At 41.8% G+C, this 544660-nt stretch overlaps 3 protein-coding genes across 8 annotated transcripts; 1 reads left to right on the top strand and 2 right to left on the bottom strand.

Moving 5' to 3' along the window:
* The first annotated feature begins 19844 nt into the window (after positions 1-19844).
* tgfbr1b (transforming growth factor, beta receptor 1 b) lies at positions 19845-87559 on the top strand. 3 transcript variants are annotated; one of them, XM_072571194.1, is made up of 9 exons: positions 19845-20007; positions 50397-50642; positions 53833-54075; positions 56591-56821; positions 69148-69315; positions 69684-69840; positions 70963-71087; positions 71801-71931; positions 83566-87559. In XM_072571194.1, the coding sequence occupies exons 1-9, from the start codon at positions 19932-19934 to the stop codon at positions 83689-83691; spliced, it is 1503 nt and encodes a 500-aa protein (XP_072427295.1). In that variant the 5' UTR covers positions 19845-19931; the 3' UTR covers positions 83692-87559. The 3 variants fall into 3 exon arrangements, with proteins under 3 accessions (XP_072427295.1, XP_072427296.1, XP_072427294.1); XM_072571195.1 differs by lacking the exon at positions 19845-20007 and adding an exon at positions 20779-20795; XM_072571193.1 differs by lacking the exon at positions 19845-20007 and adding an exon at positions 38799-38819.
* A 19276-nt stretch (positions 87560-106835) lies between these two features.
* On the bottom strand, positions 106836-369442 carry LOC140477383 (collagen alpha-1(XV) chain-like). Of its 4 annotated transcripts, XM_072571192.1 has the most exons (43): positions 369261-369442; positions 369055-369134; positions 289047-289594; positions 271077-271151; positions 270877-270975; positions 261927-262113; positions 252670-252773; positions 243564-243590; positions 231213-231374; positions 230808-230834; positions 225341-225403; positions 214515-214586; positions 212658-212720; positions 210980-211129; positions 203480-203542; positions 199049-199093; positions 197369-197497; positions 185647-185724; positions 183838-183873; positions 178563-178625; positions 171482-171517; positions 169522-169596; positions 169358-169423; positions 159803-159838; positions 157769-157822; positions 147070-147144; positions 146909-146944; positions 142406-142459; positions 142268-142327; positions 140283-140360; positions 140089-140130; positions 136565-136607; positions 130735-130824; positions 125699-125727; positions 123737-123865; positions 121715-121859; positions 121453-121517; positions 118017-118145; positions 117874-117933; positions 117736-117777; positions 116285-116482; positions 110712-110824; positions 106836-108694 (listed from the first exon to the last, which is right to left on the bottom strand). In XM_072571192.1, the coding sequence occupies exons 1-43, from the start codon at positions 369269-369271 to the stop codon at positions 108475-108477; spliced, it is 3957 nt and encodes a 1318-aa protein (XP_072427293.1). In that variant the 5' UTR covers positions 369272-369442; the 3' UTR covers positions 106836-108474. The 4 variants fall into 4 exon arrangements, with proteins under 4 accessions (XP_072427293.1, XP_072427289.1, XP_072427291.1 ...); XM_072571188.1 differs by lacking the exons at positions 369055-369134; positions 369261-369442 and adding an exon at positions 291604-292066; XM_072571190.1 differs by lacking the exons at positions 140089-140130; positions 369055-369134; positions 369261-369442 and adding an exon at positions 291604-292068.
* Positions 364664-366097, bottom strand: LOC140476778 (dnaJ homolog subfamily C member 17-like). The gene is made up of 2 exons (XM_072569580.1): positions 365721-366097; positions 364664-365072 (listed from the first exon to the last, which is right to left on the bottom strand). The coding sequence occupies exons 1-2, from the start codon at positions 366095-366097 to the stop codon at positions 364664-364666; spliced, it is 786 nt and encodes a 261-aa protein (XP_072425681.1).
* Positions 369443-544660: the final 175218 nt, after the last annotated feature.

Here is a 544660-nt window from a genome sequence, read left to right as displayed (position 1 = left end):
TGGTAAGTAAACATATGTCCCATATTACTTCAAAATAAACAACTATATTATATGTATTGAGGAATGCAAATGTTTAATTTGTTAAAAATACCAAAACAGATTGATCGATCCATTTAAAATGCAGCACCAGCTATTGTTTTTCTTTTAAAGGGGCAGAATCAAGCAGTTGCAGTGAGAAGCGAAATTTTATTCTTGATGAAAGTATTCTTGGTGAAAGCAACAGTGCAGTGGAACATGTCACTAGTTCAAGTGCATGACTCAGGAGGATCAGGGGCTAGAGAGTTGGGAATTTGAAAGTGCAGACATAAATACATTGAGGGTGGTGTTTTCTGGGAAGGAACAGAATTAAGGTAGTGATGGAATATGGATGGGAGTTGTAGGTGAAGATTGATACAATGGGGTTAGCATGTCTCTGTGAGATGGCAAGGAAAAGGGGATTGCTTTGATTTTGTATTGGAGATTTTAAATGGTGGTGTGGCTATAGTAAGAGTGCAATGAATCCAGAGGGGAGAGTGCATTAAAAATAGAGGTTAAAATCACAATGGATGAGAAGCCATTTGTGTTACACAGACTGAGAGAAAAGCACTGAAGCTATCAGAGTTAAGTTCTTATGGTAGCTGGGAGTGTAGCAGAGAACAATAATTTTGAATTTAAGGTGAAGGATGCACAATATGGTGAACTCATCAAATGAAGAAGAAGTTTCAGAGAAATGTCCTGTCAGGCAAAGCTGTGACCAAGTATTTTTTCAGAACATTGGAGGCCATTTTGCTTAGCTCATTCTAGTTCTCAGAAAGGATGATTAATTTAGTCTCAATCCCCTGCATTTTAAGACTTTTCTTAAATGAATATACAAGCACCACTTCTTTATGATTTTGCAGGGAAACTCATCAAAATGAAAATGCTGTGGCAGGCACAATTTGCTTCCCATTGGAGTACTCAGCTTTATGTCTGTCATTTTCAACCTGAGAGAAAGGTTAGGTGCTATTAAATGTTTCATTTGTATGGAAGTCTATTACTGACTCATATGTTGTGATGTTTACAAGTCTTTGGTTTGTGATAGAACTCATCCAGGTCCAGTGTTTTGTACATTGTTAGTTAACCACGGTTCAATAGTTTCCAGCCTGTCTATGTATCATTGACTTTGATGAAGGGAATGTGGAGGCATGCGGTTAAATTCATAGTTAGCACTAAGATAGGTAGGAAAGTATTTTGTGAAGGAGGCCTAAGGACTTTACAGATGGATGTAGGTAGGTTGAGTTATTGGGTAAAAATATTGCAGATGGAATATGATGTGGAAAAACATGAAATTCTTCATTTTGGTAGAAGGAATAAAAAAAATGTTAAATAGAGAATGACTGCAGAATTCCAAAGTGGTAGAGGGTTTTAGTTTACTGGGGCACAAGGCTCAAAAATGTACATGTAACCAAAAAATGTAACAGCATGCTATTGTTTATTACAAAAATAATTGTACATAAAAGTAAAGATGTAATGCTTTAGTTACTGCAGGGCATCAATAAGACCACATCTCAAACTGTCTGGGGTTTTGGTCTCATTTAAATGTATTGGAGGTGATTCAGAGGAGGTTGAATAGATCCATGCCTACGGTAGGTCTCAACCCGTTTTCTTGGCCATTCATGGTGGGTCCTGGCCTGGTCTCTTGGCAACTCATGGCAGTGTCTCAGCCCCGGCATGTTCCCAAGGCACCGGGGGAGATCAGAGAGATGGCAGTTTCAGCAGCAGTGATGGAATCTGAGGTGCCGGCATCGAGAATAGTCAGCAGAGCAAGATAAGCAGAGGACTCAACAAAACCTGTTGAACTTCTAACATATTCTTTTATTTTCCTAGTTTAAACTATGAAAGTCTTTAATGATAACTATTATCTTATTTCTTTATTTTTCTACTACTCTATGGAGTGCTGCTTAATTTTTAAACTCTCGTTTCTCTTACCACTTTGTACCTATGTTTTTTTGTACCTAGGCACCTTGGTACCTAAGATGGTGCTACGTGTGGTAACATTATGCACTTTTCACCATACTCCTGTACTAATGTACTTGAGTACACGTGACTATAAAAATCTAAATCTAAATCTGCTACCTGGAAGTACAAGTTGTCCTATGATGATAAGTTGGACAGAACATGAACAAATGAGTTGAAATCAAGAGAGGATGTGAAGGTCAGTGCCCATGATATCAATGCAGTATTTTGAGGGTGGCATCAGTGAGTTAATGGGAATCCGAGGGAAACATCTCCACTGGTTGGAATTATACTTAGTACAAAGTAAGGTGTTTGTGGTTGCTGGAGGTCAATTATTTCAGCTATTGGACATAACCAGTGAGGAGAGATAGTAGAGACACTACACCACAAGAAGCCCACATTCCTTAGGGTAATGCCCTACGCCCTACCATCTTCAGCTGCTTTATCAATGGTCTTCCCTCCATCGTAAAATCAGAAGTATAGATATTCGCTGATGACTATACAATTTTCAGCACCATTGATTGCCATGTCCAAGTACAACAAGGCCTGGAAATACTCAGGTTTGATCTGACCGGCAAGTAACCAGCCAATGACCATCTCCAATAAGAAAGAACACAATGATTGCTCATAACCATGCAATGGCATTAGCACTGCTGAATACGTCAATCACCTGTGATGAATTTTATTTTCTTTGGGAATTCAGCAATGTCTGGTAAATATCAGTAAGTGCTGTATCATGTTGAAATAAATAATGAGCTAGATCCAGACTTAACAAGTCTATAAGATGGGTTAAGTGCTGAATATCCCACTTTCAACATTCTGGGCTTACCATTGACCAGAAACTGAACCAGACCAGCCATATAAATAAATGCAGAAAGTGTAGAGACTCAGCAGGTATGGCAGCATCTTTGGAGAGAGAAATGGAGTTTTGAACAGTGAGTGTTCCATCCCCTGCATCCTGAGTCCCTGTCTATCATTTACAAGGCTCAAGCCAGGAATACTCCCACTTACTGGATCAGCACAGCTCCAACAGCACTCAAGTAGTTCAATACCTTCCAAGGTTAAGCAGCTTGTTTGATTGGCACCGTATCTAACATATTCAACACTCACTCTGACGCACAGTGGCAGCAGTAATAAAACAGGAAATGCTGGAGTAACTCAGCAGTTCAGCAACATCTGTGGAGGGAGAAACTGAGTTTCTTTGTAACCCTGTGACAGCAGTATGTACAATCCAGAAGATGCACTGCAACAACTTAACGAGGTTCCTTTGACAGCACCTTCCAACTTGCGACCTAGAAGACCATGTTCACAGATACAATGGAGTATCATCTCCTGCAAAATACCTCTTCAAGCCATTCACCACCCTGATGTGGAACTACATTAATGTTCTTTCACATTCACTGGGAACCCCCTTCCTAACAGTGCAATGGGTTGACCTACACCACATCAATTGCAATCGATTAACAGGGCAGCTCAACAACACTTCCACGGCATTTAGGAAAAAACAATAAATGCTGGCCCAGCCAACAATGCCCACATCCCAGGAATGAATAATACATGCTAAAACATTCTCTATGCCCTGAATGGTTTCCTTTCCCACATTCTGACGTGAGCAATACATTTGTGGTCTTGATCTCTGTGTTTCCTTCCATGTAAGCAACACAACCCTCAATCTGACTCACACCCTCTACCACCCCTGCTGAATGACTGCGGTGTTCACCATCTATAAAATGCATATTTGTTCAACTCACTGCAACACCTAAGACAACAGCTTCCAAACTGTGACCTTCTTGAATGGAATAGCAGATGCATGGGAACATCACCACCTTCTAAGCCAGACATAATCCTAACTTGGAAATACAACACCATTCCTTCATTGTTGCTGTGTCAAAATCCTGGAATTTTCTTCCTAACAGCACATTGGCTGTATCTACAGCACAGGGTCTGCAACAATTCAACAATATAGCTCACCAGCAGTTTCGCAAGAGCACAAAGAATGGATATCAAATGATGACCTCGAAGGCCCATAGCCAGTGAATGAATAAGGAACACTGTAACACAGTGGCTGTAAAGTGTTTGAAATGGCTAGTAGTTGTGAAATGTACTATATAAATACCTGTTTTACAGAATATAAAAACCTTTATTAAATCTCTTCCTACATCTATCCTGCAGCAATAGAAATAATTACAAAACCTTATGTGCCTCCTCATAACCATAGTTTATGAATCACACATCTTGATACATCTACACAATATGCTATCAATGGCTTTAATCTCATTTCTAAAATGGCACACACAGATTGCTAACAACTGTTAACTATGGCCTAATCAATGTCTTTCAGACAGTCATCCCGACTTCTTCACATTGAGTTGGCCTCCACGCTAACCATTTAGTATATACTCTATTTGCTCCCGACACTGCACTGTGATATTTCTCCACACTGAACTGTGTCTGCCACCTATTGGCACACAGCACTAACCTATCAATGTCAATTGCAATTTCCTATTCTTTTTCTGTATTGTTCCTTAATTTGATTATCTACAAACTCTTGTCACGCCACAGACTTGTTTGGAGGTGCTGGGGATCTCAGCTGCTGGATGGAAAGCCATTAAGAAACCGCCATGTTACATGTTCTGAGGAAGGCCAGATGCATCTTGTTCCAATCAAACTTTAACAGGCTAGTGGCAGGTCTTCCCTCTGGGATCAAGGACCCCAGAATCAGAGATCCCAGCCACTGGCCAATGACAAATGAGGCAGTGACTGATGCCACTATGATGCCACAAGAGGCCTCTAAACTGATGATTCAGAGACAGGGATGTAATAGTGACAAGTGGGTTTACAGGGTGGGCTGTGTGGAGGAGGGGGTGGTTTTGGGGTGGCTAGATGATGGTGGCGTGGGGTTCAGCAGCAACAGCAGAGTGATCCCCTTCTGAAGCCAGGCCCCTTATTCAGGCAAGGATCACCTTCAAATGAAGGACTACAAGTCGCATGAGCTCTGATGCAAGCATGATTGATGAGGTGATGCTGACCTCAAAGGCAGAAGAGGTGGGTACTGCTGGTTTTCATACCTTCATAGCCAACAGCTGAGCATATTACAAGTCGCTACCATGTTAGTGATGTCACTGTGACAACAGATAACCAGGTCTTGGAGCAATCTTTATACAGCAAGACAACCAAATGTACTTGTAACCAGAGTGTGAATGCAGCTGGACAACATTACACAAAGATTGAGAAAGAATACTTGGCTACTTTTTTTTGCTTCTGGGTATTTCAACCAGTACCTGATTAGGGAACGAAATTGAAAGTAAAGTCAGACCACAAACCACTTCAATCTGCTCCAAGATGCTGTACAATGATGTTACTTCATTTGGAAGTGAAGTACAGGCAAGGAAGCAGATAGAAAACATTGACATGCTATCGAGAGCTGCTTTCCCTTTGAAGGAAGGTGATGCTACACGTACAGAATGTGATATCTTCCAGAGCCAACAAGAAGCAACAACATGATGTGCACTGCAAGTGATCAATTCAGCGGAGACATTGAATCTAACAATATCTTTGTCAGGTAAAAGAAACTACACAGACTTCAACTCTCCAAGTATTACACGAAGTTGTAATAGTTGGTCCTTTTTATGGATTACTTTAATTTTCATGTTATTAATTTTAGTTAAACCTGGCCTCAATTCCTTTAGTTCAACAAGTTGCATAGTTTCCACATCCTGGAGATCAGAGCTGAAAGGGCTCCTGAAGAAGGGCTCATGCCCGAAACGTCAATTCTCCTGCTCCTTGCATGCTGCCCTTCCTGCTGCGCTTTTCCAGCAACACATTTTCAACTCTGATCTCCAGCATCTGCAGTCCTCACTTTCTCCTAGTTTCCACAGATCTTAACTTTTTTCCTAAATTCATGATGACAAACCAGATCTTAGGCAGATGCTATAGGGTATCTTGCTGAACGGGAATTTAAAGCTCACTAGAAATTTGATACATTTTTAGAGAACCAACAAAAGGGGCTATTTGTGGACCCATACAAACAAGAAGTGTTGGAAACATACATCAGATCTAGCAGCATTTGTACTCAGAGAAAGAGAGGTCAAGACAAGCGCAAATCATGGACTTGAAGCATTAACTCTTGTTTCTCTTCCAACAGATTCTACCTGCGATATTTATATTTCAGGTTTTCAGTGTCTGCAGTACTTTGCTTTTCCAATATGTGCTCCACACTTGTAGTGTACATCATTTTGACTGAAAATAAGAAAGTATTTATCACTCAACAAAAAATATAATTTTTCTATGAACAAAATCTACTTGTATGATAGAAATAATACACTACTCCAGGTGTATTTGTTGCTGCAAACCTTGCCATAGAGTCATACAGCATGGAAACAGACACATCAGTCCAATCAGTCCATGCCAAACATAATCCCAAACTAAACTAGTCCCACCCACCTGCTCTTGGCCCATATCCCACCAAACCTATTCATGTACTTATCCAAATGTCTTTTAATTAAGCCCTCATCCACCACTTCCTCAGGAAGTTCATTCCACATGTAAACCACCCTCTGTGTAAAAGATTTGTCCCTCATGTCTTTCCTAAATCTCTCGCCTTTCATCTTAAAAATGTGCCCCCTAGTCTTGAGGTCCCCTATCCTAGGGAAAGGACTGCTACAATTAACCCTATATATGCCCCTTATGATTTAATAAACTTCTATAAAGTCGCCTCTCAACCTCCTGCACTCCAGTGGAAAACGTCCCAATTTTCAAACTTGCAAGTAAAACAAGAAATTTTGCACCAACAAAATAAATACTGTGCTGTACTTTGTGCAGCTTCACTCAGCAGATCGATATGGTCTGAAGGAGAATGGGCATATGACCTTCTCATTGTACACATGAGGCAGAGTGTACATGTGACCTTCTGATTGTACACATGAGGCAGAGTGGACATGTGACCTTCTTATTGTACACATGAGGGAGAGTGGACATGTGACCTTCTCATTGTACACCTGAACGATAGCACACTTCCTTGAAAAACTGATGGATAGAAAAATCCTCTGCCTCCAGGGATGTTGAGAATCATCACTGATTCCATACTCTCAGTCACAAAGTGGGTATAAGTGCGGATAATTTGTTCAGAGAAAATTTGGCAGGCATTGATGTCACAGTTCAGGCTCTGTTACCTGTGAAAGATGAGCAATGAGAGATAACCCATTAGAGTTTCTTTCATTCTCCGGATGTCTGAAGATAATGGTGTAGAATATATTATCATTTTGGAACTTAGATTTTAAGGTAGAGGTAAATTCTGTGAATCTGACTTTTTTTAAAGAGAGGTCAGTAAATCATTTTTGAATAATTAGTTCAATGATAATTTCCAAGAAAGCATGTTAATTTGGCTGAATGGCTAGATAGCCTACTTGGGGAGTTCAACCCAGGGCCAGAATCAAATTTTATTTGAGAGGAGCAACTTTATACCAAAAGAGTCATTTACTTTATGGTAGTTCAGACTTTCAGAGCTAGAAAGAAATATTAAACTCTTTTTGAAGTTTATGCAGACAATTCAGTGAGAAAAAAGTACCCGGTTTCTATGTCTCTTAGGGAGAGATGGTAATGGAGAGAATCACAGCAGGTGAATGAGTAGAAAATTGCAAAAGGAAATTCATGCAAGAGACTTGGGTAGGAAATTAAAGACTTAAGATCGATGTTATATTTCTTGAGATTTAGTGTCTTTAAAGGATATGGCAAAGAATAAGGTTGAGTTTTTCATTTTGCTGTTTATGTTAAGGTTTTTCTAAATTTCTCATATAAATGTATGTGTGTGTGGGGGGGGGGTTGTGTGTGTGTGTGTGTAGTGTGTGTGTGGAATGTATGTGTGTGGTTGTGTGTGTGTGTGTGTGTGTGTGTGTGGGGGGGGGGGGGTATATGTGTGTGTGTGGGGTGTGTGTGTATGTGGTGTGTGTGTATATATATAAGCTTTAATGTTTCTTTGTTTTGAAGAATGCACTTATGTTATTTTGTACAAAGAACCCAATCAGCCTCTTGTGAGTGTGTGAATCCCAGCACAATAACTAAACTGCAGTAAAATAAAACATATGATCTGACTGGTCCAATATTACCGAAATAACTCCACAGAATCTGGTATCCGGTCACCAAGTCACCTTTTACTTAAACATGCACTCAAAGCCTGTCCCTCGAATGAGGAGAAACCCTGAGACTACGGGTTTTTTTTCTTTTTTTTTCTTTTCTTATTTTTTGTTTTTTTCTTTTAATGCAGGTGTGAGACACAGTGAAAGACACAAGATGTACAAATCTTTATTCAATTTCCGCCAGCAGGAAGAAAGGAAACACCCGAGTGGTCAGTGACAAGCAGTGCCCTTCTCATCAAAGGCCAAACTGTGTGATCAAACAGCGAAGAGGAGGACAGGGATTAAATCGAAATAGAGTTGGAGGGGGAAATAATGCACTCCACTCCTTGTGGTGCCCACTTCTCCCTGAACAGCTGGAGGGTGTCACTGGACACCGTGTGCTCCTTTTCCAGAGACACCCGGGCTCTAGTGTAACCGCGGAAGAGGGGCAGGCAGTCGGCCTTAGTGACCCCCTCCACGGCCCACTGCCCACTGCCCACTGCCCGGACTTAATCATGGCCAAGTTGGCCAGGCCCAGGGGAGCAGACCCACAAGGAGGTCTTCAGACTTGCCCTCCCCACCGGGTGCAGACTACTGTTTTTTTTTCAAAACAGTGAAGGGGAGGAGATGCCCATTCTTTTTTTTAACCCCCACACTACCGCCTAACTGCGGAAGTCCTTATTTTTTCCCCAGCACCCATGGTATGTGTGTGCAGGTGTGAAACACAGTGAAAGACACAAAGTGCACAAATCTTTATTCAATTGCCACCACCAGGAAAAATAGGAAAACACCCAAGTGGCCAGTGACAAGCAGTGCCCTTCACATCAAAGGGCAATGCTGTGTGATCAAAACAGTGAAGAGGAGGGTAGGGATTAAATCAAAATAGAGTTGGAGGGGGAAATAATGCACTCCACTCCCTGCGGCACCCACCTGTCCCTGAACAACTCCAGGGTGTCGGTGGACACCGTGTGCTCCTTCTCCAAGGATACCCGGGGTCTAACGTAACCCCGGAAGAGGGGCAGGCAGTCGGCCTTAGTGACCCCCTCCACTGCCCACTGCCCACTGCCCACTGCCCACTGCCCACACCTAATCATGGCCAAGTTGGCCAGGCCCAGGGGAGCAGACCCACAAGGAGGTCTTCAGACATGCCCTCCCCACCGGGTGCAGACTACTGTTTATATCTGTCAGCAAGGTTCCCTGATTGGCCCGGGTTAACAGCCCCAATCAGGGAACTCACACTCAATGAGATCCACCTGGCTAATGTCATTCCAATCACTGCAATTATCATCAGCTGTGTAAATACTGTGTAAAGAACTTTGAAATCTGTGTTGAAATGAAATCCAAATAAATTACATCAACTGAACAACCCTCATTTACACATCAGGTATCCTTAGAATGTGACTCTTGGTTCCATGCATCTACCGATTTTAATGAAAAGGCTTTGTCACTCGCTGTCACACCTCAGATATTGACAATGTTCACAAATTGGGGTGCGATCTGCCTATGATGAGTCTCTGAGTAGAACTGTCTGACAGCCAGATGTTTGTGAGTTCTGCAGAGAGCCTGAATGAAGATAACAGAAGAAGGCAGTTGGATAGGCACAATGAAATAGCTCGGAGAAAGTGAGGACTGCAGATGCTGGAGATCAGAGTCAAGATTAGAGTGGTGCTGGAAAAGCGCAGCAGGTCAGGCAGCATCTGAGGAGCAGGAAAGTCGATGTTTCGGGCAAAACCCTTCATCAGAAATGAAAATGATGAAGGGCTTTTGCTGCTCCTCGGATGCTGCCTGACCTGCTGTGCTTTTCCAGCACCACACAAATCTGGTGCTATGACAGGTCAGCTAGTGGTCACTGTCAGGGAGAATGGAGGAGTTGAACATCAACTTAGTACAGGGATTTGTGCATTTTGTGCAGCCCATCTCCTTTCCAATGTGAAAGTAGTTGTGAATTATATCAGTACGTTTGTAACCTTGCCATGATGCAGCATCTGACAGCCAATCTCAGTGCTTTCATTGCACAAACAGAAGCCAGTTAGGGTCTGGGTGCAGCTATAAAAGATCAGACTGAAATCATGCAAGTCATGAACCTCAGACTACTATCGACATAGATGCAAGTAACTACTGTTCAAAGGGACTTGCAGGGTGTCACAGCAAACCAGCAATACATCCTTCAAAAGATGACTAGGATTTGTAATGCCTCCTTCGTGCAGCACAACCTGCTGTTTTCTCTCAGGAGGGAAGCATTTTTTCTGCTACCACTTCCACTCTGCTGTTATCAGATATCCAGTCAGCTTGGACTACTGAGGTGATGCAGTCCATAGTTAGGCCTTCTAGGGCCAAGGTTATTTGAGGTGGTCTTCCTATGAGGATATCTGCTGTCTACTTCACTTAATGCCAGTATTTTCTCCCCACCTCATGTTGCAGCCACTGGGGTAAAATTGCATTGGAGCAATGGCACCGGGAAGACAGACATCATTAAAGTTGATTCTGAATGCCATATGGCAAGATTTAAATGATGAGTATGATTTAGAATGTCTAAGTTCTGATGACTTATTTTTGCTTTGCAAGTGGTTACTAGATATAATTGCTGTATAACTGGTGGTCAGGATGGTGTCCTCACGATGGCTGTACGGTATGCAGCAGACCACCGTGAAACGTGACCCTCCAGGCACAAGTTAGCTTTCCTGAACTTGGCACAAAGGTGGGTGGCACTACAACCCTAGCCTGAATGGCTGGTCAACCACGATGAAACAAGGGTGACTGGCTGGTAAACTCAGCAGAGATGAAGAACCCTGCCAATTGTGCAGTAATTATTGCCAATGACTTCCTATCAGCTGACATGGTCAGAGGTTCAGGAGCCATTTTAAAGTGGCATCTGGACATGCCTCCAGATATAGCAGGAACCGAAGAGAATGAACCTGAACTCCAGGCCTTAGCTGGCTCTTATCTCAGAGTGGATAAAGGATGCCCTCATGTTTCAGTGATGCCTCCCTGTGATTCCCTTGCAGCTCCTTAAGGATGGCTCTTCTCACTGGGATGGTAGACCTCTAGTCTGACTGAGATAGCCTGTATAGAGACAACAAGGGCAGCAATTGGGTCCACAGGTATAACTGCATGCAATGCCAGGGTTCGTACTGTGGCATTCATCATTGTGGCAGCTAAGTCTCAGTGATGGTGGAGGGAGCAGATAGATAATGTCGGTGGTGGGCAAGTTGTCGGAGGGAATCCTGAGGGACAGGATGTACATGTATTTGGAAAGGCAAGGACTGATTAGGGATAGTCAACATGGCTTTGTGCGTGGGAAATCATGTCTCACAAACTTGATTGAGTTTTTTCTGTGGAAGTAACAAAGAGGATTGATGAGGGCAGAATGGTAGATGTGATCTATATGGATTTCAGTAAGGCATTCGACAAGGTTCCCCATGGGAGACTAGTTAGCAAGGTTAGATCTCACAGAATACAGGGAGAACTAGCCAATTGGATACAGAACTGGCTCAAAGGTAGAAGACAGAGGGTGGTGATGGAGGGTTGTTTTTCAGACTGGAGGCCTGTGACCACTGGAGTGCCACAAGGATCAGTGCTGGGTCCTCTACTTTTTGTCATTTACATAAATGATTTGGATGCGAGCTTAAGAGGTACAGTTAGTAAGTTTGCAGATTACACCAAAATTGGAAGTGTAGTGGACAGCAAAGAAACAGATTACAACAGGATCTTGACCAGATGGGCCAATAGGCTGAGAAGTGTCAGATGGAGTTTAATTCAGATAAATGCGAGGTGCTGCATTTTAGGAAAGCAAATCTTAGCAGGACTTATACACTTAATGGTAAGGTCCTAGGGAGTGTTGCTGAACAGAGAGACCTTGGAGTGCAGGTTCATAGCTCCTTGAAAGTGGAGTCGCAGGTAGATAGGATAGTGAAGAAGGTGTTTGGTATGCTTTCCTTTATTGGTCAGAGTATTGAGTACAGGAGTTGGGAGGTCATGTTGCGGCTGTACAGGACATTAGTTAGGCCACTGTTGGAATATTGCATGCAATTCTGATCTCCTTCCTATCGTAAAGATGTTGTGAAACTTGAAAGGGTTCAGGTAAGATTTACAAGGATGTTGCCAGTGTTGGAGGATTTGAGCTATAGGGAGAGATTGAACAGGTTAGGGCTGTTTTCCCTGGAGCGTCAGAGGCTGAGAGGTGACCTTATAGCGATTTACAAAATTGTGAGAGGCATGAATAGGGTAAATAGGCAAAGTCTAACCCTTTGTCAGTTAGACTCAAAACAACAGCTCTTTTCTCTCCTTACAAATGCTGCCAGACCTGCTGAGATTTTCTAGTATTTTTCTCTTTTGGTTTCAAAAAGGGAAGAAATTAGTAATAAGGCAAAACTATTGGCTCTTTACTCAAATGCATATAGTTTTTGCAACAAAATATAAGAATTATTGGCACAAATATGGGTTAATAAGAATGATTTCATAGACATTACAGAGAGAAGGTAACAAGGAGATCAAAGCTAGGAACGAAATATTTGGGGACATGTGACATTTCAGTCAGACAGGTAGGATGGAAAGTGTGGTGGAATAGCATTATTGCTTTGGGATGGAATAAGTACAATAACAGGAAATAATCTCAGATCAGCAGAAGGTAAGAAGGTAAGAGATAGAATGTTAAGGAAGACACTGGTAGCATTTGTCTATGGGCCCCCGAACAGTAAGAATATACTGGGACAGAGAATAAATCAGGAATTAATAAGGGCATGTATAAAAGGCAGTATGTTAATCATGGGGAACGTACATCTTCATGTAGATTGGGATAATCAGATTGATAGAGAAAACCATGAGGAAGAAACATTCAGGACAATTTCCTAGAACAATATATTGTAGATTCAACCAGGGATCAGGCTGTTTTGGGTCCAGTTATGTGTATTCAGCCAGGTTTAATTAATTATGTCAGAGCAAAAGATCCCTTATGAAATAGACATCATCACATTTAGCATTCAGTTTTAAGAATTTTGGAATTTAGCTCAGAACAACCGACCTAAGACTAAGTGAGGGTAATAACAAAGGAATTAGGGCAAAGCTGGCTGTAGTGGACTGCGAAAGGGCTTTAGCAAAAATGGTTGAGGACCTGTGACACATGTTTAAGAAAATAGTTCATGGCTCACAGCATAGATATGTTTCAATGAGGAAGAAGGATTCTAAGAAGGGGATAAGTCAATCATGGTTGACCAGGGAGGTTGAAAGGTACAGTTTGACAAAGATTAGCAGCAAGGCAGAAGATTGGGAATGTTTTAAAAACCAGCCAAAAATAAAGAGGGAGAAAATACATTTTGAGGTTAAACTTTCAAGTAATATCAAAATATAATATCAAAATAAGACAGCAATAGCATTTTAAAATATATAAAAAGGAAGAGAGAAGCAAAAGTTAACATCGGGCCCTGCCAGAATGAGGGTGGGAAATAATAATAAAGGGAGAAAATGAGGACAGCTGGAGGTCAGAATCGAGAGTGTGTGGTGCTGGAAAGCACAGTGGGTCAGGCAGTATCTGAGTAGCAGGAGAATCGACGTTTCAGACATAAACCCTTCATCAGGTGTAATGACGGGCCTCATGAAGGGCTTATGCCTGAAATTTCAATTCTCCTGCTCCTCAGATGCTGCCTGACCTGCTGTGTTTTTCCAGCACCACACACTCTCGACTGGGAAATAATGATGGGGAACCAGGAAGTAGCAAAGGAGTTGAATACGTATTATGCATTTGTCTTCACAGCAGGGAATACACTAAAAGCCTTCCAAAGCTATTGAACTTTCAAGTGGCAAAGGGAGAAGAGGAAATAAATACAATAACAACCACTTGAGAAAAAAACTGTCCGGGAAACTAATACGGCTAAAGACTGATAAGTCCCCGGACCTGATGGGAGGCATCTTAGGATATTAAAGAAAGTAGCTACTAAAGTAATAGATGTACTGACAGTAATCTTCCAGAAATTCTTTGATTCTGGAAAATTCCCAGAGGATTGGAAAATTGTCTAGGTAATTCCTTTACTTTGAAAGGGAAAGAGATAAAAAGAAGATAAGTATAGGCCAATTAGCTTAATATTGTTATTAAGAAGATCCTTGAAAGTGGAATCGCAGTGATAGATAGTGAAGAAGGCATTTGGTATGCTTTCCTTTATTGGTCAGAGTATTGAGTACAGGAGTTGGGAGGACATGTTGTGGTTGTACAGGACATTGGTTAGGGTACTATTGGAATATCGCATGCAATTCTGGTCTTCTTCCTATTGGAAAGATTTCGTGAAACTTGAAAGGGCTCAGAAAAGATTTACAAGGATGTTGCCAGGGTTGGAGGGTTTGAGCTATAAGGAGAGGCTGAACAGGCTGGGGCTGTTTTCTCTGGAGCGTCAGAGGCTGAGGGGAACCACATCGAGGTTTACAAAATTTGAGGAGCATGGATAGGATAAATAGACAAAGTCTTTTCCCTGGGGTGGGGGAGTCCAGACCTAGAGGGCATAGGTTAAGAGTGAGAGAGAAAAGATATAAGAGACCTATGGGGCAACTTTTTCACACAGAGGGCAGTACGTGTATGGAATGAGCTTCCAGAGGAAGTGGTGGAGGCTGATACAATTGCAACCTTTAAAAGGCATTTGGATGAGTATATGAATAGGAAGGGTTCGGAAGGATATAGCCGGGTGCTGGCAAGTGGGACTAGATTGGGTTGGGATATCTGGTTGGCATGGATGTGTTGGACTGAAGGGTATGTTTCTATGCTATACATCTCTATGACTATGGCTCAACGTTCAAGTTTATTACTATATGAAGTGTGAAATAGAAGAGCATATAGAGATAAATAATATAATCAAGCAGAGTCAATATAGCTTCATGACGCCTGCCTGTCAAATTCACTCGAATTTGTTGAGATAATGAATCAGTGAATTAATAAAAGTGGATATTCAGAAGGTACCACACACTAGGCTATTAAAAAAGATAAGAACCTATGGTGTTGAAGATAGTACATTAGCAAGGTTAGAGGATTGGCTTGCTAATAGAAAACAGAGAGCTGGGACAAGGAGGCATTAACTACTGGTGTGTATAGGGAACAATGCTGGGCCCACTGTTATTTACAATATATATTAATGAAGCAAGTATTATGAAGAATGTACTGTAGTCAAATTTGCAGAATATACAAAAATACGTGGGAAGGCAAGTGATGACGATGAAGCAGAGTCTAGAGAGGGACACAGATGAAACGAGTGGGCAAAACCTTGGCAGATGGAATATAATGTGGGGAAAGGTGAGGGCATGCACTTTGGCACTTTGCTATAAATCCTCACTGCAGAGAGTTGTTGAGGCTGGGTCATAATGCATATTCGCGACTGAGATAATCAGGAAAGGAATCAAGGATTGGGGGTAAAGATAGGGAAGTGGAGTTGAGGATTAACGTGATCTCATCAAATGGTGGAGTAGACATGATGAGCTGAATTACCTGTTTTGCTCCTACATCTCATTGTCTTATGGAGGGCATTAAATCCTCAGAGAGTGCAAAATCATATCTTTCTTCTGTACCCTCCATGGTTCCTCTCTGATTCATAATGCCTCTCCCCACTGTTGTGTGAGATTATGCAATGTGAAACAGACGACTATAACCCTGTGAGGCACATACTGGAGAGCACTGCCAGAGTGGTTGAAGCTTGGAACATCATTTTTATCATTCTGATTGCTTGCCTTACTGTAGCTCTTGTGGATTTATGGAAAGCACTGTACTATTCCTTGGCTGGGGTGAAGGGTTTCTAACTACTGTTATCTGCCATGATTTGGAGATGCCGGTGGTGGACTGAGGTGGACAAAGTCAGAAATCACACTACACCAGGTTATAGTCCAATAGGTTTATTTGGAAGAATTAGCTTTTGGAGTGCTTCCAAATAAATCAGTTGGACTATAACCTGGTGCTGTGTGCTTTTAAACGTTATCTACCATTGAAGGGATAGGCCGGGTCACCCATGTTTCAGGCACTTGGGAGTAACAAAGGATGTATGAATGATGAGAACTCCCCAGAAACTGAGCACAACACATGGAAGATGTGTTTCTGATGATTGCACACATTCCCCTTTTCTGTTGAGAAAGCATGCAGGCTGGTCCCAGGGAAAATGGATTACCATTCAGTCAGCAACCCCCAGAATATGAGGGAAGCCCAGGATGGCCCTGAAACCAGTGGATCTGGCCTGGCTCTCTGGATCTGTTCTGAACTGCACAAACTCTTAGGCCTTTTTAAAAATGGCTTTCATCACCTTTTTAATGCAGTAGTGTGCTGCTGCCTGTGATATACCACATGTGTCCCCTGTGGAGCCTGGAATGTGCGAGCTTTGGAAAGGTTTAATGCTGCAAAGACTTTTAAAGCCACAGGCATTGGATTCTTTCCCAGTTCAGGGACCACAGTCTTAATTGTACAGTATGTTAATTATATTGATAAAACATGCAGTGGAATGGCATTGTTTAATTGATTATTAAGTGCACTTATATTGTCTAATTAAGTCTAATTGATTGCATTTAAAAAAATATAAACATAGACTGCCATTATCAATCTCTGGACATACTGTGATGTTATCTCTCACTGTCTGAAAGCAAAAGGGGATGCTGTTGGGGGTCTCTCTAGGTGGGAGTCCTTCCCTTTATCATCAGGGATGTAGGTTGGAGGTACTGTGTGCAATAGTCATGTCCTAGATGCCTCTAGATTGATGGAGTTCACAGATTCCCAGGTTGCCTGTGATTTCTGCGATCTTGAAGAGTCCTGTGCCCTGTTTACGCAGAGTCTGAAAGGCTACGTACTGTCCTTTCACCATTCCCTCAGGCTGCACCTCAACCGAGCTTGTATCAGCCCCACATTCCCAATCCTTTGTCACACAGGTGAGTGGGGAAGTCAGAGGAACTCCCTGTGGGTCTGTTCCTGGGAATGGCCAATGTGGCAATGAATGGGATGATGCAGCGGCTATGGAAGAGATTGTTAGATTTAAATGTCTACCTCTCTTAGTAATTGCATCTGCACCCTGGTGTTCCTGCAGAAAGAACAGGAGGTATCCACTGCAAAGTTGCATCCCCAGTTGGTGATTGGGCTTTCACCTGGTAATTTAACTGGATCAGATCCATTCATCCCTCATTGAAGTTGGTTCTCTTCCAATTATTTCTGTTCTCGATTGTTCCTTATTTTTTCTGCACAGCCAATCTAAACCTTGTGATCATTGCTTCCTAAATGTCCCCTAAAGACATAGATTCAACATGAAAGGTTAAGGTGGAGGTGACAGTTACTTTTCACTGAGGTGTTATGGGCCTGAAATGCACTATCTGTAAGTGCAGTTGAGCCAGAACCTCTCCAATTATCTAAAAAAGGTGACTGGATGTGCACCTCAAGTGTTATAACCTGTAGACCAAACATTGGAAAGTGGGATTAGTTTGTGCATGTTGGGCCAAGTGGCCTTTTCTATAATTCTCATTGGACTGGAAACATAGTGATACTGTCATGAAGGCTTCATTTTTAATTTTTGAGAAATTTACATTTAAATGTTTGAGAAAAAAATAATTTAGTTCAAGTTATATGGATATACTTCTTTCAGGGTCATTGATTTCAGCCAATTGCTTAGGCTCACTTATTGCAAACATTCTGCTTAAATTCTATGGCTATTTAATTTTGCATAGATGTTGCTTAGATATTGTTTAGTTTTCCTTTGAAGAAACAAAACAAACCTGAGGAAAGGATGCCCAGCTCATCGCTCTCCTGTTTCTGAAATATGTTTATTGTGCAGCAAGTGTGAAACTGACTGTTGGTTAGAAGAGAAACTGGAAAACTTTACAACACTAATATAGTTAAATACATAGAAGGCATACAGTTGGCTATATCGAGAACTAAATAAAACAATTAATATATATAATGATTCAGAGAGAAAGATGATGTCCTGGTCCCATTTCAATCTTAACAATGTTAAACTTTAAAACATAACACAAGGACTTCTTGGCTATTTCCATCATTTACATTACTACAATTTCAAATTTTATTTAGTTAATGATACACATAATAGATACTCTAAAATTGATTCTATCGTAGAACTGAAAGTGAACTTTTGCTAATTTCTAACACATTTCTAAGCTGTTGTAGTTTATTCATTATGAAATTCGAAAGAATAACAATGTTTCTTGGGTGACAGGTGGACTGTTCTTTGGAGAGGCATTGTCTTTGAGAGTACACCAGTTAGTGATGACTCGAAAAGTGTGGCGCTGGAACAGCACAGCACGTCGGACAGCATCCGAAGAGTCGGCGAGTCGACGCTTCGGGCATAAGCCCTTTATCAGGAACACTTGAAACGTCGACTCTCCTGCTCCTCCAATGCTACCTGACCTGCTGTGCTTTACTCTCCAACTTTGATTCTCTAGCATCTGCAGTCCTCACTTTCTCCCAGTTAATGATGACTGACTGTTAAGTACCAAGCTTTGATTAAATTTTAAATCAGACAAGTTGACTCTAAATGAACAACAAAGCAGCGAATGGTATGCCAGAAACAAAAACAGAAGTTGCTGGAAAAGCTTAGCGTGTTCGTTAATATCTGTGCAGAGATATCAGAAGAATGAACAAAACGTTAAACTCTTGATTTCTCTGCAATAGATGCTGCCAGACCTGCTAAGCTTTTCCAGCAACTTATGTTTCTCTCATTTATTTACAGCATCTGCAGTTCTTTCGGTTTTTATTTAGTGAATGTGCTATATTTGACTATATATTAATATTGAAACGTTTTCCAGTTTCTCTTCAAAATGGTAGTCGGATTTCACACTGGCCACACAACAAATATATTTCCTCAGTGGCTTTTTTTTAAGCAGCACTCTATCATTGTTGCACCTTGCTATAATGTACTTGCAAATTTGTTCCTCTACATCTCTCCATCCAGTTGATGGCTTGGTACCAGGCAATTATACATTTTTTTTTCTTCCTTAGCTCCAGACATATAGATGGGACATGTATCTCCCGCAGTACAATATTTATCTTAATCGATACTGTTACCCTTCCCCTTCCCTTCCTCAACACCTTGTTTTCAGGATGCTCTGATTCCAACACCCGCAGTGTTTTGTTTAGGTTCCAGTCCTAAGAGTGGAGTGTGGTGGGTAGAAAGTTAGAAAACATCAAGTAACGGCCTTTAAAGCAAGTAAAGAAGGAGCAAAGGTAGGGAAGAGAAAGACAAAAGGAAAATTGGTGCAAGACACAAGGAGGTGAGAACAGAGAAACCAAAGATGGATATTCCATTGGCTCCTTGAGGATGACTTTGCAAACAAAAGGAGGCGGGGACTGAGGGTTGGGCCAATTAAAAGGCGCCTAACATAGAGGCCAGACCAGTTGTGATCGATCCTCCTATCACAGGCTACGTCTCATTCTGTGACGAAATGTGCAGACAGAGGCCAATGAATGAGGTTCGGAGCCGAGCCGGCACCTATCAGTGAGTCTCATCACGAGATGGGCACTAGTAACCAATCAAAAGGAACCGTTCCTACAGCCACCCAATGAAATATGGTGCGCCCCGAAGTGTGGGGGATTTATCTCCCAATAGGAGATCGTCCAGGCCCGACAGCCGGTTGGAGGGCGCGCTGGTGGGAACACGCTGTGATTGGATTAGACCTGACGAATGAGGGCGCGCGTCGCTCGGGTGCCGGCCAGGAGCCACTCACTGGGCTCGTCTCATGATGGCGGAGAATGAGGGGGTGGTGTCGCTGAAGCAGCCAATGGGGAGGCCCGTGTTATGGGGTAGTCGCGGCGGCGGCGGCGGCTCGGTTTACTCGGACTGGAAAGTAGCGGCTCTGGTGAGGGGGGGAGGACGGGGCGGCTTTGCGGCCATGGTTGGAGCCGGAGCCTCTCAGAGCGCGGCGCTTGGTTGCCTGCTGCTCATGATCGGTGCCTCCGGAGTGCTGGGTGAGTGATGGTCCGGGGCGGGGGGGGGAAGCTGGTTCGGCTGCTTTCCCAACATGGCGAGGGGCAGCGGGGGTATTGTTCACCAGGGGCCCGGGGATTGATGGGCTGGTGGGGGGGTGAACCTGGGGACTGGGGGCGGCCTAGTGGGAAGGACAGTGATGGATCCTGTCTCTTCACCCACCCCCTCCCCCCCACCCCACCCCCACCGCGGGGTGGCCCAGGGCCTTATCTCGCTGACCCTGAGGTGGGAGGGGAGCAGCGGCCGAGCTCGGTCTGGGGCCGGCCCCGGCCCCGGCCCCGGGTGGCGGGAGGGGGGGTGGGAGGGTCTCCCGCCCGGATGTGGTTGCTATGGTGGGTGTCCAGGGGCCCGCAGAGCTGACCACTCGCTCCAACAAAGGGAGGCTGAGAATCCAGACACTTCCCCCGGAGCAAAGAGGGACCCCCCCCCCCCCCCCCATCCCCTGCCCCATTCCTCCCCCTCCCCCATTCCACCCCTCCCCCATTCCTCCCCCTCCCCACTTCTTTCCCATCCCCTTCCCCCAACAACTCCTGGAGTTCTGGAGCGGGTGGGGAATTGCATTTCTTTTCCATCCTCATTCACTTGCCGTCCCCGGGTTTGAGTTTTTTTTTAAAAGAAAAGCCGCTTTAAAAATAACCAAAGGCTGCGAAGGCTGGGGATGTGCAGCGGTGAAGATAAGTTGGTTACGTCTGGCTTTGGACTTAAAAATCCTTTCCAGTAGTTGCACATGTTCCTGTAGTTTTGCGTAAACAACTTGACAAGAAGCCTTGTAAGTTGTACGTCGGCATCTTTGGAAGTGTGGAGCTAGTCTTGAGATTGTGTACATTTGATTTTAATTCAGCTTTAAGAGGTATTTTTAAAGGTGATAGTTTTTTTAATGGTCCATCTCGAGTGTTTAGGAGGCCAGTTTTTCATGAATTGGATCCGCTTCTGAAGTGTTGCTCACTGCACCGCTATTTTTTTTCTCCTGCCGCAAAATATTTCAACGTCTTGTAGTGATATTGTTTTGAACTTAGCGAAGTCCTGTTGTGCTTTGTGAATGGGTACAGTACCTGCGAAAATTGTAAAGTAGTTTTGGAATATTTAAACGTGATAAATCACAGTGCAAGTGTTTACAACGTTCATGTTTTTGTATTACCCTTCTACAAATTAGAGACTTCTAGAGATGTGTACAACACGGAAACAGATCCTTCAGTCCAACTCGTCCATGCCGACCAGATATCTTAACCTAATCTAGTCTCATTTGCCAGCCCATATCCCTCTAAGTCCTTCCTATTCATATACCCATCCAGATGTCTTTTAAATGTTGTAATTATACCACCACTTCCTCTGGCAGCTCATTCCCCACACACGCACACACCGCCCTCTGTGTAAAAAGGTTGCCCCTTAGATCCCTTTTAAATTTTTCCTTCTCACCTTAAACCTATACTGTCTAGTTCTGGACGTTCCCCACCCTAGGGAAAATACCTTGTCTATTTACTCTATCTATGCTCCTCATAATTTTATAAACTTCTGTAGGGTCACCCCTCTACCTCTGATGCTCCTGGGAAGCAGCCCCAGCTTGTTGAGCCTCTCTCTGCAGCTCAAACCCTCCAACCCTGGCAAAATCCTTGTAAATCTTTCTGAACCCTTTCAAGTTCCAGTAGCTTTATATTTGGGAGCCAGCTGTCAATGTTTACAATTGTTAGATGTAGTTTTGTGTGCTAGAGGGAGGATCTGTACCTCCAAGGTATGAACTAGATCCACAAGTGTGTTGTCAGTCTACAGAAGTCAGAACCAGAAATGTGGACGCTAAATCCCTCCGATCTGAATTTTCTAAAACCGGTCTAAAAATTTAGAGGGCAATTAAATATCATTAACTGTTATTTGACTGGGAGTGTTTGTGTTCCATCCGAGAACTGACATTCCTGCAAGTAAAATTTACTGGCATAAAAGCTCCTGATAATGCTTAGGAATATCTTTTTACTGTATCTTTATGTTCACTTGTATCTCTGTAGTGATTTTTGAGGAGGAGGGAGGAGGATTTTTAAATATAAAAAAGAAGTGACTAAAGGAGAAACCCCTCTCCTCCAGATTTTTTTTTGTTCCTGTAAAAACTACACAATAATCACACTTTGCTTCATTGGTTACAGCATTTTCCCCCATCAATTCTGAAACAGAGATGTAGACATGTTTGAGATATAAAGCAGAAGGATCACAAAATTGACTTGATGGAAATGAGTATAGGCTTATTAATATTTCAGGGTGTTTCCTTCACAATTTCACTTGTTTTAAACCAATAATCTGTGTCCTTTGGATTTCATTGAGTTTTTGAATTCATTGTCAAATTGAATTGAAACATTAGAGCAGTGCAAATAAATCCATTGCCATTTTTAAAGCAGTCTCCAGATTGTGTATTTTTCTAGAAAGTATGAATTGTTATGACACTTGTATGCTGAAGCATGCTGCATCTGAAGCAGAGGATGCTGCCGCAGGTATGTAATAAGAGAATTATGGAGAAACCCAGTAGGTATCGCAGCATCTGCGGCAAAACAGTTAATGCATTGAATCCAGTGTGACTGTTGAAAGCATTTCTGAGGAAGGGTCATACTGCACTCGAAATGTTAACTTCACAGATGCTACCAAACCTGGTGAGTTTCTTCAGCATTGCGTTTGTTTCGGATTTCGTGTATCCACTGTATTTTGTTTTTAATTTAGAATCAAAGATGACTTTATGTTGAAACCACAGTTGCATAATGCAATCTATATGTAGTGTCTACATAACATCAATGTTTTGCAGTCTAACATCATGCATCATGCTAGATGGAAGTGTGGATATGATGTCAAAATGAAGATGTTGTGTCTGGCCCTAGGTACAATCTGTCCAAGCTCAGTTTGAACATTGTGTAAGGAAAGAGAGATTATTTGGAGGTATGGAAAAATTGTGAACTTTGAAGGAAACTAGCTCGAATTGTAGGAGAAATATGATGTAGTTAGCTCTTACATTTTAAGTGGCAAAGAGATCTCAAAAAGTAGAAATTGTGAGACCTCCAAACTAAAAGTAGTCCACAGCTTAGGAAATGGACATAAACAAGTTGTGAGCAGACAGGGTGTGGTGAAATGTCAGACGGGTCACGTTTCTGGATTTTCTGCTTGATTAGATAAGTACTGTTTTCATCATATCCTCATATAGTACTTTTGACTTCAACATACACACATGTGGATCAATCTCTTTGCACTAACAGCTGTGAGATAATTCGTTTTGTTCATCTTCTGTAACTTAGTAGCAATGGAGAGTGAGAGTTGGTAACTAAGTGTCTTAAATGTTAAAATGGCTTTGCCTAAGAACAGGGATAGAACTCTGATTAGATGTTGTAACAAGTAACACAGATCTACTACTGTTAGCTGGCTCCATACAGTTTGGGTTCAGATAAATCCATCAACCTTTTGGGAGCTGGGAAGGTTGCTGTATCCATGCTGCGGGGAGTTGGTTTTTAGAAGCCTCGGGCAGTAATGAGCTTAGTGGAGTTGAAAAGAAGCTGTCTGCTGGAGAACTGTTTGCGCAAGTAAGCAGCCGTGGCCTGCTGATGAAACTAGCATTTGATGGAAAGGAAGGTATTTGGATTCTACTGGGAGGTGAGCTGTTGTCAAGGCAGTGGTAATTGAAAGTTGCTTCTGAGGAAAATCAGTGGCTCGATCTGAGAAAGAGAAGAACAGAAATCTCTTGAGGGGATAGAGTTTTAAAGATTGTGAATCTCAGTAGTTGTACTTGGTGGATGGATTGTTGAGTAATTTTTTAGGATCTGTTCTGCTTGCATCTGCCATTTAATGTACAAAGTGTGATGTGTTTGACTACAATTTGTTAACTTCATTAGATGTGGAATTAGAGTATTAGATCAATATTGTACATTGTATCCTTTGACTTTTCAATTAAATTTAGTTCAGCTTATTTGAAATTGTGGAAACTTGTGGCTTTAATCCCCAATAAATAACTGGAGATTCAAATTTTTTTTTAAACTTGGAAATTTTTGGAAATGGATCATAAGCAAAGGTGTAAACAGAGTTTAAAGTTGTCTGCAAACCAAAGTCAAATTTTAAAGTTTTCATATGCTTTATACGTTTAAAGTTAAAGATAATATGACTTTCTACCCAGGAATCATCTTGGGCATCATAACCTCTAGGATTGTTTGCAAACAGTCCGTTTGGATTGGCAACAAACTGATCCAGTTGGTTCTGAGAATATAAATGCTGAACATTTTCAAAGATACTTGGCCTACTGAAAGTGTTTCTGCTGTTCTCCTGGAAATTGCTGACCAGAACAGACTTCTCAGTAATGCAACTGGTTTGGGAATCTTGTGTTAGGCATTCTAACTGAACTGGCTTTAAGTGTTTCGTGTCTTGTCACTGGGCAAGTTGCTTGGGACAAGTCATTTTTTGAATGCCTCTCTTGTCACTGGATTTGGGGGAATCTTGCAAAGTGGTTGTTGATTATATTTCTCTAGTGCTTTGAGGTGCCTCCTGCAGGGTTGTCCAAGTCTATAGAGCGTTCAAGCTTCTCTGAATTATGGTTATCTGGTGAATGCTGACCTTAGTCTTGGGTTTGAGATCCTTGTGCTGAAATGCTATTTTATTCTGTCAAACAAAGACTGAGTAAGCGCAATGGAAGTAGTAATGAATTTCATTGTGCCTGATTTCATGGTGGCTCCTAAAATGTGGAAAATGATCTGTATTTTCCAGGATATTAATTGACAGGAAAGGGTGCCATCATATGGGAACTGAAATATTGGATGAGGACCTTGTTTTTGAGTATTTAGTGAAAGGCCAGTTCTTATCATAGAAATTGAGCTCCTGGCTATTGTTGAGTCTGAGTGATTTCACACATGAACCAGAATGAACAACTTCCTATGTATTTTGTAGATTATCTCTATGTCAGTGGGGAATTTGTTGGAGCTGAGGTGCAGTACTAAAGTGAGGAAAATGGAGAGAAGGTTGATACAATTAAAGTCTTGACATCTGTCTTCACTGATAGGACTCATCTGGGAATATTAACAAACATGCTTTTGTTATCATGAAGATGAGTGTGGGCTTAAAAAGTCAATCTACCTCACAGACTCCGTCCCTCTTCCCATGTAGTTATGAGGCAGAACCATATCCCTGCAATCTTTGTGATATACTTGATTCTGAGATAAGCTTCTATCTACACAACTATAACAGTCTATTTCAACTGCCTCAACATAGACCACCTCGACTGCCTCAGCTAGTCTGTTACAGATGCCTCCATTAGGTCTAGATTTGACTACTCCAACACAGCATCCTGTCTTCCACTCCCCATGCGCATAAAGGTCATATAAATTACGACTGCCTTGTGCTAACTCGTGTTAAGTCTTATGAGCCCATCACTCCCTGCTGACTAACTACATTGGCTTATGCTTGTGTCATGCCTTGGTTTTAAATTATAACTTTTCATCCCTCAAAGACACCTGCACTCATTCAATTCTGGACTCTTCCGCATCCCAGATAATGTTCTATGTTACCACTCAGGCTGTCCACCTCCAAAACCATAAGCTGAGGAATTTGGTTTCCTTTCTATCTCTTATTCTTTGTTGTTAAGCATTTAATTCTCTTACTGGCCGTTTGATCATAGAGTTATAGAGATGAATACCCTTCGGTCCAACCCGTCCATGCCGACCAGATATCCCAACCCAATCTAGTCCCACCTGCCAGCACCTGGCCCATATCCCTCCAAACCCTTCCTATTCATATACCCATCCAAATGCCTCTTAAATGGTGCAATTGTACCAGCCTCCACTGCATCCTCTGGCAGCTCATTCCATACATCTTGCCTGCTATCTCATTATTTGTATTGGTGTCTACTTTTGTTTAACATTCTTGCAACATTACAAGATCTGGTGTTATACAACTTGAAAGACAGTATAGACATAAATTATTTTAAGTCTCAAATGGTGATCTTGTGGATTTATCTGGATTGCATAAAAATCTCTCTGTTAGTAATATTATTGATAAGATAGTGGAAGTGGGACACTTTTAGCAGTTCTGCATTAAGGGAATTAGTTTCCCTTGTCTAAATTTTAGTTTTAAAGAAAATGGAACAATATTTTAAGCCAGCAGCATCTGCCAGGCTTTGCATTTAAAAAAAAAAATTATTGTGCCAGTGATATCACAGTTTTAGGGCTTGGATCTATGGTGTAGAAATGCAGACAAAACTTGGCCTAATGTCAATATAACTTTGGTTTCAGTGGAAAGTATTTATTCAAATGTTAGTTTGTATTGGCTGGATCCAGTGCTATCATAATTTGTGACTGTACTAGTATTAATTTCTGTATTGGAATTAATATTTAATATGATCCAATAGTTGAAGTTCATTTGCTGAGCAGGGATTGTGAAGTTACTTCACATACAAGATATTGCTATACATAGCAATGCTGAGCTGTAAAGGATTGCAAGCCTTATTAAATGCCATTAAACTGATTTAATGTGATGTTTGCTTGCAGTTGTTATTTAGTCCTTTGCATTCATGAAATCTCAGCCAAGTGTCTGATTAAGTTTTAATTTACTTTTTAAGAGCTCTAGATGACAAGCTTGATGGAGAGGTACAAAAATTGAAGATTTTCCAGTAGCACGTACTCCTGTAGACTTGTAAAAAAAAAAACGTTTTCTTTTAGGGCTAGGTAAGGCTCTGTTTCACTCCATTCTTCACCCTGAAATTGTCATAAATGATGTCATGCTGTGCAGTGCATATTGTCATGGAAGATGTATGTGTGACTGAGAAGCTCTTTGCACACTTGTAGGAAGATGATAGCATCCCATAGGATTTATTTGTAGGAAGAGGCAACCAAAGCTAGTTGGATATTCAAAGGTTTGTTGCAAGCGTGACATGAAGACCCCAAATTTCCATTCCCAATGCTGATGATAGAGGAAAGTGGTGTTCTGATGAAGGGCTTTTGCCTGAAACGTCGATTCTCCTGCTCCTCGGATGCTGCCTGACCTGCTATGCTTTTTCAGCACCACACACTTGACTGATCTCCAGTATCTGCGGTCCTCACTTTTGCCCATTCCCCTATTATTCTACACTTACCACTGACTAATGTACCTAATTTACACATCCCTGAACACTATGGGCAATTTAGCATGGCCAATTCACTTAACCTGCACATCTTTGGATTGTGGGAGGAAACTGGATCACCCAGAAGAAACCCCATACAGACATGGGTTGATTCGAACCTGGGTGTCTGGTGCTGTGAGGCAGTAGTGCTAACCTCTGAACTACTGTTCCTGCTGCAATTAAATTGAAGGATTATGAAATGAATTAAACAACATTTTTAAATTGTAGTTTTCCACCTGTGGAGTTCAGAATGGGGATTTTACAGTTTTGATCAGAATACTTCAGTGAAATGCGGTCTAATGATTAAAGCAGCTTCAGAGAATGAACCTGCTATTATGTTGTGGCTTTCAGACTCTGAGACAATCTAAACCTTTCATAACAATCATGGCATTTCAAAATTAATTGTTTATGTGGCAAAAGTTAGTTAATTTGTGCATAACAGGGTCTCTCTGACATTATAATTTAAACAAATGTTGAATATTTCTGGTGGTAATAGATACAGGTTTAAAACTGCTTTGGATTTTGTGTGAACTTCTGCTTGTCTTCAAGATAAAGTCTATTGCTTTTATTTGCATTTCCCTGAATCTGGAGATACGACTACTCGAATTAATGCCTTGTCCTCCAACGCGTTCTTAGAAAAGTGTAAGTCAGACTTTATATCCTTTAAAACACGACGTGAAACGTAAAGTCTCTTCTTCTCTCTTAACAGTAACATGATATCTAGGCAGTTTAAAAGTGTTACACTTCTATCAGAAAGTTGGCTGAAGGTGTTCTTATCTCTGTTCAAACAGAAGTTCGCCTGTACTATTAAATGTGATCAGCTGTAGCAATGAAATCAGTCTGCTACTGCCAAGGGATATGGTTGAGATTACAGATGTGAGGAACTGCAGCTGGAATCTCCTGAGATTTTCTTTCAAGCTCTGGTTGTGATTTGTTGCCTCAGCTTAGAGCTAAATTTAAGGTATTCAGCATGCAGCTCAGATTTTATGTGTGGCTGACTTGTGTGGTAAATTTCACATTACAGGCAACCTTGGGAGAGGCAGGTTGATATGGTGTTTTGATAAGTTTGAAATCCAAAGGTCCTGTCACGTGCATTTTAATGAATTTCTGATGAACCCCTGTGAATGAGACTCTGCTTAGCATTTTTCAGCTTCAAGAATCATATGTAAATAGAACAACGGATGAATCATGCAGAACTGACGTATGTGCTGACTCATGTGAAAGCTTTTCAAAGTCTTGTTTGCATCTTCTCAGCAGCTAAACATTGTATCCTGCACTGTGTTCTGTTACCCTGATGCACTTTTACGATCCTATTGTAAAACACGAAAGGCAACACTTTTCAATGCACCTTGGTAAATGTGGTGATTATAAATCAAATCAAATATTCACATCTTAGTTAGTTAACAGCTGTTTTGGCTAGAAAAGTACTTTATTCCAGACAGCATTCTACTTGCGCAAAATCAGCTGTGAAATACTTCCTTCTGGGAATTAAATTGAACTTGCAGCAACTGGTGAAAAAGGAACTATTCCCTTGCTAGCTTAATTGATGTTTCAAATTGGATTTTGGTTGCCAATATTTCATAGATGCTTAAGAAGCATAGATGCTTAAATATCTATCATTGCAATGGCATGAGAATCGCCAGTGCAAGTGATCATGACCATAAATTGCTATGGTTCTGAGGAAGAGTCATTGGACTCAAAATGCTAATTCCATTTTTCTCTGTGCAGATATGCTTGACCTGATGAATTTATCCAACACTGTTTTTGTTTCAATAAGTTGCCATACTACTGTGGAAATTTTATCTCTCCCATGAGAAGGGAGACAATGGAAAGTAAGATTGAGATGGGGATGATATAACATTTGGTATAATTTAATAACTTTTATGTGGGAGTTGGCTAATAGTTCAAAACATTTGCTTTTGTTTATTCATGGATGTGGATGGTGTTGGCTAATGCTTGCAGCTGTTTCTTAATGTCACATACTGAATTAAATTGGCTAAAAGCTGGTATCTGTGATGCCAGGGACCTCATGGACGCCAAGATGGATTATCTACTCCCTTCTGGCTGAAGATGTTTGTAAATACTTGAGCTTTGTTATTTTACACATGTGCTGGACTGCCCCATCATTGACAATGGGATATTTGTGGATCCTCTACCTCTAATAACTTGTTTAGTTGTCCACCAACTCGCATGACTTCATGTTGTAGTATTAGAAATCATGGATCTGATCCTGTGGTTGTGGGATCACTTGGCTTTGTCTAATGCATGCTGTTTATGCTGCTGGCACACAAGTAGTCGTATGTTGGTATCATCACTAGATCCTCTGGCTTGATTGTCATGATAAGTGGGAGGATGTGTCAGGTCATAATGTTACAGATTGTTGCGAATATCGTTCTGCCAGTGGGCTAATGGATGCCCGAGTTTTGTGTTACTAGTGCGGTTCAATCTGTCCTGTTCAGCATGGTGATACCCCACAAGTGATGGAGAGATCTTAAATATGGGGATGAGTTTGTCACTTGTAATGTAAAACATATCAACTATTACCAGACAATACCTTTTCCCTTTGCTGGGTGTTAGTTCAATGAAATCCACCTGTAAATGTTCAAAAGGGTCTTTGGGGTTGGGATTGTGCTGCCTGACTCATCTGTATTCCCCTTCCCACATTGTTAGTGGCACAGGTAACACATAATTCACAATATTTCTGAGAGTAATTAGTAAAATAAAGTCATACATTTCCCCCCCCCCCAACACACTTTTGACACATGGTCCTTACCGTGTGTCAGTTTAGCATAGAATGGGAATAACTATCGTGGTAGACACAGTTTACCATTGGGGCCACATCACACCCCTTCCCTCATGCTGCACCCTGCCCTTGTCCACTCGCACTTCTCCTCAGACCTGGCCTGTGACTGTAACTCCTGTGCGTCTGCAAATTTTGTCATATACATGTCAAACTGATCACTTGGTGGCTGCTGATTTATTGGGAAGCATAAGCTTTTGGAGCACTGCTCCTTCATCAGGTGGTTGTAGACATCTAGACTTGAGTAGTTCTATCCCATTTCTACTGATCTCTCATCTTCCAAAGACTGTAAATTCCAACTTGACCAAAAATGATATCCTGCTGTAAACTGTGACCCTTTACACATTGCTTCTGGACTTGCTGACCTGCATTAGCTCTTTGACTCCCAGCTATTTAAAATTGTATTGTTAAAATGCTATTATTCCATAAGGCTTTCTCCAAATCCATTCGACCACACCTCCAAATATTCTTTTCCAGACGCACCTTTGTATATCATCCTGTCTTTGTCCCACTGTAGATGGTGTTAGCCTTTCATTTGTTTAGATTCTGAAATCTTTGGTTCACTTTCTAGATCTATTTTATTTTCTTTGGACCAAAATTTTGGTCATTCATTTTAGGAAAGCTCTTTAGTAGTGTTGTTGATGGAATAGCATTGCATTTCCAACACTGAAGCAGGCCTTTGTATTCTTACAGCAAGAACAACTGGCATCATCCAACTCTCCTGCCTTTCTTTGGTCGCCTTGGAAATTTTTATCTTTCAATAGTGATCCAGTGCATTCTGCATCTTAGCTGTTCATAAAACTAGTTTTATTTATTTCATTTTGTTTGCCAATGTATTTCTTAGGGGTGTGCTGCACTGTCAGAGATGTGATCTTTCAATTAAATGTTAACTTGATGCCTCCTCTTCCCCTTTGGGGGCATGTAACAGTTCCCAGCCATTGTTAAGGTGGTTGGTTTGCTCATTTGACTGCATGGCCAGTTTGTAATGCAGAGTGATGCCTATAGCACGGGTTCAATTCCTGCAATATTTGTGGTTATCATGAAGGACTCTTCTTCTCAGCCTCTCCCCTTGTGAGACGCTTGCTGATCCTCAGGTTAAACCACTACTTGGTTGTTGTCTCTCTCATTCTCTTGCATTATGGCAACTTTACCTTTTAACCTTTTATCTTTGACTTTGCATCAATATTTATCCCTTATGGTTACCTGGTTATTCTCTCATAGCTGCATGTGGAACCTGACTGTGTGCAAATGAAACCATGTTTTCCACATCAGTGGGATGGTTATCACTGCTCAGTACTTAAGATTATGGAAGAGTGTAGTAATTGTGGAAACTAGAAGCAGTAGTCTGCCATCAGGCCTGCTCTGCTCTGAAATATGATAATGGCCTATCCTGTATCTTTAATACCATTTTCCTGCTTTCTTCCCATACTCCTTGCTGCCTTTAAAATCTAAATACAAATCTTTCTCCTTATTGGGTGACACAACTTGATTTGGAGGTTTACTGTAGTTTACCAATGCAATCAAATGGTATGGACTTAGTAGCTCTTGTAAAAGCAAACTTAATCTTCTGTTTTTCTTTGCATCTAATTTCAGTTTAACTGTTGTAAATCAGACTAAAGTGTGGGAATTATCAGTTCTCCCTCAGTTATTTGTAAGGTTTTACTCAAGATTAGAGTGGTGCTGGAAAAGCAGAACAGATCAGGCAGCATCCAAGGAGCAGGAAAATCAACATTTCGGGCAAAAGCCCTTCATCAGGAATGAGGCTGTGAGGTTGGGAGGTGGAGAGATAAATGGGAGGGGGTGGGGTGGGGCTGGGGAGAAGGTAGTTGAGAGTACAGTAGGTGGCTAGAGGTGGGGGTAAAGATGATCGATTGAGAGGAGGGTGGAGTGGATAGGGGGAAGGAAGATTGACAGGTGGGACAGATCATGAGGATAGTGCTGAGCTGGCAGGTTGGAATTGGGGTAAAGTGGGGGGGTGGAGGGGAAATGAGGAAACTGGTGAAGTCCACATTGATGCCATGGAGTTGAAGGGTCCTGAGGCAGAAGATGAGGCCTCCTTTCTCCAGACGTCAAATGGTGAGGGAGCGGTGGTGGAGGAGACTCAGGACCTGCATGTCCTCGGCAGACTCGTGGGGGAAGGAGTTGAAATGTTCGGTCACGGGGGGGTGGGGTTGATTGGTATGGGTGTCTGAGATGTTCTCTGAAACACTTTGCAAGAAGGTGTCCGGTCATCTCAATGCAGAGGAAACTGAATCAGGAGCAACGCATACAATAAGTGACGTGTGGAAATGCAGGTGAAGCTTTGGATGTGGTTTTGCTGTCTACTCTTTCTCAAAATTTCATTTTTATTATCTTTTTTTAGCACTGCTGTTTCCGATCTGAATATCTATTAGTCACCTTTGTTAGGGTTGTTATGATCTTTACAAAATTCTTGATTAGTTGCCAAACATTTTCAATTTTTGCTCTTGGGTAAAATGCCTGATGTTTATTAAGATCTAGTTTCTGATGCCCTTTTATCGGTCTTGGATACTACCACTAAGGTAATCAAGGATTATGGGGCAAAAGTAGAAAAGAGGCATTAATTATCAAACCAATCACAATCTCATTGAATAGTGAAGCAGATTTGATTAACTTATTTCTATGTTTTAAATGGCAAGTCTGTTTTGAAGCTTGCAGTGTGTCCTTTCTAGCTGTTTGCTGTCCTGCGTGGGATGAAGCACTTGTTTCTCTGCTTCTGAGATGCACTTCACATAGAACTTAGGCACAGGAGTTGGCCACTTCTTCACTTTGAGCCTTCTGCATTATTCAATAAGATCATGGCCAGTCTTCTTGTGTTGGCTTCACTTTCCTGTCTTCATTTTCTCATAACCCTTGACCATCAAAATTCTATCCAGCTAGCCCACTGAACATCTTTCTAAACTAATATTCGCGTATTTTCCATCTTTCTTTGTATACTAGCATTTAAGGGAGGTTTGGCAAATGAGGATGCATTCTGTCACAACTCTAGACTTTACCAAACAACATGGATTTCTTTGGGAGATGGTTAGTAGATTTTTAATTGTCCACTTTACAATACTTAATGGAAAAAATCCACTTTTATTAAAGCTGCACAGTTTTGTTTACCTACATTTCATATGATGGAACAAGCATTTTGGTCTGTTGCTTGACTGCTGCAGCCAAGCATTCTGAAGACAGCTCTAGTTTTACATGTTGGGAGCTGTGTTCAGTATGTTGAGGTCCTTTTTGAAAATGTGCTGCAATGTACTTTTGAATGAGTCTCCCTGACTTTTGAACAGGTCAGAGTGGGTTATACTGAAGTATTTCAGAATGCTAGTAAGCATGTGGAATAAACTGTCAAGGAAAACAGTGAATATAGAATTTTCTTCACTGTGTTGAGGAGTAACTACCCTGGAGGGATGAAGTATCTCAAATTTGAAGCATAGGTTAAGCAATCCATTTCACACTGCTGCTATGTCTTGTCTATGCAAATGGTATTTTCCACCGACAGGATGCTGCTGTCAGTCTAAAAAGATATGCTGCCTACTACATAACTGAGTAACGTTGTATTTGAATTTCATTGCTGGTCCAATGCCAAGTATGTAGGCCATACATCTATGGCTGATTGTATCAAGCAGTATATTCCTTTGGTTATTTGTAATAGACTGAGCACTGTCTGTATTTGACTAACCTGCACTTGCAAAATGTAGAGCAGAATGTTTGCTGTAAAATGTAATTCTGTTGTTAGGGAACACTTGCTGAACAATTGTGACTGTACTATTACTTTAACAGCTAATTTAAGATAACCAGTTAAGCTCGTAATGTTGTTGTCCCATTCCTCCTTCAGTCAAAGCAAGATCCTCGGAGACACAGTTGTTTTGCCTTCCTTTATTCCAGTGTCCGGAGAGAGAATGATTGCCCGTGTCGAGGCCAGGATGAGGAGGGATATCTGGTGTAACGTGGGTTTTCACTGGACCATTAGGTTTTGTGGTATAGTGATGGCTGCGTGGATGAGCTCACCCTGGGACACAGGGCAGTGGTTTGATAGCCTGTGGTGTCATATTGTGGGGCCATATTGTAGACAGGTCTCTGAACCATTTCATGCTTAACAGACACAGGTGGGTCACACTTATTCAAACTCCAGAAGTGAGTGACCAGTAATTTCATCTGGGACCTACTTTTTTCTGACCGATCTAGGTATGAGTATGGATGGATTTACCTATTCCGTCAAGGAGACACTGCATTGAACTGGGCGGAGATGTTACTCGCCTTAAAGGAGGTATCACCACCAGAGGTGGCATAAGTGGAACAGAACCTGTTGTAAAAGTCTGAACTGTCAGCATCTTTCTTAGGTCTACAGTTTAGAATCTTGGTAAGATCAATGGGTTTTTGAAGGGTGCAGTGCAGAGCATTTCAGGTTGCATCGGTTTGGTCACTTTTCTCTCGGGACGGCAGCAGCAAAGGCCTCCCAAGTTGCATGGTTGTTCAAGGACTCTTGCCAGTTTGCAACAGAGACTAAAAAGATCCAGTGTGTGGCTTGGTAGATTTAGGTAGTACTCATGAGATGTTCAATAAAATCTTCGGGTGTGATCTTTTTGTCTGGGGTGCCATTCATAATCATCCACATTTTCCTGTGGTTTCCATGGGTTGTAGTCAGGGACTGTGGGCTTTTGAGCAACGGTGTTGTGGTGCGGTTGTTCAGGTTCTGGCCGGCAGAACCTGCTATCGGGGTGATTAGTCATAGCATTAGTACTCGTTGAGGAGTGCGCCTCAGAATCAGATTTGGATGCATTACTCAGGGAATCAAGATCTGGACACCCAGTCAAATACATGTTTTGTCAGGGTTTCTGGGAACCACTCTGGCTTCCATGGAGGGTGTTAGGAATAAGCTTGGGAGGACTGGGTGCGGGGGAGGGGGGAGTGGAGTTCTGTGGCAGAGCTTTGGAGGGTCTGGGACTGATTGTCGGTTGGGAGTGAAGATTTGCCATTGGTGCAGTAGGACGAGTTACAGGGCAAATAAGTATCATCAGAATCTTGCCCCACTATCAAGTAAGGCCTGGAGTCCAGACGTGTCCAATGTTGCTTGCGTGACACTTTCTCCCTTTTGTCTTTAGCAGATTTAGATTTAAGATCGTACGTTCCGCATAATGCCTTCAAAACCTCCCAATGACTAGTTTTCCCTTTGTCATCAGTAGCAGGAATATTTTTACATTTAGCGGTGTGTTCCCAAGAAATTTGGCGCGATCTTTCATTTATTCGGGTCGCCACTGTTCTCCAATGAGTAAATACATCTTTCCATTTTTTGTGAAGTATTAGAATTCCACACCTCAGCCTGCACTTCTGAATATTTTATCTGGATCCCAAGGTCCCCACCAAAGGCCATTGTTTGTTTCCCAACAAATTGTTCTGTCTACGATAATTTAACTCATCATTTGGATTATCATGACAGGTTTTTTCAAACGGGGATGAAAGACCCAATTTACCGAGTGTCTGTCCTGTTTGTTTAATCTGAAACGCTAAGTACTTTTAGACAATGATACCCACAACTTGAATCTCACTTAAACACAGCAAACCTGAATCCTACTTAAACAAAGGAAACTTGAACCTCAAACACTGAGAGCTTGGAGCTCAGTTAAACACAGCTTGAATCTCAGCACAGTGCAGAGGACCCAAATCTCAACCAAACCCACCTCTAGGGGACATGAACCCCAGTACCGCGCAGAGGACTAGAAACCCAGTAAACCCCACCCCCACACCCCAAGGGACCCGAACCACAGTACCATGCAGAGGATTGAACCTCAATCACACCATCCGTCCATCCCAGGGGACCCAAACCCCAGTACCACGCAAAGGACATGAACCTCAATCATACACATTCCCCCACCCCCAGTGCAGCGCAGGGGACTTGAACCTCAGTCACACCCCAGGGGATTCGGGATTCAAACCCCAGTACCGCGCAGAGGATTCTAACCTCAATCGCACCTCCACTCCCCAATGCTGTGCAGAGGACCTGAGCCTCAGCTTGCCAGTGCACTTGCAAAATTGTATCTCTCGACGGAACTAATTACCGTTTGAGGAATCAGTAGGATAGACAGTGATTGAAAGATGGGTCAGTCTCCAGCACAGGAATATAGAGAGGGACCAGTGTTAAAAATCTTACCTTGTGGGCCCATCCGTTTCTATACCAATACTCCAGGTGGCTGTTGACACTGTCCAATCGTAGCTATCCTTTTGAATCCTGCCGACTATGTCAATATTGCCATCCTGTTTTCCTTTCAGTTGAAGCTAAACACTCGGAGGCACAGTTATTTTACCTTTTATTCCAGGCTCGAGAGAGAGAGAGAAAACGATTGCCCATGTGCATAGAGACATGAGTTCATGGTCTTCTCTCTAACAGCTTCTCAATAAATTATATAGTCATTTTATAGGGAGGACCATCCAGATATGGCAACATGCATATTAATTGGGTGACTGTTACAATCAATGAGTATTGATAGCAGACGCCAAGGCTTTTACTGTTAGACAATGGGTGTTTTTAACTTTGTTAATGGAACTCATACAGTGGATACCTTTCCTCTTGTTCGCTGACCTTGCATATTGAATGCTTTCAATATTATTAAATGGCTCTAGATAATGACTGCTTTTCCCCCTTGTTAACCCAATACCCTTTCCTCCAGCACACCATTGTTCTTAGCTGATCTGCGTCCTGCTCAGCTGAATCTCTTGTTTCACAAAACTCAGAACTTAACTCTTTCCCTGCCTACTTATACCCAATGCACATTCTCAATGTGTCTCATACTTGCTAGAAGTGACATATGAGCTCTGCAAACAAAAGGGACAAGTTAAGCCTGGCATCTTTTTGAATTAGCAGAAAACTTGGAAGCATATCATTCTCTTTTCCTTTCTTCATGGAATCTGGCAACTTGCCAATCAGTCAGGACCATTTTCTCCTGTAAAATTGTTGTGATCATTTGAAATTTGGCATTCTTAATTAGTTTCATTCATCTCTCTCCTTTCTCTAACTTATCTGACTCACTCCTTTATCTAAACATGGCAGTAAATTTTGCAAAAGCAAGACCATTGAGATTTTATTTAATGAGGTTAAGGAAATATTCCAAATATAAAAATGTGTTGAGAAAGCTACCTAAACTACTTCAACACTGATTGATAAATTGAGCGACATAGTTAATTGTATTGTCATTACCCTCTCTTGTCACCCAGCAACTTTTGGGCACCTCCCTGTATATAGGGAAGATAGTGCAAGTTTGCCAAAATCTTACTATCTCCACTTCCATTTCCAGTAGTGACCTTGCAAATGGTCAAGTTGACTTATTCATTCTAAGTTCAGGATTAGTGGTGCTGGAAGAGCACAGCAGTTCAGGCAGCATCCGAGCTCCTCGGATGCTGCCTGAACTACTGTGCTCTTCCAGCACCACTAATCAGAATCTGGTTTCCAGCATCTGCAGTCATTGTTTTTACCTTATTCTTTCTAAGAGCAATCAGCCTTTTCAATAAATCCTGTCTATCCAATCTACCTTATCCAATACTGCTCTTACCTCAATGTTCACTAATAATTTGTCCACATCTGCTTCCTTAATAAACATTCATAAAATATTCTAGCCATGCCCTCTAGCTCTAAGCTGAATTCATCCTCAATTCCTGATATGATGCATTCTGCACCTTAAGTTTAATACAGTCCTACAGTTTATGTGCCTCTACATCGTTAAGCTCCAATAGAATGATTAAAGCAAAGTAGAGTGAATGCAACAGAACCCAAAACAAGTATCTCACACAAATTGAAATATGTTTAGAATAAATTGGTTTTATATTTTATGTTGAAAGCTGACTCTCTGTTTTGTGTTCCAAGTGTGGTGTGTCTGACATTTTGGTAGCTTTGAGGTACAATTTTATTTTTGAGTCATAGAGATGGACAGCATGGAAACAGGCCGTTCGGTCCAACTCGTCCATGCCGACCAGATATCCCAACCCAACCTAGTCCCACCTACCAGCAACCAGCCCATAACCCTTCAAATACTTCCTATTCATATACCTATCCAATTGCCTCTTAAATGCTGCAATTGTACCAGCCTCCACCACTTTCTCTGGCAGCTCATTCCATACACGTACCACCCTCTGTGTGAAAAAAGTTGTCCCTCAGGTCCTTTTTGTATCTTTTCCCCTCTCTCCCTAAACCTGTGCCCTCTAGTTCTGGATCCACCCACTCCAGCGGAAAGACTTTCTCTATTTACCCTATCCATGCCCCTCATGATTTTATAAAGTCACCCCTCAGCTTCTGACCCTCCAGGGAAAACAGCCCTAGCCTATTCAGCCTCTCCCTTTAGCTCAAATCCTCCATCCCTGGCAAAATCCTTTCAAGTTTCACAACATCCATCTGGGAGTAAGGAGACCAGAATTGCACTCAATATTCCAACAGTGGCCTAACCAATGTTCTGTACAGCCGCAGCATGACCTCCCAACTCCTGTACTCAGTACTCTGACCAATAAAAGGAAACCTACCAAATGCCACCTTCACTATCCGATGTACCTCCCACTCTACTTTCAAGGAGCAATGCACCTGCACTCCAAGGTCTTTGTTCAGCAACACTCCCTAGGACCTTACCATTAAGTGTATAAGTCCTGCTAAGATTTGATATCTTTGTGTTTGTTTCCTAGGTCAGGTTACCTAACCAACTGGGGGTGGAATTGAGATGAGATTCATTTGACCAATAAAAACTGACAAACATACCTGCAAACCCAGTTAATGAAGTTCCTAAAGTTGAATTCCAGCGTCAGGGCATAGAACTGTTGGATGCAATTTGACATGTTTGATCAGACCCACCTGATCCATGTAAGACTTGTCAAGAATTCTCAACTGTGTCAGTGGAACACTTCAGGTGTTGAATTTTAAATATACTTTGCACAGTTGAATGTTTTGTTTGTTTACAGCTTATTATTAAACATTTGGCCCAGAACTTTTTGGGCCAGTCATCTCGCAGCATGACTAACTTACTAATTTTTTCCCCTGCCCTTCAAATGGTCCACCACATGCATGCAGCATGAGCTGAGAACAGTGAGACCAGCAAGATGTTTTGGAGTTGGCTGAATTTTGGGATCAGCATTAAATTGCAATGCAAAATATTTTAAGGGTAGAGAAATGAAATTAGCAGCAGCAGAGAAGGTGGCAAATTAGGTACAAGGGGATAAATAGTACAAGGTTTAGATTTATGTAGGGAAACAAAAAGTAATTATTTCCACTCCAATAACAAGCTGTTTAAACTTGCTGTTTTCCCAACAATTTTTTTAAAATCCCAAATTCCACTTAATCTTCAAAATAATCCAGGGTTATATTTTGAACAGTGATTATCAGATTCTAGTTTTTAAATAAAAATATATTTTTGTTACTTGCTAATGCCCTCTGCAAAATGCTGCTGATATTAAATTCTGCTTTTATCAACAAATTTCAAAACCAGTTGTTAAAAACATCTGCGTTAATGAACTGTAATTGCCCTATTGTTTTGTTGCAGGCGTATCATTGGATGAATGGTTAGATCATTTGGATAATTGGTTGTTGCATCTTTTGATTATATAACCAAACCCTCTTGAGTTGGGTTAGTATTAATTCAGTTTTAGCCTTTCTCCCCTCAAAGGTGCCAATCTGTGTAAAGGTATATCTCCGTTTGGGCAACAATCCTCATGTCTTGGCTAGTTAATCGCTCTAAATGTGTTAGTCTGTTGCTGCGCATGAGCTGGTCCGTTTGAGAACGGTATCGCACTGTACCTGTATCCATTTTGGTCCGGCATTCATAAGTGTGCTTTCAAATGTAACACTGAGTAAAGTGAGAAACCGGAGTGATTAATGTGAACTTCAGCCTTTCTCAGACACCACATTCTTAACTATGATTTAACATAGTTTGTCCATTACTTGATGTTACTGTTAAGCTTCTGTGACTCCAGATTGGCATGCAGAGTCTCATTTTCATCTTCCTGACCTTGCTGTGCTCTACTTCCACAGTCTACTGCAACTGCAGTACAGTATAAGTTTGTGCATGCATTTTCTGTTGCACTGGTACTGATTTGCCTACTCAACCAAGAGTAGCTATTGTGCTCTATTCTTTGTGAAATGTATTTAGTGTTGACTCTTTTCTTTCTATTGAAAATCCTTTTTCCTGATTGTTTATAACCCCACCAAATCTCTTATGGTGATTAGGAAAAAGATTAACGTGTATTTGGTCCATCAGCTTGCAAAACTCCCAAGAGTGCTTCCTGCTATACACAGAGTGTAATGGAAACGATTCCTGCTGAATAAATACAGTCAAGCTTCTGGGGTGTATTAGTGAGTGACTGTACGAGCCAAATTGTAAATGTTAGTCAGAAACATTTTTGGGGAGACGATGGCAGGTGAAAGTTGTAGCGACTTTTTCTGAAGTTTATTAGGATGATGGCTGTAGAAGTCATGAGAGAGACAGCTTAGGCTTGGTTTTGGATAAATGCTAAACTTTGATGCAAAAGTATGAATTGATTTTGAAGTGGACTGAGAGATTCCCCAGTTGAAAATAACTGTAGTATTGGTGTTTAATTTGATTGCAATGTTTTTTTTAATCTTGGATTGGTCAATTCTTCATTGTCTCTGAGCTTTATACTCTAAACTACTCTGTTTCTGTATTGACCCTTTGTGTTGAATTTATTGAAAGGATTGCTAGTTACAATGTCTGCTTCGTCAGAAAAAAGTGATTTGGGCATGCATGCATTTCCTTTTGAAAAAGGTTTGGCACTAATTAAATTATTTCTATGTTCTCTCACCTTAATTTCTAATAATTAATTCCATTATTTTGCAAGTTTGTGATGCAAGACATGATGAGAATGGAATTAAGATTAGTTATTTTAGGAAGTCAACAACGTCTGCTTAAAGTAACAGTACATAAACAGTTCACAGATTTTATCCTTTGTACAGGTCTTTTGCTTCGGATTTGTTGGTTTGAGCTATTTTAAACTTGGCAGGGATTTCAATATACATGATGCTAAAGCAACTTGTATTTAGTCCTAGAAAGACCCAAATCGGTGTCATGCTACTGATTCTCTCTGTTGTGGCTACTTGTATGAAACAGTAATTTAGCATGTATATTTTTAATTTATCCTATGCACCAAAACCACTTACAGACTTAGGAATTCTAAATTCTTCTGAAAATCCTTTTACAGTTAAATGCTGAACAAATTTTAAGACCTGTTTATTTAGCTTCTAGAAACCATATATCTAGTCTTATTTTAATCTATTTGATGGTTGCTTTATCCCCTATGAGTAATTTAGCTCTGGAAATTTTAATTTTATCTTTGTTCACATTTAAAGAACAGAGTCTGAAAAGATTAATAAACAGTTTTTATTGATCCCTGTAGTGTTGTTCTGAGTACTCACTTGCATTTCGTTTTCTCACAACATTCATTTGTTCTTCCTTTGGTGTTAACTTGGTTGCTATCAGGTTATACATTTGTTCGCTGGTCGATTTGTTCCTAGATGTTTTGTCACCATGCTAGGTAACAATCAGTGAGACTCCGGTGAAGCATTGGTGTTCTGCCCCTCTTGCTATTTATCTGTGTCTTGGTTGTTGTGGTGGCCGATATCATTTCCAGTTCTGTTTCCGAGAAGTTGATAAATGGGGTCCAAATCTGTGTTTCTTAGTGGAGTTCTGATTTGAATGCCAGGCCTCTAGGAATTCCTGTCCATATCTTTATGTAGCCTGTCCCAGGATGAATGTATTGTCCTAGTTGAACTGATGTCCCTCTTCGTTTGCAAGAATGGATACTAGTGATAGTAGGTCAAATCTTTTGCTCTGGTTGCTATCCCCAAATAATTGCTAGGGTTTCCTGATTCTTGCCAAATATAGATACCTTGGAGGGTTGACACAATGGAAGAGATTAGAGGTAATGATGGACAAGATCATGGAGGGAATTTAAAACCAGGATGATAATTTTAAACTCATTAGTTAGGTGTCAAGCCAAGTCAGTCATTGAGCACTGAGGTAAAAAGGGAACAGGACATGAGTTGAGGTATTGCAATAAAATTGTGTATGTATTTAGGTTTACAAAAGGTAAGATGTGGGAGACTAACCAGAACTGCATAGGCATTTTTAGTTCTGGCAATAATGACATGAAGTAAAAACAATGACTGCAGATGCTGGAAACCAGATTCTGGATTAGTGGTGCTGGAAGAGCACAGCAGTTCAGGCAGCATCCAAGTAGCTTCGAAATCGACGTTTCGGGCAAAAGCCCTTCATCAGGAATAAAGGCAGAGAGCATGAAGGGTGGAGAGATAAGCTAGAGGAGGGTGGGGGTGGAGAAAGTAGCATAGAGTACAATGGGTGAGTGGGATGAAGGTGATAGGTCGGGGGTGGGGGGGGAGGGTGGAGTGGATAGATGGAAAAGAAGATAAGCAGGTAGAACAAGTCATGGGGACAGTGCTGAGCTGGAAGTTTGGAACTAGGGTTAGGTGGGGGAAGGGGAAATGAGGAAACTGCTGAAGTCCACATTGATGCCCTGGGGTTGAAGTGTTCCGAGGCGGAAGATGAGGCGTACTTCCTCCAGGCGTCTGGTGGTGAGGGAGCGGCGGTGAAGGAGGCCCAGGACCTCCATGTCCCCAGCAGAGTGGGAGGGGGAGTTGAAATGTTGGGCCACAGGGCGGTGTGGTTGATTGGTGCAGGTGTCCCAGAGATGTTCCCTAAAGCGCTCTGCTAGGAGACGTCCAGTCTCCCCAATGTAGAGGAGACCGCATCGGGAGCAATGGATACAATAAATGATATTAGTGGACGTGCAAGTAAAACCTTGATGGATGTGGAAGGCTCCTTTAGGGCCTTGGATGGAGGTGAAGGAGGAGATGTGGGCGCAGGTTTTGCAATTCCTGCGGTGTCAGGGGAAAGTGCCAGGATGGGAGGGTGGGTTGTAGGGGGGCATGGACCTGACCAAGTCTTTGTGGAAGGCGGAAAGGGGTGGGGAGGAAAATATATCCGTGGTGGTGGGGTCTGTTTGGAGATGGCGGAAATGTCGGCGGATGATTTGGTTTATGCAAAAGTTGGTAGGGTGGAAGGTGAGCACCAGGGGTGTTCTGTCCTTGTTACGGTTGGAGGGGTGGGATGTGGACGAGATGCGTTGGAGGGCATCTTTAACCACGTGGGAAGGGAAATTGCGGTCTCTAAAGAAGAAAGCCATTTGGTGTGTTCAGTAGTGGGAATGGTCCTCCTGGGAGCAGATCCGGCGGAGGTGGAGGAATTGGGAATACGGGATGGCATTTTTGCAAGAGGTAGGGTGGGAAGAGGTGTAATCCAGGTAGCTGTGGGAGTCGGTGGGTTTGTGAAAAATGTCAGTGTCAAGTCAGTCGCCATTAATGGAGATGGAGAGGTCCAGGAAGGGGAGGGAGGTGTCAGAGATGGTCCAGGTAAATTTAAGGTCAGGGTGGAATGTGTTGGTGAAGTTGATGAATTGCTCAACCTCCTCGTGGGAGCATGAGGTGTTGCCAACGCAGTCATCAATGTAGCACACTTCTTCCGCCGCCTCCGCCTCCGAGCTTACTTTCACAATCAGGACTCCCGCCCACCTTCCGAGGACCCCGTCACCCAACTCCAGCACACTGCACCCACCTGGACACCCCGCACTGGCCTATTACCTGCCCTCGACCTCTTCATTTCAAACTGCCGCCGGGACATTATCCGCCTCAACCTGTCTACCCCCCTCCCCCACTCCAACCTCTCACCCTCACAACGTGCAGCCCTCCAATCACTCTGCTCTAATCCCGACCTCACTATCAAGCCAGCAGATAAAAGGGGCGCAGTGGTAGTCTGGCGCACTGACCTCTACACTGCTGAAGCCAAACGCCAACTCGAGGACACCTCTTTCTACTGCCCCCTTGACCTTGACCATGACCACACCCCCATCATCTCCCAGACCATACAGAATCTAATCACCTCAGGAGATCTCCCACCCACAGCTTCCAACCTTATAGTCCTGGAACCCTGCACTGCCCGGTTCTACCTCCTTCCCAAGATCCACAAGCCTGACCACCCTGGCCGACCCATTCCCTCAGATTGCTCCTGCCCCACTGAACTCATTTCTACCTACCTCGACACTGTCCTATCCCCCCTAGTCCAGGAACTCCCCGCATACGTTCGAGACACCACCCACGCCCTCCACCTCCTCCAAGACTTCTGTTTCCCCGGCCCCCAATGCCTCATCTTCACTATAGATATCCAATCCCTCTACACCTCCATCCGCCATGACCCGGGCCTCCAAGCCCTCCGTTTTTCCCTCTCCAGACGTCCCCAACAGTACCCTTCCACCAACACACTCATTCGTTTGGCTGAACTGGTCCTCACCCTTAACAATTTCTCCTTCAAATCCTCCCACTTCCTCTAGACCAAAGGGGTAGCCATGGGCACCCGTATGGGCCCCAGCTATGCCCGTCTCCTTGTTGGCTACGTAGAACAGTCGATCTTCCGTAATTACACCGGCACCATTCCCCACCTCTTCCTCTGCTACATTGATGACTGCATTGGCGCCACTTCGTGTTCCCGCGCGGAGGTTGAGCAATTCATCAACTTCACCAACACATTCCACCCTGACCTTAAATTTACCTGGACCATCTCTGACACCTCCCTCCCCTTCTTGGACCTCTCCATCTCCATTAATGACGACCGACTTGACACTGACATTTTTCACAAACCTACCGACTCCCACAGCTACCTGGATTACACCTCTTCCCACCCTACCTCTTGCAAAAATGCCATCCCGTATTCCCAGTTCCTCCGGCTCTGCCGTATCTGCTCCCAGGAGGACCATTTCCACTACAGAACACACCAGATGGCTTTCTTCTTTAGAGACCGTAATTTCCCTTCCCGCGGGGTTAAAGATGCCCTCCAATGCATCTTGTCCACATCCCGCACCTCCGCCCTCAGACCCCACCCCTCCCACCGTAACAAGGACAGAACACCTCTGGTGCTCACCTTCCACCCTACCAATCTTTGCATAAACCAAATCATCCGCCGACATTTCCGCCACCTCCAAACAGACCCCACCACCACGGATATATTTCCCTCCCCACCCCTTTCCGCCTTCCACAAAGATGATTCCCTCCATGACTACTTGGTCAGGTCCATGCCCCCCTACAACCCACCCTCCCATCCTGGCACTTTCCCCTGACACCGCAGGAATTGCAAAACCTGCGCCCACATCTCCGCCTTCACCTCCATCCAAGGCCCTAAAGGAGCCTCCCACATCCATCAAAGTTTTACTTGCACATCCACTAATATTATTTATTGTATCCATTGCTCCCGATGCGGTCTCCTCTACATTGGGGAGACTGGACGTCTCCTAGCAGAGCGCTTTAGGGAACATCTTCGGGACACCCGCACCAATCAACCACACCTCTCTGTGGCCCAACATTTCAACTCCCCCTCCCACTCTCTGCCGGGGACATGGAGGTCCTGGGCCTCCTTCACCGCCGCTCCCTCACCAGCAGACACCTGGAGGAAATATGCCTCATCTTCCGCCTCGGAACACTTCAACCCCAGGGCATCAATGTGGGCTTCAGCAGTTTCCTCATTTCCCCTTCCCCCACCTCACCCTAGTTCCAAACTTCCAGCTCAGCACTGTCCCCATGACTTGTTCTACCTGCTTATCTTCTTTTCCACCTATCCACTCCACCCTCCACACCCCCCCGACTTATCACCTTCATCCCCTCCCCTACTCACTAATTGTACTCTATGCTACTTTCTCCACCCCCACCCTCCTCTAGCTTATCTCTCCACCCTTCAGGCTCTCTGCCTTTATTCCTGATGAAGGGCTTTTGCCCGAATCGTCGATTTCGAAGCTACTTGGATGCTGCCTGAACTGCTGTGCTCTTCCAGCACCACTAATCCAGAATAATGACATGAAGGAAGACTTTCAGCAATAGATGATTTGAAATCGATGAAATCAAATGGCATTACATAGATGGAAATTGTTTGTCCTAATGATGGTGCAGTTATGGCATAGTTAATCTCATTGCCATCTGTGACACCAAAGTTGTGAATAGACTGGTTTTGAGAATGTGTATCGGGTATAAGCAGGCACGGTAAGAGTTAAGTTCTGAGTTTTGTGAAACAAGAGGTTCAGCTGAGCATGACTCAGATCAGATTAGAACTTACAGTTAACAATGGGGTACTGGAGGCAAGGGTAATAGATCAGCAAGGTGGAAAAACATTCATTGTGTAGAGCCATTTAACAATATTGGAAGAATTCAGTATGTAAGGTCAGTTTAACAAGGTGAAAGATATTCATTATGTGAAGCCAGTTATTCATTGTGTAACAGCAGATGGCTTAATCTTCACTGATACTTGTTGATTGTAATGGTTAACCAATTAATATGTCTGTTGCTTTATCTGGATGTTCCTCCCTGTAAAACACCTTCTTAACAACCCTATCAATTGAGTGGCAACTTTGGGGGATCTGTGTACGTGAACCCAAAGATCCTGCTCTTCCTCCACACTGAAAAGAATCTTGTCTTTAACCCTGTATTCAGCATTCGGGTTCACCCTTCCCAAATGAATCACTTCATATTTATCCAGTTTGAACTCCATCTGCCACTCCTCAGCCCAGCCTTCCATCCTGTTAATGTCTTGTTGCAGCTTGCAACAACCTTCGACACTATCTACAACACACTGACTTTTGTGCCATCAGCTAACTTACTAACCCACCTTTCTTCATCTAAGTCATTTATAAAAACGACAAAGAGCAGAAGCTCAAGAACAGATCCCTGTGGGACACCACTGGTCACCAACCTCTAGGCGGAATACTTTTCATCCACTACCACTCGCTGTCGTCTTTCGGCCAGCGAATTCTGTATCCACATCAAATTTCCCTATATTCTATGCCCCCTTACTTTCTGAACGAGCCTACCACGACAAACCTTAGCAAATGCCTTACTGAAATCCATATATACCACATCCACTTCTTGACCTTCTTCAACGTGTCTTGCCACATCCTCAAAGAACTCAAGGCTTGTGAGGCATGACCTGCCCCCCTCGAGGCATGCTGACTATCTTTAATCAAACTGTTTTTCCAAATAGTCAAAAATCCTATCTCTTCAGAATCCTCTCCAGTACCTTGCTTACCACAGACGTGAGACTGATGGGTCTGTAATTCCCAGGGATTTCCTTATTTCCTTTCATGAACAGAGGAACAACATTCTCCTCTCTCCAATCATCCAGTGCTACCCCTGTGGAGAGTGAGGATACAAAGATCATCGCCAGAGGGATAGCAATCTCATTCCTCGCTTCCCGTAGGTAATCTTGGTCCGGACCTGGGAACATGTGTATTTTGATACGCTCCAGAATTTCCAGCATATCCAATTTCTTAATGTCACATGGGTGATGGTTCTCTCTCCCTCCATAAAGATGAAGGACGTAAAACTGTACTGTGTCTCTGAGCGTTTTGCTTCGACGGAGGGAGGGGGGAATGGGACGACAATTGAACCTCTTACTGATGCTGGGAAGAGAAATTTTAGAGTAGGGGCTGAAAGCAATGGTATCGATCTGCCCAATATTTAACGAAATTTCTTCTCCAGTACTAGACATTGCATAGTCTGATAACTCCTTCAATGTTGTTAATTTAAGAGAAGTGGATGAAGATTGTAGAAATCGAAAATTCTGGCCAATATGTCACTCTTTTACATTGTCCTAAAGTTGGCCTTTGAAACTTGCATTCTTGTGCATACCTGTTTCAACTATTGATTTTAGTACAGATTATGCCATATTTAGATAAAGATTTTACTGCAGTCCAGAGTTGATGCTTCTCTGATCATGAATCCAATTAGTGAGGGAAGTTGGTGGTCACGAAACCTGACTTTTACATAAACTGCCAATAAACTAGAGGTAGTAAGTTGTGCATTCCTGTTGATGAAAGGGATAAGTCTGTAATTCTACATCCTCCTCGTTATGGGTAATCTTTTAGAGAATTATCCCACTGTTCCATTTGACAGGACAGACCCACCAGAGATAGCAGTATGGTAGAATACAATCAGAGGGAGTTGCCCAGGAGATCCACGGCAATAACATTGGCTGACACACGGTTCTTCATCCTTAGGTACAGCATGTTACTGAGTTGATGGTCAATCATGATTGTGGAGGAGATTTGAAAAGCCAAATGGCCTAATTCTGTTCCTGTTTTTGTGTTTTAATGCTAAATCTGATTACTTCAGGTCAAACATGAGAAAACAAACTTTCTGCTGATTATCATCAATTTGCCTTCCTCTAAAGTGATGAATCATTCGTTTGGAAGAGAACACAATGGGGGCCTCTATGTCTAAGAGTGCCTCAATATCACTCCTGACCAAACTGGCTGAGTCCTGAATGACCTGTTTGCTGGGCTGAGCAAAGCAGTGAGGGGAAAAATCTATTTGAATATGTTCTTACCAATTTGACTTACTGAAGATGAATCTGTCCCTGGCGATTATTGATAGGAATGACCACCGCACTAGCCCATGATCCCATTTTCACATTGTGATGCCTCCATTGTGTTGTGTGGTACTATCACCATGATGAATGGATGGATTCATATAAAAGAGTTAGCAATGCAACTGTAGGGCCTGATGAACATCAGCAACAAAATCATATTCGAACACAATCTGTAATTTCATGGCCTAGCTTATCCATCACTGTACCATTAAATGGCTCTTCAAAGTGAAACCAGGTACACCTAAAAATGAGGTGTTAACTTGATGAAGCTACAGCACAGGACTACTTGTTTCCAAAGAGCACTTCCAAATAGATGGAACTGAACACTTTAGCATTAAATGGATCCCATAAAGTTCTGTAGTTCCTCAACATCCAGTTGTGATGGTAACCAGCAAAAATGAATTATTAACTGGAGAAGGAAACTCCACAAAGATCATGAATGATTGAGGAAGCCAGAATATCAATACAAAACACAAGGCTGAAGCATTTTCAGTCAGAGTTGCTGAGTGGATGATCCATTCCAGCTATTGAAGCTGCCAGTCTCCAGACAAACTAAAGTCAGTGGAAATCAGTGGGGGTGGATAGAGGAGAACCTGTTCTAGTTGGAGGTATACCTAGCACAAAGATGGATGGGGATGGTAGCTGGAGACCAGTCGTCTCAGTCCCAAAATATCACTGCAGCAATTCAGTGACCTGGGCCCAACCATCTTAAGGTGCTTCATAAATTAACTTCTCTCCATCATAAGGATATTCACTGATGAGTCAGCATTTTCAATAGCACTTCGCAATATTCACTATCATTCATATCCCTCACTCCATAATCATTTGCAGTGAGATCTGGACAACATTATTTTCCTGACAAAAATACTGTGTCAAAGAATCTAAAACTCTTACATAATTTTAATGTGGCAAATTGAAAGAAATTGGTAGGTGAGAATTAGAGTGAAAGAACAAGTGTAAATCTAAATACTCCTAAATTATCTAACAAAGCTGAATGAAGGAACTTGAGACAGAAGATAAAATCTGGATCACGTATGATATGTATTTTAGCTAAAACATTTGTGATAATAGAACCAACATTTTGGAGATAACATTTTAAACGCCTTGGTCATTAGAATTTGCTAATAAGTTAATTGTGAATTTTTTTTCAAAACTCAATCTGACTGATGGTAGTTTGTTCCCAAAGGAACAATTGTTGGAAACCGATCTGCATGATTTATATTTTATCTTACGAATGTTAGATGTATGGTGCGGTGTTTTATAGGTTTATGCAATGCTACCAAAGTTGATGTAAATTTTTATCAGATTTTAAATGCTTGAAGGGTAGAATATTTTATGTTTGGGGGTGAATTTCAGTTGTTAACTAATTTAATTCAGTCAAATGAATGCAATTGTTTGAGCGATAGGTATTGTCAGTTTGCTAGAGGAATTGTGTAGCACTGAGACTTAGACAATCTATGCACGAGACTAGTTTAATTATTATGGATTTTGGTCATCATAAACTTATTTGACCAATACTTATTGGCTTTATTTTGGAGTTTCATGTTTAGAATTTGAGGCAAAATTGCTAACGATTAGCATTTATTCTAGTTCTATTTTACTGTCCCAAATCCTACACAAAATACTTTATTGAGATACTTGACATTGCAGACTGATTTAAGATAACGAAAACCAGTGCTCATCTCTCTTGATGACAGCTGGTGTCCAGGCACTACATATGCTAGGAAATAATTTTAATAGTGCCCTTGTGTATGGAAAACTTGGGGGGGATTCTTACTCTAAATCAGTAATCTGTAACATCCAATATTCTGTCAACCAGAATTGAATAATTTATTGGATAGGCTGTCATATTGAACAGTCCCAGTAGTACACTCTGGTAGTATCACTGTTTAATGGTTTGGAACAGTTGCTGCTGACAGTGAGCTTTTTATTTGTAATGTAACTTGTGCTCAATTTTAACTAATCACTTGTTTCTGGACTTGTTTTTTTTTCTCACAGGATTGAAGTGTTTCTGCTCCCACTGTGTTGCAAATAACTACACCTGCGAGACAGATGGACTCTGTTTGAACACTGTCACTCGCAAACGCAATCAAATAGTGCGCAGCAAAATGTGTATCTCCAGTGTTGACCTTATACCTCCTGATAGACCATTTCTTTGTGCTCCATCTACAAATGATGCTGTATTGAGTAATTGTTGCAGTAAGGATTTTTGCAACAATTATGATCTTCCTGTGCCAACCAGGGGTAAGTTTCTGAATGATATTTACATGGATTTCAGTGAATCTGTAATAGTAGGCTAGACTAAATTTAAGAAAAAGGTGTGGAGTTAAAATGATCTAGAGTTTGTTCTTGCATGAGATATGTAAGGTCATAATGAACGGTAATTGATTTGAAACACTTAACTTTGTATCTGACTTAATAGATGTGAACAGAGTCTTCAGTTTTCTGTTTATGCTTCAGTTTTCTTGTATCTGCAGTAGTTTGCTTATGCACTGAAACTATCCACGCAGTCAAATGAGTGCATACTGCAGTTCATCTCCACTCGGCCTCATCTTGCCTTTACTCACCTAACTGTATCTAGCTTCCTCTTAAATGCATGTATACTTTTGACTTCACCCAATTCATGTGTAGAAAGTTTAACTGTTGCTCATTGAGTGCAGAGCTTTCTTCTGAATTCCCAAATTGAATTTTTGGTCTTGATTTGGGGGTGCAGTGTTGGACTGGGGAATGCAAAGTTAAAAATCACACAACACCAGGTTCAAGTCCAACAGATTTATTTGGAAGCACTAGCTTTCAGAGTGCTGCTCTTCATCAGGTGATTGTGGATAATAAGATTGTAAGACACAGAATTTAGAGCAAAAGTTTACAGTGTGATGCAACCAAAATTATATGTTGAAAAAGACCTGGATAGTTTGTTAACTCTCATCTTTTAGAATAAAATGAGAGACTTAACAAACAATCCAGGTCTTTTTCAATATATAATTTCAGTTGCATCACACTGTAAACTTTTGCTGTAAATTCTGTGTCTTACAATTCTTATTATCCACAATCCTAGTGCTTCCAAATAAACCTGTTGGACTTAAACCTAGTATTGTGTGATTTTTAACTATGAATTTTTGGTGATGGCCTTATACTGATGGCCTCTGGTTTTGCACTTCCCCACAAATGGAAACCTTCTCTGTGTTTGAATTTCTTTTCCTTATTTTAAATGCTACTTGCGTCATTGTTCAGTGCTTTTTCCTGAGAAACCCAGCTTGATTTTATCTTGTTCCCCATTCACAGTTGTGATATTATTATTATTATTGTGAATCTTTGTACCTTCTTCAGTATGTCTTATCCTTGTAGAATATGTCTACTGGAATTATACATAATATGCCAGGTGTGATCTGACTAATGTTAAATGCAACTGCTTTTCAATTCCATTCCTGTAGAAATAACTTTTTTTTTGTTGTTTATGCCCTTGTTACTCCCTAGTATCCTCTTTTGACCTCACTTAAGTTCTTACTTGCTAAGGCCCAAGTGATATAGAACCTCGTTATTTTCTTGCTAAAGGCATTTTTGAAATTTATTTGTGAATTTATTTGCCCATTCTAAGTTTTTGTTAATACTGTAACCTTTTCAGTGTCTGGTGCAATCCTCCTCAGTATTGACTGTTCCTCCAAATTGGGAATTTAGAAGATGTGTTTTTGATTTGTGTCCAAATCATGAATATGGTTTGTGAGCAACAGTGTCCCAGCAGTCATCTTGTAGGCTCTGCAGGGCTCATACCAAGATTCAGTTGACATGACTTTTCTGTGTATTAGAGAAAATTAATATTTTCTGGTTATTTTTACTACTTAAATCTTCTGTCTTGCTAGCTTGTGTAAATAAATGGGGAGCACCTGGGGTGAACTCATAAACCAAGTTTGAAAGTTGTTGTTAACTAGCGTCTGATCTAACCTTGCCCATTGAATCATCATCTGTATGTTTGATGTATTTGGCTAAACATTTATAATACACGTGTAGATTTGTTAAACATTTTGGTATATTTTAACCTATCTATTAATATGACTCTGTTATCATTTGATGCAATGACTGTATGTACTGATTGGAACCTTTTTTGGGCAATTGCCATGTAGCTTGGTTTAGGAACACTGAAGCCCAAAAACATCTTGAAGTAATCGTGGCAAAAAAAAATTTCAAATTCTTTTAGTCTTGCTAGGTAATAATTCTCGCTTGATTGTTAACCAGATAGGGACAGAAGATTGCTGTTGCCTTAAATCCTATTCTTTGAGCTACCATAAATGTCTAGTAATTCTTGCTTCTTTGGTTTAGAAACTTACACAGCAACACTTGCTTTCTTGTTTTTAATTGCAGGGGAAAAATATTTATTAAGTTAGCTATTCTTTTGCAACCTTGAGGTATGAACGTCATGCTCGGATGTGTGGAAAATACAACTGCTCAGATGTAACTTGTGAAACATAAAGCTCACCCAGGACATAGTAAAAATTGATCCATTACACTAAACGATTCAGTAGTCATCCATTCAATGATCATAAGTTAATCAGATTTACTTTGTACTCTACCTCTGACGGTTGTAGTTGGGAGCCTACTTTAAAACTGAAATGTGATTAGATTAGATTACCGACAGTGTGGAAGCAGGCCCTTTGGCCCAACCAGTCCACACCGACCCTCCAAAGAGTAACCCACACAGACCGATTTTCATTCTAACCAATGCACCTAACACTATGGGCAATTTAGCATGGCCAATTCACCTGACCTGCATATCTTTGGACTGTGGGAGGAAATCAGAGCACCCGGAGGAAACCCCATGCAGACATTGGGAAAATGTGCAAATTCCACACACAGTCACCCAAGGTCAGAATCTAACCTGGGACCTTGGTGCTGTGATATTAAAACAATTTTGCAATGTTGCAGTTGGCCCCCAGTGTTGAAAATTTGAAGCAGTGCAAAATATTTACAGTGGCAATAATGTAGGATCAATGGGTGGCACGGTGGCACATTGGTTAGCACTGCTGCTTCACAATGCCAGAGATGTGGGTTCAATTCCCCCCTCGGGCAACTGTCTGTGTGGAGTTTGCACCTTCTCCCCGTGTCTGTGTGGGTTTCCTCCGGGTGCTCCGGTTTCCTCCCGCAGTCCAAAAATGTGCAGGTTAGGTGAATTGGCCACGCTAAATTGCCTGTAGTATTAGGTGAAGGGGAAATGTAGGGGCAATGGGGTCTGGGTGGGTTGCCCTTCGGAGGGTCGGTGTGGACTTGTTGGGCTGAAGGGCCTGTTTCCACACTTTAAGTACTCTAATGGTTTCATGTTATCTGTTTAGCAAAAATAATGTATTTTGGTATAATTGATGAAACAAATTATGTCTATGCAGTGCAAAATCTAGCATCGTTCTGGTTTCTTATCTTTTTAATTCTGCTTGTGCATTATTCCTAGAGACTCCAAAAGAGCCTCCTTGGTTAAATTTGGGGCCTGTGGAATTGGCAGCAGTCATCGCTGGACCAGTTTGTGTGGTTTGCATTTTACTAATGGTGGCCTTCTACTATTTTCATAATCGTGCAGTCATTCACCATCGTGTTCCTCATGAAGAAGATCCAACTTTAGATCATCCTTTCATTTCAGAGGGTACCACTCTCAAAGATTTGATTTATGACATGACCACCTCAGGATCTGGTTCAGGTAAAACTACAGTTTTATAGAACATAGAACAATACAGCGCAGTACAGGCCCTTCGGCCCTCGATGTTGCGCCGATCAAAGCCCACCTAACCTACACTAACCCACTATCCTCCATATACCTATCCAATGCCCGCTTAAATACCCATAAAGAGGGAGAGTCCACTACTGCTACTGGCAGGGCATTCCATGATCTTACGACTCGCTGAGTGAAGAACCTACCCCTAACATCAGTCCTATATCTACCCCCCCTTAATTTAAAGCTAAGACCCCTTGTAATAGCTGACTCCATACGTGGAAAAAGGTTCTCACTGTCAACCCTATCTAACCCCCTAATCATCTTGTACACCTCTATCAAATCACCCCTAAACCTTCTTTTCTCCAAAGAAAACAACCCCAAGTGCCTCAGCCTTTCCTCATAGGATCTTCCTACCATACCAGGCAACATCCTGGTAAACTTCCTCTGCACCCGTTCCAGTGCCTCCACATCCTTCCTATAGTATGGCGACCAAAACTGCACACAATATTCCAGATGCGGCCGCACCAGAGTCTTATACAACTGCAGCATGACCTCAGGACTCCGGAACTCAATTCCTCTACCAATAAAAGCCAATACGCCATATGCCTTCTTCACTGCACTATTTACCTGGGTGGCAACTTTCAGAGATCTGTGTACATGGACACCAAGATCCCTCTGCTCTTCCACACTACCAAGTAGTCTACCATTAGCCCAGTAATCCATCTTTTTATTACTCTTACCAAAGTGAATCACTTCACACTTAGCTACATTGAACTCCATTTGCCACCTTTCTGCCCAGCTCTGCAGCTTCTCTATATCCCGCTGTAACCTGCCATATCCTTCCTCACTGTCTACAACTCCTCCGACTTTCGTATCATCCGCAAACTTGCTCACCCAACCTTCTAACCCATCCTCCAGGTCATTTATAAAAATGACAAACAGCAATGGTCCCAAAACAGATCCTTGCGGAACACCGCTAGTGACGGCACTCTAAGATGAACCTTTGCCATCAACTACTACCCTCTGTCTTCTTCCAGAGAGCCAATTCCTAATCCAAACCTCCAACTCACCTTCAATGCCATATCTCTGTATTTTCTGCAGTAGCCTACCATGGGGGACCTTATCAAACGCCTTACTAAAATCCATATATACCACATCTACCGCTTTCCCCTCATCTACCTCCTTCGTCACCTTATGTTGTGAATAAAGTAGAGTGGAGGTGAAAACTGCAAAAGCTGGAAATCTGAACTTTGTGGAAATGTTCAAGTCATTAAGTATTGTGGGCATAATTGTTCTTCAGATACAGTACAAGTGTAAAATGGTCCCCTTTTAGAGACAATGCTGTTACCTGTACAAAGTGTATTATCTATTCCCCAGCTCAGTTTGTTTTATATTTTTATTTCGTTCTTTTCAATGAATGGCTTTGTTCACATCTGATTCTAGAGTTTGTCTGCCTGTTGTGGTATTGGAAGATTTGGTGATGGATGGCGGAACCTACTGGAAATATTTGGGGCCAAATACTTATTGGAATCGAGGAAATTAAAGTGAAATCCATAGCCAGAAATGACAGTGGGAGAGAATAGACAAACATAATTAATTGAAAAATCATTGTGGGAATGGGTGCAAAAAAAAATTTTAGTTAATTGTTTTATTAAAATACTTTATTTTTATAACAAAGGCTTTGCACAATTCTGATCATTTCAGCATACAAATAATTATAATACTTGTAAAATGATCAGAATCAGAGACCTTGAGGGATTTGCTGTCAATAAGGGCATCAAAGTCATGATTGAGAAATGCTTGAGTAAGATGTTTGTTCCTTTCCTTTTGCCGCGATAACTTTGAAAATTAAGGTTGAGTAGTTGGGAATTTGCAAGTGTAGTGATTAGTACCAACTTAAGAGGTTTTATTTCTCGTGGTGAATGCAGAAGAAAGGGTTTAGAGATTTTTGCAGCCAAGAATAAATTGATCAGTTAACTTTGTTAATGAGCAGGATTAAAGGAGCAGGTAGGTCAAGGAGAAAGTGAGGTTGGGGAATGGCCACAATTATAAGAGCACACTTATGGTACTTACCACTATAGTATAAAAGGAACTGGCATTTGTTATTTGAAGTGAATTCCCCCAGGAATTTTAGCCAATTTTCTGGAAAGTCACTATGTCAAAAGCTAGTACAGAAAATTAATCAGTAATACTGCAAGTATTGCATTTGAAGTATCTTAATTTAAATATACCCCATTCTTTTGTTGTTGTGTATTGTATTTTGAACTACATTTATTACATGCTAAATTAATTCCAAAACTGTTCCAAGGATCATGGATTCTATTAGTAATATAGATTCCATTGCATCAAGGGTCATTGAACGAAGAAATAGGGACAAATGTGTTCAATGTGCTAAATATTCACTCATGAGCTAACTCTCAAAAGCAGATTAATTGATGCACTTTTATATTAGTCTGTTTTGTTAACTGATTACTAATTGATTAAATTCTCAATATTGCAGGGTTGCCATTGCTTGTGCAAAGGACAATTGCAAGAACAATTGTACTGCAAGAAAGTATAGGTAAAGGCCGATTTGGAGAAGTCTGGCGAGGAAAGTGGCGAGGTGAAGAAGTTGCAGTAAAAATTTTCTCTTCTCGTGAAGAAAGGTCATGGTTTCGTGAAGCTGAAATTTACCAGACTGTGATGTTGCGCCATGAAAATATTCTTGGATTTATTGCAGCAGATAACAAAGGTGACAAACTACATTCATTTGCTGTGCTAATACTGGATTACTAAATTATTATAGATCCAGGATTTTTCTACATCTGGTGATTTGTTCCTCGGTGTAAGATCAGGTCATTACTTTGAGAGCATATGTATTTTAACTTGGTATTCCTACAATTTGAGGTGAAGAAAATCTTAGTCAACTCTTGGATATTGCTGTGTAATTGACGAAAGAGAGAACATTAGTGTTTTCAATCAGAGGATAGTTAAGCAACACTGGATATTATTGTGCGAGCCATTGCAGTATATGTAATAGGAAAGTTCTAAATGTTTTGCAGACAACAGATCAATAATTTGAGGCAGAAGAGGCCAATGGTCCATCCTGTTACCTCTTCAAAGTACTCCCATAGTGAGTTGCTAATCGTACTGAATTCCTTTACAGAAACCTGTTCAATTTATTGAAATCCATTAAATTTTTTGGACAGACTTTTTTATATGGGCTAGAAGTATCCCTAGCAAAGTTAATCCTTTTGAGGAAGTGACCAAATGTGTTGATGATGATAGGGCAGTTAATATTCTTTAATGGATTTATATATGATAGTTTATATGGATTTCAGCAAAGCCTTTGACAAGATCCCACATAAGAAATTGATAAAGAAGGTAAAAAGCTCATGGGATCTAGGGTAACTTGATAAGTTGGTTGCAGAATTGGACAGGAGACACAGGGTAGTTGAAGAAGGCTGTTTGTATGACTGGAGCTCGATGTGCAGTGGTGTACCAATGGGTCAGCGCCGGGTACATTGTTATGTTTATAAATGATGTAGATGGAGGAATAAGTAAGTTTGTGGGTGACTCAGATTGGTTGGATGGTTGACAGTGAGGTGGAGGCGTTTTGGGTTACAGGAAGATTTAAATGGATTAGTCAGATGGAATTTAACTCAAATGTGAGGTGATGCACTTGGGATGAAGTAACTAGATGAGATCACTGAATGAACAATAAGATAGTTAGAAGCTCAGAGGAATGGAGAGATCTTGGGGACTGAAGGTGGCAGGCCGGGTTAATAGAGTTGTTAAGAAGGCTTATGGGATGCTTGCCTTTAATAGTTATAAGTGTGGGAAGGTTATGTTGAAGCTGTGCAGAACTTTAGTTAGGCTACAACTAAAATGCAGTGGGTGATACTGTAGGAAGGATGTGAATGCCCTGGAGGGGGTGCAGAGAAGATTTATCAGGCTGTTAACTGAATTGGAGCAGTTTAGCTATGTTTCATTTTGGGACAGAGAAGGTTGGTCGAGGGGGGCCTGACGGAGGTAAATGAGATTGAGGTTATGGGCAGGGTGAATAGAAACCAGCTGTTCCATTAGTCGAAGGATCAAGAAAAGGGGGCAAAATTTTAAAGCAAGAGGTTTTGAGGAGATTTGAATAAAAATATTTTCAACCAGAGGGTGATAGGGGTCTGAAGTGCACTGTCTGGGAGGATAGTTGAGGTGGGTAACCTCTCAACTTTTAAATTGTACTTGAAGTGTCATAACTATGTCATGGCTATGGGCCTAATGTGAGAAATTAGCACGAGGATAGTCCTGTATTTCTGTTGGTGCAGACTGATGGGTTGGAAGTTCTCTACTGTATGATTCTACTTGTTACTCATCCTTAATTTTGCTTGAGAAGGATATAATAAGCAGTTGCTTTAGGCCACAGTAATCCACCTTATGTAGGTGCAATAAAGTGCTGCTGGGGCAGAGTTCCAGGATTTTTATCCACTGACCTATTAGTGCAGTAGTTAGGGCAGCATGGTGGCTCAGTGGTTAGCACTGCTGCTTCTCAGTGTCAGGGACCCGTGTTCGATTCCCACTTTGGGTGACTGTGTGTGGCGTTTGCACATTCTCCATGTGTCTGAGTGGGTTTCCTCCGGGTTCTCAGTTTCCTCCTGCAGTCCAAAAATGTGCAGGTCAGGTGAATTAGCCATGCTGAATTGCCCCTTACGGTTAGGTGCATTAGTCAGGGCTAAGTTTCGGGTAGGGATTGGGTCTGGGTGGGTTACTCTTCGGAGGGTCAGTGTGGACTTGTTGGATCGATGGGCCTGTTTACACACTTTAGGTAATCTAATCTAATCTAGCATCCAAGCGATGATGGTGTGTGGCTGTGAGGAGAAGCTGCCCACTATGGGCTGGTGGCTGGCGGAGTTAAGGATTGTGTAAGGTAAGATAAGATTAGATTAGATTAGATACAGTGTGGAAACAGGCCCTTCGACCCAGCAAGTCTACACCGACCTGCCGAAGCGCAACCCACCCAGAATAGTTCCCCTTCATTTACCCCTTCACTTAGCACTACGGGCAATTTAGCTTGGCCAATTCACCTAACCTGCACATTTTTGGACTGTGGGAGGAAACCGGAGCACCCGGAGGAAACCCACATAGACACTGGGAGAACGTGCAAACTCCATACAGTCAGTCGCCTGAGGCGGGAATTGAACCCGGGTCACTGCTGTGAGGCAGCAGTGCTAACTGCTGTGGCACCATACTGCCCACTAGATTAAAAGAAAAAACAAAGTGGCTAGAAATAATAATAAATCCTGAGGATTGGGAAGTTTTTAGATGCAGTAAACGAGGACTGTGAAACTCATCAGGAAAGGAAGAATAGAATATGCAAAAAACATAAAATAGACTGCTTAAGCGTCTACAGGTGTGTAAAAAGGAAACACTACAAGTAGAGTCATGTAATTCTCTAGGCTTCAAGGCTATGTTCTGAAGACCAGGGATCACATCCCACAATGAAAATAGTGAAATCTGAATTTTGTGGACATCTTGAACAAAAAGCTAGTCTAATACTAACCATGTAACCATTGTTGATTTTGTTGTTTAAAAAAAAACTGATTCACTAATGTCCTTTTTTTAGGAAAGGAAATACAAAAGATTTTAAGTGTTCTTTTAAGAAGGAAATCTGTCATTCTTATTTAGTCTGGTCTACATGTAACTCTAGACCCATAGCAACATGGTTGGCTCTTAACTGTACTCCAGGCAATTAGAATGGGCAATAAGTGGAAGATGATTGTAGTTATTGGGGATCAATCACTTCAGCCACGCCACAGCACAGCACTCTAGGAGAGTTTTTCAGGGTAGTGCCTTAGGTGTAACCATCTTAAGCTGCTTCATCAATGATGTTCCCTCTTATCAGAAAAGGAGCTGAGGCATTCATGCCGTGCAAGTGCTAGGCAATAACTGGCTCCAACAAGAGAGATTCTAACCATCTCCCATTGATCTTCAATGATGTTGCCATCACTGAATCCCATTGACCAGAAATCAGACCAGTCCAGAAGCCATATGAATACATTGGCGACAAAAGCAGATTAGAGACTGGGAATTTTGCAGCAAGTAATTCACTACCACCTCCTCAACCTGTCCAGGATCTAAAAGCCATAATAATATGAGGGAATAATCTCCACTTGCCAGGATGAGTGCATTTTCAACAGCGCTCAAAGCACAACAGCATCCTGACCAAAGCCGGTGTTTGATTAGCATTCCATCTAATACTGTCAATGTTCACTCCCTCCAACATACATGTACATGCACTAGTGCCTGCACATGCAGTGACACTAGTACGTTCACCTACAAAGTGCATTGCAAGAGCTTTGTAAGATACTATCTTGCAGAAAGCACGATCTATGTCAATTAGAATATCAAGGCAGCAGGTGGATGGAAACACTGCCACCTGCACATTCCTTCCAAGCTATATGTCATTTTAACTTAAAAATATTCTTTCCTTCACTGCTGATTTGAAATCCTGGAACTCCATTCCTTATAGCACTGTAGGCTTGCTTATGCCACATAGATGACCATGAATTTAAAAAAAAACTTGTGGGCAATGAGGGATGGGCAATAAATGGGAGGCTAGCCAGCTATGTACATATCCCATGTATTAAATTTTTAGAAATTGAGCGATATTGTCAAAACTGCCCTAATGAGTTCCTGCTTTGCATCCTGTATATGGTACTCATTGCTGTCATTATGCAAAATTGCCCACAATGCTTCAAGAGGGATCTAACTTGTGCATTATTATGATTTGGCATTGTCAAAATATTTAGGCAATATTAAGCAGGTGTGTAGAGCTGGTCTTCACATTAGAATGATTGTACAATTTGGAACTCACTTTGAGATTAAATATGCCATGGTTGTGGTCTGGCTGGTTTACACTCTGGGAGAGGAGTAAAGGTGATAGCCAGGGAATGGAGTTTGAACTGGGGAATGAAATCAATGGCTTAATCCTTTTGAAAGTAAGCATATAGGTGCAACAGGTGGTGAAGAAGGTAGATGGTCTCTTTACCCTCACAACGAGAAGAACAAGATATCTAACTGTAATTGTCCAGGGTCTTGATGACCCCAGAGATTTTGTGTGCGGTTTTGTTGGTTGTATGTGAAGAAGAATATTGTAGCTAAGGAGGGGGTGCAATGACAGTTCGCCAGACTGATTCCTGGGATGCCAAGACTGATGTATGAAGAGAAACTGAATTGGTTAGGACTATATTCTCTGGAATTTAGAACAATGAAGATCTCCTTAAAAATGTTCACTGGGCATAGGGAGAAAGTGGAAACGGGTTTGATAACCAGCCACGAATCATGGATGGCAGAGCATTTTTTGTTGCACAGTATTTTATTGGAGGACGTTTCTGCTATTGCAGCATTAAATATCTAAGTAATCTGATGAGTCTCGAGGAAGTGGTGAATTGAGCAAGGTATTGTTAGCACACAAGTGGAAACTAATGCTGAGATCAGATGGTGTCACAGCCAAAGTGACACTGTAAATGCTCTAAAAAGAAACTCCTATGAAGCAGGCAAAGGATGAGCAACTTGACCAAGCTGGTTTTCACAGGAGCGTGAAAAGGGAATTCCCATATCTGGCCCGATGATACTGGAAAAAGCTGCCAGTTTCCATGAACGACTTTACACCGATGAGTCTGACCACAGCGTGTCGTTGGGCTGGTTACAGCGCTTCAAACATTGTTGTGGTATTAGGCAACTCTTGGAGAACAGAAGGCAGTCTGTGGATGACGGGAACCATGGCAGGCTACAGACTGAAACTGCAATCCATCATTTGTGAAGGCAAGTATGAACCTGTACGGTGCTGATGGAATTGGATTGTTTTGGTGTGCACTGCATCCACCACGGAAAGCAGGTCAGAGAGTCATAGAATTGTACAGCATGGAAACAGACCCTTCGGTCCAACTTGTCCATGACACTGGATATTCCACCTGCCAGTACTTGGCCCATATCTCTCTAATCCCTTCCTATTCATATACCCATCCAGATGCCTTTTAAGTGATGTAATTATACAAGCTTCCAGCACTTCCTGTGACAGCTCATTCCATACATGTACCACCATCTGTGTGAAAATGTTGCTCCTTTGGTTTCTTTTATATTTTGCCCCCCTCACCCTAAACCTATGCCCTCTAGTTCTGGACTCCCCCACCTCATGGAAGAGACTTTGTCTATTTGTCCTATCCATGCTCTTCAAGATTTTATAAACCTCTATAAGGTCACCCTTCAGCCTCCGACACTCGAGGGAATACAGCCCTATGCTCTACAACCTCTCCCTGTTGCTCAGATCCTCCAACCCTGGCAACATCCTTGTAAATCTTTTCTGAACCCTTTCAAATTTCACAACACCCTTCCAATTGGAAGGAGACCATGCAATATTCCAACAGTGGTCTAACCAATGTCCTGTACAGCTGCAACATGATCTCCCAACTCCTGTACTCAATACTCTGACCAATAAAGGAAAGCATACCAAATGCCTCCTTCACTATCCTATCTACCTGTAACTCCACTTTCAAGGAGCAATGAACCTGCACTCCAAGGTGTTCAGCAACACTCCCCAGGACCTTACCATTAAGTGTGTAAGTCCTGCTCTGATTTGCTTTCCCAAAATACAGCACCTCGCATTTATCTAAATTAAACTCCATGTGCCACTTCTCAGCCCACTGGCCCATCTGTCCACTACACGTCCAATTTTGGTGTTATCTGCAAACTTGCTAACGAAACCTCGTATGCTCACATCCAAATCATTCATATAAATGACAAAAAGTAGTGGACCCAGCAACGATCCTTGTGGCACTCCACTGGTCACAGGCCTCCAGTCTGAAAGACAACCCTCCATCACCACCCTCTGTCTTCTACCTTTGAGTCAGTTCTATATTCAAACGGCTAGTTCTCCCTATATTCCATGAGATTTAACCTTGCTAACCAGTCTCCCATGGGGAACCTTGTCAAATGCCTTACTGAAGTCCAAATAGATCATATCTACCGCTCTGCCCTCGTAAATCCTCTTTGTTACTCCTTCAAAAAACTCAATCAAGTTTGCGAGACATGATTTTCCACACATAAAGCCCTGTTGACTACCCCTAATCTGTCATAGAGTCATAGAGATGTACAGCATGGAAACAGACCCTTCGATCCAACCTGTCCATGCCGAGCAGATATCCCAACCCAATCTAGACCCACCTGCCAGCACCTGGCCCATATCCCTCCAAATCCTTCCTATTCAGATACCCATCCAAATGCCTCTTAAATATTGCAATTGTACCAGCCTCCATCACATTCTCTGGCAGCTCATTCCATACACTTACCACCCTCTGCGTGAAAACGTTGTCCCTTCGATCTCTTTTATATCTTTCCCCTCTCACCCTAAACCTATGCCCTCTAGTTCTGGACTCCCTGACCTCAGGGAAAAGGCTTTGCCTATTTACCCTATCCATGCCCCTCATAATTTTGTAAACTTCTATAAGGTCACCCCTCAGCCTCTGAGGCTCCAGGGAAAACAGCCCCAGCCTGTTCAGCCTCTCCCTATAGTTCAAATCCTCCAAACCTGGCAACACCCTTGTAAATCTTTTCTGAACCCTTGCAAGTTTCACAACATCTTTCCAATGGGAAGGAGACCAGAATTGCACGCAATATTCCAACAGTGGCCTAACCAATGTCCTGTACAGCCGCAACATGACTTCCCAACTCCTGTCCTCAATACTCTGACCAATAAAGGAAAGCATACCAAACGCCGCCTTCACTATCCTATCTACTTGCGACTCCACTTTCAAGAAGCTGTGAACCTGCACTCCAAGGTCTTTGTTCAGCAACGCTCCTGAGGACCTTCCCATTAAGTGTATAAGTCCTGCTAAGATTTGCTTTCCCAAAATGCAGCACCTCGCATTTATCTGAATTGAACTCCATCTGCCACTTCTCAGCCCATCTGGTCCAGATCCTGTTGTAATCTGAGGTAACTCTCTTCGCTGTCCACTACACCTCCAATTTTGGTGTCATCTGCAAACTTATTAACTGTACCTCTTATGCTCACATCCAAATCATTCATATAAATGACAAAAAGTAGTGGACCCAGCAACGATCCTTGTGGCATTCCATGGTCACAGGCCTCCAGTCTGAAAAACAACCCTCCACCACCACCCCCTGTCTTCTACTTTTGAGCCAGTTCTGTATCCAAATGGCTAGTTCTCCCTGTATTCCATGAGATGTAACCTTGCTAATCGGTCTCCCATAGGGAACCTTGTCGAATACCTTCCTGAAGTCCATATAGATCACATCTACTGCTCTGCCCTCATCAATCTTCTTTGTTATTTCCTCAAAAAAAACTCAATCAAGTTTGTGAGACATGATTTCCCATGCACAAAGCCATGTTGACTATCCCTAATTAGTCCTTGCCTTTCCAAATACATGTACATCCTGTCCCTCGGGATTCCCTCCGACAACTTGCCCACCACCGACGTCAGGTTCACTGGTCTGTAGTTCCCTGACTTGTCCTTAGCACCCTTTTTGAACAGTGGCATCACATTAGCCAACCTCCCGTCTTCTGGCACCTCACCTGTGACAATCCATGATACAAATATCTCAGCAAGGGGCCCAGCAATCACTTCCCTAGCTTCCCACAGAGTTCTAGGGGACATCTGATCAGGTCCTGAGGATTTATCCACTTTTATGCGTTTCAAGACATCCAGCACTTCCTCCTCTGTAATCTGGACATTGTTTTCAAGATGTCACCATCTATTTTCCTACATTGTATACCTTCCATGTCCTTTACCACAGTAAACACTGATACAAAATACTCATTTAATATTTCCCCCATCTCCTGTGGCTCCACACAAAGGCTGCCTTGCTGATCTTTGAGAGGCCCTATTCCCTCTCTAGTTACCCTTTTGTCCTTTTTAATGTATTTGTAAAACCCATTTGAATTCTCCTTAACTCTATTTGCCAAAGCTATCTCATGTCCCTTTTTGCTCTCCTGATTAATTCGATCTCTTCTAAGGATTAATTCAATCTATCTTGTCTATACCTGACATATGTTTCCTTCTTTTTCTTAACCAAACCCCCAATTTCTTTATAGTCATCCAGCATTCCCTATATCTACCCCTTTTTCCTTACATCCTAGCAGGAATATTCTGTCTCTGGTTATCTCATTTTTGAAGGCTTCCAATTTTCCACCCATCTCTATACCTGCAAACATCTGCCCCTGATCAGCTTTTGAAAGTTTAGATTAGATTAGATTCCCTACAGTGTGGAAACAGGCCCTTCAGCCCAACAAGTCCACACTGACCCTCCGAAGAGCAACCACCCAGATCCATTCCCCTACATTTTACCCCTGACTAATACACCTAACACTACGGGCAATTTAGCATGGCCAATTCACCTAACCTGCACATCTTTGGACTGTGGGAGGAAACCGGAGCACCCGGAGGAAACCCATAGAGTCATGGGCAGATTGTGCAAACTCCACACAGACTCTGTTGCCCAAGGCAGGAATTGAGTTCTTGCCTGATGTCATCAAAATTAGTCTTCCTCCAGTTTAGAACTTCAACTTTTAGATCTAGTCTATCCTTTTCCATCACTATTTTAAAACTAATAGAATTCTGGTTGCTGGCCCCAAAGTGCTCCCCCACTGACACCTCAGTCACCTGCCTTATTTCCCAAGAGTAAGTCAATTTTGCACCTTCTCTAGGTACATCCATATATTGAATCAGAAAAAATTCTTGTACACACATAGCAAATTCCTCTCCATCTAAACTCTTAACACTATGACAGTCCCAGTCTATATTTGGAAAGTTAAAATCCCCTACCGTAACCACTCTATCATTCTCATAGATAACTAAGATCTCCTTACAAATTTGTTTCTCAACTTTCCTGTGACTATTAGTGGGTCTATAATACAATCCCAATAAGGTGATGAACCTTTTCCTATTTCTCAGTTCAATCCAAATAACTTCTCGATGCTACCAGCACTCATAAATTACCGCTTGTCTATTTTGGGTGATATGCTAATCCACGTTGCTTCAAGAACACTGAGAAGAACACTTTTTTTTTCCCATGAAGTACAAAGCACAAAATAAGGCATGGATGACATTCACTTTTCTCATCCTGGTTTCATGAAGATTTTGTGACTGCTGTCAGATCACATTTGGCAAGTGCTGGACTCTACCAACGCACCCTTCTGCTTGTTGACAACGTGGGGGCATACACCATGAAATGCAGCCAATTAGAATCAGCAGGCGGAGCTATCAAGAGTTTGCTTTTACCACCCAACACCAGTTCAAGGTTACAGCTGCTTGATCAGTGAATCATCACAATTATGTAAAAATATTATCACCGTAACATGTTGCATGCCGTCCTGGGTGAAGACAATGCAGAGAAAGGACTGCAGGAAAGTATGAAGGCATTCACAGTCCAGCACGGTCTGTTTATGATTGCTGAATCTTGGGACTGCATCAAGCCATCGACAATCACAGAGTGTTGGTAAAATGGCTTCCGTGTTAGGAGCTGTGCCAGTGAAGAGAACGCACGTCCAGAACTAAGGCTAACCACTGACATCACCAAAATTTGCAGATGTCTGGGTTTAGGAGACTTTGTAGAGACTGAGATCGATGCTCAGGTGAACTGTGATAACTACATTGGAACAGAGTCACTCAGTGGTGATCATATAGTCAGGGCAGTCACAGAAGAACAGCAGGAATTTACGGATGGCGTGGATAGTAAGGAAAATCCGATGCCGACACCACCTCCAGTCCCCGTTAACGAAGCTATTGACAGATCGATACATTTCATGGAATGGTACGAAGCACAAAATGAAGTTGGTGCTGTTAAGTTGGTGTGTTTTTGCCAAATCTTATTGTTCGCAAAATAAGAGACAGCAATAGCAGCTGGATATTTTCTTCAGAAATAATAACCGACTTCCACCTCAAATAATTTTATTTACTCTACAGGTCGAGAAAAAGTTATCTGATCTGTAAAATGTCATGAATTTTTAAGTGATATATCCAGTGTTTGTACAAATTTTGGCAATTGAATGAAATAAAAACTCTGTAAACATGCTTTTTAATGCAGTTATGGGCAGTGCGGCTTCCTTTGTTTTAGGTCAAATAAATTAATCGAATAATCAGTTATCCAAATGAGAACCTGCCTGCCCGTGGACTTCGGATAATTGAGGTTTCTTTGTTGTCACTTTAAACCAGCAGCTCTTTATTGGCATACAGACAAAATTGCGGAATCTGATCCCAAAAGAAACTGAGAATGTCCTTGAATCTCTCAGAATACGATTTATTCATTGCTGTAAATCTGTAGTGTGATTGTAAAGATTTTGTCTGAGTGCGTTATGGCTAGACCAAATTATCACATGCAGCTTTAATCTTGAATCTGACCAGCTGATCAAAATTAGGTATATTTTCCCCAATAGTCCAAAACCTGTTCATAATTTTTTTCATGAAACTTGAGAGATTTAAATATAGATGCACCTTTATGTTTAATTCTGATTTAAGATGTTGCATTCAAATTAAATCCAAGCAAAATAAATAAGAAAATAAAGTCTTGGTAACGAGAAGTGAGGGAAATCACTGGAGAGCAAACATAACCAGCAAAAAGTCAAATAAAACCAACTGTGTCATGATAAGAAACTGGTGAGGGTTAGTACAAAAGGAATGATCTTTGAAGGATTAAACAGAATTGAAACTGAGAATGAAATAACATCAATTGCTGTTTCAAATTACACTAATAGGGATGCCAATTGTTACCGAGTTTAAAAGTACAGACAGTACACTGCAATTGGACTTGCACTTAATTGGATGAAGGGAGCAATGACTATTCAGCTTTGAAAGAAATTGGAGCTCACTTTGTGTGGTTTTTTAAAGTAGCTAACAGTTGAATGAAAACCTGTTCATGTATATTCAGTGCTATCATGATCAATCTTGCAACACAGAAACCAATAAAACGAGTAGAATTGAGCTGCATCAACAAATTATAGCATTAGCCAAAGGCAAGTATTCCCGAAGCTCTATAGTGCCCTGGTTAAGTCAAGCTACGTGAGTATGGGTGGGTTGCGCTTCGGCGGGTCGGTGTGGACTTGTTGGGCCGAAGGGCCTGTTTCCCCAATGTAATGTAATCTAAATCTAATCTACTATGATCAGCTTTAGTCACCAAAGGAAATAACTAAGTTTTGGAAATAAAGAAAAGGACCATGAGACCCAGTGTGCAAAGGGTGTGTGTATGAGGAAAGACTTGGATGTACTCTTGTGCAATAAAAGAAAGCAAATACTGGATTAGTGGTGCTGGAAGAGCACAGCAGTTCAGGCAGCATCCAACGAGCAGCGAAATCGACGTTTCGGGCAAAAGCCCTTCATCAGAAGAAAGCAACTGAGGGGTCGTGGTTAGACAACTTATAAATAAATATATAACAGCAACTAAAATGGAAATGGACAACTTTAGTGAAAGGTTTTAAATTCAAACTGGACATGAATGCAAGGACATGATTAGAAATTGTTTAAAAAAAACCAGGTAAGAATTGTTAACAAGGAGTACCTCATGCAAATAATGCCTAATGGCTCCATAGAACAGACAAAACCTTACACTTGCTCAAAATAGTTAGATGAGGTGATGAGAGAAATTAAATTTCTTTTTTGGAAGGATAATCTAAACTAATTTTTTACCTCTTAGTTTTATGAATTGGTTTAGTCTTATGCAAAATTGCAGTCTTGGCTATCTATTCAAAAGTTGCCATAATCGTAGCAGGATCACGCTCTTGTTAGAAAGAGACAATGGTGTTGGTATGTCCAGAGGGCAGTACACATCAGGCAAGGACAGATATTGAGAAAGAGAGTCCTTCATGATGACTTCGGCCTGTGTAATAATTTTAATCCGTGCTACTGAAGTTACTCTGCATTGCAAACCAGCCATCCAGCCAAATAAGCTAACAGATCCTCTTTGTATCTGTTAGTTGTACTAAAATTAAGTTCTGCCAAATCACAATTACATGCAGTTACTTTGGTGATGCTTTCTTTCGATAATTTATTTTTTCCCCCCCTCTCCTGTCTTCAGACAATGGGACATGGACACAGTTATGGCTGGTATCAGATTATCATGAACATGGCTCCCTGTTTGACTACTTGAACAGGTACACCATTACTGTGGAAGGAATGATCAAACTGGCACTTTCCACAGCCAGTGGACTTGCACATTTGCATATGGAGATTGTTGGTACACAAGGTAAGACTGAAATTTGCATTTGTTACCTTTTTGTGAGACAAATTAGTGTCATGATTTCTAAGAACAGATTGTTTCTCGTTTAAAAGTGCCAGTAAATAAACTGAGCAGATGTCTTTTTTTAAAAAAAGACCTCAGTAGTTAGTTTGTGTGTATAAAGTACAATCAGAATTTCAGGCATTGATTTGAAGAGAAGTAAATCCATGATGTATGGAAGTTGCTTTTGTAAATATGCATGACTGATTGCATCAGGAGTTCTCTGGTGTTAAAGTAAATACCATCTATGCAGAAAAACATAATTTTGAGTAGAAGCTTGCAGGTTTTTTAAAAAATTGATTGCGTTCCAACCTGAATACCATTCCTTTCTACAGGAAAACCTGCCATTGCTCACAGAGATCTGAAGTCAAAAAACATTCTAGTAAAGAAGAATGGAACATGCTGCATTGCAGATTTGGGATTGGCAGTCAGACATGATTCAGCGACAGATACAATTGATATTGCTCCAAATCATAGAGTGGGCACGAAAAGGTAATAAATACATAGATGTGGCTATGTTTTAATTTGTGAATTAACCATTAAGTATTAGAACTTACCGGGTCTAAAATCTTATTTTGGGGATGTTTTACAATTGTGTTTCCATGAAGGATACTGTTTGTTTTTTTTTACTCCTGATATTCAAAGTCAGTTAACTGTAGATGTTTTTTAAAAATATGGGTGTTTTTCCTGTGGGATTGTTTGATAGTTGGCTGACAAAGTATATGGGCTCTGTTTGGTGCAGTATTTTGTTTCCCCTCTCCTTGTGTTCCACCGTTGGTAGTTGTCTTTAGCCTTTTTAGGACTTCACTTATTGTATTCCTCAAGTTTTAAAACCTACTTTTTTGACCAAGCTTATATTATCACTTCCCAAGATTTTCTGTTTTGAATCTGGTTTTGTTTGATTGAAAGACGTTTGTAAAGCTTCACTGAATGCTTTGACAGACCTCTTCATCCTACTCTGAATGTACTCAATCCATATTTCATCAGTTTCTTATAAAAATATCTGGTCTGTTTTGAGTTATTTCTAATTTGCTAATCTGGGTTAGGTCCCCTTCAATCTCTTAAATTCACTGTTTCCTAGTCCTACTTCCTTTATCTTCAAACTTTATTATATTTGTTTGAACTAATTAGGTTATGGTCTCTGTTTCCTTAGTACTTAACTTTTAGGACGCAACTCATTCTGTTATCCAGAATCAAATTGAACACTCCTAAAAACAGAATCAAACATACATTGTGCAAAAATACATCTCCCTGATTGTTTTAGCTCTGTTAGTTGAAAATAGTGGTAAGATTATTACTGCTAAAATTATCTTCTCATCAGAGCTCATTTGTAAGACTTTAATGCTGTTCTTTCCCTTGTAATTAGTGCTGATATGTCACAAGTTTAAATCTTGTTCTTCATGCTTAAATATTTCTTAATGAAACAGTTTCTTTCTTACCTTGTTAACATCATTGGGTGTATCACATCTTGATGTCTACAATCATTAAATTTTGAAGTGCATCTTCCAAAATAACCACGTGAAATCCCAGCAACTATATCAGAATTGAGAGAAAGTGAATTGCTTGTGTTTTTAAATAACTGATCTACATTTAAGTCCTTTTTTTAATAAACAGGTATATGGCTCCAGAAGTCCTTGATGATTCTATAAACATGAAACATTTTGAGTCTTTTAAAAGGGCAGATATCTATGCTATGGGCTTGGTATTCTGGGAAATTGCACGGAGATGTTCAGTGGGTGGTAAGTAAAACACATCATGCATTTTCTTGAACATGCTGCTACAATTTACATTGTGATATGCTCCTTGGAGAGTATAGGGAGCTGTACTCTGCACCTCAACATGTTCATTTGCTGATACTGGGTAACTAAAATGAGACATTCGTATTCCAAAAATGATAATTTCTCACCTTTAACAGAAAGTAGAATCTAATGGAAAAACGCTGTTTTCGGGGGAAGGTTCTTTTAAACTGGAAAATAGCTACTGTAACTCTTCTATTCAAAAAGGGATGGAGGCAGAAAGCTGGAAGCTACAGGCCAATTAGCTTAATATCTGTCAAAAAAATAGAAGCCAGTTTTAAACCTGTTTTCATTAGAATCTAATGGAAAAACGCTGTTTTCGGGGGAAGGTTCTTTTAAACTGGAAAATAGCTACTGTAACTCTTCTATTCAAAGAAGTCCAACAAATTAATTAAATAAGATTTACTTTGACAAAACCATGTTACTCTTCTATTCAAAAAGGGATGGAGGCAGAAAGCTGGAAGCTACAGGCCAATTAACTTAATATCTGTCAAAAAAATAGAAGCCAGTTTTAAACCTGTTTTAACAGGACAGAGTAACATGGTTTTGTCAAAGTAAATCTTATTTAATTAATTTGTTGGACTTCTTTGAAGAAGTAACTTGTTCACTGTTCACATTCCATATCACCAATAAATTGTATTTGACTGGTGCTTTAGGTATTCATGAAGACTACCAGCTGCCTTACTATGACCTAGTACCATCAGACCCTTCAATTGAGGAAATGAGGAAGGTTGTGTGTGAGCAGAAACTAAGGCCAAACATTCCGAACCGATGGCAAAGTTGTGAGGTAATACTCGTGAACCTCCATTTATATTTAAACTGTTAAGCATATACTTACTTGAATCAAGCATCCCAATTATTTCAAGATCTAATCGTTTTTTTCCTTTGTGAACACTTTATAAGAGAGGGAATGTAAGGGTGAAAGACATTTTGAAAAGTATGCTGTTTTGCTTTACTCATGAAAGATCTTATGAACAGCATTAATTTTCTCCTGTCACTGGATTTAATATTTTAGGTTAAATGTTGGTTTTCTTCCCTGTGAATCTAGTTTCACTAAATTAGTTGTGATCCTGTCTGAATAAAAGCAATTTACTGCGGATGCTGGAATCTGAAACCTGAAACCAAAAGAGAAAATGCTGGAAAATTTCAGCAGGTCTGGCAGCATCTGTAAGTGCTGACATTTTGAGTCTAACTGACCCTTTATCAAAGCTTTGTCAAGGCCCCAAACACTCATTTCAGATTAAGTAGCGTTTCACTTGTACCTCTTTCAGTTTAGTCTATTGGATTCATTGCTCCCAATGTGGTCTCCTCTATATCGGAGAAACAAAACGCCGATTGGGAGATCGCGTTGCTGAGCACCTTCGGTCTGTACGCAATCAGGTTCCGGACCTTCCCGTGGCTTGCCACTTCAACACACAATCCTGCTCCCATACCCACATGTCTGTCCTTGGCCTACTGCAATGTTCCAGTGAAGCTCAATGCAAACTGGAGCAACAGCATCTCATCTTCCGACTAGGCACGTTACAGCCGGCCGGTCTCAACACTGAATTCAACAACTTCAGATGATTATCCCATCTCAATCCCTCTGTTTTCATTCTGCTCCGTAATTTTTTTCAGTTATTTTATCTATTTTTAAAAATATGTTTTTCACTGTTCTGTACCTCTTATTTCTTGATTGTCTCTCTTTCTCTCGCTCCCCACTCTCTCATCACCTTTTTCTTCTTCTCTTCCCCCTTTGCTACACTTCTCACCTGTTTTCCATTTTGCCTCTGCTTCACCCATCCCTCACATATTTTGTCACACAGCACTGGCTTCAGCCTTGGTCATTCACAGCTCCTAATCTCCCTATGCACTGTCATTGTCACCTCTTTATTGCTACCTTTGTTTCTGGAGCCATGACTCGTCTTCTCAGCCTAGTATAAATACCTCCCTATTTCTCCCTTTTGTTTTAAGCTTTGACAAAGGGTCAGTTAGACTTGAAACGTCAGCTCTTTTCTCTCCTTACAGATGCTGCCAGACCTGCTGAGATTTTCCAGCATTTTCTCTTTTGGTTGTGATCCTATTTGTTTGGTTTGATATCTAAAGGTTTTAAATTCCAGTGCTATACAGGTACACAATCCTTTATCCGAAATCTGAAATGCTCAGAGGTATGAAGATTTTCGTGAAGTTTTTTCTCCATAACAAGGTTATTTGGCGTGCAAGCAGTTTAACCACTCTTAAACTCCACACCCAATTGACCCATGTCATTCAGATGTGACGTGGCGGTGTGGCTCAGCACTGGCAGGTGTTAATTCTGTCTCCAGGCTCTTCATACTCGCAGGTCTGCCTGCTGATTGGTAAGATTTTTAAATTTCACCGTTAACTGTCACTTAATCCAAAATCTGAAAAATGACAAATTCAGAAAACCAGCTGTCCCCAAGGGATTAAGGATTGTGTACCTGTAATTCAAAAATTCTTAAAATTCTGCTACCTAAATTTTAAGGAAGCTGTAAAGAAATCTGGTGAAACTTCATTCACTGGTTTCACAGTTGGAATCCCTCATTCTAAAATCCAAGTGTGTGTTGTCTCATGTTCTTTTCTGCCTTTTACCTAAATTGTATCGCATTTTTGCCTGCTTCCAGCTTGTACGATTCAACCTTAGGTTTGAGCTTCTGTTTCTCAAGACAGCAGTGGCTGTCTGTCAGTTTAGTCAAATCTATTTTTGTTCTTTTTAGTTTTGTTCTTCCCCAATTTATATTCTCATTCGGTCCAACTAAAAGACTTGGAGAACCTGTAAAGTGCAATTTAATGAATGCCATGTAAACATAAAATGCTGGAGGTTCCCTGGAGATCGAGAGGGGAATGGAACTAACTTGGGTCAGTCATTTTATGGGTATAATCTCTGATCTTACAATGGCAGAGGGGAATGGGGATCTTCTTTCAATTTAGTGAATTTTAATCAAAACAAACAATATTAATACAATCCTCCCTTTCTGTCATGTCCTTGAGCATGGCTTTACTTTTCTTGAATCTACCAGTTTTCAGTGGGAGCTACACTTTTTGTTGAATGGATGGAGTGCTAGTTGGGTGAATGAAGAAGGGAAATTGTTGAGGGAATCGTGGAATTTTAAAGTTCGGAGGAGTGTTTTCCTATGGCCAGCAAAGAATGTGAAACCCTGAAGAAGGGTTACACGCGAAACGTTGACTTCACCTGGATGCTGTATTTATTATTCCAGCCTCCTGCCTGGTCTACTTTGGATTCCAGTATCTGCAGTTTTTTTTTGTCTCAAACCCTGGCCACTGGCTAATATTGTGCTTAAAGTGGTTAGACAAATTGTTGTTACGCCAGGCAGATGTAATTTTGTTCCAGCTGTTTTGGCATATCTTAATGTGAGAAATTTCTCTCAAATTCACTGGGGTACCCAGCAAGCTCATCTACCCATCTTGAAGATGTGACCTAAACGTAAGGCAACTACATTGGATGTAGTTATTTAGCATCAAAAGGAGGTTCTCACTGTATGGAAATTGCATTTGGCATCACGCGGACTTCAACTATCTTAGCTGAATTCCGGTAATGCCATCTTTTCTCATTACTTGTGTTTTTCTAATTACTGATATTGTCAAATATTCTGCAATAGCAGTTTTACAGTATTTAATTGGATGCTGGGTTTCACTGAAAGTAAATCTGGAATCTCAGATCACAAGCAGCATAAATTGTTTTCTAAGCAAGTCTCCTTCCTGGCCATAGAGGTATTGTGAGTAATAGAATGCTTTCGCCGCCTCCTGATTTAGTCACATTTCAGAAGCAACATTGCTTGCGAGCCCTAAGCCCATAGGATTTTTGTCTTTTGTACAGAAAAAAAAACTATGTTGAAATGGTCATCGAATCATTAATACCAAAGGAAATTTCTTACGTTAGTGATCAATGCAGATTTCCTGTATCAATATGATGGCTTGAGTTAAATACAATGTGGCCTCAATTACTTTGCCGTTTCCTTTCCATACGTATGTAGCAGCATGAGATGTCTCTTGGCCCTCAGACATTGTGGTAGGTGATGATAGACAAAGTTCTTGGCACTTGAACAGATGTGAACTTCAAAGTTATTCATTCTTCAAAGCAAGCTTTTACAATTCACTAAATGCAGACAACGCAACTTTCTAGACATTTATATTATAACCTTTATACGAAGGAGCAAATAAAATCTAAAGGTTATGCTAAGTAGTAAAGCTTTTTTTAAAATAGTGCGTTATTAATACCTTTTTAATCATGTTTCAGTGTTTTCTTTCCAACTGAACTGTTTTTTAGGTTATTGAAAGTTCATGTTGCTTTTATTTATGCTCATCATTGGTGCTTGGAAGACAGCACTGAGGGAACATGTAATGATATCCAGATTTATGAAAGCTGTTGAGAGGATCTAGCCTTTTGTTTGACTGTTGACTCTTGCTTGAGATTCAAATTTTGTTCTTAACAGCTGGTGTCAGCTATTTAAACATGTAAGCATGTAATGTTAAGTTGTCTGTACTTGCAGAATTATTCAGTGTTCCTTTTAAATTGAATTATCCCATTTTAAGTTTGTTTTTAAATTTATACTGACTTCACGCTGAAGATTTGTCTCAGCCAGATGTCTGGAATCATTACTTTCATCTGGCAATCCTCAATATATTGGCTGGTGTTCTTTCTCTTTTTTTTAGCTAAAAAACTGAAAAATACAGTAACTAAATTTCATTTCATAATATCATGCTTACCTAAGACTATTACGTTGCAAGGCTCCATCTGTGAATCCTTTCAAGACACTTCAACTTGGTTTCCGTCAAGGACCGTTTTGTGTAATTTGATCACCACCAGTCACAGCCAGTTCCATGACCATAATTCAGATAGCTCTTTATTGACTTAGTGGTGAGAATATATCTTTCTTGAAATGTTCGCGTTGCATCACATCTGCATTCCATTAGGTTACAGACCAGCAGGTTTATTTGGAAGAGCTTCCAGAGCACTGCTTCATCAGGTAACTCGTGGGGCAGGATCATAAGATACAATTTATAGCAAAAGATCATAGTGTCATGCAACTGATTCGATATATTGAACACCCCTAGATTGCTGTTAAGTCTTTCATCTTTTAGAATGGGTTGCAGGTTTCAGTTCATTAATATGTTAATCCCAAAACTTCTTTCCAGTCACATTCCTGAGATAGATTAGATTAGATTGGATTAGATTACTTAGTGTGGAAACAGGCCCTTCGGCCCAACAAGTCCACACCAACCTGCCGAAGCGCAATCCACCCAGACCCATTCCCCTATATTTACCCCTTCACCTAACACTATATGGGTAATTTAGCATGGCCAATTCACCTAACCTGCACATTTTTGGACTGTGGGAGGAAACCGGAGCACCCGGAGGAAACCCACACAGACACTGGGAGAATGTGCAAACTCCACACAGTCGTCTGAGGCGGGAATTGAACCCGGGTCTCTGGCGCTGTGAGGCAGCAGTGCTAGCCGCAGTGCCGCCAAATAAACTTGAAGGTTTTTGTAAAAAAAGTGACATCTCAGCTAATGCATTAAAGGCATAACATTGTCTGTATTCCAATCTTGAGTCAGACTGGTTCTGTTTCCAAAATAGGAATTTATAAAATATCACATGGATGGACTGCCTGCAGGTTGTATACTTTTTGAACAAAATAGAATGTATTTGCAAATACAATTCTGCAAATGCAAATTCACCCTACAGATTTGTGCGTGTGCATATGGGGGAAGTGTGTGTGCACGCATGCGTGGTACATTGAGGCATGGTCCATTGGCGAGACCAAACAGATGCTACAACAACAGTTCAATGGACACCGTGCAACAAATGCCAGACAAGGATGTTCCCTCCCAGTCGGGGAACACTTCAGCAGTCGGGGACATTCGGGCTCAGGTCGTCGAGTGACCATCCTCCAAGGCGGACTTTGGGATATGCAACAAAGCATTGTGGTCAAGCAGAGGCTGATAGCTAAGTTTGGTACCCATGAGGATGGCCTCAACTGGGACCTTGGGTTCATGTCACGCTACAGGTGACTCCACTTTACTATGCATTCGCACACATGCACACAAGGATACTTTCACACAAGCATACATGTGTACACACTCTTACATGCTAACACTTGCACAGACCCTCTCATACTGTCACTGAGACGCGCATACACCCCACACACTCTCATCCACATGTACACCCCCTCACAGGCTAATACTCCGTCACACTCATGCACACTATCTACCAGACATGCACACGCCCACACACACTCCCATGTACATGCAGTCTCTCTTTCTCCCTCACATGCTTGTGTGTGCACAAGTCTATAGGGTGAATTTGCATTGCAGAATTGTATTTGCAGATGCATTCTATTTTGTTCAAAAAGTGCACAGTCTACAGGCAGTCCATCCATACAGCACTTAATGAATTCCTACTTTGGAAATCAAATCAGTCTGACTCAAGGTTGGCATATACAGACAGACTCTAACATTATGCCTTTAATGCATTGTCTGAGCTGTGATGTCACTTTTTTAATATAAAACTTTGTTATCTCAGGAATGTGACTAGAAAGAAGTTCTGGGGTTTGCATATTAATGAATCAATACCTACAATCCATTCTAAAAGATGGAAGTCTTAACAGTAATCTAGATTTGTTCAATATATCTATCAGTTGCATGACACTATGATCTTTTTGCTGTAAATTCTGTGTCTTATGATCCTGCCCTACTAGTTACCTGATGAAGCAGCAGTGCTCTGAAAGCTTGTAATTCCAAATAAACCTGTTGGTCTATAACCTGGTATTGTGTAATTTTTACCTTTGTCTACTCCAGTCCAACACCGGCAACTCCACATCATCTATGTTCCTATCATTTGTTTCCTCCTCTAATTGGCTTGTTCGTTTCAAAAGGTATTGGGTGAGGTATATGTTAGTTATGAGCTCCATCTTCACTTCTCTTTCCCCATCATTCAGCGACTTAAATGTTTGTTTTCACAGTCAGACTTAAGATCAAGAATTCCATTAATTAAGGCAGTTTTCCTCCTAATCTTAGCCAGAGCACTTGGCAAACTTTCCACAACAGTTTCCTTTCTTGGCTGGCATAAAATGGGACAATTTCTTGGCCAATTTATGCCTCGTTTTCCCAGAATTAGTAGCAGAACAAGCCTAAACTTTTCTGGCTAATTATATTTTGAAAAAGTATTGAATGTTAAGTTGTTTGCTAACACTCTACATTTGATCCTACATTCAATTTAGGAAGCACCTGCTTCTAATGCAATGAAAAGACCAATGTTTAAAAGCCCTATTGAAAGTGTCACAGAGACACTGGGGTAGCACACTGAAAATCAAGCCCCACTATTCCCAGAGCCATCACAAAAGTTTAAGATTTCTAAGTAGTGCATAGACATTGCCATTTTATCTGATTTTCAGACCCAGGTTGAAAGAAAGTATACACAGATTTCTGTAACACAGATTTATGTAACAAAATTGCTAATATAAGTAATTAGACTCTAACTACAGATAGTCACAGAGATGTACAACACGGAATCAGACCCTTGGTCCAACTCTTCCATGCCGACCAGATATCCTAACCAGTCTAGTCTCATTTGCCAGCACTTGCCCACATTCGTCTAAAACCTTCCTACTCACTTACCCAAACAGATGCCTTTTAAATACTGTAATTGTACCAGCCTCCTCCACCTCATCGAGCAGCTCATTCCATACACGTGCCACCCTCTGTGTGAAAAAGTTGCCCCTTAGCTCCCTTTGAAATCTTTCCCCTCTCACCCTAAACTATGCCCTCTAGTTCTGGACTCCCCCACACCAGGGAAACGACCGTGTCAATTTATCCTATCCATGCCCCTCATGATTTTATAAACCTTTATAAGGTCACCCCTCAGCCTCTTACATTCCAGAGAAACCAGTTCCAGCCTATTTAGCCTCTCCCCTATAGCTCAAATCCTCCAACCCTGAAAACATCCTTGTAAATCTTTTTCTAAACCCTTTCAAGTTTCACAACATCCTCCTGATAGGAGGGAGACCAGAATTGTAAGTAGTATTCCAAACGTGGCCTGACCAATGTCCTGTACAGCCACAACAGAACCAACCAACTCCTGCACTCAATGCCCTGACCAATAAAGGAAAGCATACCAAACGCCACCTTGACTATCTTGTCTATCTATGACTCTACTTTCAAGGAGCTACAAATCTGCACTCCAAGGTCTCTTTGTTCAGCAACACTCCCTAGGACCTTACCATTAAGTGTGTAAGTTCTATTCTGATTGACTTTTCCAAAATGCAGCATCTCACATTTGTCTAAATTAATCTCCATCTGCCACTTCTCAGCCCATTGGCCCATCTGATCAAGATCCCGTTATAATCTGAGGTAACCTTCATCGCTGTCTACTACTACAATTTTGGTGTCATCTGCAGACTTACTAACTATATCTCCTGTGTTCCCATCCAAATCATTGATAAAAATGATGAAAAGTAGTGGACCCAGCACTCATCCTGTGGCACACCACTGGTCATAGGCCTCTAGTCTGAAAAGCATCCCTCCACCACCACCCTCTGAGTCAGTTCTGTATCCAAATGGCTAGTTCTCCCTGTATTCCAGGAGATCTGACCTTGATAACCGGTCACCCATGAGGAAACTTGTCGAACGCATTACTGAAGTCAATATAGATCGCGTACGCTGTTTTGCCCTCATCAGTCGTCTTTGTTACTACTTCAAAAAATTCAATCAAGTTCGTGAGACATGATTTCCCACGCACAAAGCCATGCTGACTATCCCTAAACAGTCATTGCCTTTTCAAATACATGTAAATCCTGTCCCTCTGGATTCCCTCCAATAACTTCTCCACCGCCAATGTCAGGCTCACTGGTGTCTCGTTTGTTGTCTATTCATCAACCTTTCTTAAATAGTGACACCACGTTAGCCAGCCTCCAGCTTCTGGCACCTCACCTGTGACTATCATTGATACAAATATCTCAGCAAGGGGCCCAGCAATCACTTCCCTAGCTTCCCACACAGTACTAGTGTACCCCTGGTCAGTGCTGGGGATTTATCCACTTCTATGCATTCAAGACATCTAGCATCACCACCTCTTAATTTGGACATTTTTAAAGATGTCATCGTCTTTTTCCCCACATTCTGTATCTTCCATGTCCTTCTCCACAGTAAGCACTGATGCAAAATACTCGTTTAGTAACTCCCCCCCCCCCCCCCCCCCCCCCCCCCATCTCCTGTGACTCCACATATAGTCTGCCTTGCTGATCTTTGAGGGGCCCTATTCTCTCCCTCGTTACCCTTTTGTCCTTAATGTATTTGTAAAAACCCTTTGGATTATCCTTAACTCGATTTGCCAAAGCTATCTCAAGTCCCCTTTTTGCCCTCCTGATTTCCCTCTTATGTGTGTACTCCTACTGTCTTTCTGCTCTTCAAAGGATTCACTTGATCTCTCCTGTGTATACCTGTCATATACTTCCTTCTTTTTCTTCACCAACTCAATATCTGTCATCATCCAGCATTTCCTACACTACCAGCCTTTCCTTTCACCCTGATAGGAATATTCTGGCTTTGGACTCTCATCTTTGAAGGCTTCCCATTTTCCAGCCATTCCTTTTACCTGCAAACAACTGCCCCCAATCAGCTTTTGAAAGTTCTTGCCTAGTACCATCTAGATTAGCCTTCCTGAAATTAAGAACTTCAACTTTTAGATCTGGTCTGTTCTTTTCCATTACTAATTTAAAACTAGTAGAATTATGGTCCCTGGCACCAAAGTGTTCCCCCACTCTGTCAGCAGCCCTGTCTTATTTCTCAAGAGTAGGTCAAGTTTTGCATTTTGTCTATTCGGAACATCCACATACTGAATTGGAAAATTTTCTTGTGCACACTTAAACAAATTCCTCTCCATCTAAACCCTTAACACTATGGCAGTTCGTCTGTGTCTGGAATGTTAAAATCCCCTACCATAACCACCCCATTATTCTTACAGGTAACTGTGATCACCTTACAAATCTTTTCTCAATTTCCCGCTGACAATCTGGGGTCTATAATACAATCCCAATAAGGTGATCATCCCTTTCTTATTTCTCAGTTCCACCCAAATAACTTCCCTGGATGTATTCCCAGGAATATCCTATCCATGTACAGCATTAATGCTATCCCTTTTCAAAAAATGCCACATCCCCTATATTTTACTATAAATTCTGTGTCTTACAATCTTATACTCCACAACCACTTGATTAAGGAGCAGTGCTGTGAAAGCTGGTGCTTTCAATTAAACCTGTTGGACTGTTACCTGGTGTTTTGTGATTTTAACTTTGTATACCCCAGTCCAACACTGGCATCTCTAAATCATGACAAACTGTCAGTATCTATGATCCCCATACAAAGCACACCTTACTGACACATTCAGGTGCATGTAAAGAAAGATAAGTCAGACCTTGATAGGGATAAGAAAACAAAAGGAACAGGTAAAATTGGAAAAGCTGTTCAGTTGTCCTTTTTCACAAGATCTGTTAATTTGGTTCTTGATGATCAGAAGGTTTCTTCTCATCTTTCATTTTATGGATGCTTCCACTGATGTTTTCAGCAAAACATCACTGCTTGCAGCAATTACTGAAGGAAAGATAAACTGGTTATCTGCACATTTAAAGTGGGGTTTAACTGCTGACCACAGGGAGACATCTCCTGAACTGGTGGAGGTATGATCATTTCTTGTTCCCAGCCCTAATCTGTTCAGTTACCTGAGAACCAATCGCATGGCTCTTGGCAGACAAAAGGCTTTTGTCGTTAACAACTAGTCACCAGTTCATAGACTAATCAAACTCTGTTACCCACCAAAGCTCCATCTGAAATAGAGAACTCAGCTCCAACTCATCAGCAACCTAATCTTGAATTGCTGCTTGTTCAATCAGGTATTTAAGTCTTGCTTGCCAGAAGTGTCAGGTAACTTGTTTTCAAAACATATCGCACCCACGTAAATGTTGGTTTTGCATCAGGCCTTTCTCATTTCAGTCCACAATTTTAAACCCTCCAACATTGTTTCCTCCGCCCCACCACCACCACCACCAAAACAACAAAATTAAAAAGATATGGTATTTACAAACTAGCAATTAAAGGAGTGAGGAGCAGAAAACATTAAAGGTGATCCAGAGAAAAGGATATGTCTGGAAGAGTGATTGAGGTAGTTGGCACTGCACTTTGGGATCACCAGAATGAAGGAAGGTGCCTGGATCAAAGTGATCCTTGGTCCATCTGGAATACTTTCAGCATGGCGGTAGAAGAATGGTGGAGGAAAACTCCTTCCTTGAGGATGACACAAGAGTAGAATTTAGTTAGGCCTAGGGTCTTGAGACTTTAGGAGGCTGCTTGACCGAGATTGTTAAACTTGAGAACTCCTCTGTTTGAGGAAAAACCTGCCTATCTTAAAAGAAGCCTGAACTCAACTACCTAGGTAGTTATCAGGACATCGTGTGAAGGCTGTAACTAATTAGATGGAGCATGTAAGAGTGTGCTTAATCAAAATAATATTTGAGGTTCTGATCTTAAAAATTGCTATAAATTACCAGTAGTATTGCCAAAAATTGATTGTGGCTAGTTATGTCAGTGTCTTAGATCTGAAATAGACATGTTTGTCTTCACAATATTGTCAGTTTGATATGTTTGATTTTTAAATCTAATTACCCATTTTCCTGTCATTAATTTATGTTGAAGTTTGAAGAAATGTTAGTCTCTGTTTTCACATTGAGGTTAAACTGCAGTTTAACCCTACATCACAAAATTGCACCTCTCCTAATTCATATGACTGTATGTAGCTGCTTCATTTTGAAAATTGCTGTTGATTTTCTTATGTCTTTGATCGGATCACAGCACTAAGGAAAAGTGCGTGACTGTCTTTACTGTGTAGTCAGAATAATTTTAGAGCAAGATTGTGCTGAGCTCACTTCATTTGAATATGTTTTTAATCATTCAGGAGATGTGAATGTTGCCCTTGCAAATTGCATATGGAAGGTTAATATGCAGTCAAAGAATGAGAAATTATAAGTTGTGTTAACAGTTTGGTAACAACCCATGATCTATTCAATTACTGGGGAGAATAAAGAAAGGTGAATAAACTGAGTGGGAGCAACATAGAACTTTTGGAAATGATGGCTTGAAAGCTTTGATGTCTAGTGAAGGTTCAGAAGAGGTTACAGGTTTAAATTGGAATGTGCTTAACTTTATTTTTTTGTCCACATTTTCTTTAACTTGGTCATCCCTAGTCTGCACCTATTCTTTAATATAAGTGAAATAGGAGTTATTCAGTTTGATTATGAGTAGTTAGGTTGATGGTAGTAGTTGAAACTTAGATTTTGAAACTAGATGCAGCATGCAGTTTTTTGCAAACTGAAGTGTAAGTGTATATTCTAATCTTTCGATCTCTTTGTAGGCTCTACGTGTAATGGCCAAAATCATGCGTGAATGTTGGTATGCCAATGGAGCAGCCAGATTAACTGCCCTGCGGATCAAGAAAACATTATCTCAGCTCAGCCAACAGGAAGGCATAAAAATGTAGAGATGCATGCAGTCCGGAGAAACAGTGGACAGGACAATAACTGTACTTGGATTGCAGTTTTCTGGAAGGGATTTTTGTTCTACCTCATTGAGGAAGCAGAAGTTGGATCACACTGCCTGTATCACCATAAAAACTGCACCAAATTTTATACACCGCATAGGAAATTTCCACCCTGCCTAGCTCTCTCTCTTGGACATGCAGAGCTCAGGCCGTGAGTTCCAATCTGCATTGAACACCTTCCCAGGACATCAATGTGATATTATGTAGCTTAGTTTTTTTTTTAATTAACCTTTAACTTGATAAACAGAGAAGTTTTATTATTGGTCTTAATTGTAGAAAAGCTGGAACACTTAAGCCTTTACCAACACTGCCCCAGTGTATTGGAAAAACTAATAATGGGGCTGGTCCCACAAATGAATGAAATTTCAGTGCAAGATACAGTATTACACAATTGGAAGGTACTGTTCATCCAAGGTCTGTGCAGTAGTTTTACTGTTGAGGAATTCACCATCAAATTATAATTTTGCTGCCTTACCCTTTTTATGTTTTCACTTTGTGTGCTGAAGTCCTAGCTTTGAGTCAGGAATACTTTATAATTGGTTTGAAGAATTGCTCATTCTACCATGGCTCCAATCATAGACATGGCTACAGAATAACTTAGAAGCAACGTTGAGATACAATTGCATTACTGTTACTTTTATTTTGTTTGAATGTGGGGAAGAGGGAATTGTGACTATTTCGAAAGCCAGTGCACAGATCTCACCTGTAAGTGCCAGAGCGTTTATAAAATCGTAGCCTGCATCATGGATGGTTTCGCCTAAAAGATAATTGGGTGAGTGCCATAAATTAACAACTTAGTTAATAGGTACAATTTTAGGTTTCAGTATTATTAGATAACGTTTGCAGTTTTCATATGCATAAATGATGATTTGAGTGCTTGCCAGGCACAAACCATTCTCCTTCAGGAGCATGTGGAAAAGAATTGAGAGAAGAATGGTTGCAGTATTCCAGTGTGTGCCTCCATCGTCTATTATCTTGTAACAGGAATAAGCATTTGATAGAAATTGCATAGAATGTGCTTGCAGTTTTGTAATTTTGGTGTCTCAGCCTAAGCTCTGCATGGGGGAGAGCACTTAGCCATCCACTTGTGCATATTCTCTCCCAATTTGATTTTTGCTAAGGAACGGAAAACTATTTTTGAGTTAAAAACCAAGTATTTTGTCCATTAGTATCTAATTTAGCAAGTTCCTTTTAACAAAATCTAGATTGATGCAATCAAAACTAGTATAACATGAGCTAATAGTAGCCGGAAGGTACCTTTATTGTAAGTAGCATACAGGGAGCAATCTTAATAAATATTTGCCCGTTTGTCTCCTTAAATCTGTTTGCAGTGAGCATTAATAACCCTTTAAACAATTAATCAAGTGTGTTACAGTTTTTATGTATTTTATTAGATCATTTTATGATGAAAGCATTTTACATTGTTTTCAGTTGATATGCGCAATTAAAATTAGACTTGTTTTTATAAATTTAGAACAGAAACAATAGTGACTAAAATAAGTTTTTGTATTAGGAATAGACTGGATCTTTATTTAGCTTTTGAAAAGATGTATTTTAGAAGACAACCATACCTGAGAGCATTAATGCAAAATTGTAATTGAATGAAATCAATTTGTCAATTTAAATTACACTATTCAGATATTATTTCTTGCCATTTGCCTACTGCTGTTTTGTCCTGCAAAAGTTTCCATTTTTTAAAAAATGTCTGAAATGTTGCTGTTTTAGGGAAGAGTTGGTGGCAAGGGGAAGCATATTCAGGGAAAATTTGTGCCTGTTCGAAGTGGCTGTTAAAGTTTTTTTGTTTTCTCCTGCAGCTCTATTTATTTTAAACAAGAGTTTCCATAGTTTTCTAGTTTTCTATTACATCTCAATAGCCTATGCTCAAGGTGCTGTACTGCAATACAGATTGGCGGTCTGTTACCATTTGCAAAAACCACAGTCTGGGCTCTTGTGCCTCTTCATTTGCACCAAAATGCCATAATGAGCCTTATGATCTTGCACTGTTAATCTGTGTGCAACTATTCAGTTCTATGAAGCATGTGTGTACATCTGCTGCTCGGTTCTCCTGGAGTACAGTTTTCCAAGCCCCTGTTCCTGAACTTTATTTGGTTTATAGAGGAGAATTTTGATTAGTTTCATACTAAAGACTGAAAGCAGCAATATGGTTTTCTAATCTATATTATAGAAAATGCTATGTTGAAATTAACGGGTTTACTTTGTCAGTGTTTGAAATTGGGTATAAAGTTTTGGCATCCCATCCCAAGATAAATGTGAGAATTGTGTGAGAGATGAATAGACTTTAGCAAAACTCAAGTTTGTCACAATTCAGCAGTCTGATGTTGTTTCCATGAATTTGACTGAGATGTAGTAACGTAAAACAATTTACATTGTTGCATCAAAAATTGGAACTAATCTTCAATGAGTTTAGTCTCGCTTTTAGTTTCAACTTAGTTTACATACAATTATATATTTAAAATGCACAGAGCGCAATGTAGAAAGTTTTTAATTCTCTTAATAATACTAAACAATAGTGTGACGTTTTATTGCACAGTAACAAACCTGGTAGAAAGATGTGTGGGCAAATTACCATATAGAAAATGTTGGATTTAGTTTCTAACCCAAATAAATCCAAGTTATTTCAAGGTACTTAATCTGAAAGTGTGTAGTTTCCTGGCTGGAAAACAGTGTTATAAATGCAAGTGGTGAAGGCACTTGAATGAAGTGGCAAACTGCTGCTAAACCCATAGATAAAATGTGTAGTTTTTGTTTTTAAGAATTCTCATCAGTCATTCCTGTCGTAAGTAATCACTGAGCATATTACCATAGGTCTCGTATATAGTACAGAAAAAACATCTCTAATATATTAAGAGTTTTGTGTGGTAGGCTTTTGAACTCATTCAAAAGAGCACCTCCCTGTAAAACAATTATAATTACTCTGTGATCTGTAGCATGCTAAATGTGCATATTGGAAGTGCTAGCTTATTACTATACAGATTTTGCCCAGGACACCTCTAGGAAAATGCAAATTATACTGCTGCATATGTTATGATGATTGTTAACTTTTGAAGTGCTGTTGGGTGAGTTTTTGTTTTGAGTGCCATGACCTGCCTTTTTCAGGACAGTCCCATTTTCTATTACACTTTGCCATGTCTTTCTGTGAATCTGGGTTTAGATTTATTCTACAATCAAAGCATACAGTTGAACATTTTATGTAATTTTGTGTTGAATTAAAGATACCTCTGGAATGACCAAGTTATATTTACCTCACTGTGTGTGTGTGTGTCTGTGTGTGTGTGTGTGAGAGAGAAAATACTGAGTTTCAGTAACTCAGCAAGTTTGCAAACTCATTGATTTATATGAAATGTGGATGCTGTATTAATTTTGAAAAGCAAGAATCCTGCATCTGTCCATGGTACTGAAGTGTCTTGTGTATGTATTGCGCCTGGCTTATTGTATACCAGATATATTCCTTTTTATTGTTTGTACAAAATTGCTGATCCAGGAAGTATCTACGCTGCTCTAGCAATGCTTTTCCTTCAGGAGCACATGTATGGAAAAAGGGGAGATATGGAGTGAGTACATAAAGATTTGTGAATTCAACGAGCTTTTTCCTCCTTTCTTCCCAAAATACCATGATCATAAATTATGTATCCCCTCCCCTAAGTCTTAAGATCATGTATAGTCTTTGTACAAAATGAGCAGTGAAGATGGTGATGCTATACTGAATTAAATGGCTTATTGAAAGTATTGGCATTGTACAATGCATCTGACAAAATCAGATGAAAATAAAGTATTCATCTTCACTTAATGAGTCTATAGTAAATGTGTCTCTTCTCTCCTTTTACCTTCAAAGAAAAATGTGCTAAGGTGATAGTTTGGTACTTTTGATCTATTTTGATGGGCACCAATATGCCAATCCTGGTGAGAAAATCTCTAAATACTAATTTAAAAGCATGAAGTATAAAATGTGATTTAACTAGTTTTCAGATCTGGTTTCCCTCCCATATTGCAATTTAAATGTATATAGAACTTTTAACATAAATATTGGTACTTAATAAATTTGAAGGAGTTTTACATTAAGTACAGCTGTGCAATTAGGGTGTTTGACCATGGAGAGTACATATTCTACCACAACTACTTTTCTGAATCTGTTTTTATCAGTTTTGTGGTGATCAGTACATTTTTCCCTCTTCCTTTGTGCTTCATAGACTTGCACAGCCTCTCCTTTGGACTAATTTCTTCCTGTATTCCCATTATGATGAAATTACAGATTAACTCATTTTTCTATGACTTCATGGCCATAGAATTCGGTGTCTGCATATATTTTCTCTTTCTACCACTTGGAACCCTAGATAAAACCGTCTTTTTCAATTTGAATCTTGATGTCTAACATTGTTGCTTTTGGCTTTTGCCTTCGATTGTGCTTTTCTTTTGTAAATTGTTATAAGTGAACTTCTGATAATGAATTTTTCAGTTATTTCTCTTCAGTGCTGTTTCATCTACTGCGTTCCAAGCATATCATTTATGGAGACAGCTTGAATAACCTTGCCTTGCACTGCATTGCATTTGAATGGTTGACAGGTGCTTCAACTAAGTGTTTATTTATTTTAGGACAGCTATTAATTCTCAAATCGGGAAGCACCCCTTCACACGGCGGATGGTAGAAATTTGGAGCTCTTTTTCTGCAAATTGCTAAATGCTGAGCCTATTTAAATCTTCAACATAAGGATACAGGCTTTTAGTAAAACAGGCCCTTTGGTCCAACTAGGCACCAACCATGTTTCTGAATCAAACTAGTCCCTTTTGCCTGCATTTGGCCCATGTCCCTCCAAACCTTTTAAATGTAGTAACTGTACATATATCCACGACTTCCTCTGGCAGTTCATTCCACATATTAGCTACCCTGTTGGTAAAAGTTGCTCCTCGTTTTTTTTTAAACCTTTCACCTCTTACCTTTAAAAATATGCCCCTACTTTTGACCCCCCTCAAAGATCCTGGGGAAAAGACATTTGTTATTCACCTTCGCTAAGCCCCTCATGATTTTATAAACCACCTAAGGTCACCCCTCAACCACCTCTGCACCTGTGAAGAAAGTGCCAGCTTACCATTGTAATTCAAACCTTCCATTCCTGGCCACATCCTGGTAATTTCTTTTCTGAACCCCCTCCAGTGTAATAACAGTACTCCAGAAGATGCAGCATCAACATCCTGTACAATGTCAACATGACATTACAACTCCTATACTCAAAAGTCTGAACAGTGAAGGTAATCAAAACTGACTTAAAGTAAAATGACAAACCCAATTGCCATCCTACCAGTCTATTCTGTTTTCAGTGAAGTGATGGAAGGGGTTGTCAACAGTGCTATCAAACAGCATTAGCAATAACCTGCTTACTTGCGCCCATTTTGGGTTTCACCAGAGCCAATCAACTGACCTCATTGCAGCTACAAAACATGGCAAATTAAGGTCTGTGCAGAGATAATACATTGCATTGAGAGATTAAAAGAGAGGTGGGTGACTCAGATCAAAGTACAAATCAGTCATAATCTGATTAAATGGGCTCAAGTGCTTTTTCCCATTTATGGGAAACTACCCAGAGGACCCTTTTTTTGAATAGATCCTGTACACCTAGCTTCTATGTGTATTTTATCCCACTTCAACCCTTCTCCAATAACAGGACTTTCTATGACTTAATTTGTCTGAGTATAATTACATGTTGGTTTAGGTCTATCTTCAGTCTTCCTGCAACATTCTCTTGAGCAGTGTAGTGGGTGGTCTGTCCTTAACACTTTTACATCCGTAACTGTTTTCATTCTTCTTCTGGAAATGTATCTCTGAAGTTATACAATAATAGAAACAAAGAAGAACTTACTGCACTCAAAAAGGCCATTCAGCCAATTTTATCTGTGACACCTGATAAAGAATTCCACTTGTCCTCTGTCTAGCCGAGGAGCCTTGGACCCATATCAAGTGTTAAGTGTGTTGAGAGTTTCTAATTCTGCCACCTTTTCAGCTGGTAAGTTCTGGACCCCATCATTGTCAGAGGCTCAAATCAGTTGCTTTGTGTCAAAACTGGGAGATCTGTCTCACAGACTAATTGAGCAACAGCCTGATGTCGTCATTTTCACCGAAGTGTGGACCTTGCAGCTAATGTCACAAAGCTGTCTGTCACCATCCCTGGGTTAAGTCCTGTCCACCAGAACAGGCCATCCAGAATTGGCAGCACAATGGGTGTAGTTAGGGGTGTGGCCCTGAGAGTCCTCAGTATTAATCCTGGATCCCATGAATTCTCAGGGCATAAAGTTAAAACATGGACATGGCAAGGTCCATTTGAGTTGTCACCTACCACCCTCCGCTGGCACACAGTGCTGCTTCATGTTGAATGTAGTTTGCAAAAAAGGAACAATGTTGACTTCTGAGATTTGAATCCTGCTTGCCACTTCTCTCCCATACCAGTCAATGTTTTATAAAGATTTAGAATTTGAGACGATAAAATCTTTACATTTCATCGGTTATTACTGCTGCTTTTAAATTCTAACAAGGGCACAAATGAGTGGGGAGACAGTGAGATGAAAGTGAGGCCTAAATGAGTAGAGACTGAGGAGATAGAACAATGCTCTTGAGTGCTTTGGGTGGTGGAGTGTTAACAGGTGAGGTGGGAGGAATAGTGTATAAGAGGCTGGGGTAAGGAGCTGATTACAATATGTGTGTGACTTCTGAAACATAGTAGCAAGAAAGGAACATTTGGTATGTTATGTGTTTATTTTAGCATCTAAATGTCATGTTAGTTTAAAGATTTTTTTAAAGAAATAGGTGTTTATTGTGTGAAAGCGTCAGTGAGCTAAAGTGGGGTCACATTGGAAAGTAGTTTGCAAAGAACTGCTTTAGCTTTGCATGTATGTCACCCAACAAGGTCATACTTATGTGTTGGTTCATGTAATGCAGGAAGAAGTTTAGACTAACTGCATTGAATGCTGGAAAGCTGAGGTCATACTGATTTTATACAAATGTTTGTCCACTGCTTGCCGTTAATAGACAGCAAACGGGAATCTGATTTTTCTACCACATTAAGTCTAATATTTTCATCCATTTGAAGTGGCTTTGAAGTATCTCCATTTCTTTATAAATTATAAGAATTGTTGTAATTGCATCTCCAAAATATTCAGATTTTCTACCACCTATTTTCAGACCTTGTTGTCTTTGATCACAAGCTAATCTGAGCAGTCTTCAGCCAATTGATTCACTACACTTGACATGGAGAAAGAAACTGCCGCACACATTGAATGGCAACATTAGAGATCACTGACAATATCCTGGCTGCCATACTTAAGCATACTCCTAAGATAAGATGTTTCACTGTAATTCAATACTGGCATCCCCCAAATATTATGGGAGAAGAGTTCAAGTATGTTCTGCCCACAAATAGCACAAAACCAATTTGGCTGATATTATCCCATCCATCTACTTTGAATTGCTAATCATGAAGTTATCATTGTAAGTCCTATGGAGTTGCATTTAAGCAGCAATATCCTGCTTACCTAGAGATAAAGGCTTTGGTATTTCAGGAGTTTACAGTTCTCCTCAAGTGCTTTATGCCCTGCATTTTTTGTTAGGTTCCACATTTATTCCTCTGAGATTCTGAAGTCTCCTCAGAGCCATCCATAGCTTATGGGCATCACTAGCATTTATTCTCCATTTGCAGTACCACACCTCCTTGAATGGGTGTTAGCAGTTTTGAACAGTAAAGTTGAATAGTTTGCTAGTTCACTTCAGTGGGCAATTAACTAGTAACTACATTTGTGTAAGACTTGAGTGACGTTTTGTGAAGGCTGGGTAGGGATGGTAGATTACATTTCTCAAGGAGCATGAGTGAATCACTTGAGTTCTAATGACAATCCAATAGTCATGGACACACATATTGATTCTAATTTAGATCTAGCTTGAGATTCAACCGAAACGGTGGAATTTGAACTTTCAGGGCTAGTAGATTACTCCATATTCTAATCAACTTGCTCAGGGGTGTTATGGCACACCTCTGGAGCAGATGAGACTTGAGCCTAGACCTCCTGGCTCAGAGGTAGAGACACTACCACTGCACCACAAGATATGACTTGCAGAAGCATAAGCACTGCATGACAGCTTTCAATATTTTGAATGCATCCAATTATTTTGCTTCAATAGTTGACTCAAGAAGTGTCTTATTTCAAATAGTGAATCTGCAAATTGGACAATATCACTTGATGTATTATATCAGTGAAGGTAAGCGCTCTGGTCTTGTCACCTTTCCGAGAGTGCATCTGCAATTGTTGTAGTGTTATCTAGATATTACCTTGGTGACATGATTTAAGTTGTACAGTGCCTAGCATCGATTGCTGCAGCACAATTTGTTCTATCTTGCCAACCTCATGACCCTTTAAGTCTTTTGTTTCCTATTTAACAAAGCTGCAGTGTTCGGGATTCTCCAGTCCTCTGGCACCATCCCTGCATCCAGTGAGGATTGAATAATGTGGGTAACTATAAGGCCGGGGATTTCCCCCAGCTCTTTTTAAAAAAAAAAAGGGCGGCATGGTGGCACAGCGGTTAGCACTGCTGCCTCACAGCGCCAGAGACCTGGGTTCAATTCCCGTCTCAGGCAACTGACTGTGTGGAGTTTGCACATTCTCCCCGTGTCTGCGTGGGTTTCCTCCGGGTGCTCCGGTTTCCTCCCACAGTCCAAAGATGTGCAGGTCAGGTGAATGGTCCATGCTAAATTGCCCATAGTGTTAGGTAAGGGGTAGATGTAGGGGTATGGGTGGGTTGCGCTTCGGCGGGTCGGTGTGGACTTGTTGGGCTGAAGGGCCTGTTTCCACACTGTAAGTAATCTAATCTAATCTAATCTAATGGTAAAAAGCCAATCTTTTAATTATGCCAGTATGATACCTACACCTTGCACTTTTATTTCCAATAATAACCTTTTGAGGCACTTTATCAAATGCCTTCTGGAAATCGAAGTACAATAGATCCACTAGTTTCCCATTGTGCACTGCACATGATGCTTCAAAAGACTCCAGTAAAGGGTTTTAGCATGATTTTCCTTTCACTGAACTGTGGTGACTCTACAATAACGTTTTTAGTAATAGATTCTGAGATCTTCTTTGTTAGGTAACTGGCCTGAAGTTTCCTGCTTTTTGTCTGTCTCGCTTTTAGAATAAAGGAGTTACTTTCATTATTTTTCAACCTCACGGAATCGCCCCCGAATCTAGGGAAGTTTGGGAAGTTAAAGCTAATGCGTGAACTAGCTGTCTATGCATGTTTTGTATGACTCTAGGATGTTACTGTATACCACTCTCACAAGTGGCTTCATACTGTTATCATTTCTCACTTCTACTCAAATCATTTTTGAACTGACAAACATTAACATTCTGGTTTCTGAACTTATGTCATCTATTGTTTTAAAACAATTCTTTCATTTACACTGCCACCCCTTCATGTTGTTCGACAGTCTTTCCATGTACCCTTCAATATTCAGGTGCTAGTCCAAGTCATTCCATGGCAATGTCTCTTGTGATGGCTGTCAGATCATTCTTATTCTATTTGTACTATCCATTCATCTGTTTCAAATAATACAGATACATCAGATATAGAGCCTTTAGTTTTGATTTTTTATTATCTTGGTAACTGTGAGCCTTGACTACCTCTTAGATTTGTACACTCTATTGTTTCCTGTCACAGTCTATCATTTTTCATAGTTTATTTACCCTGAAATGCCCACTTTTGTCTAAACAAGCTAAAGAACTGTAAATCTGACTCCACTTCAATCACAATTCCTGATCACTGACCAAATCAAAACACTATCCTATGGAGTGGGACCACTAATCCAAAATCCGACTAACCAACCCCCTCCCTTATGTGTTGCAGTGTGTGTACAGCTCGGCATAGAACTTGCTTACAGTGAGTCAAACCTCCTTTAGCCACAAACACTGGAGACCTGTTTGCCCTTGATCACGCTGGCATCCAGGAAGACCCAGTTGCAGCCTTTATACAAACCCTGTGCTACCAATCCTATTGTGTTTCAATCAACTAAATTACTTTATTCAATTGTCTATTTTGCTCATTTTTATTATATTTCATTATCCTTATCACCAGTTCCTATAGTTTTTAAAATGTAGCATAGAATAGACGTGAACAATTACAGATTACTCATAGCTAGCTTCTTCACCTGTAATGGCTAGAACCAATTTCTCCAACATGAAAAAAAATGCTAAAAAAAGCAGAAGAGCACCTCCTTTTCCCCGAACTCTACAGTGCACCTCACTCCCAATGCTCCATTCAAAGCCACCCAGTACCAAAGTCTCTGAGGTGCATCTATTGGCATGTTATGAGTTAGCTCAGCTTGATACAGGAAAAAGGAAGCTTCAGTTGTTTCCATAATTAACCAATTCAGCTGCTCTCAGGTGGACGGTTGTATATCCCTGCTTAAGCCCAGATAAAATTTTGAATTCAAGCAGTCAATTACAGTTATGTAATGTGAAATGCAAACAAAATCCCTTTAGCAAGGGATTGTTTTCCCTTAATCACCATTGCTTAGCATGCTGCTCCAACTTTCTCTAAATCCTGTCTTGCTTGAAATTGTTTGCATATACTGTGCCTACTCAAATACACAGCAATGTCATTAATCATCAGAAATCAGCTTCAGCTCTCTGGTAGTGCCCTTGGTTTCTGATTTTGTTCTCCTTGATTCCTTTCCTCTGACACTGAAGTACACAACAATCTGAGAGACGTTTTCTCTTCTGTCAAACCAACCTACGCTTGTTAAAATTTTCAACAATACCAAGATTTTTCTTTCTATGGTAGCTTTAGTTATTTCACCTTGTTAAAACACAATCTATATGTCAAATTTTTTGCCAATAGACACGGATCCCACATAGAGCTCACTGATGATCAGGTTTGTTTTTCAACTAATTCTGGGCATGTCAGTGCTAAAGGCCAGATTTGTTGCTAATTCTTAAAATATATTGTACTACGTCACCAGTGTAGCTGACTTGATGTACTTGAGTTGCTTGCTAGGTCATTTAAAAGGGCAATTGTGATTTGGAACAGTCACAGAAAGGACAGCATCAGATAAGACACTAAACTTGTTCACATTTTATGATAGTTTGACAGTTATATAGTCCTGTATCAGTAATAACTGCCTTGTATTCAAGTCAATTTCACACCACAAGCTGTCATAGTGGTATTTGAACCTATTTTGGATTTAGAACAGTAATCCAAGGCACTATGGAGTGAAAATAGATGGTTACCTTTTAGGCTAGTAAATTTATAATTTTGCTCTTGATATTACTCTTTTTAGCCATACAAGGAAAATAATTTGCTTTGCTCCAACATTGCTTCAATGCTTTGTAATTTTATACACATTTCTTCCCAAAGGTGCACAGCTGAAATCCAAAAAGAATACTTCAAAAAGAATTTTTTTGACTTGAGCATAGCTTATCTCAATTGTTAACGTCCTGAGAGGCAACGTCCAGATTTAGCTTCTAGCAACATGTAGACGACTTTTTTCAGATGAATCCAAGCTAATGTCGAATTATTTCCAAAAATATTTACAAAACTTTTTTCAAATTTTAGCATAGTCTTGGCTTTATCTGTTGCAATATTAAATAATTATAATTCAGTCTCCTTCTCACCAAGTTCCAATTTAAATAAACGTAATATTGCAACAGACTTTGCTCTTGGGCATATTGTTTAATGGAGCTAATTCAAATTTTGAGTTCAGTTTTAAAAATCTGAACATGTTCATTATTTGGATATTGTCTGTCCTGGTACTTCTCCTTATCACCCTTGTTAAACGTAGAGACTCAGTGCAGTGCAGAGTAAAGCTGGTTTTCCTGGGGGGAGACAAAAAGCTTCAGTTTAAGCTCTGGGTAATCCAAGATGGAGGACGGGAAAAATTTCTGGCTGTGACAGCTGCTCCATTTTTGAGGTATTTTTGGTGCTGGAGGTGATATCCTTGGATTGCAAGAGCAGCAATTACTGTTTCATATGCTTTTGCATTGTTTTGGAACTTTGGGGGAAAAGTCAAAACAATAGCAGTTTTAAAAGGGAGAAGAACAGACAAAGAAAGTACATGGTGAGGTCATTGCAGGAGAGAGAGAACCTGCACAGTTACTGCCTTTGTTTGAATTTGTGTATCGCTGGACGTCGGAGTGCATCTGGGAAAATTATCAGTGAAATGCACAACTGATCTTGGAGGAACTGTTGGGCGAAGTTCACAGCACAGAATCTGATAAGTTAATCGTTGCTTTAAGTGTGGCCTACAGAGAATCTGCAGTAGTGAGTAGAGTAGATTCTTTCTTGATTATGTTTTTGGAGATATGTCTCGATTAAACTTAAAATATAAGCCATAACTATTAATTTAACCTGGGGCAGTGTTTGTAGAGGAATAAGATGGTGTTATTTTCTGGGTCTGTAGGTTGTGAAGGAGCAAAAATGGCCTTTAATAGAGTGATTATGTACTACTTGTCAGATGTGGGAGTTTAAGGAATGTTTAAGGATTACTGCGGATTATATCTGCCATAAATATTGCTGGTTGCAAATCTTATCAGATCAAATGGATCAGCTGGAGAGACAGTTAGAAGTGATGAGGAATTTGCAACAGCAACAGTATGTGATGGATGGCAGTTATAGGAAGGGGAGAAAGTCTCAGATACAATCTCAGAGATGGGTTAACTCCAGGAAAGGTAAGAGAGGTAGGCAGCGAGTGTGGATATACCCATTTCAAACAGGTATGCTGTTCAGGAAAATGTAGGGGGTGATGGATTCTCAGGAGCGTAGCACAAACAGCCAAGTTTCTGGTATGGAGACTGGCTCTAATGCAACGAGGGGTATGTCGGGTTCCAAGAGATCAATTGTGTTAGGGGATTCTCTAGTTTGAGATACAGACAGACGTTTCTGTGGCCAGCAGCGAAAAAGCAGAATGGTGCATTGGTTCCCTGGTGCCAGGATCAAGGATGTCTGAGAGGGTGCAGAATGTTCTCACAGGAGAGAGGGGCCAGCAAGAGCTCATTGTCCACATTGGAACCAACGACATAGGAAGGGAAAAGGTTGAGATTCTGAAGGGAGATTACAGAGACTTAGGCAGGACTTTAAAAAGGAGGTCCTCAAGAGTAGTAATATCTGAATTACTCCGGTGCTACGAGCTAGTGAGGGCAGGTATAGGAGAATAGAGCAGATGAATGCATGGCTGAGGAGCTGGTATATGGGGGAAGGATTCATGTTTTTGGATCATTGGAATCCCTTTTGGGGTAGAAGTAACCTGCACCTAAATTGGAAGGGGACTAATATACTGTCAGGGACATTTGCTACAGCTGCTTGGGAGGATTTAACTAGTAAGGTGGGGGGGGGGGGGGGGGGGGGGGGGTAGGTGGGACCCAGGGAGATACTGAGGAAAGAGATCAATCTAAGACTGGTACAGGTGAGAACAGAATCAAGTCAAACAGTCAGGACAGACAGGGACAAGGTAGGACTAATAAATTAAACTGCATTTATTTCAATGCAAGGGGCCTAACAGGGAAGACAGGTGAACTCAGGGCATGGTTAGGAACGTGGGACTGGGATATCATAGCAACGACAGAAACATGGCTCAGGGATGGGCAGGGCTGGCAGCTTAATTTTCCAGGATACAAGTGCTACAGGAAGGATAGAAAGGGAGGCAAGAGAGGAGGGGGTTGGCATTTTTGTTAAAGGATAGCATTGCAGCTGTGCTGAGGGAGGATATTCCCGGACATACATCCAGGGAAGTTATTTGAGTGGAACTGAGAAATAAAAAAGGGATGATAAACTTATTGGGATTGTATTATAGACCCCCCCCCCTGCCAATAGTCAGAGGGAAATTGAGAAACAAATTTGTAAGGAGATCTCTGCTATCTGTCAGAAAAATAGGGTGGTTATGGTCGGGGATTTTAACTTTCCAAACATAGACTGGGACTGCCAGAGTGTTAAGGGTCTAGGGAGAGGAATTTAAGTGTGTACAAGACAATTTTCTGATTCAGTATGTGGATGTACCTACTCGAAGGTGCAAAACTTGACCTACTCTTGGGAAATAAGGCAGGGCAGGTGACTGAGGTGTCAGTGGGGGAAGCACTTTGGGGTCAGCGACCATAATTCTATTAGATTAAAAATAATGATGGAAAAGGATAGACCAGATCTAAAAGTTGAAGTTCTAAACTGGAGAAAGGCCAATTTTGACGGTATTAGGCAAGAACTTTCGAAAGCTGATTGGGGGCAGATGTTGGCAGGTAAAGGGACGGCTGGAAAATGGGAAGCCTTCAGAAATGAGATAACAAGAATCCAGAGAAAGTATATTCCTGTCAGGGTGAAAGGAAAGGCTGGTAAGTATAGGGAATGCTGGATGACTAAAGAAATTGAGGGTTTGGTTAAGAAAAAGAAGGAAGCATATAAACAGGATAGATTGAGTGAATCCTTAGAATATAAAGGAAGTAGGAGTATACATAAGAGAGAAATCAGGAGGGCAAAAAGAGGACATGAGATAGCTTTGGCAAATAGAATTAAGGAGAATCCAAAGAGCTTTTACAAATACATTAAGGACAAAAGAGTAACTAGGGAGAGAATAGGGCCCCTCAAAGATCAGCAAGGCAGCCTTTGGGTGGAGTTGCAGAAAATGGGGAGATACTAAATGAGTATTTTGCATCAGTATTTACTGTGGAAAAGGATATGAAAGATATAGACTGCAAGGAAATAGATGTTGACATCTTGCAAAATGTCCATATTACAGAGGAGGAAGTGCTGGATGTCTTAACTCATAAAAGTGGATAAATCCCCAGGACCTGATCAGGTGTACCCGAAAACTCTGTGGGAAGGTAGAGAGGTGATTGCTGGGCCTCTTGCTGAGATATTTGTATCATTGGTAGTCACAGGTGAGGTCCCGGAAGACTGAACGTTGGCTAACATTGTGCCACTGTTTAAGAAGGGTGGTAAGGACAAGCCAGGGAACTATAGACCGGTGAGCCTGACGTCGGTGGTGGGCAAGTTGTTGGAGGGAATCCTGAGGGACAGGATGCGCATGTATTTGGAAAGGCAAGGACTGGTTAGGGATAGGCAACATGGTTTTGTGCGTGGAAAATCATGTCTCACAAACTTGATTGAGTTTTTTGAGGAAGTAACAAAGAGGATTGATGAGGGTAGAGCAGTAGATGTGATCAATTTGCACTTCAGTAAGGCGTTCGACATGGTTCCCCATGGGAGACTGATTAGCAAGGTTAGATCTCATGGAATACAGGGAGAACTAGCCATTTGGATACAGAACTGGCTCAAAGGTAGAAGACAGAGGGTGGTGGTGGAGGGTTGTTTTTCAGACTGGAGGCCTGTGACCAGTGGAGTACCACAAGGATCGGTGCTGGGTCCTCCACCTTTTGTCATTTATATGAATGATTTGGATGCGAGCATAAGAGGTATAGTTAGTAAGTTTGCAGATGACACCAAAATTGGCGGTGCAGTGGACAGCGAAGAGGGTTACCTCAGATTACAACAGGATCTGGACCAGATGGGCCAATGGCATGCGAAATGGCAGATGGAGTTTAATTCAGATAAATGAGAGGTGCTGCATTTTAGGAAAGCAAATCTTAGCAGGACTTACACACTTCATGGGAAGATCAGAGGGAGTGTTGCTGAACAAAGAGACCTTGGAGTGCACATTCATAGTTCCTTGAAAGTGGAGTCGCAGGTAGATAGGATAGTGAAGAAGGCGTTTGGTATGCTTTCCTTTATTGGTCAGAGTATTGAGTACAGGAGTCGAGAGGTCATGTTGCGGCTGTACAGAACATTGGTAAGGCCACTGTTGGAATATTGCGTGCAATTCTGGTCTCCTTCCTATCGGAAAGATGTTGTGAAACTTGAAAGGGTTCAGAAAAGATTTACAAGGATGTTGCGAGGGTTCAAAGATTTGAGTTATAGGGAGAGGCTGAACAGGCTGAGGGTGTTTTCCCTGGACCATCGGAGGCTGAGGGGTGACCTTATAGCGGTTTACAAAATTATGAGGGACCTGGATATGGTAAATAGGCAAAATCTTTTCCCTGGGGTGGGGGAGTCCAGAACTAGAGGGCATATGTTTAGGGTGAGAGGGGAAAGATATATGAGACTGAAGGGACAACGTTTTCACGCAGAGGGTGGTAAGTGTATGGAATGAGCTGCCAGAGGAAGTGGTGGAGGCTGGTACAATTGCAACATTTAAGAGGCAGTTGGATGGGTATATGAATAGGAAGGGTTTGGAGGGATATGGGCCGGGTGCTGGCAGGTGGGACTAGATTGGGTTGGGATATCTGGTCGGCATGGACGGGTTGGACCGAAGGGTCTGTTTCCATGCTGTACATCTGACTCTAAACTAAACTACATTTTGAAAACTAGAAAATGGCCTGACAAAACTCTGCTAACCACAGCATTTATTATGTTTCAAAGTGAACAAATATGAAAATTGTGAATGGAGTGGTGGGAGGTTATATGGACCATTTTTCTAAAAGATTTATAGAATGTTGGAAATATTTACAAGATGCTTTACCTTACCTTGAACAAATTGCACTCTCCCTGTGAAAGACTCTTTCTTGGTCAAAGCAAAGCTACACCATTGAGGTGGAGGAGATTGGGCAGGAAACTGATACTCCATCGAGCAGGAGCTAATCAGATAGTTCAATTGAAAATTGCTTCTTGACTGGTCAAATCAGTAGCTGGCTAAGTTGGTCTTGACTGTCCTGTTCCTCATACAAGGCCAAATGGTGTTCTTGGGAAGCTAAATTTCATTGCTATAAATTAATTTAGGTAAGAATAATTACATGAGCAATTATTGGTGTACATACTAAAGACCATACGACATAGGCCATCAAGTCCACTCTGCTGTTTAATCATGGCTGATAGGCATTTGAACTCCATTTATCCAATCTCTGCCTTGAAGACATTTAACATCCCGGCCTCCACTGTGCTCTGTGGCAATGAATTCCACAGGCCCACCACTCTGGCTGAAGAAATGTCTCCATATTTCCGTTCTAAATTGACGTGTCTAATTCTAAGGCTGTGCCCACAGGTCCTAGTCTCTCTGTCTAATGTAAACAACTTCCCAGCATCCACCTTTTCTCAGTCATGCATTAACTTCAGTTTCTATTAGATCTCCCCATAACCTTCTAAACTCTAACAAATACAATCCCATTATCCTCAGCTGTTCATCATATGTTAGGCCTACCATTCCAGGGATCACCTGTGTGAATCTCCACTGGACAGTGTGGAGAATGTCCTTCCTGAGGTGTGGGGCCCAAAATTAGACACCGTATTCTAAATGGGGCCTAACTAGAGCTTTATAAAGTCTCAGAAGCACATTGTTGCTTTTATATTCCAATCCTCTTGAGACAAATGTCAACATTACATTCGCTTTCTTAATCACGGACTCAACCTGCAAGTTAACCTTTTAGAGAATCCTGTTCTAGCACTCCCAGATCCCTTTGTACTTTGGCTTTATGAATTTTCTCACCGTTTAGAAAACAGTCCATACCTGTATTTTTTTTCCTAAGTGCAAATGCCTTTGCTACATTTGAATTTCATCAGCCATTTCTTGGATTACTCTCCTAAACTGTCTAAATCTTTCTGCAGCCTTCCCACCTCCTCAGTACTACCTGCCTGTCCGCCTAACTTTGTATCATTGGCAAACTTCACCAGGATACCCTCAGTCCCTTCATCCAGATCATTAAATATATGCAGCCCTAACACTGAACCCTGCAAGGCACCACTTTTCACTGGCTGCCATTTTGAAAAAGAACCTTTTAACCCAACTCTCTGACTTCAGACAGGCAATCCCCAATCCATGACTCCAGATGTCGGAAACCAGATTCTGGATTAGTGGTGCTGGAAGAGCACAGCAGTTCAGGCAGCATCCGAGGATCCCCAATCCATGCCAGTAGCCCACCTTGAACACCATGGGCCCACACCTTACTCAGCGGCCTCCCGTGAGGCACCTTATCATACTGTTAAGGAAGCACTTGGAAACATTGTGAAATAATATGGTGGACAATTGTCCTTTGACCTTACCAAGAAACAGCAAACAATACGATGCTTTACACATTGCACCTGGGGCTTCTCATTGCAAGTATTTATTATGCAGTTAATTGAAATTCCACAATCTGCCATTAGCTCATTTTCAGCAAGCACGATTTGCTCTACCATAAATAAAAGGCATCCTTAAGATACAGATTCCCAAAAGCCTGCAGTTTTACTGCTAATACCCACTAATGCAATTGCTGCTTCTGCCTCGTCCTTCCACCTGCTGTCAAGCTTATTATTTCCACAGTACAGTTAATAACCGAAGATTATGGGCCTTTCATTGCATGATAGTTTTAAAGGGAGCAATGGGCTGGCAATCATAGCACTCCTTGACACGAATCATCAAGCTGCCAAGTTTATGTCCTGTGTTTCATGTCATGGAGGTTAATACTTACCCAGAGTGCAAGTTGGGCTGGAAAGGCAACTCTTGCTCTATGAGGCAAAGGAGGAGGAACTGCACTGTCAAATGTTTCCTGCTCAACCATTGTCTGCTGCAGTTCAGAATAGCAGCCTGTGAATTGGGTTGGTCTGTGTATAAGATTGGTTACTGTGACCGTTGGCCATGTAGCTAGTCAGTGTGCCCATGAGCTCCAGCAGTACAGATGCTGCTGTCAGGCCTAAGGCACCCATGCTTTCCTAGGCCATGGATATCATTCCGACCGAAGTACTGCTAGGAAGTGAGGTCTGGGATTTGACCCAGCAACAATGATGGCATGGTGATTTTCTCCAAGTAAGGAGAGTGTAGGATTTGGAGAGGAACCTGCACATGGTAGTGTTCCCATGCATTTGCTGTGCTTGTCCTTCTGGCTGATAAAGTTTCGAAGATGTAGACAAAGAAAGTTTGGTGGGTAGTTGCAGTGCTGCTAATGTTTCTGGTGGTGGATGGAGTGAATGCTTCACATGGGGCATTGGGTGCTACTCTGGCAGGCTGCTAGAGTTTCAGAGCTACATACATCTAAGGCATATGGTTAGTGTTTCATGTTATCCTTAGCTTTGTAGACGGTGAACGGAGTTGGTACGGTCAGGAGATGTTGCCACAGAACACCCAGCCTCAAACATGGTATTATAACCATCTTACTGAGATGGCCAATGAACAAATGCTATGTTTAGGGAATCATTGGGCACAAGTATCCAACTATTGAGGAAGGATCACCAGACCCAAAACATTAACTCTGATTTATCGCCTCAGATACTGCCACACCTCCTGAGTCCTTCCAGCAACTTCAGTTTTTGTTCCCAACTACTGGTAAGTGGTTACTGTCCTACCAGTAGTTTAAAAAGAGATAAGAAAGCTGGGGGCTATGAGATGGATGGCTGGAAGTGAGATGACTGGTGATGATCAAATCTGTGGATCATCAAGCCTCATGCAAGGGGAAAGATCGAGAAGGAGAGTCCTTCGTGGTAACCTCCGCTCATGTGAGAATTGAACCTATGCTATTAACCCAATTCTGCATTATAAGCTAGACATCCAACTCCCTCCCCACCCCCGATAGAGTGTACACACTGGTCTGTTGCTAGTGGGTACCACAATGATCATGACTGGGGCCAGAGCTGTTTACTATCCGTGGAATTGATTTAGAAATGGGGACAGGTTAAGTTATGACCAAGAACATTTCAGATCGAATATGAATAAGTTGATGATGTCAACTTTGGTAGGAAAACAAACAAAAAGCCACAGGTTTCTTAAATGATGGGATGTTGGGAAATGTTGATGTCCCGGATGGGTACCTGAGTGTCCCGGTTCATGAGTCACTAGTAGCAGACAGGAACAGCAATCAATTTGGAAGGAAAGATAGTATGTTGCCATTCATCACAAAGGGATTGGAGTACAAAAGGTATCTTACTGCAATTGTAAAAGGCTTTGGTGAGACCACACCTGAAGTATTACCTACAAATTATTTGTCCTTGTTTATTTGCCACAAGGAGTGCAGCAGAAGCTCCCTGGAGTGCTGGGGTTGTCTCATGAAGAAGGATTGAGAAAACTGGGTCTATTTTCAATAGAGCATTGAAGAATTCAAGGTGATTGCGTGAAAACTTATGAAGTTCTTCTGGGGAATGAAAGGGTGGATGTCAATCAAGTATTTCTCCTTGCTGGTGCGGCTAGTGACATTATCTCAGAGTAAGGGGTAGATCATGTAAGGCTGAAACGAGGAGCTAATTCTTCAGTCAGGGTGATAAATCTTTATAATTGTGAAAGCTGATTTGTCAAGCATGTTCTAGACCACAATTGAGAATTTCTTGGAGAATAATGACATCAAGGGATTTGGAGATAATGCAGGAAAATGGCACTGAAGTAATCGATCAGCCATGATCTAACTCAGTGGTAGGGATGGCTGAACAGGCTAAATGGCTTACTCGTGTTCCCAAGTTATTTTTGAAACCTCTGTCATTTCACCTGAACTGGACAGGAATTGGCATACATAGACATGTAGCTTCCAACCCCAGTTGAAACAGTAATTTCAGAGAGGATTCTGCACCTAATGTAACATATCAACACTCATCTGTTGTACAAACAAAAATGAATAGGTTCTTTATTACCAGTTTGAGTAGGATATCCTCTAAAGTGAGAGGGCAATGATTATAAAGTTGTTGTACGCTCATATAGAGCCAGCTAGGACAATGTAGCCCAGTTGAAAAATAGGAGAAAGTGAGGATTCTGTCTGGATTATCACTACCTGGTATGACAACTGTACCATTCAAGATCGGAGAGGGTTACAGAGAGTGGTGAACTTGACCCGGACAGTCACAAAGGCCAACGAGAGAATCCATCTACCAGGCCTGCTGTCAAGGAAAGGCCGCCAGCATTCTCAAAGATCCATCCCACCCTGGCAATACTTTTCTACAATGTCTACCATCGGGGAGAAGGTACAGAAGCCTGAACACATGCACCGGCCGGTTTTGTAACAGTTTCTACCTTACTGTTGTTAGATAACTGAACTCTTAACATTTGCCTGTACCTATGTTTTTGTTTTTGCTGCTGTTTACCTATTATTTACTATCTATGCTACTTAACTCTGTGATCTGCCTGTATTGCTTACAAGACAAAGCTTTTCACTGTGCCTCGGTACACGTGACAGTAAATTTCAATTCAATCAATTAATTAAGCAGTAGCAAGGATGAAAGAATTCAAAATATATCTATTCTACCTTTGCCTGACTCTCCTGGTTTCTTCTTGGGAAACAAATTAAGTGTTGCATTGAAGGTAGTGGGAGCATTGCAAAGGTATCTGAAATAAAAACAAAGTGCTTGATGAACTGAATAGGTCTAGCAGCAGCTGCAGGAAGAGAAACCGAGTTAATCTTTTGAGTCTAATATGCCTCTTCTTTGGAAGGGAGAGAGAGGAAACTTTATAATGAATGATAGAGATGAAACTGCCAGGAAGGAGAAGAGGAAGACCTGAACCAGATGGAAAAATGCAGTAATGAGAGATGTAAATACAGCAAGATTGGAAGAGTAATGATGACTAACAGGAAGAGATGGTGACGCAAATCAAATGGGAGAGGCCAAAAAAAGTTTATTATTCCAGACATTTGAAACCGTTAAGTTGTGAAATATTCCCTTATCCAAAAACAATGATGAAACAAATCTATAACGGTCATCTTTTAAGCAGCATCTCCAGAAACTTTAACTTCCCCCAGCCATCAGCACATTACCTCTGCAATGGTCTCAAAGCATGTAGAGATTTAATTTTTGCTCTTATTATTTCCTGACACAATGGCATCCGCTGTGAATGCATTACTTTCTAGAATGTAATTTTACAGAGACAAAGCTTTATAGATCAAATCATGCCACACAACAAAGAGATTTTCACTTCTGGTACCCCTTTCCTGTTTGAGACCTTCAATTGCAAGAGGGGTTTGCCTGAGGACAGTACCAGCTGCACCTTGTGAAATCAGTCTACCACCAAAATGTATTTTATTGAAACTTGTTTACCTTATAGGGGAGCAAGAATATTCATCCAAACTTCATATTATATTTAAAAAAAAAATATATTCCCCAAAACCCTCTGTCTGTTTGCCTTACAGATACTGTGACACAGGAGATCTAACTTTAGTTTCTCTTTTAACTGTAAAGAAGCCTGAAACCCAAGCTGAAGATCACATCACTCAGGTGAACGGACTGTATCATATACCTTGCACACTCCTGTGTAAAGATGGGAATATCTGAATTTCTGGCCCGTTGAACCCAAATCGCATAACTTAATGAGGTGTAAGGTCAAGATAGGGTCAGTGATGTTCTTTCCTAGAATCAGTATTTTTCATCTGTCTCCACTGAATTTAATCCAAAATAGTTATGCCTGTTTATATATTTCATTTTGCAGTTCCCAAGCTGCTTCCTCACATATCGAAGATTCCAACTTGGCTAATGAGGTGTTTTTTTTAAATTTACTATTCAGACATCAAATACGTCTGGAAATTTCTGAACGACTCTTTCATTTTGGCACCGATACTGTTTGATCAACAGCAGCTGAGCTAGAGACACTTAATGCCAGGGTCAGTAACTTGTTTAATTTGTTACAAAATTCAAGTAAATAGAATCATCTATGCAAAGATCTTATGTTTTGAGATTCTGTAATAATACCGCTTTTGCAACTGGACTCAAACAGAAATCTTCGAGGAGAAAGTGAGGACTGCAGATGCTGGAGATCAGAGCTGAAACTGTATTGCTGAAAAAGCGCAGCAGGTCAGGCAGCATCCAAGGAACAGGAGAATCGATGTTTCGGGCATGAGCCCTTCTACAGGGCTTATTCAGTGCTCTATCATTCCTGAAGAAGGGCTCATGCCCGAAACGTCGATTCTCCGGCTCCTTGGATGCTGCCTGACCTGCTGCGTTTTTCCAGCAACACATTTTCTGCTCAAACAGAAATCTGGCAATTCACTGAAAGCATCAACACTGTTTAGAAAATATCAGTTTGTTATAAACCGATAAAATGTGTTTTCACAGGAAACTCCTCACCAATGTTTCATGTATCAAAATTGTAATTGAAAAATGAGACAGGAAAAGAACGTACAAAAAAATGTATTAAGTTTATTCAGCATGTGAAACATCCTTCATCTCAATACAATCTGGTTTAGACATTTGGTTCATATATTAAAAGTTGTTGATTGATTTCACTGATATGATAGCTGAATTCTATTGAGTGGAATCTGCTGTCTATATGGACGAAATTTAGAGTATAAATTAACAAATTCCGCATTGTAAACTAATTTAAACTTTGACTGCAAATGGACTACATCTGCACTATAAATGGACTAAACCTGTACTATGAACAAAATGTACACTGATAAATGACTACATGTGCACTTTAAAGATTTTTTCCTGTACTTGAAATGGATTAAAGCTTCAGTGTAAATAAACTAAATCTGAACTTTATATGGAAAAAGCCTGCACTGTAAATGGCCTAACTGTAAGGTAAAATGGACTGAATCTTGAGTGTAAATTGATTAAACCTGCAGTGGATGTGATTATGCTGAAAAGCTGCCATTTCTAAAGTTTGAACTTTATAAATATGAATCTGCAATCTACAATTGTTAATTGTACCTTATCAACACTGTTTCATAGAAATAGGGGTGAATGTTTTAATCTACTAAACTGCAGAATAACATTGTATAACAAAAAAATTAAATAAATGGAAGGATTGGTGAGCTAGTGGGAAAGCCCTCCCATCAGCTATTAAATATCTAGAAAGTCAGGGCAGAAAAACTTGCTGGTGACTTGATACCCACAGCTGGTAGCTGAGACTCCACCACCCCCTAGCCTCCAGCTGTTCGCATCTTGGCAAAACTGGCTCTGTTTAGTATTGACAGGTAGAAGCAGTAAATACAAAGTTGTTACTATTGAATAATACTGTTCTCAGAAACATTCAACAAAGATGTTAAAAATGTATGAGTTAAGGAAAAACAGTATTTTAAATGTACATTAAGATACTTTAATACAAAACCATTATGCAGGGTTTAGTCGTAAGAATGTATGGATTTCCATTGTACATTATATTTTTTAAAAAAGTTTGCGCACTGCATTTTTGTACAGAATGGCGACAAGTTTCATAAAGAAAGGTTTTTGTCCTTTGCAGTGTTTGGAAAAATTATAAAACTTTCCTTCATTATTGAGGTTGGATTCAAAGATGAGCATTCCCAGTGAAATGTCATCGCAGTGCATTCTCGGTGAGTGAAAAAGTCCTGATCATCTAACAGACACTGCTGGTGGGCAGGGTTCAGCAGTGGAAGGGAGCTTAACCCACTTTAACCCATTATTCCAACTTAACTTTTCATTTGAACTATGCACAGTTGAATCAATCACACTTATAAATAAGGTTACCTTAACAGCAGTGTCATTTAAATTTATTTGTTACTAGCACCAAAATATCAACAAGCATGATTGTGGAACTGCATGAGAGAAGTTCTTTAGAACAAATACAGTTTTTTTATTTCTAAAAACGAGCCCATGAAGATTTTTGAGGTATGTCATCTTTGGCTTCCATTTCTGCTAACTTTCTGTAACTTGACAATCCTGTCAGAAAACGATATTTACATGGTCCCCGATTTAACATATTTATAGAATCTAACAGTGTGCCACCCTTTACTGGTTTTGTAATGAGATTGTAGACGCGATATAATTCCAAACCTTTCGTGTGCAGTCATAAGCTGTTATTTTCTCCTTCTGTGGTCATGGAAGTAACTGTTCTCAATGCAAAGAACGATAAAGTTATTTGCGCAGTTATAGGAGTGTTGATCCAGGAGTTTGCCTCTTGTAAGTGGCGATGCCTTGCCAGTGAGGGTCATATCGGTTGAACGCCATGCCCCACAGTAGTTTGTTGTTACTCGGCCACCTCGCTCATTGGATCCATGCCATATTATTTTGTGCGGCCTTGAAAATGAAAATAAAATCGCAGCTGAATTTTAATTCATGGGCAGGCAAGTGATGCATAACATAAACTTGCCCATGTCAGGTGAGAGTTTATACTGAGGTCTCATGTAGGCAGTGAAGATCCTAAGAATCATTTCAAAGAAAAATGGAAGTCGTTGGGGAGGGTGTAGTGTGGGCTTGGGGACTGTATTCCTCTGGTGTCTTGCTCAATATTTATCCCTTACCAAAGGTAGATCTCTGGGAAGATACTGTGCACAAATTGATCACTGCATCTCGTACAGAGTATGACCTATACTTTTAAGGAAATTAGCAACCAATTCTGTGAGATGTCAGATACTGAGATTTAGCACAGAATCTTGTTCTAGCATCAGGCAATTGCGTCTACTTGGTGAGAGTCTGTTGAGAGATTTGGGTGCCTGTTTTGATGAAGGCTCACCAGTTAGTCAGTGGTGTAGACGCTGGTGACTGGATCAAAGACCCCTTACTTACAAATACAATTAGGGAAATCCAAAGATAAATGCCATTAAAAAGTAAGATTACTAAAAGAAGAGTAGAATTGATTGGAGACCAAAATTGTAATTTGTCTGTGTAGACAGAAGAAATGTTTGTAAATCTTAATGAATACATTGTGCATGTCTTCACAAAAGAGGGTGGATTGCAGACACTGTATTAACTGGCTAGCCTAGCCTGGAAGGAAAATTATTTTAAAAGTTCAAAGGGAATGTATTAATTGTCACTTAGAAAGGCACAAGTTAACCAAAGATAGGCAGCATGAATTTGTGAAGCAAATGTCATGTCAAATGCATACACTGATTATTCTTTTGTAGAGGTAAGGAGGAGGGTTGGTGAGGGAGATTTTTTGATGTCGAAATGGATTTTGGCAAGAGGTGTATTTTTGGTTAAGGGGTAAATATTGGGCAAGACACCATAGGAATACAGTCCTCAAACCCAATCCTCCTCTCCTCTCTCTCTCTCTCTCTCTCTCTCTCTCTCTCTCTCTCTCTCTCACACACACACACACACACACACACACACACACACACACACACACACACACACACACACTCTTAAATGTAGGTGGGATGATTTAGAAGTTTGTGTGGTTGATGCTAAGGAAGAAATCTCTATACACTAGGAAGGTATGAATTAATTTGTTGAGTGGACAGAAAATGGAATTCAGTACCTAGATGTGTGTGCTAAGAAATTTAGGAAGGACAAGAAAGATAAAGGAATACAGAATAAATTGTATTCTGAGATATGGTGAGGTAGAACGATCTTGACATTTATGTCTGCAAATCCCTGAAGGTGACAGGAATACTTTTCTTTGTTGACAAAGGCACAGAACATAAGACAAGAAAGATTAAGCTCAAACTGCATAAGGCATGAATTGGGCTACAGTTAGGCTAATGTATACAATCCTTAACACTGCATTACGAGAAGGCTGTAATTGTCCTAGAGAGGAAACAGAGGATATTTTATGAGATGCTTGTAAGGAACTGGAAGATTTTAACAATGAGGAAAAATTGGATAGGCTGGAATTATTCTTGTTGGAACAGAGAATGCTGAGGGAAGATTTAATTTAGGTGTGTAAACTCCTTGAGAAACCTAGATAGCATGGATACAAAGTAGCTATTTTCCATAACACACAATCAATAACCCAAAAGCATAAATTTAAAGTAATTGTAAGGTAATTTAAACTAAAAGATTAGGAGGGGGGAATTGAGGAAGACTGATGGTGGTGGAATTGACTGAGGTAGGATGAAGTTGAAATGCAAGACTTGAAGCAAGAGTTGGAAAATGGGATAAGACAAGACAGCTTTTCAGCCAGCACAAGTGTGATTAATCAAATGATCTCCTACAATGTTCTAAATTTGCAATGTTTTCACAGTATCTAATTTTCCGGAATTCATCTTGATGTGGCCTGAGGTAAGAAAAGTGCTATATTATTGCAAATCTCCGCTTTCTTATTTGCAGAGAGAATTTTGCAGTTCTTTGAATATTATGAGCAGAGACTTACCAGGACGAATCTTTCATGACGTTTCTACCATCAAATGAATAAATAGGAACGTCTGTGTTGAAATTAGCCTGATTTTTAAAGACGGACTCCCAACTATCAAAAAGCACTTCTCCCTGTCAGAAGTAAAACACATTTTTAAGCAAAACACCATTCCCTGTAACAAGCAGAGCTAGTGTTCAATCAGAGTTCTTTCCACTGAACTAACAGGCTGAGCTGGCGTTTTATTTACTGTCTGTGGTCTATGACAACTCAATTAGATATTGACTGGAGCAACCAGGATGTCTGGAATTAACACCAAACCTGCAACTAAGATCACTGAGTGACACAAGAACGCAATGACTGAGCAGTACATCACATATAGAAGCAGAGTTAGGCTATCTGAATCTTTGAGAATTGATGCCACTCCTTAAGGTTACAGTACAGGCAAACATTAAGTGACTGAACTGAAACTGTCATAAAACATTACATTTAACAAATCTCTGGAATGTATTTGCATGCTTCTGTAACAGGAGCTAACTTGTTCTGAGATATTTTACTGTGTCTAATGGAAGAAAACTCCTCTGAAGGATAAATTGTGTACTCCTAACCTCCAACTCTACCTCACCTTCATTTTGAGTGCAGTTCTTTGCCAAAGCTGCAGGCTTTACCCTTTTACTTTGTACAATACTGCATTGTCCACTGCAAGTCAACTTGCAATGTCTTTATTTGTCTCAAATTATTCTTCTGCTCTAATTCACTACCAATTAAAAGAGAAACGTATGTCCACTTGAACTGAATTGCTCTCTATTTTCTGAACACTTCTCCTTTGACAGCATCATCTGAACCCACATCCATCTCGGAGGACAAGGGCACCACCTCCTGCACTCACCACCTGAATGGAAATATGTTGCTGTTTCTTCACAATGAGCTCAACTGTCTGTTAATTGGATTGATTGTGGATTACCAGCTCTCCCCCTCATACCTTTCTAAAGAACTTTTCTAAATGCCACTTCCTGCAGTGCCATCTTTGAGTCTGGATGTGGGTTTGGTCAGTCATCATTGACAACTGCTTTCTCTTTGCACATGTCTGTTCTTTGTGCCATTTACAGGTGGCATTTATGTAAATCTCAGACTTTCCTGCTACCCTCTTCTGTGAAAATACACTTCTGCATTTTCTGCTGAATTGATAAACAATAATTTTAAGATCACTAATATGAAAATAAAGTATTGCAGATGCTGAAAATCTGAAGTAAAATCAGAAAATGGTTTTGCTTTTGTATCACTGTTTAATTTGCTGCTTTTCCTCTTCCAGAGGCTTATAGTCGTGATAGAGATGTACAGCATGGAAACAGACCCTTTGGTCCAACCCATCCATGCCAACCGGATATCCCAACCCAATCTAGTCCCACCTGCCAGCACCTGGCCCATATCCCTCCAAACCCTTCCTATTCATATACCCATCCAAATGCCTCTTAAATGTTGCAATTGTACCAGCCTCCACCACTTCCTCTGGAAGCTCATTCCATACAAGCACCACCCTCTGCGTGAAAAAGTTGCCCCTTAGGTCTCTTTCATGTCTGCTCTTCTCTCTGAGAAGGTTTCTGTTTCTCTCTCACCTTGGCCAGCTTTATTGCTCTATTTTGTCTTCTCTTGTTTGGCCCATTTTGGTTTCTGTCCATTCACACCTCATGAGCATACCCTTTTTCGTTACTTTACCCATTGCCAAAAAAACCTTTTATCATTTAATCTCTCCTGCTCTCCAATCCAACACAGGCCTTCCTTTTCATTCTTGCCCCCCCTTCTCTCACTTATTCAAAACCCATTAAAATTCTATCTTTCCTCAGTTCTAATGGAGGGTCATTACCAACTTGAAACGTTAACTCTTGTTTCTCTCTCCATAGATGCCACCTGATCCACTGAACATTTCCAGCATTTTCTGCTTTTCTCACTAATTTTAAGATTATACTCCTTGATGCTGATTAACAGCAAAGGAAGTTGTTTCTCTGCATCCACCCTATTAATTGATTTGTGTTTGAGTGATGATTTTATGACCTATAGGGAAATTCTGACATTTTTCATCTTTTGAGAGCGAGTTCACATAAGACCAAATCTCTCTTCTCATTTCTATTATTATCTAGTAAAGTTTGATTCTCTTAAAAACCTTTTGGATATTCTGGGTGGTTAGTGGATCTCCACAGATCCAGTTGTGTAGAGGTCATTTCAATTTTGAGCAATGATATAAAAAGGGTGTTATTGACTTAGCCACACATTACATGCCTTGCTTAAATTTCCAGTCCACTGCAGTCAAAGAGGAAGAAATCGGGGACGGTACAGTGGAGTAATGTTTCATAGAATTATGATGAGTGACTAATTCATTATTGTCCATTTCCCATCAGCACAGCAAAGTAAATTTTCCCCTATTTGTTTACCTGCTTAGCAATATACTGTAGTACCAAGTGGTTAAGTGTAATTGCAGGACATTGTGGAAGTAACTCAATAAATTTGCTAATTCTGCATTGGTATTAGTAAACAATCATGGGGGCTGATGGGTTTCTTATAAAAATCCAACTGATTCACGTTTCAGGGAAGAGAGCCTGCCACCTCCCATATGGCCTTGTCTATGCATTACTCCAGTTCATTGGACATTGACACTAAGTACAGCTTAGTTAAGAAGTTTCATGTAACAAGAACAAATTTGAAACAAACCTATTTGACGAAAGTGTGATCATAGTGAGACCAATCCTCAATGTTTTGATACTATGCTTGGTACAAACATAATTCAACAACATAGTCTGATGACCATTACAAATTGCTTTTCAAATATTCACACTTCAGCACTTGTTAACATTTTGCAACTAGCACCGAGTCTTGCTAGCAGAGTGCACAATTTGAGCATTTAGCCACATTCTTGTACGTCTCTCAAAATCAATCCATTTATGTTTAGCCTCTTTAACAGATTGCCAACCATACCACTTGTTTATCAATGTGCTGTTTTGCCTTCCGTAGCCCAATTTACCTCATTCCGAAGCCCATCATTTACTAGTTCTCTCACTTTACATTAATTAAAAAATAACAATTATGTAACTAGATTAGTAATCGGCGATTTGGGCTAATGATCTAGAGTTCAAGTGCCACCCCATTTGAACTCAATAAACCTGGAAATAAAAGTGACCAAGTAGTTAGATACTTACTGTACATACTCGAGTAAAAGTCGATCTCAAGCAAACATTGACCCCCTATTGTTGGCCAAAAAATCTGGAATTTTCCATATATCTCATGTAAAAGTCAACCCTAGTTCTTTGCAGATAGCAGATCAACATTGAGAGTCAAGGTATTATCCTGTACATAAGTGCTATGGTGAGGAAATGAATTCTTTTTATTGTACTATTATGTGATTTGATGTCCAATTCGCACCAATTTGGTGTGAAAGTTTAAGATGCACCATGTCAGAGTCAAGTGACAACCAACATCATGGAATATACCTAGTTCAGGTTTTGAAATATCTTCTTCATTTTGTGTAAGAATGCCCTCCAGAAAAAAAAAACAGTATACAGCAGCATTTAAAATGAAAGCTATTGAAGTTGCAGAGAAGACAAATTAACTATGTAGCAGTGAGAGAACTTTGTGTCTCAGAGAAACTTGTGAGAGATTGGAGAAAGACTGCAAACCAACTCGTAAACCTAGCAAGTGGCCACAACTGGAGAAAAAAAGTTGCTGAGTGGGTATTTGAAAATTGTCAAAATGGAAAATGTATGAAGTCATCTGAATCCATGCATGAAATGAATCAAACAAGGATGGAATTTTGGATTTTAGGGCAAGTGCTGGATTGTGCATAAGGTTCATGAGAAGGCATGGCTTAGTACTTCAGCAGAGAACTAAGACTGAAAAAAGCTGTCAGCTGAAGTAGAAGATATGATATTACAGTTTCACCAGTTTGTAATCAGAAACCAGCAGAAGAAAGATGACAAACTATCGTGCATTGGAAACGTGGATGAAATGCCCATTACCCTTGACATGCCAGAGAACCGAACTGTGAACCAAACAGGAGAAAAAAACACTCTTGGTGAAAACCACTGGCCATGAGAAAAGTAGGTTTATTTTAGTTCTTTCTTGTATGGCTGATGTCTCTAAGTTAAAACTGATGGCTGTTTTTCAGAGAAAAATTTTGCCAAAGGAGAAATTTCCAAAAGGAATTGTTGTCCATATGCATCCACAAAGTTGGATGGATAAAGGTGGATGTAGAAAATGGATAAAGGAAGTTTGGAATTTATGGCCTGGTGGACTATGGAAGGAGAAGAGTTTGCTTGTCATGGACCAGTTTAGATCACAACTAGTGAAGAATGTTGTTGCTAACATCCAATCACATAACACTTGACGTAGCTGTAATTCCTGGCGGACTTACAAGTGTTTTGCAACCAATAGATGTTGGTATCAATAAAGCTTTTCAAGGACATGATGAGAATGAAGTGGAATAACTGAATGCGTGATAGAGAAAAAAATATACACAAAGGGAGGCATAATGTGGACTCCATCTTTGTCACTGATCTGTGAATGGATCCTTGATTCATGGGAGGAAATAAGAGTTGACCCTATTTTCAAATCATTCAAGAAATGTGGAATTTCGAACGCTTTGGACGGTACAGAGGACGAAGAGGCAGACAAAGAGGACGAAGAAGAAGAGGCAGATGACGTGCTACCTCTACCTATGGACAGTGAAGCTGAAGAGGATCCAAATGATGACATCATTCATCCTGATTATAAAGCTTTATTTGGTGTTGAAGATATTGAACAGTGTGATTTTGCAGGATTTTAGTGAACTTTTGTATTTGACATGTTTAATTTAAGATGTACCATGTAATTGTGATTTAAAGCTATATTATATTTCTACTTCACTTTTTACATGTATAAATAAAAGTTGACTAATTCAATTTTGTTTCTATAGTCTTTATCTGGGAATTATCATAATTCGTTGTGACCTTTTCTTATATTCATTTAGAGATCAATTGGACTTCTGCTAATGATATGGTATTTTGGACTGTAGCATGAACTCCAGCCCCTCAAAAGTAGTATCCATGCAATAGTTGACCTCATAAATCTAAAAAATTGGACTTTTACACAAGTATATACAGTAAATTATCTTCTTTAGGGAAGGAAATCTATCGGTCTCACCTTACCATGTGATTTGAACATCATGACTGAGCAATTCCAATCAAAATCCATAGACCCTACCAAGCCCCTGAGTCATAATGAGCCTGATTTTAGCTCTGGGCAAATGGTTACGTTTTGAATGAATGGAAATCAAGCCCTATTAACCAATGTAATTCCACAAATCTATATATATAATCTACAATAATAATAGAATGGGAAGATTCACACTGGGAAATTGACTCTAAGTCAGTAACACAGATTTCCTTGAAATGCTAAATTATTCTTGAGATAACCATTCCTAACTATTTGTCTATAAGTTCAAATAAATCCTAAACAAAGTCATTTTCAGAATATTTACACATTAAGGGAGAAAAATAATTATGTTACATTTTGATATAGAGAACAACTATTTATTCAAAGGCAGTAACCACAATATATGCTTTTACCTTCAAGTTGACAATGGGCATATTTAATCTGTCAGCTTTCCTCACGATTGTATATAAATCTTGGAGTTGAGAAGATAGGAAAGCTCGGTAAGTCGCTACTGAGCCCATAGCTCGAGCTTGTTGGAAGCATTGTAAATCAGCCCCACGGATACCCCTCATGTTGCCAGGTAGGGGTGTGTTTAAAGCCACCAAGTGTAACTTAAAGGAAACAAAGAAAGGTCAGGTTAAAATGTGCAATTACAAACCTGTAATCCAAAGATTCCCCTTAAAAATAAACACCAGGCTTTCTACTTCACCTTACTTGCAGTAAATTAAGTTTTTAAGCCACTGCTTCCAGTAAAATGTAAGGGCATAGATATTCCTCAGAGATTTCTCTGTAGCTTTCGTGGGAAGTCAGTGAAACATATACAAAACTAATGTGAACCGTCATCAACATACCCATCCCTAAGGAGATTTTTTTCCTACTCCACCTCAAAGTTCTGGCACACAAGATTCACTCTCACAAGAAAGAAAGTAACCACTGTCTTCCTCCTCCACATAGTGATGCAGCTGAATTAATGTAGTCATTTCCCTGAAGCTGCATTCTGGTAGAAAGGCCCAGGCTCTTCATCCAAAATTACAAGGAACCACAACATTGTAGGCATGATTTTCTATTGACTTTCTAAATCTCCACATGTTTAGTTCTAGAAATAAAAATTAATTGTCTTGGAAGAGTCAGATCTCATTGTAAGCTATGAATGACAGATTAATTTGAGGATGTAAAATTAATTTTCTCTGCCCAAATTATTCAATTAACATATAGATCATATCTATGTGATGTAGGTGGTTATCAAATTTGTCTGTAGATTGACTAGCTTGTTAAGTAAGTATTATAGCATTCACAACAAGCAGACATTAACCGGTCTCTATTTCCTGTGCTCTGCCACTTCGAATCAGACTTTTGTCAATTTTCAGATTCATTACTGATTCCCAGTAGTTAATATTTGCAAAGTCAGAAGTCACGTGACACCAGGGTATAGTCCAACAGGTTTATTTGAAATCACAAGCTTTTGGAGCGATGATCCTTCACTGATGAAGGAGCAATGCTCTGAAAGCTTGTGATTTCAAATAAACCTGTCTGGCTATAATTCTGGATTAGTGGTGCTGGAAGAGCACAGCAGTTCAGGTAGCATCCAAGTAGCTTCGAAATCGACGTTTCGGGCAAAAGGCTTTTGCCCGAAACGTCGATTTCGAAGCTACTTAGATGCTGCCTGGACTGCTGTGCTCTTCCAGCACCACTCATCCAGAATCTGGTTTCCAGCATCTGCAGTCATTGTTTTTACCTCTGTCTGACTATAAACCTGGTGTCGCGTGACTTCTGACTTTGTCCACCCCAGTCCAACACCAGCAGCTCCACATAATGTAAATGTTTACAACTATGAGCTGCAACATTCAGAAATAAATTAACTTACCGCTGGCTTCTGATCATTTATCACTGAGAATGAGTTTGGTGCCTGAAGTACAAAAAGACATAAAATACAAATCATAAACCTGTTTGGAACAGTTCCCATGTTTCACCTTAAATTTAAAGACAAGTTAGAAGTTCTTACTGAGATCGAGTTAGTTGAGCGATATGGTTCATCAGCAGGAGCAGGAATCAGATCACCAAGCTGGCAATAGAAGCAGAAAAAACTTCTAAAAACTATGAACCAACAGTAAACTCAAGAATTAGAGTTCTGAAATAAATATTTACCTGTAGCTTTCTCCAGCCATTGTGAACTCGAATGTAAAGATCCCCCCCGTTGTTAATATAGCCTAAGGAACCTTCAGTTACTGAACGGGTTGATTTGTGCATAAGCTCCATGTTGTTGAACACTTTTACCTATCCAGCATATAAAATAAACAAGGTTAAACACTGTCATTGTGTTAGAAATTTGGAAACATTCTGCAAGATCAACTAAACAAAATAGACGTTAGAGGATGGAAAATAATTTTGTTCAATATATGTGATAACAACAATACATAGGATTGCATGCAAAATGTCTCTTAGGTAGATGCAAAAATTCCAGGCTGAAGAATCAGTGTGTGGTAAGGATAATAATTACTATCATCTGTATCTTGGGGCTGGAGGGTTTGCGATATAAGGAGAGACTGGGTAAGCTGGGATTTCTTTCACTGGAGCATAGGAGGTTAAGTGGTGACATTACAGACTCTTATTAAATTATGAGGGGCACAGATACTGAATAGCAAAGGTCTTTTCCCAGGGTAGGGAAGCTCAAGACTACAGGATATATATTTAAGATGAGAGAAGAAAGATTTAAAAGGGACCTTAGGGGCAATTGTTTCACATAGAGGGTGGATCGTGTGTGGAATGAACTGCCAGAGAAATTGTTAGATGCAAGTACAGTTACAACATTTAAAAGACATTTGGACAGGTACATGAATATGAACACTTTAGATGGTTATGGGCCAAACACAGGCAAATGGGCTAGTTTAGCTTGGGAAACTTGGTCAACATGGATAAATTGTTCAAAGTTTGTGAGAAGATTTGTAGCTCGGGTGCTCGTTGTTGTGGTTCTGTTAGCCGAGCTGGGAATTTGTGATGCAGACGTTTCGTCCCCTGTCTAGGTGACATCCTCAGTGCTTGGGAGCCTCCTGTGAAGGGCTTCTGTGATGTTTCCTCCGGTATTTATAGTGATTTGAATCTGCCGCTTCCGGTTGTCAGTTCCAGCTGTCCGCTGCAGTGGCCGGTATATTGGGTCCAGGTCGATGTGCTTGTTGATTGAATCTGTGGATGAGTGCCATGCCTCTAGGAATTCCCTGTTCCTAGTTCCCTAGGAATTACTGTTATAGGACAAGTCAAACAGAGAACAGCCAGGGAATTCCTAGAGACATGGCACTCATCCACAAATTCTATCAACAAACACATCGACCTGGACCCAATATACTGGCCACTGCAGCGGACAGCTGGAACTGACAACCGGAAGCGGCAGATACAAATCACTATAAATGCCGGAGGAAACATCACAGAAACCCTTCACAGGAGGCTCCCAAGCACTGAGGATGTCACCTAGACAGGGGACGAAATGTCTGCAACACAAATTCCCAGCTCAGCGAACAGAACCACAACATGGATAAATTGTATCCAAGGGTTTGTTTCAGAGCTGTACGGCTGTATAAAATGCTGTCTGTATCATAACTCTCAATTAAGTTCCATTCAACCATCAGTCCTGCTCATTAACTTATACTGGCTCCTGATCTACCAACACATAAATATAAAATTTCCCCCATCAGTGCTCAAAATACCCTTAGACCTTATCTTTCCAAGAAAGAATGGGAGATATATCTACATAAATCTTTAAGGATGGCAGAACAAGTTAAGAATGCTATTCAAAATGTACATGAGATCCTTCGTTACATAGCATAAGTAAACATTACACCAAAAAGGAGGTTATGCAAAACTTCTGTAAAAATCTAGTCAAGCTCCAACTGGAGTATTGTGATGTACACATTGAACAATTTATGGCCCTGGAGAGATTGCAGATCAGATTTCTTGAGAAAGACACCAGGTTTCAGTTCTATGGAGTGATTAGAGAAATCAGGCAGTGATGATAAAAGGAAGTTTTAATTGAGGTGTTCAAAATCATGAAAATCTTTGTACTGTTTCCAAGGCTGAAGAGGTGGTAATTAGAATATACAGATTAAATCCTTAATTGGAAAAAGAACCAGAGATGAGGCAAGGAGATTTCCTTTTTATGCACTGACTTTTGATGGTGTTAGATGCACTGCCAATAATAAGGCTTGAATTTTCATGCCTGAGTCAGCAATGCAGAACTGTGAAAATCTCTGGCTCTACAAACTACTCTTTACCCCTCATCAAGATTGCCTCTGCACCTATCCACAGTGGAACCCTCCTTCTCCAAATACCTCCAACTGCTTTAAACCTTCTTCAAGGTTTTAACCTCAGTCCTCCCCGCCATTTTGGAAATCGGTGGGTGCCGATTGCAGGTGGGGTCCATTTGGAGTTGGGGGGATTTCCAAAACTGGGACTCCAGGCTACTTTGGCTAAGCCAGAGACTATCTCCGTCTCCATAAAAATTCAGGTCTCCCTTTATAAGGAAATTGGATAAACTGATGAAGGTGAAGAGTTAGTAACATCTGAAGCCTTTTGAAAGTCCAAGTAAACCACATTCACTTGTTTCCCTGATTAACTTCATTAGTTACATCCTTGAAAAATTCCAATAGATTTGTCACGTGTGATCTCCCATTTATAAATTCATGCTGACTCTGTGCAATCCCATCACTGTTTTCTAAATGCTTGATGATGGGGCAAAAGTACAGAATGGGACTAAGTGAAGAGATTTTCTCAGGAGCTGCCACAAGCCATATTTTCCTTCTGTATACTCTTATAATAAAAAAGTTAAGAGATAAGAGTAAACACTGCCTAGTTGATCCATTGAACCTGATCCACTATTGAATAAAATATACTTGCTGAACGTCCACCTTATCTTCACTTTCCAACCTATCTCCATATCTCTTAAATCCTCTATTGCCCAAATATCTACAACGTCTTAGTTTTGAATATACTCAATTGTTGAGCATCTATAGTCCTCTGTGGCAGAGATTTTCAAAGACTGACGACTTTCTGATTGAAAATATTTCTTCTCAACTCAGTCTTAAGTAGCTCATCTCTTATCCTGAGGCCATGACCCCCTCATCTCCAACCATGGGGAAACAGCTTCTTAACACCTATTTTGTCAAGCCCTCTGAGAGACAATGAGATCAGTTCATTGTTATAAATTCCAGAGTATAGGCCCATTCCAAATAATTTTCTCAATAGGGTAGCCTTCTTGCCTCTTAGCCAAATAATCTTGCGAAAAGTGAGACAACCACAGTAATGGACTGAGCATCACAAAATCTACAGATGCACTTAGAAAAGACCACATGAAAAAACAGCAGTTTGACTCCAATTGTATTAGCACAAGCTTTCCCATGTTGTGTCACTCACTTGTAACCGTGTTCAGTCACACACTTAAGGAAAACAGGGCTGTGCAGTTCAATATTTTCATTCCAACAGAAAACAAAAGAACACAAACTCTTATGGACATAGATGTCACACTCTCTTTTGCATGTTATCAGTCTTTGCAAGGATTAGTTCAGCATTTTCTGTTGTTTCTCCTCTCACTTACAACACTGCCACTGTCCCCTTGTCCTGGTGGCCCTGGAGGTCCTGGAGGTCCAGGCAGTGCGACAGCTGCAAAGTAAGTAGAACCTATTTATAAAGTGAACACTTCTGCTTGGAAATGAGTAGTGTTGCAGTAAGAAGTTCAACATTAACTTGGAAACTGCTCAGCGTTAACACTGAGTTATGCACTGGTTGTAAAGTAGCCTTCATACTTTGAGAATTTTTGAGCTCCAACGACGACAACAAATACCTCCATGTGGGCTCACCTGATCCGAAGACTCCTGGAATTCCTGGAGGTCCTGGGGGCCCCGGACGACCTCGAGGACCAGTAATCCCATAACCTGGAGATCCTGGGGGCCCAGGTAGGCCGGGTGGCCCCATTGGTCCTATGACAGATTCACCCTTAGGACCCTGTGGGAAGGAAGAAAGTGAAACACGACTAACAAAACCAAAATCTTTCCAGTTTACTGTTTTCATATCTTCACGCTCATTCCCTTAGATAGTGGTGTGAAGCAGTGGATGAATTCCAAGGCAGTAGCAGGGTTTTATGGACCTCTATGCCACAGTTCATATCATAGTTACAGTGGAGATAGCATATTTAAATTGTGAGGCATGATAAACTCTATTGGCAATGGCTGTAATGTTACAAGACAATAGGTATACAGCTGGTTGATGCAGTTTGACATAGAGAAAAATGAAGCACTGCATTTTAGAAGCAGAAATGGTCAAGAAAAGATCTTTTAAACAGTAAGAGTTGAGATAAATCAGGGGGATACTTGGCATGTGTAGAATCACAGGTAATTCAAAGCAATGATGCAAACAGACAAAACCCTAAAAAAGGCAAAAGCAAACCTTTTCTTTTCATGTTGAGACCAAAACACAAAAGGAAATAATGTCGGTAATAAAAAGATGGACAAAAGCCGAAGAATTTAACAGGTTGAGCAGCATCTAGTTAAAGAAAAACATGAAGTGGCCAATGATTCAGCATAAGATATATCCTTAAGACAGTGAAGGAAAGACTTAAGTTCTGAAATTTCAATTGGTTGTTGTTCCAAAGATGCTGCTTGACGGGCTGTATGTTTTCATCTTTTTGTGTATCAACAGATTGGATTTATTTTAGATATAAGGTTGAACTTGCTCGAGACTGTTGCAAGACTGCAGTTAGACAACTGTGTGCAGTTGTAGGAAAGAGTAAAGCCATAGAGGAAGTACAGATCTGATGCACTCCAATGTTAATAGGATGACAGTATTACATGACAGTTATGAAGGGACCCTTGAAACGTTAGGCCTTGGCACAAAAAAAATCAAAGAGGCAACTTGATTGAAACAATCAAGATACGGAAAGATAATGAAAAAGTCAAAAAGTGAGGAACTTTTCAATCTGCATGATGGTTCATAGAAGACACAAAAAGAAGAAAAATCAATAAGAGTTAAAGAGGAAGTTGGAAAAAACATCTCTGCACAAATGATGGCTCAAAATGTTGTTGATGCAAAATCCACAAAGTCTTTCTAAAAGGTGCTCATGTGGAAATATTGCTACCATCAAATTGATAGGTCAAATACCTGCTTCTATGTAATAACAAGATAAACGACATATCACAGGCACAGGATATTTAATGCATTAAATATTGTTAAGTTCTGTCATAGCATACATTTCACTGAGCAACAATGAGGGGATTGTTTTATTTTTCCATAGGATAAAGATATTGCCAGTAGGAAAACATTTATTGCCAGTCCCTAATTGGCCTTCGGAAAGTCAGCTGACTTCTTGAATGGTTGCATTCCTTGAGGTGGAGGGACACCTGCAGTACTGTTAGGGAGGGAGTTTGAGGATTTTGACCCAGCAACCCATGCGCCCAAATTACTGAAGTTCCATAGTACATCTTACGGTGGTGTATGTTGCTGGTGAAGGGAATGAATATTGAAGAAAGTGGCTGGAGTAACATTCAAGCTGGCTGTTTTGTCCTGAATTGTGTTAAACTTCTAGAATATTGTAGGAACTGCACCCTCAAGGCAAGTGGGGAGTGTTTTCTCATATTCCTGATTCGTGTCTGTGTTGGAGAGACAGGAGATGAGTACCACAGAGTTCCTAGCTGTTAGTCTACTCTTATAGCTACCATATTTATGAGTGGTCCAGTTCAGCTTTCGGTCAGTGGTAACCCCACAATGTTGATGGTTGGGGATTCAGTGACAATAATACCTCGGGATTATCAAAGGGTAACGGCGAGATTCTCTCTTGTTGGAGATGATTAATTGGCTAAAGATCATTTTCTTTTTGAACTGCTTACCACTGGTCCAGGTCTTCCATGAGGTCCAATGGGTCCTGGTGGACCAGACAGATGCGACAGGAACAACCCACTACCTGATTCTCCTTTCTCCCCTTTCTGACCCGTCGTACCAGTATCTCCTTTCTCACCCTTTAAAAGACAAAAGACAAGAATGTTTTAAGATAGTTATCAAAGCTCAGTGCAGCTGATTATCCAATGGTTAAGAAAGAAAGAACCTATGGTCAAACTTGCAAGTAATGTAAAAGATGTGAAATCATTTTTATATAGGCTAAGTAAGTTAGTCGATGCTCAACATAAAAGCAAGAGACACATTCAAAACAACATCTCTAAGATCGGTAAACTTGTTGTATGATCAGCACAGCTTTTGAACAAATGGATGGTTCTGGGATCTACTGGCTTGAATTTTTGTGGAGATCAAGCAGGCATGGGGTCTCCGTACAACAGACTGGATCTGCCATGACAGTGTGCAATATTACTCCTCAGGCAGGTCCTTATCGCGCAAAGCTCCTTGGAAACCAATCCTTTACTGGTACACTACGTAAAGTGGGTCAGATCTTCTTTTACTGACTTGTCTGCAGCTCTCAGGCTTGCTCACTGTGGTTTTGCCTCCTTCTCTTCCTTACTCCAATAGAATGCATTTCCAGCAGCAGAAATAATTAGCCTTTCATCTTTTCTTCAAAGTAAAGAGTATGAAAAGCATAACCGAAAGCCATGAGTGATCGTGGAATCACAACCCACAGTGTGAGTGATGTTCCTTTTTAGATTCTAGTCCTCTGAATTTCTGCAGGGTTATGGGCCGGGTGCTGGCGGGTGGGACTAGATTGGGTTGGGATATCTGGTCGGCATGGACAGGTTGGACCGAAGGGTCTGTTTCCATGCTGCACATCTCTATGACTCTATAACTTGGCGAACTTGCTGACCTCTGCTGTCCCTCTTAAAATTAACACTGGGGACCTAATGGCATTGTAGGCCCCGGTTTACATATGTTCATGAGCCACCCGCTGCTACAAGAAAGTTGTTAATACTGATGTTACTGTTGACATTCTGATAGCCTGGAATACAGCAGCTTGGGCCTGAACTGCTTTTCCAGAATTTTTTCTGTTTACCCAACCTCTTCCTGCCTATTGGTGCAAATGTTTTTAACATAAATCAAAGTAAATAGTCGTTTGGTAATATTGAACTTGAGCACCGCTGAAAAATTTGCAAGAATACTAATTTGAGGGGAAAACCAATCATGACACTCTGACAGCGAGCGGAATCTGATTGGTGGAAGTGTGCCACGAAGAACACATCAGTTCATGATGACATGCAATTAAATGCCAAGCTTTTTGTAAAGTTTAAACCAGGCACGTTGACTTTGATTAGCCAAAGCAATGCCCTGAGAAATGGATCAGTAAATAGCTGTCACTTACTTTGTTGAGCTGAAATAGGTGACAGCAGAACAGGGACCTGTGTTAACATATGTAGCTTCTAGTGCAGGCAAATATACCAAGCTATGAGTCTGAGTGTCAATCTAAAATTGGTTGTCAGCATAATTCTTCACATATTCAGGATTATTCAACCATCTGTGTTGCATAATGTGTTGAGAGTTTTGCAAGTGTGCGTTGGATGGGCAGTACCTTACTTGTTATGAACAAATTGAGGTATATGCTGCTGTCATTGGGGCTAACAGCTTATACGTCTGCAATTACATGGCACTGAAAATCAAATAACAAAGTACTCATTTGCATAATAGGCACCTTGTCTTTTTGACTTGACAACAACACCTTGTTTGTCATGAATTTGTATTCTTGCAAATGTTCACGATGAGTATAAGATGGAAAGTACTGACAAAACTTATTTTTTGTCAGCGATAGTCTAGTAATTCAAAGCAAAATGAATATTTCATGCAAGATAACATGTCTGTACAGAATACAAATCCAAACAATGTCTCTTTGGATTGGAAAACAAATAGCTGCTTACCTTAAGGCCGATGTATGATGAGTAAGGACCTAAAAAAAAAATTAAATGTAAATTAGAATTTATGCTTTCAAGTTAAAAGGGAAGTCAGTAAAACCTTAATTTGATAGAATTCTACAGGTCTATTAAATTGAAGTCTGACCCAGAATTGTAACATTAATATTAATAAAAGCCTCCTCATAACACATTCTTTTGGACCTATATGCAAGTTATTGGGCATTACAGTGATTGTCACGTCACAGATTGCACTGTCAACTTTCACCTGCTTTAACACATGACTGACCCAGAACCATCTGATAGGTTAACTCTGTAATACTAAAAGTGAAATAGATTCCTTTGACCCTGTTGGGGGGTTTCAATTGTCCAGGTAATGCAAATCAAGGACCGGTGCATTAGGACACAGAGATCAATAATATTGTCTAGCAGCAGGATCCAATTCTTCAACTTGCTTTCATTGATCACCATAAACATACCAGGTTGGATTTGTCCTACGGGAGAAAGTGAGGACTGCAGATGCTGGAGATCAGAGCTGAAAATGTGTTGCTGAAAAAGCGCAGCAGGTCAGGCAGCATCCAAGGAACAGGAGAATCGACATTTCGGGCATGAGCCCTTCTTCAGGAATGAGGAAAGTGTGCCAAGCAGGCTAAGATAAAAGGTAAGGAGGAAGGACTTGGGGAAGGGGCGTTGGAATTTGTCCTATCTTTTGAGTACAGGACACAATGGGCAATGTTCCACGTTGTTTGGTAGATTCTAGTGTTGTAGCCTTATTGGAACAGTGTAGCCGTATTGGTGAGTAGTGTGGTGGGCTCTGGTACACACATCTTCAGCGCTATTGTCGGAATGTTGTCAGGACACATTATGTTTGCAATATTAAGTTCCTCCAGCCATTTCGTCATATCACATGCAGTGAATTGAATTGGTTGAAGATTAGCATCTGTGATTCTGGAGATGTCAGAAGGAGGCCCAAGGTAGTTCACCCACTCAGCACTTCAAGCTGAAGATGGATGCAAATATTTCAGCTTTATCTTTTATACTGACGTACTGGGCTCCCTCGTCAATGAGGATGGGGATATTTGTGGAGCCTCCTCCTTCAGTAAGGTGTTTAACAGTCCATCACCATTTGTTCCTGGATGTGACCTTCAACCTGATCCATTAGTTGTGGGATCAGTTGGCCCCATCTGTTACATGTTGCTTCCACTGTTTGGCAGGCAAACAGTCCTGTGCTGTAGTTTGACCAGCTATAAAAGGTTGACATCTAATTTTTAGGTCTGCCTGGTCCTGCTTCTGGCCTGGCATTTGGGAGATCAAATGTTAAGCAAGAGTGTACAGTTAATGGCAGGACTCTAAACAGCATTGATGTACAGAGGGATCTTGGGGTTCAAGTCCATAGCTCCCTGAAAGTGGCCGCACAAGTAGATAGGGTGGTAAAGAAGGTGTATGGCAGGTTTCCCTTTATTGGTTGGGGATTTGAATACAAGAGTCAGTATGTCATGTTGCAGCTTTATAAGACTTTCATTAGGCCATATTTAGAATATTGCATTCAATTCTGCTCGCTGCATTACTGGAAGAATGAGTAGGCTTTGCAGAGGGTACAGAAGAGAATGATCAGGATGCTGCCTGCATTAGAGGGTATTAGCTATAAGGAAAGGCTAAAAAAAACTCACGTTTTTTTCTGGAGCAGTGGAGGTTGAGGGGAGGCTTGATAGAAGACTATAAAATTATGGGATTGATGGTCAGAATCTTTTTGCCAGAGATGAAATGTATAAAACTAGGGGGCATGTTTTTAAGGTGAGACAGATAAAGTTCAAAGGAGACATGAGGGGCAAGTTTTTTACACAGACAGTGGTAGGAGACTGAAACGCACAGCCAGGGGTGGTGGAGGAAGCAAATGTGACAGGGGCATTTAAGAGACTTCTGGATAAGCACATTAATGAGCAAGGAATATTGGGATATGGACCAAGGGCAGGCAGAAGGGATTAGTTTAATTTTGTGTCATGTTTGGCACAACATCATGGGCTGAAGAGGCAGTTTCTGTGCTGTACAGTTCTATGTTCTATGCACACGGTGATGGTGCTACACAATGCACTGGAGGGTATCCTCAAAGTGAAGAAAGGGCTTTGTCTCCACAGTGGTCACTTCTGCCAATATTGTCCCGGATAGATGTACCTGTGATGGGTAGATTGGAGAGAACAAAGTCAAGTAGATTTTTGCCCCTTGTTGATACCCTCGCCATCTGCTCCTGTTCCAGTCTGGCAGTTTTTAGTTTAGGACTTGACAAACTTGGTCAGTAATGGTGCTACAGAGACTGTCTTGGTGATGGACATTGAAGTTCCCCATCCAGAGTACATTCTGCACCTTAGCCACTCTCATGCTTCCTCCAAGTGATGTTCAACATGGAGGTTTGAGTGGGCAAGGTGGTTGGTGTTTGGCTATTAGTAGATGGTAATTAGCAGAGAATTTCCTTTTTATCTTTAAACTGATTCCATGAGAATTCATGGGGTCTGGGTGCCAATTTTCAGCAGTCCCAGGTCAATTTATTCCTGACTGTATACCACTGTGCCATCATCTACGCTGTGTGTGCCCTGCTGGTGGGACAGCATTTACCAATGAATGGTGATGGTAGTGGATAGGGCATTGTCTCTGAGATATGATCCCATGAGTATGATTATGTCTCTATCAGGCTGTTACTAACCTATTCTGAGGGACAGCTCTCCCAATTTTGGCACAAGCCCCCAGATGTTGGGAGGGAGGACTTTTCAGGATTGACAGGGCTGTGTTTGCTGTGTCAGTTCTGATACCTATTGGTCTGTCCAGTTTCTTTTTCTTTACTGGATGATATAAATGGTTTGGTCAGATGAGCTGAACAGTGACAAATGGAATTTGATCCGGAAACATGTGAAGTGATCCATTGTGGAAAATAAGGCAAGGGAGTACACTATGAATGGTAGACCCCAGGAAGTACAGAGGATCAGAGGGACCTTGGAGTGAATGCCTGCAGATTCTTGAAGGCAGGACAGGTAGATAAGCTCGTCAAGAAGGCATTGGAGATACTTGCTTTTATTAGTCAAGGCACTGAATACAAGAGCAAGGAGGTTGCAATGGAGCTGTATTTAACATTAGTTAGGCCATGGCTGGAGTACTGTGTCAATCATAAGGTCAGAAGTGGGAATGTTTGTAGATGACTGCACAATGTTCAACAAAATTTGTGACTCCTCAGATTCTGAAGCAGTCCATGCTGAAATGCAACAAAATCTGGACAATATCCAGGTTTGGGCTGACAAGTGGCAAGTAATGTGCCACACATTGTCTCTTATTGGATTTGCCGGGCAATCTAACCACTGCCACCTGACATTCAATGGTGCTACAATCACTGAATCCCCCACTATCAACATCCTTGGGGTTATCTTGACATTCCTAAAGGCTAGGAATATGACGGGAAGTAACTCACCTCCTGATTTCCCAAACCCAACTACAAGCCACAAGTCAGGAGTGTGATGGAATATTCCCCTCTTCCCAGTTCTAACAATACTCAAGAAGCTCGACACCATCCAGAACAAAGCAACCCACTTGATTGGCATTACATCCACAAGCACCTACTCCTTTCACCACTGACACTCAGTAGCAGCAGTGTGTACTATCTACAAGATGCACAGCAGAAATTCACCAAAGATTCTTAAACAGCACCTTCTAAGCTCACAATCACTTCCATCTACAAGGACAAAGGCAGCAGATACATGGGAGAGCCACCACTTCCAGGCCACTCACCATTCTGACTTGAAAACATTTTGCCATTCTTTCACTGTCGTTGGGTCAAAATCCTGCAATTCTCTCCGTTAGAGCATTTTGGGTCAAACTACAGCACATGGGCTGCAGTGGTTCAACAAGGCATTTCCCCCACCACCTTCTCAAGGGCAATTAGGAACATATAATAAATGCTGGCTAGCCAGTGACGGCCACATCCTACAAGTGAATAAAAAGGAAGTTATAGTCGTCGCCTGATGGGAAAGCTATGATTGCACTGGAGAGAGTGCAGAGGAGATTCAGAGGAGACCAGGATGTTGCCTGAGCTGCAGCAATTCAGCAATTAAGAGAGACGCGATAGGCTGGAGTCATCTTCTTTAGAGTAGAGAAGGCGAAGGTAGGGTCTGATGAGGTGTACCAAGTTATGAGGGTCATAAACATGGTAGATAGGGAGAAAATATTTCCCTTAGTAGAGATATGGATAATAGGCATCACATTTTAAAGTAAGGAGCAGAATATTTAAAGGGATTTGATCAAAACATTTTCTCCGAGAACATGATGAGTATTTGGAACTCACTTCCCAAAAAGGTGGTAGAAACGGGAATCCTTGTCATTTAAGGACTATTTAAATGAACACTTGAAATGCCATAACATAAGACAACAGGTTAGGTGCTGGAAAATGGAATTAGAATAGATGGAACTTGATGACCAGCATGGACATGTTGGACTGTAGGGTGTTTTTCTGTACTGTATAATCTCTATAACTCTCTCGACGACTCTTTGGACTTTACAGTGGTTGTAATTCAACTGAGTGGCTGAGAATAAAAAAAATAGAACTTGAAAAGCTGTCGTCCCAGAAAAATTTGAAGAAAAGCCCAGAATAAAAAGCTCAAGAAGAATCCTTGAGAAAGAAAATTATTTTAACCTGTATTCCAGCTCTGAAGGACATGAAAGGGAGGTTAAGGGTTGTAGGAAGTGGGAAATAGGAGGGGAATAAGAAACATGAAAACAGCAGAAGCACTAAGGGGCCATGGTTACTAGCCCCAACCCTGCCAGCATGAAGTGAATGATACCTTAACAATCACAGATGGCTTGCCAGTTGTGGAGGATGGGAATTCAGTTGCTGTGATGCAAAGGTAGACATTTTTTTAATTGCATTAAGGTTGCACAATGTTTACCACAGTGTAATTACTCCCACACAGCGGTCATTAAAACCTCTCCCCATTTAAGACAGGTTATCATGCTTTACATAGAAAACAACAAAAATAAAAATGTCAAGATGATAGAAAGGACATTACCTGGCAATCCTGGGGTACCCTGCTCCCCCTTTTCACCTTTACTGCCAATCGGTCCAAATAATCCGAAAGAACCTTTCTCTCCTTTTGGCCCTTTGGGAAATGAATGATTGTTTATGATATGTTTGAGAAAGTATATAGACAATTACCACTAAACTGCTGCAAGGTTGTTTACCCCTACCTTAGTCTAAAAACCACACAGTGCAACATTATTCACATACCATAACTACTGCTGTGTAAGGGCAAGGCCTTTGGGTACACATTTTGGAAGAAAGTTTGCTGAAGGGGATAGCTTTGTGCAAACTGGGGAACTGCATTCCACAAATACAACTGATGTTTCATTTGACTTTAGCATCTATGGAATTTTAATAAATTGAGAGCCAGACAGGAACCAGTCCACCTTGTCTGCTCTTGCGGCAGGTAGCAGATCAGTCATCCCTTTGAGTTATGTAGCTGTGTTCCTGCCGATTCTTGTACCTAAACATGTCACAGCAAGCTGCTGCTCTGTACAAAAGATTAAAAGATGATCGAAGAAACTCCTGCTGCTGCTTAATGACATTCCTGAGGTCTGTAGTTATTATATTACAAGCAGACGGCGCCTCACTGGTATACTTGCTCCAACAAGTTTTACAGAAATAATCTGTTCAGCCTTTGATAGTTTTAATTCCACTATTCAATTGTTTTGGATGTTGCAGCACTGATAACATTGACTTCAACTTTAGAATAAGTCATTAGAAAATGCAATAAAACATTTCGTTGCGCAATGCTGTCTTGAGCATTGTTACTGGAGCTTTACTGCATTTCCCAGGTGCTTTGCAGGAGGATTGGAGCAGGACGGCTGTGAATTGACCCCTCCCCATGGAATGACCCCAGATGTCAGAATTAGCTGCTAATGTGATACCAGGTAGAGCATCTTTTTACCCACCCTGTGCATGTATTTGTTCACCACTCTTCAATGATCAGGTGTGACGATGGACCTGATTACTGAAATTACAGGCAGGATAATCGACTTAAGCCCTTTGTCTCACAAAATAAGACTGGACCACAGTGGTTTGGGAGGTGTGGTGGTGAGTTCAAGGGGCATGAGGAGTGGCTTGTCCATGACAGGGCAGAGAAACCAATGCCCTGTCCACACCAAGACTCCAACTCACATGGTGGCTTGTCTGGATCTGCTAGGAGATGGAGCAGAAGTTGTGGAGAGAGGTATGCCCCTCTCTGCTAAGTTGGAACTGAATTTCTCTCTACTCCTTGATATTTTCATGAGATTTCCCATCAGGACAACCAATATGTTCAGCATCTCCTGCATGCTGCCCTATCAAGATCCTTATCTGAATTCTCTACAACAGAACTTGTCTACAATCTCCCCATCGTCAACCTTCACCCTTGACCTAGCTGTAGTTCATGCATACCCAAATCACACACTACATGAAGATTGCGACTCCCAGGCATTGCTCTTTCTGAACCAGTGGCTGCAAGTTGCACATGACAGATCGAGTGCTGTGCTAAACATGAGGTCTATGGTCACATGAGTTGAAGCTTACTCATCATGTCAACTAGGAGGATGTTTTTTTTATTTTCACTCATAGAATATGAATGTCAGCATTTAATGTCCATCCCTAGTTACCATTGAGAAGGTGGTGGTGAGCTTTCTTCTTGAACCACTACAGTCCATGTGTTGAAGGCAGATCCACAATGACATTGGAAGAATAACAGGGGGACAACTCATAGAAACCTCCAAAATTTGAAGAGGATTGGATAGGGTAAAGCAGTTAGATTATTCCTAATCACCGGGGAGTCGAAGGACCAGGGGTCACAGTTGAAGGACACAGAGCTGACAGTTAGGACTGTAATGAGGAGAAATTTCTTCAGAGAGTGGTGAGGCTATGCAATTCTCTGCCACAGAAAGTGGTTAAGGCCAAACAGTGATTTTTTTTTCAAGATTAGATATAGTTCTTAAGGTTAGAGGAATCAAAAGGCATGGGGAGGCAGTGGGAACAGGGTACCCATTTGAATGATCAGCTATTGTCATGTTGAATGGTGCAGAGGTCTTGAAGGGCCAAAAGACCTACTCCTCCTATTTTCTATGTTTCTATGTTAGGGAAGGAATTCCAGGATTTTGACCTAGTGACAGGGAAGAAATAGCGGTATATTTCCAAGTCAGTAGTGAGTAGCTTGGAGGGGATCATGCAGGTGGTGCTGCTTCCTTGGATCTCTATCCTTGTCCTTCTCAATGGGATTGGTTGTGGGTTTGGAAGGTGCTGTTTAAAGAGCTTGGTGAATTTCTGAATTGCATCTGATAAGTAAAACACACTGCTGCTCCAGAGTATCAGGGTAGAGAGAGTGCATGTTTGTTGATATGGTGCCAATCAAATGGACTGCATTGTTCTTGCAGAGTAGATTCTCAGTTACGTTGGCTACTGCAGAATCAGTTGCAGCTGGCCCTTTATGTGGAGCATCAGCTCCTCCACATGGCTCAGGAGATTGAGATGTCCTTAACCCATACCTGCGACTACCTATTGAATGGTTCCTTGTCTGCAAGGGAGAGGGAAGGATGTCAATGGCTCTATGGCATTGCATTTGCATAATGTGCCTTGCAATGCTGAGTAGCTGATATAGAAATGTAGTAGGCAATGCCTGTGAGGTGGAGTTTCTGGCTCACAGTTGAGAGCCCTTAGAGCTAGAGAATGCTGCTGGATGAGTGATGGAGATGTGTTATATTGAGCAGCAAGAAAGGCTGGTGGCTTGATTGGTGGGATATAGCATAGGAATGTATTGATGGATAAGTGATGGATACCGACCACTCACTGTTCTTGTGGCACTGCTGCCAGGTCATAGAGTCATACAGCAGGAAACAGACCTTCAGGCCAACCAGTCCATGCCGACCATAATCCCAAACTAAACTAGTCCAACCTTCCTGCTCCTGGCTCATGTCCCTCCAAACCTTTCCTCTCCATGTACCTATCAAAATGTCTTTTAAATGTTGTAACTGTACCTGCATCCTCATTCCACATGTGAACCACCCTCTGTGTAAAATATTTGCCTCTCACGTCATTTTAAAATCTCTCTCCTCTCAAATAAAAATGTGCTTTCTAGTTTTGAAATCCCCCATCCTACAGAAAAGACATCTACCATTAACTCTATCTATACCTTTTTTTTTAAAACTTGCCTCTCAACCTCCTATGCTTCAGTTAAAAAATAACTTAAACCTTCCATCCCCATCACATCTGGTAAATCTCTTCTGAATGCTCTCCTGCTTGCTAATATCCTTCATCTAACTGGGTGACCAGAACTGGATACAGTACTCCAGAAGGGGCCTCACCAATGTCCCATACAACCTCACATAATGTCCCAAAACCTCTACTCAAAGAACTGAGCAATGAAGGCAAGCGTGCCAAACACCTTTTCAACCAGCCTGCCTAGATATTAGGTATCAAAGAATTATGTACCTGCATCCTTAGGTCCCTCTGTTCTATAACACTACCCAAGGCCCTACCATTAATTGTATAAGCCCAACATCTGTTGTACCAAACTGCAATACCTCGCATTTATCCAGATTAAATTCCATCTGCCATTTTTCAGCCCATTGACCCATTTGATCAAGATCCCCCTGTAATCTTAGAAAACCTTCCTCTCTATGCCACCAAATTTGGTGCCGTCCAACTATGTCTTCTATACTCTCATCCAAATCACTTATATAAATGACAAGCAAAACCTTGGGTTTGGGAGTAGACTTGCCTTAACATTTGCTTCCACTCTCTCTAATGGTAGTATTTGAGGGTCTCCTGGTACCCCACATGAAATCATTCCATTTTTCCTCCTGCTCGCCTTCATCACTAATGCCTCCAGAGGCTCATCCATCACAATGGAACACCTCTGAGCCTGGTGTTTAGATTTCCATATTTGAAATTGGAATGATAACTTAAACCTCCCATCCCCATCACAGTTCAGTTTCCTTTAGTAAGGGCATACTGCATTTAGAACAGCAGGCTAGCTGCACTATCTGAATTCCAAACAATACCACTGAAGCACCTTAACCCCACCACTAGCCCCCACCCTGTATCCTGAGCACTGAAGCTGCCAGCAGGTGTGTGCACTGCTCAACGTTACAGTTATTCAGGCCTGATTTGCTGATCTGAAAGGACACAGATAAGTCACAAATTGTGACCACTCATCCAAAAAGCGGCTAATCCAATTTCTAGCCCATGTGGCTGCTTTCAAATCAGTAAAGGCTTTGTTTGTACTGAAACTGCCCAGCTCTATATTTTAACAGAAAACATTCCACTCCTATTACCTATTATGTGTAACTTGTTTTGTGCAGCATATTTTTCATATTAATTTTATCAAATTGCTGCCACTAAAGTAAGTAACATTAACTGTAACCATCCTAATTTTTGAAGTGTTACATAGCTTTCACTATCAAATTCAATGAAGAGTAAGAAAAGCCCGAGAGATAGTGTCACTTTAAGAACATTGTACCGTGACTGCCTGCATAGCCATCCCTATCTTTGAGAATGATCACAAGACCCAGTGACATAGCATGTGAGAAAGGGAACGGATGTGCAAGTTTGTTCAAATCTTGCATTCAAAGCACAAGCAGACCATGCATACACCAGCGGAATTAACTATCCCTCTTCCCTCTTTCATTTTCCACATACCAGTGATGTATCAAAACAGTCACAAGTATTGTAGGAGAGAACCCTCTAATCTGAATGATAAAGGCAGCCTGTATCACAGCTGCACCATAGTACTTGTCATCTTGGATGACTGAATCACACATTCATTGCTGGTAAATGTATGAGAGTTACTTCAGTCTGTTTCCCTGCAGATTATGGTCCAGCAGTCTGTTTCTTATCTCTGAGTTTAAGTGAAAATTTCAGCCTGAGAAGCTTCCTTCCAAAGGATAGAATGAGAGGCACATTCTGTGACTGACTTACTTACTGATCTCTCCTTTAGAAATCAGATTATTCCAGCCTGGCAAACATTTTATTGTCACTTTTAAAGAAACAAAGCATTTGTCTCATAAGATTACAAGGACAGTTAATGATGAGTAAAATCAGTCAGCCCAGTTTTCTCGTACCCTATCTCTCCCCTCAAAATCCGTTAATCTAGAATCCCTAGTCACTCACCAAACATTGTGTCTCTGATACTCCATCTCTCACATTAAAACACATCCTGCTAATACTCTCACCACCCTTACTGAAGCTCATGCCTCTAGTTTTCTAATACTCTCAACAAAATGCATTATTCTAGAACCTGCAAGATACAGGGTCTAGCCATGTTTGATACCATTTTCAAAAGCTCCCTATTCAAGGATGCTAATTGATCTCCAAATAACTATCCTTCCTGAGAATGTATTGTATATCTCAACCACCCTATCCCACAGCTGGACCAATGATTATACCAATTTTGATCCCTGTGAAAGATCTGTAATTTTGATGCTTGGAGTCTGAGCTCACTGAGTGCTTCAATTCCATTCATACCAAGGGATAAAGTGGAGAATGAGGCAAATAGAAAACTGAGATGATATAAGAATAAGTCCAATGGAATGAAGTACTGTTGATAACAGGTGTGCTCAACTGTAAAACCATTCTCCAGGCTAGCAAACTGTATACTTTATGGGTGAGGCAACCAGGTGATGAGGATGGGTGATATTCTGGAAGGGACAGTATCATCCGGTGTTTCTCCCTGTTACATGGCAGTCTGGTCAATTGTATGTGCATTTGGATTGAAGAAGAGAAGACCAAGTATGTTCGTGATTGGCTAAATTAAATTCCATACAATTCCCTGGAGTCAATCTGACACTTTTATTGCAAAGGTGAGGACAACAGCTTACCCAGGAAATTATAGTCCACTTGCTGATTCAACTGACCATTTATCTGACAGGAAAAAGGAGGGAAAAAAGAGAAGATACTAATGAAAACAAACTGTATCATGCCACAAGACCAGTTTGAAAACCCCACTGGAAAATCAATGTTCCCATTTTTAATGGATGCTTTATTTAATTCCCTCTCCCTTTCTTTAAAGAATTTAAGCTCTGCATTAACAAAATAACCTTTTTGTATTCAGCACTGATTTAATAATAAGATTTTATAAATGGCATAAAAACAAGGATAGATTCTTTTCATATGCAAGTTTAGGATCATACAGTCGAGTCTTTATAAACACTCAGGGTATTGAGAAATACTTTTCTTAATTGAGAACTTCTGTGCCGTAGGGGAATTCTGCGACTATGTGTGTGTTTACTCAGACTCTGCTGTATGATATTTTTCTATGTACAAGAAAGCTTACAATACACAGTTTGCGCCATGATTCAGCAAGGGTGTGCAGACATTATATCACACAAAACAATGAACCACCATGCCAATGCCATGCACCATGCCAAAATATCTTCTTTTTTTGTTAACTTTCATGCTCTTTTTCAAGGTCCATTGACAAGAGTTTTCACATTTCTGATAAAACAGCCTTTGAAAATTGCTCTTGTTCTGTCTCTCACGCTGAATTGCATCAGCATGAAGATTGCAGTGAATACATTGTGAATACTTTGTGTAGTGAATCTTTTGGTTACAACACCACTGAATTAACAGTGAGCTCAAATGATCCTTTGTTTCTCCCCACTAGGGGAACAATCGATTTACGTGCTGAAGGAAATATAGCAGAGGGAATTGGACTAATTGGATAGCTCTTTAAGAGCTTCCAAGGGTATGCTAGACAGTATTTAATGGAGGTGATGGGGGGGCTTCCATGTCACCTAGGGAGCCAGCAAGTGCCCCATATCACCTCTCTTTGGAAAGGCCTGTTTAATTAAGAGCCTCCCAATTGGGCCTTCATCAGGATTAAGCAGGCCAGGGACAGAAATCCTTCCCTTCCGAGTTGTTGTTACAAGACCCATCTCTGGGATATGGGAGGAGCTGTCAGCAATGTACTCAGGGAGATGACTAAGGTCACAAGTGTGTGAGGGCTGGATGGGGACTGGGGAGATGGGAGCCATGGGAGAGGAGGGCCAACGTTAAGGTACATGGTGGATACAACCCACTGCAATGCCTTTAAATAAGGAATCCCCATCTGGGCAACAGTAAGCAACCCTGACAGCATTTGTTCATTGGACTGTCCACATGGTAACTACTTGTTCCTTCCTGTGAGGTGACTGCCAGATGCGGTCTTTCTATGGTCATTAATTGCTCACTTGAGGGATTCAGTTTGTGGCAGGGTCATCCAAGAGCCTTCCTGCTCTGACCTAATCAAGGCAGAAGCAGAACAATGTTACAGTCCTCAGCCTACACCCTCCTGGGTAAAAACAAGGACTGCAGATGCTGGAAACCAGACTCTAGATTAGAGTTGTGCTGGAAAAGCACAGCAGTTCAGGCAGCATCCGAGGAGCAGGAAAATCGACGTTTCGGGCAAAAGCCCTTCATCAGGAATACAGGCAGAGTGCCTGAAGGGTGGGGAGATAAATGAGAGGAGGGTGGGGGTGGGGAGAAAGTAGCATAGAGTACAATAGGTGAGTGGGGGAGGGGATGGAGGTGATAGGTCAGAGAGGAGGGTGGAGTGGATAGGTAGAAAAGAAGATAAGCAGGTAGGACAGGTCATGGGGACAGTGCTGAGCTGGAAGTTTGGAACTGGGGTGAGGTGGGGGAAGGAGAAATGAGGAAACTGTTGAAGTCCACATTGATGCCCTGGGGTTGAAGTGTTCTGAGATGGAAAATGAGGCATTCTTCCTCCAGGCGTCTGGTGGTGAGGGAGCGGCGGTGAAGGAGGCCCAGGACCTCCATGTCCTCGGCAGAGTGGGAGGGGGAGTTGAAATGTTGGGCCACAGAGAGGTGTGGTTGGTTGGTGCGGGTGTCCCAGAGATGTTCCCTAAAGTGCTCTGCTAGGAGGCATCCAGTCTCCCAATGTAGAGGAGACCGCATCGGTAGCAACGGGTACAGTAAACAATATTGGTGAATGTGCAGGTAAAACTTTGATGGATGTGGACGGCCCCTTTAGGGCATTGGATGGAAGTGAGGGAGGAGGTGTGGGCGCAGGTTTTGCAATTCCTCTGGTGGCAGGGGAAGGTGCCAGGATGGGAGGGTGGGTTGTTTTGGGGCGTGGACCTGACCAGGTAGTCACGGAGGGAACGGTCTTTGCAGAAGGCAGAAAGGGGTGGGAGAGGGAAATATATCCCTGGTGGTGGGGTCTGTTTGGAGGTAGCGGAAATGTTGGCGGATGATTTGGTTTATGCAAAGTTTGGTAGGGTGGAAGGTGAGCACAGGGGGGTTCTGTCCTTGTTACGGTTGGAGGGGTGAGGTCTGAGGGCGGAGGTGCGGGATGTAGACGAGATGCATTGGAGGGCATCTTTAACCATGTGGGTAGGGAAATTGCGGTCTCTAAAGGAGGAGGCCATCTGGTGTGTTCTGTGGTGGAACTGGTCCTCCTGGGAGCAGATATGGCGGAGGCGGAGGAATTGGGAATATGGGATGGCATTTTTGCAGGAGGTAGGGTGGGAAGAGGTGTAATCCAGGTAACTGTGGGAGTCAGTGGGTTTGTAAAAAATGTCGGTGTCAAGTCGGTCGTCGTTAATGGAGATGGCTCCTCAGATGCTGCCTGAACTGCTGTGCTTTTCCAGCACTACTCTAATCTAGAGCCTACACCCTCCTGCCAAATTCAACACCCCTTCCCCTCCTTCTCCAAACTCACCAAGGGCATTAAATTCCAACCAATGAGCTGAGTGGCCTTCTATGCTGAAAAAGTCTAAGAATGACTGCAAAAGATGCAAGGCACTTTCTCGCTCAGCTCACAATGCTGCCAACCCAGTCATTGGACCTACAAAGGTTTATGAACTAAACGGTTGTGTCAGAATCTGTTATGCAAGAACCCGTTCTAGCTGACATGTCAGAAAACCAGAAATGTTAGATGATAGATTTATGCATTTAATATCAATGATAGTGCAACACATGCAGAACCTGCTCGTCTGGACTGTGAAACGCAAGGCACACCAAACAGATTGCAATCCCCTCAGGGTTCATTTTATACGATTGTGCTACTGGCCATACAAGACAAAGATTACCCTTGATTGTTTAATTCTTATGGTGTTACGGTACAAAACATCAAGTCAGTTCACTGTAACTGCTTACTTAAGGCTCGAGGTAATTTTCAATAAGATAAACAAACTTACTTTCAAAGCATTAGAAGTTTAAGCAATACATTCAAGACAAGCACAGGCAGAGGGAAAGATACTTCAAGGCAGTTATATTAAACAGGTCAGAAAGCACAAGATCACAGCTGAGTTATCAACTGTTGAGTTTCCATTTGTCAAATGGGATTTTAAAGTCCAGCATTCAAATGATAGTGTATGATCAGGTCATTCTTTATTTAACTTACAGGCATTTTGCAGTGAGGTCTGGGAGGAACTGGAAAAACTGTCTATTCAAAGTTGGAGGAAAATGAATTGGTAAATAAAGACAAGCATGTGGCAAAACATATATGGATAATAACAAAAAGTTAAAAATTACAAAGTCAAAGGGGAAGTATTTAAAAGAACCGTGTGCAATCTACATTACATACAAGTCACTTACCCCTTTTATATTGAGGATTCGACCAGGTGGTCCTGGAGGTCCGGGAGGTCCGGGAAGTCCTGGTAATCCAGCAGGACCCTGAAAACAGACATAGATGGTTGGTTTCTCAGTGATGCTTTCAGTCTTTATGACCTTCGCTACAAGTGTAACTTCCCCATCCTTTCTTGCTGAAGTGTCTACAAAGTCAATGGGGTCATTGGGTTTCATTCAATTATCAATAAACTGAACTGAAAGTATTGATTATCAGCAGTTATTTCATATTTCATTTTGCCCTTGAGAAGATGGCCGGCCTTCTTGAACTGATGCAGTACGTGCAGTGAATGGTAGGTCAGGAGTTCCAGTATTTTCATCTAGCGACAATGGAAAGACCCAGCAATGTATGTCCCAAGCAGGATACCGTCGAACTTGGAGGGTGTGGTGTTCCTAGTCAGCCTGATGCTCTTAGTCCTTCCAGGTGCCAGAAGTAGTGGGTTGGAAAAGTGCAGTAGAAGAGGCTTTGGTAAGTTGTTTCAACACATTTTAAAGACAACTATGGAGGAAACATTAGAATTGCAAGCAATGTCACAATGGATATTGGGACTAAGAGTATCTATAGACAAAGGACCAAGGTAAGAGAAAACATTATTGGCTTGGCAGCATTTATGGTTGAAAAGTAGATCCTGTCCTAAGCTGAACAAACAAGGACAGTGGATAAAGTGAAAAAAGGAACCAGCTGTTGACCTTCAGCTCTCTCAGGACAGTGCATAAAACTGTCTGATATTGTACAAATGAAACACCCAGTTGGATAATTGGGAATACCAACTCTGTCTGCTCATAGTCGAAGAGTTGCTGGTGGAAATGACATCACAGAAAACCAGTGGTTAAGGGGCTGGTTCTGAACACCTCCTATCACTTTGAGATAAGACAGATCTGAATATCAGAATTCTGCCAACATGGACTACAAATAATTAGCTTTTTCAGCTTTTGATGTCCTAATTGAGTTGTTTTGAATTTATGTTCCTCTTATTGTGCTGAACCAAGTCAACCACTTGGTTCATGGAACTACATGAATCTCCATCCCCAGTGCATCCTAAAACTTTTTGACATTTGTTTCAACCCTGGAAAGAGAGCGGTCTTTTTCCTCATTCGAAAGGCCACTTTTCTAGGCTAACCCTTGATAGAGTGCGCTAAAAAGCCATTTGGCATCCATTCTTCCTGCCTGCCTGTAACAGGAGCTTCAATGAACTGTGAAATGCATCTGGTAAAATGGAAGTGGGCACTAAGCAAGACGCACATGTCAATGGGACGATAAGTACACTGGTCTGATTTCAATCCTCAAACAGCTCCCTTACATTCCCCTGAGTGCAGTAAGCGGAAACATCACAGTTCAGCCTGACCCTGACCTCAGTGGACCCTTGCACATGCTGATCTTACACACACTCACACTCACTACATAGGATGCCCGATTCTTCAGTGAATTTCAAAGCAAACCAATCACAATTCCCAGCCAATTGGAACCTCCCTAGCAAGTTGTTTTTTGGTGTAACACTTGAATCTGATTGGGAGTGCTGCGCTGGATGTGATGTGTCAGAGAAATAGTGAAACGTAGGAAATAGGAGTCAGAGTAGGCCATTCAGCCCTTTGATCTGCTCTGCTATTCTACATGCTTATGGCTGATCATCCAACTCAGTCTCCTGTTCCCACTTTCTCCCCAAACCCTTTGATCCCTTTAGCCCTAAGTCACTGTGGAGTAATGCCTCATCGTGGAGGTCTTTCTTCCCTTAGTGATTACTGAAAACAAATTGTGGGACCGATTTGTTTAAAATATGGTTCCAAAGTCCCTGGAATACTTTCTCCTTCCATTGATAGCAATTGCGGTCCAGGCTGGCCATCCTGGGAGGGTTGACAACCCCATTGGGTGCTGCATACAGAATGCTCAAGGGGTATTTGGAATTGCGATAGAAAATAATTTGTGTAATACTGAGATTTCACCAGAGTGAACTTACCAGAAGTGTTGTTGCAGGTTCACCTTTCTGACCCTTTCTGCCATTTATTCCTGATCGACCCTACGAAGAAACAACATCTGGTTTAGATGATGTAACGATTCATTTTGGTCTCCTGTTCTGCAGAATGAATAAACTTACATGTCTACCAGGAAGGCCAAATTCACCTTTAGGTCCTGGATGTCCCACTGGACCCTAAAAAGAAATTCGTAATTGTGAAACTTCTGAACAATGTTGATCCTCATGTCCATTTGTTTTACATTAAACCACAAAAATAATTTCCTATTATAGAAAACTTGTCTTTTTAAAAAAAGCTATGTATGCCCATACAGCTCCAGAACACCTTTGTAAAGGCTCAAAACTGTTGCCTTCACATACGTGCCTCATTTACAAAATATGCCATGCAATTCCCTATACTTAATGCAAACTCTGGGGATTGTTGTAGTTGTCAAACAAGCAATATCTAAAACTAAAGATGGTGTCTCTGACCCTATAACATTTGTGAATACTGTAGTGAAGTGTGATTGCAGGGAGGTACCTATTATTGTGGAACTGACATTTATTGTTCCAAGCACTTGATTGCTGATGTGTAAAATGGACAGCTACCTATGTTTGGTTCAGATTAGCTGAATCAAGACATCATCTTGGTCTCAGTTTTACCCAATTTAAACCCTTCAGTCAATCAACTTTTAGCCATTTACTTGGAAGATGTTTACCTGGCTCTGGACAAAGCAGAAGATGTCTTAATATGAACCATTCTTTGCAGCAACTTCATTGTTCAGTTAAGAGTCAATCCTATTGGCGTGGGAGTTACATACAGGACAAACAGGAGACAAAGCTTCCCTGTGGGAAATGGGGAATCTGCTGGGTCCACTCTCTTCAGCTTCATGGTCAGTTTTTACACATACCCCAATATGTATTTCTAGACTTTTAAAATGGAATACAAGTTCTTTAATTCTCATGTCTTTGAATTAATAATCCAGTTACAGAAGCGTTGCACAAATAAATTGTTATTTGCTGTACATGTCCAGAGGATAGCAAATGTGGTTCCCTTGTTTAAGAAGGGGAATAGGGATAGCCCTAGTAACTATAGGCCGGTGAGCCTCACTTCTGTTGTGGGCAAAGTCTTAGAGAGAATTGTAAGGGATAGGATTTATGAACATCTGGATAGGAATAATGTGATTAAGGATAGTCAGTATGGTTTTGTGAAGGGCAGGTCGTGCCTCACAAACCTTATTAAATTCTTTGAGAAGGTGACTAAGGAGGTGGACGAGGGTAAAGCTGTAGATGTGGTGTATATGGATTTTAGTAAGGCGTTTGATAAGGTTCCCCATGATAGGCTACTGCAAAAAATACGGAGGTATGGCATTGAGGGTGAGTTGGAGGTTTGGATTAGGAATTGGCTGGCTGGAAGAAGACAGAGGGTAGTAGTTGATGGTAAAGGTTCATCTTGGAGTGCAGTTACTAGTGGTGTTCCACAAGGATCTGTTTTGGGACCATTGCTGTTTGTCATTTTTATAAATGACCTGGAGGAGGGGCTAGAAGGTTGGGTGAGCAAGTTTGCAGATGATACGAAAGTCGGTGGAGTTGTTGACAGTGAGGAAGGATGTGTCAGGTTACAGCGGGAAATAATAAGCTGCAGAGCTGGGCAGAAAGGTGGCAAATGGAGTTCAATGTGGGTTAGTGTGAGGTGATTCACTTTAGTATGAGTAACAAAAAGATGGGGTACTGGGCTAATGGTCGGATACTTGGTAGTGTGGATGAGCAGAGGGATCTTGGTGTCCATGTACACAGATCTCTGAAAGTTGCCACCCAGGTAAACAGTGTGGTGAAGAAGGCATATGGTGTACTGGCTTTTATTGGTAGAGGAATTGAGTTCCGGAGTCCTGAGGTCATGTTGCAGTTGTATAAGACTCTGGTGCGGCCTTATCTGGAGTATTGTGTGCAGTTTTGGTTGCCATACTATAGGAAGTATGTGGAGGCACTGGAACGGGTACAGAGGAGGTTTACCAGAATGTTGCCTGCTATGGTAGGAAGATCGTATGAGGAAAGGCTGAGGCACTTGGGGCTGTTTTCATTGGAGAAAAGAAGGTTTAGGGGTGACTTGATAGAGGTATACAAGATGATTAGGGGTTTAGATAGGGTTGACCATGAGAACCTTTTTCCACATATGGAGTCAGCTATTACGAGGGGGCATAGCTTTAAATTAAGGGGTGGTAGGTATAGGACAGATGTTAGGGGTAGATTCTTTACTCAGCGAGTCGTGAGTTCATGGAATGCCCTGCCAGTAGCAGTGGTGAACTGTCCCTCTTTATGGGCATTTAAACGGGCATTGGATAGGCATATGGAGGATAGTGGGCTAGTGTAGGTTAGGTGGGCTTGGATCAGCGCAACATCGAGGGCCAAAGGTCCTGTACTGCGCTGTATTTTTCTATGTTCGATGTTCTAGCATGGTTGTTATCAGAACTGTTAAGATTAGAGTGATGCTGGAAAAGTACAGCATGTCAGGCAGCATCTGAGGAGCAGGAAAATCGACGTTTTGGGCAAAAGCCCTTCATCAGGAATATTCCAATTGGATTGTTGCAGTAGAGGGACTGATGAAGGGCTTTTGCCTGAAACGTCGATTTTCCTGCTCCTCGGATACTGCCTGACCTGCTGTGCTTTTCCAGTACCACTCTAATCTAGACTCTGGTTTCCAGCATCTGCACTCCTCACTTTTGCCTATCAGAACAGTTAATCCACTTCAGTTCTGAGGGTTATTCAACAAAGCTTGAACAGATTTCTCTCCACATGTTGCAAAACCTGCTGAGCTTTTTCAGCAATTTCTGTTGTTGTTGTTGTTAATAATCCATTTTGTTTAGGAAGAGAGGAAATCTCTGAACTGAACTGTAATCATTCATAATCTCATGTTTGATACTGTACTGTACCAACAGTACACGACCCATGTTGGGGAGCATGTGATGACTCTGTGGACAGGATTGACATGTGACCATTCCAACATGTCTTCACACTGGAAGGTGGCAGAGTAAATCTAACTGAAACCTGCGAAGCATTTACTGAATTGTAAACTTGCCACATTGAAGATCTGACAAAAAGTGTAGATTCACTTTACTAAACATGTAGCATCAGTTGTGTCTTTTAATAATATTGTTCATGGGATTTGGGTGCCACTGCTAGACCACCACTTATTGCCCATCCATAACTGCTCCAAAGAAAGTTTTCATGAGCCATATTCTTGAACAGCTGCAGCCCTTTAGAGTAGGGGCACTCACAATGCTTGAAATAACTGGTGATTTGCTAAGCCATTTCAAACAGTGGTTGAGAATTAACCACAACACTGTGGGTTTTCCAGACCAGCTAACGGATTTCCCTTCCCTGAAAGGTATCAGTGAGCCAGATGAGTTTTCACAGCCAGCGACAGTGGTTGCCATTTGGACTAGCTGTTAATTCAAGGTTTTGTCATTTTATTCAAATTTGTCACAATAGGATTCGAATTTGTGGCCCCAGACCATTAGCTGAGGGTTCTGGATTACTAGTGCAATGATACTACCTCTATGCCACTGCTTCCCAATTACAAGTTGTAACAAAACAAACCAGCTGTGAAATAGCATGCATCTGCCCTGCGATCAAATACAATGCCACTTCAGAATGCAGCAGGAGGTAGATTCTGATTGTAGCTAGAAGAGATAACGGAAAGGAAAGAATTGGAATATAAATGAGACAGAAGGGGGTCATTCAGCCCATTGTTTCAATGCTTACTCTGAAAGAACTATACGTCCAACTGCACACTCTCCACAATCTTGTAAATTATTTTTTTCAATGATATATCTAGCTCTCTCTTGAAACAACTATTGAATAAGATTCCACCATTCTTTCAGGTGGTGCATATCCAATCATAACGAAGGTGATGGCATAAGTGGTATTGTCACTGGACAAACAATCTTTAATTCCATGTAATGTTCTGGGGGCTCAGGTTCAAACTCCACTACAACAATCCAATTGGAATTGAATTCAATAAATATCTCGAATTAAACACAATAAATATCTGGAATGAAAAGTCTAATGATACAAATGATTGTTGTAAAAATCCATCTGGTTCACTAATGTCTTTTAGCATTCATTGGGTCAAATTCCTGATACTTCCTACACAATAGCATTGTAGGTCTACAGCAATTCAAGAAGGCAGTTCACCATCACCTTCTTGAGGACAACTGGCAGTGAGCAATAAATGCTGACTTAGCCAGCAGGGCCAATATCCCATGAACAAAATTAAAATAACAACTCATCATGTTAAAAACATTTTTCCCTCATCTCCAATTTGCTAAGTCATTTTAAAGCAGTATCTCTGGTTACCAGGCTTCCTAACTGGTGGAAATAGTTTTCCCTAAGTCCCTCTATCAAAATGCTTCATAGTTTTGAACACCTCTATTACTTCTCCACTAAACCTATGTTTGAAGGAGAGAAATGCTAGCTTCTTGAATGTCTCCACATAACGTTAGTACCATTCTGGTAATACACTTCTGCATTTAGTCTAACTGTCTTAGTTCATGTCAAGTTCCAACTGAGAGCAGCAACTCCAACGCTCAGCAAAATACATTTGATGTATGCAGCAAAACAATGCCTAAAGCAGAAAACACTTCCTACCTGAGGTCCAGGAGGTCCCAGTGGACCTGGTTCACCCTGTTGGAAAGGAAAGATTCTAGTTATTTATGCAATAACGAGAATTACAAAATATCAAGAAATCTTGGATGCACGATTATTAATTGTACAATTAAAAATGTCTTCCTCCTCTTCCTCATACATACCTTTTGACCTTTTGATCTTACAGCCAGCAGAGATCCATCTGCACCAACAACAGCTCCAGGCTCACCTTTTTCACCCTGCAGATACAGCAAAAAGCAACACTGTGTGCAGCTTATCAACGGAGTGCAAAACTGCTGCCCATGTTTAGTTTGTGGAATCTAAATTCCCATCCCAAGGAGGTTAAAGGGAAACAGCAGGAAAAGGAGATAAAATGAAGAATCTAGTCACAAAAGGCACTTGCAGATCAAAGCAGAAGGAAATAGCAAGAGTAAGAGCAAAATATTGTGAATATTGGAAATTTGAAACGAAACTAGGAAGCACTGGATAAACTCTGCAGATCTGGTGGCTTCTGTGGAGAGAAAAATAGAGCTAATGTTTCGAGTCCGATTGACTCTTCTTCAGAACCTCTGAACTCTATTCTGAAGAAACTCATGCAGGACTCGAAATGTTGACTCTGCTTCTCTCTCCACAGATGCTGCTGAATTTGTCCAGCACTTTCTGGAAATAAAGAGTACCTTACAGTGAAACTACTTGCCTTAAAGAATCGGCATTCTGCCCTTGACTTTGTGCAAATTAAACACCAACACAACTTTATAACTTATCCCATTATTTAGGTACTTATCAAGTTTTCAGAAGATTTCTAGCTCTGGTTGAGGTTCTGGATGTAAGTTTGCTCACTGAACTGGAAGGTTCGGACGTTTCATCACCATACGAGATAACATCATCAGTGAGCGTTTGGTGAAGTACTGGTGTTAGTGACCCGCTTTCTATTTATGCATTTAGGTCTCCTTGGGTTGATGATGTCATTTTCTGTGTTGCTGTCATTTGCTGTTCTTTTTCTCAGAGGATGTTAAATGGGATCCAAGTCAATGTATTTGCTGATAGAGTTCCAGTTGCAATATCATGCTTCTAGGAATTCTCGTGCGTGTCTCTGTTTGGCTTGTCCTGGATAGACGTGTTTTCCCAGTTGAAGTGTCCTTCCTCATCTGTTTATAAGGATAGTAGTGAGAGTGGGTCATATCTTTTTGTGGTTAGTTGATGTTCATGTATCCTAGTGGCTAGTTTACTGCCTGTTTATCCAATGTAGTGTTTGTTACAGTACTTGCAAGGTATTTTGTAAATGACATTAGTCTTGCTTGTTGTCTGTATAGGGTCTTTCAAGTTCATTAGGTGCTGTTTTAATGTGTTGGTGAATTTGTGGGCTACCATGATGCCAAGGAGTCTGAGTAATCTGGCAGTCATTTCCGAGATGTTTTGATGTAGGGGAAAGTGGCTAGGGTTAGACACCAAGATAGAAAAGGATGAAAGAATGGTTTCCTTTGATATAACAGCCCTGTTCACATCCATCAACATCAACCTGGCCAAGGAAACACTGACTACGTTATCAGAAGAACCAAAGACACATACACCAAACACCATCAACTTCATCAGCAAGAATAATATCGTCAAGCTAGTGGACAAATGCCTTACTACCCATTTCACCTTCAACAACAAAACCTACAGACGAACCAATGGAACTAACATCAGGATTCTTAGCAGAGGCAGTAATGCAGAGACTCGAACAAATAGCTCTGCCAACCATCCAACCCAAACTTTGGGTCTGCTACCTAGGTGACACCCTTATCATCGCTAAACGAAAAACATCAGAGGAAACTTTCAAGACTATCAACAATACCCTTACTCGCATAAAATTCTCTAAAGAGGAGGAAAACAATAACAAACTATAGTAGAGCAAATAGCCAATGGGATACTTCAAACCAGCGGAAAACAACACATACGGACCAAATACTGAACTACAGAAGCAATTGTCCCAACACCCACAAACGAAGCTGCATCAGAACATTATTTCAATGAGCCACCACATGTTGCAGCACAGAGGAACTACGAAGAGCAGAGAAAAATCACCTATACAGTGTATTCAAAAAGAATGGGTACTCAGTGAACACAGTCCGCCAATTTCTCAGCAACAAACCCAAACAAGCAGACAAAACACGTCCAAAAACCCTAGCCACTCTCCTCTACATCAAAGACATCCCAGAAATGACTGCCAGACTACTCATAGTTCTTGGCATCATGGTAGCCCACAAACCCACCAATACACTAAAACAGCAGCTAATGAAATTAAAGGACCCTATACAGACAACAAGCAAAACTAATGTCATTTACAAAATACATTGCAAGAACAGTAACAAATACTACATTGAATAGGCAGAAAACTAGCCACCAGGATACAGGAACAACAACTAGCCCCAAAAAGACATGACCCACTGTCACTAGTATCCTTACATACAGATGAGGAAGGTCACTATTTCGACTGAGACAACACATCCATCCAAACAGAGACACACACAAGAATTCCTGGAAGCATTACATTCCAACCAGAACTCTATCAACAAACACATCGGCTTGGATCCCATTTACCACCCTCTGAGAAAAAGAACAGCAAATTACATCACCACAGCAAATGACATCACCAACCCAAGGAAACCTAAACACATAAATAGAAAATGGGTCACTAACATCAGTGCTTCACTGGAGACTCACTGATGATGTTACCTAGTATGTTGAAGAAACGTCTGAAAACGAACCTTCCAGCTCAGTGAGCAAACTTAGATAATGATTTTTAAATGTTACTTGGCATTAGTCTTGTTTTCCCTACAACTATACTTTTGTTCTTAAAATCTACAAACGCATACATTTCAACTTAAACATCACAGAGCTTGCAAGAAAATCAACATATAACAGTCTTCATTTTTGCAGATACATTCCAAATTAGGTATGCAGCCTGAGGACAAGACATTTCAAGTTACAAGTAGTGCAATCGATATAGAGTCTTCTGCACAACATATTTCATTCTGAGATGTCTCATTAAATTTTTGTAACATTGCCATTACTTACAAGCAAGCACCAAGATGAAACCTAGTTTCTGTCAGATCTTTCTTACACACCTGGAGTCTTATTCCCTCCGCACAATGCTCCTTGAGGTGGCTATGTTGCGGAAGAAATTATTGTCCACCTCCCTGTGGAATGTGACTTTGCAAAGAAGATGTGGAGACAGATGCAGTGTACTTTGCTGGAGTCCATTCTGAGCAGTTCTGTAACACCGGGCTCTGTGCTTCACAAGCTTCTTTCCAGGGAGAGACACCAAGACAAACATCAACTGCACCATCAACTCAGTAAGAAACGTTCTTTGAAATGCCTGGAACTTGCTGGCCTTCCAATACAAGTAGTTGTTCTTGACTGAGTGTTGCAGATTCTCATGTTCCAATGTCCAGAGCTAACCCTGAACTGCAAGCTGAAATAGTCAGCAAAGCATGGTGTGGCTGCTGCAGAGGTGCAATGGGGAAAGGTTACCGTTTAAGGCCTTTCAGCTTTACTGCATCATGGGACTGGACACTGTAATACCCCTCAGTATTTCTAAGGATATGTGTTATAAATAAAGAGAATCGAAAATGCAGTGAGGCACCTCAGCGTGTTACTTGATAGTAGCCAGGCTTCAGGTTGAAGCTATTGTTTATAAGCTCATGCAAGAGGTAGATAGGATAGTAAAGAAGGTGTTTGGTTTGCTTTTCTTTATTGGTCAGACTATTGGGTACAGGAGTTGGGAGGTCATGTTGCGGCTGTACAGGACATTGGTTAGGCCACTTTTGGAATATTGCGTGCAATTCTGGCCTCCTTCCTATCAGAAGGACGTTGTGAAACTTAAAAGGGTTCAGAAAAGATTTACAAAGATGTTGCCAGGGTTGGAGGATTTGAGCTATAGGGAGAGGTTGAATAGGTGTTTTGGTGAAATGGTGCTGTTTTCCCTGGAGCAACAGAAGCTGAGGGGTAACCTTATATAGGTTTATTAAATCATGAGGGGCTTGGATAGGATAAATAGACGGAGTCCTTTCCCTGGGGTGAGGGGGTCGAGAACTAGCGGGCATAGTTTTAGGGTGAGAGGCCTAAGGGGCAACGTTTTACGCTTAGGGTGGTACGTGTATGGAATGAGCTGCCAGAGGAAGTAGTGGAAGATGGTACAATTGTAACATTTAAAAGGCATCTGGATGGAATAGGAAGGGTTTGGAGGGATATGGGGCGGGTGTTGGCAGGTGGGACGAGATTGGGTTGGGATATCTGGTCGGCATGGACGGGTTGGACCGAAGGGTCTGTTTCCATGCTGTGCATCTCAATGACTCTATGACTAAGAGATTTTGGTGAGTCCTTGTTTTCTCTCAGCTAGAAGCTCTTCAAATAGTATTTTGCTGAAAGCTCCTCACATCCTAACAATACAAATCAATTTAACCCAGTCGTACTGTACATATCTGTACAAATCCAGTTTGTATACTTAGATTTATGGTGTTTCAGATTCAACCTCAATGGTATCAATGCAACTTTACATATTTAGTTGGATCCATAGTAATGATTCAAATCCACAAATCTACATAAAAACAGTGGATATATTGAGATCCATATGATCTCTCTGAATCACAGGTACAGAGTATATTGCAGATAGATTGCAGGTATATTGCAGATCCATGGTATATATTCCGATCCACAATTCACACTCAGAACTATATAAAAGCAAAATACTACAGATGCTAGTAATCTGAAATATGAACAAAAAAAAGGCCTGGGAAAATGTCACTGGTCACATAGTGGAGAAAAAAGGGCCAATGATTCAGGTCGATAACTTTTCATCACCTTTTAATGGAAGGTCAGATATGCATGAAATGCTCAACATTTCTCTCCAGGTCTGCTTCCAGTGTTTTTCGGTTGCTATATGTATATTGTGGGAAAGAACCACAGACCACATTCAGAATCACAGAGTATATTCATATTTTATATCTAGGCCAATCGTATATATCATGCATGTAGGACCAGTAGTAGGTCATTCCGCCCATCAAGACTCCTCTGCCATTTAATAAGAACAGAGCTGATCTGATTATAACATTCACTGCGACCTGTTATTCTGCCAAGTTCGAATGTGAATTCTCACTATTGCTCATCATTTTGTATTTGCTCTTTGGTAGATTTACACCATCATTCTCTTTCCTTGTAGGCTCTTATTACAGAGTATATGAGGAAATTCTAGATGGTAGGAATTATCTGTCTGAGATCGTTACCTCTTCATCCAATAAGTCCATATGACGTGATACAATAAAACTACAATAAAATAGGAATAGGCCCTTTGGTCTACCAGGCCTATGCCAATTCTTAATCCTTATTTATTTACTGATCTCCATTCTGAAAAGCACCCTAGCACCGCTACCTATTGCCCTTTTGCAATTTCTATTCCTCTGTTCGCCTCCTGTTCATGTGTCTATCAAGATATGCCTTAAAAGTTGCTATCATGCCTGCTTCCACCACCTACACTGGCAGTGCATTCTAGGTCTCTACATCCTCTGTGTGAAAGATTTCCCTGCACTTCACCCCTAAGCATTCCTATTCTCACTTTGAACCTGTGCCCTTCTTGTAGTTGACCTTGCCAGCCTGGGAAAAAGCCTCTGACTATCCACCCTATTTATGCCTCTCATAATTTTGCAGACGTCTATCAGGTCACCATTCAGTCTCCGTCTTTTCAATGAAAACAATCTGAGTTTATTGAACTTCTCCAGGTAACTAAAACCTCTAGACCCTATAACATCTTGGTAAACCTTCTCTGTACCTCTCCAAAACCTCTTCACATCCTTCTGGTAGTATGGCAACCAGAACTGCATGCAATATTCCAAATGTGACCTAACTAAAGTTTTATATAATTGTAACATGACTTGCCAACTTTTATATTCGACCCCTCTGTATGGAAATGGTTCTAAAGGTTCTGCAATTCATTGTATAATTTGCACCTGAATTTGATCTTCCAAAGTACATCACCTCGCATTTGTCCGGATTAAACTCCATCTGCCACTTCTCTGCCTAAATCTGCAATCTATTGATATCTCACTGTATCTTTTAACAACCATTCTTACTATCTACGATTCTGCCAATTTTGGTGTCATCAGCAAACTTACTAATCAGACCACCTACATTTTCCTTCAGATCATTTATATATATTACAAACAACAAAGGTCTCAGCATTAATCCCTGCGGAACACCACTAGTTACTGATCACCATTCCGTAAGGCTCCCGTCCACCACTATTTCTATGACCAAGCTAGTTTGTATCTATCTAGACAGCTCATCCCAGATCCCATGAGGCTCGACCATTTGCATCAGCCTGCCACAAGGTATCTTATTAAATGGCCTTTCATGTAGACAACATCCACTGTTCTTCCATCATCAAACATTCTTGTCACTTCTTCAAAAAAACTCAGTCAAGTTGGTGAGACATGACCTTCCTCACACACCCACACTGCCTATGATTAAACAAAGCTATTTGCTTCCAAATGTAAGTCCTGTCTCTCAACATCTTAGTATCACATCACCATAGTGGGTTTTGCCAAAGGCACGACTTAGCATTTACTCTTTCAGACCCTTACACCCTATACATAGCTAACCATATTCTTTGGATCCCTTGATCAAAAACCAGTTTAACTCAGCTTTGAATAAATTCAATTAGCCAGTCTCCAAAGCTGTCTATGGAACAGAATTTTAAAAATCCTCTAAAAAGATAATAATTTTTTTTCATTTCTGTCTTAAATGGAAATCAGTTTATTCTAAACTATACAGTCTCTCTCCCAGACCGGTTCGACATTCTCTCATAATGGGTACAATCCCTTCAGCATATCTAGTCCCCTTATAATATTATATTCTTTGATAATATCACCTTTGCTTCTTCTAAACTCCAATGAATATAGGCCAAACTTGGTTATCCTGCCCTCATAATACAACCCTTTAATCCAGGCAGTATATTCAAGTCTACAGTACATATTCAGACTCACATGGTATATTCAGATCTACTGTCAATATTCAAACATACATTATCCTACTAACTGAGTATATTCAGATTCATGGTGCATGTTAAATTCCACAGTATGTGCAGGTATTCATATCCACAGTATATGTTCAGATTCATGGTACTTGCAAAGGTGGATAGTCAAATACAAGTATAGATTCAGATACTTGACATTAGGAATTTTTTCTTTGAAAGTTCACCGTATTAAAGTTTTAAGAAATGGATATTATTTGTACATATCCACATGTTGATGCAAGTGATTGAGACTTTAAAGAGCATCACATAGTGTTGGTTATATATGGAGCAGGAACTGACTTGGCTCTTGGTGGAATACACTGTGTTTGCTCTGCAAGACACAAGTCTTGACAATCTGCAACTCTGAGTGAATGTTTAATGAATTTACCAACATTTGGTAACTGTCCAGATACTTTGCAGAATTTTGCTCAGTGGGATAATGGACTGAAGGTGGGACATTGAGATTGCTCAGGGTTAATGATCAGACCATCACAGTTGGTGCAATGCAGATCCTGCTTTCCATTTCTCACTCTCACACCATTCTGATGTTAAGCAATATTCTGAACTAAGGTCAGGGATGCTGATTAATTACCATGTCTTGGATTTGACTGGATCTAAAATTAATCCAGTGGTACTTGAATAGATTTTGCAAATTTAAAGATTAATAGAACTGGCTTTTTAAAATGTTTATTCTTGGAATGTGGGCATCACTAAGAAACCCAGCAGTTATTGGTCACCCCTTGTTTCTCCTGAGACGATAGTAGGGTGCCTTTCTGAACCGTTACAGTCTGTGGGGTGAAGGCATTCCCTCACGAGCTAAGAAAAACAGACATAAACATGTCTTCATATTTAGGAATTACAGTTAAAAGTTTAGCCCGAATACCTAGCAATTTTATACTGCTTCTCACTGTATGCTATTTACATTAGAAAGTAGAATGCTGAATGCTCGTATTAATTGTTCACCCACTGACACCATAAACCCCAGAATTCCAAAGTTTGTACTTTAGAATGAAACAATGCCAAAAATTTAAAGCAACCAAACATAAGCATCTAGTCCCTGAATTATTTGGTAATTACTTACTAATCGTCTGAGGATGCAAGATGAGGTGGAATTTGAGGTGCAAGCTCACCCATTATTTGACTATTGTTTGATTGGACAGGGGGATGGTTACAAAATGCACCCGGGTCACAGGACCAGCTGCCTACGTGGCAGGTCCTATGGTAACACACCGAGAAGACCAATAAATCATACAAAATAATTTCTGTCATTTGAGGCATGGCAGAGGTATCTTGTGCAACCCTAGCTTGCTGCATTGTCAAGGCCTTGAGGTTGGAGTTTGTGAATTTAAAATTTAAATTGGCTGGCTTCGAACCCTGACTGACTGCAGTTCTAAATCCTGGTCGGAATATGGCTTCTCTGGAAAATACAGCAACGCAGGCAATTCAATAATTAAGAGAACAAATAGGAAATTCAGAAGCCTCAGGCGTGACTCCAGATAGACATGTTACTTCCATGGTGCCTGGATCAAGGATGTTATTAAAAGGCTGCAGAGCACTCTGGGAAGGGGTGGAGGGTGATCAGTCAAAGCAATACTAAACACATAAGGAGAAAAGTCCTGAGGGCAGAGTTAGGAAGGAAATTACAAAAGTGGAGCTCAAAGGAAGTGTTCTCAAGATTGCTCCCAATGCTGCCCACATGAAATAGCAATAAAATGTGAATGATTGGGCAACTGGAGAAATGGCACTGAAGGGGAACAGTGGAGTCAGTCTGGAAGAAATGAAACCTGCAAAAGCCTGCATTGAGGGAGTTGGCAGAGCAAGGGGATAGGATTCTGACTGTCAAAAGGGTCAAAAGTAAAGCAAGTGTGAGGAAAGATTTTTGGAAGTTATCGAATGCAGGAATAGTACAGATTACAAAGTAGAGAACAAAGCAATTTTTCAATAATTAAAAATGCACATTTCTACACAAAGAATGCAGTAAATTCAGTAGATGGGCTGAGGGAACAGATACTTGAAATATGATATAGTTATTTTTGAAACATGCTTTTAGCAATGGCAATTCAACATTTCTGGTGACAAGCATTTTCAGATGGAATAGAGGAGCAGGAGAAAAATGGAGAGGGTGTTGTTATATTGTTAAAGGAACACCACAGTTACGAGGAAGGATGATAGGTGAGAACAAAGAAAACAGCAATTATATTAATGGGGCAATTGATTCTTGAATAGTCAGAGAGCAACAGAAGAACAAATATAGAGGCAAATTATGGAGAAATGCAGAAACCCCCAAAGACAACACACCTTCCTTGAATCATGTCTGTGGCTGGACAAATTCCTATTTGTTCACTTAACTATTGAATCCCTATCGCTCCAGGTTGGGAATCCTTAATCTGAAAACCACGGTACCAATTGATTTTTGGATAAAGGATTTTTTCGGTTTTCAGATACACTTATTGTTATAGGTCTATTCAAGTCCTTTGGGTAAAAAACTCTGCTTTTACATCCATTCAGGTCTGTTCAGGTCCAAATGGACTTAAAAATAACTTTTTTTCCCCGAAAGGGCCCAAGCTTAGTAGGGCTACACAGGTCTGTTTGGATCCGCATTTAAAAGGTCTTTTGGTTTTTAGACATTGGATAAAGGCACTGACCTATATGGCTTTCAACAATTTTACAGAAGCAACAGAACAACAGTAGCAGGAGGGTTCATCTACAGTCATATTAACTGGAATAAAATCATGTGAAAGGTACAAAAGGGAGCCTAGAATGTACTCAGGAGAAACATTTTAGCTCATACATAGCTGGTCCAATAACAGAAGGGGCAATTGTGGACACATTTTTAGCACAGAATTCCTACAATGTGGAAGAGGTCCATCGAGTCCACGGTGACCCTCTGAAAAGCACCACACACGCACCCTATCCCTGTAACTCTACATTTCCCATGGCTAATCTAACTAACCTACATTTCCCAGACACTCTGGGCAATTTAGCACCTAACCTGCACATCTTTGGCTGTGGAAGGAAACCAAAGCACCCAGGGGAACCCACACAGACACAGGGAGAATGTGTAAACTCCACACAGACAGCCACCCAAGGCTGGAATCAAACCTGGTTCCCTGGTGCTGTGAGGCAGGAGCACTAACCACTGAGCCACCATACCACATAAAGCTGGCGGAGAGCATTTTGATGGTAGTGATCATAATTCTATTGAATTTATTTTGCATATGAGAAAGATCAAAGGTAAATAAGGACAAATGTTACGAAACTGAGATGTGAGTGATATAACTATATGAATGATGGGCAGGAGTAGCCACTTGACTCATTTACTAAATATGGCTCATTTACATTTGCTACAAACTGCACATATTTATATCAAGGGGCTTCTACTAAGCATATGGAATATATCGAGGCATTGTACCTTTTTGAGTTTAAAACAAAGTGAAGTGGCAAAAGTTCACTGATACATTCTCCATGCGAATGCGTTGACCAATCAGAGTCAACGCATCAATCCGTTTTCTCATCAGGTATAAATTGTTACTCCTTTAGAAATTTGGCATTCTTGTATTTGCCTTGATGAGTACATGATGTAAAGCTTCAAAAACATGTTTCTTTATTATTATTATTATTGCACAATAGTTTCAAAATTAATTGCAATATAAGCAGCCACAGCTATGCATACAAACACATTCAAAGGCTAAGAAAGATTGAGATTATTAAAACACTAAAACACATTCAAAAATGTCATCCTTGATATCATTAAACTCTCAACATCTGTTATGATAAATGACTTTTAAAAAATAAAATTTGATTTGATGTACCTTTATTCCTGGAAAACCAGGCATTCCAAGGTCACCTTTGGGTCCTCTAGGGCCCTGAAGAAAGAGGACAAAACCAAACTGTTAAAAAACATTGATACTTGTTATTAATCGTTAAACTTTATTTTAATGTTCATGCGCTTATCAAATGTGTACAATATAATTTTGTGCCAGTCTTGGCTTATTGGTATCCTTGTCCCTTCTGATTTAGAAATATTCTCAGAGGGTTCAAATTCCTCAGAGACTTAGCACAGAAGGTGCTCTCTCAGATGTGCTGTCTTTCAGCTAAGACTTTAAACTGGAGCCCCATCTGTTTTCTCAGCTGCACTTCAAAGATCCCATGGTATATATGTATCCTCATCCCCCAACCCATATCATAAACAGATTACCTACTCATGAGCACATTTATTTGGGCAAATTGGTTGTTGTGTTGCCTATATTACAGTAATAGCCACATTTGAAAAGTACTTCATTGGTGAGAAAAAAAGTTTGGGTCACTCTGGATTGCAAAACGCTCCAGAATAAAGGGAAAGAGTCAAGTCTGTAAGTATGGAAAGTATGAAGTGTGGGGTTTGAAGCTCTTGCATGGGTTGAACTGGATGTCAAAGATTTCCATCGGCTTCAATTTGATTCAGTGGTCAGCAGGTCAGCGCTCGGGTGAGCCAAGATGTTAGCTTCACTGTTCCATTTACTCTATAGAAGAAGGATTAGAAGGAGGTGATTGAAGGCGTTGTAAACCACGTAGGTTATATGGAGAGCTTTGAAGGAGACAGAGGTAGCTGGGAGTTAGGAAGAATATTGCTACGTGTGCCTAGGAGGAGAGGGGAATGCAGTTCATGGATTATATCCTGGCATTGACTATCTCATTTCACCAGTTCACTAATTTTGCCAATTCTGCAGTCTATCTATTCTTTGCTTCTCCATTGCTGATCATTTGTTCAGCTGCTGAGGGCCCAAATATTAAGTTTTCTCCTTGGATCCTTGCCATCTTTCTACTTCACTATCGATCAGCACCCCTCATTTGCAACTATTTTAATAATGCTGACATCACCAAGATTTTGTCTAACCGTTCCAAACATCATTTATCTTTGGTTCAATGTTCTGTATTCTTCTGTGAAGCAAAACTTGCAACTGTTTCTCAACATTAATGTATGTTGGTTGCTGGTGTCAACATCATGTCTTGTCAATTCTGTAGTGAACAGTTTATTGGGAGTTCAATATAAACCATTAGTGCAAAACCATCGAAATTACCAACAAGATAGGTGAATAGCATTTGATTAAAACTGAACAACAGATCAAATCTCCAGATAATATTGTCACAGCTAGAAATGTAAACTCCAGTAGTGTGTATTTTAGTGCTCTTCTCTCTGAGTCAAAAGCTGATGGATTCAAATCCCTGACCGGAGCCTTGTGTAAGGGAGTACTGCATTAGTGGAGCTGCCTAATGTTGAGGACATGTTAACTGATCCATGCAGATCCATACTGAGAAGCTTGGTAGGATGCACCTCTGACTCCTTTACCTGATGCTGAGAGACTGCCATCAGTTCACCTTTGGGCATCAGCTGGGGTGCAGATGTGGGTGAATGAAGAGTGCAGTCAATTGGCACAAATTGACCTAATTGACCATTTCCTCCTACTCCCTCAGAAACTGTTTCCCTAAAGAGGCTAGAGTGGGAACATTTGGCAGACTGACACTGGCCAATAATTAGATATTGCTGGTGTGCTTGCCTCCCAGCCACATTAGAATAAGAATTCTGCCCCAGTCATGAACATGACTGCTGTTTGTAGGATCTTGCTGTGCACAAATTGGCTACTGTTGATTCATTGCAGATTGGGACAATCGGGGATCATGAAAGGATCTACATACTGCATATTCAAGTCTTTTTTCCATTTCAGTTGTGAACATTTGAAATGTTAACTGGCATTCCAAACACCAGCTTATTGCCAAAGTGGAAGCACTGTAAAGGGAAAATGAACCTGCTTTGTCATTTAGTCAGTGCTAGTGATGGTTATGAAGTAAAATTAAAAGAGTCTTACAGGAAATCCAGCTTGACCAGGCATACCTTCTGATCCCTGAAGCAAAAACAAGAAGAAAGAAATATAACACATAAAACAGCCAAAGGTCAAACAGCAACTCTAAGCATCCCATTCCAAAAACAGAAGGGACTAGGCTTCCATGTCCAAGTAACAGCAGTGGCATGCAATGCACATGCATGCCACCTTTGCTTTGCTTTTCACATGCTATAGTTAGAACCTTTCAAAGACCACTTGGCACCTCTGGCTTCTAACTCATGGGCTGGATTGTTATCCCACTTTTTTGATGACTTTAGCGGGTACCTTACAAACCATTTCGTGATGACCCTCATGGTGGGACAAGAACTCACCTCTAATGTCTGGTAACCTAGGAGGTAGGGGAGTGAGTGGAGTATTGCTCTGCCGCATTTACTATTGACGTTGATGGGTAGTTTGCCAACAACGTACTTGCAGATCAAGCGACCAGAGAAAATCCAAAACGCTTTGTGTTCTACCAGCGGTACCTAATGTGATGATGGCCAAAGTCAGGGTAAGTAGGTGTATGTTTTCGATAAATGGGTTAAGAAGTGTGGGTTAATGCTGACAATGTGTGACACGGCTCAGTTGTTTCTTTTTATCAAGAAACTCAGACGTATTTAAAATAATTAGTACTTCTCAGTGCATTATTCCTTCATGTTGTATTTTCCAAGCGAATGTAGACATTTTTTTAAACATTATAATTTGTATCAAATACACTGGCCACAAACCTCAGCTCTCCTCATTGATACAGGTGCCATTTTATTTCGGAATGGAGGGCACACACGTCCAGTGCAGCTCACACCAAATGTTGTTTCGATGAGAGTGTTAGTGGGAGTGTGAGGAGAGTGTGCAGAGTAAGTAAAGTAGGCAGATGATTAGATTCCCTACAGTGTGGAAACAGGCCTTTTGGCCCAAGAAGTCCACACTGACGCTCCGAAGAGTAACCCACCCAGACCTATTTCCCTTTGACTAATGCACCTAATACTATGGGCAATTTAGCATGGCCAGTTCACGTAACATGCATATCTTTGGATTGTGGGAGGAAACTGGAGCACCCGGACAAAATCCATGCAGACACTGGGAGAATGTGCAAACTCCACACAGACATTGCCCAAGGCTGGAACTGAACCTGGGTGCTTGGCGCTGTAAGGCTGTAGTGCTAACCACTGAGCCACCATGCCACCATACTGGCACTGGTCATTACATAATGCTGATATAATAGCAGTGCTTCCATTTGTCGCCTTACCTTTCCAGTTAATGTCATTTCTTAAACATGCAGGATAAATATGCATCTGTTGGGACAGCTCCAGCATTATATTGAAAGAATAAACATTAACCACTATCAAGTTTGTAGCTGAACAATTTCTGAGGTAAAAACAATGACTACAGATGCTGGAAACCAGATTCTGGATTAGTGGTGCTGGAAGAGCACAGCAGTTCAGGCAGCATCCAAGGAGCAGCGAAATCAATGTTTTGGGCAAAAGTCCTTCATCAGGAATAAAGGCAGAGAGCCTGAAGTGTGCAGGCTCTCTCCCTTTATTCCTGATGAAGGGCTTTTGCCCGAAATGTCAATTTTCGCTGCTCCTTGGATGCTGCCTGAACTGCTGTGCTCTTCCAGCACCATTAATCCAGAAGCTGAACAATTTCTACCATCTCCATTTGTACGTATAAAAACATTGAGGATTTCTCATGTAATTTACACTTGGTGAAATTGACAGGGGGTCGTGCTGAATGTGGTGATGGCATTGGTTTTAATTTCAAGCACTGTGGACTGACCCCCTACTCCCAGACATTGCTGCTGCATTTACCCTTCCTCCTTGGCCTGTAGCCTGACTAGGAGAACAAGCAAAGACAACTTCAAGGACAGACTGCTCACTGAGGCAGGACCAAGATTGGGAGAGGAGTTCGCAGCTAAAGGTGGGGGGGTGCCTGCCATTTGCTTATGCGAGGGAGGGGCAAGTACATGACACTCCCTCTGAACAGAGAACCAGGAGGGCTGTGTATGGGACTTCTGCAGGCTAGCAACCTCGTCAAATTGCAGAGCACCTCCACTGCACTCATGCAGCTTTGCAGACGACAACACCTTTCCACACTCTCAGGCAGAGCCAGTAGATCACACAGCAACAAACTTAAAAGTGGTTCATGACTTCTTTCGAAGCAGTGTTGGGGCTGTCCCTGCAGGTGAACATTGAAGCATGTTCTGTTTTTCTGCGGTGGTATCTGCACACTTCTTCCATGTCAGATGTTCTTTTCCAAGTAGTTTAAGCACCTGCTAAAGGCAGAATGCACATTCCCCTTACATTATTCAGTCTTGCTTCAAATGGTGCTCACCTCACAGAAATCTCAGCCTCCTGCCGAGATGTGTAGTTGCGTGCGATTATTTAAACTGCACAATTGATCAGAATTCAGTTAATGTATGTTGTGGGATTGTTTTTTGGAAGAGTGCGAGCTTTGGTATGTAAAATGATGTTCTCAAGCTTTGCCCTTGCAGACATAATTAAAGACATTAAGCTTCCACCATATTAGAATTGTTAGGTGAGAAAAGGCCAGGGTACTTAAAGAGACACAGCAGAACCCCATACTCTCAGCTCTGTAATAAAATCCTGGCTGAACTTTGACATCAACTTGATTTTCCTCGATTCCCTCAGTGCCATGAATCTATCCTGAAAGTAGCCAACAGCTGAACATTTGCAGCCTCCTGTGGTATAGAATTGAAGGAGTCACATTCGATCATGCTGGTGACCTTACTACACAATGATTAATCAGCTTGTTGACTCATCACAGCAATCAGGCTCTATCAATTAGTCTACAATAGATCCAGGCATGACAAAAGAAAATTCCCGGTGGTGGAAAGGTTTGGAAACAATACAAAGTTAACTCTATTTTGTTATTCCTTAAAATACCCATATATTCTACCTTAAAAGGTTTATCTCTGAAGAACGTATATCCAAGTTAACAAAACCCTAGACAGTGATTACTGAACAGTAAAGTTCTTCCCATTGATAGTTCTGTCTTTCTAAGCCCTCATGTTCTCCAGAATAGTTACTTCACAGTTCCAGCCTGCATTATAGTACTCAGACAATTCTCCCGTGAATGATACATCAGTCATCCATTGTTACTGCCTTTGGGTTGTCAGCCACTAATTTCAATAATAGAATAAAAGAGAAATTGACTCCTGGGTAGCCGGGTGACAGGTCAGGTTTCAGAGTGGACCCAAAGTAGACGGCTGGTAGCAGGTGGGTGGGACTCCATAGCAAGCCAGAGTTATGGGAGCTGTGAACATCTTGTTCTGATGAAACAAATTTGAGGCAGGAAGGCAGCCAGAAGGTGAGGAAAATTCTCTTTAATCTTACATTTTTGCTGGCTGCAGCAAAAGAAGGAAAGTTGGCAGAGAAAGGTCATCATGACTGTATCGTAAAGAACAATCTTTCTTTGTCAGGTGTGATTAGTCAATACTTAATGAAGAATCTATATAGAGAAAAACATTATGCACATATGGAAGATGAATTGGAAAATATGAAATTGATATGTATGTCTTGAGAGTGTAATTCTACGGTAAACATTGCTTGTAATCCTGCTCAGGGCTATTGCAAGCTATTCTTTGTTAAAATCTCCCGGGAATCACTTGACGCAGCTGTTCTCTGTTGTTGAAATCGCAAACAGCCCTGAATGTTACCATGGTGCAGCATCCAAATAGATCAAATGACTCTTTTCAGAGCACCAGCAGAGTCATATGTACCGTGTGTGACTTAGAATACTTCACAAAAGACAACAGATGCTTTAAGGAGCGACCGGACATGAGTTGAAGATTCATGATTCTGCTCCAGAAATTCTTCTTTTTGGTTCAGGATATTGGACCACAACCAGAAACATTCAGCATCCTTCTACATTGCAAAAAAACCACAATGCAGCAACATTATCCTTTGATCCACTCACCATTACAAACCAGGCTTTGTGACAATTTATAAAAAGGTTCAGGGAGACATAAGAAATTTGTGCCTTTACTTTCTAACAAGTGATGACCGCTGCAGTTAGAGAAGCCTCAAACAGAAAGGTGAAGTCCAAGTAGTACACTTGTGGGTAAGTTAACAGATTCTAGAGTTACTGCTCAGAACATCAGCACTGCATGCTGTAGCCATACTCTTTCTTTGCACTCTGTCTGCTATGGGGCATTGTACTGTTGCAATTTTCAAAAGCTCTGAGCTAAGTTGAGAGCAGAGAGAAACACACCTTAGCTCAGAAATTGGATGGAGATAATTTTTCACTTCACACACTTGCGTCCCAAGTTTTCTTCCTCTGTGCTCATTATCCTGTAAGTTTCAACCCCCTGAAGCAGGGTGGAAAAATCATAAACAGCTTGTGCAGATGTGGGTAACCACTGTGCAGAATATATTGAGTGGGAACATGAGAGACACCTTCAATGCACTCATTGGGACACTGTATATTTTTCCAAATTTCATTGCAGCTATTGTGGAACAATGAGAAACAGTAGTACAGCCTAGGCATCTGTTCCTCAATTAGATTATGGCTGATTCATACCTCAACTCTATTATCCCACATTGACTCCATATCCCCAGATGCCTTTACCCAGCAAAACTTCAGTTTTGAACATTTCAATAAATTGACCCAGCGTTTACAGCCTATTTGGTTGGTGGGGTAGGATGATGATACATTTCACATATCCATTGCCCTTTATATTAATATCATTTCTTAATTCATTCCCCAACATAAACTGAAGACAATAACTAGGTGTGGCCCAGGCTATGGGATTCCCTATCCTGGAAGCTTCACTGGTTCATTTGCAAGCACAGAGTACAGAAGTAGGCCATTCAGCCCCTCAAATCTATTCTTCAATTCAACAAGAACATGGCCGATCTGTGTTCTAACTCCACACACTTCCTTAACTTTTTTCCACCAATACTCATGGTTAACAAAAAGCTATTTATCTCAGAGTTAAATTTATTAATTAAAATAGCATTTATTTCTTTATTTTTGGGAAAGAACTCCCACACATCCGTGATCCATTGTGCAAAGAAGTGTTTTCTAATGTCTTTCCTGAGTATTCTCTACACCCTCACGAGGAGAAAAGGTTTCTTTCTATCCACCCTATCAATTCCTTTCAAATTCTAAACATGGCAATGACATTACTTCTTAACTGTTTATATTCTAGGGGGAATACAGGCCTTGTTTATGTAACTTCCTTTTATAGTAGAGCCCTGGTAGCTTTACGATGAATCTCTTAAAAAAAACTTTCCAAGTTCGATATCCTTTCTAAGATGCAATTCTCAGAACCCTAAAGAAACATCGTACAGCAATCCTCTAAATGACCACTAATGGTCAATCAGATTTACTTGTTAGTTTGAGTACAAGAATACTAAAAATTGACTGAAGTTTGAAACATCAAGACAAATTCTATCTTCCCCAGACTGTGATTTAGTTTCTACTGAGAAAAGAGATTTAATGGGATTCTTAACCATTTCCAGAAGGTCACTCTCGAGTCTGATTCTTTGGTCTCACTAGTGTGGCAGATGCTTAGACATATCATTCCACAGGCATATCAGGCACTAGGAAAATTACAGAAAGTAGAAGATTGCCCCTGGATCCTATATTCTGTGGTGGGATTAGTGGAAAAGGTCAAATGGGGGAAGTTATCTAAGCTCTTGTACTGGGAAGAGATCCTCTGTCCTCATCCTCAGCCTTCCTATAATCTGCCGATAGTGTATGGCTATATGAGCGAGGCTCTCCCATAACCTTGAAGTTTGCAGTGCTCTGACTAAGTCAGCAATGTCTGCGGGCAATGTTTGGATGACTACCAGTTTTGGCAATGTAAATTAAACCCCGGCACTGGGGTTATGTAAATTATGCAAATTGTGTTACATAATGTGTTTTCATCACATACAAATTGTGGGCAAGCAAATTATATTCTGCTCGCACCCAGCACAAGGGTTGAAATTTTTTGTTCCTTAACCCTTCCATTGGCTGTTCGTTGTGAAATTCCAATTGATCCCTCACCTAAGGAATCGTGGGACCCTGATTCTGTCACCAACATTCCACAATTTACACTCCTCAAATATATCGGTCTAAGGAAATAGAATCCTATTAGTTATCTCAATATTTATATTCAAAGCAGCCCTTGAATACAATCCATATAAAACTCAGGTCAAACGTTTTTGGGGTTAATGAAATGTACTTTTCTGATTAGGAGCAGAGTCCGGCAGAGACAGTCAACAGAACCAGCAGCAAAGTACAAAGAAGTCACAACTTAAATTCAAATAGTTCAATTAATTCAGTAATTGAACTCACCATGCCGTCATGCTGCATTCATTCTAACACAATCAATACTTATTTTCCTACCTTACCAAAGATGCAAGTCAAATATACGATTATTAATTTGGGTCAATGTGACCAACCTTAATTTACTTGCTTCATTTACTTAAATATTGAATTTAATTGGCTTGGCTTGCTGAAAGAAAACAGAGGATTGTAGTTGATGGAACATGTTCATCTTGGTGTCCAGTTACTAGCAGCGTACCACAAGGGTCAGTTTGGGGTCCACTGCTGTTCGTCATTTTTATAAATGACCTGGATGAGGGCTTAGAAGGGTGGGTTAGTAAATTTGCGGACGACACTAAGGTCGGTGGAGTTGTGGATAGTGATGAAGGATGTAGTAGGTTGCAGAGAGACATAGATAGGATGCAGAGCTGGGCTGAAAGGTGGCAAATGGAGTTTGGACGGAGTAATCGGAATGCAAAGTACTGGGATAATGGTAAGATTTTTGGGAGTTCAGATGAGCAGAGAGATCTCGGTGTTCATGTACACAGATCCCTAAAAGTTGCCACCCAGATTGACAGGGTTGTTAAGAAGGCATACAGTGTCTTGGCCTTTATTAATAGAGGGACTGAGTTCTGGAACCAGGAGGTTATGCTGCAGCTGTACAAAGCTCTAGTATGGCCACACTTGGAGTATTGTGTACAGTTCTGGTCACCGCATTATAAGTAGGATGTGGAAGCTTTGGAAAGGGTGCAGAGGAGATTTACTAGGATGTTGCTTGGTATGGAAGGAATGTCTTATGAGGAAAAGCTGAGGGCCTTGAGGCTGTTCTCGTTAGAGAGAAGAAGGTTGAGAGGTGACTTAATAGAGACATGCAAGATAATCAGAGGGTTAGATAGGGTGGACAGGGACAGCCCTTTTTCCAAGTATGGCAACGGCAAACACAAGGGGATACAATTTTAAAGTGAGGGGAGATAGGTATAAGACAGATGTCAGAGGTAGTTTCTTTACTCAGAGAGTAGATTAGATTAGATTAGATTACTTACAGTGTGGAAACAGGCCCTTCGGCCCAACAAGTCCACACCGCCCCGCCGAAGCGTAACCCACCCAGACCCCTACATCTACATCTACATCTACATTTACCCCTTACCTAACACTACGGGCAATTTAGCATGGCCAATTCACCTGACCTGCACATCTTTGGACTGTGGGAGGAAACCGGAGCACCCGGAGGAAACCCACGCAGACACGGGGAGAACGTGCAAACTCCACACAGTCAGTCGCCTGAGGCGGGAATTGAACCCGGGTCTCAGGCGATGTGAGGCAGCAGTGCTAACTACTGTGCCACTGTACCACGGTGGCACAGTAGTAAGGGTATGGAATGCTTTGCCTGCAACGCTAGTATATTTGCCAAATTTAAGTGCATTTTAGTTGTCATTGGACAGGCATATGGATGTACATGGAACAGTGTAGGTGGGATGGGCTTTAGATTAGTATGACAGGGCGGCGCAACATCGAGGGCCGAAGGGCCTGTACTGCACTGTAATGTTCTATGTTCTATGTTCTATATGTTCCTCTGAGTTTTGTTTTGAAACAAAATTACCAACCAGTTCTAAAGTTTCACTGGTAACAAATGTACTCCGGAAAGGTTAGGGGAAAGAACATGATAAATGGACTCATAGTGGCCTCATGATGGAAGTTTGGAACTGTGTCAACCTTTTGCAATAGACTGAACAATTTGATACCTGAGCTGAATAAGTTTGATGCAACTCATGCGAGTGCTTTTCAGTGGCCAGCCTGCCAAGCTCTTTACTGGGGACCAGAGGGGTAGACCTATTACTGGAGATTTTGACACCAGTGTTTTAATGTGTAGAGTTAACTGGTAGCATGAGCAGTGGGAAGCTTATCAATATTTTGTCCAAGTAGACTTAGACTTAAACTTAGAATCATACAGCACGGAAACAGACCTTTCGGCCCAACATGTCCATGCCGACCAAGATTCCTAAACTGAATTAGTCCCGTTCGCCCTCATTTTGTCCAAATCCCTCCAAACCTTTCCTTTCCATGTACCTGTCCAAATGTCTTTTAAAATGTAATTGTACCCATCTCTACTACTTCCATTGACAGCCCCTTCCCCACACGCACCACCCAGTGTGTCCAAATTAAATCATTCTCCTCTCACCTTAAACCTATCCTTGGCTAACATTCCAAACCAATATTTCTTCTCACTGGATTTAGTTGTGTACATTTATATTTAAATATAATGATAATATAAAATTGCTTGATTTTTTTTGTAACAGCTTGGGTTGAAGACACGAAATGCAGTCACAATTTTTTGAGTCTTTTAGGTAACCAGCATTTCCCCATCAAAAAAAAAGTGTCCAGCTTTAGGAAGTTCGCAATACGGATGTTCCTCTGTTCAGATCAGGGATGCTGAATGTATGGTGAAGAGGAAGCAATGCAGACCAGGTTGCCAACGTGAGTAGAATAGATCCAGATTCCGTGCAGACCCAGCATTACTATGATACTGTGGCAGGAGGGGTCAACCCCAGTTGTCTGATCTCAAATTATCTCCTTTCTGACCCGGAGGATCCAAGCAGAGGGCAAACTGAATATTCTGATGGTGGGCAAAACCGAAAGAACTGTGGATGCTGTAAATCAGAAACAAAAACAGAGCTTTTTCAGCAATTTCTGTTTCTGATAATGGGGCTTGTGTTGGAATCTTCCCGTGATCAAATCTGTAGGGGTTTTTGATGCACCTCGGTGATCTCTCTGGCTGCTCTTTAAGCAGGAAATTTGGACATACCAGGTCACAGGATATCTGCAATCCCACATTGTCAGCTGTCTGGGGAGGTTGCAAAGATGCTGAAAGAAAATTTTGTCTTCATTTGTTTCGTGAAAAGATTTTAAAAATCACAAAGCTGCCCTTCCCAGGAATCAAAATGTTAACTTTTAATGTTTATCTGAGGATATCCTCACAAAGTGTATTAGAGCCAGTATGAACTTTGCTGTTGGATAAATGCTTACACCTGCTGCAGGCATGGGAACTGAGTATAAGAGGATTGCAATCCTCACCAATTCTCAAATAAATGTGGTATCACTACATGAGAAAATGTTAAATTCAGTGGTTAGTGATTATAGGTACTTTTTCAAATAAGGAATTTAGAGTACAAGATTAAAATAATTCTAATTAAAGTTGAAGTTCACAATATGACTCAAATAGATGTAAAATACCAAAACACATGAATAGTTTGAGGAGAAAACACTCACGGGCAATGCAGGAAGTAGTTGGATTCCATTCAAGTTGAGATGTCCTTCAGTGTTGTTCATCAGTAACTAGAATATTGAGTGACATTGGAAAGAGTGACTTGGAAATGGGATCATCCCAAAGCAGAAAACCATCAAAGATTTTCACAGGATTTTGCATTGCTCACCTCATGTAGTAACACGACAGGTCCTGGAGGTCCTGGAGGTCCTGGCCTACCAACACCATCTTCACCACGTTCACCCTGTGACATTAAATAAATAAATTCTACTTTGTGAAATAATGCGATACATAACATTTGAGGAGCAATTCATTTTTAAAGCCCTCAGCACCACATGCAAATGTATTTATGTGGGTTAAAGTTAATCGAGTGTCCTTGGTACTTTTGTTTAAAACTCCATATTTGCCTCATCTACAATTTAGTACTTTACTTCCTTCATTTGGTATGTCCTCATTATTCTCTGGTTAAAAATACCCCTCTACTAGCTGCTCCCATGCATGAAAGCCTTAATACTTCTTTCTGATGTAAGGCTGAGCGGGAGTATGTAGTGTTTGGCTTTTGCCCATTTTGGAACCCATAGTGCAACCAGGAGCCAATGCAAGTTGATCCTTGGAGACCAACAGCATTTATGTGCTGGCACTGGTCACTGTACCACAGGTACTTTATCTGAGTGAAAAGTTCATTTGTATCTGGCTGCTCAGGTAGGTTCTGGGAATGAGCTGTACCTGGCAATGGGGTTGGGTGGAGGAGCCATTCTGACTCCTGTGAAGTCCACCTGGACCCAGCTGGAAGTTCCAGGTCATGACTGAGGCAAGTAAACCCAGTCTGTGAACATCCAAGTGGAAACACACGTCCTTCGGAAAATTAGTTTTTAATAGCTCAAGTAAAATAGCAGCGAGCAGCATCATGGTGTTCAAGGTAAATTGAATATTGAATAAGATTATTAATCTGTACTTAGACAACTGGGTTTTGGATTAGCAGACAATTAGAAAATACTGGAAATACTCAGCTAGTCAAGAGAGTCACCGACTGTAAACATTAAATTTGTTTCTCCCTCAATGGAGACTAACTGATATAGAATCATAGAACCCCTACAGCGTGGAAACAGGCCCTTCGGCCCAACAAGTCCATACCGACCCTCCGAAGAGTAACTCACCCAGACCCATTCCCCTACCCTATATTTACCCGTCTTCTGCACCTAATCTCTTCATCCCTGAACACTATAGGCAATTTAGCGTAGCCAATTCACCCACCCTGTACATCTTGGATATGTTGAGTGTTGTTCTGTAGTGTTTTACATTTGTATCTGCAATTGGGTGCTAAGGCACGGGTGGGACACATACAGCAAACATGTGGCACCAGTGGTCAACTGCTCATTTTCATTCTCTGCCACTGACCTCTCTCCTGTTCTGCTGCTGTCCTCTTACAGCAGGAGAGTGCCATAGGCCAGCTAACCCACGTCAACCTGCTTCTATATATTCAGCATTCTGTTCGGTAGATGATGTGTCCCCCTGATCCAGGCGCCACACTGCCCATGATTTCCTGTCAACTCATGGGACCACCCTTGGCTTTGTTAAACAACAGGGTCAGCCTTGCCTCAGTGGTGTTTCTCTCTCATTCTTCCTCAAAGTGAGATTGGGGGGGGGGGGGTTCAAATCCAAACCTGGCTTCCCCTCCTCCATTGGACTGTTTAAATGTTTAAAAAAAAAGGTCACCACTGTTCACATTTGGCTATGAGGCTCACTGATGTTTCCTGAGCTGTGCAAATACAGCTCCTACCTTGCTCATTTATGATTAATTTCTGTTTGGAGTCTTTCAACAGGAATTAGCTTCCTTTTGTAAAAATATTTGAAGGGTCTAACACTTTAGACAACAAACCACAAAGGAACAAAGCCTATAAAGAATGAACACTCACCATTCCAAGTCTAAATTTTGCTCCTACTTTATGTTCTGAAAGAAGCCAAGCTGAGGCCAATTTCTATTCCATTATGTTAAAATATGATAACTGTTTAAAGGAGTCAGTGTTCTCTGAGGAAGGACCTGTATAGTGATGGGGGCAGTGATTGGGTGCAATTCTTCCTCTTTCTTAATAACCTGACCATAACTGACATAAATGGCAAAGTCTTACCTTAAATCCTTGTTCTCCTTTCTCACCATTTGGTCCCTGTGGAAAATAAATCATGAGTATTGACTCTTATCACAGTCCCATTTGAAAGCTGAAAGAAAGAGAGAGGGGAGTAGAGCAGAGTGAATCTATTTCCTTACTATGTACAAAATACAGACCAACTGGAGAGACTGTGGCCTCAAAAATCCAGGTGGATATAAGTTGGGCTCACAATTCAGATGGTGGTGGTGGTAGAGAATGGGGGTGGTTTTGGGAGAAATGGGTGGTCTGAAAATGATATTCTTAAATAAAACATAGTCAGGGTCTATTGCTTTGAGCTATAAGGGGACAGTGTGGAAGGTTGCTGGGGGAGACAGCCAACTCCTTTCTCAATGATTATTGAGGCAGGTTATGCCTCTGCGATGGTACTTCCATTGACCTGTCCCATGTTGATTAGATGGTTTCCTAGCTATCTCATAAACTCTGGCAGGGTTACTGATGAGGGCAATCCAGGTGATTTTTCAGATGTGGGAGTCCCACATTTCCAGGATCATCAGGGATGACTGGACTTTCACTGAATGGGCTATGTTGCTGAATGACTTAATTCAGCCAGGTCACTGGGAGGTTTACCTGGTGCCTTAGGCCCTTAATTAACCACCAAATAACATGACAACAATATGATTGGAGCCAGTTTTCAGATAAACACGTCCTGTAATCTGACAGGCCTAGTAATAACGTCTGCATAGCTTGACACTACAAAACGGCCTAACGGTGTTACTGAGATAGAAAACCATGTCTTCTTATGGTTGACAACTTAAATATTTATCACTGGTGATGACTGATAAAGGCAGCTTAACAAATAGTCTCACACTTTATATTCTTTGCCTCAAATCTCCTTGACTCTGCTGAAAATTCCCTGGATTCAAAGAGATCAGAACCACAGTCAAAAGTGTGACTGCACTAGTTACTCTGAGACTGAAATAAGTTACATCAGGCCCATTGGCTTTTGCCATTACAACAGTGCTATCCCTGAGCTCAGTGGGTGGCAAGGTGGCACAGTGGTTAGCACTGCTGCCTCACAGTGCCAGAGACCCGGGTTCAATTCCTGCCTCAGGCGACTGGCTGTGTGTAAGTTGCACATTCTTCCCGTGTCTGTGTGGGTTTCCTCCGAGTGCTCCGGTTTCCTCCCACAGTCCAATAAATATGCAGGCTAGGTGAATTGACCATGCTAAATTGCCCATAGTGTTAGGTGTAGGGGAATGGGTCTGGGTGGGTTGCGCTTCGGTGGGTTGGTGTGGACTTGTTGAGCTGAAGGGCCTGTTTCCACACTGTAAGTAATCTAATCTAAACAGTACAGCTGTGTTATGAAGTACTTTAACCAGAAGTCACATTGGGTCAATGCCAATCCAGATGTTGTTAATTGGGAGTCCAGATACAGTTAGCTCCAGTTCTAATTAAGAATTGAATTGAAAGATGAGTAAGATGCTGTTGAGCAGTGAACGTCACACTCACAACAGCATGAACATTATTAACTTTAGCATTCTCATTAGTGCGGCATTACGAGAGTCCATTATAAGTGCGTTACTTCCTTGATACTGAATAACGGTAGCTGTTGAGAAAATATCTGTTAACTCTGGGAAATGTGTTTGCCCTGTGATGGAGCATTTCCTACTTAGGCTAGTTAGCAATTTCTTGTGGGGTAGACTGATGTATTGCCACACGTGACTCTCTGTGAGTTTCTATTGGTTGATGGATTGCTGTTGAGATTGGAGTTTGTTCATGGTTTCTCCCAATTTCCCACTGTTGTTACATCAACTAAATTGTTCAAAAGCCTAGGATTCAAAATTTGGGGAAAGCATCTTAATTTCCAAAGTAACATTGGATGTAAATATAATCACAGGTATGTTGGACACTTTAGATGATGAACAGGAAGAAACATTAAGGATTAGTCTATGTCAGCAGGTCTGAACCTCCAGTAGTTGGGAGGAGGGGTTGGGAAATGGGAGGAGAGAGCTGGTGATAATGGCTATCAAATTAAACTTGAGATCGTTCACATGGGATAAGGAAGTGCCAACATGTGTCCTTGGAAGGTTATTGTTTAATAGTTCAAATTACATAGTCCTAGGTATAACAAGAACCAACAATATCTCTGTAACACTAAACACATTTTGCAATATAAGTTGAAAACCCAGGCTGATTTTTGAACTGTTTGCTTTAAACATCAATGTCATTGAAAAAGTTATTTCCAAATGATTTTTTGTAAGTTCATTCCACTGGTGTGCACCAATCCTTCCTTTTCATTCCCCAATTCGTGCATCTTTTAAAATTGACGTGCCAAATGCCACAGGGTGTACCATGTGATTGGTTATACTTGATGAACTGACAACACTCTTGTGAAAATTATCAGGCAAATGCTTTGCCAGATTTGCATCTCATCCAATTTTTCAATTGGTTTTATATGCACATACAACCACCAAGTAACAGGACAACAATATGGATGGAGCCATTTTTCAAATAAACAAATTATATTGTAACTAGCCTCCAGTAATGTTACTTAGTTAAGCAGATCATTTTCTGGCATTGATATGAATAGATGCATGAAATTTTAATTTGTATTAAATATGTAAGGTGCTGCATGGGTGAGGACTAGTTGTTGGTTTCACACGGCAATCTTTTCCAAATGACCATTGACCCCATGCAAACCAACCTAACCCATCCTCCCTAAAAACTGGCAAGATTCAACAGCTGGCACAGAGTATGATTAGATTATTTACAGTGTGGAAACAGGCCCTTTGGCCCAACAAGTCCACACCGACCCTCCGAAGAGCAACCCACCCAGACCCATTCCCCCACATTTACCCCTTCACCTAACACTACGGGCAATTTAGCAACACGGGGAGAATGTGCAAACTCCCACAGACAGTTGCCTGAGGCGGGAATTGAACCCGGGTCTCTGGCACTGGGAGGCAGCTGTGATAATCACTGCGCCCCCGTGCCCATGGATCCAAAGCAGACTTACTAGCAGGAAGCAGAGTGTGATGATTGAAGGTTGTTTTTGGAACTGGAAGCTTGTGTCCAATGGTGAAAAACAGGGTTGGCATTGGATTCCTTCTTCTTTATAATGTACAGTAATTAAACAGACATGAACATGGGATATCCGATCTGTAAATTCACAGATGACACAAAAACTGGTGAGGCCATGAGGTTATCGGTTTTCGCCTTCTTTATAATGGGAAATTTGGTGACTGCTTTGCGGAACAACTATCTTCTGTCCTTAAAAAGGACCCTGAGCTTTCAGTTGCATGTCACTTCAACAGACCACCGCATTCGCTGGCCAACATTTCTGCCTCAGGCTTGCTGCAGTGCTCCAGCAAAGCTTCAGTGTAAGCATCTCATTTTCCGCTTGAGTACCCTGCAACCTTCAGGACTGAAGACTTGAGTTCAATAATTTTAGAATTTGAAAACCTCCTTCCAGGTCCTTTACCCACCCCCAGGTCATGGCATGATATGGGCTCGTTTCAGCACAGCCAACTCATTTTCACCCAATCATGATCTCCATTATCACCTATCTTGCTTTTCTACTTCACTGGCTTACTATCAGCTATCTCTCTCTCTCTCTCTACTAGCTCCATCTACACCTATCAGCTCATAGCTCACTCCCCTCCACCAGCCTCACCACCATCCCTTGTCTTCAACATTAATACTACTTGTTCTCAAAAGCTATTAGTTCTGAAGGAGAGTCACTGGACTCAAAACATTAACTCTGTTTTCTCTCCCCAACTTCCATTTTCCACTCGATAGTGAGGGTGCAGGGAATTTCAATGTGGTCCATACAATGTATCTCTCCCAAATTTCTTGTGGGTGAGTTTTTCTGCTGTGAGCATGGAAAGGAAATTTTCTTTTTTAATAAAGTCATGTCCTAGTGTTGAGCTCAGCACTTCATAAAACTGTTTTGTTAGGGTCTATGTGAGAGAGAGAGAGATAGACAGTCAAGTAACAACTAAATCAAATCATCCTTAAAGAATAGATGCAATAAATACTGGCCAAGTCAGTGACGCCCACATCCCATGCATGAATTTTAAAAATTTCTCTTTGTAATAGGTTGGAAACAACACTGTTTATTCAACATAAGGATTTGTTTCGTTCTTTAGTCAATATGTCAGATTAGGTTTTGATTATTCCTGCGCAGTTTTAAGAGAATTGTGGGAACCACATCTGAGGTTTTGTTTAACCTCCTAACCTTTAGATTACTCCGAGTGCCCCTCCATGGCATATGGATGATGCCAAAATATCTTCGGGCAAATAGAAACATCACACAGCAAATGTTGCTGAACTGATGTTATGGAAGGGCAGTGCTGAAACAGTTACACAAAGTATTGAAATTCCACGAAGACATGCAAGGATTACTCTCAACTATCCTTATCCTGTTCCCACTTCCTCCCCATAATCTTTTGTTCTAAGAACTACACCTACATCTTTTTCTAATGTCTTCAATGTTTTGGCCTCAATGGTTCCCTGTGGCAAATAACTCCACCAGCTCTCCACTCCCTGGGTGAAGAAAGATCTTCTCATGTCCTTTCTAAAAGGCTTACTCCCTGTCCTTGGGCTGTGATGAGTGCACTGGTCAAGATTTTCATTGTGGCCTCAAACCCAGGCAACTTTTAAAAAAAATTGTTCATGGGCTGTGGGTGTCATTGGCTGGGCCATGGGCTGTGGGTGCTGGAAAAGCACAGTGGTTCAGGTAGCATCTGAGGAGTGTCATTGGCTGGGCCAGCATTTATTGCACTTTCCTAAACGGCCTTGAAGGTGGTGGTGAGTTACCTTTTCAAACTGCTGTGATCTGTGTGGGGTGGGTTCACCCACAGTGCTGTTAGGAAACAAGTTCCAGGTTTTTGACAGAATGACAGTGAAGCAACAATGATAGTTCTAAATTGGCAGGGTGTATGATTTTGAAAGGAACTTGCAAATGTTCTCATGTGCCTTATAAGTTGTAGGAGTCATGGGTTTGGAAGAGATTATTGAAGGAATCTTGTTGTGTTGCTGTAGCACGTCTGATGCGTTGGCTGACACTATGGTGTTGGTGGTGGAGGGAGTGAATGTTTAAGTTCATGGATGGTTTTCCAATCAACCAAACCACTTTGTCCTGGATGGTGTTGGACTTGAGTATTTTTGGAGCTGTACTTATCCAGTTTGGTGGAAAATATTCCATTATATTCATGACTTGAGGCTTTTTAACAGTAACCAGACTTTAGGGAGTCAGAAGATAAGTTACTCACCACAGAATACCCAGCTTCTGATCTACTCTTGGAGGTGTAGAATTTGAAGAGACTCATTCCATTAAATTTCTGTTCTTTGTTAACCTCCAGGATACTGATGGCAAACAGTTTGGCATTGGTAATGCTACTGAATGTCAAGAGGAGATGGTGAGATACTCTCTTGTTGGACATTCATGGCAAAGTGATATCATAGCAATGCCATCTTTATCTGGTCTGGCCTACATGTGATTTCAGACACACAGCAATAAGGTTGACTCTTAAAGGTCCTATTAGGGATGCCAATAATTACTGGCCCAGGCGGTGAGTCCCCCCAATGAGACTGATTCTGTTAGCCTGGAATGATCATAGGATCCCTATAGTGTAGATAGAGTCCATTTAGCCCCTGAGAGTCTGCACTGACTCTCCAAAGAAAATAACAGCTTTGTGGAAGGCGTTTGGAATGATTCTCCCCTCATTTTGGAGCAGCCTGCTTCGGGGAAAGGGAAGAAATTAAAATTGCCCTAACGGGTAATGGCAAATGGTCAGCATTACTGCCTCACAGTGCCACTGTGACTCAGGTTCCATTCCAGTCTTGAGCGACTATCTATGTGGAGTTTGCACTTTCTCCCATGTCTGCGTGGCTTTCCTCCCATGGTCCAAAGATGTGCAGGTTGTGTGGTCTGGATAAAGGCTTTTGCTCGAAATGTCGACTCTCTTGCTCCTCAGATGCTGCCTGACCTCCTCAGATGCAGCACCACACTCTCAACTCTAATCTCCAGCATCTGCAGTTCTCACTTTCACCAGGATATGTGGATGGCCATGTCAACTTATTTGTAGTGTCCAGGAATGCACAGGCTAGGTGGGCTAACTATGGTAAATATTAGATTATGAGGATAGGGTAGGATTTTATTTGGAGTCAGTGCAGACTCTCACGGGTTAAATGGCCTCTGTCTGCACTGTACAGATTCTATGGTCTCACTCTAGGCTAGCAGAATCACTCCCATGGGGGAAAAACAGAGTTCAGTGCCCATCTATACCATCCAAGTGCTTCTGAGGTAACTGCCTACTTTGAGTCAGTGACACTATTTATTGTCACCAGTAAATTCAATGACATATGCACCTCTTACATTAAGCAAGATCATTTTGTTCGAACTGTATGGCGACATGGAAGCTTTGTCATCTTGTTTCCATGGATTGTTCCTCTGTAAGCCTTGACACTCTCACATCTGATTTAGCAACTTGTGGTTTTGAGCGCTAAGTGAGTTATAATTTATGCCTACCCTCCAGTGCACTGAGTTAAACTGAGTTAACCCACTCAGGTAAGGTATTCCATGGTACTATTTTTAAAAATAACACAGAATTCTCCCTATCGTTCTGATCATAAGACTACCCACAATTAATCACAAAAATGCATTATCTATTCATTATACCTTGCTACATGTGGACTTTTGCTGTGTGTAATTTCCCACATTACAACGATACCTCTACTTCAAATGTACTTTGTTTGCTGCAGAGTGCTTTGAGGCAATTTGAGGTCATGACAGGCACTTCATAAATGCAAATCTTTCTTTCAATACTTTTGAATTAATCATCCATGTAAGAAAGATAAGCAAACAAGCAACGCTTGCAGAATTGTTCTCATCTGAACTAACGTCAGCCCGAGCCCAAGGGATCTCTGGAGCAAATCAGGTCACATACCAAGTACTGTACGAAGAGATGGCGCAACTAATAATTGTGCTTTTTCTATGCAGCCACAGTGGTTTTATTGTCTACTCTTGCAATGGACTGCAACAGTGTTGAAACAAATAGGAAAATACAGGCAATAAATCAATAACTAATTAACTACTAACCATAGGTCCTGGTAAGCCAGCTTGCCCAATGGGTCCAGGTTGACCTTGGATACCTGGAGGTCCCTTAAAAACAAATAGGATGCAGTTGTCAGACAACAATAAACATCTCCTGTTTATTATTCTAGAGTAATTTTTAAAGGAAGAGTGAAGATTATTTAATTGACAAAATGGAAGAAGAGCAGGTTGAGCTGGAATGTTCTTGCAGACTGAGTAACAGCCTGTGGGCTGCTCTTTATGTCTGTGTTAGTCACAGGCAGGAGAAAAGTCCTTGGTCGAGTGCTGCTAGAGAGCATTTGTCAAGAAATTGTGGGATCCCTGCCCGTGATTTATATTTGTTCCAGTAAAATGTCACTTTACTATGGGAGCTCAGCTTATTCTGTACATGGAATGGAAACTTAAAATGCAAAGTTTTAACTTCTTTTTTAAAACTGCTGTTCTGAGGATATGGAAATTGGAGGCAAAGTAGGTGTTTGTTGCCTGTTCCTAGTTGCCCTTCAATAGTTGCTGTCAGGCGTCCTTTTTGGAGCATGTGTCGTTTGGCAGGGAGTTCTAGGATTTTGACCAAACACTGACAAAGGAAGGATGATGGATGTGTGATTTGTCAGAGCTGTTGATATTGCCATACAATAGCTACTCTTGCCTTTCTAAGAATCAGACGTGATGTGTTTCCGTGATGCTGTTGAAGAAGTCACAGCAGCTGGTTTCTATGTGTATTGTCGATGGATTTCACAGCAACCAGAATATATATACCAGTGATGAAAATGGTAGCTATGTCGGTGGATAGAATGTGTATCAAGAACATTGTATTATTGCATAGGTCTAAAAAGTACTCTGCCTTAAGACAGCTAAAAGACATCATGACATGTGAATACACTAGTATAAAAGATCTCCAAATCACACTCAGTTAAGCAGTCACTCAGTTGGTCGGTTAGTCACAGAATCATTAGAATCATAGAATACAATGCAGAAAGAGGCCATTCGGCCCATCAGATTTGCACTGACCCTCTGACGAGCATCCCACCCAGACCCAGGCCCCCAACCCTACCCCCATAATCCTGCATGGGGTTTTTACCACAGCTAATCCAGAAACCCTGCACATCTTTGGACTTTAGATTATTCATTTTGGAAAGAGGAATAAAAGAACAAAGTATTATTAAATGAGGAATGACTGCAGAATTCTCAGATGCAGAGGGATCCAGATATTCTGGTGTGGAATTCTTAAAATTTAGTATGCAAGTACATCAAATAATTAAGAAGAAAACCGAAATGATATCTTTATAATGTAAAAGTAAAGATGACATGCTTCAATTATATGGGGTATTTTAAGAGCACATCTGGAGTACAGTGTACAGTTTTGGTCTCCTTAATTAAGGAAGCATTGGAGACAGATCACAGAAGGTTTGTTACATTGATACCTGGAATGAGCAGGTTAGCTGATGAGGAAAGCTTGCTCAGGCTGGGCTTGTCTCCGCTGAATACAAGTTGGAGGAACAATACTTCATTTTCCACTTAGGCATTTGACAGAATTCAGCATTGGATGATAGGTTCAACAACATCAGACCATGGACTCTTGTCATAGAGTCAGAGAGCCTGGAAACAGACTGTTCGGTCCAGCCAGTCCACACCGACCATGTTCCCAAACTAAACAAGTCTCACCTGCCCATGCTTGGCTCATATTCCTTCAAAACTTTCCTACTCTTGAACTAATCCAAATATCTTTTAAACACTGTAACTGAACTTGCATCCATCACTTTCTCTGGCAGTTCTTTCCACACACGAATCACTCTGTGAAAGAAAAATGCCCCTCGTGTCCATTTAAAATTTTTCTCCTCTCACCTTAAAAATATGCCCCTAGTTTTGAACTCCCCCACCCTAGGGAAAAGACCCTTGTCATTCACCTTATCTATACCCCTCATGATTTTATAAACCTCAATAAGGTCACATCTCAAACCTCCTATGCTCCAGTGGAAAAAGTCCCAGACATTCCAATCTATTTTTATGCAAACCCTTCATTCTTGGCAACATTCTGGTAAATCTTTTCTGAACCCACTCTAGCTTAATAACATGCTTCCTATATCAGTGTGACCAGAACTGCACACAGTACTTCATGAGAGGCCTGACCAAAGACATGTACAATCTGGACATTGCGTCCCAACACCTATGCTCAAAGGATTGAGCAATGAAGGCCAGCATTCTGAACACTTTCACCCTCTACTTTGATCACCCCAAGCACCCATGGCTTTTTCACATTGATTCTGGAGATTGATGGAGCAGAAAGAGTCCATCTGGCCTGGTGTGCCCGCACTAGTCCATTTGAGCACCAATAATGAGCATGATTATCTGGTGCTAATCTTCTGCGTTATCCTCATACCTCTGTGTGTTTTTTTTCCACATATCATCCTATAGCAGCATTGCACAAATGGAACCTTAAAATTATGAAACCATGAACCAGATTTTCAGAATAGTTGAGGCAGAAGGAGATAGATGTAGAGACAGACAGATAGAAGCAGAAGTCACTGTCAAGCATGGAGATTATGTTTAGGCTTTGGTATTATACCACAGCTCCTAAACCACAGCCTAAAGTGACTGCGAGGGAGGTTAATGGAATCCCTTGTTAATAATGGACAACAATGGCAATGACAATATCCAAAGATAATGCATTTGTCTTGGCAAATAATTGCTAAAGCTCTTGCCCACAGTCAGATGACATACTTTTGAATCCCTTAATTAAACCTGACTCCACCTCAGTTCCAGGCGGTCAGCCAGTTAGCATTGTATTGAATGTAACAGTAATATAAGTAAGCATAGAGCGCACACTATTTGTTAGTCTGAGATATCATAACAACGTACATAGTAAGTGTTGTTAATAAGTTTCAAGGCATCGGTCTTAACAAGAGCCTGGAGGATGTGGAGTATGTTACATGGGCTAACATATAGGGACGCGGCTTCAAGTGCATCATTTTGTCAGTGGTGTTTTATTCGAAAGATACTTTATCAAAGCACACTTCCTAATGTTGAGCCTCCTGACTGTTTTAACAGTTGCACCCATTAAAGCAAGTGAAAAGTATTCCATCAGACCCCCGACTTATCCTCACAGACAAGGGAAAGGCTTTGACTTTCTATGACTCTATGAGATGAGGTATCAGGTGGGATTCCATCATTAATTTGAAGGACAGGATTTTCTTAACCAAGGCTGCATCAGATAGCATCCTTTATGAAGCCACTTCCGAGTAGGAGAGGTGGAAATCAAAGGAACGTCAGTTTGTCTCACGTTCACACATCTGCTTGACAGCCAGCTCAAGGGAGGATGAGTTAGATGACAGGAACCTGGCAGCTTTATATAAGTGTACATATACTGATGGACAGGCAAACACTCACTGGTCCATCTAGCTTGTCCAACACAACTATGATTCCTTGTATATCAAACATGCCCTTTCCATCACACCTAAAAACTATCTGAACTCCTGGGAGAAAAGTCACAACAATACAAATCAGGTCAAATTGGGAACAAAAATTGGGAAGATTCCTCTCCAATTTTTAAAAATGATACAAACTAGTTCAGTGATCACTCTTGTTCAGAGTAATGTTGTATAGTGCCTGTGTTTATACAAAATAATCTCCATCCCATTATTAAAACGGAATAGTGGCAGCTGAATGAGCATAAATCCATCATAATAACGACTGCCAAGTTTCCTGCATCATTGTTCTGTGCTCTCAAGAGTTATAGATAGTTCACAAGAAAACTCCACAGCTGTTCTCTTGGTCTCAAAAAAGTAGTACGGACTGCCCAGCAACCCCCTTCCCCCAACCCCAAGGCATTTCAGGATTCTAATGGGCACAATTACTCTGCCAGATCTTTACTGCTGTCCATTATTAACAAGGGATACGTTTGCTTTTCTGAACAACACCTCAGGAAGATTCTCCTCTTCAAAGCAGAACCCAGTAACCAGGAATTCAATCCCAGCCCCAGTTGGCTGGGCAGAGGCTCATTCTACACACAAGGCAGTCTCATGACTGTGTGTAACTGAGGGTGTAACTGGGGAAACCTCAGTTGGAGAACTCCACTGCAGGATCAGAAAGGGCCCAGACCCTGACCCCACATTTGCATGACCAGGGGTCGTTCCACTGCAAGTGGGTGAGGCGTTCCAATCCATCCAAATGTTTCAACTTTCTCCCCCTTCATCTCTCAATTTTAGATGGAACTGAGGAACAGAATTTCCAGTCCCCCTTTCCAACATTCTTTAAATTTGTAGGCAGGGGTTTGAAGGCATGTGCAAAGAAGAAGATTTTTGAGAAAGTTTGTGAAAGGGTGGGGTGTGGAGTTGACATGAGAAGGGGCATAGTAGCTGAATAAACGGTTTCGAAGACAGACAGGAAACTGAGGAGAACCTGGTATTAGTTGAACAGAGTAAGTGTGCTGGTTCCAAAGATCTAATGGCTGAGGCAAGACAAGAACAGTGCAGTCAGTTCACAGTTCCAGTCCACACTAAACCACAAGCTGGAGAGGAAGGTGGTGAATGGGAGTATGGGGCTTCGAATGGCTTATAGAGGGGTGAAGTCAGCTACAGCAGCATTGCACAAATGGAACCTTAAAATTATGAAACCATGAACCAGAGTTTCAGAATAGTTGAGGCAGAAGGAGATAGATGTAGAGACAGACAATAACAGAGGTCACTGTCCAGAATGGAGATTATGTTTAGGCTTTTGTATTATACCACAGCTCCTAAATCGCAGCTTAAAGTGACTGTGAGGGAGGTTAATAGAATCAACGGCAAAGACAATATCCAAAGAAAATGCATTTTGTCTTGACAAACAATTGCTAGAGCTCTTGCCCACAGTCAGATGATATACTTTCTTTATAACCAAATGAGATGGAAGCAGTGACTCCAGAGGCCTGCTCTACATAATGGCCAGAGGATGCAGTAACATCGTGACAGTTCCCATAACAACAATGAAAATGTTTATTTAAAAAAGGACAAAGTTCTGAAAACAAGTAGTAGAGTTTGTGGAGAGGAAGTATATGTCATTATATGTCATTATATACATGTAATCCACTTGCACTTCAGACTGTAGAACCTTACATTGCGGTATTTTTTGTGCTTTTGAAAGTCTGCTTTCACTTCACTGATGTTTTGGAAACACAAGATCCCCATCCTCCCACTACCCTCTGCAGATCCAATCTTTGTTGTGGTTCTGTTCCAATCTTTTCTGCTCAGAAAGTCATAATGAGAGAAACATGGAGTTTTAAAAGATCTCTTAAATAGGTCGCACTTACTTTTTCACCTGGAGAACCTGGTTCGCCCTTTACACCCTACAAACAAAGAGACAGTAAGGCAACTTGTTGAACAAATATTTGAAGACTGCAGGCACAAGGAAGCTCCATAGTCTGCAAAGCAGCTTTCTGAGTCATAACTACATTGCCACTGTGTGATGGGAAAGCACAGTTCTATACTTTTTCAAGGGTCTTGTTTAGTCAGTCTGGGCTTGTAATCCTTCACAGAGATTTGATTAATTCAGTCTTCTCTGGGTGATGGCTTCGAGGTAGTCAGTCATTTTCCTCAAGGAAGGGGATCATGTGATCAGAAGGTCTGTTTCTACCCAGCACTTATGGTACTGGATGAGCAACCATGAGATCCTAAGTTTATAATTTTTAGTTCATCAGTGATGAGACAGTTGCTGGATTGTTGTAAAAATCCAATTACGAAAGGGGACCTTCAACTCCTAAAATGCTGGCCCATATTATGTGACTGATTGTAATGGCTAACATGTCTTGCCTGCAGACAAACACCAAAACTAACTTTGTGTCCTGATTGTAGCCGTTTGATAATTTGGCAGCATTCAGGGTTATTTTCTCTGCCGCCAGCCCATAACTGAGCAGATTTATTACATTCAGATCCACAGCTAGGTTCAATGGGATTTAAAGTCATGACCTCTGGGATCCCTTAACGTTATGATTCCAACCTTTGATGTTCTATCAATGCTGATTTTACATGAGTTAGTCATTTTACAGACTAATGACAATGTACTAATGACAAACTCATCATCTTTTGGGTGTTAATAAGGTTTTAGCACTTAACTCTCTTAATCTATATATACATACATCTCAGCACTTTTAAGATTATCTTCGGCCTCACTTTAACAGTGTAAGTTTTGCAAGTTAAAATCAATTAATTATTTCCCCCTTGTTTTCAAGTAATTAGAGGAACCGACTCAATTTATTTATTTTTGTTTTTTCAATGCAATATGGGCACCACTTGGAACAAATGTTATTCCTCATCAACTAGCCTTAAAATGGTGGTAGAGAGCTGCCTTCTTGAACTGTTATTACCCATAAGTACACCCACAGTGCTGTTAGGAAAGGAATTCCTGGACATTAACTCAGCAACAGTAAAGGAATGTTTAGTTTCTGGCTTTTTCTGCTGCTCTTCTCCTTCTAGGTGGTAGAAGTTATAGGTTTGGAAAGTGCGGTCAAAGGATGCTTGTTAAGTTGGGTCAGTGCATCTTATAGATTTTATGTATGCAGCAATGTTTGAGGGAGTGAATGTTTAAGGTGGTGCCAATCAAGCAGCTTGCTTCGTTCTGGATGGTATCCAATTTCTTGAGTGTGGTTCAAGCCATACCCAGAGAGGTAATTGGGGAGTTTTGCATCACACTCCTGACTTGTATATTGTGTAAATAGGTGACAGGCTCTCAGGAGTCGGCAGATGCGTTACATGCTGTAGAACATCCAGCTTCTGACTTGGTCTTGTCGCCACCACATTTATATCCATATGGCACAGTATTTATATGTCTGGTCCATCTTAGTTTCTTGTCAACAGTAACTTTCAGGTACGTTGAAGGATTATGAACTTATGAAATGCTAGTTTGTGGATTTTGGCCACTGCAAACAACTGCAATGTTTCATCTGCATTTGGGGGCAAGCAAAGGTGCAGGCATTTCATTGAAATAAAAGACCCATGGATTTTTTCATTGAATTAAGTGTAGGCAACCAAGGAATTATTTCTTTAAATCCCCTGCTTCTGAGTTTATGATACTAAAATCAGTTTTCTAGATTATAAGTCATGCACATATTTAATATTCTTACTGGGAGCCCTGGCAGTCCTGGTGATCCAGGCTTTCCTGGTATTCCGGGTAGTCCAAAAGCTCCAGAGATTTCCATATCCTGTTGGAATAGAGACAGAAATTGAACAAATTAAAATATGACCAATTAAAAAGAAATAATCAATTTAAAATATGAGCATGCAATTTTAAAACGCCGAGCACAAGTTCTTCAGCATACTTGAGCAATGAGAAACAAAATCTGTTTCAACTTTGTATAGTATACTACAACATTGAGTAGGAAACAGACCACTTCCTGGTGTGCATTAGAATGAGGATGCAAATGTTGAAGCTTTTTCATTTGAAGCAGAAATCCAGCCTTACATCAACATCAGCCATACTGCCTACCCAGGTTAAAGCACCTCAACATACACGCCCCTCAGCATACACTCACCTCACCTCAACAACTTCCACTTCGACAATTTTCACATTAACAAGCTCCACATTAACAATCAGATTTTAGCACAATGTGCGAGAGGTAAATCTCACCAGAATGCAGATATCATTTCCATTCAACGGTTACCTCTGTTTACATACAGCCATCGAGAGCATTCTAAATAATGCATATCTTACCAGCATACTGCTATTGAGACTAAATTGTCTGGAAGCTTTTAATGAAGCAGTTATCTGACACAAAAGAAATTTTTCCTGTGGGCTAAAATCGATAAACGGTGTTTTGATTAGAAACTTTGGAAAGACTTGGGAAATGTCACCACACTGAAAAGAGATTGGGGCTTGAGTGTTGGAAGCATTATTTTACAATCTCTTTTTTCACTGAGATTTCTTTTCTGTTAGATGTCCTTTATGGAGGTCAAGCAGCTTTTCTTCATTCTCTCTCTACATAAAAGCAAAATGTTTGTTGTCTGTTAGTTTGATGGCCAACATTTCTGACACCTTTGGGCCAATCTCAAACCAGACTTGGTGGGACATGTCAAAGGGAGTTGGCATCAAATTTGAACGCATGGAATGGAATACCAAGGCTTTGTCTACACACTGCTGTACTGATACTATTACGTAGCTATGCTTTAACTATCATTAACCATCCATTCTGGCTTAATGGCAATATCAATGGCCTAGTAATCCTGATGAAGGGCTTTTGCCCAAAACGTAAGGTCTCTAGCTTCTTGGATGCTGCCTGATCTGCTGTTCTTTCCCAGCACTATACCTTTCAACTCTTAGTAACCCAGAGGCCCAGAGTACTGTTCATGGGGTCAAAAACCATCACAGTGTTTGAATTCAATTAATAAATTTGAACTATAAATGTGAGACATTCATGAATTATCATAAAAACGCCCTTTGGGGAAGGAAGTATTCTTCCTGTCGAGCCCATCAGTACTGAGCTTCCACAGGTTTCCTCATACCTCTTTGAATTATGACATAATCTCTCAGAATTACCCCTGATTCCTGTCCCTGCAAGGTAGGCATGTAAACTATCAGGCCACCCTGTATCCCAGCCGAGGCCAGGGTAGTGGTGACTGGCAATGCATTATTAGTTTCACAATTTATATGCTGAGTAATCCCCCTTCACAAATCCCCATTCCATCTCAGCATGCTTCCAATCCCCAGAATGTCTTTCTCTACTTCCCTACCACAATGGCGGCTTCAGATAAAATCAACTTGACTTTCGTTCAGCTGACTCGCAAGAATTACTATTGCCTATCAAGCTGACCAACCTGGATGAACGCCTGACCAATGGGTGGCTGGACTCAAAACTGATCTTGGTGCAGCTCTACGAATAACCCAGTTCGACTCCCGGACGTGCAGAACTAACGATGGCTGTAGTAGTACACATTCCCTGATCCTGACCACTCTGAGTGGCTAACTGACCATGTCCAAACCTGGGTTGATAGCAGACAATGCCCCTGACTGAAGACTTTACTGAGGATTAATCTGCTGAGACTTTGAGGTATAGCCATTTGGCAGATGCACGTATTGTATGTTTATTGCAGAGGCTGCTGGTACTTGTTGCAAATGTGAAATTGATGTAGCAAGGAACATGTTAGATCTCATGGAATACAGGGAGAACTTGTCATTTGGATACAGAACTGGCTCAAAGGTAGAAGACAGAGGATGGTGGTGGAGGGTTGTTTTTCAGACTGGAGGCCTGTGACCAGTGAAGTGCCACAAGGATCGGTGCTGGGTCCAATGCTTTTCATCATTTATATAAATGACTTGGATGTGAGCATAAGAGGTATTGTTAGTAAGTTTGCTGATGACACCAAAACTGGTGAAGTGGACAGCAAAGAAGGTTACCTCAGATTACAATGGGATCTTGATCAGATGAGTCAATGGGCTGAGAAGTGGCAGATGGAGTTTAATTTAGATAAATGCGAGGTGCTGCATTTTGGGAAAGCAAATCTTAGTAGGACTTATACACTTAATGGTAAGGTCCTAGGGAGTGTTGCTGAACAAAGAGACCTTGGAGTGCAGGTTCATAGCTCCTCGAAAGTGGAGTCACAGGTGGATAGGATAGTGAAGAAGGCATCTGGTATGCTTTCCTTTATTGGCAGAGTATTGAGTACAGGAGTTGGGAGGTCATGTTGCGACTGTACAGAACATTGGTTAGGCCACTGTTGGAAAGATGTTGTGAAACTTGAAAGGGTTCAGAAAAGATTTACAAGGATGTTGCCAGGGTTGAAGGATTTGAGTTATAGGGAGAGGTTTAATGGGCTAGGGCTGTTTTCCCTGGAGCGTCAGAGGCTGAGGGGTGACCTTATAGAGGTTTATAAAATCATGAGGGGCATGGGTAGGATAAATAGACAAAGTCTTTTCCCTGGGTTGGGGAATTCCAGAACTAGAGGCATAGGTTTAGGGTGCGAGGGGAAAGATATAAAAGGGACTTAAGGTGCAACGTTTTCATGCAGAGGATGGTATGTGTGTGGAATGAGCTGCCAGAGGAAGTGGTGGAGGCTAGGACAATTGCAACATTTAAAAGGCATCTGGATGGGTATGTGAATAGGAAGGGTTTAGGGGGAGATAGGCTGGGTGCTGGCAGGGAGACTGGATTGGGTTGGGGTATCTGGTCGGCATGGACGAGTTGGACCGACGGGTCTGTTTTCATGCTGTACATCTCTATGACTCGATATCCACCCCTTTGACTGATCACTGCTGACAACCATGACAACTTGCCTGACTTTGAGTCTGTGCTAAACAGCAAGACAGAAGTACTGTGAGCCCTTAATTTCTGACTGAGGGGGCAAAGTGCAGAAACGCAACTGCAGCAAGCGGCAAGACAGGGATGATTTGAGTGCCCAAGTAGGTACAAAGTGTGTGGGTGGTAAAAGATTGGAGGAGCCCTGAGCTGCAGGCTGGTCTAATCCATGAGCTGGGTGCCTGTCCTGCATTTCAAGTGTCCTTGTACCAGCATTACCATGAAAGCTACTGGTGTGCTTCAAAGTGCAGCACAGCAGTGTAGATCCTTACAGTAAGTGGATCAAAGAAGCCATGATGGTGCAGTGAGGCTGGTCAAGGTATTTGCCAATGTCAATGCGTGGAGGTTCCCACAGAGTGTACTCTGAGATTTGGTAAGACTGGAGGGGGTAATGGTAAACTGGAGTTGCCAGGTAACCATGCAGACTTTTATGTCAGGAATTGTTGCTCTTTAGTTTTTATCTGACAGGTGAAAGAATGGGAAAGCGCACATTAGGAGGTGAGATTAACTAATGATGAGATGTTAAAGCATGCAAATAAATGGAAACAGGCATCTCGCCACTCAGTGGCAAGATTCCTGTCTTGCTTGGTTGTAAAGTGGGACTTCTCACTTTTGTTATTGAGAATCTCTCTAGTGTTAATCTCAGTTTAGATTGCCAACTTTCTCACCAATTCCCAAATTGTTCAGCAGCTGGGAAGGTTCTTACATAGAGCCTGACACTGATGATAACACTTTCAAAGTATTGATAAACAATGAGGCATTATGAGCAGACATAGATTTTAATCTCCAGAATTTTCAGTGTGACACTGAGGTAGTGGAGATTGGCAGAAATCATGTGCTAACAATTGTAAATATAATTAAAGTCAATCCAAGTAAGGCAAATTCAACTAATTGAGAAATGAAATATTTTGGGTCAAAGTATTTGAGCATAATGATACTATGTGAAATTAAGTGCTTGAATTTCATATTTAAAGCATTAAACCTAAAATATGGTATGAAAGAGGGTATGAACTATTAGTGAAATCTATTGGATATAACAAATGCTGCAAATAAATTATTCATAGAAATATTTTCAAGGTCTGATTTTCAGTTTTAATATCAATTTTATTCAATCCAGGGAGAATACCTCACTTTATAACTTTGTAACAAACAGTTTTCTTTATCTTATTTTGAAAAGCTTGGCTGGAAATGGATTCATCCAGAAGCGGGGGTGGTGGTGCAGGGAAGGGGAAATTATCAGGTGGGTTTGGAACCAAGCAGATAACCACAAATTTCCCAGCCCTTCAGAAATTACATTTTAGTTGGGAAGGCCACAGTTGACCTTTCCGATCTTCTGGCAATCAATTAGGCTGAACGGAACATTGGTTAGGTCACTTTTGGAATACTGCATTCAATTCTGGTCTCCTTGCTATGGGAAAAATGTTGTTAAAGGTTCAGAAAAGACGCACAAGGATATTGCCAGGATCAAGGGTTTGAGCTGTTGGGAGAGGCTGAATAGGCTGGGGCTTTCTTCCCTGGAATGTTGGAAGCTGAGGGGTGACCTTATTAAGATTGTAAAATCATGAGGTGCATAGATACAATGAATAGCCAACATCTTTTCCCCAGGGTAGGGGAGTCCAAAATTGGAGGACATAGGTTTAACGTGAGAGGGGAAAGATTTAAAAGGGACCAAGGGGCAACTTCTTCACGCAGAGTGGTGCGTGTATAGAATGAGCTGCCAGAGGAAGTGGCAGAGGCTGGTGCAATTACAACATTTAAAAGGCATCTGGGTGGGTATTGAGGGATATGGGCCATGTTCTGGCAAATGGGACTAGATTAATTTAGGATATATTGTCGGCATGGACGAGTTGGACTGAAGGGACTGTTTCTGTGCTGTATATTTCTATGACTCTTTAACAACCACCGAAGAACCTCAACTGGCCATGGTCTGATTGTTCTCAGTAGGTGAGAGAATAGATAGCCTTGCCAACTGTTACAGCAGGGGTAGCTTGTCAGCCAAGTTGGGGGAAAGAGGGTGTTTGAGAATCCCAAATCTGGAGGCATAGATGGACAGCAAGGTGTGACTGCTGAAAGTTACCCACTGATCTATCCTCTAAACATCCGATCCTTTTTCCCCACAACACCAACCCTAACCCCTTGAAACTATAAAACATTGCTGCTGCTCTTGGTCTCCAGCTCTGCTGCTTAGCCAGCAGCCTGGGCCTTTGACAAGACTATGCTTCCCACTGTGGCTTCAAATTAGCGAGCAGATTAAGGGGAGGGGGAGCCCCACTGACTTGGGATCAGAAATACTTCAGGTTACTCTGCAAGTACCTGACTTGGATTTGATCTAGCAGATTTCCCACTGGCAGTGTCAAGGGAGTCTTGCTGTTAAGGACACCTCCCCCAAACCTGGAAGAAGAAAGGGAAAATTCTGGTCCCTTAATTCTTTAATTGTTAGTTGATTTTTGACTTTCATTGTTTTGTATCCCAGCCCATCAGGTATCTTATACAAACATAAACTACACTTAGGCGCAGGAGAGGGTAACAATATGTCGGGGAAGAAAATCTGGCAGAATGTTTTGAGCTATTAATCTATAGTCCAAAGACCTCATTCACAAAAAATGGACAACTAATGAATTCACTGTTGAAAAATAAATCAGGCAGAATTCAAATCAGACAGTCACTATGTCCTGATTTGTACTATTGCTCAAGGATAGTTTTGTCCCAACAAAGCACAGCAAATTCCACAGCACTGCTCCAATCCTGTTAGAAGGGAGACTTCATTGACACGCAGTGACAGGGGCCTTTTGCACTTCTTGCTTGTTAATGACAGCCAGGCAGAAAGAGCTCTGTGGATTTCCCAGTGGAGTGTCAAATCTTGTAATATGTGAGATTCTGCATGAGCAAACAGCCGCCAAGTGTCAAACAGGTTTACTTTGGTCTGGCTATGTGAATTTACAACAACAGTTGGTATTCGGAAAATACAGTAATCAGTTAATCTTACTGTCTGTTAATTAACTGCATTAATTAACTTTAACATTTAACATTAGTTAACATGAACTGAACTTAACTATTAGTGGAATGTTGAATCCTGTTTGTTTCTCTGTTCCCAATTGCAAGGCCTGCATTTTCACCACAATGGACAGCCTCTCGGCAGGATACAAATGCTGGAGTAACCCAGAAAATTGCAAGTTCCACCCCGAAAATCGGCATTTCCCGTTTTTGCTGGGGCAGGAAAAGGGTTGGATCAGGATTGTTGCATCTTACAGAGATATCTACCTAATGAAATCTTCTCCACTGAAATGAGATTTTGTGGGCCTGGAAGGTGTAAAACCTGACATTTGCAGAGTCGGCCCAGTAAGAACCAGCCTTTCAGTTTTGCATTTTCTTGGATGCAACCTGGGTCACCTACGATGGAGAGCAGGTGCCATTTGGAATTGTGAAGGTAGGCCTAAGTGTGAATCAGAAGTACACTCATTAATTAATGTCATTAATCTCATTGGAACCGTCAACAGATCTGTTAAAATTAATTGTCAAGAATGTCAAGACGACCTGTCAAAGGGAGCAGAATGAAAGTGAGGACTGCAGATGCTGGAGATCAGAGTCGAAAAGTATTGCGCTGGGAAAGCACAGCCAGTCAGGCAGCATCTGAGGAGCAGGAGAGTCAACACTTCTGTCATAAGCTCTTCATCAGGAATGTGGGGGAGGTTTGGTGGTTGGCTGAGAGATAAATAGAAGGATGGGGTGTAGGAGGATGGTAGCTAGGAAGGCGATAGGTAGATGCACATGGGGGATGATAGTGATAGGTCAGAGAGGAGGGTGGAGCGGTTAGGTGGGAAGGAAGATGGACAGGTCAGAGTGTTCAAGAGGGTGGTGCTGAGTTGGGGTGTTGGATCTGTGACAAGATGGGGGGAGGAGAGATAAAGAAACTGGTGAAGTCGATGTTGATGCCATGTGGTTGGAGGGTCCCAAGGCAGAAGTTGAGGTGTTCTTCCTCCAACCATCATGTGGCTTGGATTGGGCGGTGGAAGAGACCCAGGACTTGCATATCCGTGGCAGAGTGAGAGGGGGAGTTGAAGTGGTTGGCCACAGGGTTGTGGGTTGTTTGGTGCAAGTGTCCCAGAGATGTTCCCTGAAACATTCTGCGAGTTGTTGTCCTGTCTCCCCAATGTAGAGAAGACCACATTGAAAGCAACGGACACAGTAGATCAGGTGTTTTCATGTGCAGGAAAATCTCTGCCGAATGTGGAAGGATCCTTTGGGGCTTTAGACAGAGGTGAGGTTGGTGGTGTGGGCACAAGTTTTACATGTTTTGCTGCAGCAAGGGAAGGTGACGGGAATGGGAGGGTGGGGGGGGGCATGGACCTAACGAGGTAATTGACTCTGCAGAATGCAGATAAGGGTGGGGAAGGGTTAGATTGTAGGTGGTGGAAATGGCGAAGGATAATATGCTGTACTCAGAGATTGGCAGAGTGGGAGGTGACAACTGGGGGGTTATATTCTTGTTGCGATTGTAGGGATGGGGTTCAAGGGCAGAGGTATGGGAAATGGAGGAGATGTACTGGAGGGTATTGTTGATCACATGGGAGGGGAAATTGCCGTCCTTGAATTACGAGGTCAATTGGGATGTCCTGGAGTGGAATTGCTCCTCCTGGGAGCAGATACGGTTTAGGTGGAGGAATTGGGTGTGAGGGATAGTGTTTTTAGAGGGGTGGTGGTATGTAGGTGGTGGGAAGAGGTGTGGTCCAGGTACCTGTGGGAGTCCGTGGGTTTGAAGTTGATGTCCGAGTTGAGTCGGTTGCCAGACATAGATGGAGAGATCTAGGAAGGAGAGGGAAGGTGCCTGAGGTGGTCCAGCTGAACTTAAGGTCAGGGTGGAAGGTATTCGTGAAGTTGATGAACTGTTCAACCTCCTCATTGGAGCACGAGGTGGCGCCAATACAGTCTTCAATGTAGTGGAAGAAAAGGTGGGGGATGGTGCTGATGTAACTGCAAAAGATGGACTGTCGCATGTATCCTGCAAAGAGGCTGTTAAAGGGAGCAGGAGAAAGTGAGGACTGCAGATGCTGGAGATCAGAGCTGAAAATGTGTTGCTGGAAAAGAGCAGCAGGTCAGGCAGCATCCAAGGAACAGGAGAATCAATGTTTCGGGCATCAGCCCTTCTTCAGGAGGGAGCAGTTAAAGGGAGCAGTCAAGCTTACAAGGCATTTGAAACTCCCGCCCTTTAAATTGTTGAAAAAAAAGCTTGAATGTTAAAAATAAGATCACTTGCTATTTCTCTCTTTCTTGATTTGAGTTAAAGAGTTTCCATGAATGGATTAATGCTGCATGACTGATTTCACAAGCATCCATTATTACAATATAATGTCTGACAGCTCAAGGGGTTATAGATTCTTTGGTGTGGGACTATGAATTCCTATATTCATTGTTATAAAGTTTTATATACTTGAATTAAATGTTGATTGGTATGAGGCTTTATTTATTTGAAGCAATGTAAATCTAGTAAGTGGATTTTTATAAATGAGTATTTTATCAATATAGTGAAGTCTAAAAGAGACACTTAAAATGTTATTTTATTTGAAACTTTATTTATCTAAGGGCATGTGCTGGCATTAATTTGGTATAGGGACTATAAAGAGGGTCTGGAGGGGCATATGTTGGCATGGAGGGGCCATGTTATATAGAGTGTGGTTTGAGGGGCATGGGGGTGCATGATGAGTGAGTGGGAGGCATCAGCTGGCATGGGTTGGCGTGGTGTAGTGAAGGTTTTGTCGCTCATTTATGATTTATTCTTTATGTTTAAACTTTACAACAGTTGTAGATTCTTAGGGCAGGGGCTTTCCCCCTCGCTCACCAGTGCCCAAGCAGCCTCCTCAATCTTCCGGGATGCAATCTGCACCTCAGACTGAAAACCTCATAGTGATGCATCCATTTCTAAAGATCAGGCCCACAAAGCTTGGAATTCCTGTGTCTCTGTGCACCTGACCTGGGAGCAAACATCTGGACCTGAGTTTCCAAAACTATAGCATAGCAGTAGAATCATCTTTGAACTTTTTCTCTGGCTTACCATTACATTATGTGGTGCTACATTTTTGTTCTAATTTGACTAGATTATTCATTATAATCCATGCTGTGAACATTCTATGATTTGATGTGCAGCCTTGCGGAATTTGGACACTTGCTCTCGCACACTTTGATTTTTTTCTTCAAATGAAATTCAAATTTCAAGCAAGCTAAACTTCAGAGACTAGACTGATGTACTTAGGCTGTGTAAGAGATGGAGACATTGGAAAAGGGAGCTGGTCTACTGTCTCATTATTCAATATCACTTCCAGAATTTCCGACTGACTGTGACACCAATATGCCTGCTCAAGATGGACTAGTGTTATAATAAGACATAAAAGACAGAGTTATGTGATTTGAACTCTAACAGCAGGCAGCATTGCTGGCTTTAAGGAGATGGACTGAAGGTTATAATTTAAATAACAGAGTGCCTCCGAAATTAATTTGTGTAGAAAATGATTGCATTAGGCAAACAGCCAATTTATTTATTTTTTTAAAAATTGCATCGTTCCAATTTATTTTTATTCTTCAGTCAGTGTGGGGTGTCATGGCTCACCTCAGCAAGGTGTCCCCATCTCCAAGAGCTCAGCTACCTATCCAAATAATGCAACTCGGAAGGCTGACTGCCCCGTTCCTGCATGTGTCACCATTATGATCAAACAGGAACATCAGCTTCAAATGGAAACCTCGTTCCTGCAGTTTTAGTTTGGTAGCGGGGGGAGGTTATAACAGTGAGTGCAGGATGGATGACATTGCACTTTCATGCCAGGAAAGGAAATGCAACAATTCTTGTGGTGCAGTGGGAGTGTCCCTGCCTCTGAGCCAGGAATCTTGGGTTTGAGTCCCACTTGCTCAACAATGTAATCACATTATTTTAAAGTCTGAGCATCAATATCAACCAAATGGCTAGTGGGTACTGTATTGCTGGAGTGAACTGTTATAGTTAGTTGCCGAAAGTGAGGTCCTGAGATGGTCTTTGCTGCAAAGTACGGTATTGAGATAAAGAAAGCCTTGATTCTGTCAGTGGAATAAGGCAGGAATACAACTTTCTCTGAGGATTCTCTTGGTCAGCCTTCAGAATCAGACTCAAATAATTCCCTTTTGCTGAGATCACAGCAGCACACAGTAAGAGCACTGTACAATATGGCCATTACTTTCTCTGACTATGCGGTTCTACGTCCTCTTGACTTTGTTGGTTGTTAGTTGGACATATTGAGTGCTGAGTGTCCTCAGAGACTCCTAGAGCTCATTTGGTTTCATCCTTGGTCATTTAAAGATGAGTTATATGGAAGAACATTATGCCTCTTGTGGGGGATGGATACTGCTGTAAAGTGCTGTGGGCAACTTGCCTACCAACTACCTGCCAGTCCATTGCAATTTTACCAGTGGTAGTGACCGGGGGAGGGGGGATGGAGAGGATTACAAGTGTCTCTGTTGCCTGCGAGCAAATTAAGGTCCTTAAACCACCAATTAATGACCAGATAAGGACCCCTTCCCACTGCTGCTGCGATTTAAGCAGTAATAACAATGACCTACCTGGCAGCTTTGTATGGGGTGGTGGCGGACAGAGGTTGAAGTGTGTCTTATTTGGTCCTTTGGAAACAACTGCTCCCCCTCCACTCCTCCATCACCACATTCTACCAACAAGTCTCCCCTACCTTGGTTTCCCCCTCCCCTTCGCCCATCTATCCTGGCTCTCCTCATAGGGGCCATTCTGTCTAATTGCCTTGATGCGAGTCACTGTCCCCTAGTTAGCTCACACCATAGTTCCTCAGCTTCAGGATCTGGGTAGCTGTTCCATATTGGGGCATAGCTCATCATTCCCAGTAACACTGCTGCGTCTTATGACGGCCCACTGTTCCCAGAGAAAGGACTTCCTGTTCAGAAAGTGTGAAGAGGTCTCTCCTCAGAGAAACTGACCCCCCTCAATCTGTTAAATTCCTGTGGGATAAACCAGTTGAGCAGGGGTTAAAGCTTGCCTCTGACTCTCCTGCTGGAGTTTGGGAGGCAGGGACTCTGTCACCTGGTCAAATCCAGTCCAGCTCTGATTTATTTGCTCTTCCTAAATACAATATTTTACATTTGTCTATGATACATTTCCTCTGCCATTTTTCCTGATGGCACACTTTTTATGAGCTGTTCCCTCTGAATCCACCCACATCCCAACACTGTCTTGTATCATCTGGAAGTCTAACCACCCAACATCAAATTTCTCAATCCACAAATGTTTTGTCCATCACAAACAGCAGTGGAGGCAAGTCCAAACCTAAGAATATTTCTTCTAGTATTTCCACCCATCCAACCAACGTACATGTAATTTATCCAATAACCATTCTTTCCTTTCTAACCTCTGGCTCTTTCCATATGTTTTCTGGAGTTAACTTTGAATTATTAATGCTCTGAATTAAATGAGAAAAAAACTGACATAGAATTGCTTTTTGGATAAATGCATTCAATTTTGATCCCAAGACATTTTTATTGAGTTAGTCACCAGCCCATCGACATGAATTACCTCAAATCCAAAGTTGTAACCGCCATTGCTGGTTGGTCCAGGAGGACCTGGAAGACCAGGTGGACCTTGGGGTCCTGGCTTTCCAGGCTGACCTGGAGCTCCTGGAGGTCCTGGTAATCCATGATCTCCCTGAAAAACAACAGTATCACACATCTTATGGACAGTTGTGCAGTTCACTCATGTCAATTTGCCTCACCTAAAAATTCACTTCTTCAATATAACTAATTCAAGAAGAGGTGCACAGTGCATTTAGGTCTGTGTTTTCTCTCAGTGATTAGATTAGATTAGATTAGATTACTTACAGTGTGGAAACAGGCCCTTCGGCCCAACAAGTCCACACCGCCCCGCCGAAGCGCAACCCACCCATACCCCTACATATACCCCTTACCTAACACTACGGACAATTTAGCATGGCCAATTCACCTGACCTGCACATCTTTGGACTGTGGGAGGAAACCGGAGCACCCGGAGGAAACCCACGCAGACACGGGGAGAATGAGCAAACTCCACACAGTCAGTCGCCTGAGGCGGGAATTGAACCCAGGTCTCTGGCGCTGTGAGGCAGCAGTGCTAACCTATCACCTGATGAAGGAGCCACTCTGCTCATGAGAAAAGAAAACAAAGAGATTTTCAATTTTTTTGCAGTTCACTTCTCCAGGTCACTTTCAAAACGGCATTTTGTCTGATCAACTAATCTTTGAAAAAAGGCCAGTGCCGATACTAAATCCTATTTTCCCCAATGTGTTTGAACCTGATGCAGTCACACTTTCTTCTATCATTTTAGCTCCTATGATCTTGGTACACATCTCCACATATGGTTTTCAGAAGAAAAGTAAAATACAAGAAAATACATTAAAATTAAGATAAGGAAAGGAACTACTTTCACTTATAAAGCACTTCCACAGCCTCGGGGTCATCCCAAAGCATTTTCCAGCCAGTTAAGCAGTTTTTAAATGTCATAGCTGTTCTAGGATAAGAAAACGCAGCAGCCAATTTGCACGTAGCAATATCGCAAAATCAGCAATGAGATAGGAATCAGATAAACTGTTTCAGTGACGTGCGTGGAAAAATAAATATTGGCTAGGATACTTCCTTTGCTCCTTGTCAAAAAGCAGTATCTTTCAGGTTTGGACTTCTGTTTCAGAGGTCAGTGTACTACAACGGAGCCAAGGCTATTACCCCTATATGTGGTCAAGGGGACCACACACAGACAAAGACTATATGATCCACAGTTGGGCCTGTTTGGAGAACATTTTCTGTAAGATTAAGTGGTTAAGGTGAATTTCAGAGAAGTTTCATACAAAGCTATATTATATATTTATCACCTTGTAGTGGTATGGTAGATTTGTTACTGGACTAAAAACAGTCATCATGAATGTGAATTTCATCCTGGCAAATTGTAAATTGAATTCAATAAGTACCACAATTTGTAGTCTGGCAATATTCATGGAAGTGCCTCATCTCAGTTGGTCTCAAATACACATGATTCAATTTCTCCATCAACTATTCCTAAAAATCGGGGATAAAGAAGAAATCCCCGCTGATTTCAGGGCTGCTGCCATCACCACTGTTTTATATGATTGAGCTTTGATAAAAGTTGGCACAACAAGCACCCAACAATTGCTCTCAGTGTAAATATGGATGGGCAATCAATGTGACATTTCAACATTTAAAATTTACCTTTGCTCCCTGAAGACCTGGCAAGCCAATCCGTCCTTGATCACCCTGTCAACAAAGACATGATATTGACTTTTCTTAAGTAAAATACAAAGTTGCTATTGAATGCAAAATCACTGAAAAGGATACAAAATCATTAGCAACAGTTTTGCCCATACGTTAAAATGAGACAGTACAGGCTACCTTCTACAAGACCTCAGTCTAAGTTTACCACATACACAAAGCTGATGAAGCATTCGTTCACTGGCAACACAGATTGAGAAATCACAAACACCCATAACTTCAGACCCTTTTTTTATAAAGCCAACTTCCCAGAAAAGGATCCACAGCTTCCTGTGGAATTCTTCGTTTTGCACGGGAGTGCAACATATTTGCATTTTGTTGGCTCCATTCAGTCATTTTTATCAACCAATAGCATATTTAGAGCTTTGGCCAACTGATGCAAATTTGAGCAATCATTCTTTATTTGCAGAACTTTCTGGAACAAGCAATGTGTTAACAACTTCCATACATATTACCGGGTCTTGCATTGATCATAAGGCTCATTACAATCCACATACACTTAACAGCCTGATGTCTCTCAAAATGGTTCCATCCTTACCCCACACTGGTTTGAGGCCAAGGGTGTTGGGTCCGTGTATTGCCATGGTGGGAATGAAGAAGCCCCAGATGTCATAATTGTGTGCAAGGAGTTGCAACTTCTTCGCTTTCTCAGTCCACAACTGTTTCTTGATTTCCCTAGTTTTCTTTATAGCTCTGCCTTTGCAGTTTGATGAGTTCTGCTCTTTGCCTCCCTGATGTTGTCATTTTTCCAGGCACGGAGAGCTTTCCTCTTCTTGTCGACGTGTCCTTGGATGATGTGGTTATTCTCATCGAGCTAGTCTTGGTGTTTCCTGGTCACATACCTGATGGTTTCTTCACAGCATGAGGTGATGGCTGTCTTCAGTTTCCAGATTTCCTCCACTCCATTAAAATTAACACTGTTGAGAGAACACTTCAAAGAACTTCTAAACCATGATCTAATTGTCGACAAAGACGGCATTGAGGAAATCCCCTAACTTACCATGAAAGATCATCTTGCATTCCCACCATGGGAGAGGTTGAAGCCTTCATGAGATACATGAAGGATAGAAAGATCACAGGTGGAGATGGAATTCCAGAAGAGATTTTTGAACTTGGAAGACCAACACAGAGCAGATCTCCATCAACTGCTCCTGAAAATCTGGGATAATGAAGAAATTCCTGCTGATCTCAGGGCTGCTTCCATCACCACCATCTTCAAGAAAGGAGGTAAAGTGAACAGTGGAAATGACCAGGGAATCTTCCTGCTCTCCATCATTGGGAAGATCATCCCTTGAATCCTGGCTAGGTTTCTGGCCAGACGTGGAACTATGGACATGATTTTCACTGCTCAACAACTTCAAGAGAAGTGCCAGGAATAACACCAACCACTCTACATGGTCTTTGTTTAACTGACCAAGGCTTTTACCTCAGTCAGTTTGGGAAGTGCTGTGGAAGACCTTGTTGTGACAATACTATGGCTGCAAAAGGTGTATTTTGCCCAGTTTCCTTTATGAAGAGAGGTTGAGACAGAGGTGATAAGCAGTCGGTTCTCAGTCAACAAAGTAAACAGCTTGTGAGGTCTTGGTTTTTTTTTAAAGTTGGAACAATGAAGCAGCCTGAATGAGTGGAGTCAAGCTCTCACAGAACCACCATTTTTAGTTTTAGCTTTCAGCAGTTGCTGGGGTCATGAAGCTGAATGTGGATGCTCTTATTCCCCTCTCTGTTACAGCTAAAAGCTGAGGTTCTCTTCCTACTGTTGGAATTGCATGTGAGGCAATCTAGTTTACTGAATTTTGTCTTTGTCATGGGTGTGTTTATGAGATGTTACTATTTTGGAACAGCTGCTGGCTAGTAGTTAAATAGTCCTTTATTCTGTTAAGCTTTCCAGTAGAATTACATTTTTCCAATTCTTCTTTCTTCTGTTTGTATTTTAACTACAGTGTGAAAACAAAGTGTGTTTTGCCTCAAGCCAGGTAGTTTGACCAATTGAATTGGATCTGGACACAACACTTTACATTTACCTTTAAAAATTATGTAAACTTGTGGTCCTGTCAATCGTCTTAATATATTTTGAGAGGGTTTGGTCTGGTCTATAACATTGTCAAAGATTGGCCATTCAGTAAAATCCATCAACATTCTCCATTTCATCTGTATCAAAATGCTGGTGATGGTCCTCACTGACAGTGATACGACAGAATCGATCAAGCATGATGTGTTATTGCCCTCAAACCTTTTCTCCACCTTCAATGAAACCAGTCTTCATCTTGCCAAGACTATGCTTCCCAATGGTGTGGACATTGTCTGCAGGATGGACAGAAAACTTTCTAACTTCAACTGGTTGGAATCCAAGAAGCAAATAACGATAATACCATTCGTGGAATATATGGGGATGACAATGCCATCTCCACCCTCTTGGAAAACAATGTCCAAGTCTCACTTAATGCCTTAGGAGAAGCAGTCTGAAGAATTGTTCTTAGCCTCATCCTCAAGACTCAAATCCTTTACCAAGCCATCCCAGTAAATTCCTAGTCCATTAACTACAACAGAGAAATCCTCCCAAAATGTGGAATATTTCCCTTACCTGGGAAGCTCTCTCTTGTCTAAGGTTGATATCAACCTGGAGATTCAGCATCACATCCAATCTATGCGTGTCACTTTTGGATGCCAAAAGATGCGAGTCTTTGATGATCATGACATCTATGCTGATATCAAAATCCTTGTGTATAAGGAAATCATCTTCCAACTCTTCTATACGGCTCAGAAACTTGCACTATATATAGATGAAGTATCATCAATACTGTTTGAGATGGCTTCTTCAGAGCAGCTGGATGGACAAGTGCACTAACATCAGTGTCCTTGAAGCATCAAATAGCACCAGCATTGAGGCCATGATCAACCGAAACCAATTTCACTCGGCTGACCACGTGCTTAGGCTGCCCGAGTCCCGACTACCAAAGCAAATCTTCTTTGTCCAGCACAAAGAAGGTACTGGAACAAGAGGAGGACTAAGGAAGCATTTCAAAAACTCCCTGAAGACCTCCCTCCAGAAATGCAACATTGACACCAATGTATGTCAAACCCTCGGTCAGAAGAAACTGGCTTGGAAGAAATTTCTGTATGAAGCGTCACAATTTTTCAAGAAAGCCCACTGGCAAGAGGAAGAATGGAAAAGGAACCAGAGAAAGGAACGCCAATGATACCAAGCTTAAGGACCAATTCGACCTCCAGGAAACAGCTGCCAAAGATGTGGTTGGAGATGTGGTTCAAGGATTAGGCTGGTCAGCCATGCAAGGATCCACAGAACTCAAGACCAGCGACAAGGAATCTCCTAGGTAGACAATCGCACTCATTAGTGAGCGAATGCTGTCAACAATTACTTAACAATAATTAAAGTTGCCATAGTCCAACAAGGCTATAGTCCTGCTCTCTCATGAGAGAGAGATGACTGTGGTTTAACCTGAGGGTCACCACACCTCAGGCAAGTGGAGAGATTAAGAAGGAAAGTCCTTCACGGTAATCTCAGCTGGACTGGTACTTATTAAAGCTAATGTGGCTAAAATATTTGCAAAAGCCTGAAAAATCTATATATTCTATGTAGATTAGCTTTTGTTCTTCTGCAGGCTGGCAGATTGCAGGAAACAAACATCTAGTGGGGTCAGACTCCTTTACCAACACACCATTTGGTTTCTTAAGCTTGAACAGATATGAACTGCTGCCTGGGTACAGACAAAAAGACAACCTAATACAAAATCAAGAGAGCAGCCTGTTTTATTTCCATTTTTAAGAATATTTGCTCATCCTGGCACTGGCATTAAACTCTTTTTGATCTTCAGCGATGTTTAAAAACAAACACACCACCAATAAAATGGACAGTGCTGAACCTGTGTTTGCCCTGGCTCGTGAAAAATTGAAAGGCTTTAAAAATTGAATTTACAATGTGGTAAGAGAGAGAGAGAGAGAGTGAACAAACCAGTCTCCAAAACAGATAGGTAGAGAAATAAAAGTGCAAATAAGGAAGAAAATGAATCTATGGTAAAAGGGAAGAGGAACCCTGGGTGGATTTCAGAAAACTTTATCTAGGTTAAAATATATGGATGCAAAGAAAGGAACTTAGCAAAATATTCAATGCAATAACAATGTTACATGTTTAAGTATGATGCTTGCAAGAGTGATTGGGGATGAAATTGGAAGTTTAAATGCATAAATGCAATGAAGCAACTGAAGTTGAAGGGAAAATACATTATAATTTAATGGAACAGATAATTTTAATGGGATTTTAAATATCTTAATAGTTTATTGGAGCCAGTGAATTGGATATACATTACCATGGATCTTCATACTTAATTACTTCTCAAAATTTGCAAGTCTTACCTTTTGCCCCTTTGTCCCTGGTTTACCAAACGTTCCATCCACTCCTGGTGGTCCCCTTGGACCCTATAAATAATCAGCCAACAATTAATGGAGTGTGGGAGAACTTACCTTCCACAGATGCTGTTACATGAAACCAAAAGCCTTTGTGATGTGCCCTGCCACATTGACCAGATGTTCAATGTTATGGAAGCAGATACTGACAATAGAATTTGCTCAGATCTTGCTACTCTCTTTCAAGATTTAATTTTAAAAGAAGCATTTACAGCTCCGTGCCAACACTAGTTTACCTACGCCAGTTTGAAATTTTTAACTTTCAGGAAGATTTTCAAATCTATAGGCAGTATATAAAGAAAGTTCAATCACTGGACTGGTGCCAAGTGTAGAAGAACTTCAATACTGCTTTGAGATAGTCACATCTGAGATTTTGTTTGGATCTCAAACTCACTGCATCCAGCATCAATGGACATTTGCACTGCATCTGGGGATTCATCAGAGCCACAGTTTAATTTTGCTGGCTATCAAGTAGTTAAACAAGACCTTAAACGAAATAGTGTGTGGGGATGGTGGTTTCAGTTGCATGGAAAATTATGGAAAATGCTAAAGGGGAGGACGTCTCAGGAAACATTATTAAAGTTTCCAGAACAAGCAACAGGACAGAGAGTATAGAAAGGGTCAGGAATCTAATTTAAGACACAGCAAATAGGGGATAGCTATGATAAGGGGAGCAGTAAACACAAGACTGAGGGTGTTGTACTTAAACACACGCAATGTATGAAACAAGGTAAATGAAGCTCTGTCACAGATTAAAATTGGCAGGTTTGATGTTATGGGTATCACAGAGATGTGGCTGCGAGGAAATCAGGATTGGGAACTAGCTATCCAAAGGATACAAATTCTATCAAAAGGACAGAGGGGCAAAGGGATTGGGGATTTTCTGTTAATAAGAAATAAAATTAAATTGATAGCGAGAAGTGATATAGGTTAGAAGATGAAGAATCTGAAAGTGAAGAATGGATAGAATTGAGGAACCACAAAGGAAAAAAGATCCTGAAGGAAGTTATGAACAGACTTTTAAATGTAGCAGAATGGGGCAGAAATTAAAATCAAGAGTTCAAAAAGACATGTAAGAAAGGCAATAATTGGGGGTGACCGCAATTTGCAGATGGACTGGGAAAGTCAGGTTGGTAGAGGATCCCAAGAAAAGGAATTCGTGAAAAATCTATGAGATGGTTTATTTTTGAGCAGCTCGTGGTCGAACCCACTGGGCAGCAGTCAATACTGGATTTGGTGATGTGCAATGAGGTAAACTTGATTAGGGAGCTTAAGGTGAAGGAAACCCAGTGGTGATAATGTGGAGAATTCACGCTGCAGTTTGAGATGAAGAAGCTTGAATCATATAATGATATTACAATTGAGTAAAGGTAATTACAGAGACGTGAGGGAGGAGCTGGCCAGAGTTGATTGGAAGGAGAACCTCGCAGGGAAGATGGTGGAGCAGCAATGGTAGGAGTTTCTGAGGGTAATTCGGGAGGGACAGCAGAAATTCATCTCAAGGAAGAAGAAATATACCAAGGGGAGAACAAGGCAAATATGGCTGATAAGGCATAAAATAAAAAGAAAAATATATAATTTGGTAAAAACCAGCAAGGTGAAAAGCCAGTAAGAAACAAGAAGATTGCAGAGTTTTTTTGTAGACATATAAAAGAATATAAAACAGGTAAGAGTGGACACTGGACCACTAGAAAATGAGGCGGGGCAGAAAGAAACAGCAAAGAAATTGAAATGGTGTTTTTCAAGTGTCTTCACAGTGGATGACACCAGTAGCAGACCAGAACTTTGATAGAGTCAGAGGGCTGAGGTGAGTTTAGTGGCCACCATTGCCTTGTCCTTCTCTTCGAAGATTTCTTCTTCCTTGGGATGAATTTCTGCTGTGCCTCTCAAATTACCTCCAGAATCTCTTCCCATTGCTGCTCCACTAGGTCTTCCCAGTTGAGCCTCTTCCCCTTCCAATCAACTCTAGCCAGCTCCTCTCTCATGTCTCTGTACTTACCTTGACTCAACTATAATATCGTTACATCTGATTCAAGCTTCTCCCTCCCAAACTGCACAGAGAATTCGATCAAGTTATGGTCACTGCCCCCCCCCCCCCCCCCCCCGCAGAGGTTCCTTCCTTTACAGTCTGTTCTGTTAGTTCCATTTCCACGTTATAAGAAAATCGTGTAAAAGCAGCACCGTTCAAATCAATGGGACCAGAATTACAGCAAATACAGGTAAGGAAAGTTCGCGTTCTGCAAATAATGGTCTAAATGCTTTAACTGTGTTATAGCTAATTTGTGTTGAAGAAACACACGTTATAGCAGAACCAACTGTATTAAGGAGGTGATTGTGAAGTACTTAGAAGTACATGGTAAAATATGGATGCGTCACTACAGTTTCGTCAAGGGGAGGTTAAGCCTGACAAGTCTGTTAGAATTCTTTGAGGAGGTCACAAACAAGATAGACAAAGGAAAGCCAGTGGACATGATCTATTTTTCGACTTCCAAAAGGTCTTTGACAAGGTGCTACAGAGGAGGCTGTTCAATAAGATAAGAGCCTGTGGTGATAGGGGCAAGGTACTGGCATGCATACAAGATTGACTGACTGGCAGAATGTAAAGGGGCCTTTTTCAGAATGGCATTTGGTGACTGGTTGAGTTCCGTAGAGGTCAGTGTTGCGATCACATTCTACATTTACTATCTGAACAAAGGAAATGAGGTATTATTGCTAAGTTTACAGTTGACACAAAGATAGGTAGAGGGACAGTTGATGCTAAGGAGGTGGGGAGGCTGTAGGACTTGTGTAGTCTTGGAGAATAGGCAAAGAATTGGCAGATGGAATACAATGTGGGAAAGTGTGAGGTTACACACTTTAGTTGGAAGAATGAGGACGTAGACTACTTTCTAAATGGGGAAAGGCTTTGGAAATCTTAAGCAGATAAAGACTTGCAAGTCCGAGTACAGAATCCTCTTAAAATTAACATTCAAGTTTCTTTGGCAGTTAGGAAGGCAAATGCAACGTCAGCATTTGTTTCAAGAGGACTAGTATACAAGAGCAGGGATGTACTGCTGAGGATGCATAAGGCACTGGTCAGACTGCATTTGGAATATTGTGAGCAGTTTTGGACCACGTATCTAAAGCAGGATATGCTGGCCTTGGAGGGGTTCCAGGAGAAGTCTACAAGAATGATCCTTGTATTTAAGGACTTGCCAATTGAAGTGGTTGTAGATTCTGGGTCTGTACTCAATGGAGTTGAAGAGGAATCTCATTGAAACTAACAGAATACTGAGAGACCTGGACAAAGAGAAAAGATATTAGTGTATTAGGAAAGACCAAGACTTGAGGGCACACCCTTAGAGTGAAGAGTTGACCCTTTAGAACGGACATAAGAAGGGATTTCCTCAGCCAGAGAGTGGTGACTCTGTGGAACTCATTGCCACAGAAGGCTGTGCAGGCCAGTGAGTGTATTTAAGACTGAGTTAGAAAAGTTCTGGATTAGTAAGGGGATCAAAGGTTATGTAGAGAAGGCAGGAGAATTGATTTGAGGAAGAATATCAGCCATGATTGAATGGTGAAGCAGAATCAATGGACTGATAGGCCTAGCCATGTTCCTATATGTTATGGTCCTGTGGTCTAATAAATAGCTGACAACTTTCATTGGATGATTAATAAAAATCTAGGTTATGAATATATTCAAAAAAGAACAGCAAACAACCGAATATTCTATCAAGGCTCTCCCATCCTGATCAGATGGAAACTTGATGGAACATGAAAGTAAGGGCAAAATGTTCAGATAATACAGGACTTGTGGAACAGGTCGCTAGCTCATGTAGTGAACACTTCCAATTTCAATTAAATGAGAGCTGGAACTGTTTCTGGCTGGGGAAAAAAATTACCTTGAGGAGCAGTAGGTATCTCGTAAGGACAGTGAGGGTCATGTCTGGAATATTCAGATTATCAATGGCACTTTCCTCCCTGATGACCTGGGTCTTTATCATTTCACCCATGGTTGGGAAATGTCTGTAATATGATCCTTAAGGTATTACAACTGTACGGGACAGGCCGGTGAATCAGAAAATCTTTGACTGTCCATCATTTTTTGTATGTCCTTACAATGCCTGGTATAAACCAAATCTCCTGAGAGGCAAGAAAACAGAGAAATAACTCTATCAATTTCTCAGGAATACTTCCAGGAAATTCTTTTTCAATCTTTCAAAGTATGTTCCAAAATGCCATCATAATTTTTGCACTGTTCCTAGTTACACACCCAGCTTCTGCAGCTCAAGATGTCCATGGATGGGTCAAATTTAAAAAGTTCTTTTCAAAGTCAAAAAAAGAATTATTTTGAATTTGAAATCTGATAGACAGGTAGATTCCACATCTTAGACAGTGGAAGGGAATGATGATGAATTGTACTGGATTGAACCTTAAAATTATAGTGATTGTCAGCCGTACCCCTTTGAACAACTGGAACATGTGCCAGTAATAATTGAGAGCAGTTAGTACTTGCCGTGAACCGATGCATTTTTTAAAAAGGCAGATTTCAGCAGAGACCATGTTTCACTGATCAAGCTGTTTTATGTAACTGTGCAAGCCAAGGCTGATTATGCCAAATTTGCACAATCCACCTACGGTTCAAGTTAATATTTTATCTATTAATAATTGCACACAAGTTGCTTCTCTTCGAGTATAATACCAAAGTGCATCTTCTCATGGAAGGTACACATCTATTATAAAACAAAAAAAAGAGACCCAAAGCTAATTGTGGATCGCGTTAAATATTTTTAAGTCTTTATGAAACAGGGAAAAAGAAGAGAAGAATTAGTTACTGCTAAAATAAAAGCCTCTGCCACTGTTGGACATGGCTCATGAATAATTACATCCAAATCTTGTCAGAAACATTGTGATAGAGGTGGATGTTGACACAGCAGTGTGGTTAGAACTGAGGCATTTTATGTAGGTTATACAAACAAATTGTTATTATTGAAAAAAGTCACACTTTCAAAGCTTTCCAGTTTTCATTCATTAAAGCGCACACCAGAATGCCAAATTACAAAGGGAACAACAAATTATATCATGAGAGAATAAAAGAATAGTGCAAGACAAAATGTTTCAAAAGTATGTCCCTTTTTCTGTATGTTCTTTCCTACTTGGTGCCTATTTACATACGGACTGGACTTAGATTAGATTAGATTACTTACAGTGTGGAAACAGGCCCTTCGGCCCAACAAGTCCACACCGCCCCGCCGAAGCGAAACCCACCCATACCCCTGCACCTAACACTACGGGCAATTTAGCATGGCCAATTCACCTGACCTGCTTGATACTAATCTGTCAGGTAGTGAAACAATGAACATTTCAGATTAGCTGGAACATTTACTTTTTTATTCCCTGGTTTTGTTATGGTGGTGAAGAGTGTAGACTGAGAGAAAGCTCCACCCTACTAGAATTAAAATCACTTTGTGCTTTGATGTGGTTTTCAATTATCATTCTTAATCATTTTTTTAATAAATAAGACTTTGTTATTATCTCTCTGAATCATTTTTCTCACTTAATTTAGCTATGGGAATTTCTTGGCTTAGTAGTTTGGAACAAGAGGACCAAGCAGGGAAATCAGGCAAGTCAAGCTATACTGAATGTATTCTGTGGCATTTAACAGTAACTGCAATTCTATAATTATGGCAAGACCACACTTGGCTAGACAGGAACTCTATACTTCCTCAAACGAAGTTGACAGTTTCATTATTAGGATATGTGAATGACTGACTAACCAGAATCTTGGTTACTTCATTAGTCAAATGATTTCAATGGCCTGAGAGAGGGCCCAGAATAGTGAGAGCCCACATGGTCTGATTATGAGCCTCATAGCAAGACAGACACATAGCAATACTTGTAGAATTTGTAGGTTAGTGCATACATTAGCTTCAGTTCAGCACAGGGTCAGATACAGACCCAACCTCAAATGTAGTTCAAAAGGAACAACTTCCCTCCAGTAGGAGGCCTAGCAACTGGGTTACTCTATCCTTCTTTTGTAGACTTGTGCCTACACCTTGGTTTCATATTGTTCCCAAATATTTTGAGTCCTCTGACCTTCCACCCTCAGCAAAGAGGGTTTATAGGTTTGTAAGGCTTTCCAAAAGGACTTTTTGTCATCCTACTAAGTCACATCCCTTTAACTGACTGCATCTCTTTAAGTTTCATTTACATTTTGCTGTCTGTCCCATCATTAGGATTTTCATAATGCCCATCTAAGTTTGCACCATTAGTAATGCCAAAAGCACCATTTGTGTCTGGGTGAAAACTGTTCATTGCCAGTTGGGTCTAAACTGTGGAAAGAGAAGAAAATGCGGAACTTATGCCGTTGAAAACTGACAAAACCGTATTTTTGCTGGTGAATCGATGGAGCTACAAGGATGGAAATGTAATGACTCGGCATTGGAGTGTAATTTGAATGATGGCCTGTGCAACATGATGGGGTCTGATTTGAAGAATCACGTTAAAGTCGTCCTGAGGCATTTATAACAGGCAAGAGCAGCCTATATCAAAAAGTGACACTTCACTGAGCATAGAGTTTATGTCAGAAGGTCAAACTGATGCAGAAATTGGAAAGCTAACCAGAAATGTAATTAGTTTCAAAAAAATCTGTGAAACAGCAATAGGGGAAGTTGAAAGGACAAGAGGGAACATGTTTTTGAGGGCTAGAGTCAACGCCAACAAATTTTCATGAGGATAAAAAAGTGGATCTGAGTGAGGGTAAGTGATGAGACATATTTAATGTTAATGACTGTGATTGAACTAGTAGGGACAAATTGAAGGAAAGTGCTGACCAGGGTGAGGAATGGACAGAGGGATAAATCCTTTCTAGTCAAAAAGCATCTCTTCATCTAATCTCTAAAATAACAAAGCCAGGGGCTCTGAAAAGGTGTTCCAGGAGAAACAATTTCATTGTCAAGAGCTCTGACCTAAATGTCTAACTGGCCAATACTGCATGTATCATATGACTATCCTTAGTCTTGTTTAACCACATTATCTGTTAGACCCCTTACAGTGTGGTCTTATAAGTACAAAGAAACATAACACGTCTGTCTGTTAAATGTAACCACACAGTTTTTTTACATAATGCACTTTGCTAGATTAATGCAGAATTCATGCATGATATAAAAGAATATCACAATTCAAGTTGATGTTAAGTGTCTGAAACATGGTGAACATGACAGGCTGTTTTTTTGTAAAATGAAAAAAACTGCCTCTTCAGCTTGCTTCTACAATCAACGCATTGGCGAGTGCAATGGATCTGAACAAGCCAGCTGAATACCTCACCAGAACCACGAAATTGCTCATCAATTACCTGTAAAATGTTAAAGTCAGAGCATTTCAATTTGACATGAGAGTAACAGTAGAAAAAAAAAGCAGGATTAGGAAATCCAATGAACAGATAACAAATGGAAATTTGTATTTTCTTACCGGCTCACCCGATTTACCATCTTGTCCAGGGTGACCAGGGGGACCTTGTGGTCCTGGGGAGCCAACAATGCTTGGATTCAACACCTCTGATTGAGCTGGGAGACCTGGTAATCCTGGTGGACCTGGAGGTCCGGGAGGTCCTGGGATACCCTAAAAAACAAAGTAGCACACTATCGGGCTTGAACCCAGCATTCATGTTGCTCATCAGATTCAGTGAACGAGTCACACACTGGCAGTCTGTGAACTTGAATTAAGTTTTCTTCAAAGAAAAGTGAAATCAAAAGTTGGCACCATGGACCCTTTGAACTAAAATTCCGATTAGTTTATCGTCCTGTTGGGAAGCCTGCATCCTTACCCAGTTTGGCCTATATCTGACTCCAGTCCCAAATCAAGGACTGCAAGTGGCCTAATTGCAATTCAGGAGGTAGCTCATAACCACCACCTCAAGGGCAACTAGGGATGGGCAATTATTTCTGGCTCAGCCGGCACCAACCTCATCCCAAGAATGAACAAATAAAAGGTGGATTTCTTGTAACTGCCTCAGGAGTTGGCCTAGCCAGCCACACAATTGTATGAAGCCCCAACCAATGGTTGAAGAACATGGCTCACCCACGTGTTAATTTAGGGATGGATAATGAATGTTCGCTTTGCTGGTAATGCACAATTCCAGAGAATGACTGAAAGCAAATGAAAATCACTAATCCCAATAGGTAGCGTCAGGGATGAGAAGTAGGCGAAAGTGCAGGCTGCAGATGCTGGAGATCAGAATCGAGAGTGTGGTACTGGAATAGCACTGCAGGTCAGGCAGGATCTGAGGAGCAGGAGAATCGACATTTCAGGCAAAAGCCCTTCATCAGGAATGAGAAGTGACTGCTCATTTAACAAGAAACTGAAGCTATAATAAAGCTGCAGAAAGGGAAAACAGACTTAGGGATGCAGAATTTTTGCATATTATAACAAACCATTGCATAATATAGCAATGCAAGCCACAGAGGCTGGCAACTTCCAACTAAGCACAAAGTGATAACTCTAAGAAATGAAACTAAGAGTCATAGGATGCATCTTACACAAATACATGAGAAGTGTGTGTGAGTCCCTGACTGTAAAGGTAACCCAATAGCAGCAATCAGGCCACAGGTCTCCTTGAGCTGCAAAGTCAAGTCCAGAAGGGGTGAAGTGGCATTACAGTTGGACCAAGAGCAGGCATGGTGATGTGATGTGATGTGGTTGGTGGGTTGCTGACGCCAACTTGCATGGTCGAAGGGTGGAGAGCAACAATGTCCATGGAACATTTGGGAGCCTTGTGGTGAAATCAAGAGTTGCCTGAAGAACTGGAGAAGCAAGCAGAGATCTGTGCCATCAAGCAATCTTTAAGACTTTCCTGTTGTGAACTGGTGCCATCTGGATTCTCAGAGGAGAAGCATTGGGAGCTGCATAGAAGTGGGACAAATTCTGCTAATAATGGGCTGCAGTTGCATGGAAACGATGTTGTTGCCACTCATTAGTGAGGTTCTGAACTCCCCATTTAAATCTTAAGGGGAAAATTGCAAATAGTTTCACAACATTGACATTTTTTCCAGTTTTGCCATGGTTTCCCATATTTCACACCATTGCCGACAGTGCTCAGGCCAGCAGAGATTTCTGCTCTCTCTGTTTATTATAAGAGTTAGATACTCACCCAAATTATCTCTGTGTCATCGTCAGTATCATCGAAACCAGATCCTTCTGTACCAAGGGTATTCTGTGAGGTGAGAGAGGAGAAAATTAAAAATAAAATCAACAGAAAAGGCTGGGATTTGGACATGACCAATGCTTCCACAGTTTTAACTTTCCTCTGGTGTGATTTACTTCAAAAGTTTTAGCTTGTGTAATGTCTTGATCTTCATATAGTTTTTGTGAGGAAGCATCTCAGAGTGTTGCCTGTGATTCCTGCAAATTCCGTATGTGTCCAGATGATGAGTTCTGATATCATACTGTAGCTTTTCTTTCCAATGGTTGCTCCCAGCCAATGACCCAGTGCAGCCCTGGTCACCAAATTCATTGCAGGATATCCCTACTGATTCTTTTGATCACAGTCTTCTTTCTCGTCTTTCCTTTAAAATCCTCTTTTTAAAGTTTCTCACTGAGAAATCTTTACTGCTTGCCTTTTTCATACTTTGCACAGGTTGTCTCCTCAGCTTTGGTGATTCCATCATAATTCACTCCCCTGACTTCACTGCCCTCCTGTCTTTCCATAAGCAATCCCTCCTCATAAACTCTTCTAAATATGTTCCTGGTCATCCTTTCAATATTGCCAACTTCCACAATCTCTTTATCTTTGTGGTCTCAATTAAACACGGCCACCTATGTTCAGCCCTGAATCTTATGTCAGCATCTGTCCCTTGAATAAACTCTCTCCCATGTCTTTCATATCCACACTTTCAACCTCCTAACTGTCTAGTCTTTCAGCCCCCCCCCCCCCAGTTCCCATTAAGTTTACCCCACTGTCAATTGTCTCCTTAAAACCCTTCATTCCAGTCATCTCCAGAAAAATGTACACGGAACTCAGTTTTCTTTGTCACTGAAGTCATTCAGCTACCTCTGTTCTTATCTTCCTTTTATTCAACAGGCTAGATGCACCCCCAAGTCGACATTTAATTTAGTTATCCTCCAAAGTTTCATCCAAACTCATCCCATGAACTTAGTGATTTCTTTAAATTAAAAACAAACATAACATTTTCAAGATGTTTAATGAGCGTAGAAATCAAATCATTTTTAAAAATCCAGATAATGGACTGAGGAACAACCTTGAATAAGGTGCCAGGGAGACTGGGAATTTCTTTGGTCCTGTTCTGTGAATAAAACTTGATCGCAAATCCTGTTTACACAGATATTGTGCTTTCCACTTCACTACCAATGGTGGAATTGGAACAGCTCTGAGGAAAATCCCATTGTGTATTATACATCAAAAGCTGACTGGAAAGGAGCCTCATTCACTGGGGCATTCACATGGGAAAATAACTTGGGTGCAGTCAATGACTTTCCATTCATAGCTGTTGGAAAATTATTGGCTGCATGCATGCAAAATATTTACAATTAATGGACTGTCGTTTAAAGTGAGGTGAAAGGGGTATAACAAAAATGCTCAGTGGTTGGGAGAGGAATACTGGCTGGGGCTCCAGGAATGTAATTTCTAGTAATGTCTTGTAAACATCTAGTTAAATTGTTAGTCTGATGGCTCATCCAAAAGCTGTAATTTCCAAGAGAACAGCACTTGTTTCTTCACGACTGCACTGGGTAGAGAATGTGTTCAAATCTGTAACTGAACTTTAATCACAAGAACTTCTACCCCAGAAATGAGAATGTTACCAAGTGAGCCCTACCAACACTGCAAAGTATTACTAACCTAACTTACTTTTGGACAGACGAATCTTTAGTTGCAGCTTCTACATCTGCAGCATTAATAATTATTAACAAAGTCACAGAAACAGACAGTGAGTCTGGAGATATAACACAGGTAAAATTATTCACCAAACTGATCCTGAGATTTACTCACAGGTCTGTGTTTTCGGCCAGGTGGCCCAGGAGGACCAGGTGGACCTGGTAAACCGGAAAGCCCTGGGTCACCCTGTGGAACAAGCAGGATAGTAATCAACCCACAATATAACATAGCGTTGTGGCTCAGAAATCAAAGCAATACAAACTTTACAAACAATATAATCAATACAGGAATAGCTGCCTATCAGCTCACTTCTAGCGCAGCATCTTTTCACTCGGACTCCTTACTCTACTTCATTTCTCAAGCACATTAAACATTTCTCTGTGTTGTTAGGAAACCAGCTGCTCAGAGATTTAATGAGAATTAAAATATGTTATAGAGTCATAGAGACATACAGCACTGAAACAGTCCATTTGGCCCAACCCATCCATGCCAACCAGGTTTCTGAAACTGAACTCATCCCATTTTCCTGTGTTTGGCCTGTATCCCTATAAACGTTTACTATTCATATATCTGTCCAAATTTCTTTTAAATGTTGCAATTGTACTCGCCTCTACCCCTTCCTCTGGCATATGTGCACCACCCTCTGGGTGAAAAAAGTTTCCACTTGGGACCCCTTTAAATCTTTCCCCTCTCACCTTAAACCTAAGCCTTCAAGTTTTGGACTCACCCATCCTGGGGATTAAACCTGACTATTCACCTTATCTATGCCTCTCATGATTTCATAAACTTCTATAAGATCACATTCAGCTTGCTACACTCCAGTAAAACAAGTTCCAGCATATCTAGCCTCTCCTTATAACTCAAGCCTTCCTGTCTTTTCTGCATCATTTCCAGCTTAATAACATCATTCTTTTAGCAGGGTGACCAGAATTGTACACAGTATTCCAGAACTCCCATACTCAAAGGTCTGAACAATGATGTCAAGCATGCCAAATGCCTTTTCACACATTGTCTAACTTTTAAGGAACTATGTACCTGCACCTCTGGATCCCTCTGTTTGACAACACTCCTCACATAGAGTCATAGAGATGTACAGTATGGAAACAGACCCTACGGTCCAACCCGTCCGTGCCGACCAGATATCCCAACCCAATCTAGTCCCACCTGCCAGCACCTGGCCCATATCATTCCAAACCCTTCCTATTCATATACCCATCCAAATGCCTCTTAAATGTTGCAATTGTACCAGCCTCCACCACATCCTCTGGCATCTCATTCCATACATGTACCACCCTCTGTGTGAAAAAGTTGCCCCTTAGGTCTCTTTTATATCTTTCCCCTCTCACCCTAAACCTATGCCCTCTAGTTCTGGACTCCCTGACCCCAGGGAAAAGACTTTGCCTATTTATCCTATCCATGAAATCACATTTATTGGAAATTCAAGGCCATTTGCTCTGCAATTATTACTTAATTGAGAAATCTGTTTTTAACAGAAGCAGAAATTTTCTATGAAACGTTGTTGTTCTACATATTTGATATGACTGCTGATATGTAGAACAACAATGTTTCATAGAAAATGTCATATGACTATTGATAGAGATGGTGACTGAATTCAACCAGCTTGTTGGCAAGCGATTTGTGCAACATCTTGCCTAACCATTTGTAAAAAATCAAACCGCAAGACGTAGCATTATAGGACAAGTATTAGACTGTCCTGAAGTTTGTTTTTCTTAAATTGACATTGATTTCTCCTTAGATTGTAGATACATTTACATTTAACAGTCGCCTGTTAGATAGGCAAGTTCGGCAATTTAAAGTAAAAATGGTAAAATTGCAATAATCCTGCAGGACCATAGGATTACTGTCTCTGAGAGAGACAACTAGTGATGGTTTAACCTGAGAGCTATGAAGCCACAGGCAAGGGGAGAGATTGAGAAGGAAAATCCTTCATGGTAACTCAGCTGGTGTGGGAATTGAACTCATGCTATTGGCACCATACTTCATCACAAACCAGCCATCCAGCCAAACGAGCTAAATAACCCCCCTACTAGAGTACTGAATTAGTGCTGACCTTAAAGCAATGGCAGTTTAGTCACTGACATGAAATTACATGAAACATACAGCACAGATGTTTAGGCACAACAAGTCTAAGCTGTAGTTTATTGTCCCTACCAACAAACCGTATTCCTTTCTGCATTGAGCATTTATCTAGCTTTGTCTTAACTACATCTAAGCTGTTTATCTCAGCTCCAGTGAACCTAATTAAAGGATATGCCAGTGAAGAATGACTCATATTTCAGAGAATTTTATTAAGTGCAGGAAAAACAAGCTGTGCTTCAAAAGCAAAGCATCTGAGTATGTATCATTTTTCATAATTGTTGTTTCTATGGAAGCAGGAGGGTAGAACAAATAATGCTCATCTTCCTCCTCATCCTCAGCAATCAATGAGCTTTGCTCATTCCTAACTCTGCACTTTTGTATTTCAGGAAGCTCTAGAGAGCAGCAGGGGAACTGCAGTTTGAACTGCAGCCATGGCCAACTTTATCACAATGGAGGAGGAAGCCTGCAATTCAGAGGCTGACACTGGCTGTTGTCCAAATAGAGATGGGGGGGGTCCCAGAGTTCAGGTAGCAGCATTAGATATTGCACTGTAACTTGGGACATTAACTGCTGCTCATTGAACTGCGGTTTAAAACAATTTCAGTTTGTTAATTCAGTCATGGAAATGGGCTTCGCCAGCTAGACTATCATTAATAACCCACCTTTAGTTTCCCTTGAAAAGTGGTGTTGAGCTGCCTTATTGATCCACTGCAGTCTATTTATTGTAGGTATACCCACAATGCCATTGGAGAGGGAGTTCCAGGGGTTTGACCTAACGACACTGAAGGAATGGTAATAAATATCCATGTCTGGATGGTCAGTCGCTTGGAGGAAAATTTGCAGGTGATGGTGTTCCCATGTACCTGGCACCTTTGTCCTTTTAGGTGGAAATGGCTATAGCTTTGGAAGGTGCTACTGGAGGAGCCTTGGTGAATTTCTGCACTGTATCTTGTAGATAGTACACACTGCTGATTCTAAGCATCACTGGTGGGAGGAATGGATGCGTGTTGATCTGGTACCAACCAATTGGACTGCTTTCTCCTGGATGGTCTGAAGCTTCAGAAGTGTTGTTGGAGCTGCATCGATTCAGGAAATTGGGGAATATTCCATCATGCATCTGGCCTGTATCTTGTAAGTGGTGGACAGGCTTTGGGGAGTCAGGAGATGATTTACTTACTGCAGCATTCCCGCCTTCTGACCATCAGCCAGGCCTTGAGAGGGTTTCCCTTTGTTCCCCAGGAGCCTAACCACAGACAGCGGGAGAGAGAAAAGCTTGAAAATGGCAAAGAATGAACTAGCCACAACAGCTCCCTGTGCACTTTGGCCAACATTTGTGGAGATCTTATTCCAAAGGATTGCAGAGGTCCATAATCACCTGACTCGCAAGTCTGAGCCTTCAAATGCACTACTGTTCAAAGTGATTGTAGAGGTTGATCCATAAACCTCTAGATCCTGCAATAAAGGAATCACCAACTTCTTGGTGCCTCTTTCACCTCTATTCATAGAGTAATAGAGGCATAGAGATGTACAGCATGGAAATATACCTTTCAGTCCAAATCATACATGCAGACCAGATATCCTAAATTAATCTAGTCTCGTTTACCAGCACTTGGCCAATGTCCCTCTAAACTTTTCCTATTCAGGTGCCTTTTAAAAGTTGTAATTGTGACAGCCTCCACCACTTCCTCTGGCAGCTTATTCCATACACGTAACACCCTTTGCATGAAAACATTGTCCCTCAGGTCCCTTTTAAAACTTACCCCTCTCATCCTAAACTTGTACCCTCAAGCTCTGGACTCTCCAACCCAGGGAAAATGCCTTATCTATTTACCCTATCCATGGCCCTCATGATATTCCTCTATTCCATCCAGATACATGTGGCTTTGGAGAAAACAGCTGCTGGTCCTGGAGTTGCTGTAACTGTCCCACTGGCTACTGAGCTGGAGCACAGTGTGTGTCCTTGTCAGAGGCCTGACCAACTTCATATCATGTGGATCCTGTGTCATAGGTAATAGGGTGAGATCATCCTCAGTCCCAAGCAAGATAATTGATAGGAGTTGGGTAAAAGGTGCTACATCCAACATAATCACTGATTATCAGCTGAAGGCTAGATTAGATCACATTCATTTTATGAAGAGGTCCCACTGTGCAGTCACCTTCACTTAGTTTGTGGAAGACACAGTATGTATCCCAGATGATATTAGGAAATGATTCTCTGCTTTACAGAGCTCATAACTGCCTTCTCAAGTATCTCAGTTGCTTTTACACCACATCAAATGGTGTTTATGGCCCATGGAACTTGTAATGTTTCCTGGAGAAAGCCAAAGGAGAGCAGGATCCCATCAATTCCTGGACATTCTTCACTCTGCATACTCTGGAAGATGCTGCCTCTGAGCTCACAAAAATCTGCCCAATACGTCTAAGTGGTGACTTTTCACTAGAACTTTCAGATAAAATGTTGCTGACCTGAATTGTTAACCATTTTCTTTAACCACCGATGTTGCCTGACCTGTTGAGTATTTCCAGCACCTCTAATATTTTACTTTTATAAATAGGTGGATTTATAAATACCGAGGAAATTGAACCCATGAGTTGTAACACACTTGAATCCTTAATTATACCACAATTAGGTCTGCTAGTATTGCATTTTAAGTGCACTTTTAGGTATTATTATGCACATTGTAATAACTGTGTGATGACTGGTGTTCAAGTGTATGAGAAACCATTTGATTTGAGAAGTAAATTATAAACAAGAACACGGATCGTCTAATTCTATGTCAGTAAATTTGGTCTCTGGGACTTACTTGGTTGAGTAGAACTGGTGGAGAACGTGAGGACTGCAGATGCTGGAGATCAGAGCTGAAAATGTGTTGCTGGAAAAGTGCAGCAGGTCAGACAGCATCCTTGGATGCTGCCTGACCTGCTGCGCTTTTCCAGCAACACATTTTCAGCTCTGAGTAGAACTGGTCTCAAGGACCAGCATCCCAGAAAATCAGAGCTAAAATGATCACTGGGAGCTGTTTGACTTGAAAAGGGAAATTAACCTGAGCCATAGGTCACTGAGCAGCAATAGAAATGCCTGAAACTTTTGATCTGTGCTCCCTTTTAGTGAAGCATTGTGCCAGACTTAATAGAATTTAACCTAAATCCAGAAAAATAACTGCGGTATAAGTTTAAAAAAACTGGAAAGTTAAATAAATGGCTAAAGGCTGTAGATAAAGGAAAAAAATAGATAAGTGAGAGCACACAAATAAATTGTTGAGATAAATACGTCAAATTATTCTTCAAATAATCTTCTATTAGATTAATATTACAATAGCTGTCTACTATCATTACAATAATTTTATCACTGTTATATCCTTGCTGGTGAGCAGAAAATGTGAATCATTGTTCAGAACAGGCACACCAGTTCCCTACAGCATTTGCTTTTTTCAGCATGAATGCATACATTTGACCAGTTGATCTATACTCAGCAGCAGGAGATCAGAGAAGAGGCTTGACACACTACATGATTTAATTTGATCAAAGCAATTTCAGTCATGATTCCTCTGATTTCTGTCCCCACCCCCCCCCACCCCCCTTTTTGTTCTTTGTAAGTTTAAAATATGCCATATTTCAGTCTGCATTTTCATTGTTATGCAGTGGTAATGTTTCTCATTTAATAATCCAAAACACTGATGTCAAACTCCAGTAAGGCCACTTGCGATATTTATATACTGAACAACAAGTTTTCTCGAAAATTTTATCTGCAAAGTCAAAGTGAGTTGAAATTTTCAAGTAGCTGTAGGGAATATGGACTACACGAGGATTGAACACAGTAAACCAGCAACACATATTAACGATAAGATTATAAACAGAGCAAGGTAAAGCAGAACTACAATGTGCCTTCTTCCATTAGGTCTCAGTTCCACGTGATCTGATATTATCATGATATTATTGATGAACAACATCTAGCTATTAATACGTAGTTATTAACCCATACCATCAGGGATGGAAAATTGTTTCAATTATTCAGTCCCACGTCAATTATTAACTCTCATCTGACGACTGAAGTGGTCTGTCAAACCACTCACTAATACCAAACTGCTAACGGCGGTTTAAAAAAAATGGCCGCTCACTGTTAAGTAGGGATGGATATTAAATGCTGGCCTTACTAGCAATGTCCATATCCAAGAATTAATTTTTATAACAGTTCATGTGCTTATCCAAGAGCATCAAGACTGTGGTAATGTTTATCTCCATCAGCCATTCCTTCCTCCTACAATATGCAGTTTTCACAAAAACCTGTAAACATTGAAAAATAGAAACATAGAATATAGGAACAGGAGTAGGCTATTTGGTCCTTTAAGCCTGCGCTGTCATTCAGAATGCTTGTGGCTGATTATTCTACTTTCTCCCCATAACCATTGTTCCCTTTAGCCCCAAGAACTACAACTAATTCCTTCTTGAAAACTTTCAATGATTTGGCCTCTGCAGAGAATTCCACAAGCTCACCAACTCTGGGTAAATACATTTCTCCTCATTGCAGGCCTAAATGTCTTACACCCATTTCCTAAGACTGTGAGCCCTAATTCAGTACTCCCGAATCATCAGGAACATCCTTTCTGCATTTTCCCTGCATGGTCCTGAAAAACCGTAATAAGTTTCTATGACATCTCCCTCATTCTTCTAAAGTACAATGAATATAGTCTTAACCAATCCAGTCTCTCCTCATGCATCAGTCCTGCCATCCCAGGAATCAGTCTGATAAACCTTTGTTGCACTCCCTACATCGACAGAACATCCTTCCTTCAATAAAGTAGAACAAAACTGCACACAGTCCTCCAGATGTGATCTCATTAAGGCCTTGTCTAATTATAAAATCACAGACATGTGTACAGCATAGAAACAGACCCTTCAGTCCAACTTGTTCATGCCAACCAGATATCCTAAATAAATCTAGTCCCATTTGGCTCATATCCCTCTAAACCCTTCCTATTCATATACTCATCCAGATGCTTTTTAAATGTTGTAATTGTACCAGACTCCACCACTTCCTCTGGCAGCTCATTCCATACACACACCACTCTCTGCGTGAAAAAGTTGCCCCTTGTTCCCTTTTAAAAAATACCCATCTCACCCTAAACCAATGCCTTCTAGTTCTGGACTCCCTCAACCCAGTGAAAAGATTTTGTTTATTTACCCTATCCATGCCTCTCGTGTTTTAAAAACCTTTATATAAGGTCACCCCTCAGCTTCCGACGCTCCAAGGAAAACAGCAAAAAGACATTCCTGTTCCTGTACTTAAATCCTCTTACAATGAAGGGTCGACATACCAAATTTCTTCATCACTGCCTGCGGTTATGTGTGTGCTTATTTTCACCGACAGGTGTACAAGGATGCACAAGTTTCACTGTGCTTCTCCCTTTCCCAATCTACTGCCAGTCAGATAGTAATCCACCTTTCTGTTATTGTTAACAAAGTGGATAAGACTGAGAAAGGGTGAAGTGAAGACTTCACTATTTCCAGTTTAACCTTCAGATAAATTATTTATTCTGAAGTGGGAGATGGCACGGGGCAGGCTGACACTAGGCACACGGACACACAAGATGGCTGCTGAGTCATCAGTTGGCCACTTGACACATAAGATGTCCGCTGGACCAAGATATGGAGGGAGACAGCAGAGCAAACACAGACACTACCTGGGGCCAACAGAATGCCAGCACTACGCACTCACAACCTAGTTGATTAGTTTAAGGCGGGTGGGGGACAGAATACACTGGAGTAGTGTATACCGCCCACCAAAGTGTCTGGGTCCAGCCAACACCTTTGATAGAAATGCTAAGTTTGATTGAGACTCAATACAGATTGCTAATAGCCAGGGTTGCAGTAATGGTCATTCTCAGGAAGAGTGATTAGCACTCATTACTACAGCAATGGACATCCGCACAGACATTGAAATTGACAATGTCTGCATCGAAACTATCAACAATTCTGCAATGAGTGCCATAAACAAATCATGTTACAAAGACAATAATCTCATCACTGACCTACTGTATCACAAGGTGTATAAAAGTATCTTGACCTGTGCTCCAGGGGGAGAGAACCGTGATAGTCAGAGGGAAATTGAGAAACAAACTTGTAAGGAGATCTCAGCTATCTGTAAGAAAAATAGGGTGGTTATGGTCGGGGATTTTAACTTTCCAAACATCGACTGGGACTGCCATGGTGTTAAGGGTTTAGATGGAGAGGAACTTGTTAAGTGTGTACAAGCCAATTTTCTGATTTAGTATGTGGATGTACCTACTAGAGAAGGTGCAAAACTTGACCTACTCTTGGGGAAATAAGGCAGGGCAGGTGACTGAGGTGTCAGTGGGGGAGCACTTTGGGGCCAGCGACCATAATTCTATTAGATTTAAAGTAATGATGGAAAAGGATAGACCAGATCTAAAAGTTGAAGTTCTAAATTGGAGAAAGGCCAATTTTGACGGTATTAGGGAAGAACTTTCGAAAGCTGATTGGGCGCAGATGTTCGCAGGTAAAGGGACGGCTGGAAAATGGGAAGCCTTCAGAAATGAGATAATGAGAATCCAGAGAAAGTATATTCCTGTTAGGGTGAAAGGGAAGGCTGGTAGGTATAGGGAATGCTGGATGACTAAAGAAATTGAGTGCTTGGTTAAGAAAAAGAAGGAAGAATATGTAAGGTATAGACAGGATAGGTCAAGTGAATCCTTAAAGAGTATAAGGGAAGTAGGAGTATACTTAAGAGGAAAATCAGGAGGACAAAAAGAGGACATGAGATAGCTTTGGCAAATAGAATTAAGGAGAATTCAAAGAGTTTTTACAAATACTTTAAGGACAAAAGGGTAACTAGGGAGAAAACAGGGGTCCTCAAAGATCAGCAAGGTGACCTTTGTGTGGAGCCACAGAAAAAGGGGGAGATACTAAATGAGTATTTTGCATCAGTATTTACTGTGGAAAAGGATATGGAAGATATAGACTGTAGGGAAATAGATGGTGACATCTTGCAAAATGTCTATATTACAGGGGAGGAAGTGCTGGATGTGTTGAAACGCATAAAAGTGGATAAATCCCCAGGACCTGATCAGGTGTACCCGAGAGCTCTGTGGGAAGCTAGAGAAGTGATTGCTGGGCCTCTTGGTGAGATATTTGTATCATCGATAGTCACAGTTGCGGTGCCGGAAGACTGGAGGTTGGCAAACTTGGTGTCACTGTTTAAGAAGGGTGATAAGGACAAGCCAGGGAACTATACATCGGTGGTGGGCAAGTTGTTGGAGGGAATCCTGAGGGACAGAATATACATGCATTTGGAAAGGCAAGGAGTGATTAGGGATAGTCAACATGGTTTTGTGTGTGGGAAATCATGTCTCTCAAACTTGATTGAGTTTTTTGAAGAAGTAACAAACAGGATTGATGAGGGCAGAGTGGTAGATGTGATCTATATGGACTTCAGTAAGGCATTCAACAAGGTTCCCCATGGGAGACTGATTAGCAAGGTTAGATCTCACGGAATACAGGAAGAACTAGCCATTTGGATACAGAACTGGCTCAAAGGTAGAACACAGAGGGTAGTGGTGGAGGGTTGTTTTCAGACTGGAGGCCTGTGACCAGTGGAATGCCACAAGGATTGGTGCTGGGTCCTCCATGTATTGTCATTTATATAAATGATTTGGATGTGAGCATAAGAGGTACAGTTAGTAAGTTTGCAGATGACACCAAAATTGGAGGTGTAGTGGACAGTGAACAGGGTTACCTCAGAATACAATAGGATCTTGACCAGATGGCCCAATGGGCTGAGAAGTGGCAGATGGAGTTTAATTCAGATAAATGCAAGGTGCTGCATTTTGGGAAAGCAAATCTTAGCAGGACTTATACACTTAATGGTAAGGTCCTAGGGAGTGTTGCTGAACAAAGAGACCTTGGAGTGCAGGTTTATAGCTCCTTGAAAGTGGAGTCGCAGGTAGATAGGGTAGTGAAGAAGGCATTTGGTATGCTTTCCTTTATCGGTCAGAGCATTGAGTACAGGAGTTGGGAGGTCATGTTGCGGCTGTACAGAACATTGGTTAGGCCACTGTTGGAATATTGCATGTAATTCTGGTCTCCTTCCTATCGGAAAGATGTTGTGAAACTTGCACGGGTTCAGAAAAGATTTACAAGGATGTTGCCAGGGTTGGAGGATTTGAGCTATAGGGAGAGACTGAACAGGCTGGGGCTGTTTTCCCTGGAGCGTCAGAGGCTGAGGGGTGATCTCATACAGGTTTACAAAATTATGAGGGGCATGGATAGGGTAAATAGGCAAAGTCTGTTCCCTGGGGTGGGGGAATCCAGAACTAGAGGGCATAGGTTTAGGGTAAGATATAAAAGAGACCTAAGGGGCAACTTTTTCACGCAGAGGGTGGTAAGTGTATGGAATGAGCTGCCTAGGAAGTGGTGGAGGCTAGTTCAATTGCAACATTTAAGAGGCATTTGGATGGGTATATGAATAGGAAGGGTTTGGAGGGATACGGGCCGGGTGCTGGAAGGTGGGACTAGATTGGGTTGAGATATCTGGTCGGCATGGACGGGTTGGACCAAAGGGTCTGTTTCCGTGCTGTACATCTCTATGACTGTATGACTCTAAGACTCGCAGCTGACCAATGAGCTGTTGGTGTCTTTCTCTCCCCAGAGCTCCGGTATTTCCTTGTACAATAAACTCTGTCATTGAACCCTGAATCTGACTCCAAAACTGGTGATTTTCCTCATTACAATTCTTTATATAAATTTTTTACTCTTCATGTTTTTCCTCTGTATATTTGGTCATATTCTCGCCCTCCTTCAACAATGTTAACTACTGGACATACCTTCTCTCCTTTGGGACCTTGTTCACCTTTTGTTCCTTTAAATCCTTGAGATCCCTGTTTACCCTGAATGTGAAAGTAAAAATATTTTTTTAAGAGACATAAATATTTACTTACTTTAGATGAATAAAGTCACTGACAAGGAACCTAATAAGATATGCTATCAATCATCGATTTAATCAAAATTCAAAGTGTTCATTGCAAGGATTAATAAATGCAACACTTTACAACTATTGTAAATAGTAAGGATATCAATTATTTTGGTATCTCAGTTCAACAAATCCCAAAGACAATCACTGTAGCCTGCTCAATCCCAAACTGAGGGTAAATCAGGGAATTTTATGCTATCTGCAAGTTTGAGGCCACGGTTTCTCATAGGAGGGTGTACATTGGCTGTCAAGGGAGAGCAGGAGAGTTTGGTTTCAACCTGCATAAAGCGTGATGAATTGAACGCTGAGAATTGGAAGAGTTCTGTGGCCCCACAAAACAGGGTATTAACAGGCAGTATACAAAATAGGTTGGATGACTAACCCACCAGCTACTGCCCACCCCCAGATTGTCCCCCACAGTATTAAGGAATAGTTAAGGAACTGTTTCTGTCCCTGGTGCATTAATGCGTGAGGTTGGGGTAGGCAGAACCATGAAAGCCAGCCTGCCTCTTTGCCATCTCAGGTGAGAAGGTGGAACAGAAGGGGAAGCATCTCCTTCAGAATGTGCAGTGTACCCAAAGAGGTACTTCCCTCTCTGACTCTTAGTCTCGCAACTTGATGCCCCACCATCCATCTTTGATACTCCTCCTTCCATTCCCCTAATCCTTCTAAACACAGAAGTGCAGTATGAACTCAAAGTCTTGTATTCCATGGATCTTCTTTTGTGGATTTGCTTGTTATCCCAGCAGCAGCCACCACTGACTTTCTGCCTGTGTTTGGCTACTCAGCCGCAGGTCAATCAATTGTTGAGGGCGAAATTCCTTACCCTGAGGGATTACTGCTGGGGAAGGCAGCTTTCAGTATGTTGGAGGTGGGGGAGGGTGAAAAGCAAAGCTCCAGGGAGCAATACTATGTTGCTACAAATCCTTAAGCTAAGGGATTTGGGAGAGGGGAACGTGAAAAGACAGTTTAGATGTACTAACTTTACACTGAAGCTGGTGGATGTGAATCATGAACTGCACTAAGAGTTAAAATTAAGAAGTTAAGAGAGAGTTGGTAAAGTGTTGAGGGAGCGTGAGAATGAGGAGATAAAATTTTAGACTGGCCAGGAAGACTGGATTGCATTTTCTACTGTGCGTACCGAGGCCACATTAGATTGGGTAATGAACTTGGCCAGGTGCTAGATTTGGAGGTAGGTGAACACTTCGGTGATAGTGACCACAATTCTGTTATGTTTACTTTAGTGATGGAACAGGATAGGTATATACTGCAGGGTAAGAGTTATAGCGGGGGGAAAGACAATTACAATGCGATTAGGCAAGATTTAGCGTGCATAAGATGGGGAAAGAAACTGCAGGGGATGGGCACAATTGAAATGTGGAGCTTATTCAAGGAACACCTACTGAGGGTCCTTGATAAGTAAGTACCTGTCAGGCAGGGAGAAAGTTGTAAAGCGCGGGAGCCATGGTTTACTAGGAAGTTGAATCTCTCTTCAAGACGAGGAAGAAGGCTTATGTTAGGATTAGATGTGATGGTTCAGTTAGGATGCTTGAGAGTTACAGGTTAGCCAGGAAAGACCTAAAGAGAGCACTAAGAAGAGGAGGAGGGGACACGAGAAATCATTGGCGGATAGGATCAAAGAAAAACCTAAGGCTTTCTATAGCCAAATCAGGAATAAAAGAATGACTAGAATAAGATTAGGGCCAATCGAGCAAAGTAGTGGGAAGTTGTGCATGGAGTCAGAGGACATCGGGGAAGCGCTAAATAAATAATTTTCGTCAGTATTCTTACTAGAAAAAACAACGTTGCTGAGAAGAATACTGAGACACAGGCTACTAGACAACATGGGATGGAGATGAATAAGGAGGTGTTAGCAATTCTAGAAAATATTAAAATAGATAAGTCCCCTGGGCCAGATGGGATTTATCCTAGGATTCTTTGGGAAGCCAGGGAGGAGACTGCTGAACCTTTGGCTTTGATCTTTATGTCATCATTGACTACAAGAATAGTGCCAGAAAATAGGAGGATTGCAAATGTTGTTCCCTTGTTCAAGAAGGGGAGTAGAGACAACCCTGGAAATTATAGACCTGTGAGCCTTACTTCATTTGTGGGCAAAGTGTTGCAAAGGGGTTATAAGAGATAGGATTTATAATCATCTAGAGAGGAATAAGTTGCTTAGGAATAGTCAACATGGTTTTGTGAAGGGTAGGTTGTGCCTCACAAATCTTATGGAGTTCTTTGAGAAGGTGACCGAACAGGTGATGAGAGTAAAGCCTTTGATGTGGTGTATATGGATTTCAGTAGGCTCCCCATGGTAGGCTATTGCACAAAACACAGAAGCATGGGATTGAGGGTGATTTAGCGGTTTGTATCAGAAATTGGCTACATGAAAGAAGACACAGGGTGGTGGTTGATGGGAAATATTCATCTTGGAATTCAGTTACTCAGATCTGTTTTGGGTCGACTGTTCTTCGTCATTTATATAAATGACCTGGATGAGGGCATTGAAGGATGGGTTAGTAAATTTGCAGATGACACTAAGATCGGTAGAGGTTGTGGATAGTGACAAAGAATGTTGTAGGTTGCAGAGATAAGCTGTAAAGCTGGGCTGAGAGGTGGCAAATGGAGTTTAATGTGGAAAAGTCTGGGGTGATCCACTTTGGAAGGAGTAACAGGAATGCAGAGTACTGGGCTAATGGATAAGATTCTTGGTCGTGTAGATGAGCAGAGAGATCTCGGTGTCCAGGTACTTAGTTCCTTGGAAGTTGCCACCCAGGTTGATAGGGTTGTTAAGAAGGCACACAGTGTGTTGGTTTTATTGGTAGAGGGATTGAATTTTGGAACCATGAGATCATGCTGCAGCTATACAAAACTTTGGTGCAGCCACATTTGCATTATTGTGTATAGTTCTGGTCACCGCATTATAGGAAGGATGTGGAAGCTTTGGAAAGGGTTCAGACGAGATTTACTAGGATGTTGCCTAGTATGGAGGGAAGGCATTATGAAGAAAGGCGGAGGGACTTGATGCTGTTTTCCTTAGAGAGCAGAAGGTTGCGAGGCAAATTAATTCAGATATAAAAGATAATCAGAGGGTTAGATAGATTGGACAGCGAGAGCCTTTTTCCTCAGATGGCGATGGCTAGCACGAGGGGATAGCTTTAAATTGAGGGGTGATAGATATAGGACAGATGTCAGAGGTAGTTTCTTTACTCAGAGATTATTGGGGGTGTGGAACACACTGCCTTCAACAGTAGTAGACACACCAACTTTAAGGACATTTAATTGGTTATTGGATTGGCATTAGGACAAGAATTGAATAGTGTAGGTTAGATGGGCTTTAGATTGGTTCCACAGGTTGGCGCAACATTGAGGGCCGAAGGGCCTGTACTGCGCTGTAATGTTCTGTTTTCTGTGCTTTTAATTATGTTCCTTTGGATACTAGTGATGGCGATGGAACAAGTTTCTACATTCTTCATCCAAGGTTAGCATCAGATAATTCCAGGTCAGGTGTAACATGACTCTCATTGACTAACACTTGCACCACCTACAAACTCCATCTCACAAGGGCATTAGTTTGTCCAACTGTCTCCATTCTGATGGCAATTACCAATTTTGTTCCAATTAATGATGAACTGTGTGCAATGGCAGGATTGGGTGTAGTGGAAGCTGAAATTATTGCATAACCACAGACAGCAAAAGTCACACATTAATCTCTGCTCAATTTATGGTTAGCCCCCAAAAAAGGTGTTAATGTTTATACCAATTCTGTCATTTTTAAGATATTTTAGTTTTCTACAAACAAGACTTATCATAGCAGTCATTCTTTACAAATTTGTTTGGTGTTGATTCCATTATACAAAATCCTCCAAAATGTAGGTGCAAACTAATGTCTCAAAACTCGAGATAATTGCATAGCTGGAGTTACATGCACAACCAAATTCTGGGTCTGGACAAGGGACAGGAGTTCTGCCATCAGCAAAAGTCTTGTTAACATCACGATGGTTGAGTCGGCAATGTAGACTTCCAAGCAAGTGAAAGATTGCATACAATAACATCTGAACTTGCGCTATGTCAGGATAAGCAGACATTTCAGCTAAGTGCTCCAATGGAAAACAAGTTGTGGTTGTCAAGGCAACTTTATTTCTATTTTGATTAGCTCCTCTGTAAAATCAGAATTAAGAAAATTGGAGGTTATTATGTAATTGTTTATTTGACCATTCCATCTCTCTGAAAGGATCATTCATTGACTCCTACATTCCTGCACTTAAGATTTTTCTTGAACAAATGAACTTTAATTTCCTTTTTAAAATCCACTACGGATGTTGCTTTCGTCACTCTTTCTATCATGGTATTCTGGGATATAGTGTGCTATCAGAAGGTCAGATATAGCAGCACATTGATTGCCACCAAATTTTGTTCCATTGACTTTAGCGGAAATTTAAAAGGAATTCTCTACTTGTTGTTTTATGATGATATAAAAGATTTACAATTCAATTGTACAATTCAATCTCTCGATTTGAATTTGATTGTTTGGGCATATTGGAGAGGAATTTTTTCAAAAATTTATATCCTCATTAGACTTGCGCTTCTCTGGAATTTTGCCTCTTCTGGGATGATTCATAGTTGCAGAATTGGGGTGGAATGTAAATTGTCTGGTTTGCAATGATGTGTCTGGTTTTGCAATTGCAATCCTCCAGTTATGTGAATGGGGCAGTATTGATGGCACCGATGGCCTTTATGTGTTTCGTAGTTACCGACTCAACGCCCAGCAGAGAATGTTTTTACCATTCACGTAATCAGAAACTCTCACAATATAGAGCCCTGTCTATCTCACCTCCTCTCAATTTTCTTTGTTCTAATGAAGACTTGTCGGGTTTTCACATCTCTCCACATAACTAAAGCCTCCTGTCCTTGGTATCACTGTGGTGCATCTCCCTTAAAGGACATTACCATGCTTCCTAAACCAGGGTGCCTAAAATGGAGTAAAAATTCTGAGCTTCCTTGCTCACTAAATGCAAACATTAATTCACTTCCCTTTCTCTGTAATGTCTTCAAAGGTCAGCTTGCTCTCATTGTTGCATGTTGATTAGAGTTAAGTATGGTTCTTCATTCCTGCTCAGCTCACCATTGGCCAGGGCGATATATTTATTCACAAACTTTATTTCAATGTGAAGAAAACCAAATTCCACAATCAGAATCCCTGTCACTTGAACCTCTGTCAGAGAGCATCAAAATCAAAGCAGTTACCATTTAGTATGGTGCACAATTTGTATTTTGTCCCAGCCCACTGGACAAATGACTAAAATAAATCAAACACTTACAGGCATTCCATCTTTTCCTGGGACACCCTGTAGTGAGAAAGCACAGTTAGGAAAAGTTGCTAGGCTTTGAAAGCACACAAATGAGACAATGGTGAAGCATTTTGATCAATTTTTGAATTTCAGCAGGGATTACACCAGCGCAGTGTCATTGCGATGGTAGCAAATTGCTGAGGATTTCATTCAGGCTCCCTCATGTTTGTGTTGAATGTAGCCTGGATCAGTTGGCCAGCATTTTAATACTGAGGCACACACCTCATGGTGAATTCTGCTCCAAAGTAGCATTTGACACATGCCTGCAACATTGGTTTGACAGACATTAAGGGGATACTTGGTCCATGCAAGGTTAGTTAAATAAAGGAGCAAGCAAAAACAGTGACATTGAACTCCACGCCATCCATTACTTACAGGCTGACCATCTTTTCCGGGAGGTCCTGGTGAGCCTCTTGGCCCTGGTGGCCCAGGCTCTACAGGATCAACTTGGTTCACTGTGGGTATGCCAGGAGGACCAGTTAATCCAGGTTCGCCTTTGTCACCCTTGAGTCCAACTTTTCCGAGTCCATCCTCACCCTAGAGATCAAAACAGTCTGTAAATTTCACAATATTACACATTACTTAAGAGAAGACAAGGTTTAAATAACCCACTGGCAAGAAACAGCAGCAAAGATCATTTAAAGTTTGATGGATCACCAAACGATGACATTGTATTGTATTAGATTATTTCACACCTTAGAATCATTAAACCAGAGAATGTGACACTCAGAAGCTGCGCTTTCACCAAGGGAGCCTGCAGCAAAGCTTTTCTCCATCCAGTCCAATACCTAACTGGGGGATCTCTCTGCAAATCAAGCCCCGTTATTCCCAGAGCCATCACAAAAGTTAAAGATGTTAATCAAAGTACGCTAAGTCCCCAATTTGCTTGTCTTTGTACAGTCAGGTTAACAGAAAACACAGACCAGGTTTCTGTACTTAACAATAATTACTATTTATTTATTACAAACAAATACATTCTATTTACTATCAACTCTACTAGTTAACCCCCTTATAAAACCATAACAAATAGGAACAGTAATAGGCCATTTGGCCCCTCGAGTTGCTCTGCTATTCAATAGGTTCATGGCTGATCCAACACTTTTCACGTCACTTTCTTGTCCATATTCCCATTGCTCTTGATTCCCTGATTGACCTGCCTTAAGTATACACAAAGACTCAGCCCCACAGTTCTTTGGGCAAGGAGTTCCAAAGACACAACCTTCTGAGAGATGAAGTTCCTCCTCACCACACTCTTAAATTGGTGCCCCTTAATTCTGAGACTTTGCTAAAAACAGAAGTTCTGAGATTATGAAACAAAGCAAAAGTTTATTCAGAATAGAAGTGGAGATAAATTCCATTATAAAACAGACTTGAAGAATTTTAAATGTATAGTAGAAATTACCCACATGGAATGAATATCCTATTAAGTCTTCCAAACATTGTTGCAATTCCAATATCATTCAGAACAACACTGCTATCAAGAGAGAGAGATTTTTCTGTTTGTTTTAATGCTTTGATGAGCTTGAACTGATGAAAAATTGCATCCCATCTTCTGGAATAGCAGATAACTCTTTCTTAACTATTATCATCAAGCTCCCAGTGCTACAGCTCTTCTACAGCTCAGTTCCCTTTTCTTTTAAATCTTAAAAAGCATCACTTCTATTTGACTGAATTTATCCCCGTACTTTGGTCTGGATGGGTACATGAATAGGAAGGGTTTGGAGAGATATGTGCCAGGTGCTGGCAGGTGGGACTAGATTGGGTTGGGATATCTGGTCAGCATGGACAGGTTGGACCGAAGGGCCTGTTTCCATGTTGTACATCTCTATGATTCTATGACTCTATAAAAGACATTTCAGAGCTTGATATGCACTTCTCCTTCAAATGTCTCCCAGTTCAGACTACTTCAGTCTGGAAATATCTCATCCTAAGTCCTCTGGGTAGTTCCCTAGAAACCCCAGATAATTGTGACTTGATTAGAATGATAGTTTTTCCCATAAATGCTAAGAGTCAACTACAAATACAGAGACAAATGCAAACCCAGAACTCCAAGAAATTAAACACGTAGAAAGTGCCAGAAGAATACATTTAAATAAATTTTAAGGCCCCAAGTTACAGCGTAGTTTTGAAGAATCATTCCTGGACAGTAAGCAGTGAGACACTATTAAGAGCACAGTGTTTCATTATGGATAGGTGGTTAGTGCTGCTATACCATGATGTGCCTTTCCTCTTTAGCATTCCCTAGTTGTTGGCAACAACCAGGATAGGAGCCTGTGTGTGACCTAATCTAGCCCCGACACAGGAAAATGGGCCAAATCATAATGAGCCAGATTGGAAGGCTATGTCCAAAACTACTCCACCCTAAGGAGGGGGTGGGATTCACTCGGATGTCCAACATTAGTTTTGAGTATCTTTTCCAATTTCATTTCCAGCCATTAATACATTTTCTTGACATATCATACCATCATAATCACTATGATTATTTGCTTATGTTTTAATCTTTGCAAGTTATGCATTTGTTTAAAACAAATTCTGACTGTAATTGTAGAATGGGGACTGGCTTGGTTTCTAGTGTCACAATGTTTTGATTCCACAGCTGGTTAATTAACTATTACCATGGTTATCTTGAAGATTTGTTGTGAACAACAAAGTCTTTTTTATTTCCAAGCTATGGAGACCAGGGGTTTCTCATTCTTTTGCTTCTGCAGCTCCCTCCTCCCAATATTTTAACAATTCGACAGAATCCATAGCAGACATCAAGTTTATCTTTATAAGGTCATTTCCTCAGGATAGGGGAGTCCAAAACTAGAGGGTATTGGTTTAAGGTGAGAGGGGAAAGATTTAAAAGGGACCTAAGGGGCAACGTTTTCATGCAGACAGACAGTGGTGTGTGTATGGAATGAGCTATTGGAGGTGGTCGTGGCTGCTGGTCGAATGTCACTAGTTAAAAGGCATCTGGATGGGTACGTGAATAAAAAGAGTTTATGGGAATACAGGCCAAATGCTGTCAAACAGGACTAGATTTATTTAGGATATCTAGTTGGCATGGACAAGTTATTGTCTGTCAAAGGAAAATATTGGACACATTAACCCCTCCCCTTTCTCCTAATTAAGCTCAGAACCTTCTTTGAGCCAGGTTCATTCATGTTTAAAACTGCTTTCAAGTCATTTTAATGGCAATATTGTTCCACTTCCTTTCAACATATGTTATCTTTAATTTTCCACACCGTTAACTAAGAGGTGGACAAATGGATTTGGTGGCTCTTGGTGCTATCATGATGGTGTTTTGTCCCCTCCCACACCTGACTCAAGAGTGAGGCCATAGATGGTGACAGTGAATGAGAGAGGGAATAATGTGCAAAGCATGCTGATACTCCTCTGTGGCTCAGCAGCTTCTGTGCCCTGTGTTTAGAAGGCCAAGTTATTGTGACACGCTAACATTGGAAGGAGGTAGTCTGAATTCAGAATGTACAGCCTTTGCAAAAGGCCCCAAGTTACAGTCATAGAGTCACAGAGACGTACAGCATGGAAACAGACCCTTCAGTCCAACTCGTCCATGCCAACCAGATATCCTAACCTAATCTAGGTCCATTTGCCAGTACTTGGCCCATATCCCTCTAAACCCTTCCTATTCATATACCCATCCAGATGCCTTTTAAATGCTGTAATTGTACCAGTTTCCATCACTTCCTCGGATAGCTCATTCCTTATATGCACCACCCTGTGTGAAAAGGTTGCCCCTTAGGTCCCTTTTATATCTTAACTCTCACACCCTCAATCCATGCCCTCTAGTTCTGGATCCCCCCACCTCCACCACCACCCACCTCAGGGAAAAGACCTTGTCTCTTTATTCTATCCATGCCCCTCATAATTTTATAAACCTCTGTAAGGTCGCCCCTCAGCCTCCGACGCTCCAGGGAAAACAGCCCCAGCCTATTCAGCCTCTCCCTGTAGCTCAAATCCTCCAACCACGGCAACATCCTTGTAAATCTTTTCTGAAACCTTTCAAGTTTCACAACATCTTTACGATAAGAAGGAGACCAGAACTGCACGCAATATTCCAAAAGTCACCTTCCCAATGTCCTGCACAGCTGCAACATGACCTCCCAACTCCTATACTCAATGCTCTAACCAATAAAAGAAAGCATACCAAATGCCTTCTTCACTATCCTACCTACATGTGACTCCACTTTCAAGGAACTATGAAACTGCACTCTAAGGTCTCTTTGTTCAGCAATGCACCCTAGGACCTTACCATTCAGAGTATAAACCTGCTCTGATTTGCTTTTCCAAAATGCAGCACCCCACATTTATCTAAATTAAACTCCATCTGCCATTCCTTAGCCCATTGGCCCATCTGATCAAGGTCCTGTTGTATACTCTGAGGTAACCTTCTTCGCTGTCCACTACACCTCCAATTTTGGTGACATCAGCAAACTTATTAACTGTACCTCTTATGCTCACATCCAAATCATTGATGCAAATGATGATAAACAGTGGACCCAGCATCGATCCTTGTGGCACTCCACTGGTCACAGGCCTCCAGTCTGAAAAACAACCCTACACCACCACCCTCTGCCTTCTACCTTCAAGCCAGTTCTGTATCCAAATGACTGGTTCTCCCTGTATTCCATGAGGATCCTTGTTGAATGCCTTACTGAAGTCCATATAGATCACCACTCTGCCCTCACCAATCCTCTTTGTTACTTCTGCAAAAAACTTAATCAAGTTCGTGAGACATGATTTTCCACACACAAAGCCATACTGACTATCTCTAATCAGTCCTTGCCTTTCCAAATACAGAGGAACCTCAATTATCCCAGCGAGATGGGTGGGCACTACTTTGTTCAATAATTGATTATTTGATTCAATGCCTCTCCTCAGAGGATTAGAGTTTGCTAAAGTTTCCTTTTTCCTTGCCCTGCCTGCCTCATTCCCTCTGTCTGTCGCAGGGTTTGTTTCTGAGCAGAGACACACTAATGTGTAAGGGACCTGCAACATTGCTTAGGCCTCCTGCACCGTGCCCCCCCTGCACCCACCCCCATCAGTTCAATGAGTCCTTTCGAAGTCTACCCACCCCCCCCCATTCAGGAGACTAGGCAGCAACACACAGAACGTGAAACCCCATACAACCCTGTCCGAACCCCAACCCTATCCAACCCCGCCCTCCATCCAACCCCCCCAACCCTGTCCAACCCTGCCCCCTCATCCGACCCCCAACCACATTCAATCCCTTCCCCGTCCAACCCCCAACCCCATCCAACCCCACCCCCTGATGGTCCCTAAACCCATCCGCACATCCGCGCCCCCAAACCCCGTACAACACCTCCTGTCCAACCCCCAATCCCATCCGACACTCGCCCCCCCCCGTCCAACACCGCAGCCTCATCGTTCCCAAACCCATCCACCACTCACTCTGTCCAGCCCTGGTCCCGCGAAGCCCCATCTGCCCCCAGCCTGCCCTCTATCTGCCCCCCCAAGCCCACCCAACACCACCCCCCTGTCCGACCTCCAATCCCATCTACCACCTCCCCCCCCCCCCCCATCGTCCAGCACCAGCCACCCTATCTGCCCCTACCCCAATGAAACCCCATTCGCGCCCCCACCCACCCTGTCCAACCCTGCCCCAGGGCAGCTGGACTGGACAGCAACAGTAAGGCGGCTGCTGCCTTTGAGGGGTATGCACACACACACACACACACACACCCCTTTGCCCTGTACAGGACAATGTTGGAGAGACTATCTGGTGAAGGGAGGCTTCAGGGTACATCCCTGTGTGGAACTCCAGGGCAAGTATGGGGAGTGAGCGAGGGCAGGTGGTCAGTCATTTGGACACCGTGTCTGGGTTCCATCGATATCCAGGACTGTTTTTGGCAGCATTTCAGTAAGCAGAGTTCATTTTTAATCATTATAAACGAAAGATGCGATCACACACAGGTTGCCTTGCTGATCTTTGAGGGGTCCTATTCTTTCCCTAGTTACCTTTTTGTCCTTAGTGTATCATAAAGTCCCTTTGGATTCCCCTTTTTCCAAAGATATCCCATGTTCCCTTTTTGGCCTCCTGATTTCCCTCTTAAGTAAACTCCTACTGCCTTTATACTCTAAGGATTCAGTCGATCCCTCCTGTCTATACCTGACATATGCTTCCTTCTTTTCCTTTGTCAAACACTCGATTTCTCTAGTCATCCAGCATTCCCTACACCAACCAGCCTTTCTTTCACCCTAACAGGAATATACTGTCTCTGGACTCTCGTTATTTCATTTTTGAAGGCTTCCCATTTTCCAGCCGTCCCTTTACCTGCGAATATCTGTGCCCAATCAGCTTTTGAAAGTTCTTGCCTAATATTGTCAAAATTAGCCTTCCTCCAAGTTAGAACTTCAACTTCTAGATCCAGTCTATCCTGTGCCATTACTATTTTAAAACTAATAGAATTATGGTCACTGGGCCCAAAGTGCTCCCCCACGGACACCTCAGTCACCTGCCCTGCCTTATTTCCCAAAAGTAAGTCAAAGTTTTGCACATTCTCTAGTAGGTACATCCACATACTGAATCAGAAAATTTTCTTGTACACAGTTAACAAATTCCTCTCCATCTAAACCCTTAACACTCAGGCTATGTTTGTTGGTGACCAGGACATTGAAAATAGATTTTTAGGCACAGTAAGGAACAAAGTCAGTCTCGGATTGTTCTATTGCAATGTCTTGAATATTTATTTAAAACATACCATCAGAGAAGCCTGCTCTGAGTACCTTATCTCTTGGAATTAATTTTTATGGCATAGCATTAAATATTGAAACTTTCCTCAATAGTGGCTTCTTTAACATCCTGGACCCGATGTGCTTGAAAATGAGTTGCAACTTGAAATTTTAGAGTTCAATAACAAAATACACCGCTGTGGGTTTGGCATTTCCATGAGAATCACAATTACTAATGCTGATTCATGTGATTTTGACATCAAGGATGTTCTGTTGAGGTTAGGATGGCTAGACAGTCCCACCACCATCTGAGGTAGTCAGCAGGATGTGTTTATCTTCCCATGATCCATGCTGAGAGACTTGAGGCAGAAATCCTTGTTTCAATATTGTCAGTAAGAGACAAGCACAGGTCTGGTACAATAGGGTAAGCTGCTGGAGAGGGGGATGGAGGTCACTTTAACATGGAGTTGAGCAAATGTGGGCAAGAATAAAGATGGACACGAGGATGCCACGACAGGGAGTAGGAATGTGAATGAGTGGGCAATGGGCTTCTGCTGGGCTCATACAAACATCATCCTTACTGTCCCAACTCCAAATGGGAGTATGAGGATACTCATACCTGGTATAGACAGGAGGAGAGTGGGCATGATGCAATGATTCCCTTCCTGATGTATCTGCATCACATGTGCAATGGCTTATGTAGATAGCTCACCATTACCTTCCCAAGGGCCATGTGGGATAGGCAATAGATACTGGTCTAACCAGCAACACCCACATTCCATGAAAGAAAGCAAAGTGCACAATTCTTACATCAGCATCACATCTGGTCACAGTTGGTATTCGTCTCCTGATTAATGTGCTAGAAACATCCTCCCACCTGAACCTGGAAGGCAGCAAGGCTGTACCATCACCAATAATGTTGAATGATGTATGACTTGTCAGTAATAAGGGGAACAGCAGCAGAGGCTCAAAGCAGCAACAAAGAGTTAAATTAGTACAAAAACATTTCCACATGATTGTGAGAGTCAGCTCGATCTAACGTCTGGAAAGTAGAGCAATCTTGCAAATGGGCCTTTGCTCCATTTAATGTAACCTTATGAGAAATCACACTGGCCACTCAGCATATCAAACTAACGGTGCATTACCGTTCTTTGTCAAGCATGGCATATAAAAGACCACTGCTTTCAGACTCAAACGAAACTTTTTTTTTTGTCAGGAAGTTTTAGTTCCCAATAAACATCCGTTTGGAATTGTGTCCCTGCTACTCATGTCTACTCAGAGACAAAAAAACTTCAGATGCTGGGAACCAAAGTTGACAGGCAGGAGGCTGGAAGAACATCCTGATTCTCAAGTGAACTGATGATCTAATGGTATGCAGAGAAGTAAGCTGTGAGGATGACATACAGAGGCAGCAAAAAGGATTTAGACAGATTAAGTGAGTGGCCAGGGAGGCAGTAGAGGGAATACAGAATGGAGAAATGGGCAGGTGTCCAATTTGGAATGAAAAATAAAGTGGAATCTTTTAATAAAAGGAGACTATGACCGTTGGTATTCAAAGGAACCCAAATTTGTAAATGAATCACAAGATGTAGACACAGCAGTATCATTAGGAATGTAAATAATATGCTAATCTTTGTTATAAAGAAGTTAATATATAAGAATTAAGTCATATTGCTGCTGTGTAAAGCCTTGATGAGGCGACATTTGATGTAATGTTCAATTTTAGTCTCCTTTTTCAAGGATGAGGGCACTCTCTATTGTCTGTGGTTCTTTTTCTCTCTCACCCAATGTTCTCCAGTGGGTTGATGCCCTCAGCCCTACAACTGAAGCTGCTGGAGAGATCTGACAGCATCACTGACACCAACTGGTCTCAGCAAGTCACCATTACATATGTGTGAATCTTAATGACAAGTCTCATTCTGTCTCTTTAGTTGAAGCCCTTTTCTCCAGGCATCACTGGCATGACACACATGCCCAGCTGTAAGGTTTTATTGAACAGGCATAGCTAGGTTAGGGTTGCCCATGTTAAAGCTTACTAGGCCCTATCCCCATTGTTCTGTGCAGCACCTGACAGCAGAGGGTGTGGATAAACAACAGTGGGAATCAACCCATCAGTAAATACATACAGGATGTAATTAAAGCAGAGAATTTCACTGTTCCTGACTGCAGATAATCATTAATGCTGTCAGGCAGATCTTTTGAGCTCCCATGTATCTTGAACATGGATTAGTTATTCTTCTCTTCTACCTTCACCAACACTACTTTTTATTCATCAAACTGAGTTATTTATAAAATGGGAGCTTGGCTTGGGAGCAGTGTAAACAGAACAGAGCAGTACCCTCACAGCATTTCAATGAATTGCGAGACTCCACTGTTGTGTTTGCAAGTCAAATTGATCCTTAGGCTCTTCTGTACACACGCCTTCGATTGTCCCCGGAGTACCAATGCAACTGATCAAACTGCCTCACTTTGAAAAGCACTGTGTGATATCCATGAAAATATACTGATCAAATATAATGAAAAGTGTTTCCTTGAATTGCTTGGTGATCCCACCTTCTGTGAATGCAAGGATAAGTGAGGATACTGACTATCTAAAGAGTGGGTTATACTACATCAATGAAAATGTAGAGATGGAGAGATAAAAGAATAAGAAAGAAAGGATTTGCATTTGTGTAGCGCCATCATATCCTCACAATACTCTAAAGGACCTCACAGAACAGTCGCTGTCACAAATTAGGAAATAGGTAAGAACAAGTGCCAGTTTATGCACAGTATGCTCCCACAAAGAGCGAAGAGATGAGGTCTTTCTGCTGAAGTTAAGTCGGGGTCCATTCAGTTATTGGACCCTCCTTGTTCCTCAAATGCAGGTACATATACCCTGGTACAAGTAAGTGATACCTTTGGTTTGTTTGGATAGAGTCAAACGCCAATGTTCTTTTAGTTTCCTTGATATGATATGTACAGAACTGAACTGTGCTTGTGACGGTGCACATATATAATTTATTTTTTATGAATAAAATATGTTTTTGAAATAAACAAAAAGAAAATATAAATGACTGGATTACCACTTTTAGAGGTGCTGGATGAGGGATTGGCCAAGACATTGGAGAAAATCCCCTGCTCTTCTCTGCACTCTGCCATGGAATGTTTTACTTCCAATTCAGAGGTCAGTCAGAGTCTCAGCTAACAGTGCTTCCAAAAAAATGGAACCTCTAATAGCAATGCTCTGTCAATACTTGAGTGCCAGCCTGGATTTGTGTTCAAGTCTCAGGATGGGATTTGAACCCAGTACTTGAATGAGGGATGAAAGCACCACTACTGAGGTAAAGGCACTAAAGAAAATCATGATGTTGGTGGTACAGATAATGACTGTGTTGGAGAGACTGAGTTATAGAGACATAGAGATACACAGCACAGAACAGAGCAGTACCCTCACAGCATTTCAATGAATTGCGAGACTCCACTGTTGTGTTTGCAAGTCAAATTGATCCTTAGGCTCTTCTGTACACACGCCTTCGATTGTCCCCGGAGTACCAATGCAACTGATCAAACTGCCTCACTTTGAAAAGCACTGTGTGATATCCATGAAAATATACTGATCAAATATAATGAAAAGTGTTTCCTTGAATTGCTTGGTGATCCCACCTTCTGTGAATGCAAGGATAAGTGAGGATACTGACTATCTAAAGAGTGGGTTATACTACATCAATGAAAATGTAGAGATGGAGAGATAAAAGAATAAGAAAGAAAGGATTTGCATTTGTGTAGCGCCATCATATCCTCACAATACTCTAAATACTCTGGTCCATGCCAACCAGATATCAGAAATAAATCTAGTCCCATTTGGCCTGTATACCTCTTCATAGACCTATCCAGAAGCCTTTTAAATGTTGTAATTGTACCAGCCTCCACCACTTTCTCTGGCTGCTCATTCCATAGACACACCACCATCTGCATGAAAAAGTTGCCCCTTAGGTCCCTTTTAAATTGTTTCCCTCTCACCTTAAATCTATAACCTCTAGTTTTGGATTCTCACACCCCAAGAAAAAAAAAACCTTGTCTTATTACCCTAACCATGCCCCTCATGACTTTATAAACCCTTATAAAGGTCACCCCTCAGCATCCAAGGGAAAAGACGTTGTCTGTTTATCCTATCCATGCCCTTCAGGATTTTATAAATCTCTATAAGGTCACCCCTCAGCCTCCGACGCTCCAGGGAAAACAGACCCAGCCTATTTAGCCTCTCCCTAGAGCTCAAATCCTCCAACCCTGGCAACATCCTTGTAAATCTTTTCTGAATTTAAAAATAGTTTAAGTACTCCAGTCTAATTCTATGGACTGACTTACAACAGATTTGAAGCCTTGAGTTTTGAGAAGATGCCAGTGTCAAATTCTTTGTTCACCCGGAAAGGGTAACATACAGCGAGAAAAATGCAGGGATATCTGTCACTTTGTGATGGTATTAAGTTTTACTGTGCCTCTCCAACCGCAATATGAAAGATAATAATTTATAGACCAGGAGGAGCTCCAGTTACTGAAAGGTCTTACTGTGAAATTGAGACCCTCGAGCAGAACAATGCTGACATTGTAGCAGAGTATTCAATACAGATATTGATACACGATCCTCCCTATTTTTAGAACATCAACATCATCAAGGTAAAGAATTCTGATCAGAATGAGAACGTTAAACTTTAGTACATTAATTCTGCAGTAATTCCCATTTCATCCAAGCTGAGGCAGTTGAAAGCCCAAAGCATTGCTGCTTTGGAATCATGCGTTTGGGACAGTTAGGGATCAATGTTGGAAGGATTAAATCCATATACTGGAACTAAACTGGGGTGGATCCAAAGCATCACCATTACTCATCCATAATAAAACAAAGAACTAATGATGCTGAAGATCTGAAATGCACAGAAACTAGAAAGTTGAGATTCTGCACTGCAGCACAAGTTTGTCTAGTAATTTCCAAGGAGCACCTGTTATGTAATGCATTGTGAAATTCACAGTGAGGTTTTGAAAAATAAACATGTAAAAGTGAGAACTATAATTGGGACAGAAAATACACCACAGAAAATCTCTTCGCAATGCTGCCAGAGTTTCCCCAGCAATTTCTGTTTTCATTTGCACCATTATTCATCCACTGCCCTCTAGATTAGAGGCAACACATGGATATAAGACTGTTCAATGCCTTTCAGGTTGTCCCTAAACACTGCAATCCAGGAAACAGTTTTAAAGTGTAGCTCCTGTTTCAAAGTAGGGGAAGTCTGCAAGTAATTAGCAACAAGCTCCCACAAACAGGAGATGACAGCTAATCGTTTTTGGTGATTCTCACTAGGGTCAGGAAACTGGGAGAGCTTCCTTACTCTTACTTAAATTAAAGTCATGAGATTTTTGACATTCACCTGAGAGGACAGACAGGGTTTGAACTGTTTGTTCTTTCAAACAAAATTGGAAATCAAAATAAAGCTTGTACTTGATTTTTAACAGGGTGATTTTCTCTCAGAGTACTCGAAGAATAAACATTCATCTTCAGGGCAAAATTGGAGGTTTGGCACCCCTACTGGTGACTCAGATACAAGCAGTCAACAGGAAAGGTGCACTAGACTAGACAAGATAACAAGAAATTGCGAAATTAAAAATGTAGGTTGACGTGTTTACTGGTGGGAGCAGATTATTTCATACAAAGGTAGATATCTTGCAACATTTGGGATGGTCACACCCAAGCAGTCTGGGACAGTAAAATCCAGCCCAGTAGGTCTGTTTGTCTCCCAACAGATGGTGCCAGATTTGCTTCTTATTGGCAGTATTTTCTGTTTCAATTAACATGTTAATCTCTTTAACATATTTATTTTTCAAATCCTCACTGCACATTTCACAATGCTCAATGTAACAGGTGCTCCACAGAAATTATTGGGCAGATTTTGCAAATTACACTCCAACGCGGAATCTCACTTGCTGGTAGCATGTACCATACATTTAATTTAACAGTTTTATGTTTAACTACTTTAATAAATATGTATATCCACATACCTTACTTCCTGGATCACCTTTTTCACCCTAAACAAGACGAAAACAACTCTTGTCAGCTGTAAAATCCCATATCAATGCAGTTAATGTGTACGTAACAACATGACTTGCACAACCTGTAATGATTGTCAGCGGCAGGAGTCAAACAACAAAAATAAGTCCTAAAAGTATGTACAGAGAGACCCTTGCAGAGCAAGACATCACACAATGAGCTCTTCATACACGGGAAACACTCAGAGAGAATGTTGTGTGTAGCGTGACCTTTCTAGAATGATACCCTCACACTGAGACATTCTCAGACAAAGATCCTTGTACAGCAAGACCCCTATACTGTGATCCCTGTACACTATTACAGAGAAAGATCGCTGCACAGTGAGACTTTCATATACAGAAGCCATCATATAACAAGGCTCTTGTGTAGGGAGATGCTTGTACAGGGATACAAATACCATGGTCCTTAGATAAAGAAACCTTCATACAGTAAGAAGGAGATTCATACAGTGAGTGCCTCCCACAAAAAGACCCTTCCACAAAGGCATTTGTTCACAGAAACCCTCATTCAGAAAGACCCTTCCACAGAAAAGCCCTTTTATATACAGACCTTCATACAAGGAAATACCCCTGCAATGCTTTGATTATTTGAACATTTAAATAGGCAAAACATTGCATTTTGTGCTCCTGATGTCTATGTTAAATGGCTGCAGCCCACCTCAGGTGCCCTTAGGAAATCATAACTTTCTTTTTATCTATAAAACACCATTTAAAATTGCATAGTTCAATCTCCAAGTGACTTTTTTTTGCCATTAAATCCTTTCCAGTTATGTCTTCAACTCCTTATTTAATGATTGAGGGTTAATTAGTGTTCCACAGTATATTTCAGTTGCATCTCCCAATGCTGATGGAGTTTGGATCTCCATTATCTGAAATCTGTTGCATTATCTCTAGACCCTTGCTGTACTTGAACTAATAACATTCCAATCAACTTCTACGCAATCTGCAAACATCCCACCAACTGAGTCCCTCTTGAACAAGAAATGGAATGTGTCCATATCACAATAGCTTATCAACATAATGTGTTTCCTCCCATTCCTCTTTAGATTTGTCCTGTTCTCCACACCTTCAGTTTTATTTCAGTGTTTTCATAATGGCTGACAAGGGGTGAACAATAATATATCAATCTGGCAAATGACACCACACACTGAAAAATATTAAAGAAACGTTTAGATTCTCTTTGAAGATGATTAAGCTGATGCATCACGTATGATTCATGCATGACTATTAATGCCTTCAAGATAATCAGCAATGGGTGGAAAACACGCATCCTGGCAATGAGTGCTGATTAACAACAGCATGTGACTGCTTTTTCTCAGGATTTAACATTCTCAAGTATTTGTTCTGTTTCTTCTGCCAAAATTACATCCATTAACACACTGTTTCTTAATCCATTAGCAAAAAGATGAACACATTATTAATCAGAACATATTTGTTCATGCTGTTTCACCTACATAAACAAATTATTGCAGAAAACAGCATCAGTCTGAGAACTAGCAAATGCACAGCTTGTTTTTATTAAAGTTAGTCCTCATTGCGTGAGAATGAATCATGTTTTATTCAATGTTCAGAAAAAAAATTAATATCATTGATACATGGGTTGAAATGAATTTCTGCATAAACAGAAAATATCCTGGTTACACAATGACAGATGACGAAACACTTACGCAAACCTTGCCCAACCTCTCAAAAAGAAACAAATGCGGTTCCTGAATGGTGCTGAAGAGGGAAATGGAAAATTCACATTTGCGTGTAGAGTAAGGAATGGTGACCGAGTTAAATATGGTCAGGGGAAGTGAAGGCATTATCGTTACAATATGGTTGTGATGAGAGAAAGAATGTGGATCCTGCATGGCTAATCTGGTGAATGTGGGGAACAGCAGTAAAGTTGGGAAGGGAAACATTTTGAAAGACATTCAAAGACATTTTGAAAAATGAAAGAACATGAAGTGTCAGAAAGGAATTAAATACAAGGAATTAAAGTTGAAAATAATAATAGTCACAAATGAGTTGGACTGAAGGGTCTGTTTCTGTGCTTTATGGATCCATGTCATTATAAGAAAATCTGGGGAAAGGTAATGGGCTGAGACAAATGAGCATCCTTGCTTGCTGTAATTTATAAATCTATACGCTAACCAACAGCTCGTGAAGACAAAAAACAACTGCCGCTGTTGGATTCCAAGGTAGACAAGCAGGAGGCTGGAAGAACAGTGAGCCAGGCAGCATCAGGAGGTGGAGAAGCCAGTGTTTCAGCAGTAACCCTTCTTTAGGGCTGGGAATGGAGCATACAAGTTTTAAAAGCTGCTGGGAGGTAAATAAAGGTTGCTGTGTGAACTGGGCTTGCCTGATACAATACACCACAAACTTCACTGACATAGCAGATCCAGAATACTGAAAATATAATGGGCTGGATCTGGCTTTAACATATTTTGCCAGTGAACAATAAAACTTCAATCAAACCACTTCGGTAGCAAGTGAGGAATCAATATCATGGAACATAACTGAGGCCAATCGTGGATTAGTTTCAATCACTTAAAGAGGATTTGTCAGATTATTGTCCCTTAATTGGCTTGGGTGTTAAATCTGTTTTCTCCTCTTCTCCCAGCACATGTTGTAATTGTGGGTAGCAGATATATTCTCCTGCATTAATTAGCACAACGGTATGGGACAGGTTGAATTGACAATTGGTCTTTCCCTGTTAAGCTTGATGCTATGACCTAACCCTGAAAATTTCTGCCTTGCACCAGGAGGAATGAAAACTTTCTAATTGCCAGCCATGACAAGAAGTGTCTCCTTAATTTGTAACCAGGTTTGGAGCAAAATGTCCATTTTACAGAGGAGGAAGTGTTGGATGTCTTGAAACGGGTAAAGGCGGATAAATCCCCAGGACCTGATCAGGTGTACCTGAGAACTCTGTGGGAAGGTAGAGAGGTGATTGCTGGGCCTCTTGCTGAGATCTTTGTATCATCGATAGTCACAGGTGAGGTGCCGGAAGACTGGAGGTTGGCTAAAATGGTGCCACTGTTTAAGAAGGGCGGTAAGGACAAGCCAGGGAACTACAGACCAGTGAGTCTGATGTCGGTGGTGGGCAAGTTGTTGGAGGGAATCCTGAGGGACAGGGTGTACATGCATTTGGAAAGGCAAGGGCTGATTAGGGATAGTTAACATGGCTTTGTGCATGGGAAATCTCACAAACTTGATTGAGTTTTTTGAGGAAGTAACAAACAGGATTGATGAGGGCAGATTGGTAGATGTGATCTATACGGACTTCAGTACGGCATTCAACAAGGTTCCCCATGGGAGACTGATTAGCAAAGTTAGATCTCACAGATTACAGCGAGAACTAGCCATTTGGATATAGAACTGGCTCAAAGGTAGAAGACCTTTGGTGTTGGAGGGTTGTTTTTCAGAATGGAGGCCTGTGACCAGTGGAGTGCCATGAGGATCGGTGCTGGGTCCTCTACTTTTTGTCATTTACATAAATGATTTGGATGTGAGCATTTTTTTTTGAGTGCGAGCAGCAGCGGAGGTAAGATGAACCCAGAAGAGTGCAGCTAAGGTAAGGCAGTTTTTTTTAAAAATTACTTACCGGTAATGACTGCAGTGTTTTCCCTTTCACAGAAGGAGCGGGAGCAGCGGGGGAAGTGACGAGGACCAGAGGGGCAGCCGGGAAGGAAAGCAGTGACCATATATATCAGCAAGGCGGCTAAACCCGAGACTCTACAACTGCAGTGTCTCCCATCTGCCCTCCTCCTCTAACCTAGTCAATAAGGTAAGGTTCATTCTAAACTTCCTCTATTGAATATAAGTTTGTTATTGATTTTATAGCAACTTGAACTAAGCTTTCTACTTTAGTACTGAATGGGTGTTCAGATAAGCCGGGTATGGATGCTAGGGCAGTTGCTTGCTCCTCCTGCAGAATGTGGCAGGTGGGAGACATGGCGCACGTCTCCGCTGGCGACATCTGTGGGAAGTGCACCCAACTCCAGCTCCTTGAAAACTGTGTTAGGGAATTGGAGCTGGAGCTGGATGAACTACGGATCATTCGGGAGGTTGAGGGGGTAATTGAGAGGAGTTACCGGGAGTTGGTCACTCCTAAGGCTCAGGACAAGGATAGATGGGTTAGTTAGGGAAAGGAAAGGGGACAATCAGACAGTGCAGAGATCCCCTGTGGACATGCCCCTCAGCAATACGTATACTGTTTTGGATATTGCTGGGGGGGGGAGGGGATGACCTACCAGAGGAAAGCCATAGCAGTCAGTTCTCTGGCACTGAGCCTGACATTGTGGCAAAGAAGGGAAGGGGGCAGAATAGAAAAGTACTCGTGGTAGAGGACTCGATAGTTAGGGGAATCGACAGGAGATTTTGTGGTCAGGATCAGGATTCCTGGAAGGTATCTTGCCTCCCTGGTGCCAGGGTCTGGGATGTCTCCGATCGGGTGTATAAGGTTCTAAAAGGGGAGGGCGAACAGCCAAAAATCATATTACATATTGGCACTAATGATATAGCCAGGAAAAGGATCGAAGATATAAAAAGTGATGTCAGGGAGTTAGGATGGAAGCTGCAAAGCAGGACAAACAGAGTAGTGTTCTCTAGTTTACTACCGGCGCCACGAGATAGCGAGGCGAGGAACAGGGAGTGGGCGCAGCTTAATACGTGGCTGCACAGCTGGTGTAGGAGGAAGAGCTTCAGATATGTAGATAATTGGGATGCCTTCTGGGGAAGGTGGGACCTGTACAAGAAGGATGGGTTGCACCTGAACTTGAAGGGGACCAATGTCCTGGGTGGAAGGTTTGCTCGAGTAGTTCGAGAGGGTTTAAACTAGTATGGCAGGGGGGTGGGAACCTGAGCTGTATACCGGAGGTGAGAGTTGATGCAGATGAGGCAATGGCAAGAGGTAGACCAGCTCGTGGGAAGGATTTTCCTGGGAAGGAACCAAGGGATCAGTTAAAGTGTGTTTGCTTTAACGCAAGGAGTATCAGGAATAAAAGTGATGAACTTAGAGCATGGATCAGTACCTGGTGCTATGATGTTGTGGCCGTAACAGAGACATGGATTTCTCAGGGGCAGGAATGGTTGCTGGATATTCCAGGGTTTAGAGCATTTAAAAAGAATAGGGAGGGGGGAAAAAGAGGAGGGGGTGTAGCACTACTAATCAGAGAGGGTATCACAGCTACAGAAGCTTCCATGGTTGAGGAAGATCTGCCTACCGAGTCAGTATGGGTGGAAATTAGGAACAGCAAGGGAGCAGTCACCTCTTTAGGGGTTTACTACAGGCCCCCCAATAGCAGCAGGGAGATGGAAGAAAGCATAGGTCGGCAGATTTTGGAAAAGTGTGGACGTAGTAGGGTTGTTGTAATTGGGTGACTTTAACTTTCCCAATATTGACTGGAACCTCCTTTGAGCAGAAGATTTGAATGGAGCTGTTTTTGTAAGGTGTGTTCAGGAGGGTTTCCTAACTCAGTACGTTGACAGGCTGACGAGGGGAGAGGCCATTCTAGACTTGGTGCTCGGAAACAAGCCGGGGCAGCTATCAGATCTTGTGGTGGGAGAGCATTTTGGTGATAGTGACCACAACTGCCTCACATTCTACATAGCTATGGGGAAGGAGAGGATTAGGCAAAATAGGAGGATATTTAATTGGGGAAGAGGAAACTATGATGTGATTAGACATGAGTTAGGAAGCATAGATTGGGAGCAATTGTTCCATGGTAAAGGCACTATAGACATGTGGAGACTGTTTAAGGAACAGTTGTTGCAAGTGATGAATAAATATGTCCCTCTGAGACAGGCAAGAAGTGGTAAGATAAAGGAACCTTGGATGACGAGAGTAATGGAGCTTCTCATCAAAAGGAAAAAGGTAGCTTACATAAGGTGGAGGGAGCTAGGGTCAAGCTCAGCTCTACAGGATTACAGGCAGGCGAGGAAGGAGCTTAAAAATGGTCTGAGGAGAGCCAGGAGGGGGCACGAGAAAGGCTTGGCAGAACGGATTAGGGAGAACACAAAGGCATTTTACACTTATGTGAGGAATAAGAGAATGGTCAAAGAAAGAGTAGGGCTGATCAGGGATAGCATAGGGAATTTGTGTGTGGAGTCCAAGGAGATAGGGGAAGCCCTAAATGAGTTTTTTGCTTCTGTCTTTACGAAAGAAACAAACTTTGTAGTGAATGAAACCTTTGAAGAGCAGGTGTGCATGCTGAAATGGATAGAGATAGAGGAAGCTGATGTGCTGAAAATTTTGTCAAACATTAAGATTGACAAGTTGCCAGGCCCGGACCAGATTTGTCCTCGGCTGCTTTGGGAAACGAGAAATGCAATTGCTTTGCCACTTGCGAAGATCTTTTCATCCTCACTCTCCACTGGAGACGTACCTGAGGACTGGAGAGAGGCAAATGTAATCCCTCTATTCAAGAAAGGAAATATGGAAATCCCCGGCAATTACAGACCAGTAAGTCTCACGTCTGTCATCTGCAAGGTGTTAGAAAGGATTCTGAGGGATAGGATTTATGACCATCTGGAAGAGCATGGTTTGATTAAATGCAGTCAACACGGCTTTGTGAGGGGCAGGTCATGCCTCACAAACCTTATCGAGTTCTTTAAGGATGTGACTAGAAAAGTTGATGAGGGTCGAACTGTGGATGTGGTGTATATGGACTTCAGCAAGGCATTTGATAAGGTTCCCCACGGTAGGCTCATTCAGAAGGTCAGGAGGAATGGGATTCAGGGGAACATAGCTGTCTGGATACAGAATTGGCTGGCCAACAGAAGACAGTGAGTGGTAGTAGAAGGAAAATATTTTGCCTGGAAGTCTGTGGTGAGTAGTGTTCCACAGGGTTCTGTCCTTGGGCCTCTGTTGTTTGTAATTTTTATTAATGACTTGGATGAGGGGATTGAAGGATGGGTCAGCAAATTTGCAAATGACATAAAGGTTGGAGGTGCCGTTGACAGTATAGAGGGCTGTTGTAGGCTGCAGCGGGACATTGACAGGATGCAGAGATGGGCTGAGAGGTGGCAGATGGAGTTCAACCTGGATAAATGTGAGGAGATGCATTTTGGAAGGTCAAATTTGAAAGCTGAGTACAGGATTAAGGATAGGATTCTTGGCAGTGTGGAGGAACAGAGGGATCTTGGTGTGCAGGTACATAGATCCCTTAAAATGGCCACCCAAGTGGACAGGGTTGTTAAGAAAGCATATGTGTTTTGGCTTTCATTAACAGGGGTATTGAGTTTAAGAGTCGTGAGATCTTGTTGCAGCTCTATAAAAAACTTTGGTTAGACCGCACTTGGAATACTGCGTCCAGTTCTGGTTGCCCTATTATAGGAAAGATGTGGATGCTTTGGAGAGGGTTCAAAAGAGGTTTACCAGGATGCTGCCTGGACTGGAGGGCTTACCTTATAAGGAGAGGTTGACTGAGCTCGGACTTCGTTCATTGGAGAAAAGGAGGAGGAGAGGGGACCTAATTGAGGTATACAAGATAATGAGAGGCATAGATAGAGTCGATAGCCAGAGACTATTTCCCAGGGCAGAAATGACTAACACGAGGGGCATAGTTTTAAGCTGGTTGAAAAAAGTATAGAGGGGATGTCAGAGGTAGGTTCTTACACAGAGTTGTGAGAGCATGGAATGCGTTGCCAGCAGCAGTTGTGGAGGCAGGGTCATTGGGGACATTTAAGAGACTCCTGGACATGCATATGGTCACAGAAATTTGAGGGTGCATACATGAGGATCAGTGGTCAGCACAACATCGTGGGCTGAAGGGCCTGTTCTGTGCTGTACTGTTCTATGTTCTATATGAGGTACAGTTAGTAAATTTGCAGATGACACCAAAATTGGAGGTGTAGTGGACAGAGAAAAGGGTTACCTCAGATTACAACAAGATCTGGACCAGATGGGCCAATGGGCTGAGAAGTGGCAGATGGAGTTTAATTCAGATAAATGCAAGGTGCTGCATTTTGGGAAAGCAAATCTTAGCAGGACTTATACACTTAATGGTAAGGTCTTAGGGAGTGTTGCTGAACAAAGAGACCTTGGAATGCAGGTTTATAGCTCCTTGAAAGTGGAGTCGCAGGTAGCTAAGATAGTGAAGGCGGCGTTCAGTATGCTTTCCTTTATTGGTCAGAGTACTGAGTACAGGAGTTGGGAGGTCATGTTGCAGCTGTACAGGACATTGGTTAGGCCACTGTTGGAATATTGCGTGCAATTCTAGTCTCCTTCCTATTGGAAAGATGTTGTGAAACTTGAAAGGGTTCAGAAAAGATTTACAAGGATTTTGCCAGTGTTGGAGGATTTGAGCAATAGGGAGAGGCTGAACAGGCTGGGGCTGTTTTCCCTGGAGCGTCAGAGGCTGAGGGGTGACCTTGTGGAGGTTTACAAAATTATTTACAAAATCTAATCTAATCTAATCTAATCTAATCTAATGAAGGGCATGGATGGGGTAAATAGGCAAAGTCTTTTCCCTGGGGTGGGGGAATCCAGAGCTAGAGGGCATAGGTTTAGGGTGAGAGGGGAAAGATATAAAAGAGACCTAAAGGGCAACTTTTTCACATAGAGGGTGGCACGTGTATGGAATGAGCTGCCAGAGAAAGTGGTGGAGGCTGGTACAATTGCAATATTTAAGAGGCATTTGGATGGGTATATGAATAGGAAGGTTTGGAGGGATATGGGCCGGGTGCTGGCAGGTGGGAGTATCTGGTCGGCATGGACGGGTTGGACTGAAGGGTCTGTTTCCATGCTGTACATCTCTATGACTCTGTGACTCATTGCACCTTTTTTATGACTTGGCTTTACTTCTTAAAGCCTCTTGCACCAACCAGCCATGACGCATTTCTAGTAAACACATGTTTGCAATAGGACCCACATCTGCTGATAGTCCTTTTTAAAAGCATGCATCATTGAATTTAGGCCTCATTTCTCGGCATTTAGAGTACAGAAAAAGACACCATGGTTCCAATTCATTTTTAAAATTCTCGGTTCCCAAGGTGACTCAGGATCTCTGCTGCCTGTGAGTTACAAGCTAGAAGCAAAATTGTCCCACTGAGCCTCAGAATAAAGATTTACCTTTGCACCTTTCTCACTGTAAAGGACTTCACTTCCAGATCCAATTTCTCCTTTAGGTCCTGGCAGGTTTTCACCATCCTTGGCACCTCTTAGGGCAGGAGACCCTAGAGATAAGAGCAATTCAATAAAAACCCATTTAAAGTTACGTAAAAACAATGCTTCCCTCTGATGCGGTGGTGTGCTTGCAAATTAACTTTTATTCTAAAGTCACCAGCAAAGTCATTCCCTTGTTCCACAACTGCTTTTGCCAGTAACAAGGCAGCAATATGCAAAACAGAATTGGAACAGGCTGTAGGAATAATTACTTTCTTCAGTATGTCTCAAGGTTTCCCTTCCTCTGCTCCAGAGGTGCCAGACTCTGTAACGAGCACTCACGGCAACACTCATGCTGGTCCTCTGATTCCACCAGCATGAGAGTCCTGTGGTCTCATGAGTTTGGTTGCCAATGTTATACAAAGCTAAGACAGCTTCAGTGCTATGGACCAACTAACTCTCAGGATGTGAAATTAGATAGCCCAAATTCATTACAAATTGAGTTGGTACAGGAGATGGAAAAAGAGACAAAGATTATTACACAAAGTGTGCTCTGATCAGGGCATTGTATTGTCCCAGCATCAGTTCTACAACTTGTACCCCACTGATTTGATTCTGGTTATCAACATCCTATTGTCTTTGCTGATTGCTACTCTACATGGGGCTCAATTTCAGTTTGTTATAGCTTGCTCCTGGGACTGGCAGTGTTACTGGGGGAGTGGGCTGTTTTGTTGCTGGTTTCCTGTGCAGTCTGAAACCACATGAAAGGTCACAGCTGGTCGTGCAGCAAAGCCGGAACCAGCCGATGTGACACTGCATTTCAAATTCCAGCCCAGGAGTTTAGGATGCAGCTTTCAGCAATGATCAGGTGTGAAGCTGAAAGGCAAGAGACTGAACCACCTCCACACTCCACAAACTGAAACTGAGGTGGTTTTCAGTGACTTTTCCTCAGGCACAAGTGACGGAAATTCTGCACTGGGTTCCTGGAGATTTTTTTCTGCCAGTGTAGGAATGCAACGAGTGGTCTGACCTCGGCAAGGAGGGGAGGGGGGTGTGGCAGTTCATTCATTATCTCCTGGTCTGTAACACCACTGGACAATATGGCGGAAGAGGGAGAGGAAATTCATGTAAATGCAGAGATGAAGGCATGTCTAACTGGAGAGAATCTCAGACAGAGGAATGTGAGAATCCACGATCATTTCAGCAAACTATCCGTCAGAATCTGGATCCACTGGTCAAGCTTAAGGCAGCAAACAGAGACTTTATGGTGCGAAGGTAGATGAGCAGCAGAGGACCTTCAAAGAAATTTTTCAAAGTGCTCAGTGAAAGTATATTCTGGTGAGAAGGAAGGACTGTAAGCGGAGGGGTAATCTGCCATGGGTGTCGAAGGAAATAAGGCAGCCTATCAAAGTGAAAGAGAAGGCATACCAAGTGGACAAAAAAAAACAGGAATCAAGAAGATTGGGAAAATTTTAAACGTCAACAGAAAGCCTCAAAAAGGGCTATAAAGAAAAGTAAGATCGAGTATGAGAAAACACTACCACAGAATATAGAGACAGATAGCAAAGGTTTCTATAAGTATATCAAATGAAGAAGAGTGGCTAAAGTAAATGGTGGTCCTTTAGAGGATGAGAAGGAGCAGTTAGTTATGAGAAATGATGAAATAGCTGAGGCATTGAACAGGTACTTTGCATTGGCCTTCACAGTGAAGGATACTAATAACATGTCAGTAAGTGACAAAGGTAGGTGAGGACCTGGAAACAATTTTTATTACGGAAGAATTAGTGTTGGGTAAGCTAATGGAGCTAAGGATAGATAACTGTCCTGGCCCTGATGGAATGCATCCCAGGATACTAAACGAGATGGTGGGAGAAATAGCAGGTGGACTGGCAGTAATTTTCCAAAAATTCCCTGGTCTCTGGGGCAGTTCCAGCAGATTGGAAAATAGCAAATGTGACGCCACTGTTTAAAAAGGGAAGTAGACAAAAGATGGGAAACTATAGACCAATGAGCTTAACCTCTGTAGTGGGGAAGATGCTTGAGTCTACTATCAGGGAAGAAATAGTAGGGCATCTCGAAAGAAATTATCCCATTGTACAGACGCAGCATGGGTTCAGGAAGGGCAGGTCATACTTCACAAGTCTTTTGGAATTCTATAAAGACATTTCAAGCTAGGTGGACAACGGGGACCCAGTGGATGTGGTGCACCTAAATTTCCAAAAGCCCTCTGACACAGTGCCGCACATGAGGTTGCTGCATAAGATAAGGATGGATGGTTTTAGGGGTAAAGTATTAGAGTGGATAGAGGCTTGATTGACTGACAGGAAGCAAACAGTGAGGATAAATGAGTGCTACTCTGGCTGGCAATCAATGACTAGTTGTGCGCCTCAGGGATCTGTGTTGGGACCACATGAGGTGCAAAAAACTTTGCTGATGACACTAAGATGAGTGGCAGAGCAGAGTGTGCAGAGGACTGTGAAACTTTGCAGAGGAACATAGATACATTGAGTGAGTGGGCAAAGGTCTGGCAGATGGAATACAATGTTAGTAAATGTGAAGTCATACATTTTGGTAGAAGTAACAGCAAAATAGATTATTATTTGATTGGTAAAAAGTTGCAGCATGCTGATTTGCAGAGGGACCTGGGTGTCCTTGTGCATGAATCGCAGAAGGTTGGCCTGTGGGTTCAACAGGTAATTGGGAAGGCAAATGGGATTTTGTGCTTCATTGCTAAAGGGGTTGAGTTTAAAAGCAGAGAGGTAATGTTACAGCTGTACAAAGTGCTGGTGAGGCCACACCTGGAATACTGTGTGCAGATTTGGTCTCCTTACTTAAGGAAGGATGCAATGGCACTGGAGGGGGTGCAGAGGAGGTTCACTATGTTGATTCCATGAATTGGGCCCAGTCCCCACCTGCTCCCTGTGTACTCTACAGTCGATCCCTTTCTGAGGAGCTGTGTTGCTACAGAGTCTCACTGTGTTCAGGGACCACACCTCTTTGGAGAGCCCTGTCATAGTGAATGCAGCAGTGCACCACAATCAGCAAAACCCAAACAGTGAGGCCCTTGACCAGGCCTGCTACCAAGGCCTGCACTCAGAAGCCCAATGGCCTACTCAATGGTGGCTGTTTGTAATCAGATGGCAGCAGCTGACACAGCTCTGTCTGGGAGAAAGTGAGGACTGCAGATGCTGGAGATCAGAGCTTAAAAATGTTTTGCTGGAAAAGTGCAGCAGGTCAGGCAGCATCAAAGGAGAAGGAGAATCGATGTTTCGGGCATAAGCCCTTCTTCAGGAATTCCTGAAGAAGGGCTTATGCCCGAAACGTCGATTCTCCTTCTCCTTTGATGCTGCCTGACCTGCTGCACTTTTCCAGCAACACATTTTTAAACACCTCTGTCTGGTGTTGTCACGTGAGGCAAAAGTGAGGACTATGGATGCCTGAGATTAGAGTTGAGAATGTGGTGATGGAAAAGCACAGCAGGTCAGGCAGCATCCGAGGAGCAGGAAAGTCGACATTTCGGGCAAAACAGGAAACAGTCCTGATGAAGGGATTTTGCCTGAAATGTCGACTTTCCTGCTCCTCAGATGCTGCCTGACCTGCGGTGCTTTTCCAGCACCACATTCTCAACTGTTGTCACGTGAGGGTGGGTAGTAGTCTCTTCAAGAAATATCCCTGCTCCAAGAATCTACTCAAAGTTTGGATTACCTGAGGTTGAAAACATCATGGCAACTGCCAGGAAAGTGACTAACTCCTGGATAAATCTCTTGGGGTCTCAGACCAGCTGTATGCTAAGGAAGTAGAATTCCTTCCTGTTGATGGAGCTCACTGGCCATCACTTGGCTCCTTAGTGACACCCTGCACTCAGAAGAATCCACTGCTGGAGGTGAAACCCATGACTCTCTGTGTCTGTGACGGTCCAGCCATCAGGAATTAGATACACTGGTCGGTTTTCCCTAAAGGGCATCAGTAATCTGTGGGATACTTTGTGGGATGCTAACATTTGGAAGGAGCCCGATTGGAGATTTTGACAGCTATTGGTCAGGCATGATAGCTGTAATGCCATCCACAAGAAAGGCACAAATCGTGGTGACTATTGTCAATATTGTCATAGTCTTCCGCATTGTTGCTTCTCTGCCATCTTCAGGTAGTTCTGTCTCCAGGTAGCACACCTAAGAGCGTGGCTTTTGTTGCCTTTTTCATCTCTCTCTCTCTCCATCGTTCTCATTCTCAAGGTTCTACCTTTCATTTAGAGGATACTCCTCCTCATTGCCTGAGTAGCTGAGATTCATGAACCTATTACTAGCCATTATTGTCCTTTTGCCCAGATGGATTCCTAATAACATCGGGAATCCTTACCCCTTTCTGTCCACTGATGCCCCTGTAATGCTGTCCAAGTGCATATCGGCCACTAACTCACCTACACTAACTGGTTGACCTCTGCCCCAACCTAACGTGTAACCAATGTGTGTAAACAAAGTCTCTAACTGCCCCTCAATGGGTTCTCAATAAGCTCACTAGCCATTTTCATTTGCCAAATAACTGAGTTGAGTGGCTGCTGGGACCTGTCTTGTCCATTGTCCTGATGGGTCACACCAAGCGCAGGAATGGTGTTGGGAAAACTGGCATTATGCCCGAATGCCTTCCCACTTCTGTTCCCATTCCTAGTAGGCAGTAAAGATCCTGCTCTCTGAGTTCAGGTCCCGAGTGTGAATGAATAATTGTTGTAGCTTGAATACCAATCTCAGGTACAATATACTCTAGACCCTCATCCACTTGCTGGACTAATTCACCTCTTCTCCTTTTTCAGGTTTTAACCTCAGTCTGTGTGCTGATGTGCTTACTTAATAATTTTGTTTAAGAAGGATGTCTACCGTAAATTCACTGAAATCTCGTCCACACCTTTGAGGTTCCACAGAAAGTATGTAAGTAAGCTCGCTGAGCTGGAAGGTTTGTTTTCAGACATTTCATCACCATACTGGGTAACATCATCAGTGAGAGTCTCTGGTGAAGCGCTGGTAGTATAACCCGCCTCTCTATTTAAAGGTCTTGGTTTCTTAGGATGTCCTTTTGGTTCTTTTCTTTTCAAGGGAACGTAGATAGGATCTAAATCGATGTGTTTATTGATGGAGTTCTGGTTAGAATGCCATGCCTCTAAGAATTCTCGTACATGTCTCTGTTTCGCCTGTCCTAGGATGTGTGTGTGGTCCCAGTCAAAGTGGCATCCTTCTTTGTCTGAATGTATAGAAACTAGTGATAGTTTGTTGTGCCTTTTGATGGCCAGTTAGTGTTCATGTATCCTTGTGGCAAGTTTCCTGCTAGTTTGTCCGATGTAGTGTTTTTTTTTAAACAGTTCTTGCATGGTATCTTGTGAATGACATTATTTTGCTGGTGGTATCTAATGAATCCTTTACATTCATTAGTCGCTGTTTAAGTGTGTTAGTCAACCATATCATCAACCTGAGCTACAAATCTTCTCAAAAGTTGCCAATACAACAAACTAGAAACTGATTTAAAAATTCAAAAGGCATAGCCAGTGAGAATTAGCTGGTGATGAAAGGTCCTTCTTCCTTAATGAGAGAACAGAAATGCACAATAGGACTTTGTTCACAAATATACGTTACAGAGACAGATTCTGGAACAGGTACCAACAGCAAAGTTTGGTTATTTAAACTAATTTCACAGCTTGCACTTGACCACATCAACGTAAATGTGGGCAACTGCAACCCAGCAGCCATAAAACCTGTCCCAAATTTGAATTCCAAAAGCACTAAGTAAATTTAAAAAATAAAACTGAACAGGGTGATTTCCACTGGTGCAGGTCCTCACCTCTCCTGCAGGTGGTTTTGAAATCAGTCTGTTAAATGTATTTTTTTTAAGGGTGCAGTACTTCAATACACCGCCAGAGGTAGTGTTTCCCCTTTGGTTGCAGGCAGTGAAACGATCAGACCAATTTCTTCTCAGCTCGATTGCATATTGCTGAAGGCAAAATCTGCCGTGGTCCAGCACACATGGGAACCATTTGAGAAAAAATGCTTTCAAATTTTCCTTCATATATTTCAGAGTAATTAGTAGTTACCACCTGATCAGTTCAACTGACGAATGGATGCATCATAAAAACTAAGTTAATACAACCTGCCATTCATGAGTAATCTGATATTAACTAATTGAAAATTACATATAAAAAGGAGTTACATAAAAAGAAAACTCCGTTGTCGACTTTTTGAAGTATTCCTGTTAGCCTTCTTACCCCCAACAGAAGCAAAATTTAGTTATTAGAATTCCTTGATGACATGCAAATAAGAAATCATTAGAATCGCTACAGTTTGGAAACGGGCCATCTGGCCCATCAAGTCCACACTGATCCTCTGAAGAGCATCCCACCCAGACCCATTCTATCCATGTAACCCTTCATTTCCCATGGATAATCCACCTCATCTGCATATCCCTGGACGCTGAGGGCAATTTAGTATGGCCAGTCCATCTACCCTGCACATCTTTGAACTGTGGGAAGAAATCATAGCACTTGGAGCAAGCCCACACAGACACAGAGAAATTTTGCAAACTCCACACAGACAGACAATCACCCGAGGATGGATTTGGACCTGGGTCCCTGGTATTGTGAGACAGCAGTGCTAACCACTGTGCCACCCCTCTGAAGGGTTGAGGGGGGGTTGTTGGGGGAAGTAGTGATGAGTGTGGAGCTGGCTTCTAGTGCATTTCTTTAAGCTAGTGTGCTATGACCAGTTGCTGGGAGGAGGTTTCCCAATTCCATCTGGTTCCAGATAGGGTTCCTCAAAATGTTAAGCTTCCATCTGCGGAGGGGTAAATTAGCCCCCGCTGGTTTATTCAGTCAACCCTTGATTGGCCACAACAAGGTTAGTTTAAAAGGCTCCCTTCCCTTCTGGATACCTGTCTTCCAAATCCAAATGTACTCATGTCTAGAAAGGAGTCATTTTAACCAGGTTTTCTTGAGTTCAGAAAGAGACTGAGCTTCTTGATTACTGAATGCAGAAAACAAAAGTAACATTTTACACATGCAGAGTAGAAATATGAGATGAGTCTAAACGTTCAAAGTTAAAAAAGATTCTTGCTCTGAGTTGTTAATGAAGTGGGGCCACAACATCCCAATCGGTTAGGCCCAGAAATGCTGGCCCAGGTTCAGGAGGAGATGAACTACTTGTTGGAACCGCAAACAGTAAACTGTGACAGCAGTAACTGGAACTTCCCAGTTGTACTTGTGCCCATGAGGTTCTGCAGAGACTATTGAAAGGTTTACGTAGCGATCAGAGCCAACTCTGGGCGGCACGGTGGCACAGTGGTTAGCACTGTTGCCTCACAGCGCCAGAGATCTGGGTTCAATTCCCGCCTCAGGCGACTAACTGTGTGGAGTTTGCACGTTCTCCCCGTGTCTGCGTGGGTTTCCTCCGGGTGCTCCGGTTTCCTCCCACAGTCCAAAGATGTGCAGGTCAGGTGAATTGGCCATGCTAAATTGCCCGTAGTGTTAGGTAAGGGGTAAATGTAGGGGTATGGTGGGTTGCGCTTCGGCGGGGCGGTGTGGACTTGTTGGGCCGAAGGGCCTGTTTCCACACTGTAAATAATCTAATCTAATCTAATCTAAACTCCTACCTAATACATCAGCTCGATGATTGCCTAGCTAGGATAAGGAAAGCAGTCTTTGTTACCAAGGTAGACTTACTCAGGAGATAATGACACATTCCCTCGACTGTCCACAGGAAGGAAATCTCTACCTTCATACCTGTAGATGGGTTATACCAGTGTCGAGTCATGTCAGTTGGATTCCAAGATTCCCAGCCAGCTTTCAATGGCTGATGATTCAGATAGGAATAGGCTGTATACTGTATCTAGACAACCTCTTGCTGTACAGTGACATTTTCAAATAGTATTTGGAACAACGGGAAACCCTCTTCTTATAAAATCTTATAAAGAACGATTTTGCTAAGGTCCAAGTGACCTATCCAAGACCCATAGTGGATCAATGATATGTGCTGAAATTGGAAGTGGGAGATACTATAGGGAAGGAGTAGGTAATCAATGAAATGAGTTTGGTAAGATAGGGTGAGAGAAGCACTAGGCTTGTGGTGAATAACCCTTCAAAAAAATTTGATGTAACTCACTCTTATCAAAGAAAAATGAGTTCCATGTTGCTTGTTTGAAAACAAACTTGAGTGCTGAAAGTAGTTTGCATTAAAATTGAAGATTCATTTACACTGCTTAAGCCATGTTCGACAGAATTATGCCAATAAATAACAGCTCAACCATGTGGAAATTCTCAAACTTGGTGTCTTCAGAGCTTTGTTCACAGTCCAACAGTGGGGCAGTCAGGAGCACTATTGGTGCTGGTTTACAGAATAGGAAGTGTGACATAAAAGCGATAGGAGGAGTGTTGGGACTATTGCAAAGATTATTAAAAAAATAGAAACATCTCTTTTGGCATCAATGCCATACACTTAAATGGTAAGGTCCTCTTTGCTCAACAAAGAGACCTTGAGTACAGGTTCATAGCTCCTGGAAAGTGGAGTCGCAGGTAGATAGGATAGTGAGGAAGGCATTTGGTATGCTTTCCTTTATTGATCAGAGCATTGAGTATAGGAGTTGGGAGGTCATGTTGTGGCTGTACAGGACATTGGTTAGGCCACTTTTGGAATATTGTGTACAATTTTGGTCTCCTTCCTATTGGAAGGATGTTGTGAAACTTGAAAGGGTTCAGAAAAAATTTACAAGGATCTTGCCAGAGTTGGAGGATTTGAGCTATACGGAGAGGCTGAATAGGCTGGGGCTGTTTTCCCAGGAGGCTGAGGGGTGACCTTATAGAGGTTTATAAAATCAGGAGGGGCATGGATATGGTAAGCAGACAAAGACTTTTCCCTGGGGTCGGGGAGTCCAGAACTAGAGAGCATAGGTTTAGGGTGAGAGAGGAAAGATATAAAAGAGACCTAAGGGGCAACATTTTCATGCAGAGGGTGGTGCATTTATGGAATGAGCTGCCAGAGGAAGTGGTGGAGGCTGGTACAATTACAAGATTTAAAAAGCATTTGGATGGGTATATGAATAGGAAGGGTTTGAAAGGATATGGGAAAAGTGCTGGCAAATGGGACTAGATTAGGTTGGGATATCTGATTGGCATGGACGAGTTGGACCCAAGGGTCTGTTTCCGTGCTGTACATCTCTATGACTTCATGACTCTATAAATAAAAATAACATACCGGTTGTTACTTTTAGTCCAATGTCTGCTCTCTCTTCATAGGGTGGCATCTCTCCAGAAGTGCCCAATGTAGTCGCATCCTGGAACTGAGTTTCCCGCTGTCCTGAGGAACCCTCAATCTCCTCAGTGATCAATGTTTCGGTGGGGGGCTCTTTGACTGGCTCACTGTGTAAATGCTGTCCAATTACCTCAAAAGAGCAAAAGTACATCAGAGTCAATGGACAACAATCTATATTATTCTCGGTGGCCGACAAACGGCAATAGGTAGATAAATGATGCTTCTGGGGGTGGGGTGGAGGAAGCAATGGGATGCATTAGGTGAGACTACCAAAGGTACAATTGAAAAGACTCAATTAAAAGTGGAGCTGGAGAGGTACAGCCGGTCAGGCAGCAGCAGAGGAGCACCAAAGTTCAGGTCAGGACCCTTCATCAGGACTGCCGGATCTGCTGTGCCTTTCCAACCTCACTTTCTATTGACTCTGATTTCCAACATCTGCAGTCCTTACTATTTACAATTGAAAAGAGGCTTTGGAGATGATATTTTAAAAGGGAAAGGAGCAGTGAGCCTAAGAGAAGTGGCCAGGATTGTCTAGAGAGTGTTGCACTATCTGCTGATTGTCTTCTCCACCAATGGGAAGGGGAGTGGCAGACACATTAAAACGTGGATTTCCCATTTGCCACTGGGCAGTGGGGATCCCCAGTGAAGGTCTCTCTACACGGGAGTCCTCCCCCTTTATCTCGGGGATCTGGGGTGGAGGGTGCTGCACGCAGCGGTCCCCTGCAACTGCAGATTGCAGTGGTTCACGGGCCCCCAGCCCAACTGCTTGTTCTGTGGTGCTGTGGAATCCATGGACCATGTATATATTGGGTGTGGGTGCTTGCACCCCTTTTTGATTTCCTCAAAAACCTCCTGTTTTTGGTTGCACTTCAGTCCCACGCTCCTGATCTTCGGACACCCGGTACAGAGGGGGGTGGGCAGGTCTGGAGGATCTCCTTGTGGGTCTGCTCCTGGGCCTGGTCAAACTGGCCATAAACAGGTCCAGGCAGCGGGCTGTGGAGGGGGTTGTTAGGGCCGACTGCCTGCCCCTCTTCCGGGGTTACGTTAGAGCCCGGGTGTTTCTGGAGAAGGAGCACGTGGCGTCCACCAACACCCTGGAGTTGTTCTGGGAGAGGTGGGCACCGCAGGGAGTGGAGTGCATTATTTCCCCCTCCAACTCTATTTTGATTTAATCCCCGCCTTCCCCTTCACTGATTGATCACACAGCATTGCCCTTTGATGAGAAGGGCAGTGCTTGTCACTGGCCACTCAGGTGTTTCCTTTCTTCCTGTGGGTGGAAATTGAATAAAAAGTGAGAGACACAAGGTGCACGAATGTGTCTCACACCTGCCCACACACACAACATGGGTGCTGGGGAAAAAATAAGCACTATCGCAGGGAAAAAAACAGAAAAGAAAAAAAACGTGGATTCAGTTAATGTGGAAGGTCTGGCTGAAGGAGACAGAGGAGATGGTGTGGGGATTTGATGTCCAAGACAAACAGTTTAAACCAAAAACATCAGGGAACAGGGGAGTATAACAAAGTTGAATCATTCTCCAACATGCCTGGCCTCTAAATTGAAATTAAGCAACGTTTACTTTATTTTGTAAAACTGTTTCAATCATGAAAATCAGAGACCACTTACAATCAAGTACCTGTGGAAAACCATTCAGCTCTCCGTATCAAACTTATTTAAAAGTAAGCTTCACAGAGTATTAAGCCTTATTTTAATATTTATTCCCCAATAATAAATGTCTAGAGTATATTTCATAGACAACACAGCATTTATATGCAGCCTGAGATCTGACTAAGTTCTTAGCTGACCAGGTACTGAGGTCTCCATCACAAATTCACCAGACATTGGGAACGTCATTCCTGACTGACTGGTCATCAAAAGTCTTTGGTATTGCTTTATGTCATTCATGAAGGGGCTAATGTTACAGAATTAGCCAATAAAGCAACATCTTATACATAATACAGAGAGACAGACTGTGGAATGTTTCAAAGAATTAAAAATTGGAATTACTGGAAACAGATTTTAAGTCAATTGGGAAGAGTGTGACGCAGGATCACTGTAGATCCCAGCGGGATGTCTGTGAGGCAGGTCCGGATCACTGTGGATCCCAGCGGGATGTCTGTGAGGCAGGTCCGGATCACTGTGGATCCCAGCGGGATGTCTGTGAGGCAGGTCCGGATCACTGTGGATCCCAGCGGGATGTCTGTGAGGCAGGTCAGGAACATGGATGCCATAAATCAAACAGACATCCTGGGGAAACTATGAGCTGACTGGCTGATGAATATTGCAGCTTGATTTCCCTTACTTTGAAGGTGATGAGTTAGAAAATTTTTTTAAAAGTTGTTTTTTGATAAAGGCTGACTGATGCATTTTAACAAAGTTCTACCCTTTTAATTCACAGCAGAAGAAAAGTAACTGGGGAATGTTTATAGAATCATAGATTGCCTAAAGTGTGGAAAGAGGCCATTCAGCCCATTGAGTCTGAGAAACCCTCTGAAAGGCATCCCACCCAGACCCACTCCCTACCCTATCCCTGTAACCCTGCAATTTCCATGGCTCATCCACCAAGCCTGCACATCCCTGGACACGACTGGGCAATTTAGCATGGTCAATCCATTTAAATAATAAGTTTTATGATTGAATAAATGCAGTAAAGGCTGAGCAGCTCCCACCCCTGTATTGCACATTGTGTTCCATGTAGAAACTCTGGGACATATCCTTGGTAAATATGTGTGCAGGAAATTTGTAGTAGCCTGAACTCCAGGTTTCAGAGATTGAGCAGCACCTGGGTGTCATTGCTGCACATCGAAGAGATTTAGGACTTTGTTAAAACCAAACAAGCCTTTTCTTGGGAAGGAACGGGTAACTACAAAGCATTTAAGAACAACTAGGGCATCAGTGCATGAGTCCCCTGAATTTGTCTCACTTTTCAATTCTGTATACGAAGACCAGAAGTCAGCTGTCCAGCCCTTTGAACCCATTTTGCCAAGCAGTCAGATCATAGCTCATCCACACCTTGAGCCTATTTACCCGTCTTTCTCCGTATCCTTGACAGAAATCTACGGTAAGAACCTATGGTGGAGTTCACAATCTTGGATACCCTGCAGAAAAGTGACACTCAGATAAATCATGATTACTTTGTAGCTCTGTTTGTCACTCAATGAAAAAAGGTTTTTGAACACTCCAAAAAAGCCACTAAGAAACTGACACACTTAACATTTTAATCCGCATTGGAACTGGTTTTGTGGCTAAAATATATTATTGGAGTACACTTAATTCTGCACTGCTTTATTGAATTTGTAGAAAAAGTTGCCACATCAGCCAGTAATGGGAACTTACTGACAAAAATAATGATGTACTGAACAATGAAAATTTGCTGACATTTCCTCGCTTCCAAACTCTACGTTTTAAACGCAGAAGCTGCTTTGTTTAGAATCAAAAGATTGTGGGAAAAGTAACTGCAAGGTATTTTGATCATAGTAACATACAATCACTTGCTTAAAACGACAATAATTAAAAGTCAGAACAATTCATGCTGCTGAGCAGAATGCAAAATATAGTCCGACCTTGGCAATTGTGAATCTCCCAGTACTTTGTCACTGCAAATCACTAATCTCAATTCCCCACTCTCATAGCTATAACCTAAACATTTTCTCTGCTACATCAATCTCTACTCATCAATTTTATGCCTAATTAAATACTATAAAAGTCCTCCTTTGTAATCAAAATCTTTTCACTATATATATATATTTGTTTAAATATATATTGGTCACATTTAAACTTCCACTAACACTGCAAATTTTTGTTTGCACGAAGTGAGAAAAAAAAAAGTGGGGAAGGGCAACCAGCTTTAACCATTTTCTAAATTAGCTACCAATTAGAAATCTTCCAGGCATGTGACCATCAGACCAGCCAAGTCATATGGTGCGATGATGGGGTGATTAGCTAATCACAAAGAGCCTCACTGTAGCTGCGCCCCATGCTTTATACACAGCCAGCTTTGTTTTGTCATTGCGAATGCAGGCAATATTCTCGATAAAACAAGTTACTTAAGTTTCAGTCAACGAACTGGTTGGGACAGTGAAATCTTCGCGATGAGAACCTGCCAAGGGACATTTGTTGGAATTACCTCTCTGAACTACAGATTTCCTCCATTTATTAGGGAACAGATCCCACAGTGTGGCATGAGAGGAATGCTTCTGCCTGTATTCTTTGCATTTTCAGACTGAAAGGCAGCAGACACAAATCATTTGTTCACCCAACTCTCAAAGAAATGAATGCCAAAAGTACAGCAGGTGTTGGAAACTTGAAAGAAATATAGAAACTCCTGGAAATACTCCGCAAGTCTGACAGTGTGTACAAGAGGAACAATGGGTAGAATCTTACAGGCTGCCACGGGTGAGTTTATGAGGCAGGGGGAGGGAGGGAGGGAAGCCACAAATTCCTCAGATGGCTTTCCCATTGCCAAACTACCCTTCCCAGCCAGACCAGTCCACAATTTTCTGGGAGGAGAGGGGACATAGTTCCTAAAAGGCAACTGGTTCACCTAACTGAGGCTGGTAAGTGGCCACAATTATAGGCCATGTAAGAATCACTTCCCTGTTGTGAGGTTGCAGGAGGAATCGGGGGATGGTAAAGGGAGCCTGGCATTTCATCCTGAGAGTCTCCGGCAGCAAAACTTGTGGGAGTGCCTCTGTCACTGGCCAACTTTCTAGATTGGGCATCCTGCCCACTAACTGCCCACACCACCGCCTACCCCACACACTCACTGACCCCAACCCTATTCCCCTCTGAATCTGATGGGGCCACAGAGAGCAGGCCAATTGGATTAATGGGGGGAGGGGACCACTTCCCATCTTTCACTCTGTTACCTCTTACATCAATGACACTGATCTGGCACCTCATATCATTAGGGCCATGAGGTGTCAAAATCCCTCAATTGCAACTCCAAAGATTCCAATCTGCAATATGTTTCACAGCAAAATATGTTGGATAAAATGATTGAGCATCACTCTTAGAAGGAAATTTCTGGCAATTCTAAAGTAAAGAAATTACCATTGATTAACACAAGTAAAATATTTTCCCTATCATTTGTATAGGTGAATGTTTGAAACATCTTTGAGGGCGATGTTTTCTGAGTTGAAATGAATTTGTTTCTGGATCTGCCCCTTTGTCTCTTCACTGTCATCCACTGTCATCTGAGCTATCTAATTGAAGGCAGAGTCATTTGCAATGGTTTCTGGTCTAGGTAGCAGAAGGTCACCTCTAATGTCCCACACGGATCTAACCATGGCTCCCACCTATTTATCATCTCCATGCTGCCCCTCCGAAAGCAGTGTTAGTTTTCACACATACACTGACAACAACTCGACCTGACCACCACCTCACTCAACTCATCCTTTGTTTCCCTCAACAGATGAGCAGTTATTAAACATTGGGAAAACTGAAACCCTTGTTTTTGGCTTCAACTCCAAACTCTATTCTCCATCCTTCTGACTCCATCTCTCTCCTTGGCAACAGTCTGAGAATAAACCATTCTGCTCATTACCTTGGTGTCACATTTGACTCTAAGGTGAGCTTCAAGTGTCACACTGATGTCATCACTAAGACTGCCTACTTCCACATCTATAATATCACTTGACTCTACCTCAATTAATTGCTGAAACTCTGATTCACTCCTTCATTACCTCAAGGCTTGACTAATCTTAACAAGTGACTCAACTCGAGGTGGCCTGAAACTGGGGTAGAACAGTTGCCATGGTTTGGGCAGAGTGGCGAGTGCTGAATTTGAGGAGTGTGTGTTTGGGCACTTGTATAGCCTTACAGGCTGCTCACTTCCTGTTCTAACAAGGGACAGCAAACTCAGTTATGGCTACCTTTGCCTTTCAAAATCATCTTCCATCACCAAGTACCTCCACCAGTTGCTCCCAGTGTAACTTACGGGGACAACAAACCAATCTCTGGTTTAGTTCAGGCATTCCCTTTCAAAAATGATGCGGTATCATTAGTGTAACACCACGCAGGGTCAGGAGCTGGAAATGATCTGGCCATTGGCTTCCGATTTGAAAATCCAGACCATTCAATCCGGACGAGTGAGGAGAGTAATCAGCAAGATTTTCAGGATGTGATCACTTTGTGGCGTCTCCTGTATTGACATGAACACGAGGATGTTGGTTGAGGATGAGGTGAAGAAAGGTTACCTTGATGAAATACTGAAGAGTTATTTTGAACCCTCAAATTCAACCTCAGTAACAGGAGAGGGAGGAACAACATAGGGAAAATATAGTCAAAGTGGAATCTTCCCACACAATAGATCACCACAGAGCTCTCAGAGATGGGAAACCAGACAAATATGCAAACTATGCCCTCAATTCATTTAATGCCAACACCTTAGTGAGGTGGTTTGATGCACAGAATTTATTTTTCTTCTGTAAAACGTAACAAATTATTCTAAGAGCCAGAGCCTAGTAATCTCCAGCATGATTAATTTTGAGTGTTCTGTCCAACTGCAACTGGTCTGTGTAGGCAATTAAGTCATGAAGGAAACCATTCCTGTTGTGCATATTATGTTTTTAATTATATCTGAGGAGGAGTTTAATTCTTTTACATTTCAGTTTCTCCCCAATATGGGCCTTGATAACATTCTGGTAATAGTTCTGGAGCAGAAACCTTCAGTACTTTCTGCTCTCACAGACAAGATCTTCCAGTACAGTTACATCACTGGCATCTACCCAAAAATGTGAAAAATTGTCCAGGTACACAAAGAGCAGGACTAATGCAACCCGGCCAGTCATTGTCCCATCAGTCTATTCTTGATCATTATTAGTGTGACAGATGGGCCATCAACAGTGCTATCAAGCAACTTCTACTTCACAATAACCTGCTCAGTGATGTCCAGTTTGGGTCCCTCCAGGGCTACTCATCTCCTAACCTCATTAAAGCCTTGGTTCAAACACAAACAGAACAGCTGAATTCCAGAGGTCAGGTGACAGTGACAGCCCTTGACATCAAGGCTGCATTCGACCGAGTGTGACGTCAAGGAGCCCCTAGCAAAATAAGTTCATGAGAATCAGGAGAACAGTCTCCTCTGATTGGTGTCATATGCAACACAAAGGAAATGGTTATGGTTGTTGGAGGTCAGTCATTTCAGCTCCAGGACATTTCTGCAGGAGTTCCTCAGAATAGTGCCCTAGGCCCAAATATCTTCAGCTGCTTCATGAATGATCTTGTCTCCATTAGAAGGCCTGAAGTGGGGATGGTCGCTGATGATTGCACAATGTTCAGCACAATTCACAACTCCTCAGATACTGAAGCAGTCCATGTTCAAATGCAGCAAGACCTGGACAATATCTAGGCTTGAGCTAACAAATGGCTAGCAATATTCACATCACAGGTCTCAGGCAATGAGAATCTTGAATAAGACAGAATCTAAACATTATTTCTTGACTTTCATTGGAATTACTATCACTGAAACCCCACTATCAACATCCTGGGAATTACCATTAACCAGAAACTGAATTGGATTAGCAACATAAGTACAGTGTCTACAGGAGCATGTCAGAGGCTAGGAATACTGCAGGGAGAAACTCCTCAAAACCTGCCCACCTACAAGACACAAGTCAGGAATGTGACGGAATGCTTCCCACTAGCCTGGCTGAGTGTAACTCCACAAAGACTCATCCAGGACAAAGCTGGCTTGATTGGCATCGAATTCTTAAACACTCATTTCTGGACCGCTGGTGCTCAGTAGCAGCAATGTGCACCATTTATTTTGCAAAAATTCACTAAAGCTCTTCAGACAGCACCTTCCAAACCAATGGCCTCTATCATATAGAAGGACAAGTATGGCAAATACATGGTATGTCTACAACTTGCAAGTTTTCCTCCAAGCCAATTGTTGTTCTAACTTGGAAATATAGTGTCACTAGATCAAAAACCTCTAACAGTATTATGGGGCACCTACACCAAATGTTTGTAGTGATTCAAAAAGACAGATCACCATCATCTTCTCAAGGACAATTAGGGATGGGCAATAAATGCTGGCCCTGTCAGTGAAGCCCACATGCAACAAATGAATTTAAAAACAAAACTTCTTTGGAAACAACTTCATCCTGTAGTCGAGGTGCATCCAGATTAGCACTACAGGTTTAACATTGATGCAAACCATAGACTTCCAATTTGGTGTCAAGTAATATTAACCTATGAGCACATTTGTGCAGTATGCCAACGTCCAATAGGATTTAGAATGCTACTCCACCTTCATTCTGGCATAATTCAACTCATCAAATTACTCTGCATTTGACAAAAAACAAACAAAGAACTGCTGGTGCTGGAAATGTGCACGTGAGTTCAGTTACTAGACTCAATACATGGTGGGATGGGCGTTGCTCTGTGCCTGTGTTTTTTGCCTAGAATTGACATCATAACCAGCGTGTACCCAAACTTATAGAGACTTAGAAAGGTAATCAAAATTACACTTGACATTCAAAATGTGGTTGGATTAAGACTGGCAGAATGAAAGCTTGTGTCTCAGAAGAAAAATGCTATTGCTTATCCTCAGCAGGTCTGTTAGAATTCCAACCATCTAACAGGTGATTCAAACCCAGCCATGTCAGTTGAACATTTGGAAAAAGTGGCATTAGTAAAAATTACAGAGCTGTTAGAATATAGTCTTAAAAACCCAAATAATTCACTGATGCATTTTAGATAAGGAATCCTGCTTTCCTTATTAATCTGGAACAAAACCATTACACACACCATTCTACCCTAGTGATGTATCCATGTATATATGTAAGCAAGTTTGAGCTTAATTGTAAAAATACATTGAGCCACTGAAGAAAAAGTTATCAAATATATAGAAAGAGAGAAACGGAACTAGAATCTTCCATTGTTACTCACAGGGCTTGGAGTGTTGTGCTGAATTTGGGATTTAATGCCTCCATGCTCCTGAGGAATATATTGACCACTACCATCGCCACTAACATCGTCAGACGATCCCTATGGCAAACAAATCAAAACCAACAAATAAAAATCCAATAGGAAAAGAAAGTATTAACTTAGTCATGAGAGGGCTACATTGAGATTGAAAGTTTACTCACTTCAGACTCAGCATCATAACACTGCTCTTCACTCGCCCGAGGGTCTGATTTAATTGTAAGCTCTTGGATGGACCCCTGGAAAACACAAGACAAGATTAACTATTTCAAAATCTTTGAACTAGAAACACAAAATGATGCTGACAAGAATGATTCCTGTACGAGTTTTCATAATTTCACCCGGCTCCCTTGGAAAATGACATGAACGTTTCACATGCTGATGTGAACATCCTTCCATGTCATGAATCCCTCTGCACCAGCCAGCTGGTTAGTTCATCCAATACAGCTGACGGACATTCTGCAGTTCCATAACCTGTACCGTGACTGAGTTAGGAGAGAAGAAGGAACTTTTCCACTCCTCAGATACCAGTACCCACTATTTGTTTGGCAACATTTAAATGCAGCATTTTCTAACTCAGAGGCTGGAATGCTACCATTTAGCCAAAGTCTTTGTTCATTCTTGTTCAAACATTTTTCATGCAAAGGCAACATGGAAAATAAAAAGATCACATTGCTATTGCACCGTTCATGACCTCAGAATGGCCCACCATGTTTTAAAGTCAACGAAATTCTTTAAAGTATGATCTTGTAGTAATGTAGGAAGTGCATGTGAATAAAAACTGAATACACCAAGCTTCTTGCAATTAAATATAAAACTAGCTCGTCTTTTTATGGTCATGGGTGAGGGATAAATATTGGCCAGGTTACAAGGGGGAAGAAACACTAAAGCAAAGTACAGTGGATACTGGAATTGAAAACTGGCAGACATCCCAATTAAGGATGGAGGTCCTCCCGAAGAGTCGCCTGCCTAGTTTGATTGTCAAAAGCTGGCAACCTTGGCATTCTCACTAGTGATGGCCATTGCTGAGGCTGTAGCTGCAAGTTGAGTGTGTCCTCAAGAGCCGAATGTCCGCAAGTAGGGCTAAGTAGGTTTGTGCGATGCTGAGTCCAGGTAGGAAGCCTCTGGCGATCAGAGAGGTGATGTTGTGAGATATAGGTGCACTGTTGCCATGGGGGACAGTCATCACCACTAGGGGACATCTCAGTGGGTCTTGGAAAGCCTGAAAAGAGGGCCCGCTCCCTGAAGCCTGCTGGAAGCCTTCACTGGGTAGTCTCCCCGTGTATTGGACCTTCCCCCATCCCTGATACAACCAATTGCCAGCAAAGGCAGTAAATGGTCTCTAATTTGGCCAAAAGGTGGCTCAAATATGTTTCTGGCAAGTGACCAAAAATCCTCTGGCTGCTGACAAAATGGCACAGCTGTGAAAGAATATTGAGCATGACTCCGACACCTTCCACGCACCAGTTTGCCAGCTTTCCCAAATCCCAGCTTGTCTGTCACCTGAAGTCAGGAAAATTTATGCTATTAACTCTTTTTCTCTCTCCACAAGATGCTGCCAGAGTTACTGAGAAATTCCCATAATTTCTCATTATATATATCTCTTATTCCTTTTCACAGAGTTGCCTTATTCCTTTTCATGTAGTGCCCTAAAGCCTGTATAGCAACCTGAGAGGAAAAAGGTGAATCATGAAATAGCACCTCATCTGAAAACCAGCAACTCTAACAATACTCCCACTGCAATGAAGAAGCAGCCAAACTTCTGGAACTGGGGATTTGAGCCAATTTAGAGATGAGAGACAAGGCTGATATTCTTAAAAAAGGAGTCACACACATGTTAACTATGCTATGGGAGATAAATTTGGCTCTGTGATTAATGGCTCTAATAAGATGCTAAACAAGAGAATTTGGTTTATGATAAGTGATGCTTGAATGTGCTGTTGCATACCTAGCTCATCAATGGTATTTTGGTTCCTTTATAATTTCCAACATGCTGACTGCCACTAAAATATCAGAAATATTTTATTTATTCGTGGCATGAAGGTTTCTTTTCCCCAGGGTGGGGGATTTCAAGACTAGAGGGCACATTTTTAAGGTGACAGGAGGAAGGTGGTTCATGTGTGGAATGAACGTCCAGAGGAAGTGGTGGAGGCGGGTACAGTTACAACTTTTAAAAGGCATTTGGATAAGTACATGAATAAGAAAGATTTACAGGGATATGGACCATGCACAGGCAGGTGGGACTAGTTTAGTTTGAGATTATTGTCAGCATGGACTGGTTGGACCGAAGGGTCTGTTTCCATGCTGTATGACTTATGACTCTATGATGTCTTTGTACACAAATCATTGATGATGGTAGAACTAATTGCTAAATAAAAACGCATATGGAACCTCAGAATCCATAAATTGAGGTGACATACGAGAGAAAAGAACTAAAACTGAAGTTTTAGAAAGTACTGGTCGAGTCTCAGGTGGACCATACTTTAAGAAGGACGTTAAAGCCTTTTAGAAGGTGCAGAGGAGATTTACAAAAATGATACAAAGGTAGAAGAGGGAGGCATGGTGGCTCAGTGCTTAGCACTGCTGCCTCACAATGCCAGGGACTTGGGTTTGATTCCAGCCTCAGGTGACTGTCTGTGTGGAGTTTGTACATCCTCCCCGCGTCTGTGTGGGTTTCCTCCCACAGTCCAAAGATATGCAGGTCAGGTGGATTGACTCATACTAGATGTGCCAGACAGGTGGGTTAGGCCTGGGAGTTAGACGGTCTGGGAGGGATGTGCTTCAGAGGGTCGATGTGGACTTGATGGGCTGAATGGCCTACTTCCATGCTATAGGGATACTATGACTGTATAAAATGGCACTTCATTTCCCAGAGAACCTAGAAAAGCTAAGGTTAATTTTTCAAGCAGTGAAAGGTTAAGGAGATATTTAAAAGATGATTTCAAAGGTGTGAGTGGGTTTGATAGAGCAAACATTGAGAAAAAGTTTCCATGCACAAAAACATCAGTAATCAATCGGCATGAAGCTAAGAGGCTTGGAAAAAAAAGTCAATGAAGAGATGAAAATTAATTTTGCGAAGCAAATTAAGATCCGCAAACCACCATCTAGAATGATGGGAGGAGAAAATTTGTCAAAAAATTTTAAAAGTGAATCCAATATATAGTGGGGAAGGAAGAATTAGCAGGGCTATAGGGAAAGAGTGTTACAAGTTGGACTAATTGGCCATTTTTCCTCAAAGGCCAATCGGCAACCTTCGCAGTAGGATTCAATTTGATGGGGAAAATTGAAACTCATGGAGGTAGGAAGAGTAAAACTAGATGAGAGTTCACTAATTATTCTACACTGCTCCTTTATTAAAAGGCTCCCTCATTATTTTAATCCTTTTATTGCATTCTATTCGCCATACTGAAAATGCATTGAGCTCGATTACTAGAGATCTTTCTCTGGTCCCAGCAACCACCCAGCTAATATTAACATTTGTCCAGGGAAATCTGGCACTTCCTGTTTTAAGAAACCACAACAAGGAATATACTAAGCCGTTAAGTCTGAGAAAGCCTGAGCCTGTCCTGCTTATAGAGGTTTCCACGGAAACTCCACTAATATTTACCTGGTATAAGCAGCAGCTTTGACTGGACTCAGAATGACTTGCCTGTGGGGCACAGGTCTGACAAATCAGACCCAATGCTCAGCTGAATTTAGTCCAAGTCTGAGGTTTGGATAAGTGCTCCAAAAAATATCAAACCAGCAAGACAAGTATGGGGTTACAAAATAGCATTCATAGATTGTGTAAAAACATACTGAAGTAGAACTGTCTCTGAAAGGGCTTAGCGTTTTCAATCTTATATTGGCTGCAAAATAATTTTTATAAGCATTTTAGACAGAAGAGATCATCTTTATAAACATTATGTTTTTGTCTGATTTTGTTCTGAGGATTCCAAATTATGTTTGGTCACAGGGCTGAATTTCACACTGGCGACTGCAGTTAGGGTGTCTGCATCTTCTGTGTAAAAGTCAGGTACAAGTCCACCTCTGCTTGGAAGGCTTGCCCAGTAGCTTTTAAAAAAATCTTTATGTGGATTGCGAAAGTCAAGTTGGCAAAGGTAGCCAAGAGTAAGAATTCATAGAATGTCTTTATGACAGTTTCCTGCAACAATATGTTATAGATACAACAAGACATCAAGCTGCTTGGGATATGGTTTAATAATGAGGCAGGTTTAATAAGTGATTGCTGAGTAAATGGTCTTCTAGAGAACAGTGACCATAATATCGTGGAATTTAGCATTCAGTTTGAGGGAGTGAATCTTTGATCAGAAACAAGTTTGTTAAACTTAAATAAGGGTAATATGATAAGGATGAGAGCTAAAATTGACTGGAATTGCCTGGGAAAGGGGTTTAGCAGAAAGGATAGTTCAACAATATGGCAAATGTTTAAGAAAACAGTTTATAACTCACAGCAAAGATATATCTTAGTCAGGAAGAAGGTTTCTAGGAAGCAGATAAACCAACTATGGTTAATCAAGGAAACTCAGGGTAGAATCAAGTTAAAATAGAAATTATACAATGTGATAATTATTAGTGGTAAACCAAAGGATTGGGGAAGTTTTATAAGCCAACAAAAGATGGGCAAAAAATAAAAAAGGGTGAAAATTAACTATGAGGGCAAACTAACAAGTAATATAGAAATGGACAGAAAGAGCATCTTTGCATAAAAAGGGAGAGAGAAACCAAAGTGAACAAATACTCCTAAAAGAATGAAGTTGGGGAGATAATAATAAGGAAACAAGAAATGGCAAAAGGAGTTGAAAAAAATCTATGTCAGGCTTTATAGTAGACGATACTAAAAGCTTTTAAAAATTACATAATATTTAAGAGGCTGAAGGATTGAGGGAAATAAACACAAAATGCTTGACAAATTTATTAAAATATTTGAGAAGGTTAGATTAATGTGAATCAGTAGATGGAATATATTTGGATTTCTAAAAGGTGTTTGATAGAGTACCATAACATAAGGTCAGTAATCATGGTGTTAGAGGTGGTTTATTAGCTTGGGTAAAGATTTTCTAACTAATGGTAGAGAGTTGGGACAGGGGTGGCATTTTCACAATGCAACTTGTAATATGAGGTGCTGCAGGAATCATATGCTGGGGCCACAAATATTTACAATATATATATTAATCAATTCCGATGAAGAATCACTGGACTTGAATATTAACTTTGCTTTCCTCCCACAGATGCTGCCATACCTGCTGAGTTTCTCCAACAATTTCTGTTTCAGATCTCCAGTTCTTTGATTTATTTAAGTCTGTCAATCAACCTGCTCAGTCCTTTGATTAGGCCAATAGTTTGTCTTCACCCCATTTACCTTTAACCCAATGCTAACTTTTATTGTGTTCTCTTTCTCATTCACAGGATATTTCAAGCATTGTTTCCTATTTCTCTCTTCCCAATTATCATAAAACAAATCCCACTGCATAAACCAATCTGGTTGACCACTGGGAATAAATTTCTGCAGGACTTTCTTCCTACTTAATCATCAAAAATGCAGTGAAAAAAACTATGTGAATGGAAATATTTTGATGGATAAGTAGGGGGATTCCTCGGACCCACAACTCTATATCCCAAACATTGCTGATAAGCATGCCATAATATGACAGCTACTGGGTCAGAATACTTTCTTATTCAGCCTTCTTATTTAGAAGGTGGACTAAATATCTTATCACACATCCGAAAGACAGCATGAGACTCAAGGGTATCACTCACAACTGTTAGCAAATTTAAAAGTGCCTGAAATTGGAGGCAACCATTTGCCCTCAAAGAAACAGGTTGGGAGGGAGGAGACTGACAGTACAGATAATAAATATACGTAACTCCAATTGGCATGGTGTGACTGGCGGGATCTTTCTGGGACATACATGGAGGCCTCAGATTTTCATTGTCTTTATCAGTACTTCTAATGAGAGACAATAGAGTTGGATATTTAATGTAATGACAACAATAAATGATATGGAGCAGAATGTTGCAAAGTAACATTGCACAATTGTGGTGGGTGTGGATGGCGACAAGTGTGGGACAAAAGAAAGCTGGATCAAAGTCTTTTTTAAATGTAGGAAGTTAGGTACTGTTGAACAGCTGACAGATTTTGGGGTGGAACTAGGGACATCACAGGGAAAAAAAAAATCAAAGAGCTAGTGGAATATTAGCATCTGCCTAAAGGGATTGGAACACAAAGTGGTGGAAGTTAGATTGCACAGCCTTAACAAGACTCCCTCTGGAATACTGATCAGATCTGGTCTCTTTATCTCAAAGAAAATATTGACCTTGGAAGGGGCACAGCAAACATTCATTAGACTAACATAAAGTCAAGATAGTTAAATTATGAGCATAGGTTTCATAAACATATTTGTAGTCCCTTCAGTGTAAAAACTCAAGGGGTGAGTGGCTGTTGGTGATGAAAAAGTTACATTTATTTTACAGGGTAATTGTGTGGGGAAATAAAGAATAAGAGAGGCATGATATTCTGGTTGTTTAGGAGAACGATTAGTAAGAAAGTTTTCAGTACAGTCCCAATTATGCAATCCCAACTTGCTGGCTGGAGTTCACACGTATTGAAGCAACTCTTGTACTTCAGTTCTTCTGACAAACCAACATAAGCTGCCTGTGTTGCATTAACTTTGCATGTGTGAAGCCTGGCTCATAGGTCAAGTTCATTTAAAGGGCAGTGCTTCCTTATGGGGGGCAAATATTGAATCAGGCAGAATTAAAGGTTCTGACGGATTTTAAATATTTAGAAACCTCTGTCAAAGCTGTGGGAGGATTGATGCCTCGTGTGAATGAAGGAAACCTTGATAGAGAAGGAAGTATGAAGTCTATGGCTGCACATAGTTGAGTTCATGCTGACTCGAAATTATGTCGATGATCTTCAAATTTAAACTTCACAAGAATTCTCATGGTGGGATATAGTCAGCAAATACCTGAATCTCATGGTCTACAGTAGCGTGAAAAGGTGGCTTGCATCCAATTGATGTTTCCACAGAAGGGTATTATTACAATCATGAAAAGTGATCAATATTTATTTGTAATGCACAGAAAAGTAGTCAATATGATGTTATCTTTACATTACCATTTCAGAGGATCAATAGGATACCATTTCATATCTTCAAGGTATGAATAGGAAGTGTTATATCATGCTTTTCACAACAACTAGGTGTCTTAAGAAGCTTTACAGCTAATTAAATACCTCAGAAGTGCAGTCACTTTTGGAATGTTGGAAATAAGGCAACATATTCATGATTTTTGTGATCTTGATTTGAGGGATAATTTTAGGCCGGAGCATTGGGAAGAACTTTCTTGTTCTTCATCAAAACAGTGCCAGGTTTTTTTTTACGTTCAGTCAAACAAACAGATGGGCCATCGGTTTAAATATTTTATCTAAAAGACAGCACCTTTCACAGTGCAGCACTCCCTTAATACTGCACTGAAGTATCAGCTTTGACTATTCGTATTTTAGCCCTGGGATGGGAATTGAACCATTATATATGGACATTAATGTCATGAGGTTGTATATGGTGACCAATAGAAGCTGACTACTAATGTCTACCAACATCATATTCAAAGGAACAAAAAGCAATGCAGAGACAAACAATTGCAGGTTGCACTAGTTCTGATTGAGATACTTGTGAATATGGTCCTATATGGAGAACTGCATTCTATGTGCAATATCTCAATTCCAGGGACATGGTCTGAGTCAGCATTTTAATTATTAGGAGAAAACTGAAGGCACTGGAGTTTCACAGAATGACAATGTGGATTAATACATTTCCAAAACATCTTAAGCTGCTTTCGAAGAGAATATGTAGAAAACAACTTGGCACTTAGCCAAAGAAAGCAAGAATAGGACAGGTAACCAAAAGGTTTGTCAAAAAGGTGAGGATTAAAGGAGGGACTTAAAATAGGGAGAGAGAGAAATAGAAATAGAGAGACTTAACAAGAGAATTTCAGAGCTCAGGATCTAGACAATCTAAAGTTCAGTTACAGCAGCTGGGATTGAAGTAGTGGTGGATGCTTGAAAGACTGTAGTAAACAGAGACTACAGTGAAGTCCCTGTAGTCCCTGAACACTGAGAAGGATGGGCAAGAAGCCAGAATTGCTGAATGCAGAATTATTAGAGGGTGGGGATACAAAAAGGAAAGGGTGAGGCCGTGAAAGAAGTTAACACATGGATGAGAATGTTAATATTATGTCATCTGGTAGCTGAAAGCCATTGTAGATCAGCAACTATGGGTAATCAATGGAAAAGTTTGCTGTGAGTTTTTAATAAGGCTATGTAGAGTTAAAGAGAGGAGCAGAGATTCGGATCAGTTCAAAGGATGAAAAATGGAATATGTAAAGTGAACTGCTGTGAGTGAGTTAATATTGACCTAATTCTTTGGTTTCCTCAGAAATATTTAGTGCAATGACAAGCATGGTAATTACAAATCCGGGGGGGTACTCATTTCCTGCATTTTGAGAGGATAAGCTCACTTGAAGGGGGCAGTCGCACCAGACTAGAATGTCTTTGTATCTCTGACCCACAATAATACTTAGGTCTTCTATCACTTTATGATGACATTGATAGATTGTGAAGTTGACATTAAAGCAAAAGATACTTGGAAACCCCCATCTCAACACTCAGTAACATTGAAAACAAATGTGTACAATTTATTTGGCCATTAAAGGGATGGTTTGAAAGAATCATAAACCAAGAACTAATTACTTTGTAGAACTTTTGACAGACAAAGTTTAATTAGAATTTACCTGAAATTGGTAAATCAAAAGCCAATTAAATCTACCAAGGTATTGTCAATTATTCAGATTAACTGTAGTAATACCTCCAACACTTGCAAATTTAAGAGATTCAAATTAGCTTGTAAAGTTTCACTGGCCAACAGTGAATGCAGCTATGAAAATATTGCATACATGAAAATATATGTATGTGACATTTTTGTAATGTTAGGTAAAAATGTTCACTTTTGGCAAAGAAAATTTATTTTCACTGAAAGGTGTTAAGATATAAAATAGCTGAAGATTAATCCTATTGGTTGAAAAATCACCTTACTAAGAAGGTGAGGATTGTGTCTGGAAGAATAAAGAGAGTTGTTCAAGGACATGTTCCCCCACAGAGGATGGTTAGACTGTAACATCACTTGAAGAGGAATTGGATAAGTATTTGTAAAAGAAATGGGATTTGGTGCACTGTTCCAATTGAAATTCCAGCAGCAGCACTGTGAAGGAGAACGGCTTCTTTCTGTGTCAATGTTGTCACCTTCCAAGACTCCGATTATAAAAGACTACAATGTCTTTGTTGTTATCGAGGTGTGTTCATATGCACACAACCTGGTTTTGTTGGTTCACTGGGGGGAAATATTAAACCCAAAGAGGTGGGTGCGAGTCAAGTGAGAAGTTAAGACGGTAAAGATTTGGCATTCAACCTAGACAGTCATATATATTGCTCATGGAGGTTTGGTTAGGGAGGTGACAAGCTTGCTCTCAGCAGGTTGTTGAAACATTTTCAGGAAATTGCATTCCTCCATTTTAGCAGGATTTCAACCCCTACCACCAGAACCAAACAAACAAATTGGAACAGGAAAGGACTGACCAGCCCCTCAAAGCTGCCTCATCATTCAATAGGATCATGGCTTCTGGGTGATCCAAGATGGAGGACGGGAAAAATTTCTGGCTGTAAGAGCTGCTCCTTTTTTTGAGGTATTTTAGGTGTTGGAGGTGATTTCCTCAAATTCCAGGAGCAGCAATTACTGTTTTACATGCTGTTGCATGGTTTTGGAACTTTGGAAAGAAAAAAGTCAAAACAACAGCAGTTTAAAAGGGAGAAGAGCAGACAAAGGAAGCACATAGTGAGGACAGTGCAGGAGAGAGACAGACAGACAAACTGCACAGTTATTGCCTTTGCTGTTTGAATTCATGTATCGCTGGACATCAGAGTGCATCTAGGAAAATTAACAAACAGTGAAATTCACAACTAATCTTGGAGGAACTGTTGGGCAAAGTTCACCGCACAGAATCAGATAAGGTAAAAACAATGACTGCAGATGCTGGAAACCAGATTCTGGATTAGTGGTGCTGGAAGAGCACAGCAGTTCAGGCAGCATCTGAGGTGCAGTAAAATCGATGTTTCAGGCAAAAGCAGAATCAGATAAGTTAATTGTTCTTTTAAGTCTGTCCAAGAGAAAGACTGCAGTAGTGAGTATAATGGATTCTTTCTTGATTATGTGTTTTTGGAGATAAGTCTCTTGAGTAAACTTAAAATATAAGCCATAGCTATTAATTTAACCTGGGGCAGTGTTTGTAGAGGAATAAGATCGTGTTATTTTTTGGTCTGTAGATTCTGAAGGAGCAAAAATGGCCTTTGCAGTGATATGTACTTCTTGTCAGATGTGGGAGTTTAAAGAGAGTTTAAGGGTTACTCCAGATTATAGCTGCCATAAATGCTGTTGGATGCGAATCTCATCAGATCGAGTGGATCGGTTGGAGAGACAGATGTAAGCGATGAGGAATTTGCAACAGCAACAGTATGTGATGGATGGTAGTTATACGAAGTGGCGGGGGGGGGGGGGGGGAAGTCTCAGATAGAGTCATATAGATGGGTTAACTCTAGGAAGGGTGAGAGAGGTTGGCACCTAGGTCTTTTGTGGATATACCCATTTCAAACAGGTATGCTGTTTTGGAAAATGTAGGGGGTGATGAGTTCTCAGGGGAACGTAGCATGAACAGCCAAGTTTCTGGTGTTGAGACTGGCTCTAATGCAATGAGGCGTATATCAGCTTCCAAGAGATCAACTGTGTTAGGGAATTCTGTAGTCAGAGGTAGAGACAGACGTTTCTGTGGCCAGCAGAGAAAAAGCAAACTGGTGTGTTCTTTCCTTGGTGTCAGGATCAAGGATGTCTCAGAGAGGGTGCAGAATGCTCTCACAGGGGACAGGGGCCAGCAGGAGGTCATTGTCCACATTGGAACCAATGATATAGGAAGGGAAAGGGTTGAGATTCTGAAGGGAGATTAGAGAGAGTTAGGCAGAAATTTAAAAAGGAGGTCCTCAAGGGGAGTTATATCTGGATTACTCCCAGTGCTATGAGCTAGTGAGGGCAGGAATAGGAGAATAGAGCAGATTAATGCATGGCTGAGGAGCTGGTGTATGGGAGAAGGATTCACATTTTTGGATCATTGGAATCTCTTGGGGTAGAAGTGATCTGTACAAGGACGGATTGCACCTAAATTGGAAGGGGATTAATATACTGGCAGGGAAATTTGCTAGAACTGCTTGGGAGGATTTAGACTAGTAAGGGGGGGGAGGGGGGGGGGGATCCAGGGAGATAGTGAGGAAAGAGATTGATCTGAGACGGGTACAGCTGAGAACTGAAGTGAGTCAAACAGTCAGGGCAGGCAGGGACAAGGTAGGACTAATAAATTAAACTGCATTTATTTCAGTGCAAGGGGCCTAACAGGGAAGGCAGATGAACTCAGGGCATGGTTAGGAACATGGGACTGGGATATCATAGCAATTACGGAAACATGGCTCAGCAATGGGCAGGACTGGCAGCTTAATGTTCCAGGATACAAATGCTACAGGAAGGGTAGAAAGGGAGGTAAGAGAGGAGTGGGAGTGGCATTTTTGATAAGGGATAGCGTTACAGCTGTGCTGAGGGAGGATATTCCCGGAAATACATCCAGGGAAGTTATTTGGCTGGAAGTGAGAAATAAGAAAGGGATTATCATCTTATTGGGATTGTATTATAGACCCTCCAATAGTCAGAGGGAAATTGAGAAACAAACTTGTAAGGAGATCTCAGCTATCTATAAGAATAATAGGGTAGTTATGGAAGGGGATTTTAACTTTCCAAACATCGACTTGGACTGCCATAGAGTTAAAGGTTTAGATGGAGAGGAATTTGTTAAGTGTGTACAAAACAATTTTCTGATTCAGTATGTGGATGTACCTACAAGAGAAGGTGCAAAACTTGACCTTGGGAAATAAGGCAGGGCAGGTGACAGAGGTGTCAGTGGGGGAGCACTTTGGAGCCAGCGACCATAATTCTATTAGACTTAAAATAATGATGGAAAAGGATAGACCAGATCTAAAAGTTGAAGTTCTAAATTGGAGAAAGGCCAATTTTGACGGTATTAGGGAAGAACTTTCAAAAGCTGATTGAGCGCAGATGTTCGCAGGTAAAGGGACGGCTGGAAAATGGGAAGCCTTCAAAAATGAGATAATGAGAATCCAGAGAAAGTATATTCCTGTCAGGGTGAAAGGGAAGGCTGGTAGGTATAGGGAGTGCTGGATGACTAAAGAAATTGAAAAAGAAGGAAGCATATGCCAGGTATAGACAGGATAGATCGAGTGAATCCTTAAAAGAGTATAAAGAAAGTAGGAGTATACTTTAGAGGGCAATCAGGAGGGCATGAGATAGCTTTGGCAAATAGAATTAAGGAGAACCCAAAAGATTTTTATAAATATATTAAAGGACAAAAAGGTAACTAGGGAGAGATTAGGGCCGTTCAAAGATCACCAAGGCAGCCTTTGTGTGGATCCACAGAAAATGGGGGAGATACTAAATGAATATTTTGCATCAGTGTATACTGTGGAAAAGGATATGGAAGATATTGACTGTAGGGAAATAGATGGTGATTTCTTGCAAAATGTCCAGATTACAGAGGAGGAAGTGCTGGATGTCTTGAAACGGTAAAAGTGGATAAATCCCCAGGATCTGATCAGGTGTACCCGAGAACTCTGTGGGAATCTACAGAAGTGATTGCTGGGCCTCTTGGTGAGATATTTGTATCATCGATAGTCACAGGTGAGGTGCTGGAAGACTGGAGGTTGGTAAACGTGGTGCCACTGTTTAAGAAAGGCAGTAAAGACAAGCCAGGGAACTACAGACCGGTGAGCCTGACCTCGGTGGTGGGCAAGTTGTTGGAGGGAATCTTGAGGGACAGGATGTACATGTATTTAGAAAGGCAAGGACTGATTCGGGATAGTCAACATGGCTTTGTGCAGGGGAAATCATGTCTCACAAACTTGATTGAGTTTTTTGAAGTAACAAAGAGGATTGATGAGGGCAGAGCGGTAGATGTGATCTATATGGACTTCAGTAAGGCGTTCGACAAGGTTCCCCATGGGAGACTGATTAGCAAGGTTAGATCTCATGGAATACAAGGAGAACTAGCCATTTGGATACAGAACTGGCTCAAAGGTAGAAGACAGAGGGTGGTGGTGGAGGGTTGTTTTTCAGACTGGAGGCCTGTGACCAGTAGAGTGCCACAAGGATCGGTGCTGGGCCCTCTACTTTTTCTGAAGGGCTTATGCCCGAAACGTCGATTCTCCTGTTCCTTGGATGCTGCCTGACCTGCTGCGCTTTTCCAGCAACACATTCTTACCTCTACTTTTTGTCAATTACATAAATGATTTGGATGCGAGCATAAGAGGTACAGTTAGTAAGTTTGCAGATGACACCAAAATTGGCGGTGTAGTGGACAGCGAAGAGGGTTACCTCAGATTACAAGAGGATCTGGACCAGATGGGCCAATGGGCTGAGAAGTGGCAGATGGAGTTTAATTCGGATAAATGCATTTTGGGAAAGCAAATCTTAGCAGGACTTATACACTTAATGGTAAGGTCCTAAGGAGTGTTGCTGAACAAAGAGACCTTGGAGTGCAGGTTCATAGCTTCTTGAAAGTGAAGTCGCAGGTAGATAGGATAGTGAAGAAAGCGTTTGGTATGCTTTCCTTTATTGATCAGAGTATTGAGTACAGGAGTTGGAAGGTCATGTTGCAGCTGTACAGGACATTGGTTAGGCCACTGTTGGAATAGTGCGTGCAATGCTGGTCTCCTTCCTATCGGAAAGATGTTGTGAAACTTGAAAGGGTTCAGAAAAGATTTACAAGGATGTTGCCAGGGTTGGAGGATCTGAGAGGCTGACCATGCTGGGGCTGTTTTCCTTGGAGCGTCGGAGGCTGAGGGGTGACCTAATAGAGGTTTACAACATTATGAGGTGCATGGATAGGATAAATAGACAAAGTCTTTTCCCTGGGGTCGGGGAGTCCAGAACTAGAGGGCATAGGTTTAGGGTGCGAGGGGAAAGATATAAAAGAGACCAAAGGGGCAACTTTTTTTACAGAGTGGTACGTGTATGGAATGAGCTGCCAGAAGATGTGGTGGAGGCTGGTACAATTGCAACATTTAAGAGGCATTTGGATGGGTATATGAATAGTAAGGATTTGGAGGGCTATGGGCCGGGTGCTGGCAGGTGGGACTAGATTGGGTTGGGATATCTGGTCGGCATGGATGGGTTGGACCGAAGGGTCTGTTTCCATGCTGTACATCTCTTTGACTCTATAACTCAATTTCCCACTACACCTTGATTTCCTGAGAGATCAAAGAAATTTTTATTTGAGCACCAAAAATACTTACTGATGGAGCTTCCATACCCTGTGGGGATTACAAGTTCTAAAGATCCCAAACCTTCTCATCTCTGAACGATCAATGAGATGGCCTTGTCTTCAATTCCTCACCAGGCCAAGCCAACGTCTCAGTAACCAGGTCCTTTAGAACTTTGAATACTTCAATCATATCACCTCCCATTCTTCAAAACTTCAGATGCATTCACTCTGCCTCTCATCATACGGATATCCCTATCATCCCAGAAACCAGTCTAGTGAAGTTCTCCATACCACCTCAAAAGTAAAAATATTCTGCCTTCAATATCAAGACTAAAACTACACACGGTCATTCAGGTGTGGTCTTACCAAAAATCTTGTCACTTTCTTGAATCACTGTGGTTAGCTTTTTGAGCTGCTTATGAGAGGGCGGTAGGGATGATGTTTGCTCATGGTAAGATTCGGCACTGGGAATCTTTTAATGTAGGGAGGTTGTTGTCCTGTATCTGCCACTTTTTACTGGCTGACCAGGAAACTCTGTCACTCCTGCCACCTACCATAGATGGATTGGAAAGATTTGCAGATTGTTATGTAACCTCTGTGGTCACGTTGGTATGACACACAGTTTCCATGGCCATCAAAACTTTCATTGCAACTTGAAGCCAGAGCTTCTGGCCTACACTTGGGATGCTACTACCTTCAACCTACGATAGTCCGTGCAGTGCTGTCAGGAGCAATTCTGGGAATTTGACCCAGCAACTGCTTTGGAGTGGTGATATAACTCCAGATTATTTGCAAGTGGTAGTGCACCAGTGTATATGCTGCCCTTTTCTCCAAGGCAATCAAATTTGTGGGTTTAGGAATCACTGTTAAGGGAGTCTTGTTCAGTTGCGGCAGTACATCTTGTACATGATATCACTGCTGCCACTGAGCAAGAGTGCTGGAAGCAATGAATGTGTAAGGATTGTCTGTGTCCAGTCAGTCAATCAAGTGGGCTGCTTTGACTTGGATGCTGTCGAGCTTCTAGAGGGCTTTCATTCAGATAAGTGGAAAGGATTCCATTAGATTCCTGACTTTAAAGATCTGTAAACAGTGGAAAGGTTTTGGGAGTCAAGAGAAAAGTTACTTGCTGCAGAATTCCAAGTTTTTGACCTACTTTTGTAGACATAGTATTTATATGGCTGGACCAGCTAAGCTTCACCTCAGTGGTGATCCCCAGGATGTTGATGATGTGGAATTCAGAGCCTGCCACTGAATGTCAAGAAGGGATGACTAGATCCTCTCAAGTTGGAGATGGTCATTGCCTGTGTTTGAGTGGCATGCATGTTACTTATCACTTTTCAATCCAAGCTGGAATTTCACCCAAACTTTGCTACATGTGAGTAAAGACTGCTTCAATATCTCAGGTGTTGTGAACAATACCAAACAGTCTGCAATCATCATCGAACATCCCAACCTCTAACTGTATGATGCATTGATAAAGTGGCTGAAGATTGTAGGAGCTATGGCATCACGCTGAGGAATTCCCTGAACATACTAAATACATCAATGCCTGGGAGTGCTAACGTCATTGTAGCTGCAGTGCTGAAGACTTATATTCCAGAACTAATTATGTCCCTAGTCTAGTTGTTCCAGTACAACTACTGCACTGACATCTATTCAGCAGTGTAGAAAAATTTTTAGGCATATCCTATACAAAAAGCAGAACAAGTCCAATTTGAAAGCAGGACAAATCTAATTCAGCCAATTAGTGTCTGATTAATCTGCACTCAAAATGGGAGCAAAACTACAGAAGATATTGTTGACAGTTCTATCAAGTATCACTTACTCTGCAAAAATTTACAGTTTGATTTTGCCAGAACTGCATGTCTCTGGGAATCATGACATCCTAAGTCAAACATGGATAAAGCAACTAAGTTCCAGAAGTGAACTGAGGTGGGAGTGACTGTTCTTGACATCAAGGCAGCATTTGTCCAAATGTGGTGTCAAGGGGCTCTGGCAAAACTGGAATTATTGGGAATCAGAAGAAAACTCTCCACTGATGGGAGTCCCACCCATTACAAAGGAAAGTGATTTTGGTTGCTGCTCACCATAACATCTCAGCCTCAGGACATTGATGCAGGAGTTTCTCAGGATAGTTCATAAGCCCAACCATCTTCATATGCTCCATCAATGACCTTCTTTTTATCATGAGGTTAAAATGGAGAATGCTCATTGATGGTTATACAACATTCAGTACCATTCATAATTTGTTTGATAATGAAGTAGCCCATTTTCACAAAGACCTGATCAACATTTTGCCTTGGACTGATAAGTAATCAGTTAAAATTTATGAGTAACAGGAGCCATGAAATTCAACAAGAGGGAATCTAACAAGTTTTCCTTGATATTACCATCATTGAATCGTCCACCATTACATCTTGCGTGTTACCATTGATCAGAAGAAACAAACTGCTCCAGCCATATAAATACTGAGGCTACCAAGCAAGTCAGAGTGCAGTGTTCATGGTGGCTCACAGCACCTTTTTGACAGCAATTTAGAATGGGCAATATATGTTGTCTTTGCCAGTGACATCTGCATTTCATGAGTGAATTTTTTTTAAAAATGTATGCAGATAAACACTTTGGAGCCAGGAGGAACAGGAGTGTCTCAACCTCAGTTCAACTGACTAAAAATACATGCACCTCCAAAATCTCTAGCCAACTGGTGGAGGATAGGTTGAGAGTACTAGGCCTTTTCCTCATTGGAACGGTGAAGGATGAGGGGTGACTTGATAGAGGTTTAATAGATAGAGTAGACAGTCAGAAACTTTTTCCCCCGGTACAACAGAGTGTTACAAGGGGACATAAATTTAAGGTGAAGGGTGGAAGGTAGAGGGGGGATGTCAGGGGTAGGTTCTTTACCCAGAGAGTGGTGGGGGCATGGAATGCGCTGCCTGTGGGAGTGGCAGAGTCAGAATCATTGGCGACCTTTAAGCGGCAATTGGATATGTACATGGATGAGTGCTTAAGCTAGGACAAATGTTCGGCACAACATCGTGGGCCGAAGAGCCTGTTCTGTGCTGTATTGTTCTATGTTCTATGTTCTATGTTCTATGTTCTATGGTGCAATCACCAATCATCATCCCTGTAACACCCTCAGTATCAAAAAACAAATTGAACCCATTAGATTTTTCTATTAAAGCACCATTTCTGTTCCAATTTTTGACTTGATGCTGTTTCCTCTCCAACCCTACTTCGCACTTTGAACTTACTATAACTCCATCTTCTGATCCCAGCAACAATACTGCATGAAACCTGTGCCCCAACAAACTTTACTTCCAACAACCACTAAACCTATCTGCTCCTGCGCTGCAGCTTTTTCTGGGGCATTCCCTGTCTGTCAGGCAGCCAAACCTGTCAATAAAACGGATTCTCAGGCAGGAACTCTGTTAAAAACACATATGTGCTCCGGCCATCTGGGTTTCCCAACCTTGTGCTCCAAATCCCTCTCAGGTAAATATTGAGACCATTAAGTTCTTTTCATAAATGATCTGAATTGTAAATACTTTGGCTGGTAAAATAAGACTAAACTTTTGGCCCTGCAATATTTCTCAGAGGTTTCCTGACAACAATTTTGCTAATATAACATAAATATCAGTGGTTAAAATATCAACCATGGACTTTTCAAGCTTTTAACACATTAAAAAAAAAGCCTCCACGGCACTTACTATAAATTTGTTCAACCCTGCAGCTCCAGCATTCCCAATGAAAATTCCAGAACTTGGCTCAAAATGTAATGCTTCACGTGACCGTGTGAAGTGATTCTGTTGATATTCGTCGCAGTCCAAATACAAAGTGACAAACTCATCCTCAACGGATAAAGCAAACCGAGTCCATTTGTTTGTCATGGGTGGCACTTCAAATGAGGCAACCTCATAGGAGGTTTCAGAACCCGATTCTGTGTAAAAAAGCACGATCTGTTGGCTGTTGTTCCAAACTGCAGATAGTTTCACTCCCAAGTAAATAATATTCTGGTAGGAATTTGTAATGGCAAACAGTGCCCCCCCATCGTCACTGGCTGGCTTGATGGTCACCAAGATTGCAAAGTCCCTGTAGAAAGACTGAGGTATCATAGTCTTCGTCAGTCGACCAATGTTTGCACCTGGCCCAAAGCTGAATGCTGGAAAGCCTTCATATCCTGTGATGAACGCAACTGAAGGTGGCAAAGGGACTCCAATCAGGCCTGTTAAGTCAATGTGATCATTGGATCCTCTCTCTGCAATACAAGAACAGAAAGGTAAATGCTTTTCCTGTCACTGTTTAACCAATGTGGATCCCTTTCCATTGTTATGTTTACATTAAATATGCATCACCAGGGATTCCCAGATCAGATCTCTACAACTTTTGCAAAAGCTCCCACAGGATGGCACATTTACCTTTTGTTGATGTTACAGGGATTTGATCAGGAGAAATCATTAAAACATAGAAAATGGGAGCAGGGTAGTTCTGTCCTTCAAACCTACTCCACTGTTCAACATGGTCACAGCTAATTATCCAACTCAGCGCCCTGTTCCCACTTTCTCCCTTTTTTTCCCTTTAGCCCTAAGAAGTGTATTCAACTCCTTGAAAATATTCAGCGTTTTGACTCAAACAGTGACAGAGATTTTCACAGGTTCACCACTCTCTGGGTGAAGAAATTTCTCTTCCTCTCAATGGCCTCCTCCATATCCTTAAACAGTGACCCCTTATTCAGGGCATATTGGTGATCAGGAACATCCTTCACGCATTAACTCTGTCTCATCCAGTTAGAATTTTATAGGCTTCTATGAGATCCCATTCCCCATTGTTCTGAACTCCAGCGTATACAGACCTAATGATCCAATCTCTCTTTATATGTCAGTCCTGCCATGGCAGGAATCAGTCTGGGAAATCCCAGATATCAATTGCCTGGAGTTTCATGAGGAGGGGGGGATCGGGTTTGGGTGGGTGGCTGCTTTCCCGGGAGCATTGCTAGCAGACAGGAAGGGCAATTGGATTGTACCATGTAGCTCACTTGCACAACCTTTACACAGGGTGACATTCAATGCAGATGACTGGGATCCCACTCATCAGCAGGTAAGTTGGTGAAGACCATGTGCTGCCTCCTTTTAGGGAGGTCCTGTTGAATTTAATGCAGCAGTTGTCTAGAATCAAGGACCCCAGGGAAAGAAATGTTGCCATCTCCTGCTGTGCTACCCCTGTCGTGTCACCCTGCTCACCTCACTGGCAGAGCGCTGCCAGTGCCAATGAATTAGTAGCTGTGAAGTGTATGGTGATTGCTTTAGGGGAGCAGTGGCTGCTGTTCAAGTGGCATGCATATTGTTGAGGGATCCTGGCCGCAGTGGGAGCAGGAGATCATGAGGGTGAGGAGGATAGAGACCAGCAGGAAAGGCAGGAGGCTGGCTCTTACTGGGCCTTTCCTTCACAGCAATAGGGTCCTTCATTCAGACACCCAACCACTCCCCACCTCTCCCCAACTGGGAACAATCCCAACACAGTTTGCTTTTCTTGCTCCTTGTGTGGCAAGACTGTACCCAACACTAGACAAAATGCCATCAGAAACAAATCAGGTCTCATCACCCCTTAGGAGGTGTAATTCACTGCCTGGAAAAAAACTTCTACATAATCAGAGGTTGTGAAAATGCTGCATAAATGATGTTCTTTCTTCCCTGTTTAGTAATTAAATGTTTTTTTTTGCTTCACAAAATAAGGTCTTACCTAAATATTACCCTGGAAGGCCTTTGACCTGATTTGGAACTCCCGGCATATAACTAATTATCACAGACACATAAATCAGGGCTTTGCAACAGCAGTGAGCACTAAACCGTACCAGGACAGGCGAGTGCTGAGTGACAGGAGAGCTGCAGTTACTGAAAGTTTGAAATTTTTAAAAAGCAGAGTTCTAGGTATACACAGCAGACTAGTTGCATTGTAAGACTTCTATGTTAAAGCAGTCTTCCTCCATATAGGCGCAATAGAACTCTTGTGTTTCCAACTGGGTTGGTTTTAACTTCATCAACTCTTAATGAAATGCCTTCACGATCAGCACTGAAATTTTTAAAATACAAGTAAAATGGCCAGAATTTCAGACACTGGAATGTCCTATGGAACATCGCTAGGGAGGCTTTGCTATTTCAGCACAATGCCACAACTGTGTTCCAGTGTGCAGTGTAGATCAAACATCATTCCGATAAAGACAGCCTGACCATCCATTTACCCCCCCTGAGCAATGAAAGGACATGTTACCTGTCACATTCCTTTGCTGAAGTAAGCCAACACTTATGGATTTGGTCAGTTCCCCAGCTGGAGTGTGCCCTTCCATTGAGGACACTTGAACAGAGTGCTCTTGGTGAGGAGGACCCAGGGTTTGGGTGACATCAGCCGATCTAACTGTCGATGTGGACTGGATTCCTTGTCCCATTGTGGTTCCTGGTGACCGGTCGCTCCTGGGTGATTGTGTGCTTACCGGAGTTGTCGTGTCGGGTGCTGCTGTGGTTTTGTCTGTTCCCCATAGGCTGTACCACCAATCCCACTGTCCATGCGCCCCACCGCACAGCAGTAGACAGATGGAGACAGCTACAATCCCCAGAGGCATTGCTTTTTGTTTTGTAAAACACTGAAAATAAAAAGGGAACAAATCCTCCCAATGTTGCGAATCTCCTGGTTATTCTGCAATTTACTTTCCTAGCATTCTGCCTTATTGTTTTCTGTCTGCAGATTCCCTGAGTCTAACTTAAGCATTTGAGCAGCACTGCACTTAATTCCAAGCAGTTCAGTACAGTGCCAACATACTGTTGCACTTGGCTAAACTCCATAGGGAACCAACCAAATAATTCCATCAACTAAGAAGCTGTATAGCCTGTTGGCTGCCTTGCTCTTAAGTACAAGCCAGAGAGAATCAGCAGTTTCTTTTTCTACTGACTGCACATACCAATTGCATTGTAATTACCAGTCAGTGAGGAATAAGCTTCAAATAAGCTTCACACAGCATTCTCTAATAGCTTCAATCACATCTTAAGACAGCTGTAAGTAAACCAAAGAAAATTGTATTGAGCCTATTCCCCAATGTGTTCTCACCTCGTCCTGATACACCCGGAGTCAGCTGAAATGACAGCAACTCACCCAGCAGCAAGATGGAGCCCATTAAGCTAGTTAAATGTGCAATTGGTAACAAATTCCCAAAGGTGATGCAATTTTGTTAAGAGTCGTGCAAGCCGCTACTCTGTGTTGGAAGGTGCAGAGGCAGGAACTGCACAGTGGGAGGGCACAGCAGTGTGAATCTAAAATGCAAACTAACCATTTAGTGCTGCCAATGGAAAGCCTGAAGGCATTGCAGTCATCCTAAACCAAAGCAGAGCTCTGCGATTTTCCACAATGATAATATGGGCTGAACCTTCCAGACATGAGAGTATTTTCAGCAGTTGGGTCTTGTAACCAGGCCATCAGATCAGCACATTATCTGGAATTTTCCAGAAGATGGCCAATGAGCAGGCTGCCTCTTGAGTTCCCTTGTCCAGATTGGATTGGTGGGCAAGTTGAGGAGGAGGGAGGACCGGTGAGCGTGCTCTGATCCTTCACAGTGCCAGGTCTGACAGTGTGCCATGGAGGTGAAAAAGAGGGCAAAATGAAATGGCTGTGGGAAAAGGATGAGGGAACTGACAGCCGCCTTGTGCCCCAACCATTGCCTGTGAGAATGGTGCCCAGGACCTCCGTTCACATTGGCACAATTCTGCCATTGGGTGCCCTCAGGCTGGCCATCGGCACCACTAGCTGGACAGATTGCACCTTATTTTCATGCCTCTCCTTTCTCTTACTGTGCAGTTGCCCTCTCATATGTTGTTGCATTATATGGGGGCCCTTGCTATCAAAACTGCAGGAGCTTTAGCAATCTGCTGCAAATTAATAAGAGTAAGTGCACCCCACTGGTGCTGGGCAGGTAGCTTTCACCACACACACGCTGCCTCGAGGACAAATAGGGAACTAGCACAGCATACCTTTTTTCCAATATTGCTCACTGCCCCACCTCCAAACTCACAAATCTCGTCAGAAATTAAGAATGAATTTATATTTCTTTAGTGATTTTCACAGTGTTGGGACACCCCAAAATACCTCACAGTTAATGACGTAGCAGTGGAATATTGTAATATAGAGAAAAGTAATGATCAATTCATGTATAGTTACTGTACAATACCCAGTTCTCAAGCTAGCAATGGGATAAATGACCAGATGAGGTATCAGTGAATGTTTCTTGAAGGATAAATATTAAGCAGGACATTGGAGATGGCATTCCTTTCTCTCTTTGAATAATGGCATGAGTTTTTTTGCATCCAAGTGAAATGGTGGATGGGCTTCTCAGAGTGCATTACTGTGAGCCGAACTGAATGGTGTAGATTCTGGTGCTTTGCAAGTCTACTTTTGTAACAATTAAGCCTTTGTCCTTTTCTAAGCAGCCTTTAGGCCTTTATAATATGTCCAACACATTCAAACAACAGCTCTGAGCCTTCTCTTTACAACACTGTGCAAAGTAAAATGTCCAAGTTGGAATTTAAAAAGAAGGAAGGTTGTCCCTTTTTTTTGACCCTTAGAGTTTCTGAGGAACTTTCCTCAGTGCTGTCAGTGGAATGTGAATGGTTGGTTGGCCCTCTCCCTTTCACTGTTTACGGTTCTGATTCCAAACATATCCTCTTTTGAAAAGTACAGAAAAAGATTGAGAAGAAATAAGTCATTGTAACACTGTGTTCTCTGTGTCGCCAGCAGGAAGTACCCGAACAGGAGAAATTTAACAGAAAAAAAACAAAGAAAAGGAGCTGCTTTTCATAAATCACTGGCACATATGATGCCTAAGCAACACAATGAACTCCAGTAACCCCTGCTAAGGAGCATTTGGAACATAGACTTCTCACTCCCCCTCCTTGTTCCCGAAATGTTTAGCCAGATTATATCCTACTGTGCAATCACGGGGCTGTGGATTTAACACACTTGTAAAATGGGATCAGCTGCCTGTCATACAGTGCAATAATTGACTGCATTTGCGGGCAATGATGCTAGTCTCACTTAAAAGGCTCAAAAGGCACATGGGTCCCTCAAATGAAAGCACAAAATGCTGCAAACACTCAGCAGGTCAGATACCATCTGTAGGGGTGGAAGGCGAGACTAATTTTCACTTTCATCAGCATCCAGAAAGGGTGGGATTTAAGTTGGGATCTCCATGTGGAATGAGTTGGAGCCCAAGTCAGTTGCTAAGGAAACGAAATAGAGTGAGAAAGATGAACACGGTAAAAGAATCAGTCATAAGTCATCAGGGGAAGAGTTTCTTCAGCATATGAGCTCCTGAAGAGAAGCAGGAAAGGTTGGAAGGACTCATTCGGTCAGGTCGTGTCTCTGGAAAGAAGTTAGTGTTGACATGTCAGGTCAGTGGCCTTTCTTCAGAACCTGAAATGCTTCTTTTCTGTTGGGAATTTTCTATGTGGATATTCCAGAGATATGTAGTATAGAAACCCATATGGTGGGGTCACTGCTCACTGCCTTAGCATGCACGTTTGACAGTGCACCTTCCTTCATGCTCAATATGAACAGCTGCATTTAAATGAAACAATGTTGGTAGTGTGGCATCCGGCTGCAGAGTGATTTAAAGAATTTAAAGAGACACTGACATGAACAGACCAACAAGTACATGACTAAGAAATCTGTTGGTGAGGGACATCATTACAAAGGATGCCTGGCCCAGTTGTTATTACAATCATAAAGGAACAACCACCTCTCTCTGTGATGTTATCGCTTCCTTTGGAACTAGGAATTACAGGTTGTTACGCTATAACGCGTGTTTCGTTAACATGAATTTGCCATAACGTGATTAACAAATTGGGGACACTGTTTCAAAAGCATGAACTTTTAAGACGTACATTGGCTATAACAAGATTCCAGTCCTATGAGTTTAAATGGTGCGGCTACTTGTTTATAATGTGAGATCACACAAGAACGGAATTATCGTGTTACAGCAGAAGTGACTGTATATGTTAGGTTAACACCTCCAACCTCTTTAAGGCCTACTTCATCTCCTGGCAAGCCACTTCACACTCCTGGCTTCATTTCCACAGCTGCCCTTTACCCAGGAGCCGGTCTGAGCACAGATCAGACGTGAACTTGCATTCACAATTTCCAAGTCCCAAGACCAATCTCAGTGTGAACGTATTCTCTCTGGTCTAGGGGCATTCATGATGGCCTCCATCTTTTTAGGGCACCTTGTGTAGTATCTCACCGTTGATTACATGGCCCACGTACTCTACGAAGTCTTTAAAAAGCTTGCATTTCTCTCTTTTTACTCCCTAGGCCGTGCACCTGCAATCTCTTTAGAGTTCCATCTAAATTTTTCAAGTGCTCTTCTTCCAGATAATACTGGACCCCTAGCAACCCACTTAATATTTGATCCATGGCCCTCTGGAACAGAGCTGGTGCTGATGTAATGCCAAAGTCGCTTGTAGCAGAAAGGTTCCTCCACGTGTCACTGTCGCCAGCAGTAGCTGGGACTCCTTCACAACCCCCACCTTTAGGTAGGACTGTGACAGATTCATTTTCGAATATTTCTTTCCCCTGACAGTCCACTGAATAGGTCCTCAAAGCATGTGGTATCGATCCACATTCAGGGCTGGGTTGACCATGACCTTAAAGTGACCACAACTCCTCACTGTGCCATCCGTCTTTAAGACTGAAACAATGAGAGTGGCCCATTCATAGAGATGTACAGCATGGAAACATACCCTTCGGTCCAACTCATCCATGCCAACCAAATATCCCAATCGCTGCACCTGTATTCATTTTCATTTTTACTTTCTTCCCCTCTACTTTGGGGAAGAACCTAGAAACAATCAGTTCCACCCTATCCTGACAGTTTGTTTAACTGAAACTCTGCTGACTCTGAGCCTTCTGTTTTTCCTGCGAATCTGACTGACTCCTGGTCTACTCCCTGGTTGGTGGCATGTACCTTATGCCTTGGGTTGCACCTGGCAATTTCAGGTAATATGGTCCACTCGCTTACACCTGCGGCATTGGGTTTCTTGACTCCTCATGGCCATTCTTCTCCCATTGGTGCCATTCTACAGTTGGTACTATGATCTGCCAAATCTCCACTATATTATGCACCCGGGCATCATCAGCCAATGGGATGCTTTGCTGCCAGCCAAATCCATCGAGGTAGCAATGTCCAAAGCTTCCTTGAAATCCAGGTTTCTTCTTGTTAGTAGCTTCCATTGGATAGCTTTGTGTCGGAGGCCACAAACCAAATGGTGCCAGAAGGCATCTTGGAAGAGCCCTCTGAATTCACAGTGTTCCGCTAACCTCTTTAAGGCAGCTATGAATTGGGCGATGGACTCTCCTTCATGCTGTACCCGTTGGTAAAACAGAACTGTTCTGTGATCATCAGTGGCTTGGATGTGAAATAATTTCCCAACACTACACATAGCCCTTGAAATGTGTGTTTCTCTGGTTGCACCAGAATCACAATGGTCTTGCTCCCGATGATACTTAAGAAAACCAGTACCATGATGTCCTCAGCCACTTTATTTGCCTTTAAAAGCAACTTAAAGCATTACGTGTATATAGTCCAATTTTCTGACTCTTCATCAAATAGTCCCATTGCTCCACAAAGACCCCCATGCCATTATTTTGTTTTCCCATCAGTGGAGATTTTTCCTGCCACTCAAGATTAGTTTTTTTTTCTTTTTTTTAAAAAACATGTATATTTATAGTTTTTCCTTATTTAACCCCCACACTACCGCCTAAGTGCGGTAGTGCTTATTTTTTCCCCCAGCACCCATGGTATGTGTGTGCAGGTGCGAGACACAGTAAAAGACACAAGGGACACGAATCTTTATTCAATTTCCACCACCAGGAAGATAGGAAAAACACCCGAGTGGCCAGTGACAAGCACTGCCCTTCAAACCACAGGGCAATGCTGTGTGATCAAAACAGTGAAGGGGAGGGTACACTCAAGATTAGTAGCTGATCACAGCCTGAGTCCCATTGGTGAATGTTATCTGCATCAGCTGCTCCTTCACTGGCTGTGTTAGTGTGTCGTTCCTCCCTGGAGATACCTGCAGCCCCAGTCCCCTTGCGATTGCTCTCCCCAATTACTTTGGTAGATCCTGAATGCATACTTTAACCATAAGACCATAAGACACAGTGGTGAAAGGGGTCTTCCCACCCCTTTCCGCCTTCCGCAAAGACCGTTCCCTCCGTGACTACCTGGTCAGGTCCACACCCCCCTACGACCCACCCTCCCATTCTGGCACTTTCCCCTGCCACCGCAGGAACTGTAAAACCTGTGCCCACACCTCCTCCCTCATCTCTATCCAAGGCCCTAAAGGAGCCTTCCACATCCATCAAAGTTTCACCTGCACATCCACCAATATCATTTATTGTATCCGTTGCTCCCGATGTGGTCTCCTATACATTGGGGAGACTGGGCGCCTCCTGGCAGAGCGCTTTAGGGAACATCTCCGAGACACCCGCACCAATCAACCAAACCGCCCCGTGGCCCAACATTTCAACTCCCCCTCCCACTCTGCCGAGGACATGGAGGTCCTGGGCCTCCTTCACCGCCGCTCCCTCACCACCAGACGCCTGGAGGAAGAACGCCTCATCTTCCGCCTTGGAACACTTCAACCCCAGGGCATCAATGTGGACTTCAACAGCTTCCTCATTTCCCCTTCCCCCACCTCATCCTAGTTTCAAACTTCCAGCTCAGTTACTGTCTCCTTGACTTGTCCGACCTGCCTATCTTCTTTTCCACCTATCCACTCCACCCTCTCCTCCTTGACCTATCACCTTCATCTCCTCCCCCACTCACCCATTGTACTCTATGCTACTCTCTCCCCACCCCCACCCTCCTCTAGCTTATCTCTCCATGCTTCAGGCTCACTGCCTTTATTCCTGATGAAGGGCTTTTGCCCGAAACGTCGATTTCGCTGCTCATTGGATGCTGCCTGAACTGCTATGCTCTTCCAGCACCACTAATCCAGTAAATCTTTCTGCAGCCTCCCCACCTCCTCAGAACTACCTGCTTGTCTGCCTAACTTTGTATCATCAGCAAACTTTAACAGAATGCCCCCTGTCCCTTCATCCAGATCATTAATATATAAAGTGAACAGCTGCGACCCCAACACTGAACCCTGTGGGACACCACTAGCTGCCATTCTGAAAAAGAACCTTTTATCCCAACTCTGCCTTCTGTCAGATAGCCAATCCTCAATCCATGCCAGTAGCTCACCTCAAACACCATGGGGCCTCACCTTACTCAGCAGCCTCTGGTGAGGCACATAATGAAAGGCCTTTTGGAAGTCTCAGTGGATAACATCCACTCGGTTTCCCTGGTCTAACCTACTTGTTACCTCTTCAAAGAATTCTAACAGGGTTGTCAGTCATGACCTCCCCTTACTAAACCCATGCTGACTTGTTCTAATCCGACCCTGCACTTCCAAGAATTTAGAAATCTCATCCTTAATGATGGATTCTAGAATTTTATCTACAATCAAGATTAGGCTAATTGGCCTACAATTTTCCATCTTTTGTTTTGATCCTTTCTTGAACAAGGGGGTTACAACAGTAATTTTCCCCAATCATCTGGGACTTTCCCTGACTCCAGTGATTTTCCTCTTCAGCCATCAGCCCAAGTGCTCACAAACTGCTTCCCTCAACATTATATCCTTACGTCTTTTCCAAAGTCTGGACGACATCTCCTCAGACAAAAACAAAGCAATGTGTCCACACAGTTCATTGGCCAAATCCCATCCTCGTCACCAGGAATCCTGAAGAAGGGCTTATGCCCGAAACGTCGATTCTCCTGTTCCTTCGATGCTGCCTGACCTGCTGCGCTTTTCCAGCAACACATTTTCAGCTCTAATCTCCAGCATCTGCAGTCCTCACTTTCTCCTCAAGGATCACTTTATTGGCAATATTCACATCTCCACAGTCAGTTCCAGACTGGACCCAACCTCTGCCCTCTTGGTCACCTGACCAGCTGTGTGTGTGTGTGTGTGTGTGTGTCTGGAGGAGTGTCTGTGTGTCTGTTCACGTGTGTGCGTGTGTGTGTGTGTGTGTGAATGTGCATATGCGTAGACAGCTAATTATTTAGTTTAATGATTCATAAGTAGCTTTTCGTTAGGAAATTTTAATTTTTCACTTTAAGGTAAATGAGCTGGTGAGAAAACTCTGAGCAACCTAAACAACTGCTTGATCCCCTTCTGAGTCTTGGTAGAGAAGGAATATCTAGAGCTGAATCCCTAAAGTGCTTAAATTATTCACACAGTTTCCCAGATCAAACAAAAATTTTGAAAGCAACACGGGAAGGTCTCCGAGTATACATATAATTATCAGATCAAAAGAAAAGTTCAAAACTTCAACAGTTAGTTTACATCTTTATCCGGGATATCCTTGGGATGCAGCATTGCCATGGGGTAGTTATAGGGAAGCATTTATTTGGTGTAATGGGTTTGCATCTGTGTGATTTCTCACAAAAAGTAGGCAACTGAAGTTCGGTCAGTCTGGAGGGACTTGTAAGACAAGCAGAGAGAAAATCTCCCAGGAGTTGGACACCAGAAGTAGTGTGGAGCCAGAAACCAAAGATGTTTTCTGATTTGGTGTCACTAATGAAAGGAATAAAGCCAGGGAATCGATAATCAGGAGTTTGAGCAGTGGAGAGGGGCTGTGAAGGGAAAGGAGCTGAAGAAAGCACATCCCAGAGCATGGGGAGAATCACCAAGGAGAGTTTGAGTGAGTTCCGGAGAAGTGTGACACAATTTGGTTTGTTCCCAGTAGAAGTAAAAGCACCCTCAAGGTCTTTAATGCAGAGAAGGACCATGGAATAGAAATGAACATGGAAGTGAAATAGGATTTTTTATTTTTAAAGATTAAGCAGTTACCAAAAAAGGCTATGGGCTCTGACATCATTCAAGCAATAGTTCTAAAGATGTGAGTTTGAGATCTAACTTTGCCCCATGGCTAAACTAGAACACTGGCATCTACTTAGCAATATAGAAAGTGGCCCAGATATAAAAAGGATAAATCCATTCCTGGTACTACTATAAGTGTACTGTTGACCAACAGTAACCTTATGGATGGGATTGTTGATAGTGTTATCAGGCAGTGCTTGATCAGTCTCACTGACACTCATCTCGAATTCTGCCAGGGTCACTCAAGTTCTCATCTTTTAAACTCCAATGTGTACAAACACAACCTCTCCTTCGTTAGAAATTCCCTCAAACTTGGAATCAACTTCGTGAACCTTCTCTGAACTGTTTCCGTTATATTTTCCTTCATACGAAGGGACCAAAATGTCCACAGTTTTCCAGCTGTGATCTGACTAGTGCATTGTACGATTTTAGGAAGACCTCTTTGTTTTTATATTCCAATCCCTTTGAAATAAAGGCCAACATTCCATGCGCCTGCCCTAGTACCTGCTGAACTTAGATGCTTGTTTTTTGTGATTCACGCATGAGAACCGCCCCCCCCCAAATTCACGAGTGCTTCAGCTTTCTGCAGTCTTTGCCAATTAAATAATATACAGCTCCTTATTTTCCTTACAAAAGTGGATAACCTCATATTTCCCACATGATATTCCATCTGCAAAGTTGTTGCTTGCTCACCCAACCTGATTATAACCCTCTGCAGACTCTTTGTGTCACCCTCACCACTTGCCTTCCCATCTATTTTTGGGTCGTCCTCAAACTTTGCAGTAATACATTCACTTCCCTCAACCAAGTCATAAATATACATTGTAAATAATTGTGGCCCCACCACTGATCCTTGTGCCACTCCAACATTTAATGGCTGCCATCCTGAAAATGTACCTCCACCCCACTGATCCCAACCCGCTGTCTTCTACTAGTTAGTTAGGTAATTCTCGAAATCCAAAACCATGAGCTCTTCAATTATTAAGTAGCCTGATGTGTTGTACCTTATCTGGCACCTTTGGAAATCCAGATGTATTACATCCATTGCTTGGCCTTTATTTACCCTATTCGTTATCTCTTCAAAGAACAGTAATAAATCTGCCAGTCCTGATTTCTGCTTCATGAAACTATACTGACTTTACTTGATCATATTATGAGTTTCTCGATATTCTGTTGATACATCCTTTATAACAGACAAACGTCATCCCAAAGACAGATAGTAAAGTAACTGACCTTTACTTCCACCCTTTCTGAGAACAAAGACTCATATTTGCAATTATATTTGCAGTTTTCCAATCCAATGGGATTTTTCCAGAATCGAAGGATTCATGGAAGATTACTATGAGTGTACCCACTAACCAAATAGTTAGTTCCTTTCATATGCAAGGGTGCATTCCATTAGTTTGAGGGGATCATCAGCCTTCAGCCCTATTTACTTTGCTGCTCTTTCTCTCCTGAGAACTATTGTATTTATCTCCTCCCTGTATTTTGCTCCTTGATTATTTAGTCATTTTGAAAGGCTCTACTGTGAAATTAGATCAAAAGTATGTATTCATTTCTTGGTTCCTCATTATTTCACCAGTGTCATTCTCTAAGGGGTCAATGTTCACTTTAGCCTTTCTTTTTTTTAATACATTTCAATAAATTCTTGACTGTTCTTATATTACTTGCTAGTATCGAGAATATGGATAATATTGGTCACACTGTATTAACCGAAGGATGTTAATATATTGGAAGCAGTTCAGAAAAGTTTGCTAGACTAATACCTGGAATAAGCAGATTGCCTTATAAGGAAAGACTGGACAGGCTAGGCTAAGCCTGTACATCTCTTGGAGTTTAGGAGAGTCAAAGGTGACTTAATCGAAACATCCTGAGGGGACTTGATCAGATGGGAGTTGAAAGGATGTTTCCCCTTGTGGGAGAATCTGGAACTAATGATCATGGTTTGAAGATAAGAGGTTACCCATCTAAGACAGAGTTTCTCTGAATGTATCTGATCACTCCTCTTGTTCATTTTAGTTCCTGAAGAGATCAACGAAATCTTCTGAACTTAATTGAATAAACTCACCAGGATAGCATCCAATACAGGAACACCCCTGCTCTTTTTTCAAACAATGTTGTGCCTCAGCTGAGTGCGCAGACCAGGAGGTGGCTCAGAAACTAGAGGTGTTGAGCTTCTGGAGTGAGATTTGAACAACGATGTTCTGACTCAAGGCGAGGGTGCTATCAAGGAGCCATAGCAAAAACTTTCAGAAAATCAAATAAATACAAAACCCAAGACAATTCCAGGAAATGTTTGGATTAGGATTGGTAGGGGAAAGGGGGAGGTCAGATGCAGGATGTATTCACAGGAAAGGAAGTGTCAAAGCTGGCTCCAACAGGTTAGGAGCAAGCATATCAGCATGAAAGGTGCAGACCACCCTATCAGAAAGTTCTGCTGGCTTCGGGTCGTCCACTCAAGCACAAACCCATTTCTCTCTTCGAACCATCAGTCCCATCCATCCTTACACTCCTAGCATTGCTTTTCAGTGAGAAAATACGCAGTGGACAAAGTTAGCATGTCTTCATATGAACATAGACAGTGGTTTATTTCAACGGTAGAAAAGGTATTGGTTAACAACTCTTGAAATCTTAGCCACAATGTACTATTTTTAACTTCATTGTAATTGAATGACTGCAGCTTGCAATTGGAATCCAAAAGTAATTTTGTGCGAGAATTATGTTTCCTAATGAATTCATTTTCTGGACACAATGGGTGCAATCCACTCAGATGTATCCATCATTTCAATTCTCATATCATGCATACTTTTTTTTGTCTGTAGTAGAGACTGTCCAAGTTGCTCCACCACAGATGTGCTATCCTGAGCTATTGAAACAAATGGAATTGTTTTGAGATCTTCTCGCTCCTTCTGAGATGATCTCTTAGAAAAAAATGACACCTCAGCAGTCGGCCAGAGCCTCAGCCCCGTTCCTTTTAAAGTAGAGAGGCAGGTTGGGGTGTGGGGAGTGCAGGGTGGTGTCAGGTTGTGATGAATCAGACACAGTTGAGAATTCAGAGACAGTAACAACTGCACACGCTGGAAGTCAGACTCAACAGTTGTGAAGCTGGAAGAGCACAGCAGGTCAGACAGCATCCAAGGACGCAGGAAAGTCGATATTTCGATTCAGTCCTGTAGAAGGGTTTCAGGCCGAAATGTTGACTTTCCTGCTCCTTGGATGGCTTTCATACAACATGAGTTCCCTGATTGGGGCTGTCAATCTAGACCAATCAGGGAGCCCTGGCTGATAGATATAAACAGGAGTATCAGAGGTTCAGTTCACTCTGACAGCTGGCTCTGCGGAAGCCAGGCCAGTGTCAGGTACTATGCACATGTAAATAAAGGGTGACTCTGCGACAGGATACCAGCCTTTAGGCAGTTATTTCAAGATTCACCACTCCCTGATACCAAGGAAGCATTTAGGCAGGCACATGAACAGGCAGGGAATAGAGAGATACAGACCATGTGCAGGCAAATGGGATTAGTTTAGAACAGCATCGTTGTCAGCACAGACCTGTGGGCTTAAGGGCCTGTATGTTCTATGCTCACTGTGTGATGAAATTTCTACTCATCTGCGTCCTAAATTACTTACCCTGTATCTTTAAACTGTAACTCCTGGTTCTGGACTTCCTTGTCATCAGGAACATCCATCCTGTTTATCCTGTCCAGTCTGTCTTGTTAGGATTTTATAGGTTTCTATGATCCCCACCTTGTTCTTTGAAACCTGAGTGAATATTGTCAATAGCATCCAACTATTTGACAGCAGAAGGCAGTAAAGTTGCTGAATTTAATCTCATATTTTCAACCTCATCTCACAAAAAGAATCTTTAAGCAAGCCAGTCCTGTAACCATCTGTGAGTTTGATCTCATTCTTATCCTCATATGCAAATTTTATCATTATCTACTTTAAATCTTGGTGTCTGATCACTGTGTTACTTTTTACCTGAGTCACTTTCAGAAATAGCTGTATAATAAAGTGTCTTTTATCTTATTCATGGTTTGTAAAAGGGGTCAGTATTCATAGAATGCCTACAGTGTGGAAGCAGTCCATTTGGCCCATCAAGTACACACTGACCCTCCAAAGAGCATCCCACCCAGACTCATCTCCCTATCCTATCCTTGTAAACCTGCATTTTCCTGGGCTAACCCACCTAGCCTGCAGATCCCTGGACACTATGGGCATTGTAGCATAGCCAATCCACCCTAACCTGCACATCCCTGGACACTATGGGCAATTTAGCATGGCCAATCCACCCTAACCTGCACATCCCTGGACACTATGGGCAATTTAGGATGGCCAATCCACCCTAACCTGCATAATCTCTGGACACTACAGGCAATTTAGCATGGCCAATCCACTCTAACCTGCACATCCGTGGACACTGTGGGCTATTTAGCATGGCCAATCCACTCTAATTCGCACATCCCTGGACACTATGGGCAATTTAGCATGGCCAATTCACTCTAATCTGCATATCTCTGGACACTATGGGCAATTTAGCATGGCCAATCCACTCTAACCTGCACATCCGTGGACACTATGGGCTATTTAGCATGGCCACCCTAACCTGCATATCGTTGGGCTGTGGGAGGAAACCGGAGTGCCTGGAGGAAACTACGCAGACACAGGGAGAATGTGCAAACCCCACATTAGACAGTTGCCAGAAATTCAAGCTTGTACAATTTCTTTGGTTGTGGACTACTACGGGGATGTGACTGGTATCTGTTTGTGGCATAATTCTTACCCCAGATCTTGTTTCAACCTACTTCCAACTTCAATAAACCGAAACAGTAGCAAATTGATTCATTCGACCTGAAAACCAGGGTGGGATTATACAATTGGAGACTACTCCCTGACAGCCTCGGGCAGCGTGCCTCAGCAGCTTGTGGAAATGCTCCACCCCATTCAGTGTTACTGGCAGCAGCTTCCTACTCTGGGTGTAGTGGCGAGTCCAGTCAAGAGGCTGGGAAGCACTCAAGACATCGCTGCCAAGGAAGGCAGGAAACCTGCAGCCGATAGGATGGAGAGATTTTATCAGTGATTGCAAATGGGGGGGGGGGGGGGGGGGGGGGGTTTGAGGGGGGCAGTCGAGCCAGTCTAACTAATCCTACCCTGCCCACAGCACTTTAAATGACTGCTGTGGGCAAAATCATGAGGAGCTGTAAAAGTGGACCTTAAGTCCCCCACAATGTTACCCATTCTGTTTTTGCCCCCAGCTCTCTGCTATGATGTGCCCTGCTAGGGGCAGTAAATTTCTCTCATTAATCCTGTTACCTTCTCACTGCCTGACCTGTTGAATATTTTTTCACCCTTTTCTGTGTTTTGTTCCCCCTTTCAGATTTCCATTATCTGCAATATTTTGCTTTTGTTCTCCATAACCACATCTGTCTCTGGTCTGTTGTTTTGGACCAAGATTTTAGTTTTCCCACAGCTTCTCTCCACTGTTTCATCTCCCACTCCACATGCTAGAGGCCAAATGAAAAATGCCAGTAAACTGTTGGAAAGCTTCTCCAGTCGGCTGTGGTGGCAAAAGATGTTTTTGGTGCCTAGCAACAGATTGTGATGCAGATTCCTGTGAGTTCTTTGAAAATCGCCTGAGAGGTTGACTGGATCTGAGGAAATCACCAAGAAAGTAAACAGGGGAGGCTGGAGTGGGGGCTGTCTTGGCCAGTGTCTCCAGCACATCCTTCCCACTTCACGTGACCCCCTGCACAATGACAAATCAATTCACAAACAACAGGGTTGGGCGTTCCTCAGGGAATTGTTTGTCCACTCCCACACATGGTCAGTGTGAGCACAACGTTTTTCCCAAATTGAACGTTTTTCCCAAATTGAAAGTTTTCTGCTCTCCTTTTTGGCAGGCTGTGTGGTTCAGAGCAGTCTTGCAGGATGAGTCACTGCTAATACACTCCCCTGACAGCAATACATCAGTGCAATGACTCCTGTTGTTTCTCTGGAGACCGTTCAACCCACACAGCTTTCTGCAAATCTAGGGTCAACACACACACACACACACAGACACACGCAAAGAGGTCAGATTGATCTTCCAACTCATTGGGAGGCTCTGCTTGCCCTCTCAGGTCCCATTGCATTATTCAAAAGCTGAACATGGAAAATCTTTGACTGTAAAACAAAATTTGATAATTATCACATTGTTGTTTGTGGGATCTTGTTGAGCCTAAATTCCCTGTCGGTGTAGGGCTTGCCCCATGTGAAGATACAGTTTGGTGAACTGGATTTACATAGGACCATCCAATAATTGCATGTTAATTGGGCTAATTCTGTGAAGCTGATGGACATTAACCATCACTTGAGACCCCTGTAATTGGCACAGATGGAAACTCTAATTGTTGGGTTATGTGGTATATATTTGAAATGGGAAACTCTGTAAATAAATGTAGAGAAAAGTATATGAACATTGCCTCCACTTCTGTACTTCACCAATGGGGTTTCGGGAATAGAACAGAACTGAAAACCACAATCTTAGTGGCCATTGTGAGAAGTGCAACAGAACATATATAAATTATTGTGATACAATTACCCTCTGATGGTCTTGGAGCTTGAGCAATATATGGTGGCTCAGTGGTTAGCACTGCAGCCTCACAGCACCAGGGTCACAGGTTCAATTCCAGCCTCAAGTGACTGTCTGTGTGGAGTTTGCACATTCTCCCCATGTCTGCGTAGGTTTTCTCTCACAGTCCAAAGATGTGCAGGTCAGGTGAATTGGCTGTGCTAAATAGCCTGTAGTGTTAGGTCCATTAGTCAGAGGGAAATGGGTCTGGGTGGGTTACTCTTTGGAGGGTTGGTTTGGGCTGAAGGGCCTGCTTCCACACTGTAGGGAATCTAATCTAATAAAGTGGGTTTGTTGACACAGGTTACTTTCTTACTAAAGAAGAAACAAAGTATGTCTTACCATAGATATGTGAGTTAAATGTTTATCAGTTGGATAAAGATCAAGGTAGAATTGTCAACTGAGAGTTCTTAGCTCAAATTGATAAAGTTATCTGTCTAGTGTTTTTGAGGCACAGTCAGATTTTGACAGATTTAGGAAAATGCATATAGTCAAACCGACAACAATATTTATACATATACTGCTTTCTTAATATAATGAAATGCCCAAGGCACTTCACAGGAGCATTATAAAGCATGGCATGTTCCAAGCACCTCTGAATTCCTAGCTTCTGGTGAGCAAATTCCATCAAACCCAAGCAACTGACAAGTGCACGAGGTGCGACTCAAAGTATCATGAGGTGATGAGCTGCCCAAAGCAAAGAGGAAGTGTCCTCAACTTGACATTGATAATTCTGAAGAACAGAATCAAGGTAATGATTAATCCAAACAAACTATGTCACTCACAAGGGAGTTATAGCTTTGTGATGAATTTGTTAACAGCTTGCCTGTTCTAAGGCAGTGCTTATATTTTGACAGTATCTGAGACAAATTGATTGAAGTGTTATCATGATATACTAAGTAGTGAGGATAGATGCAAGATTAAGGAATTTACTAGTATTTGTTTGGCGGTACAGAACTTGAGTATTGCTGATAGAAGACACAATTTGTCAAAGCATTTCATCTTGCATTCATTAGGATATTTGCTCATACCAAAGTAAAGGGGAACAACAGTTTGTACCATATGAAAAGAGAGTGCTGATTGGTAGGTAAATGGATGTTGATTGGTAAAGATAATATCATGCACCAGTCAGACAGTCAAATATCAACTTTTCTTCAAATTTAATTGGTCAAGGCATTGCTTTAAGGATTGAACCAGAGAATGGTAGTTGCCCCTTTTGTCAAGTGAAACACTCCCAACCAAATGGCACTCTCTTTTCTTACCACATCAAACACTGTCTGCCTTTGCTTAGTATTTGTGGCACGGTGGCTCAGTGGTTAGCACTGCTGCTTCACAGCGCCAGGGACCTGGCTTTGATTCCCACCTCGGACGACTGTCTGTGTGGAGTTTGCACATTCTCCCCGTGTCTGCGTGGGTTTCCTCTGGGTGCTCCTGTTTCCTCCAACAATCTAAAGATGTGCAGGTCAGGTGCATTGGCCATGCTAAGTTGCCCATAGTGTTAGGTGCATTAGTAAATGTAGGGTGGGGGAGCGGGTCTGGCTGAGTTGGTTTTCGGAGGGTCGGTGTGGACTTGTTGGGCTGAAGGGCCTGTTTCCATACTGTAGGGAATCTAATCTAATCTATTTCTTGGGAATGTCCTGATGAGTACAAGATGAACAGCTTCAACAAAATGTGCTATTTTTTCAGCAATACCCAAAATATGAAAGTACTACTTAGAGTAATAGAGTCATATAAATGTACAGGATAGAAATAGACCCTTTGATCCAACTCGTCCATGCCAACTTGCCAGCATTAAGCACATATCCCTCCAAACCCTTCCTATTCACATACCCATCCAGATGCATTTTATATGCTGCAATTGTACCAGTCTCCACCACTTTCTCTGGCAGCTCATTCCATTCACGCACCACCCTCTGCATGAAAAAGTTGCCACTTAGGTCCCTTTTAAATATTTCCCCTCTCACCCTAAACCTATGCCCTCTAGTTCTGGACTCCATGACCCCAGGGAAAAGACTTTGTCCATTTATCCTATCCATTCCCCTCATAATTTTATAAACCTCTATAAGGTCACCCCTCAGCCTCCAAAGCTCCAGGGAAAACAGCCCCAGCCTGTTCAGCCTCTCCCTATAGCTCAAATCCTTCAACCCTGGCAACATCCTTGTAAATCTTTTCTGAACCCTTTCAAGTTTCACAATAACCTTCCCATAGCAGAGAGACCAGAATTACACACAGTATTTTATAAGTGGCCTAACTTATGTCCTGTACAGTCACAACATGACCTCCCAACTCCTATACTCAATACTCTGTCCAATAAAGAAAGGCATACCAAACGCCTTCTTCACTATCCTTTCTATCCATGGCTTCATTTGCAAGGAGCTATGAACCTGCACTCCAAGGTCTCTTTGTTTAGCAACACACCCCAGGACTTTACCATTAGGTGCATAAGTCTTGCCTTTCCAAAATGCAGCACCTCCACATTTATCTAAATTAAACTGCATCTGCCACTCCTCAGCCCATTGGCCCATGTGATCAAGGTCCTGTTGTACTCTGAGGTAACCTTCTTTACTGTACACTACACCTCCAATTTTGGTGTTATCTGCAAACTTACTAACTGTACCTGCTATGTTCATATCAAAATCACTTAGAAATGATGAAAAGTAATGGACCCAGCACCGATCCTTGTGGCACTCCACTGGTCACAGGCCTCCAGTCTAAAAGGCAACCCTCCACCACCACCCTCTGTCTTCTACCTTTGAGCCAATACTGAATCCAAATGGCTAGTTCTCCCTGTATTCCATGAGATTGAACCTTGCTAACCAGTCTACCTTGTCAAACGCCTTACTGAAGTCCATATAGATTACATCTACCGCTCTGCCCTCATCAATCCTCTGAGTTACTTCTTCAAAAAACTCATCAAGTTAGTGAGACATGATTTCCCACACACAAAGCCATGTTGACTATCCCTAATCAGTCCTTGCCTTTCCAAATATATGTACATTCTGTCCCTCAGGATTCCCTCCAACAACTTGCCCTCCACCGACGTCAGGCTCACTGGTCTATAATTCCCTGGCTTGTCCTTACCACCGTTCTTAAACAGTGGCACCATTTTAGCCAATCCCCAGTCTTCTGGCACTTCACCTGTGACTATCGATAATACAAATGTCTCAGCAAGGGGCCCAGCAATAACTTCCCTAGCTTCCCACAGAGTTCTAGGATACACCTGATCAGATCCTGGGGACTTATCCATTTGTATGTGTTTCAAGACATCCAGCATGTCCTCCTCTGTCATATGAACATTTTTCAAGGTATCACTATCTAGTTCCCCACATTTTATATCTGCCATGTCCTTCTACAAAGTAAACACTGATGCAAAATCCTCATTTAGTATCTCCTCCATCTCCTGTGTTTCCACACCTAGACTACCTTGCTGATTTTTAAGGAGACCTATTCTCTCCCTAGTTACTCTTTTGTCCTTAATGTATTTATCGAATCCCTTTGGATTCTCCTTAACTCTATTTGCCAATGTAAAGTTATGTCCCCTTTTTGCCCTCCTGACTTCTCTCTTAAGTATGCTCCTACTGCCTTTATACTCTTCTAAGGATCTCTTCTGTCGATACCTGACATATGCTTTCTTCTTTTTCTTAATCAAATCTTCAAGTTCTCTAGTCGTCCAGCATTCCCTACATCTACTAGTCTTGCCTTTCACCCTAAAAGGAATATCCCATCACTGGATTCTCATTATCTCATTTTTGAAGGCTTCCCATTTTCCAGCCGTCCCTTTACCTGCAAACTTCTGCGCCCAATCAGCTTTTGAAAGTTCTTACCTAATACCGTCAAAATTGGCCTTCCTCCAACTTAGAACTTCAACTTTTAGATCTGGTCTATCCTTTTCCATCACTATTTTAAAACATAGAATTATGGTCGCTGGCCCCAAAGTGCTCCCCCACTGACACCTCAGTCACGTGCCCTGCCTTATTTCCCAAGAGTAGGTCAGGTGTTGCACCTTCTCTAGTAGGTACATCCACATACTGAATCAGAAAATTGTCTTGTACACATTTAACAAATTCCTCTTCATCTAAACCCTTAACACTATGGTAGTCCCAGTCTATGTTTGGAAAGTTAAAATCCCCTACCATAACTACCCTATTATTCTTAAAGGTAACTAAGAACTCCTTACAAATATGTTTCTCAATTTCCCGCTGACAATTAGGGGGACAAAATACAATCCCAATCATTCCTCTCTTATTTCTCAGTTACACCCAAATTACTTCCCTGGACGTATTTCCGGGAATATCCTCCCTAAGTACAGCTGTAATGCTATCCCTTATAAAAAAAACACCATTGCCTCTTCTCTCTTGCCTCCCTTTCTATCCTTTCAATTGCATTTGTATCCTGGAACATTAAGCTGCCAGTCCTGTCCATCCCTGAGCCACATCTCGGCAATTGCAATGATATCCCAGTCTCATGTTCCTCACCATGACCTGAGTTTATCTGCCTTTCCCGTTAGGCCTCATGCGTTGAAATATATGCAGATTAATTTCAGTCCTGCCTTGCTGTCTGCGCTATTCCTGCCTGTCCTGAATGTTTGACTCATTCCTTTTCCCAACTGTCTCAGATTGATCTCTTTCCTCACTGTCACCCTCACCTTACTAATTTAAATCCTCCTGATCAGTTCCAGCCAATCTCCCTGCCGGTATATTAGTCCCCTTCCAATTCAGGTGCAATCCATCCTTCTTGTACCGTCACTTCTAACCCAGAAGAGATTCCAATGATCCAAAAATGGGAATCCTTCTCCCCTGCACCATGTCCTCAGCCATGGATTCATCTGCTCTGTCCTCCTATTCCTGCCCTCACTAGCTCATAGCACTGGGAATAATCTAGATATTACTACCCTCAAGAACTTCCTTTTTAAATGCCTGCCTAACTTTCTATATTTTTCTTTCAGAAGCTCATCCTTTTCCCTTCTATTTCAGATTTGCCAATGACAATACATGGAAGTCACCAATATGAGTTGTAATTCCCTATAAAACAGCCATTTTATAAGTACAGCAGTAGACTACAATGAGATACCTATGCTGCTGAGGAAACATCCTGGGAAAAGGGTACAAATGAAAGGTACCTGACTTGGAGTAAGATAGAACAATTATCTTTGGATGGTCGGTCGGTCCATTTACCGAGTAAGGACATTATTGTAAGCCCTTACCAAAATCTGATGATAATTAGATGACAAAAATCAGAGATTAAGAAAAAGTGTTAAAGTTTAAAATCGCAGAAACATTGAATATAGGAGCAGGAAGAGGACTCTCTACCATTCAATATGATCATGGCTGATCATCCAATTCAGTACCCTGGTCTCACTTGCTCCCTGTACCCGTTGATCCCTTTAGCCCAATAAACTATATCGAGGGAGAGGCTGAACAGGCTGGGGCTGTTTTCCCTGGAGTGTCGGAGGCTGAGGGGTGACCATATGTAGGTTTATAAAATCATGACGGACATGAATAGGATAAATAGTCAAAGTATTTTCGCTGAGGTGGGAGAATCCAGAACTAAAGGGCATAGGTTTAGGATGAGAGGAGAAAGATTTAAAAGGGTCCTAAGGGACAACGTTTTCACGCAGAGGGTGGTGCATGTATGGAATGAGCTGCCAGAGGATGTGGTGAAGGCTGGTATAATTACAATATTTAAAGACATCTGGATGAATATCTGAATAGGAAGGGCTTAGAGGGATATGGGCCAAGTGCTGGCAAATAGGACTAGATTAATTTAGGATATCTGGTCAGCATGGATGAGTTGGACCAAAGGGTCTGTTTCTGCGCTGTACATCTCTATGATTCTATGATCTGCAGTGTAAAATGTCATTGATGAAACACTTCTGTTGGAAGGTGCTGTGTGAGGCTGCCTGAGAGCAGGCAGAGAAGCAAAATTTTACAGCATAGAAGGCAATCATCCAGCCAGTCATGCTCCTTTGAAAACATTATCCAATGGGTACAAAAAACTTGCATTTATAAAAAGCCTTTCACAACCATAGGATATTCTGAATGATTTACCTCTGATTAATTATGGTTGTTTGCAGGAAAAAGCATCAGTTGTCTTGCATTCATTAAGAATCCATAAACAGCAAAGTAATAATGACCAGATAATCCGGTATTACAATGCTGTAGGGTGAATGTGCCCGGGACATTAGGGAGAGTCCTCTTGTTTTTTTTCAAATAAGGCCATGGGAAATTTGTCATCAAGGAAGTCAGCCTGGATTTAGTGGTCAACTTGCTAATCATCAAATGCTTTTAGCACATTCAAATAGTTCAGGCTGCCTTAAAGACTGGCACTGAGCTGATTGTGATGACAAAAATGATCACAGTTTCATGCTGATAAATCCACGGTTCCTTTACGTCTACTGCCCCCTGCTGTTGAAGCATCTTAAGCATCCTATACTAAATATTTATTATGACACTAATTGCAACTGGTTGTGATTTCAAATATTGCATCAGTCTACTTCACTAAACAAACAACAATACATAATCATTTGGAGACAAATAGTCATCCGGTTACAGATGTGAAGCATGGATACTGCTGATCTACAAGAGTCAAAATGTCACCTGCGCTAAAGAATCTATTTATCATTAAATGAAGATTAAATCATAGCCCTGATTTCAACCTAATCTATCCCTGATTAAAAGAGTCCAGTTTGGGTCCAATACCTGATTTACACCTGCTCAAATTTGTTCTATGTTGACTTCAATGAAACTGCAGAGTCATAAAACATGGATACAGACCCTTCGGTCCAACTCGCCTGCGCTGGCCAAACATCCCAATCTGACCTAGTCCCATTTGCCAGCACTTGGCCCATATCCCTCCAAATTCCTGATGAAGGGCTTCTGCCCAAAACGTTGATTCTCCTGCTCCTCAGACACTGCCTGACCTGCTGTGCTTTTCCAGCACCACACTCTTGAATCTACCCTCCAGCATCTGCAGTCCTCACTTTCACCATATCCCTCTAAACCTTTCCTTTTCATATATCCATCCACATGCCTTTTTGTAATTGTACACACTTCCAACACTTCCTTTGGTATCTCGTTCCATTCATGCACAGCCTGCTGCGTGAAAAAGTTATCTCTCAGGTCCTTTTTAAATTCATCTCCTCTTGCCTTAAACCTATGCCCTCTAGTTTTGGACTCCCCCAACCGAGGAAAAAAGACCTTGCCTATTTACCCTAACCATGCCCCTCGTGGTTTTATAAACCTCTATAAGGTCACCCCGCAGTCTCCGATGCTCCAGGGAAAAATGCCCCCAGCCTATTCAGCCGCTCCCTATAATGTAAACTCTCCATGGCAACATCTTTGTAAATCTTTTCTGCACCCTCTCAAGTTTAACAACATTCTTCCTACAGAAGGGCGACCAAAATTGTACACAGTATTCTAAAAGTGGCCTCGCCAATCACCCATACAGCCTCAAAATACCATCACAACTCCGAAATTCAATGTCCTGACCAAGGAAGGCAAGTGTGCCAAATGCTCTTTTCACCACCCTGTACACCTGTGACTCCACTTTCAAGGAACTATCTACCTGCACCCCTGAGTCTCTTTGGTCGGTAACATTTCACAGGACCCTGCCATTAACTGTAGGAGTCCTGTTCTGGTTTGCTTCACCAAAATGGAACACCTCACATTTACCTAAATTAAACTCCATCTGCCACTCCTCGGCCCATTTGCCCATCTGATTAAGGTCCGTTGTACTCTGAGACAACTTTCTTCACTGTTCACTACACTTTGGTTTCATCAGCAAACTTACTAACCATATTCACATCCAAATCATTTATATAAATGACAAAATGCACTGGAGCCAGCACTGATCCTTGTTGGCACTCTGCTGGTCATAGGCCTCCAGTCCGAAAAGCAACCCTCTGCCATCACCTTCTGTCTCCTACCTTCAAGCCAATTTTGTATTCAATTCTAAAGTTCTAAACTGGAGTAAGGTGAATTTTGACAGTATTAGACAGGAACTTTTAAAAGTTGATTGGAGGAAGCTATTCGCGGGTCAAGGGATGGTTCGGAAGTAGGAGGCCTTTAAAAATGAGGTAACGAGAGTTCAGAGACAGTATGCTCCTGTTAGTATGAAGGAAAAGACTGGTAGGTGTCGTGAATGCTGGATGACTAGAGAAATTGAGCTCAGGTCAAGAAAAAGGAGGGACGTGTTAGGTATAAAAAGCTGGGATCGAGTAAGTCCCTAGAAGAGTATAAGGGTATTAGGAGTGTACTTAGGATGAAAATCAGGAAGGCAAAACAGGGACCCGAGATAGCTTTGGCAAATAGGGTTATAGAGGAGAAAGTGAGGACTGCAGATGCTGGAGACCAGAGTTGAAAAGTATGGTGCTGGAAAAGCGCAGCAGGCCAGGCAGCATCCGAGGAGCAGAAGAATCGACGTTTCGGGCATGAGCCCTTCTTCAGGAATCCTGAAGAAGGGCTTATGCCTGAAATGTCGATTCTCCTGCTCCTCGGATGCTGCCTGGTCTGCTGCGCTTTTCCAGCACCATACTTTTCAACAAATAGGGTTATAGAGTCAGAGTCAAGAAGATCTTAGGACATAAACAGACCTTTTGGTCCAACTTGTCCATGCCAACCAGATATCCTGAATTAATCTAGTCCCATTTGCCAGCACTTGACCCACATCCCTCTAAACACTTCCAATTCATGTACTCATCCAGATGCCTTTGTTATTGCACCTGCCTCACCTGCTTCCTCTGGCAGCTCATTCCATACACGTAGCTTTGCATGAAAATGTTGCCCCTTAGGTCTCTGTTAAATCTTTCCCCTCTCACCCTAAACCTATGCCCTCTAGTTCTGGAATCGCCCAACCCAGTCTACGGACCTTATCCATGCCCCTCATGATTTTATAAACCTCTATAAGGTCACCCTTTAGCCTCTTATGCTCCAGGGAAAACAGCCCCAGCCTGTTCAGCCACTCCCTAAAGCTCAAGTCCTCCAACGTTGGCAACATCCTTTTAAATCTTTTCTGAACCCTTTCAAGTTTCACAACACCCTTCCAATAGGAAGGAGACCAGAATTGCACACAATATTCCAAAAATGGCCTAACCAATGTCCTGTACAGCTGCAACATGACCTCCCAACTCCTAAACTCAATGCTCTGATCAATAAAGGAAAGCATACCAAACGCCTCCTTCACTACCCTTCCACCTGAGACTTCACTTTCAAGGAACTATTAACCTGCACTCCAAGGTCTCTTTGTTCAGCAACGCCCCACAGGATCTTACCATTAGGTATATAAATCCTGCCCTGATTTATCTTTCCAAAATGCAGCACCTCACATTTATCTAAATTAAACTCCATCTGCCACTCCTCGGCTCATTGGTCCATCTGATCAAGATCCCATTGTACTCTGAAGTAACCTTCAGCGCTGTCCAATTTTAGCATCATTTGCAAATTTACTAAACATACCTCCTATGTTGACATCCAAATCATTTATATAAATGATGAAAAGCAGTGGACCCAGCACTGATCCTCGTTGCACACCACTGGTCACTGACCTCCAATCTGAAAAAACAACCCTCCACCACCACCCTCTGTCATCTACCTTTGAGCCACTTCTGTATCCAAATGGCTAGATCGCCCTGTATTCCATGTGATCTAACCTTGCTAACCAGTCTCCCCTTAGGAACCTTATCGAATGCCTTACTTAAGTCCATACAGATCATGTCCACCCTCTGCCCTCATCAATCCTCTTCGGTACTTCTTCAAAAAACTTAATAATTACATTAAAGAGAATCCAAAGAGATTCTGTAAGTACATTCAGGGTAAAAGAGTAACTGGGGAAAGAGTAGGGCCCCTTTAAGTTTAATAGGGCCAGCTGTGTGGAACCACAGGAGATGAATGAGATACTAATTGAATACTTCATGTCAGTATTTACTGTGAGAAGGACATGGAAACTAGGAAACTTGGGGAGATAGTCATATCATGAAAAGACTTCATATTTCAGAAGGGGAGATGCTGTATGTCTCCAAATGCATAAAGGTAGATAAATCCCCAGCATCTGATCAGGTGTTTCCCAGAATTTCTGAGAAGCTAGGGAAGAGATTGCTGAGCCCCTTGCTGAGATATTTGTACATTGACAGCCATGGATGAGGTACCAAAATACTGGAGGTTGGCTTAGCCGGAGCGATTATTTATTTATTTAAGAACCAATATTGTGACACTGTGTAAACCAAATATCTGACAGAAACAAGCCCCATTGTAACCAAAAGGTTCATTTAAAATTACAGGATACAATACCATAGAGTCTTTACAGAGGAGTTACTATTCTTAGTTAACAAGAAGACTTATTGCATGATAACAATAATTACAACTTCATCACCAGTCAAGCATCTCAGGAGCCATAATATATATATATCTTTACAAAGACTATTGTAGAACTCACTGTTTCCAACCACAGACTGTGTGTGATGTCATCAAACTAAGTGGAGCTAATGTAACTTCAATATTAACTCTTCCAGAACCACTGCCGAAATGACAGGTTCACTGGATTCCTATCACTTTAGACACTCTGATTGGCCCATGAATATTCTCTCGCATTCTTGGAGGCGACTCCTTAGTTCTCCTTCCCCAGGAAGATTGTGTCCAAAAACCCACAACGTGTTCATCCGGGTTTGCAACCTAGATATCAACCCAATGTCGGTCTGGTGCCTTGAACAGGAAAATTCAATCCAACTTTAAAAGTGCAATATGGAGATAGGTGTGAGAGTCCCTGCAATAGTTTACTGTACTTAGGGTTGATGAGTCCCTTAGACTTTGAAAAAGATGAAAAGCCAGATCTAAGTAATTACGGACATATTACTCCAATGCCAGCAATAGAAAAGAAACTTCAGGAAATCATTTGGGATGCAATTCATGACAAATTGCATCACGGCAAAGTCACCATAGTCCTACCAGACCATAGGATGGTTCTCACATTAGAAAGAGATGACCAATGGTGGTTTAACCTGACGGTCAGGTGAGAGGAAGAGGTTGAAAAGGTGAATCCTTTATGAAACCTCAGTCAGTGTATAAATTGAGCCCATGAATTGAACCTGTTGGTAATATTCTGCACTGGAAGGCAGCCATTCAACTACCGGAGCTACAAATTATTCATTTAGAACTGGGACATATTAAAGACATTTGACATGGCTTCAAAAAGATTATGTTTTATAATTTTTATAGTAGTTTTTGAAGAGGTCACTAAACTGGTGGGTAAGGGAAACCCAATAGGCATTGTCGCTGCAGACTTCAAGCCAAATTGTGATGAGATGCATAAATAGTGCCTGCTCTACAAGATTGAAGTTTGCTGTATTAATGTTAACATTTTACGCTGCATTGTGAACTGGCTGAAAGGCTGTCAGCAGAAAGCAGATCTGCTTGCAGGCTGGTCAACAGTTGTGTCCTGTGGCAATCAGTACTGAGCATTGCTCTTTATTGGTTTCTTATTAATTGCCAAGAAGTAAGTATTGGGGAAATGATCTGAAAGTTAGCTGATGGTACTAAGCTCTATGGGACAGTGAGGACTTTTAATGTTGGATGCAAACTTTCCAATCTCTAACCCTGATTTTGAATCTGCTCTCACACTGAATATAATTTCCTCCACTGACTGCAACACCACCTTCAACCACCCTCAACTTTCACCCATCTTCCAGTGCTAGTTGACCTGTGCACACCTGAAGAAGGGCTCACGCCCGAAACGTCGATTCTCCTGCTCCTTGGATGCTGCCTGACCTGCTGCTCTTTTCCAGCAGCACATTTTCAGACCTGTGCACACCACCTGAACACCAGCCACAGTCCACACTCTCATCCCTCTGTCACACCTCCTTGCATTTGAGCACCAACCTTTCACTATCCACTGTCTTAAACCACAGAGTCCAACATAGAGAACCGCTCACTCTTTTAGTCAAATCTGCAATGAGTGGACTGGTGCAAGTCACTTTTAAGTAACTGTAAACCAGATGCCACGAGATTCTTAGGAACTGCTGACTTTATCCCCGAGGGAGGATTTTATTGACAACTGCTTCACTTTGATGAATTAATGAGAATTTGTGGAATGTGAACATATTGGCAGTACAAATCCATCACAGGCTGACATTACTCTTAACATGCAACAAACTTGCTCTATCATTGCATCTCAACTAACCGTTGGGAAATCCAAATTTCATACCCTACCCCATGCAGTCATGCCACGTTTCCCTCTATTATGGGTTTCAAAGCATTTCTTCCTAAATGTATTGCACATCTTAGTTAGTACTTTAACATTTCTACTCTATATTTATAGCTTTAAATACCAGCAGCTTCTACACCTTCATTAACTTTCCTCTGAGTCCACACTCAGACATAACTAAGGGTAGTGAGCAACAACAGTAATTAGGCTTCCATAGTTAAAAACAAAGACCAACTGAACAATTCAACAGTACAATAACCACACAAATGGAAATGCGAGGTGGACGTAGTGACACCTTAACCCTGCTCACACTGACCTTCCCAAGCACTCCCTGTAGTCCAGACAGTGAAATAAAGTGGCAGCACAAGAGGATTCATTTAGCAATAGTGAGCAGAAACAGAACTGGATGCAAATGGAAAAGGCATTCCTGGAAAGGCTGTGAAGTTCAGGACCTTCCTCGACTGAAGAAATGCTGGGCCCCACAAACAGCAATGAAATAAATTACTGCATCACAATTTTTATCTGTTCTGATCAAGAGTCATCAGCCTGAATTATTAATTCCACTTCTCTCCACAGATGCTGACTGTTCTGCTGATCCTTACCAGCAATTTCCATGTTAATTATTAATTTTGGGAATGAGTTTTGGATAACTGTAGACCAGAATAGGCTAGACAACTTCCTTGCTCCTCTCACTGTGTGAATGGGGCTCCATTTGAAGGATGCAAGATGAAATTGTTCTGTATTCTTGAAATGAAGGGAGAATTGTCTTTCAGCTCTGATTGCAAATGGTTTGCTCACATCAAAATTCTGAGCTAAAGTGCGTGACAGACTTGATGAAGTAGATGAAACATATTATGTTTAAACATTGTTGTCAATCAATAAGATAGTGAATCGACAGCTAGAATTAATGTCCAATGATCCAGAATTATTGCTTAAGTGCATTTGCATTAACACCTAACAATGAAAATATTCTGCAGTTTTTAGATGCACTGAGTGACTTATCCATCTGAACCCTGCCTATCGAATTGTTGCATCCACTCTAGATTGGTGTTGAGGGATGGAAGGTTGATGGTATCATACTTGCTTCAGCAAATCACAGAATGGGAGCACTGTGTATAGACAATAACACGATAAGAAATAGGAACAGGAGTAGGCCATTCGGCCCCTGGAGCCTGCTCTGCCATTCAGTAGGCTGATCCGATACCTTTCACATCCACTTTCCTGACCTTTTCCCATAACCATTGATTCCCCAGCTGATCAAGAATCCATCTATCTTAGCCTTAAATATAGGTAAAAACAATGACTGCAGGTGCTGGAAACCAGAGTCTAGATTAGAGTGGTGCTGGAAAAGCACAGCAGGTCAAGCAGCATCCGAGGAGCAGGAAAATCGACGTTTCGGGCAAAAGCCCTTCGTCAGGAATAGAGGGCTATTCATCAGGAATGAAGGGCTTTTGTCCAAAACATCAATTTTACTGCTCCTCGGATGCTGCCTGAACTGCTGTGCTTTTCCAGCACCACTCTAGTCTTAAATATACACAAGGCCTCTTCCCCATAGCTTCTTTGATAAGGTGCTCCAAAGGCTCACAAACCTCTGAGAGAAGAAATTCCTCCTTCTCTCAATTTTAAAGTACTTTTTTATTCTGAGACTATGTCCGCTGGTTCTACACTCTCCCATGAGGGGAAACATCCTCTCAGCATTCTCTGTGACAAGCCCCTTAAGAATCCTATGCATTAAATCTCTTCTTATTCTTCTAAATTCCAGTAAGTAAAGTCCTAACCTGTTTAACCTATGCTCATAAGACAATCTCCCTATACCAGGGAACATCGGTGTGAACCAGCCTAATGGTTAATAGCTGGTCATCCAAATGGACAGCTGTTTGAAGTAGTGTTTCGCAGAGCTCAGTGTTGGGACCCCTGCTGTTTGTTTTTAACATTAATAATTTGGACTTGAACATGGGGGGCACAATTAGGAAATTTGTAGACAACACAAAAATTGGCTGTATAGTGGATGGTGTAGAGGATAGCTGTATCTCCATAGTAATAGTGATGGGTTAGAGTAGACAGGCATTATATAAATGATTTGGGTGTAAACACAGGAGATATGTTTAGTAAATTTGCAGATGACACCAATATTGGAGGTGTGGTCGACAGCAAATAAGGTTATCTCAGAGTACAACAGGATCTTGAACAGATGGTGCTGGAAGAGCACAGCAGTTCAGGCAGCATCCAAGAAGCTTCGAAATCAACATTTTGGGCAAAAGCCCTTCATTCCTGATGAAGGGCTTTTGCCTGAAATGTCGATTTCGAAGCTCCTTGGATGCTGCCTGAACTGCTGTGCTCTTCCAGCACCACTAATCCAGAATCTCGTTTCCAACATCTGCAGTCATTGTTTTTACCATCTTGAACAGATGGGCCAATGGGCCAGGGAATGACAGATGGGATTTAATTTAGATAAATGTGAGGTGCTGCATTTTGGAAAGGCAAATCAGGGCAGGTCTTATACACTAAATGGTAAGATCCTGGGGAGCGTGCTGAACAAAGAGACCTCCGAGTGCAGGTTCATAGTTTCTTGAAATTGGAGTCACAGGTAGGTAGGATAGTGAAGAAGGCATTTGGTATGCTTTCCTTTATTTGTCAGTACATTGAGTATAGGAGTTGGGAGTTCATGTTGTGGGGAAACAGCCCCAGCCCATTCAGCCTCTTCCTATAGCTCAAACTCTCCAACCCTAGCAACATCCTTGTAAATCTTTTCTGAACCCTTTCAAGTTTCACAACATCCTTCCTGTAGCAAAGAAATCAGAATTGCACACAGTATTCCAAAAGTGGCCTAACCAATGTCCTATACACCTAAAAGTCATCTCGATGGGTATATTAAATAGGAAAGGTTTGGAAGGACATGGGCCAAATACTGGCAAAATGGGTTCTAGGTTTATCTGGGATAACTGTTTGGCAAGAAAAGGTTGCACCGAAGGGTTTGTTTCTGTGCTGTACACCTCTATGACCCTAAGTGGCAGATGAGAGTTCAACTATGAAAAACGTGAGGTAATGCTTTTAGGGAGATCAAACAGTAAGAGGGAATACACAATAAACGAGAATATCTGAGAGGGGCAGATGAAACGAGAGTTGGCGTGCACAGGTCCCTAAACATAACAGGAAAGCTGGATCAGGTGGTAAAGAAGGCATATGCAATGCTGTCTTCACTGGCAGAGGTATAGAATTTAAAAAGTAGGAATATAATGGTGAAATTGTATAAAACACTGGCTAGGTCACAACTGGAGTATTGTGTGCAATTCTGGTCACCACATTACAAGCAGGGTGTATTGCTCTGGAGAGAGTGCAGAGAAGATTTACTAGAAGGTTGTGAGGACTAGAGAATTGTGGCTATGAGGAGAGGTTGGAAAGGTTGAGGTTGGTTTCCTTGGACAAAGAAGGCTGGAGGTGACATGATGAGGGATAGAGATAGAGTAGAAGGAGTAATCAGTTTCCCTCAGTGGAGATTTAATAAACCAGGGGTCATACATTGAGTAATTTGGAAGAAGGATTAAATAGAACATGAGGGAAAAGTTGTTTTACACAGAGGGTGGTGGGTCTGGAATTCGCTGTCTGAGTTGATGGTAAAGGCAGAAACTCTAAACTCTTTTCAAGAGTATCTGAATCTGCACCTTAAGTGCTGTAAGCTGCAGGACTCTGGGCCGTGTGCAGGAAGATGGGATCAGCAAGGGCATCTGGGTGTCTTTGGGTCAACGTGACTCAGTGATTAGCACTTTTGCCTCACAGCACCAGTGACCAAGTTCAATTCCAGCCTTGGTGACTGTCTGTGTAGAATTTCCACATTCTCCTTGTGTTTGCTTCAGTTTAATTGGGTGCTCCAGTTTCTCCCACATTCCAAAGATATGCAGGTTAGATGGATTGGCCATGCTAAATTACCCCGTATTGTGCAGTTTAGGTGGATTAGCCATGGTGAAATGCGGGGTTACAGGCATAAGGTCGTGGGCTAGGATACTCTTCAGAAGGCTGGTGCAAACTTGATGGGCTGAATGGCCTCTATCTGCACTTGTGGGGATTCTATGATTCAAAGATGGGCTGAATGGCTCTCTCTGTGCTGTATCATTTCTGTGGTTGCAAGGCTGATCTTTCCTGGGGTGGCAGTTGTGAAACAATGTTTACATCTCCCTGAATAGGAAATGACTCTTTACTTTGAAATAATACAATTTGAAAAGAATTTATAAGAAGGTACAGCTTAAAATGGGCATTTGTTGATATAGGGATTAATACATTCACTGACAAAGAGAATTTATGTCCAAAGATCAAAAATCTTCCACTGGTGTCTTAGTGGTGTAAAAGGAATAGTGTCCAAACTCTAAAACATTACCGTACAATTCTATAATGGAAATGGATTTCAAAGAAGGACTCATTAGGTTCTGAGTCAGTGACTGTAGCAACCGTTCCTTTCTGACTGCATGACATGGGTAACATAGGCTTTAACTGGACATTAGCATATATCTATTTCCACACACTTTTATTTCTACATGTATTTAGATGCATGCATGAAATCTCCAAATTAACGTTAAGCTTGGTTTTTAATTACAGTATTTAAGTAGACATAAAATAGGGTTGGACGATTTGAGCTCCAGGGAGAGGTTGAATAGGCTAGGACTGTTTTGCCTGGAGTGTCGGAGGCTGAGGTGGTGACCTTTCAGAAGTTATAAATTCATGAAGGGCATGGACAGGTTAAATAGACAAAGTCTCTTCCCTGGGGTGGGGAGTCCAGAATTAGAGGGCTTAGCTTTAGGGTGAGAGGGGAAAGATATAAAAGAGACCAAAGGGGCAATTTTTTCACGCAGAAGGTGGTATGTGTATGGAATGAGCTGCCAGCTGGAGTCTGGTACAATTGCAGCATTTAAAAGGCATCTGGATGGGTATATGAACAGGAAGGTTTTGGAGGGATATGGGCCAGGTGCTGGCAGGTGGGACTAGATTGGGTTGGGATATCTGGTCGGCATGGATGAGTTGGACCGAAGGGTCTGTTTCCATGCTGTACATTGAATTGAATTGAATTGAATTTATTATCACATGTACCGACGCACAGTGAAAAGTTTTGTCTTGCGAGTAATACAGGCAGACTACAGAGTGAAATAACATAGATAAGTAAATAATAGGTGAACAGCGGAAAAACAAAAACACAGGTACAGGCAAATGCTCGGTGTTTTTGAGTCCATTCAGTATTCTAACAACAGTAGGATAGAGACTGTTTCAAAACCAGCTGGTGCATGTGTTCAGGCTTCTGTACCTTCTCCCCGATGGTAGAGGTTGTATAAAAACATTGCCAGGGTGGGATGGATCTTTGAGAATGCTGGCAGCCTTTCCTTGACAGCGGCCCCGGTAGATGGATTCCATAGATGGGAGATTGGCCTTTGTGATTGTCTGGGTTGAGTTCACCACTCTCTGTAACCACATCTGATCTTGAATGGGACAGTTGCCATCTCTATGACTCTGTGACTCTCTGCAAAACTGGTGGAGAGATTTGCTGCCCCCCACCCACTCACCAAGCCTACTTGACATCTCTCTTATCCCAGTTAGCAATCTCAGACTTCAAAGCGCCTACACCCGTACAGAATCCCTCGATCTCATCCCCTCTTCCATGCTTCACTGAATGGTAATCGCACACTCAATCAGTGGAAGCTGATCATCATCTAAAGACCAGCAAGTACCACTCCCCATTCCTCCACAGGGATCAGAGACCTCACCTAAAATCTCAGTGCCACCATGAATGTTCCTGCAGGCTTTCTGCCTGCTTTTCTAGTACAGTTTATACTGTCTCAAGCAATGATCTGCCAAAACTGCCTCTCTCTGCAGCGACTGTTTCTGTGCAGGCCTTTGATGTGTGAGAAATCACACAGATGGGTGGCCAAACAAATCAGCGCAAAGGGATCATACGCTGCACAAGCCACAGTGGCACGCCACGATTACATTTAAAGAGGTGCCATTAGACAGAATGTGCAAAAAAAAAGCAAAGATTGACAAAGAAATTAGACAGGAAAGGTTAGAGCATCAGAGAAAGCAGATTAAAAATATAAAAACAAGGTTTCTATAGCTATTTAAAGAAGAGTTAATGAAGTGATCCCATCAAAAGTGTATCTGGAGAATTAATGGAAAATAAGGAGATGGCAGATGAAGTGAACAGGTTGTTTAATGCATTAGCCGTCAGTATAAATGATGCACTATAAAATAGACATGCCTTGACTAATTGATGTTAATCTGTGCAGTAATAAAAAGGGAGGAAAACGGAAAACAGGAAATTACAGGCCAATTCGCTGTAACATCTGTAGCTTTGAAACATCTAGAAACTTGAACAGGAGTCAGCCTAGGGAAGATGTCAGAAACTATGAGTAAAGCTAGTTCAAGAAGTTCAAGGTAAGTACACACAGTCAGCATGTATTGGTCAAAGGGAAATCATGTTAACCAACTTATTGGAGCTCTTAGAAGAAATAATAAGCACAAAGGATAAAGTGAAACCAATGGATGTACTGCACTTGTATTTCCAGAAAGCAGTGTCAAGGAAATTGGTGGGGGGGGGGGGGGGGGGAGGGGGGGTGCGGGGGGGGGGGGGGGGTGGAGAGGGGGGGGCGTTGTTTTTCGGCAGGGAGTAGGATACAGTCAAGGGAAATGATGAGCAGTATCAAGGAAGGAATGATCGAGCTCCAGGGGAGGGGGTAAGCAGTATCAGGTGGGGTGAACAGTGTTGGAAGGTGAGGGATTAATGTCAGGTGTACATGATGTGCTTTAACACTGCTCCTGAGTTTAGGGGCTGCACAATGCTGGGTAAAAGTCTGGTCTTAGGATCAGATGACCTGGGCCAAAGACCTAAGGGCTGACAGTGAGAGGGATGTAAACATGGAGGAGTATACTCTTGAATTCCATGTATGTTTTTGAGTCACAGTGTAGTGCAGAGAAACACCAGGGCAAAGGGAACTTGGACTGCAGCCTAATATCAGCCTGATCATGTTATCTCACTGTAAATCTTTTCTGCTGCTAATGCCTGCCACATATGAAGTGCACAGTTTAGTAATTCAGCCACATTGCCGGTTGTGGTTGGTTTCTTTAACCTCCCTCTCCTTTCTGGAAGTACTTTGGAACGCTGTGTTTGTGTTAGTGGATGTGGAGACATTTAGTTCTGCTTTCTTCCAGTCGTTCAGCTGAGCTGCCATTTCTTGAATGCTTCAACAGCCAGAATGAACATCTTGTATTTCAAAGCCCTCCCCAATGTCGAAAAATGATCCACAATTCTTCACAGAATGACATCTTGAGACGGGGGGTCTTTAAAACTTTGGTTGAGGAGGGTCTTAAAGAGGGAAAGAAGGTGGAGTGGTTGGGAAATCAGCAGGTAATGCCAGGTTGCCCAATGGGGGAAGAGGCACTTGGCTCTTTCCTTTCATACCTCACCGGGGCCATCAGGTGCCTGGAACCTATTATATTTTTCATCAAACGGCAACTCTCTCCTGCTGGACTCATCATACAGCACAGCGTCCACTTTGTAGTCTGGCCCATCTCCGACATTTCCTGTTCTACAGTTGTTGTTGCTGACTGTGCCAGGACAAACATACACATGGCCGAAAATTAAACATTACTGGGAACAACCTGCAGCTGGAATGGTTGATCTTGGCTTTTGCTTTTCCGAGCAACTAATTGCTTCATCAAAAACACATCCTGTGGCCATACAAATCAGTTGTGGGATATAAGATTGGAAGTCTGATTTACTGTAATGGTTCATTCCCTATATCAATTAGAGACATCTCACAACCTCTTTCACTCATATTCTTCTTTGCAACTTTGAAACCTTTAGTCACTGCGAACAATGCCATGCTGCTGGTTCTCAAGGTTCATAACATCATCCATTAACTAGATAAACAGAAACTGCTTTTAGCATCTTAGAACAATACCATAGCAAATGTGTTCAGCACATTGCAATGTAGCTTAAAGAGGGTGATGGCGTAACTTAGCAACAAATTAATCTGTAATTAAATAAAATGTCTCTGAAATTAAATCTTGAATAAAAAGAAACAAAAGATATATTTATACAACGCCTTTCATATCCTCAGGACATTTAAAGTGCGTTATGCTTTTGAAATATTGTCATTGTTGTAATAAACAGACTTGAAAATTAAACCCAGGGCAAAATGCAAAGCTATAATTTCCAAACATGGTGCATTCCCTTAAACTACTAATTAAAGATCAACTGTAATATTAATTGGCTCAATTCATGAAGATCTCATTAACACTTGAATACTAAGTGACAATAAGATACAACAGTGACTAACTTGCAAGAAATTCAATCATATTCACATTTAACGCCTACATGGAAAACTATTTCAAAGCACTTCAGAGGGGAAAAATCAAAAAATGGACAGATAAAAAGAAAGAGATTACCAGGGAAGACTGAGAACTTTCTCAGAGCTAGATTTGGACATGGACAGATAGGTAGAGTTTAGGCAGACAATTGCATAGGGTGGTATGTAGTCACAGTTACTGATCCAGTCACACAATATACAACATGATAAAAGCAGAGTACTGCAGATTCTGGAGAACTAAATTAAAAATACAAAGTGCTGGAGAAGCTCACATCTGGCAGCATCTATGGAAAGAGTAACAGGTTTTGAGTCCAATATGACTTCTTTAGAACTGGAAGGGGTGGGAAAATATTTTTTGACAGAGGTGGAAGAGGACGAGATGGTGTTGCGATGCAATGTAGAAGACAAAGGGATTTTTAATGATGCTGAAAGACAAATTTAGATGCAAAATGGACGTAAATTAAGTTGTGTAAAGGAGAAAATGGGTCCTGTCTACTGAGAGGAAAGCAAACAAGACACAAATGAGAATGTTGTTATACTGTAATGGGTTGGTTGTGCTGAAATCAGACTTGAGGTGACAATGCCTAAGGTGTGGGGGTGGGTAAAGGACGTGGAAGAATCCCTAAAATTATTGAACTCGATATGAGTCCTGAAGGTTGCATGGTCCTCAAGGGGAAAATGAGACGCTGTTCTTCCAGCTTCCAGTGAGCCTCGGTAGAGCACTGCAGTAAACCCAAGACGGAAATGTTGGCCAGGGAACACAGTGTGTGGTGAAGCAACATTGAAGGGTGAAGGGTCTGAGGAAGAGTCACTGGACCTGAAATGTTGACTCGACTCTCTCTCCACAGATAATGCCAGATCTTCTGAGCTTCCCCAGCTTTTTATATTTTTTAGACTCAGAGAAATATACAGCTAAGAAAGAGACCCTTCAGTCCAACGCGTCCATGCTGACCAGATATCCTCACCTAATCCAGTCCCATTTGCCAGCCTTTGGCCCATATCCCTCGGAACCCTTCCTATTCATATAACCATCTAGATGTCTTTTAAATGCTGCAATTGTACCAGTCTTCACCACTTCCTCTGGCAGCTCATTCCATACGCGCACCACCCTCTGCATGAAAAAGTTGTCCCTTAGGTCTGTTTTAAAACTTTCTCCTCTCCCCCTAAATCTACACCCTCTAGTTTATTGAAGAATTCCAGCGTCTACAATTTTTGGTTTCATTCAAAACACAGACAAGACAGGGCCACCTGGGGATGGTGTTGGGGAATGTAATTAAAATGGAGAACAGACATCTGTGGTCAGGCTCCGAAGCTGTGGGATTTCAATATTAAACTCTAGAGGCTATAAAGTGCCTGAGCAGAAAAATGAGGTGTAGTTCTGCAAGCTTGCATTGTGCTTCATTGGGATATTGCATCAAGCCCAGGATAGAAATGTTAGCATATGAGCGAGGTAGTTTATTGCCCACTTAGGCAATTTACAGCAACTGCGTCTCAATGCTGAGTCATTGAATATACCAGTATTGTGGACGTCCAGTCACATGGAATAGTGAACCATGTCACACGGAATAGTGAATGCTGACACACAGAATAGTAAAACCCCTGTCACACAGCAGACTGAATGCAGAGCTGTTAACAGGTTAGAAATGTGTATGTTGGTCTATACTATGTATTAGGAATAGTGAAGTCTATTAATGATTCAACAGCAAGAAATGAGCCAAGGCAATTAATGAGCTATTCAGACATGAATTTTGGCATATTTTGAAGGACGTTTTGTGGTTATCTTAAGTTATTTTTTATGTATAGCTAAACCATTTAATAACTGTGCTTTTAATGAAACAGATCATGCTGCTGTTCTGATATAAGGCAGTACCAGTTCTACTGCTGTATTTGTACAGTTTGACCCAGAACGGAAATTTTTACATCAGAAAAAAATTCATTTGGGGAACTGAAGTCAACTTGTTTCTTGGCAACTGTGAATTGCCACTTTGACTACTACCCCATTTCACACTTGCAATGACGTTGTTTAGTGCTAGATCGAAACATTTTGAACTAAGTTTTAGGCAATGCTTTAACATTCAGAGTGTATTCTTTAATATGTCAAATGTTCCATTAATTACCAGATATCTGCTCTCACTTTGACAAACCCAACACAAAAATGCATGTCTATATTTTCCTATCACACAAGGTTTGGATTTTGGCTGTTTTGGCTTGTTTCCTTCTGGCAGTCATCTACATACTGACTCCACTCAGCTAATGGAGTCTGTAAAGCATCATTGTTTGACGAAACAAGAGGTTTTTAGTGGCTGCCATTTCTAAAAAATATGACCTTTCGCCTCCTACCTTTTTATGTCTTCATCATGTCAACAAGTCTTACATTCTTGGATAGAAATGAGGGAGCTTTAATTCCTTTCTAAAATGCTCAAAGCCCACGTATTACAATCGGATTACAATCCCATTAGTAGCTTTCTAAAAGACAGAAAGCAATGCTTTGTGCTTATGTAGTGATCGTGCAGCCTCGTTTCTCAGCTGGGTTCCTCCAGCTCAGATGAGTGATAAAAAAGCTCAGCTAAAAGCTGTTAATGCCTAGTTGTGCTATTTACATAGATTTCTCACTTCATAAATGAACAAGTTCCAAATAAAGCATCAAATTCATGCAGTGGGACTGGCTTTCTTTGCATTAATTAATTAGCACCTTCAGTATTTGAGTTAAAATATTGCCCTTCTCATGGTTCAATGGTGTTAGTGTTAAGACTTTGAGTTTAAGCATGCATTTATATTTAGCTCCCCTTTATATGTTCCAAACTCTGCTTATAAAATAAAATATGAAACAAACACGTAGGCAGGCTCTGTCTGCTATCTGGAGACCCTGCAAGGTAGCAAGCAGCTACTAAGAAAAATGGAAGGAAGGATAGAACTAACTGATAGTTTGCGTCATGTTTGTCTAAACTTGTAGGTCTTTTGAAACAAAAGCAACAGAGATTTATTGTGGACTTTTCTTCTTTTGCAAAATGTAACTCATAGTGGAAAATTAGCCTTGATACCTTTTGAAAAGTCAGACCAGATTTACAGGTTATCGTCCAACAGGTTTAATTGGAAGCACTAGCTTTCGGAGTGTCGCTCCTTCATCAGGTGGACAATAACCTGGTGTTGTGTGATTTTTAACTTTGTACACCCCAGTCCAACACCGATATCTGCAAATCAGATTTACAGCATTTTATTCACAAACACCTGGTCAATGACTTGACACAATGTGCCGAACCTTGCATTGTTTTAGCTGAGTCCATTAAATTGAATTTATTGTCACGTGTACCGAGGCACAGTGAAAAGCTTTGTCTTGTAAGCAATGCAGGCAGATCACAGAGTTAAGTAGCATAGATAGTAAATAATAGGTAAACAGCAGCAAAAACAAAAACATAGGTACAGGCAAATGTTAAGGGTTTGTGAGTCCATTCAGTATTCTAACAACAGTAGGGTAAAAACTGTTTCAAAACCGGCTGGTGTACGTATGCAGGCTTATGTACTTTCTCCCGGATGGTAGAGGTTGTAGAAAAACATTGCCGGGCTGGGATGTATCTTTGAGAATGCTGGCGGCCTTTCCTTCACAGCGGGCCTGGGAGATGGATTCTATAAACGGGAGCTTGGCCTTTGTGATTGTCTGGGCCAAGTTCACCAGTCTCTGTAACCATCTCCGATCTTGAATGGTATAGTTGCCATACCAGGTAGTGATACATCCAGACAGAATGCTCTCGATGGTGCACCTGTAAAAGCTGGCAAGGGTATTCACCCATCATGCTAAAATTCCTCAGCTGCCCGAGGAACAGGAGGTGTTGTTGGGCCTTTGTAACCAAGAGCCCAAGAATGCTTGTTGTGGATGACCACTCCCAGGAGCCTGACACTCTCCACTCGTTCCACCTCTGTGCTGTTAATGTTTTGGGGGGGGCATGAGTAACATCCCGCTGAAGGTCAATAATGAGTTGGTTTTGCCAGCATTGAGAGCTAGGTTATTCTCAGTGCACCATTTTTGCAGGTCTTCCACCTCTCATCTGTAGTCTGTTTCGTCGTCATCTGGGATTTGACTGACTATGGTGGTCATCAGCGAACTTCTAAATGGCATTAGTCTGGTATTTGGCAATGCAGTCATGGGTATACAGTGAGTACAGTACACAGCCCTGGGGGGGCTCCAGTGTTGAGTGTCAGTGAGGATGAAATATTGTCCCAATCTTCACAGATTGTGGCCTATGATTCAGGAAACTGAGGATTCAGTTGCAGAGAGTTGGGCTCAGTCTGAGATCACTAAGTTTAGTAATCAGTCTTGAGGGGATAATAGTGTTGAAGGCTGAACTGTAGTCAATGAGTAGGATTCTTATGTAGCTGTTCTTGGTGTCAAGATGGCAGAAGTGGGTATTGCATATGCTGGAGAGATTAGAGTGCTGGAAAAGCATAGCAGATCAGGCAGCATCCGAGGAACAGGAAAATTGATGTTTCAGTTAAAAGCCCTTCATCAGAATTCCCGATGAAGGACTTTTGCCCGAAACATCAATTTACCTGCTCCTCGGATGCTGCCTGACCTACTGTGCTTTTCCAGCACTACTCTAATCTTGGTGTCAAGATGTTCTAGGGAGGAATGAAGGGCATGTGATATGGCAACTGACATAGATCTGTTGGTCCGATAGGCAAATTGGAGTGGGTCAAGATTAGTGGGGAGGCTGGAGTTGATTAATGCCATGACCAGCCTTTCAAAACACTTCATGACCACCAAAGTTAGGGACTCTGGACAGTAGTCATTGAGACATGCTGCAAGAGCCTTCTTAGGATGCTGCCTGAACTGCTGTGCTCTTCCAGCACCACTAATCCAGTATAGGGATGATGTAGCCCTCTTGAAACAGGCAGGGATAGTGGCCTGCTGCAGGAACAGGTTGAAGATGTCCGACAAGACCTCTGCCAGTTGATCTGAGTATGCTCTGAGTGCATAGTCTGGTACTCCATCTAGTCCCATCGCTTTCCTTGGATTCACACGAAGGAAAACTGAACTGACCTCTGATGCAGTGACTGTTGGGATAAGTTTGTCAGGACTTGTTGGAATACGTGTTACCTCTCCACCGAAATTCTGCTCAAAGCGAACAAAGGAGGCATTCAGATGATCTGGGAGGGATGTGTCATTGTCTGCTATCTTGCACTGTCTCTTTTTAGAACCTTGCCATATTTGCTGGGTGTCTGTCTGGATCTCTAGTTTGGATTGGTATTGGTCCTTGGCTGTCTTAATGGCTCTGCGAAGGTCATACTTGGATTCCTTATATTTGAGTGGGTCTCCTGATCTCAAGGCCTCTCCTCTAGTTTTTAGCAGGTTCTGTATGTCTTGATTCATCCAGAGTTTCCTGTTGGGGAACACCCGGATTGACATACTTGGTATACAGTCCTCCACATACTTGCTGATAAAGTCTGTGATGGTGGTGGTGTACTCGTCCAAGGTACCTGCAGACTGTTTGAACACGGCCCAATCAGCCGATTCCAGCCAGCACCGGAGTTGATCCTCTGCCTCCTCCAATCAGCACTGGACCTATATTCGCGAGGGGATCTGCTGCTTGAGCTTTTGCCTGTGAGCTGGGAGAAGAAACACGGCATTGTGGTCAGAGTTCCCGAAATGAGGGCGGCGGATGGAGCAGTTCACAGTGAAGTAGCAGTGGTCTGAAATGTTCGGGCCCCTGGTGGGCCAGGTAATGTTCTGGTGGTACTTCGGCAACACCTTCCTTAGATTGGCTTGATTGAAGTCGCCAGTTACAATAAATAGGGCCTCGGGGTGCTCTGTCTCCAGGGTGTTAGTGGTGGAGTACAGCACATCCAGAGCTTCCTCAACTTTTGCTTGTGGCGGTATGTACACAGCAATTAGTATAGCAGCGGTAAATTCCCATGGTAGGTAGAAGGGGCAGCATTTGATGGTGAGGAATTCAAGGTTTGGGGAGCAATGGCTGCGGGAGCAATGGCTGCCCAGGGTTGCAATATCTGTGCACCACAAGCTGTTGATTAAAAAGCAAACCCCTACACCCTCTGTCTTACCCGAGGATGCTGTACGGTCCATACGATGGACAGAAAAATCATTAGACTGAAGTGCACAGTCAGGAACGGTTGGGTTGAGCCAGGTTTCTGTGAAGCAGAGTGCACAGCAGTCCCGCAGTTCATGCTGGTAGCTGAGCTGTGGTCTGAGTTCATCCATCTTGTTCTCTGAAGATTGTACATTTGCTCGGAGTAAGCTAGGAAGGCGGGGTCTTGAAATGGCATAGTCTCAATCTTACTAGCAGGCCAGCATACTTATCCCACTTCCTCGCAGGTTTCTTACATTTGAGTGGTCCAATGGTCCGGTGGAGTGATTGTGACTGCTTCCAGTTAAGTGATCCTTCTTCGGACCCAGTGGAGCAAATAGGTTGTCCATGGCATGTTTGGGTCTTTGGAAAGCTTATTGCCTCGAGGCCTTGTGACTTTTCTCACCTTATCCTACCAAACCTGCCATGTTAGTTGCATACCCTGCCTCATTGCATCTCTCATGCCCAATTTCCACCCCATCTTACCAAATGCTGTTCCCCCAACAGTGGTGTCTCTCAGCGGATATCCCATAGTGCATCAGCTTTGAAAGGCTGCTGTACACCCAGGTGAGCATTTCCAGTCTGGAGATGGCCTGCTCCATTCCTGAAGCTTGTCCCGGGCACGGCAAAAATCACGTCGCACTTTTGAGGCAGGGAGTTGGGGCCCCTGCTGGACGGGGTGGAGCCAACCTGGGACATCCTCCAGGATCAGCAATGGAGACCATGACCCTGGATCACGTCAACTTGGTCTGAGGTTGCCACCGGAGTCCGTGCAGTTGCTGGCATCTGGAGGAATGCCCAGTACTGTTGGAAGAAAGTCAGTTATCTTCTCCATTAGGATAAAAGCCACGGATCCTCTCTCCAATACTTCACACATTCCATCTCTGCTCCTGGACACTCCAGCCTCTAAGGCTTGTGCTCTGCCACACAGTGTTAGCCTGGAACATCTTGCCCACTCGCTCTCATGCACCCTAACCCCTGACACCACGGACCCCGCATTCTCTCTGTGCTGCCCACTTACTCGCCCAGGGCACCTCCCCACATATACCAACATTATAGCTGTGCCATCCACTTTCATCTCCTGTAATACCTGCCTCTCCCTTGTTCCAGGAAAACAGCCCACAGTCAGACAGAAGGCATCAAGACGAATAGTATGCTGCCCATCATTCAACTTCTCACCATTTTGCAGAGAACAGTCTGAAGAAAAGTCATTCTAGACTCACAATGTTAACCGTTCTCTCTCCACAGGTGCTGCCAGATCAGCTGAGTTCTTCCAACATTTTCTGTGTTTTGGTTCAGATTTCTAGCAGTATTTGGCTTTTTGTATGCATTTCATAACAGGCGGTATTGTGGTAAACTATTAGACTGTACCTGTATTCTGTTTCAAATAATCAGCATTAGAGATATCTAAGTTTACATGTGTAGCGTTCAAACAGTAGAAAAATGGGCACCTTGAGTATTTATAAAGTACCCAGATCAGATGAAAAGAATCTGAAGTGACTTAAAGGAATTAGACCAGAATTTGAAGAAATCTTGCATGGCTCATTGAGATTCTTGGTACAGTAACTGGGAGGCTGGAGATAAGGCAGGTTTATCCATTATGTTTAACGGAATGAGTCAAAAGCCCGGTCCTATCTTTCTTATCTTGACCTATGCGGAGCAAAAACAATGTTTTGTATAAAGAAAGTAACTTGAAGTATAGTTAATGACTAGTGAGGGTAATAGTAACAATAAAAAGAGTGAAAAAGACTCTTACTCAATGAAATGCAGATCAAAGAGCTAGACGTGGAGATTAGCACACCAAACTGTGGTTTTCTCGTCATTGATTTCAATGACTTGAAAATCAGGAGATCCACAATTGCTATCTAAACACATGTGCACACATATATAAGCACACAGTGCACTTCTTTAGCAAACTTTAGCAGATGGCATCTGACAGTGCATGTGAAACATAGCAACACTAAAATTTGCCAGATGGCAATTTAACATTTAAAAAGGGCACTTCGTACAAGAAAGTAGTGCCCTGGGTCTTGAGAGCCCATGTCCTCATTTTACTTGGCACCATTAGTAAAATGTGTAGACATAGGAATGTCTGCTGATTGTTGGCTGTTTAAGAAAGGTCATTAGATCTGAAAAAAACAAATACAGCTGTATTTTTGAAATACCTTGAAAGGAAATGCAAACATAACACATGAAAGATAAAGGTAGGAATATTGTCAACATATGCATATCTAACTTACATTGAAACTTCAGTGTTGCCCAGCAACAAGATGAGCAATATTCTTTTTTATTTCAGAACAGAAATGCACCAAAAGATTCATTCTGCTGTTGTTAAAAACAACTCATTAGCTGAATATATTCTGGTAAAGTTTGTCTCCTTAATTTAGTAGTACAACAGAAATAGCAGCTACTGACTGCTGTGATATATGCTTCTCACTCAACTCACAAGCCTTTGTATATGTGTAAATGTTGGAATACTTTATTTGGCCAGCTACAGAGAGCACAATCGGATTAGAAGGTAACTCAGTGCCAGTAAAACAAAATCAAGCTGTGGGAAGACCAATATAGCTTCTGTAAAGTTACAAGGTTTTTCCTGCGAGGAAAGGAAGCCCTCAAGAGGACTGCAGAATGAGGCAAGTGAAAGATTAATCACACAGTGGCTGTAAAGCAGTGTCATCCAATAGAAATCTAAATGTAAGTCCAAATCTTGGGGCCACAGACACAAGATCCATACTAATTGATGCAATAAAGGCTTCAGGAGAAACATCTTCATTGTGGTACTTGCTACCACAAGGAGCAGTTGGCGCAAATAACTCAGATGCATGAAAGAAGAAGCTAAATTGACACAAGGGAGAAGAAACTAGAGGGTTATTCTGACAGGTGAAAGATGAGGCAAGGTTTATGTCGAGCATAAGCATCGGAATGATTCAACTAGGCCAAATGTTCTGTTTCCATGCTCTAGTTCTATGATATTTTATGTATGCAATTACATAAATCACTGATCAGCCAAAGTCTTGGCTACGTCATTTCTATTTTAGCCACATGCACTAATCTTCACAGAACGTGCTTTGCACATACCTATGCAATATCGTCCAGGTAAACAGGCTTTACATGTACATGTTCACCTAACGTTATCATAGTTCCGTAATCAATGAAGTAAAAGCACAAACATTCTCTGTTTTTCACCTCACCATTTTACTAACCAACACCTTAAGGTTAAAGTTCACATGCAAACATTGTGAGTCTTGAGATCACATGCCTAACAATGTACCGATTACCCATTCTTATTTACTGCTCAAAGTTGCAATTCTCCTAATGTGGCCTATGGAGAACTCGGCAGCAGCCAGTGAAAAGTTGCAGCTGTAACTAATACATTTCAAACAAACAGTATAAACAAAATGCCACATTGTAAAGAAAGTGCAGTGGAGGAAAGCTGTTTATGAGAGTCAAATCAACTTGTCTCATGCTCTTGCTTAAAGGCAAAGCCCTCACACAGTAAAGAACAGAACTTCTGTCCAAGCAAGTTAATGCTGATCTGTTCAGAAGACAAGGGAGGGTTTTTTGTAGAAAAGAGATCAATGTAGAACTCATGAACTTATCCAGAAATATGGCATAAAATCATGTGAATATGCCCACAATGCAATTGTGCCCACATAAGGCAAGGTACTTGTGATGACTTGTGATGCATATTTATAATGTGTCATGTGCTCTCTCTCTAAACTGAATAAATAAAGCTTATTCTGTCATTGCACAGTAATTGAATTATCGCCCTGTTTAATTGTACTTTGTGAACACAGAATTACAGTGATGCTTAAGTGTATTTTAACTGTACAATTTGCAAAAAAAGGTGGTGAGTAAGAGAGGCAAAAATGCGAAAAAAGAAACAATCCCACAGCCAAGAGGAGCTATAACGTTTGCAAGCTGACCTTTCAATCACAGAAGAAGTGGCATTACAAACAAACCAACTATGAACAGGAGGAGGCCACTTGGCCCTCCCGCCTGTTCTGCCATTCACTAAGATCATGGCTGATCTGATTATGTCACATTCCTGCCGACCCTGAATCAATTTTCACTGCCTTTGCTTATTGAGAATCTATCTACCTTTACCTTAAAAATAGTAAAAGGTCTCTGCTTCAACTGCCTCTTGTGGAAGAGACTCTGTCAGAAGAAATTTCTTTTTGATCACTGTCTTAATGGTTGATCATTTATTTCTAAGCAGCGAACTTGCAAATGTGTTACAAAAATGAATAGGGTTCATAGTCCTAACCTTAGAAATGAGGGTTCCCTGTTTCATTGACAACATCAGCTGTACAAAGCATTTAGAGTTTGAGATGACTCCTCTGTCTTCTGCCTTGTCCAAGTGTTACTGAGTCCAGAATGTGCGTAAACAAGAGGTAGTTATTCTGAACAACGAATGCACACAGATCGGAGCCTCCTAGTACACTGTCTTCTGCTCAGATTTGCTCTCATTAGGCAGACTGATGAGCAACTGCAGCCATGGCAGTGAGGTTATTTCTTTGAGAAATGGCCTATCCCCTTCACCATCAGGTCAGACATGATTGAGATATGAGGTAAAATTTCACAGGGACAGACTGCTCACCATTCCCCTAGTCATTTCTGGTCCCTAGCATAAATCTGCCCTATTTCATGTGCATCGCTTCTGGAAACACAACTGCAGAAACCTGTGAAATCCTGGCCATGGGGTTAGAGGGGCCAGAAGGAGCATGAAAGCTAGAAGGAGCAGTAAGTCGTACTGAAACAAAAACTGGACCTGTGTGTAAGAGCCTGTTCATCAGGTAGGAGATGCTCTGAACACTGCTGCTTCTGGCACAGACCTGGCTCATATCCTGCTCCTGCATCAATGCAATCACCTCAGCTAACTTTCCATTTTTCTGGAGGTTGAAAATGGACCATGTTCACTGACACATAATATTCAAATCTGTAGACAAAGGGATAAAACGCATCATCCTTGTCCTTACGGGCCACCTTTGTACAAGACTGAATCAAGCTGTGTTCAGATCCTCGGTTCACTCGCCCCCATGTGTGACAAAATGCTGAAGTTCTATTTGTCCGAAGTGTTGTGAAGGACAGGGCTGGTCACGTTGTAATGCGATACTCCTTTACTTTGAATCCTGCCACACCATCTCCACCATTCATGGGGAATGATTATACCAAAAATCACCTCTGATTATGTCTTCCCGTAGCTTGCCACTTCAACACACAATCCTGCTCCCATACCCACATGTCTGTCCTTGGCCTACTGCAATGTTCCAGTGAAGCTCAATGCAAACTGGAGCAACAGCATCTCATCTTCCGACTAGGCACGTTACAGCCTGCCGGTCTCAACATTGAATTCAACAACTTCAGATGATTATCCCATCTCGATCCCACTGTTTTCATTCTGCTCTGTAATTTTTTTCATTTATTTTATCTATTTTTTAAAATATGTTTTTCACTGTTCTGTACCTCTTACTTCTTGATTGTCTCTCTTTCTCTCGCTCCCCACTCTCTCATCACCTTTTTCTTCTCCTCTTCCCCCTTTTGCTACCCTTCTCCCCTGTTTTCCATTTTGCCTCTGCTTCACCCATCCCCCACCCCCCAACCCCCACATATTTTGTCACATAGCACTGGCTTCAGCCTTGGTTATTCAGAGCTCCTAATCTCCCTACAATCTCTCTATGTACTGTCATTATCACCTCTTTATTGCTACCTTTGTTTCTGGAGCCATGACTCACCTTCTCTCAGCCTAGTATAAATACCTCACTATTTTTCCTCTTTTCTTTAGCTTTGACAAAGGGTTAGTTAGACTCAAAACGTCAGCTCTTTTCTCTCCTTACAGATGCTGCCAGACTTGCTGAGATTTTCCAGCACTTTCTCTTTTGGTTTCAGATTCCAGTATCCGCAGTAATTTGCTTTTATCTGATTATGTCTTATCAGTCCATGGTCCGTGCCTAATGTTCTTGAGGTCCTGCAGGGAAGGAGATAATGGCTATTGTCAGCTGGTTCTCCAAGCTGACTGCCAAAGTCATTTGGTAGAATACCTGAGCACCAGAGTTTTCCAACAAGTACAAGACATAGGTTGGTTGATGGTGAGAAGGACCCTCCCCTTCAGATCTTTCTTGCATGTCCGGAGTGTCTCTCCCTCCACACGTTCCATTTGAGGTGAGTGTGGTTCGAAATAGAATGCTGGCTACATATTCTTGAATGCAGCTCTGCAAAGCAGGTCAGGAAAAGATGCAATGGGTTTTGTTGATGTTCATCCCAAGCAGCTCCATGATGCTCCATAAGGACACTGTGCTCCATAACTACTTCCAGGCATATAAATTGAGATGGACATCAACTGCTACTGAGGACCATCAACCATCAAACTGGTGAAAAATACTCTTTGATCTGTACGAAACTTGCTTGTATTCCGATCATTTATGATTGAGTGTTGCAGACTGGCACATTCCAAAATCTAGGACTACTGCCAAAGGAATTACTAAAGTTAGTACAGCTAAGGATGCAATGGATGAAGGACACTGTAAATGACCTTTCTGTCATAGTACACCAAGGAGCCAAAAATTGTGAAAATCACCTTGATCTATTTGTTTAACATGTAATGTGCACTGTACAACTGACGATGTAATTACAAAAGTAATGAGCAATGTAGAGTAATAGTAAATTTTGTCTTATTCATTTATGGGATACGAGTGCTGCTGAAGAGACCAACATTTATTGCCCATCTGTAACTGTGCTGGAGAAGGTGGTGGTGAACTGCTGCAATGTTTGGGCTATAGCTACATACACAGTGCTGCTAGGAAGGGAGTCTAGAATTTCAATCCAGAAGTACTTAAGGATGGTGATTCAGTTCCAACCAGGATACTGTTTGGTTCGAAGGTGAATTTGTACATGGTGGTGTTCTCATGCATCTCCTGTTAGTAGAAATCATAACAGGAAAAGTGGTGTTGAAGGACCTTTAGCAAATTGCTACAATGCATCTTGCAGATAGTAAACACTGTTGCCACTGTGCATTGCTGGTGAAGGGGGTGTATGTTGAAGATAGTGAATGGGATGCCAATCAAGGGAACTGCTTTCTTCTGGATGGTAGCCAGCTTCTTGAATGTTTTTGGACCTTCATCTACTTAGACAAGTAGAGATTATTCCATCACCTTCCTGACTTGTGCCTTATAGATAGTGGGCAGACATGAGGCAAATTACTCATCATAGATTTCATATTTTATGATCTGCCCTTGTGGCCACAGCATTTACATGGGTGGTCCAGTTCAGTTTCTGGTCAGTGCTATCCCCAAGAATGTTGAGAGTGGAGCTTTCAATGCTATTAAATGTCAAAGGGTGATAGTTATATTCTCTCCTTTTGGAGATGGCCTGAATGTTACTTGCCACTTACCACCTCAAGCCTAGATGTTGTCTGGGTCCTGCAACTATGGACATGGACTGCATGAGAATCTGAGGAGTCATGAATGGTTCTGATCATTTACAATCATATAGGCAGTATATGAGGATAATGCTGTGGATGTTGTTTATTTGGACTTTTGAAAAGCATCTGATTTAGTGCCTCATGGCAGGTTGGTTAACAAACTAGAAATATTTGGAGTTGATGAATCCCAGACTAGATGTTAGTTCAAAGATAGGAAACAGAGGATAGCCATAGATGAGCATTTCACTGATTGCAGATGGGTTGAATGTGGTGGTGTTCCCCAGGGATCAGTGTTTGGACCCTTGCTTTTTCCAATTTATATAAATGATTTTGAGGGAAAATTCTCAAAATGTGTAAGTGACACTAAACTGAGGAGAGTAGTGAATTGTGAGGATAACACTGAACCACTTTCGAGGGGCATTGACAAGTTGGCTGAATGGGCAGACACCTGGGAGCTGAATGTCGTTGCAGGGAAATGTGAGGTGATATATTTTGATAAAAGCAACATGGAGAGCCAAAAAAAAAACTCAACAATAGAACTTTGAGGGGAGTACAGGAAGAGAGGGATCTCAGGGTTCAAATGCATCATTCTTTGAAGGTGACTAGTGGAAACACTTGTTACAAAAGCTTGAGTTTATAAATAGAGGCATACATATAAAAGCAAGGAAGTGATGCTGCACATCTACAAATCATTAGGCAGACTGAATTTGGATTATTGGGTTCAGTTCAGGGCACCTTATTTAACAAAGGACGCTAAAGCCCTGGAGACAGTTCACAGAAGATTTATTAGAATTATACCAGGAATGAGGAATTTCAGATACAAGGTAAGATTAAAGAAATTGTGCTTACTTTCCTAAGAGCAGAGCTGAGATCATTGAGGTATTTAAAATTCCAGCAGGCACAACCATCTTCTTTTGTGTCAGTCATGAATCCAACCAGCAGAGAGTCTTCCCAGATTCCCACTGACTCGAGTTTTGCAAGAGCTACTTGATGCCACACTCAGTCAAATGTGGCCTTAGACATCAAGGGTAGTCACTGTCATCTCACATTTGGAATTCAAATCTTTTGTCCTCATTTCAGCCAAGGCTGCAATGAGGTCAGGAGCTGAGTAGCCCAGGCAGAACGCAAACTGAGCATCAGTAAGCAGGTTACTTCTGTGCAAGTAGTACTGTCAACAAAATCCTTCCATGACTTCAATGATCAAGAGTAGACTGATGGTTTGGTAATTAGTCAGGTTGGATTTGTCTTGTTTTTAGTGAAAAAGCAATTTTCCACATTGTCAGGTGTTGTTGTCAGTGTTGTAGCTGTATTGGAATAACTTAGCGAAGGGCAGAGCTATTTCTGGAGCACAATTCTTCAGTACCATTGCTGGAATGGTGTCAAGGTCCATAGCCTTTGAAGTATCCAGTGTCTTTAGCTGTTTTTTGATATCATGTGGTGTGATTCAAACTGGTTGAAAATTTGCATTTATTGATCATGATGACTCAACTAGAGGCTGAAATGGATCATCCACTCAGCACTTCTGGTTGAAGATTATTATGAATGCTACCAACTGATTTAATGTGCTGATATGCTGGGCTCTCCCATCATTGTTGGGGATATATATGGAGCCTCCTCCACCAGTGAGTTGTTTAATTGCTCACCACATTTCATAACTGGCTGTGGCAGAAATACAGAATTTAGATCTGTTCCAGTTGTTGTTGGTTCGCTTAACTCTGTCTATCATGTGCTGCTTCTACTATTAGAGACACAGGTAGTCGGTTTTGTAGCTTCATCAGGTTGACACCTCACTCTTAGTATGTTTTCCTGCACCTTTCATTGAACCAACTGGATCCATTGAATTTGTTTTACACTTTATTAATGTCAGCATTCAATGATCATGGCATGTACTTTTATAAACTCTATGAATAAAGTATATTTTTGAAGGTAACAAGCTGTGAATAAGAGGCAGACACTAGTCAGGCAAATTCACAAGCTCAGCTTATCTAAACTGGGACTCTGAGAGTAGAGGTAGCAAACATCACCAATACATCCATCAAAGTCTGTACAAACACACAAAGCCGGATATCAGGATGACTGGGACACAGACAAAAGAAAACATACAGAATGCCTCAAACCAGTGACAAGAACACACAGGTCCTTCAAAAAAAATTCTTTTCATCCTTGCATTAAAAAAAAAGCCAATTTGATCAATTTAATGCTCTGAATCCTGACTTTAAGCTTAATTACAAACACGTCACAAACAGATGCTTTAATGTGTGAAACTATTATTTTTTAATAATCAACTTCAGTGAACTGATTTCAGTCAATTTACTTGTTTCTCCCTTCAACACCGCCTTAACTAATTACCTTTATCGTGTTCATAGGATCTTACAGCATGGAGATAGGCTGAATCATGTCTCTGCTGGCTTTTTGTGGAACCAACATTTAATTTATTCCCCTTCTCTTTCCCCTTAGCTTTGCTAAAGTACTCTTAACAAGTATTTATCCAGTTCCCTTTGACAAATTTTTACTGAATCAGCTTTCAGTGTTCTTTCAATTACTGCACAAGAACTTGCTGCATTAAAAAAACTCATCGGCCTCTGGTGTTTTCCAAGTATTTTTAATCTGTGCTCTCTGTTAATCAATGTGCTTACCATTAAAATAGTTTCCTTCAATCTACATTATCAAAACACCTCAGATTAGGAACATTTCTAATAAACCATCTTTGCTCCAAGGATAACAATTTTAACTTCCAGTTGTGTAATAATTGTAGCATGCAATTTATAGAATTGTAATACAATGCAGTCACTTTACTTCAAAGTGTTTAATTATCTGTAAATGCTTTAGCCATCCTAAGGTTGTGAAAGTCACCATATTAATGCAAGTCTTTCTTTCTTTAACAAAAGTGCTGTTTGGGTTTGCGACTGAGAGCCACCCACACACCAGCCTTCAATTTGAATGCAGATTCAATAAAGCCATGGCAAGCACACACAACAGAATGTAGCTCAACCACACATCAAGCACTTAGCAAACACTGGTTCCTTCTTGGACAATTCAGCACACGCAGTAACGCTCGATAAATTTTGAAATGTCACTGCGTTCGCTCTTTGCTGAATGAGTTTGAAAGGACAGCACTCCAGAACAGGCAGCAGACACAAGAACCAAAACCTGGACAGCAAAATACAATTAGGCTGCTAGATGTCAGGTTATCTCCATGGGGATCTTAACAATTGTTTGCAATCAACAATCGTTCATAAATGAAAGAGCTTGCTAAATAAAGCCACCTGCTTCTAAAAGATGCTGGTGAATTGCTTGTGATGCTGTCCAAAGTCGGGCCATGAACCTAATGCTTTCTTCTCTACAAAGTGGTAAGACTGGGAGGAAAACTTCAAGGATGTGTTCTGCACTTTGCAGCGCCATTTAGTGGTCAAAGCCTCCAACTTTAGAGTGACTGCTGACATTGTAACCCAAAGGAGAAATATTAATATAGCTAATCAAACTGTTAACTGTTAACAGGAGAAAGGGGTTGAGATGTTTCCTCTCTACAAAAGTTTTTAATAATGCATTAAACAAGTAAACATGATTTGGACTTAATCTAGATTTCTTTCAGTTCTGAAATTCAGAAAAGATTTAAAATGATGTTGCCAGGGTTGGAGGGTTTGAGCTGTAGGTAGAGACGGAATAGGCTGGGGTTGTTTTTACTGGAGCATAGGAGGCTGAAGGGTGACCTTATAGAGGTTTATAAAATCATTAGAGGCATGGATGGGGTGAATTGACAAGCTCTTTTCCCTGGGTAGGGGTGTCCAAAATTAAAGGGCAGAGGATTACGGTGAGAGAGGGAAAGACTTAAAAGGGGCAACTTTTTCACACAGAAAGGAATGCGTGTATGGAATGAGCTGCCAGAGAAAGTGGTGGAGGCTGGTACAATTACAACATTTAAACGGCATGCATATGGATATATTGACTGAAGTGTCTGTTTCTGTGCTGTATATCTCTAAAACTCAATAAGTCTAAGTTATTCCAGACTTGAAACATTGACTGAATTTCTCTCCATTGGTGCTGTCAGACCTGCTGAGTTTCTCCAATTTTCTCCTTGTTTGTTTCTTCAGACTCTCTCCAGTCTCCAATCAAAGCTACATAAAATTGATTGCCAGTTGATACAAGTTGTAGATTTTATTTTATAAGTTTGTTAAACTATCTTTGTTAAATCTCTCCACGAAACTCCTGGTCAATGTATTATGGCATACTGCAATCAACTCATAAACTTATCAACCCACCAATAATCTTTTAACAACTCAGCACGATGAGTTCAAATGAAACAAATACATTTCTGCAACCTGGTATGATCAGTACATTATTAGATTAAAAATATTTAACCAAATCTTCAACTTCTCATAACACCAGTTGAGCTAGGCTGTGAAGTTTGGTCAAGATTAATTTGTGTACAAATTTTATTTATGAATTTTATTTATTCTGGGGAAGGGATAGAGCAGTGTTTATTGCCTGTTTCCAGTGAAAGGTTTTGAGAGTCAGCAATATAGTTTGAAAATGGAGGCCCAAAGTTTGTAGGCATGCTTCCTGAGAACATTTGTGACCCTGTTAAAATGATTTATAATGGTTGCAGCATTTACTCACTTAAATTTGAACCTTTTCACAATTCAGATGAAAATTACAATTTCCACCATCAGCTTTGGCTATTGGTCATATTCTTGTCTCCTAACAGTCTTGTGAATTGAAACTTCACTTCAGAGACTTTAACATAAAATCTAGACTGGTCCTTCAGTGCAGTACTGAGGGTATCAGTAGGTAGGCACTGGGCAGCAATCAACTCCAAACTTGAACAGGAAGGATATACCTGATGAAGTGCTTATGCCCGAAACGTCAATTCTCCTGCTCCTTTGATGCTGCCTGACCTGCTGTGCTTTTCCAGCACCACTTTCTCGACTCAGATCTCCAGCATCTGCAGTCCTCACTTTCTCCAGGGAGGACATACACATGGCTCTTCTTATACAATCAAAAGATAATTCTACAAAATTGAACACGAGGTGGCAATGTCACTAGCTGGGAGCAGAGATCAGAAATTATGTTGCTTCCACAATGAGATATGCACCACAGTCTCTAGATATGTTCTTCCAGTGGATATGGCACCATTTCTGAGAATGTAATTTTGGAAAGCAACTCCTGAAGCCTCCACTATTTTGCAGCGGCACGCTAAGGCCTCCAGCTTCCTCTTTCACCATGGGAGCATAAAGCATTCATCATTTTATTAAAGTGTAATAAAACCTGGGCTCCTCGCCGAATACCCCCTGCCTGTTCCACATGTTGGTAGTATTTCATTAAATTCCATTGCCAGACATGGGTTGATTTATATTGTTATAGGAGGAATTATTTCTCAATAGTGCGCTCAAGGAAGCACAGAAGAATAGAACATTTTCAGCAGCAAAATAACTCACAGGCGATGCCACAAAATGAGCACTCACTGGCTGCTGGTCATATTCAAAACATTTTTCATACACAAGTTGGAAATATGTTCATAAATGCCATGATCCTCCTGACCCATTATGACGTAGGTCAGAGAACCAGACCGATGTAATCTTTTACCCTTCCTACACGCTTTGGACATGGTTTTCTCACTCAGAGCATCAGATTAGATTAGCTACAGACTGGAAACAGGTTCTTTGGCCCAACAAGTCCACACCGACCCTCCGAAGAGCTACCCACCCAGACCCATTCCCCTACATTTACCCATGCACCTAACACTACGGGCAATTTAGCATGGCCAGTTCCACCTCACCTGCACACCTTTGAACTGTGGGAGGAAACCGGAGTACCTGGAGGAAACCCACGCAGACACGGGGAGAATGTGCAAACTCCACGCAGACAGTTGTCCAAGACGGGAATTGAACCAGGGTCCCTGGCGCTGTGAGGCCGCAGTGCTAACCACTGAGCCACCGTGCTGCCCTCAAGCTCTATCGTACACTTCATTATGCCCTTTCTTGGACTGGGAACATAAAGATGTACTTATGTTTAGCATGAGTAATTTTAAATCTAGATGTCAGCCAGGGCTCAGTGGCAGCAGTTACCCTTTATGCCCTAAGTCCAGAGGTTGTGGGTTCAAGTATTTCCATCACCCTTTGAGAAATTGAAATTATAAGCTATGACGATACTCCAGTACAAAGAGAGTGTTGCACCTTCAGAGGCATCCATTGCCCTTTGAGTTGACATAGATTGGTCCAGTGGCCCTACTCGACTAGAGTAGGGCAGTTCGAGAGTATTCTCCATCAACGCCACCGAACAGAGATGAGCACATTACAGTTTGTGAGACCTCACTATGGATAAATCAGCTGCTCCATTTCCGAGAGTGTTTATACCTTCAAAAGAGTTTCATTGGTTCCTTGGGCTTCACATTCTTAGGAAGGTCGGGAGAATTTACTCCATTCTCTTTGGACTCTGTATCAACTGATTTGAAATTATATTTGGAATAATTGCTATTGAAGGAGATGACCTGCATCATACTGCCGTAAAGTTCTTGAAAATAGAGTCGCTGGTAGACAATGGTGAAGAAGGCATTTGGCAAGCTTGCCTTTATTGGTCAGTGCACTGAGTATAGGAATTGGGATGTCATATTGAGGCCACTTTTGAGATACTGCATTCAGTTCTGATCTCCCTGCCATAGGAAGGATGTTGAGAAACTTGAAAGGGTTCAGAAAAGATTTACAAAGAGGTTGCCAGCATTAGAGGGTTTGAGCTATAGGGAGAGGCTGAATAGGCTGAAGCTTGTTTCCCTGGAGTGTCGAAGGCTGAGGGGTGACCTCATGGAGGTTTACATAATCATGAGGGCCATGGATAGGGTAAGTAGATAAGGTCTTTTACCTGGGGTCAAGGAGTCCAGAACTCGAGGGCATAGTTTAGGGTGAGAGGGGAAAGATTTAAAATGGACCTAAAGGACAAACGTTTCATGCACAGGGTGGTGCATGTATGGAATGAGCTGCTCTAGGAAGTGGTGCAAGTTGGTACAACTATAACATTTAAAAGGCATCTGGATGAGCATATGAATAGAAAGGGTTTAGAGGGATATGGGCCAAATGTTGGCAGGTGGGAGTGGATTAATTTAGGATATCTGGTCGGCATGGATGAGTTGGACCTAGGGGTCTGTTTCTGTGCTACATATCTCTGTGACCTGATGATTGTAAATTCTTGCTGGTTATTAAGTGACTGTAATAGATACCAGGTTACTATTTTGAAGAATAGCAGGGGAGCCATCCCCCTGTGTTTTACCCAATATGTATCCCTCACTTAAGATCTCTAAAACAGATTATCCAGTCATTAACGCAGTGTATTTGTGAGATCTTGCTATGCACACATTTGCTGCTGTGTTTTCTGCATTACAGTAGAGACTAATCTCAAAAGTATCTTATTGGGGGATATAGTGCTTTGGTACGTTTCATGGTCATGAAAGGAGCTATATAGACTCAAGTCTCTTTTCCTCCTCCATGTGATACACTGTTTGATTCTAAACTGAGACAATCAAATAAATCCATCTATGCACAAGGAAATGAATAATCATGACTTTTCTACTTTTATTCTGATGTCAGAATCATTCCGAAGTGCTGAAGAAATCACAGGGCCACCAATGTGGTTTCAAAAACAGCCCTCCTTCCAGCAGTGAAATAAATGCAGCTGGGGATGATTCGAAGTTGGCTCCATCCCAGAGTGAACATTGAATTTTTTTTATGAATCACATCAGGACAGTAAGTCTGTATTGTACTCAATGGGCATTGCTGATGGTATAGGCTATGGTTGGTGTTTATAGTCACACTGACAGGAGTCACTAAAAATTCCAACTTATCAATACTCCTCATCAACCTTACATTGTTACTAAATGGAAAGGGTTCAACAAACATCAGGATGGTGAAGAGTGTTAACATCATGGATGAGCCACAGCAACAAACCTCCCATATCAGTTAAACTTCAAAAATCATACTGATTCAACCGGATTGTAGACATAAGCTGTGGTTCAGAAGTAACACTCGCTCCATATGGTCTTCAAACTCCACTTGAAGAGTTGACCACATAATCCTGGCTGACCTCTTAATGCCAGACTGGCAGAATGTTGCACTGTGGGAAAATGTCACCTTTTAGACAGAGGTTAAACCGAGGCCCCATCTTCCTTATCAGGTGGATGCAAAAGGTACGATGGTATAACTAACATGGCCTGTATGGTGGCTCAGTGGTTAGTACTGTTCCCTCACAAGCACTAGAGACTCAGGTTCGATTCCATCCTTGGGCAACTGTCTGTATGGAGTTTGCATATTCTCCCGGTGTCTGTGTGGGTTTCCTCCAGGTGCTCCAGTTTCCTCCCACAATCCAAAGATGTGCAGGTTAGGTGGATTGGCCAAGGTACATTGCCCATAATGTGCAGGTTAGGTGGGTGAGTCACAGGAAATGCAGAAGTTACAGGGATGGGATGGGTTTGGGTGGGATGATTTTTGGAGGGTCAATGTGGACTTGATGAGCTGAAGAACCTGCTTCAACACTGCAGGGAGTCTATAACTTTGAAGTATTGTCCTGTCCTATCAATCAAATCAGATATTCGTCATATCATTGCCATGTCTTGTTGGTGACAAACTACCTTTCATGCTTTCTAACATTATAATAAAAGCCAATACTTCAGCAAGAGTTTATTGGCTGTAGAGTGCTTTTGGATATCTTCGGACTGTGAGATTACTTCATAAATCCAAGATTCTTTCCGGATCCAAGCTGGCCTGTAGGTGACCCAAGCTGGCCCCAAGTTGAAACTTCCCTCTGAAATAGTCTGGCACTCAGTTGTAACAAAAGCAGCACAAAGAATTTTTTTTAAATCGTGGCTAACCACTACCTTCTCATTGTAACCAGGAATGGGAAATAAATTCTGGCTGAGCCAAACATTGCCAAGATTAATTGCTTTTTTTCACACAAGAACTTTACAGGCATTTTTACTAAAACCTGCAGCATTGGGACACAGGTGACTGAGGTGACCCAGATATTGAAATCACTTGCAGGGATATTCTGTACCTCAATAATTTCCCTTAAAATTGCAGTAAAACTCATTGCAGAGTCTGAAAGGTTCAACATGACCTATAAAAGGCACTCAGAGTTTTCAGCCACTTTAACAGACCTAACCACATTTTATTACATTATTTTTCTTGGTGCAGATATGCATTTCACATGTGCTGCCCTTGGCAGCGGAATGTTGAATTCCCCATTCAGAGAGCCGTAAGTAGGAATTCTGCATTCGGACTGGGAAAGTGCAGCTTGCAAGAACACAAGCCTAGGTGGCACTGGGTCAGCTGTCACTATGGAGGGCACAGTCCAAAGGCGAGTGTGGATAGCTCCTCAATAATAAACCAGCCTGCTGCCTCCCGAAATTCAAAACCTATGTGACCAGGACACTCATTGCGTATCACTGCTGTTCCCTACAATCTCACCCCACAGGTTATTTTAATGGCAGCTATCCCAGCCCAAAGCTGAAACAATTGGCAGGAGGTACAAGTGATGGCCAATCTGCTGCTGTTCACTTTGTGTCCCAACAATACAATGGGCATTACTGCAATGAATGTTCAGACTTGTCTGGTCCCACTGTGCAAGGTCCGCTAAAAGAAGAGTCGACAATGGCAACACATTGCATCTTAGGCAGATGTCCAACTGTGGTATAAATGGGCGCAAGCTAAAGTCAGTGAAATGTGAAGTAACATGGAAAATATTTGCAGGCAACCCTAAGGTAATCTCAAGCAGGTTTCAGCTACTTGGCAGGCTAAGGCACATCTTGAGGACAAGGGATTCTCAGGCAGGTCTGAGGTATGGACCAGTTTCAGCCAGGTCTGGGGTAGAGAGCGGTCTCAGGCAGGCCTATGGTAAGGAGTCGTCTCTGTGATAAGGGGCAGTGTCTGTGATAAGGGGCAGTGTCTGTGATAAGGGGCAGTCTCTGGTGGCCTTGGACATTGCATGAGCCTCATTCTCTTGTGGCTATGAGCACACCCATCTTCTCCAACATACCTTGCTGGTGACTGACCAATCCAATCTAAAGGCTTCAACGTGGAGTTACACCAAGACACACATTTGGCAGCTCAGTTGGCTAAAAATGAGCTAAGGCCGCAAATTGCCTGGAGGTCCTTTGCTTATCAGTATGGGTAGCTTACCAGCGCAATCCACTTATTTTCCCAAGCGTGAAAATTGATCACTTCAGGTTCACTTAGACCATGTGATAATTTATTTTTGCCAACGCAAAATAAACTTGCAAAAGTTGAGGCAGCTAATTGGTCAGTTTATCACGCGATACTGAGACTTTAACTTTTACTGAGACCATTGTAGTTACTGCAGTGAATATTAAATTTGCAGCCAAACTTCACCAGTGGGAAACTGAAGAATAAAATCTCAGCCTCCAAACAGCTGGCAGGCAAGCATTCCACTTCAGCAATTCCAAATTAAATAGTCACAACAATGTTCGAACACCATCAAATCGCCACGGTGTGTTTCTTTGTATTTTGAGGAATTGCAAGGAACAATCGGAATACAAAGGAATCCCTGCCTGGGCAATGAACCAGCCCCAGATCCAGTTCTGGGCTGTTCCAAATCACCAGCTGGAGGTACAATGGGACTTAGTTTACTGCTTCAGGTAGAATGAAGATCCCACTAAGGCTGGCTGTGGTCTTCAGCTGTGGAATGTGACATGACGTGAGTGTGTTTAGGTAGCGGGGGGAGGAAATAGCTACAAATGGGAAGGGGTGTGGGCAGAATTCCTATTTCAATTATTTGAAAGATTTCAATCTGATTCTTAAGATGCTATCTGCAATAAACAAATTCCTGCAACATGACTTAAGCAATTTGTAAACCCATATTATATGAACTGCAGAGAAGTAAGCACTCGCAAACTCAACTGGCCTCTTCCATTCCTTTAGTAAAGAAAATTGCTTCATGAAAGAATATTTTCAACAAATGTCAGAGGGTGATGAAGTGGATACTTGATTTTTAAAAGAATGCAACTTTTAACTGCAAGTTCACAATTTTAAATATTCCATGCTGTAAATTAAAGCTGATCTCTCTACTGTCACATGCCTAAGACTATCATCACATTAGATGGAAGAGCTATTAAAGGTTGAGTTAGATAGATTGTTGATAGGTAAGGCAGTCAAGAGTTAGTGGGCCGCAGACGGAAAGGTGGGGTTGATTTCATAGCCGAATCAGCCATCATCTTAGCATACAGTGGAACAGGCTGAAAGAGCCAAAAGGCTGCTCCTCTATCTCCCATTCCTTTGTCTGCTCAAAGAAGCCACAGCAAACATTAACAGCTCCTGTATCAGGATTAGGTTAGCAATCCAAACTCATAGGATCTAGTGCTCATAAAAAAAGCTTTTGGAACAAAATCAGAAAGCTTCTAACCAGTGTGAAGGTGAAATGATTACTGAACTGTAGCTCTGTGGTATTGATGCAAGGATGTTTTATTACAGAAATGTGCACTTGTTAAAGATATTGGATATTTTAATGTCAGGTCGTCTTTTACATGATATGATGAGGGATGAAGTCCAGAAAACTGAGCAATTTAATGAACGTCGATGTTAGAAGTTGTTACTAATTTAGTGATGTCTTTTCAAAGTCAAATACATTTTATTACCATTATGTATTTACATTTTGGTACAGTTCGCTATGTGGTTATGGTTATAAGTAAAGTTTGTACAGCTCTTTATTCAGGTTCTTGACGTATTGCCAGCTTTTCTCAGTGGTGTTTGTTATATTTTGTAGATGCAGCTGACAAAGCAGCACATGGTTGCTTCAACTTATGTAGCCCGGTATTCACTAATGGGAATGTTAGGCTTGGGCACATCTGGAGCAGCACTCCCAAATATTCCGTGCAGTGATTCACAGCACAGCAGATGATAGCATCTTCAGTATCTCACAAACGTGCTCCCCATTTCCAAGTAAGTCTCGGTCAGCAATGATGTACGCAATCCTTCTAAACATCCCAAGCATTGCAAAGAACCTGAAGGTCCTGAAGCTTCCAGATGCCATGGGCAGACACTGCATAATTCTGCTGCAGCAGATGCATTAAAAATCACAAAATTACTATTGAACAGGGTACGCGGGAAGAATTGACCCTCTCTCGTCTGGTGTGAGTAATGACAAGAAAGGTGGGAAAATATTACAAGAATGAAAAATCAGATTCTACTAATTGAGAGAGATTTGCCCAATTTTCCCCTCAAAGTGTAAACGCAGACTTCACAATCTTACAATTGAGGGGCGGTTACCTTATTTCTATGCATTTGCAACTTATCAAAATACAAATCCACCTCATTTATATGCCACTTCTAATTCCTCTCTCTTCCACTGGGAAACTACTCAGCACAAATTCCTGCTGTGTAATTCAGAGCAGGTACCTGGTGCTGCAGCTCACTGAACTCTTGTCCTGGCCGTGGTGCAATTGTCTTCAGTACAGATTACATCTGTAATCTGAATGCTCCATGGTCACCATCCTCCTCGGGCCTTCAGTCAGCAAACTACCAGCCTCATCACATCATACCGGTTAGTCTCGGACCACCTCACACACCGCTTCAGTCCTTCAACACTTTCCTTTAGAGCACAGGGACACCGATGACTTGCATGCTCGACCAGGTTGCTTTGTGCACTGTAATGTATCTACACAGAGGGTTTTCCACTCACATGGATACATGCATCTCTTGGCTCCTAGCTTGCTTACATAGCACTCATTCACTTTAGTGCTTATTTGGAGGCTGCCAGACTCTCACTGTTTTATATTGCTTTCTTAGCACACAACTTACTGTCTTCAGCTCTGAGCTACAGGCTGAATGGTGCTGCATGATGATATGTTCAGTCCCTATCCAACTGATAGATTGACTGTTCAGTGCTCTCTACTATCACAAACGTCTTTCTCTCCCCGTGTATTATAAAAACAATGTGTTACACACTGAGGTGTCTCTGTGTATCACACATTGTTTCTATAGCACACAGGGAGAGAAAGAAGTTTGTGATGGTGGAGAGCACTGAACAGTCAATCTATCAGTTGGATAGGGACTGAACATATCACCATGCAGCACTGTGATAAACCAAGTCAGATCTGTGGCATGTACCAGCAGTTTACATGGCAAATACACTGCATGTGACTCAAGCCAATGGCAATGTGTGAAAGTCAAAGATGAGCAGTCCTTAGTGAAGTGAAAGAGAACCACAGTCTGTTGGGAGGTTCTGCTCCAGTAGGTCATGGGATCATCCTATTCCAGTCATGGCAATGACCACTGAGTCAGTGAATTGGTCCAACCAGAGTCTGGGACATGTGTTCTTGCAGGTAGAGATTGGACCACCCTCAGTCCTACAGGACAAATAGATGCAAGCCGTTCAGGGAGTCCAGCTACTTGAGACTTCAGTCCAAGAAAGTTGGAATGTACCACAAGATAAAGTTGATTTACAAAGTTTTTTCAACTTTTTATTCCCAATTATTCTGAATTTTTCTGACCAAAGTCTCTCCTCTTTGAGATCTTGTCCACAAAGGCTCTAGTTTGCTCTGTTTGCACTGGGCTGAAAATGCCTGTGCTTACTTTTAAGTTTATAAGCTTTCTCTTTATTTAAATGTGGGGCCATACTTTTCCACAAATGAACAGAATAGACTGAGTGAAACATGGAGACAACCTTCAATGGCTCAGGATGTGGTTTTGGATCTTATAAAGCCAGAGGTATCACATTTTATTCTGGCACGATTTTCTGCTGCGGTTTTCCAAGAACAAGAGATCCTGGTGACCAACAAGAGCCAAAGTCTCAACCCTTTCATGAAAAGAGAGAAATAGAAAGTCACCATCACCTTATTCCTCTGAATTGCAAGCTTTGTTTTTGACAAATGAAATGTACTTCGAAAAATGCTGCCAAATAATATTGCTCAGCTTCATAGAACAAAATAAATTTTGTTCTTTCTATACACACATACATTCTCTAAATGTGGATGTTGCTGCTAAGTGCTCCATTCATTCCCCCTCTCTAGTATCCCTTAGAGAATAGTGGGGGGCCTTTTTGCTGAATGATGCAGAGAAGGCATTTACACACAGCTGTCCAGGTGTTCATACCTCCCTGTTGTAGTCATGCTTGGACAATTGTGGGAAAGATACACAGATGATGAGCATTGTTTGATTAAGGACCGGAAGCACATATAAAGAGAGTCAGCTGGGATGCTGTGGGCTAGGAAATAGAGATCAGTAACACAACATTGTCTGAATAATCCTACAAACAAAAGAAAGAGCTGTTCTTGTTTCACACTGATCCACTTAACATGCTGCAGGTTGTCAGAGAACAAAGAAAACAGAATAACCAACTTGATCTCAATCTCACCTCATTTATCTATGTATAAAAGTATGAGTATAATGATCACTGCATAGCTGCAATCAAGATACAGTTGCATCTTCATAATGAGGATACCCTCTAGCTTGTGTAGCTTATATTGTGCTAAATGGAATAGATTTAGAACAAATTCAATAGCTCAAAATTCAGCATCTATGAGGCACAGTGGACCATCAGCAACAGCAGAATTGTACTCTACTGGTGGCTCAGTGGTTAGCACTGCTGCCTCACAGCGCCACGGACCCAGGTACAATTCCAGCCTCGGGTGACTGTGTGGAGCTTCCACATTCTCCCCGTGTCTGCATGGGTTTCCTCTAGGTGCTCTGATTTCCTCCCACAATCCAAAGATGTGTGGGTCATGTGAATTGGCCATGCTAAATTGCCCATAGTGTTAGGTGTATTAGTCAGGGATATATATAGGTAGGGGAATGGGTCTGGGAGGGTGACTCTCCAGAGGGTTGGTGTGGACTTGTTGAGCCAAATGGCCTGTTTCCATACTGTAGGGATCTAACCTAATCTAATAAACTAAACTACAATCTGTAATCTCATGACCTGACATATTCCTCACTCTGTAGTGCAATAGTACATGCCAGGAGCAGCACTAGGAAGACCCTAACACTGAGCTTTCAACCTGGTGAATTTTTAAAACAAGATTAAATACATGCTAAACAGTGAAAGGAGCATTTGGCAAACCAAACCAAGTGATCATACAACAAACAGATCAAATCAAAGCTCTGCAGTTCAATCTAATTTAATCGTGACTGGTGATGAATAATTAAACAGCCAAACGGAGGTGAAGCTGCATGGTCTTATGTCCCAATGACTGTCAGTTTTGTTCATGAATTACCTCTCCTTCATCACTGGAAAGACTTGCATTTATGTAGCACCTTTCATGACTATTGGATGTCTTATTGGCAATATATTTTTGAACAGTAATTACTATTGTAATGCTGGAAATGTGGTAGCTAATTTGGACACAGCAAACTCCCATCAATAGCAATGTGATAATGACCAGCTAATCAAATTTTGTGATGGTGCTGGAGAGATAAATATTGACCGGGACCCCACAATAACTTTCCTGTTCTTCAAAACAAAACATCTTTTACATCCACCTGAGAGAGCAGGCAGGCAGCGATTTGACATCTCATCTGAAAGACAGCTCCTCCTATTCCACAGCACTCCATAGCACTGCACTGGAAAGTTGGCCTTGATTTTGTGCTCACACTATTTTGTCTCAGAGGCAAGAGTGCTACCAACTGAGCCATTGCTGACACAGACAAGGCCAGAGGTAAGGCTGCTTACTGAAGATTATATCAGGCTCAGTTCCATACGTAGATCCTCAAACAGGAGCAGTTCAAGTTCAAAAGCAGCAAGACTTGGACAACATTCAGGTTTTGGATTTAAAAAAAATTAATTCATGGGATTTGCACGTCACTGACAAGGCCAATATTTGCAACCCATTCCTATTTGCTGTTCAGCTGTCTTCATGAACTGCTGCCATCTGTGGATACACCCGCTGTGCTGTAGACGGAAGGAAGTTCTAGGATTTTCACCCAGTAACACTAAAGGAGCAGAAATTTGTTTCTAGTCAGGTGCATGTGTTACTTGGAGGGGAACTTGCAATTTGGCAGTGTTTGCATGTATCTGCAGTCCTTGACCGACTCAATGATGCTGGTGGTGATGGTAGAAGTTCCATGTTTGGCTGTTACAATCAAAGAAGTTTTGGCAAGTTGCTGCAGAGCCTCACAGAGACGGTACACATTGCAGGTATTGGCTCATGGAGAGACCTAATGTTTAAGGTAGCACATGGCTTGCTGATCAGGTGGACCACTTTGTCCTGGATGGTACTGAACTCATTGAGTGGAACTGCACCCATCCAAAGAAGTAAAGTGTATTTCATCACACTCCTGACTTATTTCCTGTAGATGGTGAGCAGGTTTTGGTGAGTCAAGAAGTGAGTTACTCCATGCAGAATTCTCAGCCTTTGACCTACTCCTGTAGCCACAGCATTTATAAAGCTGGTCCAGTTCAAGTTCTGGTCAATGGTAACTCCCAGGATGTTGACGGTGTGGCATTCAGCAATGATAATGTTGTTGAATGTCAAGGACAAATCCTTAAATTCTATCTGATTGGAGATAGTCATTGCCTGTCACTTGTATGAGAGCTATGTTACTTACCACTTGTCAGCTGATGCCTGTTTGTTATCCAGTTTGTGCTATATTCGAGTACAAACTGCTTCAGTGTCTGAACGGTTTAAATACGTGCAACCATTAGCAAACCAAACTTACTTCTGACTTTACTTTGGATGGATGGTCATTGAGGATGGTCGGGCCTAGGACACTGCCCTGAGGTACCCTTGCAGTGATTTCCTATGGCTGAGGTGATTGATCTCCAAAAACTACAATCATCTTTTTTTATGCTGGGCATTACTCCAACTAAAGGCAGCTATATAATTAATGACAAGAGTGGTAACTCATCTCCTGAGTCTCCAAAATCAGAACCTGTAGGCAATTTACAAGGCACAAGTCAACAGAAAGGTAACTGACTCTCTATTTGTCTGGATAAGTGCAGCTCCAACAACAATCAACAAACTCAACACCATCCAAAAACAAAATCGGTCTGTTTGATTGGCATTCAGTCCTCTATTTTGAACATTCACTCCTTCCACCATGAATGCACCACAGCAACAATGTGCACTATCTATAAATGAGTTGTGCAGCTCACCAAAGTACCCTTCATCTTAGTTCAAACCTGCAACCTCTACCACTTGAAAAAGTCAAGGGATGCAGACACATGGGAATGTCATGTCTAGCGAGTTCCCCTCTAAGTCACACACCATCCTGACTTAGAACTTTGCCTCTACTCCAACACTGTCGCTTGGTCAAATTCCTGGTAATCGCTGCCTAACAGCACTGTGGTGAATGTACACACAAGGACTGCAGCAGTTAAATAAGGTGGCTCATCAGCACCTTCTCAAGAGCTGGTAGGGATGGGTAACAAACGCTGACCTAGCCAGCAATCTTCACTTGACAGAACAAATTAAATAGCAACCCATAGGCCACTTGGTGTGAGATATTGTCAAACGTAGGCAAGGTCAGGGGACCATTAGTGAATCAGTTGTGATTAATTACTACTGGATAGTTACTTTTACTGATGGCAGTTTTTTTTTGTGAAGTAAATGCCATTTCCCAAATTCCTCTGATATAAAGTGACCTCAAATGCTCTGAATTACTAATCCAGTCCTTTGGATTATCAAGCCATTGACACAATTAATTTACTACCATACTGACACAAACAATAGGGACCAATATCATTTCAAATGTTCCAGAAATAAAAGCACATGATGGAATAGGTAGATCATTAAAGAAAGAGAATATAAGATGTCTAAAGTGAAACAAATCTTACTGAAGGATAAGTTCATTGCACAACCCTAAGTGAACATTCCTATGTTGTAGTGTTGAAAAGCTGACTGTCTGCTGATATCAGTTTTTCCACAAGTGTGGAATTTTTCTCTAATCTTTGTCTCACAGCATTGCCAGTTACTTTCTCCATATTTTTAAACAGAAAGCTTTGAAAGGTTAACCTAGAAGTGTCTTTGCTGTGGGTAAATATGCAAAATTCACTTCGATTTAATAAAGTGACTTGTCCCGAGGATTTGAAACAAACATTTTCTCATTTTGGAATAAACAATAACAGCTATTAGATCAACATTAACCTGAATAGAGTTGAGACTGTGGTGCTGGAAAAGCAAGCAGGTCAGGCAGCATACAAGGAGCAGGAGAATCGATGTTTCAGACAAAAACCCTTCATCAGGAATTCCTAATGAAGGGCTTTTGCCCGAAATTTAGATTTTCCTGCTCCTCAGATGCTGCCAAACCTGCTGTGCTTTTCCAGCACCACAGTCTCAACTCTTGTCTCCAGCATCTGCAGTACTCACTTTCGCCTAGTTGATATTAACCTGAATAGTTCAACTGTTAACAAAAATACAGAAAATGCAGAAACATACTCAGCAGGTCAGGCAACAGCTGTAAAGAGGGTAACAGTTAACAATATTCTTTTAAAATTTCAGGTTGAGGCCCTTCCATCAGAATTGAGAAAAGTTAACCTATAAGTGAATGGGACAAGGTCATGGAAAGCCTGTGATAAGGTGGATGTCAGGGGAGACTGAATGAAGGAAGAGTTAGTCAAACAGGGCCAAAGGGAATGATGGTGATACAAGAAACAAAGAGGAAGTGTCACTCGACCTGAAACATTAAATCTTGATTTCTCTCCACTGATGCTACCAGACCTACTGAGCTTTTCCAGCAATTTCTATTTTTGTTTCAGAAACAAAATATGTGTCTAGGACTAATTTTTCAGTCATTCGCTCTTTCCAGTCTTATCCCCTTTCACAGGCATTCCTTTAATTTGAGTCGCACCCACTCCTTACTCAAAGCCTGTTCGGTCTCTAGGTTTACCCAATTCCGATGCAAGATGCTTGATCTGAAAGTTGGGGCTGAATTTTCCCAGTTTCTGAATGATGTGGACAATGGAGAATAATTTGGGAGAACACAGTGAAAATGCAGAAAAGGAAACAGAAATTGCTGGAAAAACTCAGCAGGTCTCAGTCCTGAAGAATTCAGTTTTGAAGAAGGGCCACTGGACCCGAAACACTAACTCTGATTTCTCTCCACAGATGCTCCCAGACCCGCTGAGATTTTTTTCAGCAATTTCTGTTTTTGTTTTTGTTTCTGTTGTTGATTTCCAGCATCCATTGTTCTTTCAGGTCTTATGGGGAAAAAAATGACTTTTCTCTCATCAAAGAAAAAAAAGTACAGTTTTCTGTTTAAGATTTTCATGGCTGCATTGGAAATATCTAGTAAGTGGAGAGTACCTATTCCCATGATTTAATATCTCACTATTTCCTAATCCCATTTCATTTGTATGCAGGTTGCTGTTTCTCACCAGATCCCAGTGAGAAACTCGATAGTGCCTTTCCAGGCATGACAGTCAGAGTGGGTATTTGGCAGGCACTGGTGTCTTCACCAGGCCTCAACCTTGGCCAATGTTACCCAATAGGGCGGCACGGGGGCTCAGTGGTTAGCATGGCTGCCTCACAGTGCCAGAGACCCGGGTTCAATTCCCCTCAGGCAACTGTCTGTGTGGAGTTTGCACATCTTCCCCGTGTCTGCGTGGGTTTCTTCCGGGCGCTCCGATTTCCTCCCACAGTCCAAAGATGTGCAGGTTAGGTGAATTAGCCATGCCAAATTACCCATAGTGTTAGGTGAAGGAGTTAATGTAGGGGAATGGGTCTGGATGGGTTGCTCTTCGGAGGGTCGGTGTGGACTTGTTGGGCCAAAGGGCCTGTTTCCACACTGTGAGTAATCTAATCAAATATCTTAGAGAATGCTCCACAGGAGTGACTGTCTGCATCCTCCATCCATGGAGGTTGGCAAAACGCCAGCATAACCACATCAATATGGCACACCTTGAAGTAATTTCACAACTGCATTGGGGAGCTCAACAACTCCCTTCATTGCAATGTTGCTGTGAGGCTGCTTTGCACTGGATTAGGGAACATCTCTGAACTCTTAGCTCTTAGCCTCCATGCAACTCCTCAAATTTGACACAGTCAAAATATGAGATAATTTATCCATTTCTCTCTCCATAGATATAGCTGAACTGCTGAGCCTGTCTAACATTTTCTGTTTTACTTTCAGATTTCTAGCATCTGCAGCATTCCACTTTTTGATTAGTTCAAATATTAAGTCCACTTTGATGGATGAGGAAGGGAGCAATTGTATAAGTGTCCTGTTTTGGGGTGATATAATTGACATAAGTATTAAAACATAAAATTTCATTGAAACAGAAAGGCAAGTTATAAACTCATACTCATTTATACTTACCACTTTTACTAGATAATATGGTGCACACTTACTGCAGAATGCTCCAAATCACTACATGTGCAGTATCATGGGCCAACCAGCCACAGAGAAAACAATAGAAGTGAGGTAGATTAATGATAGGTTAGCCAGAGTGACCTCTCTCCATTTGCCACGCTCATTCTGGACCTGTTATGTAACGTTCATAAGATTTTACAATGCTTTATTAGAGCAAACTTTCGGTGATTAATGCACATAGGCATGGGTCAGATGTAGGGCTGCAATATGGTCACCCAGATTCCTGACTAATATTGACTAACAGAAATCTTAACACTGACAACACAGCTTTAGAGCCTTAATCCAGAGAAGGAGATGTAATTTATAGAAGAAAATGAGAGAAATTTACTGATATTTTGCCTATAAGTCTGCAAAGGTCTGGCAATGAATAAAGAGACACTGGCACTTAAAGGCTGGTTCACACTTGATGAATGGCAATGTAGTCAGTGATGCACTGTAGATACTTTATGCTGAGTACACGTCAGCCTTTTCAGACTGGGCTTGAGCAACTGTGGAGGCTTGGAAATGTTCTTTGTTTAGAAGTCAAATATATGTTACAAACTTCTGTGGAAATCAAACAATAATTGTATTTATATAGCTCCTTCAATGTTGGAAACTGACTGCCCAAAGCTGCAAAAATGGACACAGAGCCAATATAGAGGACATTAGGACAGTTAACTCAAAGTTTGTTCGAAGAGATAGGTTTTAAGGAAGATCATTTAGGATAAGTGGAAAAGTTTAGGGAGGAAATTCCACAGCGTACGGCATACATGATTAAAGATATGGTTGTCAGTGGGATGAGGGAGGAATGCAATGAAGGAATTGGATGAGGTGCAAAGAGACAGAATCAAAGAACAGAGAGTTATTTGCTGTTTACAGGGATGGAGAACGTAAGAGCAATGAGGTAGCAGGGGGACTGAAATATGAGGACTTTAATTTCAAGGTACTTGTAGAGGCAGTGCCAAAGATAAATGAACAGATGTGAAGCAAGTCAAGACTAGACTAGATTCCTTATAGTGTGGAAACAGGCCTTTCGGCCCAACAAGTCCACACCGACCCTTCGAAGAGTAACTCACCCAGACCCAATACCCTCTGACTAATGCATCTAACACTATGGGCAATTTAGACGGGTCAATTCACCTGACCTGCGCATCTTTGGACTGTGGGAGGAAACCGGAGCACCCGGAGGAAACCCACGCAGGCACAAGGAGTATGTGCAAACTCGACTCAGTCACCCAAGACTGGAATGGAATCTGGGTCCCTGGCACTGTGAGGCAGCAGTGCTAACCACTGAGCTGCCGTGCCACCCCCTAGATATGGTGTCAAGATATGGCGTCTTGGATAAGTTTAAGGCTTTGAAAAGTGGAAGATGAAAGGCCAGCCAGGAATAAATCATAGTAGTTGAGTCTTGAAGTAATGAAAACTTGGATGTGGAGAGTAGATGTGATAAAGAGGAATCAAAGGTTGTTCCAAAGGATCCATGCAGGGAAATTGTGGCCTCTCCAGGTCTGGATGTTGGACAAGCAGGTTGGCAACACAGAGGCAGTGGAGAGGTCGAGAGTTGTGGGAGTGAGGAATATCTGGGTCTTGATAGTATACATGTGGCCTAGATGCAAATGTAGGTGGAAAATGGACTACAGATAATAAGTTGATATAGGTCTATAATTACAGCACTAAGAAAGACAAAACAACTTAGAGCAGGAAACAGTGAGTAATCTGCACTTGATCACAAATGATGATCTAAGGCTATGTATGTACCAAAGCTAATTTACTTTTTGATTGATAGCAATAAGAGAAGCAAGGTCAATCAGAATCAGCATAACTGTTAGAATAATTTGGATTCTTGGTGCAGAGCAGATGTTCTGTTAGTCTGGTGTGATTGAGTCTCAACAACTGTTCCGGCTGAAATATTCAGCCTAAGTCCGAACATTTCCACTGCTTGTTCTTTTTTTATTAAATAATAGGATACATTTCCTAGTTAGCAGGTAATCTAGGTAATCATTTCCACATGGAGCCTTTGCATTGTTTGAACAAAGACAAATGCCTTCAACGTGAGCCAGTGATTCTAAATAAAGGCAAACCAATACAATTATGGAGGACGAAAAAAATCTAGCAAGCAACAGGAGAAAATCTGTAAGTAATAAAACAGCCTCCAAAATAAATATAACATGGAAAAATGAAAAACTATGAATTTAGTCTGAATCTTATAGGGATCTGAATAACATGACCGTGTCACGATTTGTGACAGCATCAGATGAGAAACTGCCCAGGTTTCTCTCAATACTGGAAACATCTCAAGTCATCAATTATCATTTTGACAAGCAGCAAGTCTTTCACTAGGCAGGGATGAGTTGCCAATTGAAAAGGTTATTGCATGTTAAATGATTCATTAATGAGCTTCCTATTTTACGAAATGAGCCAAAAACGCTAGATGTTGAGAAACCCCACCAGAGGATCTGGAGCGAGTGACGTTGCTACTGCAGCTCACGGCTTATGCCTCCAATTTCTTTCCATCACAGGATGGATCAGGAATCTTTGCTGCTATTACTACCTGCCACTGATATGTGTTGGAAGGCTTTGTAGATCAAAACTTAACCTGTTTTGCTGCAAAATGGACACATCTTCCTAGTTAATCAAGCCCTGAAGTTGCACTTGAACCCAAAGTCTACCTGTTGTGTCGCAAGATCTCCAACCAGTTTCCTACGAATCAGGATTAATTGTGTATTTCATCGTGATTGTGAAAGGAACTAGATAAGTGCAAATCTTTCTCATTTTTGTAACCCAGTAATTGTGAAGTTGCCAGAGTGTATAGGAAGATAAAATACCTTTTCCTGTCTTAGCTTTTCCCTTCATAGCTGTGCTCTCTCTGGACAGTTAAACTTGTCACATATATAGAATGACACTTCATTAAGGTTCCAGGTTTAACGTGAGTGTAGAATTTTTTTGGTATTGCATCAATGCAATATGTACGTGGTGTAAATTGGATTGTTCAGGGTGAATTAACTCCAAAGTAAAGTGAACTGGGTTGCTAACGTAAGAGTTTCAAACAAGTGGCAGTTTAGATCCTGACTTTGAATTTGGGCTACATTTACACAGTTGTGTGATATAAAGTAAAATCACCTTTATGATCACATGTCCATTGTCATTTAAACACAGCCCGATCATGATTCAAAGTGAAATCATCGTGGATGGGAGTCTACCAGACTTAGGTTAAAATATAAATGAGGTCATTCCTCCTTGATTAATTCCAGGATATTTAGAACATTTACTACATCAAGTTCCATTGAAAACCAGATGGCAGGAGAAGTGGGTTTTTTTGCCGATTAATAAAAATAAAGAGCAGTTTATTTCGGTTCAGGGGGAACAGAAGGGACTCTGAAGCATTTGCCAATGCCAAGTTTAAGAATCATCCTCTTGATGTAGTTTGATGAGCTGCTGTCATTCTGCTGCCAGTCGCATCCTCATCATCACAGGACTTTCAGAATCTCGTTCTGTGCGTGCTGTATTCTGGAACAGATTAGAGGAACTTGTCTCCAAAGATGATGATGCAGGGTTGCTTGTATTTGGAGGGGGTGATCCTTCCAACCAGGAGATCTTCAGTGGGTTACTTGTTAGCCCTGTCTCATTTTTAAAAGCAAGCTCAGCAGTCTTGGTTGAGGAGAATTCCACATTAGCAGATCCTTTCTTTTTTCTAGATATGAGCAAGTTCAAAACCTCACCGTACTTGTTTAAAATTGAGAGGAGGTATTCATGAGAGTAGCCATCATTTGATTCGTCATCCTTCTTACACTTCCATTTCAGTTTCTGTTTAGGGGTTGAGTTGTTTACAGAATCAGTTCGGACATCACTTTTAATGGTCAGAGTATTGAGTACAGGAGTTGGAAGGTCATATTGCGGCTCTACAGGACTTTGGTTAGGCCGCTGTTGGAATATTGTGTGCAATTCTGGTCTCCTTCCTATCGGAAATATGTTGTGAAACTTGAAAGGGTTCAGAAAAGATGTACAAGGATGTTGCCAGGATTGGAGGAGTTGAGCTAGAGGGAGAGGCTGAACAGGCTGGGGCTGTTTTCCCTGGACTGTCGAAGATTGAGGAGTGACCTTATAGTGGTTTACAAAATCATGAGGATGGATAGGATAAATAGACAAAGTCTTTTCCCTGGGGTGGGGAGTCCAAAACTAGAGGGTATAGGTTTAGAGTGAGAGGGGAAAGATATAAAAAAGACCTAAGGGGCAGCTTTTTCACACAGAGGTGGTACGTATATGGAATGAGCTGCCAGAGGAAGTGGTGGAGGCTAGTACAATTGCAACATTTAAGAGGCATTTGGATGGGTATATGAATAGGAAGGGATAGGAGGGATTTCGGCCGGGTGCTGGCAGGTGGGACTAGATTGGGTTGGGATATCTGGTCAGCCTGGACGGGTTGGACCGAAGGGTCTGTTTCCATGCTGTACATCTCTATGACATTATGACTCTATCAGATCCTAGCAGCCTCTACTCTCTCTCGAGCAGTATTTGTTCTTTGACAAGCCTCTGCTGTTCCTCTAAACGTATGGAGCCCTTTTCCCTTAGCCTGGCAATCACTTCATCTAAATTCTTTGCAATCTTAATTTCCTCTGCTTCATTGAGCTGGGCTTCTCTTTCATGGGCCTCCAAGTCAAGCTTCACTTTATTTCTCTTGCACTCGAGTTTCTGGTTCCTCTCTGCTGCCCGCTTTTTCACTTTTCTGATTTTATCATAGGCTGCCTTTGCAGCTGCCTCTGTCAGACCTTCCAGCGCCTGGGATAACTGATGGAACAATTTCACTGCCTTGGGATTATCTGGGTTCTTGTCTGGGTGACATTCCAAAGCCTTCTGTCTGCATGCATTCTTCATCTCTTTACCATTGGCATCCTCACGAACCCCCAGCAATGAGCAGAGGTCGAACTGCAGGATTGCTTTAGCTGCCATTGTTCCTCACATTAAAGGTAATCTAATCCGAGGCAGTGATTTTGGCCTTTCCTTTTATCCCGACAGTGAACAAAACACCAGAAGTGTTTTAATCCAGATAGTTTACCACTGAAGTTAAAATGCTTCTTTTTATCAACCAGCCAGGCAAGTTCAGGAGATTAGATAAAGGATGGTGTTTGTGAGCAAACTATTTACATTCATCCACTTTAGAAACTGAGTTCAATGACTCTTTAAACCCTTCTCTCCATCAACTGTCAATTCTTGAAGTTCAACAAACTGGAAAATGAACAATCTTCCAAACATAGTCAACAGGAATTTTCACAATTGGAAAACAAGTTGACTTTGTTGTCTATAACTCATACCATTTTCCATTTTATTTGAAGTTATAGTGGGTCTTTTTTTTATTTGGATCAACATCATTTTGAAAGCTGATGTAAACTACAGCTTCATTGAGGTTTTCATGCAAAATGCAACGTAATCCTCTGAGACCTCTTGTTGCTGTTTCATTTTGCCAGTGGACTGATGATGAAGGGATTCATTGATCTGCACTCAGAATTGTCGAGAGGTTCAAGGAAATAACTGAAAGAGAAGTCAGTCGTTAAGGTGGGAGAAAGGTAGCAAGGCAGAGGAAAAATGCTTGAGACTGCAAGCTTATGGTGGTGTCGGAGAGCGACTGCAACAAACTGTTTACAGGAGCAAAGGTAAATGCAAGGTGAAGGATTGGATAAAATTAAAGAACTATGGTGCGCTGAGGCCATGGGTTGACTTGGAGATGAACACAATATCGTTCAAACAGACGAGGGCAATGACGGTTGATGTGACGGAAGTGTGGGACCAAAACCTGTGAATTAATTTGGAGTTTCTGTTTGTGGAATTGAAAAGAACATTGGTGAATTTGAGCTGTGAGCACCAGAATTAGGAGCAGGAGTAAGGTATTCTGCCCTCAAGACAGCTCTGCCATTCGATAAATTGATCAGATTGCAGCCTCAACTCTACTTTCCTAACTGTTCCCAATAACCACATCACCGCCCCGTCAATCAAAAATCTATCTTTGCTTCGAATATATTCAAAGACCCAGGTCCAAGTCTGTCTGGGGAAGAGAATTCCACAAACTAATGGCCTTCTGAAAGAAACGAACATTAATCTCAGTGTTTAATAGAAGATCCCTAATTTGATATTGTGCCCCAGCTCGAGACACCTTTTGAGCTAATGTAGAGACAGTGAACAGGGGATTGAGAACTTCTAGAATCCCCTACAGTGTGGAAGCAGGCCACTTCGCCCAACAAGTCTACACTGACGCTCCAAACAGCATCCCACCCAGACCTGCCCCATCCCTGTAATCCCATGTTTCCCATGGCTAATCCACCTAGCCTGCACATAGAGTTATAGAGTCCTAGAGATGAACAGCATGGAAACAGACCCTTCGGTCCAACCCGTCCACGCTGACCAGATATCCCAATCCAATCTAGTCCCACCTGCCAGCACCTAGCCCATATCCCTCCAAACCCTTCCTATTTCCCTGGACACTTTGGGCAATTTAACATCTAACCTGCACATGTTTGGACTGTGCACCCAGACGAAACCCACCCAAACACACAGAGAATGTGCAAACTTCACGCAGACAGTTGCCCAAGGCTGGAATCAAACTCAGGTTCCTGGTGCTGTGAGGCAGCAGTGCTAACACTGAGCTACCGTGCAATCCAGTGGAGATAGGTGGGGATGTGGATGTATAGGCAAGGAATGAGGTATTGGCATTGGGGCCAAAATATCTTTCTGAGAACTCAATTCAGGATTAGGTGGGATACCATGGGAGTTGAAACTCAGGTTCAGTTGCAAGGGAGCAGGCTGAAATGAAGAATATCCCGTGATATTCCCGGGAGGAAACAAACGGAATGGGCACAGTGTCTGTATGGAGCTAAAATCAGAAATCCCAATTCACTTCCTGGGGGCAGTGTGATCATAAATCAATTCATTGGCGAAATAGACTCTCCCATTGTTTCTCAGGCTGATGAATAAACACAGTGATTCACCTGCGCATGTGGGTAGCACTCTTTAAATTCCAGTAAAAATAAAGGAACGTCACATTATACTCCTGGAACATTTGGCATATCCAGCTTAAAACATAAATTCAGAGCATACGGACTGACCTAATTCCCAATACAACATTGTTTCATTAGTGTAAATATAAATTCACCTTCACGTTGACTGAAGACCAGGAAGAACATTAACTTTTTTCTATTAAAACAGAAACCAGGAAGATGTGCAAGAATTCATCAATTTGTAAAGCTATTTCAATAAAATCTCAGTTCTGTTTAAAACCGGCATCTGTGTTGTAACAATATATTTGCAAATGCCTCTCCCACGGCACCTCTTCATGGCTGTGTGGTGAGTACTGGCAGCCTGAGGTGAGCTAACACATATCAGTGACCTGCCAATTCTGCTAAATAGTTAAAGCAAGCCACTTGCAAACTTGAGTTGCTACCACACAGTTCTGCAGCCTGTGCCACAGAAATCACAGAAGCCTTTGAATTAGGAAATCCTTTCCATGTCCTCATCCAATCCTCATTCCCTAAAGTACAAACACTCCTTTTTACCATACCAGCTCAGTTTGCTTTTGGGAAGCTGGTTAAACAAAGTATTGATGAGATACAAGGCAAAAACGAATGAGAACATGGAAAGGTTAAAACATTTCCAAACTGAAACGCTTTTATTTTGTATTACTGGATTTTAGTCACAGTATAGACTGAACGCTTAAAATTTCCCAAATACAAAGTGAATTTCTGTTACATGAGACAAGAAATTTAAAAAAAGGAATTAAGATGCACACTGCTGTTACAACTTGCCCCTGACTCCCCACTCCTCTCCCTCCTGCTGGTCCTTACCTTCTAGAACCTGGGCGGCGTTGGTCATTCTGCAACACCAGAGAAAAAGGAACATCTGGGTCAGGGTGGTCTTGCAGAACCTGCCACACACGCACAGAAAGAGAGAGAGAAGGGAGGAGGAACCACAGAGCAAGTTAGCAAAAAGCAAGTACTAAACATTAAACAGAGGCTAGGGGGGAGACGGTGTGGTGGGTACAGTCCTTTACCTGTAGTCCATGTCTAATATGAGGAGAATGACCCAGTTATGGCCACATCGATAGAAATGAAGGAGCCCGCTTCAGCCGCGACTGAGTGACAAAAGCCTGCGACTGAGACTCTCTCTAACACACACAGTGTAATCCGAGCCCTCTCTCTCTCTCTCTCTCTAAGGAGAGATACAGACAGCCGTCTGACGGCCCCAGGCTGGATCCCCCCTCCAGCCGGACCTCCCTCTTTCCCCACCTCCCGGCACGGAAAATCCCTCCTCCCAGCCCTGACCCTTCTCATTCAGTCGGAGAGTAACCAGAGCATGGGAGCAGCCCGGCACCAGACCAAGCATCTTTCGTTAACTGGAGGGGGCAACCGCTTCACTGTCAACGCTGCAAGACTCGATACTAACCAACTAGCAATCAAACCAAGGCTACAAACACTAAACACAGTTAGCACTAAAACTAACCAGAAACATGCTTAGGAGAAAACTAGCAAGCAGTAAAAGTGACCAGCTAACATCAAACCCAAACTGCAAACACCAAACATAGTTAGCAGTAAATCTCACCAGAAATACCCATCCCCCGCGAACCGGCAACCAGCATTAAACGCGGGTTGCAAACATTAAATACACCTCCTTTCAATATGAAACAAAAGTACTTCCGACTTCCCTGAAGAAGGACCACCGGACCTGAATCAATAACTCTGCTTAAAAACCGAAAGAACTGTGGATGCTGTTAAATCAGAAACAAAAACAGAAGTTGCTGGAAAAGCTCAGCAGGTCTTGCAGCATCTTTGCAGAGAAATCACAGTCAACTTACGTGTCCAGTGACCCTTCGTCAGAACTCTGTCCTCTGTTCTGAGGAAGGATCACCGACCCAAAATGCTAACTCTGCTTTCTCTCCACAGATGCTGTCAGACCTGCTGAGTTTTTCCAGCATCTCCTGTTTTTGGTTCTGATTTCCAGCATTCACAATTCTTTTTTTAAACAGTCTTTGTCAGCTCCTCTGGATGAAGGGTGCCTTACCTCAGCTCTGATTTGCTGGGTTTCAAGATAGCTGCTAAACCCTACATGCAATCTACCCATTCTGTCACATCCAGGGCAGGTGGTGGCTTGTAGGATTGGGTAAGTGGGTGGCTTGGAGGTTTCTGAATTTTCTCTGGCCTCAACTTCATCTCTGCCTCTGCTTGTTCCCAAAATAACTCAATGTGTTCAGTACCATCCCAAATTAACCTCTTCCACTTTGATTGGTCACAAGTCTATGGACTCCCATGAGCCAGCAGGGTATTTTCACCTCTTCAGGGATGCATTGAGGACATCCTTGAAGCATTCCTGCTGTCCTGGGAATCTCCTGCTGTGACTAATTTCCAAGTAGTGCAGTTTCCTGGGGAGTCCAGTTTCTGGTACAAGAACAACTGATGCAGTGGAGCTGGTTTAGCCTCGAAGTTAGAACATTGGCTTGGGGGAGAAAGTTACTGTTGGACCATATTTCTTGCCACTGAATCTGGGAGAAGGCACCCCTCAGGTTATACCTCTCCAGTACTTTGAGGAGCCTGTTGTATGTGTCTATGTCTTCAATGCATATTAGAGTACAGGGATCACTTATGCATGATCAACCATGAGCTTAGTTTGAAATTCTGGTCCTCAAATACTCTCTTCTTCAGTTCGCCCAAGGTTAAACTAGCACATTGGAGATCAACATCCTTTTTACCAAAACCAACTAGTTGAAGCCAAAGCCAAGTAGTAAATAGTATATATAGGTCATAGAGAAACATGCATCCATGTTAATTTAGACAGGTACTTATGCCAAATAACTGCATAAACTTATTTGTACCTTTGTTACCTCTACTCTTGACTATTCCATTGCACCCTTGGCTGATCACCCACATTCCACCCTTTCCAAACTTAAGGTCATCCAAATTTCTGCTGCCGTGTCCCAACACACATCAAGTCACACTATATATTGGATGACCTACATTCGTCCCCAGTTAAACAACATGGTTTTAAAATTCTCAATCATTTTCAAATTCCCCAAGGCTTTGTACCTCTTGCCACTATGGCCAGTCAGAGTCGGGGTTCAGCGGCAGAGTTTATTGTACAAGGAAATACCGGAGCTCTGGGGAGAGAAAGACACCAACAGCTCATTGGTCAGCTGCGAGACTTCTCTCCCCCTGGAGCACAGGTCAAGATACTTTTATACATTTTGTAATATAATAAGTCAGTGATGAGGTTATTGTCCCTGTAACATAGTTTGTTTGTTGTAAACATTGCAGAGTCTATGATCGTTTCAGTGCAGTCATTGTCAGTTCCAGCGCAGCCTTTGTTAATTTCAGTGTGGTCATTGTCAGTTTCAGTGCAGACATTGTCAGTTTCAATGTCTGCACAGAAGTCCATTGCTGTAGTAATGGGCACCAATCGCTCTTCCTGAGAAGGACAATTACTGCAGCCCTGGCTATTAGCACTTTGTATTGAGTCCGTATCACACTGTTAACATTTCTATCAAAGGTGTTGGCTGGACCCGGAAACTTCGGCAGGCAGTGTATGCTACACATGTGTATTCTCTCCCCCACCCGCCTTAAACTAATCAACTAGGTTGTGAGTGCATTGTGCTGGCATTCTGGTGGCCCCAGGCAGTGTCTGTGTTTGGTCTGCTGGGGTCTCTCTCCATATTGTGGTCCAGCGGCCATCTTGTGTGTGAAGTGGCCAACTTATGGCTCAGTGGCTATCTTGTGGCCATCACCCTGCCCTGTGCCATCTCCCAATTCACCACCAACTCTTAAATCTCTTCCTGTCCACAACTCTCTGTCAGAGCTGCATGAGAAGGACAGGGGTAGTTGTTGCACCACATGCAAGTCACACAACATCCTGACTTGGAAATATATTGCTGTTCCTTCACAAGCATTGGGTCAAAATTCTGGAACTCCCTTCCTAAGGAGATGTCGCTAGCCAGCATGGATTGCAGCACATTGAGAAGTTCACTACCAGGAGAATTCTCAAGGGACATTAAAGACAGGCAACAAAGGCTAACTCATGATAGAAGTTTTAAAATGCTAATGCCAAAACTATAGCGAATATAACCAAGTAAACTAAAAGCCTGCAGCGAGCACCAAAGCAAAATCAGAAAAAGGGAATAAAAAGAATAGTAAATACTAAAATCTGAAATCCCTACAGTGTGGAAGTAGGCCACATGGCCCATCAAGTCCACACCAACCTTCCGAAGAGCCACCCATCCAGACCCTGTCACCCCCATAGTTAACTCACCTAGCCAGCACATCCCAGGACTCTATGGACAGGTTAGCATGCAACTCCACCTAACCTGCACATCTTTGGACTGTGAGAGAACACCAGAGGAAAGTCCACACAGACAGGCACCTGAGGGTAGAATCGAATCCAGCTCCTTGGCGCTGTGTGGCAGCAGTGCTAGCCACTGAGCTGCCATGCTGCCCTAGCAGTCAGAAAATGCTGAGAATACCAGGAGGTATTGCCCAGCCCCTATAAAGGTTAATGTCTGTTGTGTGGGCTCTTGTACTGTGCTGCAGTAAGCACTGAATAAGCAGGCCATGATTATGCATGACTTCTTGATGAACTACTTGGAGGCCTATTGGGCTATACTAACTCAGTCATTTTAAAGACTGAGATACAGAAGAGTACCAGACATATCACCTCAGACTGCTCACTCAGTACATATAAATGATAGGGGCTTGGATGACCAAGAGAACTGAGTAACCTTTTTCTCACAAAAGCATATGCAGTTGCTGGAGTGCACATGCATTTGGGTCCATTTGGGTCACTTGCTTCTGGTTCTCATGCCAGCAATGTTCAAACCACATGATAACATTCAAAGGCATTGGGAGAATACCATGTGATCCCTAATGTGTTAAGAAGAAGATCTACCTCTATTCTCTCAAAGTGTAGTTAGGTTGGAGAATACATGCTGACCTTATCAGTGACACCAACATATCGAGGAATGAATTTTTAAAAAGAGTCAGCAAAAAGAACAAAGCAGCTAGTAACAGCGCACACCAAAACTGTCAGTGCCAAGCACTAAACACAAGTCAATGCCAAAATAATCAGCTGAACTCTTAAGAGACCAGGCAGTGGTTTCATCAGGCTTCAAGAACTCTGGAAACTGTAAAGGATCTAGTTAACAGAACATTAAATTTAATATAAGGCAGTGGAAATTACCACGCCAAATCTAGCACATGATAGGAAATGTTGTCTTTCAAATGATACATACAGGTAAGACTACCCTCTCATGTAGACGTGAGGATGCTGCAGGATAATGTCGAAAAGGTCAAGGGAATTCCATTTATTGCTCTGGCAAATATCTATTCCTCAAATAATATCAGAAAACCAATTATCTCATCATTATAACTACTGCTGCTTCTACAACTTTACAGACCACAAATTGCCTGTAATCCTTCCTACATTACAACAGTGGGCGGACATCTTCAAAAGTGACTTGGCTTGTAGACATAGTTGTGAAAGGCACAATATAAAGACAACACTTTCTTCTTTCCTTCCTTTCTGTAACAACGATTAGATCTGATTCTGAGATGCAGAAGGCCCAGCAAGAACCTGTGCTCAGAGAGAGCAGACAATGTTCATTTGAGGGCAAGGATTACTGACTGTCACTCCTTGCTGGGTTCCATTTGTCTGGATCACTGCATCACTGGATTGTTGGATTCAGTCTCCCCCAGTGCTCTGTCACTACCTCTTAGTTCTATGAGAATCATTTTGGTTTGAAGTAAGTTGTTGCAAATTGTCTGTCACACAAAGAGCAGATTTTGTGTGACATTCTATTCCTGGTGCAGACTGAAATACTTATTTTCTCATATGCTTTAGAAAAGGAGTCAATAATGACATGGAATTCAGCTTTTAACAAAACGTACGGATAAGTGAATTGGGGTAGAAGAAGGCTCTTTGTTCCCTAAAACCTGTTCTGCCAATTAATTAGATCATGGCTGATCTGTAGCTTCAACTCCACATTTCTGCCTACCCCCAATACTCTTGCTTGACAAAAATCTATCTAGTGCTACGTTAACATATTCAGAGACCTCAGCTTCCACCATTTTTGAGCAAAGGCACCTGACTCAGAGAAAATAATTTTCCTAATCTCTGTCTTAACTGTGTGACCTCTGTTTTTAAACAGTGACTCCTAATTCTACAGTCTTCCTTAAGAGAAAAACAACTTCTTCATGTCATCCCTGCCAAGACCCCTCAAGAGCTTATACTTTTCAATTATGTTATCACTTACTCTTAGTGTCATCTGTACACTGCAGTTCAATGGCTGAGTTAAGTGTGACTTTAGTTTTGGATTGGAAGTGACGTAGGCTGAACAATTTTCCATTTGCTCTGCAGATTATCTCTAGGGCTGTGAGGATTTTGCAGGAGGTTATTTGCAATATTACAACAAGCAAGATAGAAAGGAAAATTGGTGCAGTCAGACTGCCTTGTTTCATCTTTGTCTTCACCGAGGTAGGCTTTGTGGTGACTCTGTTGGTGAGGATCACAGCTTGCATGTCATTGTGGGGCAAGGGGAGATGGTGAAATATTGCTGAGGGCCGGCAAAATTTGAGGAGGATATTCCACTTGCCTTCATGGTTGACAAAGTCAGGGACATGACTAAACACCCTGACATATAACCCCTCTTCTAAGCAGCTCCCACAGCACAATACCTCCTGCAATGAGTAAGGCCAACAGTGAGATCTAGAAAATGTGTACTATATCCCATGGGCAGAGTTTGCCAGGCTCCCATTGGTAGATTTGCAGATGGTAGTGAAGAAAGCCATGAAATCCCCCAGATGAATTTCTCACCACATTCTTTCTAACCCCTAAGCTGCCCATCGTTTTATGCTGCAATGTGGGAGGCCCAAGACAGATCAGGCCACTCCTATGCCCAATCCATGGCCAATTAACTCCACTTAGGTCAGCTTCCTATAACCCAAGGTATCACTCCAGTTCCCACCATGACATCTCTTTTCCCTTACCCATATCCTGGCTCTTGCCCTTTGACTCCTGGAACTGCTTGTGGTTCCCACAGTTGTCACCACTCCTAGTGGTACTGACGGGACTTACTAAGCAACTGGCCACTGAGTGAGGGGCTGGGGGTTGGGGAAAGGCAGGAGGAAACCTTGCATCTAACCTATGAACGTCTGTCAAAGCCTGAAATGCCTGTAGGGCTGTCTTAATCAGTGGGAGTGCCCACATCAGATAATTCCGCACCATATCTTGGGAACTTCCAGTTGACAAAGGCAGATATTCACAAGATTCATTCTCACCTCTAATGTGCGTATTGAGCCTTTAGGCAACTAAGAAAAAGACCTTTTAAGAAAGAGGATCTCAAATGCAAGACTAAGGTCACGGTTTAATGGGTAGAATGATCCCAGTGAACCATATGCTCTGGACACTTGGCCACCCTTTGAGGTAGCACAGTGGCTCAGTGGATAGCATTGCTGCCTCACAGTGCAAGGGACCCAGGTTTGAATGCAGTCTTGGGCGACCGTCTGTGTGGAGCCTGCATATTCTCCCCGGGTCTGTCTGGGTTGACATCGGGTGTTCCAGTCTCTTCTGACAGTCCAAAGACATGCAGGTTAAGTGGTTTGGCCATGGCAAATTGCCTGTTCGGTGTAGGGATGTGCAGGCTAGATGGATTAGCCATGGTAAATGCAGGGTTACAAGAATTGGGTGGAATGCTCTTCATAGGGTCGTTGCAGACTCGATGGGCCCAGTTGACCTCATTCTGTACTACAGGGATTCTATGAACCTAAAGTAGATACCTCAAATCACTGGAGAACTCCCAGTCTTTGCAACAACTTTCAAATCAAGTGGTAAGGCAAGTGGTTCAAGCAGCATCGTCCTTTCTCAAGTCAAACTGCCCAGCAATGAGGTGCTACTCACTCAAAAGCAGCTTCAGAGGGCAGGACAAGTTAGTTAAATGACTGACACCAGATTCCCAAAATAAATGCTCCATTTGCACTCCAGTCATGGCTGGACACTCGCTGGAACCACTTTTGGGATGTTCACCCACCATTCCTGAGGGGGCCAATTATCCATGCCAATCCATGAGATGCCCTGGCCTGTGACCATCCAAATTGGAAAAAGTTCATTCAGGACCGCATAGAACATATTGAGCAACCTCTGTGGGATCTTGTGAAGGGGAAGTTAAGGTATTGTGGATGGGAAAAATGCTCCCAAACAACCCAACTGCCTGATCCTTCGAAGGTCATCTTTTCCAAATGTGACAGAGTCTGCAATTTATACATTGGATTGACCAGCCATCTTAGGATCCATCAACCCGGAAAGGAAACAAATCACTCTCACAGAATCACCTAATCAGAGCTGGAGGAGCTTGGATTGGACAATTAGATATGGAATGGGGGGTGATTTCAGCATTCCCCTCAGTGGCCAAATAATCCATAAATGGGCTCCACCACCCTCATCCTCCTATTTCCATCTTTGAACTGGGAGGAAGAGTGTGAATGAGAGTGCAAGTGAGTGCATGCAAATGCGAGTATGTGTGTGTGTGCTCGTCTTACAATCTATTACACAGGACTCAGCTTTATGACTAATTAAATAAAGAACTCGCATTTAATTAGTATCTGTGCCAGCATCAGATCATAAAATTCTCATCCTTTTGTTAAATCCATTCATGGCTCCTACCGCTTTATATTTCTGCAACTTGCTCTCGGTTTGCAAACCTCCTTTGACACAAGCCTTTTCGCCATCCATCATTCCCTTTGTCATATCTTTGCCTGCCATTCCTTTAGCTGATTAGGAACTAAACGTTGGAATTATCTCACTAAACCTTTCAACCTCGCTTCTCTGCTTTAGGACCTTCTCTAAGTTGCCACTATGATCAATTTGCTCACATGTTCGAATGTCTGTGCAGCTCTGTTAATTTTTTGTTTGATTATTCTTTTGAGTAGGCACTTTGATATGTTAAATTTGTCCCATAAACACAAACTCTAAAGCACTTTGCAACATTAAAGTAATTTCGAAATGTTTTCACTGTGAAGTGTTGGGAAATAGGAACAGAATAGTTTTATCAAGATCCTTCTTAAGGCAACTCATTAATGCTGAAGTACAAATGTCACATTTAGAGGTACTCCCATTCTTACATATACAATGGTGTTTCACATAAAGTTATTGTTGAACCAAAGTTGAGACAATTTAAAGGAGGTCAGCAAGTTTACTTGAACAAAGTTCACAGTTTGCTCTTGTTTACAGACATTCCGATTACAGTTTATAAAAACACACAGCAAACAAAATTCTTGTGAATGGAAAAGATTTAAGGAAAATCCTCCTTTATAAATTACATTAGATGAGTTTGATTATAGTAGTGGTTAAATTTGTAAATGAAATAGAGCAAAAATATGCTAACTTTGTTTAGGTGACCTCTAAACCCTCCCAAGCCAAGTACAGATGACAGGCCAGTTTAACTCTTCATGCGGAGCCCTACTTCTTGTGGGGATAAATTAGGAAACCACAGATTGAGGAACATGCATCGATTTCCTGAAGCTCCAGATTTCCAAATGGAAAGAGGGTGGGGGTGTGGGGTGGTGATGATGAGGAATTCAATGGTAAGTCATCGATCAAATGAATAGCTTGAGTCAATGAGAAGATCCACTCATATACATTCAAGGCTACGTTCTACAAGCACAGCATGGATGCATCTTGGATTGAATCACAAGGAATAACTTTAATTCCCAAAACACGTGGGTTTCATTTGAGGGTGAGTTTAAAAAGCTGAAAGTTCAAACAGGAATGCAACCTGCCTTAAGTTGACTTTGTTCCAATTTGATTGAAAACAGGTAGATGATCAAACTGCTCTCAAGAGACAGATTGGTCATTTAAATATTGCCATGAGGTTGCATGCCTTCAGCTTTAATCATGGTGAAGAATCCAAAAGGTGAAAGGAATTTTGAAGAGCTAAATCCATGATGCAAGTACTGCTTGTTAGACATGAGGAAATCGGGTGAGGGGTGGTTGGAGTCTTTCAACTCCACCCACTCCTCACCCAATTTCCCCACCATGTCTGGATCCCAATTGCAAATGATTAGACACCATAGTTATCATCTGGAAGAGGGAGATGAGGCTTGAATGAAACAAATGACCAGATTCAAAGAATCCCTTCACTGTGGAAGCAGGACATTTGGTCCACTGAGTCCACACCAACCCTCCAAAGAGCATCCCACCCTGGCTCATTCCACTACCCAGACTCTGTAATCATACATCTGCCATGGCCAATCCACCTAGCCTGTACATCCCAGGATATATTGAGCAAATTAGCACAGCCAATCCATCTAGCCTACACTTCTTCGGACTGTGGGAGACAACTGGAGCAAGTCCACACAGCTACAAATAGAATGCGCAAACTCCACACAGACAATCACCCAAGGCTAGAATCGAACATGCATCCCTGGTGCTGTGAGGCAGCAGTGCTAACCACTGAACCATCAAGCCACCCTCAAATGTCTCCTTCTTTTTTATTCTGCCTATTGTACTTCTCTGAAATGAGAAGTTTTACAAGTGAGTTGTTATGATCTGAATGCATTGCCTGAAAACAGATTCAATCACAGTTTTCAGATTGAAAGTGAAATTATACTGGAAAAGGAAATAATTGCTGGACTATGGGGAAAAAATTCAGAAGTGTGCAGGGGAACATTCTACAGCTCTTTAAAAAATGTATAATGGCCAAATAGCGTCCAGCTGTGCTCTAAGATTATGTGGCCCAATCTTATCTTCAGAGCACGCTGCAATTTGCATGTTAAAGTTGTTGTGCCGTTGCCAATGTGTTGCCTGTTCCATCAGTTCAGTTGTCACCCTGTTAAAATAACTCAAACACTAAACTTTCAAGATGAAGTATAGTGCTGCCTGATTACAAGGGGCATTCATTCAAAATCTTACACAATGATACCCAACTTCCTTCACGTGTACAACCTCCTTGCTCACCTTGAACAATCTCCTCATACCCTCACATCTCCTAGTTCATTTCTCCCATGCCATTTGGCATATGCTACTTTCCTTCTTTCTCTACAAGAATCTCAGTGAGTCTCTCTCTCATTGCAACCCCCAGGTCATCTCCTCTGCCCTGAAGTTCTTACTCTTTGCTACCTTCCCCCACCCTCCACTCTGACCTATCACCTCCATCCCCACCCCCATTCACCTATTGTACTCTATGCTACTTTCTCCCCAACCCCACCCCCCTCTCATTTACTTCTCCACTCTGCAGGCACCCTGCCTGTATTCTTGATGAAGGGCTTTTGCCCGAAATGTCGATTTTCCTGCTCCTTGGATGCTGCCTGACCTGCTGTGCTTTTCCAGCACCACTCTAATCTTGACTCTAATCTCCAGCATCTGCAGTACCCACTTCTGCCTGCCTGAAGCATCACACAGTCACATCCTGACATTCTACTCTTTTCCTCACTGGAAATAAAAAGTGATTCCAAAACTGAGTTTAAAGATGAATGGACATTTTATGGTTTTATAACACATTTCACAAATCCAGCACGTCACAAAGGGCTTCTCGGTCAATATGGTACTTTTGAAGTGAAGTTATTTTTGTCACATAAGAAACATGACAGCCAATTTGAGTACAGCAAGCTCCTGCAAACATTAATAAGGTAGTGATCTTACAATCGGTTTTTAGCTGTTAGTTGAGACATTAGTTTTAGGGCATCAGGAAGAAATCCCCTACTTTTTTTCAAAATAGTGTCACAGGATACGGTGCATCATCTGACAGAGATGACAGGATAAAGTGTCATATTCAATGTATCATTGACAGTGTTGTACTTTCTCAATACTGAACTTCATTGTCAACCCAACTGACTCAAGAGATGTGGGAACTCAACAAGTTTGACAGTTACAGAGTCATAGAGATGTACAACACGGAAACAGACCCTTCAGTCCAACTCGTTCATGCTGACCAGATATTCCAACCTAATCTACTCCCATTTCCTAGCACTTGACCCATATCCCTCTAAACCTTTCCTATTCATACCCCCATCCAAATGCCTTTGAAATGTTGCAACTGCACCAGCCTCCACAACTTCCTCTGGCAGCTCATTCCATAAACACACCACCCTCTCCATGAATATCTTTCCCCTCTCACCCTAAACATATGCCCTCTAGTTCTGGGCTTTCCCACTCCAGGGAAAAGACTTTGTCTACCCTATCCATGCCCCTCATTACTTTATAAATCTCTCTAAGGTCACCCCTCAGCATCTGACATTGGAGGAAAAACAGCCACGGCCTATTTAGCTTCTCTCAATAGCTCAAATCCTCCAAGCCTGGCAACATCCTTGTAAATCTTTTTTGAACCCTTTCAAGTTTCACAACATCCTTCCAGTGAGGTTTGTCCTTAGAATGGTAAAATACACCAAATGTTGAGCATACGTTTAGCCTACATGTAGGAGAATCAGGTAAGAGACAGAGGAAGATTGTTTAAACCATCCCAATCGTAAATGCAAAAAATACATTGGTATCAAAATTCTGTCCTTATTTGAAATAACTATGCCATTGGAACATGAATTACTGTAGTTGCTTTATATCAACAAATTTCTTGAAACTTGCCGAGAAAAAGGAAACTTGATAAATAAGAACAAATCTAGGATCCAAAGCAATTTGCATTTTCATGTATTCCATCAAGGTTAAATATCCTCATTCTTTGTTATTACCTTTCAAAGCCTATTGTGCTCGTACACTTGCTGTAGATTTGGAGACTTACAAAAGAAAGGTTTGACGTTCTGTGTTGGTGTCTCCATGTATTCATTAAATACTTAATTACTGATTATGTACTTGTAGAAGCTATAAAGTGAGCTTGAGTTATTTTCCTTTTCCTTTTTAACTTGAAAAGAACTTTAACGTTAATTTACTTGCATGTAGGCAGTGATGCTGGTAATCTCAAATTGCAATCATTACATTTGTGGGACAATGCTACACGTCAACTTTCAGATTAATTTAACTGTTTACAAGGCCAGGGTGTAGAAATTCACCAAGGCCTATATTTAAAATAGCATAGGTTCCAAATGGGAAGCCTAAAACCACAGACAGTGTTTAAAGCTTTTGGTAAATTAGGCTGCTTGCCTCACCCATGGTTTGATGATATGTTCTGGGTGGGGGAGTTGAAGTGATACTGTGGAATTGGAGTTTAAACTCCTCCTTATGGTTCCACAGGAATACCACACAATGTCATGAACAAGCTGAAACTAGAGGAAGCTTGACTCCTGCTCCATTTTGCAACATCCAGTTTCACTGAGGTGGAGGTAGGGTTTACAAAAGCATGCATTACATAAATGATGGGATTTTGTACGTTGGATGCTGTGTCATCACATGATTTAGATGGTCATGAAGGTTACTTCATAAATGGTTTGACACAACCTGAGGTTGACTTTTACTCAGAAATACAACTGAGATAGTGCTCCCTGACATTGGGCCAAAGTGCTACCTGGATTGTGTCTGTGAATGAGGTTTTAAACTTTCTTTTAATCCTTTGAAGTCACACCAAGCATATGGCAAGCCAGATTCCTGTAGGATTGGAGGAGGGTTTTCAATTTCTGCCCGATTTGGCACAAACGTTGTGGAATGGCTATGCTACTGTCATGAAGTTGGCATTAGAAAACAGGATATGCTGACAAGATTTTGGCCTGCCTTCAAAATGATGTGATGACTAAGCTGTAGCTTTGCTGCATGTTACTCACTGGTTGTGGAAGGCTGGAACATGTATCAGTACTCATGCTCAGCTACTCTGTAAATTGGGATTGATCAAAAGTGAGAAGGTAGTCTCGGGGCTGCCAATCAATGGGCAGCATGAGCTACTGTAGTTCATTAAAGGCAGGAAGATCTTTTCTGGAGCAGCCTTCCATCGTCTCTTGGAGAATCTCAGATAGGGCTGATCTTAGCTTGGTACAAATAGGCTTAGTTTGTGTGACATATTAATGTCTCCAAACTGCAAATGCAGTCTCACAACTATGCAAGCATTCAATTTGCATATTCAAACCCAAAATAGAAAGGTATTATGTTCCACAATTTCTAGGCCTTGCTAAAGGCTGTACCAAGCATGTCAGAGGTTCTCCCACCTGAAACTTCAGCTTGTTTTCAGGCAACAAACAGGTGGTAATTAAATATGCTGTTTAGTCAGAAAATTCCATTTGCTGTTGATACCAATGTAAAAAGTTTACTTCCCCTTTGCTCAGGCCAAACACAATCTAATGAGACAGTACAATGGTAAGAGAGTATTCTTTCATTCAGTCTGTCAACCCTTTCTGCCCAGGTAAAGACCAGTTCCCAGCTTGAAGGCAGCTTGTAAGATTTTCTACTCAGCACCAAGGGGTGGATGCTCCTCAGGCCAAGTGGTGCGCCTCTGATATAAAATGGGCACGTAAAGCCAGCGCAGAGTACATTTCTATTTGGCTATGAGAACATTAGGTCTCAGCTCTCAATATCCTGTCCAATCCTGAACTCAGCAGAGGCATGAATTGATCAGAATTTGTTTAGGGAGACTTTCAGGATGTCCTTGTAGCATTTCCTCTGCCCTCTCACTGACTGCTTACCATCACAGAACTCCAAGTAGAATGTGTCTTCTGTCAGACATGTGGACAATGTAGCCCACCCATCGCAGATGGTACCTCAATACAGGGGTATCAGCCTTGGAGATGACACTCATGTTGCTATGTCTATTTGGCAGTAGATTTGCAGGATTTTGCCAAGGCAGCATTAGTGATAAGTCTTCAGGGATGTGAGGGGTCTGCTGGACATGGTAAATGTTTCTGATGCATACAGGAGGGTGAGGACCTTGGCTGTACTGTAGAGTATGAGCTTGGTGCTGGGTTTGATCTTGGTTGAATCAAGGAAGGAAGAGCAGAACTACAGAAGTGAGCTGAAAGTGACTGCCATTGACATCAAGGCAGCAATTGACAGAGGGTGGTATCAAGGAATCTTAACAAAACTGGAGTCAATGTGAATCAGAATGGAACTCTCTACTGGTTTGACTTATGTCTGGCACAAAGTAATATTGTTGTTGTTGTTGTTTGAGGCCATTAATCTCAGTCCTAGGATATCACTGCCCATCCAATTTCATTTGCTTCATCAAAACCTTCTTCTCCATTATAAGGTCAGAAGTAAGAATATCCATTTAATCATAGAGTCATAGAGACATACAACACAGAAACAGCCCCTTCAATCCAAATCATCCATGCCGATCAGATATCCTAACTAAATCTAGTCCCATTTGCCAGCATTTGGCCCATATTCTCTAAACCCTTCCTATTCATATACCCATCCAGATGCCTTTTAAATGTTGTAATTGTACCAGCCTCCACCACTTCCTCTGGCAGGTCATTCCATACACTCACCACCCTCTGTATAAAAAAGGTCCCTTTTAAATCTTTCGTCTCTCACCTTAAACCTTTGCCTTCTAGTTTTGGACTCCCCCACTCTGGGGAAATGTCTGTGGCCATTCACCCTAACTATGTTCCTCATGATTTTATAAACCTCTATAAGGTCACCCCTCAGCTTCCGATACTCTTGTGTCTCTTCCAATCATGTGGTGATCACCATTTCCCTATTGCTACCTTGCTGCCTGGACTTGACTTCTTAATTTATAGAATCTTCCCAAGCCTGATCCCTCAGCATTACTATTTAATTTAAAGATTTAGATATTACACATGCTGAGTGTTTTTAGCCTTTTCAGTTATTACAGCAGGCTGGTTCTTGATGAGTCCATGCTGTGTTTTACATCATACCACAGTATCAGACGCTGAGACAATGATCAATAATCTATGTGAAGGGTATTTTTAAATTAAATAATAACAGGATTCCAGGAGAATTCTTCATACATGTACTAACTGCTGACCTTACTACAACTTCACATGTTAGTTTACATTTCTTCCTATCCTTTTCGTCAGTATTCACTCAGGAACAGGACACTGTTGCTGATGTGAATATTGAGTCAAAAGTGATTAGAATGGATGGCCTTGAGGTACGTAGGGAAGAGGTCTGGGGAATACTGGAAAGGATGAAAATAGATAAGTCCCCTGGGCCTGATGGCATTTATCCTAGGATCCTCTGGGAAGCTAGGGAGGAGATAGTGGAGCCATTGGCCTTGATTTTTATGTCGTCGTTGTCTTCGGGAATAGTGCCAGAAGACTGGAGGATAGCGAATGTGGTCCCCTTGTTCAAGAAGGGGTGCAGGGATAGCCCGAGTAACTATAGGCCATTGAGTCTCACTTCTGTTGTGGGCAAAGTCTTAGAGAGAATTGTAAGGGATAGGATTTATGAACATCTGGATAGGAATAATTGATCAAGGATAGTCAGCATGGTTTTGTGAAGGGCAGGTCGTGCCTCACAAACCTTATTGAATTCTTTGAGAAGGTGACCAAGGAGGTGGACGAGGGTAAAGCAGTAGATGTGGTGTATATGGATTTTAGCAAGGCGTTCGATAAGGTACCCCATGGCAGGCTAATGCAAAAACTACGGAGGTATGGCATTGAGTGTGCATTAGAGGTTTGGATTAGGAATTGGCTGGCTGGAAGGAGACAGAGGGTAGTAGTTGATGGTATAGGTTCATCTTGGAGCGCAGTTACTAGTGGTGTTCCACAAGGATCTGTTTTGGGACCATTGCTGTTTGTCATTTTTGCAAATGACCTGGAGGAGGGGCTTGAAGGCTGGGTGAGCAAGTTTGCGGATGACACGAAAGTCGGTGGAGTTGTGGAAAGCGAAGAAGGATGTGGCAGGTTACAGCGCGATATAGATAAGTTGCAGAGCTGGGCAGTAAGGTGGCAAATGGAATTCAATGTAGCTAAGTGTGAAGTCATTCACTTTGGTAGAAGTAACAAGAAGATGGATTACTGGGCTAATGGTAGACTACTTGGTAGTGTGGATGAGCAGAGGGATCTTGGTGTCCATGTACACAGATCTTTGAAAGTTGCCACCCAGGTAAATAGTGCTGTGAAGAAGGCATATGGTGTACTGGGCTTTATTGGTAGAGGAATTGAGTTCCTGAGGTCATGTTGCAGTTGTATAAGACTCTGGTGCGGCCTCATCTGGAGTATTGTGTGCAGTTTTGGTCGCCATACTACAGGAAGGATGTGGAGGCATTGGAACGAGTGCAGAGGAGGTTTACCAGGATGTTGCCTGCTATGGTAGGAAGATCATATGAGGAAAGGCTGAGGCACCTGGGACTTTTCTCGGTGGAGAAAAGAAGGATTAGGGGAGATTTGATAGAGGTGTACAAGATGATTAGGGGTTTAGATAGGGTTGACAGTGAGAACCTTTTTCTGCGTATGGAGTCAGCTGTTACTAGGGGACACAGCTTTAAATTAAGGGGTGGTAGGTATAGGACAGATGTTAGGGGTAGATGTTTTACTCAGCGGGTTGTGAGTTCATGGAATGCCCTGCCAGTAGCAGTGGTGGACTCTCCCTCTTTATGATCATTTAAGCGGGCATTGGACAAGCATATGGAGGTTATCGGGCTAGTGTAGGTTAGGTAGTCTTCGGTCGGTGCAACATTGAGGGCTGACGGGCCTGTACTGCACTGTATTTTTCTATGTTCTATGTTCTAGGATGAATATCGAACAATTTGCATCCTCAGCTGGATATTAATCATATATTCAACTACATGCACCACACAGCAATATCACAACAGGCAGTAGGACAGTTTTCTCAAACTAAACACTTCCTCCAGATGCCCCTAGAGAAAGATACTTGAAGAACTGATTGGGCTAAAAGTTCTTAAAATTTGTCTGGGTTGTTGCCAGGTGATCTATGCTCCTCCAGATTGAACAACACTTGGAAGAACTTCTGAGAGAAACAAGGATACAGAATACACTTAAATATCTATAACTAAAAGGCGTTTCAGTGATTACCAACACCAACAGAGCTGGCAGAGTCCCCGGGGAGGTTTTTATCTTAGCATGTTCCATGGTTGAAATAAAGTCAACAATCAACAGGCAAAATCTTTTCTCTTTATTCTCCAGCTTTGAAGACAATTACATCAACAACCCACACAGAAAGCAAGCGATTGCTTCTCCAATTTTCACAACATTTCCTGTCAATATGCTTTCCTTTATCATCATCTGGCCTAACTCTGAACTTGCACATTAACACATCAGTTCTTATATTGCAGATCTATGACCAAAATTATACCTGACACAAACATCACTCAAACATAATTAAACTGAGCTTGTGACATGAAAGACTGAGAGACTGACTTAAATAAAGCCAACTTCAGCTTTATCTCAAAATCATCTTTCTTTGGAATCTTTTTCCAATTTAGCTTTTACCATTTTTGTGGTCCAGACAGAGGCGGAGGTTAGCTGTTAATTTACGTCTCCTTAATAATGCAGCATGTTTCTTTCTGCAGGATAAAGTTACAAAAGCTGTGTTTATAAAACTTTACAGCTTGAGTGTTCTAGATTCCAGGAGTTGACTTCTAATAGTGCAACTTGACAGGGTTATGGATAAGTAGGGAATCTGTTTTGATGAACACTCATCAGCCATTATCAAATGTAGTATATTCACTCTGAACTTTATTCATTCCTGTTCTTACACAAGTCATTATTATATTACTTAAACAACAAGCACATTCAGCATTCTGGAAAAGTTTTGATTGGATCCTTTCATCCAAACAGCCATCTGGCGTGTGATAAGTTCTAATTTAAGAATTTTCTTCATGCTTGTAAATAAGATAAACCGTTCTAAGAAATTTGCAAACTGCCACATGTCTGAGAACTGCCACATCTTGGCATGAAATACTATTGGCTTTCATAACATTGACACATAGAAATGTAATTTATAAATCAGAAAATAAAGATATAAAAAATCTAATGCTTCTTGCACTGCGATTACACCACATGTTTAGTGAAAGGAACTTGCCCAGCTCCCTTTTGAACTACTGCCAGTAAAGCCATGTTCAATACATATCCTGGTAATTGCTCCAGAACTTGGTGAATCTCCTGGCGAAAACTACCTGGCACTTAACCATACTCTGAGCGTTCAAGATTAAAGCAAAATAGTATGAATGCTGCAAATATGAAGGAAAACAGAAAATTCTGGAAATTCTCAGCAGGTCAGTGATATCTGTGGAGGGAGAAAGAATTTTAAAATTTCAGTCAGTGACCATTCATCAGAACACTGTGCCACTGTGGGTGGCACGGTGGCACAGTGGTTAGCACTGCTGCCTCACAGCGCCAGAGACCCGGGTTCAATTCCCACCTCAGGCGACTGACTGTGTGGAGTTTGCACATTCTCCCTGTGTCTGCGTGGATTTCCTCCGGGTGCTCCGGTTTCCTCCCACAGTCCAAAGATGTGCAGGTCAGGTGAATTGGCCATGCTAAATTGCCATAGTGTTAGGTTAGGGGTATGGGTGGGTTGCGCTTCGGCGGTGCGGTGTGGACTTGTTGGGCTGAAGGGCCTGTTTCCACACTATAAGTAATCTAATCCAAAAACACAGGGAATTCAGTAATTCAATAAACTTAAAGGGTGAAATTTAATATAGGCAAGAGCGGTCTTGTCCATCAGATACAGAGCCTTGTGTCACCTACTTTTAGAAGGCCAAATTAAGTGCCTGTCAGGCACTTTTATGGGCAGTGGCATTTTCCACAGTCAAGGACCCCAAAAGCAGATCTCACCAGCGCTGAGAACAGTCAGAGCCAATCAGAGGCAGCAGCGCATGACTCAGCAGCACTGGCGATGAGGCATCAGATAACCACTTACCCTTGAACAAATAGACACCATCATGTGACAAAATAACGCACACTTAATGGCCTCTTCCTGCTCCACCAGTTTTTTTTCCAGGGCTGGCAGATGCCAGTGTCAAATTAGGTGCCCACTATGTCTCATTCCTCAGGCAAGAAAGGGGTTTGAGGTCGTTCCTTGTGGCTCCCTAGGGCCTTCAAGATCCTCTCTCCTCACCTCGATTCTGGCCTCCCCTCAAAACATTGGTACTCCTCCCTCCTGGTTTGTGCACCTCAGCGACTACCTATCCCCATATGGGCCTCTTTATCAGCCCCTTTGGAGAAACCCTTCCACTTGCCTTGCTCCCGTGAAGATCTCTGTTAGGGAATTGATGCTATACTTCCCACCCCAAACCTGAATAGTGTTGTTCAAACCAAGAAGCTTTCCGTGGTGGGATTGCCTCTTTAGATAGGGATAGAAATTCTGCCCTCAGCCAATTAATGCCCTTCTGAGCATTAAATAGGTGTGAGGAAACTGCTAGGTAGGACCAGGCTTATCTTGGACCTTTTATTTTGCTAGGGGAGGTGAGAACCCTGGCGAAATGTAAAATCCTGCTTGAGATGAATGCCAGAGGATCCAGCAAACTAGGCCACGTATGTATATATTTCAAATTTTTATCAACAGTAAGCAGATTCAACCTCATGTATGTAATACTCCAAAAAGAGAAAAAAAGCATTTCCTGAATCGTTTCCTCATTAAGAGACATTTGCAGCTGAAGAAGATGTTGAAGGTAAAAAGGTTATGTCATGACCCAAAAGGATCTGTGCTTTTATTGATTGAATTCTTAATAGGAGATGGTTGCACATTTATTTTTGATTACATTGTGTTATATTTTCCAAGTAAGTGACAATATAAAAAGTCATTAGTGCAATCGTCAGTCAGTCTTCCACTGAGCAAACAAATTCCCCTTAATCAACTTGTCCAACTGCAAATGATTGATGACTCTCAATCCACACAGAGCTCTGCCAAAGTAAGTATACAGCGATACACTGTTGAACACTGGGTTGAAGGAAGCAGGCACTGGGCATCCTAAGCAATGCAGCCTGAGGAATTCAGTTGTAATGAATTCAAAGGCCATAAACATCAAGAGATAAAGCTACAATATCAGGCACAGGTTTACTGGTTTACAGAGTCAATAGGGGTGATTTTAACCCTCAGAAATTGATGGGTTTGGGCCATATGGGTAATTTAAATGGGAACACAAATGGCCTTGAACTAGCCTATTTCTGGTATTAATGAAGACAGGGAAGGATGGGATGGATAAGACTAATGTGTTCTCAGGTGACAAGGTCCTCATTTAAACCTTTTAAGGAGGCTGCTTACAACAATTTAATTTGTTTCCCATTTGTAACAACAGTAGCCCCAGTTTCTCAGAGGTGAGAAAGATTAAATCCCTTCAGTAAGCTCTTTCACAGAACTGCTTGTGAGTCAGAGGAAGCACTTGAGTTACATCCAGGCCTAACAAGCTCGCTTGGAAACACTGATCCTCATGTCCACAGTGACACATCTGATACTGACTCCATTACCAAACTGCTCCCAGTTGATCATCAACTGTCTCCTTTAATCATTGACCCCATTATCCACGATATGTTCCCCCCAAAGTGCCCCCCAAATCCCCATCCGATCGCCATCTTTTGATTTTCAAATCCTCACCACCCACTCCTGTGATTGTTACATCTAACATGCAAGAAGGTTACCTGATCCTGGAGTGCTCTGTACCTGACAGGTAGCCAAGCCTGTCCACTGGGCTAGTTGTTTTGGGTGGCAAACCTGCTGTACAATATGTGTACCTGTGGAATTAAAATGGCTAGGTTTGCTGACCAAAAGTTCTAAACCATGACTTCCAATACTGACCTGAATAAAGTGCAGGGTCAACTTGTCCAGTCTGGTTGGGATTTATTAGATTATACAATAATGTATTATATTCTGTGCATAAATTAAAGCATAAACTTTAACTTGTGAAACCAAAGCACCTTATTACCAACAATATCCTGCCTGAGAGTGTGGAGTCAGGTTTGATTGAAATATTTTAAAGGGAGTTAGAATGTTATCTGAAAAGTAAAAAATGTACAGAATCAGGGGGAAAAGGCGAGAGAATGGAATAAGTGACTAGCTCGTTCTGAGTGTCAGTACATAATGATGGGCCAAGTGGCCTTCTTCAGCACTGTAACAGCTCTGTGATTTAATCAGGAGAACTAAGTTCTCCAGACTCCTTGGACAAAAGCCTGGAAACACCCAGGTGCTTGGATAAATCCTGCGAGTTAATTGCAAAGAATGTCAAAATACATTTATCGCATTCAGGCCTTACATTCTAACCTGAAATAATGCTGTATCTTATGTTGCTGGGGACAGCATGCAAAACTCTCAGAATTAACGGCTGTGCTGTGTTCAATTACTCAGACATGCATTAGCTATTGTCTGCCATTCATAACGGGTTATAACTTTGGAATATGTCACTGAAGATCTCTCGTTTTGTCTGTAAATTAAAGAGAAACTGCTGCTTCACAAGTTTAGGGTCATTGACCCATGGGCCTCCCAGCAGGATGAGATTGACCAATCCAACTCAAGCTCCCAACCTGACCCTCCCTGAATAATCTTTGTGTAGTCTCCTACAGCTGCTTCAAATTGCTGAAGAAACGTTTCTGTTTCTTGGCCCAATATTTACGAGCGAGGGAACATTAATATGTTTTCCAAAGAGGAAACAGGCATAGATTAACATATATTTAACTCTTCATTTAACTCTTTAACTAAGACATTAGCTATTAGCTACATGAGGGTGATTGGAAATCCAGATGTGGTATCTGATTAGGAAATTAGAAGAATGAGTATGACCTCGTGACTGAGCATTTGATCTCAATCTTTGCAGTCACATGGTGTGGCCATATGATTATTTACTTTATTGGTGAAAGTGATAGGACAAGATGGAGGCAGCACATGTGTTTAGATCATTGCTTTACTTCTTTGGTTATTGAATGATTGTGGCAGTTTATTAAGTGAATATAAACACATAAAGCAAATTTACCTATTGAGTGAATGTGTGGAAACCAAATCCATGTGGTTCAAACAGCGGCAGGCATCCTATAAGAGTCTGAGTAGCATGGGCTATGGTGAGATATGTGGCAGCATCAGGTGACAAATTCAGCAAGATAATAGAGTAGAAGAATCATAGAATCCCTACATGTGGAAGTTAGGCCATTCGGCCCATCGAGCCAACACCACCCTCTGAAGAGCATCCCACCCAAACAAACCCCCCTACCCTATCCCTGTAACCTTACATTTACCATGGATAATCCATCTAGCCTTCACATCCCTGGATACTATGGGCAATTGAATTGAATTTATTGTCACATGTACTGAGGCACAGTGAAAAGCTTTGTCTTGCTAGCAATGCAGACAGATCATATTGTTAAGTAGCATAGATAGTAAATAGGTAAACAGTGGCAAAAACAAAAACACAGATACAGGCGAATGTTAAGAGTTTGTGAGTCCATACAGTATTCTAACAACAGTAGGGTGTAAACTGTTATGAAACTGGCTGGTGTGTGAGTTCAGGCTTCTCTACCTTCTCCTCAATGGTAGAGGTTGTAGATGGATCTTTAAGAATGCTGGCGGCCTTTCCTTGACATTGGGCCTGATACATGGATTCCATAGATGAGAGGTTGGCCTTTGTAATTGTCCAGGCCAAGTTCACCACTCTCTGTAACTGTCTCCAATCTTGAATGGTACGGTTGCCATACCAGGTAGTGAAACATCCAAACAGAATGCTCTCGATGGTGCACCTATAAGAATTGGCAAGGGTATTTGCTATCATGCCAAATTTCCTCTGCTGCCTGAGGAAGAAGAGACATTGTTGGGCCTTTGGAACCAGTGCATCCACATGAAGAGTGCAAGAAAGCTTGTTGTAGATGACCACTCCCAGGAGTTTGACACTCTCCACTTTTGTGCTGTTAATGTGTCAGGGGGCATCCATGTAACCTATATATCTTTGAAATGTGGGAGGAAACTGGAGTGCCCAGAGGAAATCCACTTAGACAGCCACCCAAGGGTGGAATCAAACACACGTCCCTGGTGCTGTGAGGCAGCAGTGCTAACCATTTAGCCACTGTGCCATCCCAAGGTCAGTCTTGGTTGTGATATGATCCCTCAAGGTCTTTTATACTTTTCACAAATGACATGGTGAGGTTCTCAAACAAAAACAGAGAGTGCTGGGAAACACAGCAGAATGGATATTGGACTTGAAATAACTCAGTTTTTCTCTCAAATGATGTTGCCAGACCTGCAGTGTTTCTCCAACACACTCTATTTTTGTTTCAAATTTCCAGCATCCACAATTTTTAGATTAGATTATTTACAGTGTGGAAACAGGCCCTTCAGCCCAACAAGTCCACACCGACCTGCCGAAGCATAACCCACCCAGACCCATTCCCCGACATTTACTCCTTCACCTAACACTAGGGACAATTTAGCCTGGCCAATTCATCTAACCTGCATATTTTTGGATTGTGGGAGGAAACCAGAGCACTCAGAGGAAACCCACGCAGACATGGGGAGAATGTGCAAACTCCACACAGAGAGTCACCTGAGGCGGGATTGAACTCGGGTCTCTGGCGCTGTGAGGCAGCAGTGCTAACCACTGTGCCACCGTGCCGCCCATGTATATTTTGTATTTGTTTTAGTGGTGAGATTCTCGCCAGGTAGTGGAGAGATGCTAATTGAGGGAATTAATGCTTGTTAAACATATTCTTAACGCCATAACCTGCATCATTGATATTTGGCCTTCCATCTTACCAAACAAGTTGGATAATAGTCACACAGCATGGAAAGAGACCCTTTGGTCCAACTTATCTTTGTGACCAAGTTTCCCAAGTTAAACTAGTCCCATTTGCCTGCAATTGGTCCAATTCCCTCAAAATTTTTCACATGCATGCACAAATGTTTTAAATATTGTAACTCTACCTGCATTCACTACTTCCTCTGGCAGTTTATTCTACATACAAACCACCCTCTGTGTGAAAACATTGCCCTTAAGGTCCCCTTTAAATCTTTTTCCTCTCACCTTAAAAACATGCCCCCACCTAGGGAAACGACCTTTGATATTCACCTTATCTGTGGCCCTCATGATTTTATAAGCCTTCATTAGGTCATCCCTCAACCTTGTATGCTGCAGTGAAAAAGTCCAGTCTATCCAACCTCTCCTCATAAGTCAAACCCTCTAGTCCTGGCACCATCCTGGTAAATCTTTTCTGTGCCCCCTCCCATTTGTCTTTCCTGTAGCAGGGCAACAAAAAGTACTCCAAAGGTGGGCTCACCAATGTCCTGTACAATCTCAACATGATGTCCCAACTCTAACAAACCTTGATCTCCACATTAGACACTGGCCAACATCTCAGCCACCAGCCAAACACACCCGTCCTTTTATTGAACATTAGCACCTCATCATAACCATTCCAGCATTTCTACTGTGAACTAACAGGATGCTCAGGAAGCACAGACTTACATTACAGGGCTCACCAGCAACTTGCATTAAAAGTGCTGCAGTAAGGACAATTTGCATGCATGCATATACACCCATCTTACACATTGGACTAGGCTGCATCTCAAGGCTGTTTAGGTCAGAGTGGTGCTGGAAAAACGCAGCAGGTCAAGCAGCATCTGAGGAGCAGGAAAATCAACATTTCGGGCAAAAGCCCTTCATCAGAAATAGAGTCAGGAAGCCTCCAGGGTGGAGAGATAAATGGGGTGGGGGCGCTGGGGAGAAGGTAGCAAAGCGTACAATAGGTGAATGGGGGTGGGGGTGGAGGTGGTAGGTCAGAGAGGAGGGTGGGGGAAGGAGGCAAAGAGTACAATGGGTGAATGGGGGTGGGGATGGAGGTGATCGGTCAGAGGGGAGGGTGGGGGAAGGTAGCAAAGAGTACAATGGGTGAATGGGGGTGGGGATGGAGGTGATCGGTCAGAGGGGAGGGTGGAGTGGATAGGTGGGAAGGGAGATTGCCAGGTAGGACAGGTCATGAGGACAGTGCTGAACTGGAAGGTTGGAACTGAGGTAAGGTGGGGTGGGGGGGGGGATGGGAAATGAGGAAACTGGTGAAGTCCAGGCTGTTTGCATACTCTCTTAGTGCTCACTCAATTAGCACATACCTGTATGCTTAAAGATTCCCTGCCCTGCTTTGCTGGGTCCAGTTACCACAGCATTGTACTGAACGGCAGTGTGTGATGTAAAAATTACTCCTGCACCATGTTCCAGCAGCTTACACGGCAAACACATTGCATATGTAGTGAGAAGGCAGCCAATTGTAAGAGAGGTAGTCATCAATGAAGTCCATGGAGGCACCCACCAGTTAGGAAGTCCAGTCACAGTAAGTCGAAGGCAGTCTCCCATACCAATCAAGGACATCGGCTATAGCCAGGCTTCCAGTGGGGGTGTCTTGGTTGGGGATTTGTGCCTCTTCTGCCCAGGGAGTGGGCCAATGTCAGTCCATTGGCTCTGTAGCCCTGTAGGTATTTCTGACAGAAGGCTTTAATCATGGCATTGAGAGTCTGCAATATCTCTCCAAACGTCACCATCTTGACTTCAATTGTTTTATATCCAAACTGCTAAGAATTTCATGGAAACCTTTATTAAAAAAAAGATAGAACCCTGATCAGATTATATCTCAATTGATAGTCCATTGTGAGTAAATAGCTGAAGTTATTTTCCATTATTACCTTACCTGTAATTGTCCTCAAAGGAATGGCTTCTGAGAGTGGTTTGTCATATTCATAATTGCAAGGATACAGTGCTGACCAACTTTCATTTTTGTTAAAGTTTCTAAGGAATCCGCTGACACTCAACTGAATGGTTTTTCAAAAGCAGGTATCGGCATCAGAGGGGCTGGTCTGATTTCACCTTGTGGTTTTTCTACTATTTGCCATAAACAACATGGAACTGCACTGCATCTTTATGAAATCTTTGTCATGTAAAATACCTGTTTATTGATACCTGCATTTTCTGTGTTCCTGTATGTCCTGCCATGTGCTACTTGCTATATTTCCTCATGATATCTGGGCGACACCACTATTTCTTAAACCTTTTCTTCATCCACAGCCCTGTGAGGATTGTTCCACTTCATCATCAGACTCACTTTGCCATATAATAACACGTTGCAACTCCTTCAGGCTCAGCTTCAGTGAGAGCTGACTGCTAAGGTAATTAACTCTGAATCTGCTTCCTAAGCCTGAATGAACAAAGACATGCCAAGCACTTCTTTTAACTTCATTCTGAAATAAAGATTCACTGACACTCACATTTGATATTACTGTAACCTCTGATCATAGATTTTGTTTCACCATTGTTCTGGTCACTACACATGCTGAAAAAAAAATACCTGAAAACATCTCTCCCAACAGTTCTATCTCTTTAGCCTCAACTGGAGTTTCTGTGATCATGGGCATCCCTGGTGTAAATCAATTCCATTCACAGGTAAGTTCTTAACTATCCCAATTATTGTTAGACCAGACACCAAGTCATACTTCAATTGGGCTTTTTACAGTGAAACTGGCATATGCTGTCCACCTATCCAATTTACCAATACTACAGCTTTCACTGAACAGTCTATTGGAAAACTAAATCCATTTCCAGCAAGAGATTTAGATTAGCCTATGTATCACTTTGTATAGTCATGGACTTAGATGCTTCTTTTGAAGAAAAATGTAATACTATCCTTTTAGCCAAAAACCCTTCCTTCTCTCATCTACCCTATGTACCTCTTCTGCCTCTTGTCCTCTGGTCCCTTGATTGTAGTTAAAGCTACAATCTTATCCATAGCCTTTTCCTTTTTGGACTCATTATAACGAGCTCCATTAAGTCCTGTCAGTTTCCCTTACAACTATCAACATTCTGAACCAATGTGTCCCAAGTTGTTACAATGGAAACACCATAAACCTCTATAAGGTCACCTTCTGATTTCCATTGCTGCCTCAATACTTTCCCTTTTGATCTGAGGAGGATTCTAACTACCCATTCTTTATTGTGGCCAATTGCCTTCCTTTCACACTCCCATTTGCTATCCCTTTCAAAATGATGATGGTGACAGAAAGAAAGATTGTGGATTAGCTCATAAGCATCAGTCATTATTGCCTCTGTCTGGTAGTTACAACCCTTTGGTCTTCACATGAGTTCTTATACAAGAAGGTAGTGAGTTTTTAAATTTTTCTAAGAGAAAAATCCTTCTAAGAGCTTCATACATGGTTTCCCCTTCTCATCATCTTGTCCACCTGTTAAAATTACTTTGTTTAACCTTTTCAAATTCCATATGGGTTTGCCCAGTTTGCCTTGTTAAAGTCCAGAACCTTTGCCTCTATGTCTCAGGTACTAACTCACGAAGCAAAATATTTTCCTTTTTAGCTTCATAATACCAAGAAACCGCCTCTGGTTGTGAAGTATTAATTTCCTGTTCTCTACCTGCCAACTTGCTCTGTAATAAGTAATGTCCAGTCCTCTTTTACCCAGTTCATTTGTGTAGCTATTTTCTCAAATGACATCAAGAATATCTTCACATCCTTTCCCTCAAATGTTGGTATGGCTTGCGCAAACGGAAACGTTTCCTTACTGGACTTCAAGTTATGACTCAGATTCTCCATACTGAAGCATGCATCAGTATTTAACTCTTCTGTTTTAATTACATCACCTTAAGCTAAGAGTTATGTTCTCTCTTTCTCTTTGGAATTCTAATTCCAGGCTTCTTATTTGTAATCTTTTCATTTCTCATTGCCATCTCCTTGCCTTATCTTTCTCTACTCTTTCTTTGTCTTTTTCAAGGGTTCAGAAAAGATTTATGAGGATGTTGCCAAGGTTGGAGGATTTGACTATAGGGAAAGGCTGAATATGCTGGGTCTGTTTTCCCTGGAGCATCGGAGGCTGAGGGATGACCTTATAGACGTTTATGAAATCCTGAGGGGCATGGACAGGATAAACTGACAAGGTCTTTACCCTGGGGTGGGGGAGTCCAGAACTAGAGGGCAATGGTTTAGAGTGAGAGGGGGAAGATATAAAAGGGGCCTAAGGGGCAACATTTTCATGCAGAGGGTGGTGCGTGTATGGAATGAGCTGCCAGAGGAAGTGATGGAGGCTGGTACAATTTCAACATTTAAAAGGCATTTTTTATATGAATAGGAAGGGCTTACAGGTATATGGGCCAAGTGCTAGCAAATGGGACTAGATTAGCTTGGGATATCTGGTCAGCATGGATGAGTTGGACCAAAGGGTCTGTTTCCGTGCTGTACATCTCTATAACTTTATGACTCTAGATTCTTCATTATCTCCACATTCTCAAGCTGCTTTAGCTGTAACTGGATATCTCCTGATTCCGATGTTTCACTCCCTGGAGTACCTGGTCTCTCTTGTATTTCCTCTCAACCCAAATGTCATGCTAGTACCTCAATTATCTCTGCCTTTGCAGCTCTGCCAAGCTCTGCCTCCAGTTTACCCACCAAGTCCATCAAGTTGTTCTTTGGAAGTCCCCTTACTATTGCCAGGGACAACTTTGTCACCTGCGGGAAATCCTTTGCTGCTTCCAGTGCCACATGCAGCCCAGAATCTGGTGTTTGTCTTTATGCATAAATCCTTAATGCTTCTGTTTCAAATCAATCCTGGACAAGAGAGTCCAAACTTTGTTATAATTCACTGGGGTAGGGTTAGATGTTCGAGGTGGGCCGGCAGGATAGAGGTAGAGGGCCCAGCTACCTCTGCAGTGTCCAGAGTGGAAACCACCAAGGAGCATGTTTCTACCTCCAATTGGATTCTTCTTGGCACTGCCTTGTCCCCTTGTGCGGAGGGGACTCCTGGGATGGGGTGAAGGTTTCCACTGTCACCAGACCTTCTGTACTGGGATGATAGGGCATGTAGTGTTTTGTGTGCCTTTCCAGCAGTGAGCTGGGCAGCTTTGGAATAAGCGTGCTCATCTGGGCGTCCTGCACTGTTTTAAACATGGCATCAGATGACAAGGCTTACTGATTCTGGGGCAGATATCCGCTAAGTAACAAGTTGTTGAGGGCATGGCACTTGGCAAGATGCGACTGAAATTGAACATGAGACTCAAAAATTCTTGACGCTATTCGGACTTAACTCAAAAAGCATAAGATTCAGCCTAGTGTTACTATTGCCAAACCTGTAGTTGATGAACAATTTCTATTGGGCAGGACTGATACATTAAATCAGATTCATTTGATATGATAAGCCTGCATTCTGACGAGAAACTAAATCACACATTTCCTTAAAAACAGAAGTTAGCAACTATTCCGCTTCCAGGCTGTGTTAGTGAACTGCTGAATGCCCCAACATAGAACTTTTTTTAAAAACTCGGCAGTGTACCAGCCAGCTCAGTGAAAAGACACTTGTTGTAAAGCTTAACGGCAAAATTTTGATGTCTCAGAGAGTTATTAGGCCTTTCCTGGCTGGTTTATTTTCCTTGGATGTGATTCTGGAATTTGCAAAGAGCTCATTGATGGTCTGTTTCCAAGAAAGAGCACGACAGAGCTAACTCAGAGAAGCAGAGTGCTTTTTTTTAAGCGTTCTCTATGTTCAATTTTAATAAGGTGTTGAAGTTTCTTGGCTGTGGGAATGCAAACTGCTGTGTGCTCCTTTACCACCTGGGCATCCATCATCAGCTACACGTGTCACTAAAAGGATCTGTATGGACTCGGATTATGGAAAGTGATGGGAAGGAAATTCCTGTCAGTTCTATGAAAGGACATATCCCTTCTATCTGATTACCATCACTCAAGCCACCCAATTACTCTTTCTCCCCTCCATTCAATTACTCTTTTATCTCCACAATCATCTTCCTTTATGCCAGCTATGACTCCAGCCAGCAGAAAATCTTCCCTCTGATTCCCAAAGACTCCAGTTTGGACACATCCAGTCAAATGCAGCCTTGTTGTCAACTTGACAATTTTGGCTGAAGGTTGCTGTGAGTACTTCAGCATTATCTTTTGCACTGATGTTCTGGGTGCCCCTAGCATTGGGGACATTCGTGGAACCTGTTCTTCCAGTGAGTTGTTAAATTGTTCACTACCATTCACAGCTGGATGGATCAGGACTGCAGAGATTTGACCTGTTGGTTGTGGGATAGCTTTATTCTGCTACCTATGCTGTTTGGCACATAAGTAGTCCTGTTTAGAAGGTTCACCAGGTTGAAACGTCATTTTTATGCTTGCATGGTATAGCACCAGGGATGCCCTTCTGCATCTTTATTGAACTAGAGGCATCCCCTTACTTGATAATTAATGGTTGAGTACGGGATATGCAAGCCATGAGGTTGCACATTCTCATGGAGTACAATTCTGCTGCAGCTGATAGCACTAATGCCTCCTAAATGCCCAGACTTAAGACACTAGATCTGTTTAAAGCCTTTTCCACTTAACGTGATAATAATGCCACACACACAATATGAATGGGATTTCATCTCGAGAAGGACTGTGGTGTTCACTGTTCTCAGTACTGCTATGGACAGATACATCTGTGGCATGTAGATTGATGAGGATGAAGTCATGTATATCATTCCCTTGTGTTGATTCCCTGACAAACTACCACAGACTGTTTCTAGCAGTGATGTCCTTTAGAATCCAACTAACTGTGCTAGTCCTGGTGCTGCTGAGGCACTCAGAGTGATATTAAAGTCCCCATCCAAAGTAAGTCCTTTGCCACTCTCAGTGCTACCTCCATTAGGGTTCAGCTAAGGGGTGTGGTACATACTCATCAACAAGAGGTTTCCTTGGCCATGTTTGACCTGATGCCATAAGACTTCATAGGGTCCAGTATCAGTATTGAGTTCTGTTAAGGAAACTCCCTCCCAACTGTATCCTACTGTTCCATCCCTTCTGCTGGTCTGTCCTAGGGCATGTCATACCCATAGATGGTGATGGTGTTGTCTGGAAGATACGATTTCCTGTGTATGGCTATGTCATGTGGTTTCTTGACTAGTCTGTAAGACAGCTCTGCCAATTTTGGGGATAGCCCACAGATGTTTGGCAGAAGTTCTTCACAGGGTTGACAGGGCCTTTTTGTGCTGGCTGTTGTCATTTCCAGTGCCCGAGTTGGTGCCAGATGATCCTTCCTGTTTCATTCTTTTCTAATATATTTTGACAGTTCGACACAACTGAGTGATTTCAGAGGGCAGTTAAGAGTCAAGCACTTTGCTGTTGGTCTGGACAAATGCGCGAGTCATATCAGTTAAGGACAACAATTTTCCTTCCGGAAAGACATAATTGTATACCAGATCTTTTTTAAATTAATGGTTTTATGATCAAAAATAGGCTTTTAACTCCAGTTTTTTCTTTGAATTCAAATTCAAGAATTTAAGCTTGGGACATCCGATATTACTTGGGTCTCTGGATTACTAGTGTCAAAACATATGGTGCTGGAAAAGCACAGCCAGTCAGGCAGCATCCGAGGAGCAAGAGAGTCAATGTTTCGAGCATAAGCTCTTCATCAGGAGCTTATGCTTGAACGTCAACTCTCCTGCTCTTTGGATGCTGCCTGACCTGCTGTGCTTTTCCAGCACCACACTTTTTGACTCTGATCTCCAGCATCTGCAGTCCTCACTTTCTGCTCACTGCATTACTATTTGAGTGACAGTGCCACTACATCATCATCTCCCTCATTGGTAAAGCATTCATATAAGGAAGATATATACAGAGGATGACTGAGAAATACAAATTTTGGGGGGAGAATTAGACAATTTGACTGAGAAAATGGCATAGAATCTGGGAGACTGACAGACTGAGAGGTGGATGATCTGGGAATTTAACTGAAGAGTTTCTGAATGGCGGACAAGAGAAGAGATTTACAGAGTAAAGATAACAAGGTGGGTTCAAATCTGCTGGAAATTCTGTCACCGAATAAGAAAGGAAAGAATGCTGGATTGAGAATCAGTTGAGGAAAGTAGAATGTTATTTATTACGATCAAGAATCCATTAAGAGTTTACTGTGAATGTCACTGGTCTAGAAGTATAACTTAGATAATGGAGGTACCAAAATATTAAAACATTCTTATGCATTGTGCCATCACTCCACCATTTGGTCACCGTTTAACCAAGATTTGGAATTTTATCCTAAACCTTTCCTTCCTTAAGATATTTCTGAGAACCCAAACCCATTGATAATGCTATTGTTTACTTATTGTTATAGCTATAGCTAGTGTTGTCCCAATGCATCTTTATGTGGTTTGATTCATGTTTTATTTGTTAATTATTCAATGATGTTGTTCAATGTTTAATCACATTCATTGGTTAGAAGCTAAGTTGTGGTGCGATAATGGTCCTGTGAATGTGGTGCCTCAGAATTAAACAACATTGACACAAAGAGCAAAACAGCAGAAATTCTCATCCTTTTTACTAACAGCTCCCACATGCCATAGTTACAGTGTGGTCTTTGACGAAGTCATCTTCCTGTGTTATGACAGTGCTTCGGGCAAAATGCAGCCCTGTTCTGCTGAGAACATGCAACTAACTGTAGACTGAACTCCAGCTGGCTTTTAAATGTCAACAATAAAACTCCAGATGGCCCGGTGCAACATCTTTCCATTTGATTTTGGATGATCAAAAGACCACAATATCCTGACCACTCCCTTTAAATCCAAAAGCAATTTTAGCATCAGTTGGAACGTGTGACCAGTTTCAGGTCAAACTTGATTTGAGTTGGCCTTCCATCCAGACTGACAGAATGGGGCAGGATGGACAGAAAGACAATACTCTTGTCATGGACATGGGGCCTTAGACACAAGTTTAAACAAAGATTTAAACAGAGGCCAGGAGACTCTTGATCACACAGCTAGTTATGATTTGATTTGATTTAATGTAGTCACATGTACCTAAGTACAGTGAAAAGCTTTGTTTTGTGAGCATTCCAGGTAAATGTTAGCAAACAGAACATACAGATCAGAGTCAAAAAGTGTTGTGCTGGAACAGCACAATAGGTCAGGCAGCATCTGAGGAGCAGGAGAGTTGACGTTTTGGGCATAAGCCCTTCATCAGGAATGTGGAGGGGGGGAGGGGGCTGAGAGATAAATAGGAGCGGGGGGGTGGGGCTGGGGTGAGGGTAGCTTGGAAGGCGATAGATAGATGCAGGTGGGCGATGATGGTCATCGGTCAGAGCAGACGATGGAGCAGATAGGTGGGAAGGAAGATGGACAGGTAGGACAGTTCAAGAGAGCGGTGCTGAGTTGGACAGTTGAATCTGGGATGAGATGAGGTGGGGGGGGCATGAGGAAACTGGTGAAATCGATGTTGATACCATGTGGTTGGAGGGTCTCAAGGTGGAAGATGAGGCATTCTTCCTCCAGGTGTTGGGTGGCTAGGATTTGGCAGTGGAAGAGGCCCAGGACTTGCATGACCTTGGCAGATTGGGAGGGGTACTGATTATAGCATGCTTAGACAGAGCAAGGTATATAAGGTTAGAGCAGCACAGGAGGTGAAGAAAGAAAGACCAACATAAACAAAATCAACATGATTTGAAGTTGGAAAGGTCCATCCAGCATCCTAATCACAACAGGAAGAAGCTGTTCTCAAACTTGTTTGTGCTTGTGTTCATGTTCTGTATCTTCTGCCTGACAGAAGGGGCTGAGGAATTCACTCTAGGATGATGGGAGTAGTCAGAGGATCAGGGAGGGTAGGCGGGGATTGGAGTGGGTTAGGTGTGTCACTTATATAGTTACCCAGGCTGTGGTTTTAAACTCAGTAACATTTCAATAAGTTACTATCTGAGTAAGTAATTCAGATCTATGCAAAAGCTTTATCTCTGAGTCAAAGGGTTTGGGGGAGCTAAGGATTTGCCTACCTGTAATACAAACTTGCTGGGCAGTTCCCTGGGAAGGTTGCAATGGGATACATGGCTGATGTGCAGTCTTGAATGTAATGTTAGAGTATAGGAAATGCTGAGCCATGACATTCCAGATTACACTTTTAAAAATATTATTACATGGGGCTAGCTGTCTCCTTGGATATAGATAAGGCATTTGATCGGGTAGAATGGTCATATCTTTTTTACACACTGGAAAGGTTTGGTGTCGGAGAGGTAGTTTCTAAATGGGTCTCAATATTATACAATGACCCCAAAGCAGCTGTGATCACCAATGGTTTAGGTTCGGATAGCTTCAGTGTTGGTAGGGGCTGCCATCAGGGATATCCTCGCTCACCGTTATTATTCACGCTAATAATTGAACCACTAGCGGAAGCTATGCAAACCGACTCTAACATAGTGGCTCCGAGGGTTGGTTCAGGTAAACATAAAATCACTCTCTATGCAGGTGATGTCCTCCTTTTCTTAAGTAATGCTTTGATATCCATGCACTGCTTAATTCAAGTAATCAATCTATTTAGTATGTTCTCAGGCTACAAAATCAATTTTATGAAATCGGACGCCATGCCATTGGGTGGTATCGCTAGTATATCCAACTTACCAGACGGATCGTGTTTTCCCTTTCATTGGTCACTGGAGAGTTTTCTATACTTAGGTATTTTTATCACCCCAGTATTTGGTCAGCTGTATAAAGCCAATTTTGTACACCTACTAGAGAAAGTAAGACAGGACCTTCAACGTTGGGGAGATCTCCCAATATCCTGGCTAGGCAGAGTAGCCCTAGTTAAAATGAATATTCTGCCTCGTCTCCTATACCCTATGAGAATGCTCCCTCTGATGTTGCCAAGACTGGTGTTGCGTAAGCTCCACGGCTGGCTTAGTTCCTTTATTTGGGATCATAGACGGCCCCTTATCAAATTAAAAAAGCTGCAGCTTCCACAGACAAGGGGAGGACTGGATTTCCCAGACTTTAGGAGGTATCAGTTGAGCTCTTTATTATGCTATATAGCTGATTGGGTCTTTTGTGACCCATAATCAATTTGGTTAGACATTGAGACCTCCTGAGCAAAGTGTTCCCTCATCGATTTTTTATTTTTAGATGAGAGCTATCATGGACTATTGCAAAAACCCTATTGTATTAAATACAATTAAGCCTGGAGGATAATGCAGCAAGATGAGGGTAACCTACAAAAAAAATCTCCTTATACCCCTATAGTGGGAGCATTGGGTTTTCAGCCAGGGCTGACAGACGCTACATTTAAAACCTGGAGATCCAGAGGTGTCTCCTGCTTGGGGGACCTGTTCAATGGGGAGGTTATGATGTCTTTTGAGCAGGTGCATCAGAAGTTGGGACTGCCTAATGGAGATCTTTATCGGTATTTCCATACACGAGATTATATACAGAAGAAGACCACATTGTCAGACATTGTCAAATCGGACAGGGAAAGAAGAGTGCTATGGCCAATGTGTCCACCCTCGGTCAGTACTCTTTATCACTCATTATATAATGAGGTATCGAAAGACATAGAACGACTGTTTAAAACATGGAACCAAAAATTGGGGTTAGAAATCTCTTTAGAAATGTGGGACGACATCTGGGAAAATGCCAGAAATATCTCCACTTGTAATAGAACTCAAGCTATTCAATTAAAGATACTCCATAGGGCTCATTTTGCACCTGGACAACTTGCAAAATTTAAGGTCAGAACATCCCCAGTGTATCCTAAATGTAAAATAGAAGTGGGCAGTCTCACGCACTATCTATGGACATGTCACAAGATCCGTAGGTACTGGAACAGAGTAGCGAATGCTCTGACAGAGATCTTGGGAACGGAGATTAGATTGGATCCAGTGTCTCTTCTCCTGGGCTTTTCAAATTTTCCCTCCCTGGATGTGCACGGGAGGAAACTATTTTCTACTCTCTCCTTTCTGTGCAAGGAAAAGTATCTTAGTCAATTGGGTAGCTGAAGGCCCTCCAGGACTTTCGAATTGGCACAGGTTAATCATGGAAAATATTCCCCTTGACTTTCTCACAAATATGGTGCACCGAAAAACTGAATTATTCTATAAAATATGGCAGCCCTTTCTGAACAATATCGACACAGATATTTCGGCCATATTGTCAAGGCTGTTGTCTGGCTGTGGTAGGGGTTCTGGCTGGTCCGGGGTCTCCCCGGGAGGAGGAAACCCGTATAATTACGGGTTTTATTATGACTTGATATTAATTTATTTTGAGTATGTACTTAATATTTACTTATTCTGTTATTTTTCGCTAGTAATGTATGACATCCTATTTTATGTTTTGGTTGTTTGTTGGATAGATTAGTAGTTAGTTGGGGTTTTTTTCCCTTTTTTGTGTGTTTTAGTTATTATTTATTTCTTTTTTGATATATTTAGTTGTATAGTAGTGTTTTGTACTTGTTTGTATTACTTTGTAATTTTGTAAAAAAATATTTTAAAATTTTCTTTTTTTCAATAAAAATACCTATAAAATATTGTTACAAAAATGAAATGTTTGAGTTCAGAAAAGATTTACAAGGATGTTGCCAGGGTTGGAGGATTTGAGCTATAGGAAGAGGCTGAACTGGCTGGGGGTGTTTTCCCTGGAGTGTCGGAGGCTGAGGGGTGACCTTATAGAGGTGTACAAAATTATGAGGGGCATGGATAGGGTAAATAGACAAGGTCTTTTCCCTGAGGTCGGGGAGTCCAGAACTAGAGGGCATAAGTTTAGGGTGAGAGGGGAAAGATATAAAAGAGATCTACGGGGCAACTTTTTCACGCAGAGGGTGGTACGTGTATGGAATGAGCTGCCAGAGGAAGTGGTGGAGGCTGGTACAATTGCAACATTTAAAAGACATTTGGATGGGTACATGAATAGGAAGGGTTTGGAGGGATATGGGCCAGGTGCTGGCAGGTGGGACTAGATTGGGTTCAGGATATCTGGTTGGCATGGATAGGTTGGACCGAAGGGTCTGTTTCCATGCTGTACATCTCTATGGCTCTATGACTCTATGACTTAGACACTAGATAAGTAGGTTGGATACAGTTTTGCAGGTGCAAATGGGCCACAGAGCATCATGGATGCTCAGTTTTGGAGAGATAAATACATCCCATTCAGTACAATAAATGATATCCATGTCAGGAGTGTAATGTTGGAAAAGCACAGCCGGTCGGACAGCATCCGAGGAGCAGGAGAATCAACGTTTCGGTCTTAATCCCTTCATCAGGAGCTTATACCTGAAATGTCGATTCTCCTCATCCTTGGATGCTGCCTGACCTGCTGTGCTTTTCCAGCACTACACTCTTGACTCTGATCTCCAGTACCTGCAGTCCTCACTTTCTCCTACTAAATGATATCCTCATGTTGAAAAGACGTGGCCTCTACATGGAACTGTTTGTATTCATTGCTGCACATGTTGCCACAGATGATGTATCTGAAACAGGTATTATGGTGAGACTGAAGTGAAATAGGCTTTTAACCTGCTTGTTGGCCCTCTCACTACCTGATTAATTGTTTGATGCTTGCTCAGTAGTGGTGCCATTGATTCACATTTGGTAATAGGCATCGAAGACTCTTTTTACCTGTCATGTTTCTTCCGAGTGCTTTTCAACGTGTAGGAGTCCTGCTTCATCTGAGAGGATGGGGGCATGGAAGGGGAGCACAGTGGATGCTAACCAATAGCAGGATTCTTGCTAATATTTGACAAATAAACTTCTTAAGGTCTGAAATCCATGTGGAAGAATTCCACAGCAAATCCTTCCTGACTGTATGTCTCTGTGCCTCTGCCTTTGCTTGAAATTATCTTGCCCCTGGGACAGGACATTCTTTGGCATGGTGAAAGAAGCATCTCAGAGGTCAGCTGTAGTGCTTGAATCAATGAATGTGACTATATCATGCTGTTGTCAGAAGCCCTTTGACAGCTCTGGAGGAATTTGGAGGGTTGGTAGCTCGGGCATGCTATTGTTGTTTCCAGTGTCTAAGTCAATATTGTATGGTCCATCAGGTTTCATTCCTTTTTGACTTTTCTGCTGTGGTTTGGTGCACCAACTGGCTTGCTAGGCCTTTTAAGAGGACAGTTAAGTGTGAGGCACATTGCTGTAGGTCTGGAGTCAGATGGGGTTCATTCCAGGACTTCCTCAAAGATACTAGTGAACCACTCATGGCAAACTGATAATATTATCATCATCGTTACTGAGACTAGCCTTTAATTTCAGATTTAATGATTAATTTAGTTTAAATCTGGCCAGAAGATTTAACCCTGTATCGCGGGATTACTGCTCCAGTGACATTGACACTGTGCCATTAATCCTTTGATCATGTATTACTGCGTCAGCATGGTTTGTGACTTGGAGGGAAACTTACAGGTGTGTGGTCTGCTTCCCTTGTCCTTCTCAATGGTGGAGGTCAGGGATTGGGGAGTTGATTTGGAAGACCCTCAGTGAGCTGCTGTCAGTGGTTCCCAGCCCTCTCAGTAGCAGGATGCACTTCATTGAGACAACAGCACACCAACTTTTTTCAGCTGAATTGACTGCTCATAAGTATCTCATTTACTTGCATTTCTTGCGGTTATGGTCTTACCCGATAGGTTTGCAACATAGTGCATACAACAGGCTAAAGTAGGACCAAACACAGTAATGTTACAATTCCTCCAGAAAAAAGTACACTGGTCTTCAACTGCGAGCACAGAAACAGTTTGAAAATCTGCTCAACTCAATGATTTCTCATGTTCCATGGTCCTAAATCTGCTCCATCCATCACACTTTGTTCAGGGTCTGAATTTCACAGGTGACATTTCATTTTTGTAATAATATTTTTAAAAGTATAATTCCTATAAATAATTGAACCGATATTTAATTGAAATTCAACGGAGCTGAACAAAACATAAAGTGGAGTAAATTGCAATTTACTGGGTTCATGGGAAATCTGGGCCTACCAGTGTGCATACAGGCTTTTGATCCAGGGAGGAATTGATGAGAAGGCCAGCCACAAACCTTGCTGCATTGATAAATGCTCCCTCCTGTTGCTTTGTCGTGTATAACAGTGCTGAAAATATTGGTTCACAGAGCCGTGCTGTCAGAACCAGCAATGGTACAGCAAAGCTCACGTATTTGCATTATATTTTTGTTATTTTGTTTGGATAGACTATTGTTTAAGATGAAATAATGTTTGTTTTACATTGACGTTTATTTCTATGAAATTTCATAGCACATTTGGGTAGTTCTCATGGCACTTCACAGTTGAAACCCATTACTGTAGATGGTACACAATGCAGACACTATACACTGATGACAGAGGAAGTGAATCATTAAGATGGTGGATGTGTGCTGATGAAATTAATTGCTTTGTTTTGGATGATCTTAATGTTCTTGAATATTATTGGAATCACAGTCATCCAGGCAAGTGGGGAGTTAGCAACATCATAAAATGTTATACAAATGTTCATGTGTAATCTTACATCGGTGCACATTCCTTTCTCCTTTTCTCATTATAATGCCCTACATTCATACATTCACAAAGGCTATTTCCAGTAAAAGTATCACACAGTAATTCCAGCCTCCTGCCTTTATAGCTTCTGCAAGTTTAGTATCAACAGCTTTCATCATAAATGAGCACAAAGGAATTTATAATGAAAGAAGCTGACTGAAGGTATGCAGTAAGGCAGGACTTTTAATATATTAACAGTATGATATGTTCTTTGACCTCTACATTTGTTTTAAGACTTTGGAGAGTTATACTTCAATCTTCAGACAGTGGTTCCCCTTGTTGCAAGGGAAGCTACAGTGACATGTCTGGCTAAAGGCAGTTTCAAATGTCTCAGTCACCTGTTGTGAGACTCCAGTGATCTCAACTGTAAAAACAAAGTGCTTCAAAAGATTAGACATAAAGCAGGAAAACATCATCAAATGATACCTGTGACCTGTTTAAACTTACTCAAACCATTGATTGCCTTGACTTTGAGACTGAGTTGACAATCACCCCATCTATTCAAACAGCTTTTTCCCCATCTTGAATATTTGAATAACTAATAAAGAAAAGCTGTAATAGAAAGAGAGATTTCTTGCAGGGGCCAAAGACAAAATCTATTTGGTTGGAGTTGAGAAGCATAAAGGGTATGATTTTGCTAGAGGGCATTCTATAGAACTCATAATAATGAGATACAGGAATGAAGGAGAAAATCTGAAGGAAAATCACAGAGATGTACAGGATTTGGGGGGGATTCATTCCAAAGAAAAGCCATTGGATTCAAACATTAACCCTATTTCTATAGATTCTGCCAGACCTGCTGAGCTCCTTTGGCACTTTGTGTTTTAATTTTAGATCTTCAGCAGTTGCAGTGTATTGTTTTTATTTGGATTATTAATGTTAGACTATTGGCCAAGGATGGGGAGGAATTTCTGAAATTGTTCTGGAGAAATCCCTAGAACATTATGCACTTGGTCCAACTAGGAAAGAACAATTTCTGAATCTGATGCTGGTGACTGATGGGAGAGTGAGAGAATGGTTACCAAGTTACCCAAGTATTTTAGAAGAGAATGCGTGACTAAAAGTGATCACCTTACTGTAACGGAGAAGAGTAAGGAACACTCTTGAGGAGAACCAAATTGGAAGAGAGCTAACTTTCATGGAATGAAGATCAGGCCAGGATCAAATGGAACTGAAGAAAATATGAGGCACCTTGGTAGCTCAGTGGTTAGCACTGCTGCCTCATCTTTGAGGTTCTGGGATTTGAAGATGACTCTTAAATTTGCCAAGAAAGTTTTGAAGGAAAGAAACGGGCCAGACTTTAAGAATTAGCGAATAACCAAGGACAAAAGTAAAACTGAAATTGTAAAGGGGTTACTCAAGCACTTTGATGTGTCAGAGAAACAGACAAGTGCAGTAGAGGTAGAAAAATTTAAATTACAATTGAGGAAAATGGGGTTAGAAAGTAAACTAAGAGAGAGAGAAAGGGAAAGAGAGGGAGAAGAAAGAGAAAGAGAGGAAAGAGGGAGGAAGAAAGAGAGAGAGAGGTTTCTTGGTTGAGCAAAGAGAGAAGAAAGGGAGAGAGAAAGAGAGAGAGAATTTGAACTTGAGAAGTTGTGACTCAGTCAGCAATGTCAAGTTAACAGGATGGTGATTAAAAGAGAAGGTAGTGATATATATAAATACGTCAAAACTCTGCCACATTTTGATGAGAAAAAATGTTGAAGCTTTTTTAATTACATTTTAAAAATTGGCTCGGCAGATAGAGTGGTCCAAGGATTTATGGGTATTGCTAGTTCAGACTAAATTAATAGGCAGAGCTAGTGGGTGACATGGTGGCACAGTGGTTAGCACTGCTGCCTCACAGCGCCAGAGACCCGGGTTCAATTCCCGCCTCAGGCGACTAACTGTGTGGAGTTTGCACGTTCTCCCCGTGTCTGCGTGGGTTTCCTCCGGGTGCTCTGGTTTCCTCCCACAATCCAAAAATGTGCAGGCTAGGTGAATTGGCCATGCTAAATTGCCCGTAGTGTTAGGTGAAGGGGTAAATGTAGGGGAATGGGTCTGGGTTGGTACGCTTCGGCGGGTCGGTGTGGACTTGTTGGGCCGAAGGGCCTGTTTCCACACTGTAAGTAATCTAATCTAGTGAGGTATTTGTTGCACTGTCAGATGAGGTGTCAAGAGATTTTTAAAAGGTTAAACAGGCTATTTTAACTGCTTATGAATTGGTACCAGAAGCATATAGACAGCGGTTCAGAAACACAAAGAAGCAACCAGGTCAGACTGATGTTGAGTTCGAAAGAATTAAACATAGTCATTTTGATCAATGGGTGCGTGCTTTGAAAATAGATAGGACATTTGAGGCTCTCAGAGGGATTATTCTGCTGGAGGAGTTTAAAAACACACTTCCAGTGATGGTAAGAATTCACATGGAGGAACAGAAAGTTCACGATGTGAGAAGGGCAGCAGAATTAGCAGATGAGTACAGGTTGGTGCATCAGACAAGCTTCCGGCCAAAGTTTCATCACGCGAGGGATAGAAGTTGGGAGAAGGGGAGATCCTACACTATGAAACCAAGAGTAGAGAACACTGGTAAGAATTTGCCACAGGTCAAAGAAGCCCAAGAAGGCGGACAGGCGGTGCAAGAAAATTCCAGTGCTTGTGGTTTCAGAAGGGCACTGGGAAAAGGTGTTCTCACTGCCAGAAGGTGAGACACATAAAGTCACAGCGCTGATCGTTAAAGAAAGTCCCTGTGGGGAAAAATGTGATAAAATAAGCTAAGCCAGTGGCATTAGTGAAGGTTGTAAAGGAGACCTTGAGGAGCTGCAGGAGAGTGCACAGCCTAGGCAGGGGCTGGGTATGGAGTTAGTACCTGATCTCTACAAAGAATTGCCTTTGTTTGTAAAGCTTACTCAAAACAGGGGGAGAAGGACAAGAAGTTATAATCTTGAGAGATACAGGATCTAACCAGTCGCTGATAGTAAGGGATGAGCGAATATGCACTCTTTCTGATCTGTTACCCGAGAGGGTGGTAATTTGCGGGATAGATGGGCAGAAATTTGGCATTTCCCTATGTAAGATCAGGTTGGAGTGCCAACTCAAGACTGGGGAAGTTACAGTGGGAGTGATTGACAGACTGTCAGTTCCAGAAATTCAGTTTGTTCTTGGGAATGATTTGGCAGGATCCAAGGTGGGAGTGACACCCCTTGTTGTGGAGAAGCCCAAAGAAGAGCAAGAAACTGAGGAATTAAAACAGAAATATCCTGGTATTTTCCCAGACTGTGTGGTAACCAGATCACACTATCATAAGTCACAGCACGAAGTGAAAAGTAAAGAGAAAGATGAAGGAGTTGAGGTTCAGTTAGCAGGATGTAATAGTGCAGAAAAACCTGAACAGGCAAGAGGGTCAGACAGATGTGTTTAATCCTGAAAGGCTAAGGGACTTGCAACAGCAAGACAAGACAATAAACGATATATAAGTGAATGCGTACTCTGAAAATGAGGCAGAGAATATTCCGGAGGGTTATTATCTGAAAGATAGAATCCTCAGATGGAAATGGAGACCACGGCAGGTTAGTGCAGAGGAGAAATGGGCCGAAGTGCACCAGATTGTATAGCCAGTAGCATACAAACAGGAAGTGTTACGGGTAGCACATGAACTACCTGTAGGAGGTCGCCTAGGGTTAGGAAAGACTCAGGCTAAGGTACAAAAACATTTTTATTGGCCTGGATTGCACAAGGATGTGGCGAACATTTGGTGTACGTGTCATACATGCCAAATGGTAGGTAAGCCACAGGCAATCAAACAAGCACTTTTGTTGCCAATTCTTCCATTTGAAAACTTTTCATGCGGTTGTAATTGATTGGGTAGGTCCCTTCCTGAGAGCTAAAAGTGGGAACCAATACTTGTTAACCATTATGGATGTGTCAACCAGATTTCAGGAGGCAACTCCATTACGGAGCATGAAGGCAAAAAGGGTAGTAGAGGAGTTAGTAGCTTTCTTTACATGGTATGGGCTACCCAGAGAGATTGAGTCGGATCAAGGGTCAAATTTTACTGTGAGGCTGTTTAAGGAGGTTATGCTTCTTTAGGTATACAGCACTTTAAATCCAGTGTATCCAGCACTGAATCCCAGGGAGCTTTAGAAAAGTGGCATCAGACCGCGAAGACCAGGTGGAGAGCGTACTGTCAGGATTACCTGAATGATTGGAATAAAAGTATCCCATTCATATTGTTTGCCATTAGAGATGCCCCAAATGAATCTACTCAGTTCACTCCTTTTGAGTTAATATTCGGTCATGAAGTGAGAGGCCCTTTGAAATCAATTAAAGAAAATTAATTGACTGGTCCAAAGTCAGAGATCTCACAATTAGATTATGTATTGGAGGTGAGGGAGAAATTAAATCGAGTAGGTGAGTTAGATAAACAGCACCTAAAGAGGGAATGAAACAGGTGGCAGATAAAAGCTCTGAGACTCAGATATTTTCCGAGGGGATGACGTGTTAGTACTGTTACCAATGATAGGAGATCCCTTCAAAGCCAGGTTTAGTGGTCCCGATCAAATTGAGAAAAAGTTGAGTCAGGTGAACTATTTAGTAAAGATGTCAGGTAGAAATAAAAGGTATCGGGTATGTCATGTAAACATGTTGAAACCGTATTACACCAGAGAGAAAGAGCTGGAGAAACGGGTGTTAGTTACTGCCCCACAGAGTGAGGAATCTAATCCAGATGATGTGGATTTTGAGGTGTCTCAAAATAGATTAAAAAATGAAGAAGTCCTTGTGGAGTGGGATAGATTAGTAAGCAATCTGTTTCAGGAGCACAGAATGCAATTGAAAGATTTGTTACTACAGTATAAGGACATATGTAAGAATCAGATAGGGAGGACTAATGTTATTGTATATGAAGTGGACGTAGGGAATGCTGCTCCAATAAAACGAAACCCCAACAGCTTAATCTTCTCAAAGCCAGACAGGTCCAGATGGAGGTGGAAGCCCTGCTTGATGAGAACACCATTGAACCAAGCCAGAGCGAGTGGAGTTTGCCAATCATCTTAGTTCCCAAACCAGACGGGACTCAATGATTCTGCATGGATTATCACAAGGCCAAGACTGTGACAAAATCAGACTCATATCCAATTCCTAAATTGGAGGACTGTATCAAGAAAGTTGGACAAGCCAATTACATCACTAAGTTGGACTTGATGCACAGTTACTGGCATCAGAGATGGCGAAAGAAATTTCTGTGTTTGTGACTCCAAATTGGCTATATCAGTTTAAAGTGATACATTTTGGAATGACGAACATGCCCGCCATGTTCGAAAGACTCATGAACAGATTTATGGATGGGTTAACAAACTGTACAGTCTATTTGGACAATGTAGTGATCTTTAGTGAGTCCTGGAAAGATCACATGGTACAGTTGGCAGAGCTCTTTGAACAACTACGAGAAGCAAAACTGGCGATTAACTTAAACAACACTGAATTTGCGAAAGCAGAGGTGACGTTCCTGGGACATAACATCGGTCATGGAAGGTTGACCCCACGGAATGCAAAGATGAAGGCCATTGAGGAATTTCCACAACCAATCTCGAAGAAAGAGGTGCTTCAATTCTTAGGACTCAGTGGATTCTATTGGAAGTTTGTTCCAAACCTCAGCAGTATAGTGGCACCGTTAACGAATTTGCTGAAGAAGAACACAAAGTTTTGATGGACAGAACCATACCAGGAGGCATTCGACCATTTGAAAGCCATATTAACTACCAAACCAGTTTTAGCTACATCAAACTTTTCAAAACCTTTTAAAGTCGCCATCGATGCTATTGACATAGGAGTTGGAGCTGTATTTCTACAAGAAGTTGAGGATGGGATTGAACCGCCTGTTGGTTACTCTTTGAAGAAGATCGACATCCACCAGAGGAAATACTCCACAAACAAAAAGGAACTATTGAGTTTGGTACTGGCCTTATAATATTTTAATGTGTATGTCACAAACAATGTGTCAGAGATGATCACAATCTGCTTACATCCTTAGAACGTTTTAAAGATAAGAATATGACACTATTTCATTGGAGTCTTATATTACAGATTTTTAATTTAAGAATCATACATATTGCGGGTCAGAAGAATGTAATTGCAGACGTGTTATCGCAGACTTAACTGATAGAATTTAAATGAGATTTGTCTTTATTTAATGTTTTACATATGTATTATATATAGGTATATGGAAAGAGGTTAAGATGAACTTACATGAAAGCTAGCAGTATGTTAGGGGAGTATGTTTAAAGACAGAAAAAAATAAATGAAGCCATCTTTTCATTATGATGGTTCATTTTTTCTTAAGGGGAAGGTGTTATGAAGATGTGGGTGTACTTTAAGAGAGTTAAAAGCAGCAGAACTACTGGACACAGCACCAAGTGTTCCTAACAAGGCAACAACAGATGTAACACTTGGTTGAACAACTTGCTTAGCTCATTGCCTGGAGACAAAAACAAATTTGAATTTGGCCGGTCAGTTTAAATTATACCCTGAAAATAATACGAATTTCCAATCAAGTTTGAATTGAGTATATTGACAATCTTAAAAGCCAATGACACAATCCGATGCCCTGTGGTATAAGAACCTGGGGAAAATTGAACAGTTGAGAGGAGAATTGCCAAGTCCTCGCATGAAACAGACTGCTTGAAAAGATATCTCTCTTAAAAGTATCTTTTCGATCAGTAGCCTGTGACCTAGAAATTCCTAACAAGGAGAAAAGAAGACACATGAAGATCCGAAGACAAGAACCTACAGCTGCCTGATTTTGAAATAAGAAGTGTTGTTTTGTAAATTTTAACTGGGAGCTTTATCGGACTTGTATTATAGAAGGGAAGGTAAAACATAGGCTAGAGAAAGAAATTGTAAATAGTGCTTAGTTACTTATACTTTGTTATACTTTAAGAAATAAAGTTGTAATTGTTACTTTAAATAGTCCTTGGCCACTCGAATCTTTACAGATCACTGCACAGGATAAATCCTTTCTGTGTTGCTGGTTTCAAATTAAGCAGGAGGGTTTACCCCATGTCGTAACAATTATGATCATCTTGAACCTTCATCACACCATAATGTTGCTTTCTTTCCGTTCTCCTTGATGCTCTTAATATCTAAAAATGTATCAATCTCTTTCTTGAATATGTTCAACAAATGAGCCTCGCTAACCTTTTGTGGTAGCAAATTTGACAGTTTCATTATGGTTTGAGGGAAGAAATATTTCCTCGTTTCAGTCCTAAATTGCCTATTCTGTACCTTAAGACAGTGTCCCCTTGGTTCTTAACTCCCCAATCATGGGAAAGATCCCCTGTGCATCTAGTCTGTCCAACCCTGTTATTCTGTTCTCTGAAGAATATTATTGGAGAGGGTGCAGAAAAGATTTACAAGTGTGTTACCGAGACTGGAGAGTTTGAGTTGTAGGGAGAGGCTGGATAAGCTGGCATGCTTTTCCTTTGGAGTGTAGGAGGTTGAGGGGTGACCTTATAGAGGTTTATGAAATCAGGAGGGGCATAGAAAGAGTGAATAGCAAAGGGTGGAAGATTTCAGAACTAGAGGGCATAATGTTAAAGTGAAAGGAGAAAGATTTAAAAGGGACCTTAGGGGCAGCTTTTTAGCACAGAGCGTGATTCGTATGTGGAATGAATTGCCAGATGCAGGTACAGTTGCAATATTTAAAAGAAATTTGAACATGTACATATGTTTGAATTGTGGGAGGAAACTCACTCAGACATGGGGAGAATGTGCAAATTCCAAACAGCAGTGGCCTGAGGGTGGAATTGAACCCAGGTCCCTAGCATTGTGAGGCAATAGTGTTAACCACTAAGCAATATATTGCCACCATTTATTTTTATTGAGTTGTGTACAAAAGCACCCAGATCACAGTGAAAATGTTTTCCTCAGAGTACAACGGGATCTTGATTAGATGGGCCAATGAGCTGAGGAGTGGCAGACAGAGTTTACTTTAGAAATAATGTGAGGTGCTGCATTTTGGAAAGGCAAATTATCGCAGGACTTATACACTTCATGGGAAGGTCCGAGGGAGTGTTGCTGAACAAAGAGACCATGGAGTTTCTTGAAAGTGGAGTCGCAGTAAATAGGATAGTGAACAAAGCGTTTGGTATGTTTTCCTTTATTGATCAGTGCATTAAGTATAGCTGTAGGGAGGTCATGTTGTGGCTGTACAGGACATTGGTTAGGCCACTGTTGGAATATTGCGTGCAAGTCTGGTCTCCTTCCCATCGGAAGGATGTTGTGAAACTTGAAAGGGTTCAGAAAAGATTTACACGGATGTTGCCAGGGTTGGAGGATTTAAGCTATAGGGAGAGGCTGACTAGGCTGGGATTGTTTTCTTTGGAAAATCAGTGGTCGAGGGGTCACCTTATAGAGGTTTATAAAATGATGAGGGGCATGGGTAGGGTAAATAGACAAGGTCTTTTCCCTGAGTTGGGGAGTATAGAGAGCATAGACTTAAGGTTAGAGGAGAAAGATTTAAAAGAGACCTAAGGGGCAACTTTTTCACGCAGAGGGTGGTGCATGTATGGAATGAGCTGCCAGAGGAAGTAGTGGAGCTTATTCAATTACAACATTTAAAAGGCATCTGGACAGGTATGTGGATAGGAAGGGTTCACAGGAATATGGGCCAAATGTTGGAAAAAGGGACTAGATTTATCCAGGATATCTGGTGGACATGGATGAGTTGGAGCAAAGGGTCTGATTCTGTGCTGTACATCTCTATGATTCTATCTCTTTGTACATCCACATTTCCCAATATACCACCATTTTCTATTTAGTTAATTAAGGAATGCCAGAACAGATTTGTTAGAGGCTTCGCTAGTCTAATTTCATTTTTGATGTAGTAACAAAGAAATATTATGAAAATTAGGCAATAAATGGTTCTACATCGGTTCTGAGGCGTGTCCACATATTCTCGTTTTCTTTTGTTGTACTCAGCAGTTTCTCAGTGTAACAATGTGGCCTTCTCTTGTTCATAGAACATTTTATATGTTATTGATCTGCCTGCACTTTCCTATAGGGATTCTAAGCTTTTTGCCGCCTTAGTGTACACGAAGGAGAAAAACAAAACAAGAAGAAATAGAGATTTGGCAGAATAAAAGAAGAATAAGACTTGTAAGTTATTATGCTTACAGTTATTCTATGGGTCCTGCAGATTTTGAGAGACTTAGCCACTCAGTTTCTGGCAACTTTATATCACCTTGAAAGTTCTGGATAGAAGTAACACTTTCTGTAGGAGGACTTCCAGTCCCATTCAGATAATCGAATTACTCTGCCCATTGCTGCGCTTTTCCAGCAACACATTTTTAAGCTCTGATCTCCAGCATCTGCAGACCTCACTTTCTCCTCCATTGCTGTGAAAGTCAACTTTTATGCTCTAGAATCCATCCAAGCTGCAACATGTAACTTTTACAACATTAGCCAAGAATCCACCTTAGATTGCAAATATGATGTCACCAATACCACTTTCAAAAGAGGTAAGGAGTTTATCCAATTTAAGTCACTTCCAGCGTAGGAGCAAGACCCCATTCTAACATGGATTTTCTGGATTTCATGAAACAATATATGGTGACTGTATTATATTGTGGGCTCCTATTGTCTACCATTGAATTTCTTGAATAGAAAGGCACTCCAGTTTGTTCATATTCAGATTATCAATGATCAGCCACAATATCAGTGTTAAATTTATCGAGTATTGCCACTGATTGCCACTTAGGATGTTGGTTTTTACTTCCTTGATTTACTCTGTTTCCTATTGTTCACCACACTCAGCAAAGCTAGATATTGTAATTGTCACAACTATTTAGTGGAGAAATTCTTTTGAAGTTTCAGTTAATTAGGCTCTTTGCTTTATGCTAACACACACACACACGCATACACATTGTTTGAAATCAGTAAGAAGCCAAGTGAATAGGAACAGACCTCTAGGAATGACATTCACAGAATTGCAGGCCTGTAGCATTCCAATATCATCAGACATCTGAAGAGAGACAAAAGTTACTGTTCATTTCAGGTCTGAAGAAGAAAGCTACCTCTGTCATTGTTACTTAGAGCCAACTGGGACAGCTAACAATCACATTCAGAATATCCTGCTGTGAATATCATCCGATGGAAGGTGAATACTGGAGGAGGACTGCCCAAACTTTTAAGAAATCTCAGGTTCATTGATAACACAGCATACTGTCAACAAAATCAATGCTGTTTTCTTGAGACTTCAGATGGGACCTCCATTATACTTGTAGAATGATGCATGTGTAATTAGAGCCAGTAATGCTAATGCTAGCAGCTCCAGGGGTTCAGTGGTTGAATCATTGTGTTTGTGTGTCGTGCTATACTCTCACTTTATCCCACTGTGAATTTTTAATAAATGTTATTAGTTTTGATTGCTTACTCAGGTTAACCAACTGTTTGGCAGCCTGTGTTACTGACCAAGTATTGCTATAAGGGAGAGTCACACCGCAGATTAGTTTTAAACAAGATTTACAACTTGTTTAATGTCAAGTTTGTGATTCATTTGTTTAATTTCATCTATTTTAAAGAGTACTGCACTATCTAGAGGTTAGACAGGCTCCAGTTATGAAGATTCATAACTGGAAGAGATTAACTTCATAAGCAAATAATTAGAAAAAAATATTTTTAAGAAATAGGGCAATGGTAGAGTGAGGTCCAAAGATTGTAAGTATCCTAGGGGCTATTTAATTTCAGTACATTACACAGATGTTTAATCTGATCTAGCTAGGATCAGCGTAAGTCTGGGGTACTTCTGGTTATATGTGGAGATATTTTATGGAGTCATTACTGAATATTTCTTCTGTCACAATGAGAAAGACTACATTGCCAATTGACATTGACCTACCAATAGTGCAAATTTGTATGAAAACTGCCCTAAGTCACTACTTTCTATTTGCTGCTGCCAAAATGCTTTCTATGGAACTTAGTGGATAGCTACAGTTTCTTGACTAAATGGTTCCTGAAGGCTATTGTGCCAGAACTGTGGAAACCTCTTTATATATGTGAAACAAAAGATGATGTTAATAATAAAGGTTAATTGTTGTTACATAAAGAAAAAAGATGAACTGATGAAGATAATTAAAAATCCAGATGTTCCAGGCATATTTGATCTTTCCAAGATGTAAATCCATGTGAAGCTTTGCCCAGGATTTTTGCACTTTCGCAAAGAAGTCAGATTTGCAGAGCAGTGTTTTTCTTTCTTCAGTCGCAGGATGTGGTGTCATTGGCTGGGCCAGCAGTTATTGCCTATTTCTAGTTGCCATTGAGACAGTGCTGGTGAGTTACCTTCTTGAACCACTGCTGTCCAGGATTTTGACCCAGCAACACTGACAGAACAGTGCTTTTTTTCCTAATGTGGGTATTACTGGCTAGTTCATATATCCCTAACTGCTCTGAGGGCAGTTAAGAGTCAACCACATTGCTGTGGATCTGGAGTTACATGCAGACTGGGTGAGGATGTCAGTTTCCTTCCCTAAAGGGGATTTGTGAACTAGATGGGTTTTTCCAACTATTGGAAATGGATTCATGGTCATCATTAGACTCTTGATTCCAGGGTTTTATTGAATTCAATGGCAAAGCAAGATTCAAACCCACGTCCCCACAGCATTACATGGGTATCTGGATTAACAATAGCACTAAGTCATGCCTCCCCTTCCAAGTCAGGATGGTGAACGGCTTGGAGGAGATCTTGCAGGTGATGGTGTTCCCTTGTGTCTGCATCACTTGACCTCTTCTAGTTGGAAGTGGCCATTTGTGAAACATGATGGAGTGTGGGTGTGAACTTGGGCCAGTTAGAGGATCTGCTTTAGTTCTCCAACAAAACAGCCCAGCTCCCAATAGGTTTAAAGCCCCCAAATCCCAGCCCACAGACCCTTATTATGCTCATGCCACCCTATGAGGTTTCTGGGAAGTAACAGTAACTTTTAGTAAGAAGCACTCAGAGTCAATAGACATGCTGTAAAAATATGGGCTCCTTTATATTCTCTCTAGACTCCCTCTGCTAATACGTGTTGTTAGTAGTCTGAAGAGAACAAAGTGCAGAATGCAAATTTCAGTACATCACATGCCACCTCAGGCTCCCCCATGCCATCTCCATGTTCTATATATCCCCTATAGTCACTCACCCTGTATGATCTATGTATAACTGTAGAAACAGTTTAATTTTCAAAAGCTCCAGTTTCTATTCTAAACAAGCAGAACCGTCAGGCAATTTAAAACTCTAGTATAACCAAAAGTTATACTAGAGGCTGACAGAAATTTTAAAAGAATGTTTTTAATACATTATGGAACTTCTAGTAATTGGCAAAACATTCTAATACATGACAACACAAAATTGTGGTCAAAGTAAGGATTAACTTAACTTTGCAGGATAAATCCTTGTGATGAAACATTGCATTAAAACCACATCTACATTGCAAGGCATTATCAAAAAGTGACATTTAAAGATGTCCAGTCATTTTACATTTATTATTCATAATATTTCCAATTCATCAGCTGGTTAAACCACCCCCCGACCACCGTAGTCACAAATTCTCCAAGGTGATTCATTTTTTATAAAGATTGATGCATGAAAACAGCCTTCATCAACCCCACCAAAAGACCACACAAAAAACAGACTGTGTCAGGAGGCACAGAAACAGTGGGTTTTCATTTAAAAAAATCGAGTTCACCATTTGTGACCTGATTGGAACCAGTGCGAAACAGCTTGCTTCAAGCGATTTGACAAAGAGATTTCATCAACAACTTGGATGAATATCATAAATTCCGATAGAACCTCACTGAACCAGTGAAACATCTGTAAATTCATCATTGCAACACTCCCAGGGGCAGAAGCATCTAAGGGTTAGTGAATCAGCATTATTGGGTAATAATAATACTCCCTTGGATTGTGGGCCTCACTGTGAGTGGGAAGTGAGTGAATTTATCAGAGTGGTAACTTTCTCAAAGCTTCCTTTAAGTCCTTACATGGCTAGAACAGCATCAAATTATTTCACTGTAATGAATCATACATTTTGAAATTATGGCAAAACTGGGTCTTTTTGTATATCACAGTTCAGCTGAGCCATGATAAAAACATTTCTACTACAGGGATGAAAACATTTGTTCATTTTTCTCTGTGATCAATTTTTAAAAGGTAATAAAGTAGCAAGCATCCAGCATTTTAAAATTTCCAAAATAATTCAACCGCTGAGCCATGCTGATTTTGTATGTATCTTGGCCCAGGCTGCTCTCAGGGTTCTTGAGGCAATACAGCCTCTAGCTCAAACACAGGAATGCCTTATTTCAACAAAGACTCCAACAGTTGCAAATTGAAAGAACATTCAAAGTTCTGTCTACAAGGTTCTCAAATCGCAGCAATGTAGAACAACATTAATCACTGAATCATTCACACCAATGTCAAATGTACATGAGTCATAATGATAGCAAATTTCTAATCGTGCCCTGGTATGCACAAGTTATCATCAAGCCCTAATTTTGCTTATTTCATAAATGGTGATAAAGTCTGCTTAATGTATATCTGATTTTATCCACCGTATTGAACTCACCACTTGTAACAGTGTACTTCTTCAAAACTTTTTTCACTGATGAAGATGAAGAGAGGAAGAATTATGTGTTTTAACTTTCAAGTTGAGAGATTTTCATCACTCTTTGATCTCATTTTCCTTTGCAGTCACTCGCTGTCCCCAGAGTCTCTGGCTTGCCAATGCTGTGAAAATGTTTCATTCTCTGAGTAGATGAATGACTGAATGATCAGTCTAACAGTGAAGAGAAAATAAATAACTACAACAAGGGTGAATGTTTTGTCTGCTTTTAGTGTCTTGATTGTGTACAAACCATGTGGGTGTTTTGTTTAGACAGCAAATGACCATAAACATTTCCACCCATTTTCTACCAATGAACACTTCCCTGAGGACTCTTTTCCCTTTTTGAGCCCCTGACGTTATTTGTGTCAATGGGAGGGCTATAACAGCTATAAGTTGCCTGATTTCCCTATGTTACTGCACACTGTAGAATTTAGGTTGAACAGCAGTAAATCAGCTGATGGCATTCTCACCTACGAGTTGGAGGATTGTGAGCCCAAACCGCATACTAGAGACTTGAGCACACTCCAGTGCAATCCTGAGGAAGTGCCACGCTGTCAGCAGAGCTGGCCTTCAGGTAAGGTATTCAAGCAAAGCCCCTAATATTAGTGAAGTACATTCCCTGGCCATTTGTCTGGTTGCTATTTTCCAGGCCTTATCGTATTCAGGGCAGCTGCTGTGATTCCCTAGATTGCAACAGTGAGGCTGTGTACTTATGCTTTTGTCACATAAAAGGCACAAGAAAACCATTTTTTCTTGTTTTGACATTCTGAGGGGTTTGCCATAACAATAGGTATGTAACTCATAATTCTGTGGGTAATTTTGAATCTTTGTAGATAAGGTTGTAATATACTGTTCATATTTCTTCATGGTGGTGAGGAAGAAGTTCTAGCAGGGGATTGGGAGAACCCCATTAGAATTCAAAGCACTCTTTGGGTTGAGTGCTTTTAGTTACTGTCAATGTTAAATGTCAAATCAATTTGCCTGCCTCTTTTCCTGCCTTTCAGCCTGACAGTGCCTGACAATCTGTCTACCTACTGAAGCCAAAAGGAGCAGATGGCAACAAAACAGTGCAGTTTGTCAGATCACAGTGCCCAATCCTGGAACTTGATATAGTTAACTAGCTACAACGTATTTAAAGGAAAGTTATATTAACACACAATATTAGATGCCCCACAACACAGAAGCAGGCCATTCAACCCATGCCAATGCTCTGAAGAGATCCGAACCCCAACCTTCTCCCTGCATTTCCCATGGCTAACCCACCTAGCCTGCAAATCCCTAAACACTATGAGCAATTGAGCATGGCAATCCATCTGGCCTTCATATCTTTATGCCAGAAACAAGAGCATACCCACACTGACACAGGGAGAATGTGCAAATTCCACACAGTAGGGTAGAATCCAAGGGTAGAATTGAACCCAACTCCCTGGCGCTGTGAGGCAACTGTGCTAATCACTGAACCACCATGCCAGCCCTTGGGGAGCAATGAATAGAAGGCTATACTAATGAGTTAGATGAAGATGGTTGGGAGCAGATCATAAGCTCTGATGGAGACCCGCTGAGCTTAATGGTCTGTCTTTGTCCATACAAATATTTGCTAAAGATATGCATTGCTCATTGGGTCCACTATAGGAGCAGGTGTATCATGATGACACATTGGGACCCCAAAGTATTTACGAACACATCAAACTTTTAATTCCAAAGTAAGATTTTTAAAAAGCGATGGCTACAGCCGAAAGATGACTACATGTGTAAGTTCAAAGATTGTTTAACATAGCTCTGTGCAGATCCAAGAAATGCCATGCATGCATAGGGGAAACTTCAAACAGAAAGACTAATGAGGTAGAGGAACATGAGGCTCCTTGCACCTCTCCCGAATTCCCACTCCCTGCCTCTGTCAGCAGGAAGCAATCTCTGTCGAACGTTATTGTGTTTTACCCTTGCAGGGACATATACAAAAAAGTTAACAACCAAGACTGCCTCCTTGGTTCTGTCTAAATCAGTAGCCTAATGTACTAGTGTGTAAATTAGATTGCTATGAAGGTTGCTGTTTGAAAAGGCCATTATACACCCAGGACCAGCAGGTAAAGATAGGAAAAAAATGACTCACTCACACTAAGTGCTGCCAACCAGTCACTATCATAAAGATCCAGGACAAAGGAATTTCAGTCAATCTGAAATAAGCCCAAGAATCTCAAAACTGCCTGCTCAATTACCAATATCATTGATACTCACACTATCTTATGTAATAGCTGCAATATTCTATTATCTACTCTTCACAAACAACTCAGAGACTGTTTTGTATGTTTTTAAAAAAAACGCTTTTTTTGGACTCAGTTCATATTTCTAATCTGTGTGTTTACTGCTTTAGTATTTCTTCTTGCATTTAGTGACAAATAAACTTACTTTTATTTGTTACCTTAAATAGCCTAGTTAGATTTTATTCTTGTAAAATATAAATTCATTTGATCTGGGAAAAAGGTAACACTAGGGAAGGGAAATTTTCGAGATTAACACTTTTATGATTAACTGAAGAGGCAGATAAAGAAGGGGTGCCCATTCACCCCTCCTCACCAAAGAGCTAAACAAATTGGGGTATGCTTTCTGGAATGGAACATTTCATCTCTCCCTCCCACTCTGCCGAGGATATGCAGGGGCTGGGTCTCCTCCATCGCTACTCCTTCACCACCCGACGCCTGGAGGAAGAACGCCTCATCTTTCGCCTCGGAACACTCCAACCCCGGGGCATCAATGTGGACTTCACCAGTTTCCTCATTTGCCCTCCCCCCACCTTATCCCAGTTCCAACCTTCCAGCTCAACACCATCCACATGACCTGTCCTACCTGCTTATCTCCCTTCCCACCTATCTGCTCCACCCTCCTCTCTGACCTATCACCTTTATCCCCACCTCCATCGACATATTGCCCTCTTAGCTACCTTCTTCCCAGCCCCACCCCCCTCCCATTTATCCTCCTCCACCCCCACCCCCCGAGACTCCCAGCCTCATTTCTGATGAAGGGCTCCTGCCCGAATCCTCGATTTTCCTACTCCTCGGATGCTGCCTGACCTGCTGTGCTTTTCCAGCACCATTCTAATTTAGACTCTGATCTCCAGCAGCTGCAGTCCTCACTTTCACCTAAATTGAAGAACCTTGCCTAGGGTCTGGCCATAACTGCAGTGACACTGAACCCAGCAGTCAAGCTGCCTTAAAACACCAAAATGTAACAGAGTGTATATTATGAATCTCATTGCTCAACAATGTGAAGTCAATTTTGTTTACCATAATTTGATGTGTTTTTGACATATACCATGGTCATGGGATGGCACTTCATTGTCAGAACTCTTAAAAAACAGCTGATTGCACCTCAAGCTGGACTTGATCTTGAACAATTTAAAATCACTATTGGAGATCTTACTGCTGAAATGGTACAGTGGGGGTAGGACCTCTTTGGATGATGGGGTCACTCATGAGTACCATTCTAACATCATGGAATGTTTGAACAGAGTCACCTATTGCCTAAACAAGGAAAGAGGTTAGCAAAATAATTTTCAGTCAGCACGAGGATGGCGAATGAAGTGAGTGTAAATGGGGAAGGATCTCAGATGGGTTTCATACTAATTTGATTAGGTCGCTGAGAGTACAGCATCATAATGTAAGAATGCTAATTGCTGCAGCTTACAAATGTTGACACACACATTTTGCCTCTTTTTCAATGTGCCTTGCTGCTATACCTAAGTGCTGCCTACGTTAGAACAAATTAGTAAGCATCAAGGGTTAAATGATGAGAATAGGCTTCATAAAGTTGCCCTGTATTCATTCGAGTTTAGAAAGCTGTAGAGGTGATATTGCTGAAGTTAATTTAATGTAATTTAAAATTACAGAATTGGTTACAGAGAAACTGTTTCCTCTGGTGAGAGAGTCAACCAGAAAAGGGAAGAACCTTAAAATTAGAGTGAAAACATCGAAGAGTGAAGTCAGGAACATTGCTCACAAACTGGGCAGTGGAAATGTGAAACTGTCTCCTCCAAAATACTGTGGATTCTTGACCAACAGAAATGATGAAGGTTGAGACTGACAGGCAAAGGGTGTGAAGAGATATTATGAAGTTGAGGTACAGTTTGACCATGATCTGTTTGAATGTCAAAAGATATTTGAGGGGCTGAATTTTCCACTCTTGATTATATGTTCCAAAGTATGACAGGAATAAGACAGCAGAAAATCGAAATGCTTGCATAAATTGAAATGTTGCCAGGTTTGGAGGGTTTGAGCTATAGGGAGAGGCTGAATAGGCTGGTGCAGTTTTCCCCAGAGCGTGGGAGTCTGAGGGGCTGACCTTTCAGAGGTTTATAAAATCATGAGGGAGATGGATAGGGTAAATAGGCAAAGTCCTTTCCCTGAGATGGGGGAGTCCAGAACTAGAGGGGGTAGGTTTAGGGTGAGAGGAGAAAAAGTTAAAAGAGACCAGCGGGTGGTGCGTGTACAGAATGAACTGCCTAAGGAAGCTGTGGAGGTTGGTATAATTACAGCATTTAAAGTGGATGGCTATATAAATAGGAAGGGTTTAGAGAATTATGGGCTAAGTGCTGGCATATGAGACTAGATAAGGTTAGGATATCTGGTTGGCATAGAGGGTTGGATTGAAGGATCTGTTTTCATGCTGTATGTTTCTATGACTCAATGATTCTCTGGTCCAATGAACTTGGTAAGACCCTTGTATGTTTTCCTTTCATATTAGCTTGCAGGAGGAGATTTCACACAACTGAGCTAGCACTTCAAAACTGAATAGAACTCATTGAAACATAGTCAAGATTAGAGTGGTGCTGGAAAAGCACAGCAGGTCATCTGAGGAGCAGGAAAATCGACGTTTTGGGCAAAAACCCTTCATCAGAAATGAGGCTGGGAGCCTCGGGGGTGGAGAGATAAATGGGAGAGGAGTGGGGCTGGGGGGAAGGTAGCTGAGAGTGCAATAGGTGGATAGAGGTCTGGGTAAAGATGATAGCTCGGAGAGAAGGGTGGAGTGGATAGGTGGGAATGAAGATTGACAGGTGGGACAGGTCATGAGGTTGGTGCTGGGGTAAGGTGGAGGGAATAGGAAATGAGGAAAATGGTGAAGTCCACATTGATGCCATGGGGTTGATGGGTCCCAAGGAAAGAGATGAGGCATTCTTTCTCAGGTGTCGGGAGGTGAGGGAGTGGTGATGGAGGAGGCCCAGGACCTGCATGTCCTCGGCAGAGTGGGAGGGGGAGTTGAAATGGTTGGCCACGGGACGGTGGGGTTGATTGGTGCAGGTATCCCGAAGATGTTCCCTGAAGCGCTCTGCTAGGAGGCGTCCAGTCTCCCCAATGTAGAGGAGGCTGCATCAGGAACAGTGGATACAATGAATGACATGTGTGGAACTGCAGGTGAAACTTTGATTGATGTGGAAGGCTTCTTTAGGGCCTTGGACAGAGGTGAGTGGGGGTGGGGGGGGAGGTGTGGGTGCAGGTTTTGCAACTCCTGCAGTGGCAGGGGAAGGTGCCAGGAGGGGAGGTTGGGTTGTTAGGGGGCGTGGACCTGAGCAGGCAGTCATGGAGGGAACAGTCTTTATGTAAAGGGGTGGGGAGGGAAATATATCCCTGGTGGTGGAGTCCGTTTGTAGGTGGCAGAAATAGCGGAGGATGATGCAATGTATATGGAAGTTGGTGGGATGGAAGGTGAGGACCGGGGGTGGGGGGGGAGGGGGGGGGGGGAGGGGGGCGGTTCTATCCTTGTTGTGGTTGGAGGGGTGGGGTTCGAGGGCAGAGGTGCGGGATATGGATGAGATGCAGTGGAGGGCACCTTCGACCACGTGGGAGAGGAAATTGCGGTCTTTAATGAAGGAAGCCATCTGGTGTGTTCTGTGGTGTAACTTGTCCTCCTGGGATCAGATGCAGCGGAGTTGGAGGAATTGGGAATAAAGGAAAGCATTTTTGCAGGAGTCAGGATGGGAGGAGGTGTAATCCACGTGGCTGTGGGAGTCGGTGGGTTTGGGGAAAATGTCAGTGTTGAATCGGTCACCGTTGATGGAGATGGAGAGTTCCAGGAGGAGAATGAGGTGTCAGAGATGGTCCAGGTGAATTTAAGGTCAGGGTGGAATGTGTTGGTGAAGTTGATGAATTGTTCAACCTCCTCGTGGGAGCACAAGGTGGCACCGATGTATTCATCAATGTAGCAGAGGAAGAGGTGAGGAGTGGTGCTAGTGTAACTGCAGAAGATGTTCTACATAGCCGACAAAGAGACAGGCATAGCTGGGGCCCATGCAGGTGCCCATGGCTACCCCTTTTGTCTGGAGGAAGTGGGAGAATTTGAAGGAGAAATTGTTGAGACTGAGGACTAAACAAATAAGAGTGCCAGTGGAAGGGTACTGGTGGGGAGAGGAAGAAACAGAGTGCTTAGAGGCCCTGGTCATGGCTGATAGAGGTGTAAAGGGACTGGATGTCCATGATGAAGATGAGGTGTTGGGGGTCGGGGAAACGGAAGACTTAGAGGAGGTGGAGGGCATGACGGGTGTCCGAACATATGTGGGGAGTTCCTGGACCAGGGGGAATAGGACTGTATCGAGGTAGGTGGAGAAGAGTTTGGTTGGGCAGGAGCAGGCTGAGATGATAGGTTGGATGGGGTAATCAGGCTTGTGGATCTTGGGTAGGCGGTAGAATTGGGCTGTGCAGGTTTCCCGAACTATGAGGTTGGAAGCTGTGGGTGGGAGATCCCCTGAGGTAATGAGGTTTTGGATGGTCTGGGAGATGATGGTTTGGTGATGGAGGGGTTGGGTCATGGTTGAGTGGACGGTAGGAGGAGATGTCTTCGAGTTGACATCTGGCTTCAGTGGTGTAGAGGTCAGTGTGCCAGACTACCACTGCACCCCCTTTATCTGCTGTTTTGATGGTGAGGTTGGGATTGGAGCAGAGGAATTGGAGGGCTGCACGTTGTGAGGGTGAGAGGTTGGAGTTGGGGAGGGAGTAAACAGGTTGAGGTGGTCAATGTCTCAGCGGAAGTTGGAAATAAAGAGGTCGAGGGCGAGTAACAGACCGGCGCGGGGTGTCCAGGTGGATGGGGTGTGTTTGAGGCCGGCGAAGAGGTCCTTGGAAGGTGGGCGGGGGTCTTGAATGAAGAAGTAAGCTCAGAGGCAGAGGCGGCGGAAGAAGTGTTCGATGTTCTTGATTGAAAAAGCTTACTTGCAGAGCGCTTCAGAGAACATCTCCGAGACACCTGCACCAATCAACCCATTGGCCCCATGGCTGAACATTTCAGCTCCCCCTCCCACTCTGCCGAGGACATACAGTTCCTTGGACTCCTCCATCTCCACTGCCTTACCAACTGATGCCTGGAGGAAGAACGCCTCATCTTCCATCTTGGGATCCTTCAACCCCATGGCACCAATGTAGACTTCACCAGTTTCTTCATTTCCCCTCTCCCCACCTAACTCCAGTTCCAACCTCCCAGCTCAGTACCATCATCATGACCTGTCTTCCTTCCCACCTATCTACACCACCCTCCCCTCCAATCTATTACCTTCATCCCCACCTCTATCCACCTATTGGACTCTTAGCTACCTTCCCCCCACCCCGACTCCCCTCCCATTTATCTCTCCACCCCCGAGGCTCCCAGCCTCACTCCTGATGAAGGACTTTTGCCTGAAACATTGATTTTCCTGCTCCTTGGATGCTGCCTGCTTTTCCAGCACCACTCTAATCTTGACTCTGATCTCCAGCATCTACAGTACTCACTTTCGCCTCATTGAAACATAGATCATTCATTTTATATTAACGAGAACAATTGAGGTTGTGGCCCGGGATTCTCCTCTTCAGTGTAGACTTCCAGCGGGACAAAAATCCACGTATCTCTCTCAGCCATCCATGCCATCATCCATTACAGCATTTATCCATTATAACGGGCTGGATTTCATCAAATATGCCATCCAGTTCCAGTTGGAATTCAAGGAACCTACTAAGGAGGTGAAACCATGAAGTGCTGCAGCACCAGCAGATCTAGTGAGCAACTTCAATGGAGCAGAAAGATTACTGAATAGGAATAAAGAGCATTGAAGGCTACATTGTAGATCAGATTTCTCACAGAGACATCACTGGGGACAGGTGGAGGGGAAATCAGTTTTCTTTAATTGTGGTGGACAATACCAACTTGGCACCCGCAGTTTCATTTTCATGTGGCTGGTGGGAAAGGGGTGGTCAGAGATCACCTTGATAGAAAGTGCAAGTAAGAAAAAAACTGCCTTTGTAAGCAGTCTACATAATTTTAGTACACCCACAACTTTAAAAGGAATTTTAAGATTTTTCCCTCACAACATTGAGAGGCTGGTGATATATTTCTAAGTCAGGATAGCGTGCGGCCTGGAGAGGAACTTTCAGGTAGTAATGTCTTCATGTCTCTTTTCCTTCTGAGTCATAGAGATTGTGGATTTGTGGGTGTCTTCAAAACAATGTTAAGTTGTGGCGGTACACGTATATAGTACACACCGTTGCAATTCTACATGGTGATGGGAGGGAGTGCATTTTCAAGGTGATGATGTCAATCAAGCAGGCTGCTTCATCCTGGATTACATCAGGCTTGTGAGAGCTGTTGGAACCACAGCCATTCAGACAACTGGAAAGTGTTGCATCACAATCATGACATGTGCCTCATAGATGGTAAAGAATCTTTGGGGAGTCAGGAGATGAGTTACTCACTGGGCAGTTCCCAACCTTTGACCTGCTGTATTGGTCACAGTATTTATATCATTGGTCCAGTTACAATTCTTATCAATGCTAATCTCCAGGATGTTGATAATGGGTTACTCAGTGATGGTAATGCCATGGAAATTTAGGGAAATGGTTAGATTCTCTCTTTTCAGATACAGCCATTGCCTTGTGGATTGGGTGATATGAATTTTACTCCCTATTTCTCAGCCCAATCCCAAATGTTGTCCAGGTCTTTCTTCACACGAACATGGTCCACCGAAGAGCCATGAATATTACTGAACATTGATCAGTGAAGCAACTGGAGGTGGTTTGGCCGAGGACATTACTCTGAGTAACTCCTGCAATGGTGACCTTGGGCTGAGATGTTCAACCTCTGACACTTCTGCTACCTTTGTTTGTGGTATGTATGACTCCAAACGCCAGAGAGTATTCCCTCAGTTCTCATTGATTCAAGGTTTTCTTGGGCTCCTTGTTGCCACAATCAGTCAATTGCACCCTTGGTGTCAAGGACAATCACCCTCGTCTCTTGACTTTAGCTCTTCTGTCCATGTTTGGCTGATTGCTGCATGAGATTGGATACTTGCTAAAGTTTCACCTCACCTACAACACAGCACAACTTCCTGGAGTTTCAGGAAACCGTAACAGCATAGTTCAGCTATCCCTATTGCTGGTTATCTACTCTGAATATCTGCCTCCCTCAACAATAAAAGCATTAACAAACTACGGGATACAAAGAACATTTGTGTTTATTGTTATGTAAGTGGTGCAGTTTTTGTTTTGTCTATTGAATAATCTGGTTAGCAGAGTATGAGAGTCTGATGATAGTCTGTTAGGGAACAGCTGACACCATACAGTAATGAAACTCGATGTATTTCCTTGCAGCCACTTTACATCACAATAAAATGTAATTAGATTAGTGCCTGTGTGATTCCATTTAGTTATGGGATCTTTTCACTTAAAATTAGCCTATTTGTATTGTGCTGTTTTACCTCTTGGAGGTAATTATGAACCTCTCAGTGAGTATAATGTTTGTACTCCAGGGAGACACATGATCCGCACTGTGTGGGGTGGGGGCAGGACCTCGATGGTCTTCCCTGCCCATCCCCTTTGTGGATATCTGTGCAAATGCTGTCAAAGAACGCCTGGGATCCACAAAGAGTTGTCCCCTATCATTGCTGTGCACTGAGAGCTCGACACTTAACAGATTGCTTTTGGGCTCTTATTGTCTGCAAACAAGATTATGAAATGATTTAGTGGACTAAGTACAAACTCTGCTGTTTACATAACAGTAAACAAAATCACCCCTTGTCATTAGCTCTGCACAAAATACTGGGGTAAAAACAATAACTGCAGACGCTGGAAACCAGATTCTGGATTAGTGCTGCTGGAAGAGCACAGCAGTTCAGGCAGCCTCCGAGGAGCAGCAGCAAAATCGACGTTTCGGGCAAAAGCCCTTCATCAGGAATAAGGGCAGAGAGCCTGAAGGGTGGAGAGATAAGCGAGAGGAGGGTGGGGGTGGGGAATACTGGAGTAGCTAGTTTCTGAATACACTTGGTTAAACTGTATGATTTAAACAGAGATATAACCTGAAGTTTAAAATTATTACTGGCAATTCAGCTGTGACTTGAGTCTTGGCCATAGGGTTGGGCGCTTTGACAGCATTTGTACACATTTTCAGAAAGACAGTGTTTGGCAGTTTGTAAAATTTTATGATGATCTTACTGCAGTCATCTCGTAAAAACCAGATGGTCCAAGCGTCTGCATCTAGTTGCCAATATGCCAACTGCGCTTTCAGCCCATCAGATGAGCATAAGATGTAGGAGCAGAAGCAGCCATCCAATGCATAAGTCTGCTCTGCCATTCATTGAGGTCATGGCTGATGTGATACTCTTCAACTTCACTGTCCTGTCATTTCCTTATAACCTTAGAACAGAAGAGAATCCCTACAGTGTGGGAACAGGCCATTTGGCCCAACAAGTCCACACTGACGATCTGAAGAGTAACTCACCCAGACCCATATTACTCTACCTTTCCCCTGACTAATGTACCTAACCTACATACCCCTGAACACTATGGGCAATTTAGCATGGCCAATTCCCCTAACCTGCACATCTGAGGGACTGAGGGAGGTAACCAGAGGGAGCCCACACAGACACGAGGAAAATATGCAAACTCCATGCAGACAGTCACCTGAGGCAAGAATTGAATCTGGGTCCCTGGTGCTGTGGGGCAGCAGTGCTAACCACTGAGCCACCAGGGATTCTCTAACTGATTAAAAATCTGTCTATCAGCCTTGACACTGTTATGTCCAGTGTCAACAACCAGTGTAGTAAAGAATTCCACAGTTTCACTACCCTCTCAGTATATAAATCCCTCTTCAACTCTATCTTAAATTTGTGATGTCTTATTCTGAGATAATGCCCTCTGGTCCTTGATGCTCCAACAAGGAGAAACAATCTTTTCGCATCTACTTTGTCAAGTCCCCTAAGAATCTTGTATGTTTCAATAAGGTAGCCTTTCATTCTTCTATAATCCAATAGGTAAAGGCACAATCTACTCAACCTCTCCTCATAAGACAGTGCCTGCATACCGGAGAAAGTGAGGACTGCAGATGCTGGAGATCAGAGCTGAAAAGTGTGTTGCTGGAAAAGTGCAGCAGGTCAGGCAGCATCCAAGGAGCAGGAGAATCAACGTTTCGGGCATAAGCCCTTCTTCAGGAATCCTGCATACCTGCAATCAATCTACTGAACTTACACAGGACTACCTTATCAAACTCAGCTGGGGTCTAATTACTGTTTTGCCTCGCATTAGGAAAAACACCCTACTTTTATATTCCATTCTCTTTGAAATAAATGCAAACATTCCTCCCTCACACCCTCTGAGCTTCTTGAGATACACGGATGAGGACTTCCAAATCCGTCTGTTTTGTAGCTCTCTGTGATATTTCTTCATTTAAATAACATTCAGCTCCTCTATTCGTCCTACCATTTTTCACATTACATCCTAACTGCCAATATTTTGCCCAGTCACTTTACCTGCCTCTGTTCCTCTGCCTCTTTGTGTCACCTTCACCACTTGTCTTCCCACCGATCCCTCTAGGCTATAGTTCATTCACTTTCCTCTTCTAAGTAGTGAATGTATGTTGTAAATAATTGTGGCCCCTGCGCTGATCCTTGTGACGCTCCACTAGTTACAGGTTGCCATCCTGAACATTGCCTCCTTTATCCCAACTCTGTTTTCTATTAGTTAACCAGTCTGCTATCCATGCTAATACTTTATTTCCAACGCCATGTGTTCTCATCTTAATGAACAGACTCTTGCGAGGTATGTTATCAAATGCTTTCTGAAAATCCAAACATATTGCATTCCCTTTATCCATTCTGTTTGTTACTGCTTCAAAATATTAAATTTGTAAGGTATGATGGTCCCTCCATGTTGACTTTGTTTGATCATATTATATATTTCTCAATGCGCTAAAATACTCTTAACATTTCCCAATAACAACCGTTAAGCTAACTGACCTACAGTTATCTGTTTTTTTGTTTGCTTCCTTTTTGAAATAAACATTAACTAAGTAGTAAGTCCTCAAAATGTCCTACTGCAACAAAACTACATCAGCTGTATTTTAATATTGAAATATTCTATTATCTAAATAATGTATTAGAACCTTCTCTGTCTTTTGAGAATGTAATTGTGTGCCAACAAATCAATTAGCAACATTGGACAGGTCAGTGGTTGTTGAAGTTCACACTGAATTTGTTAAAAGGGTAATTATGAGAGGCAGAACAGCTATATTTCCATTTTTTCTCACGTATTTCTCTATAAAAGCAGTACAAGAAATGATTTAATCATTGTGAGAAAAATAGCAGGACATATTTTTATAATCCCTTTTCATGAGTTCACTTCACATCTAGTTTACGCTTGGAGAGTAGTAAATAAGCAAATGCAATCAATATAAATGTTGCAAGGTCTCACAATTAACAATGACATATATTTTTTGAAAATGGATTGAAGGATTAATGTTGGCCCAGATTAAATTCCTCCATCTTGTTAGATGAAGCATTTAAATCTCAGGAATGGGAAACATTCGAAGTGTCAGGCTGGGCTCAATAGGAGCACTCTTGTCTTTGAGTCACGGTTGTGGATTCAAGTTCCACTCCAGACATTTGAGCACATAATCTAAGCAATCATTTCAGTGCAATGCCCAATGTGTCAGAGACCTTACCTTATGGGTGAGACATTAAAACAAGCCCTGTTTACTCTCAAGGTGGTCCTATAACATCATATGGTACATGAAAAGAAAACAGGGTAATTTTCCCTGTTAAGTGCTGAGTTCAAAGGGCCACAACTATGGAGCTAATAGCCTTTGACACGAAAAGTTCAACTGGATCTTTTTCAAGTTCACTGGGGTCTGATTTGTTCTCACATTACTGTGAGTTAACTGGGAAGTAAATTTAACCCCATTTTAAAAATCAACACTTAACAAAGTTTGAAGTTTCATAAGACATTTCAACCTGCTTTTTGTTATTCAACTAGCGTTCTTTGGGTGAAAAATATGACAGCGTCATATCTTTTACTTTGAACACGTCCGGACCCCTTTTTAGCTCATTGTTATGATGTGTGGGACTGGGGTGGACAAAGTCAGAAGTCACATGACTCCAGGTTATAGTCCAGTAGGTTTGTTTGAAATTACGAGTTCTTGGAGTGCTGCTCCTTCGTCAGGGGGAGGCTAATTGTTCCACTTTCCTTGACGAAGGAGCAATGCCCTGAAAGCTTGTGATTTCAGACAAACCTGTTGGACTATAACCTTGTGTCTCGTGACTTAGAGCTAAATGTTAAACATGCACACACTAACCATTGGCATTCGCTCCAGGCATCAACCTAACATGTATCAGGATTCAGAGTAGTTGCTTGTGACTAGAAAGTATTGAAAAAGGCCATTGAGTGGAAAGCTCTTGTCTTGGAAGTTGTCTTGGAAGTTGCGTGGGTTTCCTCTGGGTGCTCCAGTTTCCTCCCACAGTCCAAAGATGTGCATGCTTAAAAATTGCCTGTAGTGTTAGGTCACCCCCTTGTCTTGGAAGTTGTTTCCTGGATGGTAGACCCTTGCTGAAGCAGCAATTGAAAGGATTGATAACAACTAGACAGCTTCCCTTAAAGGCCCAGAATAGCGCTTACTTCTGTGGATAGGGATACTGCTTGGCCTTAAACACATATCTGATAGTGTTACTGGGAGAATCCACCTTCTTCCACAGTCCTCGCTCCATGGCTACAGTATGTATCTATAGAATGCACCACAGGCAGTAATTCAGGAATTTTACTTTCAAAGCAATTCTTCTTCCCTGAGACCACTACTAGACAGAATTACAGCGATGCTGTCGGGGCACTGCCTCCATGTTCCCCTCCAAGTCAGTGTCCTGACTGAGAAAATGTTGTCATTCTATCAATGTCACTGGATCAACCTCCTGGAATTCCCTACTTAAAAACATTGAAGGCTTGAAGAAGGCCACCACTTTCTCAGAGGAACCAAGGACGGGCAATAAATGTGATTTTGTCACTGACACCTAGATGCTGAAAGCAAAGAAACAAAAGCCACTCTGGTTTTCCTCAATATTTATTTGAGATCCCAGGGAAATTTTGTCAGATTACTGAGAGTCATGCAAGGAGATTGGTCAGCTCCTGTTTACAAGCACAAGAAGTTGGGGCGGCACGGTGGCACAGTGGTTAGCACTGCTGCCTCACAGCGCCAGAGACCTGGGTTCAATTCCCGCCTCAGGCAACTGTCTGTGTGGAGTTTGCACATTCTCCCCATGTCTGCGTGGGTTTCCTCTGGGTGCTCCAGTTTCCTCCCACAGTCCAAAGATGTGCATGCTTAAAAATTGCCTGTAGTGTTAGGTTATGGGTGGGTGGTGGGTCGGTGTGGACTTGTTGGGCCGAAGGGCCTGTTTCCACACTGTAAGTAATCTAATCAAGAAGAAACCAACGCCATTACATCATAATAGAATATTTACCAAGAATTTAGTGCTTGTTGCCAAATTATTAAGTGATCAATAAAGTTGCAAGTAACCACTGTACCAAAGGAGCAAAAGCATGTGCAGTTACAAATTCACAAATCACTAAAAGTAGTAACATAAGCTTGGAAAGCCATTTAAAAAATTGAGTTAATTTCTAAAGGGTCAGAATTGAATGAGAGAAGTGTGCAAAGCTTATATAGAACCGTGACCAGGTCACTTTGGAGTACTGTTTACATTTCTGGTTACAGTTCATAAAGAATAGAAAGTAATTGGAGAAGGTGCAAATAAGCTTTATTAGAATGATATCAGAAATAAGAAGGTATGTCTACTAGGAATGATTAACCTGGTTCGGATACTTTTCTGGAAAAATTGAAGCCTGACCTAATAGAGATCTTCAAGATTTTGGAGAAAGTATGATGGAGTAGATGTAAAGAAGGACTATTTTGCAACACCATTGGTGCTAGCACTATAGAAACCCGAAACTCAAAAATGGAGAGCGGGTGGCAGAACCAGCGTCTAAATCCAGTTTGATGCTATTTTAGATCATTCAGGTCCTGTCAATGGTCTCTCTTAATCGCTCCCAAAGGATTTCCCGCAGTACACCTGCTCCCCAACCACCCACTGACACTATTTAAAAGGTTAACCATGCAACCCTCAACCGAGGTGATTTTTGGCTTTCTTTTGTGAGTGCAACATTAATAGAAGAAGTGTGTTGAGTGTTACTGGAGGAGTTTTGAAAGTTCTTCAATTTACAAGGGGTTTATGCTGGACCTTTTCAAAGAAGCCAGAAACTCTGGAAGGCATATCAGGAGTGAGTCGGTTTCAGTAATAGGAGCTATGGTTGTAGTTTCTCTGCAGTACCACTTGGACAGAGAAAGGAAGATGTTTCCAAAGGAACGAAGAGGTGGGCTCTCAAAAGGAGGCTTATCCATCAAAGGTCTTCTCCCACCTGCAAAATGATGACGAACAACAACAATGCCACATCCAAGATGGCATTTGAAATTGTTAGGCTATTCACCAATGTATCACTCAAGGTGGTCAAACATAGTTAGCATTGCAGTACCATATCATTGCAATCTTGACTCACTGCCGTTGTGTGAATCAGTATTCATTGAATGTATGAACTTAGCAACTTGTCCTGTTTCAGTGGGACGGGCTTTCTTGAACCATACTTGATCACTGATGAATCAAATTATTCAGGGTTGCAGAGAAGGCTTTAAACTAAATAGAGATGGAAGTAGACAGAAGGCCTTAGTGAGGGATACATGGGCTTATAAAGCAAATTCTACGGAAGCATTGCAGAGCACCTATTTGTTAATGATACCCAAACAAGGACAAGAAGGGACAGAGTGTACAAATCTGAAAAAGTAGCAAGTAAAGCCAAAGGAGGAACAAAACAGTAAAAAGGCAAAGTTTATATCTTTTTACTTAAATGCTATTGTATTTAGAACCAAATCCATGCATCAGTGGCACATATAGAGGTGAATGGGTATGACCTCATAGCCATTATGAAGACATGGTTACAACAAAATCAAAGCTGGGGAGCTGAATATTCAGGGGTATAGATTTTTCATTGAGGCACTTGGATGCCTAGGCCATCTGCTCATCTCTGATTCAGTCTTTAACCAAAGGCTTGACCGTTCTGGTCTCCCTCCAAACCTATCCCACTTATCTCCTTTTGGTGGAATACGTGTGATAATATATTCTTCCTTCTTCTGCTAAGTTAAGGGTGGACAAAATAGGAACCCTTCCCTTTTCAGGATCATCCCTTAAAACCTGCAGCTCTGTTGCAGCTGGAGTTTTTCATTGGCACAGCTGGTTTCATTCCATCATGGCTGCTACTATAGGCAGCCTCCTTATCCTGCTTTTGGGATGCCTGTTCTCTGTCACTAAGCTGGCAAAAAGCTGGCAAGCAGGATTTAAATTCAAATTCTGGCCTTTTGACACAATGCCCTGCTTTGCTCTACCTCCTGATTCTCACTGCAAGTTAAAATTGCCTCGTTTAAATTTCTAAGCAAAAGTGGGGACTGCGGATGCTGGAAACCAGAGTCTAGATTACAGTGATGCTAGAAAAGCACAGCAGGTCAGGCAGCATCCAAAGAGCAGGAAAATCGATATTTCAGGCAAAAGCCCTTCTGTTCCCATGGAGCAGTGCTACCTCGGCTGAAATACTGACTAAGCTTTTGCTAAACAAAGGTGACACTGATCTGAGCTGTCCACCAGCCTTTCAGTTTAGCGTGGGAGAACAATGAAGAGCAGACCTCTAACTCTAAACTGTTTGTGTGGAGTTTGCACATTCTCCCTATGTCTGCGTGGGCTTCCACTGGGTGCTCCAGTTTTATTGGGTTAGCACTGCTGCCTCACAGCGCCAGGGACTCGGGTTCAATTCCCACCTCAGGCGACTGACTGTCTGAAGTTTGCGCATTCTCCCCGTGTCTGCGTGAGTTTCCTCTGGGTGCTCCGGTTTCCTCCCACAGTCCAAAGATGTGCAAGTTAGGTGAAGTGGCCATGCTAAATTGCCCGTAGTGTTAGTTGTAGGGGAATGTGTCTGAGTGGGTTGCGCTTCAGCGGGTCGGTATGGGCTTGTTGAGCTGAAGGGCCTGTTTCCACACTGTAAGTAATCTAAATCTAATCTAAAATCTGACATCATGATTCACACTATACCTTGCTGGAATGAGCCACACAAGTTATGAAAGTTGACTTGTGGCTTCAGGTCCCACTGTCGAAAAGAGCTTCCAGGGATTCACATCACTCCAACAAAGTCTAGGGAACTCTCTAAGGCAGCACCTTTGCAGAATGGCCTTAGCTTTATGGGCAAGCTTCAGAATGACAGATAGTCCAGCAGTGTCATTGCTGATGTCACTCAGCCAATAGGCCGAGATTGATGTTACTCACACTGAGATGCTACAATCTGCAGTTTGGCACCGTAAGTTCAGAGGTACTTAAGGTTGCCCTCCAAGGCCATCCAAAGTATTCTCAATGCAAATTCAGAAGTCTTCCACATTCTAAGTTGTATTTCCTGGTAAAAGCCAGTGGCATAAGGTGCTAACATAAATACGTTATTTTTAACTTTAAAGTTTGCCACGATGCTGTCTTGCCACCTGTATGATTTCTTTCTCTGTAAAGCCAGAAATGTGTGCCCAGCTCCTGCCCAGATCTTACTAGCCCAAAAATAAATGCTGCAAACAATATTTCAAAACCACAGCATTCAGCAAAAAAATATCCAGTTAGGTCACAGGTGTGGATCCAAGTAAGTGGAGGATGAAATCAAATCTGATCTTGCCAACACAATAGACCAATATTTTTGAGTTAAAAAATATTTGGACCAGGTGCCTTGGAGATATTTCAGCCAATTTCTTTCAGAACTGCTTTATCAGTTCCAAACACTATGGTGTGAGCAGAATCTGTGGTGCTGAATACTAATGTCGTTGAACTCATTTGCCAAGTCTTAATCCTTTCTGGTTTTCCACAACATATGATTCCTTAAAGAATCTCTCCGATCTTCAAGGATCAGTGGAACCCAAAGGTTTTATGGGTAAAGGTGCATACAGAGTTACATAATAACTGACTGGTTAGTTGAAGATTGTTGAATTCCAGTGCCAAATGAGCACAAATGTCAAAAAGGGAGAGATAAAAAAGATCTGTGGTGCCAACAACATGTTAGACGGAGCTGATTGGTATGTAGCTGGTGAGTGACTTATTTGTCCAGATTACGAGCAAGTCTTAAGCTTATTCCTCGCTTTTGTTTAAAAAGAAGACTAATTTTGGTGGACTTCCTGTCAAATCCACATCCGGAGCTATATGGGAACTCCAGGATGCTTCTTGTGTTCCAGACCTAAAGCTTAAGCTCTCATTTCCAGAGTTTAAACAGCACTGTGTCACTACAGCGAATCTGCAGGTTTGGTAGTGACATGGAGAGCATGTTTCAGGAGGCAGTTGGCCTGAAGTTTAACAGTATTCAAACAGAGAGAGAATGGGTGTTGGCTTGCAGTTTAACAGTATTCAAACAGAGAGAGAATGGGTGTTGGCTTGCAGTTTAACAATGTTCAAACAGAGAGGGAATGGGTGTTGGCTTGCAGTTTAACAGTATTCAAACAGAGAGAGAATGGGTGTTGGCTTGCAGTTTAACAATGCTCAAACAGAGAGGGAATGGGTGTTGGTTTGCAGTTTAACAGTATTCAAACAGAGAGAGAATGGGTGTTGGCTTGCAGTTTAACAATGCTCAAACAGAGAGAGAATGGGTGTTGGCTTGCAGTTTAACAATGCTCAAACAGAGAGGGAATGGGTGTTGGTTTGCAGTTTAACAGTGGTCAAACAGAGAGAGAATGGGTGTTGGCTTGCAGTTTAACAATGTTCAAACAGAGAGGGAATGGGTGTTGGCTTGCAGTTTAACAGTATTCAAACAGAGAGAGAATGGGTGTTGGCTTGCAGTTTAACAATGCTCAAACAGAGAGAGAATGGGTGTTGGCTTGCAGTTTAACAATGCTCAAACAGAGAGGGAATGGGTGTTGGTTTGCAGTTTAACAGTGGTCAAACAGAGAGAGAATGGGTGTTGGCTTGCAGTTTAACAATGTTCAAACAGAGAGGGAATGGGTGTTGGCTTGCAGTTTAACAGTATTCAAACAGAGAGAGAATGGGTGTTGGCTTGCAGTTTAACAATGCTCAAACAGAGAGAGAATGGGTGTTGGCTTGCAGTTTAACAATGCTCAAACAGAGAGAGAATGGGTGTTGGTTTGCAGTTTAACAGTGGTCAAACAGAGAGAGAATGGGTGTTGGCTTGCAGTTTAACAATGTTCAAATAGAGAGGGAATGGGTGTTGGCTTGCAGTTTAACAGTGGTCAAACAGAGAGAGAATGGGTGTTGGCTTGCAGTTTAACAGTGGTCAAACAGAGAGAGAATGGGTGACTGCCAGACAGTCAAAGAGAACAAACACGTGGTGCAAGAGTCAATGGAGCTCATCTCATTCTCTAAATTCAGAATACTGGTGAGAGTTATGGTTCTTCTGGAAATTACAGCCAGACCCACCTCACGAGTGGCTCAGCTGCTCAAAAGGACAAGGAGGAAGGTTCGTAGGCAACAACGATTGAAGTTTAAACAGCGGAACAGACGGGTGTTTGTGTTGTGGTCATTGTGACTCCAAGGTGGCATGTCGTTGCATAACAATGGACCAAACCCAAAAGAACTCTGAACATTTTAAATCTTTATTTAGAAAATGTGTTTCTTTTCAAAGAAGGGTTGTGAAAAGCAAAAAGAGCTTGCTGATATATATTCAGTCCTGTCAGGCATTTGTCTGTCATAAAACATGGGAACCATGGACTGTCACATCTGTGAAAGTGTCGGGTAAAGTTAAAAGAGAGACAAGGGTAACAGCAAGTGCTAACGAGGAGACTTACTATCGTCCCACTTTCAGTCAAAAGCCACCTCTTGGAGACATTTCTTGAATTTTGACCTTCTAGGAATATATTCAAATAAAAAGGACGAAAAATGATTATAACCCTGATGTGTGCTTGTATTAATGGGAGGAGATGTGCTTGTGGAACAAGGTGCATTAGTGAATTGAGTTCATGTGCTCATCAGCTTGGGTTTAAGTGCTAGATTGTTGTGAAAGAACCATCCACCAGTCACCTCTGCATTAAACGTGAAATAGTTGCTTGCTCTGAGTGCTGCCAGACAACCAACAACAAAAGGAAACAGCACAAAGGTGGCACAACTACTTTCCAAAAGCCATTGATCTTGAAATTGACTGTTTGGCTATCAACATTCCTCTATCTAATCTTCACAAACCACCCAGTGAAACTGATGCTTATATCTTTTAATTTTTATCTGTTTTCAACTTCTTATCCCTCAAAAGTGTTTATGTGTGTTGTGTTATATTTCTTTAAATTAGCAGTTTACTAAGCAAGCAAAATTCTCCTCCAGAGTTTTATAAAGCTGAAAGCAGCCATTTTATCCATTGTGCCTGGGTCCATTCTTTGCAATTGGTATTAGTCTATTTTTTTTTTCTGCATAGCTTTGCAAAACTTCCCTTTTATTTTGAAAAAAATATTTTGAATTTGTTTTCACATCGTTTCCAGGCAGTTCATTCCAAATCATAGCAACTCGGAGCTACATAAAATAATTTTCTTCACTTCCTCTTTGTTCTTTTGCCCATTTACTTCATTTTGTGAGTTCTGGTTACTAACCCACCTGCCAATGGAAAGAGTTTCTCATTATTTATACGCCCAATACCATCTACTGAATCTCTCCTCATTTGCAAGAAGAATAATTCACTCAACTTTCCCTATGAAATTTCCTGCCCTTAAAAGGAAATTCTGACCCTGTTCACTATTTTTAAACTTCACTAATAAAGAAAGACTTTATTTTGTAAATCAGGAGACTTCTCCTGGGAAATAGAAAATAAATAAAACAACAAATTCTTTCATCAAAGGCTGCATTGACTTTCATCTGCTCCTAAAAATAGCTCAGAATTTTGTTCACTTAGCTGTTAACTTAATTTATGCGTTTTTCCTGTGAGCACAATTTGTTCAAAAGGGTGATTCCGGTTGTGCTGTGACTGTATCCCCATAATCCCCATATTAATGAAATTTTAGATACTTCATCAGACCTTTACAGTATTTACATTATGTCTCACATAGTTCCTTCCAGTATTTTTAAATGGATGCTCTGACTCTGGAAAGATCTATTCTTTGACGTTCTATTCTCACATTCAGGAAATCTGCTTGCAGCTGTCTCAGGTCTGTGGCAGGGCACAACAGAATTTTTTTCAATTTTAATTTGTTTCCCATGTTTGGAAATTCAACAGCTGGAGTCATGGAAATCATTAGAGGATGGAATGACTCAGCCGCAGTACATTAAGGAATTTGAAGAGTTTATTGAGAAATACTGTAAATTTAACGACTTTAGTGAAAATCAAACACAGTGGCCGAATATTTAAGCATGTCAGTTTGTAAAACGCATGAACTTGTCCACAAACTGAATAGTTTCACAGCCCCATCATAAAGAGCTGCAATAAAATGTTTCTGGATGTTTATGAAGAAACAAGAGAAATACTCCAAAGTGCTGATTAACACCCACAAATGTGGCACAAATCCTTTTTTCTATTTGACTCCTTCATGGTTTCTTAAATAGTATTTACAGAGACATGTGAAGATTTAGGGCTACTAGGGATGACAATCTAAGTGATGTCCAGGCAGAACCAGGTTTGATTTCAGGAAATAATACTTTTTCAAGAGACTATTGCGAAGTGTGGCGGTAGCAGCAGCCAGACTGCATGGAGGCCCCTGGTGAACTCTTGGAGAGAGACTGTGATGTTTGTCTTTTTAACTTCTTTGTTTTTATGATTTTTTGATCTATGATTGCACTGTGTATAGTTGAAACATAACATAACCTTTTTATTCATTTCTCTACCCTGCAACCAAGGATTGTACCCAGGTAGACTGTACCTAAGATGGCGCTATGTGTTGGTGTCATTGTTACACTGTAACTAGTTTTTTTTATTTCAAAAATATACTTTATTCATAAAAAGATTTGATGGTCTGTACATTTGATCATGCCATACATATGTCCACATTTACAAACACAGATTCGAATTTATCAATGCCATTTACAATCCTGTGCATTTTTCAATCTTGTACATATATTTGGCTGAGGCATCAGCAGAGCCCAAAAAAAAAACGTCGCATGGGCCCCCTGTTCTTCTTTAGGCAGGCCGATCTTACACTGTGGTCTTTCCCCACCGCGCCTTGGCGGCAGCTGCCCCAAGCTTCAGCGCGTCCCTCAACACGTAGTCTTGGACCTTGGAATGTGCCAGTCTGCAACACTCAGTCGGGGTCAACTCCTTAAGCTGGAAGATCAACAGGTTTCGGACCGCCCAGAGAGCGTCCTTCACCGAGTTGATGATCCTCCAGGCGCAGTTAATGTTCGTCTCGGTGTGAGTCCCGGGGAACAGGCCGTAGAGCACGGAGTCCCGCGTCACGGCTCTGCTCGGGATGAACCTCGACAAGCACCACTGCATTCCTCTCCAGACTTCCTCTGCATAGGCACATTCCAGAAGGAGGTGTGTGACAGTCTCGTCCCCCCCGCAGCCACTTCGAGGGCAGCGTGCGGTGCGGCAGAGAGTCCGGGCGTGCATAAAGGATCTCACAGGCAGAGCCCTTCTCACCACCAGCCAAGCCACGTCTTGGTGCTTGTTGGAAAGTTCTGGCGATGAGGCATTCTGCCAAATGGCTTTGACAGTCTGCTCAGGGAACTGCTCGACAGGATCCGTCCTCTCCTTTTCCCGAACTAGTCTTGTAACTGAAGAAGCTATGCCTACATGCCTTTGTACCTAAAATGGCGCTGTAAATGGCGACTTACCAACCTTTCACTGTACTCATTTGAGTACATGTGACAATAAAGCTAATTCATTCATTCAAACAACATGAAGCAGGCTATCAGCTCATGGAGTGGATGTTGATTTGCTGAGCTCATCGGCCTAGGGCTGATTTGTTTCTAAGTGGCACACAGATCACTTCATAAAAAATAGCTTTACATAAATAGTGACATAGGTATGGAATAAGATTATTCGGGGCCAGTGCGGACTCCTGGATTGCTTTTGATTGCTTAAAGTGTTTGGAGAGATACATTACAGATTAAGCTCGTTTGCCCTTGTATTGTCTTCCTCTTTTAGAAGATTAGATTTTATAGGCATTTGGTGTGTTTATATCGTGGTACAGAAGGCATCACAATTGCCAGGAGAAGGGTATGATGTGGGGGAGCCAGTGTTGCACTGGCTCCAAAGTTAAAAATCATACAATGCCAGGTTATAGTCCAACAGGTTTATTTGGAAGCACTAGCTTTAGGAACGCTGCTCCTTCATCAGGTGGTTGTGGAGCATAAGACCATAAGACACAGAATTTTTAGCAAAAGATTGCAATGTCATGCAACTGAAGTGATAGACATAAAATGCATTTCCTGTCCATTGTTGCATATTTGTATATAAATGTATTTGAGAGCCAACTTGCTCACAATACATGAATGAGTCATCTCTCAAACAAGAGATCCCATCCCTTTGGATCTTGGACAAATTTGGGCTAAATTAGATGAACATGGAGAAATCCCAGCTTGCTGCATTCTGGAGAATTTCTTGAATAAGAGGTTTTGATATGACTGTGATCTTTCTTCTTTTCCATAAGATTTCTTGAAGAAGATCCAGCTGAACTTCAATTAAATGGACCTAATGGGGATAAACATGTTGGACTGAAAAGAGCCAGCTGGTAGTCACATCTTTGTTTTTAGCAGAACAGAGAGCTATCACAGTGTTTAATACTGCAGTCCTAAATCTGCACTCCAGTCCCTAAGGGGTTGTTTTAAGGAGGGTTTACAAATGTTAAAATAAATTGTGATATGTGATTGCTTTCATACTTCACTTCAAATCGGAATTGTGCTGTTTCACTTGATCTCAAATAACCATTCTATTCTAAACAGAGCACACAAAACAATGCTGTGAACTGATTTGATCCTACTGGACCAATGTAAATACATAACTAATAAATTCCAGACTGATTCAGGAGCTGAATCCAGCATATTTACAAACCATCAAACTGACTTAGACTGTTTACTTTTTGAACCACAGTTTGTTGGTTTTTAGTTCATGGTTCTGGAATGAAGTAATTTCCAAGTATTTATCCTTTGTTCAGCAGAACTTTCTCTGGGAGATGATGGTACATCAAGTGCAAACAGGCCCATTGGAGGATGCAGCCATCCAATGTTGCAACTGATATGAAAACAGCAAACACGGAAGTGCTCAGCAGATGAGGGATGAGGGCAGCGTGGTGGCTCAGAGGTTAGCACTGCTGCCTCACAGCACCAGGGTCCCAGGTTCGATTCCAGCCTTGGGCAATAGTCTGTTGGGAATTTGCACATTCTATCCGTGTCTGCGTGGGTTTCCTCCCAAAGTCCAAAGATATGCAGGTTAGGTGAATTGGCCATGCTAAATTGCCCATAATTCTAGGTGCATTAGTCAGAGGGAAATGGGTCTGGATGGGTTACTCTTCAGAGGGTTGGTGTGGTCTGGTTGGGTCGAAGGGCCTGTTTCTACTCTGTAGGGAATCTAACCAAAAACAAATCTAGTAGTATCCATAGGAGGAGGCAGTAACTGGGGCCACTGGGAGTTGCATATGAGGGGGAAACATTATTAAGCAGACAGAAACCTAGTTAACATTTAAGATCCTGAGGTCAGAATCACACTTCAGCAGAATATGAAGGGACATCTTGACCTGAAACGTTGCCCGTGATTTTGGCCTCCCAAGAAGAGTCAAGCAATGTGGTGGAAAGGGCAAATAATTGGATGGGTTAGTACCAGGGAAGAACATGCCCTCATTTTAGCTACCTCAGGAATTGTGGGTAGGAAGGCTCATGGTAAATTTTTCTGGCCTGTTGCTTGCTGAGGTCATGATGTAGTCAATTAACAACTTGAGGAACTCATCCTAATACCTTCTAGATTAATGGGTCTCCTGGCAAGTGAGAGAAGTGGCAGCTTTCCAACTGGTAACCTGGGTCAGTTTGATGGTTTGTAAATATGCTGGATCCAGCTCCTGAATCAGTCTGGAAATTATTAGTTATGTATTTACATTGGTCCAGTTGGATAAAATCAGTTCACAGCATTGTTTAGAATAGAATGGTTATTTAAGATCAAGTGAAACAGCACAATTCCGATTTGAAATGAAGTATGAAGAAACTTCAATCTGGGAATGACTAGGGTAGTCGTGGAGGGGGTGGGGGGAGGGGTGACACATGAGAGGCAAGAGGATGGCCTCTGAGATCCAAGCCCTACCTTGCCTTCAGATGCCTGAGCCCTCTCTCCACAAAGGCTATCTGGCTATCCACCCACAGCCTCAAAAAGTCTCAAAGTTTCACTTTGTTCCTGGTCGTTAGGGGTTGCCATTCTCTAACTGGAAAATAGCAATGGGCATAGCAGGACATTACTTCTGGGTGACAACTTAAATGCACGATTAGAACTCGAACCAGCAGACTTTCTCATTCAGACAGCACTCCGTAAAAGAGAAAATCCTGCCCATCAATTCCATTCCTCTGCTTAGATGCTGTCTGCCCATTGGAGTATTTCCAACGTTTTCAGATAATATTTAATACAATTTTAAAAGCTAATATGTTAGCGTCAGTAAACCTATAATGCAAAATATTTCAGATTTCTGGCATCTGAAGTATTTTACTTTGTAAGCAGAGTGGGAGCTCAAGTCAACACAGAAAATTAAAGCAACTCAATCCCATATTTTTGGACTGTTTGGAGGTTTTCGGCTATGTGATCATCCAATCTGAGTTATCGTTCCCCAATGTAGAGGAAGTTATACTGTGAGCAAACAATATAGTGAAACAAAACTGACATTAAATCCCACCAGCTGCCATGTTGGAATTTGAATGCAAGTCTTCCAGAACATTAACTTGTGTGTCTGGATCACTAGTCTAGAATTTTATCACCACACCACTGTGTCCCTTAACACCTTTTGTTTCCATGCCAACATTTCTTCCCTGGGCCTGCTACAGTATTCCAATGAAGCTCAGTGGGCGGAACGATGGCACAGTGGTTAGCACTGCTGCCTCACAGCGCCAGAGACCCGGGTTCATTTCCCGCCTCAGGCGACTCTCTGTGTGGAGTTTGCACGTTCTCCCCGTGTCTGCGTGGGTTTCCTCCGGGTGCTCTGGTTTCCTCCCACACTCCAAAGATGTGCAGGTCAGGTGAATTGGCCATGCTAAATTGCCCGTAGTGTTAGGTAAGGGGTAGATGTAGGGGTATGGGTGGGTTGCGCTTTGGCGGGGTGGTGTGGACTTGTTGGGCCGAAGGGCCTGTTTCCACACTGTAAGTAATCTAATCTAATCTAAAAGTAATCTAATACAAGCTGGTGGTGGAATACCTAATTTTCCACATAGACATTTCACAGCCTCGAGGCCTCCGCATTCAGTTCAGCAACTTCTCTCCTCCACTTTAAAAGCAACCTTTTCACCCCTGCAAATTGTGGGCCCTATCTCATTGGCTTTGCTCTTACCCGAGCAAACCCACTTTCTCCTTTTCACATTTACCATTGCCACCTATATTACTCAATTATACTCTGTTTCTCTCTCCACAGATGTTCATAGACCTGCTGCGTTTCTCCAGCACGTTTTCTTTTACTGCAATAAATTATGGTGAAATGAGCACAGTAACTGGTTATTTCAGCTGGAAGAGCAGTTTTACATCCTGGATAATATGAGGGCAGGAGGGAAACGAGAGAATTTTGGATTCCTATTGTTTCACAGAAAGGTGCCAGAGAAGGGAAGGGGATATTGAAGGTAATTGAAAGTGGCCTGAGGTGTTGAGGAATGTGAAATCCTGGCCAGTTTACGATAACTTAAGTTGTTATCCAGATTCACCTCATCAGTCAGTAGACGAGAATGAAATACAAGAATGGGGGAAAAGAATTCCAGAAACAAATTTAAAAATCTGTATGTAGGAGATTTGGTGAAAGAGATATTAGGAGTTAGGCAAGAGATTGTAAAGAAAGCAATATCGCAAAAGGAATCAAGTGATAGACTTCTCAAAGTGGATGGGGTCAGATGAGAGAGAGGCAAAGCAAGAGAGAAAGTTGGAGAGAGGGTGTTGAAGAGAATGGAGACAGTTTGAGAGAACTACAGCGCTAGGGAAACAATGAGACATAGACAGAAAAGGCAGAGAGAGGGAAGGGCAATGCAGTATATTGAACAGTGGGTGACTATCACGGTGAACATCATATGACAAAGTTAAAAATCCCTGTCACAGAGTAATTCTTAAATAAGAAAGCTACACTCTTTGACATCACAGGTTACTGAAGATCTGACCTTCATTCTGAGCACGATGCTTTGAAATCATTTACGTTCTTTCAACTAAACAATATAGGTAAGTGCCCTTTAAGGAGAAGGGATAGCCATCTAAGACCTGCTGACTGCTTCAGTTTGCTGGTGTATTCAAAAAGGAAGGGGTTACCTTGTGACATCCACTGACAGAAGCCTTCCACAACGACACAAGATTACAAACTTAATTTGGATGGTTCAAGCACATAGTGGAACCTAAGGCCTGTATTTTCTTAAAGACAAAGAAGGTTTCTGGCTTTACCAATAGGGCTCCAACCTAGCCCTGAACATCATCTTAGAGAATGGGGACATATTATAGTTTACACATTCATGTTTATTCATGTTAAAATGCAGCTTCCTTCAAACAGATCCAATGTTTATTACTAGAATGTCCAAACTATTACTTGGAGAGATGGTCTAAAGCTACCAGTTCTTCAAAGAAATAGGGTATCCTTTTGGATAAATCCTGATAAATCTCTGGGAGAGGTCAGGTGCCCTTTGGAAGATGTCAACTACCCTTTGGGCTATTCATAGTAAACATGAACACTCGCAGAATGTGAGTAAACATATTGGAACGGTTGAAAGTCAAAGCACTTTTTCTCAAGTTGGGGTTGTGGATCCTGGAACTTTCCTGACTCTGTGATCCCAAGTAGGAAATGAAATTGCAAGCCTAAGTCAACAATTCATCACTAAGCTGGCTGAGAAGGAGCAGGCATGCTCTGACTTAAATTTCAAACTCAGTTTGATTCCCCAGGATAACACAAAGCTAACAAGAAGCTGATGACAAGATAGATCCAATTTACTGTTCAATAATCTTTACAAAATTCCCCAGGATTTTCATCTAGCTAGCATCAAGAAACATGGAGATAATTAAACTTTAATTCCTAAAGATTGTTGGAGAGTTGAAACTCTAACTACATATGTTGACCGTGCCATGATAGCACTCATTTAGATATAGCCAATGCCAGAAATACAAGTGTAGATCTAAGGATTTTTATACAGCGATAAAAAATACATTTCTATTGCTAAACCTTTCTTACCACAACATATCTATTAAAAATGAGGTCAGACTTCCAGTTAAGGTAATAAATTGACATGATTTCATCTAATGTGCAGTCGTGTGCTTTAAATTCCAGGAGACAGGAAATGATCATGCAGGAATGTGAATTATATTATCGCTGTATCAAAATCCTTATTTGTGCATATTTGAAAATGCTGCCCCTACCTTTTTAGGTAACTATCAAGTTCTGAATATAAAAAATCTTGACTATCAATTCAGAAGTTAATACTTCTATGAATCAATTTTTCACTCTGCTAAAGCACTTCCAATGAGTGCAAGCAAGCAAATAAATCAGCCAGGTTTTTGCATAGTAAGGTCCCACAGACAACAAAAAGGGAACGATTAGACAATCTGTCTAGTGATGCCAACTGAAGGGAAGACGCCATGTAGTGTGCCTCTGTGGGTGTGTCTGCTTTTCTTCACAAAGGGGCCATGCCTTTTCTTTTTGTCCATCTGGAAGTGCACATAGTATCACTGTTTGACATCGAACCTGAAAGACAGCACCTTTAATAGTGACAGTGGGGCACACTTTAAGTACCACATCTTTCTGTTCAACTCTTTGGAGTCATTCTTGGTCCTGTGATCTCTGATTCTACTACCAATGAGACAAGGCTGACTTCTTGGAAGAACATTAAAGCATAAATAATTGGACTCCTGTAACCTCAGGAAATATATTGAAAATGATATGACTGACCTCAATTGAGCGGTCCCTTTCAGAGGCTCAGCATCCACAACCTCCTGAACTTTATACAATACAAGTTGGAAGCCAAAGGCTAACATTTCCCATAAAGTCCCCTCCTGCTGTCTATTGCTCCTCCTCCCCTGCAGGTACAATCCAATCACCATGTCCGTAACTGACCTTGTCAATGTGGAATTCTCAGACCAAAACAACAGCTGTCATCAAAATGTCAACTCAAATGGAAATGAAAATTTTACCGTGTTCAAATGAAGTATATTTTAAAAAACTTACCTTGTTGGCTGCAGTCAGAAACTGATTGTCAGTTAGGCTCCGTGTAGATCTGGCTTTTCTCAGGTTATCCAATGCCATTTGCCTCAAACAAACCAATCGAGCAGTGAGGCCTTTAGATCAAACACTTTATATCTCAACATGCAAATAATATACAAAGGTACGTATATGAGGGGGATGTATGACCAGCTTACAGTCAACATGTGCTTTCTGCATGCCCTACTGAAGCCTCAGAGACCACTTAGTGTCTGAGAAGACAATGCTGCCCAGTTAGATATGTGGGTCTTAGAAAGATGGGAAAAAGTAGTGTACATTCTGTTTACACAGTTTACTTGGAAATGAGATTAACTGATTTATTATTACAAAAAGAAGCAAAATATTCATGAACTATAATCCTAAAGACCCAAAGTCAGCTCATTCCACCTGCTGACAGTGGGGCACCCGATTAATTATACACACAATTATACAATCTGGTGAAAGTCATTTGAAATTGGACTGAGTGCAAATGGGACGGCTGATCTACACCTATTCATTCTTGGTGGCCAGGCTAGTTATTAGTTCCTAGTGTGGTATGTACTTGGCAGCAGGTCTGGCAAACATGGAGTCATAGACAGAGGTTAGAAATTCTGATTTCAGCATTTCTTACTCTGAATAAGGCCATTATTCAATGTTTGAATAGTGCCAGCCGTGCTCAGCCATGAGTCACAAACAAGGACTCACAACTGGTGCATGAGTCATGGGTTTCCTCTGGTCTGTAAATTTAGCCAATCTCTGGATTAGCAAGAGAGAGTATGGGATTTCCTTTATTGGGTCACCAGCTGCCAGCTGTAGGTTGGTCTTGCTGTAGATGTCAATAGTCTGCTTCTGACTACGTTGGTCAGTTTGCTCTTGGCTTGCCAGTGCTTATTGGACTTATTCCTGAAGGTTGCATCACATGAATTCCCACATCCAACCACCCTGTATTAGATCCATCTAAAATTGTGATGCAGCTAATAAACAAGAAGTGCTCAAATTAAGTGAAAAAGAAACCCACAACTTTTCTTAGTGCTTCCAGCTACAGAGGAACGTTATGATTACGTAGCAATAGTGAAGAAGTAAAAAAGGAAACGAGAATCTGCTGTGGATTAGTGCACACTGCCTCCATGTAGTAGGCATCAGTAAATGGAAGGTATTCTTCTAATGCAAAAAGACAGATTGACCCAACCCTTTATTCCAAGTGTCACATCAGTTGTTTCTGAAGTAAATTAGTCATTTGACCCAGAAGTAGGCCATTCAGCCCCTCAAGGTCGCTAAACCATTCGATTACATCATAATTGAAACAGCCCTCCATTTCATTCGCTCATCATTCCTCCATATTTCTTTAGCTAATAAAAATCAGTTGGCTCGAATCTTTAAAGACTATAAGACATAGGAGCATTCAGTCTATTTGTCTACTCTGCCATTCAATGTGATCATAACTGATCTGATAATTTTCAACTCCGTTTCCAGCCTTATCCCCATAGCTCTTGATTCTCTTACTGATTAAAAGTCTATCTATCTCAGCCTTAACCAACCAACCTCCATAACCCTCGGTGCTAAAGAATTCCACAGATTCACTTGCCTCAGAGAAGAAATTCCTCCTCATCCCAGCCTGAAATGGGTGACCCCTTACTCTGACATTATGCCCTCTGGTCCTGGAAAGCTTCCTGCATATAGCTTCAACTTATCAAGTGTCCACACCCTCTGAGGTGAGACTTTCACAGTTATGCTACACTTTGTGTGCAAAAATATTTTCTTATTACACTTCAACATGACATCACTCCAATTTATAGATTGTGCCCTTGGATTCTGCAGAGGAAATAGTTTCACCTTCCTACCAGGTGAAACACATGTGATATAAAGCGACAGCTGGGATTGGATATAGTAATGCTGAACAGTTATTCACCAAAACAGTGTACACTCCAGTGGTTTGGTATTGAGATAATTGCTCTTTTGGATATGTATCAATAGCTTAGGATTGGTGTATGTAGGGCAAGTTCAATGTTTGCAGATAACACAAAACTAAGGACAATAGTGAACTAAATAGTAGTGACATTGAATAAATATTTTAGATGAAATTTAATGCAGGGGAGACAAGTTATTGCCTGTTGGCAATAACCCAAATTGTCTGTTATGAAGAAAACTCACAAAACCAAGTGCCTCTTGAAAGCTTAACTCAACAAGGATCAAGGACCTCAGGGAGGACATCCTGTCTCCCAGGAGCTACCAGCCAATGAGAAATGGTGGCCACTGCCAATGGTGCATCCACCCAAGATTCACGATTATCATAGACATAGAGCACTAGTGATTGGTGGTTGGGCTGTGGTATGGGGGATGGGGATTGGTAAGGGCAGAGGGGTGAGTCTCAGTGGGACCTCCTTTCCAATGCAAGGTTTTTTGAACTGTGTGCCTGACAACAGGGGACCTCACCTCCCATTTACTGGTTCCCCAAGAGTAGAGTAAATGAATTTCCAAGATTTTCAATGACATACTAAAGAAATTGCAGCAAGATAGGAATAATAAAGTTGGGAGTAAAATATTTGTGTAACATGAGGTTTTGAATCAGCATTCCTGATGAAGGGCTTTAGCCCGAAATGTTGATTCTCCTGCTCCTTGGATGCTGCCTGGCCTGTTGTGCTTTTCCAGCACCACACTCTTGACTTTGATCTCCAACATCTGCAGTCCGCACTTTCTCCATTTTGAGTGCGAGCAGCAGCTAAGGTAAGACAGTTTGTTTTAAAATTACTTACCGGTAGCGGGTAACAGTGTTTTTTTTCTCTCTTCACAGAAAGAGCAGGAGCAGCAGGGGGAAGTGACGAAGACCAGAGGGGCAGCTGGGAAGGAAAGCAGTGAGTATAAATACTTACCCTTCGACACCAACGGTCATTTGAGTGCGAGCAGCAGCTAAGGTAAGACAGTTTGTTTTAAAATTACTTACCGGTAGTGGGCAGCGGTGTTTTTTTTCTCTTCACAGAAAGAGCGGGAGCAGCAGGGGGAAGTGACGAAGACCAGAGGGGCAGCCGCGACCCGGAAGCAGGTATAGCGTAAGCTTACCTGGGTAGGTTTTTTCCCTATAAAAGCGCGCAGGAGAGGTGAGGGATGCCATGGTCGTCCCTGCTGATTACACTTGCAGGAAGTGCACCCATCTCCAGCTCCTCCAAGACCGTGTTAGGGAACTGGAGCTGGAGTTGGATGAACTTAGGATCATTCGGGAGGCAGAGGGGGTCATAGATCGGAGCTTTAGGGAAGTAGTAACTCCAAAGATTGCAGACAGATGGGTGACAGTGAGGGGGACTGGGAGGAAGCAGCCAGTGCAGGGACCCCCTGCGGCCGTTCCCCTCAAGAACAAGTGTACCGTTTTGAAGACTTGTGGGGGGGGGGGACTTACCAGGGGTAAGCAATGAGGTTCAGGCCTCTGGCACGGAGCCTGTCCCCGTTGCTCAGAAGGGAAGGGTGGAGAAAGGTAGCGCAATAGTAATTGGGGACTCGCTAGTTCGGGGCATAGATAGGCGGTTTTGTGGGGGCGAGAGAGACTCACGTTTGGTATGTTGCCTCCCAGGTGCAAGGGTACATGATGTCTCTGATTGTGTTTTCCGGGTCCTTAAGGGGGAGGGGGAGCAGCCTGAAATCATGGTCCACATTGACACCAACGACATAGGTAGGAGGAGGGCTGAGGATGTTAGGCAGGCTTTCAGGGAGCTAGGTTGGAAGCTCAGAGTTAGAACGAACAGAGTTGTTGTCTCTGGTTTGTTACCCGTGCCACGTGATAGACAGTCGAGGAATAGGGAGAGAGAACAGTTAAATGTGTGGCTACAGGGATGGTGCAGGAGGGAGGGATTCCGGTATTTGGATAACTGGGTTTCTTTCTGGGGAAGGTGGGACCTCTATAAACAGGATGGTCTACACCTGAACCTGAGGGGCACCAGTATCCTTGGGGGGAGGTTTGCTAGTGCTCTTGTGGGGGGGGTTTAAACTAACTCTGCAGGGGCATGGGAACCTAGACTGTAGCTTTAGGGTGCAGGACCTGGAGTGTAGGGAGGTTAGAACATGACATCAATCTCAAAGGAGGGTGCCTGTAAACAGGAAAGTGGCTTGAAGTGTGTGTACTTCAATGCAAGAAGTATACGAAATAAGGTAGGTGAACTTGCAGCGTGGGTTGGTACCTGGGACTTCGATGTTGTGGCTATTACGGAGACATGGGTAGAGCAGGGACAGGATTGGCTGTTGCAGGTTCCAGGGTTTAAATGTTTTAGTAGGGTCAGAAGTGGGGGTAAAAGAGGGGGAGGTGTGGCATTGCTTGTCAAAGATAGTATTACAGCGGTGGAAAGGACGATGGATGAAGACTCGCCATCTGAGGTAGTTTGGGCTGAGGTTAGGAATAGGAAAGGTGAGGTCACCCTGTTAGGAGTTTTCTACAGGCCTCCTAATAGTCCTAGCAACGTAGAAGAAAGGATTGCGAGGATAATTCAGGAGAAGAGTGAAAGTAATAGGGTGGTTGTTATGGGGGACTTTAACTTTCCTGATATGATTGGGAAAGCTATAGCTCAAGTTCGTTAGATGGGTCGGTGTTTGCCCAATGTGTGCAGGAGGGTTTCCTGACACAATATGTAGATAGGCCAACAAGAGATGAGGCCATACTGGATTTGGTTCTGGGTAACGAACCAGGCCAGGTGTTAGAATTGGAGGTAGGTGAGCACTTTGGGGACAGTGACCACAATTCGGTGACTTTTACTTTAGTGATGGAGAGGGATAAGTGTGCACTGCAGGGCAAAGGTTATAGCTGGGGGCAGGGAAATTATGATGCGGTGAGGCATGACTTAGGATGTGTGGCTTGGAAAAGTAGGCTTCAAGGCAAGGGTGTAATTGATATGTGGAGCTTGTTCAAGGAGCAACTATTGAGTGTCCTTGATAAGTATGTACCTGTCAGGCAGGGAGGAAAGGGTCGTGTGAGGGAGCCGTGGTTTAATAAGGAATTGGAATCCCTTGTTAAATGGAAGAGGGCGGCCTATGTAAAGATGAGGTGTGAAGGTTCAATTGGGGCGACTGAGAGTTATAAGGTAGCCAGGAAGGACCTGAAGAGAGAGCTAAGAGCAGCAAGGAGGGGACATGAAAGGTCCTTAGTTGGTAGGATTAGGGAAAATCCTAAGGCTTTCTATAGGTATGTCAGGAATAAAAGAATGACTAGGGTAGGAATAGGTCCAGTCAAGGATAGTAGTGGGAAGTTGCGTGTGGAGGCTAAAGAGATTGGGGAGACACTGAATGAATACTTTTCGTCAATATTCACTCAGGAACAGGACATTGTTGCCGATGTGAATACTGAGTCACAATTAAGTACAATGGATGGCTTTGAGGTATGTAGGGAAGAGGTGTTGGAAATTCTGGAAAGGGTGAAAATAGATAAGTCCCCTGGGCCTGATGGCATTTACCCAAGGATTCTCTGGGAAGCAAGGGAGGAGATTGCAGAGCCATTGGCTTGATTTTTATGTCCTCGTTGTCTACAGGAATAGTGCCAGAAGACTGGAGGCGAGCAAATGTAGTTCCCTTGTTCAAGAAGGGGAGTAGGGATAACCTTAGTAACTATAGGCCGGTGAGTCTCACTTCTGTTGTGGGCAAAGTCTTAGAGACAATTGTAAGGGATAGGATTTATGAACATCTGGATAGGAATAATGTAATCAAGGATAGTCAGCATGGTTTTGTGAAGGGCAGGTCGTGCCTCACAAACCTTATTGAATTCTTTGAGAAGATGACTAAGGAGGTGGACGAGGGTAAAGCGGTAGATGTGGTGTATATGGATTTTAGTAAGACGTTTGATAAGGTTCCCCATGGTAGGCTACTGCAAAAAATACAGAGGTATGGCATTGAGGGTGAGTTGGAGGTTTGGATTAGGAATTGGCTGGCTGGAAGAAGACAGAGGGAAGTAGTTGATGGTAAAGGTTCATCTTGGAGTACCGTTACTAGCGGTGTTCCGCAAGGATCTGTTTTGGGACCATTGCTGTTTGTCATTTTTATAAATGACCTGGAGGAGGGGGCTAGAAGGTTGGGTGAGTAGGTTTGCGGATGATACAAAAGTCGGAGGAGTTGGTGACAGTGAGGAAGGATGTGGCAGGTTACAGCGGGATATAGATAAGCTGCAGAGCTGGGCAGAAAGGTGGCAAATGGAGTTCAATGTAGCTAAGTGTGAGGTGATTCACTTTGGTAAGAGTAACAAAAAGATGGGGTACCGGGCTAATGGTCGGATACTTGGTAGTGTGGATGAGCAGAGGGATCTTGGTGTCCATGTACACAGATCTCTGAAAGTTGTCACCCAGGTAAATAGTGTGGTGAAGAAGGCATATGGCGTACTGGCTTTTATTGGTAGAGGAATTGAGTTCCGGAGTCCTGAGGTCATGTTGCAGTTGTATAAGACTCTGGTGTGGCCGCATCTGGAGTATTGTGTGCAGTTTTGGTCACCATATAGGAAGCATGTGGAGGCACTGGAACGGGTGCAGAGGAGGTTTACCAGGTATAGTAGGAAGATCGTATGAGGAAAGGCTGAGGCACTTGGGGCTGTTTTCATTGGAGAAAAGAAGGTTTAGGGGTGACTTGATAGAGGTGTACAAGATGATTAGGGGTTTAGATAGGGTTGACTGTGAGAACCTTTTTCCACGTATGGAGTCAGCTATTACGAGGGGGCATAGCTTTAAATTAAGGGGGTGTAGATATAGGACTGATGTTAGGGGTAGGTTCTTCACTCAGCGAGTCGTAAGTTCATGGAATGCCCTGCCAGTAGCAGTGGCATTCCATGAACTCTCCCTCTTTATGGGCATTTAAGCGGGCATTGGATAGGCATATGGAGGATAGTGGGCTAGTGTAGGTTAGGTGGGCTTGGATCGGCGCAACATCGAGGGCCAAAGGACCTGTACTGCGCTGTTTTCTTCTATGTTCTATGTTCTATGAAACAGCAGCCAGCCCAAAGATCGTGAGCCAAGGATTCTTTGTCCACTGAAATTAAGGTCAAACAAGGAAGACAAGAACTTAAAATGGAATTGTTTGTAGTTTAGGTTTTGTTGAAGAAATCACTTGTCTGTATAATCCCTCTAACCCAAGAGACCTCCTTTCCTCCAGAGAGGGTTAACTACTCCAGCTACCTTGTGGGTACCTCCCTAACCTTTGCCACCTGTAACTAGAAGTCTGGGCACAATTGTTCAAGCTGCTCTCTCTTACCATTGCTAGCTGCTGCCGGAGTTTGCACTACACACTTCCCTTCTTCCACTGGCAACTACACATTGTGTTTAGTGCAATTGCTAAGCAGTTGTGTGATTAGAACTGCTAATGACATTATGGCTAGAATATGCAGGTCCAACATCAACGGCGGGATTCACTTTTTGCATCACCAATCTGGGCAAATACTAAGGATTGGGATGACATCCAGCATTTATTTGAGAACCTTCTGATCCTCCTATCTGTACTGACACCTTTCAAAAGATCCAAGATCTGTGATGGATCACCCACTCTAGGGTCTAAGTCAGGCAGTCTCCAAGAGACATTTGATTGGCAGCACTCAGATTCAGTGGCTGACTCTGGGCAGGGCCTTCTGTGCTGTTTTCCAAGGGAGAACTAGGCCTCCCACACTGGGTACACTCCTAGGATTTGCAACGTATAGGTCAATCTGGAATTCCTCATTATTATCCAACTCCACTCGAGCATCACATAGCAACACTTCAGGTTCTGCAATGCTGCTGAGTGAGCTGCTTATCTCTGCATTATCCAGCCTAAAGCTGAATGACCTCTCTCTGTGAACGGATTTCTGATGTTGTCCCCCTGTTGGTTCAATAGCATGTATGGCCACCTGTGCCCAGTCATTTGAAGACCCTGTGGGCTTCAGAGTCTTAGATATCCTGAATCTTATTCCAACTCCGGATATTCTGATTCCAGTTGGAAGGTCAGTCTTGTCAACTTTACCATCGTTCAAGAATTTTCTGCTCAGTGCTTCTCTGCCTGCCCTGTTGGATGTCTACAAATTTAATCTCAATTGGTGCTTAGTTATCCTGGTCCTTTCTATCAGTGAGGGGTAGTGAACCCAAAACCGTGATGCACAGGGAGGACTGGATCTCTCTTAAAGGTGAGATGATATAGAGAATAGCATATGGATAGTGGAGTGCTATTATAAACTCCAACCAGCTCCAGAAGGCACTTAGGCCACTATCAATTGGCTTCATAGCAGCCAATCTGGTGGGGTAGGGCTAACACAGTTAGAGAGCTGTAGAACCATTAGCAAGGGTCTGGCCACTTTTCCTGGGTGGCTGCCCAGTTTGGTCTTTCAAGGGTGTGGACCATGGTCAGTCTGTTCTGTCTGTCCACAGAAACTAAGGGGAAAAGGTGTTGGGACTGGGAGGGGGCAAAGGTGGCAGCTGCATGGGATGGGCACTCTCCAAATTAGTCTTCAGAACTGGGGTTTGGGTTAAGGGGCGGTGAAAGGGAGAGACAGTAAAGCATGGTTGGGAATAGGGTCATGTAAAAGGGGATGTGTCCACTGTCAGGAACACCCTGGCACCAAGGTGTGGCAGTGATACCCTCATCTGGCACAGTCACTTCATTTTCCAGGGGCTGGTGGCAGTAGGAGGGAAATGTTGGAAAGGTACAGGATCATATAAATGGGTTGTTTGGGGACTCAGAGTGTTGTGAAGCCTGTGGGGGATTATTGGAAGAGTTATTCAGAAGGGAACCTGGCTATTTGGAGGCTCATCAACACATAGAGATGGAGGCTGGATTCCACTTGCCAAGAAGTGGTCTCTGTCATCTCCCATTGTCCTGGAAATTAAAACATCCAGCAGGGAAGAAGTTGGCCGCACACACACTGAGAGTAGGTGTGGTAAGTGACTCGACATGTGAGGTTGGGGCTTTAAGAGGGAAAGAACTTTGCACTCAAACCCATGTACAGGTACTGTGCAGGATATGGACGCGCAGGCTCCCTATCCCCTGGCCATCCTAATGCATTACCACTCCCACTTCAGGGTGTTGTACTTCCCTGTCGCACGGGGATATCACCGAACAACACATTGACACCTACTCTTTTGTAAATAGATGCCATGGATGTTGTCTAAGGAGAGCCAAGGATATAGAGTCATAGAGTCATACAGCATGGAAACAGACCGTTCGGTCCAACCAGTCCATGCTGACCATATTCCCAAACTAAACTACTCCCATCTGCCTGCACACAGCCCATATTCCACCAAACATTTCTTATTCATATACTTATCTAAATGTAACAACTGTACCTGCATCCACCACTTCTTCTGGAAGTTTATTCGACACACATACACCACTCTGTGTGAAAAAGTTTGCCCTTATGTCCTTTTTAAATCTTTCTCATCCACCTTAAAAATATGCCCCTAGTCTTGAAGCCCCCAAGAGACTACCATTCAACACATTGATAACCCTCATGATCTTATCATGACCGTTTGTTGGTAAATCAACTAGGTGAAAGTGAGGACTGCAGATGCTGGAGATCAGAGTTGAGAGTGTGTTACTGGAAAAGGCCAGCAGATCAGGCAGCATCCAAGGAGCAAGAGAATTAACGTTTCGAGATGTTTCTTCATTCCTGAAGAAGGGCTTATGCCCAAAACGTCGATTCTCCTGCTCCTTGGATGCTGCCTGACCTGCTGCGCTTTTCCAGCAACACATTTTTCACCTTTGCTAGTAAATGTCAATTACACTCATAGCTCTGTGTTCCTCTGGAACCTTCCTGATGCAGCAGGGTCTGAGTACAGATCTTCATCCATGGAACCACAATGTAGCCGTGAACTGAAACCTCAAGCTGTAACATTGCCGTTCAAGGCTATACAGAGACAAGAAAAACCAGATGTATATTTACAAAAAATTGGAAAATCATCTACAATGAATTAGCATCCATGTTACCAAAGTGCCCTCAATACGTCTTCATCTTTTTTTCTGTCCCTGCATCTCTTTGTGTACTTCCCAGTTCTACAGCTAGGGTGGAGGGAGCCTGCTTGACAGTGGAGACAGTTGGTCCCTGAGGGTTTGGTCGGGTAACCCTGGAGGTGCTGCTGTTTGGACAGACCAGCCATGCTGAGTGTCTTCTTGACAGATGCCAGTTGCTTCTCTTCACTGTGAACTTCCAAGGGTATGAATGTGACAGGCAGGGCCTGAACAATGGGACATGGATAACCCTGGAGAAACAATCTCCATTTAATGCTGTGAAGGCAGAATACTCTTGTATGGGACAAGGAGTTTAATGACTGGCATCATTTCACTCTTACAATTCTCTGTAAAACTAGAGGGCACTGGTTAAAGATCAGAGAAGAAAGATTTCAAAGGGACCTGAGGGGCAACTTTTTCACATGGAGGGTGGAGTGTATATAGAACAAGCTGCCAGAGGAGGTGGTAAAAGCAGGTACAATTCCAACATTTAAAAGGCATCTAGATGGGTATATGAATAGGAAGGATTAGAGAGATACAGACCAAAGGCTGGCAAATGGGACTAAATCAGTTTAGGATATCTGATTGGCATGGATGAGTTGGACTGAAGGATCAGTTTCTATGCTGTATGACTCTATGACTCTACATTGAGAGCTGTCTTCTCCTGGAATGAGAGAAATGGAGGGATTGAGTGAGATGGAAGTGGATAACACAACTGTTGGTGCATGTTGAAAGATGGTGAGGTGTTCTGAGGCAGTGAGGAGGCATCATTAAGGCCATATGAGGTTAGTGGTGTGACATGTTTGGGTGTGCGGGTGTCAGTGGGGGGCAGGGGCGTTCAGTGAAAGCAGCTGAGGGAAGATGTTGCAGGCAATAATGAGAATGGCAGGCTACAAGCCTTGGTGGGAGATGTGTGCACTTGAACACTAAAACATTGGCTGTTTTCAGAAGGGAGTTAAATATAGTTCTTACAGCTAAAGGGATCAAAGACTATGGGGAAAACGCAGGAAGGGGGACTGAATTGGATAATCAGACGTGATCAAGTTGAATGGTACAGCAGACCCGAAGGGCTGAAAGGCCTGTTACTGCTCACGATTTCTATGTTTCTGTCTCAGGTTAATCCTTTAAGCTGCAGCTACCTCGATTCTTTTGATGATTGTGGACCAAGATACTGTGGAAGGAACCTTGTTACTTGTTTCTTTTGCCTTTCAGCCTTCCCTTTTTGATATTGTACCTCGGACAATTGTTTCCTAGCTCTATCTGCCATGCTATCACATGACCTGCTCACTGATATTGGTCTGTTTAAGCTTGCTCTGCACTCTCATCCCTGTTCCTTAACCCAGTCTATCGGGAAAACCCTCTGCATTTCCATTTCTCTGTCGGCTGCACCTTTTAGTCATTCCAAGCTCTCCAAAGGCTGGTGCTTGGCTTTGAGATGCAGGAGGGCACAGGAGTGTGACGGGTGGGATAGCCATGACCAGCTCAGACTGATCCAGATCAAAACCAATGTCACAATAAAGAGACAAGCAGTGGTGGCAGCAAGAGAAAGTGTCAGAAAATTGTGGGGAAAGGAGGAACAAGTGGAAGGTCAGTGAAAACATGCCAGTGGGTGGGGCAAAGAAAGAGAAAGCAATCATATGGTCAGCAAGCACATGGAGGGAAACAGTCACAGGGCTATCTTTAGGATGTGCATGTGCACAAGGACGGGAGGGATTGTGGGGCTAGGTAGGAGCAGTAAAGAGTCGAGAGTGTGGTGTTGGAAAAGAACAGCAGGTCAGCCAGCATCCAAGGAGAAGGAGAATTTACATTTCGGGCAAGAATGATCCCAGGAATGGAAAGCTTAACATATGAGGAGTGTTTGAGGTCTCTGGGTTTATAGTTGATGGAGTTTAGAATGCTGATGGGCAGTCTAATTGAAACTAGCAGAATACTGAATGGCCTGGACAGAATAGATGTTGGGAAGATGTTTCCATTGGTAGGTGAGACTAGGACCCAACACCATAGCCTTACAATAAAGGAAAGACCATTCAGAACAGAGATAAGGAGAAAGTACTTCTGTCAGAGAGTGGTGAATCTATGGAATTCATTGCCACAGAAGGCTGTGGAGGCCAGGTCATTGAGTATATTTAAGACTGAAATAAATAGATTCTTGAGTATCAAGGGGATCAAGGGTTATGGAGAGAAAGCGGTTTCAACAACTTCTGCTCAAAACATCGACTCTCCTGCTCCTCAGATGCTGCCTGAATGACTGTGCTTTTCCAGCACTACACTTTTTGACTCTGATCTCTAGCATCTGCAGTCCTCACTTTCTCCCCTTGAGAAAATTATCAGCCATGATTGAATGGTGGAGCAGACTCAATGGGCCGAATAGCCTAATTTTTATGGTCTTATGGTCTTATCTTCACCTTTAGCGGCTGCGACAGGCAATTGTCCGACTCCAACCCACAGCCAGGTGAGCACTCTGACTTCCATCTCTCATTCACTTTGCAAATCACGATCGGTCTCGCAGACAGGGTCTATTTTCTGAGCCATCTGCCTGGCATTATGTGCCCTCTTGCCTGCAAGTATAGATCTGGCAGGAACAAGTATCTTGATTCTAGTAGTACAGTAGTGCGTACATGCACATCCCTAATTTCCTCACCTACAAGAGCACCTTCGATATACAAACCTCCAGGAGGTGTGTGCCACCACAGGTGTTGCATTCAGATTGAACCATTGTTCAGTCCTCTGCACTTGGTGCCAAACTACTCACCCAGATCAGTGAATAGGCATTGTGCCTGGCTGCACTCTCTCTGACTGCTAGCCCCTGCCATACCCTCTTGATCTTGGTGGGCAGCTGCAAAATGCTGAGTGCTGTCTCTATAGCCCCTCCTTTAGGGTCTGAGAGACTTGGCCACTACAATATTCTGGCATGACAATTGGAAAAAGAAAAGAATAGTTTGGCTTTCAACTTTGATCACACATATTGACACATTTATCCAGCTTTGTGCATGAGTCATAGTCTCTGCTCATGTTAGCAGGGGGTGGGTGTTTGTGGGGAAATGTGGATGGACAAATGCAGCATTGCCCCAGCTTTTGTTCCAGTCATTCCCAGATGACATGTTGTGTTTTTCACAAGCACAAACCACCCTTGGAAGCAGACTGTTCTTCCAGGACAGTGGACATCTGAGACGTTCCTAGGATGAGCTAACTGCATGGACACACTGGGAGTGAGAGTTGGATGGGAAGAAAGTAAGTGGTAGGATGAATGCAGCTGGCAAATATGGTATTTGCATTGTATATTTGCTGAGGCATTCTGGTAATCAGAGTCAATGCTGTAATAGTAGACAACAGCTGATAGTTCCAAAATGCTGGCATCTCATTGCCATGCCTAATGAAGCTTTTCAGTCTTAGTACAATAACCTTCTTGATTATAAAGAGCAATGGTTATGCTTTCATAGGGAAAGCCCATGATGGGCCATCTCATGAAATGTTAGCCCAGCCAGCCGTTGGACAACGTACAGCTATGACTCACCTCCCTGTTGTCTGATGTCACCTCCTAGCAACTGCCAACCATCCATCTGCTCCCAGTTTCATATAGAGCAGGAACTCCTTATTCAGGCCTTGTTCTAAAGCCCGGTGGATTTCCGTAACCCATGCTGTGCCTGTCTTCTCTTCACCACCATTACTGGCATGACCAGCCCGTCTCCAGTTAGCACCTGTCTCAACCTCGCTCTGGGGCCCTGGACTGGAACCTTGACCATCGTGTGAATTTTCTCCTGAGTCAGATGTGAGAAGCCAGAAACTCATTTGCCTCCATGCACCCAAATTGGGAATGAAAATTCAGGCTCTGAACCCCTAGGGAATCAGGAATGTAGGTGGGAAATTGGGGTTGAAGCAGACGATCAACTATATTGACCAGTGGAGTAGGGTGGAGTCCTGGTCTGCTTCCTGTTTCATATGTTCATATTACAAAGAGTAAAGACAGAAGATCTTTTAAGGACATAGACAACTGATGAAATAGATAGGTATGTGGCGGATGAAACTTAATTATGAAGTGACCTATGAAGTAGAAATAATGAGCTAAGCTCCTTAATGTTAATTGCTTCAAATATAAGTGGAGAGTGACAGCTGGGGGTTCTGGGATGACGCATGCACCAATCTGAAGATGGTGGACTCAAGTTGATAAGGTCCTTATACAAGTACACGTGATCCTATACTGTACACTTAAAGTGTTGCCTATTCAGACCTTCAGATATTCAGTGAGATCGCAGCCAATCTTCTATACCATTTGCCAGCACAATCCCCATGTCTCTTGATGTTTTTAATATACAGAAGTCTTTCATTCTCAGTCTTGAACATCCTCAATGAATGACACTTCACTGGCCTCTGGGATAGAGAATTCCCAAGATTCACTACCCTCTGAGTGAAGAAATTCTTCCTCATCTCTGTTCTAAATGGCCTGCTGTTATTCAGAGATTCTGTGCACGATCCTAGAACTCATCTCTGCCTGCCTTGACTCGGTTTTCTCTCCTCTTGTCCAGTCTCTTTACACCCGCGATTTGTCTGAGACTTTATGGCCGGTTCAGAATTTCCAGTTTGCGGGCTCCAGCCACTTCCTACAATCCCTTTACACTACATCCACCATTAGGATGGTCTCAGGGCTTCTTCCTGGAAAAAAGGCCTGACCCATCCCCATCCACCACCACCTTTCTCTGCCTGGCTGAGCTTGTCATCACCCTGAACAACTTCACTTTTGGGGTTTCCATGGGTACCCACATGGGACCCAGTCATGCCTGTCTCTCTGTGGGGTACATGTAACATTCATTGTTCTAGTTCTACTCCATCCCCAACCTACAACACTCCAGGATATTGATGATATCATTGGTGCTGCTTCCCTCTCTCGTCCAGAATTGGAAATGTTTATTGATTTCGCTTGCACTTTCTACCCTGCTCTCATCTTCACCTGGCCCGTCTCTGACTCCCTCCTTCCCTTCCTTGACATCTCCATTTCTATCTGAGAATAGGCTGGCCACCAATATCCACAACAAAACCCACTGACTCCCACAGCTACCTCGATGATACATCCTCACACCCAGATTCCTGTAAAAGGCTCTGTTCCATTCCCCTAGTGACTCTATCTCCATCCATCTCTGTTTTGAAGATGCCTCCTATGATAAGGGGGCCTCCAAAACATTCACCTTTTTCCTCAACAGAGAACTCACCAGTTCTGTTGTTGACAGGGCCCTCAGCTGAGTCCAATCCATCTACCACATTTACCCCCTCTATTCTTTCCCACAACAGCGATTGGGTCCCTCTTGTCTTCACCTACCAGACACATAGTCCCCTCCCTTCCCTTGTCAGTCTTCCACAAGGACTGTTCTCTCTGTACCACCCTGGTGCACTCATCCTTCACACCCAACAACCCCCACAACCCCATGGTACCTTCCCCTGCAACTACAGAAAGTGTAACATTTTCCTGTTTACTTCCTCCCTCCTCAGTGATTAAGGACACAAACACATCGTCCAGGTGAAGCAGTGCTTTACCTGCACTTTTCTCAATGTAGTCCACTGTATTCACTGCTCACAATGTGCTCTAATCTAAACTGGGGAAACAAAGTATAGACTGGGTGACCACTTGACAGAACATCTATGTTCCATCTGCAAAAAAAGACCCTGTGCTTCCAGTTGCCTGCCAATTCAATACACTGCCTTGTTCCCTGGCCAATATCTCAGTCTCAGGCCTGCTGCAGTGCTCCAGTGAAACTCAGTGTAAGCTGGAATAACAGCACCTCATTTCTGCTTGGGAACTCTGTAGCCTTCTGGACTCAAGATTGAATTAAACCATTTTAAGGCTTAATGCACCTTCTCCCTTGTCCTTAGCCTAACATCCACATACCAGGCTTCGTTATCACAGAGTTTGCTATTACACACAACCCATTGTTAGCCACAAATAGTTCTCATTAGTCACTATTCATTCTCCCAGGCTAATCATTACTCATTCCGTTGTCTGTCCAACTGTTCTTCTCTCTTTAGGCTCTATATTCACCTATTGTTTACTCCATATCCCCTCCCCCTACTTTATCTTCTGCACAAAAAAAAACTTTGTCCTAGCTACTACCCATTCTGAGAATGGGTCCCTGAACCTGGAATGTTAACTTTGATTTCTCTCCACAGATGCTGTCAGACCTGCTGAGTTTTTCCAGCAATTTCTGTTTTTGTAAACTAATTAAAGCTTTCGCACAACGTTCTGGTTTTTGTACTTGATGTCTCTATTGATATTAGGTTTGATATTTTTCAATCAGAAGCTCGAGTCTTACATCTAAACAAAGGAAACGATGAAGATATGAGGTTAAATTGGCTATCGTGTACTGGAGAAATACATTAAAATAATGACCTAGGAAGAAAAATGTTCCAACAATAGGTAATTAAAAAATCAAGGACTGCAGTAGATTAGAGGATGGATTCTGTAAAAATAAAATAAGTCTGAGGAAGACCATGAATAAAATGAGTTCTGTGGGGCAGGAGCAGGCAGAAACAATGGGTCTGCCCAGACATTCCAGTTTGTGGATTCTGGGAGGAGGTAGAAGTGAAGTCTAGAGGGTTGGGAAACTACGAGCTTAGAGACGGTGGATGAAATGAGGTTAGTGACTGTGGTGGACACGGGATCCTGATATTTCATGGCGGGGTCATGGTCTGGGGAAGGTATCTGAGAGCTAGGGCTCAAGCTCCACAATGTACATGTCAGGCTGCCAGATAACAACAGCATCACCCTTGACGGCAGGCTCAATTACAGAGTCAGGTTTGATCTGAGAGCACAGAGTGCAGGCAGTTCATGGGGAGATTAATTGGATTGGATTGGGTGAAGGTGGGGGTGGAGAAATTGAGGTGACCAATGTCACATTGACAGTTCTTGATGAAGAGAACGAGTGCAGGTAAAAGGCCAAAGGGAAGGGGTTTAGGTGGAGGGAGAGTGTTGGAGGTGGGTTAAGGGATCAGTGGGACAAGAGGAGGACTCTTGTCCAAAGAAATGGGCATGGAGGCAAAAGCGACAGATGAATTGTTCATCATCATGTTGTGTCCAAACTTCATTAAAGTTGGGATACAAAAACTCAGAGACACCCATGGCCTTCTGGAACCTTCCTGTCCTCCCTTTCCCTCTGACTTCATCCCCTCTCCAAACCTCCTTTTGTGTATTTACTATCCCTTCTGACCCTCCGCTATCTGATGCTGAATGTTCTCTACTCAGCGAAGATTTCAGTTTTATCTCCCTGCGCTCCCACCTTAATGAATTACCTGATATCCTGGATCACATGTGCTTCTACTTTCTTTACCAGTTTCCCATGTGGGACCTTACCAAAGGCCTTGCTGAAATCCAATTAAATTATATCAACTTGAGTAAACGAGTTGAGAAGTCATGTGGTTATACAGGACATTGGTTAGGCCAGTTTTGGAATATTGAGTACAATTCTGGTCTCCCTTCTATCGGGAGGATGTTGTGAAACTTGAAAGGGTTCAGAAAAGATTTACAAGAATGTTGCCAGGGTTGGAGGGTTTGAGGTATAGGGAGAGGTTGAATAGATGGGCTAGGAGCATCAGAGGCTGAGGGTGACCTTGCAAATGGGTGTTGGGTATAAGCAGGCAGGGAAAGAGTTAAATTCTGAGTTTTGTGAAGCAAGAGGATCAGCTGAGCATGACTCAGATCAGATATGAACTTGCAGTTAACAATGGCGTGCTGGAAGCAAAGGTAGTGGGTTAACAAGGTGGAAAAGCATTCCTTATGTAGAGCCATTTAACAATATTGGAAGCATTCAGTAGTAAGATCAGTTTAACAAGGTTAAAAGTATTCATTACGTGAAGCCAGTTATTCACTGGGTAACAGCAGAATGATTAATCTTTACTATTGAAACTCACTGATTGTAACGGACACCCAATCAATTTGTGTGTTGCCTTACCTGAATGCTGCTCCCTCTAAAATGACTATATAGTGCATTGAGAAATTGCTATGTCAGAGAAGATCAGGAACCCATGTCCCTGCATACCTGGGCAATTGTTCTTTCTCCCTCTAGGGTCCGGAATAAAGATGAAGGAGGTAAAACTATACGGTGTCTCTGAGCATTTTGTGTTGACCGAGGAGGGAAATTGACTACAATATTGATGTAGTCAGCAGGACCCAAACAAATAGTTACAATTGGATAGTGTCAGTGGCTGATCGGAACATTGGTGTTGAGACGGGTGGGCCACAAGGTCAGATTTTAAGCCTTGGTCCCTCTTGATACTCCTGTGTGCTGGAGACTGTCCCCTTGTTCAATCACTGTCTATTCTATGGATTCCTTGAATGGTAATTAGTTCAGTAACAACAGTTTTACACGTGCGCTAACAGTCCTCTGTGCTGCATTGGAGTGGGTGTGATTGAAGTTAGAGTCCTCTGCACAGTACTGGGGTTCAAGTCCCCTAGGGTGGGTTTGATTGAGGTTCGAGACCTCTGCACGCTATTGGGGTTTGAGTCCATAGGGTGGGTTTAAGTGAGGTTCAAGTCCTCCACACTGTGCTGGGCTCCGAGCTCTCTGTGTTAAGTGGGATTTGTGTCCTCTGTGTTTAATCGGGATTCATATCTGCTGTATATAATTGGAATTCGAGCTCTCTGTGTTTCAGTGGGATTCACGTTCTCTGTGTTTCAGTGGGATTCGCATCTTCTGTGTTTGATTGGGGTTTGAGCCCCCATGAGAAATAAAGTGAGAAAGGGGTTAAAGTGGTGAAATTTGAGGCTCTGTGAGTCTGTGTTCTGGGGGAGGAGAGTGGCTTGGACTGTGGCAGCATGTGGTCCGCTGTGAGAGGGCTTTCTCTTTTTATAAGTATAATTTCAGTGAGAAGATGCAAAAACAAATGAGAAATACTGAAATTAAGGTTGCACTAATACTTGGGTTGAGGGGGAATATTTCAATGTAAATTGTGCCATGCTGAGAGTGTTTGATGTTTAAAAATTTTGGTTTGTTAAAATACTGGTTCAGAAAATCCTTTTAAGTAATTGTTTTGCCTTGTTTGAATCAGGATCTCAATTCAGTGTGTTTTGTGGACTATGTAATGGGGCAGATTTTGTTTCTAAATTGAAATTGTACAACATTATTTCCTTTTTAAAATTATCAAACTTGTTAGCTTAAAACAAATTGAGTGCCTTGAGCCCCTGATTTGTTTGAAATTCTACAATACCTGTTAAAAAAAACATTTGGGTCAGTGGTCATGCTTTAGCCAGATGAGAGTACTGTATTAAAATATCTTTGCTGCTGCTGTGCAGAGTGTTTACAAAAAGAAAAGTGTATTTTTAATTTGATGTGTTGCTAAGATTTTAGTGAATATCAGAACTTGAGGCTGAGCTGTTTAGTTTCTGTTAATAATTGTTAAGACTTTATTGACCCCCTTCATATTGCATATTAAAAGAATGTTGATCCCTACCAAAGTTGCCACTCTAATTCTGACTATTTTATTTGGGATGTTTCATTTGGAGAATATATTTTAAAATATTCAGCTCTTGTTTCCCATGAATATTTGAGATTTAAATCTGAACTGAAACTGCCTCTTCAATTGCTAAAGAACAGGAAACATTTTGTTTTTTTCTTACTGTTCCAGACTTTTGAGATACTTCTCCTGACATGAGCCAAGTCTCAATTTGTTAAAAGAAAATCATTTTTGAGTGACTTGAATGAGATATCCAAAGGTTTGGTTTTAGGACCATTGTTTGTAGTTTATAAATGACTGATTTGTTTAGGCAGTACAATTTAGAAGTTTATGGATTGTATAAAACTTGATAATGTCATAAATAGTGAACAGAGTAACAGACCTCAAGACGACTGAGAATGTTGAAATAGGCAGGCACAATTTAGTGTAGTGAAATGTGTCTGTCTTCGTACTGATAACCACCTTTGCAAGGAAGGAATGAGAGATGAAACGCAAAGATACTTTCAGCAGCTAACATTGTCTTAAGAGTTTCTCCATTCTCAGGTAAAGCACAACTCCGGACCACTGCCCACCCCTCCACAACCTGATCCAACAAATTCAATCAGCTCCCCAGTCATGAGCAGGAAAAGTAAAGAAGCTAATCACAGTGAAAGGGACGTCGCTTTTTGTCAGTGGCCTTCTTATGGACATTAAAACACGTCAGCCTTACCTTGTCTTTCAATCATTTAAGGGATATGATGGTTCACTGACCAAGTTAACATCACAACAGTCAGTTGGCTTTGATAGCAGAGTGGGAACAGAAGCAGCGAAGAATGCTGCGTTCACCTAGCCTGCAGCTGCAACTGCTGCACTACACACTCAGATGTGCTGGTATCCTCCATCTGAAGCATCTCCGGAAGGATAGAAGCTTGGTCTGTTTTGTTAAGTATTTAACTGACCTTGTCCAAGAATTCTGATTTCTCTGTGGAGTGATGCACAAGGACAGACTGAATTTTATTTTCAGGTTGGACTTTACTCAAGGAGATTTTGGAGAACTGGCTCGTTTCCACTCGACTTGGAAGGGCTGGTGTGGTCGCTAAAGACTGTGGATTTAAGAACCTACTGGTGAATTTTAATTACTGTAACGGACTATTAATTCTTGTTGTTATAATCACTTGTTGTGTTTCAATAACTTGCTTAAATACTTGCTGTCAGAGTCTTATGACAGCCAGTAATGCCATTGGTTATCATGAAATGATAAAAAGAGGGAATGAGAATGTGTATAGGGTATAAGCCGGCAGAGAAAGAGTTAAGTTCTGAGTTTTGTGAAATAAGAGGTTCAGCTCAGCATGACTCAGATCAGATAAGAACAATGGGGTGCTGGAGGAAAGGGTGGGCTGCGCTTTGGTGGGTCGGTATGGACTTGTTGGGCTGAAGGGCCTGTTTCCACACTGTAAGTAATCTAACCTAAAAAAAAACATTCATTATGTAGAGCCATTTAACAATATTGGAATAATTCAGTATGTAAAATCAGTTTAACAAGGTGAAAAGTATTCATTATGTGAAGCCACTTAAGGTTAAGAACGTTCATTGTGTAACACCAGATGGCTTAATCTTTGCTATTGATACTCGCTGATTGTGACAGTCACCCAATCAATTTATATGTTGCGTTATCTGGATGGTCCTCCCTGTAAAATGACTATTTAGTACATTGAGAAACTGCTATGCCAGAGAAGACTGGGAATCTGTGTCCCTGCATGCATGGGTGATCATTCTCTCTCCCTCCAGGGCCCAGAATAAAGATGAAGGAAGTAAAACAATACGATGTCTCTGAGTATTTTACTTCGACTGAGGGGGATAATGAGATGACAACCTCAGAGGTTTATAAAATCATGAGGGACATGGATAGGATAAATGGACAAAGTCTTTTCCCTCAGGTGGGGGAGTCCAGAACTAGAGGGCATTGGTTTAGGATGAGGGGGGAAAGATTTAAGAGGAACCTAAGGGACAGCTCTTTCACACTGAGAGTGGTTTGTATATGGAAGAGGAAGTGGTGGAGGCTAGTATAATTGCAGCATTTGAAAGGCACCTGGATGGGTATATAAATAGGAAGTGTTTAGAGAGATATGGGCCAAGTGCTGGTAAATGGAACATAGATTATGATTTGGAGATGCTGGTGTTGAACTGGGGTGTACAAAGTTACAAATCACACAACATCAGGTTATAGTCAGGTTTAATTGGAAACACTAGCTTTCGGAGCGCTGCTCCTTTATCAGGCAGTGAGGAGCAGCGCTCCGAAAGCTAGTGCTTCCAATTAAACCTGTTGGACTTTAACCTGGTGTTGTGGGACTAGATTAGGTTGGGATGTCTGGTCGGCATAGATGAGCTGGACTGAAAGGTCTATTTCCGTGCTGTACTTCTCTCTGACTCTATAAGTGCACTGCCCTCATCTACACACCTTGTCACCTCCTCCAAAATTCAATCAAATTTGTTTGACGAAGCCTCCCTCTGACAAAGCCATGCTGACTATCTCTGATCAAACCTTGCCTCTCCAATTGAAGATGAATTCTTTCTAATTTCAGTTTTATGCAGAAACTGCAGAGGCTGGGATCATTGTGGATTTTATTAATATTTTTACACAGATGACATGTGAAGACAAGGTCCACAGAGCAGTCAATGTTGAGAAGTAGACCTGCCTGCCACCTTCTGCACTAACAACCTCATATGACCTGCTGTTTCCCTCATGTACATGCATGCTTACTCTTTGCACCTAGAGGCTGCTTGCTCTCTCATTCCTTAATCCCTCTCACTTTCCTTCTAACCTCTCTCAGACTTCCCTCCCTCCCTTTCTTCACTTCCTCCCTCCTGTACCTCTTTTTCTCCCTCCCCGTCTGAGCATTGCATTATGTTCTAGTGTCTGCCTTTTATTTCTGTTTAAATATGCCATTGGCTCTTTTAAGAGACTAAGAGGCACAAGGGCCTTGAATTTCCTGTGGCTCTGAGCTGTTATATTGAGAACTTTTGCCCTTCCACAATTTGTGCAGTTCCACTGTGGCTGTTTCAGAGTTTCGCATTGCAGATTCTTGCCGTTTATGCAGCTGGTGACATGTCTAGTTCAGTTTGAGAGGTAGAGGATTCATCATGAGAGTTAACCCAGTGTGGGCCAGGTACCAACACAACAACAACAAAACAGTTTCAATCCCTTCTAAGCTCCCAGTTTGAAAGCCATATCTTCAATAAAAGCCCCTTCTCTACACTTTGCCCCATCCCCTGGGGACATACAGCAGCACAGGACATCAATTCTCAAAGCTCTGCCCCTAATCACAACAGGAACCTTGCATCTGAAAGCCAGAGTCCAAAGCAGTTTTATTCCCCACGAAGTGTTTCTGGTCAGTGCTACGCCCAGGCAACCCAGCCATATTGGGAACTGCATACAGTGCTGGGAACCATCAAAGTGCATATCTGTTAATCTGCCTGTGGGGCACTGTATGTAAGAGTACATTCTGAAGCTCTGTAGCAACTGATCCATTGTTTGCATTCAAACTCTTTCCATAAAGAAGGTCACAACAGACATTGTTTGTTTTCCTTCTTTAAATGTACAGGAAATGATGCCAAGCACAAGAACTCCTTGGTGGCCCAGTGAACTGCCTAAGCTCCGACATAATCAGTCAAATTAAACAGCTCCAAATTTCCACAGTTGCAAACAACATAATTTTACTGACCATTCCTAATCCTTAGAGTTGAGTTGGCCAAGTTCCCTGGGCAGTTCATGACTCGTAATACTCGGATATTTTGAATACCTCAGTGGTCACATTCCTGCATCACCCACTCACCAATTTGCTGACTAGTTGGGGCCCTTAGGCCCAGTGTGACCCAAGTCACAAAGATCCTGATTCTGTCCATGAAGGAGTTTTGTCCTGTGGCTGTTACAATACAGTTCACTCCTGTGAGTATCCAACTATTGATAACTGCTACAGCCTGCCTTCATCTACTGGCAGCTGGGGAAACAATCATTTGATTTGGTATTTTCAACATCAAGCTTCTCATACTGTAACAATTTGCTTTGTCTCCTTTCAGCATTAAAACAGCCTCTAAAACAACAACTAACACACTGACCAATTTGAGGACTATAGACTCTATAATTTGGAGTTTTGGCAATTAAAGAAATAGAATGTCCAGTCTGAGGACCGAATGATAAATACGTACCATTCCTGGTCAGAACACATCCCGTAAACTACTTTTTCTTCGAGTCAACGAGGTGCACTGGGAACACCCAGATACAAAGTGATAAAGCAACTGTCACAAAGTAATGCAATGAATCATTTATGAGTAAGGTTAAAAATCACACAACACCAGGTTATCGTCCAACAGGTTTAATTGGAAGCACAATAGCTTTCGGAGCGACGTTCCTTCATCAGGTGATAGTGGAGGGCTCGATCGTAACACAGAATTTATAGCAAAAATTTGCAGTGTGATGTAACTGAAATTATACATTGAAAAATTGATTGTCTGTTAAGCCTTTCATCTGTTAGAATACAGCGTTAGAATTTCAGTTACAACACATTGCAAATTTTGCTTCCAACAGATGTGCTTCCAATTAAACCTGTTGGACTATAATCTGGTGTTGTGTGATTTTCAACTTTGTACACCCCAGTCCAACACCGGCATCTCCAAATCATTTATGAGTAAAGTCTAGATAGACTAGTTGGTCTTTCGTTTCCCAGCTCATCAACTCTGCTGTACTATTTTATTGTGTCATGAATGACATTTGAAAAGTTGATCTCTTTCACTTTCAAAGGAAGCATAGACCAGGACAAGGAGATTGGCTGTGATTATTAAGGGGACATGGATGGACACCTGTGCAGACAGAGAATAATAGCCACCTTTGGTATGCAACTCATTGAGACAACTTACCACATTTAAAATCAGGGCATATTTTAGATACTAATTCCTCCAATTCCTGACCAATAGCCAGTCAGTTTGAAGGTTGAGTTGGTCATTGGGCAAGATGTAGCTGCTGATGAGAGCAGAAGGGAGAAGATGGTGTTTGGAAACAGATCACAGCATGGACAAAGAGAAGGGAGATTGAGGTGTGAGCTGGAGAGAACAGGGAGATTACAGCAATGTCAGAGGAAGATCAAAATGTGCTGGGAAAGATTATGAGTCAGTGAAAGGCAAGATCAAGATAAAGTGAGTGAGAGTTTAGGGATTAGGAAGGAAATTAAAATCCAAGGAAACCCAGCCAGCAACCATTATATCTGAATACATGTTTAAAGTAGAGATGTGGAACCGGATTAATTTGGATAAATATGGCTGTGTGAGAGCATATTTGATACAAGCATCTCCTCTGCCCCAATAATCTGTTTCAGATAAAACCATGCAAATGGTGTTGAGGGTGGGATTAATGTGTTTAAAATGTTGACCTACTCCCAACTCTTCCTTTGTTGTTTGTGAGGGTTTAAAGTAATGTGAAATGGTAAAGGAATATAGAAATGGGAGTTGATCTCCTAGCAGTCAAACTCGTTCCGTCAATGTGTTGGATTGCGGTTGACGTGTGCCTCAATGTTATTTTCTTGCCTTTCCACTTCATAATGTACTGATCTCACCAAACGGAAAACAGACTCAGCACTAAAGCCTTTTGGGAGAAGGTCCAGATCTCCGAGTGCTTTGTTTGACAAAGGTTAATCCTGAGTCATTGTTTCAGGTCGAAGTGGGAAAGTATAGAATGATCCAAGAACATAGTGCATTGTGAACTGAGTGCGAAGTGAAGAAGTTGGTGAGTAGGAATTCGCTAATGAGATGCTGCTGTTTACTTTTTACTCCAATAGGCAGTGTGTGTTCTTGCGTTTCCAAACTCAGAGACTGAAATTTTCTACACTTTAGCTAACTGACTAATCGATTAATTTGATAAATCAGGCTAGAGAGAGGGGGTGGTGTGCCACATCTATTACATGTGGGAATTGACAGAAGGCATTGTGATCCTGAACAAACATAACTGCAGTAAAGGGTCTGCAGACTTGTGCAGCTCTGAATTGTTTATCTAGGTTGTGAGTCACAGACATTGTGCAATCTAGTTAGCTTGATGTCTATCATTGATCATTAAGGAGATTACTGCTGGACACATGGAAAATCTCAAGGTAATTTAGAGAAGTCAGCATAGTTTTGTCAAAAGGAAGTAATTTATCATTCAAAGGAGTAACACATGTGCCATGTGTAAAGGGTAAAGGGCCTCCTCCATTGCCACAGCGAATCAGAACACAAATTGGAGGAACAACAGTTCATTTTCTGCCTAGGCAGCCTATAGCCCAAATAACTCAACATTGAGTTCTCCAATTTCAAGTAACCTCCCTTCCCAACCCCGTACTCCTTTCCCAGTCCCTCCCCCTCCCTTCTTTTCCTCTGATTGACCCTTCCTTCCAGCTACCAACCGCATTCATTCCTCCCATCGACTAACCAGGTCGTACCTTCTACCTGGGTTCACCTATCCCAACCTCACAACCCCACTCCCCCATCCCACCCAGAGCCTGGCCTCACCCCACCTTTTCCTACGGCTCCCCTTACACCCACCCCCAGTCCTGACAAAGGGTTACACCCAAAATGTTGACTTCTCCCCCTCCTGATGCTGCCTGGCTCACTGTGTTCTTCCAGCCTCCTGCTTGTCTACGATGAACTGTAGTTGGATTTTGAAAAGGCATTTGGTAAGTTTCTACATAAAATGTTAGTGCATAAAGTAGATGTGCATAGAACAGGAGTTAACGCTAGAATGGTTAGAAGATTGTTTTCTGCCATTCAATCAAAGTGAACGTAAATATTTTTATTTCTGATTGGCACAGTGTGACAGGGTCTTGTTGGAGTCTGTGTTGGGGCCTCAGCTTTTTTCAAATTTTGTCAGTGACAGAGATGAAGGAAACAAAGAGATAATAGCTAAGTTTGCAGATGACAGAAAGATAGGTCGAAAAAAAGAATATAAGGAGCTTGCAGACTAATATAGAACAGGTTGAGTGAATAGTCTGTCAGATGGAGTATAATGTGGGAAAACATGAAGTTGTTTACTTTGGAAGAAAGAATAAAAATGCAGAGTATTACTTAAATGGAGAACAACTCCAGAGTTTGAGGTTCGAAAGTGCAGAGGAATTTAGTTGTTCTGGAGTATGTGAAATAAAAGAAATTAGTATGCAAATAATTAATAAGGCTTTGCAAGGAATTGGTGAGATTACATCATGAATGTTGTGAGCAGTCTTATTCTTCTTACTTAAGGAGAAATGTAAAAACATTGGAGGCAGGTCCACCAGAGGTTTGTTAGATTGAAAAGTGTGGGTTGTCTGATGAGGAAAGGTTGGACAAGTTGGGCCTGTTTTCAGCGAAGTTGAGAGGATTGAAGTATGAAACATTGTAAACAGTCTTGACAAGGTGGATGTGAAAGTGATGCTTCCTCTTGTGGGACAGTCCAAAATTAGGGGGACATTGCTTTAAATGAAGGGTCACTTTTGTCGGACAGAGGTTAGGAGAATTTTCTTTCTCTCTCAAGGTTCGGTGATTTTGAAATCTCTGCTTCAGGTGGTGGAAGCAATGTCATTAAATATTTGCAACATAGAGGTGGATAGATTCTTGTTAGGCACAGGAGTCAAATGTCAATAGGGATAGATGGGAAAGTGGAATTTGTAAAACAAACCAATCAGCCATGGCTGTATTGAACAGCAGAACAGCCTCAAGGTGCTGATTGGTCAATGACTGCTCCTATTTTGTGTGTTAGCTACTCTTCCTCATTCCTGTCTCTTCAAAAACTTTGTCTTTCTCAGTTCCTCTGTCTCATTCTCTCTCCCTCTCTTCTCTGAAAACTCTTCTGTCCTTTCTTAGTATATTTCTTTCTGAAACCTGTCTCACTCCATCTTTGTTCCACTTTAGCTCTGCAAACTCTCTGACCTGTTTTTAGTTGTTCTCTATCATTCTCCTGTTTTTCTTCCCATTCAGTTCTTGTGTCAGCCTCTGGTCATGTTTCTTTTCGATTTTCTTTCACCTGTTCTCCCCTTGGATGCTTTCTGTATTCTAAATCATTCAGATTTCCCAAGCGTCTTCCAATATTCTGCAATCCATTGCCTCTGCTATCCTGCCCCACTCATTGTCTCCTGCAAGCTATATTCTTTTTCTAATTCTTTCTTTCATTTCACAAACTGTCTTCCATTGATCATCATACTCCCTTTCCAAGGACAGCTCAGCAGGAGTTCCTCAGGGCAGCGTCAAAGGCCCAGCCTGCTTCAGTAATGATCTTCCTTCCAACATAGGGTCAGAAGTGGAGATGTTTGTTGATGATTATACAATGTTCAGCACCATCTGTGAATCCCTCCGATACTGAAGCGTCTGTACAAATATGTCGCAAGATCTGACAACATTCCTGATGAAGGGCTTTTGCCCGAAACGTTGATTTCGCTGCTCGTTGGATGCTGCCTGAAGTGCTGTGCTCTTCCAGCACCACTAATCCAGTATTTGATTTTCAGCATCTGCAGTCATTGTTTTTACCAACATTAAGGCTGAGGCAGGTCAGATCACACATGCGACATGCAATGACCATCTCCAACAAGCAAGATTCTAATCTCCACTTGACATTCAATTGGACAACTATCACTCAAACCACACCAACAACATCCTGGGGTTACCAGTGACCAGAAACTGAACGACACTATAGAGGTACCGTGGCTGTTAGAGCAGGTCAGAGGCTAGGCATTCTGCAGAAACACATTTTCTGATTTTTGAGGTATATTCTTACTGCTTCACCATTGTTGGGTCAAAACCCTGGAACTCCATTATTAACATTGTTGGTGACTGTACACCACATGAATGGCATGTTTTCAAGGAGGCTACCACATCCTCGAGGGCAATAGAGAATGGTCAAATAATGATGGCCCAGCCAGCAACATCCCATCAACAAATATAAAAGAAATATAATAATAATGTCTTAAACATGACTTCTTTCAATGGTGCTATTTGCTGGTAGGACCATTAGCAACTGCCCCGATATGTTTAAGGTTTGCCCATAGAGTCACAGAGTCTTAAGATGTACAGAATGGAAACAGACTCTTCGGTCCAACTTGTCCATGCCAACCAGGTATCCTAGATAAATCTAGACTCATTTGCCAGCGTTTAGTCCATACTCCACTAATCCTTCCCACTCACATACCCATCCAGATGCCTTTTAAATGTTGAAATTGTATCAGACTCCACCACTTCCTTTGGCAGCTCATTCCATATGCGCACCACCCTCTGCGTGAAAAAGTTGTCGCTTAGGTCCCTTTTAAATCATTTCCCTCTCACCCTAAACCTATACCCTCTAGTTTTAGATTCCCCCATCTCGGGGAAAAGACCTTGTCTATTTATCATATCCATGCCCCTCCTGATTTTATAAACCTCTATAAGGTCGCCCTCATCCTCCTACACTGCAGGGAAAATTGCCTCAGACTATTCAGCCTCTCCATTTAGCTTAAACCCTCCAACCCTGGCCAGATACTATAAATCTTTTCTGAACCCTTTCAAGTTTCACAACATCCTTCCGATAGGAGGGAGACCAGAATTGCACGTAATATTGCAAAAGTGTCCTGTACAGCCGTAACATGACCTCCCAACTCCTGTACTCAATACTCTGACCAATAACGGAAAGCATACCAAACGCCTTCTTCACTATCCTATCTACCTGCAACTCCACTTTCAAGCAACTATGGGCCTGCACTTCAAGATCTTTTTGTTCAGCAACACACCCTCGGACCTTACCATTTAGCGTATAAGTCCTGCCGAGATTTGCTTTTCCAAAGTGCAGCACATCACATTTATCTAAATTAAACTCCATCTGCCACTACTCGGCCCATTAGCCCATGTGAACAAGATTCCATTGTACTCTGAGATAACCTTTTTTGTTGTCCACTACATCTCCAATTTTGGTGTCATCTGCAAATGTACTAACCATACCTCCTAAGTTCACCTCCAAATCATTTATATTAATGACGAAAAGTTGTGGACCCAGCACCGATCCTTGTGGCACACGATTGGTCACATGTTTCCAACGTGAAAAGCATCCCTCCACCACCACCTTCTGTCTTCTACCTTTGAGCCAGTTCTGTATCCAATCTTGTATTCCGTGTGATTAAATCACGGTAATCAGAGGACTCTTGTCGAACACCTTACTGAAGTCCATATAGATCACGTCCATCGCTCTGCCCTCATCAATGCCCTCATCTTCTTTGTTACTTCTTCAAAACCTCAATCAAGTTAGTAAGGCAAGAATTTTAGTTATGTGGGTAAACTCATTCCAGACTTTCCTGAGGGTATGTTCCATTTTATCATTAGATATTACAGAAGGGGTTGCAATAAAAAGCCTTGCACGTTTACCTTCGCCAAAGTCTTGGGATGTTGCAATGTCACGTTAACATTACAAAGCTACTTGAGACAGAACATTATTGAGCGATTGTGGTTCCAGCCTGCCCCCCTGTTGAGTCAATGAGTGACCTGTACTGCCTATTTTGGAGAAGGTCTGCTGAACCACAACCCTATCATTAATGAAGCCACTGCTGAGTCATCCTCTGGAATCAATAGCCAGGGGAGGAGTGACCGCCTGGTGAGAGCTGCCAAGTAATCAGAACCTGGCAGCTCAGTAGCACCATGGAGAAGAAACACTGAGAACGCAAAACTAAAGTAAGTGATCTGTGGATGTGTGGTGGGGGTTCTTGTCTTCCAGTGGGAATGGTTTGCAGGGAGATGGGCACACTGATTGGAAGGAAGGACAAGTGGGTGGCTCCCAGTGGACACACCACTGCTTGGTGTCCAATCCATCAAGTGGGCATGGATGACTTTGATCAAGGGATGCCCACCCTTTCCTCATGGTAGCAAGCTGCCTGCTGAGTGGCAGCCATCGACTGTCCAGCATGGTGATAGATCTGCTTGCAGCTGGGCTAATCCCAGAAGGGATGGATTGACTGAGGTGGTCCTTAATTGTCCAAGTAGGTGCCTCTGTTGGCAGTGGGTTAGGTCTTGCCACCTAGAAATTAATCTGGTTGGGCTTGAATCTAATGGAGGTTGGGATCACTATTAGCTCACCTAATTAAGTAATCTTTCACTCTCCAAACTGATCATTTCCAGGAGCAGAACATTTTGCCCATTGTGAAGATTCTGGGGGGGTGGAGGTGGGGCAGGGGGGAGGTTTCTGCAAGACAATGAAGGAAGAGGTGATTTGAGTGACCAGGTAACATTCCTGACAATTTCCAGTTCTCAAATGGGGGCAAAAACACAATGGCGCAGCCACTTTCCCATTGGAGATTGGCCATGCATTGTATCGTTGGATTTTTAACACAATGTGTAACCATGGATCAACACTCACGGTTTTCTGTCCATAATATTCCATAACATATGGAAAGCTGTGTAAAGTTGACTGGTGTGAGCAGCTTGGGGATTTGTATTTCTCCACGTCCTCTGCAATTTCTTTAATTTGTTCATCTATAATTTAGTGTGTTCTCATAGGGCACAGCTCCAACATTTCCCAGCAGTTGGGACTGAATGTCAATGGATTGTAATATTTGTGTGGGCGTTGTAGGTTTAGCAATGGCTGTTGTTTAGCTCTTCTGCCGAGCTTGGGACTGTGCCTGTGGGAAAGACAGCAGATACAGGCAGGGGTATTCGGAACAAAGTTAACAGCAGGTCAGAACAAAATCACATCAAGGTCCAATATAAACTTTCAAAAACGGGATGTACTGTGCAAGTTAGAAACAAAAAGGAACATTTTATTTTGTCTCTTATCTCCTATCTATTCAAACTACATCTGATCATTTTGGACCTTTTACTTGAAAAGATATATTCAGGGAATGATTTGGAGGAGGATATTACCAATAAGGAGCCAGTAAACTAGCATTTGGTGTTTTGTTTCAACCTGCAACCTGCCTCCTCACCCTAGAAGGCAATGGCAAATCACCACTGACCAAAATTGCTAACAAATCATCTCAGGGTGATGTAACAGCAGCTGGGTGGTTAGCATTGCTGCTTCACAGCAACAGGGACCCAGGTTCAATCCCAGCCTTGGATAACTGTGTGTGGAATTTGCTGGGTCTGTGTGGGTTCCTTTCCATTGTCCACGAATGTGCAGGTTAGGGTGGATTGGCCATGCTAAACTGCCCATAGTTTCCAAGAATGTGCAGATTAGGGTGGGTGCTGAGCAAAGAACCTGTCTTTGAGCTGAGCACACATGAATCAGCAGCAGCAGCAATGTGGATTTATGCAACACATTTAACATAGATGACAGCAGAGAAAGGTTCCTCTGCTCCAACCACTTTTCTTTCTTCCTCTTTTCTCACATTTCTGTTTATTTCTTTCTTTAGGTTCTTTTTTAGATTAGATTACCTGCAGCGTGGAAACAGGCCCTTCAGCCCAACAAGTCCACACCGGCCCTCCAAAGAGTAACCCATTCAGACTCATTTCCCTCTGACTAATTCACCTAACACTACGGGCAATTTAGCATGGCCAATTCACCTGACCTGTACATCTTTTGGATTGTGGGAGGAAACCAGAGCACTCAGAGGAAACTCACAAGACACTGGGAGAATGTGCAAACTCCACACGGACAGTCGCCCGAGGCCGGAATCAAACCTGGGACCCTGGCACTGAGAGTCTGTAGTACTAACCACTGAGTCACCGTGCTTTTAGGTTTCTTTTCTCGGTCATGGTGGCGGTGATGACAGTGGCTGCAGGCCCTGTAAGAAAGGACTGTAGTGTTTGACATTGTAACTTAATTTCTCTATTTTTCTACTTTTATACTAAGAAGACTACAGTAGTGAACTTTTTAACTTTTTGCTTTATTTTTATGCTCCTGTAACTGAGATTTTGTAACTTGGTACTTTGTACCTAAGAAGACATTGTGTGTGGCAACATTATACACTTTTCAATGTACTCCTGTACCCCATAGTTGAGTACGCATGTTCTGCTGTGATCCTGCCACAGTTATGCAAGGCAGGCCCAAGCGTGCAAAACAGACCTCACAATTACACATCACCCCAGCACTTGGGGAAGATTTCATAGTCTTTGTTATAATATAACTGACGCTTATTTCATAATCATATACTCATATTCTCCATACTTGCTGCCCAGGTGTAAAATTATTGTTGCAGATTATGGAAAGTGCCTGATTTTAATTCCTATTTGATTTCAATTTTAGCCAAGTTTGCTACACCAGTTTTATACCTGAGTGACAAATTGTCAATCAACTCCTGTGCACGTTTGAAACATTTAACTGATTCCTGGTATTTTTTTCAAAGTGTACACTTTACAACAAACTGGACATTTAATGAACTGATTGAAATATCGGCAGAAGTTTTGTGACAACTCTGAAAGGCATGAATTTTGTTGTGCAACGCAGACCATCATTGTGGACAGATTAGGGACAAGATCTGTCACCATCATTATCAGGCCAACCAAAGATGGGCAGTAAATGTGGCTTTGCTGAGAATCGTTCACAAAGCTTGAACAAATAAATTAAAGGAGAGAAAAAAAATCTGACCCTTTCAAGTGATTGTTGTGTGTTTGAAGTTGTCTTAAACGCGAAACAGTCATGCCCAAAGTATGTAGCAAATATTTGACTGAAAATCCATCAATTAAGTTGCACAAAAACATTATTGTATCGATGTCAATCATCCTATCTGAAGCTAAAGGTCATTGTCTACAATTGCACAGAAGATTTTCAACTGTTAAGTATTCATTCATTCGATTTCATGCTTTTGAAATCCCATCTGCAAAAAATCCCAGAGTTCTTTATTCTCTGATGTATCAGAATTTTGGCAAGGAATGCTGCCAATTAACTTTTCTGAAAATGTGCCGTCTCCCTATAACGCACTTCTTCCAAACACACAGAGAAGATTGCAAATAATTAAGATAAGTGCAAGCATTTAATGTTTGCATTGTGAGGATTCAGAGCATGTAAGCTTTTCAGTATGTTCACAAGGGTACAATAAATCTGGGTCTCTCCCTCGGAAGAATTAGCTCATTGTTGAAAAGTTTAATGTTGTTGGAAGGATTGTTTTGTGCAGTTATTCCACTCCAAATCCCATGTGCTAACATGTCTTTGACTTTGAGAAAAAACTGAGAGCACAAGATCATGTGAAATTCAATTAATTAATCATTACAATCTATATAATGCAATTGCAATCCATAGGAAAAAAACAGCTAATTGCCTTTAAGACAAGAAAAGCTACAAGTAACCTTTTGCCAATCGAGTTTGTATTTACCTTGACAAGTGCATTTTTGTTTATTGAACAAGGTAGCAACTTTGTTAGTTTGTCAATTATTGATGCTGGCTTTAAGTGGCAGGGTACTTTCAGCAAGAACAATGCATATTTGTATAATGTCTTTAATGTGGCAAGATGTCCTCAGGTGTTTCAGAGTAGAATAGTCAGGCAAATAAAATTGACACCCAAACAGAAAGAGAAATATTGGGATAGGTGACCAAATGTTTTATTAAGACAGGACTTAAGCAACATCCCAAATAAGGTGGGGAGGTCAGTGGGAGAGCTAGAGCATTTGAGTAGAATTCTATCACTTAGGCTCTAGAAAGCTGTAAAGATGGCCACCAATAATGGGACAAAGGAAGTAGAGGGTGGATATGGGCTCTGAGTGATACATAATACAGAACTCCCAGAGATTTGTAAAGTTGAAATTTGTAGAAATAGAAGCAGAGAAATGGAAGCGACTGGCTGATGGATTTTGTGAGTCAGTGGCCAAACTGACAGGAAGAGTTATGCCTGGGTATTCAAAGGGCTGACATCATATTAAGCCAATGGAGTAAATGTTTTAAATTCAGTGGAGGTTAGGTCAGACAGTGGACCCCAGAGGGAAGACTGCTCTTCACAACTTTCAACAGTTAAGGTTAAAACCCAGAAAACTGGCAGCACGGTAAACAGCCGCATTGACCTCATTGTCCAAGAAAATGAGACTTGCATCTTGAAATTTCTCTTAAATCTGTTGGTGTGTGTTTTCAAACTTTTTTATTTTCTGTCCGATTGAAGGGGGTTGAAGAGAGGCTAACTGAGATGGGAGCAGTTGTCGATTATGTTGGCTGCTTTCCTGAGGCAGGAGAAGGAAGGCTAATTTTCATGATGGACTGGCCTGCATTCACAAATCTCTGTAATTTCTTGCACTCTTGAGCAGAGTAGTTGCCATATCAAGCCATAATGTATCTTGATAGGATGCTTTCTGGTGCGTCTATAAAAATTGGTACAAGTCATTGTGGGCATGCTGAGTTTCTATAGCCTTCTGAGGAAGTAGAGTAGTTGGTGTGCTTTCTTGACTGTAGTGTTGATGTAGATGGACCAGGATAGATTGTTGGTGATATTTATTCTGAGGAACTTGAAGCTTTTGGCCACCTCCACCTCAGCATTATTGATGCAGACAGGGGCGTGGCTCCACTCTGCTTTCTGAGGTCGATGACCAGCTCCTCCCTTTCGCTACGTTGATGGAGAGATTATTGCTTGCCTTACACCATGTCACTAAACTGTATATCTCTTTCCTGTACAGTCAGTTCTTCTATAACATGATGGTTGCATTCTTGTGCAACCCTGCACTATAGAAAAATTGTGCTTTAGAAACAGCATTTAAAGTGTTGGTGATGTAATTGTCTTACAGCCAATGCATGTTCTAAAAGTTTGTGCTTTACAAATAGCATCCCCAATTTGTCAGTCGCATTACAGTGAATTCGCGTTGAGGAAACAAGTGTTAGAGCAGAACGACCTGTACTCTGTCTTGTCGTTGTTTGAGATTGGATCCACAACGGTGGTGTCATCAGTAAATTTGTAACTGGAGTTAGGGCTGAATTTAGTCACACAGTTTGGAGAGTACAAGGAGTATAGTAAGGGGCTGAGTCTGCAGTTTTGTGAGGCATAGGTGTCGAGGATTATTGTAGAGGAAATGTTGTTGCCTTTCCATACTGATTGTAGTTATGAGAGTGCAACAAGATCTTGATCAACTGGATCAGTGGGCTGAGGAATGTCAGATAGAGTTTAATTTAAATAAGTACTTGTTGCATTTTGGTAAGACAAACCAGGGCAGAACTTACACAATCAATAAGAAGGCCCTGGGGAGTCTAGAACAAAGAGATCTAGGGGTACAGCTTCATAGCTCCTTGAAAGCAGAATCACAGGTAGACAGGACAGTGAAGAAGGCCTTCCACATGCTTACTTTCATCAGTCAGAGAATTGAGTACAGGAGTTGGGAAGTCTTATTGAAACTGTACAAGACATTGAGGCCACATTTTGAGTACTGCCTACAATTCTGGTTGCCCGACTGTAGAAAGGATACTATTAAACTAGAAAGAGTGCAGAAAAGATTTATTAGGGTGCTACCTAGACTGGAAGGTTTGAGTTGTAAGGAGAGGTTGAATAGGCTGTGAGTTTTTTTCACTGGAGTGTAGGAGACTGAGGGGTGGCCTTATAGAGGTACATAAGATCCATGGGATGCATGGATAAAGTAGACAGCCGTCAGCTTTTTCCTATAGTAGAGGAGTCCAAAACTAGAGGGCATAGGTTTAAGGTGAGAGGGGTGGGATACAAAAGTGTACAGGCGGCAATTTTTTCACACAGAGGGTGGTGAGTTTCTGGCTCAGGCTGCCAGAGGGAGTGATGGAACGAATACAATTTTGTCATTTCAAAAATATTTAGACTGACACATGGATAGGATAGGGATGGAGGGATGTGGACCAAACGCAGGCAAGTGGGACTAGTTTAAATTGCGAAAACTGGGCAGTATAAGCAAGTTGGGCCGAAGGGCTTGTTTACTTGCTGTAGACCTCATCTGGAATTCTCCCGCTCCTCAGATGCTGCCTGACCACTCTGCTTTTCCAGCATCACACTCTTTGACAGTTTCGAGAGTATGTTAGCATATAGTCGATGTGACTGGAATTAGATTGCTCTCCGCACAAAATTGTGCCAATATGAATGGGCTTACATGATAAGAACTCACATTGGAAAGATAGAAGGTTATATTTTAAGGTTTAGTGCATTCAAGAGTTCATTGGCTTACACAGCCAAAAATGTTTTGTGTTTAGAACATAGAACATAGAACAATACAGCACAGAACAGGCCCTTCGGCCCACGATGTTGTGCCGAACTTCTATCCTAGATTAAGTACCCATCCATGTACCTATCCAAATGCCGCTTAAAGGTCGCCAATGAATCTGACTCTACCACTCCCTCGGGCAGCGCATTCCATGCCCCCACCACTCTCTGGGTAAAGAACCCACCCCTGACATCTCCCCTATACCTTCCACCCTTCACCTTAAATTTATGTCCCCTTGTAACACTCTGTTGTACCCGGGGAAAAAGTTTCTGACTGTCTACTCTATCTATTCCTCTGATCATCTTATAAACCTTGATCAAGTCACCCCTCATCCTTCGCCGTTCCAACGAGAAAAGGCCGAGAACTCTCAACCTATCCTCGTACGACCTACTCTCCATTCCAGGCAACATCCTGGTAAATCTTCTCTGCACCCTCTCCAAAGCTTCCACATCTTTCCTAAAGTGAGGCGACCAGAACTGCACACAGTACTCCAAATGTGGCCTAACCAAAGTCCTGTACAGCTGCAACATCACCTCACGACTTTCAAAGATCTTCTGGCAACCTTCAAAGATCTATGTACATAGACCCCAAGATCCCTCTGTTCCTCCACCTGACCAAGAACCCTACCATTAACCCTGTATTCCGCATTCTTATTTGTTCTTCCAAAATGGACAACCTCACACTTGGCAGGGTTGAACTCCATCTGCCACTCCTCAGCCCAGCTCTGCATCATATCTAAGTCCCTCTGCAGCCGACAACAGCCCTCCTCACTGTCCACAACTCCACCTATCTTTGTATCATCTGCAAATTTACTGACCCACCCTTCAACTCCCTCCTCTAAGTCATTAATAAAAATTACAAACAGCAGAGGACCCAGAACTGATCCCTGCGGAACTCCACTTGTAACTGGACTCCATGCTGAATATTTACCATCTACCACCACTCTCTGACTTCGACCGGTTAGCCAGTTTTCTATCCAATTGGCCAAATTTCCCTCTATCCCATGCCTCCTGACTTTCCGCATAAGTTTGGACATGAATGTTAAATATGGCACTATACCTAAGGTCTGGCATAGAAAGAAATGTAAATATTTCCATGAAAACCTTGATAAGAATCCAATGTTTATGTAAACTGAACTTGAAGAACTATCATTGCAATCAGTGTTTGATCTGTGTGGCAATAGGATATGTTGTAATCAGCTGCTGTTGGACCTTTGAGAACAGGATACACATTTGAAAGATAATTATACACTTGAAATGAGAACAAGATTAGCCAACAATTTACATTGCCTTAGTAAATAAAATGATAAGATCAGTAACATCTGGATTATCTGGGATGAGTTTGGGATGATGAATAAATGCATAACCCAAGACTGAATAAAAAAAGTAGTTCAGCCTGAATCTCAGTCAAAGTATTAGCCCCGGGTACTTGTGAGCAAGTTTAGCTTCCTACATTATTCACACTGCACACAACAGCTCATTGTTCTTCTGTGTTTCTTAACCTGAGGTAAAATTTAATGATTTAGCCAGACTTGAACATTAAATGCACATAATAAATAGAAAAGGAAGTTTGGGCGGAGAGTTTGTGGAATTAATTTCATGCTGAAGACTGACTCTGGGCAAGTGATTGTGGTATAACAGGAGGGAATGAATGGGAAGTGAGATAGTAAATGTGAAGACAAATCACAGGGACAGTAATCTAGGGCATGGATGTACTTCCTGACAGCTGCTTTTTTTAATATAACTGGACAGGAAATGTCAGACTGGGGTCATAAAGTGGAACAAACTATCAACATATATCTTAGACAAGTTAGCACCACTGCGGAACAGAAAACTCCCACTTAGGTAGACTAAATAAATAATTTAGAAGCTGAGGAAACTTACCCATGCAGGGCAGGCAGCAAACCAGACTTGTAACCCAATGCAACCTGATGTAAAACTCTACGCTAACCAGAAGGTTCTGGAGTGAGGATGTACTTTGAACTGAATAGCTTCATTCTTTACAAGTACATTTGCAGTACATATAGAATAAAGTAATTTCCCTCATATTCCTGACGATCAGATTGTTTCTGCTTTATTCCTCATATTTTTTTGTGAGTCTGAGAAGTGAGGTCACTTGAAACCATGGGTAAAAAGTGTGCGATGAGAGATAGGGTTACTCCATGGAGTAAACTAGTCAAAACATTATTATTGAAAGCTTATGCTCATGAGATCAAATATGAGGGGACCAGTGTCACGATTAGAGTGGTACTTTTGCCCGAAACGTCGATTTTCCTGGTCCTCGGATGCTGTCTGACCTGCTGTGCTTTTCCATCACCACTCTAATCTTGACTCTGATCTCTAGCATCTGCAGTACCCACTTTTGCCCATGATGGGACCAGTGTTGTGTTTTCTCTTTGGTGTCAGTTATGGCTCTGCTTGAGATGGTTAAACTGAGGCTTCATCTACCTTTGCAGCTGCACATTAAATATTTCACAACTAATCCAGGTCTGCTGGGTGTTTTCAAGCACATTTTTTGATCTGTTTTTGGTTTTGATTTCCTGCATCTGACTTTTGTCATTCAAAAGCACATTACCTGGCCATTTGTCTCATTACTCTTTGTGGGATCTTATTCAGTACACATTTTGCTTGCCTACTTTCCCATATGATAAGTAATGACCACACCTCCAATTGACTGTGGTCAGGAATAGCCCTATAGAGATGCAAGTCTTTCTTTCGTCATGGAGATATAACAATGAAATAGAGAAATGAAGTACTTCTTTGAGAAGGTGACTAAGGAAGTGGTCGAGGGTAAAGCAGTAGATGTGGTGTATATGGATTTTAGCAAGGCGTTCGATAAGGTACCCCATGGTAGGCTACTGCAAAAATTACGGAGGTATGGCATTGAGGGTGAATTAGAGGTTTGGAATAGGAATTGGCTGGCTGGAAGGAGACACAAGGTAGTAGTTGATGGTAAAGGTTCATCTTGGAGTGCAGTTACTAGCGGTGTTCCACAAGGATCTGTTTTGGGACCATTGTTGTTTGTCATTTTTATAAATGACCTGGAGGAGGGGCTTGAAGGATGGGTGAGCAGGTTTGCGGATGATACGAAAGTCGGGGGAGTGGTGGACAGCGAAGAAGGATGTGGCAGGTTACAGCGGGATATAGATAAGTTGCAGAGCTGGGCAGTAAGGTGGCAAATGGAGTTCAATGTAGCTAAGTGTGAAGACATTCACTTTGGTAGGAGTAACAAGAAGATGGATTACTCGGCTAATGGTAGGCTACTTGGTAGTGTGGATGAGCAGAGGAATCTTGGTGTCCATGTACACAGATCTCTGAAAGTTGCCACCCAGGTAAATAGTGCTGTGAAGAAGGCATATGGTGTACTGGGATTTATTGGTAGAGGAATTGAGTTCCAGAGTCCTGAGGTCATGTTGCAGTTGTATAAGACTCTGGTGCGGCCTTATCTGGAGTATTGTGTACACTTTTGGTCGCCATACTATAGGAAGGATGTGGAGGCACTGGAACGGTTGCAGAGGAGGTTTACCAGGATGTTGCCTGGCATGGTAGGAAGATCGTATGAGGAGAGGCTGAGGCACTTGGGGCTGTTCTCATTGGAGAAAAGAAGGTTTAGGGGCGATTTGATAGAGGTGTACAAGATGATTAGGGGTTTAGATAGGGTTGACAGTGAGAACCTTTTTCCGCGTATGGAGTCAGCTGTTACTAGGGGACACAGCTTTAAATTAAGGGGAGGTTGGTATAGGACAGATGTTAGGGGTAGATTCTTTACTCAGCGGGTTGTGAGTTCATGGAATGCCCTGCCATTATTAGTGGTGGACTCTCCCTCTTTATGGTCATTCAAGCGGGCATTGGATAAGCATATGGAGGATAGTGGACTAGTGTAGGTTAGGTAGGCTTCGGTCGGTGCAACATCGAGGGCCGAAGGGCCTGTACTGTGCTGTATTTTTCTATGTTCTATGTTCTCTCGGTGGCCCTGTTTCCTGTACCAGGAGGCGAATGAGTTCACAGCATTGCAAATCAATGACGACTGACTTTGTTCAGCAGCTTCTTTAACTCACCCGGAGTGTAACTAGAAAACTCACAAATTTCATTTAAGGACAACACGACTGTAGAGGTGCTGGTGTTGGGCCGGGGTGGACAAAGTCAGAAGTCACACATCACCAGGTTATAGTCCAACAGGTATATTTGAAATCACAAAAGGCAGGCTATTCAGCCTGTCAACACTCCACTCGCATTATTTGTTGTTATCTTTTTACACTCTTAATTCCCTGGAATTATCTTGCCATTATCTCTCTACCTCTAAATCCTGTGCCTGTGCACTTCCCTCCATTTCACCCAACGAAGGAACAGCGCTCCCTGTGATTTCAAATAAACCTGTTGGACTGTAACCTAGTGTCATGTAACTTCTGAAATTGTTTCTCTGTGAGGAACTTGACTGGAGGATATTGACTGAATATACACTTCCTTTGGTTGAAATCAGAACTGAGAAAGAAAGACTAATATTTACATAGTGCCTTTCATAACTTCTCAAAGTGCTTTACAGACATTAACAATTTTGATGTGTAGCAACTGTTGTAATGTGGGCAATAAAGCAGCTCATTTCCACATCCCAAAGTCCCACATACAATATTATGATAATGACCAGATCATCTATTACACTGAAGGAGATATGATTAGTAAGTTTACAGATGACATCAAAATTGGTGGTGCAGTGGACAATGAAGAAGATTATCTCAGAGTGCAATGGGACCTTGATCAAATGGGCCGTTGGGACAAGGAGTGGCAGATGGAGTTTTATTTAGATAAATGTGAGGTGTTGCATTTTGATAAGGCTAACCAGGGCAGGACCTATATAGTTCATAGCAGAGTGCTATTGGGTGTTGCTGAACAAAGAGACCTGAGGTTGCAGAGGCATAGTTCCATGAAAATGAAGTCACAGATAGACATGGTGGTGAAGAAGGTGTTTGGTATGCTTGCCTTCATTGCTCAGTGCATTGACTATAGGAGTTGGGATGTCATGTTCCAGCTGTACAGGACACTTTTGGAATACTGCATTCAGTTCTGATCTCACTACCTGAGGAAAACTATTGTGAAACTTGAAAGAGTTCAGAAAATATTTAAAAAGATGTTGCTGGGATTGATGGATTTGAACTTTATGGGGAAGCTGAATAGGCTGGGGTTATTTTTCATTGGAGACTGAGGGGTGATCTTATAGAGGTTTATAAAACCATGAAGATGAATAGACAAGGTCTTTTTGCTGGGGTCTAAAACTAGAGGGCATGGGTTAAGGTGAGAGGGGAAAGGTTTAGAAGGGACCTGAGGGCGTTTTTTTCAAATAGATGGTGATGTGTTTATGGAATGAGCTGACAGAGGAAGTGGTGGAGGCTGATACAATTGCAACACTTAAAAGGCATCTGGACAGGTATACGAAGAGGAATGGTTTAGAGAGATATGGACCAAAACAATGGGACATTGGGATGTCTGATTGATACAGATGAGTTGGACCAAAGGATCTGTTTTCATGTTATATAATTCTATGACTATGACTCTATGACAAATTTAGTTCAGGAACTGAGGAAATCTATCCTTTGCTTCTTCAAAGTGCTGCGAGGTAAACTTTCATGCCCATTTGCAATGATGGATGGAATCTTGGTTTAATGTCTCCTCCAGAAGGCAGTACCTGAGAGAATGCAACCATCCCACGGTACTGCATGGCAACGTTAGCATAGATTGTGTGCGCAAACATTGAGATTTCTATCATTATGTCTTGGCTCATACTCTTTAAGAGTCTGTGCATACGCCATATTAAGCTTTAAGTTATAATCCTTTTTGTTATTAATATGTTTCATTTTGGATACTGCTCATGAGGATTTAAGTTTTGAATGGTGATGGAAAATAGATTTATTTCAAGTCAATGTTTTCTTTAAAATAGATCATTGACAGTTCACTGGGGACTGGGGGATTTTCTAAAAATGAGGTTTCCTGTAAATCACATGATTAGTGATAATTGTTTGCTTTGTTGCAGACTCCTGCCAGGGCTATTTTGAACAATGACTGGCTTGTAAGATGTGTTTATTCTATTTGATTCAATTTGGTGGAAGTCTGTTAATAACCAGCTGAGCTAAAGAGCAGGAGAAAGTCAGGACTGCAGATGCTGGAGATCAGAGTCAAACAGTGTGCCACTGGAAAAGCATAGCCATTCAGGCAGCATCCAATGAGCAGGAGAGTCAACACCTTGGGCATAAGCTCTTCATCAGAAGTGTGGAGGGTGAGGGGCCCAAGGGTGCTGAGAGCTAAATAGGAGGGGACTGGGGCTCAGGTGAAAGTAGCTTAAGAGCAACCTGTTAAGAACAAGCTGAGTTGGGGGAAAGCTTGCTAAAAACAAGCTTCCTAGCTGATCTTTCTCATTTTTGAGAAAAAAAAACTTTCTTGTTGACCTTGGGGTGAAAACTATTTGTTCTTTTGAAAGAGTGATTGAAGAAACATCTTAAGATTGCATTTACTGAGCAAGCCGTGTCTGCAAAACCTTAAAGATAATCATATGCAATGAGTGATTTGACCACACCCCACACAGCATCAGAGTAACAGAATCAATAGATGTAGAGCTGGAAAAGCACAGCAGGTCAGATAGCATCTAAGGAGCAGGAAAGTCAGTGTTTTGGGCTGAAATCATTCATCAAGACTTGGAGACAGATGCATTCTGACCTGCTGTACTTTTTCAACTCCACTTGTATTTACTGACTTTCAGCATCTGCAGTCCTTACTCTGTCCACTAGAGCAACAGAGTCCAGAGCATTCTACTCACTTACCTTTCGCCTTCAGGAAGAAAGGGTAAGCATCTATATTTAATTATTGAATCTTTATACAATAAATGTTATAATAATGAGTCCATTATTGTGTTTAATAAGAAATCTGGTTGAAAAATCTTGTTATTAAAACCTGGTATAGAAAAGGTATTTATTTAGTTATCTTGATAACTGGAATAATATTTTAGTTTCGTTCAATGAGATAAATCTATATTAAACACATCTTACTTTTGGAGGAGTTCTGCAGTGAAATATTGACCCTAGGCTCAATTATGTCCATTGTTTGGATGGTCACATTTATTCCACTTACAGTACTCATAGAAAACCTTGAATTCATGCTCCACCTTCATTTTGTTTGGCCACAAACAGACTTATTTTGGAATATCATTATTTCAACTATACTAGAAATTATTAAACTGTCACTCTGCAACTTCCTGTAAGAAAATATTGAGTCTCAGAAGTTAAAAAAAAATTTCACTAAATATAGACAGGAAATGCTTGCTGACATATTACAGAAAGCAAGTCCCTGTACTTTCTCAATAACAGAAACATGATCACTAAAATGACAAAGGCAAAGACTTTGTACATGAAATAATCCACTGCATGTAAAAATTCCCTGCTATCTTTCTTCAGCAATGAAAAGACATAATTATTGACTCTACTGAATCTCAGGTTTGCATATCATGCGGTGGATTTGAATTATCACACTGAGGGAGAGTCTCTCTGTTGTTACAAATGTGGCGGTGGAGGAAGCTGCAGAAAGTGAGTCATCTGGAACATGTGGGCTGCAGCTTGGTCAGGGGTAAGGGACAGTGTCAGTGTCAACTCCCAGGAGGGTGTGCTTACAATCTAGCTCTGCTGCAGAGAACTCAGATGAGGACTTTGATAATACAGGATAAACAAAAGCTGATCGACGACAGAAAATGTTTGGTCCATTAGTAGGCTTGCCTTACACCTTTTTATCACTAACAAGAAAATAGTGGTGCATTTCTCCAATACATGGCTTGGGGCAGAGTTTGGAACCCTTCCTTTCCAATGTAGAATTGGCACTTGTGGGCCCCTTTGTGATGCATGGCAAGTGGCCTATGCTTCAGCTTTCACTGCAGCATAGGCAGATGCCGCCCAACATTGCAACACTTTGTTGGAAACTCAAACGGAGATTACCATTTTACTGCATGTTGCTGCAGAGGATCTGAATGCTGCCATTTTTCACTAGTTACCAGTGCATAAAGAGGCCTTCAGGCTCTCCCAATATTCCAGCAATCTCTGCGACAGCAGATTACAGGGATTGCAGGGAGTGACAGTAACTCTGGTGCAGTATTCTGCTGTCCCCTCTCAGGATGTCAACGTTCATCTTTCCACCACTGCTGCTCCAGCTGTACCACAACCATGGCCTATCAGCCAACAAGTATCACATACTGATGCTTTGTAATCTATGGCTGCTCGACAGTGTCCTGCAAGGCTAACCAGTGAAGGTTAACAAATCTTAACAAGTATGCAGCAGCAACCAAGGACACAGGATCACTAGGCCTGGTAAAGACACCACATGACGGGAACTAAGGGAATACAGAGGAGTGAGTCACTGAGTTTTGTGCATATGCTTGGAATTGTTGTTTGAATAAACATAGTATGGAACTGTTGATTTCATTGGCTTTTATTTCAAGATTTTGGCCAAGAGCATGACATGACAGTCAGTATTGGAAGCTGAAAAGGTGGGGAATTGTGGTGCTGTTCTGGAGATTGTCCCAGAGCATCAGTTTGATGAAACAGCCCTTGGGAAGGCATGGTGTGGATTTGAAAGGCCTCAGAACAGAAAGCTATCTCTCTGCCATGGAAGCCATGGTTACAGTCCCTCTTGTGTTACAGGAGTTAGGTGGCCCTGATAGAACCTAAACTGAGCTTCAATGACCATGTTATTGACACTTGAGAACATGGTCAATTACATTTTGCTGACGATTGTGAGAAAATAGATGGAGTGGTAATTAACTGTGTGGATTAGTTTTGCTTTTTGTGGACTTTCTTTGAATGCATGATGAAACTATCTTCCAGAAAGGTCACACTCCTCCATGCCTCTTCCTCAATAATGGAGCATCACACTTACACTTACAATACTAATCACTAGATAATCATCAAGATGAAGGAACTGTGTGAAATTCAGGAAGGTGAACACATTAGTGAAGATGTGCCTCAATTCCACAGGAAAAGACAACTTAGATGGTTACAAAGGCAGGGAGGTTCTTCAGCAACAATATCCTGCATATTCTGACGCTGCTCACTTCAAACTGGTGAAAGATGGATAAAAATGGACAAATAAGATTTTCAATATATCGCCCAGACATTAAACTGCCTTTGTGAATTGTCCAGTCGCATTTTCACTTTCTGTTCTCTTTATACACCAGACTAGCTCAGAGTAGTTTATCATCCATTTACTGAACAAAGGGAATATGTTGTGTGAAAGTAATGAGGTGTCCTGAGCTTTGAGAGCTGGTTTGCAGTTCTGTGGTGTTGATTTCAATCAAGCTCTTGGGAAAAAGATCGTTCAAGATTTCATCACCAGCCGTTACGTGGTGGGAGCAAGTAGACTGAATAGAGAGTACAATACTGCAGTCATGAGAAACGTGGAAAGGAAACCATGTTGAAATTAATTGGAGGCTGTCTGAAAGCCAGTTAAAAGGTCCATACATTACATGTAACTGATTACTGTACTCAACTGTAGTGACTGAGACAATTTACAAAGTCTGAATCTAAGGACCTCAAATGAACCACAGGCCTATATCTTGTAGTTACAATCTTTTTGTACCTTTGTAAAACTGGGAGTCTTTGAGCTGTTGGTATTCACTTTTCCCTTTGAGACATAGTAAATAATATTTTTTGTCACTCTTGGTTCAATTATAGTAATATTGCCTTCTTGCCTGAATCAAAAGGTTCAAGAACTGTTCCTGTAATTCAAAATATCTATGCATTATTGAGGGAATAATGTGTTTTGGAGGTTCTGATGAGATTTTAACCTAAAGGCCCTCTTGGTCAAGTGGATATAAGAGAGCCGTGCACTATTTAAAGAAAAGGGAAGGTCTCTTTTTCATTCCTGAATGTAAAGCATTTCCATGAACAGAAATGGAAGGTTGAAGAGAATAGGCTGGTATAGTTAAAATGGTGGCTATGTAATTCCTACAGTGTTTCCCAGTCATGCCTGCCCACCTCCACTTAAACTGTAAAGTTTTTGGGTTCCGAGGAGGTAAAGGTCTCATACTGCAGAACAGCAAGCCAGGAAAACTGGTAAAGGAGACATCCTCATCTGATTTGTCTTGTATACTTCAAAATAAAGGAGCAGCATGACAAGAGCAGACAATCCTAACATGACTGTGGTTTTCCCACTGGAATGTAAAGATTGAGTATGATGACACAATTGGGATTTAAATCCAATTTGAAGTTGTGCGTTGTCAAGTTAGTCTCAGTTCGATCAGAAAATAGACGAAATGAGGCGCAGCTGTATAGGTAAACTTAATATTTTTAATGATTTCCTTGTAGGGCCCAAAGAGTTGATGTGCTCCTCAGGATTCTATGAGGAATCAGGCATTATCAAATTGGGTGATGCTTAATCCTGTCTTGGACGTTAACCCTGTCAGAACCATTACTTTAGATTAGATTAGATTCCCTATAGTATGGAAACAGGCCCTGCGGCCCAACAAGTCCAGACTGACCCTCCGAAGATCAACCCACCCAGACCCAATCCCCTACCACACATTTACCCCTGACTAATGCATCTAACACTATGGGCAATTCAGCATGGCCAATTCACCTGCACATCTTTGGATTGTGGGAGGAAACCAGAGCACCCAGAGGAAACCCATGCAGACACAGGGAGAATGTGCAAACTCCAAACAGACAATCGCCCGAGGCAGGAATAAACCCAGGTCCTTGGCGCTGTGAGGCAGCAGCGCTAACCACTGAGCCGCCGTGCCGTCCCAAAGGTATTATATAAGGTACCTTTATACAATAACTTCTCACAAATGTGTTATTCCATGACATTTATCATTTGTACATTCATTTACAGGGGTCACTGATTTATGAACATCCAATTTATAAATGTTTATACTTAGGAACATGGTCCCATACAGGGGTGTAATTTTAAAGATCCAATCTGAGTATTTCCTGTACTTATATATGGCTGCTTTAAGTTGTCCTGCATTGTGTTGTGGCCTGCGTACAAATCAACTTGCGAACACTTTCCGAAATGGAACCTGGGAACTGTCTGTATATTTATCACTGCTCCATCTCCACCCATGTCTGTAACTTTACAAATTTAGGCAGTCTGGAGGCTTCACTGTTCTTCTGAAACACTCTTGCTGAGGACTGAGAGGAATTGATAGTTTTCAGCTTGAACACTGCTGGCCTTGATCCTGTTCTGGACTGCATGAGGCCTTTAAACCAATATTGCTCACTGATCCCTTACATCTTGCATTTTCTTTTCTCAGTGTACATTCTTCCTGCTCGACTAGGCAGCAGATCCCATTGCTTGACCTGGAAGACCCTTTATCTCCTGAATTTCTATGTCTGACACTGGAACTCTTCCCTACTGAATCAGGTGATTGGCCTGTAGCACCATCAGGGTAAGTTTAAGTTTAATTTCATGAATTCCCTTCATGGAAGATGCTGTTGAAATCAATATTTTCTTTTCTGCAGCATCCTGGATTTCTGAGTCAGGCAATTTCTCTCCCTGTGCTAAGTAATTTCTTCTTGACCATCTCCTGAATTTGTGGACATTGTTCATCTCTCACCTCAGTTTTAGCTCTGATGGAGTCATCTGCTTCCCACCTTCAATCTGTGCAATGATCATTCAATTCACAATTCACATGTTCTGGCTTTCTCCCATGCCTTTTGATCCCTTTAGGCTGAAGAACTCTACCTAAATTCCTCACTAAAACATTCAATGTTTTGGCCTCAATTGTCATAAAGGTTTGTAAAATCGTGAGGGACGAAGTCTATTTATCCTGGGGTGGGTAAGTCCAGAACTAGAGGGCATAGGTTTAGGGTGAGAAGGGAAAGATATAAAAGGGACCTAAAGGGCAACTTGTTCACGTAGAGGGTGGTGCATGTACGGAATGAGCTGCCAGAGGAAGTGGTGGAGGCCGGTACAATTGCAACATTTAAAATGCACCTGGATGGGTATATGAATAGGAAGGGTTTAGAGGGATATGGGCCGGATGCTGGCAGATTGGGCTAGATTGTGTTGGTTATCTGGTCGGCATGGATGAGTTGGACTGAAGGGTTTGTTTCCATGCTGTACATCTCTATGACTTTAAGACTCTAAAATAGGTGATTTTCCCCCATTCACAGCCTAATAAACAATAAAACATTTCACAACTGTTTTGAATAAACCCTCGTATCTACGTCCTTATTACATTCTTCTGCTTGAACTTTGGTTTACAGTATTGATCTCCCAGTTGTATCATAGTGTCAGTAATCTTCTTTATGTTTTCTTCTGTCAGACTCAATCTATTTCAGATGTTAAAATACCGAATAACCATTGCTGTAACCTCAGATAAAGTATTTCTATAGCCCCAGATATCCTTACTGTTGTAGGTACTTCCTTTTCCACTTCTACACTCCTCCACCTTTTTTTAAAATTTCCCAAGAGAGTTTCAACTTTTCTCATGGATCTCCAATGCCTGTTCACTTCCTAACTGATCATCTAATCAGGACTATTCCCACAGATCCTCCCTTCCCAATGGGATCTCGAATTCCTGGGTGTGAATAGTTTCTGGTTTCTGGGCAGGCCTGAAATGCAAACTTATTTACCTTTTTACCATTAAGTGCGATTTCTCCCTTGTTGATCTTTCTACGGCATCTTTACAGAAGATTTAGCTGCTACATTGTTCTGCTCCTACAGGAACCGACTGGCGGTATGATTAGTTCTTAAAACCATAAAATACTTAAAGCTGTAAAGGTGCATTTCTTCTGAGTTTGCTAAAATTAGTTCTGTACATTAAAATCACTGAATTCCAATCCTCCCTACTGATCACCACATTGTATGTGGGTTTGCCATGCCAACAGCTTGCAGTTGGGGTACAATTGGATCCACCAATTGAGTCTTATGATAATTGTCTGTTGTATTAAAGAAGGTGTAGTTCATTGCATAATAGTCATCAGGCAAGTTGCATCCTGTGGATATCAGTCCACATTCCATAAGATCTAAGGTGCTTTGCCTTCTCCTAACTGTATGACTTTGATTTGAATTGATACTATTTATTATTGTCACATGTACCTAGGTACACTGAAAAGTTTTGTTTTGTGTGCAGTACAGACAGATCATACCATACAAAGTACATTAGAGTAATAGAACAGAGCAAAGAATACAATGTTACAGCTGCAAAGAAGTTGCACAGAGAGTGAGATCAACATTAAATTTAAAATTTGAGAGGTCCATTCAGAAGTCTAATGACAGTGGGGAGCAAGTTGTTTTTGAATCTATTGTATATGCATATAAACTTTTATATCTTCTACCCAGTGGAAGAGGGTGAAGGAGAGTATAACTGGGCGAGAGGGATCTTTGATTTCATTGGTTGCTTTCCTGAGGCAGCAGGAAATATCGATGGAGTCAATGGAAGGAAAGCTGGTTTACGAGATGGACTCGACTGTGTTCATGACTCAAGTAGTTTCTTGCAGTCTTGCGCAGAGAAGTTGGCAAATCATGTTGTGATGCATCCAGAAAGAATGATCTATGGTGCATCTATAAAAAATGGCAAATGTCCTTATGCACATGCCAAATTTCCTTCGCCTCATGAGGAAGTACAGATGTGGTTGTGCTTTCTTGACCATTGCATTGACATGGATGGACCAGGACAGATTGTTGGTGATCATCATTCTCATGAACCTGATGCTCTCGACCATCTCCACCTCAGCACCATTGATGTAGGCAGGGGCATGCCCTCCACTCCACTTCCCAAAGTCAATGGCCAGCTCTTTCATTTTGCTGACATTGATGGAGAGATTGTTATCTTTGCACCATGCCACTAAGTATTCAATCTCCTTCCTGCAATTTGTCTTGTTGTTTGAGAATGACAAAGGTGGTATAGTGAACAAATTTATAAATGAATTAGGGGCGGAATTAAGCCACACAGTCATAAGTACAAGGAGTACAGTAGGGGACTGAGTACACAGCCTTGCAGGGCACTGGGGTTGACGATTGTGGTGGAGGAGGAGTTGTCGCCTATTCTTACTGATTGTGGTCTCTGGGTCAGCAAGTCAAGGATCCAGTTAGAAAGAAGGGAGCTGAGACCTAGGTCTCAGAATTTAGAGATGATTTTGTTTGAAATTATGGTGTTGAACTGAAGTCAATAAGTAGGAGCCTGATATACGTATCCTTGTTAACCAGGATGTTCCAGAGATGAGTGTAGGGCAAGTGAGATGGTGTTTGCCATGACCCTGTTGCACCAGTAGGCAAATTGCAAGGGATCAAGGCTGGAGTTGATGTGAGCTATGACCAACCTCTCAAAGCACTTTATAATGATAGAGGTCAGAGCCTCCGAGCTATAGGCATTGAGGCACGCTGCATGATTTTTCTTTGGCACCGGGATGATGGTGGTCTTCTTGAAGCAGGTGGAGAATTCAAGTTGTAGAGGTTAAAGGTGTCAGCAAATACTCCTATCAGCTGGGACACACAGGATCTGAGTGCAGATCTGACGTGACAAGATTGGGTGGAGTTCATTGTGGTCTCCAACGTTACCCCCTTCGGAAGCCTTACTTTATACAACAGGGGGCTGACCTGTTGTGCAAAGGAATTTTCAGCCTGCTCCACAGTCATGAAACAACTTGAGGAGCATGGAAACCAACCAGCTATGCACTGTTAAGTTTCTGAACTTCCCTTGATTTTCTGTTCGATGGGAGTTAAAATGTCTCTGGTCCACGTGCATCTCCATTGAGACAGTTTCTAGCTCCCCTGATCCCTCCTGTCCCCTTCACTGCACCTCTCTCACCCTCCTCAAGTAGGAATTGAGGCTGTAGATGTTAGGTTTCCTTTGGCGTTACTTAGTCAAAGCTGTAACTTAGTCCAGGGTGGATGGGTTTTAGCTGCAATGCAAGTTTTGCTATGTCAGTGCGTGACAGAAAGCCTGAAGAAATTCAAAACCTTGAACACTTAGCTGATGGTCAGGGTCAAATTGTGTGAACACATTAATTAGTAATGTGTTCATTTTATTATGCCTTACAATCATTAATCTGCAACTGGATCCCTTATTCACAGGCACACACCTACTGGGAAGCACTGGCAGCTGAAAATCTGCATCAGGAATTCAGGCATAAAACTGCCAAGTGTTGCAAATGAACAAATAAAAATCTGTGGGCACTACATGCCTGAATTCTCAATGAGCCAACACAAGAGCTGCAGCTGTGTCGAAAGACTCCAATTCAGGAGGAGTCGTTGCCAGCTTTCTCCCCCTATCTGGGGGCCACATGAAGAAGGAGCTCAATACTCAGGGGAAGTTGTTCATGCCATTCAATCGTACCAAGAACCAAATGATTAACACTGATAGAGCCTTCTGCCTGCACATGCCACGGGAGGCTGTTCTAATGTTGCTGAAGTCCCAGCACTGGTGCAACACGTCCCATAAGTGGGACCTAACATCGGACTGATTGCTTGCCCAATTCATTTTGAATAGGCTGGTACCCAGTCCCCCACTGGAAAAATTCCTCTGAAGCAGGAAAATGTTGGGTAGCTGTCGCTCCTTCATTTTCCTGGCCAGCCACCTGCAAGTCGATCTCCAAGATGCCAGGAAAATCCAGCCCTACAGCATGAATGAATTGGTTCAGATTTTAGTGGGTGACACGGTGGCACTGCTGCCTCACAGCGCCAGAGACCTGGGTTCAATTCCCGACTCAGGCAATTGTCTGTGTGGAGTTTGCACATTCTCCCTGTGTCTGCGTGGGTTTCCTCCGGGTGCTCTGGTTTCCTCCCATAGTCCAAAGATGTGCAGGTCAGGTGAATTGGCCATGCTAAATTGTCTGTAGTGTTAGGTAAAGGGGTAAATGTAGGGGTATGGGTGGGTTGTGCTTTGGTGGGTCGGTGTGGACTAGTTGGGCCGAAGGGCCTGTTTCCACACTAAGTAATCTAAATCTAATTTACTCCCAAATCCTTTTGGTTTACAACCCACAATCTCTCAGGTTGGTTCGCTTACAGGATTTGACCGCGTGGGTTTATTCCTGTCCCATGACAATTACTGATCCATATTGTGCTTTCAGAGTGAGAATATTCAGCCTGGCTGCTTCAACTGAACACAGCATGTACTGAATTAGGTACCAGAAAGAATGTTTCATACAGAAACAAGCATGTTACATGAAAGCTTGATTAGTCACAGATTGTTACACTCTATGTTTGAGTTCCATTCTGGGCACCACACTTTTTTTTAGATAAAGTACTGTAGCTGCTGGCGAACAGTATGAAAGAGAAACAGAAATTATTGGAGTAACTCAGCAAGTCTAGCAGCACCTGTGTAGAGGGAACCAGAATTAGTGTTTCAAATTTGATGAGACTCTTTAAAAAAAAATGTTATCACACTTTAAGAACAATATAAATACATTGGAGAGCATAAAGAGAAGGTTTGCACATCAATGGTGCTCGCTATGCAAGATTTCAAATACATGAATAGCTGGAAAATGATGGGTGATGGGGTAGCTGTGTGATTCCAGGGTCTCCAAATGGCTCAGATTAATACAAGCAAATACTTCCTCATTAATTTGAACAGTTTCAGCAAAACATTCTCCGCTTTATGTTTCCAGATTTACAGTTATAAGACTTGTATGTATTAATCTTTTCAATTGTGACTTTTTATCTGATTTTTAAATTGTGGTGATCTGTGCACACAGACCCTGAAATTTGTCACTTTTCACCAATGAAATACAATTGATGAGATCTATCCTTTATTGATCTAAAATGAATGACACATTTTTGCCCATCGCACAGATTTGTTATCAGAAGGTGGAAGTGAGCTCCTAATTGTGTGTGAAGGTAGTTTAGAACACCAGAATTTTATTGATGTGGCAAGTGTACCACCCTCCAGATTACAGGCCAGCTCAGGTAAAGTCATGCTCATGTAAAGTTTAATAGAAGTTCTGCCAATTGAAAATTGATGCACTAGTATCAAACACTCTCTGCCACCAAGACATTTATGTTATAACAACTTCAGTGGTATACCTTGTTCCATTTGTTGAACTGTTCCTCCCACCTCCAGATTTTGCAATCATAACAGATGATGAGCTTAACCCAACATTTTTGAAAGACTACAGAGCAGACTGCAGCAATCTGACCAATGAGATATGAGACTAGTATAAAGTGAATGGATTATGGTAGCTGCCAGGGTCTTGCTGACATTTTTTTTAGATTACTTAGTGTGGAAACAGGCCCAACAAGTCCACACCGACTCCTCCTCCCCCCACCCCCCCCCCGCCCCACCCGCCCCACCCGCCCCACCCGCCCCACCCGCCCCACCCCCAGCCAAAGCACAACCCACCAAGACCCATTCCCCTACATTTTACCCCTTGACCTAACACTACGGGCAATTTAGCATGGCCAATTCACCTAACCTGCACATTTTTGGACTGTGGGAGGAAACCGGAGCACCTGGAGGAAACCCACGCAGACAAGGGGAGAATGTGCAAACTCCACACAGTCAGTCGCCCAAGGCAGGAATTGAACCCGGGTCTCTGGTGCTGTGAGGCAGCAGTGCTAACCCACTGTGCCACCGGGCCGCCCACACGGTGTTACCTATGGGCCACTCTTTGCTGTGCTCAATCATCTTACCACCCTGACTGCTGTGCGGGCAGGAATTTAATTCAGAATAGGATCAGCTAGCTCCACATCAGTCGAAAGGTAGGTCATCAGTCGGAAACATGGGACAAATGTTTCTAACCCCAGAGGAGTCAGGCTGCTAATATGTTGAGGAACATGTCAAGAAGGGAGGCCTACATCTTCCCATGACCATAACATATTAGCAGCACAGGGAATCTCAGCTGCATGGCTGCTCCCAGCGTTACCATTGCAGCCACCTGACAGCCCAATGATGGTCTAATCGTCTGCTCCAATTGCATTTTAGTTGTATTGGAAGGCGCACCACCTTTCAGGGTGACTACCAAGTAAGCTATGGAAGCCTCCCAGAGTGTCCTTAATGGCTCCAATGACGGATGTGGTCTTCTGGCAGTGATGGCTATTTTAATGGTAAGGCAAAGCTGCTGTAAATCCACCCCTCCCACCAGGGAGGCAGCCACAGGGCTCCATTGGACAGCAGTCCTAGTAGCGACTTGTGAATTGGTCACCCCCTGCAAAATATTGCCCTCAGGTCACACTGTCCACCAGCACAGGGCCAGTTACTGCTTTCAGTTTCCCAGCAAGACTTCTCATCCTCTGAAAACCACAGCCCATTAACTCTGTCTGTCTCTCCATAGGATGTTGCTTGACCTGCTGAATGATGACCCACAACATTGCTTTAGATTAAATTATGAGAGTAGAATTAAGATGTGGTGTGAAATTGGGAAAAGATGATAGGTTAATATTGATACATTATTCTTCACATTTAAGAGTTATAAATTTGTGGAAGAAATTTGTAGATGGAGTCAAAGATTCTGGAATGTTTTCAGAAACAATGGAGTGCTGCAATGGAGAGACTTTAACATCTCTCTGGCTGCAATGAAGAAAAGGTTGTTTTTCAGGATGAGATGTTAATGTGAGGTCGTCTCTGCCTCTTCAGGGGGTTACATAAGAGCAGCACTACTTGGTCGATATTTATCTCTCCACCAACGTCAGATCTCACCAATCTCCCCACTAAATCAGATCAACTGCTCATTGAACTGGTTGGTGGTGTGTGGGTGCTGACATGTGGAATTGATAGCAAGCGATTGTTTACAGTTCAACATTAACTCGCCATTGCAACAATTTTCATTCATTTCCAAGTGTTCCATGCATGTGGTAAAGGAATAAATAAATGTCAGTTGCTTCCTAGTTTTAATTCTTAAACATTTCAGTGTCAGTAAGATTTATTTGATTTGCCATCTGTTCCACTATAATGTCTCTAAAACAAAACTTCCCACACGTAAACTGGGATTTTCCCAATCCACAAGTGGGCTGCTTCATTCAGGATCAAGGCAAACCCATTGGATTTTGTACACATGATATCAATTGCAAATAAAACTGGGACATTCTCAGCTCCATCTGAGACTCTTTCAGCTGCTTCACATTGCTGGCAAATCCCTGGGACATTCTGGAAAGACCCAATCTCAGCTGAATAACTTGGAATGTTATGCTTGAGTTAAACAACAGAAATACAATGATGCAAATCACAGGACATTGAGGAAAAGGCATAGTTATGCTCACTGTATCATGGTGAATCCAATGGGTTTACTTTAGATTTAAATAAACTGCGAATGTTGAAGATCTGAAACAAAAACAGAAATTGCTGCATAAACTCAATAGGTCTGGCAGAATCTGTGGAGAGAAAGGACAGTCAACGTTTTGAGTCAAACTGACCCTTGTTCAGAACTGATATTGACTCGGACAAGGTGGTATTTATGTTGATGACGGGTTGGAGGGAGAAGGAGTGAGAGAAAAGGTCAAGGACAGAGCCTAGAGAAAAAGCAAGGAAGAAAGTTAAACAGGCAAAGAGATGGTTGATAGCAAGCCACTGGAGGAGAAAAGCAGATAATGGCGACAATAAATAGGTACAATTGGGTTATCTATGTTGAAAGCAGCCCATGTCATAACATGGTTTGGGTGTGGCGGTGGGTAAAGGACATGGAAGAAGGTGTTCAAGGTTCCAATATTCTGAGAAGTTCTGAGGAAGGGTCACCGGATTCGAAATGTTAACTTTGATTTCTCTTCACAGATGCTGCCAGACCTGCTGAGCTTTCCCAGCAACTTCTGTTTTTGTTTCCAATATTATTGAGCTTGATATTGAGTCCTGAAGGCTGCAGTGGCCCCAAGTGGAAGATGAGATGCTGTTCCTCCAGATTGGGAAGTTTACTTTAAGGATTACTACTAGAAACATACAAAAAAAAGGTGGGAACCAGCACTCCAAGAGCGGAACAAAACAAATACAGAAGTTATTATTACTGAGCAAAGGGATCAAATAAAGCAATTGAAACAGAATCAGATTCTGAGCTGAACTTATCTGAACATAATCTCCAGCTGAAAGGAATAGGATACTGGCACATTTGCTCATATTGTAACTGTTTACTGGACTCTCAGCTGCCCTTGAGGATCAGCATGCTCTCCTAGTGATATTGTAAATATATGGGAAGGAGAAATCTATGTTTCTTTCTGATTTGTCTTTTTAAATATACATTCATAGCATATAGGCATCAGACTTCACTGGCAAGACTGGCATTTTTTAGTTATACGGAGAGAAGGTTTGCTACATCCTCCTTCTCATGCCTGTGCAGTTATCCAGCTCAACCAAAAGGTACTCGCCTAATGTTATTCTACATATCTTGTCATAACTGCTCCTGCATCATTGCTTCTGGTCTCCTCCAGTGAACTATCCTAGCCCCTCATTGATTTAATTCAGAAACATGGCATCAAGCTCCATATTTATGCTGATGACACTCAGTTCTACCTTGGTACAATCCCTGTTGCCTCCTCTCCTGCTGGTAATTTGGCTAGCTGCTTGTCTGACATCCAGCACTGGTTGAGCAAAACATTGCCTATACTAAGTATTGGAAAGATGGAAGCCATCACCTGCACTTTCTACCACACTAAGGAGACACAATGGCCTAGTGGTATTATCGCTCGAGTATTAACATAGGAAACTCAGCTGATGTTCTGGGGACGTGGTCTCCCCTACATTGGGGAGACAGGATGCCAACTCACAGAACATTTCAGAGAATATCTCTGGGACACATGCGCTAAAAACCCCCACCACCCACTGGTAGACCACTTCAGCTCCCCCTCCCAGTCTGCCAAGGACATACATGTTCTAGGCCTCCTCCAGCGCCAAATCCTAGCCACCCGATGCCTGGAGGAAGAACACCTCATCTTCTGTCTTGGGACCCTCTAAGCACACGGCATTAACATCGATTTCAACAGTTTCCTCATCTCCCCTACTCCCACTTCATCCCAGATCCAACCCTCCAACTCAACACTGCCCTCTTGAGCTGTGCCTTTTGTCCATCTTCCTTCCCACGTGTCTGCTTCACCATCTGGTCTGACCTATTAGCATCACGCCCCCACCTTCATCTACTATTGCCTTCCCAGCTACCTTCACCCCAGCCCCAAACCTCTCATTTATTTCTCCTGAAGAAGTGTTTATGCCTGAAACATCGATTCTCCTGCTCCTTGGATGTACCTGACCTGCTATGCTGTTCCATCGCCAGTCTTTTCAACTCTAATGTTCTGGGGACCTGGGTTCAGATTCTGTCATGGTGAAATTTGAATTCAATAAACAAACTTAGAATTAATGGTTTAATGATGACCATAAACCCATTGCTTTGATTGTCAGAAAAGCCCATCTGATTCACTAACGTCCTTTAGGGAAGGAAATCCTCCAGCATTACCTGGTCTGGATTACATTTGATTCCAAACTCAAAACAATATGGTTAACCCTTAACTGTCCTCTGGTGAATTAGGAATGGGCAATAAGTGATGGCCTAGCCAGAGTTCTGAAGGAGATAACTGAAAAGATAATGGAGGCTTTAGTAGTGATCTTTCAGGTATCACTGGAGTCAGGGAATGTCCCGGAGGACTGGAAAATCGCTAATGTTACCCTCCTGTTTAAGAAGGGAGAAAGGCAAAAGATGGAAAATTATAGGTCAGTTAGACTGACCTCAGTCATTAGCAAGATTTTGGAGTCCATTGTGAACGATGAGATTTCTGAATACTTGGAAGTACAAATACTAGGGCAAAGTCAATGTAGTTTCATCAAGGGGAGGTCAGGCCTGACAAATCTGTTAGAATTCATTGAAGAAGTAATGAGTGGGTTAGACCAAGGTAAGCCAATGAATGTTATCTATCTGGACTTCCAGAAGGCCTTTAATACGGTGCCGCACAGGAGGCTGATGAGTAAGATAAGGGTCTGTGGTGTTGGAGGCCAGGTACTAGCATGGATAGAAGATTGGCTGTCTGGCAGAAGGCAGAGAGTTGGGGGCAAAAGGGTCTTTCTCAGGCTGGAAGCAAGTGGTGTTCCACAAGAGTCGATGTTGGGGCTACAGCTTTTCACATTAATGATCTGGATGAATGAACTGAGGACATTTTGGTTAAGTTTGTAGATGATACAAAAATAGATGAGGTATTAAGGAGGCAGGGAGGCTGCAGAAAGGTTTAGACAAATTAGCAGAATAGGCAAAGAAGTGGCAGATTGAACACAACATGGGAAAGAGTGAGGTCATGCACTTTGGTAGGAAGAATAGAGGCATAGACTATTTTCTAACTGGGGAGAATATTCAGAAATCGGAAGTGCAAAGGGACTTGGGAGTCCTAGTCAAGGTTTCATGTTGTCATAGAGAAGTATAGCACAGAAACAGACCCTTTGGTCCAACTCATCCATGTCGACCAGATATCCTAAATTAATTTAATCCCCGTTGCCAGCACTTGGCCCATATCCCTCTAAATCTTTCCTATTCATATAACCATCCAGATGCCTTTTAAATATTTAAATTGTACTAGCCTCCACCACTTCCTGTTGCAGCTCATACCCCACTCTGCGGGAGAAAGTTGACCCTTAGATCCCTTTTATATCTTTCCCCTCACTCTAAATCTGACTCCCCCACCTCAGAGAAAATACCTTGTCTATTTACTCTATCCATGCCTCTCATGATTGTATAAATCTCTATAATGTCAGCCCCCTTTTCTGATGGTCCCCAGCTATTTCTGGATTTTAGAGTCATTGAGATATACAGCCCAGAGACAGGCCCTTCAATCCAACTCATCCATATCAACCAGATATTCTACATTAATCTAGTCCCATTTGCTAGCATTTGGCCCATATCACTGTAAACCCTTCCTATTCATATACCCATCCAGATGCCTTTTAAATGCTGTAATTGTACCAGCCTCCATCATTTCCTCTAGCAGCACATTCCATACACTCACCACCCTCTGTGTGAAATAGTTGTCCCTTTGGTCTCTTTTATATCTTTCCCTCTCACCCTAAACCTATGCCCTCTAGTTTTGGACTCCCACACCTCAGGGAAAAAAGTTTCTATATTTATCCTATCCATACCCCTCATGATTTTATAAACCTCTACAAGGTCACCCCTCAGCCTCTGACGCTCCAGGGAAAACAGCCCCAGCCTATTCAACCTCTCCCTGTAGCTCAAATCCTCCAACCTTGGCAACATCCTTGTAAATCTTTTCTGAATCCTTTCAAGGTTCACAACATTCTTCCATCGGAGGAAAGCCAGAATCTCTGAAGGAAAACTTGTAGGTTGAGTTGATGGTTATGAAGGCAAACACAATGTTGTCATTCATCTCAAGAGGGCTAGAATATAAATGTAGGGTTGTACTTCTGAGGCTTTACAAGGTTCTGGTCAGACAATATTTAGAGCATTATGAGCAACTTTAGGCCTCATACCTCAAGAAAGATGTATTGGCCCTGGAATGGGCCCAGAGGAAGTTCATGAAAATGGTCCCAGGAATGAAAGGTTTAACATATGAGGAAAGTTTGAGGACTCTGGGATGATACTCTATGGAGTTTAGAAGGATGAAGGGGGATCTGATTGAAACTTTCAGAATACTGAACAGCCTGGACAGAATGGACATTGGGAAGATGTTTCCATTGGCGGGAGAGACGAGGACCCGAGGGCACAGCCTTAGAGTAAAGAGAAGATCTTTTAGAATGAAGGTAAGGAGAAACGTCTTCAGTCAGAAAGTGATGAATCAGTGGAATTCATTGTCACAGAAGGCTGTGGAGGCCAGGTCATTAAGAATGTTTAAAACAGAAATAGATAAATTCTTGATTGCCAAGGGTACCAAAGGTTATTGGGGAGAAAGCAGGAAATTGGTGTTGAAAAACCTATCAGCTATGATTGAATGGCAGAGCAGACTCGATGGGCCGAATGGCCTAATTTCTGCTCCTATGTCTGTGGTTTTGTGGTCTTAAATAAGAACTGAAAGAACAGTGAATGTTGTAAATCAGAAACTAAAACAGAAGTTGCTAGAAAAGCTCAACAAGTCTGGTAGCATTTGTGAAGAGAAATCAGCGTTCGTATTTCAGGTCTGGTGACCCTCCCTCGGAACTGCATTTTATCCCCTGACTGCCTCAGATTGACCTGAACTATTCACACGTTTGGTTTTGTATTTGCCCCGAAGGTGAGCTTTGAATGACATATCCATGCCATCAATTAGACCACCTTTTCACACCTTTGTAACATTACTTAACTTGGCCTGCTCAGTTCATCTGCTCCTGAAACCATCATTTATGTCATCATTACCTCTAGTCTTCACTATTGGTCTCCAAAATTCAATCCTCTGTCAACTTAAGGTCATCTAAAACTTGCTAATGTGCTGTCCTAACTTGCTGCAAGTTTCCATTCCCCTAACAGCCCTATGCTCACTGACCTCTGTTGGTCTGTTTAAACAACACCTTGATTTTAAAATTCTCATTTTTCTTGTTAATCCTTCCATGACGTTACCCCTCTCACTTCTGCAATCTCATTGCGCCCTCTAAGATTTCGAGATATCATACTCATCTCGTTCTGATCAGTATGCTTTCAGCCTCTGGAATTCCTCTGCAATCTCTCCACCACTTTTCTACAAGGTCCTTCTTAAAACCTACCCCTTTGATCAAGAATTGTCTGCTCTATTGGCCTGGAATTTGTAATCAGTTGCAAAGCAGTGGAGCTCACTTTTGACTGCATTGAGAAATGTCTGTTTTGTTGGCACCATCAACAGCTTCCACTTCTTGCAGCAGCCTGGCCCATCAGGAAATCCTCTGAGAAGCTTGGTAATGAGAAACTTTGCTGGTGAATCCCCCACTGTTCCCATCAACATAACATCATGCGGTTGAAGAATACCCTTTGAAGTCAGTGTTCAGCTCGCAGTCACGTGTCTGTGTTATAATGATTTCAAACACTTTTCATCACTTTTTATAAGTTTCATTATTTTTTGAATATTGCAAACACTTTTCTAGTCATCTGCCATGGATGATATCTGCAACAAAATTTTGTTATAACCTACTCAGAATCTAAATAAAAACTGCAAGAACTGCAGATGCTGGAAATCTGAAACCAAAACAGAAATTGTTATGAAGGCTCAGCAGATCTGGCAGCATCTGTGGAGAGAAAGGAGAGTTAACGTTTCGGGTCCAGTGACCTTTCCTCAGAACTGCTCAAAATCTTAATATAAAACTATGTAGCGGAATATTTTCAAAAAGTTTAAAATGTTGATTTGTAGATACATGAAGTAAGAATTGGAAATTGTTTATCGAATGCACTGGCTGTTGCATTGGGAGATTTATTCATAGTTCCAAAAACACTCTGTTTTAAAAAGAACCCTAATACACAGTTACAGAGGGCAGACTATAACACTACAATGCCTCAACAAATGAGATGAGCAGCTGTCTTCGATCACAAAGTGTATCCAAGCGGTTCTTTCAAATTCGTTTAAATGTAGTTAAGAGAAGCCTCGACAACTGCAATTTGCTTAAATATGAACCTTTGTTGAATATTAACAAAAGAATGAAAAAGAAAGGAAAAAACAATGAGCTTTACACCCTTTTGCGTGTTGGGAACCCCTCGATTGACAGCTGATCTGGAGGCTTAGACTGGTTCCTGGCACTGTTTGCAATCCCAGTCCAAGGTGAAGTCTAACGACTTGGAATGAAACTCTCTCTCTCTGAAACAGTGTAATAGACAGCCAGTACAGAAAACCGATTTTGAATGTGCCATCTTTGGTGTGTACAGGAATGTTCACAGAACTCATTCAGGGGTATGGAGCTGTTGAACATCATTAACACTGTTAGCCCTTCAGCCCTTCCTGTACAATCGACACTAATATTATTTGACAGCGCATGTCACAATTGCAAATGCAGATGCAAATCAGTGACAGCCACGTGAGAATGCACAATAAGAGTATATGGCCTACACCAGAAAATTAAAACTACAAAGAAAATAACCATGATCAATATGAATAATATAACAGTAAGGTGTATCATCAAATTAATGATTGTAGTGGTCTTTGGGGACCAGCCCTTATATATATCCTGACGTAATCAAGGCCGTGATGGAACTAACAAGTCAGGCTATGTGCCTGTCTGCCTCTGATGGGATCAAAATTGAGAGGAGCTCACAGAGGATTCACATCTTCATGCTTATGCTAACATCAGTAATATCTTTAATTACAGTCGTCATGCAACTGCATCACATATATACACGCATCTTAATCTATTCTGGCTTCCATCCTGGGGTTGGGGAACCCAATCCTGCTGAGGGCCCTCCAAACCTGCAAAAGGGAAAGAGGAAAAAAACTAGCTGGCTATTAGTCAATTCCTTCCTGTTCTGGTGTTTAGATCTCTCTATATGCTTTAATTTTAATTGCTGATTCATGTTCCTTAGTTGGTGTTTTCCTTTCCCCCAAGTTCCCTACTCACATATCATCTCACTCAATAACAGTGAAATAACATCATACAAGCACTCAAAATGTTTCCAGCTCTCTTCAGTTGTACACATTTTGAGGATACTTCTTCAATATGTTTCTTTCCTTACAAATTTTATGAATGATTGTATCATTGAGTGGTAACTACCTTCATATTCAAGTACCTCCTTTGAGTTACAATACACTTGGTATCAAACAATATAGCTCTAATGTTCACCGGGTTCTACCTTCAGCTTCCCGTGTTTATTTTCCCTGGGGTTCCCATACCGCAGACCCCTACGCCACCTGAGTCTTACCTCAGCCTTGTTTCACAAACACTAACTGTCCCAACACATTCTAAGTTCACCTATTGGTTTAAACATTGGAGGACATGCATTATACAAATGCTCAAGATGGGGTATGTGTATGTCATCTGATGAGTCCTTTTGCTCAGACCACCATTACTCCTCCAAGAGTCCATATTCTTCCATTTCTGTGGATTTTTGATGTAATAGCAAGTCACACTTTTTAATTTGATTGTAATTCTGTTACATCCCTTTCACTAATACTACTTTTATTGCTTTAAAGTCAGTTTCTCGAAAGATTTTGTGTCCATGTCTTTTCATTTGAACTATGTTTTTGTGCACTTCAAAGCCACACTAATCCTTTCATCAAGTAGGTATACATGTCTGATATCCATTCTTCATTTTAACCATCACATGTCCGTTACCTCTGAGGTAACATTTACTTTTGCAGACTTACATCTGTGTCCCAAGACCTTGTCATGCATTCTTGGCTCCCACATGATCCTATCAAATAATCTATGAGGTTTTACTTATCTCTCCATGTATGGTCCTCATGCCTTGGGTAGTTTTATTTGATCACCAAATCAGTTCTCTTAAAAGATAAAGACACAAATTTCACCAAGAGAAAGCTATCAGTTTGGTGCTCTCATCTAAACTTCCGTTTTCACTAAAATGCATTTTAACCTCAATTGCCGTTTCAACCCATTATTCTAATTTATTTAGCTTCTGCCACCAGTCTCCGCCTCTAATTACTTCATCTCATCCAATTTTGCAACTTAACTGGCTAATTCCAGAAATCTGTAGAGATTTATCGTCCATGGAACATAATCTTATAATATTTTAAAACAGAAGTCAAACATTTCTGTTCTGAAATGGATCATTTTGGTTGCATGACACTGTAATCTTTTGTTATAAATTCTGTGTTTTATGGTCCTGCTCCACAGTTACCTGATTGAGCAGCAGTGCTCCGAAAGTTAGTGCTTCCAAATAAACCTGTTGGACTATAACCTGGTGTTGTATAATTTTTGACACCAGCACCTCGATATCTAGATATTTGATATAATTTTATGTAAATTTGTCCAAATTCAATATTCTATTTACTCCCTTGAAATCACTAACCATTTTCATGTATTGAAACCACTGAGTGTGCTTGCACTTTATCATTTCACAGAATCTCTTTAAATCTTCAGGTAACTATTCCATTTAAATGTTTTAGAATACCAGGGCATGTGAGTCTGAATATAGTTCTTGTCATGATATGTTTAAGTGTACCTAGGCTCAGCGGTTTTCAATTCCTGATCCTTAACTCATTTAATGTTTGCATGGTACTTCCCCAACTCTCTAATGTGTTGTTCATGAATGGCTTGATGGATTGAGGGTGCCTTATCCATCACTGTGTTGCAATGTTGAAAGTCAGGGTCAGCATCCAGTGTCTCCAATTCCTGAAAAAATTACAAACACCCTCCATCTATTCCACATCAAGCAGAATGGGTTAATTAGTATTAATCACAGCACATGCAGGAATGTACACAGGACTCATTCAAGGTCTTGGAGCTGTGGCATATCATCAACAATTTTAGCCCTTCAGCCCATCCTAGACAGCAGCATTGCATTGGATTTGAGCAGATGATCAATAATTGTGATTTAATGCAAAACTCTTAGTAAAATACAGCAATCAGACTGGAGCAGCTTCTAATAAATTTGCTAGAAAACAATTCAAACAACAGAATAGTTGCCAAGCAATTTTGTGAATTTTGTTTACTTATTTTTGGGACCCTGTGGTAACTTCTTTGCCAGGTCTCAGTTCTACCCAAGTATTACTTACATAATTAACAATATATGTTTCCAATCTTTGGCTACCAAGAAACCACAATGCATAAATACTTTGAATTATGGATCCCTACAGCATACCAGAGCATTTCAATGTGTCTATCAGTGTACACTCCTCTAGAATTCATAGAAGCACTGCAACATCCAATTTTTGATGCATGTGTCAAACTTTGAGATGCCAACAGTGTGGGTTCAATTCCCATTACTGGTTTGAGTTTACTGTTAAGGACTCTCCTTCTCAACTTCTTCCCTTGGCTGAGGTATGGTGGCCCTCAGGTTAAATCACCACAATCACTTCTCTCTAATGAAAGAGCAACCCCAATGGTCTGGTAAGATTATGGTGACACAACAAACATTTTATTTGATAATGCAATGGGACATTTTGTTGTATTAAAGGTGGTATATAAATACAAATTGACTTAGCTGCTTCAGAGGCCAAATAAAATTCAAAACCTTGCTGTAGGAATTTAGATTACTTACAGTGTGAAAACAGGCCCTTCGGCTCAACAAGTCCACACCGACCCACCAGCCACCCAGACCCATTCCCCTACCTTTACCCTTTCACCTAACACTACGGGCAATTTAGCATGGCCAATTCACCTAACGTGCACATTTTTGGACTGTGGGAGGAAACTGGAGCACCCGGAGGAAACCCACGCAGACACGGGGAGAACGTGCAAACTCCACACAGTCAGTCACCTGAGGCAGGAATTGAACCCTGATCTCTGGCGCTGTGAGGCAGCAGTGCTAACCACTGTACCATCGTGCCACCCGATGAAGTCACGTTTAAACTAAACCGAGGTAAGAATGGTTTTGGTGAACCGTCTGGAGTTTTATGACAATCTGACAGCTTCCTGTTCACTTTCACTGATGACAATATTTTCATATCAAGTTATTTTTTGAACTCAGAATTCAAATTCCCAAAGTGTTGAGCAGAATCTAGTCTCACATTATCTGGATTATTAGTCCAGTTATATAACAATCACTCGCAGGTGTCCAGAGCCAGGCATGAAGCTTGTGTAAGTCAAACGATGATCTTGTTTATCTTGTGGGTCTTATTTTACTTCAGTTGAAGTTCTCTTTCTGCTGGAAATATCTTTTGGCAGAACTCCAAACATTTGCATTCATATAGCAGCTTTCACAGCTTCACAAGTCCTACAGTACTTCAAATCCGATGAAGATCTTTTGAAATATAATCACTGTGCTTTTGTGGAAACAGTCAATTTTTCAAAATTCCACAACAGGAATTAAATAATGCCTTGATTGCTGTATCAGGCACTTAGCAACCCAAAGGATTCCCTGACATTACATGGAAAGTTCTACCCATCAGGATATAAAGCACTGCTCCTGGAGAAGCTAACCCACGTATGTTCGAGTGTTCCAGTGTTGCATTACTATTTCCAAGTGCTCAGATCAATGCAGCTAACAGTAATGTATACTTACTCTTAAGTCAAGCCCGACTATCAAATATCATGTCTTAGATGAAATGTATATCGCTATTAAGTATTATGTAATAAACATTTACAACTGATTAAGATTGAGCCTATCTTTTGTCAAAGATTTCATTTGGACATCCTTCCACAAATGATGTAAGTAACTCAGACGACTATGAACAAGAAGGATTGGTGGCAGTAAATGTACCTAAGTAATCTGAGATGGTTCCAGTGAATACAATAACAACATATACCAAGCTGACAGAGGTGCCAAAAACCCAAGTCATCTTGTTTGAGGGACAAGTAAATGTCAAAGCACAGAGGAGAATTACACTGTTCATCTTCAACTTTTTTATGGTTACTTAAGAGGGACTTGCAGAGAAAAGAAATATTTGAAATTAACAAGATGAAAATGTGTGGTCATGAAATAAAGGCAATAGTGAACCATGCTTGGGCACCATTTCCTGTTCTTTTACTGCTTTATCCTTATTGCTTTTTTCTGGCTTGTCCCTATTTTGTTCATCCTTTATTGCTGACATGTTTCTTTTACTTCATCCTTTGCTCTCCCAGACCACTTGGTATCCCTTTGTGTTAGTACCCTTCCATATTCCATTTCTATTCTGTTCTTACTGTGTTACCAGTTGTCTTCTACTCTCCCAAACTCTTTTGTTATTGTTCCATTTCTGCTACCTTTGCGCAGTGTAGCTAATCTCGCTTGTATCCATGCAGAATCTTCCTGCTTTGTTCACAATCTTCTGTGTTCTTTTAGTATCATCCAGTGATGTGTGCTCTTTTCCTTTGTTTTTCTATCAGCCCCCTTCTGTCATCCCCCTATATCCAAATCCTGATACTCCAATCCTCTAGACATAAAGCCCAGCATTCCTTTAACTTTCTTGATTGTTTTTGTAACTGTTTGTGGCATTTTAAAGATCTATGCACCTGAACCTCCAAATATCTTTCAACATCCATTATATTTAATGTCATATCAGAAGCAATTCCCAGCACCCAGATTTCTAAAGTGCAACTTATGTCTTTAGACATTTGACAACAAGGTCGAAAATCCCAGAATTCTTTGAAGAGGTGTAGGTATCACTTTGGAGAGGTCAGGTACCCCTTTAGGATTGTCAATGTTAATATGCAAGGCAAAAAGGCTGGTTTAGCTCTGTAGAACTGTCAAGCTGTCCTCTAAAGTTTGGAGGAATAAAGCAAACCCTGTTGAAAATAAATATGTTTGCAGTCTCAGAAAATGCTTATTAACATAAGCCTGAGAGTTATCATTATTGGATTAGTGCTGCTTGATCAGTTGTACAACCCATCATTATGACAATGGGGAGGGCTATACAAATTCACAGTTTGATTGACTGTTTTAATTAATGTAAATGTTTGTTTTTTTTATAAAAGATTATGTGTTTGAAGAAAACTGTTGCTTCTGTAAGATATGAGGTTTGAAGAAAATGCATTGGATTGAGTTTTATCGATATGCAAACTTTCTTAATATAATGAATTCTGTTTTAGATTTTTCCAGCAGAGTTGTATTTAATCTCAGCATGGTTCCTGCAGTCTGCCTATAGTAGAAACTGGCAAAGTTAGCATGGAGGGTGCAAGGGTAAAGGGTGATGGGTGTAGGGAGCATGGGTTGGCATGAGCTGTTACAAAGTTGGCAGAGGGGCTATGAGGATAAGTGAGAGGTCATGGATTGCTTAAATTGAGACTAAGTTGGTATGGAGTAATTAAAAGGCTAGGGGATTAGTAGGTGTCATGGTTTGCAATGGATTAACATTAATCATTGTTAAAACATTAACACTAATCAATTGATTAACATTGGCCTAAGGTCTATAAGAGACTACTGAGAGTCATGGATCAGCATGAGTTGACATAGAGGATAGGAGAGGCCATGAACAGTGAGTAAGGGAGATAGATTGGAATGGAGGGCATAAGGGGCTATGCGGTTGTACTGGGGGAATACAGGCTTTCTCGGAAGGTATGAAGAACTCGGGGGTTATGCATTAGCATGGGTTGGCACAGATAGGGTATGACGATTGTTTGGGCATGAGGAGGTGTGAGCAGTGAGAGCTACAGGGCTCAAAATTTGCCAAAATAACTGGAACAGAGAGCACCAAGGCTAGCCTTTTAAAATGCCCTTCTTGGCTCCCAACAGCCCCTGTGGCTGCCTCTGCAATGGTTCTAGGGTGTTAGGCCTGATTTCAGTTAATACCTGCTTCCTAGAAGTAAAATTTGACTGTTTGGGGCACTTCTGAGTTGGGTTTTTTGAGTTGAGTTTTTCAATTCTGCAAACCTGATCCAGATGTGAACATCTGGCCCATAGTGCCTTGAGTTTTATTTCTCATTATTATTCCCCTGTGTCTTGCCCTCTCTGATGTTGTTGCGCAATTGTATCTTGTGTCCTTTTCATGTACCAACAGACCTAGAGTCAGCATTACTTGCAGATACTGCCTCTGAGATCTCTATCATTTAAAAATAATCCACAGATTTCAAAAGGTCGAAATGAAGCTGAATCCAGCCGAACATGATGCCTGTGGCTCCAAGAACTAATGATGCAGCTGCAATCCGAGCAGGAAAGTGATTTGAGGTTCATTCATTAAACCAAACCAGAGGAACATACTGGTTGGAATGTACAACTCGCTCCATCTGTGTAGAGTTCATTCAAAGTGTATGTACTCAAGGCTGTGTTCATCACCAACCAATTCTCTCATTGGGGATGAAGCAGGATGAGTTATTGATTTAGTGGTAATGTTATATACAATATTTTATATCGTGTTATATGTGTAATACTGAGGAACAGTTTATTGTTTTGGAAATCCCATCATGTTAACTGCTGAAATTTAAATTTGATTAAGAGATCTAGAATATAAAGATACAGATGATAATAGCTAAGAGCTGAATCTTTCATTTTTTTGGAAGTTACACCACACCAAGTTATAGTCCAACAGATTTATTTGAAATCACAAGCATTTGTCAGGTGAAGGGACTTTACCCAATGAAGGAGCACCACTCGGAAAGCATGGATTTCAATTAAACCGAATGGACTATTACCTGACTTCTGACCTTGTCCACCCCAGTCCAATACTGGCACCTCCACATCATTACAGTTTTTTGGCTAAGTCCAAGTTCGGTTGAAATTTTTGGAAAGTTTTTTGCAGCATGAGCTAATATGCTCTCTTGTCCTATCTTACCAAATCACCACATTAATTACCCCTCTGCTATGATGTCTCATGTATATAATTTCCTTCCCATCTTACCACACACTGTTCCCACAACAACTCACCATGCAGTGAATCATCAGTATTTCCTACTCTTGTGCCATGTTTGAGAGTCCATTGTGCACCTAGTTATACATTGGCATTTCAAAGCTGCCTGGCTTATTCAAGGAAAGATTCTGAAATGTTGGAGAAGGGGAAAATAGCACCATGAAACTCCAAGAGAGACCTGGAGGTGTTGGTGGACACAATGGTCCAGAAGAAAGGCGACTTCTTCTTGGAGGAGTGGCAGAGAATTTTGCACCAGCCTCCCTGCCAGTCTGGTCTGACATGGCTACCCTGACTAATCCCAGGTCCAAGCTGTGGAGGAACAACCAGCAATGCAGAAAGCAGGTCCAGGACCTTCTCTGCTCTACCAGGGTAAGTGCCACACTTTCTCTGCCACTCTCACTGATGCATGCAACATCTTCTCTGACCTTCTTCCTTCTGTTCCTTGCACCAATACCTCTTAACCTCTAACCTTCTGGACCAATCAGAGAGCTACTGGTGTTATTGTAAATTAACATAAATTAATGGGAATTAACTGGAGAGCTTCAAATGGCGTCAACGCTTTGATAGAATTATTTTCATTCAAACCTCAACCTGCTGGCTTTTAGTTCATCAAACCAACACTTTGACCATTGCAGTTCAGAACTGAGCCTAAACCAATTCTTAGACTGATGTACCTCCCCTTCAGGTTTGGAACAAACATTTTTTCAGGTTATTTACATTGCCTTTTCTCATATGGTTTAACATGCTAAGGTGGAATTCTCTTTTCGCTGGTTGATGGCTGAGGTGATTGGTCCAATGACTTTGAATTGTTGGATCTGATTTACATGTCTTTAGCAGGTTACTTGTGTGCACTCAGCCTTGATCATCTGAATAGCAAGGGCTCTTGTGGTGCAGTAGTGGTATTCCTACCTCTGAGCTGAGACACCTGAACCAGAGCTGTGTAATGACATCTCTGAGCAAATTGATTCAAAATTATTAACCATCTGAGCAATCAGGGGTTGAAAGCCTTTATTCTCTGTTCCACGGGAAACCTCTTGCTCAGTACACAGGCTCATGTTCTGACACCTGTACTTGGAATGAATGGCAGCAAACCATGAAGCTTTCTCCTGCTGTCTTCTCCTGGGAGCAGACTTTGCAAATAGGACATAAATGACCTGTTTGATGCAGACATGGCCTACAGAGAGATGAATGTGGTTGTGGTCATTGACAGCTGCTTAGAAAGAGTCTAGCAATATTCCAGGGCATTGTTACTTCCATGTCTACAGGGAGAGGACTGCTGGTCTTGCAGGAAGCGACTGTATAGATCTATTGCAACCTCATAGGATCACTGAATTGTTATGGTGCAGAAGGAGGCCATTTGGCCCATTGTGTCTGCACAGGGTCTATAACCCAGTGCCAATCTCCTGCTTTTAACCCATTCCCCTGTACACCATATCTATTCAAATAATCATCTAGTTCCCTCTTGAATGCTTCAATTGAACCTGTCTCCACCACATTTCTAGGCAATGCACTCCCTACCTTAATTACTTACTGTATGGGGAAGCTTTCCCTACATCACCCTCACTTCATTTTGCACATCATTTTAAATCGAAACCTTCTCCTTCATTTTTATTTTACGAGCAGGAGCAGCTTCTCCCTATCTACTCTTTTGTGCTTTGTCTCCAATGATAACAGTCCCAAACCTTTCAATCTGTCATCATAACTGAAATTTCTCATTCTCTTTAATGCCTTCACTACCTTACTACAACGTGACATTCAAACTGTGCATAATACTCCAGCTGAGGTCTAACAAGTGTCTTTCACATTACCTCCTTGCTCTTATACTCTGTCTGGATTAATAAAGCTAAGAACAGTGTATGCTTTGATAACTCCTCTCTCCATCTTCACCTTCAATGACCTGTGCACAAATACACCCAGCGCCCTCTGCTCCTGCACCCCTTCTAGAACTGTATCCCCTACTCAATGCTATCTTTCCTTTCTGGGTAAGGTGACCCTATAGACATGGCTCTTTGCAAATCAGAAGGAAGGTCACTGATGGCCCACAGATCTTTATAAATCCATGTTGTTGATGTTTGGGACTGTGGTTTGAGTTTTAAATCCCACCTCAGCCTGCTTTGGAGAAATCCATCGTAAAAAAATAACACCACAAAAGTTTCATTTTCCTGTCACTTCTGCAGGACTACAATATTTGTAAGGTTGTGGAGAAAGGAGGGAAGAAAGTACAAATAACTGAAATGAGACAAGGGCTTTAGAAACAATACCATCAAAAGAATGAAAAGAATTCAGTATGTTCAGAGCTTAAAAAATTAAATTATAAATTATAAGCCTGCATTATTCTTCATGACCAAGTTTAGACTGGTTCATTTCCTAGGATCAGTGAGAATGTTTATGGAATATTTTGTACTGACCTGAGTGACCCTGGGCAGGGATCACTGAGGTTGATCTGCTCCTTGTGTTCCGGTCATTGAACATTCAAGCTGGGAGAAACCTTTCTGATGGAACATTATATGACAGTTTTAGCAATTATTAAGAAGAGAAATCATTTTTCATGTAAATATTTGTACAGCATGGAGAGGCTTTGAAGAACAAACCACTATGCTCCACTCTGTGGTCATTCTGTCACCTTTACATCATAACCTTGGCAAGTGTCCATCTGACTGGTTGGAAATTGGAGGCATATGCTGGATCCTGCCCTTACAAGACTGGATGGGAATTCTTGTGCAAGGAATCAATCCTCTAGAGGTCTGCTCCTTAAGTGCCAAAGTCCCATTGATTCAATCCACTTTATGTGATATCAGACTGGAGGTCTGGGTTACCATTTGTGTTTACTTGCTTGTTCGAGCTGTTCTTTGAGGACATGGGCCATTTTCCTCATTATTTGGTTAATGTCGTTATTGAAATTGCACAGAAACAGCTTGCGCTCTGGGTGTGGCTTATCACAGTGCACAGGTCTACAAAACAACTTGTGTATTTGCATAGGGTACTTAGGGCACAGAAACAGAGTATTAAACCCAACAAGCCCATGCTAGTCTTTATGGCCTACTCAAGCCACCTCAGGGCCCACAATTATAGCTGTGTCCAGTGCACACAGTGTCTCTTTTGTTTCCTGTTACCCTGCCAATTTTGTAACCAGTGTTGCTACTGTCACTTTGTTAGTCTTTAACTTTACTCATAAGTCTATTGTTAAGAATGCTATCAATTAATTTTTACATATCCATTTACACCACATTGGCCAAATTACCCTTACCTACTCTCTGTGTTACCTCATCAGATTCAAGTGACTTGTCCTTATCAAACCTGAGTCAGTTTTCCTTAAATCCCTCACATTTGCCCAAGTGCATGTTCAATTTGGTCTGAATAACCATTTCTCAAAGCTTCAACATCACTGAACTTCAACTACTGGGTTTATCCTTACACTTTTTAGTGAGCACAGTGTAACACTGGCAATTGTCCAGTCCTTTGGCACCATCCCTGTGGCTAAGAAGGAGCAGAAAATCATGACCAATATCTCCAAGAATTTCCATTCTTGAATTCCTAAGTAGCCATGGATGTATCTCCTCTGGTCCTGCTAAATGATCACTTTCAATACAATGATTTTGATTCAACTTTTCTCTCCCTATATCTTGTTGCATGGGTTTACTCTCAACAGAGCTCATCTATTTTGTGTGACTAACACCTACTATTAAGTGATCTGTATTTATAGCTCTTTACCCATACCACTGTCATTTCCTTTGTCTTTTGTCCACACACCCACACTTTCTATTCCACTTGCTCCTCTTCCCCCAAGGTAAATTATTTTTCAAGTTTATTTTTAACTCTAAATTTGCAAGTGCCTTCTCTTTCTTTATAATTTAAGCAGCATCTTCTCTCGTAAAACAAAACAAGACAAAGTATTTATTCATTCTTTAAACCATGCCCCCTACCTTCAACCATAAATTCCAATCAATTTTAGCCTCTAATTGGTGCCAGACCTCCTTTTAACACCATTTTACTATCCATTTTCCTAAAGACTTGAGTCCCTTTATAGATACAATATAAATACCTTTTCAAGCTATGATCATCACTGGCTGTGCCAGCATTTGTTGCCCATTCCCAGCTGCCCTTGAGAAGCTGGTGATATGCCACATTTTTGAAATATTGGACTACATTCATCTACAATGTTGGCAGGGAAGTAATTCCAGGATTGTGACCCAACACCAGTAAAGGGACATAAAGCATTTTACTTCCAAGTCAGAATGGTGTGTGGTTTGCAGGGGAGCTTATAAGTGGTGGTGTTCCCATGCATCTGCTGCTAGTGTCCTTCTAAATGGTAAAGATTGTGGGTCTAGAAGGTTCTGTCAAGGTGCACTGGTGGTGTGGGAAGTCAATGTTGAAGATGGTGGATGTGGTGCCAATCAAGTGGGCTGCTTTGTTCTGGATGGTGTTGAACTTCTTGAGAGTTGGTTGTAGCAGCACCCATCCAAGCAAGTGGAAAGTATTCTATCCTATCCTTCATTACGTCTTGCAGATTATGGACAGGCTTTTGGGAGACCAGGAGGTAAGTATATTTCTGAAGGGTTTCCAATCTCTGACCTATTCTTGCAGTCATAGTATTTATATAATTGGACCAGTTAGGTTCCTGTTCAATGTTAACCCCAGAATGTTGATGGTGATGAATTTAATCATTGTAATGCTATTGAATGTCTTAGCAAGATGGTTGGCGTTACTCTTGTAAATGTGAAAACTGGCAATATAAGACCTGTTTCAAGAAAGGGAAGGAGACAAGAGGTAACTATAGACCAGCTAGCTTAACATAGCTCAGCTGGAAAGTGTTCAAGACTATTATAAAGAATGTAATAGCAGAGCATTTAGAAATGCATCATAAAACTGATGGCTTTATGGAAAAGGAATCATGCCTGACAAATTTATTACCTCCGCAAAGAACTGTAATGTGCATGATAGATGGAGGCGAACCAGTAGATATAATATATTTAGATTTGCAAAGATACCACATAGAAGACAACTTAGTAAGATAAGAACCCATGGTGATGGAGATAGGATATGAGCATGGACAGAGGATTGACTAACTAATTGAAGACAGCGAAGTGGCACAAAAGGGGCATTTTCATTACGGTGGAATGCCACAGGGATCAGTGCAGGGGCCACAATTATTTATTATATGTGTTAATGACCCTTGGTTGATAATGGAAGTGAATGTAATAATGCCAAGCTTGTGCATGACACAAAAAATAAGTGGGAAAGCAAGAAGTAAGAATAACACAGTCTAAAGAAGGATTTGAACAGATTCAGTGAGGGAACAAAACTTTGTAGATGGAATATAATTTGGAAAATGTGAGGTTATGCACTTTGGCAGAATGAATAAAAGAGGTGAATATTATTTAATCGAGGAAAGAATGTGGAAAACTGCAGCACAGAGGGATCGGGAGATTCTCATGCATGAGACACAAAAAACCAGGATTCAAGTAATTAGGAAGGCGAATGAACTATAAGCCTTTATTTCAAAGGGAATGGGTATAAAAGTATGATTTGGAGATGCCGGTGTTGGACTGAGGTGTACAAAGTTAACAATCTCACAACACCAGGTTATAGTCCAACAGGTTTAATTGGAAGCATGCTAGCTTTCGGAGCGACGCTCCTTCATCAGGTGAAGGAGCGTCGCTCCGAAAGCGAGTGTGCTTCCAATTAAACCTGTTGGACTATAACCTGGTGCTGTGTGATTTTTAACGGTATAAAAGTAGGAAGGCTTAGCCAAATCTATACAAAGCACTAGTCAGATCACAGTTGGAGTACTGAGAACAGGTTTGGTTGATTTTATCTCAGGAAAGAGGTTGGAGACAGTTTAAAGAAGGTTCACTAGGTTAATTCTGAATATGGAGGGACTGTCTTATTAATGGATATGGGTGTTCTAGTGTAAGTTACAGAAAATTAGTGTGCAGGTACAGGAGGTGTTATGAAAGGCAAATGGAATTTTGACATTCCTTTCTGAAGGAATATAAAAGTAAGGAAATGTTATTTTTATACAAAGCATTAATGAGACCACACTTGGAGTATTGCATACAACTTTCGGCCCTTACCTGAAAAGGGATGAAGTCAGCTTGGAGGCAGTTCAGATGAGGTTCATTAGACTCAATCCAGAGATAATGGGTTTGTCTTATGAAGAGAGATTGAGCAGTTTAGAACTCTACCCTCTGGAGTTTCGAAGAATGAGAGGAGTTCTAAATGAGGTATGTAAGATGCTAAAGGCGACAGAGAAAGTAGATGTGGAGCAGATGTTGCACCTTGTGGTGCAATCTCGAACAAGAGGCCATCACTTTAGGTTATGGGGTAGCAGATTTAAACCAGAGATAAGAAAAACTTACATCGTTTAAAGGGCCATATATCTGTGGAATTCATTACTCTAAAGTACAGTGGGCATTGGGATATTGAATAAATTTAAGGAGGAGTTAGTGTTTTAATAAGTAATGGTTTAAAGAGTTATGGAGACCAGGCAGGAAAGTGGAATTGAGGCCAAGATGAGATCAGACTTCGAGTCATAGGGATGTACAGAACGGAAATAGACCCTTCGGTCCAAATTGTCCATGCTGACCAGATCTCCTAACTTAATCTAGTCCTATTTGCCAGCACTTGGTCCTTATCCCACTAAACTCTTCCTATTCATATACACTTACAGCATTTAAAAGGCACCTGGATGGGTATCAGCCTTCACCACTTCCTCTGGCAGTTCATTCAATACATGCAGCACCCTCTGCAAGAAAAAGTTGCCCCTTAGGTCTCTTTTAAATTTTTATCTTCACCATCAACCTATGCCCTCTAGTTTTGTATTCAGCCACTCCAGGGAAAATACCTTGTCTATTTACTCTATTATGATCATGTTAATTAGCATACAGGCACAAAGGGCTGTATTGTCTCCCCCTGCTCCTTGTTATAGCATCAGAGTCACAGATGTACAGCATGGAAACAGATCCTTCAGTCTAATTCGTCCATGCTGACCAGTCTTATTTCTTACATTCTTTTGAGGAGAGTTTGAGTAGCTCAAGCTTGTATTCATTGGTGCTTGGAAGAATGAGGAGACCTTATCAAAATATATTAGATTCTTAGGAGGCTTGACAGGATGGAGTGTCGAAAGTTTATTAACCCTTGGAGAGGACCAGAGGGCATAATCTCAGAGTAAGGGGGTCACCTGTTTAAGATCAAGGTGAGGTGAAATTTCTTCTCTCAAACGTAGTCAATCAGTGGAATTCTTTACCAGAGAGTGCTGTAGAGGCTGGGTCATGAAATATATTCAAGTCTCAGACAGAGATTTTTTAATCAGCGAGGGAATCAAGGGTTATAGGAAAATGTGAAGTTGAGGATTATCAAATCAGCCACAATTTCATTGATGGGCCAGACATCTTAATTTCTGACCTTACAATCTTCTGGTCTTATATGTAGTGCAAATTCACCTAATATTTCTTATACACACTTGTTATCTACTACATCTTCCTCTCCATCTCTTTCATCATCCGGAAGGTTGAGTTGGTTTGCCTTACCCTGTGCTTCTTGTGGAAATATATTTTGACTGCACTTTCATTATGTCTTCTTTCAGGCAGCCCATAAGCTGCAGTTTTGCCTGCCAGAGTTTGACTACAATTTATCTGGATCAGACATTCCTCCATTAAAGCTGGCTTCCCCCCAACTCCTACCTACATTTAATCATTCTTATTCTGGATAGGTCTTTGTTCCTTTCCAGAGCAGAGCTAAAGCTTGTGATATAATCATTCTCCCTGAAACCTTCCATTTGATCCACTTGGCCCATCTCATTCACAATAATCAGGTTGAGCAAAGCCTCATTTCCTGTTGGGATAGAAAAATACCAAAGCCAAAAATTCTCCTGGTACACACATATGGAACTCATTCTCCTTTCTGCCCGCTGTACCATTACCATCTCAGATTAGATTAGGATACTTAAAGGCCCAGTTATAACAAATATATGATTCTTGCATTCTCTGTAATAGTCTTGAAAATGTGTTCCTCCATATCTTTTTCACTAGTTAGTGATCAATAGAATATATGGAGCAACCTATGGTAATTAGTGTTTATTAACTCTAGAAAGATAGATTCAACTACACAGGGGCATTCTCTTTCTGTAGCACTGCAATGTTCTCCTTAATTAATAATGATACAGTTTCTTCTTTTCTTACTTATTTTCCCTGAAAGGTTATCACCAAGTCTTACCCTTCTTTCAGCCATTTAAATTTCATTACATTCCCTCTTACAATGATCCCAGAAAGTGTCAAAAATTGCAGTCGTTAGAGTGCTGTGTTGGAGCTGACTTCCAAAGTGGAAGATGAGATATTTCCCCTCCATTTTTTGGGTGGCCTTGTTTCACCTCTTTCAGTTTGTGCCATGGGACTCTACAACCATACATCCTCAACATTGAATTCACCAGTGTCCGAATCTCTCCTCCCCAAACCCCATCCCAGATCCAACCCTCCAACTTGGCACCGCTCTCTTGGCCTGACCTACCTATTCATCATCCTTCCCACCCATCTGCTCCACACTTCCCACTGACCTATCACAATCACCTCCTATCTTCGCCCACCTATCACCATCCCAATTACTTTTCCCCCAGCCCCACACCCACCCATTTATTTCTCAGCACCCTTCCCCCTTCCCCCTTCCCCCTTCCCAGTCCTGATGAAGAGTTATGCCCAAAATGTTGACTCTCTTGCTCCTCAGATGCTGCCTGACCTGCTGGGCTTTTTCCAGCGCCACACTTTATCAACTGTGACTTTTCCAGCAACTGCAGTCCTCACTATATCTTAGATTCAACGCACTCAGTTTATACAGGTCTTGTCACCTCCTAAACTGATCCCAATATTCTTGGAATCTGAATCCTTCCCTCCAGCATAATCACTCCAGCTACACATTCATCTACTCTGTGCTATTTCAATGCTCACTTGAGGATCGCACAGAGTATTCTGAGATTCCTACCTTTGAGGTCTTCCTTTCTGCTTTCCGAAACTCTGCCTGAAATACCACATTCAGCTACCTATGTTGTTGATACCAATGTTGACCATGATCCCTAGCTGTTCTCCCCTCTGAGTGCTCTGACATCCTTGACTCTGCTAATACGGATGAAATATATTATCAGGATTCATGTCTGTGGCTGCAAAAAATATCTGTCCATTCCCCTGACTATGGAATCCCCTATTGGTTTTTCAACCATCTCTCTGCCAGCCCCATTCCCCACCAGCCACCATCTCCCTCTGCCCTCTACAGCAGAGTCAGCTCCAACATAGAGCTCTAACTACTGCAACCTTTGACACTTGCAGCTCACACGTTATAAGAACGTAACAACATCAGAATGAGAAGCAGGGGTCAGACCCATTGAGCCTGCTTAGCCTCAACTCCACTGTCCTGCTTGCTCCACATGACTCTTTCACCATTATTTATTCTCCGAACCATTATTTATTAAAATCAGTCTTTGCTCCTTAAATTTATTCAGTATCACGATTATTCAGTATCACAATGTCCACCATTTGAGTGGTGAATTCTACAGATTGACAACAGTAATTCCTTTTCTTTTTTGTTCTAAATCTGCCACCTTTTAGCCTAAAATTATGACTTCTCGTTTTAGATTACCCCACAAGGGGACATATCTCTCTATATCTCCTTTGTCAATCCCCTTTAGCATCTTTTATGCCTCAATTAGCTCTCCTCTCGTTTTCCTAATCTCCAGACAGTATAGGCCTAAACTGTGTAATCTCTCTTTAAGAAGGGCCTTTCATTTCTGGAAGTAGTCAAGTGAAGCTTCTCTGAATTGCCTCCAGTGCAATTATATCCTTTCTCAAGAAAAGGGATCAAAACTGTTTGCAGTACTCCTAATGCAGTCTCACCAATGTGTGGTACAAGTGTAGCAACACTTCCTTACTTTTACACTCTAGTCCTTTTGAAATAAATGACAAAATTCCGTTTTCCCTCCTTATTAACTGCTGTACCTGCATACTAGCATTCTGCAATTCATGCAAAAGGACATCCAGATCCCTTTACATTGAAGCATTCTGAAGTTTCTCTTCTTTTAGATAAGTTGCCTTTTTACTCAGGATCGTTTATTAAAGCTCACCCTAGAGTTTTCAGAAATCAATATCAAGTTCAACAATTCTAGGGCCTTAGCACCTTCTCCCATTTCCTTATCCCCAACCTTGACATACCAGACCTTATCATCACACGGGCTGCTACCACAACTCATTGTCAGCCACTAATGGTACTCATTAGCAATTATTGACTCCCCAGACTGATCTTAACCCATTCTTTTGTCCAACTGTTGTTCTCTCTCTCTCTCCCACTGATCATTTATTCCTTTCACCTTCCCATCTTCAGCTACAATCAGTTCTGAAGAAGGGTCACTGGACCCAAAATATTAATTTTGCTTTATTCTAATTGGTGCTGCTAGACCAGTTGAGTTTTTCCAGTAATTTCTGTTTTTGTTTCTGATTTCCAGCATCTGCAGTCCTTTGGCGTTTTATTAAAGCTTACCATTTTACTGACCCTGCCAGCATTTTGTTTCTCCATGCCATCTGTTGGTGATGATGTTCTTCAGTTACCACTTTTTCTCATTTCTCCTGTGATTGTTTTGGCTCCTCTTCCTATATGCCTGACCAATTTGGAGGTTGAGCTTTCTGAGCTCTTTTCTGCTCCCATTCTTTTATGTTCAGTCTCCAGTTCTTGTTGTGCTTTTAGATTTCCACCCTGCCTTTGTATACATTACCTGTATCTATCATTATTTATCATAGTATGTGATCAAGTTGCCAATTACTACCTCACTGATGTTTGGTTGAAATCCCAGTAGATTCATCCAGTTACATGCTGAGAGTTCAATGCAAAGGAAGGTGAAAGTAACTGCTCTTGGTATCAGGGTTGCTTTGGTAAGCAAGAAGCTCTGGCAAATGTCAAGTTTAGGAGAATATCCTCTAGTTGCTAGAATTATGAGCAATGTACAGTGGCTTTTAAAGGCCAAACAATACTGCCTTGGCATATCACTGCAGGAGTTCTTTAGGGCAATATCTTTGGGTCAATTACCTTTCATCTGTTTTGTTAATAACTTGCTCCATTTTAAGGACAAAAACAGCTGGTTGACTAACAAGACAAGAGTATTTTGTTCTAGAATGGTAAATTTACCATTCTACATCTTAGATCATGTCCAGGTTTGGGCTTATTGACAAATGACAGGCTTCAACAATACTCAAAGCTTATTCCCTGATCTCCAGAAGGTTATTGGTATTGAGATATCCACCAGCAACGATATGGGGCCAACCATCGACTGTATGTTAAGTGACACCAATCATTTCAATACAATGACTACAGAAGGAACACTGGAGTTGGCTGCTCTGTGATGAGTGAGTTACCTCCCAAGTCCTCACTGGTCAATGTTGCTCCAGCAGTTACACGGCTCAAGCCACAAGAAAAATGGAAGGCTCACTTTCACTTGGATTGGTGCTATCACAGCAACACTAATGAAGACGTCCAATTAGAATACAACAATCCACTCTATCAGTTAAACCATCACTAACCACAATGTCTACCTCCACATTTTAAAAAATTATTCACTGGTGGGATGTGGAGGTCACTGTCTTGCCAGCATTTCTATCCTTTCATAGAATCCCTACAGTGCAGAAAGAGGCCATTCAGCCCATTGAGTCTGCACTGACCCTCTGAAGGGCATCCCACCCAGACCCATATCTGGTTAATAACGAAAGAGAGCTAATAAAGGGAGAAACACAATCAATGCTGAAATATAGTGTTCATTAGATTTGTTGGACATCAAATTAAATCATCCTGCTTTTTTAGACAGCCTCCAATTCCCTCTCCCTTCCATTCTACAATTGTGACAGTTCTTTCAGCTATTATGCCACTTTATTTCTGGAACTTCTACTCCACCTTGTCTCAGCTCCTTTACATTGACAGATCTCCCCATTCTTTCAATATGTATTCAAATAGACTGTTCTCTTGACTGGGTGGGATATCAGCTCATCATCTTCCCCTCCCGGTACTTTCTCCACATCTCCTTCTGGTTGGATACCCACTTTGTTCCCTCTGCCCTGTACAGTTATCTGTACAGTTTCTCTGTATGTGGGCGATGAAGTAGACATGCAAATACTATAGTTCTCTGACAGTAAAGTCAAAACAATAAAATAATAATTGGTGTTCAATGAGCTCAATTGTCAGCAGTTGAGTCTAAAATAAAGGGCTATTGATATTTGAAACACAATTCCTCTGGTTCAGAAAGTGGCATATCTTTCTAGAAAGACTGGAACTTATTTACATCACAAGAGAGAAACAGGAAACGAACACAATTGTATAACGATTGATAGGGTCAGGGAGAAGGACATGAATCCCTGAGGAACATTACTTGACCAAGTTCAGCTCCATAGGTCCTTATTGAGCTGTTTGTGCAGCATTGTATTATGGGCACATTGAAATTGGTTCAGCTCCCCTTCATTTACAGTGTGCATAAAGAAAACACATCATGTGACCAGTAGTCTGCCCTTCTTTTACCCAGCAATGATGAATGTTGAAGATTAGTAAAGGCAAGTGTGTTCTTGACAACAGGAACCCCACCAACATTCTGTGGTAAACCCTGACTCAGGCTATGTCAGAGAGATAACTGGAAGTTCTACCCTATTTTGGGGTAATGTCATCCCAAAATGGCAGGAAGAGAATCTCAATGCTACATACATACACTGTCTGAAAAATCAGTCCAGCTTAGAAGAATTACAGGCTGATTTAACTATGTGTATCAGCTGCACCTCTTGTTAATCTGCATGGACGAACAATTTATAAGAAGATATGTTAATTCGATGTGTGAACTTGCATTGTTGAATTTGTAAAGGTCATTTGGGTGTTCTTAAGTGTGACTGGAGAATATTGATTCAGTGCTAATAAATCTAGAAACCAGTTGTGACCTGAGAACAATGATGTACATTTCTCCATGGGAATGGGAATACATTAAAATATTATTAGAAAACTTAGTGAAATTTGTATCAAATGCCTAGCAATGACCAACGCCAATAAAAGACAATCAAATCACAGCCCCTTGAAATTCAATGGCGTTACCAGCACTAAATCCCTTGCCTTCAACATCCTGACTATTGACCAGAAAATCAACTAGAGTCACCATATATAGTGACTTCAACAGCAAGTCAGAGGTCAGGAATACTGCAGTGAGTAACTGATCTCCTGACTCCACACGGCACCTTCCCTTGGAATTGCAGAAGCTGTGATACCTATCTGCTTACTTCCTCCCTCCTCATTGTCCAATCACACCTTCTAGGTGAAGTAGCAATTTACCTGCACTTCACTCAATCTAGTCTAGTATACTCGCTGCTCACAATTTGGTAGATGAAATGCAGACTAGGTGACCGCTCTGCAGAATGTTTACAGTCTGCCCATAAAAATGGCCCCGAGCTTCCATTTGCCAGCCACTTCAGCACATCACCATGTTCCCTGGCCAACATTCTATCTTGGGCCTGCCTCAGTGCTCCAGTAAGGCTCAGCACAGCTGAAAGAACAGAATCTTATTTTCCTCTTAGGGACCTTGCAGCCTTCAGGGCTCAATAATTTCAGAACTTGAACACCCCCTTCTGTGTCCTTTACCCACGCCCACACACTTGGTCCTATCATCAGGCTGCTTTTAGTACAGCCAACCTATTTTCATCAATTTATGGTCCCCATTCTCAGTTTTTCTTCCTCCCTGGCTTACTATCATCCATCCCTTTGTCTGCCTAACTATCTTTCTCTCTCTCTCTGAGCTCCATCTCCAATGATCCACTCACTCCTGATTATTCTATTGATTTCTTAATAGCCAATTCATCAATTTACAACAGGACTGTATTCACCTCCAAGACACTAGCAACAATTCATTTAGTGAAGTCAGGGTCAGCCAACATTATTCATTTGTTAGGATCATATTCAACTTCTCAGAAGCTGCTTGCACACTTTTGACCAAATCACAATTGCCTGTTTGATAATACATATATTAGAAATGTATCTATTATGCGAAAGTTAGGCATACATTTCTAACCCGAACCCTACATACCCAAATATCTCAGATATTTCATTTAGTTTGAGGAATGGGGAATTCTGTTTGAACTTTTACTGTCTCTGTCCTTGGCAACATTTGTCCTTGCCCTACAATGTGTCCAAAGTAAGTTACTCTTGCTTTTGCAATCCCACTCTGGGCAAGATTCATTACTAAGTCACTTAATTAAGACTGTTCAAATAAAATATCTATTAACTTACATGTTATTCCCAAGAGTTGCTGTACATTGACACATCACCCAAGTGAACCACACAATTAGTTATAGTAATTACAATTTGATTCATAAGTCTTTGGTATGTAGCTGGAGAGTTTTAAACCCCAAACAGCATGACTCAACATTAATACAAAGGGTAATCGCTCGCTAGCTCATGATGTCAGTGCTTCTTGTCAATGCCCCTTGAATAAATCAATCTTAGAATAAAATGAGACAGTCATTCCTATAATGCAATCTTCTAGCATAGGAATTGGGTTTGCTTTTCAAATTTGTGCAGAATCTAGTTGATCCATCAGGTTTAGGATCTAATATTCTTGGAGAACTCCAACTGCTTTAAACTACATTCAATTAAGTGATTTTTCACACATGTATTAAATCTCCATTTTACCCTGAACTTGTTTTCCTGGGCTTAAGTGATACAGATATTGATTTTTTTTGATATTTTATTGGTTGTATTATTCCCCTAACCATAACTTAGATCTGGCTAAGATTGAACACCCTAGTTTATCTCTACAGATTCCCTTAAATTCTATAAGTAAACTTATAAGGTCTTCCTATTTGTTTTTCCTCTAATTACAAGAATACAACATCTTTTAGTTCTAGTATTTCCGCATTAGCTAATCAGATAGTCGGTTCACTTTGTGAAATTGTCTACATCTTCTATATCACTCTCACTGTTTCTGTCATTGTCCACTATTCTTACTACTGCATGATATACATGCTCCTTCTTATCCTCCTCTCTCTGTTAGTAATGTATTAACAAAATTATATGCCAAAACCAATTCCTCTTGCTGTGATCTGGAGTGTCTCTCATCATTTACTTTTCTGAACTCTTTTAATTACTTTGTATGGATCTCTTATATGGATCAACTTATAAAGGTGATAATATTAATTCTTTATCCCATTTGAAATGCTCTGGTTTCAGCATTTTTGTCTGACCATTCTTTCATTTCTGCCTTTGATTTATAAATGCTCCTGTGCTATTTTGCATGCTGCTATGAGTCTCTGTAGAAGCATAATCGAACATAAAGGGTTCTTCTTCTAAGTTTTTACTTTATCGATTTTAGTGAACCTCATCACACAATCAGCGATTAATTCAAAAGCATTAAAACCAGTAGATTCTCTTAGGGACTGCGTGATTGTAAATAATAGAAAAAGCAGACCTTTGTCCTAATGCTGAGAATATTTAGAAGATTGTGCTTTAATCATTGCCATGCGAGTCTGATGGTATCTCTAAAGTGCCCAGTGATCGTCAATGATACGTTGTGGACTTCAGCTTCTTTATACCCAGTTACTTATTAAGTCATGAAAATTTTTAGACATGAAGCCAGAACGTGGTCTGATATGGTACTCTTTAATGAGTAAAGAAATTTTGTGAATTTATCCACACCTATTTTAGCTGTAATTGTCCTTAAAGCATCTGGAAATCAAGTTGTCGTATTCATAATTGTTAGTATTTACTGGCATCCTGCTTTCGTTTTTCGGTAATGGCTCTACACAATCTACGCATACAACATTACAGGATACAAAGTGGTGCTGAGACAGATAGTGGACAAAGAGACATCCTTCCCTGATCTGCTCAATGCTTTCTATGCTTGGTTTGAGCAGAATGTCAGCAGTCTGGTGACCCCTGTTCCCTCAGTCACAGTTGTAGTCATCAGATCAGTCTTCCTGGGAGTCAACCTCAGGAAAGGGACAGGCCCGGACTGTGTCCCCAGCCAAGCACTCAGATCCTGTGTGGACCAACTGGCAAAGGTATTCACCGAAATCCTCAACCTCTCCTTCCAACAAGCTGAAGTCCCCACCTGCTTCAAGAAGACCACCGTCATGCCCCTACTTAAGAAAGCACAGTCACTGTGTCTCAATGACTACCACCCAGTGGCTCTGACCTCAATAATAATGAAGTACTTTGAGAGGCTGGCCATGGGCCACATGAACTACAGTGTCTCAGCCTGCCTCAATCCTCTACATTTTGCCTACTGATGTAACAGGTCCATAATGGATGCCATATCCCTAGCCCTACACTCATCCCTGGAACAGCTGAACAACAAGGACATCCTACATCAGACTCCTGCTCATTGGCTACAGCTCAGACTTTAACAGACTGATCTCAAAGCTCAATGACTTAGGTCTTGGCTCCATCCTGTACCACTGGATCCTTAGCTTTCTGACCCATAGACCACATTGAGTAAAGATTGGTAATTGCACCTCCTTCACAGTAACACTCACCACTGGAGCCCCCCAAAGATGTGTCCTCAGCTCCCTACTGTACACCCTGTGCACCCACAAATGTGTTGCCAAATTCCAAAAGAACACCATCTACAAGTTTGCTGAAGACACTGCCATAGTGGCACGGATATCTAACAATGACAAGTCAAAATATAGAAGGGAGATAGAGGGTTGGTAACGTGGTGCAATGAGAACAATCTCTCTCTCAGCATCAGCAAAACTAAAGACCTGATCATTGACTTCAGAAAGAAGGAGGAGAACATACCCCTAGCTACATCAATGGAGCTGAGGTTGAGTAGGTGGAGAGCATCAAGATCCTTGGAGTGACGATAACAGACAAACTGTCCTGAACATCACATGTAGATGTGATAGTCAAGAAGGCATGACAATGCCTCTTCTTCCTCTGGTGGATCAGGAAATTTGGCATGTCCATAAGGATGCTCACCAACTTCTACAGATGCACCATTGAGAGCATATTGTCCAGATGCATAACAGCCTGGTATGGCAACTGCTCTTTCCAGGACCGTAAGAAACAACAGAAGGTGGTGTGCATAGCTGAAGACAATCACAGAAGTTAACCTTTCATCCACTGACTCCATTTACAGAGGAACCTCGATTATCCGAAGGATAAGGGCAAGGGTTTTTCATTCGGTTAATCGAACGCCGGATAATCAAATGCCGGATAACATAGTTAGCCAAGCATTTGAACATTGTGATCTTGTTTGGATAATCAGAAATTTGGTTAATCAAATGCCAGATAATTGAGGTTCCTCTGTACACGGCTTGCATTGCATCTCCTTCAACCTCTTCCGTCAACCAGAAGATACAGAAACTTGAACACACACACACACACACACACACACACACACACACACACACACCAGCAGGTTTGGGAACAGTTTCTTCCCGCCCGTTATTAGACTGATAAGTGGACTCATTAGCCTCAAATAATGCTGGTCTTGCAAATGCTGATCCCGCCTCGCGCATAACCTGTATGCGGTTGTCTAAATCATTTTGATCTATACTTTCTTGCTTACTATGATCTGCTTGTGCTACTCACAAACAAAGCTTTTCACTGTCTCGTGAACCGAGATACAATCAATCAATCAATATTACTCCATCAAAAAGTCTTTCAAAAACTGGTATGGTTATTAAATGAAATAAAAATAACAAGTGCTGGAGAAATGCAGTTGTTATGGAAGTATTTGTGAGGAGAGTGTTAACATTTTTGAGTCCAATATGACTCTCTTTCAGACCAGAGTCCTATTGGACTTGAAATATTAACTGTTTTTCACTTCACAGATATTGCCAAAATTGCTGAGTTTCTCCAGTGCTTTTTCTATTTCAGATTTCCAGCATCCACATTTTGTTTCGACTTGCAGTGTTATTATTTGTCCTTGTTTGAATTTATGTTGAAGTTTTCCCATCACTTGACATATATAGCATATTTTACAATACTGCACGATGTCCCTATGAAGGATTAGTCAGGAAAAGTGCCAAACAAAGCTTGGCTTTTCTATATTCCTGCGGTTGCTACTATAAGAATTTCATGTGCTACCCAAAATTTTTTTTATGATATCTGCAAGGTACCACTACCTGATGAACAACTGACCACTCCTCAATTGCTGGTCTGTATGAGGTCATCTCTAATTCTTCATCAGAGTTATGTTCTTATTGTGTCATTTTTAACATACAGAATTCCATCAGCCTCAGCTTCTGTGTTGGCTGAGTGGATTAACTTGTCTTACAGGTCTTAACAGGATCTGCTTTTTGAGTAGTACTTAAATGAGACATAGTAAACACTTTTAAATAATTCCTATCCTTAAAATTTTGACTAACATCAGCTTGTGGTATTGCTTTCAATTTTGATGATGAATTTTGCTTAGCTCTTTTTCTGGTCACCACATATAAAAGAAAATGCCTGGAACTGATCAGTGTAACTGTTCCATCTCTTAACCTCAGCCAGACTTCCCATGATTATGGGCGAAGCTACAATTTTCACTCTTGCTAAATCATTACCTTGAAGTAAGTCAATTCTATCCACACTTAATTTCTGAACAATCCTTACTGTTGATATTTCAGATATTAAGTCACATTCCAAATGGGCTTTGTATTAAGGAATGGGTATTTACCATCCATTAATTCCAATTATTAAAATTTTGGTTTTTAGTACACTCTCAGGAAAAAAATATGTTCTTCTCCAGCAAGAGTTTGAGTAGCTCCTGTATCTTTTAATAAATTTATGTACCATTTGAAGAAAAATGAGCTTAATTTTTCTATGAATAAACATCCTTTCTATCTCTCATCTACCTTATAGTGGGCGGCACGGTGGTTAGCACTGCTGCCTCACAGCGCCGGAGACCCAGGTTCAATTCCCGCCTCAGGCGACTGACTGTGTGGAGTTTGTACGTTCTCCCCGTGTCTGCGTGGGTGTGCTCCGGTTTCCTCCCACAGTCCAAAGATGTGCAGGTCAGGTAAATTGCCCATAGTGTTAGGTAAGGGGTAGATGTAGGGGTATGGGTGGGTTACGCTTCGGCGGGGCTGTGTGGACTTGTTGGGCCGAAGGGCCTGTTTCCACACTGTAAGTAATCTAATCTTATTCAACTCTCCTGCATTCAAAACATTTTACCTTGTATCTGATAGTTGTAGTTAAAGCTACAGTTGATTTCAGGTATATTCCTACTGAGCTCCTTTTTATTTTGGACTCACTGTTACAAGCCCCAACAAATCCCACAAGTTTCCCACACAACTTCCATCATTCTGAATGAAGGTGTGACTTTTAACATTCATATTTCAAAGACCACAAGTTTCTTACACAGATTTTTATTTATTGTCCAGCTTCTACAGAACATTTGATAGAATGTAGCTTGGGTTTTTTCTTTAAGCTTGAATTTTCTTGTTGTTAGTACATCTTTCATCTTCACAAAATTACTTTTGGATATCTCTCTCATTCTAATGTTGGCATTGCATCCAGCATCTGTTATTATGTGTTCTAGGTAGACAAATTTATATTCTTAGGAACAGGAGGTGGTCATTCAGCCCCTCAAACCTGTTCCACCATTCAATGAGGTTATGGCTGATCTGTGACCATACATCTGCCTTTGGCCTGTATCCCTTTATACCTTTGCTTAACAAAGATTTCAAATTAATAACTGATCCAGCATCAACTAGCATTTGCAGTAGAGAGTTCCAAACCTCTACCACCCTCTGTATGTAGAAGTGCTTCCTAACATCTTTCCTGAATGGTCTGGCCCTAATTTTTAGACTATGCCCCCTAGTTCTAGAATCCCCAACCAATGGAATAGTTTATATTTATCTACCCTGTAATTTCCTGTTAATATCAATCGGATCACCCCTGAACCTTCTAAATTCTAGAGATAACAGGCCTAATTGTTCCAGTGTGACACTATTCTCGCAATCATTACTCTTTCTTTTAATGTTTACCTTCTGAGTGCGACTGTTTTTGCATTTATTCTACATTTAAACTTCTAGATTTTACTCAATGTAACTCTATGAATATTGTTCTCTGTCCAGATTGAATCATGATGGCAACAGTACAGGGGACACAGCTTTGTTGTACTCCCCTCTTCAACTGAAATATATTTGATTGCCCCTCTTCCAGTCTGATGCTTTTGAGGTTCCAAATTATGCTCTAATAAATCTCACACCTTCACCGTCAATGGCATATTTCTGCAACACATTTACTAATTCTTGATAATTAACATGATTGAATGGTGTTAAATAGTCTATGAAGTACAGAAAGGTATTTATGCTGATTGCTCTTGTGTTAAATATTCTCTTGTTCATATTTTAGGTCTATATCTCGTCCATAATTTCCCAACTTCTGCTGCAAATGCCTTATTATTTCTGTCAGTTATCATTTCAAGATCACTTTTTAATGACAAAAGCGCAGCAGGTCAGGCCGCATCTAAGGAGCAGGAGAATCGACGTTTCGGGCATGAGCCCTTTATCATTCCTGAAGAAGGGCTCATGCCCGAAACGTCGATTCTCCTGCTCCTTGGATGCTGCCTAACCTGCTGCGCTTTTCCAGCAACACATTTTCAGCTCTGATCTCCAGCATCTGCAGTCCTCACTTTCTCCACTTTAATGAGAAGACTAGTTAAGCTTATCTTAGAAAATAACTGCAATCCATTGCCCTAGTTTCTTAGGCATCTTAATGAATAATGTCGCTTGGAATGTTTATCTTCTGTCATATATTTGGTCACAAATATCTGCCAACCATCAGCTTTTAGATATTCTGTTTTACTTTAACTATGACAGGAATGTTTCCTCTACTCATTAATACAATATCAAAATATTCTTCGCCTTTGATATCTATGCAGTGGATCTGTGTTAGATTTGAGGATTTGAGTGGTGATTTGTGACCTTCAATTGGCAGAAAAGATGGAGAAGCAGGTTGCTGAACTGAATGACAATTCATCAGAAAAAAAGTAACAGGGTGTATGTTTGATTATGGTCAGAGAACATGAAACAAAATGGCCAAAGTAGAAAGCATGCAGAAAAATAAAGTAAAAAGGGGAGTTGCAGGAGTTAATAAATCAAAGGATGACTTAAAATCTTATCCTCGCTTCATGGGTCCAGACTATTTCAATGCCTTCCATAGATTTTACTAGATGGGAAATCATACGAAGCCGAAAGCCAATTTGCTGAAGCACACTGGGTACCTCATTACATAGAAATTACCTTAACATTTTAAAACATGAACTTCTTAAATTCATACCTATTGTATTGCTCAACAAAGCTATTTACACATGCACGTTTATTTCACACATTTGTGGACTGGATTTAACACATCACATAATTTCAGATGGATGAAGACAATTTTTCATTTTTAGCATTTTTAAAATATAAGAACAATGTAGAAAGGCTCCCAACATTCAACATTGCCTTAAATACAGCTCTTTAAATATGGAACTGCCCTTCAAACTGGAATTATGAATATAATTCCACAAATATGTAACTATTTCATTTGACAATTTCCATATTTTGTCTGTATTCAACTATATTCCAACCAAAAGTAATACTTTAGACTCTCCTAGTGGTTAATAGATGCACTGCATGATTAACTTTCCACCCAAGGACAGAATACTCAATTTCTCCATCAGTCCTTGAGTCTCAGAAGATGCAGCCAAACGAGGTGTTGGCATCGTGGTTTTGTCACTGGACTAGTAATCCAGTGATCTGAGCTAATGCTCTGCTGACATGGGTTTGATTGAATCTTTCAATAGTAGATGGTGAAATGTGAATTCAATTAATAAATCTAGAAATAAAAGCTAGTCTACTTGGGTCAATTGTTATAAAAATACATTCTTGAAATAGAAATGAAGACTTGTGTTTCAGAAGTTGCTGTACCTCTAATCAAATTGAAGTACAGCTCAACGCTGACAACTCAATAAATTGCTCTGATATGTTCTGTTCACATAAAGCAATACAAATCCAACCCAGCCAATTGCCATGTTATCAGTCTACTCCCAATCAAATTTATGGGAGCTGTCAACGAGAGTATGATCAAGTTGTACTTGCTTAACAGTAATCTGCACACTGATTCTGAGTTCAGTTCTATCAGGCAGACTCAGCACCTGACCTCATCCAAGCCTTGGTTCAAATACAGACAACAGACAAGTTGCAGGAGTAGGCCATTCGGCCCTTTGAGCCAGCACCACCATTCATTATGATCATGGGTGATCATCCACAATCAGTATCCTGTTCCTGCCTTATCCCCATAACCCTTGATTCCACTGTCTCTAAGAGCTCTATCCATCTCTTTCTTGAAAGTATCCAGAGACTCGGACTCCACTGCCTTCTGGGGCAGAGCATTCCCTATATCCACTACTTTCTGGGTGAAGAAGTTTCTCCTCAACTCTGTTCTAAATAGCCTACCCCTTATTTTTAAACTGTGTCCTCTGGTTCTGGACTCACCCATCAGCGGAAACATGCTTCCTGCCTCTAGAGTGTCCAATCCTTTAATAATCTTATATGTCTCAATCAGATCCCCTCTCATCCTTCTAAACTCAAGTGTATACAAGCCCAGTCGCTCCAAACTTTCAACATATGATAGTCCCGCCATTCCAGGAATTGACCTCGTGAACCTACGTTGCACTCCCTCAATAGCCAGGATGTCTTTCCTCAAATTTGGAGACCAAAACTGCACACAATACTCCAGGTGCGGTCTCACCAGGGCCCTGTATAGCTGCAGAAGGACCTCTTTGCTCCTATACTCAATTCCTCTTGTTATGAAGGCCAGCATGACATTAGCTTTCTTCACTGCCTGCTGTACCTACATGCTTGCTTTCATTGACTGATGTACAAGAACACCTAGATCTCGTTGCACTTCCCCTTTACCTAACTTGACTCCATTTAAATAGTAATCTGCCTTCTTGTTCTTGCCACCAAAGTGGATAACCACACATTTATCAACATTAAACTGCATCTGCCATGCATCCGTCTGCTCACCTAGCCTGTCCAAGTCACCCTGTATTCTCATAACATCCTCCTCACACTTCACCTGCCACCCAGCTTTGTGTCATTAGCAAATTTGCCAATATTACTTTTAATACCTTCACCTATAATCATTGATGTATATTGTAAATAGCTGCAGTTCCAGCACCGAACCTTGTGGTATCCCACCGGTCACCGTCTGCCACTCCGAAAGGGACCAGTTTATCACTATTCTTTGCTTCCTGTCAGTCAGCCAATTTTCAATCCAAGTCCTTTCCCCCAACACCATGTGCCCTAAATTTGCTCACTAATCTCCTATGTAGGACTTTATCAAAGGCTTTCTGAAAGTCCAGGTACACTACATCCTCTGGCTCTCCTTTGTCCATCTTCATAGTTACATCCTCATGTTAGATAGAGGAGCTGAGGTCAAAGGGAAAGTGAATACCCTTGACATCAGAGCAGGATCTGACCGAGTGTAACATTAAGGAGCCCAAGCAAAACTGTAGAAATCAAGAGGAAAGCTCTTCGCTGTTTGGAAGAG

The sequence above is a fragment of the Chiloscyllium punctatum genome, chromosome 5, assembly GCF_047496795.1.
Source record: "Chiloscyllium punctatum isolate Juve2018m chromosome 5, sChiPun1.3, whole genome shotgun sequence".
NCBI classification, from domain to species: Eukaryota; Metazoa; Chordata; class Chondrichthyes; order Orectolobiformes; family Hemiscylliidae; genus Chiloscyllium; species Chiloscyllium punctatum.
The sequence above is the reverse complement of the archived record's forward strand: the minus strand, read 5'-3'. Positions and strand labels throughout refer to the sequence as shown.

Bases quoted from the DNA above. Each gene is read 5' to 3' on its own strand.
- LOC140476778 (XM_072569580.1), bottom strand. From the start codon at position 366,097: ATGAAGAATGCATGCAGACAGAAGGCTTTGGAATGTCACCCAGACAAG. The intron at 365,073-365,720 runs GTAGAGGCTGCT...GACCATTAAAAG, and splicing joins CAAATACTGCTCGAGAGAGA to TGATGTCCGAACTGATTCTG.
- tgfbr1b (XM_072571194.1), top strand. From the start codon at position 19,932: ATGGTTGGAGCCGGAGCCTCTCAGAGCGCGGCGCTTGGTTGCCTGCTG. The intron at 20,008-50,396 runs GTGAGTGATGGT...TTTTTCTCACAG, and splicing joins CGGTGCCTCCGGAGTGCTGG to GATTGAAGTGTTTCTGCTCC. The intron at 56,822-69,147 runs GTGACAAACTAC...TCCTGTCTTCAG, and splicing joins TATTGCAGCAGATAACAAAG to ACAATGGGACATGGACACAG.
- LOC140477383 (XM_072571188.1), bottom strand. From the start codon at position 291,952: ATGCCTCTGGGGATTGTAGCTGTCTCCATCTGTCTACTGCTGTGCGGT. The intron at 243,591-252,669 runs GTAAATCTTTAT...CGTCTTGTTTAG, and splicing joins ACAGTGAGAAAGGTGCAAAG to GGTGAAAAAGGTGATCCAGG. The intron at 203,543-210,979 runs GTAAGAAAATAC...GATTATTTATAG, and splicing joins ATGGTAAATCGGGTGAGCCG to GGTCCAAGGGGACCACCAGG.